This window comes from Metopolophium dirhodum, chromosome 3, assembly GCF_019925205.1.
Source record: "Metopolophium dirhodum isolate CAU chromosome 3, ASM1992520v1, whole genome shotgun sequence".
Classification (NCBI taxonomy): domain Eukaryota; kingdom Metazoa; phylum Arthropoda; class Insecta; order Hemiptera; family Aphididae; genus Metopolophium; species Metopolophium dirhodum.
The window spans coordinates 26,481,562-27,026,552 of NC_083562.1; the positions used below are offsets into that span (position 1 = coordinate 26,481,562).

The 544,991-nt window shown below is 28.6% G+C and overlaps 12 protein-coding genes, 2 long non-coding RNA genes, 1 other non-coding gene and 2 pseudogenes across 24 annotated transcripts; 7 read left to right on the forward strand and 10 right to left on the reverse strand.

Annotated features, from left to right (window-relative positions):
• The first annotated feature begins 1,230 nt into the window (after positions 1-1,230).
• LOC132940413 (uncharacterized) lies at positions 1,231-45,772 on the forward strand. The gene is given in 5 exon segments (XM_061008010.1): positions 1,231-1,840; positions 17,001-17,224; positions 17,226-17,347; positions 20,743-21,559; positions 43,963-45,772. Coding segments are annotated over 5 exon segments (1,476 nt in total). The 5' UTR covers positions 1,231-1,782; the 3' UTR covers positions 44,218-45,772.
• LOC132940414 (uncharacterized) lies at positions 32,958-43,956 on the forward strand. The gene is made up of 3 exons (XR_009664078.1): positions 32,958-34,892; positions 34,972-35,230; positions 38,943-43,956. It is a non-coding gene; the product is annotated as an uncharacterized LOC132940414 (long non-coding RNA).
• A 21,510-nt stretch (positions 45,773-67,282) lies between the features above and the next one.
• LOC132940311 (rap guanine nucleotide exchange factor 4) lies at positions 67,283-278,288 on the reverse strand. The gene is made up of 20 exons (XM_061007832.1): positions 277,801-278,288; positions 235,877-236,019; positions 165,907-166,013; positions 126,293-126,430; positions 96,233-96,284; positions 90,032-90,141; positions 78,694-78,937; positions 77,271-77,454; positions 77,031-77,176; positions 76,092-76,236; positions 75,849-76,007; positions 75,580-75,750; positions 75,349-75,487; positions 75,045-75,285; positions 74,588-74,841; positions 73,618-73,746; positions 73,354-73,532; positions 70,459-70,688; positions 69,933-70,052; positions 67,283-69,355 (listed from the first exon to the last, which is right to left on the reverse strand). The coding sequence occupies exons 1-20, from the start codon at positions 277,836-277,838 to the stop codon at positions 69,231-69,233; spliced, it is 3,054 nt and encodes a 1,017-aa protein (XP_060863815.1). The 5' UTR covers positions 277,839-278,288; the 3' UTR covers positions 67,283-69,230.
• Positions 237,277-237,359, reverse strand: Trnal-cag (transfer RNA leucine (anticodon CAG)). The gene has a single exon. It is a non-coding gene; the product is annotated as a tRNA-Leu (tRNA).
• A 4,549-nt stretch (positions 278,289-282,837) lies between the features above and the next one.
• On the forward strand, positions 282,838-288,242 carry LOC132941004 (integrator complex subunit 13-like). The gene is made up of 2 exons (XM_061008849.1): positions 282,838-283,692; positions 286,431-288,242. Exons 1-2 carry the CDS (start codon positions 283,217-283,219, stop codon positions 287,983-287,985), a joined length of 2,031 nt encoding a protein of 676 aa, XP_060864832.1. The 5' UTR covers positions 282,838-283,216; the 3' UTR covers positions 287,986-288,242.
• Positions 288,243-288,881: 639 nt separating this feature from the next.
• On the reverse strand, positions 288,882-294,119 carry LOC132941005 (glucose dehydrogenase [FAD, quinone]-like). The gene is made up of 4 exons (XM_061008850.1): positions 293,985-294,119; positions 292,883-293,885; positions 292,095-292,410; positions 288,882-290,148 (listed from the first exon to the last, which is right to left on the reverse strand). Exons 2-4 carry the CDS (start codon positions 293,618-293,620, stop codon positions 289,466-289,468), a joined length of 1,737 nt encoding a protein of 578 aa, XP_060864833.1. The 5' UTR covers positions 293,621-293,885; positions 293,985-294,119; the 3' UTR covers positions 288,882-289,465.
• Positions 294,120-298,733: 4,614 nt separating this feature from the next.
• LOC132940921 (glucose dehydrogenase [FAD, quinone]-like) lies at positions 298,734-301,922 on the reverse strand (annotated as a pseudogene).
• A 1,393-nt stretch (positions 301,923-303,315) lies between these two features.
• LOC132941756 (glucose dehydrogenase [FAD, quinone]-like) lies at positions 303,316-308,069 on the reverse strand (annotated as a pseudogene).
• Positions 308,070-362,061: 53,992 nt separating this feature from the next.
• On the reverse strand, positions 362,062-366,918 carry LOC132941431 (uncharacterized). Of its 2 annotated transcripts, none has more exons than XM_061009478.1 (3): positions 363,961-366,918; positions 363,661-363,811; positions 362,062-362,899 (listed from the first exon to the last, which is right to left on the reverse strand). In XM_061009478.1, the coding sequence occupies exons 1-3, from the start codon at positions 364,213-364,215 to the stop codon at positions 362,892-362,894; spliced, it is 414 nt and encodes a 137-aa protein (XP_060865461.1). In that variant the 5' UTR covers positions 364,216-366,918; the 3' UTR covers positions 362,062-362,891. The 2 variants fall into 2 exon arrangements, with proteins under 2 accessions (XP_060865461.1, XP_060865459.1); XM_061009476.1 differs by having other exon boundaries at positions 363,665-363,811; positions 363,961-365,137.
• Positions 366,919-367,145: 227 nt separating this feature from the next.
• On the reverse strand, positions 367,146-370,303 carry LOC132941430 (NADH-ubiquinone oxidoreductase subunit 8). The gene is made up of 5 exons (XM_061009475.1): positions 370,123-370,303; positions 369,509-369,667; positions 367,838-368,010; positions 367,648-367,776; positions 367,146-367,583 (listed from the first exon to the last, which is right to left on the reverse strand). The coding sequence occupies exons 1-5, from the start codon at positions 370,148-370,150 to the stop codon at positions 367,452-367,454; spliced, it is 621 nt and encodes a 206-aa protein (XP_060865458.1). The 5' UTR covers positions 370,151-370,303; the 3' UTR covers positions 367,146-367,451.
• Positions 370,304-371,660: 1,357 nt separating this feature from the next.
• On the reverse strand, positions 371,661-373,850 carry LOC132940250 (geranylgeranyl transferase type-1 subunit beta). Its single transcript, XM_061007733.1, has 2 exons — positions 373,158-373,850; positions 371,661-373,006 (listed from the first exon to the last, which is right to left on the reverse strand). The coding sequence occupies exon 2, from the start codon at positions 372,897-372,899 to the stop codon at positions 371,817-371,819; it is 1,083 nt and encodes a 360-aa protein (XP_060863716.1). The 5' UTR covers positions 372,900-373,006; positions 373,158-373,850; the 3' UTR covers positions 371,661-371,816.
• A 434-nt stretch (positions 373,851-374,284) lies between these two features.
• On the forward strand, positions 374,285-378,693 carry LOC132940249 (uncharacterized). 3 transcript variants are annotated; one of them, XM_061007730.1, is made up of 6 exons: positions 374,285-374,721; positions 374,812-374,991; positions 375,720-377,010; positions 377,072-377,193; positions 377,422-377,615; positions 377,718-378,693. In XM_061007730.1, the coding sequence occupies exons 2-6, from the start codon at positions 374,971-374,973 to the stop codon at positions 377,740-377,742; spliced, it is 1,653 nt and encodes a 550-aa protein (XP_060863713.1). In that variant the 5' UTR covers positions 374,285-374,721; positions 374,812-374,970; the 3' UTR covers positions 377,743-378,693. The 3 variants fall into 3 exon arrangements, with proteins under 3 accessions (XP_060863713.1, XP_060863714.1, XP_060863715.1); XM_061007731.1 differs by having other exon boundaries at positions 374,285-374,991; XM_061007732.1 differs by having other exon boundaries at positions 374,287-374,721; positions 377,422-378,692.
• A 911-nt stretch (positions 378,694-379,604) lies between these two features.
• Positions 379,605-388,112, forward strand: LOC132940251 (lysosomal-associated transmembrane protein 4A). Its single transcript, XM_061007734.1, has 6 exons — positions 379,605-379,934; positions 383,458-383,583; positions 383,644-383,929; positions 384,523-384,661; positions 386,287-386,443; positions 387,434-388,112. The coding sequence occupies exons 2-6, from the start codon at positions 383,458-383,460 to the stop codon at positions 387,683-387,685; spliced, it is 960 nt and encodes a 319-aa protein (XP_060863717.1). The 5' UTR covers positions 379,605-379,934; the 3' UTR covers positions 387,686-388,112.
• Positions 388,113-396,426: 8,314 nt separating this feature from the next.
• LOC132941547 (uncharacterized) lies at positions 396,427-398,015 on the forward strand. Of its 2 annotated transcripts, XR_009664172.1 has the most exons (5): positions 396,427-396,814; positions 396,965-397,022; positions 397,304-397,428; positions 397,531-397,634; positions 397,771-398,015. It is a non-coding gene; the product is annotated as an uncharacterized LOC132941547 (long non-coding RNA). The 2 variants fall into 2 exon arrangements; XR_009664173.1 differs by lacking the exon at positions 397,771-398,015 and having other exon boundaries at positions 397,531-397,742.
• A 25,405-nt stretch (positions 398,016-423,420) lies between these two features.
• On the forward strand, positions 423,421-472,478 carry LOC132940422 (serine-rich adhesin for platelets-like). 4 transcript variants are annotated; one of them, XM_061008024.1, is made up of 21 exons: positions 423,421-423,570; positions 433,679-433,766; positions 433,833-438,437; positions 439,749-439,868; positions 439,947-440,442; positions 455,039-455,203; positions 455,322-455,654; positions 456,368-456,553; positions 456,620-456,724; positions 457,402-457,815; positions 459,437-459,631; positions 459,822-459,994; positions 463,232-463,309; positions 463,383-463,458; positions 464,566-464,628; positions 468,309-468,377; positions 468,443-468,484; positions 468,569-468,635; positions 469,498-469,609; positions 470,335-470,486; positions 471,051-472,478. In XM_061008024.1, exons 2-21 carry the CDS (start codon positions 433,704-433,706, stop codon positions 471,199-471,201), a joined length of 7,665 nt encoding a protein of 2,554 aa, XP_060864007.1. In that variant the 5' UTR covers positions 423,421-423,570; positions 433,679-433,703; the 3' UTR covers positions 471,202-472,478. The 4 variants fall into 4 exon arrangements, with proteins under 4 accessions (XP_060864007.1, XP_060864009.1, XP_060864010.1 ...); XM_061008025.1 differs by lacking the exon at positions 423,421-423,570 and adding an exon at positions 423,669-423,812; XM_061008026.1 differs by lacking the exon at positions 464,566-464,628.
• A 616-nt stretch (positions 472,479-473,094) lies between these two features.
• LOC132940423 (intraflagellar transport protein 70A) lies at positions 473,095-478,933 on the reverse strand. Of its 2 annotated transcripts, XM_061008028.1 has the most exons (13): positions 478,800-478,933; positions 478,638-478,703; positions 478,343-478,552; positions 478,155-478,286; positions 477,959-478,094; positions 477,280-477,444; positions 476,947-477,215; positions 476,686-476,882; positions 476,419-476,626; positions 476,150-476,325; positions 475,997-476,092; positions 475,369-475,481; positions 473,095-474,689 (listed from the first exon to the last, which is right to left on the reverse strand). In XM_061008028.1, exons 1-13 carry the CDS (start codon positions 478,845-478,847, stop codon positions 474,565-474,567), a joined length of 1,941 nt encoding a protein of 646 aa, XP_060864011.1. In that variant the 5' UTR covers positions 478,848-478,933; the 3' UTR covers positions 473,095-474,564. The 2 variants fall into 2 exon arrangements, with proteins under 2 accessions (XP_060864011.1, XP_060864012.1); XM_061008029.1 differs by lacking the exon at positions 475,997-476,092.
• Positions 478,766-482,946, reverse strand: LOC132940424 (protein TAPT1 homolog). Of its 2 annotated transcripts, none has more exons than XM_061008030.1 (11): positions 482,589-482,946; positions 481,482-481,633; positions 481,321-481,415; positions 481,094-481,265; positions 480,884-481,019; positions 480,686-480,783; positions 480,463-480,613; positions 480,044-480,213; positions 479,756-479,980; positions 479,463-479,639; positions 478,766-479,320 (listed from the first exon to the last, which is right to left on the reverse strand). In XM_061008030.1, exons 1-11 carry the CDS (start codon positions 482,629-482,631, stop codon positions 479,186-479,188), a joined length of 1,554 nt encoding a protein of 517 aa, XP_060864013.1. In that variant the 5' UTR covers positions 482,632-482,946; the 3' UTR covers positions 478,766-479,185. The 2 variants fall into 2 exon arrangements, with proteins under 2 accessions (XP_060864013.1, XP_060864014.1); XM_061008031.1 differs by having other exon boundaries at positions 482,657-482,945.
• Between the last annotated feature and the right edge of the window lie 62,045 nt (positions 482,947-544,991).

Consider the following 544,991-nt stretch of genomic DNA (forward strand, 5'->3'; position numbering starts at 1 on the left):
ACATTTTTTTTTAAAATTCCATTGAATTGTACCTATAATTTATAAGCTAAAAAAAATTACAGTTATTTTTGCTTGTATCACGAATTGTGAGACGCAACTAATAATAATATCATAACGACGAAAATGCACGTATACTAGTTATTATAAGTTATAACAGATTATATAGAGGGAAATTATCCATAATATAGAATCAATATTTTCGCGAAATTTTTAATTTAAATCTCATCTACCCAGTACCTGTAAGTATATAAATTTATATATTTATATATTTAACTCATAAATTATATTAGGACTATTATCTTTCATAAATAAATTGTAAAAACTAGTTTTGAAAATAAGATCTTAAGTAGGTAATTAGATATACTTAATAATACCTAAAAACTGAATTAAATAAATTCATTATTAAAAGAAAAAAAATTTGGGGGTGAGCTTGCTTGGTGCGTCATCCTGCGGCCATGTCGGACACTAAGAATAAGAAAGTTTCCTTTTTAACTTTTTTCAAAGGAACGCAAGAAAGAACGCTCAAATTAATTAAAAACAATAATTATTATGTAACATAGCACTGCCCGAATTATTATGCAAATAACATTTGTTATAGGTATCTGATTATCGTCTAAACGGTATAATACTATGTTATTTATAGGTGTAGTACGTGTTTATATATGAGGTACTTTGGCGAGCGATAATTCGAATTATATATTATTTTATCTGGCACTCAAGAGAAAAAAACACATGCTTGTAAGATAACTCGCGCCACAGCATTAGGGCGTGTTTTCCGCTAACCATAATAATATAATATTATAATACTATAATATAGGTAGGTCTATCTATCATTATTATAATATTATATATACCTACCTAAAATATAACGAAATCGTGCATTTTATGAATGACGCGTCGTATAATAATGATTTGCGTACTACACAGCAGGTATAAACATTAGTAATATATTATAGTGCGTACTTTTGTTGTTACCGTCCGCGGTAACCGGTACTTGGTGGACTTCAGCGGTCGAGTTACCGGGTGGCGTGCCACGGCAGGGAGGGAGGGCCGCTCGCGCGGTACGGCAGCGGCGACCGCGACGACGATGATTATTACCACCTGATGACCGCTGCCGCCGCCGATGCGCAAGCGCACTTGTTTGCTCTCGTACAGGTGCCGCCGCCGGCTGTATGTCCTGTGCGTGTGCGTGTGCGTGTACGTGCGTGTGTGTGTGTGTGTGTCGCTACTGCCGCCTCTGCTCTCGTGTCTGCCGGCGCGCGCGTCGTCAACGGTCAAACGTCCTTGCCGCGCTCCAGTTCGTCCGCGACAAGACGCGCGCGCAGTCCGTCGCTTTATACGCATGTCCGTCGCGCTCGTGTTTTTCCGTTGTTTTTTTCCGATTTTTTTTCCTCAATAATAATAACAACATCAGCTCCTTTAACGTTTTTAAAAATTTTTTATCGTTATCGTTGGAAAACGGTGGTTTACATTGACATTACAACGATTCATATATTTTTATAACGGTTAATATTATTATCATCTCTTCACGCGTCGATATCGAAACGGGAAAAGCGTTTTGAGGACGTTTATCATCATCATAATAAGACAATATTATGATCGGCTCGAATTCGGTTTTTGGTGTTTCTCTCTCTATGCAGTGATTACTTAACACGTTCACACGTCTAAAGAAGATAACGCGCGTTTTTGTTTTTAAATTAATATATAAACCGGTTTTTTTTTCTAAAAATAAGTGTTCTTATTTTTATCAAGTGTACCGAAGACTATCATGCCGGTGATAACATGATGCGGGATTTGGACGCATCCAGCCCAGTCGTTTGGCCTCCATGGTGTTATTCAGGTAATAATATAATTCAATCAATTTGTATTACAATAATAATAATATGAACATCACTTCGTTTTTCATAATTGATTGTTCTTATTCGTTGGATCTGGCGTTTCATCTTTTTACACGGCGTGTTTGTCGTATGGTCTAAGCAATTAATCAAAATAATTAAATGTCAATCAAACTCCGAACTCGAGCTTAATATTGTGTAATTTATGTTTTCGCGATATCAGTAGTGTCATAATTATATTGCACCTAATGAAGTACCCAACTGTCAAGACCTGTGACCCAAGTAATAGAAAAATCTACTAGGTATAGTAGTGAATATTTTACAACTACGTGTTTTGAACTAAGCTATTTATTGCTACCGGTATTAATGCTAACCTTATAACCGTTTTAAATTTAATGTAAGCCGTAAAAGGGCGCAAACAAATCGCTTATATACCTATGTATGTTCATCGTACAAATACTTATAATTATTGTAGTCAGCGAAGTACTAATAATTTGAATTGACAATCGTACCTAAATTAAAAGTCTGTAAAGTGATAGACGTTATAAATCTAAATTTTACAACAGTTTTTTTTCATATGGAATAATTAAACTTTGATAAAGCACTCGAGCGTTTCAAAAACCGACATTTGTTATCTAAAGTCCCGGTTGTTCTATTATGAATAGGATAGGGTCATAAGTTCAATGGCCTTTCAATCCCATTAACTAGATATCATGAGTATGTTTTCTATTTGACCAGTGAATTCGGTTATCATTTTACACGAGGAGAGTACACTATAATAGTAGCTAGACATTATATTATTTAATGTGTGTGTCCGTTAAACAATGGTCTGATATCGACAGTCGTTTTTCCAAAAGATGAAAAATTACGATTAACTGCTTACGATATGAACCATGTCATTGGGTGGAGGGAAGAGTCTTAGGCATAATTTATTTGATTAAAAATTACTATTTCGTCAATATTAAACAAGTTCTATAGTTTGATAGATATCAATATAATAATTAATATTTAATACAACATATTATGTTGTAGACACAGATAATATTGACATATTTAAAACATACCTATATTCTGTTATAATACATAATGTACGTGTTATATGTTAATATTCTTTTAATGAGATTATATATCTATTACCTATAAGAATTTCGTATTTGCGTTTCTAAACAAATACTACAATGACTTAATATGTCGGTGTTGGGGTTTGTGAATTCTCAGAGGCAGTAGGTCGTGAACAGATAACTAAATTGTTTTAAATAGTTTCCTCGATAGAGAATTGCATAATTTAATTTTGACCTTTATGGTCTCCGGGAGTGCGTATGAAATAATAGGAAAAAATATTATATCGGATAGGCGAACGCACGAGCACTCTGCAATCCTTGACCCGAAGACTTTTTAGACCATCACCCGTGTGACACATGACCCAATCGACCCGGTTCTTATCGATATATCCCTTACATGTGACGCAAAACTCTGAATTAGAGTAATTATTGTATATTATAAACTACGATAAATGTTGATGAAATTAAATTGGACTTTAAAAAGCTACATACCTACCTAAAAAAATGTGGGGCTTATACACGAGTGAATTGATAAGTAAATGTGCCGTATAAAACTTTAATTTTTTTTTTCAATTTACTATTTTATTACTTTTTATAAATATTTAAAATTACTTGTTAAACATAATAATATATATATATATGTGTGTATTAAGTAATAAATATGTAACTGTGTAATAATCTGAGTACCGTAGTATAATATTAGTTGTATAACCTTTTTTATTACCTATTTGTTTTGATTAAAAGATGGAATAATATAATATAATATCTGATTATTAATAATAATTATAAACAAAAACTTCTTTGTGTATTCTCTCAAAGTACCTACACATATTATAATATTTGCTCAATAGCGTCTTATAGTTACTAAATGTAAGTGTATGTTATGGCATTTTGGTGGTAAATTTATTATGGATCTTCAAATATTATTTAAAAAATTAGAATCTCTGTTAAAACCATAAACATATCAATATCATTTTTTAACGATGTTATTGTCTCCAAACTTTTTCACCACGCTTAGTCCAAATCTTTATTATTAATATGCCGTTGGTTAAAAAATGTTCGTCCGTAATTCGATGTCAATATTTTCTAACAGATAATTTGTTACACAATAAATGTCTTGAATGTGAAGTGTCGTATAGAATAATAATGAATCGTGATCGGTGACAAAATCTAATTCATGTCTGACCATTTCTGGAAACAATGATATACCTACCTATCTGAGAATGGCATTGCTTGTCAATGAGTAACATATGGGCATTTTAACATTGGGATATAGAAGTTTAGATCTAGTGTCACCTATATGTTTAATAATGATATATTATTAAATCCGAGATTAATTGGGTGATTTTTATTTTTCGATAACCTATTAGGTATAGAGATGTGTTGAGGTGTTCAAAATATATTTGAATAATAATAATATATATTATAAGTTCTGGTTTTGCAATATTCCACAGTCACGTGAACCGTATAATAACGCATGTTCATCGCAGTCAAGGTAACCGCGAATCGGTACGTCTCTAATTATGTTCATATACCACTATACCTACACATTTTGTGGACTCGTTTTAGCCGAAGTTCGTTTTTTTTCATCCTATAAACAAATTATAAGTACTTTTTCGTTTATCTGTGTGTGTATACCAGCACAACCTTAATATTACTCATGATAAATGACGATTTATGTACCACTCTGTATTTCTTTGGAATGTCTTTAATTAGTTGTGTTTAGTATGATGATTTGATCTCTACCTAACCCCGAGGGAATCTAATGAGATGTTCACGGTCAAAAATAAATACACACTTATGTGTGTACTAAGAAATGATGTTCGCTAATAAATCAGCAGTTTAAAAAAAACCACCATTGCTCTTTTTATAAACTCTGGATGGGTAAACGAGCGGAACGAGTAAAATAAATTTGAATACGGACGTTAATTTATTTTAGTGAAAGTAGTGTTGCATTTCAGAGAAGAGGGCAACGTTGAGATTTCGTATATTTATTATAAGAAACGCGGTTTTTGGGATATTTTCTATTATAGGACATTTCTTTAAATGGACAAAAAAAAAATTGAGAAATCGATTTAAATTTTATGCTTAGAGGTCAACTACGTTAAAATAAAAAAATTAAATCATATCGTTGGTCATCTGAGATAAGCTATTTATGAAACCCTATCATTATATTATAGTACAACATTACAACTGGTCTACAAGAAAAAACCCGTCAGCAAATCAGAGCGCTGCTACACAGCGGGGATTTGTAATGGAAAAAAGAAGTACCTATACGGCTATACCTACGGTATAAAGTATAATAATGATGAAGGGGAAAAAAAGAAGATGGAAAGAGTAGGGATCGTTTTAAGCACAGGTGAAACTGGATTACACTTAGGTATATTATACATAGACTTACGAATGTACTCACACACAACCTGTCACACTATACTGGCTGAACTGGTCCGCTGATAAACGACAATAAATATTTAATTTGATGTCATTTTTCCTATCGACTATCAAGTTAGCTACTGCCGTTTTTAATTACGTACTGGACGAAATATTATCAATTATCATTAATATAAATGCATATCTATGCCCATATATCGTCACGACCACGGCTCTAGTTAAGAGCGGCTTATCGACAATCGATTATTATATTTTTTATTTTGGTCGGTTCATACTAAAAACTATGAAATATTATGTACTATATTAGTTAAATGATTACTATTTTATGAGATTTTTTAATTTTGAAATGGAAAAATGTGTTGCTAATACACAAACTATCTAACTACACGGTTTACATTTATAATTATTATATTGATCAACAATGGTAAATATTACCATTTACAACGTAAATTCAGGAAAATATCAAAAAAAAAAAAGATTCACATAAAATTCTATGTTTGTATATTTCTCTCCTTTGTTTTGAAAATATGAAGAAACCAAGTACAGTTGTAAATGCTTTACCCATACATTTTAAGTACCTATATTAGTAAAAGCGTAACAAAATTAAAACTACATATTTTGGTTTTAAATAATAACTAGGTATAGTAAGAAAATTAACATTACCTCGTTAACCATAAAGTGTAAATAAGATTCCACTTGGTCAAATAGCGTAAAAGAATTAAAAAAATAATGTAAGTACCTAATAGTTGAATAATATAACTGTTGAATGTTGTTTAATTAGGATCTTTATGCTTTATGAAACAAAGTCACTGGATATTTTTAATACAATTTTTGCAGTTATGTCTTTGCTGTACACGAATTGTTAACCCAGAATAGTCAACTTAGATATTTTCGAAGAACTTTTAAAAATATATAAGATACGTTAGGGTTCCTACTTTGATGTAATTTACAATTTTACTTAAATGTCACCTACAGTATTGGATAATTCGTAATATTATGTTAATTATTATGTGTAAATATTGGTCGTCTGCAGAGTTAAATGTAACAATGAATATAATATGATGTTTTAATTTATTATAATATAAGTTTTTATTTTAAGATTTTTATTTTTACATTTATTAAATTTAATAAAATAATCAAACATTTTTAATGCCATATTTTTATTTATTACGATTTATTTGTCATTACAATAATTTTTTTCTTTTGCCTAATTAAACCTATAGCATCGGTATAACTGTTGAAATAATATAATGAAATATTATACTATATAATTGTTTTAATAAAATAAACTTATGGTTTAATTTGCATGATTGAATTTAGATTAATTTGAAGGATTTGAATCTTGACCTGTTTAAAGGTTTTAAATGACAATATAGATATAAAATATAAATATAAATTAGACCAAAACTAAACTAATTCGTAAATTATTTTGTCTGTAGTCTAAAAACACAATTTGTTGTTTTTCTTGATAGCCTATAAAAAAGTACTACCTAATCTTAAGTTCCTCCAAAACCCAAAAATTAATAAAATGTAACATTGAATTAATAAAGTATTTTTTATATTTCAAGCGTAACAAGAAATACAAATATATAATAAACAGAAATTATCGACAAATAACGTCACCATATTAAGAAAATAATGTTTAATTTATGATAATTTATTATTAACACGCCATTTCTATATCGTGCACTTAGTTATTATTTATTTAAAATATTTAGTATTATTTTAGCAATTAATAAACAAAGGATGTATAGTGTATACACATTTGTATGTATTAATGTTGATAATCATATTATTTTTTATTAAAATTAGTTTGACAAATCTATTTAAGGTTCATTTAGATGATCAATATAATATAAACACATTAAAAAAAATTCAAAATTGTGACGTAGACATCGTGTGGTAATAAAACAAAGTAAAACGCTATATTCTATAAATTAAAAAATAAAAAACAGATGTAAGCGAATGTTTATTTATACTCACTTCACCAACGTAATTGTATGTGTAATTTATTTAACATTTAAATTATGGGTTACAGGGGGTCATAAAATAATAATACAATGTTCGAAGTCCTATAATAATAGTTCTTAAAAAAGTAGAACATTTTAAGAAATTTTAAACAATTACTTAGATTAAATTATTAAAATAAAACCGATATGGCGCAGGCTATCTAATTGAAAATCGTATAACACTAGGTACATAAACTTAAAAATACTGAAAACTACAATTTTACCACTTCCAAATAAATGTATCATATTTTTTAACGACATATTTTTTTAAATCGGTAGTTTTCAAAAAACATGATATATATATATATTATTATTATTTAATCGAAGTATAATGGTAATTTTGTGAAAGTGTATTATTAGCGGATCATTGACAACAGACGTGAAACTATTTGAACACAAGAGCTCGAAATCGGAGCGTTTTTTTTTTCCCATTCTGCGCCTATAACCTCTTCAGTAAATATACGGTGAATGACGAACTATCGCATTCCACTTAACATGGTAGCTATTTAGACGTGAACCACATTTGGTATACGGCCGAAGTACTTGTTTATTGTAGGTAATATGAATATATATGTATTATATATTATTGATTTATTGCCACGCTCTCCGATTACGCGACCATACATATGTAGGTGTGACTAATTCATATTGTGCTTACATGTGTGGAGACCTACATACGCATTTTTTTACTACAATTTTAATTCATTTTTTTTTAGTAGCCTAACCTTTTCTCGCCTCCTCGTTATGACGATATTATATTCCGGACACGGGTGTTTGGGGCCGGGCCAAAACAATGGTATAATATAATATAATATATTATGGTTGGGTGAAGTACGTTCATATTAGTGCACACATTGTTGACCAGGGGTCAACGGATACGAGCTGACCATTGAGGTCGAATAGTCAATTTTAACAAAAATAATAATAAACGAATTTTGTTATGCAACATAACACGATTCTATATTATGTTTCTTAGACTTTAGAGGCTGAACGAAGGTCGTGTGACATTTAACACTTTTCACTGACCCGGAACGTTTGCTATAACTTATAATTATTATATTAGCTATTAGGTAAACTCTGTTATCGTGGAACTCATTTAATTTCAAATCGTGAATAAATAATGTTTAACGGTTATTTCATCTGTCGATTTTTTGTTGTAATTTCAAAGCTTGAGCAACTTGCATGTATATGAATTCTTGCGTAGAATTTACTTCTTAAGTGTATGCAACGAAAAAGTTTACTTTTTATGGTTAATGAATGCTAAAAACCGTAAAAAGAGTTAGGTCGGGGCAAGGTTATGTATGTGAAAATATTGAATAATATTTAGCTAATAAACTATTAATTAATAATATTAAAGTAAAAACTATCAAACATTTTTTTCGGCCATTCAATTACACAAAATAATATAATTAATATCTCACCTACGTCTATACTATAATAATTACACGTTTGCACGAAATTTTGTATTCTAATATTATACTTAAAATCGTAATACTAAATCATTATATATAGAAGGGTTATACATCATGTACGAAAACGGAAAAGCCCAGACAGGTGTACCTATTATGTCCCATATAATACAAATGATTGCTAAGTGAAGTTATTGGTTTTTAATGATTATTTTTTTGATTAGTGTAGGAACCTATGTATTTTCTGTTTAGAGATAACATATTATTTTCTTAAAATAGGTATACTGTAATATAACGTAAAAATGATAAGCTACAAGATTAAAAGTTATAATATTTCTGAATGATTCTCTACACGTACAAGTTATAAGTGATAGAGAATGTGATCGGAAAATAATATTACGCAATTACCTCCCTCCAAATGTTCGGAGGGTTCTCGAGGTCTGCACGTATTCAAGAACTGAACAAACTATTATTTTAAATATGTAAACATTTTATCTAACCCACAGCTGTCTTTGAACTATGTATTGCGTTAGGTGTATATAGGTAACGCAAATCAAATAAAAACTTACTGATTAAAGCTAATTAGAAAATAATCAGAAGGATATTATGGTTGATATTAAAACGGGTGGAGCGCACGCAGTGACGAAATGATGACACTGTCTAGCTGACCAAGACTGCAGGTGGCGTAGTTGAAGGGACTTGCACTTCCAAAAAACAATTCTCTCTTTTTGGCGTCAATTCCCTTCTTCTGCCATCCACCGTCCTATATGAGGCTAGATAGGGAGCAATACATTAACACATTTATCGGTATGTGACTGTACGTACCTAATCATTATAAGTGATTACTCGACAGATTGTCAGAATATCTGTATACAGATAATCGGTGTTTCCGTACCTTTCGTCAAAGTGGGGGATGTTGACAGGTCCGTCGCTAGGGCACAAGCAAGTCATGCGTTGCTTTAGGAGGGCATACAATTTTAAAGAAAAGAGCGGCATTAAAATTTTCACTTAGGGCTGAAAATATCTAATGACGGGTCTGGGTGTTGGGTGTTTATTTGAAGGAACTGATTAAATAACTGTTTTTGATACATTTTTCTTTCTATAGAATAGTTCAGAAAAATCACTAAAATCTGTATAATACATAAATTATATTTAGTTCACATGTATCTTGAATTATGCAAAATAACATTTTGGAAATAATTCATTATATTATTACACAAATATGATTTTTATTAGTCCCTGCTATTTATTTACTAGGTATCAACGAAAAAAAAAATAAATGCAAATGATAGATGTTCCTAAGCTAACTTATATAATATAAAATTGTCACAAGTGAAAATAATTTATACATAGAATATAGAATATAGGAATAGAAATATAGAATATAGAAATGTGTAATGTCAAACTATAGTTAGTATTTTGATTTTGATTTAATTTTGACTTTAGCATGATTTTTTATTATTTAATAATTCTTTTTGAAATTGTAAACAAATTTCACAAGTGCTTAACTATAATAATTTGTTTATTCGTGCACCTAATAATTTATATAACTGTTTTTTTTTGTCTAAACCATTACCGTATTTAATTATATTATTACTAGAATAGTAGCTGTAACTTGTAAGCCTGCTATTATTAGATGACTAATAAACGTTTGATCTATAATTTGTCGTATAAATACTCGTGCACAGAAGCCAGTAATAATAATTAGTAGGTATACATTCTTATTTCTTAGGAGAAAGAACTTTTATGCAATTTTAATTTTAAAAGTTAAATTTCTGGAAATTTAATATTTAGAAAGTTAAAATAGTAATACAATACGTGAACATTCAATACTAACTATTTCATACAAACGTGTTACATGTTATATAGTAATAATATAGTAATAACCCATACAAATTTTTGCAATTGTTTCGTACTAGTAAAACTAAAAACAAACACGCCTAAAGTGATATTCGTGCTGTATAATATAATTATTAGGTGATAAACTGATAAATTTAAAACACGTGCGTAACGTAAATTATCACTATATAATATAATTATGTCTTTTTTTTGAAATTCGAATGTGTTATACTCTAAATATAATATTTCATTTGTTAGTTTGATAATTACTATAGACGCTAATGTATGCTCTATACATACGTGGTAATATTTATGGAAGTTAATCCCATTTTTTAGGAATAAAACAATAATAGAATAATATATAATTAATAATATTATTAATATGTATGTATTTCGCCTATTGTTGACCCGCCGGGCCTAACCTCTCGTCAAGTCTTTACCGTTAGTTATTTATAAAATATACGTTTTATGCACGCGCTCGCCGGTAAGTAAGTACAAGGCGGTATTCTTTTTCTTTCTAGATACCAGAGTCTAGAACGTTCTCCTTGGAACAGTTGGAACACATTATAATATTATGGTGTGTATGCGTTCTTTGAGCTCTCGAGCCGCGACGATATATACACGTTCCCCGCTCCCGACATCGTCGTTGACCGCGGTCCGTACAAATAATTGATTGCGCTTATTAGCGTGTCATAGTTCAAGCGCAGCGTAATCACGTAGGATATTTATGTGGCAGTCAACACGTATTTTTCGTGACGCTAATTTCCCAGGCACAAAATTATACAGAAACCATCCGGCAGCTATTCGTTAAAATTAATGACAATTGCTATAATATAATGTCTTGTGTGCTGCGTAGTGTATCAAAAGCGAAAACTTTTTTTTAAACGCCGCCCGCACCTAGGCACCTTACTTACCTGTTGCGCGTACTGGTCGAATATAAATATTATAATACTAATATAAGATAGGAATATTATTGGGCATTAAACAATTGTTATTATTGCCATCATATAATGATAAGATGTTTGATCGCGTACAACAATATTTAGTCATATTTTGCATAAATGTATAATATGCCGTAAATGTATAACAGTACCATTTTCATCGGGATGAACGCGTCTATCTAAAGATTAACATATCAAAATTCCACTACTCAAAATCAAAATTATGGCACTAGGTTCATAATAAATAATTATAATTGGAGTTTAGTAATTTACGTATTAAACTTCAAGATCAGGATTTTACGATAGAAGAAGTTACAATTGTATAATTAAATATAATTATAGACAATAATATTATAAGTAGGTAGGATTAGAAAATATAATAAACACTTTAACTTTTTTGTTTGACAGTATATTTTATAAAAACTCTATGCCATTTTCTGGAAAATATTCTGCTCTTATAATTTGGTAATATTGTGTGTTAAGTTCTTAGATTAAACCAGACGTTACAATTTCAATTTAGCTTGGTGGAATTTTTCTATATTCCTCTTCATATAGATGGAGATAGTATAGTCACGTCCTCGATATCCTCGTATTACGTTGTTATGTCTGTAATACGGCTGTACGTAATGTACGATATAACGTTTCCGTTTCGAAAAAATTATATATATATATATATATATATATTATACTATTATACATTATAAGATTACGGCAGTGGGTTGCAGCAGACCTGAGTGTGATATTATAATATTGTGAACTTACAGCATATATTATAGGTATAAGACTATTATGCGTTGAATTGATTGTACATAATATACTCATAGATATCGTATAGGTAGTCCGTATTGTAATATTATATTTCAATCTCTATATTGCTGCAGGCATATAATATTGTTATCTACCCACAGTGGTGTAATATGACAATCGGTGAAATCTTGTCAGATCGTTATAATAATAACATCATCATGATACGCGGCTACTGTTTATTTTCCAACTTGGGTGGATAAAATACAAGTGTAAATAAATCGGCACTCGCGTCGATTGTGTTATTTGTGAATATAAAACGCGTGTACTAACCTATACATACATTATACACGAACGAATACCTTTGATCATTGTTAATAATATCATTGAATTGTCATAATTACTACCATATTGTATATACATTTTAAACGATAAAACTGTTGGATACTGAACGCCTGTACTACCAAAGTAGTTTTCAAATAATTATTTGCAGAAATAAACTACACTTAACAAAGACACAAAATTAGAGAAAAAATTAGCTTCGGAACTCTTAAGAGCACGCTACACCCCCCCCCCCCCCCCCACTTTGGCTCCATCTTACTAACGTATGACATACATCTTATCCAAAACTGTTTTGCGCGAGACAACTTAACTCCCTCTGTAAAGCAAATTGTATACATTTGTAAGGCGGAGACATGCGGATGTAGCGTCCTCTCTTAAGTGTATATATTATTATAGCGACCGGTGATCACCAACGTCCGCCGGTTCAAACTGTCCGTTTTTACTCGGTACGATAGCGTCATTAACTGATTAAGATACTCATAATAATGTCTGGAATAATATGATTCTATGTATATATAACTTATTTGTAATTATTGTTTTAAAAATGTGATAACATAATTGATGATCGGCCCACAACGTCACAACACAAACGAACAAACATAATAATATAATAATATTATATAAAATCAACTGGCTCCTTGTATTATAATAATATTACATTTTTTTTTGATATTGTGTACAATGACGCGTACTTTCCGGTTTTTACTTCTCGTGTCGAATTTGTCGGATCCGCACGCTTCTCGTGTCTTAATAATAATATATACCTAGGTACGTATCTAGATTTCTGCGATAATAATACTATTATATATCATTATTTGTGTAGGCCTACAACGACGGGACACTGCAGAGCGGTGAGGGCAAATAATACTAAAATATATAATAATGGCCGGTGTCCAATTGGCCGTGAGCTGCGAAATAAGCGTGGAAAAATACGGCGGCGTGGGCGGTTTATTTTGCGGCGTTATTTTTTTCACGCACGCACGCGCCCGTATTACTTATAATATAGTTAATAGTTATATATATATTACATACGTGCGTATATATACGGTCAACGGGTGCCAAAATAACACAAAAAATATATATACAGACGGTCGTGGTATGCGCCTTTTGCGTGTATAATAATAATATGTGGGATAATAATCACGTGTAACGAATCGTCAAGATTATAATAATAATAACAATGCGATCGAATGAGACCTCCGTGCAGAAAAATGATATTTGATGTGCGTGTCTATATTTATAATACACCTATACAGTTGGTGTTATCGTCTTCGCTACTATATTTTCATTGTTGAAAATATAATATAAATAAATAATATTATATTATTGTATTATGTTTATTAACAAATAACAACGTTCTACGTTATAATCTCATGTACGTAACGTTCGTAGATTTTAATTCAAAAATATTGTACTAAGTACAAACAGGTTGTTAAAAATATCTATTGCGTATTTATCGAGTGTATATTATTATAACTATTATGTGAAGTCTAACAGACTAACCACGAATCCAGATCCAGATTAACGTCAGTACACAAGACGTGAACTCAGCGCTCAAGATTTAATAGACCCCTGCAATGTCTGTATCATTATTATTCCCTTATAAAAAACAAACGTTTGTTATGATATTTTAAAAAGGTCAACAGGTGTTATTACTGTTTGTTATAAATATTCATCAATATATCTTTATTTGTATTTAATATCAAAAATTTGAAGTCTGTGGTCCTGTAGGTTATAGATTAGAGATTCCTATCTAAAATCTCGTGAAAATTGGGTGTAATACACAGTCGTTACACCCGGATTAAACCTCTATACTTCACATAAAAATGAATTATTTATCCTATTTTAAATGATGTCAGCGCACTATTTTATTTATCTTTCTGACCCACGTGCAACATAGCAAATTTGCGTTCAGATTAACCAATCTTCTTTTGTTAGCTAAAGATAGTACTGTACTCATTTGTTTACAAATATATAAATTCATAATGATTCGATTAACAATGAATATTATTGTTTATATTTATATGTTTATTTGGTTTACAAAACAAAAACATTAAGACATTCCATTTAATTTTGATTGAAATGATTCACAATATTGTTTGTGGTGCGCGAAGACGCAAAGTACTGTAGAAAAATTAGTCAACATATAAGATGGAAATAATGATTCAGTAAAATATAACTGTTCTGTAAATAGTCTACAAGAATTAATCTACTTTTTCGTCAAAGGTTAAATTTCAAGAAATTTATAAACGCAATTGTATTATACAGATCATTTTTAACTTATATTCTTGAATTTACATTTTATGTATAACTGTATTAATATATAACTAAGTAAAGACAATGTATTATTATTTACTACGTGTTATATATAATTTTAGTTTGGGACGGAAATAGGATATCCTTTTAAGTTACCCGGGACGGAACTGGTATATACTTTATCACAACATTTTTGTTTGGGACGCAACTGGTATGCTGCAGCCGCTTATACACGAACGCTGACTGTAAAACCCTCATTGTACCGATTTCTGTGTTTTGTACTACCTACATAGTATATTATTTTCAATTTCGTATAAGGCTGATAAATCAAGTTTGACGGTCATCGTGGATTTGTACACACTACGTGAGAGGCTATGATTATCTACAATAGTCAGTAAATTACTGTCGAAAGGCGTTCCAGTACGAGTTGATGGAACCAGTGAATAACATACATTGGTGATTGATGTGCTCGCAATCTTCGGGAAATGGGTGACATGTATCGCCGGACCAGAAGTGACGAAGCTCGAATTTAGACATATTATACAGTACGACTCGTTTTGCAGAGATCTACACTTAAAACTGTTTTCCTCTGACTAACCGACCGAGACGATGGAAAACATCGTGGTTACTTCTGACCGTATATAATATACCATTATTCTTTAAGCCGGATTCACTGCAACCGAGTTTGTCGTGTAGTCTAAATCGCATTGTTATTGGACGTTATTTTTTTGTATCATGTAATGACTATGTTGCAACCGAGTATACCAAGAATTGACTACAGCACAACTTTTAAACCAACACGGTTATCAATTGCAACCATATTTACCAAATCCTCGTACAACACGACACACGCGACGTAGTTGCGAATACGGCTTTAGTCGGTCTTTAAAGGAATCATTGACAATCGATAATAGCGAGAATCAGTCCGATAAAACGGTCAGTGGCCATCGTTTCCACTTTCTTGTAACACTGGTCTACAGAGAATATCGCGGTTATCCGGTAATGAGTTTATTATACACTTGTATATGGATGGGAGTCACCTCAACTGCCGACGGTCTGTCTGCCGTATACATTTGGTGACTGCGGTATACCACTGTATATTATAGTTACTCATGAGTGTGTAACCACGACATTTTCTGTCGTCGGTCAGTCAGCCAGGAGAAAACGGTGTCTTCACGTCATCCGTCATGCCATTCGATTCTCGATCAAACGGTTTTCACGCCTTCGTCATCCACCAGAGGCTATACTATATTATAATACTAAATACTATATTATAATTAATAGTGATGTGGAATGTGAAAGATTCCAGCGAAACGAAATGAGTCTTGGGCGTGTATATTTACGAGCCTAATAACTACTTCGAGTATTTTAGAATCGATTGTTATTAGTTTATTAGGTACATATTGTTTTTATAATGCCTAGGATCGTTTCAACAATGAAAAATTCTTTTTTTCGAGATTTAAATTTTCCGTTTTTACTAATTATAACGTGGGGATCTGCAGCAAGGGTTTCTAACGTAATATGGCATTACGATTTGGTTTTTTTTTTAACAATAATATTATATTTTCAGCAGAGTTTTGGTTAACTGTCGTCTGTCTATTTGTCTGGTCGCGCTATCGAGTCTCACAAGTACTTTTAGCCGTTTGGGGTACCTTAACTCTATCATTATGTAGTGCCTATGGTTAAAATACCTATGTATGTGTAAATATGTATATAACTTACGTACTAATATAATAATTCAAATTATATTTCCATACCTTCATATAATACTTAGATAAAAATATGGATCTTAGTCAGATCCTATACGAGTAGGATGTGTGTGTGTATATAATTTGCATTCGAATAGTTAATATCCAAATGATTGTTTTATTATAATAATTAGTACTGATAAAACATGTCTGTCCTAAACAACCTATAAATATGCACTAGAAACGCGTCAAAATTCCTTTAAAAATAATAAATTATTCATTCTAGAATAATATATGATACAATAAATTCAACGAATGGCATCGAATAGCGATGACAATCTGTATTGTTTTATCATTATGTAACCGATGATAACTTATCCAAGACGTTCCAACAACATATTATGCAAAAATCATTGACATCCAGGAAAATAAGAAAACGTCTTAGCGGTTTCAATAACGTTTACGATTTTGTTTGTTTCCCGCAGTGGACATCAAAAGAGACATCGACTTGTTTGGTTTGCCGAAGAGCCGACGTTCGGGGGTCGGTATGCAGATTGAGCACTCGGTGAATAACAACAACACGACCAGCACCAACAACAATAGAGTGGCGGCCGCGGCCGACGTGAAGACGGAACGCTTGAGCCCGGTGGCTGCGGCGGGCGGCGACTCAGCATCGTCGCGTAGCGGCACGCCGTCCTCTTCGTGCTACCCCCAACACGCCGCCCGGCGTCGCGGCCGCGGCGGACCGCGTGTCCAGTCCTGCGCCCAACCGAAACTGCAGCGACCTCATACGAAGCCTGGCCGCCAAGTACCAGAATGCCAACCCCAGCGAGTGAGTAACATTTTACGACTAATATATTATGTATAATGATATAATATCATAGATTTACTTGGTTTTCTCCGTCGGACCGTCGAGGATTATTATTTCGAAAATACCTATAAATATTTCGAAAAAAAAAAACATTTATATCGATACGTTTTTGCATGGTCCGTAGACGGGTTCTCATCATTCCCTAGGTGTTTATTAGTCGTGTAACATTATTTGACGTTTAGTTCAATATAACGAAGACCGTTTCTCTTTGATAGTAGCCGTTGGTAGCAACACGTCATCAAAATTCAACCGATTTACATATGTTATGTTAATTTATCTTGGAAATTCTTATAAAAGACCTTGCAGTATTAGATATTATTGTTGTTTTCTAATAATTATTCGACTACTGTTGTAAAAGAAAAACAAAACACTTAACCGATATAATACAGTAATTACATAGTAGTACAATAGAATCGACGAAGTCAAACAATCGGACATTAAAAATAATAGACGATATTCACTCCACGGCAGCCGCCCAACTGTATTAACCTGTACGACACGTTGTAATAATAGCAAAGAAACGACACGAGCTGCAGGGTAATTAAATTAATATTTACGATCAAACAACTGCAGTTTGATGAACATATAGGATAAGCATGTTACTATTTTACACAATTTTTCCTTTTAACACGATTTATAAGGTCCGTAATATTTTTTCATACACTGCAACCCACATTTATATTTATTACGATCTCATTGTTCCCTTTTATAAATCGTACGTATTATACATAATATACATAAATGTTATGTGTAGTTGAAATTGCGTAATTCGCGACGGACTAATTAATGCGGAATAGAATCGCAACTCGTTATCATATTACAGAAGATATTATCGTGTGAAGTCTTTACGAGATCGTTTTCATTATTTATCGTTTTTTATGCATAGGTGCCTACTACCTATACCTGTTCAAAGGAATTCAATTAAAATAATAATATGTGTGTTATACATTTGTGCAGAATTACACGATTTCAACCCAAAAGATAACGTAAAAATCGTGTTCGATTACCATAATTGTATGTTTTTTTTATTTAAAATCCTAATTCAATAGTGTGCATTTCTGTAATATTATATACGCACGGATAATAGTTGAGATTCATCTCGGGGGCTGAGATACGGTAAGATACGTATACAGTAGGCTGAAATACATATCTATACGATATTTACGGTTGAAAGTTGAAAACTTTAAGCTTATAGTTGGTGAGTTGTAGTGAGGTGTAACTACGTCATCGCTGACTAAGTTTGTGTCCTTTACTTATATACAAATCCAAATTTTCGTGTGAACCTAATACCCACCCCCATTACCGTTCACAAAACATTTATTGGTAGATTCGTAAAATTGATTAATTAATTAGGCGATTGGTTTGGTCGTCATAGTCCCGGAATCGCCGTCAGTCGCCTTTAGCGGAGGCGCGAAAATAACAATAATAACAACAAGAATATGTCGATACGGCGGGCGTTCATTAAAAAACATAAAGAGAAATAATCAAAATTACTGTCACGATCTGCTCGTACACAAGTACACAACAGCTATTATATAGACGGAATAATTACTATCCGCCGTCTCTCGCACACGCTTTCCTTCCGTAAAAAAACGCGTTCGTTTTAAAAAGCGACCAACAACGACGCGCGGTGGCAATTCTCACGAAATCAGCTGAGCGTTTTTTTTCTTCGTTCAGACGATTAACAGGACTAAATTATTATTATTATTATTATTATTATTGCGTACACGACTCGACTCGCAGCGCCTTGTAATCATTGTGTGTGCGCGCGCCAAATAGCGTATGAGCTCGCTGCACCTATAATACTATATATATAGGTACTTAGCAGTAATCGTTGAGCAGGAAAAACGATAAACGATATAATCGTATTAACAATAATATGGAACATGCGCAGTGCTGGATCTACTGGTGTAGGAAAGTGGGGTTCGTTTTATAAGGGAGTTTTAGAGGTAAAAAAAAAAATAATACTATCTATTCATCATTTAGTTACAGGTCAGTTGTATATCGTGTTGAACTGCACTCGTACATACTAAGTACCTATATTAAGTATCATTACCTTAATTATCATAACAAATTATGTGCACGACAAATCAATAATTATTATGTTGATTATGATGAAACGATTGCTCTGCAAAGAAGGCCAAGAAAATAAGTTTTTAAAATATTTCAATATCCACATTATTATTTTTATTTATTTTATCAATAACATTATCAAGGATTTTCAATAATAATATACCATTTTTGTGTTGTATAGACATAAAGTCAAAATCAAAAATTAACGTAGAAGAGACTGTTTAGTGTTCACAGGTCATACAGTTTTGATGCCGCTTTTTTTCATCAGTCCTGTGCGCCAAATGTCCTAGATCCCTACAATTCAAAGTGCACATGCCTTCATGCCACATCTAGTTATGCAACACGCGTATAATAGAACGAGCTTATTTTAATATAATATTGTATGTATTATGTACCAACGTATTTTATCGTAGTCTTGAGTGTTATACAAAAACGTTGGAACGCAACATTTCACGCCAGTCGTTTGGCTATTTTCTGCCTTGGCGATACGACTTAAATAATATTCTTATTTAGGTCAACGACGCGCATCGATTTTCCTTCATCACTCTTTGCGTGAATCTCCAGATCACAACAACAACACAGTAAAATCGTAGGTAGTAAATAAAACCTTACAACGTCACGCGGAATTATAATAGTTAACTATAATAACGTTTACGTATTTATTTAATTAATTAATCGAGCGTTTCAATAATTTTTCACAGAATCTATAATATTATAATATGATATACCTAAAGGCTATACATCTCCCTTCATGATATCAGACTTGTGATATGTTAGTCGATTAGTCAATCCGCAATAATAAAACAGTCTCGTCACTCCAGGCTGTGGCTCGCGGCTGGGGCATAATTTACTTCCCAGACATGATTTAAACCTAGGGCAACTATACTGTCCTTGTGGAAGTGAATTTTTCATCTACTAATATTATTAATATTATTATACTATCGTTTAATTTTTTCTCTTAACGAATTTAAATTGAAAATTCGTTCACTCCTTTTTATCCTACACTAATTCTTCATCCTCAGATAACCTCATCTAATTAAGATCCTCAAACATTTCATACTGGATACTGGTTTCAAAATTAAAATTCAATGGTTCTTATGCACACAATAAACTCAATTTCGATCTTATTAATCAATTGTGTTAATTTAATGATTGTAAATGTCATTACTCATTAGTAACAATGTCCTTGCTTTATTCGATTAGTTAAGTGGTTAGATTAGGTACCAAATACATATTATTATAATCATGAGGTTTTAAATTTGTTTGTCTCCCGTTCGATTCAGGTACATGCCTTCGCGGAACGGTTTAAGCCTCGGCATACTGTCAGCTGCGACCGCCGCTGCAGCAGCGGCGGCTGCGGCGGCCACGTCGACCAAAGACAACGGCTGCGAAGGGAGTCTGCTGAACCCAGGATTTCCGTTCGCGACGCCCACCATACCTGGGACCAACGTGCCCATGTTCCCGCCCATGATGGACATGTCGTCCACGCAGGCGCTACTGTCCATGGTCCGGTCTTCACAGTTTGACGCCTTCATGAGCGGCAAGACCGGTGGTGGCACCAAGCGGCCTTGCTCTACCTCGTCGTCGTCGTCCAACCCGCTGCACCCGCACAACATCGGCTCGGCGGCCGCGGCCTCGGCGTCCGAACAGAACCCGCTTGACCTGTCGTCGTCGTCGAGTCCGTGCAAAAAACCCCGCAAAGGTCATCCGCCTGCGGCCGGATCCCACTGGGAGACCGCTGCGGCCGCTGCCGGATCGTTCGCCGAAACTTTCCTCAACATACCAGCTTTCGGTCTGGCTCTGCAAAAGTCCCGGGAAAAGGTCGCCCTGACTTGCAATGGCGTAGGCGGCAACAACAAGCGGCTGGGCAGCGTGTCGCCGAAACCGTCAAAGGCGCCGTCGAAACAGTCCCCGTGCCATCAGGCCGCTCCCAGCCGGGTGTTACCTTGCGCTTCGACCTGTTCCGCACCGTCGGCCACCTCCACCGCCGATAAACACACCTGTCCTAATGCGGCCGACAAGTCTACCGTGTCTTCGTGGACGGTGGATGACGTGTGTGATTTCGTTGGAACCATAGACTTGTGCGCCGAGTACTCACAGGTCAGTTGTATTATATATTATGAATTTGTTATAGTTTGTAAGTTTAGTAGAATAGCTTAAGTTTTATTAATATTTAGGGCCCGCGTTCGGTCTATGTGCACTTGAAACGTACAAAATATTCATGAATTTATCATCGTTTAAATATAATGTGCATACAAATCAAATTGTTCAAATTACATTTGTAATGCAGCAGTGTATAATATATTATAAACTAAACCATCACATGGTATCACTTTATTTTAATATGGTAAGTTTGAGGGTATATTTTATCAACTAGTGATTATCCAAGTCGTACCTATGTGTGTAAAATTAATATAAAAATAATAATAAAAGTGTAATAGTAATACATTTGGTCCGTCAACATTATTTAATCGTGCACAGAAAAAGTAATAATAAACCCAAAATTTTGATTATAAAATATATTATTATATTATGAGATTATAAATAACTAATTTAAATTATTTCATAGAATAATATGATTTATTTTCACCAACGCCATTGGTTCGTAAAAAGTAAAAACAATAATATTTATATTTAGCAATCGTTTCTTTAGCGTCTGTAATTATTAAGGAATTAGTGATCATATATCGCACCACATAAACTTCGTGTATTCTTAATATAAGACAATATGCACTATTTTTTTTCTTTATATCTACCGGTATTTAAAATGTCTACAATCGCCATAATATATTTTATAACTAGTGTAGATTTTGTGTGAATGTTCGATCGTATCTATGAAAATAACATTGGTCTAAAAACTCCTGTAAAGTGGTAGAAACCCATACAAAATTCGTAGTAAATATCTATTCAGTTATGGTCAAACTACAGCTGGTACCTATTATATTATTGTCCTGCGCTGTTCGGTTATATTGCAAATTGCAAGTGAACGAAATAATCAACGGTATTGTATTATACTCAAGTCAGGCTATCGTCATGAACTTCAGAACTTATAACACTATTGGACAGTGAATGTAATTTATGTACATGCGACCATGGATCGCAGAGAAGATAACTAATAGTAAGCTCCGGTGTTGTTATTATTATTATTAATATGGGCGCCGTGACTTGTCCGAAGATTCAATGGTTGCGCAACATTAAAATTTCGTAAAGGCGTTACGGAGCACGATGTACCACTAAAGCCATCAACACTGCTGCAACAGTAACATCAGCAGGTGGTCTGAAGACATGACATATCGCAAATGAAGATTTAACTACCGTGATCCACATTATAGGCGTGTACATATTATACCTTTACTTTTTGTTTTCTCCTCTTTATGAAACCGTCACGACCGATTATTTTTATTTTTATATCTTAAGAGGTAAACGTTGCGAAACGACAGCCGGTCGATTTTCGTGCCCCGATAGGCCCGCCGTTTGCTCTAGATACACACACACTCGTCGTACACACGTGTGTGCACACATATACACATCTCGCGGACGACAAGTGAAAGGTCACACGCAAAACTAACGCGAGGTCAACATATATATATATATAAGTCGATGTATGTGTATAATATACTGTACAGCGTACATACAAGCGAGAGAGGAAATTAACTAGTTTTAAAAAAAAAAGTATTTTTATCCTTATTCTCCATCCCTCAGACAAGGACGTGACGACAACGTTTTCATACGTGTATAACGCTCTTGGCAATGCGATTTTTGATTTATTGCGACGTTTTTCCGCGCTTTCTCGCACGCGCCTCGTACCTTATTACTTATACTGCATATACCTATAGATTCCAAATAATGTGCGTTTATACTGAGACCATCCAACGTCGAGGCGTGACGAGGCGAGGAGAGTTTAGGGTATTCAAACGTATAATATAGATATAGGCTGGGCTCAGAACTCGCCGCATAAAATTGGAAAATAATATCATGCACTTAAAAAAGTTGAATTATGCAATTAAATATGCACCATCGATAATACATGCTGTGAAATCAGAAATATACAATAATACAAGTAGTTAAAGAAATGTATAAACCTATTTTTATTAAGCATATTTTTACATAAATAATTGTTAAAATAATGTCCAAGAGAAAGAAGAAAGAATGTTTTTATATCGTGTCAAGAATAACAATGTCAGAGTTTATTCATTTTCTGAAAAAACAATTTATTTTCTTATTATATATTATTTAAAATATAAAGAAAGTCAAAAAATATGTAATAGAAACTAACACATGTTTTTTTATATTATGCATTTATATATAAAAAAAAAAAACAAATAAACAAAAATATGCACATTATAATGAAATGTCTATGAAATCTAGACACCACTTAACAAATTTGTACCGAATCAGAATTTTTCGATTTATTTTCTTTCCTAACAATAATTATTGAAGTGCATACAATTCCGAGCTCTGGACTGATACCTATAGTTCATCGATTCTCTGATTAGCTGATTCGCTGTTGTATAGATCATCTTGAAATTCGTTGTCCGGTCCAAATCGTTGTTAAATTATCTCCTCAATGAACCATGTCAATGATATTATGGTGTAAACACTGTAAACTTCCCGATGCGTTTTTTTTCACATCGATTTGAGTGAGCGAATTTCTATTCAACCATTCTTGATAGTATAACGTTTTGCGGGTATATTTTATGCATTGAATTTAGTACCGCTATTGTCTATGTTATTATAGTGTGGAGCTGCACTAGATCTCGCGCTGAAATATATAGTATAATAGACGTTTTCGTTTTATTATTTTTTTTTTCCATTTAAACTTCATCAATCCCTGAACCCCGTTACGTGACGTTTTTAATACGTAGAAAGCCCAAATCGGTTTACGGCGTACAACAATAATTTATTTATAATTATTTATACATGTCAGTGTATTATATAATATTATAGATATGTGTATAATAATAAAATAGGAATTGAACGTCGGACATGTCTGCACGTTCTTATTTCGATTATGTTCCGATGATTTTTAGACCGAATCTTAATGATCCTACAGCGGAGAACTCGTGCGCGTTTTTTGCGCCTAAGTCGCAGAAAAAAAAATGGCAATAACGAATATTTCCGACTTGCAGATTACCTATGATATATATAGCAACGCTGCAAGACACTGAGCAGTGAGAATTCCATACAACGAATCTTATACCTAATAGAAATGGTGAAAATGTTTACACACGACAGCACACACATCCGCCATAGAGTGTATATTTATATATACACTTTAAAGTATATATTTTGGAAACTGTACAAATTTACGATATTTATTTACGAGTGGCTGGAGAATCGACGGATCCTGGCCTAAACAATATTATTATCCGTTGATCACGAAAATTCTTTTCAATTCACTCAGAAATTGAGAAAACTTTTAACAATATTATGCATTCCCCCACTCTGCACTGCGTGTTAAATATAATATATACTCTCACCGTATTTTCGATATAGACTCGGTGAAATCCTAACGTCGGACAATGAATAATAATGGTATTATGATTATATTTTATGACGTGCGTTCGCTCATTAGGTCCGTCCCGAGTTTTCTTATATCGTTCTGCCTAAAGGTCATAATATACTCATATTATACGTAAATTGCACATATAAGAGATTTTCACCCTGCTGCACGAATAGTGAGTTATTGTTATAAGAACCACCGGTAAAATATAATTACAGTTCTTTTCAATAAACGCATTTTCGTTTTGGAATGAGTTTAAGAAGAACACCACGACCGAATTGTATATCTATTATACGTTATGTCCGTCCACTTCAAAACACTCGAATAGGTACTTTACAATCGAAACTTGTGCAACTATCCGATGAGTGATGACAATATGTAGTACACATAATTATTAGCATTGCATTCATTGAGCATTTTGAAGACACGTCATCAGTTATGGACCACTGGCATGTAACTTTACAAATAAATATAGGTAGGTATTTGGCATTATAATATCATACCTGAAATTGAGGACTAAGTTAGGTACAGAGTATATATTCTTCTAGAGCTTTTTTGTTAGAAAAGTTAGATTTTAAACACTAATAACATATATATATTATAGTAGTGCGTTTTAGATTAAATTATAAACGGGAAAAAGGAATTACTTGTTATTGACAATGAGAATCTTTCTATATGTTTTGATATATTATGTAATATATTAATATATATTTATAATGTAATTGCCTAGGGGTACGAAGAACGAAGCCAAGCGATATAAAAATTCTTATTTTTATTTAAAATGTAAACATTATGTTAAATAGACTTCCGTACTATCTTAAGGCATTTTTCAAAGTAATTTAATTTCAATAACAAGCAATATATTTTTACAAGTTAACAAAGTTTTATTATACCAATGAATTTTAAAATTATTTGAGTATACATTTTGTATTCTTGTTTATATGCATAGGTATCTAATTGAATAATTTCACTATTATATATTATATATTATACCGCATGACTCGAAATCACTATAATTTACGATTTAAAGATTTTACTGGTTTCAGTTTAATATGCTCATATGTGTACCAGAATTATAATAAAAGTGGTTCGGCACCTATACTAAGTATACAGTCATTTTGAAGATATTTATAAAAATGTCTTCTGCACAAAATTTCCATCTCACGTACAATGCGCTAATAGTGTTAAATGTTTATAACTAGCATGGTCTTTTAAAATACATTTTCAGTAGATAATGTTGATAGTGAATAATATGACCTACCCCAGGAAAAAAATATACACGATAGTAAACCAATAAAAAACTTAATGACCCAACGTGGAATGTAATAAAACTCATTATCGTATTGTTTATGGCTGAAGTGTATTATTTAGTACTTACTTTTACCTTACAAAATGAAATATTGATACGTATTTTTTCAAACTATATTTACAATCTATTTATGCCATATTAAATGTACGAACATTTTTATATCAAGATATATTATGATAATAATTGTACTTCTACTCAGCAAATTTAATTGATGTATTGTGAACAATTCACAATGTATGGTATTTACTATTTTTGCATTCATCGGGAACATACATTCAGAACGATCGTCTCTGTGTAATTGAAGAATTTCAATAATTTTTTTCTTTTCGATTTTACTAAAACATGAGACAACGTAAATCTAAAACATGTAATTTTTAATTGAAAGTATGCGTTGACATTGTTAGTTACGCACTTACGCACGTTTTATTCCGTCGGAGATTCAGCAGTCATCCATTTTGGAATAAAAAATGTCTACCTCTATTTTCAGATTCAAATAGAAATAGAAACTTGCAAAGTTGCATTGGACCTATCTAATGTATTGCAATTTTTTTTTACATGCCTAAATATTACTATTGTAAACAAAAATGTATTTTAATTTATCGCTTCCTGCGGTAAATGTTCGTTTTGGCCCGTCGACTCGACGATACGTCGATAGACCGTCGCCGCGGTGGAGCTATTTAGACGAAAGTAAACGTAATGGTATTAATAATAATAATATATTATGTTGAGTCGCGTTATAAATTATGCGTTCTGAAACCATGACGTATAACCAGGTATAGGTACCCGTGTGGATGTATATTAGCCTCCGTCGGCTATTTTCGAGTCTGAGTAGATATATATTATAATGCGCGTGTGCCGCGTTCGCTCATCATCGTGTCCCATTCATATGCGTCTTATACACCGGGGAGACCAGGTTCGTGATCGACGATAATTGCCGGGCGTCATAAATCCAATATCCCATATTACGATTGGTCAGGTGCAAAATTATTAATTGCCAATTACCAATCGCTAACGGTTGTAAACACTTCAAACGGTCGTCATATTATTATATTTTATGTTATTATGGTTCGATCTCGCGGGTATAATATTATTATTATACACTACACGGCTCAATCAGACACAGGTGCGCTTTAAATATTATTATCGGCGGGTCAGCCGGCGGGTGGTCATCGATGACGGCCTACTACCGATTATACTGTTATTACTTATATATATCATTACATCACATATAGCTAGCTATTCCCTTCAATAATAGTGCGGTCGTCCGGTGAACAGTTTAAAATACGATTTTAACATCCCAGCACTACTATACTAACTATACTATGTAGTAGTGTAGTACTACCTATATAGTATCTAAACGATGGTATTATATATAATATATATATATAAAGGTAGATTTGTAGATAGGTACTAGGTACAGACACGGATCCAGAGCAAAGATCTGGGGGGGGGGGGGACAACCATTTTTTTACAACACAAATACAATATTATCATAAAATATTATACTTTACTAAAATTGTTGTCATAATAGAAGGTATAGGTAATCAATGTGATAAATAAAATATTGATTATTTAATACATAAAGCGACAATGTGAAATGAAGTTTAGATTTTGTTTATTAGTTATTTAATATATAATATTTATATTTATAAAAAAATATGTCTGGAGGCTAGGGCCCTGGTCCACCCCCCCCCCCCCCCCCCCCTTGATCCGTCCCTGACTAGGTAATATGCTGAATATTATTTATTTTTGTATTTTTTTATTAGTACGGTATACCAATTATACCTTAAAACGATTAAAAGTTATTATACAATTTGAGTTTGTTATACAAGTAAAAAATTGTATCTGTAAATTAATCCTTCCTTTGAAATGTTGTTTTTAATATTCCCCACATAAACTTTAAAAACCACATTTAAAATGACATTTTCAACATATCTATACATTAATTTTTACATAATAATCACTGTAATTATGTAGAAACCAGTTCGGTTACGATAGGACTGTGTCATGTCACGCGGCGTTTATGCAAACCATTTTTTCATCGAGTAACTAAAAAAACTGTCATTGTGCAGAGAAATTTTCGAAATATGAAACGAGTTGTAAGATGTGTATAATTTTAAATTAATTTCACTAGTTCGAAGATGTTTATGATTTATTTCACTATAAATACATTTTGAAATGTCCTGAAAAAATTAAAATATAATCCATAATATTCTTTTTAACGCAGTTCCGACCACTGTTCGTTGCTAAACTTGTCCAAATGTTTGGCATCTGGCGTCGTGTTTGGATAGAACGCTGTGGTACCTATATAGTATATAATATATTATAATTGTTTTGCGTCTCGCGAGAGGAGTTTCTACAAACAAACGAAAAAAAAAACAGACCGTATACGTTTTCGTGGGCGGTGCTCGTGTATAATTTATACAAAGCAGACTCACACCGCGACCTATAACATATTATTGTATACCATAATATACATTATACACATTATACACACACACACACTGCAGGACACGCACACATATTAAATTATGCGGGTAAAAATATCATATATATATAATAATAGTATAATATAGTTTGTCGGCTACACGACACGATCTCGTCGTCATCTATGTGTATATTATTATAATAGTAATAACAGATTTATTTATTTTTATTCAAAACTATAAGATACCGTTGCACTCACTCCACCAGTCGCCACCATAGGGCGTGTACATATTTTATCTGCAGCAACAGGCGATACGTCGTATACAAGACGATTCCACCTTGCACGCTCACCCCAATTTTTTTTTCTTTTAATATTGAATTTATTCAAATTCCTGAATTTTGGAGTTTTTAAGTAGTTCTCCATATTATTTTTTAGATTTTTTACCATTTACCATTTTTTTTTTTAAAAATAAGAATCATCCTTTTTCTTTTTAATTGACAGGTGAAGACGACCTTTTTGAATATCATGATGTATATAAAATTTAAATGAAATGTCAAACTAGTTATTTAAATTTGTTCTCTGATTATAGGTCCGTATCATAATAGGTTTGAAAGATATGGCGGATATGATGATTTGAAAATTGTAGTTGGTAATCAATATTAATCGATGAGTATTTTATTATTTATAAAAATGTCCGAGTAATATAATTAATTCTAGATTCAATATCAAACTTATTTTATATTCTTGTAAAACCATCTTTAAGGGCTGTTATCCTAATTTTATACATTTTAATACCTCAGAAACTACTTGTTCGAATGTTAAATTCGCTACATTTTCAAAAAAATTAATTTCTTAACTATTTACAGTAAAAATGGTTGGTTTTCATTTAAAAAAGAAATGTTTTTAACACCACAACTAGGACACACCGTAAATTGTATAAAAACCTAAATACTCGAAATTATGGTCTTTACGCTTAAAATGCCAAAAGTCAGAATTTAAATTAATTAATTATTTAAGGGATACATGGGTTTGAGCATTCTTGGTGACTGACCTTGTATATAATATTATTATACTTAAGGCTCAAACTTTGATGTACCTATAACAATGTACTTACGTGTAACATGTATATATACTAGGCTGTGATGCGCTTTATAAACAAAAATGTATTCATTTACTACATTGATCATATCAAATATGCACTTAAAATATGTTAAATCAGGAAATACGAAGATAATAAACTAATATTTTTAGCAATAAATATAATAAGCCGAAAAATACCATGCTATTATTATCGCTAATGCGACAATAGTAAGTTGGACTTTTAATTAAAATTAAAATACTTGTGCCGGGAAAGTGCATATGATGCACATGGCGCGCAGTATTATAATAATATATTATAATGTATGTGTATGCACCGAGTATTACCTATTCCAATATATAAATATAATATAAAGCAACAATGACCGGGTGGTCTCGCGTGCCGTCCACCGCCCTCTATAATAATAATAATATAAACGTTTCAATTAAATCGTTACGCCGACAATTTTCTCGCGCACAGATATTCCGCGTGATTAGAGCACACTAATGGACGGTGGCTGCTGCCGCGGCGGTGGTCTCCCCGTCATCTGTACCCCTTAGGGGGGAGGGGAGGGGATAAGTCCTCGTGGTCGGCGGAACGCGGCGTGACGGGAGCGGCTTAAAGTCGAGCGAAATCTGAACCTATATATAGTGCACAATATTATACAAGAGAGAGAGAGAGAGAGAGATAGAGAGAGATAGAGAGAGAGAGAGAGAGAGAGAGAGAGAGAGAGAGAGATAGAGAGAGATAGAGAGAGAGAGAGAGAGACTTCGTATTGGACACGAATGTCGAATGTGGTCTATATATGTATATTATACTATTATATATATACGCACACACGAACCGAGTACGGTGCGAATTATGTGTGCATATCGTTATATATATACATACCAGGTCACGACCGGTGATCATCATACACCTATATGTATATATTATATTGTCGTAATAGTGTCCGTCCGAGTCGTAGAAAACGATCGACTATCGAGTCCACTGCAGTATACGGTTTATATTATTATGTATATGAATTAATATAGTGCTGCGCATATATTATGTACCACGGTAACCACGCGGTCCGTATTCCGATGGACGGCGCCATCGAGCCGTCCGGTGAAAAGTGATTTTTCAATTTTACATGTGTAAAAAAGCCGATGCGTGAGCCGTGAGTCTCGCTATTGCTGCAAGTCTCACCACAGGTGGTAATTTAATAATATTATCATCCGGACGTCTATATAATAAATACCATTATGATCTCATCCGCGCAATGGTAGTAGGTTAACCGATGAGCTATAATATATTATTGTTATAAGCTATAATACACTAGATAGGTGTACCTACTATTATAGTACTATTATACAATATACGTGATGTATTTCGTATTGAATTTCGTGAAAAGTTTTCATCTTATATCTATTTCAATATTTCATCTATTTTTACCATAACTTTCGTCGATAGTACATATTATATTTTGTTTTATGATAGGGTGCCTCATATACTTGCAGTTTCTTAGTGGTTTAATACTTTAATGGATGAAATACGTATGAAATGTTAAATAAATAAAAAATAATAATATTATATTTAAGTATGAATTTAAAGTACCGTACAGGATACTATTGTTAGTTCCCTCGTTAAACAGTTTCGGCGCGGGAAAGCTACATTGATAGATAAGAAACTATGGGAAAAAGTTGGCTGTATAATATTATAATTGCTTTTATTTTTTCAGTGTATCACTGTTACGAAAAAAGTTATTAGAGTCATTAAAATATGAAAATGGTCCGTATAAAATGTATTAAGATGGCAGTATTTTTTTTTTTACGTAAAAGTGATAAAAAATAAAAACAATTTGGTCCAATCAGCGTTTTCTTTTTATGGCAGTAATTTGATTTCTCAATTAAGATGTCTAACGCCCTATTTATATGAATGATTCCTCTTACCACAATAATGGTATATTTTTGTGACGAGTGGTGGACGGTGATGGTACTGTGGTAGTAAGCTGTCGCTGTGGCAGTTTGTCCGACGCTGATTCACGCGTCACCTGTGCAATTGCACCGCTTCTCGTCAACCGGCATTTGGCAAGAGCCGAAAACATTAATTTTAGTCGTGAACAACGGCGGCTGAAAGCTCAGCCAGACGTTTTGGCACGATCCAATTCTGGGTTAAGGTCGACCATTTTGTACGTTTATGTACGTTTAGCCAAATCTTATATTATTTTATTCGTTGATTGTTAACGGCATGCCTATATGATATCTAATTTCTATATAAGAATCATGGTTTGTCGCATTTTACATAAACATCAGAAGAATATTAATCACAATTTATGATACAGTTAGCAGTTAGCAGTTAGCAGTTAGCAGTTAGCAGTTAACGCACAAATATTATTACACATTTTATTACATTGACTGAAATGTTGACAACTAAGTATAAATAAAATACATATTATCTATATTATACGACAAAGATGTTTCAATTATTTCAATACTATAGAAGGTACATTTTAATGATGGTATATTTTGGAAAATGGTGAATTTATAATATACCTAATATGTTTAGCGCGTATGCACTGTGCACTAAGCCATCGATATTTTTGTATTTGATTTTTTACACACAATGTTAGTCTACGTTTACTTACCTATTTCACATTGCGGCCTGTTATTATGTTTTAATTACATGGAATTGTCTATCTTGAATTTACTCAGCTATGATTGTGTTATACTATGTTTTATGTCCATATACGCTATACCAATTCAAAACTTTAAAAGAAAAATTAAACAGTATTAATTGTATTTGGTATGATATATGTGTACAATTTAATAGGAACGTGTGTTCGGGGCTTTGGTAAAAATGTTGAATAGCGTGTATAATATTATATTTATAGTAAATACGACAAATATTTTCTTCGCACCGCAATGTAATTTCTAAGTTAATTAGGTTAACGACTCGTTAGGAAAGCGCGGAGCGAAGAAGCTGTCGGACATTTTAACGGCTTCTCGAACGGTCTCGTATTTTATTTTTTTTTCGTAATCGGCAGTGGACATTTCAAACCGAACACCATGATGGTCGTGCGTTGAATATTAAAACTGGTATATAAATATATAATATATAAATGTAATACATGTATATCGTATATATATGGTATTGATATTAACCGCTTCGTTACAGCGTACCTATAGGTACAGCTGTCTTCTAGAAGAGCATAATATATTTGATAAACTGTATATTAATATGGTTTCAAGATTTGTTTTAATTAATTTCGATAATTTCGATAAATAACTAGTTGTTAGTTTGTCTATAACATTGTAAGAATCTTAAGTTTTGTTAATTGAATTTGCACAAATTCTTTGTGGGGCTCAACAAAAATCTTCACAAATTCGCCTACAAAATTATTGTTTATAGTGATAACTGATAAGATGATCATCCTGTATATAGGTACCATACGTATTACGCATATGTGATGTATAGTTTATTAACTTATTATATTACGAGTATAAGTCGTCTAAAGAAATATTTTTTTTCTTTTTATTGACATCGACGCACACACACTAGCTGTTTTGAAGGAACCAGTCTTACTCGTTTTTTGTAAAATAAATATTTCTCTTTAAATTGAATTGCTTAAAAATCGCCTCGTCGCTCACTCACCCCACATTTGCACTTAGCCTTCACACGACGCAGACTCGCTATTTTTTTTTCTGCACCGTGTCTGCACCGTATCGCACTCTTTGCCCGGCTGTAACGTGTGGTTTCTCCGAACTGATCGAACAAATTAATAATTAATAACACATATTATACACCGAGAGCCGTCTCATTGCGATACATTAAACGCGTTTTGGGTCGTCCACCGACGACACATAATGATATTTATGTCATAATATTATTATTATTACTATATATATATATAGTGACGACGACGGTAGTCCGAAAGCGGTCTCGAGCGGCGACTTTTCTGCGACGTGGCCAAACCGCGCGCTGCGCCTGCCGCGACGATCGTCCGCAAAACGATATTATTATTAGTCTCAACTCTCTGACCGGCCGTATAAATCCGGATCGAATTCCCTCCGCCAAAGCCCCGGAGACTTCTTCGGTTTTTTTTTTCTGTTCGTCACATCCAGACCACTATAATAATATTCTAGATCAACAGATGCACACACACACACGCACACACCTGTTTTTTTTATATTATAGTTATTTTCATTTATCATTATTTGTATTCGTCGTCCTCGGCCAAGCAGCTAAGAGGGGAGGGCATGCAACACACGCACGGGTCGCCATTAACCGCCTACCATGTCGACGGCGGGCAAGGTCGTTTACGGGTCACAAGTCATCGGTGTTTTACCATAATGAGCGCTGCGCCTTTTTCATTATTATTATTATTATTATTGTTATTTCTTTTCGTGACGTCTGTCGACAGTGGCAGTGGCGACGTCGGCGAACACACCGCTGTGACCGTATATACCGTATATATAACCTATACACGAAACTCATAATATATCCTACCTACACTGCACTGCACACAGCACACACTATAATGTACACGTACCTATTACGTATTATATGGTACTGCACTGTTGTATTTATAACAACACCTCATACGCTGCACGTACACACCTCTATTATTATCGTTGTATGTACACCGCGTCGAGAGTATACTGTGTATTGTTTACTCGGTGACATCATTTTCCGGAAAGTTTAATATTTGATTTCGACTAACTAACTAACTGGCTTATCCGGCGATAAAAAATATAAAGAGATACCTACAACAGACACCTCTCCACATAAATATATATCAAACAATATGTACCCACGGTTTTACGACTCACACTTGTCGCGCATAATATAGGTACGCGCCCACGAGGTGAAACGAGCGTTCACAGGTTGACGTCGTTTATCTAACGTTAATAATTGTATGCGTCGTATCGATGTCGTTTTTGATATTTGTATATAGTAACGTGTTCATCACACATTCATGGCTGTGTTCGTAATAAAGCGTTAATGTCACATTGATAAGAACGCGTTGTGTACACCAAGTCCGCGTGGATGCGATGGTATTTTTCAACAATATTACTGTTCTTCAATACGCATATATAGCATACCTACCATATTATACGACGTACAGCCGTACAGGTACATATTACATTGTATTATTATACCGTTCGACAATGACATTTTTATGCGGCTTATTATAATAATATTATTCGTTCAGATTGTCGATCACGCTGTACGCGCGGTGCAGCTTGTACACGATCGCGTGTACGTAATATAATATAATCGTACATAATATTATTATTGTATACACCGATGTACGTACTATGATTACGAGCTGGTTAAGAGGAGGATAAGTGTACCGCAACAACATCACCGTGGGCCGACCGACGACGGCACAGCGGTCCGGAATGGGTGCCCGGAGGTCGGCAGAACCAGATCTCGGGTCAGCCGGGTCATCGGAAGAAAAAAAAACAACCGTAAAGATAATAATATTATAATATGTATATCGAACGCCCACCGGGATGATGCCCACGCCTTTACATTATTTTTTTCGTTTTCGGATTTGACCTCGGCGCATATAAACGTAACCCCCCCGGGACAAGGATGTAGATTTTTATATCGCATATACTTTGTTTTGGTATTTTTTTTTTTTTTTTATGTGAAATTTGAGATGCAAGACCGTGCAGGGAGATGCAGATACGGGCTATATAATATAATAATTATTGTGCGAATAACGAATAATAATATTCGATCGACATAAAATATTTAATACGTGTGTGGTGCGCTCGCACTCGCTAGCTAGCTGTATGTGTGTGTGTGTGTGTGAATGTAACCGAAACCAACTTTACGTCTGACCAAATGCAGAACAAACCCAATGGGAATTCGTCATGGTTCGCTGCGGTTTTGAAAAAAAAAAAAAAAACATGTGAAAAAACTATCGTCTTCGGAAACGCGGACGAACAATGAGTGTCCAGCAGATGACTGACACACAAAGAGATACAAACAATATTATACTATTCGCGTGAAGGTTACCTACCGTGAAAAACTGTGCATACGAAAACCTTGAACTCTCCACCCTATCGCACAGTCCCGCGTTGTAATCCGTTCACCGTATTATATATTATATTATTATTATTTATACAATAAAATATAATATAGGAGCTTGTGGGCCGGCTTGTCTATTCCTCTGGGGAAACGATCGACCGGCGGCGGTGGCAGTGTAAAATGTTTATCGTGGATATATTTTTGTCATTAACCATGTAAAAGCCGTTTGTTTTAACGCAGCTAGCAGTCTGTTGACGGCAGAACATGCACATTTTGAAATTAGGTCTTTTACGTTTTATTCTCTTCCGAAGCCGGCGAGTTCAAAGTTACGCCTGCAGCGGCGCACGGAATAAAAATAATAAAATAATCCTTGGGTCAAAAATCAAATGACAAAATATACCCATGAATAAGATAAAATGAATAATAAGACAGTAAATGGGAATACTCTATATTGTATCTTATATTTTTGAGATACTTACAATTTTTTTTTTTTAGTTATCAAAAAACGCAATTTTATAATAATATTATAGTTGTTGTTACTATAGGTATAGTTAGATTATTATTGATTAACAGCAATATTATTAGTGCGATAAATTTAATCAAATACATAGTACACACCTTAGTATGATCTAATTAACATAATAGTAAACGTGTACGTTAATTAAATAATGATTAGAAAATAATGACATTTTGATGAAAAGTGTATAGATTCCCGAAAGCTGCAGATATTAATGATATAATCTAATGTAGTTATTGTATCACCATTATAATGTTGACCAATGCTTACTTCATCTGCATATTTGAATAAATTTGTCCTTAATTTATACGGAGAAATTCAAAACAAAAATCGTTATTTCGTAGATTTAATTTATTATGATGTGGACCGCTTCACCACACAAAGTCAGATAACACCATCAGCGTGGGTCAAAATAGGAAGGGTTGACCTGCCTTTAAATGTCATAGGACCATGAAATCAATTCGTGACAAAATTTCAGCAGAGTGCGGATATATGCAGTAAAACTTATTATTGTCAATCAACTTGTGTAATATATATAATATTATATATATTGCACGAATTAGATATAGAAATACGTATTACGTATATAAATTGAAGTCATTGTACCTACGTATACAGCCCAAGGCTAAGGGTTCAGGATAACATTTTGTAAACCGTTCGGCGTTAACCTCTCCTCAGCAAACCGTCCCCGTATACCTACTGCAACTGTTATACTCGAAATAACAGCCTTCGAACTTTATCCAATTTATCCACCCTAACGTGATCGCAATAATGGTCTTTCACCCTTACTCTCAAATGACATCACTGACGTGAACTATACACCTGACCGATCTTATATTATATAACCGACGCGTGATCATACGCAGTAAGGGTTCGGATGAATCGGAGAAGAAATTAACTTTTTAACAAGCAAGTGCACGTGTATACATGTATACGTCACACATTTTCAAAAAATATTAAACTGGCATTCAATGTTTATAAATTTATATGATTTCGTACAACTGTTTACATTTGCGACTACTACATGAGTATGCACTGTTATTTCGGTATTCTCAAAAAAACATGGTCAGGAATTCTGGACTCAACTCGGGAGTGATGTTACTAGCTTGCAGCACCGCCCATCATATTATAGGTGCAAGTAATGTTTTTATAATTTTGACTAAGCCGCATAATTAAGTATGTAATTCATAAATGGTCTTATGAAATCTTACAAATTACATACTAAAAAATGTTTGTTAAAAAATAAATGGGCGTGATCGGCCGAGGTGATGTATGTCTTTTAAACAAACTAACTGGATAATTGTTCATAATTTGATCCTCCTTTGCAGGCTTCGAACACGTATCGTTAGACTGGAGACTGTAATTTTCTGTCGGATATTATGCTGCAGTAGCGTGGTCATAATAATTATATGATTATGTATAAGTCATAAGAAAATATCATATCGAATGAAATCTAACTGATGATCTTATATTATCACATTATATTTTTCGTGAGTGGAGATAGTACGCACGACCGAATTAATTTCTGAAACAAAACCTATTCATATATTTATCCTCGTTTTTCGACCCTTCTGCTGTTCGGATCGAACTCTACTCGAACATTAATTGCTGACGACCATGCTATTTCACAGGATTATTATTAAAAATAATAAATCGAGAAATTTTTCGATGAAACTTTATAAATCGTGGCGGGTGAGCCTTACTCAGACGCGCATAAACTACCAATTATTATTATTCCATAAAGATTTATTACTAGAAAATTCCGGCGCGGCCAACCTATTGCCACCGCCGCCGCCAATGATTTAAAAACCAGATGGCATTTCCAAATAAATTTACGACAGTTATAAAAGTATGCGTAATTTGGCACACGGATGTCGTGGAAAATACCGCAGTCTTATATTTTTTTTTTATTTCGTATTTATCGGGTCATCGAAACCGGTCGGACATATTATTATACAAAGTGCAACGAGTGCACCTAAAATACCTATTCGATACTGGCCGCGGTGGATATCGGGCGATTCGCCCGATTTTTCACCGTTTAAAATAGTTTGCCGGTGGCGCCGAAAACCGATGAACACAATAATAATAATAATAATAATAATTATTATAATAAGTTTACTTTTTTTTACCGCAAAACGCACGCGCAACGAGAACAATACGATAATTTACCATAATAATAATATATATATAATGCATACATGGCGTGGGCCCGGGGCGGGTTTCCCGAAAGACAATGCGAGCGCAGCGTATCCCGTTTTACTCGGCGTGTTGACCGCACGTAAGTCCACCGTTCGCTGCTGCGGGGGAGGCGGCGGCGCCCCGCGATCGCTGCACCGAAAATTACACGGTCCGCGCGTGCCCGACGACCCCCGGAGGCTGGCACGCGATCTCTTCCGAAGTCGATGGATATAATAATATCGTTGTGACCTATCACTGTAGTTGTTGCTGCTGCTGGTGGTGGTGGTGGTGGTGGTGGTGGTGGTGTGGTTCTGTACAGGTCTCTCTCCAACACTCTGCGCAGCACTCACTCCGTATAGGTGTGGCCCCGTCCCGGTGTGGTGCTGGGAGTTGGCGATAATTATTATTACGCCGGTCCGGAGGAGGTTTATTTTATATTTTTATTTTAGACAGATATGCGTCGGGTCGTTCTGGGGTCACGTTATACACGAATACATGATATACACTGCACACGCACACGCATGCTGTACCACTAAGTAGCCAGCAGGTATCTGATATTCTATTATATATATATATATTACTGTAAAAATACGAATACCGGTTAAACCTAGGTTTTACCGGTAAATCCTAGGTTTCACCGACTACTGTGGGTAAACGTTCGATCGATTTCGGTCAAATCTAGGATGCACAAAATAGTCAAACCCCGATTGAATGTTGTATAGTTTGGACTTTTACAAACGAGATTTGGTAAATATTAGAATAAACGATCATTGTTGTTAAAAGTCCGTCATTCATTACCAATTGTGTAATTTTTTTCTGAAGTTTCTTGTTACCTATATACATTTGAAAAATAAAAACCTCTATACTGTCATGCGTAACATTTACACAATGTATTTCCTGCGACTCGTAACAATAATATAATATTGAATGATATTTCGATGAAATGAAAGGAGAAATAAATCAGTTTTGTGAAGTGGGGGGAGGGGGATGGGGTGAGTACAAAGTTACAAACGTTAAAAAAAATGCAGCCCGCTGACCAGTGACCAGTGACCACGACCGACGACGACGACGACGGGCGGTCGTGCGTACACTAATAATAATACACGCCGGACCGTGAAAAACGTTAATTTTTTATATCCATTTAGATTGTTTCGTTTTTTTTTCTTTCATTTCGCGCACAATACAATTGAACGGACAACCGCTGCGTTGAATGATAAAAAGAAACGAAAAAATAAAATAAAAAAACAGTAGTAGAGGCCAGAGGGAATGGTCGAGCAAGGCAATCGAGCGCGGCTTTTGAACTTCGCCGCCGTAGTGTTGACCTCTATATCGACGGTGATTAGTTAAAACATTAGCAAAAGTGCACGGACCAACTTAAATTCAAAATTGTGTTTTTGAATTTCCATATAGTGTAAAAACGGACATTGTAATATTTATAACCGAAAAGTTGATTTTTTTTACGGTTTTATTTGGTTTCTAAACACCGTCGATATAATACAGTATAGTTTTCTTCGGGAACTATTATTACATCTATAATATATTATATTAACAAAACATGCACAGTTAAAATCAGATAGGTAGGTCCTACGTATTTTTCGGCTCTTGACAATCTGCATGCGGCCACCGCGCACGTACCCATTGCCACATCATTAGCACAGTGGCCAGCCATTATAGGTTTTACTGTCGTCGTTAGTATATAATAATATTATTCTATCGGACGGAAATCGTATTTGGAAAAAAAAATCACAGTCATCCCGAGTGCGTTTTATTGCTGATGCTTCCTCCGAATCAGTGACAATAATTTACAATCCCATTGTTTAGTTTTTATTTTTTGCTGCTAACGAACTCCTCCTTTAAAATACCGCAATATCGTCATTATTACATTCGCCGCCACTGTTCGCAGAAGTGACTAACCCACGCGTTATTATATTATTATTATTATTATTATTATTGTCATTGTTGTGGTAGGTATTTTACACGTGCCCCGAAAAATTACTTAGTCATTTTATCCCTTGTTCAGATATTTACGTGATAAATTTTAAATCTCGATTTATAACCTAGTTTGAATAATCAGCGGCGTCATTTGAGGGGTGGAAAGGTGGGCATTTGCACTTGTCTGATTTTAAAAGCAGCCCAATGGGCCGGTTCCCGGTTTATGCACGTATTTATCAATGAAAGGGAATACAATATGTAAATATGGTATTGCGAGTGGTTGTTTTTAAGTTAACCATTTGGGCTGGTAAAAACTTTTGTCCCCCTCTATTGAAAACTGAAATGATGCATATAAATAATTATATATTACAACTTAACTACTTATTCGAAATTTGATTTTTATAAAGCAATATTCTCAAAAAATATAATTATTTAAAAAAAAATATAGTTTTTTAATAACTTATTAATTATGAATTATTAAATATGAAACAAATATATTTTTAAAACCATTAATCAGTTTCAAAATAATGAAAATAATGAATGCTTACTGTTAATAAGCATCCAGTAGTTGGACTATAAGTTTTTTTTTTTGGGGGGGGGTCCGGCCTTTAGACCATCCCGTGAAACAAATTTCCCTCCATCTTATTTGGACTATAAGTACTAACCTTTAAATATAATATAACTATATATACGTAGATAATTTAATGCAAACTCGCGTTCAGTTATTATACATATTTTCGACGTGTCAGCGGTCAAACTCAAACCCAAATCGTATTTATTTTCTTAAATAAATGTAACGACAACAATGTTTGTGACAAAACGTGATAAAATACCAAATAAAAGAAGCAAAAAAAATTAAAAAAATACTATAATATTGTTATTTAGTTTGTTTTCAAACTACCTATACACAACAATGCGAGAAAAACGTGTAAGCATACTTAAAATAACTAAAAGGCGACCGGACCAGTTCTCTTTTTAGAGGCGGTTTGTTTTTTGTTTTGTGTGGTCGAATTCGGATTTTGACAGTAAAAAACATAATGAAAAAAAATAAGTGATTGGGCAACGGTAGGAACCAGCTGACGGCGGTGCGCGGTGGATCTAATCGCCGCCGCTGCCATATAATATACTACGCTATAATAGGTATATGGTAAAGACTAGTTTTGAGTTTCGACGGTATATAATGCATACACACTACGCATATACGAACCGGTTGATCCGATCTGGTTTTGATCGGTCCTAAAGGCGGCGGCAGAGAGACGACAACGGCGCGACGACGACGACGACGACGACGACGACGACGATCGACCGTAGCTCGGGGCCCCGCGAGCGGAACGAAGAATGTGACCTCTACCTTTTGCCTCCGCCGCCGCACGTCGAACTTTTGAGGAGAGAACACACACACACACACGCACACACACACGCACACACACACACACACACACACACGCACACGCACACACACAGACACACGCGCGCGGGCGCGCACGCACACATGTGTACAACGCACACCCGTCCGGCCACGGCAGTCCTTGATCTCGTGAGGTCAGTGTTAAAGGTCAGACGTGATGGTTTCACCGTGAGAGACGTGTGGCCGTCGCACGTACATATCATAGCCAACGAGGAAGCCGCGCGTTCGGTGCAACAGTAGTAGTAGTAGTAGAAGTAGTAGTTGTAGTAGTAGTATAAACGTGGTAGTGTGCGAGTGGTATGAGTAGTAGTAGTGGTATCAACCATGATAGTGGTAGTATATAGACGTATAGTAGTGACTATATTATAGTGTAGCTGCACAGGCATACTAATATGTATTACAGCCAGTAAAGAGTTGTGCATTATATTATAGTCTTATAACATTGTTGTCCGCGTCCGTTTTTCCATATTATACTTCTAGGTATATATTATGTATACGAAGTGAACAAAACACACAAATAATACGGTAAAATTATATTTTTAATATGATACAAAATATATTACTACGGTACGTGCACGCGGCTGTCGTCAGTGGCTGCGAATTTAGAATTTTCGGTTTGTTTATGAACTATGATTATATACCACGCGACAAATCCGTAGAAGTTGTATCATTAAAATATATTATGCTTCTAAATAAATATTATGTTTCCATAAATCAGCTACGTTTTAGTTTCCGAGCTTGACATTTTAATACAAGGTTCCTTGTAAGTTGTATAATAGCAGCTTAAAAATACTAAACATACGTATATGCGTGATTTTTATGATTATTCAAAGTTCAAGTTTTAACAAAAATCGTCAAAATCAAGAATTTTCGTCTCATGCAAATCATGTCCAATATGATTTGTCTTTGGAAGTGTCTTTCCAACTCATTATTTTTCCTTGCTCTCCGTCATTTACTGGTCCGAAAATCTTCCTTAGGAATTACAAAGGTTATTCGAACGGAACTCGGATGCAGCTATACGGATAATATACATAGCTATACTGCGTTTAAAATGAACAAAATGTTCGGCGGCACTCAGTATATCTCTTGAGTCTAAATACATATTATAATTCTATTCGAAATATAAAATTATCATATTATACAATGCCACGTGTGTGTCTATGTACATTGTACGTATGTATAATATAAGTACACCGTTGATAAAATCTGATCGTTCCAATGAGATCGTGCTCTGCGTAATAATAATAAATAATAATAATAATAATTTATATTTTATTAATATCGCGTCTTAACGTCACCTCGTCCTTGCACTGGGCGTAAAAGACCGGCGGTGGCAGACGATGTGCCAATAATCAGAGGCGTTAGGTCATACATAATATATAACAATATTATATATTATATTTGTATTGGTTGTAGAAGTGTAGTTACCATATTATATTATTTACAAATTTACAATATTATACTAACACTCGCAGGTGATTAGATATTAAGAACCGGCATTGCAACGAGACAAGTCATACCTGTAATAATATTACTTAACATAATAATACGTACGTGTCATCTTTATTTCTTGTACGGTATAGCATACGACATATTAACTGGTTTGGTAGAATCTCAATACATCAATGGTGAAAGTTATATATATAGTACCTAATAATTATTGTTTAACTTGATTTTAAAATGGATGACGTAAAAAGTTAATATCACAATATGTTCATACCCTAATATTGCAAGTTTAGATAACAATATTCCTATAAGTCAGTGTAATTAGTGTAGTTCATATAAAAGTTCAATTTTATCGGTCTTTAAAGTATTTAATTTGGTAGTGGGATCTAGGTAGTCGTTATTAAGTAGGAATATAAAAAAGATAAAGACATTTCGTCAGATTTTAAAGTGATTTTATGCAGAGATAATAATACGACGCTTCAAAATAATGAAAAACAATTTTCGAGTGTATAGTCTTTATCATAATAAAAATCTATTAGTGAAAAGTCAAACCTATTTGACGTTATATAGACTCATATAAAACAAAAAATTGTGTTGATACAAAATTCTAATAACCATAATATAATATTATGAAATTGTAAGTCTGCATATATTAACCTACTCGTGTTTTCAACGTTTTCCAGTGCTTCCGGGAGCAGTCGATCGACGGGACAGCGTTACCACTGCTCAGCGAGGATCACCTGACCGGCACCATGAACATGAAGCTGGGACCGGCGCTCAAGTTCCGGGCCGTGCTGGCTCAGAAGTTGGGAAACTGCGCGGTTTGCATGCACTGCGCCCACTGCCACGGAGCCCAGTCGCACGGTGCCGGCCGGCACAGCCCCGGCCCCGGCAACAACAACAACAACAACAATAGTTCGTCGTCCGCTCAGTGCTGAGCAGCACCGTTCGTGCCGACGGCAAAGTCCGTCCACTTTACACGTACAGGGTGTTCAAGATGTTTGTAAATGGATACATACGGACGCCCTGTATAAACGGTAATATTACCGTCAAGCGTTTAAACTACATGTGTAATGTACATTTATATGGTGTCCGCGCATGTTCGCTTTACAAAACACAACATTAAGTTCAATCTATTATAAGATATTATTTTATGATACAAATCGTGTTTGTGTCTATTTGCGTCGAGTCGACTAAATACAAAAAAATACATTATTATTTAATATTAGGTATCCAAATTATGGTAAATTCCAAAAGTCATCGATTTCGCTGTTTCCCTAACTTGTTTTTCTCGCGTTGGATTTATCAGTATTGTTACGTATAGGTACTAATTATTTAATTGTTTGCATGGTTGGAAAGCTGATGGTCATTCTTATTTTTATTATTATTATTTTTTTTTTTTTGAGCTTTTGTTATTATTTGTACTATTGTTTTACCTAAATATTCTATTACGCCACTTTTGTCTATACATTATTAATATAATATTTGTATGTATAGTAATTAGTTTAGTTTAACATATTATATTGTATAATGTATGAAATATTATAGTTCTCTGTTGATTATTATTACTATTTTTTTTTAAATGGTTCTCGAAATTAGTTTATTACGGATCGATCGTAAATGGTTTGAAATTACAACTTATAACGTAAGTAATATTTAATAACTACATATGAAAACAATATACGGGGCAATTCTATTGTCAGGCAATATCTCTGGAAATATATGGCATTTAAAACTTAAAAAAAAAATTAATAACATGCTATTTTACGTATTACTATAATTAACTGTTCTGAAAATAAAAATAATATTGCATTTCCTAAGATATTTCCAGTGATGAGTTAACCTTACATAAATTGGTCTATACTTTAATGCTCAATATTATCCGATTATACTCTAGTATATTACAATTTACAATAATATAATATTATGTTCTCAACAAATTCAAATTTTTTACATAATGTATGATGTACGGCGTACACAGTGCCGAAGTGCCTTCGTTTTGTATTATATATATATTTGTTATGTATAACTGCTGAATTCAATATAAATTGGTTTATGTTTTTATTTTCAAGATTAAAAAAACGTATTAGATATTTTATAATGAATGTCGATTATTCGTAAGACACTTCAAACATTTAAGTTATTTACCAATTTTAACTTAATTGTATTGTAATGAATTTTCCAAAATAATATTAGTATGATAATATTTGTGTACTGTTGACATTTGTTTAGGTTTGTTTAGTTTGTTTTTTTTTTTTATTTTTATTATTATTAATTAAGACAATTGTAATTGAGAAAACCAAATTTTCTCGGATTATCAGGGCTGATCTAGTGCAATTTTCATATGCAAATTATTATGATGATTTCCATAACGTAATCACAAATAGTATTTGCATTCGTGTACTTACGGAATTTTTTTGTTTAATTTTTTTTTAACTATGTAAAGAAAAAATAATAAAAATATAAGCTGTTATAAAGCTATAATATAATTTATGTTTGATGTGTTCTTTTTTACCGTGAAAACTTTCAAGTCTTCGCTTTTTCTCCTAAATGGATGTTTTATTTGAAGTCGTTTGTATTCATTATTTTAACATGCTTTACCAAATAACTTTGAACCTGCAGGTATGGTAGCCAAGCAGTCGACCGCAAGTATAAAGATTAAAGAGAGAAGACATATAAACAAATTGTTACCTAAACAAATTGTAAATAGTTTACGACAAGGTTGATGAGTTAAAATAATAACATTTAGAAAATAAACCATTAATTATATATGAGGTATACATACTGCAGTTGTTTTAAAAATAATGGAAAAACGTGACTCGTTTCACTAGAAAAATAGTTATAAAATTACTTTTTTTTACAATTATTGTATTAATGAAATTAAATTACATTACTTTTATCGATGAAATGCAGTCTGTCATATTCATATAATATTACATGTTATTTAAAACGCGAGTTAGTGTGTTACTAATAAAAATAAACAAAAATGAAATGATCAAATAAACTTTAAACGTGTACATTATATTATTTTATTGATTTTTATTTTACACATGACTTTTATGTTTGACATAGGTACAAATGTTTGTATGTTCAAACGAAATATCAACACAATCTTAACAATTATTAGAAGTCAACTTTTGATGTAGTTCACTATAATATTCTACTACATATATTATAATAAAACACAATTTCATTAAAATCATCGCTATACTTCATTTCATGAAGCGCTGTAATATGTTATTTTTTTTTCGATTAAATAATTAACATCTATATACCTTGGTTAAAATGGGAAAATCTTATGTAAAACCGTTCAATATTCCAAACACGAGTCGTGCTATAGGGTTGTGGTGTATTTTCAGTATTTGTGTTGGTTTAAAATGTAGAATGAAACTCAGTTATTTTAGTTTACGATAAAATATAAAATGTTTTTTTTTTAGTTAGAAAGTTTAAATACTTGTAAGGCGTAGAATTCAAAGTAGCGAAACTTGCGTTATTTACAACGGAAATTTGTATAAAGTCGCTCTTGCCAAACACGAAAAATAATGAGTAGGTATATTACGCGATAGCATTACTCCAAAAGAAGGTGTGCGGTAACTACTGTAGCGTACTACTCAACAGTGCCGCAAATATCACGATACTCTTAACTACTAACACATAATAATATTAATAATAATATGAATTATGTTTTATGCAATATATTAAACGTCTATTAAAAAGCAACTTTATTACAAATTACGTTTGTAAATCGTAAACTAAATTACCATCGCTACGTTATACTTATAAATTGAATTATTAGTGATTGCAAGCATACAGCGTGTACGATATAATAGTATAATATATACTCGAATGAGATCGTAATTCAGGGATCGTGTACGTATTAAAGTATTAAACACAACAATTTGTATTTAAAATTTATTGGGATCAAACGTTTGTGCGTATGCAATGTGTAGCTGTGTAGGACGAACGCGTTTTGTAAAAGAAGTTGTATATAATAAATATAAGTATTAAAATACTAAGATTCGGTGCGCATCGTTTATATTACTTTGATAGACAGAAATACATATAAACATTGAAATGCACTAAACACATACAATATTGGTGAGTTATACCTTTACGTACGAGTTTATATAGTATACCTAATATATTTTAGTATAGTATACGTATAAAGTATAATATTACCCATGTGATACTTTTATGTCTCCGAATTTATAATATTCTTTTTATTTTTGTTATTAATATTAATATGTGGTAGAAAGTATTTTTTTGGTACCTATATAACAGCTAGTATATTTTGAAAAATAAGTTACATTTGATTTTCAAAATAACTAATTCAAACCAGTCCATAATGATTAGTTAGTTCCCCGTCCTTCCTATAACCAGTTAGAATGTTTTTGTAGGTTAGTTGTTTTTTTTTAATTTGCCGATATAAAATATAAATGTATAATATGATGAGTTTTAAAATTATCAGTTTGAATAATATATAATCGAATAGCGGGGTATAAAATACAATAATATTCGTATATTGTTTCCATACAAATATATTTCAATAGGTCCAAGTCATTTACACTAAAATAAAATAATTAATGGGTGAGGCAATCCTTAAGACTCAACTCACAAAATATCATAATATTCGCTATGTAATGTAATCCTTACCGGGACAACGCGCTGAATTCTGATCACCTCATTCCCAATACATTGAAAACCCAAACACAATATAATATATATGGTTATTTGGTCAACCGTCAGATCACGTGATTGGGTTTGTAACGGTTAACACATTATTTGATGTCCCTCGATTCTCGAAGCTGCCCTTGATAATTTGCGGTAGACAAGAGGTTTTTCACATTATTTATAGTTTAATAATAATTGTTTTATTTTGTCCAGTTTGTGATTTAAAATGTTTAAACAAAAAGATAATAAGATATATGAAATGTTTTAACAAAACAAATAAATAATAATAAAAAAAAGCGATTGCTTGAAAAAATAATTTATAAAAGTATAATAATATAATCTATACATATAACATCATTCAATCAATTGGATCGGACCTATCCTCCCATATTTGTTGTTATTTTCGTATATATTAAGAGGGATTTTAAACTTTGCCATTATATAAATTCTAATGGCAACAATTTCGGTTTCGATAAATTCCCATTACCGTAATTTATATATATGTACGTACTTTATCGAACGATTCATTACATTTGCAGTGGTCGAAGTTTATAGGTTTTATTTGAAACATATATAAACCAATAGGGGTTCAAACAGTTTAGTGTCTATAAAATAAATCGTTACAACCCGTGTATAATAATATTATATAGAATAAATGTACAAGTGGTACAACCGTGCATTTAGTGATAAACAGTGTTATTGTACAATATTTATTGCTGTGTAAAAAGCATTTGGTTCCGATGATTTTAAGCGGTTTAAGTGTTTGGCAATACAACACGTATATAATTATAATATTGTGCGTATATTATACTATACATTACTATATTCTACATAGTTGGCATGTCATTACCACATCTGTAGTAGTGTAGTGTATAGTGTAGGAAAATGTGGAGGTCATTTGATGTACGGAGTGATCCATTTAACTGTAGGCTTCGCTCAATATCTGGGTCGATATATTTTTTGTACATTTTTTCGAAAAAAAATGTATCCTGTGCAATGAAAGTTTGTATTTTTTAATATGTTAATTTTTCTTATAGAAACCTTCAAATCTATATTAATATAAAATAAAATAAAAAAAGCGGATAAGTGGATGTCGCTCTGCTGGACAGTAGGTTACAAGCGTATCAATGTACGATGGATTGTATTAAACTTGAACTCAATGATATAATATCATTGTATAAGAAAAACGATTCTGAGCGGAGACGGTTTGTCAGTCTGGATATTTTATATTGTAATTATTTATTATAGCCGTAAGTTGAATTAATATTATAATCTGTAAGTTGAATTGATATTATAATACTATTTTTTTTTGTTTCTATGGTGATAAACAAAGAGTTAGAAATTAAAATCCCATTTTTAGTGGTTTTTCGTAATTTGTCGGTGGTTTTTCCAGTGGCATTAAATAACTATTGAGAAAATTGAAAAATGACCTCTTTAAAGTAACATCTTGATCCAATTTGCTAAAAGATAATAAGGTACTTTATGCTGAAATCGAAGCACTCCTTCTGGTAAAAATGTTGTATACAGGATCAAAAAAATAAAATAAAATAAACACCATTGTAAAACCACTAGCTTCCTAGCTCCACTCAGAATCTAAAATTATAAAAATCAGAAGAAAAATGTCGGTTTATTATACTATAAATATTGAGGGTTCAAATAAACAGTTTATTTTTTAACACTTTTCTTAAGTTTGGTTTCACGTCTGTCTGTGATCAAATCTTGCGCGCTCGATTTGAGGCACTTTTTGAAGATGAAAAATTCTGAAAATTGGTATAGACCTTGGTCTTGGATGACAATACAATAATCCGTTGTCATTTTGGGACATGGACCAAAAAAAAAAAAAAAGGATTGTCCCCACGACGTCGCCGTAATATCTCTCGCAGATATTGAACTTTCTCTCTTCCCCAAAAAAAACCGCAACCTCTTACGAAGCAAGTATAGGCGTGTCCTATCCATTATTATAATATCTATGGTAACAACGGTAATTATTACCAAATAACATTATACCGGTATTCTGATATAGGTACCGAAAACACCGGATACCGATATTCTTTAAACACTACAGTCAGCAGTGAAAATAAGAGCAACAGACTGTTCGTAACTTCATGTTCTATTTTCACAAACATATTTCTTAAACGTTTAATAAAAATATTTACTTTCAACTAAAAAGTAGAAAATAAAAAATAAAAAAAAAAATTTTAAAAACACACTTTTCCATAAAAACATTTAAAAAAAAATTTTAAAAATTGCACTAAAAAGACAAAAATAATTCTCTGTACTTAAAAATAATGAAAAATTTATTGATGAAAAATTTAAAAGTGTGTGGTGCTCATACACTTGACATATATTCCCAGTCACTATCTTATAAACATGATTGAACAAAGAAGTGTATGTGAGACTTAGCTCGGCTTTTAATGTTTTGTATGATGCACCACACACTTTTAAATTTTTCATCAATAAATTTTTCATTATTTTTAAGTACAGAGAATTATTTTTGTCTTTTTAGTGCAATTTTTAAAATTTTTTTTTAAATGTTTTTATGGAAAAGTGTGTTTTTAAAATTTTTTTTTTTATTTTTTTTAAATGTTAAGCTTTTGAAATTGAGATGAACAAGGTAACTAAATACGCCTAAAATGCTGTAATCTACTACTCCACTATTTTAAATTTAAAATACTTCTATAGATTTGTTTTTGTTAAAACGTGGAGTTATACCTACAGTATATAATATCAACAATTCACATCAAACTGCCCAGATTATAGTAAAATATTATATTGTTCAAAAATACAAAAATGTATTAGGAATATTATAGTGTAGCCAGTTAAATGGATGATTTACTATACACCGTGTTGTACCGAGTGCACACATTACACATGGTTATACAATTGTTGATAACAAATATTTTCGTGAATAAATAAACAGATATCCATTGTATTTCCTACCGGTTTGGATTATTAACTAATACATTATCGATTTCGAAAAGATAGCTTTACGCAGAACGTCCACACCCTGCATGCCTGTGGCAATCTCGACCCACATTCGTGTATTCGTACATACTGCATTTAAGTGTGTTTGTGTGTGTGTATGTAGATTATAATATTGTTATATGTTTGTCTTCATGTCATTAATCGGACCGACGATATATTGGCATGCCACTATCAGATTTTCTACACGGTCCGGTGGCGACGACGACGCTCGTTCGGATCTGCAGAGTAAAATCATCATGTTTTCTTTTTACCCTATACCTAATCGGGTCGAACGCGTATTCACACATACTCGTGCAAAACCCCATCCAATTTATATAATATATATCATCATGACTCATGAGACATTTGCATATATATTATATAATATGTACTAAAGGTACTTATTACTTTATAAGGTGGTCCCGCAGAAGAATTCGCAAATCGATGAATTGAAACAACACTCGATAAACTGTAGTTGTATAGACATCGAATACAGCTGGTACCTATAATATTCTACACGGTTGTTGTCACTAGTTACTATTCTGGGCGATCGATTGGTCCGCGATGTCGTATAATAATATTTATAGTAAAAGTATACATTTTATGAACAAATAAGTATAATACACCTACATACAATTATGCTGCTCGAAATCGAATATAATTGATTACCTATCCATATCATTGGGATCTTAGCGTCATATATATTATATATTATATTCTAAATAATTAAAGACATAAGATAGAACATGATAATGAAGAGGGCATTTCCACATAATATCATAATACAATGGAAGATTAAATATGGTAAAAGAGACAGCGGACGACCAAGAACATCTTATATCAAATAAATTATATACGCTCCGCATGACTGACAAATTACAAAGACTTTAAAAGGCTAGCTGGTAATAGGGATGAGTGGAATACTGCACAAAACAAACTTTAGGGTTGAATACTTAAAAAAAATATCTCAAATAACATTACGTATTATGTAGATATATGTTTGTACGTATATAGGAGATATATTCATATCTTATACTTAAAGCATGTATATACATATGACTTCTCTAACAGTATGCATTGTACCATTAGGTATGCAGAAGAAATAAAAAAAGGAAAGAAAAGATAAACTTTTTTTTAAATACATATTTTATTTATTAAATTTATTGATTTGTAAAATTAATCAAAAAAGTTGTAACTCTGATATATATTTTTATCAACATACAATTTAAAGAAATTACGTTTAAATTTATTAGATAATATTATAGTTGTCATATGACCCAATTCAAACGAGCAAACAAATAGGTTTTTGTTTCCTATCAAAAAAGTTATAATAATTATTTAATATTAAATCTTATTATTAATAAACATCGTTATTCATTTTTTTTTTTTTGTTGACTCTTCGACAACTGAGGTCATTAGCCTGTGGAACTGAGGGGGAGGGTACTGTAAGTTTTAAACACGTGTGTGTTTGCTTGGCAGAATTTTGAAGTGGGCACCCGCAGGTATCGGCCATACCCGGGTGGGGGATGGCAGCCTCTCTCTCCGGACACCGTGACTGCCCGAAGAAAATGCCGCCGGTTGCCGAGTTCGAACCGACGCCTCAGTCCACTCAGCCACTCCGCCCCCCTCTGTTATTCATTGTACTATTGTACAACTAATTAAAAAAAACAATCGTAAAAATAACAATTTTATGAAAAACATCAAATAATATTAGATAAATACATATGAATATATACATCGACAATATTTGTATAACTAATAATATTATAATATTTCTATAACTTATACGGGGATGTATTATTTTCGACCAAAAAAAGTGGAGGGATGGAAAATGTAAATTATAAAAAGTGGAGGCATGCCATCCCCTCTCATTTCGGCCACTGATTTATACTCTATTCCAAATAAGTATTAAAATATAATCATGATGAAAACTCGTCGTGGTTCCCGCATGCGCAGTTCTGTCGGCTGCTGTTGGTGCGTTGCCGTCGACCGGCCAATCACAGTGGTCCTACCGTTTCGAGGATGCGTAGATTTTCCAAACTTGGAATTGAGTAAATAATAATTTATAAATAATCCTAATTGAGAAATATTTCCGATTTCAAAACTAAATATTTTAAATCTATGGGAGGTTTATATTGGGAAAATAACGAACTTAACATAAAAAAAAAAATTCATTAGGTAACTCATAAGTTCTAGCACATCATGGACCATGGATCATGTTAGGGACTTCTAAAAAAAGAAACTCATTATGTTACTTAGTCCCCCTCCCCTATTCGTGCTTGTAACATTGCATTATACAAATAGCATATATTATTATATATAAGTAAATCCGTTATTAAGCATAATAATATAATATATTATATGGGAGTTTACCAATATTGCGTTTAAAATGACCTTTTCAATTACAAGTAGCGCTCGGTCATTTTCTGGGTCTATAGACCAATATTGTGCCTATTATATACCAATTATAATTTTTTTTAAAGAAGACATTAAGGTGCGCCCTCGAAAACGATGGTAACGTTTTATTATATTATTATTGTCTCAAATGGTATTCCATGTTATCCTATATTGTTTGTGCTTGACTAATATTGTTTGTGTAATTGTATACCTTTACACTAACACCTCTCAAGGACGGCATTCGTCGAGGCGGTGCCTTATGTCGATTTTCAACCGTGCATAATATAATATATTTGCACAATTCGGTTGTTTCGTTAAAAAAATCGTACTCGAAAAATTCTAATACAACAAAATATTATTATGTTTAATTAACTACGTGGCATATAGGTAAACTTTTAGTTTAATTATATAAACCTTTTCTAGGCGGGATAGGGGCTATATACCTAGGTACTATAAAGCAACTTTCGACGTTTTTTTTTATTCGTGTTCGCTATTATTTAAGAAATATTAAATAATTAAAAAAAAAAAAAATCATAATTTAATACTCTTATTTGTCTATTGTGTTTCATTTGAAATATTATCTATTGTCATTGCAAAAAAAAAATTCTTCTTACTTATTGAAAATAAACATTTAAAAAATTTAGAGCTGAATGATTTGTAAGTTTCTATTTTTTTTTTATTTCATTAAAACGACCATTTCCGCCTTTGAATTCACGTGGATACGATTAACTTAACTGCGTTTTTCAAACATCGTACGTGTTTGTTGTAAGAGGTACCTACAATACAAGGTTATAAATTAATATACTAAAAAATAAAAAAATTAAAAATAATTATAGGCGCACGGGCTAGACGATCACTTCGCACGTAATTATTACAACGATACGTAACCGCGTAAGTGATAAAAATTCAAAAGAAAAATTGTACACGCGCATAATTGTGTTATATCCGCGATCGTGTAATATTAATGTCATGTGTCACCAAACGCAAAAGTATAATACCAGGAGTAGGTATATGTTATTATTTATAAGTGTTATAAAAGCGAATGTCGAGATACTATTACAACAATGTATTATTGTAACCGCGTCGCAGTATACCGCCTATAACATTATATACCGCGATACAGGTAGTATATACTGCATAGTGTAATAATACCATACACCTGTAATATACGACACGCATGTGTACCGTATATAGAAAGGATATTATAATAATATAATGTATAATTAATAAAATATAAATAATTGGATTTGTCAGCACTATGTACATAATATTATTATAATAATATATAAGTGATAGTAATAACAATATTGTGTACCTACGCTCATAGTAATGTATAATATGCGATCATGTATGCCTTAGAATATAATATTATGTATAACGTTTTCTTATTATAATTCCCGTTATTTTCGTTTTGATTGTCTCGTGACGAGATTTCCGAATTGATAAGACCACCGACCGCCGCCGCCGCAGTCTTGTTAACAGCTAGCAGCAGCAGCAGCAGCAGTACGTATATTATTATTATTATTGTTGTTATTATAACCCTCTGCAACAGAAGGTTTTCAACTATAGCAACGGCTCTCCTTTAAAAACCACCGCCCGCGTATGACGTGATACTATGCAATATGTACATGTTTCAATGAATTGGGAGGTTGATGCGATAATAATAATATGACCGATAAAATAATATTGAAAAATCCATATCGACATTAATTTTGCAAGATGCTTTTCATTTCCTATATAATATGTACTTACACACACATGATTCGATATTTCTTACTAAACAAAACAGCATGTTATATAGGTATGCGGTGTTAACATACGATACCTTTTTTCATAGAATAAGGTAAAACATAAATAAGTTTTCCTTATTTTTAAGGTAAAAATGATGCGATTTAAACCAACACCATTATTATAACTATTACACTGCTTACTTAGAGAAAAAATGTATCTGTGTCGAAGCGTTTTAAAGTTATCAAAAATAAAAAAATAAAAAAATATCAACGACATAGATAAAGTCCTTCTCTATATATACTGAAAATGCAAAAAAGCTACTGTGTAGTGTGAATACTGTTTAAGTTAAGAGTAAGTTTGTCCTATGCAAAATCATTTTCATAGATAAGTTATTGGTGACATCTTAATATAATAATATAATAGTTTTAAAACTACAATAAATAAAAGGAAAGTGAAATATTTGTTTTGTTTGGTCCTCGCCCTTGTAAACTTTAATAGAGTCTGTTTTCATATTTACAATTTTATTAATTTGTATTAAATTATTTTTTTTTTAGATTTGTCAAGTACCCTCCTATACCTACTACAGGACCCTCACGTAGGTACTAATGTATATTCTCGCATGATATAATATCATACAATGCATTTTATAAAAAACTTGGTTGGCTGCTTATAAGTTTCATAAAAAAAAATTAATAATACAGTTCGTAGCGGTGGAGTGGGGAACTTTGACCACCTCACAATCGCCACTGTGCGATACCCTGAATGTGCTCCTCCATTCGCCTAATTATGAAATATACAGGCCACGATCAAAGGCGATTTACCTATTATTTGTATATAAATAACGAGCAACCACTTAACCAGCCATATTTTGCAGTGCCCATAATAATGCGTATTTATGTTGTTCCCCAGCCATATAATTAACTGTTCGGGTAAAAAACATGTCATTATTATTAATATGCTATACATAACAATATAATAATATGCGACGCGTGTACGCTCATTGCGGTGGATAGGTGCAGTCGACTTTGGGATCTATTATGTTTTAAATCGTTAGGTATTGTAATATTATGCACATATTATACCTAGCTGGTATATACCATAATATTATTACAACATGTTAAGTCGCGTTATATCTTTATATGTTGTTTTATGTTTGAACATTAATTTTCCACTCCGTTTCTATATAATATACATCACGACGTTATCACGTGCATAATTATATGGGTATACATATATATATATATATATATATATATATATATATATATATATGATATAAACGATATCGGACTCATTAAAATATTATATTAAATTTCAATTAAAAATAAAAATAATTTTAATTTGATTTCATATGCGTATATTATTATATGCTGTTATTAGTATGCGACGTATGTTTAATGACTTATTTAAAATTTTAAACTATTGGATTTCATAGTTTTATTTTTTTTAATTCCGCGTAATAAATTATACGATTTGATGAATAGACAGGCACGCGTAAATATAATATTGAAAACAAAAAGTAGCAGGTAATAACAAATTAAAAGGGTATTGTTCAAATTTGAAAATATAACAAAAAACTGCGTTCTGAGCAAAAATTAAGTTGTTATAAACACCGCATTAATTGTTCTACCATTTCAGAGTTTAAAATGTTTCACCGTCGAAATAGGTATTATAATGCTGCAGAATACTTTTTGAAACAATATTAGGTATCGAACTATTCTGCGAGTGGAATACATTAAGTATTAGGTACTTATATAAGTAAGATCCGTATGATATTAGATTATCCATAACATTATAATAGGTATGTATTATATAGGTACGATTTCAATGAAAATAAAAATTTTAATTACATTTGCAAAAGTTTAATGTTACTGCAGTTTATGTGTGTACCACGTACACGTTTCTAAGCCATTAAAACAGTAGGTACCTACTATATTATACACTATTTATGTTCTTAAGATTTATAGGTTGCGGGAATTCGTTTTACACAACATATATATATATATTATATACGATAATACGGTCGTGTTTAATTAAACATTTTTAGACGTTATACTTCATACAATATATTATATTTTTTGACAAATATTAAAAAAAAAAATACATAAGTCCAACATTGCAGACATATTATCATTTAAATGTCTATTCTTGTACTGACATGTTTAAATTTTCGACGACTCAAGTTCCGTTTCGAATAGTTTAAGGATATATTATAAAGCTATATAGTACTGTTTATTACTCTGTTAATTTGTCATATTTTGTTTATAGTTGTATTAAGAAAGTAGAATATTCTTTCAAAAATTCAAATCTTTCAATCGTTTATAATACATGATTATAATATGTATATAAGTATATTATATGTATACTCTCATTTCTCCGATACGAATATTATATATTGGTAATATATAGCCAGGTGTCTTATCCACTATAATACAAGTACAAATGCCCTATGGCTGTTTATTGTTACTTTTATAAATCGGTGTATTTTTTTTTTTACTTAACTACAAAAACGTTTACGGTATTATAGGTAGGTATACCTAACCTATACGTTTATGCTGCGTTTGGGTAAACAAATTTTATAACGTAGGTGAACGAGTTTTTTCCATTTAAAATATCACGTCGGCGTGTGTTTTAAATGAAAGTACTTTTTCTCGCACGCGTACAATATAATAATAATAAATGTATACCGTGTACGTGTATACTTGCGTTCATATTATGACATTGTGGATATTTGTTAAGCTATATTTTGGGAGATTGACCCGGGCAGACGTAATGAACAGCAACACTAATATAGCAATATGTCGGTCACATATTACGTGTGGTACCTATATTTAATTCGGAATATATAATATTATATGTACCTATGCCAAACACCTAACATTTTAATTCGATGATATCTTAAAGAAAAACGCGTTTGGGTTATATAATACAAACACAATACTATAATAATAATATGCCAAGTGACATAATAATGTTGCGTCCTCTTAAAGAGTGATTTTAAAGTGAATTTAAATCTTAATAACTGAAAAATATATTATTTTAATATTTTAATAGTCGAATTCTACCTTTTTCTATCCTCTGAATCTAACTTCGCATGTAACGTTTATATGGTATACATTTTTAATTTGTGTATTTATAGAGTTAAAGGTGGCCCTTTAATACAAGTTCATAAACGTCACTATTTGTACATAGAATTTTAGTCATTACTTATTATATTTGTATGATGATTGAAAGCAATTTTTTTTCAAAACGTTTTTTGGAAATAAAATAAAATAATCATTTCATAAAATGGTTAAAATGAGAATTGCAGTTTGGATGGAATAATTTTCAATTATTCATAGCTGAAAAGATTTTTATTTTTTTCTAAAAAAAAACTTAGAAAAGACAACAATTATTTTATATATAGGTACACAAAATAGAAGAACATATTTACTGTATCGTAGCGTTTGTAATATTATTTCACAAAAAACGATTTTGAAATTTGAAAAACAACTAAAAATAACAGATCTTAAAACCATAACTTATTTTTCGCTTTTGTGATATTATATAAAAATGTAAAAATGCTACGATATAGTAAATATTACCTTTTATATATTGGGTATAAATTTGGTGTCTTAACTGTACGACTATTATAGCCGGAGTGGTTTTATTTTCTATACCACGTGAAAAAGTTTTATGGTCAAAATATTTTATTGTTTTGTATACAGAACGTACATTTGTTTTCTGCGTGCCGTCCTCTTAAATATTAAATACTCACACATACGCACGTCATATCTTTCATATATTATTTCATTTTTATATGCAATTAGTTTCCAGATATTAGGCGTCAAAATGTTAAAATCAAACAGACCATATTTTATATACAAGTAGTAAAAGTTGAAAACAATAATTTGTTTTGAATTTATACAATATAATAATAGTGTTTGATCGCATTAACTACATCGACCGATGAAATCACGTTCCACGGCACATTAAGTCACCCCAGGACTATTATAGGTACTAAACTACTAAACGTCTGGAGACTTGACGTTAAATTTCTCTGTGTGTGTATGTGTTTACCTACATAGCTATACCTATCCACGACAATAGCCGATGGTCAAATTGTCCATTGGGTATCATATTATAATCATAGATTATCGCGCGCAAACAGAGTATACCATATCATTATTATAATCAATATAGTGCTCGGAGGGAGTATTTGAGAGTCTTTCGCACACGCATACACATAAAAATATATCGATCGGACCGTATACTATCGAGAACAATAATAATAATCATCGGAGGTATTTAACCAGCGCCCGACTTTCGTATTATAATAACATTAATATTATTATCGCGTTGTCGCTTGCAGAGGGTCATGCGCGTATAATCTTCCTGTCAGACGATCGGCGGTGGCGAGTGCGTACGTCGTATATCTATTATGGATATTATAATGTTCGCAATACTAGTTGTTATTAATGAATTTTTTTTTTTCGTATCCGTTCGGTTAACCCGTTTTGTACGAATATAATAATATTGTTGTATAATAATATTTTTATATACCGTATATTGCGGTAAAATTAATAAAATAAATCGTAAACGTTATCACAGCGTGTATAATATTATAGAAGTGTGTTATCGATAAGAGGTAGGTTAGTAGTTACTATATACTACTGAATATATTTCAACATGGATGCTTGGATTTATGTGCGCCGCAATTAAATGATCCGTTTGCTATAGCTGTTCGAGGAAAAAAGGACTGCTTCCGGATGGATTCGCATAATATAAGAAAACGCAGTGTATCACTTTCTACATTTACATTTCAATTAGTATAATAATATATACGAGACACATAGTTTAATGCATATATTTATATTCGCTTGTACACTATATACAGTCATAACTGCAGTAGGTATTAGCTGAAGTGTTCACCACTTATTCGTTTTTTTTTTTTTTTTTAAATAGGTACATCTTGCGCAGCGATTTGACAACATTCCTTCTGATATGAAGTTCATACCTATTGCAACATTATAATCGTACACATATATGTTTCAGTTGAAAACCTATCTACCTATACTCGAACCGAATGCTTTTCCTTCTACAGCATCGCAAAAACCCGTCGTAGCAACTATAGTATTTAATATTTATGCTGGTGGGTAGGAAGTAACGAGTCAACGAGTGTTTATAATATTGTAAAAATGTTAACGCTCTAAACACCTACTTTCCTTGTTTTATATATTTTAAAAATTATATTGTTATTATATTTCCGAATAATTCCGAATTCTAGCAGTGATTATACTACTACACGACAGCCACAATATAGTAATTAGATACAAATCCTGTATATAATATTAGTGTTTGTGTGTTATATAATAATATTATAATTTAATGTCTACTTTAAAATAATATGTATAATCGTCCCAATGTGGATTTATTGAAATTATATACATTAAATTCTAAAGGAAACGACAAATATATTTTATTTGAAACTACATATAATATATTATATATATTTTTAAAGATTTGTTTCTTATCTAATTGTGTGATTTTTTTATTCTGTATTAAAATATCACAAATTAATTTTGTATCCAAAATTATATTCGACGTACATAAGCTCTACGGCAATAGATCACAATAATTAACACGTCTCGACACGCTGCGAATAATAGTTGGTAAACACTCATGCACACACACACACACTCAGACGGATTGTGTGTGTATGTTTCGGACGTATATTATAATGATATTATAAGTGTACCTATGTGCCTACGCCTCTACGGTGAAAATATCAGAAGAGGAAAGTGACGTTTTTCTGAATATGTTATCATACCGCATCGTCGATACAATATGTGGTACGAGCGTAGTATATATTATATATATTATTATAATATCGAGTATAAGTACTTATACGTATACGTGTGGCTATATAATATGGTATTTACGTATATATTTTACGACACACGCAGAACCGTGGAGCGTGTGTGTGTGTGTGTGTGTGTGTGTGTGTGTGTGACACAGGACGTGAAAAAACACGTTCGGAATAATAATTATTATCGTCCGGCTATATTACAATATTATTAACTCAATCTAATGTATATATATGCGTGTGTGTAGGTATTATAATACTCCTCCTGTCCCATCGTCTTTGGTCGTAACTACGGCCGCTGCAAAACGCGCGCGTGCACTGCACCGCACCCGTGAAACCATTGGCGTTTACGACAGATCCGCACCACGCGAAACAGTAAATCAAAAATCGTAAACCGTTTGGCCTGCGTCCGTCGGCAACGATAATGTTTACAAGTTTAAAAAAATGTATATATATTATATATATAATAAAAGCATGGAACACGTGAAAACTGGTAAGTAACGTACGTTATAATAAAGTTTAATAGCTAGGTACAAACAAATAATATTAGAACACATTATATTATAGTGTGTTTCACTTAGATAGTAATACGGTATATTTCAGCCGGATGGTTTAAGATAGAAATGGGAAGTTTCGATGAAGAAGAGGAAACAAAAATATACATTCTGAGCCATTTTTAAAAATGATTTCTCTTTCGGCGTGCACATGCAAAATAAACATTTAAAAAAAAAAGTATTGTCATTTAAAAAAAATATAAGTTTTATTGCGCATGCTCACGCTGAAAGGGTTTACATGTTGTATATTAGCCAAAAATATTACGATTAGGTATGTATTTCAGTTATCTCTATCCTCCTCAAAAACCACATATTCACAGGAGCTGTTCAATCTTCAATGTACTATAAAAATAATAACACAAAACCAAGTGCCTCGACTATTTAAATGTTAATACTTTTCTAAAAATATAATTTGACTGATAAATTATTTTTATTTTTCGTAACATCTCATTCACCCAATTATTTTGAAAGATCCTAATAGCATACATCACCGCCCATCAACACCAAATTAAACTATCTTCTTATAAAACTGAATGCGTTGTACATATATTAATAGCCACACAATGTGAAAAAAAATAACGAACATTTAACAATTTAGGTAATATTCAGGCCAGTACACAGTTGTCCAGAAAAATTTCATAATGGGACAAAAATAAATAATTTGATGTTAAAAATAGATAATCTGTTATTAAAATTTGATATTATAGTGGAGTAATTAGTCACTTATAGACTATCGTAAAATTAAAGAGTAATATACTGTATAACATGATTTAGTATACGTATTATTTACTTTCTATTTTCCGATATCGTTTATTACTCGTATATTACGATTACCCGTTTATTTTTCCATATACATTTAGATATTAAACGTTAAAATTAAATCATTGGATACATCATACATCAATCGGTAAGTAATAGTAATAATATTTTTTTTTCTAAAATTTTTTTTGATATATTCTGTTTTATTATTCATATTAGTTGTTAACGTTATCGTAGTTTTTCTCATGTTATTTATCTATTAAAAATGACCGGTATACGCCCAGGAGTTTTAAATAATTAATTAAATTATAGTGGGTTGTATTTAAAAAAAGACCTTCTGTCTAAAGTTGCGTATTGGGAATTTGTCAATTTTTAAATAATATTAGCATCGTTATTTCTACTTATGTATTAGTCTTATTCTTTGTTTCATATTGAACTAAATGTTGGGATAAAAAGTACTCTATATTATGATCTGAAAAATACTCTGACAGTGAAAGTCCTATAGAAATTGGTTCAGCCATTTCAGAGATTAGCTTGGACAAACAGTCAGACATTTTAATTGTATTTACCCAGACAGCAATTTTATGATTAATAATATTATTATAACATTGTAATAATGAATAATATTAGTATAACGATATTATAATACTATTATAATATTATCATTACAAAATGCTGTCTGGGTATATGTATATAGATTATATTAAAAAAACACAAAGGGAAGTAACAAGTAAGTTATTTTTGATTTTGATTTATAAATACCTACTGTTAAGATTTAGGTATATAAACCCAAAAATCGAGTGGAATGCTCAAAAAAATATTTTTGTCCCATTATGAACTTATAATGGCTACTGTGCGCGGTCGTTGATAAAAAAGTTCTTATACTTAAATTAGATTTCTGTAAAAAAAAAAATAACAAATATATAAAATATAAAAGGGTCGATCGTACTGTCAAGTTTGTTTATAGTTGTAAAAATAAGGCAATTATAAAGTGTGGATTTTGAAGTTTTCAATCTCGTTTGGAAATTTTAAATAATATATTACGACGCATTGGTAATGCGGCATCACTGAAATAATCATAAAAAGTCGACAAAAATCTATACAGTTTGAATTCTCATATCATCATACATAACGTAATATGTATTGTTTAAAATTATATATTCTCAATTGTATCATTTATTCACTACTCCGTTCAAAACTTGAAGTTTATTACAATTCTAAATTTCAATCACATGAATAATACCTGACTTATTCCCATAGTTTCTTACCAGTTGATTTTTATCCCTGGGATATTTTTTCTTCCTTTTTTTTTTGACAACCAGATGGTTTTGTACAGGGAAATAATTATTTATTTGACTCAGATTGAAAAAGAGTTTGACACAAGTAATACATTCGCTTGCTAATATATATATATAAATATATATATATCATTAACCTATATTATAAAAGAATATTTCACGTGACAAATGAAGATGCAGACAAAGATGTCAGTTATGTTAGGGGGGGGGGGGGGGTGGGACATTTTCCGAATGGATTTTGGATGTTTAGTCAGTGATTAGGGGATTATTACAATTATTATTGAGATGGATTTGGAATATTTCTTAGTGATTAACTACTTTGTTTCAACCGAGAAGGTTCATGGAGCATATTATCATTTAAAACGGACAGAGGTGAATGAATAGAATGTAACATAATAATATAATTGAAATGCATCTAAACAAATTAATTAATTGGTCAAATGCGTGACTACGTGAGATACCAGAAAAACTAAAGTACAATAGTGGTGTACCTAAATTGCCTACTCATAACGCCGTTTAATCATAATATTATGTAATACAATATAATAATTACGTAAAAAAAAAAAAACATATAGATACGTATTACGAATATGTAATACTAGATAATAGTAAAATGGATTTAATGACCAATGATGGAATATGCTGGGACGAAGAAATGTAAAATTCTCGTCAATTGTGTGCACTGAGTATACGAAGTCAGTTGCCATAGCTATCCAACGATTTTAAAATGGACGATAATTTTAAAATATATATATTAATAGTTAGTTTACATAAAAAAAATTAAACCCACTACAAAATGTTCATAAAAAAATGAGAATAATATAAGCTTATATATTTTAAATGTATTGGCCGAGAAAATAAGTGCGCGTCTTGCGTTTTTTTAAAATGGCATGTTATATAATACTCCTATACAATTACAGCAGCACTCAGCAGTATATCAATAACTAAATAATAAGACTTATTCCCCGTAAAATAATAAACATCTCGTATAAATGCGTACCACCGATTTTCGTTACTGCGCATTACCAGTAAATAAATACTTTATTTTTATAAAATAATATAATATATTATAGTCGATACTGCGTCGAAGATTTCGTGCGATGGCGGTAATGCTTGGATAGTATATAGTATACATACGCATAAAATTGATATCAGCGGTTAGATCCAGTTTTACTGATGCAAACGTCAAAATGTATAATATAATAATATTATTATTTCAATATTGACATTTCACTTTAGCTTCCGACAGCGACATCGTATAGACTATAGATATACGGATTTGACAGTGCTGCTGTGATAACGACGTTACATAACATTAACCATACAGGGTGGACGTTAGGCGTCCTATCGTCTGACTAGGTATACTATAATGCTAAGCATAACAATATGATATTGTATTCCAGCATTTATTAGTTTTTCACGCCTAGTTTCCTGTTTATATACACATCCTGTTTATATATTATAGTCATTAAAACTAAAAATAAATAAATTATGAACACGACGTTTTGTGTACCTACCGGATTCGTAAAAATAAATTGTTCGTCTTTGAAACTTTGGATTTCTACGTGAATAAATGTAATGTTGTGTTTAATGGATCGAAAATAAAAATGATTATAATTATGTGGTCCATTTATTTACGAAAATATTTTAAAGAACAAAATGTTATTGGTTGGGAAGAAACCGGCAAGGCATCCAGTAAATTATCTTATTAGGTATACTATTATCATATACTGCAGGTACACTAATAATAGAATGAGTCGATACGGAATTATTATTTTTCTAGCTACGAGACATAAACGCGGTGCGATATCCGTTGTGCCAATCTCGTATACAATTTATTTCTATAACAATGTATAGAATGAATACATAATATGTGGAATGATCAATGATCATTGACCTTTTATATTGTATGATGATAAATGATAATACAATAACAACGCGTTATTGACACAGTATACGCTTTCGGAAGTTTTCGAAGAGTCGTGGAATATAATTATCCATTTGACAGATACCTACAATAACTCTTACTGCAACTCTTACTGCATATTGTTATCGCACGCATACACTACAGTAGAATGTTAAAATATTATATTGATCACAATATATTCACGTTTATTATAATATATTTATGATATAATTGAACCAAGTTGGTCATAATTAAAATATAAAACTTGATCTGCACCATAATAGGCAGCGTTCAAAAAGAGTTGGGTAAACTTCAAAAAAAGTTTGTATGCCCAGGTTAATATTACTTTCAACAAAACATTAAGCAAGTACGAAGTACCTACCTACTATATTATGTGTATCTCTGTTTAATCAATGAAAAGTTATTCAGTAACTCATTATTGTCCGAAGTCAATACTACTCTTATCGTTTCTATATCTGACTTTTATTCAACCTTACTTCAAGTTTATTTGATAATGTATATATTATGTTCTAACAATGCATTGTCGTTATTAATTATTAAATAATAATATATATTTATTTATTATTATTTACTTAAATATGAATTTCAACCTCTAGTCTCCCCTTAACAGTGACTTGTTGTAACATATATAATGTATGTATATAAAATTGTCACGGATTTAAATGTTGAATTCATAATACAAGTAGTTCTCGGATAACTAGTCCAAAATCTTAAAATCGTAATATCTGTGGTACTAAAAACTAAACTAAACTAAACAAAAAACATTTTGTGGTTTAATTATGTTTTTGTGACTTGAATGAGTGATTATAAAATATATTTATTTACATAGTATCAGTGTTATTTTTTAAATTTCATAAGTAAACAGCTTAAAATATAATCTAATATATAAAAATCTCGTGTAACGGTGATTGTAGTCACTGGTCGCACTACTCCGAAACGGCTCAACCGATTTTATTGAAAATTTTTTTTGTATATTTGGCAGGTATGAGAATAGGTCATAAAGTATTTTTACCCTCCTACCCAAACTCTAAGAGGTGCTAAGATGGGGATTTTGAGATGTACAGTTGAAATTATTGTTTATAAATGATTTCTATTGGTCATAGGAGAAATAATTAATAGAAATTGGGTAGTATTTATTATTAGGTTGCCATTAGTTAATCGGGCAGATGAGGTGCAATCATGCATCAAATCAAATTTTTGCACATTGCCTAATTGATATGCTGTTGCACATTGTCCGCGATCCGACGTAGGCAAATTGCTTAACAGGGAGGATGAGTTGGCACCTAAAAGGTGTTGAACAAATTTTTTTTTACTGGCAACGAAGTGCTCGGGATCAGCTAGTATACTATATAGATACGTTTAAATACACATAACCTAATATATTATATTAGCGATAATTATAAAATATGATATAATATTTATATTGTATTTTTAATGTATTTTACAATTTTTACCAGGCAGAAATATTTTTGTAATGTTTTCATGAATAATCAATAATGGTATGTGTGTACCATTTATATTTTTAAGTATTATTGTATTTAAAATTAAAAACTAGTAAAACTATAACTTTGTTTTTTAACGAGTTCCTTATGGACAATATTATTTATGTATACTAGTTTTTGCACAAGTAGGTTATAATATTCAATTGAAGGTCATGACTACCATTTATTTTATTATCACAACTTAAGTAAATCGTGAACAATACAAGGTGACATGATTTTGCTAGTAACATAACTTATTCACTTGAGCAGATTTTGCTTTCATTTTGAAAATTATTTTATATATTCTGAGTAATCATTTTATCAACAACATTCTCAACATCAAATCAATATATATTTTAATATTTAATGCATAGAAATTAGACTTTTATTAAATAAAAACAACTACAAAAATGTATTATTTTTTGTATTTGTTTTAGAACACATATATATCGTTTACATTTTAACACAAATTATATAATATAAATTATAAAGAAATATGGAACAAATTTTAAGTTTAAATAACACAATATCTGAAAAAATAGTTAATAATAATAATAATTGTAAAAAATTTCATACTTTAGTAGTATATATTATACGAAGATGTATACAACTATAATATAATGCGAAAAGGCAAAAAGTGATGGTTAGCCTAACAATGTTGTAGCTGTATCAATAATTAATGTTCCTCAAAACAATTTGGATAGAAATAAGAACGTTACAAGAATGCTTATTATAAAGTGTCAAAGAGTAATCAATAATACAAAATCTTAGCAAGTACCAATAGAAAAAAAACAAAACAAAAATAACCTATAAAATAACAAATTCTTGGTTAGTGGACGAAATATTGTTTCCAACTATGAATTATTATACTACTTATGTCTGTATAATACTTATGTAGCTATAATAATAATAGTAATAATAATAAACGATCTTACTTTTAGATTTGTAAACAATACAATGTCTTCGAGTTCGTCTCATATATAATTACATACAATATATAAATCACTATAAACAACTATTAAAATACAAACGCCGTTTGAGAAACACATAAAAATGATCAAACAAACAAACAATGATCGGAAGATATTTGTAAGTTGGAAAAATGGACCCATAATATTATTATCACAAAAAATATCTGTAGTCGAAAAAAGTATACTACATAAAATTTAAAATAGACTAGATCTTATAATGATAAGAATAAGTGTACATAAAGTCGATGCTTACAATATTTATAGATGCCTATATAATATGTATTATTATGGTCAAATTTATATTTATAATATATTTTAGAGTATGAAAATAATCAGTTTAACAGCGGTGCCGATGAAAAAAAAACCTAATGATTCATCAGACATAACATGCTATAATAATAGTATTATATTACCCGTCGTCTAAAATAATATAATATGTAATGTTGGTTTACATTTTTTTCTCATAAAAATCATTATTGTTGTTACTTTTTAGAAAACAATATTATAAAGTCAAGAACTCTCGACACGGCAGTAATTCGTACTGAATTTTGTCACACTCTATTCGTATATATCTAAAATAATATATTTCTATGTTTATCAAGCTCTAAGAAACCTATGGTGTTTCCGTGATACGTAATTTATTAAAGTAATATCATATTAATTTGATAATAATAATTATAATCAAAAAGATTTTCTTATCGCGATTTACAAATAAAACTTAAATCAGTACCTATGTACCTATAATAATAATAATGTCTAATTTTCTAATAAATAATAATAACCGTCTCATATCTATTAAATTTCATCCGTCAATGATTATCATCGTTCTCTGATTGTCTCATATATTATAATATACATTTAAATTAAACGTACCTTCGGGAAAGAACGGAGTAATACATTTTAAGAAAAGCAAAACAATACTGTGACGTATCTCCCTACCCTGTATAAACACGTCTAATATTCGGATAAAAAAAGAAAAGAAAAAAGAGACACTTATATTATAATTAATCATAACAATAATATTATCGTCTGAGAGACGAGATTCGTGCATCGATAATAATAATAATAAATCTTACTAATCCTATATTATATTATTTTTGCTTACACAAAACAAAAATTAAAAAAAAAAAAATTGTTTTAAATTTATACGATTTAGAACAAAATATTATAATATATATTATATATAACTCCCATTGTGATATTTACCTACTGCAGCGTATACACGAATAGAGTACTCAATACTCGTCGATTATATACGAAGCATGTGTGTATTTATCGTAATATAATAATATATATATATATCATATTAGGTGTGCTTGTTATGATGTCGTCGTCGTCGTAGAAGATGAGTGTCTAAGTTCTCCTGGGTTCTAGTTTCTGGGACATGCTCATCAACGTCCGTTCGTTGTTCACACACCTCAAACAGCTCACGTACGATTTGACGTCGGCTTCGTTTTTCGACACCGGCGGGTCCAAGACTGAAAAATGAAATCGGACGAATGACGTGCGGTTTAGCGGTACAATTTTATATAACAGGGCGTTTATCACCTTTGATATTTGATCGAAGGTAATTCAACCACAATAATATTAACAAAGATTAACTCAATAAATTCGCTTTTCTCTAGGCCGTAATTATTAAAATATAAGTAAGTATTATGTTTTTTGAGCTCTGCGGGTAACCGAGAAAAAAAAATCTAATAAAGTACCTAATAATTTCCCAAAACCAAACATATTTTATCCTGAATGCCACCTATTGTGTTTAAAAAAATAATAAATTTAAAAAAATGACTGGAACATCAAGGTGAAACGTCTATTATACATATTATAATATGACACGTTGAAGACTGCAATAGCGTAATTTCACAGTTTTCCGTGTGATGAAAATAAACTTGTAATTTTATTAATATTGCATTTTGACACTAATTAAATATAGTTAATGGATTTTAATTTTTAGTTATGATAAAAATCATGACACATTAGATACAACTGCTGCATCTCACAAAAGACGCCACTTACAGAACATTTAGGCATAAATTAGTGAAAAACCATCCTCACCCAAATGCCTGGCTCGGCAGTACCGAAGTGTCCTCATGGTTTGAGCCAGCATGTGCATTTTTTCAAAGTTGACCAAACCGTCCACGTGCGTTTTGTTGCCGTCGTGGGTGAATTTCATGTCTAGAAAAAAACGTTATATTATATTCGACTGACTATGATAATATGATTGTGTTATTGCACTGTCGTTGTGAAAAGTACAGCTATTTTATGGTCATATTAAATTAGAAGTGTTTGGTATTTTTTTTTTGTATTTCAGCGTAAGTCTGTGGGTAACGATCATGGTAAATGAAACACGTTTTTTAACACATTATGTCGTCAACAGTCAGACTGACCGAATAATAAAAATAATACAATTTAAAAAATAATGTGTTTTGTTTCTCCCATAATTGTATAAGTTAGGATAAACGAGTTAAACAGGCCGAGTGCTCTACTAAAATAATATTATGGTGTTTAGTGTTTATTAGTATAAAGCATTATAGCGCTGAACAAAAGTTTATAGGTTTGTAACAATATAGCAGACTTCTACCTTTGATGAGCAGGGGCATGAACGGTATCATGGGAGAGGGTAATTTGCCCACGGTGATTCTGTACGCCCTGTGGTTCCGACTTGGGTCGATGAGCGTCTCATATTCAGTGAACTGTTTCCGTGACTTGGATGGCAACTTGTCCCAAGTAGTCGACAACCGACTGACAGCCACGTCGCTTAGTCCCATAAGGATGGCGAAAAATGCGTTGAAATTATAATACTCTTTGCAGCTGAAAAACCGTGATGATAATAATTTAATACCGCAACTTTCGGGAAGTGCAAGTAAATATTAAGTATAATAATATATTAACAGCACATGACCTTAATAGGCCCATATTCTATTTAACACTAAAATTACTGTTGTATACACATTATTACACTTTATTATTGAAATCTTGATAAATTATCTAAAATATAAGTTTAATTAAAAATTACATGATCGTATTAAAAAATATATTGTAATTGTCCAGTTGCTCAGCTCTCTAGTTTTTCTAGAAATTCTCTAAAAAACTTTCCTGGACAAGCCAGACGTGACAGTAATATTATAAAAATATAAAATTAATTCATAATATGACTTAATATATATTATATATATGACTTAATATATATTATATATAGGACTTAATATATATTATATATATAAATTAATATATATATATATATTATAACATAATATTAATATTATTATTATAATTGGTGTTGTGGCCTGTAAGAAGTTTTACTTTTATTTTTCTATTCCGACATGACATTGTATTGTTAATACTTGGAGAAGAAAAACATAATCAAATCGTTCAGCTATCACCCCTTGTTACAATTATTTAACAGCAGTCTGAGTGTTCCCCACACCTTCTGCACAAGTTGTGGTCTTGATTGATAAACCTCGTGAGCATGTGACTATAGTGATTAACTAATAAGAATTTGAGGGGGGTTATAATATATAGCTTTACCTTTTAAGTCTATAATATACAGGCGTTCTACGCCCTTTACTCTAAATATTCTGATCAACCCACCACACCACAGATGGTCGCCAATTACGCTGATGACAAGAATATAAATTCCACAAATCCCGAAAACAATATGGCTTTTATCAACTTCAAAATCATCTTTCCCTCATGGAAGAGTGGTACACAATTTGGAGGCTAAAAATAAATCAACCTAAATCCATACATACCTATTACCTACCATAGGTAATTAGTATTTACTCTTATGCACCTTGCCTTTTAGATTTAATCTATGACACTCAAATTCCAATATAAAAAACAGTTAAATATTTAGGGTTAATTCTAAGACCGTAGACCAGTGTTTCCCAAACTTTTTGCAATGGCGACTCATAAATGTAATCTTTATTAGGTATGCGATCCCCTGCTAAAAAAAAAATCAAGTATGCCATAAATAAATAATATTTTTATTATTATTAATTGTATCATTGAATTTTTGTAAAATACTATATACTTGATAATAAATACATAATAAATAAATAAAACGAATTATAAAAAAATACAAAAATACTGAAATAAGCGTAATCGTAACCACGGATTACGACTCATCAAAAATATGTCGCGACCCACTATTGGGTCACAACACTCACAACCCATGATTTGGGAAACGCTGCCGTAGACTATGGGCACAGCTTATTAAATCTAAACGACACAATCTAAATGATCGATTACGCTTAGGTACTCAAAACATATATTAATAATAAACACACCAACATCAGTAACATTGCTACACTAAATCACTCATCTATAAATCCCTAATTAAGCCGTTTTGACGTACGGTAATATGGTATTCAGCTATGGGAAAATGCAAAAATCAAAACTACATAAAATTCAAACATTTCAAAATATACCATTCAGAAAACTATTAAATGCTTCCTTCCCCTTACTAACAACACTATACGAATAATCGACCTAAAATTAAAATTAGGGCATGAAGAAACTAAAATATATTAAAAATGCTTCCAAAACTTCCTTGCCTCAAACAATAACAGTCCCTTTCATTCGTGGAAACCCACCCGATGTCACAATCGATAATAGTGTCTTTGCCTTCTTAACCCTCCCCCCCCCCTCCCCCCCTTACGGCATCCTAATTAAATCAGAATAAATTCTTAAATTCACTAAAAAATACTCTACCTACTGTTAAAATTATTTTCAAAAGTACTATGTATGCTGTATAATATTAATTTAGTTTAATCTTAAATATTTGAAATAATTAAGTTATAATTTATTATATGTAACTTAAAATACGTGTTTGACAGTTTGCCTGTCTACACTCAACCCCTTCGTATGTTTGAAACGTTGCCAAATATTAGTTCTACAATCGTAATCGAGTTTTGTGAACTGCTTACTTAATTCTATACAACTTATGAATTCCCTAAGTACTAACTTGGTTAATTATTTAGAATAAATAAAGCAACACGGAATGAAACTCAGGTTGAGTTATATTTTCAGTACCTACCTTCATTTTCCATACATAGATAAAATTGTCATTACATAATATTGTTAGGCACTATACTTAAATACTTAATAAATACTGTAATATAATAAAATACATTATTTCTTCTTGTCATAACAAATTTACATAACAATAATATAATTCAATTTTTATTATTTTTATGTTTTCGTTAAAAAAAGTTTTTAGATTTAAACAGTAGATTGCGCTGTTATATTGCTCAATGTTAATTATTTTTAAAATATTATCATACCTATATTATTTTATTTTATTTTTCATTAACTATGTTAATATCTGGGATTAATTTAACCATTCGTGATATATAAAGAGATTAATTTTTGAATGTCAATAAAATTGTCAACATAAAAAATATATTTTGATTTGCTATTATATTTGAACATGACGTTTTAAGACAGTTAACGTGTAGTTTGCTAAATCACTTACTATGTTGCCAATTTGATCATTTTCTTTAGTATATTCGTTCTTTTTGATATATTTTGTGACGTACATATCTCGGTAATAACCCAATATTGGATTTCGTTGAAACGTCTGAGAAATATATCCAAATTTGCTGTGATTTGTTGGAATCGATGTCTGCCAAACGTTAAGTATATCAGTTCATACTAAACAAAACAATTAAATTAGTTGATTTTTAATTAATTTATTTTCGATAAACTCAAATATTATGACTATTGTATTGTTTTGCACCTCGTGGACGTTCCAAAACAATTCCCAATCAAAAAGTGTCATGTGATACGCAAGTTCCTTGGTGCTCAGTGAATCAAAATCACCCGATATTTCCGCTCCTTCAGATTTTTCTTGTTCTGGCACACACGTCTAAATTCATATAATATTCATATTAGTGTTATTTATTTCCAACGTAATATGCGAGATTGCGAGCATTGTCTGAAAGACTTACTGTTACAAAGAATTATTAACGATAAGTTAACGAAAGTAGGATCGATTGTCAATAACTATATTAGCACTTCAGGATAATCAAATATTTTAAAGTTGTTGAACTTATTGAACATAAAAAATGCAATATAAATATTTTTTTAGAAACTAAAAAGAGAGAAATTCTTTCAATGAAATGTGTATGGAAAACTTCACTTTGAATTTAAAATTTCTAAAATTAAACAAACATCTATATTTTAAAGCCAACTAAACCAAACCTAGGAAAAAATAGTTTTTAACTTTATCGATTAGATATATTATATGCTATTTTCACTATAGAATATATTATTAATTTATGAAGGGCCTTTTTGTAGATTTATTTTATGATTGATTTAAAATTTAACAATTTATTCTCATTATGTATTTATGTGCTTACATAATACATACTATATTATAATACATATTATATAATATATTTTTTGCAAAGCCGATTATATTTTATTGATTTATTTAAGCCATACGTCCGAACTTATTTAATTTAAATGTTTTATTAAATGTTATGTTAAAATTACAGTAAGTACCTATCATTATTATTATATTATGAAAAAGATATACATTTTTATTCAGTCAATATAAATAATTTGTATATTATACTGCGTATAATGTACGCTATTATATTACACGCGTGAAAAAATAAGATTTTTTTTGATTTTTTCAGTCTGGAGAATGGAATTTAATATGCAAATTTATGTACATGTCAACCAGAAAAATGTATTTAAAATACCAATGCATCCATGTGATCTTTGGGCGTCAGAAATATGCAACTGTTTAGTGCCACGGTGGTGGGTATCGAGTGTTCGCTGTCTCTGAATGGTACCCTTTCCCCGTTTGATTTTACTTCCACTATCCTCAGATCTTGAACGGGATGTCGGAGACTGCATTTCTCGTACGCTCCCACTTTGATGGTTTCTGCTGTGGCGTTGACAGCCAGTCGCAATGTACAAAACGTATGATCGGCACAGTACACTCGGAATATTACTGAAAGATACATAATAAAGAACTTAAGAACGTATACACTACTACTAATCGTATGCAACTTTAGTTTAAATATAATATTACATGAAAACTTCACTGGATCAGTTTGAATTTAATTATTTTAAATTATACATCAGCTTTTTCTTTGAAATTTTCGAATTTTTTTTAAACGTTAATAACTTGAATTTATAATATCATGAGCTTACTGTCATCGTTTGGTCGGATGATCGGCCTATTATTTTTTGACGGATTGCTTATTGCTGAAAACAGGCAAATGGGTTGACCACCTGGCGGTAACTTCCATTTTAGACCCGAAGTCTCTAATCGTTCGTCCTGATACCGTCTCAACCGAGACATGATATGGTGCATTAGGCTAGCTTCCTCTTGCAGAGCTTGACTCTTGCCACCCAACAGTTGACAATCGGCTTCCACGTCACTGGCCAGTTCCTAATAAAAATATAAAAATGTTTTAATGTGCAAACAATATTTACTTCGTGAAATTTAATATACCTCGAGAAATGACATCGAGACGACGTCGTCAAACACCGGATGCCTTATAGTCACCACCCATCTGTATACGAATTGTACTACTTTTCTTTTACAGTTGATGGTGTACTCTCTGTCCTGGGCTGGATTTTCCATATGGTAAGTGAACATACGCGTTAAGGAAGAAGATCGCAAAATGTTTAACATTATATAATAAATAAAATATTTTTTTGGTTTTTTTTTATAAAAGGATATTATTTATTGAGTTCCGATACTAATGTTCTGGTTGGCATAAACACTATGTGCGTTAATAAGAAATCGTCTAGACACGGGTCGTTTCTGGAGCTTGCGACATTCGTACTACTTAGTCTGTGCTCTAGTAGATGTTCTAGAATTTTTTGCGGAGTCCCAGCGATAATCATGTATCTTAATCAGTTAACATAATCATTAGTTAGTAATTCGATCGTATGCAATAAAAACGAATTACGAATGTTATAGTCATAGTTTATATCGAAGCGTCGTACTTGTGTAATCGTGGAGATTTTTCTAATACCAACACGTCACTACCGAGTTCTTTCAGTCTGACGGTATTTGCTTCGATGTCCCTTACGATTTTATTATAACTGTCTTTGTCTACACGCAGCAGATGGGTATTGTCTTCTTTGACGGTTATGGTCGCCGATCTAGATTTCAAACGAATCAATGTTAGCACACAACACTATTATCATTGCGTTTATCGATATAATAATATAAAAATCATGAATTACCTGGGAACGTTGTGGATCAACGCCAAACCACCGAAGTCTTCACCGTCGTACAGCGATTCTACGATGCCTTTGGAGTACGTTTCCACGCTAACCGCGCCTTGCATAATCACGTACCACGCTTTTCCGTCGTCTCCTTGACGGAATACTGTGACAGAATACACAAGACCCCCCGAGAGTTGTTACGATTGTGCCTGACAGGTATTGAACCACTGGAGGTTTGTCAACGATAGTCGCTGTATATTATGTGTTAGCTATATGCTGTGTTCGTCATGTTTACGGTTAACTAGGTTTCCGGGCGCGAGTAACATTATTCGTGAATAATCGAAGGAGAAATCATGACCACGCCGTATTTCCAGTTGAACGGTATTATAATAATAATCGCCCGGAAGCGTTAATAGTATTATTATGTTAGTAAATCATTGTATAGTGAAAATGTGCGTCCCCTCCATAGGTGGATATATTTTGTTGATATTTGGTAAAATTTCCATGGAGAAAAGAGACAGACTAAATATTTTTTTTGTACCTTTACTAAAGTTGTTCAACGACGTATAATGCTGACATATCGAGTTACTTGAGATATTTTAGACTTACAGCATTCCAATATATGTATTTATATAGTATAGGTACGACATCGCTGAATTGAAAATGAAACAATTTTATTTTGCATGTTTCTGAGATTTGTTTGTATTTTAATTAAAATACTCTGAACAATTATGTGCAAAATATCAACAAATGAGAAAGATATATTATATTTGAAGAAGAATAACATTTATTCTTTTCTAATTATTTAATAATCATCGAACATTTTAGGATGTTGACTGTTAACCTCGATAAAATATCCGCCCCATTATCCACCTATGGCCATTGGTCATCTGCCCATCGTATTATAATATAAAATATTATTGTGCTATACGCACTAGGAGAGTGTGATGTACTTACGTGTATGACCGGATTTAGGGTGAGCTTCAAACACCACAACAGACGCCAGTTCCCGTTTCACCGAGTTTGGTAGGTGAGCCAGAGCTTTCTGCTGGCTCAGTTCCTCAAATATCAGCTCCAAGTCCTCGGGCGTCCTCTCCGAGCTCCTACCGAACAAAACACCGTAATTGTGATTCATTCACTATATGTAGATCTATAATAATATCAAATATGATCTATATAACTGTCCCGGTTACTCACGGTGATCGAAGGATCAGACGTAAGTGTGCATCTGGTCCCCTGTGGACAAGTTCCTGCAACGCCTCTTCTAGGTGTTCTTCGGCCTCGGCCACGTCTTGTATTGTAGGCGTGTTTAGAGCACCTTCTCTGTCTTGCCAAAAATTGTAGAATAGACACTTGTCCTTAAACGGATGTTCCCCGGTAGCTGTTTGGATAACATAATATGATGTAGTTTTTAATCGCTCTATTGATCCATATTAATCTAATATGTTGATAATACAATTATATTTAGCTAGATCATATTATGCTAGGATGCTCAGATATCCTAATATATACACGAATATCTGATTTTCTTATACCATGCTAGTTTCCTGACTGACGGTAATTCAAAAAGAGCAAGTTACACGTTTTATTTCCTTTTATATGCGTAACATTAATAATTATTTTATTATATTTATTTATGAATAAATGTAACTTGTATTTTATTGAAAGTAGGTAACTCGTTATTTATTTAGTTAATATCAATAAATATAAATTAAAGTCAAGTTGACAAGAATTAAATGCAAAAAGTTACTAATTGATACAACTTTGAACTTTTAAACTCGTTTATACCTAGCATTAAATATCCTTAGTATTAGTAATAGTCCTTAAAAATAGCTTACAAAAAAATAAAATTGATGTAAAATTGGATCTTGTATTTGTGATATTCAGGACATTTTAACAAATGTTAACAAACTTCCACACCTAATTATCAAGAACGAATATATCAAAACCTATTCGATTAAAATGACATTTAGGTGCCTCAGCATTTTAAAAAAGTCAACTGATTAACAATTTACAAGAAAAACGGTGACAGTCATTTAAAAAATAATAATTTGATATAGCTATAAGGGTCCTATTCTTTAAATAGTATGATAAATATAAGTAGATAATATACAATATATAATGTATACAACACATGTATATAATATATTACAGTTAGAGTTTGAATAAACTCATCATTCAAGGGAAAAATGGGGATGTGAATGTTTGGTTAATCATCATGTTAAAAACTATAAGAAATTTCCTAATATTATATTATATTATATTATAATTTTTGATAACTAAAATAAATGTTGAAAAGTAATTTTGGTTGTTCAAGTATTATATTAAGTTAGATTATTCTAATAATTGTGAACAATTTGTTATTTTACTAGGTACCTTAACAATTGTCCAGTATTTCTATTTAGGAAATCTGAGCTTTATATACTATATACTTATGAGCACGAAACTCGTGGATGGCGTTAAGTTTTTGGATACCATTTTATCTTTGAGTTAATCGATTTAATTTTATGAACATCTCAAAAAAAATAAATAGTAATAATAACAATATAAACGCGCCGGATATCTGATATGAATAATAATAACAACAACAAAGTAAATTATTGATATTATATTGTCTCACCGTGCGATATGACTCCTTCCTCGAGCAGAGCTTGCCACATGCCAATCACGTCGTGTCTGCTGAACGAATCGTGGTCCGTGGATACCAGGTTCATCAGCCAGTCGATGAGCTCGCTGCCGGAAGCACACCTCCGGACAACGGATCGGCCACCACCGGTCTTCCGGTCCCTGAGTACGGTGTTCTGATCGCTGAGCAACAGCGTGCGCAGCACCCAACCGGCTCTGGCCATCGGCATACTGGGGTTCTGCGCAAACGCAACGATTACGGTACATTACAACAAATCAGAGTGTAGGTATGTGTGGGTACCTCAATACAATATTATAAGAATTTAACCCACCGCGCAGACTGTATCGAGCAACCGAATGAGAGTGTTTGACAAAGATATAACCATGTAGTAGGTACCTAGATATATACAGAGTGATTCACCAAGTATGCTCACCCCTGTTTTATCCTGTATATGCTATGATTCAGTCAATTACTGCAGTCAACTCTTGAGTAAGCTTGTTAAAGACCATATTTGTTTTAAATATTTTAGAAGTAGAAAGAGTACTGTGGTGAAATGAAAACCGTATTAGGTATTGTACAATTAAAAAGCCAACGATTATTTTGAAAATATTGATGTATATTACAATCGAATTTCAAGTGAGTAGTTTTTTTAAGTTAAAAAAATATAACGACTAATGAGATGTGTATCAATAATAGTTATTAGTCCGTAATGATAATTCATGTTTAGAAGACTGATAGTATACTTATGATGATTATGGAAAATTATAACCATGACAAATATATTATGTCATACAAAAATCTAAGTATTTTAAAATAAAATTTCCAAGTTCTATGGAAAATTCAAAAAAATCATAATTTTAATAGACTCAAAATCAACCAATAAACCGGGGTTAAGCATACTTAGTGAATCACCCTGTACAGTGTGCAATATGTACATAATACATAATGTCCTATCATTATTTTGAGTTATGACCGATGTATTTGTTTTACGCCGCCGCGTCACGTCACGAACTTGTGAGAAATCTAATCTCGTTGACATTGCGTAATCGGAGGTACATGATAAAAATATAATAATATTATACTAAATAATATTGTGATGGTATTTTTTTATTTTCGATTTTCGTATTTAGGTATCCGTGCAATGGCAATATCGTCGTAATCTCGTGACGCGACGCGCTATTTATTGTGCAATACAGTCGCTTAAAGGTTTTTTTTTCACAGAATTATGCGATTAATCGATTCAGTGAAAAAATAATTGCTGTAGTAACAGTCAATATTTAAACTACTGCCATTGAACAATCGCACGATGCGCAGCGCCTTCCGGCCTTGCGAGAAAAATTACAGGTAATCTTACATTTTATATTTTTATTGGCAGTGCGTGCAGTGCATGAATATATTTTTTAAAATACTTAAGTGCGTCGTGTGCCTAGGACATTTTTGGAATAACAATTTCTTTAAGTTCGAAGTTTTACCCGCGAATGGCGTTTAAATTTAAATAACAAACGATACTTCTATACAAACACTTGATGCACAAATATTCTTTGATACAGTAATAATTTACAGATACAATTACGGTGTTTGAAGAAAATGTTTAACGCTTCCCGAACAGAAGCATATTATCGTATACAACATTTAACCGTTTAAACATTAATGATTAACAGTAAATTATCTGCATTCTGCCGCAGTTTTCGTAGGGTAATCGGTTGCATAAACTAATTACTAAATTACGATGTCTTATATACGAAAAGAAATAAACCCAATACATTTTTATTTTATCAATTTATTATTTTTACCTATTTTTACAAATAATATTGTGTTATAATAGTTGATTTGAAGAGAATATTAAAATGAACCTAATAATTTTTTTTAAACTCATTCGATGCTACTTGCCTGAGTACTGTTAATTGCAATCATAAAAAAAATCTAACATAAAATCTATACAAGCGTAGGTACTTATACACTTCAAATAGATCAAAAATAAAAATTTAAACAATTTATATACTCACAAGTTATAAGTCATAATGTGAATGTGTGAAATAAAATTGTTTAGTAAGTAATAAGTAATACAATTTTTAATCTAATTGATGATTTAGAAAATAATCAAACTTTCAAATAATATTATGAAATGATTTTTTTGTTTACTAAATTATTGCCAATTTAATTGTTAAATTATGAATATTGTTTTATTATAATAAAGAAAAAAATAACTAATCATATTATTCAGTCTAGAAATTTAGATTCTAGAAGTAGTAACGACTAACACCTGAATATTATAATACCTATTTTTCTTTACTGCTCTTCATTTTAAATGATTATTTTCTCTTTATTATTTAACGAATAGTTATTCTATGTTTTATTAATTTAAAGAAAAGTTTTCTTCATACATTCGTGCATATTAAATTAATTTTAGTATTAATTACTATCAAAAGTTTCACTTCTAAACTTAAAATTTAATGAATTTTTTACCACATTGTATACAATATAATATAATATGTTAAAAATAACTACTAGCATTTTACTTTTACTGTATAATTTTATATTCATATTATTTTTACAAGCGCTAAAAACGGTAATTTTAAGTATCCACTGGCACAGTGGCCCCGGATATAAAGCAGTAGTAAGGTAAAGTAAAAAATGTGTTTTATTTTTGAAAATTGTAATTTTACTAATTCAAATTACGTTGTACATTAAAGAGATTTATTCATATAGAACGGTTTCGTTCTCACCCTATTTTTTTACCGCAATAAGCTTTACATTTTTAATATAATGTGTATGTTTTTCGCAACCACATTAAATTGAAATAACTGCTGTAAATGGGTACATATTATAATATGTGTGAGCGTGACCTTCGTATCTACACAGCAAATGACTGAAATAGTTCTATCAACTATCAACGCACATATTATTATACCATCGTATTATTGAATTCAAATACGCCATAACAATAAGTAATAACAGTAGGAAGGCAAATTGTTTGCCGGGTGAAAGGCGTAATAATATTATTATAAATATATTCTAAAATCTGTAATAATAATACCAATCAACTCGTTGTAAACAATTCGTACACGCGTTTCTGTGAAATCACTAATTAAACCTACGCACGCTATTATTATTCATTCGGGCGTGAGTAGTAAGTAGTTATGATATCGATTTTAGATTCTGAGTAAAGAGATGAATAATATAATGAACATATATTGATATTACAATAGTATATGTGTGTGTGTTCATTTTGTGAATGTGAACAAGTTTTATAGAAGTAAAAATACTTCAATCTTCAACTTTGAGTGAAATTTCTGGTAGCAAATTGCATCTAGTTGGTACATTCTTGCGTCCACCTTATTTTTTTGCAAAACCATTTTTAAGAACTATTATTCTTAGTATAATTCAATAACTGAGAAACTACTCGTCCGAATTTTGAATTGGGTATTTACACATATTTTTCAAAACAGTTGTCATTAAACAATATACAGTAAAAAAATATGGTTCTCATTTGAAACACAGAAGCTTGGATCGCTACAGGAGTACACGACATAACCTAACCTATAGTACAAAAATATTCAAGAATTTATTTTAAGAATTTTAAAGTTTTAAAATTTTTGAATTTATTTAAAAATTCCAAATCTAGAATTTGAATGAATTCATTATTAAAGGGAAAAATGGGGGTGATCATGCTTGGTGAATCACCTTGTATACTGGAACAATAGTTCTATTGCAAAGGAAATGCCACCCTGCCAATCTCTAAGAGTTAATAGTTTATAAATTAAATAAATAGAGAATTTCCAATCCATAAAATTAAGAACAATAAGTAAATTTGGCGATTACAATAAGAAACAAACAAACGATGTTGTGGAAGGGGACGAAACTACATCAACGGTGTTATACTTGTTAAGTTATTTTTATTTTCATAATTCATTCTTTGTATCAGAATAAAATATGACGCACACACAAACGCTTATTTTTGAACTAGAATTGTTTAAGTCGATTTATTTTACTGCAGGTATGTACTACAGTTTCCGGTTTCGGTTTATTCATATCGCACAAAAGTATTAATGTGTATTGCATAAGGTATATTATGATTTATGACACGGTCTCTAATAGCATTTAACAAACATGAGTATTGCGTGATAAAAGGAAACTTCCAGAAAATCAAAAAGAACACGTAAAATTCGGCCTTGTTGGCCTTGTTTATAACAGGTTTATGTTTAAAAAAAAAACGAATACATGGAAATATCAACAAATAACACACATGAAGCTACCTAGATTGGTAAGATACATAATATAGCTTATTTAATAGATTGCGGCAGAATTGTTTAGGCACATTTTTCGATCCAACTTGTTGTTTACAAGATTGCTATGCTGCATTGATCGACGCCACGTTTAAAAATATGCCTAAGGTATGTCCAATTAAATCGTGATCGACACGCAGTGTCTAACACAGGGTTACAGATAATAATAGACAGAATAAAAAAAAACAAAAAAATTAATCTTATTAAATCAAACAGAAAAATAAATATCGATCTGAACATAATTTATTACAATATAAGGTTAGTACTTAGTACATAATATTATTATTGTTTCAGTTAATTCTGTTACAGCCTGAATATTACTGCATGTGGCATCTATACGAACAGACATGCTATCCAACGGGTTTTTCGCGGAAATACGGCGCTAAAAATAATGATGAAAAAAAATGCTCTTTCCAATTTTGTAGTATCACATACGTTATACGTGCACTCGTATGTATAGGTTTACGTTTTTACGACGACCAATTAGTTATTGTTGCATAGTCCTGTGCGAATTGTGTACAGGGCGTATTCAATTATGCCCCAGTACAGTTCATCAGTTCGAGACTGATACTTCAGACCTGCACTTGTTTGTATTAATTGACTGTATATACTTCGAACGCGTAAAATAATATTGTATTCAACACACATGTATAGTATTCTATAGAAAAGTTCAGTTCTTCTATTATATCGAATAGACGGGATGACATACCGTGCTGTAATTATACTATCGGTACTAGGGTTGGAAAAAAAACACGTTTTCAACATGTAAAAAAATATATATAAATTAAAATAGTAAATTATAGATAGGTTATAGGTAGCATCCCTCATCGCTTATCAGTCACTATGTAATTTTTTTATTATTATTATTATTTTCATAGATAATAGAAAAATTGATAGGCCATGTTAATGCATACAACGCAAGTGGTCGCGGTTTTTAATGGGGAAGAGAGAAAGGGGGTCTCTATAAAAATGCATAGATTATTTTTATTTAAAATTTACTAAAAATAGTGTTATAAACACACGTTTTTGTATTGATGTTTAAAACATGTGTTTTAAACTATAAAACGAAATCAATATGTTTTTTTTCTGATGTTTAAAACATATCTAAACAAACGTTTTAAAACAAAATGTTTTAAACATAACAACCCTGATCGGTATACCCAGTAAGGGTAACTGCAATTGAGGAAGAATAACGTAATTAACTATAAATATGGGGGACTTTCAATTGAATTTCATATACCTACATTTTTTTTAATAACTGATGTTATCGTTTACAAGGTAATGTATCCTTATAGATCATTGAAACTTGAAAGGGAGAATGCCAATGAAGTACTCGGTGATACTCCACCAACAAAATGTACGTCGTTTTATGAAAATTAGTACCTATGTAAAAACCTAACTTCACTTTTTATTAAGCATCTCCAAAACAGATTATCATTTACCAGAGTCATTCGCGTCGTAAACTCTATAATATATCATTATACATATTATTATCATCGGTTTGAAATGCCTCGAGTTGATCACATCTTAAAAGTAACATGATTGATTAATCATTTAGAATAGCATTATAAAGATCCAGTCTTATTTTTTTATTATTAAAGATAAAATTTATAATCTGTACAATTTATACATATTATAAAATATAAGTAAATATGATACAATTTTAACCTAACCTAACCTGACAACGGGTGCATCAATTGACATAATTATATGATATACGTTCGATTTCAATAGAAAGGTTGCAAAACAAAGAATTGGGTTTGAACTCGTTTAACACGCAGTCAGTTACAAGATAAGTATTAATATAGTTATGGTTATTTATCAATGTTATATTATTTTATGGCTATCTAGTATATTATTGTTATAGACTACTAATAGTATATTATGATTGCCAATAAAAAGACTAAGGAATATAAATCTTACATGAGTAACAGTTTAATCGTTAAACGTTTAGGTATTTGAGGTATTATATTTTTTTTTATTCATACATGATACACCATACACCTCGACAAATATTTAAAATACCTGCTAAACATTATAATGAGCTATTATAATGTACATCCAACATACGTAACAAGCGTGATATATTGTTATGACGACGACGGAGATGATTAATTGAAAATAATGTTCAGATCTCATTAATTATTTTAAATATGCAGCTACCCGTTCGAGTAATAAAAATAATAATTATACTACGTGTTGTAAAATGGTTAGGTACTATTACTATTATAGTACTATAATAACACTATGTGTATCCGGTAACTTTAAAAAAAATATTTATTTTAGACTCGCGGTGAAATTTATATGAAAGCAAAAACAATAAATCACTTAGGTTACGTGGTGACCAACACTTTTTGGTTTGATATCGGTAGTGTACTTGACACTTTTACATGGATCGTGCATAAGCTAGAATAAGACTTTATAAACACGATTCTAATGAAATCGACTCGTAGGTACATCGATTGTATCGTGATTACATTATATTGTATCAATATAGGAAACCTCTTGATGTATTATTGTAGGTACATATATATAAAAATAATTTTTTTTATAATACATTTTTATTTTTTTTCGGGAAATACAACACTGCCGTCTACCTTAGGTACTTGTATCATAAATTGTTATATTTGTAATTATGTTTTTTAATCCCGAAGTAGTAAAAAGTAATTATAAATTTATAACCATTGTTAATGCGATAAACTACTGTATGCTCACAGAAATAATTGGATGTTCTTTGTTATATTATTGTTATTTTATTTTTGAAACAGTAGTAAATGTATTATGTATAATATTATGTTAGGTTAAATAACTAAAAGTATAACAGTATTTTTAAGTAGACATTTTTAATGGATACGATATTTTCGTGAAATTATAAAGAAACATATTTTAACTAAAAATTCTAATTACGTCTATTTTAGCTTAAAGTAATGTAAAAACAAATAAGATATTATCAAAAATATTATATAGATGCAACTCATTAAACAAGTTTACTCATTTAAAAATAATATAAGTACCTCCGAATTCCAATAGGTATATGTTTATCTGTAGGCACATGTTTATAACATCAAATTAAATTTACTAGACATACGTATGTCAAAATATACTCTTATACTATTGCAGGTATATATGTAAATATGTGTAGTGTTTATTATAAAATCAATGATTGATATGAAGTAGATATCAATTTATTTTTCATGGTTGAATTCTTATTTTATTTTATCATACAACATATTCTATACAATTCATTTTTACTATCGAAAATTGATATTTTCAAGGAGGGAGTGGAAAAACAAATATTACTGAAATTCGTAAATTATGAACATGATAATAATACTATCTTATATTATCGCCCACTAGTCCATAAATTAAATTACTATAGTATGTGTTTGATGTATACCGACGTACCATTTACCATCTATATTTATAAATAGAAGATTTTCGTTTAATTTAATAATACAAAATTATAATACAGTACCTATATTATGCAATTGAAGCTGTATTTGTAGGTGTAAGCAAATAATAATAACAATAATGCACTGAATTTACTGGTAAAATTAACATATGCCAAACTATAAGGCTGTTATAATAATATGCATACATACCTATAGTATATTATTTATTATTTATTAGATATTATTGTAGTTATTTACGGTAACGACAGATTTTAATACGGCCACTGCAGGTTTTAAGGTTCCAAATAATAATAGGTACCTACAATTTAAATAGGTATACACTGAGTGATTTATAAGGATTCTAATCTTCTTCTAACGATTTAATTAAACATAATTCAATAAAATCTATTTTATTTGATACACCCACGAACAAATCTACATTGTACTACGCAACTATTTCACTTTAGTTTAACTTGGATATTAGAAATCTATACGGCAGATTACATACGATATAAATATTTTAATGAATATTGAGGAAAACTATCAATAATCAAACAAAAATACTTCATATTTGTATATTATTTTCATCCTGAAAACCGTCGTGTCGTCCGTCATACAGAGCGTTAAGTGACTATTTTACTAAGATTTTACTTTGATTTTACACAATATAAAATATGTATGTTGACGCACTCACATAACATGTAAGTATGATAAATTGTGAAAAACGCCAATAACAGTGCTAAAAGCATATAGATACTAGAACTATCACTCCCTAAAAAGAACTTATGAATAACACTATGTGCATCTGAACAATCGACGTGGAGCCCTCGGTTCGAAGTTAGTTAATATATCTGTGGTCGTGTACACAAATTGAACTCAGCCTAACTCTGGACATTTCTTGGTAAATCATGGTTTGTTAATGATATCATGATTATGCAATAGCCAATCAGAATACGTTACAAGGCTGCACATTGCACGACAGACAACAGGGATCCCTGTTAACCCGGCTTATTCGTGACCGGGAAATCATCACTTAGGTCAGTCATAAATGAAAACTGTGGCCTCCGACCGTTTACTCGGCGTCCATCACGCGCCATCCGTTTCTCAATGATCCCTTTAAGACCGCAATCAACGGAAAATGAAATATTGTTTGCGGTATACTTGTATACTATACCGTGATAGTTTCCGTTGACGCGATCAGTCAGTCTGAAGAAAATGGTCTGCTATTGTACTATTGTGCCATGTGACATCTCGGCGAAACTAGTATCATTGTACACGTATTAACTATATTAATAATTGCAAGCCTCGTCGCTTCCGGTCCGACGATACGCGTCACCCATTTCCGAAGGATTGAAATCATTTTAGTCATCAACATCTCTACAATTTACTGGTTCCTACGTACTAGGATGCTTCCACGACAGTCGTTTACTACAATTGACCGAAGTCACGCATCATAATCTAGAAATTCGCTATAGGATAAACGTACTGGTGCTGATTTTTTGCTTCCAAGCAGTTAATCGATGTGGTCCAAAATGTTGTACACCGGTTTAGTTAGAAATTCGAGGTCAAAACGGTTACTCCCCACTTTATTTTCTTATCAGTAGGTAGTTATTTTGTATTCTTATGATATTAATTATTAAAATGCAACGATGGCATAGTTAGGAAAAATATTAAAAGTGAAGGCGGAGACAAATCGAAATCGGCATAACTCCACCACTTCGTTCAGTCGTTCCCATGGCTGTAAAATAATTAACCGGTGCGCATATCTCATTTTTAAATCGATTTAGTCCAGGAATTAAAAAAAAAACTCATTGGTTTAATTTGAAGGGAAAATCTACGCCGGTTTATACAAGCGAACTTCTAGAATGCGTAGTGCGCACATATAGGCTCGTAAAATCCAAGCTGATCGTCCAGGTTAGGTTGGTTAAGTTGCCGCATGAAATGGAAATATGGAAATATTTGATATTATAGAGTACGAAATATTAAAACTAGTAATTGGTATACCACGAGTGTACGAAGAAACAGTCAGGAGGTATAAGTCGCGTCGTACAAGGCTATTATCGCACACCCTGGCGCCTGTTTTTATAGACAGAGCAGCATATGGCCATATAATCGATTGAATAAAACCATATTGTTCAATACCTATTACCTACCGAAATCAAAAATAATATGCCGTTCATAATATTATTACTGTATATGATATACTTTATCGTTTATATTATACTAACAGCCAACTACCACATCGACGCATTATATGATATTAAAATGTATAGGTATAAATGAGTTAAAACTTTTTTGTATTTCTCTTGATTAATACGTGGGGATTAGGATGCACATCAAATGGCCAAATAAGTAAAGTAGTGGTTAGGACATAATTATTGTTGAGAAGGTTAACTGTCTTAATAATAGTAAACAAATATAAAAGGAATTTACATTTTTGCTATTTTTTATTTGTAATCAATTTCCCATTATGCTAACACGAGTAAAGATCAAACATATCCCTAATCTGGATTTCTGGACACAGTAATACCTATAGAAACGAACGAAAAAGCAGATTCTGACATTATTCCAAGAATGCATCAAAATCCTCAGACACTTCTAAATTAAACATAACAACATATTATGCAGATTTAAAAAACCAAATCAAAGAACGCATACCTACAAATCAAATGGCAAACACACTGGCTCAATCAGAATACTAAACTAAGAAGAATAAAAAACACAATCTTCGGCTGGCCCATTTCCCTCCGAATAAAAGGGATAAGGTAATAATTATTATAAACAAACTCCGCATCGGCCTCATGGAAAAAGGAGAAAAACCGCGGTGCATTTCTTGTGGAACTGAACTCTCAATCAACCATTTAAATTGTAATCACTGAATGCATTCGATACACAGATGAACATAGAAACTTCAACTAACCCAACACCTCACGCAAAACCATCTACTGTACAATGCAATTTAAAAAATTGTATAAAATTGTATTTGTAAATATTGTAAATATAATGGCCATTGTCGCTGATGTTAATTGAGAACAAAAATAAATAAATAAATAAATAAATACGATTACAATACATTGTATGGTCTGAATATAGTAAATCACATTGAATTAATATATTTATTTGCGTGTAAATAAAAATTTATTCGTTATCGCTCTATCATATTATTACACACAACGATGTTAATAAAATCATTAAATATATAAAATGTTTTTTATGCGTATAGTATTGCGACGGGTAACTGCACGTCACTAACATCCAATGTTTGGAGAAGCGTGAACCAAAATAGTTTGAGAACTTCTGCAATGTACACTAATTGGTCGTTATTCGTACGCCCTTATAGAGTTTATTAAGACATATATTTTCTTAAAATATGTAATAAACATAATTTAAGACTGTTATTTACTATCCGTTAAAATAACCATAATGAAAAAATTTACATAATAATATTATACACAAATATAAGCGAGTATACAAAGCTCATTGTGTGCAATAGAAAATTGTTTAATTTAAATGCTATTATTAATCTTATTGCTAACAATTTTAAAGAGTTTAAATTTCTCAGCATCGAAATTGCAGACTAATGGGAAATCGATTATAGTACAATAAATTAGTATATTTTATTAATGGACAAGTTAAACGTGTTTTTATATTTACCTCCGTAATGACTTCAGCTGGATCAGGGTTATCAGGGGTAATCGTTCTGCGCGCTTGAGTCATCACAGGTGGAGGAGATTGGCACTTGGATAGACTTCCACTGGCCATACCTGTAGGGGAAAAAATATTAAATTTTAAATTGGTGTGAAGTCCGCAAATCATAATAAATAAATAATGATGATAAAAATGATTACAAAAATATAAACTACAAAGCATCACGATGGAAAGAGAAATTGAGTTTCAAGTCTTATTAAAAAAGTTTGATATAAGTTTTTGTTGAAGTGCAGGGATGATAAACTTATAATCATAATTTATCATCGCGGGCATTTTTAAATATTGGCACACTGAATAGTTTGAATATATTTCTACAGAGACATAATAATAATATTGCATCATGCTTTATTGAGTGTTTCGTAATTTGAAAGCTACCAAGTTCCGACCGAGGTAAAATATTAACAAATAATAAATATGTAGGTAGTTATGAAACACATTGAATGTATTTATTTTTCGATAATCTCTTGAAATGCGTCTGTGAATAGTATGCACTTAAAATAAATAAAAATATGTTGGTAACTATAATAATATATAATATATAATATTATACCAGTCGATTCAACGTATTCAATATTGTATACCATAATATATAATATTAAGTATAATATAATAAATAATACGGGACAGCTCGTAGATCTCAAATTTTAACACTTGTTTACCACCGGCTTTAATTTTTAATTAAAAACACTATCTTATCTCGCCGGCGTTGTTGTTCTTATATAGCGTTGTAAGGAAAATGGATTTAAAACGATTTTTTTTCTCTTCCGCCGTCGTCGCTACCGCCGAGTGCGGACGGCAATCAAATCCTCCAGTGGCTATATAATTAAAAGCTTTAGCCGGAACACATACAACGTACCAGCTACCTATACCTACCTACGAATTTCGACTCTTTTTTTTTTTTTTTACTAGAGGTAGTTTTTTCCACAGAGAGAAAAAATAAATTACGTGTCACCCCATTCATGCGCACACACGCATATACATGTAAACCGTATAGCTGGGTTGGTATGCACGTTGTTTCCCTTTTTTAAAAGGCCGCGGTAACAACAGGATTAACCAATGTGGCTTGAGAGGTAACGTCATACGATTATATACGAACGGGAAATTCGTCAAGCTCGATCCGACGTGAACGGTAGTGTTGTTGCGGTTTAGACACTGTGAGAACTAGTAATATAAAGGGATCCAATCCTGTGATTGTAAATAATTTATGGTTACTAACGTATATATACATATAGGCACACCACCGTTATATTGGTCTTGCCTCCAAGCTCAACGTTCATAATATATACGTAAACCGTACACACGACACTGACGCTATTACACTGCGCCCACCACCCACATGATTATAATATAATATACAGGGTGATTATTTTATCGCAGTAATTTACTCGTCGGGTACAACAGTATGTGTTTTTGAAAGTAAATTATATTTTGCTTAAACATGACGTTTCTAGTAAAACGACTTCAGATTATATAAAAAAATAAATATTTTCTGCCACATTAAATGGGGATCATTCTCTGTAAAAATGTATAGGGATGAAAGAATAACCTTGTACAACGTGTCACATAATATAGAGTACACTGTATACATAATATAATATATAACATATGAATAATATACGTAAGAATTATGTATGCTTGTGATTTTATTTAGATATTTTCGAATGCTGATATGGGTTTATTATACGTATACTAGGTACGCATAAAATCGAACCAATAGTATATTATGCATATTCGACTACAGCGTTTCGTTGTTTTCACGTTATGATATTCTTTACTGTGAACTTTATTATGTATCCATACACGATGTACACGCCACCGACCAAACCTATAGTGGTAACTGGTAGCTTTAAGCATCTGCGGAAACATACATTTCTGGGGAGAGAAATAATATATTTTTGTTAAATATTATTATTACAATTTATATTAATACGAAATAAAATCGATAAACATAGAAATAATGTTACTGTTCACTATTAAGATCTAGAAGAAGTAATAGTTTTTGTATTGCATTTTGACCGACCGTCTTAACCTTATTCAAAGTACGATATTATAAATTAAAATAACATCTAATAAACCATCGTTTACTCTTACATAAAATATATAAAACCTTTATAATCATTTAGTTTGTTTAATTTAATAAATTAATTTGGATATATTATTCAAATGATAAACAATAATTTTTATGATCAACATAATATTAGAAATTTCAGAATAAATTGTGGACACGGGTTTGTTTTATTCATTTCTGAGTATTTCTCTCAACCTCACCTTAATGATCTACCCCGTAGCATGCCGTGGAAAGTTATTATACAGAACCCTTTCAATCTTAATATGTATTATTATTATATCCCTTAACTAAGGTTTTTTTTTGTCAATGGTTGCAGGTTTCCCCTCGACGCATTGATTATAATTTCCACCCCGCGTTTGGTATTTTTTGTAAAGATTTTTATGATTATACCATTACAAAACATACATTATATTACCAATAGTTAATTTTATTTATAATACAATTTCATTTACATGTTTAGCATTTAACTGTGATCGATTCAAATCAACGTGTATGGTCAACGCGTAGTAGTTATAACGCTGAAATAATTATATATACTGTTAAACGAATTATAAACAGGATGTGCTTCAACTGAAAATTATTTTACTTAATTACTGCATATTTTCCTGCTTATATTAATTAATTAACAAAACAATGATATAACAATAATATAATATATAAATCGTTATCGATTATTATTGATATTTTGCCAATCACACCGCAAACTCGACGACGCGGCTTTTAAAGCCTGGCGATGCGTGTTTGATGATATTATTATAATTTATCACGAAAATAGGCACATATTATAATATTATATGAAAAGTTATACATTTCGTCATATAGATCGCGTCGATTGATAAATATAGCTGGTGCACTGCAACGGATATGTTATCTATATTATATTATGATATTTGTAATCTTATTTTCTATGCGCAATGTGCGAGGATGAAACAAATGCGGTGTGTCGTCGTTTTTGTACTTTTAATTTTTATGCTGCATCGGAAATATTCTATACGAGCCTCTATTAAGTATGTAACTAACGAAATAATATTATGGAGAAACGACACAATACCAGAAAAATACTTCAAATCTATATAGATAGGATCACATTTAATAGGTCATATTATATAATATACGTTGTACCTACTCGCTGAACTATTTAAAATTTCATAGGTATTCGAAACACAATGCGTGCTGTAATTTGTTGTTACAGACACATTACTGACTAAAATGTCATTTTACGTGACAATAACCGGATAACGGGTTTAGGTATACGCAGTGGTGTAGACATGATTTCTGAAGGGGGGGATCAAATAAAGAAAACGACAAAGCTATAAATGGGAGGGAGAAATTGGAAAATCCACTATCCTCTCAAAACTTTTTACTTGGGTAGTAAAATATTTAACAATAAGGAACAATGAATATAATTTGAATTTTGAATTGATTCAAAATTCACATCAAACACAATATGGAATATTATCCACTCCAAAGCCAATGTGAGGGAATCTGACCCCTAGGCCCTAAGTCCCCCCTTGTATATGCCACTGGGTATACGTGAATTTCAGTAGGTACCTATACTATCTCCAAAGGTCGGGAATTCACGGGGGAGAATTTATTTTGATGGAAAAAATTATATAGATAGATAAAAACAAGTTAAAACATTTTACTTTCAATTATATTTTATTATTGTGCAGTAGAAAATGTTATTTAATGTACCTATAGGTAAATACTAAAATATAGCTTTAAGTTTTAAACTTTAAACATTGAATAAATTGAGAGTTGTTTATCTTAGGTACCTATATAAACTTAATAATTGGTGAATGAATATCCAATATTATTGTCTACATTTTCGTATACTTGTAAATTTGACGTTTTTTTTAAAAAAATAGTTATATTATTAAATTTACTGCATGGGCTTCCACAGTAAAAAAAAAATTGTAAATCAAATTGTTGTTTAAAAATATTGTTATACTTTTATCTTCTTCTGTAATGCCGTTAGTTTTTTTTTCGTATATTATTATCGTTTTGATTATACACGGCGTTATGGATAGGCAATTTAGCTATACCTCTGTCGTGGTTCTAGTTATCCGGTATCTCTTGTCTTAGGCTTATTGTTCCATATTAAAATACGACATATACTCGTAAATATAATTATCATAAAAATAAAAAGTAATAAGTATTCAAGACGAATGTACATATTAGATTATATTATTTGTTTTATTGTTATCACTTATCAATATTATGTACATTATTATTTTTATTTTTTATAACAATCAGAAAAAAACGGTATTGGACGTACAAATGTACATGTATAATTGTTATTTAAATATTTTATGTTTCAATGTTTATGATATGAGTTTTATAATATATGTTTATGATATGAGCAAATTAACAATCATTATAGTCAGAAAAAATATGACGGTATTGGACGTAACAATTTACATATATAATTGATATTTAAATATTTTATGTTTCAATGTTTATAATATGAGTTTTATAATATATGTTTATGATATGAGCCAATTAACAATCATTATAATATAAGGTAAATAAGGTTTTCAACAAAACGATTATCAAACAAAATTAATATAAATAAATTATAAACTTTAGGATTGATGACACCAGTCAGCGTCTGTCTCATCTTCTCATTACATTATCATCTCACAGATGCACTTGAGCTCACCTCATGGTGGTATCGGTGTACCTACTACCCAATTTATTTGCAACAGTAGCATAACGTCTTTCCCAACTTGAGGAGCCGCCTCCCCACTGCCGATAAGAAATATACGACGACCTTGCCGGGGTTTTTTTGCTGCTTTTATATTGATTTTATAATGATGTGTGTTTTTTTTTTATTTTTGTGTCTGTCATCATCTTTTAGGACAGTAAAAATGCTTGGATTTTCTTCAACAGTAACCTTTCTGATAGGAAAGTGAATCTAGTTGGTACTTTGGGGGGTCAAAAGTAAACATTTCCCAATAGTTTTTAAAATCGGCGTGAAAAACAAAAGAAAAATTAAGAAAAAGCGGGAATTTTTACGCAAAATCTGTTTTTGAGAAAATCGATTTTGGTTTTTGATGCAACTCTAAAAAAAATGACCGTAGGTACCCAAGGTACATGAAATTTTGACTGAATGTTTATATTAGCATTTTTTATACACGATAAAATGTATAAAATAATTTGACTGTTTTTGAGCAGTTTACGGACATAGTCAGTTTTCAATTTTTTTAGTTTTTTTTTTTATAAATATCAATAAAATTTTATTTGTTGGGTAAAAAAGCGTGAACATTTAATGCAAGGCTCCTGATATAATGATTATATATCAGTTGAAAAATATTAAAAATACATAGGAACAATATTTTCTTACATTTAAATAGTTTGATTATTGACAACATTTTTGAAATTTAAAATTCAAAAATGATTTTGTAGTTAAAAATCTATAAAATGTTCAACTTTTATAGCTACGGATTGAAAACTTACAACACGGTTCCATATAAGTAGGTTATTCTGTAACCAAAAAAAACTCAAAAATATAAAAGTTTTTTTTATAATTTTTTATGTTCAAATTTGGAGGAAATTACATATTATTAAATAACGATTTTAGTTATTTCGTTGTAATTGTATAATATTAATTCAACTTACCGTCTACCGTATTAATAATAGGTAATAACAATATAAATATAATATAAAATATATACACTGACAAACCGTCACCGCTCAGAATCGTTTTTCGTATACAATGTTATTATATATTTGATTTCAAATTTAATACCATCCATTATACAGTGACCCACTTGTAACCTACTGTACAGCAGAGCGACACCCACTTACCCACCTTTTTATATTTGTTATTTTAATGTATCCGATATCCACAATTATTAAACTGTTAAAATAATACATCTTGAATAACCATAAGTCACAACTTGTGGTACAAATGTTATATTTATTCTTTAAGAAATGGCAGGTTATTTTTGGCACCTATTTATTCATTAAAATTACTTTTTATATCTTGCTAAAATAAGTACCTACCTACTTAAAAATCAATGATTGGGTATTTGAGAGTATAAATATTAAAACTATAAAATAAAATAATATCATACCATTTCTTAGTTTATTGCTAGCGATTAAGTCTTTCATCAAATTTGAGTGTTTCTGAAATCAAATAAATTTTACAATCCATTAGAATGCATTTTTTTGCAATACTACAATTTGTTATTTAAAATATACAACTAATACAATAATAAAACAAATAACATAACAATATTTCAAAAGTAAACCACTGATGTGGTATATTTCTGTATCGAAGTTATTGTACACATAAGATAAATAACAACTTTACATTTTACAATATTAACGAGTTAAGACTGTACTGTATTACGCTATACAAAACAAGGTGCTACCCTAAAGAGTATAATTAATCAGGAAAATGCCCGCCCGATGTATTTAAAATGAAGCTTCACCCGAATTAACTGTTTTTGTTTATCCATCGCTTAAAATTATGAAATTCACGGACGTGAGTACATTCAAATAGTTCCCTTAAATGTTGGCTTGAAATATTTAATAATTATAAATATATTATTAATGCCATTTTTTTAATTTTTCAATATTTTCTAAGTATTATACAATAAACAAATGCGCAATGATGATGTCATGAGTCATGATGAATATATATATTATATATAAAAAAGTCAGCACGAAGAATCCTCTCATTGGAGGAACTTTTACATGGGTACCTATAAACTATAAATATATTATTGATGAAATAAATCAACATTTTGACCATTCAGGTAATTTAATTTATTAAAAAACGAGTTCTGTAATATTATAGATACATTTTAAAAGTTCTGAGTTTTTATCAATTTTAATTTAATTTAAATATTTTGACGGTTAGACAACCAAACTTGTATTTTTGTGATTACACATCATTTAACTAAAATTGTTATATTGTATAACAGTAAGTTGTTATATTAGCATATTGGTTAACGTATTTGAATATTTAAAAAAAATTCCATTGATATTTTAAATACGATATGACACAACTAAAAACGCAGCTGAAAAAAAAGCATTATAATATAAGAACACTTGTCCGACCAATGGCAATATATTAATATTAATGATTAAGCTATTTTTTGAAAATCAAAATGATAAATGTACACAATCGATATTATTCTATTATTTGGGTTTAAAAAAATGATTTTATAGCGTAATATTGTTCAAGCATAAGGACTTTAAACACGTATTCAAATACATTATGAACTAGGGACACACAATTTATAATTATTTATTGATATTGATGTAAATATGGTACGTAATTACATATTTAGAATATTTACATTTTTTCACAAACTATAAATTTTTTTTGTAATATTTTATCTCAATATAAAATTAATAGTTTTGAACGATTTATTGGCTTTTTAATAACTAATGAATACATTATAAAAGCAGTTCAGTTAAAAAATAAAACTAGATTCTTAGGTGGGTACACGGTGTTTTTAAGATTAAAGTATATTTTATGTGATTATTAATGAAAATGAGAAAAAAAGATCAAGGCTCATGATTTTTTCTTAATGTAAAAAAAAAAAAATAAAAATTTTAAAACAAGTTAGTTTGATTTCTTTTGTAAATGTAAATTTAATACTCCATGAATGTAAAAAATAAAAAGTTTTTCATCCCCTGTTCACGGTAAAAGCTTATACGCTATTACGATGTACCATGTTATTAATATAAGGTTTGATTATATATAAGTATGAATTAAGCTGCAGATTAAATGCTTCCCATGTGATCGGCATCGGCGAAACACAATGGATGATATAATACACTAGTACGTGTCTGTAAATAGTGATCACCCGTGAGGCCGTGCACGGCACTTTTACGATCTTAAACCTATTCTATAGATTAATGAACTAAATGAAGACATCCGGTGAGTGGAATGTATGCACGTTGCAGCATCGTCATTGCCGCCATCGACATCACCATCGCAGTTTTTTTTACGACGTCTGTGCGGTAAGAGTCGGCGTTTAACGTCTGTAAATGAATTCAGCTCTTGTTCGCCTTTTTTTTTTATGTGATAAAAAGGGATGAAGTATGAATACGACGAACACAGAAAATAAGAAACAGAAACGCGTGCACGGAGGAACGGAGGAACTAAAAGGTTTTGTTATCTCAGGTTAGTACCTACTTTATACTTTCCTCCTTATAGCGCTAATGCCCCGAATCTTTTATTTATTTATTTGTTTTTTTTTAGCATAGCGTTTTTTTCGTCTCTTTGACTTCGTAAAAATAAATAATAGGATATTTTAAAATACAACAGACTAAAGCAACAACAACAGAAAAAAAACAACTACCCTCGCTCTTTAAAAAAAAAAAGTTTTACCTTTTTGTTTTTTGATTCTTAATAGTTTGGTTGTATATTGTTTACATTGATGTTAACGTTTTTCTCTAAAATTAATACAATATAAACCATATAATTGCAGGCATATTGTATAATTGTATAAATTAGACTATATAAATCTTGCAAATACCTAGGTACTAATAATACAAATATACATATATACAATAGTACTACCTATATTTATTTATGTATTTATTTATTAATAATAAATTAACAGACATAGATAATATTTATATTATGTAATTAACACAATGAAAGGGTATTAGGTATCATTGTTTTAACTTTTAAATGTTGCACAATACACATATAATATATTTTTGTATAGGTACTGTTTTAAAAATTTGATTATACTTTGTACGTTTAAATTATCAAAATATACAGTACCTACTTAAAAAAATTATATACATAATAATACAATATCTAACTATAAACTTGATAATTACAACGACAAAAATATCAAAACAAAAATTTATTTAGAGTGATTCTTTTATAGTTATAAATTAATTATAATCTCATATTTTTCTAAAAGTATTATCGTTTTTGATAATATTTTTCTTTTCATAATCTACAGTTATTATATGTGACAGGATATTTTTCTGAGTAGTTTAATATATAAAAATATAATTTAAAAAGTGTAGTTAATTGGTTACCAATATTTAAATATTAGGGTTGTTGGCCAAACTTATGTGGTGCATCTCTACGCCACATAGTCTCGGCTTATCTATACTTTTATTATTATAAGTCTAAGCAAACTAAATAAATACTCTCTTTTGAAATATGAAATAAAATATTTATGCTCTCAATAAAATAAATAGAAATTTAAATATTACAAAAAAAAAAAAAAATAGTAAACTTTACAACACTATAGTTTTATTTTCAAAATTTTATTATGTAATGACTTCCTATAATAGGTAACAACTAACAATAATACTTTTGAAAAATACGAGGGTTTACCATTAATAGATTCACTATATTTAGCGAGTTTGCTAAAGATGGGAACAAACACAAATTTGAAACAAGATATTTGAGATAAAATTATTTTTGAAACTATCAAATACATTCGTACAATTATTATTATGGTTAAGAGAAATCAACTCAACAAAAACAAATACTAGACAAAAAATTCTATCAACTTTTTTATACTTCGTAACAATTTTCCACGAAATAATAATTATTGTAAGCTCCTACTACCGTGATTGAAATTTCAAACCAGACGAATATTATTTTTTAGGTATTTTCAAATGGCATTTAGTAAATACTCTTCTAGTAAATATGTTTTATGTGGAAAATGAAACAAAGCAATAAGTCGTAATGCATTTTAACTGGAACGAATGGCTATATATTATATATATTTTACGATCCACCCAATCTCGTCAAAATATTATTATTAAAAGTAGTGAGGAAACCTCATAAAAGAAAAGACCATCAGATCCCTTAATACCCTATATTATAGTATTTTAAAATATAGTTTTCACGTTTATATGTACCCATTAAAATATTATATTAAATAGTAAGTTTTACTTTCACGTATTATTATTATGGTTTTATTTTTTAACCATAACGCGTGGTACCATCAATCACTCTATAATATACATAATAATTATTTTATTAAACTTAAATTCAGTGTAGTGGTGGTAGCTTTGAGGTAGGCAAAAATCGGTCGAGTCCATGGAGAAACTATATCCCCCCATACAACTGTTAATTATTTAGATTACATTACATTCCTATAATATCATATATTATTAATGTGGCGTTCGTCGTTTTAATTTTCAACACTTTCAAGATACAAATCAGAGCCCCTAAACAATGTGAAGATAAATATTTTAAAAATATGTGTAGCTGAATAGTGAATCAACTATATTTTTATTTTTCATTAGAAGCCAAAACCACACAGATTTTTGGATTTTGGTGTTTACAATGTGTTTATAGTTTATACAGATATGTTGTTTAATATAAAGTTTTAAATTTTATACATAAAGAAGGCAATGTGAACAGTACTATATAGAAAAATTTAAAAACATGTGGGGGTAATTAAAATAAGTTATATAATTTAGTTAATTTTAAGAAACTGAATAATTTTTCAATGGTGTCTGGATCAGGGCCTAGTGCTCCATGGAGACAGTCGGCTAATTTGAAGTTGATTCTGATGTCGTTGGGTTTTTAGTTTATCCTAGTGTTTTAATTGATTTTGAGGTTTGCAATGAAGTATTATACATTTTTACATCTAGTGTCGCGTATTTTATAATTTGAGAAAATATGATGGTCTGTGATTTTGAGGTGGTGAAACGGTATCTAGAAGTTGCAGACTATTCAACAAGTAATGATATTGTGTCTTATAGATATGGGTGTATGTTGGTTGTAGTATTCCCGGAGTACCTATGTTAAAATCATCGGCAAAGAGAGAACATTTTACAGAGAATTTAATTCTTTCCTTAGATCATTGATGACTACTAGGAAAAGAGTGACCGAGATGGTGGAACCTTGGGGTATAAAATTGTCTTGCTTGAATATTGAATAGAGTTGACCCTCGGATAACTTGGAAAGTTCTGTCCTCTAGGAAATGTTTGACGAAGCATAGTAAGTTGCCGTTACAAATAATTTTTTGTTGTTTTTCAATTATACAGGGGTGCCATGTGGTGTCATATACTTTTACTATATCGAGAGCGACAAGTCCTAATACTTGTTTGGTATCCAGGTATATAATTTTGGATGTATATTTTTAGCATAACAACTATTAAAGAAAATTTAAGATTCTAAACTGAGAAATGAATGTACTGGATTTACAATTATGTTTAGGTTATTTAATCATAAGTATATTTCTTACTGTTTCGTCGTTTTTTATTGTCATTGTGTTTCGGAGCAGAAAGAATCGTTTAATCTTAAACATTGAGGGAAGTTTGTGATCGAAAATTGGATATACATAGTTTATGGGAAGGGAGGGGTAGCTCCAAAGTAAAAAATGTGTAGTACTTTATTAAATAATTCAAAAGAACTAATATGTTACAAACAACGGAGGAAAAAGTGAAATATAATTTACGCAACACTAGTTTTTGACAAAATCGATTTTGATTTTTGTTTGATCAAATATTTATATTAGCATTTCCTATACACGTTATATTTTTTAAATATTTTGGTTCTTCTTGCGATATTTACAGCATTTTAAGTTTTCGAACTTTTTACTTTTTTTTCCGATTAATACTACTATTTTTTGTCAAACAGCTTTAAAATGTAATATAGGGTTCCTCGTATGTTATGCTTACAGCAGTTAAAAAGATTTGAAAACACATTGTTATTTGTTACAATAAGACATATTCTTTATAAGTAGACATTTTCTTTATAAGTAGACATTTTGATTAAATTTGTCACGATTTTTTCATTAAAAAGATTGTTGTAACTATAAAGATATTAGGTGACCCCACTCGATGACGAGGACACGATGACGACGAGGTACAACGAAACTTATTTTGCAGAGTTAGTTCCTCGAATTTTTGTATCGCATATTTAACGATGATTAAAGGACAATTTGAGCCTTGTACTTACATATTTAAGTAGTTTTAAAGAATAATTGTAAAATTCCATATCTGGTGTTTAAACATTCTTGTTGAACATATTTTTTAGACGTACCTATTTCAAATTTATAGGTAAAAAATATATAAGTGTAAATATTAATTACATTTAAAAAATATTTGTAGCACTTTTCAATTCTTATTTTTCTATGTAAATATTTTTTAAATTAATCAAAGAATTATTTTTTTGGTACCTATTTATTTTTTAAAATGTTGTGTCTTTAAATACAAATCCATTAAATAAGTATTTCAAACATATTTTTAATATTTTTAACAACTTTATAATATTTATTTATATATTATACTTGAAATACAAATACAATAATTTAATACCTTACAAGTGTTCGTTTTGACGAAATGCCAATGTTTTACAATTTATTAATATAATATTGTATTATACTACAACGGTACCAATGGCGCCAGATTTCTGAATGTCGAGTCGATTTACGCGTTCCACATTATAATATGTAGTAAACGGTTTACTCGCGAATTTCTTAGTATCTACGTGATTTAATTTAGTTCGTTTGTAAAACACGTTGAACGATTTACATCAAAGGAATAAAGCAAGTGAAGAGTTGTACACTTTTTATTTGCACTTTGTAATTTTAACCACGCCATGTGGTTAACATCGGTAAATTAGTGGAGCATTGACACGGAAATTGTGTAATATAATGTATACTACTATTATTATACCGTATACGTTTAAAACATGATAACGGAAGTCCGCAAAGGCCACCTCCGTTTCACTCGAACCGATTCCCAAATCTTCCCATCGCCCGGATAATTTAATGATAACAGACGTGACTTAGCGACACGTTGCGTTATGGTCGAATTTCCGGCGAGAATATGTACGTGTTGCGTAAGTACGAGCCAGCAGGCTATTTTGACGTTTACACTATTATAAACCATTAGGTACGGAAACCTAGTCGATTTGTTATTGCAGCCAGTCATCGTCTTAAATCTTAATACGACAGAAAAATAATCAACTGACAGAAAAGATAAAAACTCAACTCTCAAAAACGTAAGCATAAAACTAAAAAATTCAATCGGGTAATCATTAAATAATATTAATATATTTTTATTAATTTCGATTACGTGGTTGTCATTACATGGATGCATTATAGGATCTCCAGGATAAACACAAAAATTCGGATTTAAATTTGTATACAATATAATGGTCATAAGCAATAATCAATTTTTTTTAAATATTCACATTAATAAGCTGCGCGACATTCACCCACATTTTTGAAATTTAGCTCAAAAACTACACTTGTTATATTGTACTGATTTGTAATCACAATTCCGAAATGTGTACAGCCACCATCACTTGAAAATGTTGCGGGTTATTAATTAATTATTTATTTATTTATTAATTACTAACCAATTAAGTGATTTAGAATTTTTCGTGAATTATTTAGGGGCAAGGGGGTTACACATTTTGTAATTGTGGTTATGCATTTGTACAAAATGCATACAATTTACTGATGTCATTTTTGAAGTTGATTTCAATTACTTATATAATTATCATGAAATGTGAATACAATCATTAAATTCAAATTTTTTTCTATTCCCTGATCAAGTAATCCAAACAATTTATATATTATAATAATAGTGTGGATATCCTTTAAATTGATAACTTCGTAAATCATATTTAAAAAAAAAAAATGCATACAAAAAAGTTGTTGACGGGGAAACGTAAAGGATTATAATATATGGATCGAATATGGGATATTGGGGTTTGAATGAATTGTTTTTTAATGTAAATTTCTATGAAAAAAGGTGTTAGTAAATATGTCTTATTAATGTTCGCCAAAAAGAATTATAAAAATTAAAAATTAAACCAACAATTTTTATAATACATTTTTATTTGTGTTAAACCAATTTTCTATCGGTCATAATATTGATTTCATAACTAACAAAGAGATCAAAGTAATAACCGATTTTGAGTCATCGCTACATTTATTTTAATATACCTATTAAATTACGTTATTCTATTTGGCACAAAATGTACTACTTCACATTCAAAACGAAATTTTAGGTATGTAATAAAATACATAAACGATATTGAAATGATTCCAATTTAACATGTCACCTAAACCTAACAATTTGGTAGGAGATTGAAATGTTGTCAGAGTTCCAAAATGAAACGCAAAAAAATATTGACCAAGTTGTACAAAGGCCAAAGGATCACAACTATAATGGCTCTTCTAAGAGACAGCCACTTAACGATCAACGTATTTTTAACCTTGTTCTCAGGAGAAAAAAAACACTAAGTTTGATGTATTATAGTTTTCTACAAAGTGTTTGCCTGCAACAGTTTAAGATTTAATCACTTTTTACTTTTTAGTATTGTATTATTTAATGGTACCTAGGTTAAATGACACTATACTGGTTCACGGCTATAGACTTCCATCGGTATATTTTGTTATAGAGCAATCGAATGCGTAATTGAATATTGTGATCATAAGGCTGTATATGATATTATATCGAATAAATATACCATTGTCTGCATCAAACTTTGTTAGGTAAAATATTAAATATATAATTAAAGTGGTACAAATAGTAGGTACTGTATATTGTATATAATATTTGTTGAATTAACTCTGGCAGATTAGCATTTTACTATAGTATCGATAAACAGGGAATATTAATTTAGGGTTTAATAGATGTTATTAAAATTAGTGAGTGTTTAATAATGCGATATTAAAATGTAAACGAAATGTAGGTACTAAACATCAGGAGGTTATTTACGCTATGAGATATTGTGTTTCTATACGACCGAAAATAAAAAAAATACGAAAAATTCATTCTACTTTAATTACAATATTATATTTTATATAGGTATACGTTTTAAATGCGCTCTTATGGTACATAAACTGTTAATTAATTAACTTTATTAATTATATAATAACATGTGGGTATATGTACTATGTACCTATATTTAAAGCAATATCTCCTTCATCTATACGGCTACACTAATGCTTTGGAATGTTTCCTGTTTTAATATTATTTATCACCACCGAGAACATTAATAATGTTTTTCTTATACCGATAATATATTGGTAATTAAGATGGTGAATGTTATATTAAGTTTATAAATCGGTAATGAAGTACGCGTGTATAGTTGATTGTTATCGCAAATGCAGGATGAAAATTTGGTTAAAATAATTTAAATGTAACTTTTAGGTTATTGAGTTATTCAGCGTATAAGATTAACAACAACTTATTATAGTAATAATATTGTATACTACAATGAACTTGGAAATATTCTCTTTACTATTCTAAGTTATAACGACGATTAAATTTTATAATACTAGCTGTTAAGCGGATCGTATTTTTTGTTGGTTTTTACCTATAATGTAGGACATTTATTTCAACGCACGTAAAAAAGTATTGATTCCATGATACCTATATTACACAAAAAAAAACAGAATTACTAAAAGTGTTTGTAAAAAAAAAACTGATTATCATTCGATGAAAACATTTTGTGACAATTAGTTCGTCGCGATCCATACATTTTTTAAGCACTTAGACCACCCGATTCGCCCTGTTCAGTAATCCATCGGATTAAAAATAAATCAATGATCGTTCGATGATTGTTTCCAAACCCAAAACAAAGTAACACGCTTAGTTGCTATTAATTATATTATAGTTACGTTAAATTATACGTAATGACGCGTTGTGTTAAAACGGATCAGGAGCGTTTAATTGGTACATACAATAACTATATTATAATAATATAATACCTAACCTATCATGATACTTAGCAACTAGCAAGACTGAAAACTTATTTTTTGTTGTATTTTTTTTTTTTTTTAGAATACAGTAACAGTATAGTAGGTACAGATACAAGTATGTTTTTACCGTTGCAATTTTAACGAAAATAAATTATTAGGTATATTAGTTTAACCATAAACAGAAATGTTGTTTATGCAAATTTGTAATTTTTGCATGTCAACATTTCATTGGATTCATCAATAATATTATATGTAAATACTTCACAATAAGGTAAATTTAGAAAACAAAATATAAAATAAAAAATAAAATAATACGTTTTATTTTATCACGATTTGTTAAACACTTTTAAGTATATGAATTGTAATTCATAATGACTTTTAATAGAAGTGTTGCTCTAAAAAATAATAATATAGAATTTAAATTTTATTTCAACAAAACTATAAGAAATCAAAAAAAAAAATGTAATTCATTTATCACACATTATGACACTTAGCTCATGTTTAGTATTATTAATGGCTTGAAAGTTAAAACTACAAAAGGATTAATTACTATAAATTATTACTTTTTTTATTTATTTAAGTAGAAAAAACTTTTGAATGTATCGTTGATTAAGTCAAAAAGTAATTTTTAAATCTCTAGCGTACATTCCATTATTCCAAAATAATATGGTATAATATTAATATAGAAAATAATAATCATTGAACTAGTAGGTAAGTACTTGGTTTCAAACATGTCAAGCTTTGTAAAACGAATATTAATAAATTGGTTACATTAATTTTTAACAACAATTAATTAATCATTTAAGTTTGTCAGTGAAATATTTTATGATAATATTACTAAGTTTATTTTAAAATGTTACAAAACAAAACATATTAATCAATAGCTATAACAATACTTTATAACTGTACTTAAATGTTATATAGGTACAATAGGTACATGTATATTTAAATCAAAAAGTTGGGATGAATACATTTTTGCTACATTTATATATCTTGTTTCAATGATAAAAATTATAATCATATTGTCTGAACTTTTGTAATTAAAATTTTTAAGTGCCATTTATTGATAAATATTCTTAATTCGAATAGTATATTATTATGTTCACTGTTTTCATAAAAAATATTATAATGTGCTGTTCAAAAAATCAGAAAATAAAACTATTTTAATCTATTATATTACCCATTAAAACAGTAAGCCTGTGTGTGATATGTCTAGTTAAAAATGGTGGGTAAGTACTAAGTATACATGACATTGTTTGCAAGTCTCATTGGCTTACATTTTTAGTGGCAACTATAAATATTACAACACTTTGTTCTAACTACAAAATTGTATTGTGTAGATATACAAAAATATACTTAAGTGTGTTTGAGTCTAGAGCCCATATTACCTTATACAGAGTGATTCTTTTATCATTGAATACTCATTATTTTATGGAATGTAAATGTTTTTGAAAATATCATTTAACATGGTTCAAGTCGTTTAAAAAACAACATTTTTATAAGAAAATTTTATTTATAAATATTTTTTATCCTTATAATTTTTTTAATTTTTACTTTTTTGAATGATTACATGGATTTTTAATTTAATATTTCAAAGCAAAATATTTGTCCAAGTATTTTGAAACATAAAAATTTAATTTAGAGCGAGTAGTTTATGAGTTATAAGTATTTAAAGTTTAGATGAGCGGAGTGAAGTGGTACGGGGCTACCCCGTGAAATGTTTGTTCACTACTCCGCTCATCTAAACTTTAATATGGGTCATAGGTACATTTAACATCAGTGGTGTATGCGGTGTGTATGGATATGGCCCAGATCTTTTTGATCTTACTCATCGTTAACAACTCTTGAATTCCCGATGATTCATTAACATAACATATTCTAGTTATTCACGAATATAGGGTATTTATAGGATAAAATGTAGAAATTTAACGTCCTTTGTTTCCGATTATTCTTCTCCGATGAGTTCACAACAATAGGAGTAACACCATTCTTTGAATTTAATATTTTTTCCCACTCTGCTTCAACTTACGCATGTGTATATCGAGTGTGATGTGCGAAGGTGTATCTTAATTTACGCTTTATTTAACATTTTCACACTTGTTATTTATTTTATATCTATAATCAGGATTCAGGACCTTAGTAAAATGCTAAACTAAATATTGAAACTAGAAAATTCAAAACTTAAAAAATTATAATGATAAGATTAAGGTTTATTCCTAATATTTTAATTTATTTTTTAATTTAATGTGATGCTATAAATTTAAAAAACAATAGCGTTCTAAAAATATTCAAATGATAATATTATATCGTTAAACGATGAGTTCTTTTGATATACCTATTAAATATTGTTGAAAATAATGAGTGCGCGATGTACCATAAAATATATTTTATATTTTATTCTTTGTTATTTTTTTTATTTTTATTAATGGAAAATACTGAACATTGTCAATTTTCGTAAACTCTAAATAAATTTATTGTACATAAACTGATTGATTGCCGATAGGTGGTAGATATTATGCTTTGATCATAATAATAATCATTCAAGTATTTACTTATATAGTTATATTTATCTATTCTGTGATATTATATACTATAAATATATACATAATACGTACTATATCGTATTTACCTATGTATAAAATGAAATATATAATATATAAAATATTTATACAATATAAAATAAAATATTGTCATAGTATAATCGATAGTAGCTCCCTCATTTTGCTTCCCATAATAAGTAATAGTTGACATAAATATTATTGAAAATATAAATGATAATATACTAAGAAAATATGCAATCTTTCGTAATGAGTTCAATTTAGTTTTCATTAATTAAAATGATAAATATTATTATTATTTATTACAATCAAGTTTGTTTTATCTTTTTTACAATTAGGTACTTTTCAGAATTCAATGAGGCACGTGTTTAGTTGGTATTAATTATGATGGCTTGTAAGACCTAGGTTTTGAAAACATGCTCAACAAAAATATACAATAACGTAAGTAGGTTTTTTGTGATTGTGTATTAAGTATTTACACACCACTGACAACACTCTATCTCCCCCATGTTATGTTAAAATAACCTATTATATTTATAGTTAAAATAATAATATTTAAGTAAATTTAGTGAAATATAATATATCATATTACACAAACAATTAAAACTAACATTTTAACAACAGATGAAAGAAGAAAACCCGTTAAGTTTTTTATTAATCCTGCAAGCTGGACGATGTACTGTCGATGCCCCTTCCATAACGCCACCATACTTAGTTTAATTTTTATTATATCATAATATCATCTTTTAATTTTAAATGTGATTATTAAAAAAAATATATATAAAACTGCATAGCACGCATCTATTCATTGTGGTCACAAGTGTCCTACAGTCAAAAATCATACTTATGTTATAGCTATATTTTTCAGATTTAATATATTTAAGTAAGTCTTCATCACTTGACAATGCTCAAGCTTTAAGTTTTCGCTCGAAATTCTGTCGGAAAGCAAATGGTTTTTGTTATTTTTGTGGTAGAAAAAAAGCAAAACTTTTAGCACAAAAAATAACTCTTAAAAAACGGACCCTATCATCTTCGACTACCCACGAACTTAGGGATGACAGACAGACGTCGCGCGTCTAGTTTCGTACACAATGCGTTGTATCCGGACATCCGGTCATTAACACGCGGCGTGCGCGGGGTTGAATCGTTATCGAAACATAATAGGACGACGGGCGTCGCAATCGTAGTGGACGATTTGTCAAGGATCTTTGTGTGGGTTAACTATCATTATTCGAGCGATCAATTGGAAAAGCGCCATCAAAAGATGTAGGTAAAAGAAGAAGAAAAAACGAAGAGAAAAAATATCGTCACGATAAGATACTATTATAGCTGTATAGTTATGGTATCGTTATCGTGTCATCGTATAAACTTTCGACTCCCCTTATAGGTACATAATAGTAGGTATATTTTAAATGTATCTGCTGCCGGGGGCGGTCAAAGTCGTTTTTCACTCGGATATTCGATTTATTTATTTATTTTGTCTACCCCATAACTCGAGAAAAATTTAAGAGCTATCTCCACTCTCTCACATGTTGTATGAATAATTCAATGGCTCTTCTCGTGGATATTGCTTTTTCGAGCATATTATTATTATTATTATTATTTTTATTATCATTTTATAGGTACATAATATAGTAACGTTTTTCGACTTTCAAACGGCGTATAGGAATATTGTTTACATGGATTAAATGTAATCAACTGTTCTTGTTCTAAACATTTAGGGTTATAATATTATTAGAACTATATTAACATGAATTTATTGTGGATTTAGCATGTATGAAAAAAATGGAATGTCAAATTCTAATTTATGACTAAAGGTACGTTTTATTTTCATTACTACACACACAATATTATAATATATTCTATCAATTTTTGCAAATAGCGCACACTGACACGCGTATTTATTACCTTTCATCGTATGTTGTAGAATATATTTTGTTGTGTAAATAATATAGGTAATGCGTAATAATCAAATATTTAATATAACAATAAAAATTCAATGCAAGTCTCCTCGTAAAATGTTTACATTGGTTACAAAAAAACTGAAAGCATAGGTATAGAAACAACTTTCACAAGCTGTGTAAATTAATTTTACTCTATAGTATTATATTTTTATATTTTATACATTTTTAACTACAAAAATTTTTTTAAATTTTAAATTTGATAAATTTTTTAAAAATTCAAATTTCAAAATGCTTAAAAAAATTTTTTTGACTATAATATTTTTTTAATATTTTCAACTACTTTTGTATAAATATATTACCTTACTATATTAGGAGCGTTTTATTAAATGTTGAAGCTTTTTGAGCTAACAAATAACATTTTATTGACATTTATAGAACAAAAAACTAAAAAAATTGGAAACTGAAAATGTCCGTAAACAGTTGAAAACAAGTCAAAATATTTTTAAAATTTTATCATGTATTTTATCAAGAATTTATAATGTCGAATAAATATATTCATCGCTCCGCTCAGAATCTAAAATAATTTCGGTACATAATAATATAGGTACTTGAGTTTTGAAATAACTTTAATTACATTGAGATTGTCAACTACTCAAGTGTGTATTACGATATTGTAGTTATTTTTTTGTATATAATACGGTTTTAATTGGTAAGATAGCGCTGAAATTCGCAATAAATATAGCTGAGAGGGACACTATTGTATCTCTTATTTGGTTTCAAACAAAATCTCAAAGCTTTTCCCATATTTTATTCCCACTTACTTACTTTTTTTCAGAAAATATAATACCATGCTAAAATTACCGTACTATTTAAATAAATCTTAAATTGTTTTCTAAGAAATAAATCATGAAACGTTTCGGAAAATAAGAGAAATATCATAAATATAATGAAATGAGTAATGATGACTATATGGCTGTTTTATATAATATTATTATCATGATATACACGTCTTTCTATATAGAATAACATTATGTGCAAAACTTAGTGATGATATTACGGTAGTATAATCCAATAAAATATGACATTAGTCTTATGAGAAAATATTTGTGACATAATATTTGTAATCATAGCCCGTCCACAATATTATTATTTGTAAGTCATTGTTAGTTTATTGATATGTATGTTGTTTATGTCTTAAATAGCGTATTTCTCATGAAAAACAAGTTTGTTTCTAAAATCATTTGATACGTTTAATTTATAGCATTTCCATATTTAGGTTATGAATAAATTATGGTATATTTTGTATAATATTCAAACATATTACACACATGTAATGATATATTTATACTATTCCAGATTATAACTTACAAGCACCTACTACAACCTACTATAGTATTTATAATCAATTATAATATCAAACATGATATTAATAAGCTGCTATATATACCAGTATATTTAGCTAGAATGAAAATGATAAGGTACCTATTTACATTGTATTTAATGCAAAGAAATATATTACATTAGGTAATAAATATGTTATTATATTTAATGTAATATTTTTAAACTACAATCAAGTTTATAAACAAATATTTATTTATTATTGTTTTTGGTAAGTAATTAAAACGTGGAATTTATTTTTTTGTCTCATAATATAAAATAATTTTGGTTTTAATATAGTTTTTTAGAGATTTTATTATCATTTAAGAAGAAATAAACCCCTATTTAGTAGAATTCTTTAAAATAAAAATGCTCTAGGTCACATTTTTTTTTTTTTTTTTGATAAGGAGTGAAAAATAAGGGCGAAAGTAATAAAAACAATAAGCAATAAGTTACTATACAATGGATTATATTTTGTATCATTTATTATGTCCCTTGCTTTTTTTTTCATATTATAGTTGTGGGTAGGAAATATACAGTTGGCCAAAGGAATGACATGATAAAAAATGACCCTAAAATACAAATAGTAATAATATAATAATATAATACGATTAATACGTATCGGTACATAAAATCGTATAATCATTGTGTGTGAAATGTAAAAGTTAAGTAGTGTATAATGATCAGACGTACGTAGATCATATATTCGTAATGCCTTTATAATTTGAGTTTTCTTTGCCATATTGTCACATTAATTGTATACAGTGTTTTATGTTAAATAAAATATAGGTAGGTACCAAGCTGAGGCCTGAGTTCATAACACTTATTATTAAAATTAAATCAAAATTATATTGGTTTGAATATATTTCACTAATTTATATTTCAATATATTTATCACCGTTATAGCGAGTTTAATATACAATTAATCGAGAAAGCTGAACCGAAAGGTAATTATTTCGCTGCGTTAAAAATAAAGTAAACAAAATTATTAATTATTATTGGATGTGGATAAAATACGATAGAATAACATCCAAACTAACCATGATTATAAATTATATGCGCTTCAAATTTTGAAACATTTTGAACAACATTGTTGCGTTAATATCATATCAAAAACAGTCATAAAATAATTATTTTAAATTATTGCGATTCGACGATAAGAACTACAAATGTAATGTTTTGCAATATGATAGTTAGATATGTGTAGGTAGGTACGTGCTCTATATATAATATACAATATGTATAGTATCCGACACGGCGGTGCGTGCTAATAAATAATTGTGAAAAGTAGAAAAAACATATAATTTAACAACACATACATATACGTATAATAATATTTATAAAATATTACAATATGCAGTGCGGTTTTACAAAATCAAACGTCAACAATAAAGAAGTATAATATATAATATAAGCCTCAAAACGTGTGCGGTCTCTATGTGGCTGTTGCGAAGAAAATAAATTATTAATAAATTATACGCATGGCATCTCTATCCTCTATATAGTATATATGCAGAAAATACTTCAGTGACCTATAATTTGACCTCCACATACATCTTTGAATCCCGCCATTGGAACTCGTTCAGTCTTAAGACCGAGACCAACACGAATAGGGAAAATAAAAATAATAATATCCTTAATCTATACCTCACTTACAGTCACAGTTGTACAAGGACATTATATCTCCTTAACAATGTACAGTTAGATAGAAACAAAGTTTATATCCACAGGACACACTTCAAGATACGTGATTCACGTATTTACATTCTCCGTCAATAAGTTATAGAAATAATTCCACCACTCAAAATCAAAATACTGTCCATCTTTGTTAATATGATAGTTTATTAGGTAACAAATTTTAAGTGGAGAATAATTTTGGTGTAACGATTTTTGATCCTTCAAGAATATTATCGAACAAAGAAAATATTTTATTATAGTTTGAAAATAAAATGATATATATTAATAGTATATGAGAAAAAGTAAAACGCTGTTAGATAATTGTTATAATAATGATGATGATGTTTTAATATCGTGTGTCTTGATTTTATTCTCCTCTTAACATTTAGTAATAGATAGGTATTTCGCCAATGATATTGCAGGACTCTTATTGGGATTTTAGTACCTGTATTTACTGAAAGATATCCGTCTATATAAGTACCATCCTTCTTATCTAATACCTTAGAAAATCTGAGTATTTGAAAATACGATTCTTATATAAGTAATAAGTATACTTAAAAATTCTAAAAATCCGGATTCGAACGAGTGAAAAATTAAAGCATACAATGGAATTGGTATACGGTTGGCGAACCCCGTGTTTTTACATTTAAGGGTATAATATTATGCGTAGATAAACGTATAATAGCTGCAGGGAACACGGAGATAAGTTATCGTCACTAGTCGTCGAGGTTTAGTTTTTTTACTTGCTTTTACGCATATATTTATGGGCATACGGATAAGGTCAATAAATCCAAAATATCACATTATTATTTATTCGAGCCGAGTTATGCGATGACGGGTACTAATTGAAAAATGAAAAAAATGTATACTATACATATTTTTACAAGGGTAAAGTATGATAATAGGGGCACAAAACTTTTTACAGCCTACAGGCACTTTCGATCATAATCCTGGAGATGACGTTTTCATATTATTCGCGTATTAATATGCAAATCGTAAATAATATTGCAGTAATCGTCGCGTGGCAGAATAAAACCACTTCTCCAGTAAACACGCGATGATGACTGTTTGCGAGGGGTTGTCTTGGAAGTGTTGGCATACCCGGGCACGGTAATCAACCACAGACAGACAAACATGTGAGCATTATTATTATTATTATTATATAAGTAACGTGCGTTCGCAGTAATTAGCTGCTATGCGATTGTGTCGCCGGGCCGTTGTATTTTGCACCATTAAATATACATGGTAATTTATTGTTTGCGCGTCCGCCACAGCCACTTCAATAATTTGTTCACGGACACACACACGCAGATACCCTCTCCCGTCCTAGTCGCATTTCCGGTTTTCCTGCCGGAGACGAAGGTATACTAGCCGGTGACGTCCGGGTCTCTCCTCGTAATAAATTGGCATTAAGATCCGGTCGGACGGACCATAATATATTATATGCTTGTGCTTGTGCGTTTGTTTTCACTTTGGTGTTCTACACTGATATAGGACGTGTGTAAAATACCCATGTGGGGGGGTGTAGGTACTTACACTACCTTACACAATATACTACTGACATATGCGCCATTATCCTAGGCCCAGCGACGGCCCAAGGGGACGTTCGTATACGCACGTCGTATGACCTAGAATTACGTGATTGAAGTACTTATTTGTTCTGGGACGGATGTCCGAAAAATTATGGATTACAAAAATCATAAAGAGGTCTTCAAAATGTAACAATATAATGTATCCTAAACAAATTGAGGTAAGGGGAAATTCATTTGGTACCTAAAGGTATAATATCTGAACGAGACGAATATTGGTAAGAATTTTTACGTTATTACATTACTGATTCCTATTTATTCCCTCCAGAAAATGTATTTTATAAAAAGTTATTTTAAAATAAGATTTTTTTAATCTAAAATAATGAAATGTTTGTTTTCGAATCTAAGTACTTGCTCTATAACTAATTGGTGGATTAAAGTTATTCAAAAAGTAAAACATTATTATAGGTACGTAAAATAAATATATATAATAAATAAACTGTGCAGATATAACAATTTATGGGCTAAAATACTACAGAATAACGGGTAACTAAAAAGTAAAGAGTGTAACCATTATACAATATTATTCATTCAATAGTATTTATTTTGATACCAAGTTACATAATATATTAATAATAGGTTCCATAAATTGTTCTGTAATTGGTAAATCTATCTACATTATATTTCTTAATATCTAAATCTTAATTAGGTTAGGTTAATCTTAATCTAGGTGATTTATTCGAATAAAAAACGTCGATGCCAAAAGGTAAAAATTAACATAATCATAACGACAGTATATTGCACTTCTTTAGTATCCTCTCAGGTTTTTAGTCAAGTTGGAGCACGTACAGATGATCTTCGACGAAGGTCCTAATATCATAATAGGTATACGAAACTACCGCAAAATCACTTTCAAAGTTCACCGTTGAAATATCGCTAACAATCTCCAATGTGAACCCTAACTAGAGGCATTGTATACTATACTTCTCACGCTGCTGAAATTCAAAGTTAGTTCTATACATTTGCCTGCGACAGCCATAAACAAGTAATTCACTGTCCACAATGTCCAGTCGTTGATCATCATCGTGTCTTGTCCGATATCAGTCATCAGAGGCTGTATTAATGGTCGGATTGTTTATAGAAATACATCCTTTGCACGCTAAACCCACGACACAGGTTTATCAGGCCAGACGAATTTGATTTTGCATCTATTCACTGAATGGTTTACTGTCGTTTTAATTGTATAACTGATGTGGTATAGTTTGTCAACTTATTTATCTTAATTTATCACAAACGAACCCAAAATATTATAATAATATTATATGGTTTGTTTTATTAAACAAGATGGTTATGTCTATTTGTTAAATATATTTCTACCAAAGAAAAATATACCTACACGTTTTTTTTCGGTAAAAAAAAAAAAAATCCAAAATCAATTATACCATGATATAATCCTATATTATCTTCTTTTGAGTTCTGGTATAATCTAAGGCACACACATTTTATTCAATATCGTACAAAATAAATGATGAACGTATGTGAACTATATGTATGAATTAAAAATGTAAATTGTATATCAAACGATTAGATAAAATTAAGTGTTCTGATCCTAATAAACCATTTACGTTTTATTTAATTAGTTTATTTAAGCAAACAATTTATCAACATTGATATGGGGTAACTGCCTTCATGTGAAAATATGATAATATGATGTGAAAATACTATAAAAAAAGAACTATTAGAAAGATTACTTGCATGCTAGTATTTAAACTTGTGTACAGTTATTATTATTTTAAATAATTAATTTTAATTGTTGTCTTAATGTTTAATAATAATTGTATTAAAGGATAATTAAGTTATAATATTATAATGTTGATACAAGGATCCAGCTAAGAATAAAAAAATATTCTATATTAAAATACAAATTTAATAAAAAACCAAGTAAATTCTTTGTTATACATTTAGTTTTATACTGAACAAATAATAATTATAAAGAAACAACGTTATTTATTTTATTTTATTTTGATTAAATCTCTATGTCTTACTAATTTATAAAACTATGTTTGTGTAAAACAATTAACTTAAATGTTTAATTTTTTTTAATTCATTCTTTTGGAGTTAACCAGTAAAAATTATACCTATATTTCATAATTCGTTAATATAATTTTCAACTACCGAGATTTTCAGTTCTTAATTATTAATAACATTACCAAAATATAAATATAAATATAAAATAAATCATAGTAAAAAAACAATTTTTTTTATAAATAAATATTAGGTATATTCATAAATAGACCATTTTTGTATATCATTACTCATTATTGTATTGAACAAAAATATTGATAATTTTATAATATAAACAATTTTAACATAACTAATTTAATCTTGTATACCTAATTATATTAATGTATGAATTATTATTTAACCATAGACAACAAATAGTAAGTATCCCATAGCCATAAAGGATATTTTTACTTAATTATAATTATACTAATTATTTCTTAATTTATTATTACCTATACATTATACATGTTCACTTTTAATTATTTTTTTTGTATTAGGCAGATATAAGTGCAATACAAAAACAAATTATTTAAATCGATATGTATGAATAAATGATGTAATTGATTATTTTGATTTATTTGGTCATTACAAGCCTAATATTATTAAAAATTACAAACATTTTTATAATATTTTTTATAATATATATTTCTATGTTAGTTATGATATTTTAGGTAATATATGAGTAATACTGACATTTATTGTACAGAAAGTTTTGTTTTCTACTATTTTCAAGATATTTGAGATATACCTTAAAGTTTCATAAATCAAGTCTATCTGATGACAGTTGGGTATACTTTGGTTTGAATTATTCCAAAATTTCTACTGATTCTCAGAAACAATTTTATAGAAATTCGTAAGCCAAAAGACATCTTATATTAATAATTGTCACAATACTTGAATACATCTGTAATTATTCACTGTTAAGCTTTATTAGATAGGTACGATAGGTTGTAAAATTGGTCTGAGAGTACCATCTAGAACATATTTTACAATGTGTAATACCTACCCAAATTAATCATTTCTTAAAGTTATTATTTGATATTTATATGATGGTTATTCATAGATATTATTAACAAAAAATTGAATAAACTTTTTTAATTTTTAAAGTAACTAAACAAGAATGATTTCATTATTGTGGTTAATAATTTGCATCGTTTGATGTTTTGAAGAACGTAATACGAAATTCATTATAAATGTATTTTAATTAACCATACAAACAAAACACAATTGTTTTATAAATTAAATACCTACTTTAAAATTAACGAATACTTCCACCAACTATCTACTAATTAAATATAAATAAGTACCTAACTAAAAAATTTATATAAACTGTATAAAATAAACGGATGAACATTTCATCGTATTTTCATGTAAAATAATGTATCATACAACAAAGTGTTTTATTAAATTACAAATAATTATCATACATTTTATGTTTGATAGGTGTTTAATACATATAAAGTTGTTGGAGAAATGATTTACGATAACAAATTAGATTAACACATACTAAAATAATTTCAAGAAACTTTAATACGAAAACTTATAAATCATTTAATTATTATATTTTAATTTGCACATACAAGTCGATTACAAAGTTAATATTGTTATAACTTAAAATAAACCAACCAAAATATCCGAACATCCACTTAAGGAGCTCGGTGCCAATGTAATTTTGTCCACAAAAATATCCACTCTACGGGAAGAATGATCCTGTCCTGTAGAATCAACCAAATCTGATAATTTTATTTTTAACTAATAAAGGGTAATATTCTACAGCCTAAGTTGAACTCCGTTTTCCAATATTTTAATCTATACTTTATAATATATCTTTAAAAATGAGACAATTTCAAGCTTTTTTTTTACAAATTATTTATACAAATTTTGAAACAAAAAAAACCATTCGAGTTGATTGTGGCTTGTAGGAAGTCTTCTTTTTTCAGGTGGAAAATAGTTATCAAAATCCGATAATTCTACAAGGGCTGACGATTTTTCCCTGTTAAGTTATTTTCTTTGATATATAGTAATTACAATCTGTATCAAACTACCCAAATATAAATCGAGCAGTAGATTAGAGGACAAGTATTATAACTAAGGCGGAAACTAAAATATTATATAGAATTTTCAAATTGTATAGAATTGCGGACAATTTGAACACTGGCACCAGGCCCCTTAAATTATTTATAGGTTCTGTGGTAGCGTTAATGATGCGTGATATAATTTCTTAAAGCTTTACAGAATTCGTGTTATTTAATTTGAAATATTTCTGCTGAAAACATTCTTTACCGACGTACCTATTAGATTTCACGAAGAATGTTTGTTATAAAAATAATAACTGCAAACGGAATAAAATAATAATATTGAAAGTTAAAGACAAAGTTATTATTCAAGCACATGTTAGAAAAATTGCAGTTTATAACTGAATAATTAATTGTATTCTAATAATTAATGTTTTGTATTTATCCGAAATTGCTTAGGTTAGATCAATGCACAAAACAACCAACAACAATATAGTGTATATATGCCACCTGTTGGTTTATATACAATGACTATTTTAAATACATTATATATAGTATATTGTAACAATATTATTTTTAAAAAAAATGTCTACGGTAAGAACAATGAAATAAAATACATTTACGTTATTATTCTAATACAATATAATATTATATTGAATGTTTAGTATGCGTACTAATATGCTTACACTGTAAATATTGATGTACGATTTTTTTTAGGAAAATAAGAAATATAGTAGGATTGAAAATCGAGTCAAATCCACCATTTTTAAATTTATAGTGATATAAAATGAATATATTAAGTTAGATTTCGTACGTGTAAATTGTGGAGAGGGATAGATAATACCTATATTTTCATATTTTCAGCTGTTTTCCATAATCCTTAAAATATATTTTCTTTGGTTTAGGGTATAGTTTAGCATTTGGTTAGATTCCCAGTGATATTAATATATTGTTCTATTATCATATGGTTATCTACTTATCTCGTATTTATTTTTGTTATAGGGACTTATTATCCATTTCCATATTATAGTTGGAACGAGGCTAAGATTGTAATTTCAGGAAAAGCCATTCTCAGAAATAATACAAGACAAATACTTTCTCGTTTATTTTTAAGTCATCTAAATAGGGCAATCTTCAAAAACTTAAATTAAGCGTGGTTATAAAATAAAGAATGGTTTAGTTTCTCAACATATCAATTTAATTTATTTCATTTTCATTTGGACGATCGTTTTTAAAAATATTTTAAAATTATCATGTATAATATGTTAAAGCAGTTTTTATTGAAGTACAACATGTTGGGCACATTATATAAGTAGTATGTTATACATTTTACAGGTGAAAAATACAAAATAAATCTTGAATTTTCAGTCCTTACTCCTCAAAACGAATTGATATTGTTATTCGGACTAAACAAAACTCAAACATGTCTTTTAAAAAAAAAAACCTATGTCTGCAATAAGTCGACTGTCAGTTAAAGATTATGTCGAGTACAATAATAATAATAATAATAATAATATGTGTTATACACTTATACCTATCTGTTTTGAATGCGAGATGCGAAATTGTTAAATATAATATAATGTATACTGTCATTCGTGCATGTATCAGTTAAATCGATTTTCGTTCGGTCTATATTCTTCAATACGGTATAGGTATATGATAATAAATCAACTAAAATATTCACTTTCGCTCTTCACACGGTCGGCTAACATCCGACGTTTTCAAACTCTGTTTTTGTCACAACACAAGATAAACTGTCATTGGACTGAACTATTATTCTTCTGCAGAGGATAATAGCGCGTGTGACGTGTGCATTATCTTTATTATACTATACTGTTTTATCATCGTGGAAATACATAACCATTATCATAATATATTATAAATATTCACCAGCAATACATTTGCATGCAGTCAATTTACCGTTATAAATTGTCACGAGATTGTTGGCCACGGTGTTTGGTAAGCTAATTAGAAAACTAATGCGTTGTTCAGTTTTTCTGATTTCATCTTTATCGAAGTTATCTATTGGAATTTCTTGTTCGTTTTATTGTTATTTACTATAACAGTTAAGATTTAAATTAATATTATATCAAATACAATGGTTAAAAAAATTTAAATTACATTAAAATATTAATAGGTAATGGCAAGATGAAATCAAAATACATGATTTCTACTATAATAGCGTAAACAAATCTAATAAGCATAATGCTAGATTAAAATTATTTCAGTGTTTGTCGTAGATTTAAAATAGTTGAATATAATAAAATATGAGAACTAATGTGCCATGGTTAAGGAATAATCACAAGTTTAAATTATATAAATTATAAAATAACCAGGGAAGTTTTTGAATGTTTCAAGTGTACTTTGTCATTGAGTAGGTCGCTGAAGAAATGGAGTAGGTATGTTAAAATTGAATTCGATAAATACAATAAATACAAATAAACGTAATATAAACCATTGCATACGAAAAATGATTCAATGCGAAGATGGGATGTCAGTCTATATTCCTGAGAACATTTTCTAATTTATTTTATTTATAGGTACTGCTATGAGTAATTTATTGTTACGATATGCCGAACTAATTTTTGACATTATAATAAATTATAATATTACATCGTAATATGTCACAATTGCAATATTGCTATCAACTTATAAATCAATACCAAACTAGGTATTGTATAACTGTGTGAAGAGGTTCGTGATAAAAATACATATAATATGTATACCTACGGAATAATACGATCAGAATCTAAAATTGCAGTCACACATTTTTTATATAACTTTTTTCAATAAATCACGAAAATATAAAACGTACGTCTTATTGCTGAAATTAGTTGTTACGATATTGTTGGTTCCATAAAACTACAAATAGGTTATTTGAAATTTGAATGGAACACATTAATCTATAGAATTTGTGTGTGATACATTTAATTACAATAATAACGCTACTAAGGCTTGAGATAAAAATTCTATATATTACGACTTACTACGATCATAATATTTTATTTAAAAGATTTATTTATGTCAGTAAGAAGTAAAGACAAATATACTTTTGTTCAATCAGACTGTGAGCACTTACAATACCATATTATGATCCTATTAGACTTTAATATCAAGTCTGGTAAATGTTAAAATTCACGTAAAAACAAAACCGTAATTCAACCGATTTTAAATATTTTTCTCTTGAAATTCTATGATTATGGATCAGACGAGGAGGATATTATTAACAATATGTAATAATACAAATATGTACTAATGATATACCTACGTAGTTAAATATATTATGAACATAATAGTATAACTTTAATGCATGCGTCATAATGAACATTGTTAGATTATTGACTTATGAAAAGTTTTATTTCTTACGAAAAATTATAATATTATTGGCAAATGTAATAGATTTTCGTGGATTTTGTAAAGTAATCGGTAACATTCTAATATAATATAGCAGCAATAATACCTTAACAAGCACACATTTTTATTTTTTTTATACTCATAAAAAGGTTTTATAATAACTAAAAAGAAACGGTCGCGTTTACGTAGGTGTTTCAACATGGTTTCTCACTGTGTTTGCATGTGTTTTCACTTGTAAGTACACAGGTACACTACACTACCCCTTTATTGACGAAACTTTAAAACTTATATTTCAATAGGTACTTAACTTCAACTTTAAAAAATATTTATACAAATCAGATATATATTCAACTACGTCACGCCAGATCCCTGAGTTTGAAATATTAGTTCGAAAAGAAAAAAAAAACTTTGATGTAACTATTTTGTAACGAATTGTTAACCACAATATATTTTTTTGTCACTAGTTTTTAAACTAATATTTTATGCTTGGTGCTGAATTGTTGTCGCCCCGGTTTTATGTTGTTGACTGTTATTGATAGACACTAGACAGTCTATCGTGATTATTGTTATTAATAATATCATGTTTAAACTAAATAGTAATAATATGTTTGTATTTGTGTCTAATATCCTTAGATAATATATTATAGTCTTCAGAAAACTAGAGATAAGGAGACCAAGCTCGTACGCAATAAACGTTCCATAAAAAAAAATATATTTCACATTTATATTCTCCCAACAGTCTAAATGGCTATGCATTAAATCGTCTAAAATTATGACGTTTTCTTAATTTGTTTACAATACGTATGACTTATTAAACATTTTGTAGGTTTGAAAATTATGAATTTATATATTATTCGTATTATTATTTTTGCCTTTATAGTTTATACACACTATTAAACCATATTAGATAGATATCCTCGACTTTTCGATCTTGGTGAATTTGGGTATAACGAAAAACGTATAGTTTTTGGCAACGATTTAAAGTTATGTAGATACATATATTTTATACAATTATATGAATATTGTACCTATATTTTTATATTAAATAATATTCAAAGTCTAAATATTATATGCGTATGCCATACCTAAAAATATTATATGATACTTCATCCTAGTATCTGCAGGTATTAAAAATTGAAATTCTGAACTTCCGTGTAAGTAACAAAAAAATAAGTTACCTCGAATACATTTCGTTACAAAATATAAATTCCCAACTTTGGGTGTTGTCATAACGTACCTTCTATATTCGTACCTATAAATCAGATGTCACCAATCTTTTTATCTACGTGGACCATATTTTTTTTATCAGTTTTTCATTGAGCGCTGCATTAAAACTTAAAATATACGTTTAGTATTAAAAATGCAATTTTAACGTTCGAATACTAATACATGTATTGATATCATGAATATTATTATTATGAGTTCCGTTGCTTGGTTGTCCTTATTAACTAATTTTGAATAAATTAATATAATAATAGAGAAAAATTTGAAAATTAAAAATAAAAATACTTGTATAATTATAATTGCTTTTGAACAAACAAAATTAATTCTATAGTGAAAAAAGTATACAAATATTTACTTCTTTTCTACTTTTCTCATATGGTATTTTGAGTATTTTCCGCTAATTTGTTTGTATCTCTTAATATTTTATTGGATGTTGATATTTGTAAAACTTAATTGAATAGTGTTCGTCGCTTAATTGGGAATTATATTTATTTTTTTTGATATTTAATTAGTGTAAATGCCTGCTTACAAATATATGTGGTACCGAAAGTAGTAATAATCATATATTTTTAGCAAAACTTTTACTCCCTTTAAAATCTATTTCGAAAAGACTTGAATAATCTATTTTTAGGTTATTAATTTCTTTAGAAGTAGTTTTAAGAAAATCTTTGTTTTGCAGCTCTATGATTCCAATCAGAAAATTAGATTAACATCGTCAATGTCAATGGGAAAAGTGTTTTGAAAAAATACAAAATATGAAAAAACTAAAAAGAACAACATTTTTGAGAAACTTGTCAGCCAACCTACTAGTGGTGTTTCTTGGGCTAGGCTAATAGGCTGGCTGAATATTTGACTAAATATTGAAAATAATATATTATATATGACCAGGGAATCAACTCGTATATACCTCTTGATGACCCGGGAATCCAACTACTACGTACCTCTTAATGACCCGGGAATCAACTCGTACGCACCCATATTCATTACATATATTCTTGCTCAAACTTTGCAATGTAATGCCACTCGATGTAGAATCAAACGAAATATCATATAGGTCCTTTTTTTCCTTATTCCACCATTTTTGCATTTATTCACCCAATAAACCTTAAGTAATTCCTCTCATATTTCTGTCACCGTGAGTAGTAATACTGGTTAGTTTTTTTATAATTCAAATCAAACTTTTTAAATGTTTTGTCAATGTTAATAAAAAAGTATTTTTCCGTAGTACTACATAATACTACACTTCCTTTCGTACTACATAATATTATTTAGTTCAACGAATTCTTCGAAAACATTAAAATTCAAATAAATTCCTCGAATAAACATTAATAATTGAGCACTATCGGAAATATCAGAAATTTCGTCGATTGCAATACAAACATTTCTTCTTTGAGTTTGAAAATTAAATTTGTTCCGAACGTAACGCCTAAAACAGGTCCTAGCTGAGGGACTGATCTCTTCAAATGGTTTTTTTTCTGGGCATGTCTTATCTACAGCAACGTTTATTATTTTATTCGTATAAACGCCACGAATCGAAAGCATACAACGAATACTTTATATTATTTTATTACAGTTCGATACATCAAATTTGAATTTTAAATACAATGAGGAATATTTGTAGGACTTCAGGAAAAAGTTACGTTTGGCATGGCAAGCGATATAGATCTTGAATATCGCTACGTTCCATACGATTTTAAAGAACATCTATATTAATGCGGTGTAGCAGAGAATCACGAGTGTAGACAAACGAACGAGCTTATAGCAAAATATGATTGACGATGTGCGTTGTTCGTCATAATAGGCGTCCCTGGGTGAGACCACGTACCTAGAATGCGCCGCAAAAACAGTTTTCGTCGTCAAATTGAAAGATGTTACCTATTTATTATTTTTATCACTGTTGTTTACAATAATAATGTAATATGCATGTTCCGTGTCTTAAGACGCAGGGAGATTATATAAATATATACATAAATTTTAAAAAGTGCATTTATATTCATGGAGTGTTGACTTGTAAAATTATAATACCTGGTGAAAAGTAAACGATAGTGTAAAAAAAAAAATATGTATATATATATAATATTTACGGTATTTTCTATAGGTTAGGTTATTATGTTTATATAACCCAAAACAACAGATTTGTTTAATCCCTTTACTATTGTTCCATATATGTTCCGTGTTTTGGTTGGTATACAATAAAACTATTTTGTTTGTGGTTAATTATTACTAAACAGCGTATTCAAATAACCATTCGCACTTTGATTTATTAATAAGTTTACTGTGCATTATAAATTATTATTCTGATTATCTACGTAAAAAACAAACTTTACCAACCCACAGGCATTATTTTTTACTTCACGTATAATTCCAAGGACAAAATAAGTTTAACATTTTTAACGAGTTTAATAAGCTTAATAATAATCTATCTTTACCAATCATGGTACGTGATTCTTAGAAATTAGTACTAAAAGCCCATTTTTAAACAAAATACGCGCTTTGATGCAATTTTTTTTATAAAACATTCAAAGTAGTTTGTATTTTGCTAATTTCAAATTCGAAAAAAAAAAACATCAGTTGAAAAATTATTATGTTAAAACAATAAACTATGGTTAAAACAAAAAAATAATTCCTCAAAATATTTAATATTTTCAAATACACAAAAAATTAAAAACAGCAACGCAGTACCACAATTGCCTATACGATGCGCCGTGTTACGGAAGGAAAAATTTTATGGGCGATTAATTATTTTTTTGAATGTGTCACTTACGTCCCAAATCTTTTTAAAGTCATTCTGGTGTATTCTGAGCAGCTCACATGTAGTCTTCGTGCACACTGTCATGTCTCTGGGCAAGTCATGGACTATTGATTCGCCGAAAGTCGCACCGACGTCCAGACTGACAACGGCCTGGAAGAAACACGGAATGTTATTATTCATTACCTAATGTACCCAGTGAAAGATACCTACATTTTTACTGTACACAATGGATACTACATTATTATGAGTTCATTTATTTAGTATATTATGAACAATGCATGAGCTTTTGCCTTGATTATTATTTTTATTTTAAATTCAGCAATTACAAGCAAATTTCAGCAAATTTTAGTATTTTACTGAATTATTATTTCAATACGTACTACCTATATTACATTATATTTTATAATAATGATTACCTATTGTAACTGTAAAGAAAATCTAAGTAAGACCAAATACAATCAAAATATCAAAATTAATTATAATAAGCAAACTTTATGAATTTGTTTATTAGTTTTGTATTTATTTTTGTAAAAGTTGACAGCACATTATGTATATATTTGATAGTATTGCTTTTGTATGTTTTTAATAAGATTTAAAATCTACGATGTATTTTATATTTAAATTAATATTTTGATAAAATCTTTATTTATATGTATATTTAAAATAAAGATATGAGAATTATGATTTTTATAGATTTACCCATTAAGTGTTATATTATTGCTATTTTTAAATTGTTCATACCATATCACTCAATAATAATATATAATATTGATGGTTAATGTTTATTTATACGAATTAATACTATCTGTATCTGAAAAATTAAACCAATAATTACTTCTATATTATAATTTATGACTAAACCAATATAGAATAAGTTTGGATGAACACTGAAAGCATAAGCAAATTATACAAAAATGTGATTTTTTTAGTATTAAAACCAAAAATGTATATGGAACGCCCAATATAGGTACACCGGAATTGTTACTTGGCTGATAGCTAAACTTTTTTTCTAAATACGTGCTGTAGGTATATTATTTTATATTTGCATAGAATCATAATACAATTCATAAAATGTATAAACATATAACAAACAGATTTTTTAAACATTATTCTGAACATAAATTAACTGTCTAAGCTTGTACAATTTAAAAATGTAATCCAATGTCTTACGATTATTAATTGATCTAATTTACGTGGTATTATTATTATTAATATTTTTTTTTTAATTGAAATTCATTCAAATACCTTTGGAAACGAGATTTGATTAATTTGTCTTTCACTGCTGTACAAAGTATTATAATATATTTATGTTTTAAAGATATTTTTTCATCGTTTCTATATGTCTGATTTTTTTTCCTTCTTTATAAAATGGTAATGGTTATCAAGGAAATTAAGCTTGTAGCTTTAAAATTAAATTGAATTGTTAAAATAAATATACTATTATATATATTTAAATAAAAAGTATTCAATACAATATTATTAACACATGCTGTTATAATCTCAACCTCTCTACCTATCGAGCAAATAATGTTACATGTAATTTTATAATATTTGAACCATTATTAAGGCAACTACGTGTTAAAAAAATGTATAATGAAATAATAAATTATTGCATGGTTTTTAACCCCTTTCAATTCCAATGCGTAGGGGGCGCGTATTATAAATATTTGCCAGACCAAAACTTTTTGAGTTTCGAATAATGCAATTCTAACTATTTTAACTTCGCATAAAACGGATGTGTCATCGATTGCATTGAGATATAATGTCTATATGTATATGAGTATGTTTCGTGTTTTCATCATAATATCGAAAAATGCAATTATTTCAACTGAAACCTTTTAAAATAATAACCGTCTAGCATTTATTTTATAATTTACTTTTTTACTTTATTATTTATTTAATTATTTCATATTTAACTCCAAGCTAAGTGTCACATACTTTTATAACATTACACATATATATAATAACCAAAGTTTATAATTTTAGTTAGTAAAAACTAAATATAACCGTAAAAATACATTATTATAAAACAAATGATGATATTTAAAGATTGCAAGAGATCTAAAACGATAACTCTTTTACATGATTTGAAGAGTCTTACAGTTAAAATAGTGTTCTGTACGAATATAAACTAAAATAATAAGAACTTTAAAATAATGAGCTTTTTTTTTTTTTTTGGTACCTATAGTAAATTCCTATTACAACAATTAATTAATTAATATAATAATTTATTATCTAATAGTTTGAAATTTTTACCTTACGTAATTTTAAATTATATTTACCTTTTTTAAAATTGTATTAATTATTTGTGTTAGATTAAAGAATATATATATTGAAAGCGCCGATATTTTAATTTATAGTAGGTACAGTGAATGATTAAAAATAAATCACAATATCATAAATTATTTTTTTTTTAATTACAGACTACAAATTAAAACTTAATTTAAAACCCAAAAGTGATTTAAGCTATGATTTGTATAAGCTTAAAAGTTTGCGATACTATATATAAGTTACATAATTAATGAAGAGCTATATGAAAATTGGCTTAATCAAAGTGAAAATATTTTAATTTGAGTAGGTATAAATGCTGAATTAAAATTGAATGTGGAATTGTACATTTTTTATAGCCATCAAGGAAGGGGTATGAAAGTAGTCGTACTAAAACTTAAAGCTTATTTGGTTAATTGAGATAATATAGTTAAAATTTCCCAAAAACCCGTCTGTTGCGTATTTTTTCATTGTAAAATTGCATTTCAAGATCCAATTAAGGATTACCGTTCGAATAAGGTATACCATATCAATTCAATTAACAATTGATATAAAGCTATAAAGGTGAATTAAATATTTCATTAACATTTTTAATAAGTTTTTCAAAAAAATAAGCACGCATTCGTATAATTTTAATATTTTGTTAAAAATGATCAGCTTTGAAAATCAATGAAATGTAAATAAGTTAGATACCTATTGGACGATACTTGAGTAGTTTTCTAGATTTTTAATTTTACTAGTATTCAAATATTTCGTATTAGCTATCATAAATATTAATAATTAGCATCTAATGATATTATATGCATTATAAAATAAAACTAACTTTTAGGATGTAATTATATTGCTGCACATAAAAAATTATTTTAATATTCATAATACATATAACTGCAACATAATATAATTGCACATGTTATATTGAATATTAATTAACGTTTACTCTTTGTATTCAATGTATCGATAGTATAATTATTATATTAATTTGCCATTGTCGTTTAATTCAATAATAATTGCGAATTGTGATCAACCTATTGTTGTTAAAAAGTCAGAATATTGTAATTAACAGCATGTGTATATACTATTCACTGTATGATAGCGTATAGCTATTTAGTTGTATGTGTGACCACAAATAGTTAAAATTGTGATTATTCCCAAGCCATCGTCTTTGCTGATATCTCAGCATTTCATGAAGTACAATATGAATGATATATTAATATGTGCGGATTATTGATATTATGAAATTTGACGAATTATATAAAAAAAAAATTTTAATGTTAAATATAATGGATACGATCATGATGAAAAGCGAATTAAACCCAGTGGGGTGTAAGTATGTACAAAAATTGATTGTGTACAAACATCAAGACAACAATGGATAATTACAATTTTAAACTTTCAGCGTTTGTTTGAATAAAATGTTTAACGTATGATAATGATGATATCAATAACGGATAATGTTTACTCATATATCATTTAACACAGAACGATTATAATAATAATAAACTATAATTTAATTTTGCATCAATTTATTTTACACGTTTTGTTGTGGTCTCACTAGCTGTTATGTTCTGATTTTGAACAACAATGCTTTGACTGAAGCATATTATTGTGCATTTTCGTTGAACAATAATAGCAAAAGTAAATCTAAAACCGACCATCCAAACGAAGTTTATAATTACAAAAACGAAAAACTCGCAAAATCGTTATTTACGCGTTAAATTAGTTAAATTACTTTCTAAATGTTATGGTCATGGTTAATATAACTTTTAAAAATAAAAACGAAACCTCTGTAAAGAGATTAATGAGGTAGGTACTCAACAAGTTTAAAATTCTAATACTATGAACAAACTCAAAAGTTGTTGTATATCCCAAAAAATTACCATTATTATAAAATATATTTTATTAGAGAACATTTATAGTATTTTGTAGATTCTGATCAGAGGGAGGTAGATAAGACTTTTGTATTTACATTTTGCACGTTTAAAATATTCCGAAAAATGTGTGGCCAATCTGTGAATTGTCAATCATCAATTCAATGAATGTAAATTTAAGCCATGTCGTAAAATTTTAGGCGGCTTATTTATTTCAATAGGTAGTTTAAAACATGAATTTCAATAAAATGTTCATCAAAATAATTCAGCTAGACCTGTGGTCCTGCGTACAATTGTAAAATAGTAAACAAACGAGACTAAAAGTAAATGAATAATTTGATGAACTTGTGTGAAAGTATTTAATTGTATTATAGTGGTAACTTCAATTTGGATGCTCATCAATAACACAATAATTAATACAATATAAATAAATGTAAATTTTTTCAAACAGCTATTGAAATGAGAGCTGTATTCAAGACATAAATCATCGTCTTTTAAGGACATGATACATATTTTTAGAAATAATAAATCAACAGACATTATATATTATGTGTATATATATAAAACAATAAAATTACTGGGTTGTTGAGATGGTTTACATTGTGGTATAATAGCGAGTGAAACTAATTGGAGTTTTCATTGATTGGGGTGACCAACGCGTGACATGACGTGCTGAACGTGACAATGGAGCTGATGAACTGAAGTTCCAGCCACATAATTAGATTCAAAAGTGACAGAATATTACAAATGAAGAACAATTTTGATTGCACATTTTTTTCCTCCCGAACAATATATTATTTAATTTTAAAATGATCTCTTCATGAAATTATATTTTGTTTAAGTGTATTCATTTTGTGTACTATAATAAGTAATAACACATTATATTTTATCATTTCTGTAACAAATTACTGAAATTCTGTCCAATACCGCAAACTCAAAACCCATTGATTAAATTGCGAGTGAATTTCAAGAATTTGCAGCAATATTACTCAGTCCATTAACATCCGGCCCATATCTATCTTTAAAAAACGTTTTTGACATACGCCCCGAATAGTTGCGAGTAAAATAAACCGAAAAGCGATTAAGCGAATAAAAATAGGTATAGGTTGACACTAGATTAATCGATATAACTTTGAGAAAATAATATGACACATTGATTTGGCGTTGTATATTTCATGACAATAATTATTTTGAAAAACTCTTGAATTCTAATTTAATCCCTCGAATAAAAGTTTTTTCAAATGCATTGCAATAATTTATTAATTTATTCAAAAATGTTCTAATTTTATTTACAAATATTAAGTGTTATTATAGTTGTTCATACTCGTTTTAGTGTTCAACAACCAGAAACATATTATACTGTTTGTTATATTTAATTATATAAATCACGAATCTAATTATTAACTAACTGGAATATCTTTTAAATTATAATATTCACAGTTTACTGCACTACTTGCTGGGTCACACAAATACTAACGAGTTAATGATCGCCAAAATTTTTTTTATTTTTTTAAAATGGTGAACATAAATATAATATTATAGTGTGATAAATCTTTTATTCTAAAAACAATTCTGAACTTTAATTTTTTGAATTTTTTTTCTAAATAATCGAAGGGGCCATGGCTTTATTTATGGCTGTTACTCCGGACTGATGATTTTGAAATAGCACCTATATTAAAAAAAAAATGTTATTGTTTTAATCCTTTTATAACTCCATTGACTGATATACTGAGGTTAATATTATATTTTTATATTTTGTTATTTGTTACTGTAATTTATAAAATGTAATATTATCATTTACCACATTAGCTTAATATAACATTTATCCTGTTAGTCATCTTAAATGTCGAAAGTAATCTATCCTCTACTACACATTTTAATAGTATATATAATTAAAGCATTTTCTGAGTCACAATCAAGGAAGAAAATTAAATATTTTTAAACATATAAGTTAATTTTAATATACGAATAGATATATATATATATTTTTTTAATTGGGTTGTTTAAATTGTTGCTTCTTGTCATAAAATATTAAATACCATGTTTGTCGTTGACAGTAACATTTCTTTTTGTTTAGACAATGTTTCGGAAAATCAAAGAATAAAATGTTCAAAGTACCATGTTGAATGTATTAAAGATTCTCTATATGTTAAAAGTTGCCGCATACAACTTATTGATTACTTCTTTTACCAAAAATGTGTTCACAGTGAAATATCATAAATATAAAAAAGAACATTATTATAAAAGCAGTACATTCCATCCTTTGTTCAGAATATAAAAGTTCAGAGCTTTTCAATATTGGCCAATTTTTATTCTCGTTCTGGTTCAGATTAATGGGGAAAATTATTATTTTGAATTCGAACGTGACACTATAATGTTTGAAAAAATATTTTGTGCGCAGTAGTATAAATGCGTAGATTTATTTAAGTAAAAATATTGTGGAATCCGTGTGCTGTAAATTGTATTCTTTATTTTTTTAATAGTTTTACCTACGAAGGTTTTTAACTTGTAGTAGAAAAATTAATGATAATCTATATTAAGTAGTTAATAAATGTAATGATCATATATAAATCCCATGAGTTATCTTAGTGGCGCGGCCCAGTAATCTTTAAAAATATTTTTAGTAAAAATAAAAAATAAAAATAATAATTGAAAAAATTGTTGTGCTTCTTTATAAGATCTTCATAAAATAAACAAATAATTACTAAACATATTTTTGTTAAATATATTTTGCTAAGCTCAGATTATACAAGTTGTATTCAAGAGGGTCGTACATAATATTGAACCGTTTATTATAATATGGATTTATTTTGATGTTTATTAACGTTTCACAAATACGTTAAAGTTTTTTTTATTTTTTTATAATTTATTATATTTTTAATATATTTTGTACATTTAATTTATTAATTTATTATTTTATGTGTACATATTTAAATATTTAATACGATTATTATTTCTTAGGTATATCAGAGGTATATCAGAGGTATACCTCTTTTTATTTGTTTTTGAAAGTACATTATTTTAAGAAATTATTTACTGTCAAAGTTCCATCATAGTACCAACCCTGTAATCAAATAGCTTAACTTCCAAAAAAAACCAACATAATGTTAGTAACTTCAAAATAATTTGAACAATTTCTTCTAGAGCACTCTAAATTGTTATTGAATTACTATAGTTCCACCATTTTGACACTGTATTAAATACATTTTTATCCTTCAATTCTTACGAAAAACAATAATATTATTGTTTATAACATGAATATCAATATATTTATAAACAATATTATTTTATACCCAGATTTTATGTTCGAACACCTTTATTATTATGTTTGTATATAGATATTATAAATGAAACAAACAAATGTTTTTAACTACACAAAGAAATCAAAAGAAAACAACAATGTATGCAGAGTCAACTGTCTATTATTTTGATTTTCACAGAGTATAAGTAGGCAAATGATTTATTGGCAAATCGTTTCAAAGTTTAATGAGACTGTCCACATTCACTCTGTTTATACAAAATCGTATAGCTCACAAAACTAATTTTTAAATGATTCAATCCATTATCTTTTTGTATTCATACAGTGCTGTATAATTTCAAATAAAAAAAACGAATCATTTTTAAAACATATTCGCAGTAAATGTATACTTCATCGGTAATTTAAATTATGATACTTACACTACCAACGATACATAACTTCGTTGATCGTTCAATCATCCCGAATAAATGTTAAATATATTGAAATCAAATAACGAACAAGTATAGTTGATAATATTATAGTTATAAGTTATAACTATAATATTTATAACTTATAACTATTCAATTTTTAGATGACCGGGGTGACGATATATCGGTATACCTACCGCACAAAAACTTGGTAAACCATATACACTATACAATTTATCTACTCCATTCGTCTGGAAAAATGTAAATTCGTATAGGTAACAACTAATTGTAACGGATCAGCTTTAGTTCTTATTTTTTAACACCAATACACTTAGACATTTATTATGTAACCTATAATATTACACACACTTACAATTATTTCGGTTTAATTTTGATATTTAACAGTTTATTCAATTACTTTATAATATCGTTTAGAAATATTAGGTAGTTTTAATAGTTTACACCAATGCTATAATATTATAATAACATTTAGTAACAGTGTCAATGTGCACTGTATTTTTTGTTTTTATTTATCGATGACGGTCCGTGACCAGGCGCGGGTTTTCACCCATGCCTCTCGAGTTTAGAGGACTTAACCTGGGCTTGTCTGCGTATTATTATAATGTTATAAGCCTGGATATAGCCATATAGGTATCAAAACCGAAAAAAACATAACCGCTATAACACGCCAACACGCGTGTCGGAGTTATAAGAATGACGATCGCGTGTGCGGAGGCGTTGCATCGTAAAAAAATGTTCGGAGAGAAAAAACAAAATGATGAAATGCCTTTTTTAGCGTCTCGCATACACGAGAAGGGATCGAAAGGGTGCCAAACAAACACAGACGTCCGTAAACATGGGTTGTTTATAAATTACCTGCGTAATAGTCGAATAATGCGAATGCGAAGTGAACAACGAGACCTATAATAGGCCATAATATAATATATTATAATAATCGTATGCGTGGGATAAAACGTGTAGGTATATACGTCAACGGATTTTCCGATACGAGTGTAATGATTATTTTCGGTAGGTGTCCTGCGTGACACGATTTATGTAACATAATATACTATATAGGTAGCCTAATATACAATGTATCTTTAAAGTTATATAAAAAAAAAGGTTATTTTTGTTTTGCAAGATTAAGATCGCTGACGAAATAAAATCAATCATTATTATAAATAATATATGGTAATACACGTATAAATCAACGAGTAATAATTTATAGTGCGTGTGTTTTTTTTTACGGTTTCATACAAAAACATAATATAATAGATATAAAAATAAAACGAACCACTGGGGTTGGTTTTTGCCACAATTATTGATTTGGTGAAGCACAGAACCGATCACAATAATAATTCTTGACAAGAAATCGTATCTGATTTTCTATTGAAATCATTTTACATGCTTTGTGTGAAATGAAACTGAACAATAAACTTGTCTACAAACACAATTCCAGTGCGTGTTGATTAATGTAAATACCTAATAATAACGAACAACGGATTTATATTATTCAATTTTGAAATACTATATGTATTTTATTTTCAAATTTATTGGTGCAAAATAATCCTTTATTGTGAATATGGAAACGTAATGAACAAATAAGAATAACATTATACACATTTTAAAATATATTATTTTACCATTCCAAATTTAAAATTACTATAGCGGTAGGTATACATTTATTTTCTAGAAAAGTATTAACGTTTTTGGAAATTATATTTTTTTGCATAATTTTAAGTCATAACAACATTTTAAAAAAAAATATAGATTTAACTTTATTACCTTATTAGTTATTACCATACAATACATGTAGGCACTTCCATATATCATATTATATTACAGGTTATACTATAATAATATATTAATTATTATACTTTGTTTTTATACTTTTTTAAATTATTGATTATATTGGTGAATGTATGCATTAATTATTAAAAGTTATTAAACATGATAATTTAAATTTTATTTTAATAAAATAAAAACTGAAACTAAATTATTATTAGGTAATTAACATAATGGTTTCACACCTACTATATTACCGTACCGGGCGTACGCATCAAAATTGAATTTTTGTTTTTCTTCAGTATTTATATGATACAAGCATTATTCGTAATAAAAACGATTTTATATGAAAAGATTCAAAAAGGATTTAGAATGTGTAGGTAGGTACATAAACAAATAGAAAAACTAAAAATATGGTTATAACTTATGACGGACTCGTTATAGTTTTCATTCACGTGCGGTTCATAGCATTGTTGAAAATAAATTATTGAAGTCCATAAATAAATAAGGTAAAACCACGTTTTTTTTTTTTTATATATATATAGTTAAGTATGCTCGTAAATTGCTTTCGTTCATTATACATTTTGGTCTTTATTATACCAAGAGCAAGGTGTTTTGTATCTAAAGTATTTTAGATACACTTTCAACTAAACGTTGTATCGACCATATTACCTATGACAATTCAAAAGATATATTTATAATGTGCATATGAATCTAGATTTATTTTATATGTATATATAATATTTCATAAAAAGTGTAAGTACTCTGAAAAAATAAATATAATTTTTCAATGTAAGACGCATTTATCTTATCTGTCTATACTTTTATGTTTTAGTGAAAATCGTTTATTTTTTCAAACATATAATTTGAAGTTCTTAAATACCGTATTATAGCAATTAATCGAAATTATTTTCCATTGCATATAATTTTGGGGTTTCACTGTTTTCAAACCGAATAGTTTTCTTAAAATATTTAAGTATGAATATAATATAAGTATATAATTGTATGAACATCCAATTTTTTACAACCTTATAATTTTTTAAAGAACCGATGAACGAATTAAACAATAAACATTTCATGAATATTGAAACACCATTAAATATTTATATTTTAAATATTTTAAAATAATAAACTATTAATATGATATCGATTTCCGTATAGGTATAAAAATATCTAGAAAAATATTCTGCTTAGGTACCTAAATTATTCGTAGTACGTATACCGTTTTAAAATTAGTGACTTAAATATCAATAACCTTTGTGTTTTTAAGCAGATTAATACATTAATACTATACCTAGTACTTATGTCAAATGTTATTGTTTAGTATAAGAAAAGCACGGTAGATTATAATATTAGATAGGTTAATATAATATAATATAATTTAAATTAGGTTATTTATTAGGCTCAGAGTTAAGACTTAACTTAATAATAATATATTCATCTATAACTAATCATAATGAAATATGCCAAGTTGTTAAAATATTCAAAAACTATTGGATCAATAGCATCGAATAAAAATTCTGATCAAAATATATCTTGTTGGAATGAAAATATAAGACACACATAAAAAACTATGACAACAATTTAAAACATTAATCTACATGAAACTGTAATTATTATTGATCCATCGGATACTGAAGATATAACTTGGGAGAATTATTTAATAAATTAATAGTAGGTCAGTACTCAGTTGTCCAAAGTACGTATGACCGTACTGATTAATTATTTTAAGTAATTATAGGCAATAACTACTCGTGAATTATTTCACATTACGTTTTAAAACTAACTGTGCAACCGATAATAATTTAACTAGCCAAAGACAGGAAATATCAAGGGCTTGGATCACCATAATTTATTTATTTATCAAATTATGTATACGATATGGTTAAAACGTATCTTTTATAAGTATTTCCTAACAACATTTTAGCAAAAAACTAAAAATACAAGCAGAATATCACAATATGCTTATTATATAGGTGTCTATTTTATGTAAACATTAAATCGTTGTATTTAGAAATAATCTGTGAAACAGAAAATTATTGTAGATTTCGTTTTGATATTCATAAATATTAAAATATTGATATCGATATTCATCGTAAAATATATTTAATCATCCATTGGTCTGTGTATCTTTTTTTTCTCATTTCAACACAAAATGATATATTATGGATTTGAAATAAGGATGTAGTTGGGACATACTAGCAGATGGGTTAAGAAAATTTGAAAATTCGACTGAAAAACAGTGAATAGTTTCCTGATAATCCACCGTGTGGCTCGTGTCCGTGTCGAAATACGAAAGAAATCACTATCCATACTTTAAACACGGTTAACAAGGAAACAAGATTAAAATATTGTTGTGATTTATTCTTGAGCTATAAGTTTACCATCGCATTATATATAATACGATAAGCAGCGTGACATAATATTTTATATAACCTTGCAAATATATAATTATGATGTTGCGGATAAGGAGACTGCAATGGTAGAAGAGTGACAAATACGTTCAATACAAATCATTCTATCGCAGTTTATACTTTTAAATGATCATTACTACGCTATATAACTGTAAAACGTTCAATTTGTATACTAAAAAAAAAAATTGCCACAGAAGTGCACAATAAATAAAACAAAATGACATAACAAATATGCATTTTATTAATTCATCTCTTCCAAGGTAAGATTGAATATGAATACGTTATAATATTATAGATATACAATAGATAAATATAAAATAAGCGCCAAGTATAATTGACTAGGTATTACGACGTGTTGTATAGATTGTATTAGTTAGTATTTTATTTTAACAACAACCGTTTATGTCTGCAACAATTACAATATTAAATAAATTGCCCAAAGAAAATGTAATTTTCAATCAAATTGGTTCAGTGGTTCTAGTGGTGCATAATTTATACAGTATAATATATGTATATAATATTATTATACACATTGTTATTTCATGGCTGGAATTTAATTTCAGTTAAGAATGGCGTTTATTTGTTTCTCATTTCACCTACTTGCTTTGAACAATAATCTACGTACCCGTAGTGCGCTTTCTAGAATAGTACAATCTCCTTTGAATTACTATAACCTATTGTCTGTTGTGTTGAGTTTAAATAACGAGAAAACTTGGTCAAACTTCTTACACGCCACTCGGTCGAAGTTGCCGCAGTGAACATTAAACAAACAACAAGCGATATGGCATGGTCATAACTACTCTGATGTGTTGCGTGTTCCAGACAATATTCAGTTAATGCACATAATTCGTCATAATAAAATATGAAAACTCAACGTCCGTTCTTGCAAAATATAACTGTGAGTGCAGACGTTCCTTCGTTTACAGTTTATATTGGCAGATTTCGTCTGGAAAATTGCTCGAAATATTCTCGTGTAATAATAATAAACGCGTAATGCAAGTTTCCCGGGACCTTTAAATATAAAATGATGTATAGTGTACACTCGCAATATACTTTAGTCAATAAAAAATACTGTTCCACTACTCTAGTAAAACTGTTGTTCATTTGTGTCGTAAAAAATAACGTTTCACCATCGGTACAGCGTGCAGTCCCCGATCGCATTTATAGTTATAATATTATATTATACGTTTCGAATATAATAATTATAAACAAGACGTATAGAGGTGATTAGGCAAATCATTCGAAAGTGTCGAAATAAAAAAAAACCACACTTGTTTACGTTTTATATTATTATACCTAATTTAATAGTATTATAACATTTACAATAAATTATACTCCATACAAGTTGATTATTTTATATATTTTTACATTATTGAAAAGAAAAAATACATGTTTACTATTTTCTATCGTAATTATTATTTTCAAATATTTATTGAACCACTCGGAATAATATTCTGTTTAGGAATAATAAATTAAAAATGTATATATTCGTTCAAAAACAAAAAAACCTTAAAAGATAAAAATTGAAAAAACATTATATTATATTATATTAAATTGTATTTTGCTATTGTATGTATAATGATTCAATATTGTGTAAGAAATTAATTTTCAAAAATACTTGTAATATTACTGTATACGGTGATAAAATAATCTGCTTGCATTGTACGTGTAAAGTATATAGTGTAAGTGTCCAGTGATTATTGATCAATCTAAAGTGGATGGATACCACTCAAATCACAATATATATGACAATTTTGAACTACACTAACTTTGGAGGAACATCAGCTCATTCGGGTGTAATTAGCAGCTCGAGAGATAAACTTTCATGGTTCTATATCCATTATACGTAATAATGCTGGAAGTATGACAATAATCGTATAGTTTCGGATAAACAATATAACATTATAATATAATAAGTTAATTGGTTAGAAATCAAAGCGTTGTATTTTGATAACATCGGTGATATAATATATAGCCAGATTAAAACGTCATAATATACAAGACCACCTGCAGTGGCTTGCACACATATATTTCCAAAGTGGGGGCAGGTGGTATATATATATGTATTATATGTATTATAATACAAATATTATATATTTATATGTATTATAAAAACTTTTTTTTTTATATGATGAAAAAAAAAGCTGGTTTGAATCTTCCATAATTGTGATTTTTAGTGTACCACAACTATAAATAATAATAGTTCATAATTATTTTCAAATTTTAATTTTTAAGTATTTAACCGCCTACATTTTTACAGAAATGTTATTTACAGTAATAGGGATCACAGTATTTTTAGCCTCTTTTAAAATTAACAAACTAAAATGAAACTGATTTCCAGATGAGTTGGTAAAAAATAAAACACAAAAAGTGTGCGACAGCAATACAATATTGTGTTTACAAAAACAAAACGTATATTAAATATGCAATGATACATTTTCTAAAATAATCAATAAAAATATGATATCTCACGTATACAGGCCATATTATGAACCTATTTAGTTTTTGAACAGAAGTGCGAGTTTTTTTTTAATGGCTGAAAAAAATTGGATACATTAAAAATAATAAGTATATAGTAAGTACCTAATAAAATATTGTTGTATGATCAAACAACACAATACTATATAGGTAAAGGATTTATAGACTTACAGTAAATATTATGTAATAGAATGTACCCTATAATCTGTTTAAAGTCGAAAAATCCAATTTTCTACTTGTCAGTTGTCAAGTGTTCACGTCCAATTGGATATAATAATAATATGTTTGCTATAATGTAATATGAACATCGCTCATTTAACGTATATATTATTAATTATTTTTCAAGTAATTTGAGAATTGTATACCCAGTAAATCCAAATAGATAAAATATCAATGTAAAAAACAAGATAAACGTTTCTATAAGGTGAACCAATATACGTTTAAGAAAAAAAATTGAGAATCTTTATAGAAATGGATTTCAATCATTTTGTATTTTTGTAGTGTCCTAGAGAATTTTAATGACATTTTTATCACTAGCTGCTCATAATTGTCTACCAGTTTTTGAAATTTCAACGATGTACGTATTGTATTTATTACAGAATAATATCTGAAATGTTTACTTTTATTAGATCTGAAAATGCATTTCAAGGTTAACGAACAATTATAATATATTTCGTTATACACACTCGTATACTGTGCACGAGCTGAATAATTATATGTTACTTTCCGAGAACGCTTTTAATCCGATTTATCATTTCTGCTTTAGGCATTAATAATTAATATAATAATTTTATCATCATACAAGGTTTCTCTTCATACCTACTACACTAATAATATTCAACAAACCAATGTAGAAAATATATTTTCATAAACGTTGATCGTTTTTGAAAAAATGAGTGTCTGAGACCTACTATATTATTGAATCTATATAATTAAACAAAATCGCAGTTAAATTAGGACATAACAGTGGTTTATTATAAAAGATCATTGCAAAGTATATTTTATTTTAGTCTGTTGTGTGTTTTTATTCCCCTATGAAACATAGGTAAGAATATAAAATTATATTCAAATTTTTTATACAGTGAAACCTCAAATACCGGAAACTCTCAGTTACTGAACTTTAGTCCACTATTTAGAGGTGCCTGTAAGGGGAATGTTCACTCTGGTTTAAAATTAATATATTTGTTTTCTACATTATAATATATCTACGTTATACCTGCAATCCACCCGTTTTTCATACACTACGGTTTTATTTTTTTTTATTTGAATTGAAAATATATTCCCGACACGAAAACTATTCAAATGTTATTTCTATAGCCAGGTAGTGTTAAAATATAATATCCAACTCTGTCTCACAGTTATTTCAATTTATTTTTAACGATTAATTATTTACTGTAGTCAAAATGTTATAAATAATATATGATAATATTTTTTTTTTTTTTATACATAGGTACTTCAAAAAATTTGTATGACCAATGGCAAAAAAAATGTATACGTAATATTGTTACTAATCATAATAGTAACATAATATGTAACCAATGGCACCCTATAAATATACAAAAAAAAATGTTATTTTGTCTTGCGTGAGTCAAAATAAAATTCATGTATGATTTAACCTTCGTTCTTCACATATCTGTAGGGGTTGAAAAATACGCTATAAAAACACACCTAGTCTCGAGTAATCCTTAGATATAACTTTTATTGAAAACGGTCCAGTAGTTTTTCAGTCGTTAGCTAACAAACATCCATTTAATATATATTTAGATTATAGATCTTATATATTACGCGTATTGTATACTTTCGGAATAATATCATATTTGATATGTATACCCGATATATTTAATTTAACGTTTTATCTCACTGTAGAAACTGTAAATATATACAATTATTTTAAATATTTTTACATCGACACAGTTTTTTTACACAGTCTTATAAAAAAAATTTAATTTGGTATTGCTACAGGACATCCCTAAGTGTAGTACAAACTTCTCGAAAATATTAAAATATAGTGTAATAAAAAATTTAAAAACTAAGATTTTGAAGAACTGCACTATTCGAGATAAAAATGGGTAAGTATGGCTTATCAATCAGTGAATCATCATGTACAAAAATAATATAATAATATTGTGTTTTGAAAAAAAAAATAACAACGGTGAAGTATAAAATACGTTAAAGATGGATCCGATGCAGTTTGTTTGATGTCGAGTACGAAGTATAATATCATTATAATATATACGCCACCGCAACGAGCCACGGGTGCAATTGCGTGACCGTTTTTATACTGTTCTATGAAGAAAACACACATATAGAATATAGGCGTATATATTAAATTGTATTTAAGTATAGCTTGTTCCCTTCGTTTGTGGGCCATTTAATTAAAAATATAAATTTATGCAATGAAATAGAGGGAAAAAGTGTACTCATGGACCAGTCAGTTATTAAAATTATGGCCGATTAGTTTTTAACAAGAAAATGTAATACCTACCCTGATATTATGACAATAACTAATAACAGCAGTATTCTTTTTTTCTCGTGTTCAGTTGGGCGGCGACAAACCGTCAAATGGATCATGTAATATTATAATAAAATATATCCGATTTAAAAATTATTCAGTCGGAATAAATGAATCTAAGCGCATCGGTATGTACTTATGTAAAACAAAGTCAAATTGTATGCAGTGTGTCTGACATGTTTTCCAAGTAAAATATTTCTCTCATGAGTAAATATTGATTTAAACAACGACTCTGGAACGTGTCATTTGACTATGAACAGACTCGACAACATAATATTCTTAATACTTTATTAAAATTACATAACTACTATAATTTTATTATATAGTGTTGTGGTTTATGACAATTAATTAATACTCGCGATAGCTCTGCATCATATCAGCAAAAAATTTACTTTATTTTTCATCCGATAGCAATAGGTTATAGTGGTTATACATATCATTACACATATCGTTACACACATACACACATCAAGACTGATACATTTAAAATAATAATGATACCTATCGATATTGTCTTCGGATGAAAATGAAAAACGTATCAAAATCGAGTTTACAATTTATTTAAACCTTAATCAACTTTATTCCTTTTTCAATTTGACAGTTTTTTGGCGCAAGTAGATATTGTTATGGCTGAAATCTAATAATTCTCATCGTTTCCGTAATACTTACTAATTCAATGAAACTTTTGAAACGAAAAATCATCAAAAGTTACTCGCCGTGGCCTTCTTTATGTGAAACTATAGCCGACCGATCCGGAAAAAAGTTTGTAAATAAATAAATGGTTGCAAATATATGTATAGCTTAAAATATTTATCCTCGAGTACATCGCAGAACAATATATTGTATAAATAAGAATTTGAGATTTTGTTTTTCTATTTCGTTGAAATATAAGGTGTCTCGATGTTACGATACGAGATAAAAATCACCCAGTATATCATCACAAACCGAAAATCGTATATATATTGATGTTCAATAGAACAGTATTTCCATTCAACAAGAGGACCAGAAAGCAAGTGTTTTAAACAGAATATTCACCCAGTTCTAATACTTTTTTATTTATAAACTTACATATATTTTCAATATTTATATCGTTTTAAATAATTACCAAAAAGTATGTTATAAAATGTATTTTAAACATAACTACCCTGTGACAAGAACTGATAAGACTTGTATTCTAGTTTGGCAATAATTCTTCTTTATAAAAAAAATATATATATATGAAAAAAATTCAAAGTTTGTCGCAGTTTGAAGGTTTTTGCACGATTTTTGGTGTCAGTACCTATATTGCTTTATTTTACACTCTAAGAATAGTTGATGGCAATAGTAAAGAGAAATAGGCAGAAAAAAATACCAAGATAATAAAAACACTCGTCTCGATTTACTGACCACTGTGTAATAAGAGCACACTGACATTGGATTTTTATTAAACTTTTGAATGCAGTGATAAATGAACATAGTATTTGAGAAAAAATAATTATTCTGAGTGTAGATGTGGACTTTAGCAGATTAGTAATGTTTTTCTGTGAATGAATTTCAATTTAATTTTCCATTCTTTGTTTATAAAATTTCAAATATTATCAAAAGAAATACAAAAAAAAAGGTTCACATCATAATAATTATTATACTTTCATGAATAGGTAAATATTTCACCAATTCAAACTTTTCATGGCAGTAAAATAAAAACAAAATTGTTGACAAGTTTCAATATTTCCAAATACCTAACTCAGAAATTATATCTAAAAAAAAAATCTATAGATTTTACCACGAATTAATTTAATTATTTTTAAAAAAAATAATAGTTTTTTTTTGGCTAGGCAGAAACATTCTGTGGGTCATATTTTTATGTAGTTGATATAAACACGATGACAACGAAGTCTTTTTTAGATATCCATCGGTCAATTTCACAGTAAATTCCTTTTTTAGTTAGAGAGAGGCAATTTCTGTTCGCTTGATTGATATTGAACACGGAACAATAGTGACCCAAAGTGGTGGAATTGATGTATTTTATAAAGACAAAACAACCGTTCGGCGTAATCGATCACACTTTGATTTTGGACTTTGTTAATATGTTTGGATCACTATAACAAAATATATCATTTATGAACAACAAGTTTACGTTATCAATACCAACGTTCAACAACTATGTCACGTAATTAAAATTGCACGTTTGCCATAGGTAGTTAAATATTGTATTATTAAATTTAATACTCGATGAATATCATAAAACAATATTTATTAAAAGTTGGTTATAACATTATAAATAAAATTTTAAAAAAAAAATGTTTGGGTTGACTATGTTTATTTAGATACATTATAGTAATGTTTCAATATTGTGGTAGACGTTGGATTAATTCGATGCATCTCTCAATAAATTTACGAAATATAAGGATTTGGTCACAGTTGGTTGGAAAATACTTTAAACGGATCAAACCCATATGAACATTTTTTATAGATGGAAAAATGAAACAAAAAAATACTAACTATAAACTGTAATGGCTTTTTGGAAGTTTTCGAGAACGATTTGCGGTCGGAGAGAGTCAACCAATTTCACGGAAAACCAATATCAGTACGTCCCACAAATAATATTAGTAGTAAACATATAATTATATAAAAATTGACGTATAATTTAGAACAGCGAAATACCACGTCGGAAACACAGAACGCCAAAAGGTACGCAGTGTATAGAAATAATAATAATAAAGTATCACATTATAAAAAGTTTCGAATCAAATTATACGGGGAAAAGAGTAGAAAAAACAATAACGTTATAATAAAATTGTTGCATTTTATAATATGTATAAACGTAGAGCAATTATCGTAAGATGGGATGTAATAGTTAAGTTCGCCTGAAGACAATATTTCCATAATGTAAAACATGTGTCTTGCGGAATCGCTGCAGTGGCAAAACATTATTTTCTGCTCGTTATTGAAACGACGCGTACACGTAAGATAATGTTATTCATAGTATGTATAATAATATTATATATATATGGGAGAAATTAATTCAAACGAGTTTTTCATTTTGATATGTTTTTTGCAAAAATATAACATGAAACGATGTAAATGTTATATTGTATCGCTTTTCTGATATTCCATGATAAAACATTTTCGTGTATACTACTTGCAGGTAGTATATTTTATATTTCAATACACAATATATTATTCATCAATTCGTAAAAATATAAATACCTATAATAACGATTGGCTTTACGTAACAAAAAAATATTGAACAATCGAAAATATAAAACCCGTAGGTACCTTGTACTTGGCCAATTATAATATGTGCCCCTAATAAGGTGAATATTGATGAAAAATAATGTTCTATTATGATGATTGTAACTATTATACGAGTGGTCGACAATACACTAAATTACTATTGAATGGAGGACGTTTCTAAAGTACATTTTCATTACAATTTTGCACAGTCTTTTCGCGAAACTTCTAAATGTATATCAAATTAGAAATGTTGTAATAATATCAACGAGAAACATGTAATATCTCGATAGTAATTGCTTTTAGTGGTAGGTACCACGCTCGCTATCGGTTATAATTAAAACGTTACAACAAAGAAAATATGTGTTAAAATGTATATCCATTGATCAATTAGTACACAATTATACATTGTATAATGCACGATAAAGGCAACGTATAATCGGTACAACGTCATGCGCGAGTCATGACAACTGTTATAGTCACTAGTCGATAGCACACTAGAAATGTTGCTAGCTTTGTAGATTACACAAAGCGAGTCACTCGAGTAGTAAAATTGAGAGCAAGGAGTGAAAAAAATTGGCCGGTCATCAATTTTATTCGCGAGCCAGCAACGAGTGTTTAACACGCGGTGAGGCATAGGTACTAGGCGTCTAGGTCCATTACATTTAGAGAGTTAGGTATTGTAACGAGAAAGTGAATTGGCTAGATGATTAACTAGTAGATTCGCCTAGTGTAATTGACCCTTTCGGTAGATCATCAGAATCGTTGAACAAAAAATAAATGTTCTATTTTTAGTGGACACATATTGTCGTATAGATAAAAAAAAAATATGTCAAAATGTTTAAACAACATACAAAAATATGTAAAATGTCAAAATAAATTAAAACCAAACAAATCATTTTACATCACTTGGATTGAAATACAAAACTGATTATTGCCATTTTACCCTTTGATGTGCATATTATATTACCAAAGTGAAGTTTACCGAACCATTCGGCGCTATAATGTTTCTTATTTTTTTATTGAAAATTCATACGTATCGAATATTACTCTGATTGCATATTTAATTCAAAGGAATTTTTTTTCATAATCTTTTACCATCAGAAATATTTTTTTATTCTGTAGGCAATATGTGTGTGTTTGTGTGTGCGTGTAAGCGATCCAAAGCCAAGTCGACCATAGATCTGATATATAGTACATAGGTAAATCGTATAGTCTTTATACTAGTCTATACTCTATACTTGAGGAAGTTCATCACAAAGTTAATTTTTTTATTTTGCATTCAACACAAGGATTTGTTGGGTCACAAAAAAGGTACCTATATTTGTTCGTTTATTTAAGGTTACCATTGGTCACAGAAAATAAATAAGGTTATTATAATAGTTTTATATAACATTTTAGACCTCTATTTAATATTTGGTCAAAACCACCAAAATGACTCTGTGTTAAAAATATGTATAGCTTATATTTATACATTTATCAGAGTTTAAGACAGGATAAATTTACTGGCGTTATTTAATATTTCATGGGCAACGCCCTGCAGAATCAGCTGGTAATTAATAATTAAATAAAAACTTTTTTAAAATGGCGTGACGTATAAATATGCATTTGGACGAATAATTAGATGAAAAATAGTAAACATAGATAAACCGCTCAATCGATTAATTATTTGTATTATAGATAATAGTTATTATTTTATATCCATCAATGAAAATAAGAACACAGTGATGTAAAATCAAATTTATACAGAATTTATGTTTAGTCGTATTTAAAAGTATCAACAACTATATAAAGATAGTTTAATGTAATATATTGTTAAAATAGTTTAAACTATTAATTATAATAATGTGTTTTATATTTTTTACTCTCGATCACACACCTGTTTTATTATCAATTGAATTCTCGAGGTTGGACATTTAGAGGTTCTTCTTTGACCATAAAGTAACCATGTGTTAGCTATGTTTCATCAATTTGTCAAGTTTTGTATTTCTTTTTTTTTTTTGTAGTTTATGAACCATAATCATAATATATACATAAGTCTTTTAATTTAACTTAGTTTTTTCTATATTTTGTCACATTTCGATGGGCCATTCTGGTAAGCAGATATTTTTGATTTTGTTTCTAATGTCAGCTTACATTTTTATTATTCTGGTATTTTTGTGTGTACGATTTCTTTTGAAGCTTTGTCTGATTTTCATTCTTTGTGGCTAGGGATCAATGAAAGAGAGATAGTTAAATTATTCATATATTTATTGAGTTTTTACTTTAATGAATGTGTTTCTCATATTGAAGCGATTTTTTATACTGATTAACGTACTTAGAAGAGTCACTATGGATTAAAATATGTTGCTCCATTAAGTTTAAAATGTATTGAACCATTTTTAAAATAGCATTATCTTATACGTGGTTATTTGGAACACTGGTCATGCATTTATTTTTGTAATTAACGTTGAGTTACCTTTTTCGAATTTGATGTGTGTCTATGTAGTATGTAGATTTCTATGAAATTTAAATATTTTTCTATATTTTCATGCAAATAATTTTTATGAATTTGTTCATTAAACGTACTATTTGTGTATAACATTTAGTTTACATTAAAAAATAATTTTAATTTCTAAAATAAATAAAATCAAATGGAAAAACTAGCGTTATATTATGCATTCCTAAGCCCAAATAAGAGGCTGAATGTTAACGAAACATCTGGTTGAAATCTTCACACGAGTATAATAATCATCCTGAAATAAAGTGAATACATTTCAACTATAGGACCTTTAGACTTGCCGTATTGTGGAAATATATACAGTCAAAATAATATTAAAATCAATATGGGAGAATTTTAATATGTCAAACACAATCAATTTCTTTTTCAGTCGTTGGTACAAGCGTATCTATATACCATATAGCCGCTTTATCAATGGGTTTGTATGAATTCCAATTTAAAGTGCTTTTTATTAATAAATTATTTTGTGCAAAATTTATCAAATCGAGGTAGTAGTAAAAATTCAAATCCCGTTCACAGAAATTATTTTAACCAAATTAAATGTTACATAATATGTTTTAATACATTTATTATACACATCAATTTACATTTTAGAGTTTTACCAAGTACATATTTATAAAAACGGTTCCTTTAATTTAAATTATTACCGGTTTTGACTATGGAAAAAAATCATATAAAAGAATTCATTATTAAGTAACACATAGCAATTTATTATAATTAATTTATAGGTATATATTAATGGTTAAATGATTTAGTTTTTTTGAATACATGAACATAGTTGGTTTATACATACAATTTACATTCTTAAATATTATATACCAACGAATGTCGATATATCATCAACTAATTTATTTGATTAAATATATAATATATTTATCATTATCATTACTTAGCGGACGATAGGACAATATTATAGTCACAATTTTTATTTAATACACTTATAAACATAATTTTAGTACATTTCTATTCTGATGATTTTATTAAAAAATGTTCATGCATACACTTCTTTAAAATCGGTTGTGTAAATATGTTTACAAAATTAATTTTGAATTCAACCCAATACAATTATATTTTATCATTAACTGTATTTATTTCGTTATAATATTATAGTAATTGCCAAGCAATCCTCAAATACCATTTGCAGATGAGGGTCGAACGGTGTAGAATATTATTGTATAGCGGTGTCGAGATATTTTAATCCAGAATATTAACACACCATTCATCGAATTAACAATGTTAACGATTAATATGTCAATTTGTCATTTGGACGAATTGTATACATTCCTACCTATGTGCAAACAAATGACCCAAATACAACCATGATAATATAATATATAATATATTATGTTTATCTAATGTATAAATTATTGATTAAAATGAAGTCAAAGGGAATATCGTTTGTTGTTCATATTGTTCTTTTTTATCGGCCAGTGTTGTACTATAATATTATAATATTATGCGTGTTTTCGATGTATTTTAAATCTGCTATGACGTCTCAGCTAGCGGATGCATTAGTCTAAGCAGACATTGCGTATATAAGATAACCTTGTATGACAGTCTTATAGAAATTGTTCTTAAAAGTATCCAATTCCTCGTGCTTGTTTTTATACAAAAGTAAGTGTTTAAAATAAAAGTATTTTTAAATTTTAAATTTTAAATCTATGCACGGAACTATTATTTTTATAATTTATAGATACATATTCTATGTATCTCGGTCTATGTGCGACTAACTTTGAGAATTATTATATATGGCATAATAATAATTTAGTAGCTAATTTGCCTATCCAAGACGCCGTGTCGTCTTAATTCTGTTATAAAAATACATTACATACTCCATAATACGTACGTACTATTTGACAATTCTACATAACAATGGTGTACAATGGTATTAAAAGTTTACGGATAGATGTGTATACTCGTGTCGTAATAATTCAAATTTATACTTCAGATTGATAAAACTCCGTAATATTTATACTTGAAAATGTATAGCTACCTACCAATAATAGTATTTGGTTACTTTTGAAATAATATCTAAATTTAGATTTATACAATAAAGACAATACTCTAAAAGTAACACTGTATTCATTTATATATTATAGGTAGGCATATTTTAGAGTTTATATTATATTTCAATAAATATAAACGATAAAAGAATTATGGTTGGAATGAGCATTGGTGTAAACTAAAAAAAAGATAATTTGATTATTTAAAAAATAAAAATTTAAAAGATAGCATTTGTGTTTTATAATTTGTATGCAAATATTTTGACTACAAATGGAACTTCTGGCTTAGTGTATGTATTTAGTGGTAATTCTGGACTAAAATTCTGAAAGAAAAATAGTTGTGATAAAAATTCAGAACAAACACTATACTTAATGGTCAATGTATATTTGACCTTTTTAATATTATCATCATTATAACGGCCCATTGATATAATAAATAGATATGAGATAGGCTACGAAAAATATCAAAAAATATACAAATATAATATATAGATTATTCGATTCAATATTAATCAAAAATGACAATTTCGTTCGATTTTTACAATTAGTGACGAGTGCCCAGATTATTTTGTTGCTTATCTTAAATACAATTTAAGATGATTAGTCCTCAGTTATATAATTATATCTTATAATTATTTTCACACATAATACCTATGTTTGCAAATATTCGATGAACGAGATTCCACCGAATAGTTTTTATGATAATTATAATAAAGACTTGGTTTGCAGATTGATTTTTTTTACTAGGTTATGTTTATTTGTACTTCCACATTAAACGTTATTTATTTGCTTGATTAAATAACTTTTTTTAACATAAATTATATTACGAACATTTATTTCAGTCAAGCAGTTTTAAATAAGTATGATTATAGCTTAAGTTATGATTAATAATTTTTTTTTATTTGTATATTTTTGTTGAAAAGTAATAATTAATGATTTTAGTTTTAATTTTGAATTGTGTTCAAATACACAATTTAAAAATTCGAGTAATATATTTTATCAATCTGGAAAATATACCTAATATTTATTTTTTCAATTAATAAAAATCAAAGTTATGAATTGGTTTAAAATACGATTTAAATTATTTGTGTCACCAATTACCATCCAAATTGATTTTGAAGTTACACAAACGTATATAGTTATTATCACGATGAAAATTGTATTGTTTACGATCATGAAAATTGACCAAAATAGATGATTAATAACAATTTAAATTCAATAAAAATACCCAAAAGAGTAAGTAGAAACCTTAGTTTAATATTGAACAGAATATACATATTTATGGCAAAGACCCCCCTAAAAGCTATTGAATTATTATCAGTCATATTTATTTTGCGACTCCCCATGGGAGGTTGTGAAAATAATTAAACACGGTGGTCAAATAAATCACTTTAACATTGAAATAATCTGAACCACAATTTCCTTTAGTGGTTAGTTTTTATTATTTTATTTTTATCGTATAAATAATAATTTATGATCCAAAAAGACAGATGTAAAAGTAAAAAACAAAAATAGATTTTTTTTCACTATAGATTTGGATTTTACTATAGATTTGTGAAAAAATATTATTTCCAACAACAATCGAATCGTAACAACCTAATCTTAGTTTAACATTTGTGGTTTGCAAGAAAATTTGACAACCAAAATACGTTTTTTTTTAAATATTTACCCATTTTGTTTGCATTTAAAACAATTTTATATGCTATTAAATGTAATGCACTAATGGCGTTAGTTGTCGAATCTGAAATTAATAATTTCAAGACCAATGAAAAAAAAAATTTTAATAAAAGTTTTCTTTTACAAACGGTATTATTATCTCAAAATAATGGTTTGCAAATTTAATCATAATAAATATACAGGCAGGAAACTGAACCAAAAGAATGCCGATTTGTCGCATTCCAAATTCAGCTGTGTGCCAGTTTTTTTTTATATATTGGGGCACAACTTGCATACTTATATTTGATGAAAATTCTATTTTATACGAGATTCTAAAATAGGAAATTTTCATAACAGAGAATGCATCATATTTCATAAAGTAATAATATTAGATATTAGGTAATATTAATATTATAAATGGTTATATCATTAAGTCCAAAAATATTTAATCAAAAAGAAAAGTCACATTTTTAGTTCACTGAGATCTATTATAATTTATATTTTATAGAATAATAAATAACGCCATACTATGTTTTTTTTGATATAGTAGGTAAATTAACATATTATAATACCTATGTTAATACAATTTTTTGAATATGCCCAAAAAAATATATTTAGATGAGTATAACTATAGAGTAATATATACAATATATATATAAGCATATTATATAAAATAATAGTTTTGTTTCAGTATACATTTTTTTTAGCTTAATACAATGCGATTTATTTAAATAATTCGCTGAAAAAATACTATACATTTTCTATCAGATATATTATGTATTTTGGTATTCACCTAAATAATTATATTCATATTATTTTGAGATCCTAAAAGTACCCATGTACAGCAAAAAGTTAAAGCCCGAAGGTACATAATATTGCAATTTTAAAGTTTAGATGAGAAAAGTAAAATCGATTTGTTGTAGAATTGACAATTGTCTGAATTGCTGAAATCTCAACTATACCAGTCACGGGACATTGAATATTAAATTTCATTTTTTTGTTTATGATATTAATATTTGTTAGATTATTTTCATACTCTTTCTGACCCAATTTATTAGTACTAACTGTACAGGTTCATCAAGTCAACACCAAAAGTCTAGAACTTAATATTAAATAAATAATAGTTATTACGACAAAGATCTAAATAATATGAAACTTACGTCATATTATTGTTTATAAGTTTAGATATTATATCTAATATACAAGTATTGATTTGAAGTGGCGTTGCGATGACAAAAACAAAGTTCTTAACAAACAGACAAGTTAAATATTTTATATCTGCACCGCCGCACAGGTTGTGATAACCATTAACCAGTACCTACCTATTCTAGCCAATTTCCCGGTCAGTTTTCTGTAAAATATGTGAATGCAGTCTCACCGAAAACATAAACGAAAATATCGTATATTTGCAGTACTTATATCACATATGACGGTTTTGTATTCGAATCTTTATTGGGTTGAATACTTAGAATTCTTCGCAAATGAACACAACACTGATGAGTTAAACCACTCAAACTATCGAAATATTTAGTACCACGTTGGTTGTGATATCGATTGTATATTGATGATATATAAAAAATTAAAAAAGTCATTAATACACAAAACTATTATTATTTATTATATTGGCAAGAACGTGTCACATAAAATGCACTTCTCAAGGCCTAAAAAACAACTTGATGAAAATTCTCAAAATAATATATATAATATTTAAAAAAACAATGAGGGTAATTTATTACCGCCTTTGAGAGTAAAATGTGAACAAAGTTCTCTAACTTTTCATCATGAATAATAAACAATAATTAATTTTTACAGCCTTTGATTTATATTTAATAAAACATTTTTTTTTAATACATCGTACCTATTTGTACTTAAGTAATACTAAGTGTATACCGTAATAATATCTAACAAATACTTCGACACTATATTATAACTTTAAGACAAATAAACTAAAGATAACCTAATTTTTCCTCTATCATTAATAAATAAATGCACTGTTTACATAATATTTAAAACCCTAATCATGTTTTTGGTCTTGGCGCTTGTATATTTTTTTTAAAAAACAGAAATATTTTATTCAAAAAAACATTATTTAACCAACTTCAGAAGCACAGCCGGATGCGATTATGTAAATTAAAACTACAATTCGTTCGTTGTGATATTTTAAATCTTTGATATAGGAGTGTAACCAAATTGTTTGTATAGCATTATGATTGTACTATCCAGTGCAGAAGTACTAATGGAAAATATGTTAATGCAATATTTAAATCACATCGAAAATACTATAACACATACAATATATCTATCGCGACGGAAAATTATCCACAACGAGAAACTATGAAGATACAACTTTTGAGGATTCGTAGATGTTTGTGTTAAAATAGTTACATTAAATGTGTTAATTACCTACAGTTCGTTTTATTACAATGATGATTCAATTATGCATGCACGTCAGTTCCATAGCTACATAATTATGATATTCTATGATGATTTGACTTAAACCAAAATAAAATGTGTTATACTTCATTACACCTGATGTGGAAACGTTGTTCATTTGTTTTATATATTAATTTGAAATAAAAATAAGTTAATATTTGACTGATTTCAAGGTATAATTTTTATATATAGTACGTCCAATATAAGATATGATTAAAAATATGCTACAGACTATCATAAAAATCTCTAGTCTATACATATTTGTACAATATTATATTTATAATTAATACTTATACCAAATACAATAAACTTATTTTACAATCATCTTTTGTTCAGTTTTAATAATTTGTACAGTTTCACACTCGTAAGTCTTAATTCTAAAGTTAGACATGGCGTCAAGCTGCTGTCAGTGGAATATTATACGATTTTTATTACGGCTATTTCCGGTGAGACCGATCCAGTGTATATTGCGTGAACATAATACACACGAAAATACTGTACCCACGCCAGTAAACCCACATATCCACGTTCATATAATAAGTTGTTTGACTGCCTTGTCATAAATTGTTGTAAGTAAACCAATTTTACGTGCCGGAATGACAACATTACAGGCGGAGAACAGGAATAATTCAAAACGTTCAGTTGCTTATGAAGTATTGCGTTTACGCACACAACTGCGACGTGTCGAGTTTTATTTCATTTATTTATTTTTTGTATCAAGGTAAGTTTCAACCATGGACCTATAAAATAAGTTTGTACCATACATTTAAAAGTTTAAATGAAAATTTCTATTTCATCGTGTTTTGATAATGATATTACTCATTGCACAATGTGAAAACGAAATGGGGAAAAAAATTAAGTTGTATACAGTCTCTATCTTTTCAATACAAACAAATCAACCCATATAATACGATAATATGAAAGCAGTAATTAAAAAATGCTTGGCACATGAATATTCATAGTGTCCTATAGATTAATATTATAATTTATATTATACATGCGCATCGCACTACCACATATTATGGCATGTGCAATGACAAAGTTTGCTTTTAAAATTAAATTATTAAATTACGTCAAAATTGCTGACTTGAGTGCACTGAAATTGTGTTTGACAACATAACACACTGCGTGAAGTATTGTTAACCATGATGAAAAGCATTTTTACGTGTTTGGCCAAAGTCTCGACATTATTATTATTTATTCTCGTTAGATATCTTATACGTACGAGCATTGATGAAATAGCGATAAAGACATGTTTTAAATATTATTGACATGTTCAATTTATGTATATTTATGAAAATTGTATTTTAATTAAATTTTTAAATTTTAAATGGTGGATATGAATTCCTTATAGTCTTCAAACATTGCATTGATTAAGCGTAGATTTTTTTCTTAACACAACATATAATATTATGACAATTTCAGTCAAAATGAAAATTTTTATAACATATGGTAACCAGCTTTTTAAATCATTGTATATACATAATAACTCACTTAGTTAGATAGTTAAGCCCTTGTCCATTAATACAATATTAAAATCATTCATATTGAAATATGAAATAATCCCGTGTTTCCAATTTCAATTTAATCAACGGCGTATTTATGATTTTGGCGCCCCAGGGCGGAAGTTATTTTGCCATTCTCAGGGCTTTGGACCGTAGTAATTTTACCACTCTCACCCTATATAAACGCATAACCTCCCTAGAGCCCATAATAATATGTTGACCTATGGTCTATATTAATATTGGTATATCGAATATTAACCAGTGACCAGTGTAATAATAATAAATATGTATACACTCATGTTTCAACCCAAAAAAAGTAACTGAACATATTATTAAAACAGAAGAAAATATGATTGTAAAATAAGTTTATTGTTCTTGGTATAAGTATTAATTATAAGTATAATATTGTACAAATATGTATAGACTGGAGATTGTTATGATAGTCTGTAACATATTTTTAAATATATCTTATATTGATTGGACGTACTATAAATAAAAATTATACCTAGAAATCAGTCAAATATTAACTTATTATATTTCAAATTGATGTATAAAATAAACGAATAACGTTTCCAAAACAAAGAAAAAGTTGTGAATACAATACTATTCAATACATTATAATATACAAATGTATAGTGGGTACGTTGCATTATAAAAAAATATTAAATAAAAAACAAACAAAAATGTTAATAAAATGTATATATATTTTTTTCACTTGCTCATTGCATGCAAATAACCAACTATTTTGGACACATAAAAAAAAAATAATAACCGAACTGATTGCATAATGTCCAATAAATAATGATCATTAAATACATAATATTTTATGGAATCCAACAAATGTACGTCGTGTAAAATATGATTAACGGTAAAATAAAAACTATATTAATAATAATAAACCGTCGTTCATAACTTGTATGGGTAATATTACACAGTTTAATTCGCTGCCGTTAAGCTCAGGTTCACCAGGAAGGGTGTTCATTGGATTTTTGTTGACTTTTAAATACTTATCTCTACTTCCCCGCTAAACAAATTATAATTTCTATTCAAAATATATATACTTTATGGACGTGTTGACATTATCATCCATCATCGGTGTTTATTCTGGAAACGCATATTTTTAATATCGGTGAAGTCGTTATCGAAATTATTTCCGTATATAAATCAAACACAAAAACAATATAAATTAATACGTTATTTTGTCTCCTCCACCCCGTTACAAATAGGATATTACTTTGGTTTGAAAATGGACTGGTATTAACAATCACATTTTGTAACAGTACAAACAAGAATCCAATTTATAGGGATTTGTTTTTTTTTTTGTGAATATTTATTTAATATTTTGAATCATAAAGCTAAAAAGTACCCACTAAATGAATTAAACATTAAAATACACAAGTATTAAATAAAGGCATTTATAAAAATAACGTTAAGTGCCGCAGGAAAATAAAAATACAATTGTTACAAAATGATAAGTGCTCGATATCATAATATTATTGTACCTACCTATTTGTAAAGATGTACGAAAAAATATAATATATGAACTGAGGATTCGCCATAAAAACGATTCACATTATACATTAATTTAATGTATCATTTGAATAACTGCAGTTTATACGTATGCATTAAACAATCATATATTTCGATAACTTTGTCATAATCTATTCAGTCGTAACAATCGACAATCGACAATCGACATTAACATTGTTTCTTTTAGGTTTGTTTTATTTTATTTCGTTTAAAGGATAATTAAAAAACGGAAATATTTTCCAAACCGTGTAATTCGGAAAACTCGAGTAATTTAATTCATTAGCGTAAACCGCAAGGTTTGTTCTACGGTAATTTCATATTAAACATTGTGTTGACCAAAACAATCGTATCCCATACTGACACATTGCACAAACAGGACATAAACGTTGATCAAGTATCAAAATATGTCATGACAATATTTTGACATCGTTTTACAGTTAACCGCTTTGTTGTGAACAATCATTGAACACGGTCCACGACCACAGTTTCACACACTTACACTTTCATGTTTAAATTGTTTACGGTAAATTAAACTATATCAAAGGCTCTATGTCTGATGGACGGCCCACCAAATTCTTTATCAAACTATAAAATGTGTAAGTTTTCCAGCTACACTGGCCACTGCTAATATGATTTGCCGGGGACGCCATTTTTTTATCGATAAAATATTGAAGAACATTTCGTCAAAGGATAAAACATTAAAAACGTAAAAAAGAATATTTATTGTATGGAAATGATTTTCTGAATTACTTAAAAATGTGTTTCGTCTGAAAGTATGAAAGCAAGAAGAATAGCATTTACTACTTATCGGAAAGTATTTCGTTAAATGTCGTTCTGTGACCTTTATCGTATTATGTTAATATTGGTATTGGAAGCGGTTATAATATAGTTCAGAACGAGTTTTTATTTTTTTTGATAATAAAATAGAAATATTTTCACATTTTCAATGAAGGTAGGTATGTTATTTATTGGTTCTTCTTTATTAGATAAAGTGCATTAAAAATCTAATATTAATATTCATAAGGCTGCGTATTTTATTTATTATTAATTCTAATACGGAAAAATTTAATTTAATTTCAAAAAACAGCGTACGTTTGTGAATAATATTGAGCAATAATATAATATCAACATATAATCCGTTATAATCAGTACAAAGTGTTACACTAGTGCACTATAGCTGCATAACCCGACTTCACCTGGGAAAAGATAAACAAATATAAAATACGGCCCTATAATAGGTGTATTTCGGTTTTATCGTGTAACTTAGTTCACGGGAAAATCAGCGTCGGTGTATCTCGATTTGTGAACTAATTCAATCGAGATGGCAATTCATATGTGGTAGGTTGGTATAGCACTTAGTTGATTTTTGAAAGTGGTCAAACTACATTTTCCTTATATCCCTAAAAATAATCTCTGAAATGTTCGTAAACATCAGTGGTACATATTTAAATATAAAAGCTACAAACATATATTCATTTTTATATAAATAGAGTATAATATAAACGTCTCTTTTATTTGTATAACCAAAGTCCACCCTATATATAAACAAAAACGAAATTCTTGTGTGAGCTACCCTATGGCAACATATTATATGGTTTGAAAAACGAAGCTATAAACACTCCCTGAGTCTCAAGGAATATATGCTCAACATTTTGTGCCGATTTATTCAGCAATTATTTATACGCTTAAAGAATAGGAACATTATAATATTAAATTATATTCAATTTATAATCAATTAAGTTTAGAATTTAGACAATCCAAGCGCAGTGATGAAAAAATTACTTTTATTTTATGTACAATTTACTTTAACATATCAATCAAAATGTGATTTGCGTTAATAACACAAAAGAAATTCTTATTCTTCAATGTTGACTATTCACAGACTATAATAATGTGTATTACTAGGTAATTTAAAATTTAAAATTAAAAACCGATTAAATCTTACATATTAATTAGTATTCTTGAACGGTGTCAGATTGAGGTAAACCTGTGGATTAACTCAAAAAAAATAAACATACTATTTTTGAAAATTCAGTTTAGAGTAGAATAGTGTTTTCGCAGTCTGATTATTATCTTACAAATAATAAATATAATACAAGGACTTTCAGCAAGTAAATTAATTCTTACTAAAAACTATAAAGATTACAAAATGGACGCATAATTAATAGATGTTTATTAAATATTTAAAATGTTTATAATGGCAAATTAAGTTTAGTATAGAAATAGTAGGTACGGCAGTAAAAATAATTAACATTTAGTTAAAATAAGGAAAATAATGATAATTTTACATTAAACTCAACTGTTTTACACAAGCTGTTGTATAACATCCATTATTTTTAAATGTAATTTTTGTACCTGATGAATACCTACTAAAAACTAATCTAGAACATTTATTTTCATTGTCTATAATAATAATAATAATTGCGTCAGTAAAAATTAAATTAAATTAGATACTAAAAATACGCGGTAAATTAAAAACGATACTTATGTAGTTATGTATAATAATGCTCTATATAATTATTAATTTATTAAATATATTTTCATTATGTTTTATTGCACGTTTTAACGATTTTAACGAACGCATATTGTAATCAAAACTGATGTAGTCTTAAAATATAAAGCGAATTGCTGGTTACCGTTAGAAATTAGTGTCAAAACTTTTAATGACGCTTATACTCCCACTTGCATTGGACTAACCCTGTAATTAATATTTTTCCGGTGACAATGTAATAACGTGTTATTAACAGTAAACCAAACATTAGAAGCCATTATGATAAACTAATTTAAGTCATGTATTAAGAAATTGTAACATAATATTTATTTTTCGCTTTATATTATTGTTATAAACTATTATAAGTACCAACCTTTGGGCTTTCACTCTATTTTCTATTGATTATTAAAGTATATATAATATATTATATATAGATGATAAATTATAAAAGTAGACAGAGAATATGCCTCTAAGAATTGTATATAACATGGATAGGTACTTGTTAAAAATACTTTTTATAAGTATTTTCAATAGATATTAAAATACTCGATTGAAAAAGTAATTTATAATTATTTTAATATACTTTACAATATGTATTTAATACAAATACAAATGCATTCATAAAGTATTTAAGTAGTTTACATTTACTGACCCATTATGCAAGCTTTTTTATTCTCATGTCTGGTTTTAGGTAAAATAAAAATGATTACAATTTATAAAAATTTTGCACCCATACCTGAATATTAAAACTTTATAGTTATTAGTTATTTAAGATACGCTATTATTATTAAATCGTCATCGTCGTCATTCTCCTTCAAGACTTTACAGGTGTAAACAGGTAAGTTCGAACACCCCTTCACACCACCTCCCTTGTATCCACCACAGTGGGTATTTCAATTGAGTCAACGAAAAACTTTCTGAAGATAACAATTAGTTCATCACAAACATCCGAAGTGACAACAGTTTTAGACCTATGGATAGAGGAAATAAAAGGATATATCTATAGATAATGGCTTTATATGCAAAACATTGGGTATATTATAGGTACATAATAAAAATACAGACCTCAGCAAATGGTAGAAAGAATTTTAAAGAATGCGGAGTTGGTTACTATTAAGATTCCCCGTAACGGCTCTTAACTATTTTTTAAACCTATATTTCATGAAAAAATGAACAATTTTCAAATAAATAATGTTATAATCATGTAACTGTTCAAATGTTATAAAATATATTCTGTAAAGTAAACTTGAATACGTCATACACAAATGCATTTTTCGATATAAACTAAATTTCATTATGACGAATGGTGATGACTATAAGTATACTATTACAATGCAGGATTTGTTTTGCTAGCTCTAAAACGCAGGGTAATATTATGCGTCAAGTATTTTTAAATTTTGCTCCCCTCCCACCACTAATGGTATTTTAAATCATTTACGTATCTAATATATGATATCATATCATATAATTGGATGGACATTTAATATTTCATCTTAAGACCGCTGGAAAAATCGAAAGCGGCCGGGTGCCAATTGATTTCAGTAAAAATGGTCGTCATGACTGTTTTGATGGATATGTCAAACGTGGCGTGTCTCCGAAGACGGGCTGTGTTGACTTTGCGCCATGGCTTTTCAGATTACGGTGGTTATATTTAAATTTATAATATATGTAAGGTGGTTTTATAATGAAGTCGTAGAAAAACAAACAATGATCTCATTTGTGAAAATATAATAAACTAGTGCGGAAAATAATATGAAATATAAAGGCTCAAAATACACATGACATAAATTCAAGGGACTCGACATCCGGATTGATTTGATGACGCTTGTGTTACGATGACAAATGTCGTACATTCTACATTGTTGAGTGTCTAATATTTATAGTTTTCAGATGTCTATCACCGTCTGTGGATCTGTACCTACGTGTAGTCCTACGTTTGAGACATAATTGATTGTCCTGGGTATAACATTTATATATTTTATAAATGGTTTTTGTACCGATATTATAATATAAACCTAATATAATAACGTATCTATACCGTATTTATGACCGCCAAAACATTTTTTTGTATTTAATATACTTGATATATAGTTTTAAAATATCATTAGTTTATTAGGGATCTACGGTTTTAGTACAATTTATAATGTCTTATGATTCGTCTAAACTCACAAGCGTGCAGATATTGGAGATGAAAAATTGATAAAGTTAATTATTTTTATGTTACAAACATTTTAAAAGTTATTACTCATACATTTCCGTTAAGGATTCAAATTGTTTTTCACGTTTTTTTTTTTTTAAATCAGGTCACGAGATGAGGAAATAATTACCTAGCAAGTGGGCCGGCGTGTATGAGAACAAATAAGGTGAGACAGAGTGTATTCTATATACAATATATTGTATGATACATAATTCAATGGCTGCGATTACGAAAGTTGTAAAACAAAATAAAAATGTTTCAGAAAACCATTATTGTAGTTTTCAATTTTTTTAAACGTTATATACATTGTGAAATTGTGTTAAAACTTAAAATGTATATTTTTGAAACATTGTGACTTTCGAATAAAGAATAAATAAATGTATTTAGTTTTTCCAGGTAATCGAAATACTTTTAGTCGTATGTTTTGATATTTTTTCTGACATTTGAAAAGACTTGTGAAAATTTAAAATTATATTTGTTTTCTTATTTAACATATAATGATATTATATCTTGAATGAAGTATTAAGAAAAATGATATTATAATATATTTTACTGGGTTTCATGGTATATGTTTTAAGCAAAAATAATATAGATTTAACACTTTACATTTGTTACAATATTGTAAATACATACATGTGTTTACTTTAGTTAACTAGTCTATACCATTTATGGTCATGAAACTTGCCTGACCGTAAATTACCCACGAAATGGTATAGGTAAAAGACACAAGTAGTGTACATTTCATAGTAAGTGTATAGGTTGTACAAATCAAAATCGATATAATAATTAACGAAATAACAGTAATCATGCTTGCGTGCACGCGCAATGTTATTATCTCGTTTGAGCAGTGGTTTTAAGTGAGAGTGCTATTGCGATAAACTGTCGTCTAATCTCTGATAGTAAATATTAGTCCACCATACCTGACCAGGGCAAGGCGCTCTTGTGTTGATCGTTTAAAGTATATTAATTATATTCAGCAGAGACATAATAATATAAACAGTACATAGGATTTCGTGAGATTGTTAAGTACATAAAACTGATTGAGTTGTAAGTCGTAACTGCTGGCTGAAAATATACTGACAATTATTTATTTAACGGACGGAAGTATTATTATGATGACAATCTAGTACTATACCAATACGGACGAATTCATTTAGTAATTTAGTAGTTAGTAGTATAAATCCATTATAGATGTAATGTTCATAAACATATTCATCGATTTGTGATGGAGTTATTTTATCCAAAACTGACGAGAAACGCACGTTATCATCGATGTCCGTGATAGTTCTATAATAATAAGTTATTATTAACAACAATATATATTGTTGTGGTTTTAAATGGGATTATTATACGTATATGGTATCAATGTCATCCGCTCATGTCGGATTTAAAGTGTATCAAATTGTATCAACAACGAACACGCAGGGAAGAAAAATTCGTTGGATTATAATACAAGAAATAAGCTCGTCTGCATGAATGTATTAATCCCTTAATTTTTCAATATATACACCAATGATCAACCTGAAATATCAGAAACTAAGTGATTTCTCTATACCAATGATCTATTGTATCACTGCTCAAAACAAAATATTTGAAAACACCGAATAATGATAACACTAAATCCCGCATTCATGCCGAGAAGGCGAGTAAGAAATGTCAACCTATTATGAGAATAATACTGACTAAAACCCAACCCAATGGGAACACAGGTATGTACATTTTATCTGCAAAACAAAGAAGCAATGCAATATAAATAAATACATATAAATAAATATATTATATAAATGTAAAATTAAAAGGCACCGAGAAAACTCAGAAAAATCAAAATACCTATAGTTGTCTTACAACACCTCAACTTGTCTTTAAAGACAGACTTATGTAAAAAAAAAATGGAACATAATGTACGTACAAGGAATAGTTAGGGATCTAATAGTAACCTCATAAAAATCACTTTCAAATACAATAAGAACTTCAGAACTAGCACTATGCTATTTTGTATTCAACAACGGAATACGCCACCCCCGCGTTGTCAAGGTCCAGCAATGTCAATTAAGTGAAAATTACTCTGAACTAGATATTATGTAGAATGATAACAGAGTGTTTTACACCCACACATATAGATGAAAATATAAATTTTCTTGGACATAGCCCCACCAGATATACGATGAGATTTTTATCATAGTCTGGACGTCATGTCGTGTGCACAAACAAGTAAACAACCTCTAGCCACATTTTATATGGAAAAGAACTTCCACAATTGCCTCTAAAATTCAAAAAAGCTTTCATTCAAATATCAAACTATTACAAAGACTTCTGTAAAACGAATGGGCAAAAAAATGGAAACAAAAAATACTCAACTCCCATATTGGGATATAAAGAATGGGCTGGCAAACAAACGAGATAAAACTGGAATTAATAAAAAATACTAAATCGACTAAAAACAGGACAGCAAGGCAGCTTTGAAAAAAATAAAATATACTTAGAGAAGAACGTTTTGTTCCAACTGTGAATGCGCGAGCGTGGGATTCTAACAATGAAACATTTTTCCATCTTTAAATTGTCCTAATAATTGAGACAGCTCCCAAACGTACCTTAAAATGGTGAACGACAAGTCGACACTAATTGCGGATCATTGGACCAGGGTTTAACGAACACGAAAGACGAATAAATATGTATTCATATTATTATTGCCATTATATTTATGCACAATACATTATTTTTTACCCCCAAAGTATAATCACATATACATTACATTTACAATATGTATACTGTTAACTTGAATTTAGTCGACGCCTTCCACCACATAAAAAATTTGAAATTTGATCGTTTACAGTTTCGTTAGAGTAAAGAAATCTCTCCAAATCATTCGAATCTTTATTATGCATATACCATATTCTATACATAAATACTATACTGTTAGATCACCCCTCGAAAATTATTCTTACTCTGGAGTAAATATTATGCGAATATAATATTAAATAAGTCACTTATGGCATTCATGAAGTCTTATTTATATAAATATTACTATGTCCTCAATACATTTCTAATTAGTATAATATTAAATTTTTTTTAAACAATTTCAATAATGATTTTTGTTTTGGACTAACCTTGTCGGTGTTAGTTGATGAAGTTTGAGTGGTGTGCGTAAGTCTTGCTTCTAAACTTCCACCTAATACGGCGTACCAACTTGACCCGATTTCCCCTTGTCTGTACACTGCAATAAGAAAAATTAAAATCTTTATAAAATAAAATAACACTTTTAGTTTAGTTAATAATTGGAAGAACAGGAAATAATAAACTTCGTAAAGTAAAGTGTTAAACTACGCACAGATTATTACTTAATACTTAGTTATTAACCAGTTAATAATATTATATTATACAGCATCTATTAATTTAACTCTATTTTTGGGCAACTAATAGGTATTTAGAAAATATAAAATTAAAAATAGATACGTCAGTACTATTATAGTATTATAAAACCAAGCTAATTTATTATAAAAATCGATAACTTAAAATGTTTTCGTTTATCGGGGTGTTGTTTATATAAGGTTATTTTGATGAAATAAGTATAATCATATAATTAACTAATAATTATATATATGCTGAATCAATAGTTTATTATTGTATCTCGTCTACCTATATAGGTTTGAACCGCATAGATGTGAAGAAAGACTTCTCACTTCGAACGTTAGAAAAAAAATTGACTTTGTGATAAAATATGTTTTGCGTTAAAATAACCACCTTATTTATAAATAATAAATAGACAATTATATACATATTATAATGTAAGAAGAGAATATTTTAAATACAAACTTTGAGTACCTACATTCATATTAAGTGAAAACCGAGGAAAGGACGTAGAAATCCTTTGAAATCGCGACTAGCGTATTATTATTATTATTATTATTGCGGTGTATATATGTACACACAAAGTACCTAAGTAATTGCCATACGTATGTAATATATTATATAGCAACACGCCCAGACGCACTTTACTTGTGGAGAGTGCTTTGCACATAGAATAGAGGTCAGCGTGCACGAGTTGTTGACATATCAAATCTAAAAACGATCCTTACGTCGTATTATAATATTATATTTATCAGTGTTTATAATAAGTAATGGCCATCTATTATAAGGACATAAAGTATTATTGTATTCTTCTTTGAATCGTATGTTTACTTAAATGTCGAAACTTTTTTTACCTTGTGGGCATGGCGGGTTTTTCACGTTGGTTACCCGAAAGTGGATTTTTTGCTTGAAATATATTATGTAGAAATGTTGTAATAAATTCATCAAGTGATAGTCGTTGTTGGTATAGATTGATTATTTATTTCTAAAAAGAGGATGTATTAAATATTTCAGGCACACTGGAAATTCCGAAATTTTGACACGCTTTGAGAACACTTTACTGCATCCAATTTCCAATCACTCGCAATATGTGCCATTTGAAATATTTGGAACGCATTTACTACCTCAGAACGTATTTGGCACGAAAAAAAATACCATCGTAAAATCAATAACTCCTCTTTGCTCGAAACCAATATTGTAATAGCTTATACCCACGATTTATCTAACGAAATGGTTTTAGGTTCAATTTCATTTTTACCATAACAATAACACTTTAAAGACACGTTACGCATTTTTATATCGATAGCTTTGTGCACCTACCAGAGAATTTGGAATGTACAACATTTTAATTAAAAAAAAACAACCTACGTGTATTGTAACGTTATATACGGTTAGCTGCATGCCGGTTACACAATTTGTTTTTATTATCTATACAGGATTGAGAAAATATAGGTTTTTTGGATAAAGATTTCGTGAGTACAACTCACGGAAATCAAGGTAATATTGTTAGATGTAACAGCACAAATAAGAAAACGAGCTTTTACTTTATCATAATTTGCTTTATAGACACCATCATAATATACAGATTTTTTCGATGTACTTACACAGAAATATCGAACTATTTGACAAACTATGACAAATCTGTATGCCACTTAATATCTAATGTCATTAAATTATTTGCCACGGAAAATTAAACTAAGTTAATTGAAAATAATTGTGTTATGTAATATAAAATTGTACTAATGACATAAAAAAAAAAAAATTTAAATAAAATCTTATTCAATGTGTTTTAAAATTAACATTTATAATGCGGTTGAGGAAATGCTCAGTCGACTATGATTTCTATAGCTGAAGAAAGTAATTTATATAAAACCATTCTAATGATATAAACATTAAAAACAATGGTTTTTATATACCTATATTATATAAAGAAATCAAATTTACATACAAACAAACAACAAACTTAATTACCCCTAAATTAAATCAAACAAATACACTTTGTGATTCTGAGAAGCGAACAGTTGAATATTGGTCTAACAACGGTCTGTTTTCTTTTGTCTTGCGACATTTATAATAGCAGATCTCCAAACTGATAATATGGTATTATTTATGTACAGTTATTTTTCGATTATTGTAGTGATTTTTGATACTTACCCATAGAATAACGGGAAAAATATGTATACTTATTAATATGTTATAATTATCATATATGCAAGTATTTAATATAGAAAGTCAACTGTCCTTAACATTTTGACAGTTTTTGGGTAAATCACAGAAAACATTATTTTTTTTTAATGCAATGAAATATCATCGATTTGAACTTGATAGGTATATTACATGACTGTAATATTATGATACATAAATCTTTACTTGGAAGTGGAAATCACAAATCGGGTGTCCCGTCATTTCATTGTAAATAATTTACCGCACTACAGTTAATCACAATAAAAATGCATCGTAAATATATTTATCGCAAATTACAGAAAATCTCGAGTTGAGTCCAAAAAAATGTTATCTTTTAAATTAAACATATGTTGGGAACGTGTAGTTATTTTTTACTACTTGAATTGGGCCTCCAGTCATAACACGTTGCAGCCTTTGAATTTATTGAATCGATTACTCTTAGGGTAAATTAGACTGAAATTACTTTCTTAAGTATCTTATTGGTTTACATTTTTTAAGCCAGAATAGCTGTTAGAATTTTTTATTTGTGAAAAAAAAAATAAGGAAAAATAATCCAAATATTAGCTAAAATAATTAAACAACCTACAAATCAATTTAAATATAATGAAAAAAAAATTTAATAATAATTTAAATATTTTATACATCAGATACACGTTTTTGGGAGACTTTCTAATCAACCTCTACATGGTGTCTTCTGAGCCCTGCGTAACAGTAATATGCTTGACTATCCCAACTTGAGTTTTCCAAAATAAAATGAAATAGGCCCAACTCATATCATAAAATGCGTCAGGATCACGCATGCTATTCTTGGATTTTCAGACCAAACTCGAGCTTATCTCAAATTACTACAGTATAGAATTTTAATATTAATTAATTAAAAATAAATAGTAATAATAATAAAAACTAAATTAAATCCTGAATGACATTTAAAATAATAATCAAAAAAATTAAACTTAAATTTCACAATATTATGAAAAAAAATTAAGGCTAACAACTTACAATACGTATATTTCAAACTTAAAACTTAAACTTTCAATTGCATTTTGTATGCCAAGGACAATATCTTATATTTTTGTATTATTATTATCATTCATTATTAATACATAATTTTTAATCTAGTGTCTCAATCTCGATACATTTTCTTCAGTGAAGCTTATTACTCACGACATAATTGTGGATTAGGACGTAGTGGTATTTATAGTTAATACAAAATATCATATTATGTAGTATTCGTAGAATAAAAAATAATATGTTTATATAAAATTGTAATATTCTTGTTCAAATGAAACCTAAAGCTCATTGTGCATGCTAAACTCGTAATTGTTTGCGTTCTAAAATAAATACAGTGTGCTGTTTCAGAAATATAACATACAAACCAGATAACTCTGAAAACAAACCAGAAACCTTTTTATCATTATAGGCATTGTCATTCGAACAAAAATATAAAATAATAATATTATAACATTGTTATGTTAACTATAATTATTGTAATGCTAAAAAGTATCGATTGTTTTAGTCATTTATAATATTGTGAATTCAAATTTCTAAGTAAGAATTTAAAATTATGTAACAAATTTAAAATGAAAAGTTTATATTTTACATTGCATAATTAAGATTATATAATAGATATTATATGATTCATATTATTATATAATGAATTATGAATGGATTTGTATACATTTTTTTTTTTTTGAGGGGGTATTAAATATTTTACTTGAAAAAACTACCAAAATAGTCACCGGTTAAGACAGTGTAAAACGTGAAATCTAAACCGGTCTATAGTTTCTAAGTTTTTCGTATATAAACAGTAATAATTTATTTTTATGTTGGCGACATGTTTTAATAATATTATTACAAAAAAACCTCCACGTGCTTCCGTGTAAAAAATGCTAAGTAAAAAACTCTTTTTAGCACTATAAAATTGTTGTATCATAATATCTTACTTGCACTCAATACTGTAATTATTATTATTAATTTGGCTAGAACGTTTTACAGGGATATAAAATGTAGAGGTTATAATATCTGACATAATATGACGTTTTTTAATATTTTGTGAAAAATGTTTCACCCGAGTAAATAATATTGCAGTAATGAGTATCTAATATTTTTGGTATATTAAATTGAGTACAATCTGACGTCACAACTAATTTATAGTACCAACTGTGAAAGATTATTTTTTTCAATAACTCTATCGTGTGTGTGTGTTGTTTTTTTTGTGATATCCACATTCGACTAGATATTACGTTCGACAAACCACACATATTGTACCGATAAATGTAGCCTAACCTAACCTATATTTTAGTTGTCACGCACATGTGCATAACATCATGACTGCACAAGAGACCAACTCTCGAAGAATAAGAAAGCCGCCGCGCGGGACATATTTTGCACTCGCCTGCCCACGACCCATTTGTTGGAGAATTGCGGAAATACGGAATAGTCGGCAGCCCCGTGTTCATGAAACCCAGCCATCGAGATTGTTTATTAAATTTTCACGCGTAAAAGTTGACACACTTTGCTTCACAACTCCACTTTGGTTTTCAATTTTTACGAAAGTGTAATCTGCACAATATTTCTGACATGGATGTTTGAAATAAATAGAGTCAGTGGTCTGTCATAGTAATCGAATCACGTAAAAAACAAGAAAACATACACGGTTTAAATGGGAAAACTGTATGGGATATATTGCACAATATTTTCCTTTGCCTAACTCGTGCCGCGACCGTGGGGTTGGTTGAAGAATAAATATTATTATTATTTTCAAACAGTTGGCCGGCGTGATGTGTAGGCAATTTCGGTACATTGGAGTGTAGTAGGTCCATCCCGTGTTACCAATAAATTAACTTATTTAACATGGAAATATTTTTTATCCTTAGTATATCGAATTTGTTTTCGTCACCAATGACACTTTTGTTAAATGCAAATTTTTTTATGTCTGTATTATTCGTAGTAATAAATAATATTGATTCTGGCTTATTTTTTTGTAACCACAAGACTCTCCAATCATATCAAATTTGCTATACTATTATTATGTAATGTATTATATTATACTCATAAGAGTCACCATAGCATAGTTCTATTAAAATATAAATCAAAATTATGAATAACTTGTACAACTGCTATTACTGCTATACTGTATATTTGTAAACTCTTGTTAGCCTATTTCAGAGAAAGCGTTTTATTTGTTCGAAACAAATAACAACAACATAATATATTACTATGAAGGTGAATACGTTTTCGTGTTATATTTTAAATATTTACTGAATAATATTTATTCATACTCGATGGTACTATTCGTTACATAATATTATATCATAATATTTGCGGCAGCTAATCAATACGAAATGTTTACTAATAATTTCATAAAAATAAAAGAAGTATTATATTTAAACACGTAATTACGTCACGGAACTTGAACACAATAATAAATTATCCTCGTATAATTATATGATTAAGTCTAAAGTATGTAAACATATATTATATCTTAATATTATAATTAAAGATAATATAGGAAGGTAATAAAATTATATTTAAAAACTCTGAACAGCTCATGATTTAGTGTATTGTAAGATAACATACAATTATCTGGGTCTTTTGTGGTCTTATACTTTTACCTCATTTCAACGAATTGTAACGCAAAGTTTTCCGCATTAGAAGCCCCCAAAGTAGTTCTTTTTTTGGTATGAAGAGGGTAATCAGCATCACCGGCTCAGCTTGACTCAGCTACGAGTGCCAAACACTCGAAATACGAGGAATTATAAAGCCCTAGGACATTAAGATCACCCAGGCTATTGTTTTCAATAATAGACCTCGTATAATACTTCTTCTTATCGGATTTGATGGCACTTTAGTTTTTAAAGCTTCAAAACACTATGAATTGCACCTTACCATCCGGGGCTTAACATTTGGACCAAAGATTTATTTTATTTATTTTTAAATGGAGTATAATTTACACAGATATAAAACAAAACAACGATCTGGGGCCACAAAAGAATAGCAATTTTAGAATATTATTCAACACCACAATAATGTAATCTAATATCTTAAGTATGGTCAACATCTAATTTTAAACAAAATTGTATGACAAATGTTTCATACGATATTTCTATTAAAATAAAAAAAAACAGTGTTTGTTTTATTTTTTATTTTTTTTTTTTTGGGGGGGGGGGGGGAAATATGAATTAAAAATATTCATAGTTACAGCAAAAAAACACACAGGTCATTATAAGTTTTCACAAATTATGTGTGAGAAGTATCTTTTAAATTCATCACTACGTTATACAATTTATATACAATAGTAGAAAATCTAACTAAACGATAAAGGTAATGCGTTTTGGCTTAAGTCAACATTTAATTGGTGTAACGATGGTATTATTGGTTTAACTAGGTAAAGTTACTGAGTTTATCTTACAACGTCCCGTTGATCAATTATACAGTTATATTTTGAACTCAATTAACGCTATCGTTTATCTCTTAAAATTCTATCGACTTACATTAGTACTTAAATCTTATAGAAAAGTTTGAATTATATATTTTACATTTAGGTAATAAAACATGATTACAATAAATAAAACGCAACATGTTCAAAAAATATGTAACACTATAAGGATGTTCAAAATTGTCACTAGTGCCTATACAGTATATTTGTATATTTATAACAGTATACAGTATGACTGTCGAAAAACATAATATATAATCTCAATATTATATTATTCACAATGAAAAATGGCTGATTATTAATTAATATGTGATATAAAAAACAGGGAAGTCACTGCTATATAGTAGGTTTCGAGCATAACTCGTCATTGAGTAGGTCACTGTGTATGAATGATAATTTATAATAGCGCAAAAGTAATAATTCATGTCAACCTATAATATTATTAATGAGTATTAACCGCTAGTAGAACGGGTAGAAGTTGTCAATACTAGAAGTTCATGCATAATATTTTAATCTGGTCAGATATCAATAATATTAACAAAGGCAGACTGTTATCAGTTTATGCTTAATTTTCTAACATCAATACTAATTCTGCAAGCGTCTTATTAGACGTAAATTTATTAGTTTAACGTTTAAAAATATTAACTCGACTTATTAGCTATAGTATATAAATATAAGTGTTTAGTTCAGATAACCAGTGGCTATACTAAAACTATAATGTGTTGCTTAGGATCATTGCTGGCATAGATAGGTTACCGTATAGACAGGATTGACAGTTAGACTGTTCATAGATTTATTTTCTTGTTATACATTCTAAGGACATTTACTTTTTACCTGCAAACATCAATTAGAGTTATGGCAGGATGGGTAAATTCACGATTTATTCAATGATGTTATAATTATAATAAGAACAACTAACAGAACATAATATTATTTGTATAATGTTTATATTATAAATTATTATATTTCTTGTATAGATCAAGAGTAGAACAGTGAGTACACCAATTTATTTAAAAAGTATGTTTTCCCAATAATGGTTTCAGATAAGAATGATCACTGATTATTGTATCGAAAATAAAAATACTACTCCATATAGTAAACATATAGTGGTAAATAACGTGTTTTTGCTTTAGAAAACCGTTTATAAATTAATAACACGTATATGGTGGATCAGCATTAATTTTTTGTTAATTTCAACCTGAGATGACATGAGTCCATTAGTCCAGTACGAGGAAAATGTAAAATACAACGGTCATCATGTAAAAATATTTTTTTATGGAATAATGTATATATTATAAGGTACTTCATTATAATTCATTAAAAACTAATTAATTGTTTTACTTTATAATTTATAGAACTTTGTTAATCGGAAGTTAGAGTGTCTCACTGTACTTGTAATAAATAATTCAAATAATATTTAATTTAAATTACTTTTTTTATGAGTGTTAATTGTTAATAAGTGTCAGCTCGAACGTACAGTTTTATGTAAATAATCATTAACCAAATCAATGACAGTAATTAATGCGTTTCACCTGTTAAATCACTAAACGCAGAACAGAGTGTTGGTACTTTAAACACGAAGTCGAAAAATAACTCGAAGCTTCTTTAAAATGAAATTTTGATTTACCATTCCAAAAACCACATCGTTTGACAGGTCTTATTTGCCAGATTACGATTAATCGAGGGATGCTTTATCTAAAAGAGTACACATTTGCATTAACCGTAAATTAATTTGTTCAAAGACGTAATGATTTTCTATACACTTGGTACAGCAGTCAAAAGGCTTCACTCTTTAACTTTGATAGTGGCAACTGGTGGAAAATTAGATCTAGTTTGTACTTTGAGAATTGAAATCAAAAGTAAAAAAAATCCCAGTACTTTTCAAAATAATCAGGAAAAACTAAAAGAAAAATCACGGGAAAAACGGAAAAATATTTTCGCAGACATTGCATTTTTCGACTTGGCTATGATAAATGTTTTGCTCGTCAGTAAAAAAAACTGAAATAAATATGACAATTTATTTAAAAAATATTTTAAATTATTATTATAATATAAATATTAAATCTGTAATAGTATACATATACGTTTTAAGTGGAGTATATTAAACCTTTGAACATATCAAATTAGAATATTTAGCAATAATACTAGGTATATAATAAATGATTATAATATATTAAGCTAAATTGTATAACTCTTTATAATATATTATTATAGAATTCAGTAGTTTCATAATTGTTTATGATTGTTTGTAAAAATATCTCACTCGGTTTCAAGTCACAAAGTGACAAAAGATTTATATCAAGTCGATAATACCATAATTACATCAATCTGTGGATATATAAATATTAGGTACGTAAATCAAAAACTCCACATGCACCGCGTATTTAGTTACAATAAAAGTATGCTACATAAATGCATGATTACTTAGACGAAAACCCTGATTTAAGGGTTAGGTTTTACAAATTGTCCGCAATTCTATAAAATTTGAAAATTATATTTTATATTTTAGTTTCTGCCTTAATTATAATTTTTTTCCACTAATCTACTGCCCGATACCTATTTTAGGGGAGGGGAGTATTTTATCAACAAAAATGACTTCACAGAAAAAATCTCATGCCTCATTAATATGTAAAATTTTGATATTTTTTTTTTTTTGAAAAGATGAAAACTTTTTTAGGTTTGATCAAAGCCCGAATTTTCATTTTACTTCAAATAGTGCTTGAAAGATACGTTTTAAAAAATAACAAATATTGCAAATTATTCAAATGCATATTTTAGCTTCTATAATTATAATTTTAAAAATTTTGTTTTTATCCGACCCGTAAAATGTTCTCTTGTTTTATATTAAAAAAAAGCGGATAAGTGGATGAAGCTTTGCTGTAGAGTAGGTTACAAGTGGGGTTGCTGTAATAATTAGCCGAGTTAAAATATTTTGAAAATTGTATCAATTGTATAAAATAATAAAATGAACATATTGTGTAAATTTCAAGTCTCTATAGATATTCGTTTTTGAATTACAAAAAAAAAAAGGTGGATAAGTGGATGTCGCTCTGCTGTACAGTAGGTTACAAGTGGGTCACTGTAATGGATGGTGTTAAATTTGAATTCAATGATATAATATCATTGTATAAGAAAAACGATTCTGAGCGAAAACGGTCAGTCAGCCTATGATATTACCAAGTATATTTGATGATATTATTGTGAATAAAGTAATTTATATATAACCTATTTACGTGGAGCCTTGTTTTAAATTTTAAATCCTTAGCCATAAAAGTTAAACATTTTATACATTTTTAACCACAAAATAATTAATAAATTATAAATTTGATAAATGTTGTCAAAATTTGAACTTTAAATGCTAATAAAAAAAAATTGTGCCTATGTATTTTTAATATTTTTCAACTGCTATTAAAACGATATATCAGGAGCCTTATATTAAATTTTCACGCTTTTTTACCCAACAAATAAAAATTTATTGTTATTTATAGAAAAAAAAACTAAAAAAATTGAAAACTGACAATGTCCGTAAACAGCTCAAAAAGAGTCAAAATATTTTCAACATTTTATGGTGTATAGAAAATGCTAATATGAACATTCAGTGAAATTTTCAAGTATCTACAGTCATTTGTTTTTTAATTACAATAAAATAAGAAAATTGTTACATGAGAAATCGAGTAAATATCAAATGTTGTAAAAATATAAATTTCAGACGCTCATAAAAATTTAATTTAAGTTTCTTCTAGACATTTTTTTTTTGATAAAGGTAGACAAACTTATGAGTAATCTTATATTACATTTTCAAATCTTAGATTTAAAAAGAAAAATTTTTATGAATTTCAACTCAAAATAATTTGCTATTTTTCGTGATTTTTCCGTATTTTGTCAAAATTTGAACTTTAAATGCTTATAATTAAAAACTGTGACTAAGGATTTTTAATTTTTTTCATCTGCCTTTGAAACAATAACCTAGGAGCCTTCTATTAAATTTTCAAGCTTTTTTACTCAACAGATAAAATTTTATTGATATTTATAGAAAAAAAGGTGGATAAGTGGATGTCGCTCTGCTGTACAGTAGGTTACAAGTGGGTCACTGTAATGGATGGTGTTAAATTTGAATTCAATGATATAATATCATTGTATAAGAAAAACGATTCTGAGCGAAAACGGTCAGTCAGCCTATGATATTACCAAGTATATTTGATGATATTATTGTGAATAAAGTAATTTATAAATAACCTATTTACGTGGAGCCTTGTTTTCAATTTTCAATCCTTAGCTATAAAAGTTGAACATTTTATAAATTTTTAACTACAAAATAATTATTAAATTATAAATTTGATAAATTCTGTCCAAATTTGATCTTTAAATGCTTATAAAAAAAAACTGTGCCTATGTATTTTCAATATTTTTCAACTGCTATTGTAAAAATATATCAGGAGTCTTGTATTAAATTTTTACACTTTTTGGCCCAACAGATAAAACTTTATTGATATTTATAGAAAAAAAAACTAAAAAAATTGAAAACTGAAAATGCCCGTAAACAGCTCAAAAAGTGTCAAAATATTTTCAAAATTGTATGGTGTATAGGAAATGCTAATATAAACATTCAGTGAAATTTTTATGTATCTACAGTTATTCGTTTTTGAATTACAAGAAAATAAGGAAATCGGTACATGAGAAATCGAGTGAATATCTAATGTTGTAAAAATATGAATTTAAAACGCTCATAAAAATTTAATTTGACTTTCTTGTAGAAATTTTTTTTTCGATAAAGTTAGACAAACTTATGAGGAATCTTGTATTAGATTTTAAAATCTTAGATTTAAAAAGAAAATTTTTTATGAATTTCTAACTCAAAATAATTTGCAAATTTTCGTGATTTTTCCGTATTTTTTCAAGATTTGAACTTTAAACGTGTATAAAAAAAAACTGTGACTAAGGATTTTTAATTTTTTTCATCTGCCTTTGAAACAATAACCTAGGAGCCTTCTATTAAATTTTCAAGCTTTTTTACCCAACAAATAAAATTTTATTGATATTTATAGAAAAAAAATTTAAAAAAACTGAAAACTGACAATGTCCGTAAACAGTTCAAAAAAAGTCAAATTATTTTCAAAATTGTATTGTGTATAGAAAATGCAAATATAAACAACCAGTGAAAATTTCATGCATCTACGGTCATTTGTTTTAGAGTTACACCAATAACCAAAATCGATTTTGCGTAAAAATTCCCGTTTTTCCTTAATTTTTCTTTTGTTTTTCACATCGTTTTTGAAAACTACTGGGAAATTAAAATTTTGACCTCCCCAATGCACCAACGATATTCACTTTCCCATCGAACAAGATACTGAAGTCGAAAATCGAAGCATTATTTCGACTACTTATCGTGTACACAGACACAAAAATAAAAAAAAAAATAAAAAAAAAAACACACATCATTGTAAAATCAATACATTCATCGTTTCACTCAGAATCTAAAAAAAATCGTTCCTTGAAAAATCGAGTGCAATGTTGTAAAAATTTGAGCTGATAACGCTCTTATTAATTAAATTTTTCTTGCCTTAGACTTTTTTTTATTGTTAAATGTAGACAAACTCATATTTATAAATTTCTAACTCAAAATAATTTGCAAATGTTCGTAATTTTTTCGAACTTTGTCAAAATGTAAACTTCAGACCATCATAAAAAATATTGTATATTTACGTTCAACTTTTTTTAAATTTCCACTAGCAACAACTTACAAGAAACCTTGTCTTACATTTTCAAATTTTTAGACCGAGCAAAAAATTTTTTGTCGACATTAATTTAGAAAAACTAATAATAATCCAAAATTTCATACACCTATAAATAGCTCAATATTAGTCAAAATATTTTGAAAATTGTATGGTGTATAGTAAATATTTTGAAAATTCTGTGAATTTTTATCTCCCGAATGCACTAACTAGATGCACTTTCCCACCGGAAATGATACTGAAGTGTTTAGTGTACGTTTTACATAGACAAAAAATAAAAAAATAAAACTTACATCATTGTAAAACCAATACATTCATCGCTCCACTCAAAATTTAAAAACTAATGAAATCCGATTATTCCACAGGACGTTAAAGTTATTCCTGTAAGACATGTTTTTTTACTAGAAACGCACTGGCTCCGACGCCCTTAACAAAAAAAAAAAACATATAATTATTGTAAATATGCTAATTTGAGTATGTTCTGTATAATAATTAAACTAATTATAAAATTGACAAGTAGAAATTTATATATTTTTTTAAATTAAATATATTTAACTTAACTCTTGATTTCACATTAAAATATATTTCATAAACAAAAGTACAAACATATGAATATCTCTGAATAATGTTTTCATTTTCCAAAGACTAATTAATTATAATTTGTTTGAACTTGTTTTTTTTAGTTGTGAGTTCATTTGCACAATACCTACTAATTATGTAAGTACCATAGTGACAATCCTTCTTATTTACATACATTTTTAATATTTATTTTTTTTAGCCTAAGATTTTTAAAAGATTTTCAAGATAAAAATTTAATATATTAATATATTTTCAGTATCTTTAAAAAAAATGAATATGAAGCTGGTTCAATAACAATGTATAAAGAAAATACATTTAGTTATGATTTTTAACTATGTAATATCAACTTACTTTGATATTAAATAAATATAATATGAATCAACAAACAGAAATAAACAGAAAATAAAGCGTGTAAGGACGACAACATTTTTTACAAACAATTATTTAATTGCTATTTTACTAATATCCGTTGAAACATGAGTTATGTTTTAAGACATATTAGTAATGCCATTTTATTTTCATATATACCTACTTAATATAATATGAACTTTAAGTATCCTAATTTCTTTTTTAGGTTATTATGACTTTATAAAATGCAGATCTTTGCAACCAAATAAATTAACTCAAACCCGTACATACCTAAAAAGACTTTAAAAAAATCAAACACTTGAATCCCATATTATAACCTGAATAATTTTTATCCGAAACACCCGAACCAACCGAAACCTGTATAATTTTTTTCTATACAAATTTGAATAATAATTTATTATTAAGATGAATAATTTTATTAAAATATAATAGTATAAATTATTGAATGGAGTACTCAACATATGTGTAAATAAAAGTTGTTTGAACACCTAAATAAATTTATTACTCTGGTGGAAATCCTAGTTTAGTACTGATTATTGGTTTTCATATATATCGTGATTAGTCTACAAACAACAAATCCTTATATAGTTGATAATTCATAACTTATTTATTTTTTTTAATCATGAAATAAGTCATGGGGATCTCTTTATTTCTAAGAATTGCATTGTCTTACGTATTTTGTTATATTTAATAAGTTATAACATTAAAATATATCTATGACACGCAAATACTCTTAAAAAGTATCGAACCCCACATCCGTCAACCAAGTCTAGTTAAATATATTTGTGAAAGAAAAAAACCGTAAGTAAAGGTAAATAATAATCATAGTCCATATTATATTTCATTACAATATTATTAAGATTGTCTTATCTTTTACAATTTTTACGATATCGATTTAATTACTTAATAGTTTTATAGAAAGTAACAATTATAACAGTATTGTATGACAGAAATAATATTTTACTAAATTTTTGTATTGCTTATAAAAAATACTGTTAAAAATATGCACTTTGTTTATTAAAACAATTTTTGTAACTTAAAAACAATCTACGAATTTGTGAATATCATAAATTTTAAACAAAAAAAATAAATAAATGAATAAAACAACATGTTCAATCACACAGAAAGGAATGTTGTCAAGTGAGTTTCAAAGTTTCAAGATAAAAGTTATTTTTTCGCTAAAAATAATTTTAACTGTTTTACGTTCTTTCTTTTACAAATATTAATTCTTATTAAACTTTACTATCTGAATTCCTCCAAAAATTATTCACTACAGATTTAATTAAAAACAAACAGATTAACTCGACAGAGTAAACAAAAAAAAATAATAAATAAATAAACAGCAGTATATCTACATATATACATAAGAAAAAAATACTCGTAACGATCGATACACATCATACATTAAATAAATTGCTCCATAGATTGTTTTAAATCTTTTGCTTAATATATTAGCTGAATATCCCGACTTTGCCCATGGCAGTTTTTTTTTTTTTTTTGGAAAATCCTAAATAGTATTAACGCTATATAGGTGTATCTGGGTTTTAGCGTATCTCAGTTCACGGACATATCAGTGGCAGTGTACCAGGTATATACCTAGCTTTGTGAATTAATTCGAACTAGAGGGGCAACCGCAAGTCACGGATTGGATTTACCTCTTGGTATATTTTTTAACGTGGTTTAAAATTATTATTCTCTCAGCCTTTCTGACATCTCTAACAACAATCTCTGAGATTTTGTCGAATTAAAATGAGTAGTTTTTGAGTAGGTAGTTATAAGTTACACCCATACATTTGGTTTTAAGATATATGCAGGTAGTTGCTTTATTCGAAGCCGTAACCATCACAATTTGATGTACCCGATCTGCCTGGGTAAAAACTACAAAAAAAATAAATAATACTAATTTAATTTCTACTACCATACTATTATAATCTGCAACCAATGGCAACCATTTATAAACACAAACAATTTTTCAGTTACCACCGGGAATCTCATGACCCATGTTGATGACCATCTCTTTGAAATGCGAATATCAGAAAACAACCCTTTCTTATTGCACATCTAGATCATTGGAGGAAACACTATTCGAAATTATCTATTTCATACGTTTAGTAGTTTTTGAGATGAAGCGATGAATGAGTGAGTGAGTGGTATTTGGCTTATATAATATACTTAATGTGGCCAACTAATACCTGTTGCCACGGAAACACAGACAAGCGTCACATTATAATTTATTATTACAATGATGAGTCATGCAGCACCGAGTTGCAATGCACATGACACACATATTATGGACGTTTATTGTGACATTGTATAATATGTCTACAGTTGCTGAAAATCGCAGTATAATCGCATACAGTTGAAACGTATGTTACCTACGTATAACAGTATTTCTAAAACACACAAACTTAAAGAAGTACATTTTTTTTTTTTAAAATAGAGTTTAAATACATTCATAAAAAATGATGATAAAGGTACAGGGGTATGAATGGTAGTTACCCTAAAGATATACCTACATTATATATAGTTAATAATTTAGATTTTATATGATATTATTTTGATAAAAAAAAAACATTGATACATACATTTATAGTTAACAATTAATACTACAAATTGTCAAAAATATTACGGTTTTTAACTTTTAATATGCTTGCAATTTATGGGTCCAAATAATACTTAGTAGTACGCACTAGTAGATACTAAGCATAATATAACCAACAGCCATAATATTATTGTACAGGGTGATTTTACAACGCTTAAATATTTTACCTACGATGAATATGTATAATATATCCAACCTGATGATATTGAGGTCAATCATCTTTAATAGAACTTTGTAAGCTGTAAAATAAATGGTTTTAGTGGAATTTTATGAAAACCAGAATATTGAACTTAAAATTTAACATGGCAAACACCTCTATAACTCATAGGGTTGGTGATTTTTTTTGTTTAATCAGAACTTTTTGTCATAACGTTTTGTCAAACCTTTCTGATTTTTTTAACGCTATATAACGTTTATTTTGTTACTCCTTTACTGAACCATCTATAAAAAAATGCAATGTAAAAATCGATGTCCCAAAACCCATATTGCCATAAATATAATACCTGCGCTCGCATCACGTGACTAAGTACCACTGGTGTATACAAATGATAGATTTTAAGCTACTTCCATAAGACATTTAAAACTATTAAATTCGATATTTCTTGTCTAAAAGTAAAGCATTTAGAAAACAACACGAGCTGATAGTAAACTGTTATTTCTCTTTACGGTGATTTATAAATACAGTAATCACAAACAATACAGTTTCAGAGTACTAGTATTAACTAGGGCAGGGTGTATTAAATAAACTTAAATATATAGTGTAATGTATAATATAATTATTCGGTATAGATATATACAACTAAATACGAGATAGTGGAATAGAAAACGTTATTGAAACCGATCAATGGATGAAACCTAAATACACTACAGTGATAATATTATGTATCGTACCACATCGATTGTAAAATGTTGTTCCGGTATTTTGGTCAGCGGGTGGAGGTATTAAGATATTTATATACAGAATAATATGGTATTTACACATGCTAAAGCGAATGTTATTTTTACGACTATTTTTTTGTATTGTCATTATACTGTATAATATAATATATTTTAGGCTGCATCCGGGATGGGTCCCAAAATTAAAATCTTATACTAATTGGTTCCCGGTTTATTTTAGGTACTATACTAGTTGGGTAGGTATGGGATTATTTTAGGTATACCGCATTAGTTGGATCCTGGATTATTCCAGGTGCTACACTAGTTGGGACCGGGCCTTAGATTATTTTAGGAAAAGTAGGTAATAATACGATACAGTTACATTTTTCTTCCCATTTTAACAAACTTACCACTGTATAATATGAAGTATTTTTGACCACAGGTATGTACATTTAAAATGTTTTTTTGCCAATTATAGTATAAATTATTAGAATTTTAATTTATGATAAGCCGGTTGTATAACTACAAAGTACAAACAAATTTTAAACATTTTGAAAATCAAATATACAAATCTATATATTATATATAAATATACCCTAATTCTTATCCAATAACGTAGGTCGGGATGGCTATAATATAATATAAACGAACGCGTTCTGACTGATCAACATAGAGCCTAAATAATGATAGCTTGAGGCTTGCAGACCGACATCCACTTACCTACTTTTTCATTTTTAATATTTGAATCTTAACATTTTTAATATTTTTCGTTTTTACTGTACCTATATTTGTATAACTTACTTTAAATAAACCGTGACCTAACTGGTAGGGGTACCTATAATAATTCCGGACCCAACTAGTTTAATACCTGTGATCAACCCTTAGTGTTCTGGACCCCACAAGTACGCACCGATATTATAAACAAGGTAACTATGATATCATTTTTGTGAACCAGAACTTAAATTAGAAAATAAAAGGAATCGTTTACTTTTTATTTTCTACTTTTTTTTTGTCTATGATTATTAATTGTAATTATTTATTTATTTTAATTAGTTGTAAAAAAAAAAAAATGTTAATATTCCTCGATTTTCTATGAAGATAATATTGTCTGGTTTGCGATAAGATAACCACCCCGCATATAATATACAACATCCGTTAGCGTGGACGTAAATCACTCGCCGGTGGCGGCGGAAGCGGAAAGAAAGCACGGACAGGAGAATGGCGGTGATGGGATGGGGAAAAAATGCAAAGCCTCCTGATTCTTTAAGCTCGTGGCTGAACAAACACCTCGCAACCGTGGGCTTGAGTCGTGGAGAGCAGGAGAGGCGGAAACATTGAAAGGGGGTCGTAAATTATGGCCTCTCCTCCGGCCTTTGCAAAAGAATCGCCGCCACCGCCACTGGACGAAATGAGGCACGCCGACCGTTCTGCGACGGCTCTTAACCCAACAGCCTGTGCAGCATACGCATGTGCTCGACAGCAGCGTATTTTCGTCTGCCACTGTATCGATATATTACACCGGCAGGTATATATATACGTGCATTAATGTATTGTATTATAGTCTGCGTGCTTATTATGTGTAAGCTGAATGCTGATAAAAGCCATTTCGTGGTCTCTGTTTGACGCACTGAAAATATATTTTTATTCCGCGTCAAAAACAGTTTTTCTGACGCGATGGCGTTTACACTAGGCCACGGATATAAGCTATATAAAATATGTCGCCGTAATATAATAATATTATGACGTAATATACATGTTATAAGCAGTGTGTAATATGCAGTACGTGCGCATAATACTGCTGAGATGAAAAAAATAATAGTTTTCCTCCAATATTATATTATACTTCCATGTCCACACATTGCGTGCAATGATATTAAATTTTTTAACATTGTTTTAAGCTTTATTTCCCAGCCGTACCACATTTATACTATAGCATGATGCCCTTTGCGTGAATCTTATATTATATTTTATATTTATTTCCAGAGCAATGTCAATTTGAAATATACGATGTTTTCGAGAAACCATGGGGAGACGATTTCGAACAATGCGAGATCGATTGCACGTACTTTGCTCACGATCAACATTTTGAATTTGGTTTGGTTTTCGAACACATTTATATACGTTTTAACTCAAACTATATTCAAGTTTTATTTCTTTGTTGTAATCGTGGCGTTTGATATTCAGAAATTATGCAACGTAATCAATTTCTCAAATAAAACCCATCCATTCGTTCAAAAAACACAAAAACGATTCCGCACGTGAATCTGCAATCCATAACATGACGCCGTTTCCTAAAATTTAATTTTTAGAGTACGAAATGTGACATGTTAAACAACAGTATTAGATTGATAAAGGGCATTGTTTGATACAAAATAATACTTAAGGTTCGAAGCATTCGACCAAACTCATTAGGCCGAACAAAACAATGGACGATATAATAATACATTATATTATAGTCCATTTATATACCTCTCGCATAATATTATGGGTTTGCATTAATGCAGTTAAAAGCCAGAATATATAGTACTATGTTCGTGGAATAATAATACATTTCAGGCAGAATAGGTTGCATGTTATAGGTTTGCAATTTAAATCCGACACATGGGTTTCCTAACATTACCGCACCATTATTTCATATTAAAACGCGTCAAACACCATGTCATAGAGCTGAAAATTACCACAATCGAATTAAATTTAACTTGTTGTGTAATTACAGTATAGTATACATTCTGCGGTACTATGCGCGATAGTAGTTAAACGGTAACGCCATTGGTGTAAATAAGTGTCCGATCAATTTCGAAGCACCTCAGTTATGATATGAACAGCTCAGTGCTCATAGCCACGTCACAATATTATTATATTGACCTATTAGCACATCATAATACCTTCGACTTCACTTAAAAAATACATTATCACATTCGTTCAGCTAAGGTACGATAAACGAATCAATAAAGATCAATATAATATGTATATATTGATCTGTATTACAACGCGAATAGGCATATACAAAGTGTGAGGAAAAGTAGATAATCTTTTCATACCATTCTATATTGCAATTTATATACCATTTTAAAAAATCTAAGATTGATTCGTAGAATCAGTTATACAAAATATAACCTCAATCTAAACACTTTTTCAATACTTTCCCAGGGGCGCAGCAAGGGGTGGAGAGCAAAAGGAGCAGTTGCTTCAGGCGGCAAGGGCGACCAAATATTTAAGGGCGGCAAAAAAAGTCGATACTGTCGTTTGTAATATAATAATAATAAAATATTCAGTAGAATAAATATTAATTATTTTAGTTTACGAATTTACAATGTCAACTGTCGGAATATATAAAATCGTAATGGAATCTAATATTAGAACTATTAAGTAGTTATTGGGAGAGAACGCTGTTTATGGACCTTGTTTTCGTAATACCTAGTACCTACGTACTAATCGAACTTTTTTTGAATACTATCAGTTATCACTATTCACTACATAATATATCGACATGTTATAGCCGCCAGGGCACCGATCATACGATATTGCTATGTACCATTATATTGCAGTACTGAATCTCTGTAGCTTGTTATTCAATTATAATATCTATTATATTCATATCTATTTGTATCTATACTAGTTATTTATATATTTATACAAGAAATGCCTAACAAAAGTTTTGGACTTGATTAATTATTAGGAGAATGTTATCGTTATAATATATTTAAAATTTTAAACATAGTATACAGGTTTCCTTAGTCGTTTATCATTACAATAATTCATAGATAGGTATAGAATATACCATAGGCATGAGTTTGAAATTAATAATGATATGTAGACATATAGTGTATGTAATAATTTATTAATTTGTTTAAATTGTATCTGGTCCATGTGTTTAAATATATTGTAAAAGACAATACATAAGTGTAACACGACTGCAATCGTAGATAACTAATGAGTAGGTAAGCATATAGTTTTTTTGTAAGTATATTGTACAATGTTTTTTCGAGCGTAGCGATAAAATTTTTTTTTGGTTATTCACTTGTAAAAAAAGGCGTATGCTGAATTAGGGGCGTCATATTTATGTTTGCTCTCCCATACATTGTCCCTTAATACGGCCCTGTTAACTTACCATTGATGTATATAAAGGAATAAGACATATCCAACCAGTTAGCTGTTAAGAGCAATAATATCTACTATATGTGTATTATGTGTAACAATAACATACTCTTAAGTCTTTATTTGAATTTAATCTTAATCAACTATGTGACTCTTCTCACCATAATTAGCTCACAATGTAAATGTTATACTACAATTTAAACTAGGCACGTTTATTCCTTCCTCGCACATAATTTCTTTATGTCAAAATATAACCCCTTTTCCATTATGCATCCTTTGGTGCTTAATTTATCTTCAACGAACATAATATTTAGTTAATAGTAATATTCAGTTAGAATAACACTCACTGATTCAATAGACTAACCTTTTGAAACAAATTAAATGAAACCCTCGACGTTCACCTAAAGTATCGAATGTGGCGATAGTAAAATTAATTAAATTATTTAATCTACAACAATATTTGTAATGCAAATCACTTTATAATAATATGCCTGTAGTATAATCAATAATTAAACTTATATTTTTATAGCAGTAAAAGTATCATGTTTTATTAAAATATAATGAGTATTAGTATATTACTATATTCATATATTATGTGTAAGTGTAACTCATATTAACATTTGTTTACGCATGGTATTAAACTATTAGCATGGAAAGAAGAAAAAGTAGACAGTCATTTTATAAAAGCTAGATTCAATTTTATTGAACCTAATTTTATTTTAAGTATCTTTATTTTTAAAAAAAAAATATGATCCATACAAGTTATCTACAATGAGTAATTTGTTTTCAATAAACCATATAGTAAGATAACTGAAAACAAAAATAAAACACAGGAAAGCTGTCATACAGTTGTGAAAACCTAACGATTTTAAGATTATTAATTATTCAGGTCACGGCACTAGTTTCGTTTTAAAACATCTGGATGAGTTCCCAGGAAGTGAGTTTGAAGATGGATGCACGATAATCTGGTAAGAATTATATTGGAATTTCTAAACAATATAGTGTAACAGTTTCTAATTTATTCATCAAACTTTGAGGTCAGTTTTCAGAATAATCTTGTTTAAGACAAACTAGGGACTTTAGTAATTAGACAAATACCGATATTTTGGAGGACTCGAATGGTTAGGTTCGCTTTAGAGTTTTTGTCAGAACCACCGCAAGTGACAATGCGTGTGAATATGTCTATAATTGTAGCAAGAGAGTTTTATATAGAATATTAGAATCAGTGTAAGGTATATTGTCAAGTTTGAATGTATAAGTGGCCATAGCAAAATATTAAGTCAACAGTTCAGCTTCTTGCACTTATCCTTGAGATATTCCATACCAAGTTTAAACGGATGTCTAGTATAAGCCTAGACATTGAGCCAAAGATGATATTTTAAATTTAAAATATTGAATTTACGTGAATAATTAACATATTGTAGATACATATAAAAAAAATCGTACGATTTTCTTTGATGAAAATAACGTTGTCAGTAGTGCTAATAAATGCCTCATAGCTGTGGAAAATTATAAACAGAAAATAACAGCAAAACAGTCATTATAAAACTTTGTGATAAAACTGTATTAGTGCGCATACTATGTTAATAGATTTTATATGATATGCATAAGTTTCAATCCTAACGTTCTTAAAACTTAAATGGAAACTCAAAACCCCAAAGTTTAAAATGCATACCTATACCTATATGTTCGTACTAAAATATTATAATAAATAACAAACTTCGACGTTCAGAAGATGCAATACTATACGACCATCGATCAACACATATATTATGCATTATATGATACTTATAATAGTTTAATACAGGTTATATAATATTACATAATCTATACTTGTTGTATGAATGTATGGTTATATATTATATTTCTTTAAAAATGTAAATTCAACAATAAATATAACAAACGTTTATCATCCTCATTTCCCTCAAACGCATAAATTAAAAAAAATAATGAACATTTTTAATAACTGAAGGGTCCGGTGCAAGACCTTTATACTAAGGATTTCCTATTATTATCTATTTATGTCACGTTGTTTATTTTAACATATAAATGGCGTTTCTAATAATCTAACAACTAAGTCTACTCGTCTACAATATAATGGATGATGTATTCGCTTATATAACCTGTCTAATTATTGTAATATTGGTTTACTGATAACAGAAACATATCTACCACGTTCGAGAGTTATCACTGAATATTACATATTCCGGAACTGCATATTATACATCGCGCCAGGAAACGGATTTAATTAATTTTATTTTTTTTATAAAATATTGAAAAATACTTTTGATTTTTAAACGGAAATTCTTTCATCATAGCTAGGTTTCATGTGACAGTTTTAGAGTCAGAAATTGACATGGACATATTATTATGACAATTATTATTTAGCCATTATACAAAAATATTATGACGAAATTATTTTTTTTTTCAATAATGTCCAATATTAAAACTATTTATTTATACTATGAAAGAATTAAACATGGTTATGGACTTAATTTTATTGATAATAATAATTTCTCATATTAATTTACCAACAATAAATAAAAATAATTGCATTCATTGATTATTAAAAACAATATCTTGAAAATGTTTGTAATCTGCAACTTTATTGGAATTATGTGCCAGTATAATATTAAAATATATTATTTATTGTTTTACTATTCAATCGATTTTTCAAATTTATTTCAAAAGGTATATATGTATTATTATGTTTTATTTGGAAGTCCACCGACCATTCCTCTGATATTTCATATGAATTCTGAACTACGTACAGTGAAATCTGTATTATAAAATCAGTTATCTATGAGGGGGCACACCAATACTGTCGTTACTTGGTAACTATATAATAAATCTTATCTTAAAGCCTTCTTTAAAAAAATATGAGTAATTCGACAACATTTTAAAACAGTTTATAAATTATAATCATCAATCGGGGTTTGGAATATTATATTATATTATATTATTATATATTTTATTATATATTATGCGTAAAATCATATACCTACATAAAGGAATTCCCGAAAAAGCTTTTGTTCCGTTTTGACAAAATATATATTTTTTACCGACTTTATATTTAATAACGTTTTTTGTCTGTTATACGTTATGAAATATTATGTCTATTTCTGTTTTGTTTGTGAATTCTTTATGATTTTATTATGTGTCGATCGCTCAACGAACTGTAAATCCGTTGTGCATTCACGTCACAGTTATTTACTTGAAATATAAGAATGTTCAGGGGAAAAAAAAAGTTAAACAATAAGTAAACCGGAGATTTGTGTGTTTTTCCCATTTAATTGGTTTCGGCGGGGCCACTGTGAATCTCCTGTCACCGAATAAAAGTTAAAAGATTTTTTAATTGCTGTAACAACAATACTTATAAGGAATCTTGTTTTAAATTTATCAAGCTTTTTTTACTATGAAACAAACATTTTTCTACACATACATTTTTTATATAAAATAACTAGGTAGGTAAGTATATATTATTACATGAATATAGGTATTATATATTTATGTAATTTATTATAAGTTGCATATTGGTAAATACTAAATTTTATCAAACTAATAATTAATAAATGATATAAGTGTTTTAAGCTAGATAATATTTATTAGATAAACAGAAAAAAGTGCTGTTTTTTTGTAATATTAGTTTTGCGTCCACCTTAATTATATTAAAAATTTAAAAATATAATTAATTTAATTTAAAATTGTTGGCTGTACGATGAATGCATTGACTTAAATTGGCTGTAACTTTTATTAGGTACCTAGCGTATTAGTTGAACAGTGTTATTTTTTTTCTATAGCATGTCTCTCATTATATTTTATAAGAGTCAAAATTATTCAAATTTCTACTTTGAGGAAGTTGACTGACCAAAAAAAAAAGTCTTTGATATTTATAGAAAAAAAATCGAAAATGTTGAATGTCTAAAAGGGTAAAGATATTTTTAAAAATTATATCATGCATAGAAAACTCTAATATAAACATTTAGTTAACATTTCAAGTATCTAAGATTACCTATTTGTTTTTGAGCTACACCAAAAATACAATATCGATTTTTTCAAAAACCACAAAAAAAGGTTTTGTTGTAAAAATTGCTTTTTTCCTTAATTTTATTTTTTTATTCTTCACGTGCGCTTATAAAGAAAAACACTTGTCATTTTTAACTTTTGACACCACAAAGTATCAACTAGAATCAATTTGATTTTAGCCAAAAACCATCCTCAAAGATGCATAACAATGCAGTTTTACTGCTCCAATAATATTGATGACAAACACAAAAACCCACATCATTGTAAAATCAATATATTCAGCTTCCACACAGAATCAAAAAATTCCCAGTACTTTTCAAAATACAAATAAGTTTGTTTTACATCACTATAATAGCCATGATAGGAACTACCTTGTTCACCGAATAATGCGTCCGGGGAATGAGCACCAATGCTTATTTTAAATTATTGTTATTATTATTTCCAACTGAATATTACTGCCATGTGTTACATTACTGATTCATATTTAATTTGTTTTTCTGTAATTTCTTACAATTCTTAACTATATTGTATTATTTAATTATAATTTATTATCAACCTTTAACACAAGGTTATGTGGCAATATTTTTGTTTTAAAGCTAATGAAATCTAAAAATAAAATATAAAAAGTATGAATTAAGTGGAAAACCGGATTATATTAAAAAGGTTCGCCATAAAGGGTATAGAAAAATGTAGAATGCTAAAATAAGACGTGAAATTACGTGCGGAATGTACGTATAGTTGTTGACTACAGCAATGGTCCATTTTTCATAACTTATGAAAACGTGAATTGAGGTAGACGGAAATGTTTATTAAAAATGCACATACAAGAGTTGAAAATTAATTTAAATTTGAGTTCACGTGTGCCAGAAATATTGTATGAAATATGAGTTTTATAAATAAATAAATTTATCTATCAACAATTTTAGTTTTTACAATACATAAAATGCCTAACACGAAGTATGCTCAGTTGTAACTTTTTAGTTATGATATTTTTGAGGCAAATTAAAACTTTATTATAATTTAATAATTAATGATTTTATTATGTATATCGGAAGCACACGAATGCTTACGAACAAACAAATTATCCAATTATAAGCAATATTTACTATTTAGTACTTATCTAAGACGATCGTTTATTATTCAAACATGGTAGAAACACAGAAGGCAAAATATAATTTTCATTCAAATCGATTTTACCACTACACTATCACGATAAATGGTTTTAAAATAACAAGAATTAACAATCTATTTTGTTTATTTGATTTGTTTTTTTCTCACAATTTGCAACTTTTGTTAGTATCATAGACGATTGAAAAATGCATCATTGGATGACTGTTTAGCAAGTGCAAACCATTCTATTTTGCGATGGTATACTCTTTTCAAAAAATTATGAATTTCTTAAAAACTATTTTAAAAGTTTGCGGATTTAATGAGATAAATAGTAGGTATATATAGACATACCAATTATAAGTATTACTCAAATATATTATTTACCCAGGTACTTCAAATTTTAAGTAAGGCATCACCTCACCTGCCTCACCAGTCACCACCACCATAGCCGCCACTGACAAATATATATATATATACACATGAAAATAAGATAAATGTATATGTATCATAAGAAAAAAAAACAACTTCCACAACTCAGTAATATTCTCGAATGACAAATAGTCGTCGGAATACGTTGTAATTTAAAAACTTCACTGGCTCAGCGTCTTATTTATTTTTTGTATTGTGGAAAATTTTCTGTTGGTACATTATATGATATAATAAATATTTGAAACCAGCTCTGTATTATATTTAAATTCTTGCTCAACCATTGAAAATTATAATCGATTTACAAGTGCGGTTGATGCGTGTACATTATAGAATACCGTCCGACGGTCGTACTTACGCACAACGTTATAATAATAATATATAATACGCAAATGGCTTTCATCGGCAGATATCTGTGACCGAGATAGTGGTTGCCACAGGGGGGAGGGAGAGACAGACAGGCAAACAGAGACAGACAGATGGATAGAGAAACGGACAGAGACGGAAAGAACTCACCGCGGTAGAATCCATAAACGCAAACATATAATTTTTTTTTAAATTTAAATTTAACTACAGGATTTATATAGCGATGCTTAATATAAACGTGCGGACGTCCTATAGTCATATGAGTGCGGGGAGAATACGAAGTTTGTATATCTTGGTAGTTAAATCGCGACCGGTAATATGCCGTCGCGTGGAGATGTTTTGTCATCGTCGTGGTAACTTTTCAACCGAAAAAATATAAAATATCATCCACACTCTGAGCACATGCTACTGAAGTTGATATTGTGAAATATTGAAAGATATGTTATATATTATGTACAGGTATATTATATGACGTGTATTATATTTATATATTTTGTTTTTTTTTTCGTAGCAGTATGAAATGAATGTGTATTATCTGCAGTTAAAGGTACAATACATATTAATAATACAAGTAGATAGGTATATTTTGATTGGAGAAGAAATTTTTTTTTTTTTATAAAAATATGTACAAACTATTAAATACTATTCATTTGGAATTATTAAAGCCTATAGGATAGTATAACAGTTGTAGATAAGAAGATTGTATATACAATTTCAATAGTGTAAGTCATATTATACGAGTACCTATATATAACTGTATTAGTAGGTATTTGCATAGTGTTTACGACGTTTATTAGTGAGCTGTACAATGTACATAATTTAAAATTCAATAACACAAATTATTTTTAAAAAAATAAAGACAATAATAATTGTCTTTGTTCAGTTATCAAATTTGATATAAACACGTAAATGAATAATGCAATATAAAGAAGATAAATTCCGTGATATTTAAAAACCCTACACGTTTATATTATAATGTACCGCCATGAAAAATCATAATTACCGCTATGTGAAATATTATTATATAATATTCAGCGATATCTCCATTAACTATTTGAAGGTACCTACACTAAGTCGTCAAATATGTCCGATTGATCATGGTCAGTTTATATTCGTCTCGTGATGAATAGGGAGATTGAAGAGATATCGATGATAACAATTACAATTAAAATACATTTTTTCTTAAAATCATTTCAAATTTATTCATAAAATTAATAAAAACTCGTAATTTGCTAGTTGTAATGAATAACTGCTAAATGAACAATCTATTTCGATAAATTATGTCGCGAAAAATTTTTTCTGAATATAAATTATCTACCTCCTCGCAAAACGTGCATTTACTGAATGAATAGACATTGGGTGGCGTTTGACCATGGAAATATTGCGTATTACGATTTTATTAATATCATTATTCATTAGGATATTGGTATACAAACCTATTTATAGGATAATATATACCTAGTGCAAGATGACATGTAATATTTTAATGTGTACATTTTAACATAATAAATCACATTTTTAATAAGCCAACATAATTAATAGTACTTCTTTTGTATTTTATTATGAAAGTTTAATATAGGTATAAAAAATACGTACTAATTTACTCAACTAACGTAATACATACGGGAAAACCACCAATTTATAGTCGTTTTTGTACATATCGATTATGCGTTCCTTTTTGTGGTTGGTTAACAAAAAACCAAAAAAAAAAAATTACCAAGTAAGTAACCCCTACCGGTAAAAACACTAAAATGATACGGTTATAAATTTATAATGGACAGTGTCTTCTCGCGATTGGTAAAATAGCCTTTGAAAATTAAATATCGTACACTATATTATAACAATAATTCTATTAATATTATTTATGTAGGACTTTCGACACCTATATCCAACTACAATCGAGAATTATATTACGCGGGCCAACGGTAATATATACATTTGTTTTCGGTCATTAACGTAATTAATTTAACCATTGTTTTTCCGGCGATGCGCATAAATTAAAAATTAAAATTAAAATGATTAAAAAACGATTGACGGTTTTTTTCGAAAAAAAAAATTTTAATTAAACTAAAACTACATAAATTATTAATATTTTTACTAGAGCTTGGGTAGTATTGTGTCGAATAGAAAGATGTTTGTATATAAATACTTATTTACGAGTATTTAATATTTATACTCAGAAATACATAATTTAATATTAGTGTTTACAAAGATATTTTTAATTTTACTAAAACGCTGAAGAAGTAAAAACAAATCTTGCTATATATCAAGAATCACTATTTAAAAAAAAAATTTTTTAGTTTTTAGTTTTGATTATTAAGTATTTATTGATTGACGTAAATTTTAAAATGTAATATATTATCATCAATAATAAATTACGTTAATGTTGTCTTAATTTAATACAAATTAACTTAAATATAAGCATCCCATAATTGTATGTCTGCGTTAATCATGATTACAATAAAAATAAAATGGTAATGCTATAATCACGCGTGGGTTTCGTACTTTCGTATTTGGGGAAGCCTGACTCAACAGGCGACTATCTCGATTCAATCCTATTATTTTTCTGATCTCTTCACTCGGGCATAGACATTTCAACATTTGGTTAATAGGTATTTAGTGTTGTGTAATCACGACACAACTTGAGATAAGCTTGCACCTAAATTGTTCTAATGAATCGCGTTCTGTTTAAGAAAACATACTTGTTATACAATATTAATTATGAGGGTTAAAATTTGATAGGTCGAATAATGAGGTATCTACAAGGACAGTAGAATGAGGAAAATATTATATCTCAGGAAGTTAAAAAGCATTGTACTATTCAGTCAATTACATATTTACATTTGTACGTATCTCATATTTTATCCCTGGATCAATTTTTATCAGTTTTTTATAGTTTAATTAATTTTTATGTACCTATATGTTATTCATACAATGTGCACTTATGTATTATATTTTATATTCATTTCAGCACTACATACAACCAAATAATAAAATATAGACACCATATTTTATAAATAAAATTGGGTACAGAAATCATTGTTGAACTTGCTTCGTTGTGCTAAAACATTTTTTTAGTGAGACAATTATTTTGAATTATAGTAAAGAATTGCATATTAGTCAAAATAATATTGCGTTTCAAATTTTCAACTAATATATTGAAAAGACAGTATTAACTATCAGTACGATGAAAACAAATGATCTATTGTGAGTTATGATAACATTTGAGTATTATTCAGTTGGTAACTAACGACAGTGCTAATATTAAATGCTATAAAATAACAGTAATAATTTAATTTTGTATTTAATTATAATTTAAACTACGATTTGTGCAAATAAAAAAAAATTTTAAAAAACTTAAATATTATGTATTTAAGTATTTTATTGATTAGTTGAAAATATATGCTGTTTGGATATAATCTCAAAACTCGAATGATGTGACTCAAGTGTAATTCACTTAATATTAAAATTAATACAGAGACAAGAAACAGTATTAAAAACGGTACTTAAAAAAAATCACACTGCTTATTTGATTTTACCACATATCGTACTGTATAATGTATATCATCCGGTTTATAATTAAGTCTTCTACTGAATAGCAAAATGTAATAGTACTGCGGTCTAAACCCTCGGATCATATTATATCTAAGTCTCGCTGGCACAAATTGATGGAATATAACTCTGACAAATTGTATTTACTCAAGTCAGTACACGATTAAACGAATTTAATTTTATGTCAAGAGCTTAGTTTACTAAAATTAAATTCGACTATCATTCAACCATAATAATTATTAACTATATACTATCGTGGGTTTACAATAATTCGTTTATCGTTGATATTTTATTAGAAAACTAAACTGAATTTTTGATATAAAATACATGAATACAATATTTTATTAATTTACCATGATAATGAGAAAAAAATATTTGTTGAGAAAACAAACTATACTTAATAGAATTAAAAAATACTGTACTTAAATACTAGAAACATCCAAAAAATGAATATATTTTACTAAAGGGTAGCACATTTTTGTATAATTGTATTAATTCACTCAAACTATTGGTAAAATCGTATTGATTATTATTCGATGACTTAGTTACAACCTAGTTTAAAATAACATAAAAATGTATTAATAACTTATGTGATATAAGTATAGGTTAAATTTAAAGCATAGTTTTACGGTTGAAGAATTTAATGAAATAATAATAATTTTAAGGTTTGGGAGCATTTGGATGGAATAGAAGCCATTTTCTTATGTTTATTTTCCTAAGTTTCGTGTATTTTGGACAAAGTTTAATGGTTTTGTGAGGGGTATACCGTATATAAGGCAAGTTGAAAACTATTTAGGAAACTGAGGAGTACCTACATAACCTCTTCACTATACTTCCAGTACCTACACCTTTACAAGCATGAACTGTGCATTCTACTTCACTGGAGTACTTTAAATAAATATATATTTACTTTTAAGTTAATTTATTTTTTAAATTTAAAATTAGAATTAAAATGTTTCACAAAAAATGATCAATTAATTAAAATATTCAACACCCACAGCCATTTCATTATTTATGAAAATCGATTACACTCAAATACACTCAAATTGCTGTATTTGATTAGGTGACGTATCCATACTGAATTCCCCTGTTTATCTATGTATATTATGTTTGATCAAGTCTATTAAAGAAAGTTTTGCAATGTAAAGCAGGGAAATTCTCAGAAATAGGGGAACTTATATTATATCTAATTGGTAATTAATTTATGGTAGAGTATACTCTATTGTTATTTTTTTAAATACTTTTTCCTACAAAATCTTATTTTGGTATTTGAATATGATCACCAAACCATAATAGAATCTACTACGTTGGGCCAGGGGCCTTTATACTACACAGTAGATTACTGCGATTAAATAGTAGCCCATGTTAAGAAGTTAGAACTTAGATAATACATACTGGATAGAGCTAGGTATGATTAAAAATCTTGAAGCCAATTTGGTCGGCCCGTTGGCCCCAAAGCCATCACTGCGTATACGAAAAATCACTGGACATGCTCAAAATATTACCACAATTATGTTACCCCGTCTCGCGCTATGTTTTTAATTTCTGATGCGCAATAAATTCACCGAGGTCGAACGGCCCGACCAAATCGGTTTCAAGCGAAGATTACGCGAAACATACGCATAGCTCTATCCAGTATGTCTAACCTAAAAGTTAGAAGTACAACTAAGTGACACTATGAGGTTAAAATTAGTTGAACGGTTAAATTTACCCCGCTGAAACTGTCCTGTCAAACGTCACCCTTTAGAGATAAGAATAAAAGTAGTAATTTGAAGGATTTTTGGAAAACATGTCAGAAGATAAGATAATTCGATAACGAGATTTTATCTTAAGATTTATCAAAGATGGCTGAAATTAAAAAATCCAACTAAGCTGACTACGGCAAAATTAAAACATATTAGTTTTAATGCAAAGTATATGTGGGTAGAACATTTTAACCACGTGAAGTTGGATAATCAGTCATCTGATATCCATCACTGACAAGTCACTATCAGGTTTTGGATTGCCAAGACAGGGATGGACATTACTAAACCGTCTGAGAACAGGAAATGGAAGGTGTGGGTACCTAATGTTTTAATGGAAAATGTATGACAACCACTCGCGTGAGTGTGGTAACGAACATCAAACAATCAACATATTCTGAATGAGTTTCCAAAGAGGAAATGGAAGTTTCATGGTGAAATAAAAGAAATAATAGCGTTAAAAATGTACGACGTTGGCAGGTTAATGGACTTATATAATCTGTATTGCTGTTGTATTTTGTGATTAATTTACTAGTAGTAAATAAATAAAAACCACAATAGAAACATATTAGCTATATTACAAGTTACTACTCAATACCTATACAAAGGTTTATTTTTGATTCAGAGTTCAGACGATAATAAGCTCAGGCGCTCAGCAATGATAATATGTTAAATTTCAAATATGATGGGATTCTGTAAACGTCTATGTTATTACTTATTAGTATTTGAGGTAAATTTAATAAAACTAAAAATATCGTAATATAATATTCCTATGCAAGTTAATTTATTGCTAATTAGGTACAAGTCCATGGAAAATAAATACTGTTGATATTTATTAATTATTAATTATTATTATTATACATTTGAACGCAAAACTAACAGCAGGTATTCCACTTGATTTATGATTTAACCATTATTTTCTTAAATATATTCTGTAGATTGGATATTTTTTTTATTGTTTGATGTGATTGAATATTACTAAACAATAAATTAGGTATCTACTATTTATAAATTAACTTATTAAATAATAGATATAATATTAATAATAGGTCTTTTTAATATTTAATACCACCTATGGAGGGTTTTATTCGTAAACGACCAAGTTTATAATTTTTATTGTGAGCTGTGGGAAAATTATTCTCCTGGAGTTTGGACCAAAATCGTTCTGATGTCTCATATTTCATTTATATAAATATAAATAATACACTCGAAGGTTGACGATCATCTGTCACAATACTAATGGAAATTAATATACAGTTTTCTCTGTTCTCGTCGCATCCTTCCACGTTACTTATTTTTCTCTTGATTATTATTAATTATAATAATATTTTACAATGTCATGATCATATCTTTTTTTTTTTATTATTATTTTTATTAGCTTTCAGTTTACAATTATTATAGCTCGACACTTACAAATGATCATATCTATATCTCGTATTTTACAATACACGTCTGTTTAATGAGCACTGTTCATCAATAATCAATGACCAAACGCCGTAAACAACAAACGTTTACAGAACTGCATAATAACTGCAGGGTTTAAATAATGAATGTTTTAATTTAAATTGTTTTTTTAAATTTGTTATTGTTGTACCTATTGAATGTTTGTTTAAACGTCAATCAGCCATTGTTCTCATAATATACATAATATAGTTATGCTAAATATATGAACCAATAAGTATACAAATTTTCTCCGCTGAGTATTTGCACTTTACTGGACAACATTTCAATGAATAAATTTGGTATGGATCTCTGTAAAAATTAAAAATACAGAGGGAATTTACTATATTATATTATTTATCGTAATTCACATATCAGTAACACCTATAGAATAATTTGATAAAATTATCTTTATTAATATGTAGTATTATACAATTAAGTTATAATAAAAAGTTATATAACAATTCTTTGTTTGCCGTGCCTGTTTATATTTATAAAATTGTATTTTGATTTTCTTTCTGTACTCTTGATTTTTAATAAAAATTGTAAACATTAATCACAACAGTATTTTAAACTAATGATATTTTGAATATTTAATATATCAAGTATTAACACATTACAATTTATCTTTTAAATTAAATTGGTTATTTAATTTCAATAAGAACAATATCAAATAATTTGGATCCAGTTTTAAATCTATAGTGCCTGTGTTAATGAAGCATTTCATAAATTATCACTGGTAGATCTAACGACACCAAACATAATTAATGTACATTTAATATTTTTACGATTACCTACCTGTTGGGTTGTTTCTTTAAGCGTCAACAGTTGTCTCTATAGAGATGTATTTGTTTCGACGTCTGTAAGCAAACTAAGCATTCTTCAAAGATAAATATTCAAACAGTAGCATTTGATATTAACATCGGGCATATATTATACACTATACAGGATCAATAACTTTATATTATTTAATTCAAATTATGTACAGAACATTTTTATCTCAAAAAATGTGACTAAAATGATGTACATATTATGTACCTACTTAAATTATTCAGTAGGTAGGTACTAGGTATAGGTAGGTTAAGTTTTACTCAAATTTAATAATAAAACTTTAGCGTTCAATTAAATGTATACTTATATAGAACTAACTTATAGAAAATATACGTTATTTTATGACATTTAGTTCAGGAGAATGGTATATATACGGTATTACGGTAGCATATTATATTATATCTTCACGTCAAAAACAAAAGGGAAACTCGACACATGTTATTCGACAATGTTCTAGTTTACACTTTACTTTAATAGTTTATCGTTTGTAACTAAACGGGATGAGCGTATTTCTTACTTTGTACACATTAGTTTATTATATTATATTGAGAAATAAATACCAAATTACCTATATTATACTACTCATAAGTTCCATTTTTTTTTTTTTTAAGAAAATAGAATATTGTTTTTATGTAGGTATAGTATATACTTAAATGTTTTTACTTCGAACGTACGTCATTCAAATGGATGACGTATTGACTAAACACATCTTTAACCTAAACTGTTTACAGTTCAGTTAGGTATACCACGACTATCTTACAATAAAGCATGTGGTGTTCACAATTTAATTTTTACCAACGTTTAACTTGTAAGTACCTAGCTACAGTTTATTGTACGTACATTACCACAGTCGATAACCCGAAGAATGATTAGGACTCAAAATTATTATATAAATATGGCTTAAATGGAAAACACAGATACGTTAAATAGTTTGCTGTAGCTATGTTTCGTTACATTTCAGCACCAAGAATATATACGTATACTTTACATCAAGATATTGAGCAGAGGTATTAAGTCATTACTAGGATTGAACTCTTTTGAAAGAAAAAAATAGGAGCAAAACAACCACTGAAATAAATTATCTATTCAGTTTATCAATGCGTCGAAATTATAACAAGGACATACTTTATAAAAAAGTTTAATAAAAATATATTACGGAACTTCATAGGTAAACTCGATTTATGTAAGTACGCAGTAATGCACACTGAATGTGCATATTTTGATTGGTTGCTATGTGTTGTAGTAAATAAATAATTAAAACATCTAACTAACTTATTATGATACCATATAAAATATATCTATTAATAATAATGATATGAGTAAATTGAAATGTCAATCTCAACATCCTTAAGTCCAACCCATTTTCAGACATAATTAGGCAAACTATGTTACTAATACAATTAATTGTATTAATTATTACTTATTAGTACCTAAGTTCCATCTTCAGTTTTATTTTAAACAATAATATATCTGAATTCACTTAAAGAACAATAAAATTGTTTTTGTACAAAAACAAACTAATTTTAAAATATTTAGATTGGTTTTTTTTATCTATATAATAATATAATAACTATTATTTTATGCTTTTTATCCATACTATTTTACCTTAAAAGTTACAACTGAATAAAATAATAGTCACAAATAAAATAAATATTTCAGAAACTGAAATAAAGTTAAATTTTTTTATATTTTAAACCACAATCTCTTCAGTACTATACAATTGTATATTAGCTACGATATTTTATGCTGCAAAAATAAGTGGGAAAAGGTAATACTGTAATGACAACGGATTTATCAGCGGCGAAGGATTTAAAATATATATTTATTTGATATTCTCCCCGCATTTGACATGTTAAGCCAATCTATATACCAATGTGATTTAACCAGGATCCATTCCTATACATAAATAAATGGGAAATTAAAATAAAAAAGACAAAGAGGAAAGTACAACAAATGTCCTATCGTCTGTAAAGATTAAGAAAAATAAGAAAAGAAATGTAAGTAGGACAAGTAGGTACTCCCAAAAGAACGAACTGGGATAACGATGCATTACCTGTCTAGTATCCAGGCCCTTGTTTATTTATTCAACAAAGACTAACAATTTCGAGAAAAGTTAAAAAGAATAAGTATACCGATCGGTCAATTATGTATATTTTTTACAGACAATGTATAGTATTTTTATATACTAAACAACAGAATTAGTAAATTCAACGACAACAAATTGTGCTGTGCACATACATATTACATAACAAGAAAATATTTATAGTTTTGAAATAAAATTTGTAGAACATCAAATTAAAAAAAAAACCATTTTATCAAGCGAAACATTTCTTTTCAAATTGTATATTCCACAGTGACATAAAATGCATTATATTCTAACGTCATAAAATGCACTGTTAAACCCTTAGGGACTATAACAAAAATTATGATACAGTTTATTAATCCCCGAGGGAAATGTCATCTTATGGTGTACCTACAATATTATTGTTTGAGTTTTGTTTTTATATTAATTACTTAAATATTTTAACTTTATACTAAAAACCAGAAATAAAATTATTCAAAAACTTTGCTTACTAAATAAATATAAAAATTTAGTATGATTTAACCACAAATAAGCCAAACGCAAAAATGTGTGGGAGTAATGCAATTAGCTTAACATCAATACGCGGAGAAGTGGAAAAAGTGTTAGTACGGAACGTACACGAAATATAAATATATTATCGCTCTGGTACACTATAGATAAATTATGTATAAAAATAATGTAATTGTAAGAAATAATAATTTATTTAATAACCTTAAAAACGAAAGAAACATTAAATTACAATTGATATTTGATAATAATAATAATATAGCACTATATTTACTATTCTTTATACACACATATCCACGGGGTTCATAAAATAATACGTACTATTGCATACCTACTATAGATACATGGAATTCCATTATCTTTGTCTCGATTTCTGGTATCAAAAATCCTACATAAACAGCTCAACAACATTTCTCCACCGCTGATTTAAATTTAAAAAAGAGGGAAGTAGCCACTAGCCAGTTGGTAACCGCTATACTATAATAGAGGTCGAGTGTACCTCATAAGTCATAATTGAATAAGTTACTGTAATGTTGTATCTGATAAATTTGAATTCAAAAATGATATTGCATTATATGAAAAACAATTCTTAGCGAAGATGGTCAGCCAGCTTTATATTTAAGTATATTTTATGATATAAATTGTTATAATGCTATTACAGTAGGTAACTTATTTTATTATTATTTATTAGTAATACGGTAGGTTGAATGTTTTCTGAAAGCATTGTAGTAAATACCTACCAAATTACCGTAGAATGGTATGAATAAGTTCGTGGTATAATAATATATAAAGGGGGACGAGGTGGCCGAGTGGTCTAACGCGACGGATTCGGCACAGCCGGTCCGAGTTCGATCCTCGACCACTGGGCGGCATTTTTCTCCGTGCAAGTCACGGTGTCCGGAGAACAAGTGCCGCCATCCCCCCACCCCGGGGCACGGCAGAAACCTACGGGTGCCCCATTAGAAATTCTGCCAAACACAACACACACGTGTACCAACCTACCCTATATAAAACCTACCAAACCTACCCAATATAAAACCTACAGTGCCCTCCCCACACCCAATGGCCTATGTTGCCGCGGGTTACCCAACAAAAAAAAAAAAAAAATAATATATAAATAGGCAATAACATACAGATAAACTTAATGTTTTGAAAACTTCGTTGAGTACATACCTATATAAAATATAATAATATAGGTACGTAAGAGTTGCAAATCCTTCAGTAAATATTTTTAAATAATAACGACATACCTAAAATCATTATTTTTTGTTTAAATATCTAATTTTGTCTAAATTTTAAATTAAAATATCAATACAAATAAACTGTGATTATAGTTTTTTTTAGATTTTTTGGTTTCAGATGAACAACTTGTGAAAAACCATGTAATAAAAGTATGTAAGTGTTCAAGGTTTTTGACTGAACATAAAATGTATATAAAAAAATTTTAAATTTAAAAATATCAAAAATACCTACATACAGCTCAAAAAATTTCAAAAATTTTCATCATATATAGGTTAGGTAATGAAATAACTATTTATATAATAATTAATAATATTGTATATGATCAATGCAGTATGCAACCCAAATCGCCTGAAAGCTGAAGGTACCAACTGAGTATATATCTTACAATATGTTAAAATGGTATATAATTAAAAACCAATTTTGTTCATATGAACAATAATCATAAAATACAAAATGTAATTCTTTCAACTACCCGCAGATTCTATATAAATACACTTAAATTAATTGAAAACTTCAACTGCAGTTAATTCAATTTGGTTGTTTGGTTATTAATGTGATAACACAAAACGATTGTTTTCGTGCATTAAATATATCACAATAATAATTATAAAACAGAATATTCTATTGTACAATCCCTTTTATTACCGATAACGTAATATTATGACTAAACCGTCAACTATATGCACTAATAAATATTTGAACAACGACAGAATATTTTATTTTACAAAACCAATAAGTAATAACAGATATGGAATCAACTGGCTCGAGGAATCGTATTTTATTTTTATTGTAACGGAAAGTATCAAAACAGATAGTGTAGTAAATTTATTCGTGATGTAGATATATATTTTTATTTTTTGCATAAAACGCACATATTTTATTTTTTAAATAAATTATACTATGCACACTGATTTTTGAATTGATATTATAGTCTGATCACTGTGTAAAATATATTTTATTCGATGCCGACCACGGTGTTTATTTAAAAGTCACATTCTACCACGCAAAGTCTAATTTCTTGGTCTTAAGATTTTTTTTTTATCTGCTTTCGTTGTTCAAATATTGGTCTTATAAGCACAAACTAAAAATGGCCGAAAGCAAATAATATTTTAGAGGTGATTAAAAAACTCGAATTCCCATGAAATAATTTAATTTCGAATGTACATTTTAAAACCAATTATTGTGATAAACGATTATTATTATTAAGGAGTTCCACATTGATAGAACATTTAAAATTTAACTTAATAATAAAATATCCTTTCAAAATAATATTCTTTGATATTCAAATATAAGTAACGTAGAGTCATGAATCCCAATTTATTTATATTGTTATTAGTTTATTACCTATTAAATAATTAACGAGATGTATCATAGTTTTAGTAAAAGTAATTTACTTAAAACACTATAATTGAATAACATATGAAAATTAAACAGTGTTTAAGATGTTAAAACCATTGTTGAATTTAAACAATATATAAATAAATGTAATTTATTTATATCGGTTTAAGTACTATAGAATGGAGTTTAAAAAAGTTTTTAAAACTAATGATGTCTTACAATTATATCTTATTAAGATCTAAATTATAAATATAAAACTTTTTGCGTTTATTGTCCATGATACTGATTAAGTTAAAAAATAACCTCTATACATCATTAAAAACTTAAAACTAAAGCACTAGAATTAGATAAGTTTATACCATGTTTTAAGCGATGATAAGGTTATAGTGCTCTTGGAGAATCCATCCTTTGCTTAAATTAATGTATGTAAATTGATTACCGAACTTGGAACTTAAAGGTGAAATAATTTATTTCACATAACCCGTCTGTATAGATAACTCATAAAATAAATGTAATAATCATAGTTGTAAAATATAAATTTCTGAGTAAGTTTAACATTATAATTAAATAATAAAGTTTATTGGTCATTGTTCTAGTGTCTTTATAGCCGAAAGTTATAAATTGCTAAATAAATTTCAAATAAATAATATTCAAGTGATGTAAAACTCGACTTGAACTCTGTTTACCAGAGATTGGTATCAGAATAATTGTTACCTATGCAAACTTCTTGTGTATAATATATGATTTATCATACATTTAAATACCACTATTTTTTAAAACATCTCTAACCAAAATAGTTATGTTCCAAACGTATTGAAGAATTATTTGTCTATCAATTAATATATAATATTTAACTAATATTTAGAAGAAATTAATTGAGTTTTGATAAAAAAAATAACCATTCCATAACATGTATTTTAAAATACTATAAACAGTTTTACAGGTAAATAATAATAATAATAATAATAATAATAATAGGTAAATTTATATACTATTTTAAGAATTCAATATTTCGATAATAATTATATATTTAACAAACAATTTAAAACTAAGATTTTATAAATTTACTAAATAAATATAAAATCTAGTACCTATTGGCTACAGTACATTTACATATACAATATAATGAATTGTAAAAGATCAAAATCAATATTGCAACGAAATGCAATTTTTAAACAATGTTGTCGTGAAAAAATAAAAATGACCAAATAATAAAATTACGATAAATCATCGATACGTAAAATAAAATATTCATACTCCCAGAATATTGTGAATAAAGAAAATATAATATTTTCACTGAATATAATATTATGAGACAAATCTATACTCGCCGGTAGATTTACAAAAGTTCAAATGTGCAAAAGGACAAAAGGTAACTCAGCGTAATGGCGTTCATAAAAAAATCACAACCCGTCAATCGTACGAACAAAATAGAAAATAGTCCATTCCTAAGAATATGAACAAACAATTAGACTCTAACAGTTAGAGAAAACAATTCCCAGTGGTTAGAAGTAGGATGCTATTAGTAATGATGCTACAAAAACGAACTTTTTTTGGAGGGATACTGAGTAGAGTAGGTACTTAATGTTTTTGGGCGTTTAGCAAGAGTTACTCGACGATTGTCTTCTGTGAATAACACTATTTTTATTGCAAACTCCTTACTTTGAACGCCATTTTTTTTAAATGTATTTATATATTTAATGTTTTAAATATTTATATTTTATTTAATGTAATATTAATAAACTAAAATAATAAGATTCATTCTAAATTTAAAAACAAAACTTTACACATCCTAACAAACCTTTAAATTTACATCACTATTACATAAGGTAGAAGAGTGTTCGAAAAACCTAAGTTATGTTTTTAGGAACACTGATGGCAGATTTCAAAGTTCGCTTTAAATATTCTTCTATAGCCAGGCCCGAAAAAAAAATATTGAATTGTGAAGCGCTTACATAGTGCATTATAATAATTATGCATACAATAGAAACGATGATTATTGAGAATTTATTTTTATTGTGAAGAGGTAATTGTAGCACATTGTTGTACAACAAATAAATAATATCCTTCGCTACACCCAGAATCTAAAATAATACTTGTGGCAAAAAAAAATAAAAGATCAAACATTTAAAACATTCTAAATGCCATTTTACACTAGGGTTCAAGCTTCAAATGCGCTATTGCGTGTAAAATATACTGTACATAATAGTATATACAAAACTGTACTTGATGACAGACATGTAAACTATATGCGTACCTACACCGAGACCACAGCGATAATATTGTGATCTGTGAAGAAAACATCATTGAAATTCCTCAAACACACGTAATAGTTATAATGGTCGGATGAACGTTAACAGGTATTAATATATGGCATGTATAATAACCGACCATATGATTATAAAGTTGAAGTTTAACGACCGCGAACGTATACCAAACACAAATTTCGGAGTTGGTATAGCGAATCTGCAGACGTTAGGATTGATGGCAACGATAAGGCGTGCACACTACACAGACTTAATTATGCAAGTGACTCATTAGGCGTGCGAGATTTCCGGTCGTTAGTTTGTATAATGTAGTTGAAACTCTGTGCGATGTGCGCGTCAAACGAAACACTAGAGGACACTAGATATTATAGGTTTCTAAGTTATGGTTTTAATGTTTCATACATATCTTTTATCATTTGGTCGAGTTAATTTGTTCGTGAACCGACCGTTACCAAACGTTATCATATCGACAAGCTGATGAAACAGTGGTGTTTTAGTAGGAAAAAATGCCAAACGCTCCCTTAGACCACTAACTTGCGATTCGTGCTAATGAATCTTGTATACTATAACACCATAATATATTGTAGGTATCTATACAATCTACATAATAATTATTTTAATAATAACAAGTGGTTGTATAATAATAATAATAATAATACTGGTGATGAAGAACGTGGTCGAAAAATAAAAATCCCTCCACTGTATTTCGGGAGTGGCGTCAGTTGAATAACGCTTACACATTTAATCACGGTCCTCCTAACATGGGTTACTGTATACTCGAGTTGCATCAGTGACCTGTCGCCTGTCGGCGTGTGGTCTACTTGAAACACCGGAGTGTCTGGCAAATACTACTAATTTACAGTGATGGCCAGCAATACTAATTTTGGAGCACACCCAATGGTGTATGAGTAGTATTTTGTATTTAAAAAGGAGTGGGCTAGTGTTCAAATAATGAAATTTAATATTATTAACAATATTCACGCCACAAGAACGAATTTTTTCACCACACCAATTAATGATACTGTGTCATTGAAGTATTTTAAATACGGAATAGTAACTCAAAACAAATTAAAAAATAAACGAACGGGCGCTCCTGTATGTGTGCACGCACGTTGTGTATTATATAGGTTTATTTGTATTTACATTTTTTTTATACCCGAGTAAATTAATGAGTAATGTGCATAAAGGACGTCATGTTTATTCCGATGAGTTTTCAGCTCTAATTTGAACTCTGGAATGCGTCCACAAAACACGTCACTATCATTGTCTGAATATAAATTTCAACCATGACCGTATAAAACTAAAATAAAATAATAATAACACATAATAATATCATAAAACTAAAATATAGTTTATAGATTATTATATAATGGATCTATTAAAACTCTTAACTTTGTAACTAACGAAACTTCACATATAATAAATTACATACATTTTATACTTATACTAATGAACTATATGCATAGTTATACGTACATAGCTATACACATAAATAAACTTATAATTAATAATGTTGTTATAATATAATATTATTATAATAATACGATGTGTTCCACTTAATGTAGATATGAGATCACTGAAACGTAAAATCAACCTCTCGGTAGAATCAAAAGAATATCGATTCAAATCGAATGTTCCTAATGTTAAATTGCCCTTTTATTCGAATCACTGTGTACAGAATAATTGAATCACTTTTATCGATTTTATGGCTTTTCAAAACTGATCAAGTTATATCTCTAACAGACGGTATACAATTTAATTATTGAACTTATATCCATGTATCGATCAGCCTATTCAGTATTGTTGTTATAGTTATAGTTCAAAAGTTATTTTGAGTTGGGAATTTAACTTAAATATTTAAAATGTATATAAAGAGCTCAAAAAGAGTAAAATATTTTTAAAGTGATGATATGTATCTAGAAAATACTAATATTCAAATATTTGGTGAAAATCGGTGAATTACAACAAAATATAACAATATCGTTTTTTTTCAAAAATTGATGTGTTTTAATTACACCCTGATAACCATAATTTTTTTTTAAAGTTACCAATGATAAAGAAAAGTACTGGAAATTGTTGACAAAAACTTTTGGTTCACAAAGTACCAACGATATCCCATTTTCTACCAGAACTACTCTCGAAGTTAAAGATCAAACCTTTTTTTTTTTTTATTACAAATAGTATCTTCGACAAAAATCAAAAATTAAAACACACATCAATACTGTTAAACCAATATATTCGTCATTATCCGCTCAGAAACTAAAATATAACATAAAACACTCCTATATAATATGATAATTGAAGAAAAGTCCTGTTACTCTGTGTTCGTTTAAAATACTAATACATCCAAATTCACAAACAAATTAACTTTTGGTTAACAGAAAGGATTACGACAACTAAAATGTTATCATAAGCGATTACCGTTGACTGAGCGTTAACGGCATAATAACATATTAGATGCATATTCCTAAAGTTATTATCCATCAGCAAAACGCGATGACTCATCATTTTCGTCCTGTTTATAGTGAGAATTGCAATAAATTCATATTTTGTAATGAACCCGTTTGAATACATTTAGTTTATTTGGTAACATGTTCATAGTTCCCGCATAATATTAAACTCTCAAGTCTCAATAATATTGCAAATATGTGTTTTTGTTTAACTATAGCTGCTTAAAATACCGACACGTTGTCAAAACCAATATTTTTTTTTTTTTTTTATAATGGTATTTATATAAATTTATAGATCTTGGACAGCGAAATATATATATATCAAATATATACATACATATCTGAATTAATATGATAACCTTACAGGTTATTGAAAATTACCAAAATATTAAGCATATAGTACTGTAAAAATATAATATATTGATAATAATATGACTTGTGCATCTGCTCAAACACATGATTTTTTTAAACATTTTTACTCTACAAAAAGACATTCTAAAATATTGTAGTATCTAAAACCTGATTACTTTTTTTTTTTTTTAATAATTCCACATAATTTGTATATTAGGTGGTATACCTACATATTATTTACGTTAATTTCGAGGAATTTAAGCATCGACACAATACCATAAGTATATTGAATTCACAGCCTGCGATGCGACGGTAAAATGTATAATAATATGTATTATGCTTTTTTTCAATTGCAAACGACACAAGTGTACAATATAGCAATACTTTGCTAGCACATACTTATTATTATTCCGGAAGCAAGAGGAAAGTCAGATCGTACAAGATATGCGTACGTTCACCGTTGCAGTGTTTTCTGTTTATCATCCATGCGTTTACCTACTGAAGCGCCGAACCCTTTATCTCTGAGCTATATACCTACATAATTTAAACGCAAGAGGGGTAGTTGCAGGGATCGAGGGCGCCTTTTGTTTGACAGTGTTTCCATGTGCAAATATTGTGGAGCCCCGCCGACTATGTAAATCATTGTATATTTCTGATTAACGAATGGCCCCGACGTTCAAATAATTGATATATTTACGTAAAATAAATATATTGAATAAAAAATTGTAAATGTTTCACAAAAATATTGCATATTATTAATTGATAAATATAATTTTTTTTTAAATCTAGATAAATATCTCAAACCGTAGTTTGAACATTATTTAAACAATTTTTAATAAACATTAAAATTTACAAGACTCAATATCATAAATAAATAATAACATTTGAATCAATATAAATTAATAAAATATAAATAAATTTCATAAAATATATTAGAAGTTTGCACGTTCTTAAAAAAATAAAATTTGCATTAAAATAAACTAACAGATTAATAGTATCAGTTTACAATATATGATTTAATAAATCATACGATTAACCACTTTTAATACTGCAGGTATTAATACAAATTATGAAATTATGACAATTAAAGATATAAAATGTACTTTATCTACTTTATCGAATGCGCATTAATGATCTTAAAAAATATTTATATGATAAACATTATACATTATTAAACGTGATTTAGCTGATTAAAATAAATTTTAAAATATTTTATAATATTGAAGCTAAAAAAAATTAAACTCATCAAATATTTTTATAAAGTTTGTATTTATATATTTGATTAATAACTACAATTAATTATACCAAACACTTTGTATGCAATATATTTCAGATAATCGTAGACTATTAATTAGGGTGATTATTAATTACATATTATATGGCATATTATAATAACGATAAATTTAATGATTTTTTTTTTATGAATATTTTATTTTTACTTGAAGAATAAACTGTTTTTAATCGGTTTTGTCAATACTTTTTAAATATAAACCCTGACAATCCAATTTGTTTTAAAAATTGAGTTTCTATGATGTTAAAATCTTATTTGCTAAACAGTCTTGTAATATTAAAAAATAATTGGCAAATTAAAATATTTTTTTCATTGAATATGTTTGACAATTTAAAAAGATAAATGTCATTAGTGTAAAATATATTTTATTATATATTACATTTTACATAGTATATTAGAAGTTTTTGAACTTCCAGTAAAATATTAATAACCTAAGTCATTTAACAAGCCATTAAGGTTGTTTGGATAAAATATATTTGACATGACGTTAAAATGCATAAAAAAATAATAATAACGCTGATAAATATATTGTATACTCACAATATTATGTAGAATGAAATGAGATTTTTCCATTTTCCAGTCACATTTTTACCAAAGGACATTTTTTGATGTGATCTTACCAATTAGGTTGAAAATAATAGAAAGTTTATAGAAAACTATATTATTTAAAAATTAATCCATAATGTGTCGTCTAGTAACGCCCCAGTTTTGTTTCAAGCATAAAATATAGTACACCAATATTTATGAAGCGGGTTTTCTGGCACCAGAATATTGTTATTATTAAAATCCTTCATAAGGTGACGGGTTTTCGGTAGGATTAATTATTCCTGTCTATTACAGGTGCAACGTTGTGAAATTGCATTTTATATTTCCAATACCATGGGTCACTGGTTAATTACTGAATGTAGGGGAGTTGTTATTATTAAATTTAAATAGCGTAGAATTATGTATATTTTTTGGTAGCACATATTTTATTCGATGGATTAATTACTAAATCATAAATAATTAATATTTTGACTTAAAATGACTGACTTTAACGCTAACCAACATAGCACACTAAAAAAAAAGGGGTAGGTATTAAATTATATAACGTTTTACTCATAACTGACAAATAATATGAGGGATTCTGCCACCACAATCCACTAATAATAACAGTATATAACCCCTTTTAATTTGATTCAATTTTAAGATAATTGTGTACATATTATTAGCACCAAATGATGTATTAAAAGTAATCAATACAAAAAATGTGTCTTTTTTTTAATTTACTGTTTTTGGTGGATATGCAGGAACAGTGCGCGCTTGCGTGTAAACCATTATCGGTTGTTTGAACAGTCACAACGAGTATTCAAATAATAATAATTCAAAATATTATATTATACAACACCTAAATCAATTATATTTCGACCATATATTTTGTATATGCTGTTAAAATAAACATACATTCGAATATACGTTAATATGACTTCATTGTTTTAATTTCATAAAGTATTGAAAAGTTTGTACCTGTATCAATTTTTATGACATTATACTTAATCATGGAATATTTTACAGACTAACATTAACATTAAAATATTAAACAATTATACTTGAAAGTAATAAAAAAATAAACAATAAATATTCGTATTTTAATAGATTCGTCCCCAGTAGCGACAAAGAGTTTTAATTAATCACAATATTTATATAATGTATACTAGCTATTGTACAACAAAGCGTATTAATCATAATCAATGTGATGGTCAATGTATTTTTTGTACCATCCAATATAATAATACTTAGTGCTTCAAAAAAATTGTGATTTATAGTACCAAAATTTATGTGGTTTGTTATATCGCATTTTTAGCTGTTTCAGCATGATATTATATAAAGACATTTTAATGTATATTCAGCATCAGCGATGTTAACTAAATGCTTACAACTCCGTACATTTTAGAATAAAAATGGTCGGGTTTAACAGAAAAAATTAATGGACAAGTAGGTAAAATTATTATCCGAGTCCATATCACGATATAACAGTAATTTATTTATAAACTGTACATAAAATAATAGTAATTTCAACGGATAAAAATCGCGTTCACAGAATTAATTTTATGTTAATATTGTTTGATATTTGAACGATGTTTTGTTTAACAAGCACGCATGATAATGATACCCAATAATAATAACATATTTTACGTAAAATGTTAAGTACGGGTATTGTTTCCACATTCCTCAGTAAATTTTACCATTTTATACTTTATTTGGGATATTGCCAATAGTCTATTCAGAATGCTTAACTATTGAGTATTACTATTAATATTTTATGTACATACGGTTCTACAAATACAAAAACCTAAGTGTTACTATATATGATAATGACATTCATCAAAAGAATGTTTACATTTACGAATACCAAAATGAATCCATTGAAAGCCTGAAAATATTGTTTAATATATGACCGATTTTGTTCATTATGTTGATAATGATCACAGTTTTGACTTAAAATGACAATACATACATTATTATAACAGTTTGACTATCATCCGATACGATATTGCTATCTAAATTATTGCATCAGCTATTGATTAACGATTTTGTCTTACCGGGCGGTGTTTCATTAAGAAAAGCTGTAACAACAGCTTATAAATTAGTGATTAAGACGACAAAATTAGAATAGTTAAAAATAAACAAACACCACTCGAGGGAAAAGTTTAGCCGCAAAAATAATGGCATTCTATGTAATTTTAGCATAATGCAATAAAATACATAATTTTAAATAACTTTCTCAAACAAAATTTAAAATTTAAATTTATTACAAAAAAAATATTATATTAAATACCTACCCAATAAGTATAGAAAAAATATTATGTATTGTCAAAATCAATAACATAATTTTTGTTCATTATCGTGTATGTCACAATCAAAAAAATGTTATTTTATGTCAAAATTATTAAGAAATCACAAAATATTCTCTCACTTAAAATTTCACTTGGTGAACTGATTTATTGCTTTTGGCCATGATACTAGATAATATATTATTATTTATTATATTATATTAAAGGGAATTTTCGACAACAGGTCATGATTTTGTTTCACAAAATCTGTTGCACGGCGTAATGTGTAGGCAATAGAGGTACACAGATAGGAACAATTTACAGTACATAAAATAATATAAAATATGTTATTTATAGTATTTGGGTACACTTTATATTATTCAGTTATTGCAGTTATAATATAACTGCATTCAATGTCATAATACCACAAGTATTTTTTTGTTTTGTTTTGTCTTTGAACATAACGTTTATACATTTTAGGTTACTGATATAATAATTTAAAAATTAAAGACTTCATCGAAATTATTATCTGGATTAACATGCCCATAAAAATAATCCAAATATCATATATATAATTATATAAATTATCTTGAATATTTTTTAATCAATACTTATATTTAATTATTTATAAATATTAAATTATTTATTCACAGTAAAAATTTAAAAAACATAGTTATTTTTTAATGGTTAAAATTAAATTTACTTACTTAAAATTATTAGAAACAAAAGCGTAATATTAATTTAATATTCATTTCTAAAACAGTAGTAAAACAAACAAATATCCTAAGTTAATAACTACATGGTAAAACTATAATAAATTATTAATACAGTCTTTAAAATTTACCCATTGGATTATGAAGGTAAATATAAGTAATTTTTAATTATATTATAATTGTTTTCTTTTTCTCTGTTTACAAAAAAAACCTTTTTCTGTGATATAATGCGCGCGTTTGTTTATTCCTACTCATGCCATAGGTACCTACAGGCTACAATCAATTGTAAATCTTTAAACTCAAAATGTTGGTTGTATAAAATATTTTCGATCACATACATGGTTTAATATATATAATTCCTTGCGGATATAAACTTTGGTTCATAGTGGATATGATAGTGAAAATCTTAAACGTGTGACGCATTTTCAGACAAATAAAATAAACCTATTGGGAATACGCACAATCTGAACTATGAAAGAGATCATCTGGAAGAAAAAGAAATCGTCGTGTATTAAGCATTGGTTTTCATACGTCTGACCTAATCGCCATTTCCCTTCTTTGCCCTATCTTTTATTGGCAGCCATATTTTTGTGAACTGAAAATACACATTGATCTCCCAAAAGGACTGTAAAACCAATTGAATCTGATGTGATTTACCATGTGGTCACCACCAAATATAGAAAATAATAATATACATTGGGAAAAATATCAAAAGTAAAAAAACTGAAACCATAGTTCAAATTGTCGAGATTTTTGGTTGTAAGAAAATAAGAAAACAAGTATTAATTCCAATCATCTATTTATATCTAAGAACACAGTACTGTGTGAATAAGAAACATAATATTGTGCATAACAGACATTTTTTAAATTTATTCAAAGTTATATAATTACCTATGGTTTTTATTTATCTACTCATATTGTGTCTTCATAATATATTCCACACTTATGGTACCATTTTGCAGTAAATTAATGATACAAATTTTTTATATGCCTAACCTTAGAAGTATTTGTTGAAAGAATGTATAATTTTATCGATAAAAAAATATTATTAATACACAACAACTATTAAAATCACGCAATACATATGAATTATGCTATCATAATATTCAAATTAATAGTTACTTAAAATTTCAAGGAATTTCTACCGAAAACTGTAATTATTAGTTAGTATCCACTAATACTATTATTATTTACTCAATGAAATTAATATATTTAAAAAACAAAGTCTTAAATGTATCTATAAAAAAATAATAGCAATGAATAAAATACAAAAGTAGGGTAATATACGTATTTACAATAATTTTTATTCAATGTATAATTATAATTTTAAAAAGTTATTCTTATAAATTACCAAGAATGGTAAAAATGTATGAACAATTTATTAAACTAGTAACTTTATATTGATATGTAATTTATAATTATTATCAAAGTAAAAATATTAAATTTAAAATAACTAAATTTTAATTATAATCTATTAGTTAGTATTTTACTATTAAGACATTATGCATATTGTTGACATACGTATAATTTACACTAACATAGATACACTTTTAAATAAAACCTCATAATATATAATGTAAAAACAATTTATTCTAGAAATTTAAATAAATTACGGCGACCACATTAAAATTTTAAATGTCTTAATGTAATTCAATACTTAGTGCAAAACTTTTATAATTAAAAAGCCATTAGGGGTACAAGTACAGAGTATAAACATTCGTAGTGAAAGTGTATGAGTAGGTATATAGTAAAATAAGTTTAAAACTAATTAATTGATAGCAATCTTTAATTAATTGTATTTAATTGGATCTCATGAAAATTTATGATTGCATAAATTTGTCAAAATGCCAATGTGATTGCGAATACCAAATATAAATCAACTAATAAGTATTACAAAAAAAATGGCGAAAACGTCTAAATAGTAAACTTACTAATGTAATATTATGTTCAATATACATAATATTTACCTAAAGCTTTAGAGTAAATACAATTTCACACAATAGTTACTTTTTAGTTGAAAATCATCACCAAAAGTGATAGTATGTTCTGAATTGAATATCCTGAGTAGCCTGAAATTTTTTTCAGACTATATAATATTGTATTATGCTGTTTCCAATAAACGTTTCAAAATTAATTGAACTAAACTGTTAATAATTACAAATTATTTAGCTCATAGTTAAGTCTAAAAATGCTAGTCGTGGTTTTACAGGACGAAATTACTTATTGTTAGCATAATACAGTAAATGATCAGACAGTATTATGGCTTAAGATTTATTTTAATGTTATTACGTTACTATAATATTATAATGGACCTATAATCTATACACAATGGGATTATTAAGTAAAACGTTGTGAATTTAATGCGATTTTAATATGAAACTGCAATCGTTACCCTTTTGAAAATGTTAATTACAATACAAATACAATCCAATAAACTATATTATATGACCACCAGTAAATTAATAATGTCATCTGCTGTTGCATAACAACTTTGGTGGAGCGCCTTCAATTATAAACATAATTAAATTATAAATACATTTAATATGTACTGATTAACGCGTACATTGTAGTATAAGATGACAAATGAAACCTAACTACACATAGATGGTATAATATTATAACAGTGCTAGCCAACAATAAATTGTAATATTATATTCTGTATTGTGCGTTGTACAATAACATACGTGTAACGTGCGCATAATATGATAATGAATAATCTATTATTGTAAATATCGACGCGTTACAATACTATTACAATATATAATCTAATGACCAATCTGATTTATTAGGCACCAGAGCATACATCTGCATATCATAGAGAATCACATTTATTAAAATTAAATTTGTAGGTATACTCTTTTAAAAAAAAGTTATTTTATTTCAATTGTTTACCTCAGAATTAAAGATATTATCCATGAGATACTGACAATAATTAGGGGTTAGTATAAGTTATTCTATTTCAAACCCAGTTTTCAGAATCGAGTTTAGACCAGATTTAATTAACAGGAATAGTTAAATTACTATAGATTTAATTACTATACATAAACTATAGAGAAACAATGTAGGATAAGAGGAATATAAATGTAATAATTTCAGTACTTATCAAAATATATATTAAATCAGACGACAGAAATCATATCAAACCGTAGGTTTGGCGTCAGAAAAAAATGTAAATTGATTAGTTCGTTATTACTTCGTTACTGAATGAATCCATGACAAATCTCACACGATGTTATAAATATAGCCTTTTAACTGAAATAATCGACTGATTATTATCGATCGGAAAAAACTGTTTTTACTTTCTTGATTTTTAATTTTTAAATTTTTGTTACATAGGAAAATAATAAAAATGTAACTCAGTAATGATGAGTAGAAGGGTCATTTAGCTAGCTTTAATATAAAATATTAATGAGAGAGATTTGATATCACACCCAGTCGGTAAACCACTTGAATCCATAAAAACGTCGGCATGAACAGTCCCAAAAGTTCAATTTTTTAACTTTTTTCCTAAATTATGATAGCTAGAAAGCTGGTTGATAACTCATTAAAAAAAGATTATCAAGTAGATACTAAATGTGGAATAAAAATTTTTTACAGATAAAAAAAGTTATTTTTCACTAGATTTTTATTTAGCGATGTAGATTTCAAGACTGGAGAATGGATTTTGTTATTTGGGGTCTTGTTAGATTCACATTGGCTAGGAAAAGTGCAGTGAAGATTTTCAGAACTTTATCTCCAATCGTTAATTCACTACAAAGCTGTAAAGCTGAAAAACATCAAAAAACGCGCAATGAAATTTGTTTTTAATGTTCTGTAGTGAATTAACTATTAAATATAAAGTTCTGAAAATCTTCACTGCACTTCTCCTAACCAATGTGAATCTAACAAAAGTACAAGACCCCAAACAACGAAATCCGTTCTCCAGTTTCGGAGATCTATCTCACTAAATGAAAATGATTTTTTGTGGGGCTGTTCACATCGACATTTTTCTGGATTCAAATTGTTATACCGCTTGGGTGTGATATTAGTTAATAAATTTCTAAATATAAAAATCAAGAAAGTTTACATGCCGATCCTTGACTAGGAAAGCGTTTATTTTACATTACATTATTATTAGACCGATTAGGTGAACGAAGATATCGGAGATACGAGTATTGTACATGTAGGTATATAATATAAATTATAAGTAATATAATATTATAATACAAGATGAGTGTCTAAACGTGGTTTTATTCACCCTCATAAACTTCCTGCTAACCATGCTTATTACACAAAATAGTTGGCTTAAAACATATGTACCTAACCTAACTACTTGAATATTTTGTAAAATAGTAATATTTATTGAACCCTGAAAATATTTAATTATAACATGGCTCCATACATTGTTCTCTATCTAAGGTCTCTAAGAAACACACGAAAACAAAAATGTTTAGATAGTGAACCATTGAAAACCACAGTAATAGTTTTAAAAAACATTAATACGTAGACTAGTTATTGACCAGATATGAAATATCCTGTATTATGATATAACTTTACGTGATATAAAAATATTCAATTTTCTATTCATGCATTGTAAATTATAATTATTAAATATAGAACGTACGAAAGGGCACTGCCGAACATTGGAATACGCCGTGTAAAAAGATATTATACACGTATACCACAGCCGGTCCTTTAATCTTCGATTTGCAGTCACATGCATGCCGATCCGATATAAAGGACGACCGCCCTGGTATCCAAAGCCGTTCACTGTTATGTGCTCACTGTGTATATAGGTATATACTATAATATAATATTATTATATATGTACCATACCAAAATCATTAAACTGAAATATCGTATGTTGAGGATTTATGCCTCAATATAATATATAGCTTCGATGGTGAGCTTCACCGGGAGGAAGAAGAAAATTCAAAACTCAAATACTACTAGAACATAAACGCATATTCGTTTATATATTATTTCATACAGGTGCTAAAATATACAACGAATACGCGAACAGAATGGTACAAAACCTATAAAATTGCAACAAATCTGCAGTTTTGTATATATTATAGTCATGTATACATTTTGTATGTAATTCCAGTGTTATATATTTAGAATTAACAGTAAAAAAATTATTTAATATTTTGTTTTAATTATTTGATATATTTTTTTTTTCATTATGGTTATTATTCATTTACTCCATAATGGTTGATTATGACGTATTTATCGGTCTCTGGTATTAAATGCATTTTTATACATGGGTAATTTGTCTGTAATGTTAAATTTACATTTTTAATTTATTTTGTCTATAGATAAATAATTTATTCTATTATATGCATTTTATTTTTCATTCTGACAACTCAATACTTCAACTAATATTTTCTTAATAACAATTAGAGCAAGTTTATGAGCGAAATAATAAATAGGTATTAGCAACACAAAATATTTTAAAAATACATAATTTAAACTAGGCGTTACTTATAATTCAGTAACTAAAAATGTTCCTCTTTTTTTAGTTTTTAGCATAAAAAAATTATATGCATAATGAACTTAAATATATTATTTACTTAATTTTTTTTCATAATACATATATTACGATATTTTGTAACCTCAAATTTACTCCATAAAAGGAAAGACCGGAGCTTATTATCATTCAATTGTATTATAATCTTTTCTTCTTGATTCCCTTATGTTCATAAACTCTTAAGAAAAATGGAATGAAGATAAATTAAGGCACTTCCCAGTACTATATTTCATACTCTTTTCAAAATGTCTACTCATTGCATTGTTTGAATACAATAGCAGATCTTAATATAAATATAATATAAATACAAATATATATATATATAATGTATACATACATAGAGCGTGATTACTTTAACGAGACTACCTTATTTTAAAATAATCGTATTAATATTATAGGAAGACGATTTAAATTTTTTTTAATTTAACTGATTCATTTTGAAATCTGAACTTACAAAAGTACTGTTAAACTGGGAGCCGTGTGGTTATTATAGTCAGTAAATGTATATAAATAGAAAGCTATGATTATTTTTTGTAATTTAAATATCAGTACCTACTGAACTTCTGAAGAGAGCTCGGTCAGTTTATAAAATGTCAGAATTCAAATATAGAATAATCGTGATCACACATTATATTATTTATCAATTTTCATAGTAATTTTGTTGTTTTTTGATTTTTGTCAAAAACCACTAAGAGGATTAATACAATATCTTTATTAATATAATATCTAATACAATATCATCAATACCATATCTTTAGGATTATGTCCATTATAATATGTTCAATTTTCAATCTGAAAGAATACCACACCAACTGATTTTTGCTATTTTTGCTATACGCCTATACCCAACAAAGTAAAAAGAAACAAAAAAAAAATTTCACATCCGAACAAGAAAAAAACGGCACACATGAAAAGGATACAAGATAATTATACGACAACTGTCTTTTTTCACTTCAATTTTTATAGCAAGTCAATGTGATATTCTTTTATTTTTAATTTGTAAGAAATAATAAATCACTTCATTTAAAAAGTAAATTTTTAGCGGAGCTCAGTTCACAAAACACCTATATAACCTACTATATATAGTGAATGTATTTATAGCGAAAAAGAGCAGTTCTCAATTGTAAACGAGAAGTTTGTTTCACCACAGTAGACTTCTTATAAATGGCATACAAAAATATAACTATTTGAAAATATAGGTAGGTACACCAAAAATTCTAAAAATCAAAAATGTGATGCATTATTAAAAAAAGTGATGGTGAACATGCTTGGTGAATCACCTTATGTGTTACCCTACATTGTTACCTACGTCGTGAATTGTGACTGACGATGTGTGTGTGTATATATAACATATTATACGTACGCAAAAACGTTTATATAACAAATAGACGATGTCTGCGAGACGCGCTCGTGGTACCTATCGTTAAACCGCTTCTCGTTTGTAAAAAGTTTAACGCGTAACCAGAACTAACGCGAGGCAACCACGTGATTGATGGCTCTGGACAAGAGAGTCGGACCTAATCCAATATTTTCACACACACACACACACACATATAACGACTATACTATTATAGTTACCACTACCGCGGTCACGGTCGGCGGATCGCCATAACTCATCGGTCTACGTAGATATAATAATAATACATATAACAGTTTGCCTCTCTACCGCGTACTCGAGTGAACACCCCTTTCCACAACACTCACACGCATGCACACTTGCCACCTGGTGGCAGGTGTGGGACGTCCCCACGGGTTCAATTAGGCTATACCGATGCCGTAAGTGGGTGACGTCATCGACATCGTCGTAGCTCTTTGGAGGAAATTGGTGGGCGAACAAGGTAAAATGTTCGTAACGACGTTATATTATGACGTAGTGCGTGAAACCGATATTATAATAATTTAAGTATATAACTCGTATATAGGTATATACAGGGTAGTTCATTGTAAGCATGCCCATCCAAATTTGAACCTTTCATTATAATTTTATTGAAATAATATAAATAAAACAATCTCGTTAATCCGAAACCCAAATATTATTTTATTTTACAAATTTGAATAATAATTGGGAATTTAATAAAATAAGTACCTATTAATCATTAAATTTAATAAAAAATGTGCAAATATGCTCAACTTTTGGAGGGGGCTAGGTTATTTTGATAATATCCGAGAACGCGCAAGAAATGCGTTTTTCTTGTGGTATATATTTACGTCATATACATAGACAAATAAACTATGGTATATGGGTAAGTCTGTTCACTATTTTAATTGTTCTGAGATCTTACCCTTATTAACCCAAATAATAACGGTTATTAAATCCCAAACGTTTGTTTAAATATTTTATTCCAGTGTCTAAACACCCGAAACCCGAATAAATTATTCTGGTGCAGAGCTCTGATTATTATATCCAGTATTAATGTATTATACTATCATACATTCATATATAATTAGTTAGTAAATTTGACCTTTTGAAAAAGTCAATAAGTTAATATACGTAGCTATCTGTTATAAATAAATCAAAATATATAAATTAATCTAATAGTTTAATGTAAGCTGATTCCCTTGTAGTTGATCCTCAAAATGAATTAATACTTTATTTATTTAGTAGAACATTGATTTCCCTTGTGACATTTTGAGTGGCATAATATTTTCCGTTACTTTTTGCTCTATGTTTCTACATCTGAATAAAATTTAACACTTTGATGCATCTGCAAGTCATTTGAAGATATCTAAATGGTTTGGTAGTATATTGGTGTTAAAAGAAATAGATTTATCAGTTTTATAAACGAAATGAAGCTAGTGTCCGGTTCATTCACCAATTATATACCAACTAGTTTGTATAAGAAATTTTTTATTAATATTTTATAACAAATTATTTTGTCTACTTTGTCCAGTGATAAACGGGCATTGTACACTATTTCCGAACAATAATTAAGAAAATATTTTGATTTTGACCAATTTACTGTACAGGGAATTGTAGACATTGCCCGGGCATCTCTTACAATAACATTTGTCTTACATTTTCCTTTTTTGCACGTAACATAATATACATAATATAACATACTATAGATAACGTGAATATATAATATTCTTCAGAGGTATAGGAGATAAAACAAACTTGTTGAACCATATAAACTTTTACTTTTACAGACAAACAAAATTGTTGGACCGTAAAAACTTTTGCGACCGATACCTATCCTCCAACAATGCTTTCCAGATCACACCTGTGTATCCCAACAGTGACGAAAGGTCGTTATAACCCTACAAAGTACGCATAACACTTGAAAACCTCGTTCTAATCACGTTTCTGGCTCTACAAAACAATTCATAATATTGTAATAAAATATATAATTATATTAATAGTATAAAATATTGTGTACTATACTAACCCACGTAAAATTTAAAATTATTAAATATAAAACATTATAATAAGTATTAACGTTTAGTATTTTATTGTATCATCGCGTTATATAGTTTCGACATGACTAAAAAAACAGTACAGTACATACTACACCTATTATAGGTATATGTTTCATCTTAATTCGATGTGTATTTGTATTTACTCTATATGCGTTATAGGTATACGTTATTTGTTTGCATTGTTTATAATTTAATCAAAAACATATATTGGTTTGTACCACGAACCATAAAGCTAAAATAATACATGGTACAATAATTCGGTAGGTACCTATGACTACTGTTGATTATTTGATATAAATGCTAATTTTATAGAAGCATTATTGTAGTAGGTATGTATGAATGAACATTCAAACCAGCCAAATAAATTTAAATAATATTTACATTATCGTACATACAATAGATAATCGATTTCAATTATTTATCCTATATAAGCAAATAGCATTAAAAATGATGTTAAACATTCTTCTTCCTCTCTTCGTGCCGGTGCTGGGTCTATGTTAAATAATAATATATTAAAACTGATCACACAACTCTCTAACTCTCTGTCTAATCATTTATATTTTATAAATAATCCTATTAGAGCAGAAATCTTCCTATATTTAAGCATAGACGTGAATGCCAAATAAAAAAATTATATATATTATAAAATAGCTACTTGAAATGTAAGTGTAATTTATTTATTTTATCTGAACGCGTCGCAATTCGTATATTATTTTTCTATATTTAAAAACATATAAATATATTATTCGTATGATGCGAGGTAATATTTTTACAATTTATTATAATATATTTTAATAATTATTAATATAATCGTAACTCATACGTGATGCACCTAAGGTGGCTATTATATTCGTTGTTATTAAATAATATCAACACGTGTGTAATAAAATGTTTGATAAAAGTATCAAGAAAAAATAATATGAAATAATATATACTTTATACATATTTAACATGAAATCAAAATGTATACAACTACTTCGATTTAAGTTAAGTTTACATATAATACCACATCATAGTTATACTTAATGATATTAAAACAATTAATAATATTTCAAGATTAATACATCTTTATAAAACGTGTAATTATAATACGAAAGATATTATTGAATATTTACCTTATAATAATAGTGTACTATTTTATTTCGTATACATTTTTTACAAACGATTTGTATACCTTAATGATAAAATTATGTATGATAATAATGCATAATAAACATTTTAAAATGCTAATATTAAATAGTTGTTCCTATAAATATATATGATTAAAAATTAAAAATTAAAACGTAAATTTGTTTGTACACCCTCTATAATCTATATACCTACCTACTAAGAACATGGCAAAACTTTAATAATATGATAATAAATAAAATAATTGCACTTTAAATCACAAAAATATTAAAAAACAAAGACGATGAATGATAATTAATAAAAATGTTTGGATAATATGTTTATACTTTTTGTTTGTGTTTGCTTTTTAGAATTAAGTATACACACATGTCAAATAATATTAGGAGAGTCAGTAGGTTATTAAAATAAAAAAATCCCAAGTCGACCATTAGAAATTGTCTCAAGATGTTACGTAAATTTAGTCGTATAATATTATACTAGTAAATATGCAGATATCCTGTATAGTAGTGTAATAAAATACCTATAATTATATTAAAACTGGAAAACACAATGGCCCATTTGTACCTACGCAATTTAGTACCCCAGAAGTCACATTAAATTCGCTGGGAATCTTCCATTACCTTTATTTAACAAAGCACAATGCACTTGTAATTTAAAGGCCATTCACATTTCTTTCTATACAATACACACTAATTTTGGTTAATCTCTTGAACTTTATACTTTTGTAACAAGAATATAGCTTATTATTTTAAGATCACATATTATTATTTTTCAACTAAAAAATGAAAAGCTACATTCATTTGGCATTTATAAGAGTAAAATATGCAAAAATAACAATTTTTTTTACAAAGAAAATGTGTGAAAAAATAAAGGTTAGTATTTAGTTTAATTTACAATAATCATAACATTTTTTCTAAATGTCTTCGACGCTAATCTTATAATACGCATGCAGCAAAGTGAATACATATTTTGTTTTCATCCTAGTAGAAATTTGTATACAGAATACAGTAGTATTCTATACAGTAGTATAATATACAGTATATATCCTACTATAATTTAAAAATAAAAACAATCGTTCTTGTTCATTAAATATAATCCATATAAATATTTTCGTTTTAAATATATTCATACAAGATATTATAAAATAGTTACATTTAATAAGTTTAACAGTTCTTGTTTAGGTAGGGTACTCTTATACAATACATATAAATTGTATTTCTTCCTCTATATCCATATAAGAATATATTATACTCTAAACCAGGGGTGGCCAAACTTTTTTTGATTGATATCTACTAAGAATATATTTTTGCTTTAAACATTGATTTGATGTAAAAAAAAATTTTATTTTGAAAAAGTGAGTCACCTATCTAAAAATTCAAACTTAGTGTTCAAATATTTTTTTTTTTTTAATAGTATATTTACAATCTATACAACAGACAAGGTATAATAAGTAAGTGTGGTGACATAAAATAACATTAGCCATAAAATAACATTAATAATAGGAAGGCCACCTGACCAGAATTTGGTTTTTTTTTTTTTTTAGTTTTTTGTTAGTTAATCTTTTTTTTTAAGAATTGAGCAGGTCTCTTGGCAAATATTTTAAAAATAAATTAACACTATGTTGTTGGTGTAGAAGCGTGTCATTGCATATCGTTGAACAGTTAATTATAATCTGGAGAATACTACTGAATTCGCTAGCTAAAGTCGCTAACTACTAAACTAAGACGCTGCTTTAAATGATCATCAGGCAGTGTAACTCGCAAGTTCGGTATTCAGCTTTTAAAACTTTCATGTAAGAAAATGTAATTTCACACAAACAGGTTAATCCGAAATATGTGAATTTATAAGATGTAATTCAGTAACTGAATCAACTAAATGTATAATATTAAGTTCAGTGGCGCCGAACTAATTTTTTTTGGTTGTGGCAATGAACAATAACGTATACCCACCTATCCCCACAGAATATAAGAACTAAGTCGTGAGGGCAAACACAAATTTTTAATCTAAAAAATATTTTTACAAGTTATAATATTTACTGCATTGTGTTTACATTATAACATTATTTCATATTTTAACACATTACAATTAGGTTCATCTCCAGAACAAGCCTCCTAAAAATGAAAACCAAGTTATTATCATCTTAAAACGATAATCACAGTCACTGATTTAGTTAAATAAGCTTTTAGCTAGGTGCATCGGTCCATTCAGTAAAAATTAGAACCATGACATTTTTTTCTTATACCCATGTAAATATATGTATATTATTTGGTTAATGGTTATACAATATCTTTAATATAATCATAATATCTTTTTTAGTACTATATAGTAACATGTTAAGTAAAAATATTAATAATTGCTATAGTTTCAATACCAATATCATTTTCATATGATACTTACAATATTCTAATTTAGGTAAATAGATAATATTATATTTATATTGCCACTACCTATTTAAGTAATTTATTTTACTGATAGTAAAACAATGTGTTGTATTAAATTTTGCTTAAAACATTGCATTATAGAACTTTTTTGTATGTATAAAATATAATAATATTTGTAAAAGTTATAAGTCGTCACGTATAATGTATTTGAATTATAACGAAATAATAAATATCGTTCATCTTCGTTCAAACATCTAATTTCGTCCAAGTTTCAACTTAAAATTACTATGAAAAAACTGTGCTTATATATTTTTTAGATTTTTTGTTACAGTCCCAGATAGCAAAATCATAATATAATAATGTGATTATGACATTTCACTTCTAATGAGTTATATAATTAGAATTACCCACTTATGAGAAATCTGGTTTTAAATTTCCAATCCTTAACTATAAAAATGTAACATTTTATACACTTTTAACCAAAAAAATATTTGCAAATATTCGATATTGACTAATTTTGTACAAATCTGTACCTACTTAATATGCTTAAATCTTCATTATTTCAAAATTGCTGTTATAACAACTTATGAGGAACCTTGTTCAAGCTTTTAGACCCGGAAAAAAATTGTTTGATCAATAATAAGACATTTTTTTTTCAAAATTTCAAATGTCTATAAATAATTCAAAAAGAGTTAAAATATTTTGAACATTTCATTATGTAGGTACTTACAGAAAATTATAATATTTTATTATAATCATTTGGTTAAAATTTAAAGTATCTATTTATAGTTAATTATTGAATGTGATTTTTTGGTAAACTCTTCTTTTAACTTTTCTTGTTTAGACAGGCGAACATTTTTAAATTTTCACAATTTTAATAAATTTTGTTAAAGTTTTAACTTTAGACGCGTATTAAAAAATATATACTGTGGATCTGTGTTCAACTTGACCGAGAGAGAAAATTATTCATCGACGAAATTTAAAAATAAAAATTTTTAAAGCTCAATAAGAGTAAATATATTTTGAATCTTTTGTAGGTAATATCTTGTAAAGAAAATGCTCATGTATTATATAAAAATTTTGTTAAAATATAAAGTTTGTAGGGTTATTTATTTATGAGTTACAACAGAAAAACATAATAGATTTTTTCAATAACTGGTTTTGTGTAAAAATTACTTTTATTTGTTAATTTTTTTTTGTTTTTCACGAAGCTTTTGAAAACTTCTGGGAATTTTTTACTTCTGAGTTTTGACCCAAAAAGTACCAACTAGATTTACTTTCCCATCAGAAAAGATGTCGAAGTAGAAATTTGAACCATTATTTCTGTCCTAATAGGTGATTGCAGACACAAAATAAAAATGAAATATAAAAGCACGAATCGTTGTTAAATAAATTCAATCATGTGTACCGGGGGCCCATCACCCCGGCTATTTCAGTTAATACTAATTGTTTTATCACTTGTAAAATAAAAAAAGTAAATGTACTCTATTATCAGAGGTTTTTGACTTTTTTACAATACCATTGTTTATAAATACTAGAATTTATTTATTAATGAAAACACTATTAATTAAATTATTAGTTAGTTATTGGCTATTTATAAAGTCACCACACAGTACACACTGCACGCTACAACACACTAGGAAGTCATCTTTTTTATATTTGTATATTTGTACAATATATTATTATACTTAGGATTACGATTACTCACCAATTTTAGGGGGTACACCCACCCTAATACATGGTTTCGGCACCACTGATTAAGTTATAACTATAGGGGTATCCAACTTTGAAAACGTTCGAAATTGACCCGTCGAGCGTAGTGTCGATCGCGATCGACCGTTTGGCCACCCCTGCTTTAAACTATTATATTATTATATACGTGGGGTATTACCAATGTATTAAACGATTCACGTTACGAATTTGTTTTGATATCATAAAAATGTGTTGTAGGTAGTAAGTACACGTGGGTACTCAGATAGTTATATTAAATTCTTTATTAATTGGTAAAAATAAGAAGAACAAGAAAAACAACATATTTTAATGTAAATATTCTACACATATTATAATCTATTTTCTATTATCCGTACTATATGATAAATAATTCTCAACAGTTGAAAATTTGCGGCATACAAGTTTTTAAAATTTTAAAGTGTTACCCAAAATAATAATACTACCTATGTCCTTAATACGATGTTTTTTCCCTTTATTGAGATTTTATCATTAAAATTATTATTTTTCGAAGCTTAACATACAATGTTTTACCTATTTAAAACGATTTAATTTATACATATTTTAGCTTAAATATTAAATAAATATTCAAATTCATTTGAATTTATATTTAAACATTAATTATTGTAAAATGTTCCATGGTGTTTTCTCGACTATAGAAATTCAATTACCCTGCTATTTAAAACAAGTTATGGAATTTGGAGATACCTAGTTCACTATTTTTCTAATCTATTTAAATTCAAATATCACAACAGAAAACCAAAATAAAATTCTAAAGAAGAATTGTTATATTTTAATATTATTTAAGAATTTAAGATATAATATTTTAATAATTAAATTTCTTTAATAATCTTATACCTACGTAATCTCTAAATATATTTCATTCATTGCTAAGTTAAATAAATACGGAGGTAAAAGCTGTAGGTGTAGCCGTTGTGTATATCTGTATGACTGCATTAATATGTTGTATTATAAGGTTACACACTAATATTCAAGATAATTATTCAAACCAACGAATGTATAATGCATATTAATTATATTATTACCTATGTGTTTATTTTTATTAATACAATTTATATACTTGAAATTTGAAAAGTCATTTTATTTGAAGTTATATAATAAAATAATAGTTCATAGTTGTGTGCATATTATTTTTTTGTATATATTATAATGTATAAATAGTTAAGAATAATTAATTCATGGACACGGAAATGAAATTCAAAATTAAAGCGTATTTGCCGCTAGTTATAGAGAATTAATGATTATCATAATTCATAATAATATATTATTGTCCTGTTATTATGTTCATAGTATAAATGTTAAGTAAAGATTTGTCAAATTTAATTAAAAAAACAGGCCCGGATACAAAAACCGTACGTGTTGGGTATTTTAGTTTTTATCGTCGCACAATCCTGATCCAAAAATTAAAAAATAAATAATAAGCCATCGCATTAAACAAAGTTTTGAATGGAACATACGCTAAACCAAGTTAACTCGAATTTCTAGAAGCCTCTTAAAAAACCGTCGAGACTTGTTTTTCAATCGATAAAGGAGCTAAAATGTAACATTTTGAGTATTCCTATCTCTTTTTAAAAGAAAAATCTCACAGAAAATAATGGAATAAAAAACATTTTAAAATCAATACGCTTTTTGTTTCATTCGACATCCAAAATAGTCGTATTAATCGTCTTCTATATTAACTATTTATATTCCTGACTCATAAATACGCAACTATTTCTTTATTTTATTTTTTTGGGAACGTCCAATATATTACACTAATCTTTATATTTTCACTGAAGATGTACTTGAAGTAAATTAGTTGAGTGCATTTTAGTGTTTCCTGGGGTTTCAAACTCTTTAAACAAACTTTACTAATTATATAGTGTGTATTTGTGTGTAATGTATATACACCTAATATAATATATTATCTTACACTACACATTTAAAATCGATACAAGGACAACTATATATATGTACATTGTACCTGTATATTCATACAAATCAAAATTCTTTTTTTACTTAAGTTAATTTTATAATTAAATATATAAATAATTTCTGCAATTATATAAGTTTAAGTACTAATTCAAAATTCTGTAAATACGTGCACAATTATTATTGATTTTCTCAAAACCATTTAAAAAATGTATAAATTAAATAAACAAATGAGTTACCTTTTACCTACCTATATTAGTTAAAACATAGAAGTATTTTTAATTTCTGGAAATATTATATTAGCAAGAGGATTTAAAATGTTCAAAACATTTTATGAATTTATTAATACGCTCAACGGAAGTAGGTAGTTGATAATATTGTGTCTGTTACATACTTGCATTATGTTGTAAACGTCATAATAATGGTTGAGAAAAGTGTACACCTATACCTATAGATATTTCGATTATCCATAGAATTCAACAACAACGGAAGTGTAAATACTGAATGTACCTACATAATACATATTTATTATTTATAATACAAAACAAGACTCAGCGTAATACCACAACGTATTTACGCTAGTATGCTTGTTTATGGTTAATTTAATAAAATTGTTATGATGCAAATACTATTAAATTTATGAGATTAATAATTTGTTACCAATTTTAAGATAAAATACAAATTTTAATGTACTATAAAAAGAAATAGCTCCGCAAGTATTAAAATTATAGTATGCGAAGAGAATAGAATCGAAAATATATAATAATCCACCCCAAAAGTATCGTATATATTCACTTTTCTATCAAAATTATATTGAAATTGAAAATTGAAGCAGTTTTACTACTATTTATCGTATATACCGATTACGGACACAAAAAAATATTGTTCCGTCCTGAATCTGAAATAAAACTTAAATGTATACTTTTTGCTATACCGTTATAAATAGTACCATATTATTAAAGGGTGTTTTCTGTTTAAAACAAACATAAACACTACAGGTAATATAAAAACAAATTGTGTAATATACGTCTTCAGGGTACAAAACAATGATAAAACCTCTTACCTGTTTATAATGGGAATTTATAAACAAACAATTTCAGGGTTTTCTCGGTTATTCAGGTACAGCCTATAGACATACGCCGCCTCCGGGTAGTACGCTGAAATCAACGTTTTCTGAAAATCTATATAAATTTTGTTCGAATAATATAAATACACTTAGTGAAAATATCAAATATTATACTAGCTGCATGCATCGGCATGGTAGTCATAATTCAAACTTCAAAACAACCGACGGCAGTTGTTTTATGATTTAAATGAATCCAAAATACAAGATACACCTAACAATATAGGTACGCTTTTTTTGTTCCATAGTCATGAAAATAGTACACTTTTGATTGGATATTATTATCAACATATCCCATAATATTCTTAAGCTTGTTTTTCAATTTTTCATTTTAATAAAGAAGGGTTCATACTGAGAATTGTTACCTCACGAAAAATGAATATTTTTAGTTTGTACAGGATCATTGGTACGGAAAATAAACTACTTATTATAATTAGATATAATTTTAGACATATTTATACTTGGCATTTTTATCCAATTTTTTAAAGTACCCAAATGACTGTGTTTCAATTATTTGTATAGTTAACTTATAACAGAGTTTCATTTGTTGACCGAGTAAATACACTGTCATCATTTAATTTGTCACTGGCAAACGCCGTGCAATATCAGCCATAATTAATAAATAAATCTAATATGTAAAATCAAAAGCATAAAACCGATAACCCTTATATGGACTTCTACAGTTTTAGACCGATTTTCATAATATTTTTGTTATTTTGTCAATAGATTCACCAAGATATATACCTAGTGATAGTTACTTTTTATAACTTTTCGACATAAAAATGTTGAATTTAGTTGACTCATGATTTTTTTTTATATACTTAAATCGTTGCTATTGGTTACAGATGATAAAATAGTTATTATTATTATTATTGGATATACTTTTAGACCTGTATTTTATATCAGGTAAAAACAACCCAAATAATTGTATTAAAAATCTGTGGAGTATACATTTCATGGATTTCAAGAAAGGGTAAATCCACAGGCATTTAATTTAGGATCATCTATACTGCTACAGAATAGTATAATATCGTATAATATTATAATACACAACTTATTCTTGTCAAAAATAAATTAGCCAAACCTACCATATAATTATCAATATAAATGTATATAATATCCTTTGAACAATATTAAATTTATTCAAGTAGGAATAATGTAAATTGACGGACCTGCATTAAGCCTCCACTCGGTATATCGTTTTTCGTAGTTATGCAATAATTTTACAGTGCCATCCAATGTTTTTTTTTTTTAAGTAATTTATTATACCTTTTAATTTTAATACCTATACAATTTCGATTATTTTTTATCAATACTAATTATTATTACCATCGTTGCTAATTACATTAACGTAGTGACATACAAGACACAAGTCAATATTTGAAGTAAAAATATATTCTTGTTGGATCTCTATCAAAAAGAGTTTAGACACCATTGCAATTATGTATATTATACTAATATAAAATGTACCACAAATACTTAATTACACAAAATATGAATTATTTTCGATAATTACCTATTCAATAAATCGTATTTATATTACAGAAACACCTTGGTCGCATCGTTTGCGGTCGTCCAAAGAATATACCTATCCCGGAAATGGATAACATGGGTTTGTATATAATGGAACGGGTGATTTTGAAAAATGCATACACGGTTCGCACCTGTGCCGCATTCCTTGTGGAGGTGGATTGTTTGAATATTTAAACTTAAATGCGTACATACTACAAAGCTGTTGTGGGACGGTGAAATTATATATATTATGCGGTCCACGTACCCGAGCAAACGGCCATATTGCGTTTCATTGTAACGTGAACATTCAACATATACATTTTTTTTATTATTATAATTATTTATTATATATTTATATTTATGTATTAAAAATGCATTGTGGACTGTGGTCATCCAAATTCCAAGTAAATATTATTGTCAGTGTATACTGAAATACTGAATACAGAATAATATACCTACTAAATATGATGTGTTGCAACATTACAAGATATATAATAATTAGGGCAGATATTTTTATACTTTTGAGTCTTAACTTTTTTTTTTTTTTATTAGTTAACCCACGGCAACTTAGACCATTGGGTGGTTTTTAAACTGTGGGGGAGGGGACAGTAGGTGTAAGCACGTGTGTGTAGTTTTGACAGATTATTAAGTGGGTACCCGTAAGTATCTGCCATGCCCGGGTGGGGGATGGCGGCACTTGTTCTCCGGACACCGTGACTTGTCCGAAGAAAAATGCCACCCGTGAACCGAGGTTTGAACCAGCGCCGGTGTGCCTCACAACCGACGCCTTAATCCGCTCAGCCACTCCGTCTTCCTCTTAACTTTTTATATTGCTAGATAAAAGAAATACCTAAATTATACCAAAATATTGTTTTATGACCAATCGAGCTAGTTATATAAATATTATTGTTACTAACCAATGAAATCATTTGATTTTTTTTTTATTAAGTACCTATGTAGTTATATTTTTTGTTTTATTTTAATGATCGCCATATAATTAGTGAGTTTTTATGTATAAATCTATAAAAATGAAGAATGTTTATTTATTATTAAACTTTGGTTTTAAAATATAATTTTACTTCTAAAAAATTAATTTTTATAGTTTATTTTATGGTCGTATATTTATATGCCCTAATAGTAATATCTAATAATATAACATAACATTATGTTCCATGCGTTTTTAATTTTTAGTTTAAATTATTACAAATTACTTGGTTAAACGTACTGCCGTACTCCGTATAGTTTCAATTATAAAACAACGAAATATAAGTATAATATGTGTGTGTGTGTGTGTGTGTATGTGTGTGTGTGTGGATAAAAAAGTATATTACATTATATTTTATATATATGTTGAATGTATAATATCCAACGGCACGTGACATTTTTTTTTTAAAACCCAACAGCCAGAGGGCAAAAGCACTTGACCCGAAAAAGGACGGTCAGCTTCATCCTCTCGTGGGTTGGTATATAGTATATTATAGTATTATACCAGCTATTATATTATATTATATTATTATATTTATGGTACGACAACAGTATAACGATACGTGCATTGTGTATGGATATGACTTACACATAACGCCGCGTTCCAGGTCCTCGTAGTAGCCTACAAACGCCAACTGTTGCAGTACGCTGTTGGGCAAACGGTTCAGCGTATCAACCCGTCTGAGCCGTGACGTAATGGCCTCCACGTCTTTGGCGCTCCGGTCGGACGGTCTGAAACACGCACGAAATATGAAATGAAAAAAAAAACGCAATATTATTAATAATATCATTATATCGAACATTGAACACACGACATTCACTTCAATTCGCAACTAAATAACCCCCACATCATTATTTATATTGTGTAATAAATAGTATTATGTATAGGTAGGTACGTGCAAGAAACACATTATATTTTTTTTCATAAAACTGTATAAGTGCCTATCAATTTAATGTTTTTTTTTATTGTTTTTATGTTTTTAAATGTACCTATTAAAATACTAAAAAAATACTTGTTATTATTTTCCGTGTGAATCACTAACGTATTTTTTTCTCATTGGTGACACTAAACGGTTTTATGGTAGGTTGTAGATAATATAATATAATACTTATAACTCACTACTCACATGCACAAATTACTGTCTGACATACTAGTTATCAATATCCAAGACATGTAATCCGCATTACAATATAATTATTAATTACTTTGTTGAAATCACATCAGTGACATAATAGTATTATAATGATGTAACCTCAAGTATAATAGGTACATAATAATATTATAATATAACTTTGAAGTAAGTACATAGTTATAAGTAGGTACCATATTATTTTACATAATACATATAGCCAGATAATAGGTATACGGTAGACGAGTTACAATATTAAGTTATAATCGGTGTTGTCTTAAATTAGAGTTTATAATCAACATCGGATGATCCACGATTGAGCCACGGTATTTCTTTATTCCTACTCTAGTGTCAAAATTATCCAAATTTGCATAGTGAAAAGATGCAAAACACAATATTGCGCCGAGCACATACTTGAAGATTTTAAAAAGCAGTTTAATAAAATCATACATTTTTTATTCCATATTCCGAAGCAGAATATTATTCAAAGTATTTCAATGTATAAAATTCAAATTTCGGAGAAATAGTTCATTAGTTATAAGTATTTTAAGTTTATATTAGCTTAATTTAGTTTCTGATTAGGAATATAAATTTAAAAATGTATAGTGTCATTCAAAAAAGTAAAAAACTTTTAAAATGATAATTTATGAAAAAAAAATAAAAAATAGTATAAGTAATATAATATTTTTATAATCATTGAGCTGTAATAGTTTTATACTCGAAGCCAATAAAAAAAATTTTTTATATTTTTATCAGAATGTTGTTCATACAAGGGAAATGTAATAGCTTTTTTCACCATTTCCATAAATAGTTCACGTAATAAAATTGGAATAAAATCGGAAAAAATTAAAAAAAAAATTGTCAAGGGTGGGATTTGAACCCACGCCCACAGAGTGGACTGCGACCTGAACGCAGCGCCTTAGACCGCTCGGCCACCTTGACACAGATTCAATTATCAAAAAATTAATACAATAAATTGAGCACTGTATATAATACCTAATATTATGTTCTACACATTTGTAACAAATTACAATAAATAATAATAGGTACATTAGTTACATATTAATAGTACATTTAAAACAATATAATTAAATTAAAATAGCTTATGGCTAAATGTAATTGACAAAACAGTTTTAATATACCTATTGTCTAACTATATTAATATTTAAGTAGCTACTCTATAGGCTATATTGTATTTTATTGGAACAATTTTGTATACCTACCTACTAAATCGATTGACAATAATAACCCCTCCCCCCCTATATTTACGTTATTGCCAGAGACCAGAGTGTATTATTATTATTATTAACATAAGCGTGCGCAGACATTATTGGCCGGAATAGAGGATACTGTAATAGGGACATAGGGTAGCAATAAATCTACATAATATAATATTTATTTTGTATGAGTTAGAAGTAAACACAAAATTGGCAGATAGCTTGTATAGTTGGTACCTACCTATAAAAAAATAACAACATCGGTAAAAAGCTTAACAACTTTAATTTAGTGATAAATGGACTAAAAAATACTTAAAAATCATCGAAATATATTTTGTCGATATTTTGGAGATTTTATTATTATTTCCAATTTATAGAAGTGCTCACTACTCTGTAAAGCTTTCGGAGTGTCGCGCATTCCTCAAGATGCGGTATTCACGGACAGACAAAGAAAAAAAAAATCACATTATTATAAACCAAAGGCTTTCAAGTTCCCCATAGAATATAATCAACATGAAATGTGCTTATGTTTAAATAAAAAAATAAAAATCCCCTCAACACGGTTTTCAAATGTATTGTAGGTACCCATTGTATTTAAATATTTGGTCTGCTGCGCAGCGTGTGATCTATAATGTATCTACACTTATATAAATACCACTGCTAAATGAATGAAAGATAATATTATAAGATGTCAGTCTAGAATAATATATATAGATTATACGTAATATATATACCAGATACCTATTACCTAAGACCTATATATATGGGACATCGTCATAGACACATAAATAATTTTAATATGTCTATGGACATTGTGGGTAGTGGGTACCACGACACCACACCGATCCATTATTTAAGGCTAACACAATAAGAAATGAAGCGAAAATTGTGGTTTCTGCAGAAACGTTGAGTTGATTAAATGTACCACAAGTGTTGAATCTAACAAAACATTAAGTTGTAAACATTTTGAAAGTCGTTGAAATCTAAATAATCTATAGTGCTATACGACTATCGACTACACATACGCTGCCTAATAATACAAATACAAATAATATAAGAGGTACAAGCCATATGATGACACTCGAATTGCCTCCCAAATTTAGGTAGGTGACCTTTCTTTACTCGAATTGCCTCCCATGATATACCTGGAATATTAATTAATATATCGATAGTTGTACGTGTACTATCGATTATTATATTATTCCGTAATGGTCAAAAATAAAATATTTAAGACAGTATTTCCGAAACAGATGAATTTTTCGAATGAAATAATCCTATCCACGATTAGTGATTATCAGTTAATGATTAGTCTATCATCAACAGTTCAACACAGTCAGTTTCGTTTTTGCAACCACGATAAATAACACGTTATCATATAGTATATATTTACGTACATATATTTTGCAGGCGATTCCAGTACAAGAGTAGGTAATGACCCTCTTAAGAGGCAATTCGAGTGAATAATATTTTTGAAATCAGGAGGCAATTCGGGTTACCATTTGAAAAAAAAATTCACGGGAGGAAATTCGAGGGTCAGATGGGAGGCAAATCGTGAGCGCCCAGCCATATAGCAATATGGGTGCGGGTACCTACTTACTCGTACCAGTCGTACCTGTATATTTATAGAAATATGAATACACATATACGAATAAGTGTTCTTATTATCTACCTACCTATAGTTATTAGTTATAAGTTTATAACTTATGTTATTATATTAACTTTTTTAAAACTATTAAATAATATAATGTATAACAGTTTAATATTTTACTGCGTTCAATATGTATATACAATACCCTCTTTTTCTAAGTTTGATAATAATATTATTTTATCTACATAATATTATAAAACGTACATTTAATTAGTTATCGTTATTTATAGAACCTATCTTTTACTAGTTAAACTTGATAAAATTATGTATTATAATTGTTACCTAATAGAAATATGTTTATGTCAAGACATGCCTTTCTGGTTTAAATATTTTTAAATTACTGAAAAACAACTTATGTAGGATCCTGTTCTAAATATGTATGGTAAAATGTATTATCAACACTTTAAAAAGAATTCAAATACCTATAAATAGCTTAAATATTTTAGTTAAAATTACTAATTTATTGTTTTTACATTTTAATTGAGCCCCTACAGGAAATTAAAATATTTAAGTAACAAGTTATTTTACAAGTATCCACGAATGTTACTTTTTGAATTATAACAAATAAACTAATATTGTTTGATGATAAACCTTTATTATACAGTTGAATATCAAATGTTGTCAACATTCAAGCTTCAGACGCTCATAAAAATGTTTATGGAATTGCGCTTAACTTTTTCTATACTTCTTATAAGAAAAACTTGAATGGGACTATTTATTAAATGATAAAATCTTAGGTAGTAACAGCCCCCAAAATTGAAAATTAATGCATTTTTACTGCTGCAAAAGGTGAAGACAGATAAATTTTTTTTTTAAAACACACATCATTATAAAACCAATATACATTTATGATTTATCGTTCCACTAATGATTTAAAATAGTTAAGTGACGGTAGTGACTTGTGGTGTGCATGCTGCATAAACTGTGCAGTGTGCATAGTATATTATGTTAATTATTAATTACTCGTAATAAGACCCGATTACAATTTCTCAATTGAACACAAACAAATAAATTAGTGTCTTCACGAAAACAATCAATTTCAATTGAGTTATATATAAATATGAAGTATGCGTGGAAATGACTACATATGAGTTCAAATAAACTCGAACCTAACTTGTATATTATAGTGTGACGTATTATTAACTTTTATTTTTTACTTTGTATCTCGTTATATATATTTTATTTTATTGATTTATTAATTATTTTTATTATTTATACTCAGACCAAGATGTTTAAATTTCAATACATTTATACACTACTGTTTAGATTTTAGATTCTAAACTTCATTTTGTGAACATTTAAAGTATCGACTATCATTCATTGTTTAATACTTTTTTTTTTATTTTTTTTTTTTTTACAAGAAATATACAATCTATACAATTAAGCACAATAAGTATGTGTGAGATTAGGGTAACAAACATTATGGTGTTACGTGAATAAGAAGCCACCCATCAGTAGCACTTAACTTGTTTATTATGTGATTTTAACTTATTAGGATTAAGTTAGATGATCCCTAAACCATTTTCTTTTCAGCCTGCGACGGGGATTTCCAGGAAGTGACGGGATATGTAAGCCTTTTATTAGAGGATTTTCATGGTTTTCTAATTTATTATAAAATCGTTTATAGAAAATAGCAGCTTCTTCTTCTACTATTTTTATACCTAGGTCTTTGTGGAGGGTCAAGTTAGAGACGAAGGGTGGGGCATTTGTGATTTTACGAAGGGTGATATTTTGGAAGGTCTGAATTTTATTTAAATTTGATTTTTTTGCCGATTCCCATAGTTGGATTCCATACGTCCATTGGGTTTCAGAAGAGATTTGTATATTTGAAGTTTTGTTTTTAAAGATGAGATTTTATTTTTTGAAAGTAATACTTTTAGATAGCGGGAGCGGGCATTAAGTATTAATCTTTTTTTTCTTATATGATTTTGCCATGTTAGTCTTTTATCGAGGTTTAGTCCTAAGTATTTAACAGGGATAGGTAAATTATTTACAGTTACGTTAGGGCGAAGTCCGTGTCTTAGGGTGAAATTTGTGTGAATTTTAAATACTAAAAACAAAATATTCATTTAATTTTATTTTATTTAAAAGTATGTGTTGCGAAAACATTTTCCTATTTTTCCGTGATTTTTTTTTTTTAAGTTTTTTTCGATTATTTTGAAAAGTACTGAGACATATTTATTATTTTGACACTCAAAAGTACCAATTTGCTACCAAAAACAACCATCAAAATGGAAGATTGAAAAATTGTTTCTACTTTAAAACTCGATGACAGACATCAAACAATAAAATAAAAAGTACAGACATTAAATAATTTGTAGATTCATTGATCCGCTTAGAATCTAAAATAATGTATAAGTAATTCAGCAACCTTTGAAGAAAGTACTTAAACTCTCTCTTATATTTCAGATATTTATTTGTTCCTATATTGATACATGACTCATAGGCAGTAATAATATTTATCTTCACAATGGACAGTGCACGCAGTTTCTCAAGAATTAAGACTGTTATAGTATACATAATATTATACTATATAGGTACCTATAAGTATATAAACTGTACCGTTATCATCGGACTCTTTGATTTATACTGTTTCCTTCTCCTGAATTTTACAAATCTTTTTTTGGATCATGTATCCTCCGTCGGTTATTTCTCGATATCGTCTAACTTCTCACTTTACTTACACAGCCCCTTAAGTTCAGTTAAGTATACAAAAACATTGTTGATTAAAAAATCTTATAATAATGTCATATAAAATGATTTTAAATTACGTTTTATAATCTCGTAGGAAATTATTAAAAAGGTAAAATAAGGGGACAAGAGCCTATCGCATTGCATATTTTTTGTAACTGATATAAAATAAAATAAAATAATAAAAATCATACTTTCTTCCAAATAATAGGAGTATTGAATTCTATAAAAGTATACTTTAGATCGATTTTATAAAATGTCGATTATTATATTTAATGGTGCATACCATTCTTTTAATTGGGTATCTGATTGTAACACATTGGTTTATTACCATACTGCCCCATGCATAAAAGTAAACCGTATAACTGTAGAAATGTATTTTACATATATTTGTTGCAATGGACCCATGATAGCAATATTATTTATGTAGGTATCTCATTAGTCATTTAAGGGAAAACAACTAACTAGTAACTACCACGTAACGTTGTACCAAGCAAAACATACTAAGTATTAAGTACTATTTAAAACTATATATTAAATAATCAGCCACATATTATAATGTGTTTTTATTTCCGAAAATCTGGTAACTGTATAAAGGATAGGTCAAATTTGAAACAAAAAAAAGGTGGGTAAGTGGATGTCGCTCTACTGTACAGTAGGTTACAAGTGGGTCGCTGTATGGATGGTTTTAAATTTGAATTCAATGATATAATATCATTGTATAAGAAAAACGATTCTGACCGAAAACGGTCTGTCAGCCTATGATATTACTAAGTATATTTGATGATATTATTGTGAATAAAGTAGTTTATATATTTACTTATTTACGTCGAACCTTGTTTTAAATTTTCAATCCTTAGCTACAAAAGTTGAACATTTTATAAATTTTTAACTACAAAATAATTATTAAATTTTAAATTTGATATATTTTGTCAAAATTTGAACTTTAAATGCTTATAAAAAAAATTGTGCCTATATATTATTAATATTTTTTAACTGCTATTGTGACAATATATTGGGAGCCTTGCATAAAATTTTCGAGCTTTTCTACCCAACAAATAAAATTTTATTGATATTTAAAGGAAAAAAAACTAAAAAAATTGAGAACTTACAATGTCCGTAAACAGCTCAAAAAGAGTCAAATTATTTTCAAAATTTTATCGCGTATAGAAAGTGCTAATATAACAATCGGTGAAATTTTCAAGTATCTACAGTCATACATTTTTTAATTACAACAAAATAAGAAAATCGTTACTCGAGAAATCGAGTGAATATCAAATGTTGTAAAAATATGAATTTCAAACGCTCATAAAAATTTAATTTGACTTTCTTGTAGACATTTTTTTTTTTATTAAGGTAGATAAACTTATGGATAATCTTGTATTACATTTTCAAATCTTAGATTGAAAAAAAAAAATTTTTATGAATTCTCAACTCAAAATAATTTGCTAATTTTCGTGATTTTTTCGTATTTTTTCAATATTTGAACTTTAAATGCTTATAAATAAAAACTGTGACTAAGGATTTTTAATATTTTTCAATTGTCATTGTAACAATATAGTAGGAGCCTTGTATTAAATTTTCAAGCTTTTTTACCCAACAAATAAAATTTTATTGATATTTGTAGAAAAAAAAAACTAAAAAAAATGAAAACTGAAAATGTCCGGAAACAGCTCAAAATAAGTCAAAATATTTGGAAAATGTTATGGTGTATAGAAAATGCTAATATAAACATTCAGTAAAAATTTCATATACCTACATAGATACCCGTTTTTCCTTAATTTTTCTTTTGTTTTTCTAGTCGCTTTAGAAAACTACTGGGAAATTTTTACTTTTGACCCCCCAAAGTACTAACAAGATTCACTTTCCTATCAGAAAAGTTACTGTTGAAGAAAATCCAAGCATTTTTACTGTCCTAAAAGGTGATGACAGACACAAAAAAAAAAAAAAAACGCATATCATTGTAAAATCAATACATTCATCGCTTCGCTCAGAATCTAAAAATGTATACATCTTTAACTAGGTACAGATAAATTTGCACATTTGTACGATTTTGAAGGGAACTTTGACATTAAAACGCTTATAAAAAACATACTGTATAGGTTGGGATTTTGTATATAGGTACTAATTTACTAAATGTTTAAGTATTTGGATCCATCTTAAAAATTGTAAGATATTGACACTTTCGAAAATGTCTAAGTTTAGTCAAGGTACTTACATTTTTGTGTTGCGGGAAAAGGAATACATATTATTAAAACGATTGACCTCAGGACATAGGTGGAGGTGGAGGGTGAAAGAGATTAAAATGAACTTGGTTTGATTTACCTTGAAACGCCATTTTATATTCCGATCAGCCATTAGGTCAAGAAGGTTTTCTAGGTTTGAGGTGGTAATAAGTAACTACCTATAGGTATTTATGGACTGAGAAAATAAACTTATCATCGGTATAGTTGGCAACGGTTGAGTTTGTAGTGGGTAGTTAATCGGACGCATATATATATATATATATATAGATACCAATAATAGGGAAATGTATTACACCATGTGGAACCTCAGTGGCCCAGAATAAATATTAGCTAAGTATATCAAAAAAAGAGGATCTGTAATGAATTTATAAAGACCGATTGGCTAACAAGCTAAGTATGATTTTATTAGAAGGAAGCATTTAGAGAAAAGAAATAGTATTCTATATTTATATGTTATAACCGTAAGTTGTATATTATATTATTGTATTTGTCTACCATATTATTTCCAGGCAGGGCCTGGTGGGTACAATTGATGGACAATGAGCACACAAATGTCTTAGAAACAATTCCAGAGGTAAATGTCTCGTTCGTTAGTTAATTTATAGAAAATGGTGTATACATATAATATTATAGCCAACAAAATAGTAACTATATTTTATATGGTATGAGTGGTTTATAGCGATTGTTTAAAACTTTGAGTATTCCATTCATATTTATATAGGTAACTATTATAGATATAATATAAGCGTGTAATTTGTATACAGCCTCACACCCAATTTTTTCATTTTTAAATCCATTGCCTCGCCAGAATTACCAGACGTATACGCACATCCATGGGTAGTCCCTATTAAGGACGTGTTGAGTTGACACACGCATCTCGGACCCATATTGCGAGTAGGATTCGTCTATGATTGTTGCACCATGATCACGCACGCAGACCGTAATAACAGCTATATAATACAACGACATACACGGCTGTGTGTACAACGACTGCTCTCACCCGGCACGTATTTACATCAGCAAAGGCTCTCTAGGAACAACAACACAACGGCATAATAACAATCGATGAAAGCCCTAAGCCACTCGCACATAATCCGTCGGACCACGTTGTAATGAAACCGCGTAATACCTATTGCCAGCCGTCACCTCAACATACTATACCTACATTCAGGTGGTTCTTTTACCACTAAACAGTTATAGTTTTGCCAGTAAATAATATATTCGTTTTTTTAATAAATTTTTTTTTATATAATATTTTAATTTGAACATTAAAGTAATTAACACACCTGCAGCTATATATATTTACATTTTAAACATATAGGTACATATGAAATTAAAATCTTAATATTTTGAAAAATTGCATCGTGTATTCTAGAAACTGACAGTAAAAATGATAGTGACAAGCAGTTTCAAGTAGCTATATAAGATAAATTATTTTGAATTTAAATGTTATAATTAACAGCGTTTGAGGAAAAACCTTTATTGGTAAATTATTGTACATTTCAACAATAATAACTATTATAAGCAGTATATATCTTTGTTAGGTAGGTATATTAGTTTATTCATAAATAGATAACAATTAATAATGGCCAATATTTGATCCGTAATAATTATACAGGCGTATAAATTAAGTAAAACTGATCCCAAGACGAAACGATTAGGTATTACCATAATATTGACCGATGCCTAATATTGATTAAAAGTTAAAAATCAGATAATGATTATGAATAGTGTTTATATATTTAAATTAATCGAAGCTACGTAAGCATACGTCATGATAATAAATTATCAACTGTAGGATTAAAGTTATAATAGTATAATTTAATACCTAATTTGTAAAATATACCAAGGATAGACAATTTATAAATAAATAAATATTAGCAAATATTAACATCGGAGAAGTCTGCAAGGGCGACCGCAGAAATGTTAAGGGGTGGAGGTCAGGTAAAAAATCTCTGACAGCACAGCACAGCACACACTATTTTTTTTTTGTTTATACAAGTGATAAAACAATTAATATTAACTAATATAGAGGAGAGATCATGCCCCCCCCCCCCCGGCACTCGACTGGGCGAGTCCATGGAAGTCTGTACGATGAACAGTGGTATATTTAAAAAGATAAAATATAAGTAAATATCTGCAAAAATAAAAATCAACAACTGGGCAAATTGCTTCATTGTATACTGTATAGTATATGTTTCGAGTGTACCTCATTATTGAGTAGGTAGGTCACTGTCATGGATATGTTAAATTGTAATTCATTAAAAAATCCTAAATCATCGCATACGGAAAACTATTATATGAGCAAAGACAGTGTCAGACTCTATTTTATACCAATTTCATAATTTAATTATACTTAAAAGTATTCTTTTTTCTATTTGTAATACGGTAGTATGTAATTTTTAACTGTTATTATAGAACAAATTATGAAGAATGTCGTAATACATTTTAATCCCTATTGAAATTTTAATGCATTTAATTTACTAAATAATTTGCAACATTTCATGATTTTGAAAATATGTATAGTTATATTTTTATGAATGTTTAAAGTTCAAAGGTTGACATTTTTTTTTCATTTTTTAATTTGTTGGTGATTTAAAACGCCTTCAACTGTCAATTTTTATATCTTAGGTTTGAAAATGTAAATACCTTCCTCCTCATATTTTTTATTATACCTAGAAATTTAAAAATATAAAAATCTATTTCAAGCTTTTTAATACAATATAAGTTTATGCCATTATATGTGGAGGTCCGAGGTAAGATGGTATTGAATTATAAGTTAATAAAAATAATAAAATATAGTATGTAATATTATGTAATATTATGTGTACAAATTACTTGTTATATAAATGAACTGTATACCTAGGTATATCCTTAAAAATTGAGTTTACACACTGTTTCTGCTCACAATCGTTTTTCGTACCTAGGTATACAAATACAATGATTAATTATCATTGAGTTTAAATGTAACACACCCATTATAGTGAGTAATGATATACTCAATGACCAAGTTCACTTGAAACCTACTATATTAAACAGCATAGAAAAATTTGAAATGCCATAAGAAAATCTTGATAATTTCTCGGCTGCACGGAAAAATATTGAATCATACATAATATGCTTTTAGTGGTTATTACCTGCTGGTTGTTGTTATTTTGTAATGTGACAAATATAAGAAAATAATCGAAAAGATACGTTAGCTTATTTTAGGTAATAAATTGCTATTTTAAATTTAGTTTGTTTAGTTGTCATGGTAACTATTACTGTAACGATCTAAAAAAAAAAATGTTGTATCCAGCCTAAAAACATGTTAAAATTGTGAAAACATAAGTTTGATATTTTTGAATTGTTGTAAGAACTATTTTATTAATTTGTATTACCACTTTATTAAATTATATTTTAAGATAAAGCAATATTATGACTTATGAGTTATGAGTTATGACATATGAAAGACACTTTGTTTCCCTGTGCTTTAATGAAGTCATCAGGTGTATCTTTCAACACTAATTTTTTATTTCAAAGTGAGATTTGAATAGCAAAACGTGATTTAAAATTAATTTGTTAATTTCGTATTTCATAACTAACTTTGTAACTTTAAGGACGATACTTTAGTTTAGTTTATAATTTACTTGAAATCACTTCATTCAACTTTGTAAATAATTGTACACATATAAATTTCTTAATATTTAATTAAACTCTGAATCATTTTCAGTTTTCTTTTACTTATTTTTATCTTTTATTTTTAGAACATATAGTATGCTTCATAAGCATCCATTAAACATTATATATGGATAAATATTCGATTTATCCAATTTTATACGAGAATGTATTATATTTACTTCCCTATGAAATAAATATTCATTCGATAGCATATTGTTTCTGTGTAGGTACATTTGTGAAAGATACCTGCTATCTGAATCAAGTTTACTTGTGTTATAGTCAGAATCTTAAACGTCTTTAAACGTCTAAAAATGTACTTATAATACAATTTAGAAGAGCTAATCCTTAAATATAATTTACATTTAAAAAAAAACTAAAATATAAATAAAAAAAATAGTAAAATTGTTCTCCCTATTTACAAGTTACCTCTAATACAAATCGAATATTGGTTGTAAACACATTTATTATCATGGCATCATTCTTCTAGTTTTTACTATCTGTATATATACAATGATTATTAAATAATTATGATTGCTTTTTCATTGTGATTTTACTTTAATTACAAGCGTTTACTTAATTGCTCGTACATATTTGCAACATAAATAAGATTAGATAATCTATATATAATAACAGCAGAGCACTTATTATAGTTGCATTGCATATAATGAAGAAAATTATAAACTAATTTAACTTAATTATTAAATTCACCATTCGAACAATCACTATTTAAAAATATCAAATTTACTTATTAAATTAGAGGAATACCGTTTCAGAGGACAATAAATATGACGATAGAACAAAGTACTTTGTAGTGGTTTTTTGTTTTCTTTGAAGAAATTTGAACATACATTTGAAGATCTAGGGTCTCGTAATACGTACCTAGTTGTCAGTGGTATTTTATATTTGAACTTCAGATTTTCTAACAATAAGTATAGTATGTCAAGTGAGATAAGGGAAAGTTGTTGTTATAATGTCCAAAGGACTCATATTTCGTTGAGTAACGTGGCGAGGCTGTATTTATAGTTAGTATTATATAGGTACCTATATATATTTTATATAATTTAATAATATATTTAAAATGTCTCAAATTAAATGTTTGTTTTATTTAATATGTATCATATAATATTTCGATCTCGAGAATTTCATAAAAAGTTTATATTTTATATGAAGAAAAAAGTTAGTAATGGACAATGGTATACAAGTTGTTAAGACTATTAACACAATACCTAATACAAAAAAAAAAAATTAAATATATAATATCTACTTTTTTTTTAATCAGTTACTTATTTTATAATAAGAGTTCAAAATAAATACAATGTAATAAAAGAAATATTAATATTAATATAATATTTAATTATATGTACATATTGTTTTACTGTTAAGATTTTAAATTTGAAAAATTATATATAAAAACCACGAAGGTTCTCAACTGTATAGTAGTGTCATGTTATCTCTTCATTGAGTATTAATTATTTAGAAAATTACTGGTGTTTCGTACCAATTTCTGTAATAATGGCTGAGACTTGGTACACGGAAATTGTGTGCATAAAATATCACTATGTTTATATAGATAAATACTTGTCGTATAGACAGTATATGCCACAAATAATTGAAATCAAAGATAATTATACAAAGATGATTCTAAATAATATTATATTGAAAATCCAATAGATAATAATATAATAGTAGTGATTGTGACTACGCCGAACTTAATAACTATAGTTAGTCATTCTCTACAATCAATTTATAGCTTTATATATTTTTCAAATTTTATTGGCTTATTAAAATATGTACTGACTCACGACTCACTTAAACGATGGGAACCTGGTCATTGAATCATGTATTATACGTTGACAGTGACACACGTGCGCATGACCCGATGTTATCAACAACACGTCACGATATAATTTATTATATTATATACACATATACATATTATACAGACGAACTTGCGACGGAAAATCTTTACTAATGTATTTATAGACGTTACACGTACCACGTAAAGTTTTTACAGGGATAACAGAGCGCCAGTTATTTCACCAATCGCACAGACGTCGTACCTATATGATTAGCGAGAGAACTTTTGTACAGCAACCGATGTAAATACGCACACGTATGTTTTCACATAACAGTTTCAGATAAGCATTGGCTTCGTTTAGAACCCTACGTGGCACGTCGGAAGATAGAATGAAAATTTGCGCACAAATGCAACGTTACGTATTATATAATAATATTAGGTAGGTACGTAACAACTGGAAATTCTTATTTTTGACTACCAAGTACCAACTATAGGTAGGTACATCACATTATTTACCAGGAACCACTCAATGTTAGACACTGAATTAAGTTATCTGCTAAAAACCCTAATTACAAAAAAAAACTTTTATTATTATTACTTTTAAAATAAATACAAATCGTAGCTCTCCGCTGGCGTATTTTGGTTTTTGTCTTGGGGAGGAGGACATTGCCTCCAGTTCTAACAGGACTATTTTATCTAATGCAATAAGTGCACAGGTGAGGACAAATATACCATAGTCCATAGGTACTATACTTTTCAATATTTTTTAAGATATAATATAATTGGTTTGTCAAAATAATTATACCATAGCTTATGTCATCTCAAATTGTAATACATTTTTAAAATATATTTGTTCAAATTATATATGAAGTAACCTATCTTTGTGACTATGATTATCTATAATTATATATAAAAGACAATGCATCAATGTCTGTGTGGTTGTGGGTTATTGACTAAAAAACTACTTGACCACTTTTGACAAAAAATACAGAAATTATTTATAGAAACACCAGACAAGTTTAGAGAGTAGCTTAAACTCCATTCTATAGGTGGTACTGAACAAACTGTTTTTATACACTTTTGATGATTACATGCCATATAAACTACTGCGCCAACAATAATAACAAGTGTCGTATCTTAAAATTTTTCATTTTCACGGGTGAAAGTACACCTAAACCGATTAGCTCATGAAGTTATTATACTTAAGCCGAAATACACCAAGCGTTGTAAGTTTATCGAATCCACTACAAGCGGATTGCTCACCTCGGTCAGATCTGTTCACAATCCGTGGTATACTGACACCGACATTCCCGTGAATTGAAGTAAAACCAAAATACACCTAGTGCCATATATTATAATAATTTCTAATTTTTCACACGTTTGTGTAAATTATTTTGAATTTTTGGTCGTTTCTAAAGACGTGTTTAATGCACTTTTGGCATCTATATGAACGAGACATAAATTATCAAACTTTATTCAAAATCCCAACTCAATTGTAAGCCATTATAACAGATAATAGTTTAAAATGTGTGACTTGACAGTGTAATATGATCTCATGATATTACTTTAGAAATTCTCAACAGCTAAATCATAAACTTTTATCATGACTAAACGGATGAAGTGGATTTGATGTCGATAACATGCCTTCCGGACGTATGGCTCATTAAATCCTACAGACCAAATTGAGTTTGAGTTTAAACGTGTATCAGGATTGAAGGGGAGTAAACACAAAATGAAGTTTCCACGAATCAAGATTAGTATACAGTGTTCACATGTTGCGGCTATTGTGGGTCGTACAACATGTTGGGCTATTTTAATGGGGACCCCGTCGGGTCGTTGTCAATGGTAACGGTGAAAAATGCATGGCTTCAGGGAAAAGCGGGCATCTACATTTAAGATACAGAGCAAAGTTAACTGGTATATTTTTATGTATCACTTTCAGTTTTTGAAACAATGACGACTGGATTCCCCCCCCCCCCCAAAATGTTTAAATATAATAGTATGTATATAAGTTAGGTTAGATTAGGTCATCTACTATTCACTGTATTATTTTATGAAAATTTGGTACAAATATACAATACAACTTTTCTTGCATGTTAGGTATAGTCATACTCAATTATTCATATCATTAATTTAATAATCTAAAAACAGTAGTGTGTGATTTTATTTTGGTTGTTTTTTTATCAAATTGACTGAAAATTAAAAAGTAAAAATCTGCTCAAGTTTGCATTAAATGTCTTACGACTTTTTTAAGCTTATCAAATATGAATATTCAATGACAATCTAATATTTCACATATTTTTAGTATGGTACACATTATCTATCAAATAATAAAATATTAGTATTCTACATGTTAAATTTGTTTTCCTTGTATTCAATATTAATGAAAATTATTATATTTCTACAGTTATAGATTATTAATATGAGAGAATGAGAAATATTTAATAGCGAAGGCGAGTTAATTTTAGTAAGATCTTAAAATATTTAGAGCTTAGTCGATAAAACTGAGGTTAAAACTAAGGGAGTAGGTACACGGATTAAAAATGATCTTAGAAAGAGAACAAAGAAATAACCATTACATTTTAAAAGTGTAATAAACACAACATTTTAAAGAGTTTACTAACAATTTAACAAATTTATTTTTTCTAAAGTTGTTCATTATTTGATTTCAAAAACGACTGAGAATGTTTTAATTCAGACATTTACTATCAGAGTCCAATTTCAAATATAGTATATAACATATATAAGGTCATATAAACCTACAGCTTTTTAAGTACATTACTGCCATAAAATATTATTACAAAGAATAAAACAATCCTTGTACAATCAAAAGTTACTTTAATCTCATTCATCATGCAAAAACAAATGATTAATTATTATTTTTACTTGAAGTAATTATTTATTGTTAAACATATTATATTAAGTATAGATATATAAATTGTAATAAAAATAAAATATAAAACATTGTTTTAAAAAAACTTTTAACCGTCACCGATTACTAAAAACCATTAAAAAGTATTTAGGTACCCACATTAAACAAGATAAAAATAATATATTTGAAAAGATTGATTACCAAAAAAATTCAATCGTCAAATCCACAAATTCTATATAAATACATATATCTAGAAGCTATGACATATAACACATTTTCCAATTTCTCTTCGTCTACAATCAGAAAATTACATTTCTCATTCAGTATACTTTATCATAAGAAAAATATCAAATTTGACTTGCCATCTGGTAATCATGGTTTAGATTCAGTTCTATACAAAATAAATATGAATAAAATATGTAGGTATATCTACATTCAATTCAATTAAAAATACCTAAAAGCTTTTCAACCTTTTACCTTTTTAATGTAAATAATCAAGTATAAAATACGAAATACAAAAACATAAGTAGGTTACCTATACTGTTCAAAAGCATTATTTTCAATATGTACTTAATTTTTAATTGGATAAGATAAATGTTACGTTATTTTTCATTAAACACTTTTATTTAATTTTATACCTAGAATAATATGTGGTTATGTAATAAACTATGATTAGGTAATGCATATTTGATTTTACCATCGCAAGTACAAATACTGCACTGCAGTGTAAAATGTAAAAATGTACAATAAAAAAATAAAAAGCCATCAAGTAAGTAACCGCTCTTTTTATACCAACCGATCGTGAAATTAATAAATAATAATAATTTATCGAACATGTAGTGTCTCTATTCATTATTTTGGTTTAATTTTAACTTATATAATCTACTTAAATCTATTAACTATTTTCTCATACTATCTTCAAATACAAGCATGCATACAGGTAAATTTTGAATAATGTGTAAATTCAATAGAATTCCCAGTGTTGGACCTATTTATTTCTATTGATTATTTTTTCAATCTAAGTCATATCGATTTTTCTGGAGGATGTATCAAAATTAAACTATACATGATTGAAAGTACCTACGTACTATACTAAGTGATTCTTTCATCAGTAAACAATCAATATTTCAAAAAGTATTAATTTTTTTTAAATAAGTACTATTTTTTCACCATTTAATGTAAATTATAAAACAAATATTTTTGAAAAAAAAAATTATTTTTAACATTATGATTGTTCAAAATTATATTTTTATGAAATGACACATATTTTTATTTAATATTCCAAAGTATACTATCTTTCTGAGAAATTAAATATTGAATTTTGAACGATTAATTGATTAGTTATAATTCTAAGTATTTATTGCTAGATGTGTGGATTTAAGTCACACTGCAGGCCACAGGGGTAGGTACGCCTCAAAATGTTGCAAAACTATTCTATTTATCTTAACTTTAAACACTTATTATAACTAATTAATTCCTCATTTGAAATACGATTTTAATGCATATATTTTTTTCTCTTAAATATATTCTGCTTTCGAATTTGAAATTAAAAATGTACCTAGGTATGATGTTATTCAAAAACATTTAAAATTAAAACAATAAAACGTAGTAAAAAATTAAATAAATGTGATTGATGCAATGTTTTTTATAAATGTTGTTTTGTAATGAATATAAAAGTTATCAAAAATATATTTTTAAAAAAACATTAATATTTATCGAGAACATCAGTATTCAGCTTATAAAAATTCAACCAGTGTATTGTTTTTTTAGTAGGCAGGATCGCAATTAACATTTGTTTTGTAGCCTATAAAATGATTATTCAATGCAACAGGGATAATCAGTATTACGTTACGCATATCAAAGTTACGTAATATAGTCCCACGTTAAATTGAAACTTGTAATTATTAAACGCTTACATCATTTTCAACTTTTCACTTTAAAAAGTTACTCGTTATCATTTGTAATTTGTATGGAACAATTTTATAAAAGATACATGGAATTTGAGATACAACTTTAAGATTTTAAAATAGTCTTGTATTATAATTGTTAGCTACCTAATTAAATTATATTTACTCAAAAACATTTAATATAAGTAATATATACGAGAACCGAGTATAGTGATTCTAAATTCCAATATTATTATAGTTAAAAAAAAAAATGTTTACTGAAATATTGTCAGTTTTATTTTGTTGTTTTATTTTTATTCAAGTTGTATTAAGAATTAAAATTGTATATTATTTTAGTTGAGAAATGACATTAAGGATTTATTAATTAATAAATATTATCTTATCAGTAATTACTAATAAATTACATTATTTATAATATAATAAAAAAAATTATCTATTTTTTTATCTAGATAAATGTATGTGTATTTTTATCTTTGTCTAGATAAAAAAAAATTATGTTATATTTTATCTTATCCAGATGATTTTTTGGTTATCTTTTCCCAACACTGGTAATTGTATTGAAATACTTGACATCACTGCTAATTATTATGTACCTATATCAAAAGTTGGAATTAATCCGGTAATTATTTTATAAAAAAGTAATATATTACTCTGATTAACATTTATTTTTATTTGTAACCATTGTCGTTTTCAATTATGCTTTGATATTAAGTAATAATATAATGTAAAATGTTATATTTATATTAAATTTTATTGAATAGACTGATATATTATACATATAAACGTATAATTATTATTCTTGTATAGCTAATAGCATTGATTATGAATATTATAGCTTATAACTTATAATGTAATTACTTAGTTACATAGGTATTTGTAAATTGTAACCAGTTATACTGCAGAATGTAAGTAAATTATTATAATTTTTAACTATGAAATTTAGTACTAAAATTAGATTACTCTCACAACGCGTTAAACATATAAAAGTATGCTACTTAATTGAATACATATATAATTTCCAAATTATAATTATATATAATATATGTCAAATTATATATTATACTATTTACGATTTTAAAAATAGAATTGATAACAATAAGTAGTACAATACGTAACTAATAAATAAAAGGCATTAATTGAATACCGACAATATTTCTAAATGCAAGGACGTTAAAAATATTATTTAAAATAAATAGTTTTCATTTTAAATTTAAAAATAACATATAACTTCTAAACTAATCTATCCGAATCAAATTTTCCTCGCTCATATCTCAACGTTATTAAATATTAAAATCAAACCAAAATAATACCCCTATTTTAAGGGGATTCCATACCGTGATTTTCTGTTTTTGACTTACACACGCGCGACATAGGATTTTAATATGAATTCTGAAAACAAATTTGAATTTTTCTTCAAGTCTACTTAAAATCGACTTCCCCACAATTTTGATTTTGATTTTAGCTTCTCCAAAAATTGAAATACAAAAATATTTAAATACTCTTTTTTAATATAAAGTTTTCTGGAATTTGGGGGATAATATCAAAAATTTGGGAAAATCGATTTCAAGTAGACTTGACGACGAATTCAAATCTATTTTTAGAATTCTTATCGCTTCAATAGATCAATTGGAGTGTTTGGCAAAAAACACGTCTAAAATACAATGTCGCGCGTGTGTTAGACAAAAACAGAAAATCACGGTATCGAATCCTCTTAACAGATAATTGCATGGACACAATTTGTCTGTTTATTATTCCATAGTTAATAGAAATATTATCTGATAAGATGCAGTGTTATCGATTGTTTCTCTGTTACATATCATAAATTCAGATCACATAAAAGTGAGAAATATTATTTTGTATCCCATCACAGGATTGCAGCGGGTTTTCAGCTATAATAAAAGGAATATGCCTCAAAATTGCTTTGTATGTTTTTCATCACGTATATAGGTACATAAGTATTTTTATCGTTATCGCAGTCATCTTAACCATGTGTAGTAGCCTGCAGTAAATATTACTATACTATTAGGTACAGCACGAGAGTTATTCGAAGCACGTAAGACGCGTGCCATACTCTCTATCTATCTATCTCATAGAAAACTAATGCAGCCAGAGAAGCTGCATTCCCATAATGCAATCCACTACAACAATTTAATCTAACGTGGAGAGTCTTGGGAGAAAACCCTATAGGAAAAAAAACTGAATAGGTATAAGTCATGAACAGGGTTTGGAACTTGAAGCAATTACATATCCATATTGAGTGATAAACACAGAGGATTTGGATATAAAATTGTATATTTTGTTAGTTAATTTGTATAAGTGTATTTATAAAATTTTTCGCATTTACCCGTATTATTCATGGATAGATTGTTGAATAGATAATAACTTAAATTGTCGTTGACTTTTAATTAATAGATAGTATACTAGGCCTTAAACATATATTTTTGGTTGGACCGTAGCAATAATAATTTTAATACATATTTTAGATTTTTTTTTTGTGGTAAACAGCTTCTAGGGAATTAAAATCTTTGACTCATATCCAATTAATAACACTTTCTCACGTTTATATACTATAATTATTTATTATAGGCCATAAATTATACATTTTGATGTTTTATCAGACATTTTTTTGTTTGTGTTCCTATAATGAAACGTTACAAAATATAATATTTGTTTTAAAAAAAAAATTACATTTTTTGAGGCATAGATAACTACTGTAAGCCGTATCTTTTAACATTGTTTTACTGTTTAAAACCTAAAACACTTATCTTGTATATACTCGTATTTTAAATTCTATCCGATGATATTGAAATCGTTTGATGGTTTATTTCAATAGTCGTTAGAGTACGGTCTTAATATATAACCACTGCTTTCTGCATCAAAGGTACATTTCATATAAATATATTATTGAAAAATGTAAAACATACGAATTGAATGAACCGTCATTTAAAATTGTTGCACGCAACTTTATTAATAATAGAGTTTATTTTACAGAGACAACCAAACAAAAATACGCTTACGTACAACATGGTTGATATTTTTGATTCTAAAAACTGTATCGGTTAGAGTACTATTCCTATATTTTATTTGAATGTTTTTCCGTTTGTATCAAATATTTTTCCAAGTTACAAAAACACGCATCCCGTTTATTGTTCGATATTTTTATCTGAATAACGCTATAGATAATAGATACGGTAAGTACGAAGAACGAAAATTAAATTGGTTTTGAAAATAGCCAAGTTAACAATATAACAAATGTTCGAATAAACTGTGTAAGCATGATGATTAGCTGTTATATGATGGTGATGTAAATAATAAAACAGTAAAATAAAGTGTGGCATAAAAATATATATACATTATATATTAGTATTATTATCTAATGCATAACCCCATTGATTTGTGATTTTTAAAATAATTAAAAATATATTTACTTAATCTTTTGGTTTTTACTTGGTATTAATAAAAGCGATTTATTATCGAAAACCATGAAATATATTTTATTTATTGTAAACTATGGTTAAACCATTATTTTAGTACCTTTTCAAAAAGCAAAACCTATAAATCCATTTTAATACATTTTAAAGTAACACAATAATTTAATTATGTTACAAGTACTAACCTATTGTATAACTATTTTAAATTTAAGAAAATAATAAAATATCAGAATCTCCAATAAATTAATCTTAAAACTGTGTATTCCTATATTTCCACGATTTTGTTTAGTTTGTGATTAAGCACTTTCTAGGTAATTAAAACCTAATTATAATTTTTAATTATTTTAATTTGGTTTTGCGAGTATTATTTGAGATGCAAGTACACTCTATAATAAAGCTTTTGTTAAAAGTTTATAATTGGTAGTAAATAATATTTATCCATAGCTTCGATAAATGTGGTAACAGAGTACACTTTTAATACATCCACATACCTACATACTAAACTAGAGGCTTCAATCAACATTTTCAGGCATTTTATCAACACACAATAAACTGTAATATATCGTGAACGACTATTATATATTTATATTGCATTTTACATAATCGTGAATAATATTTACATTTAGATATAAAACCTTATTTCAAGAAAAATGGGCAGGTTTCAATCATAATTGAATTTATTTTCCAGAGTTTTCCCTAATCTGATATATTTTATAAAATGATAAACCATAGTAATATATTTTGAAATATTTTTAATGAAAATTCAAAGGAGGCCAAGCAATTTTATTTTTTAACCTTTACAGTTTTTAATAAAGCGTATAAGTGTTTATCATTAAATTAAAAGCAACATTGTAGTACGGCATGGGAATAATTTTCAATAGGACTATAAGTTTTCTATTAAAAAATACCAACTCTTGTCTCTTATGTCAGTATATTACACTGACGTAACTATAGTATTTTTAGATTTTTAGCGATGCTCAAGTGATATTGGTATTACAATAATAAAAATTTATATTTTTATGTGATTAGCATTAAAAAAAACTTGGAAAGTTGCTCTTCTGTATAGTAGGTTTCAAGTACCTATACCTAGTTCTTGAGTAAATCACTGTAATTAATCTGTTTTATCATTTTAATAAGCAAAAATATAAAAAGTGTAAGACTAAAAAAAAATAAATGAATAAAAAATCACACTTCAAAGTAAAACCAAAACATTTATCGATCCGTTCAGAATCTATAATATCGGATAGTAATATATTATACTACGGGTATAATAACTATGTGTACAGTATAATTATTAAATAATAAAAGTGGGCAAGTGGGTATCACTCTGCTATACAGTAGGTGTCTAGAGTAGTAGTGTCGCTGTATTAGATGTGTCAAATAAAATCATGTAAAATCATTATATACAAAAAATGATTCTGAGCGAAAACAATATGCAGCACTCAGCCTATTTGGTACAGAGATATAATACTTATTAGACCTTGGGGAAGAAGATATGCTACATTTTGTCACGATGGTCCGACCCAGGGAGGTTCTCAAACAGGGATTTTAAAATGTATGATGAACATTTTTGTTTATAAATGGTTGCTATTGGTTTAAGTAATAATAATTATTATTACTAATGCGATAAGCCTGTGTATTTTAGTACAGGATGTATCGATTTCGAACCACGATTTTGGTGTACCAATTTTTGAATTTTTTGAATTTGTTCATGCTTTAGAGATAAATTATACACTTACGTATGCTGTATGCACCAGGTAGATTTCCTACCTGATAAAATAAAGCTCGCATAATCGCAAGAGAATCTCACGGACAACGCCGGTCGGGATGGCTATAAATTAAAATATAATATAATTTACACTTAAAAGACATTGCTTCCACAACGTGTTACACCCAAAAAGAGTTGAACAATCACAAAAAACTTGCAATATCAAAGAATTGCCGTGTCAGTAAGTACATTATAAAAATATTATTATAAACAATTTAATAATTTTCCACAAGTATTAGTTACATTGTTAAAAATATAATGATTATCAAAAGTTAGAACAAAAATATTTATCAATGCTCACATACAAACACAACAAATATACTAAATACTGCTTTTGATCATTAGATGCTTTAGATAGGTACTATATAATATAGGATATAGCTATGTATATTATTATTACTGTTATTACTATACTTCTCATTAATCTTTGTTATACCTACCTTATAAATTAATAATTAATTCAATGAAAATGAAGTGTAACAGAAAAAGTATAAATCCATAAATATACAAGGAAATGTAATTACAATTTTATTATCTATTTTATAATGTACCTACTCAATAATTTACCATATTATAAAATTCATGTTAAATATTTTGATCATATTTTTATTAATAATGATATTTATTTATAAATATACATTTTTATTGTGTGGATATTTCAAACATAAAATATCAAGTGATTCAATTGTATTTATTTATTCAATATGTATATTAATATAATAATACTATAAGCGATATAATAATATAATAATATAATAATAAGAATAAGAATAATAATATAAATTATATATATATAATTTTAATTAAATATATATAATAATATAAGTATAATAATAATACTATAATAATAATACTATAAGCGATTATGAGTACCAATTTAAAATATGCATGCAAAGTATCAGTTATAAATCAAATCAAATGAAATCATTAATTGTTACCTATTTAGAATTTCTTACCTTGATGGATATTTACAACGAATATATTACTATTATGTACAACGAAAACTAGCATTATATACCTGTGAATTCCTTTATTCTAATTGAATTATTATCTTTTCAACACTGTTTAATATTAGTTATGTTTCAGCTATGGTTTAGAAATATAAATCACCAGTTGAACACTTTCAGAAAATATCTATACCAAATTGAATTAATTTTCTGTACCTTAAGATATCTTATAGTTAGAATTAAATGCCTGGATTTTATATATGTGCCAGCACAATGAAATTAATTTATCTCATTTATTGTTTGGAGTTGAAGAAAAATTATTTTTAAATGGTTTTCTTGTGTATTAATATTTATTATGCACCACTATAACATAACATAATATAATTAAGCTAAAATTAACTATTGAAATTCTGTTTGTTTTGTAACGTATTGTTTGCGCTATTTTGATACCCACACAAAACACCCCATATAATATATAATATTTATTTATCTAATCATACGGATAGATTAACTCATTTATTATAACAAAATGTATTTTAATGTGTATTTATATGCTTATATAAATTAAAATTTATCTATTGGCACATATAAACCGGTATCTAACGGTTGTTAAAATATAAATGTATAAGTGGGTTTGAATTTAACAGTTTAAATTTATTTTTTGGTAAATTTCACATATTACATATACGACCATGAAGTGCTTATAAAATGCTGTGTAAATATGAATAAATGGTTAAACTTTCTATCTCCAGCTATAAGGTTCTTAATTTGTGTGATAAGTTCCAAAAATACTATACACAATACGATGCAAACTCGTAATTTTCGGGAAAATTTTCGTCAGGATATTTTCAAGGTCCATACTTTTCCAGGAAACATAAGTATGTCAACCCTTAATAAACATAAAGTTAGACTGGGAGAGTCATTGTTAGGTGCTTGAGTGGAGGACGTCTCGATAGGTTGGATATCCCTTTGTATTTTCCCCTAATGAATGTTTGTATATTAATATTATATATATATATATGTAATTTATACCAATTATTAAATAAATATTTTGCAAAATAAATCTGAGTAAGTAGGTACATTTCGAAAGTGAGACGAGCATGTCGTCAAAACAGATGATTCAATATAAAAGCCCCTATTTTTTATCGAGATCTGAAACAAAGTGTGTAGTACAAAATCTAAAGTGTGCTGTATGGATTTTAGAAGTTTGTACTAATCAATATGTATACATAAGTATTACTAGTATTAGGTATGATAAATGTCCACTGTTTCCTTTAGAAGAATAATAATGTGTACTGTGTAGATTGTTTCCTGGAAGCAAGTCCGAGCAAGAAGAATACTGAAGAGCATTTGATCAATTAATTTTAAATCAATAATATCCTACATAAAATCAAGTATAATATAATAATTTGTTTATATCTGATAAGTATATTTTCTACGTATCATAAAATAAAAGTTAAGTAACTACCAAACTTTCAATGTGATAAAATATGAAAGTTTTTATAAATAAAAAAAATTAAAGGCAATTTGTTCTCATTATAAGGATATGGAAGTGGTTCAAATAGGAGGAAAAGCACTCCATGTCACTGCACTATCTCAATCTACAAAATAAATGTGTACTATTTGTTATAAAAAAAATTTAAAAAAGAGCTGCAATAAAATATAATAGTAATAAATAATAATATACATATAGTGGTATAGTATAAAGATAAATAAAGTAAATAAGTAATAATATATTGTAATTTTTTTTTTAACAAGGGAAGATAATCTAGTCACTGTTTATCAATTTTTACATAACAACCAATATAATATTATACTGTTAAAGAATAATAGGTGTATTGAATATAATGATATACGTTAGTATTATGAATGAAATACATACTTGTACAGTTATACAGATACAGGAGAAGGGCACAAGAGCAATACCCTATAAATGTCAAATTTATAAAATATTTTTTAATTAGGTACCATAATAAATAATTTCAAATTTAAGGTTGAAACTGTGTTTCTTTAAATCCCCCGCCCATCAAATAAATACCCTGGATTTACGCCTGAGTTAAATATTTTGATAATGTCTATAATATGTTGTATAGACTACTGTGGGATAACCAAATGCAAATGTTCATTATTTATTTTATATTAAATTACAATTGTTATTGATAGTTGAGCTATTTTCCACAGTTAAAAGGGAATAATAATGAACAATGTAAAAAAAATCACTGTTCAATAACAAAAAGGTGGAAAGTGGGTACCGCTCTACTATACATTAAGTGTCAAGTGAGTCACTGTAATGGCTGTGTTGAATTTGAATTCAATGACATAAAACCATTGTACCTATACGAAAAACAATTCTGGGCGAAGACAGTATCAGTCTTCATTACTAAGTGTATTTTATGATATTATCGCTACTTAAGTAATTTATTTTTTTATTAGTCATTAGTAATACTAATATAGTAGGTTGAATTAATTTTTTCCGAAAACTTTGCATTTGAAAATGTTGTTATGAATATAATATAATATACTAAATATAATATACTTAAACTTTTCCAGAGCCAACGAGGCCACGAATAATATTTTTAAATTAAAACAAAATAACTTAAATCGTTATTCATAATTTAAATATCTGATTTCGTCCTTATGAGAACTTTAAATATCTATAAAAAAAACTGTGTTCATATATTTGTAAGGTGTTTTGATAACAGTAGATAGTAGGTATAGGTTTACTTATGAGTAAACCTTGTTTTAAATTTTCAATCCTAAGTTATAAAAATTAAATATTTTCGTGATTTTGATGAATTTTCTAGAAATTTTAACTTTCAATGCTCATAAAAAAATAGTATGTGTATCTTTAATATTTTTGATGTGTTATTATAACGACTTATGAGGAACCATGTATTGAATTTTAAAGTTTTTTGACCTAGCAAAAAAATGTTTAGTGTTATGGAGTAGTTTACAGCCACAAATATATAAACTAACTAGTTTATATTTTATATATTATCTGTATTAACAGCAGCTACCACCATTTGAAATATGTTAATCACTGATAAGTAGAGGCCAGATTTGTATGCACTAAAAAGTATCACAATATAGCACAAATTATAATATGTCGTAAAAATCGAGAATATATGCAACAAATATATAAAAAAGAATCCTTTTTAATATACATACAACTAAATTGTATATTTTACACTATATAAATTATTTTATTTCCCTGTCTGTAACTAAATAACATTATTTTGTTAGTTATAACCTTAGTAGTTGAAACTGTACCATGCATATATATTTAAAAAAAATATAGACTCAAATATAGTTATTAATTAGAAACTTAATGACACACAAATGATTTTTAGTGAAACTACTTAACAAGATTATGGACAGTCAGATAATTTCTTGTTAAAAACAATATAAATAATAATTTATATTATCTATTTTTCTGAAAAACGATAAGTTTGTAGTCGACAACATTAATTATTATTAGAATTTTCTACTCGACAATAAATTATTATATTGTGCGTAATAATTTTATTAGTAAAAAAACGTACCTTAGTAATAAGAACCGAGGCGATCTGTCATTTAAACAGACAAATTTCGTTTAAATTGAACCTCACTAAACATAACTAGATCCTCAATGAGTGACTACGGTATTAGCAAATAATAGTGATTTATTTTGACTTAAGCTTTTGGAGGATAGATAAAACATACTAAGTAACAAATAGTATTATAAAATTGCGTTCGATCTGAATAACACAACAGTGATATTCTACTCATGCCTATTCAGTTATTATTTTAAAATTACATAGGTACCAACTTTTGAAAAAATAATAAAAGTTGTGTTATAAATTATAATATCGCTTAATTAATCATAAAAATGGATACAACAAATTACATTAGATCTTTCACTATACCTACTATAATTATACATAGATATTATTTTCATATTCTTAAATAAATGAATACACACAAAAACCTTAATACGTATTTCGAACATTAAAATAGACAGATGATAAATTCAATTTTATTTTATTTCCTTTACTTCTCTATTACCATAAAAAAAATGATTTAAAATGCCAGAAAATGTAATTATTTACTAAATGACATTTATTACAGTCTGCTTGTACTTGAACACTTTATGAGATGAATTTAACAATTTAAGATAAAACAATATTTTTATTTACTTACCACAAAACCTGAATACTTATTTACCTATATACTGTGTAGTGTGTATCGATGTATATTAATTACCCATTTTAAAAAAAATATTAATACAATATGTTAATTATATTTTGGTTTAAGCACATTAAAAACTCATCAAATGTAGATTATACTTCAAATTCAAGAATTTGTTTGATTTTACTGCGGTATACCTAACATCACGCATTCATGCATCAGCTGATTGCATCTATATAACCAATAACATTAAAATATTGAAACTTTTATACCATTGTATTATGATACTGTTTCATTAACAAATATAAGTGTACAACTTTGAACTTACTATACATAAATAATAAAATGGTTATAAATATTTTACATAATATCATGATAAAATAATATGTATACATATGGCATACAGTGTGTAAAACAGTAGTAACTGGTGATGGCCGATGAGTGATAGAAGAGTTATGAAATTACTGTACATATTCAGTCAATAGAACTAATATAAATAATTATTCATTCATAATAAGATGGGACATACAAACATATTTTTATGCAGCTATTCAAACGATCATTTAGCTTTTTGAGTCTTGGATTTTTTTGGCCTTGGCCGCTCGTTTAGATATTATAGCCATCGTAACAACTATTATCAGAGAGCCAATTACATCGGCAGGAATTACTGAACCGTAGCTTCCTCGAAGCCGGATCCCAAAATTAAACTCATAACTCGATAATGGTTCTAGTCAACACTTCCACATCGTAGTAAGCAAAATAACATGATGAAGAATGGCTATAAAACTAGGAGGAAAGATATTAAACCCAGTAAAATCAATCAATTATATTATATAAAACAGAGCATATTTTTAACGATAAAACCTAGTATATGGAACCATATTGGAATTTATCGTCTCTACAAATTTTTAACGTAATAATGATATGTTTTGTCAAATATTTCGTTTTGATTATAAATTATTTTCATACAATCATACAAATGTATTGATTTATTATTAGTTTTTCTATATCTGTGTTATTAAATAAGACAAATTGTACTGTTATGAATATAAGTAAAAAAAAAGGTGACAGCATTCCGAACCATGCCATATTTTAAAAATACCTTTAATACTAAAGTATTAATCGATCATATTATACATTTATATATATAATAAGATATAAATAAATAATATAATATTGGAACAGCGTATTTACTTTATGAATATGCAGGATTCAAAATTTAATTCAAACTCAGTCCATCGAATTTTGTTGAAAACTATGCGATAAGGTACTCATATTTATAACGATTAATTATTAGGTACATCGGCTGTCGGGGTAATACAACGTACAGAAGCATATTAACTATAAATTAATTTTTTAAATCGACAGAAATACATAATATAGGTAATTGGAATATTAAAATATATTAAAATTGTATTTATTGATATACCAGATTATTATACTAAACAGTAATACTGTTATTAAATTACATATTATACAGTGTAAGCTATAAGATACCTACTATTCAATCACCAAATTAACTATACCTATTATATTCTAAGATTTTTAACGTCTACATTTATTTATATTTTTTTTTTTTTAATTCAATATTTTGATGTTGTTGTATATTTACGTTACAGAACTTTACATTGTTCTTAACCTAGTCTTGTACTAGAAACCTTTCACATTCCTCATATTCCATGTAGTTTTATTTATATTTTTAATAAATATACCTACATTATTTTTAATGTTGTTCTTAATATTCAAATGTTATCATTTACATTTAACTTCTGAGTTGAGGTCGTATCATCAGTAACATGTTTAAGTACCTAGTACCTACATAACTATTTGTATAATGTTATTATAACATTTGTTATTTATATATTATATAATATAAAAAGTAGATAAATACTTTAAGACAGAGTATGACTAAGTTTGATTTTATAGATTCGTTGAATGGGCCCCTCAAGCCCCCTCCTTTTTAGTTTTATAGGATCGAAGCCCCCGCTCACATTGATGTTAATAATGTTAGTCCCCCTGGTTTTTTAATGGATTTCCGCCTATGATAGAAGCATGTGAAAACATTTTTTTAAACGTGTAGATATTATATATAACAATTTTTAGTTAAAAATAGTATAGGTAAATTATAATGTTTTTTTTTTAATTTTAAACAGTTATTGATTTATAACTGAATTATCATTGTTAGGCTCAAGGTTTTTAAATTATTTACCTAATCTGTAAAAGAAATATATTAAATGAACCATAATAGTACAAAACTTCAAACTATTAGCATAGGAATTACCTGCATGAATAATTATTTCAAATATAATTAAGTGAATATAATATGTTATAACGTGGTTTATTTTTAATGATTGTGTACTATTGGTATTTACCCTTTGTTAATGAATAGGTTTACATTAATAGTATATTAAACATGTTCTACTTCCCCATACAATTTTTTTTTACTATTACTGTACACAGAAGTACTCATATAATAATACAAAAACATGAAACTTTTAAAATACCTATATCTACCTACTTGTTACAAAAAATATATAATAGGTCTAGGTACCTTGTACCTTCATAAATATGACTTACAGTACGTATATCAAATATAAACTCAAAGATATTTTTTCCTGACTTATGGTTCTAACTATTGGATTGTTCATTAAAAAGTTGGACCTTGAAATTAGGAGGAATAGCTCTTGTGATCTGGTATGGACACTTGGTACACGTAAACTTATGCGCTCAAGAAGACGAGTTGCGTCAATATAATAATATTCCCATGAAGTAGATTAAACAAAAATAGTTGTACCTTTCTTTCCCGACTATTATCTAGTGAACAGAGTTTTAATATTCTCATAACTGGCGAGTAATTGTGCTGAGGGTGGTGAATTGGTAGTAAAAATCCAGTGAAGCTAAGAAAGCGAGATTGAACTCGTTCGACAAGTTTAATCTCGAACTGAAGGAATGGATTCCAAACTATTGATCCATAATCCAAGATTGGTCTAACAAGAGAACAATATAGGTAGAGCAACTAAACAAAGTGCTGAGTTGAATTCAGTTGTATGACGTTGAATAAATCATAAAAACCTTAGTGCCTTGCAGTAAATATAATTTATATGGGGTCTATAAAGGATAAAGTTGGTGAGTATATGAATCAATGATCTTTAGTCTCTAAGACCCACTTTAAAGGTGTCTCGTTGAGACGTTGAGAGTATAATTGTAATCACTAATCTGTAAATGTCCTAGACCTGTAGAAGGACATGACTTTAGATTTGTCTTTATTGAGTGTTAGGCCAACTGTTTTGCACCAGATTTTAAAACCATTTAATAACGATTGAAGAACACGGTAATTGCTTGTCGAAGATACACTAGCAAAGAGCTTAGCATCGTCAGCGAAATGTAAAATACAAGAGGGAGAATTTAGAAAAACTGTATTAATAAAAAGGTTAAATGTAGAAAGGGGCATAAGTGTCCGCCTTGGGAATTCCGAATGTTACCATGAACATTTTGATGACACACCAAATAAATTGACAAATTGTCATCTAACGGTTAGATACGAGTGGAACCATAATAAGAGAGGATCTCCAATTTAATAATTTAATAAAATATTCAAGACATTTGTTTTGAAAACGGATTACATACAATATAACAATATAATATAAGTATAAGTGTATGACATCTAGGTATACTAACTAATGTGATATTTTTTTTGTTTATAAACATTATAACCTAAGTTAAAAACAGTGAAGTATCAAGTAGCAAAGGTATCCTGTGAAATTTGTGATGCACTAATTCATTACGACTGTGCTCAATTAAACACTAAGGGTGGACATTATAAAATATGAACCTTTTATAGAAAAATAATCAGCAATTGTCACCAAAAGATATTTTCAAAAATGTGCGATTGTAAATACCACAAGTAGGTATTTAAAATATATTTATTTGAAAATCGTGTGTTCGAGTGTTTACTTAAAAGAATCACCCTGTATTTTATGTAAATCCAATTAATGAAGTTTCCGTAAAAATGAAAATATACATATATAAATATTAGTCAGGCTCGTATTTACCCACAGGTGTGTTGGTCGTTATGAGTAAAACAAGTACAACAATATTGATCTGTTCACGGTTTGCCATGCCAACAATCCCTGGATAATAAAGGACCAAGTCATAAAATTCGATATAGAAGTATGTAGATTTTCTACTGTACAAGTATTTATAAGATAAAAAAATAAACATGACGTGTGCATATTGTTAAGAATTAATATGTTTTCGAAATTTCAACTAAACGTTTAATAATTTACCTACAAACAGCGCATTATTAATTTATTTATTTCGAATTAAGTAAACTAGTATACAATCACCTACATAATATTCGACAAAAGAAAGATTTTAAATATTTAAATAGGTAGGTTTCAGCTATACAAATTCAGGGGTGAACATTGACGGAAAAAGTACCTACATAAAAAGTTACATACGAGTATTAGGTTTATAATTTGAACTTAATTTGTATTCAGTAAACTCATAATATTATACAAATCTGATCTGTTTAAGTACCTATATTTAATTATTTTTACTGCATAGTATGGGGAATTTTAAATTAAATGTCCTTGTTAGATGGTTTAATAATGATTTTGGAACTTAAATTAATAATAAATTGTTGTTGTGTTAATTATAATTTTAATTTACTTATAAAACCGGTTTAAAATGACTATGTGAACGCCGGATGTAATTGTTTTTACTTTCCAAAAAATGCATGGATATTTTAATTTCTAATGTGTTAATTTAAATCTATTTATTACTCTTCATGCATGCAGTGGATAATATTATATCTATGACGGTTACCAATCTATAATTAGTTGAGCACCAAAGTGTACGTACCGTGGCTACCGAGGACCTTTATTTATGTAGAATAAATGTAAACGTTTAATTAGAGATATGTGCAGAAAAAATGTAGAAATAAGTAGGTAGAAGATAAATATAACCAATATAAGTTATTGACAAATTGAGTTATACAATTGCCTTAAGTTCGTTAAAAAGTTTAACATAATTTATAATTCATATATTTTTTATAATTTTAATTAACAATCAAAAAAATTTTTCAATTCTTGCGAATCGATTTCATGTCAAGTGATTTTTTTTAACCGGAAACACATTATAAAGGTAATCGCATAGACAGTTTTTTAGCGGAAATGGATACGCCCAATTATAATAATAGCTTACGTTTCAAGTTGTTCAACGGAATACATTTATTAACTTGGTAGTCACTAGATATAGAACACGGATGTTAACACCTCAACCCTCATTAAATGCTTATAAGTTATAGTTCGATGTATCTATCACTATACATGATCTGAATTAGTTATATGTAAGTACCTATTTAATGTTTCAATTTATTTACCAACAAACAACTTATTTAAAACTAAATTTAATCAACTATTTAAACAAAAATATTTAGGTTGTTATACATGTACTATAATATGTAGTATGTATACCTATAAATATTTCAAATTAAGATATCATCCAAATCGACATATAAACACATAAAAACGCATCCATTATTTTGTTGTTATTGAATGGAAATTTAAAATTAGGTATAATGGCAATTTAAAATTTAGATAAAATATTAATTTTAATGTAATTTTATGACGTAAAATCAAAAAAAAATTAGACTATAAACGTGTTGAAAACTAATTGTATACCTACGTCCTACCTATTGGCTACCTACTTACTCTATGTTTTTAACAGTATTGAATATATTTTCTAAACATTCACACAACTTTTTTAAATGAAGTAAACACGAAGTCTCAAACACCATGTTAAATTGAACTCTACTCAGAATATAGTTTTTCAAATATAATGATTTATAACTTCTTTAATATTTTAAACAATAACTCAACACTTTCTTATAATATATTGGTAATATTATAATATATCTAAAATGAATCCAGCTGACTTATTCCCCAGAAAAAGTTGTTTACTCACGCGAGAATAGAATATCGCATTTCATAGTATAGTATAAGAACGTTTTATAATAATAATTTTTATTACAGATAATTTTTTAATGCTTTGGGCTTTGAGAAGTGTGAATATAATGAATATTAGTCACGCACTCAAACCATTTAAAAAAAAGGTGGATAAGTGGATGTCGCTCTGCTGTACAGTAGGTTACAAGTGGGTCACTGTAATAGATGGTGTTAAATTTGAATTCAATGATATAATATCATTGTATAAGAAAAACGATTCTGAGCGAAAACGGTCAGTCAGCCTATGATATTACCAAGTATATTTGATGATATTATTGTAAATAAAGTAATTTATATATAACCTATTTACGCGTAATATTTTTCAACTGCTATTAGAACGATATATCAGGAGCCTTATATTACATTTTCACGCTTTTTTACCCAACAAATAAAATTTTATTGATATTTATAGGAAAAAAAACTAAAAAAATTGAAACCTGACAATGTCCGTAAACAGCTCAAAAAGAGTCAAAATATATTCAAAATTTTATGGTGTATAGAAAATGCTAATATAAACATTCAGTGAAATTTTCAAGTATCTACAGTCATTCATTTTTTAATTACAATAAAATAAGAAAATTGTTACATGAGAAATCGAGTGAATATCAAATGTTGTCAAAATATAAATTTCAGACGCTCATAAAAATTTAATTTAAATTTCTTGTAGACATTTTTTTTTTTGATAAAGTTAGACAAACTGATGGGTAATCTTAAATTTAAAAAGAAAAATTTTTATGAATTCTCAACTCAAAATAATTTGTTTATTTTCGTGATTTTTCCGTATTTTGTCAAAATTTGAACTTTAAATGCTTATATAATATAATAATACAAATAAAAACTGTGACTAAGGATTTTTAATTTTTTTCATCTGCCTTTAAAACAATAACCTAGGAGCTTTCTATTAAGTTTTCAAGCTTTTTTACTCAACAGGTACAATTTTATTGATATTTATAGGAAAAAAAACTAAAAAAAAAGGAAGTTGACAATGTCCGTAAACAGCTCAAAATAAGTCAAAGTATTTGGAAAATGTTATGGTGTATAAGAAATGCAATTATAAACATTCAGTCAAAATTTCATGTTTCTACGGTCATTTGTTTTAGAGTTACACCAAAAATCAAAATCGATTTTCTCAAAAACAGATTTTGCGTAAAAATTCCCGTTTTTCCTTAAGTTTTCTTTTGTTTTTCACGTCACTTTTGAAAACTACTGGGAATTTTTACTTTTAACCCCCCAAAGTACCAACTAGATTCACTTTTCTATCAGAAAAGTTACTGTTGAAGAAAATCCAAGCACTTTTACTGTCCTAAAAGGTTATGACAGACACAAAAATAAAATAAAAAAATAAAAAAAAAACACACATCATTGTAAAATCAATACAATCATCGCTTCGCTCAGAATCTAAAAATTGTTTCTTTAGTAATAACTAATAAGTAATAACTATTTATTTTTTACAGTTACACTCCATATATTATACCAATTTTTCATTTATCGTTTTTTCAATATAAATCGTTACGTCGCTATTTATATTTGCATTAATTACCAGTTATTGGTTGTTACAAGACATTGGTATAATTCAGAAACAAATATAAAACTTTTTTTTTAAATAATGTAAAAAACAACTACTCCAGTATTCATGAATTATATTTTGTAAATATTGTTATTAAATATCATGTACACAAGAAAACATTAAATATATAATATACTTTAAACTTTAAGAATTAAATAGTAAATTAACTATAGGTAGTTAATACCTAAACATAAAGATTGACTATAAATATTTAACGTTAGCTCTCATTAATATTATATTCATCATTCTTCTTCAATTATCAATAATACCAATAATTCCAATGATATCAAAATATTGAAAACTTATTATTATAGCTTAATACATATTAATTGCCTTTACAATAAAAGCATTAATTTGTTTATTAATAGGTAAATAACTTAATACCTTGGTATTTTTTATAAAATAAATTGAATAAATGAATCGTATTGCATACAATATGGAGAAGATCGGCATATCCGAAAATTGGGTACTTCCGCGATGGGTGAATGAGCCTCTTAATTAATATTTTATGATAACAGTTTTTAGATTCTGAGCGGATCAATAAATGTAATAAGTATTGATTTTACAATGACATGTGTGTGTGTGTGATTAATTTTTTTTTTTTTGTTGATTATGTATACATGATAAATGATAATAATAATGCATCAAATTTGAACTTTGGTGGTGGTTTCTGATAAAAAAAAATCGATAAATTAACATAATAGATAACATTAAATAAAATTTTTCGATAAAAATGTTTTCTATCAAAAATCTTGAGTATATTTTAATACAAGGTTACTCATAAGTTTTCAATATAGCTTTTTAAAATATTAAAAATCCAGGGGCACAAGCATTTTAATTTCAAATTTTTCAAAATTCGTCAAATCCACGAAAATTCACAAAACTTTTACTGTTTAAAATTGATAAAATGTTCAATTTGTATAGTTATGGTTTGAACATTTTATAAACTGTTTCCTAAAAACTAAACATGTATATTATAATACACATATATTATTTTACACATTCATTACATTGACTCACTCGACACCTACAACAGCGAGCGGTACCCACTTGCCAACCTTTATTGTTTTGTAAATACAACTACAATATTTTTTACCTACCTACTATTACAATATTTTATAGGTGCCTTTCAAAACAACCAAGTTAATCAAATACGATAAATGTATACAATATTGATCCATTTAAACAATTTGTAGTGGCAGTATAGAATAACTACTGCGATAGAAAAAGTTGTTTTTACAAAATAATCATATATAATATTTAGATTTAGCATATTTGTTAAAAACTAATTATAAAAGGTAGTCTAAAAATGGATTTTCGGAGAATTCTTTATGTGCGCTTATCTAAAATTTATAAAACTAACAAATATTGTTATGGTTCAATTTAAGCTGGATTACAATTAAGAAGTCTCGACTTGATACATTTAATATAGACAATTATAATGTTGATGTGAATGAAAATTACCAATAAAATATTGTCGACTTTGATAATTTACAAAAATGATTGTGAAAAAAACAAACTGTGTAACTGTCTTTATAGTTAAATAAAATATACATATATAAACTTTATAGTGATGTAAATCAACAATTAACGCTGTGCAGTGCATATACGAGTATCTTCTCACGCTTCCTTCAACTCGGGTAATGTTTAAACTAGTATTTCAATTACTTGACTGTTTTACACTTGATTAAATATTTATGATAAAACTACGTGTCTTGCTAACGTTTATTTGCAATATTAAAAATTATAAAATTCATTTAAAAAATTCGTGAAGATGTTAGATGCTTTTATGTTTAGACTTCCAACAAAAAAAATATCCAATAATATAGATTCTGACGATGTTATCAAACGATTGGACATTAAATTAAATTGCTTCACTAGGAACTTTTTAACTAGTAAGTGTCAGATGTTCTAAGAATAAACTTATTGAAATAATCATATTAAATAGTTAGACGTGTATCTTTTAACTACCAAATTATAACTTTTAAATTAATATTGACTTGTACTTTACCGCTTTATTATTTAAGCCTAAACATGCGATCTAATAATTGTTAATAAGTACAGAATAATTAGGTATAAAAAACCATTTTTTTTACTGACATTATTTAAAAAATTGAGGGATTTGTGCAATATAATTTACTAAGATTGATATTTTCCGGGACAAAAATACCACCAACTTAGCTGTATACATATTATTTGTATAAGAAAATAAATAAATAGAGTTATAAATAATAATAATAAACGTTGGTAATATTTAAAGTGCTTAACATTAATTCATATAAAACAATAAGGTAGAAAATTTTAAAAAATAAAATTTTAAAAATAACAAACTTTTGTATAAATGTTATAGGTATTGAACATTTTAAAGAATTATCTTACCAAACCTATAACTTGAGATTACACGAATCAATTAAAAAAAATTAATTTTATAATATATTTCTTTTTTTAAATACCCAAAATACATTACTAGATAAGTCAAGTTAATTAATTTGATAAAGATACAATTGAAAAATAAATTTCTTAATTTAAAAATATTTGTAAATTTCAATTAGTATAAACATTGTACCATTCAGAATTTTTTAGCCAATATTTTTCTTAAAATATTATCAATATCATATCTTATTTAATATTTTAATCTTAACAAAATAAAAACTTAAAATTTACTGTAAATGAGTAAATGATAACTATTTTTGCAATTTTCAAGTGTTTTTTAAAAATTTTTTTTTTTTTTAAATTACATACAAATCAATAAATGTCTTTCTCCACTAAAAATGTAATATGATTTGAGAACACAATCATAAAAAATACTTGAACAAATCTTAGGCGATGGTACAATATGGAAAATTCCGTGTAATATGAAAAACTCACGTTTTGTTAGAATAAACAAACATTGATGAAAAAATAAAAAGAAAAGAAAAGATTACTGTGATTCTAAGAATATCCTAAGAACTGAAAAGGTGAAAAATGCCTGATATTAACTAGAGAAGAAATCAAATGCAAGTTGCAAACGACTGCAGAGGAGCAGACAACAATTACTAAACGAAATAGTACCTACTTCAGAAAAACGTTTTATTGATGAAAAATGTAAGCAAACTACAACAAAACAAAGAAAAATGACAGAAAATATGAATAGATCAATTGATTAATTTGTCAAAAATATTTAGTAGGTGACTTACTTATTAGGCTTTAGTAGTAACTGTACAATTACAGTATAAATATGATCAACTGACAGTTAATAAAATACATTAGATACTATAAAAAATGTACACAGTATCAGAGGCGTGTTTAACGAGGGGCAAAGAGGGCATTTGCCCCCGGTGGCCAAATTTGAAAATATTTCATAGGCGGCATTCGTATACTAATTGTTCATACATTTTTTGGTTTTTTCATAATAAACTAATTTTTCCATCAGTGATTACTGATTAAATATGTCATAAATTGAATGTTAAAAGATTTAAGTATTAAATTAAATAAATTTTGAATAATAATAAAACTGATTTACTTATACCCATACGGCTATACATTGATCTTGTTCGAATGATTACAATATTAACACGCAGTTTAATGCCTAAACGCAGTCGAGACTCGATGGATGAGGATATTGCTGTACGTACATGAAGTTTTTGTAGTAAATAAAAATAATTTGTATCAACACTCAGGCCCGGCTCAAGGGTAGGTGACATAGGCCCATGCCTAGGGCGGCACATAAGCTGCACATTAGTAAGAGGGCGGCATTTTCAAAATACTGATAATATTCTATTGTTAAGGGCGGCAAAATTTGAATTTGCCTAGTTCACTTTTTTCCCTTGAGCCGGTCCTGTCAACACTATTAACTATAAATAGTTGATAATTCTCCTTAATATCATACATTCATGATTCATATCTATGATAGGTATTGGCGTACCCACATTATTGTGAATTCGTAAAAATACCTAGAAACGACGCAAGCGGGCAACTTTTCAATTTCCAGTCGTGTTTAATTATTAATTTATTTTTAAAAATTGTCTACTTAGGTATAAGTATATAACAGAATTATCACTATATTAATATTGTAGTGCTCATTAGTAAGTGGTTTGTAGACAGTTGGTTGTAATGCTGTCAGTGTATTTTATTTTATATTTAAAAATAATACCTTAAAAAGAGTAAAATTAGGTGGCGCTGAATATAAAAAAGAGCAAAAGTAAAACAGTTAAAATTAGAAGAATTAAAACGAAAAATTACAAACTTTTTTTACGCTATCAGCGTTAGGTAAGTACTTACGTCTTATACAAATAATTATTATTAATTAGTTATACTATTTAGCCACAATACATACCCCAAAATTTAATAATTTGATGTTTTTATGTTCAATTTTTCATAGTTCTGTACTTTTAATATTTAATATATTACTATTAGAAATTTTTGGAAATGATCAATTGTTTTCTACACATAAAAATCCATTTACATTATAATTGACATCATTCAGCATTGTATTTTTTGCAGTTTTTATTAGTTTCAAATACAACAAAACTATACATAACTTGGGGTTATGAGGCTGCAAAATATGTGTGCCTCCGGCGGCATTACACCTTAACACGGCACTGCACATTATATATTATATAATTTATTATCTGTAAATTACACTCCGTTTCAATAATATTTTATTTGAAAAATATGTTGTCTAAACATTGTGACATTGATACCAATTACTATTGTACCAATTAAAATAAAAATTGTTTAAATTATGGATAAAAATATTTGTAAGTGTTTGGGTATATGTATGGTCTTAACTTTTAACAATGCTTATTATAACATTTTTAAACAATTATGTCTTACAAACTTTATTAAAAACTACTAAACAAAAAAAACATTTGAGTTAATCAAGGAAATATTTTGTTTAATTTATTTTAAAATCACATCATTGCTAGGACGTTAAAACACTATAGTATAATATAATAGTATATAATATATTATAAACTCTAATTTTAAATAACGGCAACTAAACTATCCATAACAATTAGATTTTCAGATTAAAGCTCAAGAAAAACGATAATAATAAATAATAATAATAATATTATATGATAATGCAAAACCTATCCGTATAGTTTTCACACGGTTCTATAGAATTCAAATAAATTGTACAATTTTTTAAGACTTACTGTTTAGTAAATTACGAATTACACAGATAGTTTAGTCGATATTGCAATTCTCTTTAACTATTTAATATATACTTTAATTACCTATACATTTATACACTCAAGACTCAAATATAACTACGTTTCTGGTAAAACGTACAAGTAAATAATACATACAGTGTAATAATATTATAAAAGGATGAGATAAGAATTAATGCCCATAACCAAAACCCATGCCCCATAGTAAAATATTATCATAATATGTATATGTTTAATGTTATACACATATTATACATCACAATCATCGGACGCCGTTTATAATAGGTAGGTGGGAAAAAGTACCTTTTGTCGATAGCCGTGATCCATTCGGTAGCTGCCATTGGATTAACAACAACAACAATAACGACGACGACGACGAAGACTACGCAGGTAACAATTTGCAGTTTAAAATGATATGTACGATGCGATTGAAATTCACGCACCACACACGCGATCGAGTGACAAGAATATTATAGTATCAGTTGATAAATGCAACACATTTAATAAAACGTAATATATTATAGTATAATTATTATTATTATCGCCTGAAACATACACCATGCACAGGTAATGTGTATATTCGTGGTGTTAAACGATGATGGGTAACTGCACTTAAACAACAATCACGATATTATTGTATCATCGCCGGTTCCGGTGGTACCGACCGGTGACACGACGAGCACGACAACCGCGGTCTACACATCGCGGCACGCGTAGTACTACGACTGCGGTAGTGCCGTCGACGCTACCGCGGTGTTTTGGCCTCCGAGCCCTCGTCGCGGAGGTATTCCGTGCACCCTGCGCGCCGCAGTGGTCGAGGGATTGCGCGGAAGTTTCTACTTGTTGAACGGCCGGCGGCACGCCACGTAACTGCACGTGCGACCCGACTGCGGAGGACGGTGGTCCCCCTTCTTTCGTCTGTGAAGTGGAGAAAAGCGAAAGCCCAAAAAGTTGCAGCCTTCCAAAAATTTTACTAACCTACTTGTATTTCATTGGCTTTGTTATTCGAAAGGGAATTCAATGGTTACATTTTTGAATTACAATGCTTTTGTAGTCTGTTCCTCGTCCTAAGGCGACTTCCACAGTTCCACGACTTGTAATTAGAAATTACCTATTCCTATTTTTACAAAATTTAGTATGTACCAGAGGTTCTCAAACATTATTTTTCACGGATCATATCATATTGCAGGTTGCCAGGTTATGCATTGTGCGTATTGCACATCAGTCGCGTTCTAAAACCGACTAAAAACTAAACTATTTAAAAGCAGAAATTGTTTCATTATTATGATAATTTTTAACATAATATTTGTATTTTAATCTTCGGTACCTACGTATCAAAACTTGGTTAGTATAACGTACCTCCCCAGTGGTATGTGTTTAACAGTCTTAGCAGTTAGCATGCATGAGCATGGTATAGACTATATTGGCTTGTTAAATTTAAAAAAAATTTAGAAAAAATAGTCACATGATCGCTAAGTCAAAAGTACCTATGTTAATTATGCCTTATATACCTTATTAGAACTTTTATAGAATAATCATACTTAAAATTCCAAAAATCCTAATTATAATACAAATAATGTAATAATAATGCTGTAAAATGCATAGGATAAGCATAAAAATGGACTAAACGTACAATAACGTTATTTACTGCTATTACGTTTAGACAATAAATTCGACAATTTCGGTAATGGTTGATACTTGATAATCTATTTTTTATATATGTTTGAATTAGAAATAGATACTTGGCATAATATCAGATCCAATGCCTTAAAATTGGAAAAGTCTGGAAAAAAAACTAGCGGGAAATTTTGTTTTGCTAATTTCTTAAACTTAAACACGAGACGCGGTTTTTTTAAGAACATAAATTTGATCAAGAGGTGTCACTGCATTGAACCTCGAAGATTACAAGACGATACAACCCATATTGAAGGAACTAATGCTTCAAAATGTACATCTAATTTTGTGTTGTTAACTCAAATATATATATATTAGATTGAATTGACCTATTATTTTATAGGTTTTAATTTTTTATTCTTATATACCTATCGATTTACATAAATAAATAATGAACTCCACGCCTACTAAAATAAATGCGAAAAAAAAGTTCAAAATAATTATTACTTAAAACGTTATACAGACGTATACCATAAGGAAACGTCTGGTTATACGAATATAATTACTTTATGTATTTTTCAACTTTTTGCTACTCCGATTACAGGCGAAATAATGGTCGTACGTATTTCGACCATAGGCCATTTTTGATTTTTCGTACACCAAAAGACCAGAATCTCGAGTTTTGTAGTGATCAAACGAAAATCCAAAATCCAAAATTTACGTAACTACGTAATTTTTTAAGTACAAAAAACTCACGAAAAATCACAACTCCCGAACTAAAAGTCGGATAACCTCGATCTCGGTACCCATTGATACGGCGTAAAGTCCTCTATAACATCCGACTACAAAAACAACTCGCCACGCCCAAAATCTAAGTGTCCGTGCCAAAAACCCGAAAAACGCAAATGTTTAACTTTTGAAGCTCCAAAAAACGGAGAAATACGAATTCTATGGTTTCGACACAAGACGCCAAATTTGATCACCGACCTCCAAACAATTTGAATTTCGAGTTTCAGAAACGTCGTACAGAAACTAAACCTTTTCCAAAATACACCTAGGAGGGGTACGTTTTAGAAGAGCTTAAATCAAAACGTTTTAAAAGTATAATATTATCTTATGTGAATGTCATCTATAACTTATAAATAATTTATTGAACTTTAAAAACTATTACATATTTACATACGTTTGTTCGCATTTAGTAATAACGCTAGCAGCATACAACATTCTATGCCAGTAGTTTTCCTAGAAGTAGTTCATATAATCACATCGATAATAAATCTATTTAAGAGTGTTAAACATGAACAATTGTTTAAATAATCGATGAACTTTAAATTTCAATCATCAAAGTTAATGATGTATACGTCTCGAAAATGATTATAATTAAATGTATTTTGTTATAATACTATAATATGACATGTCTTGAAATTTACTAACGCTGGACAATAGGTATAAGCGTATAGTAAATTAGTAAATGGCAGATGTATATTATAATATTAGGTATGTACTCTATTCAGAACTATTGTGGTCGTCTGTTTGTGGATGAGATTAATACCACATAGGAGAACGAGAAATGGTGAAATCTAAGGTTTATCGATAGAGAATTTTATGGAGATTTCATTTAAATGGTCGGTGTAACGAGTTTCCCAATAGTTAAATAGATAACTTTCAAGAAGGATAAAAAACCGTACAAAATTCGTATTAGTTTAACCGCGGTTCAGGTTTTAGACGGTTACCACTTAAAATGTCAGCAAACAATAATTGAGGTTATGTTCAATTCAAATGTAAATAATAATTATTCGTTAATATTTTGATATTTTTTATGTATTTTTTTTACTTTTTAAGTAGGTTTTGTACAATATGTTTCAATATTGTTCACTATCGTCACGATAGTATCGTGTACAATATACAAAATACAAATTTAAACAGTTTACCTCAAATTTTCGTAAGTCGTACATAGTTTTTGGCTACTAACCTGCTTGTGTATTATGTAAATTTTATGTTACACAACAATGTATTATTTCTAGGTAAAATGTATATACAAAGAATTAAAACCATCGCAAAAACCAAGTTAAACTTAATATGCTATTTACAAGCTACATCAATCACATTCAAACCTTCATAACTGAAATCATGTAAGTTCTGTATAGTATTATTATTCCTATAATGTATTACTTATTGGTTATGATACATCTGAAACAACTTGTTACATTAGAACAATAATTATTTATCTTACAATGTTGCTGTCAGATGTGGATTTAACACCTGAGTTTTTGTAATTGTTTAGGGCAGTATTCATAGGTGGTGCTTAATTTATTGCTTAAGTCATATCTACTTACGACTCGAATGAAATTCATAAACGAGACCTTGATTTGGCCTAAGAAAAGAAATAGTAATACTGAAATAGTCGAAACCTAGTTTAAGCATTGCTTTTAGTTCATATCACAATTTTTTTATTTTTTAAATTACCAAAATTAACCTAAGCAATACTTATAATTTTTAAGCATTGACTATGAATACGGTCCTATAGTAATGGTATATGGTGATAGAGTTACTAATTATTCATAATATTAAAAATTTGTTTATATGCAAAAAAGTTTTAATGCTGTGCCTGATAGTTATTATTATAGTATAGTGTGAACTGAAAGAATTCAGATAATATGTTTGTTTAGTTAATATAGGTAGTATTAAAACAATTTTGTTAATTTAACACAAGAAATTGATAATATTTTTAATATTTTTTAATAAAATTAACTTAAACTATAAATTCACTGTTTATTTTATTATGATTGCTTCTAACAGTAATTCAAAAAGATAATGTGTTTAGTGGTGCAAATCGCAAATGTATGTTTTCTTGACAATTATAAAATATTGAGTGCTGAGGGGGTATAATATTACATATAAATAATAATTTTTATTTTAGTAACAGTAAAAAATCTGTAGAAGGTATACATTTCCAATTTGTTCTACACTTGTGGTCTGTGGCATAACTCAATATTTTTCTGATATTGAAAATATTTTTAAGTACGGTCTGCAAATGAGTGTGGTGGTAGTGTAGCGGTAATAGTAATCTATGTACAATAGCTATTAAGCTTAAGCCGTCTAAAACACAAATATTACAAATTTGATACAATCAGAATTAAATTAAAAGTTTAAAATTAAATGTTATACCCAAAACACTTATTATAAGATGTTACAACCAATAGGTATTAGGTAGGTACATCAGTAGTATACAACTTAAGCAATTATTATATTACTTTATATACTTTCTATAACTTTTTATTTTTAAGTTAGTATTTCTAACCTGTAGTTATAATTTATAGGCGGTAGTTAGGTTTTTAGATATTTTAAATTAAGATTTTTGTATTTGTATGTTGGAAACGATGTTATTTAATTTTTAAATATTCTTTTTGCGGGAAATTTATGTCTGTTATCAAAATCTGTAAATCTGTTTCAGCCACAACCGTGGTATATAGATTAATTAAAATCACGGTCTTCTAACTTACCGTGAATAAAATATAATTATTATTAAATAATATAATAATTATCATTCAGTGGAACAATGAAACCCCACAAACAAAAATATAATTTTATAATAAATTTTTAAAAATTAAATGTTGGCAACATACTATTATATGTTCGTGTTGGCAACACATTTTATGCCGCCGTCTTTCGACCCGGGTCCTTATCATTTTTCGGACAACTGCCCCCAACAAAATAGTCAATAGTAGAATCATGACAAAATAAAGAGGGGTACGCCGTACGCGTTCTTGAGTCTAGACCGATATTAGTTACGTTTATAGCATTTATTTTGTCATGAGTAGAATACAGACGTCGGACAATATATACCACACGCTAGATATACAGTGTACAGTTAGAAACAAATCACAAAAATTTAAAATACTTAATACTTACTACCTGCCTAGTGCAGTAGTGCGTAACTTATAAAATACTTAGTACTAATGTTTTATTGTTTAAGTACAGTGACATCAGTTTTTTTGACTCGAATGGCGATGTAGCCGATGTACATTCATTTGGATTTTGGATCCTAGTTTAGGAAAATAAAATTAACGTTAAATTATCTAAAAAATATATTTAGTGCATAAATATGAGCCTAATGGATCAACTTTTTCCAGCAAATCACAAAACCACATTCGTGGTGGACCACACTCCATACTTCGGATTGGCTAGTAACTCGCATATCAAAATGGACTTCACCAAACGGCCATCTGGTGGGATACCACCCGCACCCATATTCAAATCAATGTGGACGTGTAGCATTGAGGCTGTACTTGAATACTGCCGTATCGTCTGGGATCTGTTTCCAGAAGGGAAACTTATACGTGTTATTAGTAGTGACATGCAATCTCGCACTTTGAATAATTGGTCATCTAGTCAACAAAATGTTAACTACATGCTGCATCATTTATCATCTTTAGGGCCACCCGCAAAACTTGTAGCAAATCCAAATCGAGACTATAGTGTTGTGTACGGATTTCGTACTGCAGCCGAAGCGATGATTGAATGTACTACAGCGCAAATGGATCAAGGGGCTAAGAAAAATAATATCGAAGTTCAAAACAAGTAATTTGTTTTACCTAGTTATTTTAAATTATAATTTTACATGTATATAGGCAACTGTATAAGGTACATGTTATAAGTACAGTAATCAGGCCATTTATTTTATAGGCATAACACATTTGTCTGAGTTATTAGCTTTTTTTAAAAATGAATTAAGTTCTTATGCCCATATCAGAAACTCCTTCAGTGCTGGGAAGAGAGGGGTTATAAATTATAACTATTTTTTTACCAACTATGTACAGTAATAATTATTTTAAATTTAAAGTTTAAAAGTTCTTCAAAAAATTTTCCAAATTCCAAAGGATGATTAGGTGGTTATGTTAGGATTGTTAAGAATCATTGTTTATTATTTTATTTATTACAAATTCACTATTATTTTTGTACCTAAATCTAAATCTTTAAATATGTATTTAAAAGTATTATTATAGCTATATAAAAAAAATACCCCATGTCTAGACAGTTAATACTCACTGGCTCAATTAGAGGGACTTGGCCCCCCAAAAATGCTTTGATTACCTATTTAAGATTTAATAATAATTTAAGCATAAGATAGTGAGATACATCCTATGCAATATGAGCTCGAACATGAGTTATGTAGACAATTATTCAAAAGTCAATTATTGTATAAATATAAAATATTATATTTTATTTTGTAATATGTAATTAATAATAATATTTTTATCAAATAAATATAATGCGGGCATGCGGCAGTGGCATTATGGCGGTCACCACCCAATATTCCAACTCCCAGTATTTCCGACTATAAATAAATAAATGATCGATTGTGCCGGTGTTTCAAGATTCACTGTGGCTAATGAATTGTGTTTGTGTTTAAATTAAAGTATGAAACATTAATGAATAAAGAATAGTAAAATTGTAAATTGGTACATCTTACCTAAAATACTCATAACTTGCTTTAAAATTAAAATATAATAAAAATCATATGACATAGCCTAGATAATAATCTTACCTACATTTAAATTGTATAAGTGGTCAAGTCAATACGGTATTATTATACCTCCATAAACTCTAATTTTTAAACTAACTGAGCTAAATGTGATCTGCTGAGCCTAACATTTGCTATGTTACGCACTTGTAAGGCAGAGACAACACATACGGGTGCCATGTCCTCATAAGTCTTAAGCATAGAAAGAGATTTAACGAATACTATAGACAGTGTTACTGTATTAGAACATTTTTTAGCTAACAATAAAAATGGAAGAAAAGGTCTTAACCTATAAATTATAATCAATGTGATTTTTTATGTACAAGTACATAGTTTTTTAATATATATTATGGTTATAATTCAAAGGCCGATCCAAAATGGCCTTTTGGGGTGATAACTTCCCCCCCCCTTGTTTCCGTCCCAAACTTAATTTTTTGACGTAATTACAACAAGAGTAAATGAGGGGTAAAAATCCAAAACATACTATTGCTAAAATACTGATTTTTCAGGAGAAGCAATTTTCTGTATCTTAACATTTTTAATAAAAACAAACCATTTACATCTATTTAAAAAAAAGGTTTTTTATTAAAATTATTTAATAATATATTATTTATATTTAAAACAATTCAAATGTGTTAAATATTCTAGTTATATTTTTAATTTAATTTAAAACTTAATTAAAATTTTTAAAATTAAATTTTAATATGTTTTAGAATAACATTTTTACTTCCCTATTTATAGGTGTACAACACGGGTAAAAGTACATTTTGGTATAACATAGAAATAAAGTACATTTTGTAAATAATTTGTTTTGATATGGTTAATGATTTGTTCCTATTCTTTTAACATGGGCAATAATACGTTTTGGCGTAGAATTGGAATAAGTACGTTTTGATTTTCTAATCATTTTTATGTATGGAAAAGGTTTGTTTAGGATTAACCAGTCATTTTGAATCGCAGATTTAACCAGGAAATAGTACACTTTGATCTATTCTGATGACGCCAATCGATGTATCGATATTTTTTTCTATAAGAATCGATACCTAACTCGATTTTGTCAATTTTGGCAATAGTATGTTTAGGATTTCCACCCCTCAGATAGGGATTTGTTTAATTCATTTAATTGTTCTGTACGAGACTGAAAAGTAACATAATATGTATGCACCTAAATAAATACTTTTAAAAGGACTAACCTATATCAAAATTAATATTTTAAATTGTATCTATATCATGTGTGCAGTGTACCCTTTAAAATCCCCCTCCCCCCCTGTTATCTTGGTCTGGATCCGTCCCTGGGTTATATTATGTAATACTTGTTTTTATTTGAAGTAATTATTTTTTTGTGGTATGGGGTGAAAAGCCTTCCATGGCTCAAATATTAGCTAAATTTATTTCTGTGGCTTCAGCCCCCTTAATATTTTAGACCTAGTTGAGCAAATTCTAATACAGAGGAATGATTCAGATTGATTAAATATAATGTTTTATTAGCCATTTTTAATTTAATAATAATTAATTATATATAATACCTCAAGATTTACTTAATAAGAAAATCATTTGAACAGAGGTTAAACTCTCGGTTAGACACAGTCGTGTTATGTTTAATATAATATTTGTAATGTAACTCCAGTATTTTATTAATTAAATAATATCTTAGGATTTAATAAATTTCTGACTATGTTCATTCATTTTTTTTTAAATAATCTAAAAGTTTTTAAAAATAATTATTATTGTAATAAGTAATATAAATTGAGTTATACTCATGTTTCTTATTAAATATTATTTTATCAAATTTCAGATGCAGAACAGTTATTATCACATCAGCTAGGGACAACCCATCAATAGATAATCTTATGTCCATGTTTCATAATGAAATGATCAAAAGCAACAAATATGTAACTCAACCCAATTCAATGTCTATTAATCATTGTCACTTGGTAATAATTAACACTTATCCAGATTCTATAACATGTGAAGTCACTGATCGGCCACCTCATTCCATATCACCAATACTAGATTTGGAAGTACATTCAATTCCTGCATCCAAAATTGGTATTAAGATATCAAATCTTTTATTAAAACACTACAATCTAGCTAGTACAACAGTTACCGGTATTCCTATGAAGGAAGAACAAAATGCTAGTTCATCAGCAAATTATGATGTAGAAATATACCATGCAGCTACTGCACATACAACTATTTTAAATGCAAATGTAGCTGATGCCAAAGCAGTGGTTGCAAAAAAAGAAGGAGCGGACTATGAGACAATTAAATTAAAATGGTGTACGCCTAGGGCAAACAACAATTTGCCGGATATTCACAGTTGTACGACGCTACATAGAATCACTCCAGTTGATATAAACAGTAGACCGAGCGCATGTTTGATAACGTTTTTATTGAATGGTCGATCAGTTTTACTCGAGATGATTAAACAAGGTGGTGGTAAAAGCATGTCACATGTTCTAAAATCGTACAATGGTGAAATATATATACATACGGTATCGTCTGGTCGCACAGTACTTGAAGATCCACCAGCCATTAGTGAAGGCCCTGGAGGGAAAGTAACTCAGTACAGAGTAGCTGATTTTGGTGCTTTTATGAAGTTAAATTTACTGCAACCAACAAAAAGAAAACCAACAGAAGATAAAAACTATATTGACGATGCAAAAGAAAAATTGAAAAAACAAACTGCATATTGGCCATTAACTACATCATCAACTATAATTTTTAATTTGAAACAATACACTGAACCAATGTTGTCATTAATGGTTAAAGATAACATTAGTGATCAGGAAGTAATGAATTGTAAACAATGTATTTATTCTTTGATGGCCGCTGAATCAAAGAATGAACATCTCATTACACCCAGTCCATCAAATCCACGAAAAATTATGAAAAAAGATGACCAATACAAATCTATGTGGGCAGAGTTGGAAACATTTTTAAAATCAAACTTATACACTGAAAATCATTGTAAAGTGTTGCAATGTTTATTTGAATGTCGTGGTAAACTTGATGAAGAAAAAATTATTGAGAAAACTTTAATGCGTTTCAAAAAATCTTTAGCCGATAGACCAAGTGTAATACGAGCTACTACAGATTCGCCTATGTCTCCGCCATTAACTCAACAGACAGGAATAAAACATAATATAGCTCATAAAGCTGTTGCTGCGGATCCAAACAGTGTTATGTATTTGCAAATAGTTCAGGATCAGGACAATCGTAGAGTTAACCCTCCTTCACGACCACAGTTTGCTGGTAGATTAAAATCTATTCAAAAGAGAAATGGTAATTTATTTGCAAAACTTTATCAACATATAGACGACGACACAGATACTAAGAGTGCAAAATAAAATTGTCTGTAATTTTCTCTGTATTGAAACACATATTGTCTGACTCAAATAGAATAATATTAAAATTATTATAAAACATTTTGTACTGTAAGATATTTTTATTTTTTACTTATAACTGGTTAATTATTATTGCTATCATAATATTACTATTATTTTATCCCAAAATTGTAGTCAAATTGAATAGTTCTCAAACTGTATTCAAAACAACACCCTAACTTTAATATAAATAAATGGAAACATGCCATTAAAACAATTAAGGCAATCACTTTTCCTACATTGATAAAATGATAACCATAACTGTTCTCCTGTACAACAATATAAAAATTATAAAAAAATATACAAATCCCCACGATGTGGCAAACATCTGGGGATTCAATACCAATAACTAATAAGCTTAAAGAAATAAAAAATGGCATACCAACCCTAATACCTCTCAACGTGCAGACATATTAACCGCCAGAACCAGAATAAGCAGACACACCTACCTCACTCATGGTTATGCTATATAACATGAAGAACGACCCTACTACAGCCAATATGACAAACTTCTCATATACGCAAGAAGCACTTGAGGATCACAACACCCACTCAATATACACATTTTTCAAAACCATCGGTATTGATACCATTTAATATAAGATAAGTTAAGATAACATGTAAACATGTAAGTAACATTGAAAAAAAAAATGTAATCACTTTAATTATTAAGCTAAGCAAATAACCATATTAATTAATGTAATTATAATTGTAGGCTAATGACCTAGATCTTCATACCTAATAAAAAAATTAATAGATTTTTGAAAAAAGTAATAAACAATTAATATAAACCTATGAAAACCATTAAATTTACATTGAATTAAAAATGAATAACATATTAAATAAAATAATGATTCTGGCAACACACTGGATTTACATTGTGTATGTTTAACTTCAAAGATTATTAATTTTGAGGTGTCAATAAAATTAAGAAAAACTATTATCGAGAATACTCAACATTTGAAAAAAAAACACTCAATTCTAAATTATTTAATTTGAGGTAAAAATAATAAATAAATAAAAACTTAAATTGATCCAAAATAATTGACTGCTATTGTATCATTCCAAATTAGCCCTATTTTCTGAAAAAAATAAACATGTAATAGATATAGCTACTATACAACTAAACAAGATTCCAAATTTATTAAACTCGATAGGTAATGAATGTCAGTCCTGTACTCCTATGTTAAATACTTTTAATGTTTAAAACAATAACAGAGAATTACTATTCCGGTTACATGGATGATTTTTAATTATATAATATTATTTATTACATTTGAAAGTAGGTAAAAACGTAAAACACTCAAATGCACATTTTAGAAGAGATAAAACTTTAATAGTTCAAGTTTGATTTTTTTAAGTTTATACATGATGAGAAAAATGTATGTAATTCATTACATTTTATTATAATTTAATAAATATTTTAAACAATATGATTCATAAATCACTTTGACCAATGACTTCGAATCATATCGGCTCCCTTTTCACCAACCATTAAAGTCGGGGCATAAAGATGTGCGTGGGGTATATGTGGAAATATTGATGAGTCCACTACTCTTAGCCCTCGAACTCCAAATACTTGTAATTTATTGTTGACGACGTCTCCCATCCGGCATGTACCGCATTGGTGATGATAAGTGTGCGTCAAATGTTTTGATAAACAAGCCCAATAATCATCGGATCGAAATGATAAACGATCACATTTCGGATATGGTACAGGATCCAGTTTAGCGGCGACATCTTTAAACGCCTGTGTTTCCTCTACTAACTTCACTGCATATTTAAGCGCATAAATATTGTCTTCTAGATCAGTATTGCTGTCATAATAATTATAAGACATAATGGGTGGATTCAGTGGGTTACTGTTTTTCAAAGTTACGCTTCCGCGAGCGTCTGGTTGTAACAACACAGTAGCCATTATAAATACGTTTGGTTTATCTGACAGAGGACCAAAAATTAATTCAAGTCCTCTACCTGATGGTGCCCTTACATAAGCTAAGCCGTCCACTCCCCGTGGTACTGTAAGTGGTCCTTGGCCATACTTAAACCATTCTTCAAATAAACGAGGATCAGATATGGATTGTTGATTGATTACTGGGCTTGTTTGATTTACTATGAATTCTAAAGCTAAAAAATAATACAATCTATATTACAAAATATTAGGATTTGGTACCTACAGGTAACTACAGCGGTGATTGAATACTATTAATTATTATTTTAATATTTTATTATTCATGTAGGTATGAGAAGAATTAAAACACACATTTTACTTAAATACCTAATATTGAAATTCAACAACAACAAAAAAAGATTATATTATTTTACATTAATTTATTTTAAGTGGATTCGATACCGTGATCTTTATCCAACACATGCGTGACATAGTATTTAGACGTGTTCTTTGCAAACATACCTACTAATTGATCTCATGATACGATAAGAATTCTGAAAACAGATTTGAATATGTCGTCAAGTCTACTTTTTATATTATCCCCCCCCCCAAATTCATAGAAAAATTATATTAAAAAGAGTAATTAAAAAATTGTCATATTTAATTTGTTGGAGAGAAGTTAAACTTAAAAAATAAAAAATTTGGAAAAGTCAATTTGAAGTAGACTTGACAAAAAATTCAAATCTGTTTTTAGAATAATTAAATTATTAATAATTGCTTTATTAGATCAATTGGTATGTTTGTCAAATAACACGTCTAAAATGCTATGCCGCGCGTGTGTTAGTCACAGACAGAAAAACATGGTATCAAATCCCCTTAACAATGTAAACTACTACTACTATATAAACATACTTGATTGAATTATAGGTACTCTAAGTGTTTGTTTTTAATTTTAATATTCAGAAGTTCTTCAATTTTGAACCAATAATTAAAAACCAAATTAAAATTACCTACGTTAACTAAATTGAAAAATAGTTATAAGTGAGTAGGTACTTAAGTTCGACAAAATTTCAATAGAATTGAAAAAAATCCAAAAATTGCACACAAAAATTTTAGATTTTAATTCATGCTTATATGAAACGTATTTAAAACTTACTCACCAGTAAATTAGAACAGCATGCATAGATGAAAAATTGCAAATGCGACAAGATCCGTGCCTTAGTAGTTATAATCATCATAAATAGGTACATAACGGATAGTCCTAACCCACATAATATATATTCAAACTTTCTTCCTTAGATCATATAGTCCCGTCAGCTAGAGTGCATACAAACTCCGGCATAGGTACCTTTATTTTTATTGTAAACTCCGCTAGGAAAAACCATGTAAAATTGGGTTCAAGTAAATTCCGCCAGTAAAAAAAAATCAGGTAACATTATAAAATGAATATAATATTATTAAGTCTAATATAAATCCATTATAACTTATTATTACTATTTATAGCATTCTCTAACACTTATTTTTTCGATTTAAATTTGCACTTTGTTTAGCCCACAAATGAAAACCAATAATTTGCCTTTATGCAGGTCAGTAATTGTTTTTTCATTTCGGGCATATTTCATTAGATACTTAGATGATCTGCAAGACGGAGTTTACATTAGAACTTTTAATTACCTTTTTTTCTAACCGGTATTCTAGTGGAGTTTACAATCGCTCTCCCCGTCACTATGCTGCACTCTCTCTGGCAATCCAACTTTTCGGATTAAAAGTAAACGACCCTGCAGGTTCCTTTCTAATGATTAAACCTATCCTTCCTAGCCAAATAAATAAATAAGTTAGTATTTTAAGTAGTTTCAATGGACATTCACTCAAAATATCCTAATATTATATATATTATTTTATATGTATTAGGTACTTGTATTGTTATTGCATATAGATTGTAAATAGGTAAGCAATATTTAACTGCACAATAAAAAAACATTAGTGACTAATCGCTGTGTACAACTTACTAAGAGCTTATATCAAATAGTTTTAACTTTAAATATCGTATTTAATAAATTTAATAGTAAGTACGCAAATTAAAGTTGAATAAAAAAATAATAAGTTTCAAATACATTTTAATAAAAAGGTAGAAAACTAGAATTATTATACTTAGATATTTAATTTTTAAAAGTAAATATACCAACTGTTCCATAGTGATCTTGTAAATGCTGTCCCACCTGTAAATCTTGAATTACAGGTATTCTATGATTTTTTAAGTGGTCTTTTGGTCCAATTCCTGATAACATTAACAATTGAGGTGAATTTATTGGCCCAGCAGCCAAAATAATCTCTTTTTTAGCATATACTGTTCTATTTTTGTCTCTTTTTATGAATTCTACTCCGGTTGCTAATTTGGTTTTTGGATTAATAAGTATTTTTGTTACTTGACTGAATATTGCCACATGAAGATTTTGACGATCTTTGACTGGACGGACAAAGGCTTTAGACGCACTCACCTATCAAACAAAATATTTATTTAGCTGATGTTAGTTAAATATATTGTAATATAAACATACAGCACTATTGGAAATCATTTTTTCTCTCAAAATGTACAGTAAAGACAAAATTCTTTATTCATCAGACAACTTTTTTTAATCGCAAATAAATAACGTTAAATATTAAGATTTCTAAAATATTTAAAATTTCTAATTTCTATGATTTGTAAAAAACCCAAAACAAAAATATTTACCTTTAGGTATTTCCAAACATTGTAAATTATATTTATTTTAATATATTTAAGTAGAAAATGTGTGTATGATATAAGTAAATAAAATATACTAAGAAGGCTAAATATAGACTCGAGAACAAAAGTTGGTTTGGTAAATAAATGAACTGTTCATGTTCAAATGTTTAGGTAAAAATATAATACTAATATTTATGTAATAGGTACATTAGTTAGGTAGGTATTCATATTATAAATATATTTACTCTGCGTCCATTTATTGTTGTGGCTTGTAAACGCGATGCTCCATACTCTGGGTTAACTGTATAATCGATATTTACTTTTAATCCTAATTCGCCACCGGCTTCTATAAATTTATCAACGAGCGGTGAATGATATCTAACGCGTTCGACATGTAGATTTCCTTTTTGTGAATGAAACGGTGAATTTTGATATTCTGGTATAGAATTGTTTTCAGATTTCAAAAAATAAGGCAATACATCACTGTAAGCCCAGCCATCATTTCCCAGCCCTGCAATTATATCATAATCTTCTCTTTTCCCTCTCTGGTAATACATGTCATTTATTATCGATGATCCACCCATGCCTTTTCCTTTTGGCCAAGGACAGCGATTATTTTTAAAACCAAAACATCCATTTTTAACTGGCTCTGCGATGTATCCCCAACTGTACTCCGATGATTCTAAAAACGATGCTACTGCCGGTACATCGGTGTACACGGTTTCGTCTTTTCCTGCTTCTAGTACTAGTACTGACCAATTTGGATTTTCAGATAAACGATTTGCGACAACACAGCCTCCAGTGCCAGCTCCAACGACAATAAAATCATACTCACGCAATATAGGCCGTGTACCTAAAAAATTGTTTTCCCTGAAAGGAATTCCTTGCTGCTGATACGGGCCATAATTTGACTGGTATAACTGTGCAAATATTGATGTTGTAAATAATAGAACAAATACGAATATTTTAAGATTAATTTTCATGACTAAATAAGTGTAAAAGAGTATACTGAATAAGTGCACTTGAATACTTGATCAATGATCATGATACAACATTGGTACCTATTAAATAGGTACACAATGTCAGTGTCGAAACCTTAAGGAAAGCGGTTTTCTGTAGGTCAAACTCTCCTCTTTATGCACCCACTTTTTTTCCATCTTTTCCACTTTTTATCGCCATTGAAGTGGGGACTGGAGTTATTTAATACTTCCTAATGCAGTAATGCCCCGGCTGCATCGTTTACCTATACTGTGTTAAAGTTACAAAATTACTAATCATAGCTAGTATGTACAATATGGTAGGTATCATCAGTTTTTAAATGTATTTAAAATATCGGAGGATATTTACCTATTATACCAGGTGCTATTTGTTTTTTTGTAAAATATATACTATTTTTCCCACTAAATATAACCATGAAATATATTTGTCTAAACTATATGTAAACTGTGAGTAGGTGTTTAATGCCTAGGGATGGGCCGATACCACTTTTTACCGATATCCGATACTCCGATATATGCTGCCGATATAAAACCGATACCCGATAACACAAATATTACCTAGAAAAGTGAAAACATTGATTATTATTTAATATTTATTAATGGTAATAAATTCACAATTATTATTTAATAGTTATCACATGTTTGTTGTTTATTTTTTAGTCTTTAATACTTTAATAATAATATTATGCTGATCTATAGGTTTTTTTTTTTGGTATCGGTCGAAGTATCGGTCTTGAAAAAAAACCGATACCGATAAAACTGATACCACTGATATCGTTCTAGTATCGGCCCATCCCTAGACTTAAAACTTCTCAATATAGGCTACTATTGAGATAATATATTTATTAATTTATTAATTTTCTAATACAAAATCCAGTACTTATACCTATGTGAAATGGCCAAATGGGGTATTAGATTTTTGTTTGTTAATATTACAAAATCAATAAGTTATTGAATTTACACGTTTTTTGTTTTGGATATTACTACCGCCACTATATAATTTTTTGTTTTGTAGATAATATAGGTTGGTATATGATTTTAAAAAGTTTGATAACTTTAAACCTGTCATATAAAATATATTAAATAAAACCCATTAAACAATATACATAAAAAATAAAATAACGAAATTCTAAGTTTCATTCAAAAAAAAAAAAATAGAATAACTATCGACATTACGAAATCAGGACAATAATAAATCATTAATAAATAAATTATAATAATTATATTAATTATCAATCGACAATAACTGTCACATCACTTGTTAATAAAATAACTCTAATAATGCCATTGCTAAAACTTTTTTCGAAACTGTTTTCTGTAGTCCAACAACTCCACTATATATAGCTCTATATTTTTTATAATTCACTGTTACTCCTACCAAATGTTTTCAGACATATTGTAGCTATCTTTAATTAATTGTATGCAGTTTACAGGTTTCTTGTACATATATACAAAGTATATGTAAAGTTACTTGAATAAATTATGATTTTAATTTTTGAAATGTAGGTTATTTTCCTTTAAATGTACAACTTAGGAAGTTAGATACAACAAGAACTATTACAAGATGTCAACCAGATAGGTAATCAATGTTTTAAATAACAATTTTGTTTTAATTCGATATAATGTATCTAAATACGACTCAATACTATTAATGTTTTGTTCAGTAATAGTTTGTGTAATGTTTACATTAATACCAAATAGCAATATTTAAAAATAATTAATCAATTTACGCATACATATTTCGTAAAACTAAGTAGGTATAGATACTTATTATAAATAACTATTAAAGCAAAATCCCTTACCGAGAAAGACTGAACAATTATATTATATACCTTGTCCATATCTACTTATACATCATCAATTATTTTCTACATTGCTCATTAAAATTTGGCAGTATACCAAAATGCCGGGAAATTTGTGTACACTACAACATATTGTTATAGTCTGAAACTTGACATACGATATGAAACATATACAATTGTCCAGTTTAGTATGCTTAGTATGCTTTTCCCAAGGAATATAATGATTTTAAAAAGTAGTTCCCAATTCAAAATATGGATAATTAAATATTGGTCAACGGGTCATAGTAGATTTTAATTATTTTTTGAGGAAGCAATAGGAAACCAGTTCGCACAGTGTCGTCGTTTCAAACAACACGAAAAAAAGATTATAATAAATTCACACCGTTTGACGACCGGTTTTAGTGCTTCATTCCCATTCGGTTAGTTCATCATGCCATAGAAGTCAATCTCTATAATTCATACATTACCACAACTATTTTCACAAGATGTGAAATATTTGATTGACTCAAACAAATTAATAAACAGTAATATTTACGGAGAGTGAAGACACCAAGTGGTGAGATTGATGAGACTTATGGTGGTGGAGGAGAGGTTTTAATTTAAAGTAAAGTTTTATGGCATGTCAGTGGGGGCACATTAAATTTGAATTCATTAATAAATAATTGTACACGATGAAAAACTCCTCTGAGTGGTTCTTTAGAACGTCGAAATCCGTCTGAGAAGTGTTAAGTCGGCCAATCGTCTTCTTCCATAGAGAATACTTTTCCAATAAACTTATCGTTTAATTCCCCGAAGAATAAAGACAAGTTGTCACTGTCTATCACGAATTCTCAGTTAACTGAAACTCTTACTGAAACTTTGCCGGTTACGGTTACCAGCTGTACTTATAAAGTTATAATTTAAAACTTATAAATTATAGTAGTAGATACCTAATTAGTAGTGGTACAGTAAAACCGCAAGCCAATAATATATTTTCAAAATTGATTTCGAATTATATTATTTTGCATTGATTTTTAATTTTCAAGAATAATATATTCATACACCATCGTCCTACGAAAAAAAAAAGGTGTGGGAATAACCCGGACACATGAACCTGATTCCTACAACCTGATTCCCAAATATTATAGGTCAAATACGGGTTGTACGGCCTAACATATAGCCGTATTGACAATAGCTACAGTCATATATTGATAGGTACATTACATAACTGTAAAAAAAATAAAAATATTTTCAATTAAATCTGCAATCTTTGTTATTATAATATTAAGGGCTCACTATACCCGTCTTTTTTTGTCAAAAACTACCATTTCTAATTCCAACGATACGTGTCGACAATTATCACGATTTTCATTCTGAAAAAATATTCGGATTGTCCGTAATATATACAAGGGAACGATCGAGCTACATTTTTGATTTTTGTAATTAATTGAATTGTAAAAAATTCAAAAAAAAATCGCTTTTTTATCCAACAAATAAAATTTTATTGACATTTATAAAAAAAAAAAACTAAAAAAATTGAAAACTGACAATGTTCGTAAACAGCCCAAATCAAGTCAAAATATTTTCAAAATGTTATGTTGTATTATAAACATTCAGTAAAATTGTCATGTTTCTACATTTGTTCGTTTTTGAATAACAATAAAATAAGAAAATCGCTACATGAGAAATCAAGTAAATATCCAATATTGTAAAAATATGAATTTCAAACGCTCATAAAAATTTAATTTGATTTGCTTGGAAACATTTTTTTTTTTTGATAATGGTAGACAAACTTATGAGGAATCTTGTATTACATTTTTAAATCTTAAAAAGAAAAATTTTTATAAATTCTCAACTCAAAAGTAATTTTCTAATTTTCATGATTTTTCCGTATTTTGTCAATATTTGAACTTTAAATGCTTATAAATAAAAACTGTGACTAAGGATTTTAATATTTTTCAAATACCATTGTAACAATATAATAGGAGCCTTGTATTAAATTGTCAAGCTTTTTTAACCAACAAATAAAGTTTTATTGACATTCATAAAAAAAGACTAATAAAATTGGAAACAGAAAATGTTCCTAAAACAGTTCAAAACAAATCAAAATATTTTGAAAATGTTATCGTGTATAGAAAAAGCAAATATAAACGACCAGTGAAAATTTCATGTATATACGTTCATTTGTTTTAAAATTACACCAAAAACCAAAATCGCTTTTGTCAAAAACCGATTTTGCTTAAAAATTTCCGTTTTTCCTTAATTTTTCTTTTGTTTTTCGCGGCACTTTTGAAAACTACTGGGAAATTTTTAGTTTTGACCCCCCCCCCCCCCCCCCCAAGTACCAACTAGATTCATTTTCCTATCAGAAAATACACTGTTGATGAAAATCCAAGCATTTTTACTGTCCTAAAAAGGTGATGACAGACACAAAAAAAAAAAAAATGAAAATGAAAAAAAAACACATATCATTGTAAAATCAATACATTCATCGTTCCAATCAGAATCTAAAATGTGCCTCGATCGATCCATCGTATATTGTGGAAAAAAAGAATATTTTGTCAGAATGCAAATCGAGGTATTCGTTGGGACGTATTGTTGGAATTAGAATCGTATGTTTGAGTGAAAAATAAACTTTTTTCATGATCACAATATTACATACTAACATGTGCGTGCGAGTGCGTGCGAGAGCCCTCCGTACCGCTACAATTGACCCGCATGGACTAACTCACACACTAATAATCATTTACGACTAACACATAGATCTCGGGTGGCGACAACGATATTAGAAATTGCCTAAATGATTCTCCTTAAATCAATGCCACAGCGAGGCCCCTTAATAGTCTGTGAAAATATATATCATTAGGCATAAGCACCGATTACATTACAAGGATTGTATAGAAGTAATACCTATGTGGTATAAGCTTTTCAATAATAAAATGTTGTCACCTGTATCTCTATATGAATTAGTAGGATTAGATAGAATTGAGTAAATTTCTAGTTTGCAATAATTGTAATGATATTTATCAAGGCACCTACCAACATTTAAACATTTTACAAATTTATAACTTTGTAGGTGTTAAATTAATTTTTTTCCTTAGACCACTATTGTCACTTGTCTCAAATATACATTCCAGTTTTTATAATTAAAACAAAATATAATTTAATGCACCTACCAAACTATTATACATAGAACATTGGGTAACCTAACAAGTGTACGGGTACAATTATTACTGGTAGAATACAACCATCATATTGTATTATACAAGGACAAATAAAGGATATAACGAACATAATAAACCATTATTCTTTTATAATATAAATAAATATTTTTATTCCATTCTACGTAATTAAAAACACTGAATCATAATATCTGTCCTTTTTTTTCATCAACCATTAAAATTAAGGAAACAAATCTATCTACGTGCTATGTAAGACGCGTATACAATTTAAAAGCATAACAGATAATTACATTTTAAGTTATAATATGAATAATTTTTTAACTTGTTGCAAGATATTAGGTATTTATTACCTACATTTTAAATTGGGCAAAAACGTGAAACATTTAATTGCACATTTTTAGAAAATATAAAACTTGAATAGGTAAAATTTGTTTTTTTTAAAGTTTATACAATATAATGACTAAAATGTGTGCCATTTATTATATTTTATTATAAATAAATTAATAAATATTATAAATACTATGGTTCATAAATTACTTTGACCAATAACTACGAATCATATCAGCTCCCTTTTCACCGACCATCAATGTCGGGGCATAAAGATGTGCATGGGGTATATGTGGAAATATCGATGAGTCCACTACCCTAAGTCCCCGAATTCCGATTACTTGTAACTTGTTGTTGACAACATCTCCCATCCTGCACGTACTACACTGATGATGATAAGTATTTGTCTGGTGTTTCGATACACAAACCCAATAATCGTCAGATCTAAATAGTAAATGTTTACATTTTGGGTACGGTATTGGGCTTAGTTTAGCTGAGACGTCTTTAAATGCCTGTGTTTCTTCTACTAATTTCACTGCATATTTAAGGGCATATACATTGTCTTCTAAATCAGTATTATTGTTTTCATAATAACCATAGGACATAATAGGCGGATCCAATGGATTATTGCTTTTCAAACTTACTCTTCCACGACCGTCTGGTTGCAATAGCAATGTACCGAGGAAAAACATGTTAGGTTCATCCGATGTGGGGCCAAATATTAATTCAACCCCCTTTACCGGATGGTGATCTTATATATCCTAAGCCATCACTTCCTCCTGGTGCTGTTAATGGTCCTCGGCCGTATTTGAACCATTCTTCAAATAAACGTGGGTCTGATATGGTTTGTTTTGTAATTGCTGGTCCGGTTTGATTTACTTCAAATTTTAAACCTATAGCTATATATAAAATTAAAAAATAAAGGTATATTATAATAAAGAATATAAACAATTTTTAATTAAAAATAAATCAAGTAAGTAATAGGTTCAGTGTCCACATTATTTTTTTAAAAAAAAACATTGTTTCTATCTAGGATAGTCGATTCAATTGATATTAGATGAGTATACTTTAAGTTCCAATATAATTAGTAGAAAAAATGTAAATCTTAAGCTCGAAAGTTATACAAATACTTATTAGTTAAATTAAACATACCCAATGTGCCATAGTGCTCAAGTAGATTTTTTCCAACTGGTAAATCTTGGATTACCGATATTCCATGATGTTTTAAATGATCTTTTGGTCCAACACCTGATAACATTAGTAATTGTGGTGAATTAATTGGTCCGGCAGATAAAATAACTTCTTTTTTTGACATAAACTGTTCTAAGTTTTCCTTTTTTCAAAAATTCAACTCCAGTTGTTTTTTTAGTTTTTGGATCAATACGTATTTTTGTTACTTGGCTGTATATTGCCACATGAAGGTTTTGACGATTTTTGGCCGGACGAATAAAAGCTTTTGATGCACTAACCTATAAAAAAAAATATTTATTTACCAGGTACAAACCATAAAAACAAATACAGGGTTATACACTGACTGAAAAATATTGGTAATTTCTATTATTAACAAAGGTAACTAAATTACAAAAAATAATAAATAGAAAATAGTAATAGCCAATACTGAAAATCAAAAATTAGAATACAATTGTGTTATTAAATATCATTAATTAATAATTATATTTAAGTATAAAATTTTTCTATAAAAGAATTTACCAAACCACCTATGTATAATATTTTATCAAACTTGGAAGAGAGATAGTGATTTTTAACAAATTAATGAGAAATAATACATTAATACCTACGATGATTAGTAGTACTTATATTAAACGGTTCTTTCCCGAATAGTTATTGCCTGTTGGTTTAGAACTTATTAGCATTGTATATAGTTAACTAGCCAACGAGGTTAGGTGGCTAATGTTCATTGTTATTTGTATTCACAATAATCATTATACTTACACAGAGTATACAGAGTACAGAGTACAAAATAATACAATACTAATATGTATTCATTACATTAGTTAGTTAGGTATGCATATAAATATATTTACTCTGCGTCCATTTAGAGTTGTGGCTTGTAAGCGTGATACTCCATATTCCGGATCAATTGTATAGTCAATATTTTTTTTTAATCCTAATTCTCCACCGGCTTCGATAAATTTGTCAGTGAATGGTGAATGATATCTAACTCGTTCGACATTTAAATTTCCTTTGTGTGAATGGAAAGGTGAATTTTGATATTCTGGTATTGAATTGTTCTCAGATTTTAAGAAATAGGGCAATACATCATCATAACTCCAGCCGTCATTTCCTAGTGCTGCAATTGTATCATAATCTTCTTTTTTTCCTCTTGTGTAAATCATGGCATTTATAATCGATGATCCTCCCATGCCTTTTCCTTTCGGCCACGGACAACGGTTATTCTTAAAACCTAAACAACCGTTCTTTACTGGTTCAGCGGTATAACCCCAATTATAGTTTGTTGCTTCTAAAAAAGGCACTGCCGCTGGTATATCTGTGTATATAGATTCATCTTGTCCTGCTTCCAATAAAAGTACTGACCAATTTGGCTGTTCAGATAAAACGGTTCGCCACGACACAGCCTCCTGGACCTGCTCCGATGACAATAAAATCATATTCACCTAATATAGGTCTATCACCTATAAAACTGTTTTCCCTGAATGGAATTTCTTGTTGCTGATACTGTTCATAGGTTGACTGATACGATTGACTTAGAATTAAAGATGAAAAAAAAATTAAAAATATGAAAATTATAAAAAATGTTTTCATGATGTCACGTGCATATAAGTTATGGACCACTTGGCTATGATCAACTGATGTTAGCAGTGCCAGAATCTCAAACAGTCCTGTTTTATTTACTTAGTCTCCCTACTATAATATTATATATTTTGTACCCATTATTTTATTTTACAAGTTATATTATAATAAACAAGTTACCCTCCATGTCTTCTTACAGTGATCCCGAAATCTAGGTTAGTGTTACTCGGTATAATTAAGTAGGATATTGGAATAAATTAAAGTGATTAAACTAATAGTTCATATTATATTATACATATTTAATTATTATAATTTTATTTTATAAAATGTATTATTGTTTTTAACTTTTGAGTCTATATACCTTTTGTGCTAATATTTTGAAAATTGTAGGTACTATATTTATCGAAAATGTTAATATAAACATTTGGTGAAAATTGCAAGTGTCTTTGGTTTTCGAATCTATATAACAACAAAATAAGAAAATCGATTTTGTCCAAAACTGGTTTTGTATAAAAATTTCATTTTTTTTCCAAATAATAATAGTAATAGACAAAACTATAATAGTATTGGGTATTTTAACTTTTGTGAATTACAGTAGATATATACAATTTTCACTGGTTGTTTATACTAGAATTTTCTATACACGATAAAATTTTCAAAATTTTTTTTAATTGTTCTATCAACATTTACCATATTTAAAATTTAAAAATGGTTTTGTAGTTAAAAATTTATTAAATATTCCACTTTTATAGCTAAGGATTGAAAACTTACAACAACGTTAATTAATCACCCCCCCCCCCCCCCCGTTAGAACTAGGATATATCCGTCACTACCATCTCCGTTTAGAATCGTTTTGCCACTACAAAATTATGTATTATTATGTATTATTGAAATCATATTTAACACTTCCATAATCCATCGTTATACAATACAGTGACCTTATCAAAGATGAAGTACACTACTATACAATTGATTATAAATACTTATACTGCTATACTATAGTATTATTAATTATTGGACTAGTACCTATACCTATTTATAATCAATGCTACTACAGTACTACACTCGTTGCCTACTGTGCATCAGAGTGGTTTCCTCCATTTTCTCCATTATTTTATTTTTATTAATTTTAGTTTTGCAGGTGTAAAATAAAGAATTAAATATAAAATTATTTAAATATTATTAAATTCGTTTTTTTCCCTAGAGCACTATATTGTCACTTGTCAAATATACATTTCAGTCTGAAAATTAAAAAAAAATAATTTACATATGTACCTATATAAATTATTTAAAAAAAATTGTATACAACATTTGCATAACCTAACAACTGTACGGATACAATTACACGATAAAACCATCATACCTATATATATATATAAGGATTTTATAAAATTAAATCCATTATTATTATATAGGTAGCTTAAAATATTTTATTCTGTTAAATCAGGTTCCTATAGGTAACCATAAACAATAAATTATATCTGCCCCTTTTTTACCAACCATTAAAGTTGAGTTGATGCCCCATACCTACATGTGCATGCGAAATATGCGGAATTACTACGAATTCTATATGCTGCAGGTACACATTTAACATTTTAAATAATGACTGAGAATTAAATTTCAGGATACATAAATAGTTTTTTATTTATTACATGATATTATATAATACATTTTAAAATTGGTGAAAACGTAAAACACCCAAAAACATAAAGATAAAACTTTTATACAGAAAGTTTGTTTTTTCAATGAGTTTCTGCATATAGTGAAAATAATGTAAACATCGTTGATTACATTTTATTAAAAATAAATAAATATTATAATTTATAAATAATATGATTCATAAATTACTTTGACCAATAACTACGAATCATATCTGCTCCCTTTTCACCGACCATCAAAGTCGGGGCATAAAGATGTGCATCAGGTATATGTGGAAATATGGATGAGTCCACTACTCTTAACCCTTGAATTCCGATTACTTGTAACTTGTTATTGACAACATCTCCCATCCTGCACGTACTGCACTGATGATGAAAGGTATATGTCAGATGCTTCGATACACAAACCCAATAATCGTCAGATCTAAATAGTAAATGTTTACAATTTGGGTGCGGTATCGGGCTTAGTTTAGCTGAGACATCTTTAAATGCCTTTGTTTCTTCTACTAATTTAACTGCATATTTGAGTGCATATACATTGTCTTCCAAATCAGTATTGTTGTCTTCATAATAACCATAGGACATAATGGGTGGATCCAATGGGTCATTACTTTTCAAACTTACGCTACCACGACCGTCTGGTTGCAGTAGCAATGTAGCAACCAAAAACTTGTTAGGTTCATCCGATATGGGACCAAATATTAATTCAATGCCTTTGCCGGATGGTGATCTTATATAGCCCAAGCCATCAGCTCCTGCTGGTACTGTTAATGGTCCTCGGCCATATTTGAACCATTCTTCAAATAAATGCGGGTCTGATAGGGTTTGGTTCGTCAGTGCTGGTCCAGTTTGATTTACTTCAAATTTTATTGCTGCATATAATATTTTAAAAAATAAGCACATATATTAATAGGTATATTATAAAATAATATTAATCATACAATTTTTAATTAAAAATAAAACTAGGTCAGTGCGTCTATATTGTATTCAAAAAAATTTACAATTTTCAAATAGTTACTGGGGCAGAAGCGATTTGTATTTTATTTAGGTCACTTTACTCCTTGTCAAGCGTGTGGATAACTCTTTACTACAATATTCTAAATAACTAAAGAACGTCAACCACTTCACTGGAATACGGTAGTAGTATAATGTACTCGAAATGTTCTTGTGGCTATAAAGAGCTCTAAAAAATCGTAATATTTCGAAAATGTTATAATGCATATATGCATATAGGAATTTTAATGAAAACATTTCAATGAAAATGTCATGTATCTCCGGTTATTTTTTTTTTAAAGTTGAACTAAAAATCAAATTTTTTCAAAAACTAGTTAACTAAAAAATCTCAGTTTTCCTTAATTTTTTTGTTTGTTTTTCCTAACTCTTTTTAAAACTATAGGGAATTTTTACTTTTGACCTCTCAATCTACCAACTTTAATTACTCACTTTCCTAACCAAAAAATGCTGTTGAAGAAAATCAAAAATAATACAAATAATTGTAAAATCAATACACATTCATCGCTCCGCTCAGAATCTAAAATGTGTCTACATTTATAGGACAAAATTTCATATTTCAAATATCTATAAATAAATAGTACAGAAAGAATCAAATTATTTTAAAAAATTTATCAATTACAGAAAATGATAATTTAAATATTTCGTTAAAATTTTAGTATTTATACTGTTATTTGTTTTTGAATTACCTTCAAAAAAACAAAATCAATTTCTGTGAAAGCTAATGTTACTTATAAATTTCGGGTTTTCCTTCATATTTCCAGACATTTTTAAATACTGGGAATTTTTACAAGTAATAACTTGATCGAATTTGTTGTCAGAAACCACCCTCAAAAGTTAAAAACCTAAGAATTTTTTCTCAACGTGTAATAATACTTAACACAAATAAAAAAAAATTCAAAAAACACAAATCATTGTGAATTGCTCCACTCAGAATCTAATTATCCAGAACTTGAAAGAGTTGTCTATTGGTATAAATATAATAATGTACATGACCAAAACCATAGAAATGGTAATATTATACGTATTACGCATAGAATCACTTTTTCTACCCAATCGTTCGTCAGACTAAATTAATGAACCTTAGAATTACTATAGGACATGAAATATTTTCGAAGCATCGACATTATTAAAATATTTTAGGCAACTTTACTCGATAAAGGTCATTTATTGAAGTACAATCTAATGTACTATATGATTGAAGAATTTAAGAAAGAACAACAACGAATTAATTTAAAAATTGAAAATATTAATAATGGAGAACCACAACCAGCAGTTTTATTGTTATGAATCGAGCCAATCGGAGCATTTAAATTTTTTTACGTGGTTTGACACATCATATTATATTCATATTCAATAAAATAATATTGTTTTGTTTTGGTGATATTATTGTGTAACACATTTTAATGTATAATAACAATTGGGGTCGCAGGTACTTAATAAAATATTATGCAAAATAATTATGCATTTTTATGGTATATATTTTTTATAATAAAGCAGTTTAGACCGGACCACCAAAGGAGATTAACATTGCCAGTGTTTTAAAATACGTTAATACATTTAGCATTATGTTATTTTAAAGTAGCTTTAATATAATATACCTACTCATGTTTCATGTTACACTAATCGCTTTAATATATTTGTATTTGTAACACAGAGTCTGCCGAGTAGTTTAGCGGATATTATTTATTTTGTATTTTATGGACTAAAAGTATCAATATATTGCCAAATATACCTTTTGACTAACCAATAGATATCTGTAACACTAATTCTAAAAACATCGTTCTTACATTTTTTCAATTAATTTTTTGAGTTGAATATTATTCACATTTTATTAACAAATGAGGACGGGTTCAAAAGATCAAATTAAAAAAATGGAAGTAATATTCAAGTAAAAACTCCATGACAAATGTAAATATATTTTCATATTCGCTTTATCAGATATCCAATAATCGGTTAAATTGGAATTAGATAGGTATAGGTACTTTAAGTTCCAATATACTTAGTAGAAAAATGTAAATATTAAGCTTGAAAGTTAAACAAATACTTATTAGTTGAATTAAACATACCCAATGTGCCATAGTGCTCAAGTAAATTTTTACCAACTGGTAGATTTTGGATTACCGGTATACCATGATGTTTTAAATGATCTTTTGGTCCAACACCTGATAACATTAGTAATTGTGGTGAATTAATTGGTCCGGCAGATAAAATAACTTCTTTTTTGACATAAACTGTTCTAAGTTTTCCTTTTTTCAAAAATTCAACTCCAGTTGTTTTTTTAGTTTTTTGGATCAATAAGTATTTTTGTTACTTGGCTGAATATTGCCACATGGAGGTTTTGACGATTTTTTGGCTGGACGAATAAAAGCCTTTGATGCACTTACCTATACAATAAGTTATTCATTTAGTAGGTAATAAACAAATAAATATATACAGTGTGATACTTAAAAATATTGGTATTTCTTATTAAGTATTGAAAAATGGTAACTAAATGACGAAAAAATAATAAATAGATAATAGTAAAAGATAATATTTAAAATCAAAAATGAGAATAAATTAAATTTTTATTATTAAATATCGTTAATTATTAATTAAATTTAAATATAAAATTATTTTATAAAAGTAATTTACTGAATTACCAATGTACAATTTTTTATTAAACCAGGAGGAAAGTAAGAAAGTTAATGGTTTTCAACAAATTATGATAAACTATCCTATAATACTTATATTATTACTATACTTATATTAATCGATTCTTTCGTAAATAGTTGTTGACTTAGAATTTATAAGTTTAAATTTTTAAAATACATAGCATATGAATAACTTTCCAATAAGGTTAGCAGGCTAATTTTTATTATTATTTTTATTCACTATTAATCAATATACTTACTCTGTGTCCATTTAGAGTTGTGGCTTGGAAACGTGATACTCCATTATCAGGATTAACTGTATAGTCAATATTTTTATTTAATCCTAATTCTCCGCCGGCTTCTATAAATTTGTCAACGTATGGTGAATGATATCTAACTCGTTCGACATGTAAATTTCCTTTTTGTGAATGGAGAGGTGAATTTTGATATTCTGGTATTGAATTGTTCTCAGATTTTAAGAAATAGGGCAATACATCATCGTAACTCCACCCGTCATTTCCTAGTGCTGCAATTGTATCATAATCTTCTTTTTTTCCTCTTGTGTAAATCATGGCATTTATAATCGATGATCCTCCCATGCCTTTTCCTTTCGGCCACGGACAACGGTTATTTTTATGCCCTAAACAGCCGTTTTTTGATGGTTCAGCGGTATAACCCCAATTATAGCTTGTTCCATCTAGAAATAGTACTGCCCCTGGGTATATCCGTGTATATAGATTCATCTTGTCCTGCTTCCAATAAAAGTACTGACCAATTTGGCTGTTCAGATAAACGGTTTTGCCACGACACAGCCTCCTGGACCTGCTCCGATGACAATAAAATCATATTCACCTAATATAGGTCTATCACCTATAAAACTGTTTTCCCTGAATGGAATTTCTTGTTGCTGATATTGTGCATAGGTTGACTGATGCGGTTGACTAAAAGTTAAAGATGAAAAAAAAATTAAAAATGTGAATATTTTAAAAATATTTATCATGATGTCACGTGCATATAAGTTACGGACCACTTGGCTATGATCAACTGATTTCAGAATCTCAAACAGTACTGTTTTATTCAATTACTCTCCCTACTATAATATATACTTTGTATCTATATATTATTTTGCAAATATATACAATTAACCTCCGTATCTTATCAATGGGGTCAAGAAATCTAGGTTAGTGTTACACGTAATAATTAAGTAGGAAATTGGAATAAATTAAAGTGGTTTAACTAATAATTGTATTTTTTTATTTATATAACGGAAACTTCTTTATAACGGAAAAATTAGTTGGTACCGGGTGATTTTGTTAAAGGTGGTTTTACCATATTTACAAATAACTAGGAATACTAAGTTAACATTTAAGTCCTTATTACCATGTTTTTGATTTTAAATGTTTAGAGAATTGAATCTGTATCTGAACTAGGTGGACGATTTTCGGACTTAATTGTATTTGTTTCCCCTACCAAATAATAAACGTCATGGAATAAAAATAAAGCTACCAGAAAACAAGATGATTGTTATTTTTGTAATTTACCAGGGAATTTAAAAAGCAATGCAGAAAATACATGAAAAATCACAGGAAAACAATTAAAAGTGATGACGGCAATGCATTTATTACTGGAATAATTTATATAAACGATATTGAGGTAGTTATGGCTATTTGACTCAGGAGCGTCCGATCATAATATGTGCAATAAAATTAATTGGTGTTATAATTACGTATTATTTGACAAACCAATTCAAGTAAGTATCCGTATAAGTATTTTGTCAGTAGAAGGAAAGGGTAATATTAGAATATTTTAATTTCCAGACAATAAATGGTATAGTAATTATCTATTTGACGTACGCTATATGTGTCGGAATTAAAGTATAATTTATTTTCATATTGTACCTACAGCGTCCGTGGCGTTTTTAGGTTTTTGTCTTGGGGGGGGGGGGGGTATATGATTTTATCCAGTAGCCCCACCTTTAAAGTTAGAGGCCTTAAGTTCTCCGAAAATGTTTGCATAATATTGATCCCCCTTTCGCAAATATGCCACTACAGCGTTAGATAAATGTTTAACATTACGTATCATCAGATAAAAATAAATGGACGTTTTCAAGAAATGGACAGATAATATATACAGGTGAGATACAAGGAGAGCGATTTAAATTAAAGTTCAAAGTCATCACACTAAATATAGAAGAACACAAGCGAATATTGTTATCAAGAACACGTCATTAAGATTATGGCATGAAAGGCTAAATCATAGGTCCATTTCAATGGCCCCCCCACTTTCGAAATTTGAACTTCTGACCACGCCAAACGTTTGTGCATCGTTTGTGCAGAAATGTGCACCAAGTCCAATCGTTTGTGCACAAAAACTGAAAGCTCTATCCCTAAAACAAAATGGGGGGGGGGGCAATTGAAACGGTATCCCCCCCCCCCACATTGAATATTTGGATTTTTGAATATGCCAAACGTTTGTGCATCGTTTGTGCATCGTTTGTGCATCGTTTGTGCAGAAATGTGCACCCGGTCCCGACGTTTGTGCACAAAAACTCCCAGCGCTATCCAAAAAATAAAGTGGTGGGGCCATTGAAACGATACAACCCCTTTTTGGAAAATTGAAATTTTTAAGGTGCCAAACGTTTGTGCAGAAATGTGCACTAGGTCCCGACGTTTGTGCACAAAAACTCCCAGCGCTATCCAAAAAACAAAATGAGGGGTATTAACACGAGGGTCCCCCTTTTTTGAAATTTTAAATATTTGTCATATTAATAAATGTTGTTTACGTACCTAATAGGTTTAATAGAATTTTACTATTGCCATGTAAACGTATGACAAATAAAATCTTCAAATATTTTTAATTTATCAAGAAAGCATTATCTTGTTCTAATGTTTTTGATTTCAAAATTGTATGAATAAATACAGTTTTTTTTTTTATGCATTTCTTTACTTTATATTTTATATTATATTTTGCTGATGAAAATGTGTTTATGGACAGGTACCTCAACTCGACGTTGCTGTATGTCCGGTCCAATAATGTAAGTTATAAGTCATTGTGTATATTTTAATACAATAAAAGCATAGTAAAAAAATAATTAATAGACTATATTAATATAGTACCTACTTAATTAATTTAATATACCCAACCGTACCTATATACATATAAAAATATAATAATAATATATTATTTATGTTTTGAATTCATTAGAACAATGGCGTATCAGACGTCGCTCCCAAACCGGTCGACATCCATCTGCATAACTGTGAGTTGAAAACGTCTATATTTAAAAATTGTTATAGTATAATATTTATCTAATAAATTAATTTTCTTTAGCATTCCGCAAGAGTGAGCGGTATAGTTTGAAAACTTACCAAAGTTATCTGGTGGATGTCGATACGTTGGTGAGCAGCCGTCGCACATAGGTCTGATGTACCTATGGAAAGTTATTATTTGATCGGTCATAATATTACGTTGAGAAGTTATCTGTCCATAAACTTATTTTCAGATTTGTAGGCCAATTCCGTTGCTATTTTTAATCATTCTTTGTTTTTATTAAGGTTGAGGTGTAACAGCATTTTAGGGGCTATTGTAATTCCCACTTCCAGGACTTTATCATACATACAGCCGACAGCCCGATGACCTACATTTTTGTGTATTCTGGTCTACCCTATGATGGCCGCAAAGTAACGATCACGTCACCGTTTATCTGATTGCCCAGTTTGAAAGAGTCTCCAACAATTTCATCGGATAGGTACGCCATAAACCGTGGCATAGCGCTGGGCCAGCATCATTTTGTCCGGATCAATATCTACAAAAATGACGTCCCAATTATTAGAAGCTAATAATATAGGTACTTAATATTTATTTTAATATAATATAATATTGAACTTATTATACCCAGTTATTACGATTAAGTAGAAATAATATTTTTCAAATAATATTACAGTGTCTTTGTCGAACAGTCCAGCTGTACGAAGTTTCCGCTGTGCCACAAAACGGGTCGACGCCGGTCGCTGAACATGGGAAATCCTCAAGTCCACCCAGCATCGTATTGATGAATCAACAATACATCTTACATCTTACATCTAACATCTTACATCTATCATTGCTATCTTATAATTATTCACCTGAATGCATGTAATCCTGAATGTACAGTTAATTTATTACTACCCATCTACAAAGTCAACACTGTATTAATAAAAGTATTTATTGTTAAAATAAAATTGAGTTCTATATTATTTATAGATACTTAAAAATTATTTGGGTATAAAAGAAACATATTTTAATCATACAAAATTAGATAAACTAAAAGACAAAAATAATAAGTAAATACGTCTTGTTAAAAATAGTTTTTAATTAATATAGGTAGGACAGGTACCTGTCATGTAGGTAGGTATTTATCCAAAACTTCCTTTATCAGGAATTAAATAAAAAGGGAGGTCAATTAAAAAAAGGTGGGTAAGTGGATGTCGCTCTGCTGTACAGTAGGTTACAAGTGGGTCACTGTAATGGATAGTGTTAAATTTGAATTCAATGATATAATATCATTGTATAAGAAAAACGATTTTGAGCGAAAACGGTCCGTCAGCCTATGATATTACCAAGTATATTTGATGATATTATTGTGAATAAAGTAATTTATATATAACCTATTTACGTGGAACCTTTTTTTTAAATTTTTAATCCTTAGCTACAAAAGTTGAACATTTTATAAATTTTTAACTACAAAATAATTATTAAATTATAAATTTGATAAATGTTGTCAAAATTTGAACTTTAAATGCTTATAAATAAAAATTGAGCCTATGTATTTTTAATATTTTTCAACTGCTATTAGAGCGATATATCAGCAGCCTTATATTAAATTTTCACGCTTTTTTACCCAACAAATAAAATTTTATTGATATTTATAGAAAAAAAAACTAAAATAATTGAAAACTGACTAGGTCCGTAACAGCTCAAAAATAATCAAATTATTTTCAAAATTTTATGGTGTATAGAAAATGCTAATATAAACATTCAGTGAAATTTTCAAGTATCTACAGTCATACGTTTTTTAATTACAACAAAATAAGAAAATCGTTACATGAGAAATCGAGTGAATATCAAATGTTGTAAAAATATGAATTTCAAACGTTCATAAAAATTTAATTTGACTTTCTTGTAGACATTTTTTTTTGATATTGGTAGGTAAACTTATGGAAAATCTTGTATTACATTTTCGAATCTTAGATTGAAAAAGAAAAATTTTTATGAATTCTCAACTCAAAATAATTTGATAATTTTCGTGATTTTTCCGTATTTTGTCAATATTTGAACTTTAAATGCTTATAAATAAAAACCGTGACTAAGGATTTTTAATTTTTTTCATCTGCCTTTTGAAACAATAACCTAGGAACCTTCTATTAAATTTTCAAGCTTTTTTAACCAACAAATAACATTTTATTGATATTTATAGAAAAAAAAACTAAAATAAAATGGAAACTGAAAATGTCCGTAAACAGCTTAAAATAAGTCAAAATATTTGGAAAATATTATGGTGTATAGAAAATGCTAATACAAGCATTCAGTCAAAATGTAATGTACCTATACGGTCATTTGTTTTAGAGTTGCACCAAAAACCAAAATCGATTTTCTCAAAAACGGACTTTGCGTAAAAAATTCCCGTTTTTCCTTTGTTTTTCACGTCGCTTTTGAAAACTACTGGGAAAATTACTAAATTACTTTTGACCCCCCATAGTACCAACTAGATTCACTTTCCTATCAGAAAAGGTACTGTTAAAGAAAATTCAAGCACTTTTACTGTCCTAAAAGGTGATGACGGACACAAAAAAAAATAAAAAAAAAACACACATCATTGTAAAATCAATACATTCATCGCTTCCCTCAGAATCTAAAAAAAAGTTGGAAGTGACTCTGCTGAACAGTAGGTTACAAGTAGGTGACTGTTATGGATAGTGTTAAATTTGAATTCAATGATATAATATCATAGTATACGAAAAACGATTTTAAGTGGAGACGATTTATCAGCCTAGGATATTGTATACTATATTTATTTTGATATTATTAAATATTATTAATACCGTAGCCGGTTAAGTTGAATTATTATTATTTGTTTATTATCGTATTTGTATATGATAATATATTTTAGACGTTTCAATTACCCACGAATAATATTTTTAAAATAGGCATATGTATATATTACAAGTAACAACGAATTAAGAACGATATTGCAAAAAATAATTGCCGGAAATCATTAGTTTTTAACTGAAAACGACAGGGAAGTCTGAACTTTGCGGTCAGTCTTATTTTTAAGTTATATGTATTATAACTAATTGACATTTTTGGTATTTTCATATGTACCCGGTGTACCACACTGCGCTTGCTCGAACAATTAAAATCAAAAACATCCCTCGAATTTTTTTGGAAAACCACCATGGGTGGGTGTCAGAATTATTTTTGCATCATCAATTTTAAAACGTTGATTTACCTAGATTAAAAAAAAAATTAATTTGTAATACTTAAGCTCGGTAAACTTTAAGCGTTGTACAGGTGCGTAAAACACCGAAAATCGTGAACTTCGTAAGGCTATACCATAAAAACCAATGATTTGCAGGTAGTCGAGTTTTGGACAAGTACCTACATAGGTAACTTATAATAATTCATATTGTAAATTAATTAGGTACCAAAAAAAAATAACTTCTCAAACACTTTGTCTATTGGCACTGGCGGCAGAATGTATTAGAATGTCTATAAACTTGCGGACCAGTTTGTATACTTAAATTTGGCATGCGAACTATAATTGAAATAGAAAACCTATTCTAGGTGCATTGCAGATCACAAAGATTTCTGTAAAAGAACATACGATTTATAAATATACCGTATAGGTATACTGAGTACTTATATAATAATATATAAGTTCTTTGGATTTATCATAAGTAAATAATATATTTTATGATATCTATGGCAATCGTCAATTGTCGAAATTCGTCGGCGACGGTTAACAATTCTAATAATTTCAGCAATACTATTGTATTATAAATATAATATATTGTATGTTTTGATTTCAGTGAACAAAAAAATAATAGGCCACAAATATAAACGGACAGTTCGTTAAACCGGATAAGTTGTAACACAAACTCGCAAATTTCGTTTGATCAGGTTATTTTCATAAAATATTTCGATACTTTCAAGTTTCAGCTCATCGGAGTGAGATGATTAGATAAAGATGGATGAAGATAGCTGTTTCTTCGGCGAAGGCGGAACTCTAGCTACGTTTCACCGGAAGAGTAGATGTTTACGAGTAAGTTTGTTTTCATATTATTACCTACTATTTTACATTTACTTTTTAGACTTAAATTAAATATTTATTGCCACGGACAATCTGTTAACTAGGTGACGTAGAAGCATTTATAAGTTTAATCCCAATAGCGCAATGTATAAAATATGCGAGACCGTCTTCGTTTCACCACGCCAAGTTTAATACGCACCTTTTTGCATGTTATACTATACGCCGGGTATCACCTTAGGTTTGCGCGAAGTATTTAAAACAATATAATGTTATTAATCTTTATATTTTATATTTTTATATACATAAATACATTATACACCTCATATATTTTATTAGCATACTTACACCTTTTTTAGTGTAGTTTATACCCTAGATGGCTATAGGTATAGGTATTAAATGTCTTGCAATTATATATTTTACTATAATTATTAATTTCATTATAATATAATCAAGACAGACAGTCTTAAAACAAACTCTTTTCTAGACGTTTTCAAAACGTATTATGCTTAAAAAAAATTGCACAGTTGTCGTAGCAGTCAGTTGCTAGTTCAACCCGTGTGACATCAAATAGGAATTATTCTTGTTTTTTTAAATAGTTTTTTCGAAAAATATATGTAACATGTATAGCTCATACAATTATGAATTTATAGTTAATAGAAATGCGGATGTTTATACTTCATAGATATTTTTTTAGTAAATAATCGTGTAAATAATTTGATTAAACAATACGGTACTTACCTACTCATCACTAGTATCAATTTTATTATATTACGTGTAAAATCACCAACACAAGGTGCAGACTGCGTTTAAAAAATTAAAAACATAAAATAAAATATAAAATAATGTTGTAGTAGAAGCTGGAAACTGTAGTTTATTTTAATTTATAATCCAATTAATATAACCGAGAATGTAACTATTAAATTCATCATTGAATGATTATTCAGAGATCACTTTGGGATAAATGTAAATTAAATTAAAAATAATTAAAAAACATTTTGTGAAAGGAACAAGATTACTGCTACTGCTAATATTTAAGTCTTAATTATTAATAAATAAATACAAATAATAGATTTTTTAATAGCTTTTTACTTTTAACATTCAGTGTAAATATAGTTTCTGATCGACTTACCAATATGTAATAAACCTATATGTAATAAAATAATTATTCATATCAAATAATCCTAACAATTTAATGCAAGGATTCTCATAAATTGATCTTACAGTAGCCTTAAAACACCAAAAATACATTTGTACATCATTTACAAAATTTTAGTTCCCTATTATGGTGTAGGTATTAATACAAACAATAAATTGCTATTCGAAAACACAATTTCGTATACCTATTATTATTTACTAAATACCTACAATTAAATTAAACTAAAAATAAACATATGGTTACATACTGAGTGACTATAATATAATATTATATATGAAAATTGAATCTTTATTACGAATACTTATCGTTTACACAGACCACAAGAAAAAATAATTAAAAATATTAAAAAAAAAAAACACACATCATTATAAAAATATAGTTGGTATTATAGTATTTGATGAATTTACTATATACGTTTATGGCTTTATGTTAACTCTAAAATCCAGTAATCACATTTTTATTTAATAATTCATAAAATACAATATGCTCTTATAAAAATATTCTTGTGCTTCTGATATATATTCACCGCCTTAATCAATAATTAAATTGATAAACGAAAATAATAATTTAAATAATACCTATATCATATTATTATAATTCAAATTCAAAATTATAAACTATTTTGGTTTATTGTCATATCAAATTTCAATGAACAAATTGGTCCTTAACACAGAACTCTTTGATATAAAAAGTTGCATTATATTATATCCGTGGATTCATCATATTGACGTACCTAGTATAATATCTATCATTTATTTATTTAATCTATGGAAAATCTCAAACTCGTTGCAGAAGACACAGTCGATTAAAAATTCTAAAATTTCAATAAGCAAAGAAGATATGAGCAAAAAACTTACTGCGTTTCGTATAATTTTATTTTTCATAAATCACAATATTCTAAGTTCTGGCTGTATTCTGGAGCGTTTCCTCATGGGCGTCGCAGTTCACACACGTCACGGATTCCGCCGAAGGAGTCGATAATTAAAGTAAGTTTGTTCTTATATTCTTTTGGGGCTTAAATTTACTTTTAAGACTTAAAACAAATATTTAATGTCACGAAAAATGTGCTATCCAAGTGTTGTAGGCGCATATTTCAGTTCCGGACTAGAAATGTATAAAATACGCGAGATATAAACGCCGTCGTCGTTTTTCCAGTCCCTGTTTGTAGAATAATTATAATTAATAGGTGCAATTTATAGAAATATATGTTATGACTTATAACTGATAATAGTCATAAGATACAATTTTAATTAATAACTGGTAATTTTTTTTCCAAATACAACGTTATAAGTTATAGGTAACTATTAATTTAGTGTCACATACTTAACTTCTAATGTTCACTTAATATCTATATTCTATATCATAGGGATTAGGGATGTATAACCATGTACACATAAAAGTATATTCACGGAATGGTCAACTGCCTATCCTGACGTGTGCGCACTTATAATATACCTACTCATATTATACTCGTATAGGTATATAAATATACCTATATAAATAGTGTAATACTACATACACGAATGTGTTACCTATTATGTCCCTAAAAGTTCAACAGTTATTATTATATTTATTTATTTTTTAAATATAGGTAGGTACATTACAAGATTCTAATTAAAATCACATTTTTTTTTCATTTTTTTTGAACACAATGTTTTAAAAATTATTAATTAATATATAATTTATTGGTATAGTACTAAATAAATTAAGGAAATAAAACAAACACAACTACTATAATTATTAGTAATAATAATATATCCACGTATAAATTATTAAAATACAAAACGAACAAACGAAAAACGATTCTGAGCAAAGAAATCGTTGACTAATAAATAATATTGAGATTAAAGTAATTTATTTTTTCGGTAGAAAATCGGTATAAACATGAATTATAAATATTTTTTTATTTTCATAGGGGGTGGACAACCCCCTCACTCTTCCGCATTAATGCATCAGAAATTATTATTTATAATATTTAAATATAAACTGCATTTTCTGAATTTTCTAAAACATTGCTTTCCAAGCAAAGAATTCGTTTCATATATTATCAACGAATTGAAAAATTAAATTAGAACATTTATATGGGATAAAGTCAATTTTATAAAAACTTATTAGAAAAAAATTAAATACAATTAAATAAAGGTAATTTTTTTTCTTATATTTCTATTTTTTTACGTACCCATTATGTTCGATACTATAACTTCAGTCTTCAGGTATAGAAAACAACACTTGCCAATATGGAATTACTGTCGATTTTTTTTATTTTAATATATTAAATAGCATCTGATCGACTGATGTGCTACAATGAAACTCAAAATATAACGAATACACTACCTATACACTTATCTAAATTCTATTTTATATTCGTTTAAATTGGACTTTTAATTTTTCTGGCCATTTTATTAAGCTTTGTAATATAAGTGCATTAAATCGTATTTTTAAGGCATTTTTCTTATTTTTAATGCATTTAAATCCACGTCCTATTTATAACTTAACGTTATTTTGTATATACCAATCGATTAATGTACATAATAAAAAATATAATATTATTGATGGGTTAATATGTTGATAACTATTATTTAGGTAGGTACAGTTTTGTACGTTCAATGTATCGTTCTTAATTCATAAAGTAGCTAAATGAGTCAAATGATTTTGTCAAGGGGTGGGGGGGGAGGATATTGCTGATTTTTTAACATGCACTATTTTAAGGGCTCTTGACCTAAGGGGAGCACCACTCTAAGGAGGAGTGACATAATTTCGTAAGGGGGAGGGGGGGGACGTGAAAATGTTTAAAAAAAAACACGAATTTATTTAGTTATTTTGTTATTTAGGTAATACATATTAATTAATAGGTATTTCTTAAATTTTTTTTATTATTTTATTTGAAACATTATTTTTAAATATTGGGATCAATAAAACTATTTTTATATAATTACTATTTTATATCAATTAGAATTTGTTTATAAACCAAGTAATAAATAAATAGTTACCAAGTAAAAAAACCGTTATCTATATTATAAATTTAAATTCAATTTACCGCATTTGCGTCTAGTAGAAACAAATAAATGTTTTTTTGAAGATAATGTAAAAATATTCATCACCCATCGGTTAGGACCATATATATATTTTCTATGATTGGGACGGTTAGGTTATAATTATAAATAATCTATGGAAAATGACAATCGTTTGAGACGAACAGCGATTCCAATACGTTCTCACATATTTCGTTAGGTGCTATTAAGCATATTAAGCTAGGTGCCTATTTTTATAAATGTCATTAATCTCAATACTTCCAGACTGAACTTTTGGATTGGATACATGAAGACGCGTGCTGCATTTTCCTTGACGGAGACGCACAGCTCTGACACTAGACAATATTATACACTCAAAGGGACCGCGTTTCGCCGGAAGAATAAATAATTACGTAAGTTTTGTCCTACTACTCTGTTGACGCGGTAGACCTAATGTAAATATTTATTGTCAGACAAACTTATATACCCGCTAGACGTTGAGTAGTTTTTAAAATCCAGTTGTTATAGGTGTACAAAAATTAGGATATTATATGAAAAATACCTTAAATTATAATACTTTGCCTACAACTGTTAATTTATTGTTATAGTAGAATAATTTTTAAAATTTTAAATCAATGATTAGGCAATGCTTTTATAAGTAGGAAGGTAGGTTTTTATACCTACCTAATAAAATAAGAAAATACATAATGATTAATGTTATTTAATATGATTTGTAAGTACATAGCAGATTATACCTATCACTTGGTGACGATTATTTTTGTTTTATACGTTCTTCGTAATTCAGTTACGTCACGATAGTTTTAGTTTTCGTTAAATGTGAAACATACATTTTCTATGCATACGGGATACGGGCATTAAATATTTGGGTTTTAAGAGAACACCTCAAACGTACGTTTTATTTTGGGGGTTTTACGGGGTATACCTATAGGAAATTTTCTTCAAATTTTCACATTTCACTATTTGATATTGTGATATTATTTGTACCTAGGTTAAGTTTCTGTTTTAGAATCTATCGATTTGTTACCTAGGTATATCACATTCTTTAATTTAAATTCTGGTAGTCGAGTATTGGACAAGTACCTACGTAACTTATAATTCGTATCGTAATTTAATTACTAAAGAAATATAATTTCCCCAACAGTGTCTAGGGCCACCGGCAGCAGAATGCATTATAGAATGTCTATAAACTTGTGGTCTAGTATATGGTTAAAATTGGCATGCGACCAACAACTGGGGGCTTGTTCTGGAAAATTTAAATGATCTAATAAGTTCATTTCATTATTTGAATTAAATTAATTTTTAAGCGATTGTTGTGTTAATCAATTTTTTAATTTATTTCATTCAACACACTCGTCTCAGTTTTCTAGTACCTCTAGATTTCTCACAAAATTCATATCGATCATCTCACAGCTTTCATATTCAAAACCAAAAAAATATGTATTTTTATCTTATTTCAATCTTTTTCATCGAACACCAGAATATATTACAGATCATAAAGATACTAGTATTGTATACTAGATAAGTTTCAATAAGCGAGATGTAGAGAGAGATGGAGATGGAGCGAGATGTAGACGGATGAAGATAGCTGTTTCTTCGACGACAGCGTGTGCTGCAGTACAGCAAGGTTTCGCTGGAAGAGTCGATGTTTATGCGTAAGTTTGTTTTTATATTATTTTGGTCTTACATTTTTCTTTTTAGACTTGAATTAAATATTTATTGTCGCGGAAAATCTGTTAACTAAGTAACGTAGAAGTATATACGTTTACTACTGCCTACCAAAGGCGCAATGTATAATAATAATAAATTATACGCCAGTCCGAACAATCCAAACGCTGTCTTACTCGTAGTCGAATTCTAGTTGATAATTGACTTGTGAATAAATGTAATTTTTGTTAGGTATAAAAATAAAACTAATAAATCATTGAATACAACATTTAAAAATACAAACTCTGTGTAATAAAAATTAATATTAGGTATTTATTGGTAGGTTTATATAATATCTGTAGACTGTAACGCATAGGTCATTAGAATATTGTAGAACATTTTACTGCATAAGATGCGTGTTATTTCACAAATGGTATTCGTTAGTGAACATTTGCAAACTGGGAATAATATATCATAAGCAGATTGAAATGTGTGAACGTTTCAGTGTTTCGAAGACTAAGTTTCGTAGCAGATTTTGATTCCGTCACGGGGTATGTATTTTCTTATTTCTCAGTAGGTTTTTTTTTATTATAGTTAATTGATCAGGGGATGTATTGCCCGAAAATTTTAAATATTTGTTTTGTAACTATACTGGTATAACACTATTCGGGCTATCAATAAAGTCGTGTTCAAAATTAGAAAATTGGTGATGTATGATATTTTTTTAAGCAATTCTTTCGAGTAGGGAATTCGCTCAATGATATTTAAATATTTTCACCGATAATCAAGTACGATGACTTGTAGGTAACTAGAGACTGAGTGAATAGGAATTAGGAAGTGTGTGATATGGCGAAGATAAGGAAATGGGTCAACAGGATTTCAGAATGTTTGGTGTATGAAAGGGAAAGATGAAAAAGAAATGTAAGGTTAGGGTAGGTAAGTGGAGTGAGAGTAGCAGATTTGAGAATAATAAGTTAGGTGTTAAGGTACAAAAGAGGATAGAATAAGAAATTAATTAATTAAGGGTAGTGTAGGTTAGTGTACATATTTTAGTGAAAACAAGAGAGAATAGGTTTAGGTGGTTCGGTCACTGTATGATAAGAGATAGTGAGAGTGGCTATAGAAGTTACTTAATTTAGTTGGGAAATGAGGGGCGAGAAGACTGAAGAAGAGATGGATAGACTGAATACCGATCATATGGAGGTGTGGAATGAGAGTGGCTGAACCTGTATATAGCTGTGAGAGACGGGGGAAGAAAAAGTGTAAAGGTAGAATAGTTATGTTAACAATGCCGAATACGTAGGAAAAGATCTTGAATTGCAAAGGCCACTAGCTTCAACTAACCATAGGTTTACCTAACTAACCTTCTTATGACTCATTGGGACACTTTGAATAAAAAGATCCTGAGCTGCAGGTTGCCGAACTTAAGTGTTTGATTATCAAGTTGATCCTCTGATTATTGACACCATGGATAGTCCACGCCTATGTTAAATACATTTGAGGCCGCGTTCCCGGAGGGGAAGGCAATTGAGGCTCCTTTATATTGATAGTCGATACTAGATATGAGTATACTTTATTAAGCCTCAATTGTTCCCCTCGAAGGACGAAGACCGCTGATAAGACCATTATGTCCTATCCATATCTTTATTATCTATGATGGAGCCATACCCAGGTCACTCGTGTAAACGTGTTGCTGGTTGGGATGTCAGTGCACTATTTGTTTTCCATCTTTGACCCACGCGTAGCATACCAAATGTACGATTAAGAAAACACTAAAATGATTGTGCGTGGGTCGGAGAGAGAAATAAATGGTGCGCTAAAAATCTGACATCCTCTTAAGTGTTAAATATTTGCCTGCATGTATGCACTAAAAACAGGCAAATATATGCACTGAAATATTCAAAAATATTAAAAATAATAAAATATTCAAAAAAATACTGAATGAAAACGTTTTTATTAAAATTTTTTTAAATTAATAAATAATAATTCAAATTGGTTTACAAAAAGGTAGGTAGGTAACAGATGAACCGAAAATATAAAAACATTTTAAGAAAATAAGCATAAATACGAAGAAATCATGAAAACATGCAATTATATTAACTAACCAGAAAAAAACGCATATTGGTAACGGTGTTGTAATAATAGGGATCTCCCCAAAAAAATACGTACTAATAGTTCAAACAAATCATAAAAGCCAACTGTAATAAATATTAATTTATGAAAAAGTATATTAAAAAGCATTATGATTATAAATGAAACAAAACTATCAACTACGGACTGTGACATAATATAGGTATTTCTATATTTTTAGCTCCATAATTTCTGTTAAAATATTAGGAAAATGTATTAAGTACTGTAAAAGTGCTAAATTTGAGTTATTACTTAAAATATTATATTCATAACAAATTATAATAGAAGGTTAGGTACTGTTATTCCACATACCTATATTATAGTTTAATTTAACTACAACATTCTAGTAGAGTCTGATAAAATTTGGTTCCACGACTTTGATCATACAAACTTTAAATACTAAACTATGGGTCTGAAATTTAGTTTATATAGATCTAAATAATCCAAAACATATAATATTGCTTCAAAATATAAAAATAAAGTGTCTAGTATTGTAGTAGGTAGGTAACTATCAAAAAAAAAACTAAAAAAAATCATACTTGAAATCTATGTATAATATACGTATATTGTAATAAACGTTCAAATGTTTACTATAGTACATTATAAAAAATTAACTTAAGTTCAATATAATACATTATAACAGGTGTTCAAATAAACATTTCATACCACAAATTTTGTTAATTCACACAGTCTCTCTTCAATTTTAAATTTTTCTTCAAATTATCTACAAAACATAAATGTTTAGTAAATTGGAAGACTTGATTAAGTATTTAATCATTTATCTAAAAGAGATGTGCCGGGTCGCCACATTACTATATCGAGGGACCATGGTGCAAGTGTCGTCCATAAATATCATAACATATATTATATTAGAAATACAAACTTAATATTTCACTAACTGTAAATATTATAAAAAAATATTACGTAATGTACTATACTCATATTATATTATGATTGTATTAGTTACAAACTCTTGAATTAAGAGTTATGTTTGAGGATTTAATTAATGTCCTAAAAGGAAATGCCTCAAGGTTGCCTCAGTAGGTTAGGTTTATTAATTATTACTAATTATACAAAATACTGAAAATTAATGAAATCACAAATATTAGTACAATAGAGAGACTGTGCATTGATTTACAAATTTGTCTTAAATTTACTTTTTGCATAGAGAATATGAAGGTGGGCTGGGCTCTTAATATCAGAGTATGGGGGACAGGTCTGGGATTTCATATTATCATTAATAGAGACTCGTTAATCGCTTTTATGTGCTTCAAATTGTTTACACGAGTGAGCTGGGTATGGCTCCATCATAGATAATATAGATATAACATAATGGATAGGACATAATAGTATATGGTAATAGTCTTACCAGCGGTCTTCGAGGGGAACTAAGGTGTCAACAATCTAAGGATCAACTTGATAATCAATCACTTATAAGTTCGGCAACCTGCAACTCAGGAACTTTTTATTCAAAGTGTCCTAATGTAATTAGTCATAAGAAGGCTAGTTTGGTAAACCTAAGGTTAGTTGAAGCTATGGTAATGATAGACGACTACAATCAATGGTCGTGAGCTTTGCGATGATTTTTTCCTACTAACTATAAAGGTATTCGATATTGTAAAGATAACAATGAAAGAAAATATTTAAATATTATTAATTTGGTTAGGTTAGGTTAGGTTAGGATAGGGCAGGAAATTAGATGTTAACTAATTATCATAGTTTTTAACACGGTCTTAAAGACTGTCAGCAAGAATTGTACCAGTATAGTTATTAAAAACTTAAATACAGCCAACATTAAATAATGATTTTTTTACCACAACAAATTATAAAATGTATTTTAAAATATAACAAAATATAATTTTTTTAGGATTTTATAAGGTTTTCAATACTTATGAGCTTTTGTAAATAGAAAATGTATAAAATCAATAGTTTTAATTTAATATATAGTATTGTGTTTTATTATCCTACTGTCAAAGAATTCTCAGGGTTTTCTTTCCACATTTTTTTACATTGTACTAAATCTAATTTTTTTCCGCACATATTTACAAAGACTAAAACAGATATCTGACTATGTTTTTATTTGCATTTAGACTTTATAGTTTGTTATTTAATATTGACTGTAGACCCAGCCAAACACAATATTATTTTAAATTGAACATTATTTTATGTCCATCATAAATTACAATCACATAATAGAGTCCGTGCAGGACCTTTTTCTGATTTAATTTTTTTGCATCCTTTATAAATTACATTCGTTTTTATACATTTTCTAATACATATATTACGTGATACACCTCTGATCATAATAACTGTTCGCATTATTATAATGTAAACAACACCTAGTTTTTGGATTGTAGTTCATATGTATTGCAGTATTTAGCTTCCAGCGTATTCTTTTGTTTAGTGTTATTTCACCCAGATTTCTCAAACAATTTTTTTTTCACTTCATTGACCTCTAGTAGATTTTTTTATATAAAAATTTTTCAAGATTAACCGGCTAAACCTGGGAGTACGCTGAGTACCTGTGTACATAATATATAATTTGAAAAGAGACTGGCTAAGTTCTCTCACGTTCCACATTCAATTTATTTTTTTATATATAACTTTTTTTGTTTCTTTTATATATAACTTTTTTTAAGACATTAACAACTTGGTGCCAAATGATTTTTTTTAAATTTTTTATCTGCTTCTTAAAATGCGTTTGCATGCGGTAGCCCACGTTCCCCTTTCAATTTTTATTCATAAATTTAATTCAATTGATTTTTAATATGAATATTTTCAAATTTGTGAGTCTTCAGAGAATTTTTTTCTGTTATTTAATTCCTATCTAGATCTTTCTATATAGATTTTTTAAACACTGACAAGCCGGCGCCAACACTCTACTTCAATTTTTTTTTTTAGTAATGTAACTCTAGTTGCATATTTTCTATTGACTTGAAAATTGATAACTTGGTGCCCTATGAATAATCAGTCTTTAATGAACTAAATATTTAGAATAGTTTTTTCTGTTTAAGATTCTGGGCATTTTAGTTTGTACTTTGTAATGTGTATTCCTACAGTTAAATTTTTTCAAAATTTTTTTTTGGTTTCCTAAAATGCATTTGCCTGCGGGCGCAAACGCCCTCCTTCAATTTTTAGATTCTGAGCGAAGCGATGAATGTATTGATTCTACAATGATGTGTGTTTTTTTTTTTATTTTTTTTTTTATTTAATTTTTAATTTTTTTAATTTTTTTTTATTTATTTTTTTATTTTTGTGTCTGTCATCACCTTTTAGGACAGTAAAAGTGCTTGGATTTTCTTCAATAGTAACTTTTCTGATAGGAAAGTGAATCTAGTTGGTACTTTGGGGGGTCAAAAGTAAAAACTTCCCAGTAGTTTTCACAAGCGACGTGAAAAACAAAAGAAAAATTAAGGAAAAACGGGAATTTTTACGCAAAATCTGTTTTCGAGAAAATCGATTTTGGTTTTTGGTGTAACTCTAAAACAAATGACTGTAGGGACATGAAATTTTGACTGAATGTTTATATTAGCATTTTCTATACACCATAAAATTTACAAAATATTTTGACTCTTTTTGAGCTGTTTACGGCCATTGTCACTTTTCAATTTTTTTAGTTTTTTTTTCTATAAATATCAATAAAATTTTATCTGTTGATTAAAAAAGCTTGAAAATTTAATAGAAGGCTCCTAGGTTATTGTTTCAAAGGCAGATGAAAAAAATTAAAAATCCTTAGTCACAGTTTTTAATTATAAGCATTTAAAGTTCAAATTTTGACAAAATACGGAAAAATCACGAAAAATAGCAAATTATTTTGATGAGAATTCATAAAAATTTTTCTTTTTAAATCTAAGATTTGAAAATGTAATATAAGATTACTCATAAGTTTGTCTACCTTTATCAAAATAAAAATGTCTAGAAGAAACTTAAATTAAATTTTTATGAGCGTCTGAAATTTATATTTTTACAACATTTGATATTTACTCGATTTCTCATGTAACAATTTTCTTATTTTATTGTAATTAAAAAACGAATGACTGTAGATACTTGAAAATTTCACTGAATGTTTATATTAGCATTTTCTATACACCATACAATTTTGAAAATATTTTGACTCTTTTTGAGCTGTTTACGGACATTGTCAGTTTTCAATTTTTTTAGTTTTTTTTTCTATAAATATCAATAAATTTTTATTTGTTGGGTAAAAAAGCGTGAAAATTTAATATAAGGCTGCTGATATATCGTTCTAATAGCAGTTGAAAAATATTAAAAATACATAGGCACAATTTTTTTTTATAAGCATTTAAAGTTCAAATTTTGACAACATTTATCAAATTTATAATTTATTAATTATTTTGTGGTTAAAAATGTATATATTTTTAACTTTTATGGCTAAGGATTGAAAATTTAAAACAAGGCTCCACGTAAATAGGTTATATATAAATTACTTTATTCACAATAAAATCATCAAATATACTTGGTAAAATCATAGGCTGACTGACCGTTTTCGCTCAGAATCGTTTTTCTTATACAATGATATTATATCATTGAATTCAAATTTAACACCATCCATTACAGTGACCCACTTGTAACCTACAGTACAGCAGAGCGACTTCCACTTATCCACCTTTTTTTTTATGATTTTACCTCTAGCCAAATTTTTTAATTATTGATAATTGGGTACTCTTGAATAATCCTTATCTTTATAAATGAACTAAATATTTTAAATGGTTTTTTTTTGTTTAAGATTCTGGGCATTTTAGTTTGAACTTTATCATGTGCAGTATTCCTACAGTTAAATTTTTTCAAAATTTTTTTTTGTTTCCTAAAATGCATTTGCCTGCGGGCGCTAACACCCTCCTTTAATTTTTTTTTTATGATTTTACCTCTAGCCAAATATTTTAAACATTGACAATCTAGTACCTCTTGAATAATCCTTGTTTAATGAAATAAATATTTTAAATAGATTTTTCTGTTTAAGATTTTGGGCATTTTAGTTTGTACTTTGTAATGTGTATTTCTACAGTTAATTTTTTTCAAATTTTTTTTTGGTTTCCTAAAATGCATTTGACTGCGGGCGCCAACACCCGCTTCAATTTTTTTTTTATGATTTTACCTCTAGCCAAATTTTTTAAACATTGACAATCGGGTACCTCTTGAATAACCCTTGTTTTATGAAATAAATATTTTAAATAGTTTTTTCTGTTTAAGATTCTGGGCATTTTAGTTTGTACTTTGTAATGTGTATTCCTACAGCCAAATTTTTTCGAAATTTTTTTTTGGTTTCCTAAAATGCATTTGCCTGCAGGCGCCAACACCCTCCTTCAATTTTTTTTATGACTTATACTCTAGCCAAATTTTTAAAAAATTTCACTACTGGTACCTCTTGATTAATCCTTGTTTTATGAAATAAATATTTCAAATAGTTTTTTCTGTTTAATATTCTGGGCATTTTAGTTTGTACTTTTTAGTGTGTATTCCTACAGTTAAATTTATTCAAAATTTTTTTTTGGTTTCCTAAAATGCATTTACCTGCGGGCGCCAACACCCTCCTTCAATTTTTTTTTTATGATTTAACCTCTAGCCAAATTTTTTAAACATTGACAATCGGGTACCCTTGAATAACATTATCTTTAATGAACTAAATATTTTAAATGGTTTTTTTTGTTTTAAGATTCTGGGCATTTTAGTTTAGACTTTGTAATGTGTTTTCCTACAGTTAAATTTTTTCAAAATTTATTTTTGGTTTCCTAAAATGCATTTGCCTGCGGGCGCCAACACCCTCCTTCAATTTTTTTTTTTATGATTTAATCTCTAGCCAAATTTTTTAAACATTGACAATCTGGTACCTCTTGATTAATCCTTGTTTTATGAAATAAATATTTCAAATAGTTTTTTCTGTTTAAGATTCTGGGCATTTTAGTTTAGACTTTGTAATGTGTTTTCCTACAGTTAAATTTATTTAAAATTTTTTTTTGGTTTCCTAAAATATATTTACCTGCAGGCGCCAACACCCTCCTTCAATTTTTTTTTTAGATTCTGAGCGAAGCGATGAATGTATTGATTCTACAATGATGTGTGTTTTTTTTTTAATTTTTAATTTTTAATTTTTTTATTTATTTTTTTATTTTTGTGTCTGTCATAACCTTTTAAAACAGTAAAAGTGCTTGGATTTTCTTTAGATTTTTACAACATTTGATATTTACTCGATGTCTCATGTAACAATTTTCTTATTTTATTGTAATTAAAAAACGAATGACTGTAGATACTTGAAAATTTCACTGAATGTTTATATTAGCATTTTCTATACACCATAAAATGTTGAAAATATTTTGACTCTTTTTGAGCTGTTTACGGACATTGTCAGTTTTCAATTTTTTTAGTTTTTTTTTCTATAAATATCAATAAATTTTTATTTGTTGGGTAAAAAAGCGTGAAAATTTAATATAAGGCTCCTGATATATCGTTCTAATAGCAGTTGAAAAATATTAAAAATGCATAGGCACAATTTTTTTTTATAAGCATTTAAAGTTCAAATTTTGACAACATTTATCAAATTTATAATTTATTAATTATGTTGTGGTTAAAAATGTATATATTTTTAACTTTTATGGCTAAGGATTGAAAATTTAAAACAAGGCTCCACGTAAATAGGTTATATATAAATTACTTACCGTTTTCGCTCAGAATCGTTTTTCTTATACAATGATATTATATCATTGAATTCAAATTTAACACCATCCATTACAGTGACCCACTTGTAACCTACTGTACAGCAGAGCGACATCCACTTATCCACCTTTTTAGTAATGTAACTAGTTGAATATTTTGTATTGACTTGAAAATTGATAACTTTGTGCCCTATGAATAATCATTCTTTAATGAACTAAATATTTAGAATAGTTTTTTTCTGTTTAAGATTCTGGGCATTTTAGTTTGTACTTTGTAATGTGTATTCCTACAGTTAAATTTTTTTTAAATTTTTTTTTGGTTTCCTAAAATGCATTTGCCTGCGGGCGCCAACACCCTCCTTCAATTTTTTTTTTTTATGATTTAACCTGTAGCCAAATTTTTTAAACATTGACAATTGGGTACCCTCGAATAATCCTTTTCTTTAATGAACTAAATATTTTAAATGGTTTTTTTTGTTTTAAGATTCTGGGCATTTTAGTTTAGACTTTGTAATGTGTTTTCCTACTGTTAAATTTTTTCAAAATTTTTTTTTGGTTTCCTAAAATGCATTTGCCTGCGGGCGCCAACACCCTCCTTTAATTTTTTTTTTTAGTTATGTAACTCTAGTTGAATATTTTGTATTGACTTGAAAAATGATAACTAGATGTCCTATGAATAATCCTTATCTTTAATGAACTAAATATTTTAAATGGTTTTTTATTGTTTAAGATTCTGGGCATTTTAGTTTGAACTTTGAAATGTATTTTTCTTCTGTAAAGTTTTTTCCAAATTTTTTTTTGGTTTCCTAAAATGCATTTGCCTGCGGGCGCCAACACCCGCTTCAATTTTTTTTTTATGATTTTACATTTTTACCTCTAGTTAAATTGTTTAAGCATTGACAATCGGGTACCCTTGAATAACCTTATCTTTAATGAACTAAATATTTTAAATGGTTTTTTTTTGTTTTAAGATTCTGGGCATTTTAGTTTAGACTTTGTAATGTGTTTTCCTACAGTTAAATTTTTTCAAAATTTATTTTTGGTTTCCTAAAATGCATTTGCCTGCGGGCGCCAACACCCTCCTTCAATTTTTTTTTTTATGATTTAATCTCTAGCCAAATTTTTTAAACATTGACAATCTGGTACCTCTTGATTAATCCTTGTTTTATGAAATAAATATTTCAAATAGTTTTTTCTGTTTAAGATTCTGGGCATTTTAGTTTAGACTTTGTAATGTGTTTTCCTACAGTTAAATTTATTTAAAATTTTTTTTTGGTTTCCTAAAATATATTTACCTGCAGGCGCCAACACCCTCCTTCAATTTTTTTTTTAGATTCTGAGCGAAGCGATGAATGTATTGATTCTACAATGATGTGTGTTTTTTTTTTAATTTTTAATTTTTAATTTTTTTATTTATTTTTTTATTTTTGTGTCTGTCATAACCTTTTAAAACAGTAAAAGTGCTTGGATTTTCTTTAGATTTTTACAACATTTGATATTTACTCGATGTCTCATGTAACAATTTTCTTATTTTATTGTAATTAAAAAACGAATGACTGTAGATACTTGAAAATTTCACTGAATGTTTATATTAGCATTTTCTATACACCATAAAATGTTGAAAATATTTTGACTCTTTTTGAGCTGTTTACGGACATTGTCAGTTTTCAATTTTTTTAGTTTTTTTTTCTATAAATATCAATAAATTTTTATTTGTTGGGTAAAAAAGCGTGAAAATTTAATATAAGGCTCCTGATATATCGTTCTAATAGCAGTTGAAAAATATTAAAAATGCATAGGCACAATTTTTTTTTATAAGCATTTAAAGTTCAAATTTTGACAACATTTATCAAATTTATAATTTATTAATTATGTTGTGGTTAAAAATGTATATATCTTTAACTTTTATGGCTAAGGATTGAAAATTTAAAACAAGGCTCCACGTAAATAGGTTATATATAAATTACTTACCGTTTTCGCTCAGAATCGTTTTTCTTATACAATGATATTATATCATTGAATTCAAATTTAACACCATCCATTACAGTGACCCACTTGTAACCTACTGTACAGCAGAGCGACATCCACTTATCCACCTTTTTAGTAATGTAACTAGTTGAATATTTTGTATTGACTTGAAAATTGATAACTTTGTGCCCTATGAATAATCATTCTTTAATGAACTAAATATTTAGAATAGTTTTTTTCTGTTTAAGATTCTGGGCATTTTAGTTTGTACTTTGTAATGTGTATTCCTACAGTTAAATTTTTTTTAAATTTTTTTTTGGTTTCCTAAAATGCATTTGCCTGCAGGCGCCAACACCCTCCTTCAATTTTTTTTTTTAGTTATTTATCTCTAGTTGAATATTTTGTATTGACTTGAAAATTGATAACTTGGTGCCCTATGAATAATCATTCTTTAATGAACTAATTATTTTAAATAGTTTTTTTTGTTTAAGAATGTGGGCATTTTAGTTTGTACTTTGTAATGTGTAATCATACAGTTAAATTTATTCAAATTTTTTTTTGTTTTCCTAAAATGCATTTACCTGCGGGCGCCAACACCGTCCTTCAATTTTTTTTTTTTAGTAATGTAACTAGTTGAATATTTTGTATTGACTTGAAAATTGATAACTTGGTGCCCTATGAATAATCATTCTTTAATGAACTAAATATTTTGAATAGTTTTTTTCTGTTTAATATTCTGGGCATTTTAGTTTAGACTTTGTAATGTGTTTTCCTACTGTTAAATTTTTTCAAAATTTTTTTTTGGTTTCCTAAAATGCATTTGCCTGCGGGCGCCAACACCCTCCTTCAATTTTTTTTTTTTATGATTTAACCTGTAGCCAAATTTTTTAAACATTGACAATTGGGTACCCTCGAATAATCCTTTTCTTTAATGAACTAAATATTTTAAATGGTTTTTTTTGTTTTAAGATTCTGGGCATTTTAGTTTAGACTTTGTAATGTGTTTTCCTACTGTTAAATTTTTTCAAAATTTTTTTTTGGTTTCCTAAAATGCATTTGCCTGCGGGCGCCAACACCCTCCTTTAATTTTTTTTTTTAGTTATGTAACTCTAGTTGAATATTTTGTATTGACTTGAAAAATGATAACTAGATGTCCTATGAATAATCCTTATCTTTAATGAACTAAATATTTTAAATGGTTTTTTATTGTTTAAGATTCTGGGCATTTTAGTTTGAACTTTGAAATGTATTTTTCTTCTGTAAAGTTTTTTCCAAATTTTTTTTTGGTTTCCTAAAATGCATTTGCCTGCGGGCGCCAACACCCGCTTCAATTTTTTTTTTATGATTTTACATTTTTACCTCTAGTTAAATTGTTTAAGCATTGACAATCGGGTACCCTTGAATAACCTTATCTTTAATGAACTAAATATTTTAAATGGTTTTTTTTTGTTTTAAGATTCTGGGCATTTTAGTTTAGACTTTGTAATGTGTTTTCCTACAGTTAAATTTTTTCAAAATTTATTTTTGGTTTCCTAAAATGCATTTGCCTGCGGGCGCCAACACCCTCCTTCAATTTTTTTTTTTATGATTTAATCTCTAGCCAAATTTTTTAAACATTGACAATCTGGTACCTCTTGATTAATCCTTGTTTTATGAAATAAATATTTCAAATAGTTTTTTCTGTTTAAGATTCTGGGCATTTTAGTTTAGACTTTGTAATGTGTTTTCCTACAGTTAAATTTATTTAAAATTTTTTTTTGGTTTCCTAAAATATATTTACCTGCAGGCGCCAACACCCTCCTTCAATTTTTTTTTTAGATTCTGAGCGATGCGATGAATGTATTGATTCTACAATGATGTGTGTTTTTTTTTTAATTTTTAATTTTTAATTTTTTTATTTATTTTTTTATTTTTGTGTCTGTCATAACCTTTTAAAACAGTAAAAGTGCTTGGATTTTCTTTAGATTCTGGGCATTTTAGTTTGAACTTTGAAATGTATTTTTCTTCTGTAAAGTTTTTTCCAAATTTTTTTTTGGTTTCCTAAAATGCATTTGCCTGCGGGCGCCAACACCCGCTTCAATTTTTTTTTTATGATTTTACATTTTTACCTCTAGTTAAATTGTTTAAGCATTGACAATCGGGTACCCTTGAATAACCTTATCTTTAATGAACTAAATATTTTAAATGGTTTTTTTTTGTTTTAAGATTCTGGGCATTTTAGTTTAGACTTTGTAATGTGTTTTCCTACAGTTAAATTTTTTCAAAATTTATTTTTGGTTTCCTAAAATGCATTTGCCTGCGGGCGCCAACACCCTCCTTCAATTTTTTTTTTTATGATTTAATCTCTAGCCAAATTTTTTAAACATTGACAATCTGGTACCTCTTGATTAATCCTTGTTTTATGAAATAAATATTTCAAATAGTTTTTTCTGTTTAAGATTCTGGGCATTTTAGTTTAGACTTTGTAATGTGTTTTCCTACAGTTAAATTTATTTAAAATTTTTTTTTGGTTTCCTAAAATATATTTACCTGCAGGCGCCAACACCCTCCTTCAATTTTTTTTTTAGATTCTGAGCGAAGCGATGAATGTATTGATTCTACAATGATGTGTGTTTTTTTTTTAATTTTTAATTTTTAATTTTTTTATTTATTTTTTTATTTTTGTGTCTGTCATAACCTTTTAAAACAGTAAAAGTGCTTGGATTTTCTTTAGATTTTTACAACATTTGATATTTACTCGATGTCTCATGTAACAATTTTCTTATTTTATTGTAATTAAAAAACGAATGACTGTAGATACTTGAAAATTTCACTGAATGTTTATATTAGCATTTTCTATACACCATAAAATGTTGAAAATATTTTGACTCTTTTTGAGCTGTTTACGGACATTGTCAGTTTTCAATTTTTTTAGTTTTTTTTTCTATAAATATCAATAAATTTTTATTTGTTGGGTAAAAAAGCGTGAAAATTTAATATAAGGCTCCTGATATATCGTTCTAATAGCAGTTGAAAAATATTAAAAATGCATAGGCACAATTTTTTTTTATAAGCATTTAAAGTTCAAATTTTGACAACATTTATCAAATTTATAATTTATTAATTATGTTGTGGTTAAAAATGTATATATCTTTAACTTTTATGGCTAAGGATTGAAAATTTAAAACAAGGCTCCACGTAAATAGGTTATATATAAATTACTTACCGTTTTCGCTCAGAATCGTTTTTCTTATACAATGATATTATATCATTGAATTCAAATTTAACACCATCCATTACAGTGACCCACTTGTAACCTACTGTACAGCAGAGCGACATCCACTTATCCACCTTTTTAGTAATGTAACTAGTTGAATATTTTGTATTGACTTGAAAATTGATAACTTTGTGCCCTATGAATAATCATTCTTTAATGAACTAAATATTTAGAATAGTTTTTTTCTGTTTAAGATTCTGGGCATTTTAGTTTGTACTTTGTAATGTGTATTCCTACAGTTAAATTTTTTTTAAATTTTTTTTTGGTTTCCTAAAATGCATTTGCCTGCAGGCGCCAACACCCTCCTTCAATTTTTTTTTTTAGTTATTTATCTCTAGTTGAATATTTTGTATTGACTTGAAAATTGATAACTTGGTGCCCTATGAATAATCATTCTTTAATGAACTAATTATTTTAAATAGTTTTTTTTGTTTAAGAATGTGGGCATTTTAGTTTGTACTTTGTAATGTGTAATCATACAGTTAAATTTATTCAAATTTTTTTTTGTTTTCCTAAAATGCATTTACCTGCGGGCGCCAACACCGTCCTTCAATTTTTTTTTTTTAGTAATGTAACTAGTTGAATATTTTGTATTGACTTGAAAATTGATAACTTGGTGCCCTATGAATAATCATTCTTTAATGAACTAAATATTTTGAATAGTTTTTTTCTGTTTAATATTCTGGGCATTTTAGTTTAGACTTTGTAATGTGTTTTCCTACTGTTAAATTTTTTCAAAATTTTTTTTTGGTTTCCTAAAATGCATTTGCCTGCGGGCGCCAACACCCTCCTTCAATTTTTTTTTTTTATGATTTAACCTGTAGCCAAATTTTTTAAACATTGACAATTGGGTACCCTCGAATAATCCTTTTCTTTAATGAACTAAATATTTTAAATGGTTTTTTTTGTTTTAAGATTCTGGGCATTTTAGTTTAGACTTTGTAATGTGTTTTCCTACTGTTAAATTTTTTCAAAATTTTTTTTTGGTTTCCTAAAATGCATTTGCCTGCGGGCGCCAACACCCTCCTTCAATTTTTTTTTTTATGATTTAACCTGTAGCCAAATTTTTTAAACATTGACAATTGGGTACCCTCGAATAATCCTTTTCTTTAATGAACTAAATATTTTAAATGGTTTTTTTTGTTTTAAGATTCTGGGCATTTTAGTTTAGACTTTGTAATGTGTTTTCCTACTGTTAAATTTTTTCAAAATTTTTTTTTGGTTTCCTAAAATGCATTTGCCTGCGGGCGCCAACACCCTCCTTTAATTTTTTTTTTTAGTTATGTAACTCTAGTTGAATATTTTGTATTGACTTGAAAAATGATAACTAGATGTCCTATGAATAATCCTTATCTTTAATGAACTAAATATTTTAAATGGTTTTTTATTGTTTAAGATTCTGGGCATTTTAGTTTGAACTTTGAAATGTATTTTTCTTCTGTAAAGTTTTTTCCAAATTTTTTTTTGGTTTCCTAAAATGCATTTGCCTGCGGGCGCCAACACCCGCTTCAATTTTTTTTTTATGATTTTACATTTTTACCTCTAGTTAAATTGTTTAAGCATTGACAATCGGGTACCCTTGAATAACCTTATCTTTAATGAACTAAATATTTTAAATGGTTTTTTTTTGTTTTAAGATTCTGGGCATTTTAGTTTAGACTTTGTAATGTGTTTTCCTACAGTTAAATTTTTTCAAAATTTATTTTTGGTTTCCTAAAATGCATTTGCCTGCGGGCGCCAACACCCTCCTTCAATTTTTTTTTTTATGATTTAATCTCTAGCCAAATTTTTTAAACATTGACAATCTGGTACCTCTTGATTAATCCTTGTTTTATGAAATAAATATTTCAAATAGTTTTTTCTGTTTAAGATTCTGGGCATTTTAGTTTAGACTTTGTAATGTGTTTTCCTACAGTTAAATTTATTTAAAATTTTTTTTTGGTTTCCTAAAATATATTTACCTGCAGGCGCCAACACCCTCCTTCAATTTTTTTTTTAGATTCTGAGCGATGCGATGAATGTATTGATTCTACAATGATGTGTGTTTTTTTTTTAATTTTTAATTTTTAATTTTTTTATTTATTTTTTTATTTTTGTGTCTGTCATAACCTTTTAAAACAGTAAAAGTGCTTGGATTTTCTTTAGATTTTTACAACATTTGATATTTACTCGATGTCTCATGTAACAATTTTCTTATTTTATTGTAATTAAAAAACGAATGACTGTAGATACTTGAAAATTTCACTGAATGTTTATATTAGCATTTTCTATACACCATAAAATGTTGAAAATATTTTGACTCTTTTTGAGCTGTTTACGGACATTGTCAGTTTTCAATTTTTTTAGTTTTTTTTTCTATAAATATCAATAAATTTTTATTTGTTGGGTAAAAAAGCGTGAAAATTTAATATAAGGCTCCTGATATATCGTTCTAATAGCAGTTGAAAAATATTAAAAATGCATAGGCACAATTTTTTTTTATAAGCATTTAAAGTTCAAATTTTGACAACATTTATCAAATTTATAATTTATTAATTATGTTGTGGTTAAAAATGTATATATCTTTAACTTTTATGGCTAAGGATTGAAAATTTAAAACAAGGCTCCACGTAAATAGGTTATATATAAATTACTTACCGTTTTCGCTCAGAATCGTTTTTCTTATACAATGATATTATATCATTGAATTCAAATTTAACACCATCCATTACAGTGACCCACTTGTAACCTACTGTACAGCAGAGCGACATCCACTTATCCACCTTTTTAGTAATGTAACTAGTTGAATATTTTGTATTGACTTGAAAATTGATAACTTTGTGCCCTATGAATAATCATTCTTTAATGAACTAAATATTTAGAATAGTTTTTTTCTGTTTAAGATTCTGGGCATTTTAGTTTGTACTTTGTAATGTGTATTCCTACAGTTAAATTTTTTTTAAATTTTTTTTTGGTTTCCTAAAATGCATTTGCCTGCAGGCGCCAACACCCTCCTTCAATTTTTTTTTTAGTTATTTATCTCTAGTTGAATATTTTGTATTGACTTGAAAATTGATAACTTTGTGCCCTATGAATAATCATTCTTTAATGAACTAAATATTTAGAATAGTTTTTTTCTGTTTAAGATTCTGGGCATTTTAGTTTGAACTTTGAAATGTATTTTTCTTCTGTAAAATTTTTTCAAAATTTTTTTTTGTTTTCCTAAAATGCATTTGCCTGCTGGCGCCAACACCCTCCTTCAATTTTTTTTTTTAGTTATGTAACTCTAGTTGAATATTTTGTATTGACTTGAAAAATGATAACTAGATGTCCTATGAATAATCCTTATCTTTAATGAACTAAATATTTTAAATGGTTTTTTATTGTTTAAGATTCTGGGCATTTTAGTTTGAACTTTGAAATGTATTTTTCTTCTGTAAAGTTTTTTCCAAATTTTTTTTTGGTTTCCTAAAATGCATTTGCCTGCGGGCGCCAACACCCGCTTCAATTTTTTTTTTATGATTTTACATTTTTACCTCTAGTTAAATTGTTTAAGCATTGACAATCGGGTACCCTTGAATAACCTTATCTTTAATGAACTAAATATTTTAAATGGTTTTTTTTTGTTTTAAGATTCTGGGCATTTTAGTTTAGACTTTGTAATGTGTTTTCCTACAGTTAAATTTTTTCAAAATTTATTTTTGGTTTCCTAAAATGCATTTGCCTGCGGGCGCCAACACCCTCCTTCAATTTTTTTTTTTATGATTTAATCTCTAGCCAAATTTTTTAAACATTGACAATCTGGTACCTCTTGATTAATCCTTGTTTTATGAAATAAATATTTCAAATAGTTTTTTCTGTTTAAGATTCTGGGCATTTTAGTTTAGACTTTGTAATGTGTTTTCCTACAGTTAAATTTATTTAAAATTTTTTTTTGGTTTCCTAAAATATATTTACCTGCAGGCGCCAACACCCTCCTTCAATTTTTTTTTTAGATTCTGAGCGATGCGATGAATGTATTGATTCTACAATGATGTGTGTTTTTTTTTTAATTTTTAATTTTTAATTTTTTTATTTATTTTTTTATTTTTGTGTCTGTCATAACCTTTTAAAACAGTAAAAGTGCTTGGATTTTCTTTAGATTTTTACAACATTTGATATTTACTCGATGTCTCATGTAACAATTTTCTTATTTTATTGTAATTAAAAAACGAATGACTGTAGATACTTGAAAATTTCACTGAATGTTTATATTAGCATTTTCTATACACCATAAAATGTTGAAAATATTTTGACTCTTTTTGAGCTGTTTACGGACATTGTCAGTTTTCAATTTTTTTAGTTTTTTTTTCTATAAATATCAATAAATTTTTATTTGTTGGGTAAAAAAGCGTGAAAATTTAATATAAGGCTCCTGATATATCGTTCTAATAGCAGTTGAAAAATATTAAAAATGCATAGGCACAATTTTTTTTTATAAGCATTTAAAGTTCAAATTTTGACAACATTTATCAAATTTATAATTTATTAATTATGTTGTGGTTAAAAATGTATATATCTTTAACTTTTATGGCTAAGGATTGAAAATTTAAAACAAGGCTCCACGTAAATAGGTTATATATAAATTACTTACCGTTTTCGCTCAGAATCGTTTTTCTTATACAATGATATTATATCATTGAATTCAAATTTAACACCATCCATTACAGTGACCCACTTGTAACCTACTGTACAGCAGAGCGACATCCACTTATCCACCTTTTTAGTAATGTAACTAGTTGAATATTTTGTATTGACTTGAAAATTGATAACTTTGTGCCCTATGAATAATCATTCTTTAATGAACTAAATATTTAGAATAGTTTTTTTCTGTTTAAGATTCTGGGCATTTTAGTTTGTACTTTGTAATGTGTATTCCTACAGTTAAATTTTTTTTAAATTTTTTTTTGGTTTCCTAAAATGCATTTGCCTGCAGGCGCCAACACCCTCCTTCAATTTTTTTTTTAGTTATTTATCTCTAGTTGAATATTTTGTATTGACTTGAAAATTGATAACTTTGTGCCCTATGAATAATCATTCTTTAATGAACTAAATATTTAGAATAGTTTTTTTCTGTTTAAGATTCTGGGCATTTTAGTTTGAACTTTGAAATGTATTTTTCTTCTGTAAAATTTTTTCAAAATTTTTTTTTGTTTTCCTAAAATGCATTTGCCTGCTGGCGCCAACACCCTCCTTCAATTTTTTTTTTTATGATTTAACCTCTAGCCAAATTTTTTAAACATTGACAATCGGGTACCCTTGAATAACCTTATCTTTAATGAACTAAATATTTTAAATGGTTTTTTTTGTTTTAAGATTCTGGGCATTTTAGTTTAGACTTTGTAATGTGTTTTCCTACAGTTAAATTTTTTCAAAATTTTTTTTTGGTTTCCTAAAATGCATTTGCCTGCAGGCGCCAACACCCTCCTTCAATTTTTTTTTTAGTTATTTATCTCTAGTTGAATATTTTGTATTGACTTGAAAATTGATAACTTGGTGCCCTATGAATAATCATTCTTTAATGAACTAATTATTTTAAATAGTTTTTTTTGTTTAAGAATGTGGGCATTTTAGTTTGTACTTTGTAATGTGTAATCATACAGTTAAATTTATTCAAATTTTTTTTTGTTTTCCTAAAATGCATTTACCTGCGGGCGCCAACACCGTCCTTCAATTTTTTTTTTTTAGTAATGTAACTAGTTGAATATTTTGTATTGACTTGAAAATTGATAACTTGGTGCCCTATGAATAATCATTCTTTAATGAACTAAATATTTTGAATAGTTTTTTTCTGTTTAATATTCTGGGCATTTTAGTTTAGACTTTGTAATGTGTTTTCCTACTGTTAAATTTTTTCAAAATTTTTTTTTGGTTTCCTAAAATGCATTTGCCTGCGGGCGCCAACACCCTCCTTCAATTTTTTTTTTTTATGATTTAACCTGTAGCCAAATTTTTTAAACATTGACAATTGGGTACCCTCGAATAATCCTTTTCTTTAATGAACTAAATATTTTAAATGGTTTTTTTTGTTTTAAGATTCTGGGCATTTTAGTTTAGACTTTGTAATGTGTTTTCCTACTGTTAAATTTTTTCAAAATTTTTTTTTGGTTTCCTAAAATGCATTTGCCTGCGGGCGCCAACACCCTCCTTCAATTTTTTTTTTTATGATTTAACCTCTAGCCAAATTTTTTAAACATTGACAATTGGGTACCCTTGAATAATCCTTTTCTTTAATGAACTAAATATTTTAAATGGTTTTTTTTTGTTTAAGAATCTGGGCATTTTAGTTTGTACTTTGTAATGTGTAATCATACAGTTATATTTATTCAAAATTTTTTTTTGGTCTCTAAAATGAAATTGCCTGCGGGCGCAAACACCTTCCTTTAATTTTTTTTTTTAGTTATGTAACTCTAGTTGAATATTTTGTATTGACTTGAAAAATGATAACTAGATGTCCTATGAATAATCCTTATCTTTAATGAACTAAATATTTTAAATGGTTTTTTATTGTTTAAGATTCTGGGCATTTTAGTTTGAACTTTGAAATGTATTTTTCTTCTGTAAAGTTTTTTCCAAATTTTTTTTTGGTTTCCTAAAATGCATTTGCCTGCGGGCGCCAACACCCGCTTCAATTTTTTTTTTATGATTTTACATTTTTACCTCTAGTTAAATTGTTTAAGCATTGACAATCGGGTACCCTTGAATAACCTTATCTTTAATGAACTAAATATTTTAAATGGTTTTTTTTTGTTTTAAGATTCTGGGCATTTTAGTTTAGACTTTGTAATGTGTTTTCCTACAGTTAAATTTTTTCAAAATTTTTTTTGGTTTCCTAAAATGCATTTACCTGCAGGCGCCAGCACCCTCCTTCAATTTTTTTTTTTAGTAATGTAACTAGTTGAATATTTTGTATTGACTTGAAAATTGATAACTTGGTGCCCTATGAATAATCATTCTTTAATGAACTAAATATTTTGAATAGTTTTTTTCTGTTTAATATTCTGGGCATTTTAGTTTAGACTTTGTAATGTGTTTTCCTACTGTTAAATTTTTTCAAAATTTTTTTTTGGTTTCCTAAAATGCATTTGCCTGCGGGCGCCAACACCCTCCTTCAATTTTTTTTTTTATGATTTAACCTGTAGCCAAATTTTTTAAACATTGACAATTGGGTACCCTCGAATAATCCTTCTTAATGAACTAAATATTTTAAATAGATTTTTCTGTTTAACATCCTGGGCATTTTATTCTGAAATTTGTAATGTGTATTCCTACAGTAATTTTTTTCCAAATTGTTTTGTTTGTTTTCTAAAATGCATTTGCCCGCGGGTGCCAATACCCTCCTTTAATTTTTTTTTTAGTAATGTAACTCTGGTTGAATATTTTGTATTGACTTGAAAATTAATAACTTGGTGCCCTGTGAATAATCATTCTTTAATGAACTAAATATTTTGAATATTTTTTCTGTTTACGATTCTGGGCATTTTAGTTTGTACTGTGTAGTGTGTTATCATAAAGTTAAGTTATTTCAAAATTTTTTTTTGGTTTCCTAAAATGCATTTGCCTGCGGGCGCAAACGCCCTCCTTCAATTTTTAGATTCTGAGCGAAGCGATGAATGTATTGATTCTACAATGATGTGTGTTTTTTTTTTTATTTTTTTTTATTTAATTTTTAATTTTTTTAATTTTTTTTTATTTATTTTTTTATTTTTGTGTCTGTCATCACCTTTTAGGACAGTAAAAGTGCTTGGATTTTCTTCAATAGTAACTTTTCTGATAGGAAAGTGAATCTAGTTGGTACTTTGGGGGGTCAAAAGTAAAAACTTCCCAGTAGTTTTCACAAGCGACGTGAAAAACAAAAGAAAAATTAAGGAAAAACGGGAATTTTTACGCAAAATCTGTTTTCGAGAAAATCGATTTTGGTTTTTGGTGTAACTCTAAAACAAATGACTGTAGGGACATGAAATTTTGACTGAATGTTTATATTAGCATTTTCTATACACCATAAAATTTACAAAATATTTTGACTCTTTTTGAGCTGTTTACGGCCATTGTCACTTTTCAATTTTTTTAGTTTTTTTTTCTATAAATATCAATAAAATTTTATCTGTTGATTAAAAAAGCTTGAAAATTTAATAGAAGGCTCCTAGGTTATTGTTTCAAAGGCAGATGAAAAAAATTAAAAATCCTTAGTCACAGTTTTTAATTATAAGCATTTAAAGTTCAAATTTTGACAAAATACGGAAAAATCACGAAAAATAGCAAATTATTTTGATGAGAATTCATAAAAATTTTTCTTTTTAAATCTAAGATTTGAAAATGTAATATAAGATTACTCATAAGTTTGTCTACCTTTATCAAAATAAAAATGTCTAGAAGAAACTTAAATTAAATTTTTATGAGCGTCTGAAATTTATATTTTTACAACATTTGATATTTACTCGATTTCTCATGTAACAATTTTCTTATTTTATTGTAATTAAAAAACGAATGACTGTAGATACTTGAAAATTTCACTGAATGTTTATATTAGCATTTTCTATACACCATACAATTTTGAAAATATTTTGACTCTTTTTGAGCTGTTTACGGACATTGTCAGTTTTCAATTTTTTTAGTTTTTTTTTCTATAAATATCAATAAATTTTTATTTGTTGGGTAAAAAAGCGTGAAAATTTAATATAAGGCTGCTGATATATCGTTCTAATAGCAGTTGAAAAATATTAAAAATACATAGGCACAATTTTTTTTTATAAGCATTTAAAGTTCAAATTTTGACAACATTTATCAAATTTATAATTTATTAATTATTTTGTGGTTAAAAATGTATATATTTTTAACTTTTATGGCTAAGGATTGAAAATTTAAAACAAGGCTCCACGTAAATAGGTTATATATAAATTACTTTATTCACAATAAAATCATCAAATATACTTGGTAAAATCATAGGCTGACTGACCGTTTTCGCTCAGAATCGTTTTTCTTATACAATGATATTATATCATTGAATTCAAATTTAACACCATCCATTACAGTGACCCACTTGTAACCTACAGTACAGCAGAGCGACTTCCACTTATCCACCTTTTTTTTTATGATTTTACCTCTAGCCAAATTTTTTAATTATTGATAATTGGGTACTCTTGAATAATCCTTATCTTTATAAATGAACTAAATATTTTAAATGGTTTTTTTTTGTTTAAGATTCTGGGCATTTTAGTTTGAACTTTATCATGTGCAGTATTCCTACAGTTAAATTTTTTCAAAATTTTTTTTTGTTTCCTAAAATGCATTTGCCTGCGGGCGCTAACACCCTCCTTTAATTTTTTTTTTATGATTTTACCTCTAGCCAAATATTTTAAACATTGACAATCTAGTACCTCTTGAATAATCCTTGTTTAATGAAATAAATATTTTAAATAGATTTTTCTGTTTAAGATTTTGGGCATTTTAGTTTGTACTTTGTAATGTGTATTTCTACAGTTAATTTTTTTCAAATTTTTTTTTGGTTTCCTAAAATGCATTTGACTGCGGGCGCCAACACCCGCTTCAATTTTTTTTTTATGATTTTACCTCTAGCCAAATTTTTTAAACATTGACAATCGGGTACCTCTTGAATAACCCTTGTTTTATGAAATAAATATTTTAAATAGTTTTTTCTGTTTAAGATTCTGGGCATTTTAGTTTGTACTTTGTAATGTGTATTCCTACAGCCAAATTTTTTCGAAATTTTTTTTTGGTTTCCTAAAATGCATTTGCCTGCAGGCGCCAACACCCTCCTTCAATTTTTTTTATGACTTATACTCTAGCCAAATTTTTAAAAAATTTCACTACTGGTACCTCTTGATTAATCCTTGTTTTATGAAATAAATATTTCAAATAGTTTTTTCTGTTTAATATTCTGGGCATTTTAGTTTGTACTTTTTAGTGTGTATTCCTACAGTTAAATTTATTCAAAATTTTTTTTTGGTTTCCTAAAATGCATTTACCTGCGGGCGCCAACACCCTCCTTCAATTTTTTTTTTATGATTTAACCTCTAGCCAAATTTTTTAAACATTGACAATCGGGTACCCTTGAATAACATTATCTTTAATGAACTAAATATTTTAAATGGTTTTTTTTGTTTTAAGATTCTGGGCATTTTAGTTTAGACTTTGTAATGTGTTTTCCTACAGTTAAATTTTTTCAAAATTTATTTTTGGTTTCCTAAAATGCATTTGCCTGCGGGCGCCAACACCCTCCTTCAATTTTTTTTTTTATGATTTAATCTCTAGCCAAATTTTTTAAACATTGACAATCTGGTACCTCTTGATTAATCCTTGTTTTATGAAATAAATATTTCAAATAGTTTTTTCTGTTTAAGATTCTGGGCATTTTAGTTTAGACTTTGTAATGTGTTTTCCTACAGTTAAATTTATTTAAAATTTTTTTTTGGTTTCCTAAAATATATTTACCTGCAGGCGCCAACACCCTCCTTCAATTTTTTTTTTAGATTCTGAGCGAAGCGATGAATGTATTGATTCTACAATGATGTGTGTTTTTTTTTTAATTTTTAATTTTTAATTTTTTTATTTATTTTTTTATTTTTGTGTCTGTCATAACCTTTTAAAACAGTAAAAGTGCTTGGATTTTCTTTAGATTTTTACAACATTTGATATTTACTCGATGTCTCATGTAACAATTTTCTTATTTTATTGTAATTAAAAAACGAATGACTGTAGATACTTGAAAATTTCACTGAATGTTTATATTAGCATTTTCTATACACCATAAAATGTTGAAAATATTTTGACTCTTTTTGAGCTGTTTACGGACATTGTCAGTTTTCAATTTTTTTAGTTTTTTTTTCTATAAATATCAATAAATTTTTATTTGTTGGGTAAAAAAGCGTGAAAATTTAATATAAGGCTCCTGATATATCGTTCTAATAGCAGTTGAAAAATATTAAAAATGCATAGGCACAATTTTTTTTTATAAGCATTTAAAGTTCAAATTTTGACAACATTTATCAAATTTATAATTTATTAATTATGTTGTGGTTAAAAATGTATATATTTTTAACTTTTATGGCTAAGGATTGAAAATTTAAAACAAGGCTCCACGTAAATAGGTTATATATAAATTACTTACCGTTTTCGCTCAGAATCGTTTTTTTTATACAATGATATTATATCATTGAATTCAAATTTAACACCATCCATTACAGTGACCCACTTGTAACCTACTGTACAGCAGAGCGACATCCACTTATCCACCTTTTTAGTAATGTAACTAGTTGAATATTTTGTATTGACTTGAAAATTGATAACTTTGTGCCCTATGAATAATCATTCTTTAATGAACTAAATATTTAGAATAGTTTTTTTCTGTTTAAGATTCTGGGCATTTTAGTTTGTACTTTGTAATGTGTATTCCTACAGTTAAATTTTTTTTAAATTTTTTTTTGGTTTCCTAAAATGCATTTGCCTGCAGGCGCCAACACCCTCCTTCAATTTTTTTTTTAGTTATTTATCTCTAGTTGAATATTTTGTATTGACTTGAAAATTGATAACTTTGTGCCCTATGAATAATCATTCTTTAATGAACTAAATATTTAGAATAGTTTTTTTCTGTTTAAGATTCTGGGCATTTTAGTTTGAACTTTGAAATGTATTTTTCTTCTGTAAAATTTTTTCAAAATTTTTTTTTGGTTTCCTAAAATGCATTTGCCTGCTGGCGCCAACACCCTCCTTCAATTTTTTTTTTTATGATTTAACCTCTAGCCAAATTTTTTAAACATTGACAATCGGGTACCCTTGAATAACCTTATCTTTAATGAACTAAATATTTTAAATGGTTTTTTTTGTTTTAAGATTCTGGGCATTTTAGTTTAGACTTTGTAATGTGTTTTCCTACAGTTAAATTTTTTCAAAATTTTTTTTTGGTTTCCTAAAATGCATTTGCCTGCGGGCGCCAACACCCTCCTTCAATTTTTTTTTTAGTTATTTATCTCTAGTTGAATAATTTGTATTGACTTGAAAATTGATAACTTGGTGCCCTATGAATAATCATTCTTTAATGAACTAATTATTTTAAATAGTTTTTTTTGTTTAAGAATGTGGGCATTTTAGTTTGTACTTTGTAATGTGTAATCATACAGTTAAATTTATTCAAATTTTTTTTTGTTTTCCTAAAATGCATTTACCTGCGGGCGCCAACACCGTCCTTCAATTTTTTTTTTTTAGTAATGTAACTAGTTGAATATTTTGTATTGACTTGAAAATTGATAACTTGGTGCCCTATGAATAATCATTCTTTAATGAACTAAATATTTTGAATAGTTTTTTTCTGTTTAATATTCTGGGCATTTTAGTTTAGACTTTGTAATGTGTTTTCCTACTGTTAAATTTTTTCAAAATTTTTTTTTGGTTTCCTAAAATGCATTTGCCTGCGGGCGCCAACACCCTCCTTCAATTTTTTTTTTTATGATTTAACCTGTAGCCAAATTTTTTAAACATTGACAATTGGGTACCCTCGAATAATCCTTTTCTTTAATGAACTAAATATTTTAAATGGTTTTTTTTGTTTTAAGATTCTGGGCATTTTAGTTTAGACTTTGTAATGTGTTTTCCTACTGTTAAATTTTTTCAAAATTTTTTTTTGGTTTCCTAAAATGCATTTGCCTGCGGGCGCCAACACCCTCCTTCAATTTTTTTTTTTATGATTTAACCTCTAGCCAAATTTTTTAAACATTGACAATTGGGTACCCTTGAATAATCCTTTTCTTTAATGAACTAAATATTTTAAATGGTTTTTTTTTGTTTAAGAATCTGGGCATTTTAGTTTGTACTTTGTAATGTGTAATCATACAGTTATATTTATTCAAAATTTTTTTTTGGTCTCTAAAATGAAATTGCCTGCGGGCGCAAACACCTTCCTTTAATTTTTTTTTTTAGTTATGTAACTCTAGTTGAATATTTTGTATTGACTTGAAAAATGATAACTAGATGTCCTATGAATAATCCTTATCTTTAATGAACTAAATATTTTAAATGGTTTTTTATTGTTTAAGATTCTGGGCATTTTAGTTTGAACTTTGAAATGTATTTTTCTTCTGTAAAGTTTTTTCCAAATTTTTTTTTGGTTTCCTAAAATGCATTTGCCTGCGGGCGCCAACACCCGCTTCAATTTTTTTTTTATGATTTTACATTTTTACCTTTAGTTAAATTGTTTAAGCATTGACAATCGGGTACCCTTGAATAACCTTATCTTTAATGAACTAAATATTTTAAATGGTTTTTTTTTGTTTTAAGATTCTGGGCATTTTAGTTTAGACTTTGTAATGTGTTTTCCTACAGTTAAATTTTTTCAAAATTTTTTTTGGTTTCCTAAAATGCATTTACCTGCAGGCGCCAGCACCCTCCTTCAATTTTTTTTTTTAGTAATGTAACTAGTTGAATATTTTGTATTGACTTGAAAATTGATAACTTGGTGCCCTATGAATAATCATTCTTTAATGAACTAAATATTTTGAATAGTTTTTTTCTGTTTAATATTCTGGGCATTTTAGTTTAGACTTTGTAATGTGTTTTCCTACTGTTAAATTTTTTCAAAATTTTTTTTTGGTTTCCTAAAATGCATTTGCCTGCGGGCACCAACACCCTCCTTCAATTTTTTTTTTTATGATTTAACCTGTAGCCAAATTTTTTAAACATTGACAATTGGGTACCCTCGAATAATCCTTCTTAATGAACTAAATATTTTAAATAGATTTTTCTGTTTAACATCCTGGGCATTTTATTCTGAAATTTGTAATGTGTATTCCTACAGTAATTTTTTTCCAAATTGTTTTGTTTGTTTTCTAAAATGCATTTGCCCGCGGGTGCCAATACCCTCCTTTAATTTTTTTTTTAGTAATGTAACTCTGGTTGAATATTTTGTATTGACTTGAAAATTAATAACTTGGTGCCCTGTGAATAATCATTCTTTAATGAACTAAATATTTTGAATATTTTTTCTGTTTACGATTCTGGGCATTTTAGTTTGTACTGTGTAGTGTGTTATCATAAAGTTAAGTTATTTCAAAATTTTTTTTTGGTTTCCTAAAATGCATTTGCCTGCGGGCGCAAACGCCCTCCTTCAATTTTTAGATTCTGAGCGAAGCGATGAATGTATTGATTCTACAATGATGTGTGTTTTTTTTTTTATTTTTTTTTTATTTAATTTTTAATTTTTTTAATTTTTTTTTATTAATTTTTTTATTTTTGTGTCTGTCATCACCTTTTAGGACTTGAAAATTTCACTGAATGTTTATATTAGCATTTTCTATACACCATAAAATGTTGAAAATATTTTGACTCTTTTTGAGCTGTTTACGGACATTGTCAGTTTTCAATTTTTTTAGTTTTTTTTTCTATAAATATCAATAAATTTTTATTTGTTGGGTAAAAAAGCGTGAAAATTTAATATAAAGCTCCTGATATATCGTTCTAATAGCAGTTGAAAAATATTAAAAATGCATAGGCACAATTTTTTTTTATAAGCATTTAAAGTTCAAATTTTGACAACATTTATCAAATTTATAATTTATTAATTATGTTGTGGTTAAAAATGTATATATTTTTAACTTTTATGGCTAAGGATTGAAAATTTAAAACAAGGCTCCACGTAAATAGGTTATATATAAATTACTTACCGTTTTCGCTCAGAATCGTTTTTCTTATACAATGATATTATATCATTGAATTCAAATTTAACACCATCCATTACAGTGACCCACTTGTAACCTACTGTACAGCAGAGCGACATCCACTTATCCACCTTTTTAGTAATGTAACTAGTTGAATATTTTGTATTGACTTGAAAATTGATAACTTTGTGCCCTATGAATAATCATTCTTTAATGAACTAAATATTTAGAATAGTTTTTTTCTGTTTAAGATTCTGGGCATTTTAGTTTGAACTTTGAAATGTATTTTTCTTCTGTAAAATTTTTTCAAAATTTTTTTTTGGTTTCCTAAAATGCATTTGCCTGCTGGCGCCAACACCCTCCTTCAATTTTTTTTTTTATGATTTAACCTCTAGCCAAATTTTTTAAACATTGACAATCGGGTACCCTTGAATAACCTTATCTTTAATGAACTAAATATTTTAAATGGTTTTTTTTGTTTTAAGATTCTGGGCATTTTAGTTTAGACTTTGTAATGTGTTTTCCTACAGTTAAATTTTTTCAAAATTTTTTTTTGGTTTCCTAAAATGCATTTGCCTGCAGGCGCCAACACCCTCCTTCAATTTTTTTTTTAGTTATTTATCTCTAGTTGAATATTTTGTATTGACTTGAAAATTGATAACTTGGTGCCCTATGAATAATCATTCTTTAATGAACTAATTATTTTAAATAGTTTTTTTTGTTTAAGAATGTGGGCATTTTAGTTTGTACTTTGTAATGTGTAATCATACAGTTAAATTTATTCAAATTTTTTTTTGTTTTCCTAAAATGCATTTACCTGCGGGCGCCAACACCGTCCTTCAATTTTTTTTTTTTAGTAATGTAACTAGTTGAATATTTTGTATTGACTTGAAAATTGATAACTTGGTGCCCTATGAATAATCATTCTTTAATGAACTAAATATTTTGAATAGTTTTTTTCTGTTTAATATTCTGGGCATTTTAGTTTAGACTTTGTAATGTGTTTTCCTACTGTTAAATTTTTTCAAAATTTTTTTTTGGTTTCCTAAAATGCATTTGCCTGCGGGCGCCAACACCCTCCTTCAATTTTTTTTTTTATGATTTAACCTGTAGCCAAATTTTTTAAACATTGACAATTGGGTACCCTCGAATAATCCTTTTCTTTAATGAACTAAATATTTTAAATGGTTTTTTTTGTTTTAAGATTCTGGGCATTTTAGTTTAGACTTTGTAATGTGTTTTCCTACTGTTAAATTTTTTCAAAATTTTTTTTTGGTTTCCTAAAATGCATTTGCCTGCGGGCGCCAACACCCTCCTTCAATTTTTTTTTTTATGATTTAACCTCTAGCCAAATTTTTTAAACATTGACAATTGGGTACCCTTGAATAATCCTTTTCTTTAATGAACTAAATATTTTAAATGGTTTTTTTTTGTTTAAGAATCTGGGCATTTTAGTTTGTACTTTGTAATGTGTAATCATACAGTTATATTTATTCAAAATTTTTTTTTGGTCTCTAAAATGAAATTGCCTGCGGGCGCAAACACCTTCCTTTAATTTTTTTTTTTAGTTATGTAACTCTAGTTGAATATTTTGTATTGACTTGAAAAATGATAACTAGATGTCCTATGAATAATCCTTATCTTTAATGAACTAAATATTTTAAATGGTTTTTTATTGTTTAAGATTCTGGGCATTTTAGTTTGAACTTTGAAATGTATTTTTCTTCTGTAAAGTTTTTTCCAAATTTTTTTTTGGTTTCCTAAAATGCATTTACCTGCAGGCGCCAGCGCCCTCCTTCAATTTTTTTTTTTAGTAATGTAACTAGTTGAATATTTTGTATTGACTTGGAAATTGATAACTTGATGCCCTATGAATAATCATTCTTTAATGAACTAAATATTTTGAATAGTTTTTTTCTGTTTAAGATTCTGGGCATTTTAGTTTGAACTTTGAAATGTATTTTTCTTCTGTAAAATTTTTTCAAAATTTTTTTTTGGTTTCCTAAAATGCATTTGCCTGCGGGCGCCAACACCCTCCTTCAATTTTTTTTTTTATGATTTAACCTCTAGCCAAATTTTTTAAACATTGACAATCTGGTAGCTCTTGAATAATCCTTGTTTTATGAAATAAATATTTTAAATAGTTTTTTTTGTTTAATATTCTGGGCATTTTAGTTTGTACTTTGTATTGTGTATTTCTACAGTTAATTTTTTTCAAATTTTTTTTTGGGTTCCTAAAAGGCAGTTGCCTTTATAAATATTGAATATTAAATATTGATTTTGAAGTTTTTTTGAATTATTCAATAATATTTGAATATGGAAATAGATATTTTTCATAGAATACTGTGGTATCACCCGTATTAGACAATACGCGGTAAACCAACTATCGCCTTACCCTCGTATTCTCTAGTTAATGACACTCTCTAAAGTTAATTAGAATGGCACTGTTAACTCGTCGAGGTACGATGGTAGGCGCTTGTCAATTCTTAGTTCGTTCCTATCTAGTTGAAATGACTCAAAGATTACATATACCTTGGCACTATTCAGTTTAATAAAACTTCATTGACACATAGTACGTATATCCCGGCTCTGTTCCTATAAAAGGTAAGAACGTAAGAATGACTAAAATAATGTTTAACTCGGGTTTTCAGGTCGGAAACACTTTTATTGTATTAAAACAAACATAAAATAAAACACTTAGCAAATTCAGATCGCCTAGCCCGTACTACGATCGGCGTTTCACACGCACGTCGTAGCTACGTCCTCGCCGAATCACTCAGCGACAACGGGGGCCGTGCCTGCGCGTACGGCGGTGTTATATAGAAAATATTATTGTCGCCTCAGCACATTATTGCTTCACTGGCCTGACCTATATCAATAATTTACAATTTGAAATATTCCCACCTATATTACATATATATAAAATAATATTATTTTGACGACTGTCTGCAATATACGACAGTCCCCGTTGTTTTTTGGAAAAAATGCCCTCATTTTTTAATGCTATTGCTACATAAAAATGTCTTATTACAAAATTAAATACTAAACTTATATAATTACTAGGTTACTGTCTCGGCCTATTCGCGTCGTTGACTATAAAATTATGCTTAAATGTTAATTTAATCTTACTATTTAATAATTAATTATATAATGCGTGCCTAAAAAAAAAAAAATAAATATGAATATAAGGTTATAAAAATGTATTGATTGGTCCTTTTGTGGAAAAATGTTTTCTTAGAGATTGTTCACAGTTTGAAGTATAATATTTTTATTTCGACAAATAGCAATAAATTTTCGTTGTTTTTCTATGGTATTTCATTCTTTGATTCTGTGGTAGTTAATTCTTCTTCTCTTCTTGTATTTCATTAGGTAAGTATTTGAATATTATCTTGCTTATTTTCGTTTTGTCGAATTTGATTTGTAATTTTTATTCTTATATCTATATTTCTGCTTTTCAAATTTCTGTTTGGACTGTGTCTTTTTCGTGTCTTCGTATGGAACAATTTTATTTGCTGTTGTTTCTATAATTTTTGGTTTAATGCTTATTGTCTACTTTGAAAATATTATATTCGCCCTTTGTCTCAGAAGATTTTTGCTACTCGTTGACTCGTGAATTTTTGATTATGCTGAAAATACATTCTATTCTTTTGTTTTTTTTACTTTTGTAACATGTTTTTAATATTTTATTATTTTTCCTTAAATGTAATTTGTTTTATTATAATATTACAATAGTTTAGTTAGTATAAAATCTGCTAATGTCTTGCTATTGATTTTACTAATCTGGTGCTAAATTACATATTTGTTCTTAAAAGGGTATTATATATAAAATTCTGGAGGAATATTAAAGGTAGAAATATTAAATTTTTAAGGTAGTTAAATTAAATTTGTTCGTTGATTTAAAATCATTATATAATGCAAACATATATATATATATATTATATAACCTTAACGTGGGTGACAGCCGGCTCGAGAAGTTGACTTAAAGTGGTAGTGTACACTGTGTACAGTGGATTGGCCTTTCGGCCATCGGTGGCCCATGGCGGTGTCCTCATCATATAGTCGTACACAACAACCGAAATGAAAATCCAGTGTCGTGAAAACGGTTAAAAGATGATACCAAACACGAGGTTAGTGTGGTTGCGTGAAAATTTTTCGTCGTGGACAGTGTTGCAATTTGCATGTCCGGGACGTAATGGAGAATGATGGTTGATGATGAATCCGTAGAAATCGAATGAAAGAACGTTGGCGGCCGGAGCGGTCTGCTGGTCTCCGACGGTGGCTTGTTGAGTGGTAGGTAAAAGGTATTACATGTTATAAAATATTGAGGAAAGTTAAATTTGTACAGTTATATTAAATCTTGTGTTTTTGTTTAAAGTAATATTCAGAAAAATTATTCAAGGGACTTGATAAAATTTATAAGATTTTCGAAACCTTCCCGGATTTCTTTAATTAATTACGGTGGTTGAAATGTCGATTTGTCTGTTTTAAATTTAATTTCACATGGTTCTACTTGTGCGCATCCTAAGTCTAAAGGGTCTGAGGTGAATAAACGCTTGAATTTGTTTATTAGTGTTTGTATCTTTATACGTTGTTCATAGCTAAGTTCGTTAGGTATTTGTATTATTGTACCTTGTTTATCCGTTACTTCTGTTATTTTTGTTACTATTATTTTTTCTTTATTAATAATTTTATTGTCTGAATTAATATTTTTTATTTCGTATTTATCGCGTTTAATCGTATTTAATTCAGTGGCAATTGCTATAACCATGTTTCTTGGTATATTACTATAGGTATTGGAGAAATTGTATAATATGACTTCGTCATCATTATTTAATAATGTAGTTTCTAAAGTTATTTTTTTATTATTTTGTAGGCGCTCAGTTGGTTTTATTATATATTGTATTTGCTTGTCTTGCATTTTTGTGGACACTTTTAATTTTGACCTAGTCTTTGGAGCTATGGTAATATTTTCGTTAGATATAATTTTAATTTTATTTTTATTAATGTTGGTTGCACTTGTGATGCTTTCAGTTGTATAAATGTTTAAGTTGTGATTTACATTATGTTCGTACCATATTTCGTCCATTTTTATAGAATTATTATCGATTTGTATGTTTTTATTTTTAAAATCGACTATTAGGTTGTATCTAATATTAAAATCGTTTCCTAATAGTAATTTACAATTTAGTCCTTCAACGACGTATACTTTGATTTGATATTGGCGTGCGTTGATTGTAATTATTAATTCTGTTGTTCCTATTTGTATCAGTTCGTTGTTGCCAGCGCCTGTTATAGTTATTTGTTCTTTGGGTTTAGTGACTTGTTTATTTTTTATTAGGGAATAATCTATACATGATATATTTGAGCCTGTGTCTATAATTGCATTTTGTTCGTTGCCGTCTAATTTTATTTTTATGGATAACACTCTTTGTTTTCGTTCAGTATCTGAATCTACGCTTATATTTTGATTGTTGATTTTGATTTCATTTTTGTGTTGAATTAGCAGGTTTTTGGTTTCTATGGCTTTCTCGTCTTCTTGTATAGGCCGGTTCCGATATTCCCTTATGTAGTTTCCGCATATTTCGCAAAACATAACGTTTCCCCCCTCGCTCCAATACTGTTCTCTGTCATCTTGGTCGTCTAGTATGTCCTTGGATGTGGACAAATATTCGCAGTCTTGACAAAATTTTGAGTACCATATTGTGGATTTGTCTGTTTTAAAATTATTGTTGGTTTTATTTTTCTCTATAGTGTTTTGTTGGGATAATTTTAAGCGATCGAAACATTCGTGTAAGAAATGGTCTACATTTTCTTCTATAGTATTAAAGTTGGGAAAAACTGTGTTTATTGTTATGTTATTGAATTGACGAGGGTTATATGTTTCTGTTATGATTCCTGGTGTCCAATGGCAATTTTTATTGAATATCCCTATATTTTTCCTATTTAATTTCCAGTAAATTATGGCATTTGTATATTCGGAATTTTCGTGTATTAAATATAAGTTGAAATTGAATTGGTCACAGATAAACGCTAGATCGTCATCTTTAAGATAGTAGCCAGATTTGCAACTAGGAATGCCGAGCATATTTAATAATTCTACTGTCTTTCTATATATACCATGTTGTTTAAGACATATTCGTAGTGCGTGGGCACCACAGTCACCGTCTCCGGGTACATTTTCCGTTTTTATGAATGAACCCGCGATTTGTGAGATTTCATTTTTTAATTTATCGTTGATTGCGTTATTGAAATTTTTCCCTAACGTGATTATATTACTAGTTTGTGAACCATTGTTTTTAAAATATTTATTTTGTTTTTCATCGTCATTGTTTGGTAGTAGGCATATTAAAATTTTTATTTGCGTGTCTTGAAAAATAAACTTAATCATAGTAGAAATAACTTTCCAATCCTTTTTGTCTCGTCCAGTGCAGATTTTGGGTAAAGCTAAAGTAGTAATATTATTCTCAATACAAAATTTCCTAGTGTTAGCTAGTGTTCTAAAAATGTTAGTGTACGCTGGTTTGTCGTAATATTCATTTTTTGTTATTAGATATAGAACCCATTGTCTTCCGTTTTTCAAATAAGCAATTTCGGTTATTTTTTTTCTTTGGTCTATTAAATTTTGAACGTTGTTAAATTTATTTCTAAATTGTAATGCGATCCCCTTCGACATAGTAAGGCATTGACTTGTGCAATGGCCGATTGCGATATCATTTCGTAATGATAAAATATTTACCGTCTGTTCACTGTAATCGCATAGGAAGTCGGTTCTATCATTATTGCTGAGTAGGAATTTTTGAAATTCGTTTAGTGGGTTCAAACTACTTATTGTTACGATGTTTTCTACAGCTTTTTCGTCATCGTCGTTTACTTCATTAGTTATTAGTTTATTTGAATTTTTTGATTTGTACCAATTTTCTACAAAATGAATATAATTATTTTTTTCATTTTTTTTTTCTCTGTTAAATTTAGAGGTGTCGATTTTTAAATTAATATTATTTGTTCCCCGAGGTAGATATTCCGATTTTTCTCTTAACTCGGGTGCTATTCGTTTTTTGAAAAATTGCAATCGTTTGCATAATGTCCTTTTTCATTGCATTTGTAGCATATTATGTTTTCTCTTCCATTAAATTTTTCCGGTGTTGAGTATCTTTCTCTGCTGTTGTCCCTACTGTGCTGTTTTCTATTTGCGTCATCTCCACGATTTCTGTTGTTATATCTATTTCTGCTTGTATCTCTGGACCTGTCGTAGGAGTTTTTCCTATCCCTTGAATAAGACCTATCTCTATTATTGCTAATTTCTCTGCTGTTATCTCTGTATTTATGGTTATTATATCTATCTTTACTATTTTCTCTGAACTTATAGTCGTTGTACCTATCGGGATAAGGACTTTTTTCCCTATAATTGTTCCTGCCTTTGTAATCTGATTTGTGTGGATGTGGACTTTTGTCTCTGTTGCGTGATCTATCTTCAAAATTTACTGTCTTGTCGTATTTTTTTAAATTGTTCATTTCGGTACATAGTTGATCAATTTTGTTTTTGTAATAACTGTCTATTCCTTCTAATTTTGTATTTAAACGTTTAATTTCTTGGTTGCTGTCTTTTGTTTCGGTATTTAATTGCATTACTTGTTTGTTCAAAATTTCTGTGTATTCGCTAAGTCCTGAGCTTCTTGAATTGATTCTAAATTGCATTAGTTCATATTTTTTTAAATTTTCTTTTAACTTTTTTAAGTTACTGTTGTCGTGAAGTGAAATTGCGTGTAATATAGGTTCCCTTATACCTTTTAGTATGTAAACACAAATATCTTCCTCTTTCATATCCTTGTCTACTTGACTACATAAATATTCTATTTCCGTAACAAAACTAGAAATTGACTCTAAGTCGTTTTGTTTCCTATTTTCTAATTTGTCTTTCAGTATTATAGAGTATCCTATTGGTTGAAATTCGTTTATGAACTCACTTTTTAGATTTTCCCATGACCAGTTTCTTCCTTTGTTTTCCAAGTTTTGTAAAAATTTGTTGGCAGTATCTTTCAGAAATATTGATAAGAATTTCATTTTTTCACTGTCGTCCCAATTGTTTATTTGTGCTGCTTTTTCGTACTGTCTAAGAAATGTTTTGATGTCTCCTTGTCCGGAAAAACTATCTGGTTTAATTATCATTTTTTCCATTTTGTGTTTTGGATTTTTATTTTTTAAATTATTTTGTTTTTCAGGTGTGTTTTCTATTACAAATTGTGAGTTGCTAAAGAAGGTGGTATTTAAGTTCGATTCAGTTTTAATTGGACTTTCGATATCTTCGTATATGTGTTCTTTTTTTGATGGTTCGTTAGGATTTAAGTTTATTAAATTATTATAATTATTGTCAGAGGTTTGCTCTAAATTATTTTGATATAAAGTATTACTAGTGTCTAAAATTTTGTCTGCCTGAATTATTAATTTATTTGCGTTAATTTCTAAATCGTTAGTTATATTTTTAATGTCGTTAGTAATTGATTTATTTTTTGTACTATTACTTGTTTCCGGACTTGAATCACTTAAGTTACTTTGTATGAGTAAATCTTTAATGTCGATTTTATCTTTTATTGAATTTTCTTGAACTTCGTGTTTTTGTAATTCGCTTAAGGTTTCTTCAATGTCGTCTAATTCTGTGATCCCTTTATAATATTTTGATAATCTAGCCCTTAGATTATCTACGGTTCCTACGCTTTTTAATTGTTTAGATTTGCATAGTTCAATAAGTTCTGATTTTTTGTGTGAATAAATATCTGTTAATTTAGTAATTTTCGAACCTAAGGCTATAAGCTCTTCGTCATTCATATCATATTAAGATTTAATTGAATTAAAGAAAAATTTTGTAATGAAAGAAGTTGATTTTTATTAATATATTTATACTTAACAATAACTACTTAATTTTTGAATAATTTAAGAATTAAAATTAAAATATATTTTTTTTTGAAATAAACTAAATACAATTTTAAAGGGCGAACGAAAATTAAACTAATAAAAAATTATTTAAATTATTAAAAAAATTAATCTACAATCCTAATATTAATATTTAAGTATATTACAAAACGTTGCTCACCTTGGCGTATATGTGTAGACGCACGGTTAGCAAAATTGTACTCACGCGGCACAAACGTTGTCTTGTCGGTAAGACAAAAATCGAACGCGTATTTGTTTGTTAGTTAATCGGTATACACGCAGACAATTGCGTTCTGGGTTTCTACTGTACCCAAAACTCTTATAACTGTTATTTTAACTTGTAAAGCACTAAAAATTTGCTCCCGGTTACAATACCAGAAATGTACAATTAGTCGCACTTCACTTGTACAAAAAAAAACAAAAAAAAAAATATATTGGTGTACTCACGAGGTACAAGCGTTACTTTTTCCGTAAGAAAAATTTATCGAACGCGTATGTGTTACTCACTCGGTATACACACGCACAAAATTGCGTTCTGGGTTACTACTGCACCCCAAAACACACACAAAAAGTATATTTTACTTTAACAGGTAAAAACACTAAACTTGCTCCGGGTTTTACTACCCAAAACGTACACAATTGTCGTACTTCACTTGTACAAAAAATTGGTGTGCCAAGGGAATTTTTCCCAGACCACACGTAAAAACTGTTGTACTTCTCGTACATAAACACTTCGAAAAATTAAACGTGCCAAGGTTGAGGTACCAGGGCACACGCACAAAAAAAAAATGTCTCCGCCCGTGAATAAGAACCCCGTTGGGCGCCACTCTGTGGTATCACCCGTATTAGACAATACGCGGTAAACCAACTATCGCCTTACCCTCGTATTCTCTAGTTAATGACACTCTCTAAAGTTAATTAGAATGGCACTGTTAACTCGTCGAGGTACGATGGTAGGCGCTTGTCAATTCTTAGTTCGTTCCTATCTAGTTGAAATGACTCAAAGATTACATATACCTTGGCACTATTCAGTTTAATAAAACTTCATTGACACATAGTACGTATATCCCGGCTCTGTTCCTATAAAAGGTAAGAACGTAAGAATGACTAAAATAATGTTTAACTCGGGTTTTCAGGTCGGAAACACTTTTATTGTATTAAAACAAACATAAAATAAAACACTTAGCAAATTCAGATCGCCTAGCCCGTACTACGATCGGCGTTTCACACGCACGTCGTAGCTACGTCCTCGCCGAATCACTCAGCGACAACGGGGGCCGTGCCTGCGCGTACGGCGGTGTTATATAGAAAATATTATTGTCGCCTCAGCACATTATTGCTTCACTGGCCTGACCTATGTCAATAATTTACAATTTGAAATATTCCCACCTATATTACATATATATAAAATAATATTATTTTGACGACTGTCTGCAATATACGACAATACCTACATAAATTAATTTTTATATTGGTATCGCCATTCGTATAATTAGTAGGGAATGTTGGTACAGTTGGTTTGGTTTTTTTAAATCAAATAAAATATGATAAAGTAGACAAAATACTAAAGGAACATATATGAATAGAAAATTATTGATAAAAAGGCTTTGCACAGTACATTCAAAAGTGCCGTCAACATAAATATATTCTAACGAACATAGAAAATTTAAATTAGTAATCGTAAAAAAATAATAATATTTATGGACATGATTAATTTTTTATTAATAATTAACAGATAAAACACCGCATGAATTTATTTTAGAAAACAACCAAAGATTAAACATTTAAGAGATTTCGGACCGAAAGCTTGAACGTCGAAAATGGCCGGCCATTGTGTGCCGCGGGACTATAAGAGTGAAAAAGGTATATTCGTCGGATATGTAGAAAATTTAAAAGGATACGAATGTTCGTTTACAATATGGTATCCAGAAACAAACAAAATAAAAATGAGCAGAGAAGTTATTTTTATGAATAAAATAACTGTTAATGATATTTGAATAAATGAAAACGAGTGTGAAGAAATAAATAATCTAAATTAAATTACAAATGAAACTGACTTATACAAGGATGATGAGTCGGTAAGATCATAATATTATAATCTAAGAAACGGAGCACAAATAAAAAAAATCAATTAGATACGCATATATAACGTTTGCAGCTGAACTAATCAATTTAAATGAGGCAATTAATTGTATGATGCATGCTGATATATGGAAACAGGCCATGAGTGAGGAAATAGACTCGTTGCATAAAAACAACACTTGGACTTTGGTATCAAAGCCGGTGGGAGCAATTAATATTATAAAAAACTCGTGGGCTTATAAAATAAGACATAGGTAACGATCTTTTAGTTATTTTAACTTTTAAGGCCCGATTATTAACGGATCAAGACAAAAATGTGTCCGTGACAATATTCTTTTGGATGATATAATATTTTCAGTTAAGGCAAACATTTATAAAATATAATATCAATGGCAATTATAACTTCTCAAACACTGTGTCTAGGGCAGCGTCGCCCACTGGTGGTCACGGTAAAAATTGTTTGGTCCACAGAAAAAATTTAAAGTAGGTATTCATAAATACATATTTTGTAGGTCAGATAATTTATTTTTTGTACTTGCTATTTCGGGGGGGGGGGGGGGAGAGAGAGGGGGTTAACCCCTCCCCCTGCGTTCGCCACTCGTCTATATCATAATATAATATTATGAATATATGATAATATATGCGCCAAATGTTCGGGAAATCGTTCGTCTTACTCTTACACGTTTAGTAAATAGTTCAAATTACTTAAAATCAATCGTATTAATATTATATTTTATTCTACGTAGGTATAGAAACTTTTTTTTATATATTTTTCATTTGTTTTCTGCAGCAGGTTGCTTTCGTCTTGCAACCTTTTAATAATTTATGCAATACAAAAACTATAGTTTTCTTCAATAATATGTGTGGTCAAAATTATTGGAACCAAATAAAATACTATCCATAAAATCACACATATAGCTTAATCAGAATTTCACTTTATTTTGCTCAATTTCGCTTAATCCGAACAAAACCCTATCTGCCAGATTTGTTCGGATTAATTGCGGCGCCTAATAAACTATGATGTTATTATTATCTATGTATTATAATATTTTTGTACAAGTCGAAGCTATAGTGATTTCAGTCTTCAATACCAAACATATCATAGGTGTGCTCACGAGGGTGGCTAGGTGGGCCATTGCCTACCCTGAGGGCCGTAAGTAGTAATGTTGTACCATATTTGTCATAGATTGAGATTTAGATCATATACATAAGAAGTGGAAGTAATATATTAAATATACTTACATAGGTACATAAAAATATTATATATGGCAGTATAAGAGCTGTAATGTCTCCGTTTACTTTGGCTAGCTACTATACCTATAAATTATAATAATATGTCAAACGCTCGAGTACAAACATGGGCGGCTCCAGTGCCATGATTAGGGGGAGAGGAAGTCATAATTTTCAGAAATTCGAGGATTTTTTTTTTGTAATTTTGTTTTTAACAGTATAAAATTGTTTATAAATACAGCTTAGGGGGGGGGGGGGAAGTATAAATATTAAACATTATACCCAGAGCTTTGAAAAAAGACATGTTTGATAAACTGACAAGAACCAAAGTGATGCACATATTATAATTGTCTTTACATTATACATTATAATATATTATTATTACATCATATACTGTAATATCATAGAGGTAGGTAATATTACCTATATAATATTAATATAACATCCATCGATACCCTCGCGTCACAATATTATTCATATACATATATACATTCCTCACTTATGAACGACAAAAAACAAAACAGTCTAACATCTTACGTCACTTATACTTATACACACTGTTGCAATTTAAAAATACTATTCGTGGATATATGAGTACCTATATTATTATATACTTTATATACCTACACAATGACATTTTCAAATGTAAATTTTGAAAAAACTGAATTTAACCTACTGTAGTAAATACTAATGCCCAATACTAAAATACTAAAATTAATTACTTTACTTACAATAATGTCATCAAATATGCCTACCTATAGTAATATTATAAGTTAACATACGGTCTTCGCTCAGAATCGTTATCATATACAATGATATTATATCATTGAATTCAAATTTAATACCATCTATTACAGTGATCAACTTGTAACCTACTGTACAGCAGAGTGACATCCACTTGCCCACCTTTTTAAAATAAGAGTTAACACACTTACAAAAGTTTACCTAGACCTTTTCCACCATTACATAATATATAACATGGTTTTTTGGAAATTGATTCTTAAATTATTTTTATTGTTTAACCAAACTGACAAAAATATTTTATTAAAAATATCTTTACATATTTGTAATCATAAATATAAGTGTTAGAGACCCTGACAGAACTATGCTATTATAAAGGGTATCAGACTTAGACCATAAAATGGTTGAGAGCCATTGATGTATTACAGTATTTGTGAGATATATTTTTACTATAGCACAATAATACTTAACATTACATAAATAAATTAAGTTTTAACTCTTCAGTTAAAATTATTGAACATAATAGATTTTTGTAGGTTTTAATTCATTTAATTAATAGTAATAATGTAATTTGGTATTGAGTGTATTAAATATAATATAATATTAAATACCAATGTAGGTAACAATTATAGAAAAAATATTTACGAATATAAATAATATTACCAACAACCACTAAAATATAACATTATAAAATATCAAGTTTAAAAAATGTTTTTTTCTATAATACTATTGATTTACAATTTATAAATACGACAATTATATTTGTAATTATGTTTAATATTAATATTAATAAATAATAAGTACTAGAAAATCCCCGATAAAATCTTGAGTTTAAAATTCATAACATATCAACTATCAAAACATTTTATTTAAAATAATATTACAATTTATACAATCCATAAACATTAAACATCTATAAATTAAACATGATTAAATAATCACATAAGTCTAAAATAAAACGATCAATACAACAATATTATGCCTCAGAGTCAACTTTTCTAAGATCCATTTCTAGTTCATCAGCAGTTCTTAAATCAATGGCAAAGCGAGATTTAGATGTTCCAGTACTACGTACTTTCCTGCTATATGCCTATAAATAATTAAAAATTACTATCTATTCATTGTTTAGACTAATTTTTAATTTTGTATAAATTAATCAAATATTTTATAAATAATAGGCAATACATTTATTTTAACAAAGTATAATATAATAAGCATTCTATTAAAAAGCACTAAGGCAAAATAAAAAAAAACATTTCATACATTTTATAGGGAGGGGGGAATCATAATTGAAAGCACATATGCCTTCAATGGCCATATTATTATTGGTACCAATACTGCTAAACATTTTTATTTGATCGATAAGATACTACAAAAATGTATTACTTATTGCTTTTATGGGGACGCTACAGTGGCATTTGTTGTCTCTGTCTTACAAGTGCGTAACATAGCAAATTTTACACTTAGCAGAAAACGTTTATCTCCGTTAGTTTAAAAATTAGAGCGAATTGACCTCTTGTACAATTTAATGGTAAGATTTTTATCTAGACAATGACATAGGCTATTTATTATATTTTAATTTTAAAGCGAGTTATGAGTATTTTAAGATGTACAAACAGTTGACATATTGACATATTACATTTGGTAGTAGGTACGTCTATATTATTAATTATTATTATATAACTATATTATGTATCTTATCTTACCTACCTATTGGTATATTTACCAATAGGTAAATGCATTATTATATTATTTTATTTTAACTATTTACTACCATACAATTTAATACACATATTATGTTATTATATAATATCTACTTTTAATTATTCATTAACATATAAATTAAATTACCTACTTGAAACGCTGTAGCTAATGTATAAGTCAAATTTCTTGCAGCTTGACGACTCTCACAGACGAACGCCACACAATCAAATGGTTTTCTGTCCGCACTCATTTGTTCTTTAACGACTATCATGCAGAAAACTCTTGTGTAAACCAAATCCTATGGAAATGACATTTATTTATTTTCACTTTTATCAAAAACAAAAAATTAATGTTGTGTGTTTATAAAACTATATAAATAACACAAGCACAATAGGTATATTATTAAAGTTTATATTTTTTAATCAGCTTAAGGTAGGCAATACATACTTGAACCCCATAAGAAACTGTGTGAATGGGAAAAACTTTTTTAAACTTGTCTCCGATAATTTCACATCCGTCTTCCGTGATTCGTAGTTCGACTTGTGGCTGTAAGGGTGTTGACGAACTTTTAGCTTTTGCTACCATCAAATCGACTGGTTTCCGCGTGTGTTTGATTCCCCATAAGCCCCTTGCTTCGGAAGACCCGAGTTCCCTAACCGAGAACGATTGGGGAAGGCGTTGGTATCTTATGTCTTCGTCCATCACGGACGGTAAACGAAAAAATAATGTATAATCAACAATACTATACCTACTATATTAATGGGTAAAATTGGTTTTGAAAGTAATAATTATAATTTAAAAGACACTCGAAACGTCGTTGTGCGCACGGTACGAAACATCAAGCATTTGCATCGAAACTAGAAAACACGAGTATATTCGAAAACTAATATTATAGTTTAGTATTACACATCCAAACACTCAAGAGTCAACGCACGAATGAATTCACCTGTCACCTGTAACTGCAGGTAACACAATAGGTAGGTAGTAATTTACTGCCCAACTACCATCTGCTATCGGATTTCCTGTTTCCTGTTTGGTACCCACCAATAGTGTTTAATGTTAATATACATGACATATTTGTATTTAGTATGTACAGAATAATAATTTTTGATACAGCATACAAAATATAATACAATAAAATATTTGTTTTTATGTTAATTGTTTTCAATAATTAGTGACTAAGGTACCCACAGCAGCAAATTCGACAATAATATACTGTAACTATTTTTTTTTTAGAATGGCACCTACACTTATTAATACATTTAATGTACATTTCGTAATTTCTATTTTTAGAAATAATAATTTTTGGAGTTTGAATGTACCTATAGTTAATTAGATAAATGATAAATTGATAACACTAATATTAGTCAATAGTCTGGATTAGTAATTGGGTTAGGTAGTTATTAAATAATAAATATGTATATATTGAGAGGACTACGTGATCCGTGTGTGTCGTCCCGTCTTCCAAGTTCCAAGTGCGTAACATCACAAATATTACGCTCAGCTGCAGAACACGTGTAGGCCGTGTAGCTCCGTTAATTTAAAAATTAGAGAGCATCGACCTTTCATTAAATCTAAAGGTAAGATTATTATTTATGCAACCTCGTGGGCTTTTTATTATATTTTAAGACTAAAGCCCATGAGGTTGCCTAGATAATAATCTTACCTTTAGATTTAATAAGAGGTCGATTCACTCTAATTTTTAAACTAACGGAGCTGTGTTCTGCTGAGCGAAATATTTTCTATTTTACGCACTTGTGAGACGGGACAACACACGCGGGTATCACGCAGTCCTCTTAATATACATAAAGAGAATTTACAAAAAGGAAAACCTGGAATTTTTACGGAAAATCGATTTTGGTTTTTGGTAGAACTCTAAAAAAAATTACTGCATACATAGATTTTTTTTTTAAATTAAATTCAAATTTAACACATCTATTACAGTAACGCACACAGCCACACAACTAGCAAAGCGGTACCCACTTGTCCACATTTAAAAAAAAAATTGTTCAACAATATTATGTTTGTTTTATTGATCTTTATGTTTGGCATTATGAAAAAAAAAACACAAACCAACATATTATGCAATGCCGTAATTAGAGTGTTGCAAGTGTATCATTTGCCAATACTCGGGCAAGTGGGTTGTGAGTACCGAGCTGCTGTGTTATTTCGCTGAATAGAGTATAGAGGAGTCGCTAACGGATGGGTTAAATTTTAATTCAATGATTTATAACACGAAAAACGATTGCCTATAATAATATTACTAAGTATGTTTTATAATATTTTTGTTATTGAAGTATTATTTTTTAGGATTAGATATTAGCAGGGCTCGCCAGCTGGGGACTTATGGCACTTGAACAAGTTCAACAATATTTTATTGACAATTTTTTGTAAAATAAATTACCCCTTTATACAAATATTGTTGTATCAGCGGATTGATATTTGAGCAATTAAATATCCATTCTAACATAAAAAAGTTTGCAATAGGTACCGAAAATGTTAACCAAATTTTGCCTTAATATTCTATTATATTCTATTATCAAAAAATTATTCTTTTGTTTAAAAATGTGTAAGTCTTTTCAGTATAAATTAGAAATACTGACAGGGGTTTCAAGAAAAATGTATTAATTTATTGGTTCAATAAAATTTAATGGACCTATCATGGGCCTATTTAGGGAACTTTTTTCTCACTATTGATCCATGAGACATTTTAGTGTCAAGACAATGCATTTGTCCCCTGAATTTAATTATGTTTGCCCAAACATTTATATTAACATAATAATGTATAATTTGTACATTTTAAACATATTATATTATATTAAAGTTAAGAGCTTTATTTATATAAAAAAATCTTAATTTATTTTTTAAATTGTGATTATCCCACCACCATAAAAATCTGTAGTACCTCATAAGTACACAAACAATATAATCAATTGTTTTATTCAATTTTATTGAATAAATAATGTATCCCAGGGGTGGCCAAACAGTCGATCGCAATCAACTAATCAATCTTGGACAATTTCCAAGTCAATACCTCTTGTAAGAATTTATTAACTATTGTTATACATTTGTCATTTAGTAGATACAGTTATTAAATGCATATTTTGGTTGGTGTGAAATGGAATTTTATCACATGAAAGTTATAAAAGCTGAATATGTATCAAGCTATACTTTCTGATGATCATTTAGAACAGTGCTTCGTTTAACAGATAGCGACTAATGTCGAGATTATAATTAACTGGCTATGATATGCAACGGCATGTTTCTACATCAACAGTATAATGTTGATACATTTTAAAACTATTTAGAAATTTAATATGAAACACTCATTTTAGATAACTTAACACTTGTATTTTATTATTTATATAAGTAAGTAATATAGTATATAAGTATTTTTTTTTACATTAGTCAATCCTAAAAGAAAAAATATACCATCAGTAGATCAAAAAAAGTTTGGCCACACCTGATGTATACACTAGCAACAACTTACAAAAACTTCTAGTAAAGCATTTACTGGTTAATACTATAATTTTTCCTAAGTATAAAAACGCCAAAATATTTGAAAAAATATAACTCTCATTTATGATTTATATTATTAGATTAGATTATTTGAATATTTAAAACAATAGCTATTAAACAAAGCAAACATCTATATTTTACTATTTTAGTTTTAAAATAATTATTTGATATTATTTAATTAATAACAGTGTGAAAGCTATTATTAAAAAAATCTAACAATTAAAAAAAATAAATAAATACAGTAGTCTTGCTAGGCTGTAATATGGTTTCAATAACTAACATTTTTTATCTATTTGATATTTTTGTACATTTTATTTTAAGAATCATATTATGCATGTAGTAAAACAACTAATGTAATACATATTGTTTTATAATGAAGAAAAACTAATCACATATATTTACTATGTTGATTATAAGTATTAACGGTATAGATGATCAGCATGTATATTAGCAGCAATTTCTGATTCCCATTTATCACCATTATTTAATAACTTTTCCTTGTTGTACAAAAGTTCTTCGTGAGTTTCAGTAGAGTATTCAAAATTTGGACCCTGAAAAAATAAATACACATGTTAAGCTATAGTTTGATGAAATTATAACTGTATTAAATTTTACTTCAACAATGGCATCTACGGGACATGCTTCTTGACAAAAACCACAGTATATACATTTAGTCATATCAATATCATAACGTGTTGTACGGCGACTTCCATCAGCTCTTTCTTCCGCTTCAATAGTGATAGCCTATACAAATCAAACACACAATATTATATTATATTTGTATTAAATATAACAGTAATTTTACTTGGGCTGGACATATAGCTTCACACAGTTTGCAGGCAATGCATCTTTCTTCACCAGATGGGTAACGTCTAAGAGCATGTTCTCCTCGGAAACGTGGTGACAAAGGTCCCTTCTCAAATGGATAGTTGATAGTGGCTGGTTCCTTGAAAAAATGAGCCAATGATACAGCAGCACCTAAAAATTAAGTTTATTTTCAGATAATGATCAGTGTTTTTTAGTAAGTGCCAAAAACATACTTGCTTGGATTCAAAACAAAAGTATGTAATTTATTAGAATTTTTATAACTAAAACTCTGTAAGTCGGATAATTTTGTCATGGGGGGAAGGATGTGGCTGATTTATTAACACCCACTTTTCGATCATTTGAAATATAATTTATGGTTATAATATCATAAATATTAAAAAAAAAGGTCATGGGGAGATCTAACCCCCAACTGAATGACTACCACGCACATGCTCTGTTTTTTATGCTTGACACATAATATGCAACAAAATAAAAATTATTTCGCAAATTTACTCTATGTTGCACTTGTCTAAAGTACAGAAAACAAAATGTGTAGGTTGTATCCCATCAAAAGAATATTATTCACCATGATCTTCAATAACCATTTCACCAGTAATTCAAGCATAAAATCCCAATATGCGTCCTCTGTGTTTTATAATATAACCTCAATTATCCAAACTAATTGAAACAGCAATCTAGTTTTTAAACGCAAAAAAATTGTTGTTTTATCAGGCACGTACACAAAAAAAATTCATGGTAGTTCATAGTAGTCTTTATCTTGTAGTTATCGATAATTTATATAAATAAATGCACAACTATTAATTTTTGGTAGGGGGAGGAGAGTTGAGCCCAAACCCTAACCCCTTGTATCCGTGCCTCAGTTTTATTTCATTGACACTTGGCACGCTTTTACGGATAAACTGCAACAAGTTAACTTGTTCTACCTAGCATTTTTCTGATATTATAATTTTTTTTTTTCCTAAATAAAGGTGGGAAATACAATTTAATTTTGCAAGAGTAGTGATAAGTGTAAGCTACTAAAGGGTCTTAAATTTGCATTGAAATGTATTTTTTACAATTTACATTTGATTTCAAAAATAATGAATAACACAAATTCAAATTGTTGGCACATAGTAATCACATCATATCATCATATTATTGATTTCAAATCAATGTACATAATATATTTAATATATTCATACAGAATAATATTAGTATATGATATTTATACCTAATTATTATATATATATATATATATATATATATATATATATATATAGGATATACATAATAATACAGAGAAAACTCAATAACTCAAATCGGTTGGGGGCAAACAAAAATTTGAGTTATATAGAAAAAATTGTGTGTACTTATTGAAATGCAGGGGCGAAGACATTTCTTCGAGTTATTGAAAAGTCGACTTATAGACGTTTGAGTTATCAAGGTTTCATTGTATTAGGATATATCCATTTATTAGAAATACATGATTATGTGTAAGAATGCTACAACATGTATAATTGACATTCAGATACGTAAATTGCCATTCGGATAATAGAGGGTTTGTATAACAGAGGTTCTACTGTACATAAGCCCTAAATAAACTTTTTAAAAATAAAATTTTTACTCTTTTATGTGCTTATAATAACTAACATAATTTAGTTACAATTACCTCTACATAATTCAGTTACAAATGCATAGGAAATAGCTTGATCTGTCATGGCTCCCCAACTTATATTTTCAAATTCATCATCCCTGTTTACGTTTATATATTTGATTTGCGATGCTAATCTACGTGGTACTCGAGTAGATGATCGTAAAACTGTATTACCTGTAACAACAATGAACATAGTAAAATATAATAATATTATTTATTATTAATAATTAAATTAAACATAATATGTAACTACTTAAATATCAAAAATACCTATTTGCTTATAATTAAAATTACAAAAATATAACACTTATTGGAGAGATATAAAATATTAAAATGTATATTATATTAAATTGCATTGATTTTAAAAAATATTAATTGTAGGTAGTGCTACAGTGGTTAAGGTGAAACAGGTCAACTACTAGTACATACACTAAAAACTATTAACTTTATTTTAACTTAAATTAATAATTAGAATATAAAATATTTTTCTATATTTATCGAATAATTTTAATTATATTTATTATAAAAAAATAATTTTTTGTAGATATGTAGTTTTTAGTTTGATTATTGAAATAAGGAGTACCTATACTTAATTCAATTTTTATAAAAAAAAAACTATGAATTCTTACCAGCCCTAGTTAACATTGCTAAATTCATACTGAAAAAGTTAAACAACCAAAGAAAAGAATATGTAATCGTCTAAATACTTTCGAGTTTTAAGTAAAAATAAATAATTAAATAATAACTTTTGAAGGAGTTTTCTAAAGAAAAATAAAAAAATTGTCCTCAAGGCTTAAATCTTCGATTGATATGCTATCAGCAATACTGTTTCTAACTTCATACCACGACTGTTTCAGCCACGAAATAATCATAGATAATAATATGATGATAAATGATAATATTCATAGTGTACTGAACTACTGAAGCACAGATGAAATAAAGGGGGTTCACACTACACAGTGTCCTGTAATAGAGTGAACCCGGTTTTATCCGCACATAAAATTTATATTTAATGTAACCCACGGTCAAAAGTTGAATATATTCCACTAGGGAGCCTTTATAGAGGCTCTCTATATTCAACCATGCGGTATCGTTTGGTAACTGTGATTATTTTACACGACACGGTGTAGTGTGAACCCCGCTTTAGACACGGACTATGATTGGAAACGAACAATTATAGTGCACCGTAATATAATGATAAGACTTTTGATAGTAACAGAATATATGAAATTATGAAATATAATAATATTTCATATATTCTGTGGTAGCGCCATCTCAAAGTGTCCATCTTTTTCACCAGCTTCCTACGCTGTTCTATTACTATAATATACAGTGACAACATTTTAGTTACTCAATTTTGTCGCCCCCATCGCTCGTTAACTTTCAATAACAGATCTTGATCAAATGATTAAGGTTCGTTTCCAGCACGATGTAGAGAAAATATCTTTCCTACATCGTGGTTACCAGTAACGCACGGTCTTGGATAGATTGATTATTGATATTGTATGGAGAACAGTTACTCTATGGATAATATTTTTATTTTATATTTTACGACCATCGGCCATATAAACACAGAACATTGAATGTTTTCAACGTTACCAGTGGTTTTATTTGGATTTTGGAGTCACATTTATAATTTATATCTTTTACTTAAAAAGTAACTGATAAATTAACCAACACTTTATCCTACAGTTATGTTTAACCATTAACTGATAAATTGAAAAGTTTCAGTTAACTCTGTTAAATTTAACTGAGAAACCGGGCCTTAGACCGTAGCCGTGTTAAAACAGATAGTTAGCAACATGGTGTAAATTCTCAATTCAGATTCAAGCAATGCCCATTGTGACCCCCACACTTGCCCCTTGTATTCGGGCCACTAAAATTAAACTGCTCGTTTCCAGTACATTTGACATTATATTCATAGTATTTATTTATTGTAATAACTAATAAGTAATAACCAATAGAATACAATATATACCTACAATTAAAGATTTTCATATTTGAAATTTATATATTTTATAATAATTAAGATCAGTGATCACAAATAGAAATTAATTGGTTGGTACTTTTGTTAAATCTGAAAAGTTCAATAAAAAAACAATTTTCAATTTGATAATATTTTATATTAACAATATTATAATATATGGTATAAAACAATTCAAAAAGATATATAATATTTTAGTTTATTTTAATAGACATTTATTTGGTATATTTTTAATTGTTCAGTTGTAAAAAAAAAATATAAATCAGTCATAGTTGATGTAGACTAATTGCTAGTTTTATTTTATCTTAAAAATTAAAATGTAATGTAGGCACAGTTCATTTAACATTCAGTATCTGTATTGAATATATTTTTGTTTGGTAATGTATAATCTCCTTGAATTTGTTTTAAATAATTTGCCGCCCTCGCGGTAATATTTAATGCAGGGTTAATAGGGTTTAGGTTTTCTTCTCCAATCAAACTTAATCCACACAAGCTTAAGCAGGTGTGCATTGGATCTGGTATAGAGTCCATGTTTTTACTAAACCCACCAGTCAATAAATTTGCATTATTTAGAACAAAATCTCTATTTCTCTCTTTGTTTATTCTATTAAGTGATCCCATAATACTGAGTGTAGCACCCAACCAGAAGGAATAGCAAGTGTCTGGATCTTTATTAGGTCTTCCTTGAAAACCGCCATTGGTTTGTCGATTTACTGCCCAGCGCTCTAATATTCTAGATTTGTTTTCATCTAACACAAGATTTAATTTATTTAATAGAGATAATGACGCAATTGCACAATAAGTAGAACCACCATGCGATTCAGTTCCTGGGTTTTGTCCAAATGCTCCATCATAGTTCAGACAATTTGAAATGAATTTAATGGCATTATTTACATTGATACTCGATGAATCGTTCAATATGTTACATATTGCAAGTGAACAGTACACAAATCTCAAATCACTCTCACCATGTTCGTAGTTGCTTTTGAAACTGCCATCGGATTTCTGCAGAGACGCTACACCTCGAAGTACGGCCGATTTATTTACACGGCTCAGATTGTCACCCAATGTTATCAGAATACACAATGCCATGTACGTCATAGCAACGTTGCTTTCGCAATACTTTTCACAGCCGGGTTGATTCTTCAAATGAATGACGGTGGTGGAACCCATGAAACCACATTTGTGCACGGAACAATATTCATTGGGTACCAACTGCAACCTGTACACCCACTCAACAATGTCCTTCTTACGATCATCAGTGAGTGAATCTAAACCGTCCAATATGTCCAAACCGATGAGAGCAAAATACAGTATGGTTAGACGTGAATAATCAAACACGGCTACCTCACCGGGCAACAGGTCCAATGAGCGGCGAAAATATTTCTTGTGCTGTTCGGGTTTCAACTGCGGTTTGTTCATCTTGAAGGAGCCTTGTCGAACCAGTGGGGGTAGGCCGGTATATCACCTTGCAGCCAACGAATGACAGTTCGAGGAGGACATAATTTTTAGGTGGTATTGCTTCAACACTGAAACACAGAAGCAAATTCGCAGAATCGTACTGATAGTTTTGGATGCGAACAATATCCCCGAGAAACAGAGAAAACTAAATATTGAAAATCTCGTAAACTTGTCACCCTCGCAGGGCACGATATTGTTTATTTCAATTTTTTATATTACCACTATCCACTGAGTCCAGCTCCAGATTTCAGGCTTGAGTCACTTGATACCAGTATTGCACTATGATATACGCCTTATAGTATTCTTGACAATGTTTTTTGACAGTTGACAACTCGTGTAATCGTAGTGATATAGTACTGACTTCTGACACAGAATAATATAATGTTCTATGCTACAACTAAGTACTAACTAACTGTCCGACTAAACTATAGTGATCTCAGTAATCACTAGACACTAATCTGTATAGTGCTGTAGCCTGTAGGTCCTAGATTGAAGATTCTTACCGTTTTGTGCTATAGTGTTGAACACTTGAACTGTTGAACTGTGCAAATTGTCGACATCGCGGTTGTGCGATCTCATACTATCATTGTTTTTGACACAAAACCGGCCAAATAACCAAAACACCGATAGAGCGCGACACCATTACTATCATGGAAAAACATTAATAATATATACTGTGGTAGGGGAAGGAACGGTCTTATAAGGTCTACGAAACTGGAAACATGTGGACACGATCTAGAGTGGATCTTCTCAACATTGTGGTTGTAGAATCCATGACGCTAGTCCGTGAAACTACGAAAGCCGCCTTATTCTGTTTATAGCACGGATTAAAATATTAAATTTTTATTTAATCTGTGATTATAGTGTTGTGTATTATCAGTGTCTTGATCACGAATTAAGATATACTGGATATCGAACCTGGGCAAAGAACCTGTGATAAGTGATGCCCGCACCTTCTTACGTCGCGGCAAGACTACTAGCGCTTTATAGAATTGCTCTGTGTTAACCGGGAGAACGAGGAACTAAATGGCAATAGTTAATTATTCTCCCGGTTAACACAGAACAATCCTATAAAGCGCTAGTAGTCCTGCCGCGGCGTAAGAAGTTATTGCGTCGAAATATGAGTTGATATAAGGCACTGCGTTCCGTATCCAGTATATTATCTTAAATCGTGGTTTTGATGTATTCTTTTATCCCATAGATAATATAAGATTCATATATTATCTATGTTTCCAACTCTTATCGCGGGGCCCAACTGTCCCCATCCCGTTTTATCCACGGTCTTGGAAGATAAGATAAGACCGTGCTTTTATCTATGATAATATCTTGCTGTTATCAAAATCGGGAAATCTGAAATTCTGAACCTAAGATCTAAGATCTGTAAACCCATAAAGAAGATCTATAATCTATATCCTTTATAGATCTTGATCTGTGCCAGCCCCCGCGCAATGTGAAATTGTATTATAAAAATAATATAGTTTAGCGTTTGTTGCAGCAATGCAGTCCGTTATTTTAATGTGTTTTAACCACGGACTAAGGAATATCTTAGTCCGTGGTTATAACTTTGAAGTTTTTACGGTGGGAAAGTGGGAGCTTCTTAGCCATAGATTTTTGGCATGCATATAGCATATTATTATTATGCTATATCAGTATAATGTTGCATTACTATTTACTGCATTACAACTTGACCATGATAAAGTAATAAAGTATATTTTACATTATCATGCGCCTGAAGACTAAGTATAACTAACTTGGCTACCTTCATCCATTGTATCACGATAAAGTAAACTTAGTTTTTTAAACTTAACCATGCGTTATATATTCGAATATGATCTTAGAAGCAGACACTAAACTGTACCTATGTTTTTCGCAGAGTTCTATTAACAATGTTTTCTGGCATCCAGTTATAGTCCAATACGTTTAATCTCGCCTACCTCGTATACGCGTCAGGCATTCTAGTGTTTGACGATTTTTTTAACTCATTTAGTTAAATCATTTTTCAACTCAATACTACACATTGCGAAAAGGAGAAATGGAAACATTGCCGTCAGAGGTACGTGAAATACATTTATAATATAACTCGGTCCTAACTAGAGCTAGGTAATTGAGAAAATGTTATATTGATGTTGTAGCAGTCTTGTAAAGTGTTTGAATAAATGTATTTAATTACTTTTATAGTGTTTGGAATACTTTTTAATGTATTTGCATTTAAAAATCAAATATTTATTAGTAAGTATGTAAGTACTTTCAAAAATTCAGAAGAATTATTTGTCACACTTCAGATATTGTTTTTTGATAATAGTTATTCGTCATACTATTTTATTTTTAATAAACATTTATTTGAATATTCATTTATTTTATATTTCATTAACAACCGTTTATAGTTTAATTAATATAATAATATTAATATTATTTAAGTGAATACCTACTTATTTTAGAAATAAAATATAACCAATTATTCATTTTAATTTGTCATTATGAAGTATAAAATTAAGTAGGTAGTTCAAAGTTCTTCTAATGATCTTAAATGTGACTTACAATTTCAAATAATTAATTACTATTTACTAATATTACAAGATTAATTTTTTTACCTAGGTACTGGCTACTAGTATAATTAAAAAAGTATTTAAATAGGTACATGCCAAGTATTTGTATTTGTTTTTAAATGCGTTTGAATTGGATATATTTGTATCTGTATTTAAATACAGTTTTAAAAATATTTTTTACAAGTGTTGAAAGTATATAAAACTATATAGTTATATTTGTGTTTTTGATTTGCAGATCATCACTCAAATACTGGAATACTTGCCATTTGATGATCGACGAGAACTGGCTAGGGTCAATAAAATGTTTTACCATGCTTCATCTCACCCAGTATTCTTAAGAAAAGAGTTACTTAATTATGAGCCATATGAAGTCAATTTGAATAACTTTAACCATTTCAAAAATATGTTGTTGAAATCAAGAAGAAAATTGTTATGTTTGAAATTTGTTCATTTAACTTTTATAGACGATTTAACCATTTTCACAAACTTAGGGGATCACATTATATCACTAAATTTTATTGATTTGGATTTGCTAAATGATTCATTTCTAGATGCTATTACACAATGCTGTAGTAATCTCGAAAAATTAGAACTTATAAATGTGATAGATTTGATTTTAACGGATAACGACCGTAAACCAATACTCAAATTGTGCAGCATGACTTTAAATAGTATTAAAATATCTGATAGAGAGTTTAATCTAATTTTGAAACTTGCTCCAAATTTAAAGGATTTAAGTATTCTTGATTGTAATTTAGTTGGTAAATATCCAGTCATAAAAAGGTTTTATCCCCACAACAGTAATTATATTGATTGTTCATTTACCAAGTACAATTCAAATGATGTTTTTTCTGAGGATAATATTGTACACCATTTAAATAATTTTGTTTGCTTAAATAGCCTTAGGTTAAATGATAGTATTAGTATATTTTATCGGATTCAACCCATACAACCTGAAATTAAATCATTGTCATTGAATCTTTTTGAAACAATTTACAGTCATCCCATCAACTATGAAAAGTTAAATTTAGTATTAGGTCAATATGTATTTTTAGAACAATTAGAAATATTAGAAATACCTGTTGGTATGTTATCAATTGTATCTAAACTATATAATCTCCGACACTTAACATTAAGTTATACTGCTAATGATTCAAATTACTTCGATTCTGGTAAATACCTTAAATCATTCGTGGAATCATTAAAAAATCTTAAATATATCAGGATATTATCATTTAATAGATCTTCTGATTTGATTAATCATCTTGAACTTCCAATATATCCGTTTCTGGAATGCACGCTGAAGTCTCTTACATCATTAGACTGTTCTCTTGATTCAAATCTAGAAGTACTAAAATTTGGTAAAAATTTAACAAATTTACGAATAAGAAATGGTGGTATTCTTAAAGTTGAAGATTTACAACTTTTATTTAGAAATTTCACTAATTTAAAGCATTTATGGATTGACGATTGTTCTATATTAAATGATGAAATTTTCATTAAATTGCCAATATCTAATCTGAAAGGTATATTCCTATTAAAATATTAACTAAATGTTATTTTTTAACCATATCTTTATATTTTCAGAACTGATTACCTTAAAGATAATACCATCAAATATTTCACACCGATGCTTGCGACACATTACAAATTCAAGATTAAAAGTTTTGACCCTCACTGCTATGTCATTAGAACCGTGTTCAACTCAGGTAATATCGTATTATAATTTGAATATTTGATCAAACAATAAGCGATTCATAATTATAATTATTTACATAACATTTTTCAAAAAATATTTACTTATTAAAAATATTATTTTTAATTAAAATGTACTATGAATGAAATATATAATTTAATTATAAAAATATGAAGGCATAAAGTACTCAATAGTTTATAAAATAATATTTTAATTTACCAAAGCTTTGTATTTGTTGCAGGCAGAATTAAATGAATTCAAACATAGTGTAGAAATTTTGAGTCGTGCTGTTCCTAAGTTAACTCAACTTAATATCCGTGCACATTGCATAAGTTTGAAGACAATTGAATCATTAGATTATTTAACTTATTTTCAGACTACTTTTAAGGTATTACTGACAACATATTTTGAGAGGCTGAAGATTTTGAAACTTTGGTAACTAATTTTATAGTAAATTTAAGGAACATATTCAAAATATTCATCATTAATGTACATATAATTGATTATTAATTTAAGTTTTTAATTATTATATACAAGGTTTACTTGGCGGGTTTTATGGTAGCTGTTTATAGCTATATAAATTAATAATTGCATACTAATTCATCAATAGAATAAACTTATAACTATTGCTGTATCAAAAAATCACAAATATAAAAGACCTTATTTAAAAAAAATTGTTTTATGAAGACTGGTAAGTGCTAGTTCATATCATCTCCAAAAATCTAGCTATTTTATAGTTTTTCATTGATTTTTTAAATTATTAATCAACTGAAATATTTGATTGCGATAAAATTACATACATGTTACATCAAATTAATGTAGTTTAGATAATGAGATATTTGATTAATATTATTTATACTATGTGTTCTTAGCTCTTATACATAAAAAAGTTACTGTAGAAAATATATTTTAAGTATTTTAATGTTATTGGCATTATGTTGGTTTCAAACATAAAGTTTGATTATTTATTGATGATTTTCATGTAGTTTCATTATATTTTGTTATTAGTTATTCTGTATGTAGAGTTATTGTATTGAATAGTTATAAGTAAAACTTGTTTACGTATATAATATTGTAGAATGTTTTTCTTTGTACTATTCTATAATAAGTACCTAGTTAATAGTATTTACTATTTTAGTGTCAAAATAAATACACGTAATATTATTTATTAGTAGGTATGTAATTCTTAAATTCTTCAATCAGATACATATTTAGCTTTTACTTTTTCGTTATATCATTATCTATAGTCAAATATTAAATGGTGATACAGTCAACTCGTAATATTACAAATTGCAAGGAACCGAGAAAAATGTTTGTTATATCCAAATGCCACCCCGTGAATGTGGCACAGAATTACATGCAAGGCCTGATCTCTTGGCTCTTTCGGCCACATTTTATTTATATCATAAATTTGTTATAAATAAAAATAGTGGGGGGGGAGGTTGTGGTGATAAGTACTTTATTATAAAAATGTGTCTTTTCAAATTTAAGTTCAGTCCGCCTGTCTAAAATAATACTATAGAATGTATGGTATGTAATATGTATCAAAGGTGGTCAAGTTAATGAAAATAATTAACTCAAGTTAAGTTGAGAGGACACAAGATCGATAAGTTATAAGTTAATAGGGAAAATAATATTAACTTAACAAGGTTTAAAAAAAGTTAATCTACTTTTTTTAATTAGTATGTGGATCACATAAAGAGTGACTGAGTTATTTTTAATTTCCCAAATTAGAATAATAATGTGCAGTGTTAGTACCTATTTTACTTTACATGATTTTTAAATATTTAAACTAGGTATTCAAAATATCCCAATTAATAATTTGACAAATATTAAGTTTTTTATAACAAATAGCTATTTAAGGTCATATAATATGATGCCTAATCTAAACTACTAAAAGATCTTTTTATAAAATATTTTTAGGAAAGTTAAGTTATTTCATCTGTCAATTTAACTAGTTAAGTTTATAAGTTGATAAGAAAATAAACCATTTAGTTAAGTTAAAAAGTTTAAAACAATATAACTTTTTAACTATTAACTACCTAGTTAATGCCCACCTTTGGTATGTATTATAATTTAAATTATATTATATCAATTATCAGTGCAAGTATGTGACAGTAGTAGTTATTTGTGCTGAAGTTCAACAACTCGAGCAAAGTGGTGCTAACTCGCCACCGCGACTAGGTATAGCACGACTGTCCACTGACATCCACCCACCACTGGTCAGTGGTCACTATTCAGCTACTGTTACTATAGTCGACTATAGTGTGTTACTAGGGGTGTACTCAACTACTCAAGGACGACGCCCGATCGGCGGTACGGCGCGCCGAAGCAACGGTCGATACACCGATCCATAGGAGAAGGAGAGTACACTATAATATAATACCAATACTAATGCTAATACTCGCCGCCGCCACTAGTCATCGCATCGTTCCGTGCCGTCACTCGTGATTCGTCGCGTACTCGCGTTTATCAATCAATACTCTGCGTCGCTGGCCGCTGTTCATTCCACTGTCCGCTCCATAGAAATTAGAAAATATATACCATATTACCATTCGACTGTCCGCATTTCACTGTCTCTCCGTCGACCGTTTTGCACATCGCGCCGATAGTCGTGTGTCGTTGACCGTTGTTCTTACGCCTAGCTTTCCTTACCGTCGTCGATCATTAAAATAAATGTCATTGTCGCCGTCCACTGATTGGAAAGTTACATAATATTATTATCCAGTCGCCCGCTACTACTACTTTGACGCGGTAAGTGTACTTATTTTTCTTTTGACATTGCCGCATACCACCTATCCCGTGCCCGCAGAACAACGGGCGAACCAAACAAGCCAAAGTCTCGTACCCCCCCATCCCCTCCAACCATTGTTCTACGACGTTCACCCATCCAAACTCCATAGTGTATTCAGTATTGGTGTTGGGATTGGGCAATCATTGTTTACACGTTGTATGTACCTACCGCCTACTATGCACATATTTTGCCCGTGCGTCGTAGTTTTCACCTGTTGAGTATAATTATAAAATTACATTATAATATTGTACGTCGATGTACCCACCGGCACCAGTTGTCGATTGTTTTTTATACAATATGGTGACTACATTATAATATATATATATAGGTAGTATAGTGTATATTATGCTGTGCTCGGCGATTCAATGTACAGAAATATATTACAGTAACAGGTGACTGTTTTGGTTCACTTGGGTGGGAATTTTGAATACATCTTCTATTATTGTTTTCAATTCGTTTTACACTTGCACATTTTTTTTGTTTTGTACATCGATATATATTGACGTGAGGATGTTCCCGTCACATTCCTTTGTGCCATTTCCCCATCACTGTAATGTTCAAAATAATTGGCCAGCATTTTTTTTAGTAGGTACCTAATAAAATCCTATTTTTACCAAATTGCGATTTGGTTGGGTATGCTTTTATCTTACAAAACCTTTGAAAATAAACTCGTGAATTACAAAACATTTAACAGATATTTAATTAAAAATGAATTGATCCAAAACTTGACTCATTATCCTCCTACATGCTTGGACTTGCTTCCAGGAAAACGCCTTCATACCAAAAATATCATTTATTTCAAGGCAAACCTTTGAACTGTAACATTAACTGGTTCCTATTTTATACCTACCTAATATGTATATTATGTGCATTTTATAATTATATTACTGCCTTATTTACTAATACACACTTATCAAATTCGCATACTTGACACTGGACTACATACTATGTAAAGATTTTCTAAAAAATAGGAGATCGGTACTCCTTGACTATGTGAATACAATTTATGATGTACTCTCGAATGTACCATTATTGGGTGTGGATAATCGTTTTGCAATATTCTAAAATTATAATTCTTTAGAACACTATTTGGATTTGGAATTATTTATAAAATATAATAACCATTTTTCTTTCAATTATGACTGCAAAAAAAATTGAACGCTACCTATTATAATATGTACAAAATTAAACTACATACCTGCCAACTAAATTTACAATTCTAAAATCATAATTTGTATATGTAATTTTATATTATATATTATAATGTGTTTGGAGTAGGTAATGAAATAGATATTTTATTAATTGTTGTTTTATTTTAATTAGTGTAATCATGGTTAAAATTTATATTTAGGTGACCAATATTAGAAAACGAGTCAAAGTAATTGTACAGTTCAAGGACGATAATATAGTATTTTATTTAATTATGCTTTGTTCAAATGTCTCATAATTAATAATAAAATGATTTTACCTTATCTTAGTTTTAGTATGGCGTAAGTAAATATTAAATGATTATCTTTATACTTTTATTTATATTTATTAAATTGTTTCAACAAATTTCTGTTTTTAAAATGATTTTAAAAATTACAAGTTGGGTAATTAGTTTACTTTTCTTGTTCCTTATTGATACAACTTGAATTAATGTAAAGTATAATGTTAAACATTCTTCTTATCTATTTATGGTTTATAGAAAATATTTACTGAATTTATGCTACAACTACCTATAGTTATTTTTTGATTAAATTCCTAGTATATATAGATTATGTATATCCACAAACTACCTATTTATGATAATTAGAACTAACAGGAATGAACATTTTTTTATCTACTAGTACAATTTATGTTCCTACATTTATAATAGGTTCTTTATACCTACAGAATTGAAATATTTTTTTTATTTGTTTTATTAGATTTTAAGGCTTTGACGATTGAGGTCATTAGTCTGTAAGGTTGGTAGGGTTGGGACTGTTGGTACGGTCGGTTAGGAACACGTGTATGTGTGACAAGGTTTTTGCACACAACGAACCCAGATGGTCACCCATCTGAGAACTAGTGGCAGCGGCTGTTGCTTACTCTTAATCACGTCGCGTGATTGATTTCAGCCACTGCGCCGCGCCGAGTCACAATTGAAATATTATTTTTGTATGATTACCTACATTATTGTTATTACCTACTAGTCTGCGAGAAATTGTACACATCATCCAAAACTTTACTTCGAAAATAGCTCCTAGTCACAACTTAATAAGCAACTTAATTTGCAAAAACCTTCTAACAAATCTTCCATTCTTCTATCACTAATATTTAACTTCCTACTACAGTATACATTTATCTTATTTGTCAAGTTGTTGGAAATACTTAAATATAATCCAAACCACGGAGAAACCTTTTGAACTTTCTCAATCATCCTATAGACCAATTGTCTGCTCTCCACTATTTCTAAAGTATTTAAAAATTATCCTTAAAAGACTATTCCCGTTTTCAGACCGTATCATACATTATCCAGATCATCAATTTAGGTTCCGGTCTAAGCATTTTATCGTTACAGACTTGTAAATTTGGGCTTGAATTATTTCATTTTGATGACTTTATTATGATTATTTATGAATATCTATTAATTAGTTGTTCAAAAATTTGGTGTTTTTTTCATTTGCTAATTGGTGTTATTGAGTTAATGTTTGTGTATTATTATATTATTACCTACCTATTATGTTAACTACATATGTTGTTTAAACATGAGAAAACATATTTTCTTGTTTGTATTATTGATTTCTATTAAAAATATTTAATTCTTATAAAATTATGTACCTACCTATACCTATAACTAATATTTTTTTTTTTTATAAGAAAACATTTTAATTTCAATATGATAAACGATTAAATATTAGGAACCATTAATATAGGTTATAGGTACAACTTCCACTGTATATAATATAAATATAAGGTTATTTTGTTTTATTACTTTGGTTTTCACATGTATTTATATTGATATAAGTTAGCATAGCCCTCAACTGGACCATAGATTAACTGAAAATACCAAATCGTTTCTACTTACCTAATATGAATTATGGATGTCTTGATTGATATTTAAGATGTAATTTAAATTAAAATAAATGTTGAATTCAGCATCTTTAGTCCATGCACTAATTATCCCAAAGTATTAATTCAATAAAAAAATTTAGGGAGCTGTATTTTATTATTTTCAAATATTTATTATTTATATCTATTATAAAATATTATGTTAATTTATAAATTAAGTGAAGATAGTTATATTTTTACAACTAATTACTGAGATTATTATCAAATTATTGAATTTAATACTAACTTGTTTAATACTTTCATTAGCATCATGCTTTTTTGTTAGGTAATCCTAATTAAAATTTCTATAATAATATTATCATCATATAAATGTAAAATATTGTAATAAGTATTACAATTACCAATTTGCAATTATTTATGTTAATCATCTAACTGTTTAAATGTTTTCAGATGCAAACTCAACAACCTCCTCCTAATTCAACATTTAAATTTATTGAGCGTCGTAAAAATGAATGGCGTTGCCTACTCTGTTGTCATGTCAGAACGGGAACCATTTTCCTTGGATTATGGCATTTGGTAATAGACAAAAAAATTAAATAATTAAAAAAAATTAATATTTATTTATTTGTTTTATAGATGTTACAATTGCTGGCAATAAGTACACTTGGAGTCTTTTTGCGACATCCTGAATTTTTAAAACCTGTTCAGATAACAAGAACTTCAATAGATCATAATGAATTACCTACTGCTTTAGCTGAACGTAACATTCCAACTTTTAATGTTAATTATGTTTCTACTGATAGCTCTTCTGGATTATCAAACTATGATCAAGATGATATGATTGAACCTACAGTTGGAAGTACAAAGGGTGACAAATATTCTGCATCATTTGGAATGTTTATGGGTCGTCCATTGCAAATGGGTAAGAGCTGCATTTATCCAATTTTAAATTAGTATAGTTTGAATAAAGTAGGACATGAATGTTGTAGTAAATAACCAATCTAATAAATTGACTGAAGTATATTTAAAAAATAAATTTACTTTAAGGTATCGTTATATTTTTATTTCTGAATTAACAAATAATGATTTAATAGTTTAATGATTTCATGTACTTAAAGGATAAAACATTTGTATAAATGTATATTATATGTATACTAAGGATTTTAGTTTTACTAAAATGTACGTATTCTAAAATTAACCTATAGAGATCCTTTCTTTCTAAGTTTCCAACAAATCAAAAAAAATGTATCTAATATTTTACACAGCTCTACTGAATAATATTTTAATATACATAATTTTTTACAATTTTGAGTATATCTATGTTTATAAATATTTTTTAAATAATTAAATAGTTTTTTTATTTTATACTACTTGTTGTTCCTGTTGGGGACAATTGTTTCTACTGTAGTAGGATTTGTATAAATTGTATACTTTAAATTTACTGTAAATGTTAAAAGCTAAAATAGCTAAGAATTATAAATTAAAATTTGTAATATTTTGTTTTCATTTTTTCAGATAATGTAAATTATGCAGTGTTTGTAATATTCTTTACATTAATTATTACTATTTCCATGATTTATGGTGCCATAAAAGGAAAACCTAAGATGTTAATTCCATTTTTTTGTATGCAATTGTTTGATTTATTTGTGACTATGTAAGTGAAACAAAATAATATGCTTTTATAATTTAATGATATTTTAGATTCTGAGTGAAGCAATGAATGTATTGATTTTACAATGATGTGTGTGTTTTTTTTTTGTTTTTTTTTAAATTTTTTATTTTTGTGTCTGTCATCACCTTTTAGGAAAGTAAAAGTGCTTGGATTTCCTTCAACAGTACCTTTTCTGATAGGAAAGTGAATCTAGTTTGTACTTTGGGGGGGTCAAAAGTAATAAATTCCCAGTAGTTTTCAAAAGCGACATGAAAAACAAAAGAAAAATTAAGGAAAAACGGGAATTTTTACGCAAAATCTGTTTTCGAGAAAATTGATTTTGGTTTTTGGTGTAACTCTATAACAAATGACCGTACGGACATGAAATTTTGACTGAATGTTTATATTAGCATTTTCTATACACTATAAAATTTACAAAATATCTTGACTCTTTTTGAGCTGTTTACATTGTTAGTCTTCAATTTTTTTAGTTTTTTTTTCTATAAATATCAATAAAATTTTATCTGTTGAGTAAAAAAGCTTAAAAATTTAATAGAAGGCTCCTAGGTTATTGTTTCATAGGCAGATGAAAAAAATTAAAAATCCTTAGTCACAGTTTTTATTTATAAGCATTTAAAGTTCAAATTTTGACAAAATACGGAAAAATCACGAAAATCAGCAAATTATTTTGAGTTGAGAATTCATAAAAATTTTTCTTTTTAAATCTAAGATTTGAAAATGTAATATAAGATTACTCATAAGTTTTTCTACCTTTATCAAATAAAAAATGTCTACAAGAAACTTAAATTAAATTTTTATGAGCGTCTGAAATTTATATTTTTACAACATTTGATATTCACTTGATTTCTCATGAACAATTTTCTTATTTTATTGTAATTGAAAAACGGAAGACTGTAGATACTTGAAAATTTCACTGAATGTTTATATTAGCATTTTCTATACACCATAAAATTTTGAAAATATTTTGACTCTTTTTGAGCGGTTTACGGACATTGTCAGTTTTAAATTTTTTTAGTTTTTTTTTCTATAAATATCAATAAAAAATTTTTTGTTCGGTAAAACAGCGTGAAAATTTAATATAAGGCTCCTGATATATCATTCTAATAGCAGTTGAAAAATATTAAAAATACATATGCACAATTTTTTTTTATAAGCATTTAAAGTTCAAATGTTGACAACATTTATCAAATTTATTAATTATTTTGTAGTTAAAAATGTATAAAATGTTTAACTTTTATGGTTAAGGATTGAAAATTTAAAACAAAGCTCCACGTAAATAGGTTATATAAATTACTTTATTCACAATAATATCATCAAATATACTTGGTAATATCATAGGCTGACTGACCGTTTTCGCTCAGAATCGTTTTTCTTATACAATGATATTATATCATTGAATTCAAATTTAACACCATCCATTACAGTGACCCACTTGTAACCTACTGTACAGCAGAGCGACATCCACTTATCCATCTTTTTTATAAATGTATATTGTTATATTTAACTTCTTACCTAAATACATATTGTATATGTATATTAAAATATGTTTGTATGAATTTTATTTGCATATAATTAGCAATCATTTTTATTAAAAATTTTTTTTTTAGATTGTCAGCTTTTGGATATCTATGTTATTTGCCAGACTTCCATCGTCTCATGATCCGTACCGAATCTGAATATATGTCTAGTGGATTTACTTTAATAAATCCACGATTTATATCATTTATAGTCATCTTTTCTTTGTTCATTTCAATAGTATCTAAGGTTTGTATACATAATTCAACTTAAAAATTGATTTCATCTCATAAGTTATAACACTTAGAAATAAAATAGCTTAAGTCAATAGGAGTAATTATATTGAAATTAAACAACATTTGATAACATAAATATTTATATTTAATATGTATTTGTTAGATGTGCAAAAATGTATGATGTAAATTTTATTCAATGTATAAAGCTATTTATTTTGTTATATCTCATAAAATTATAGCTAAAATAATGAACTTATCAAGAAAAGTTAAGGATAAAAGTTTAACGATAAAAATGGCTAATAATTAATACGAATGATAAGTTCATTATTTTAGTCGTAATTCTATAAGATATAAACAAATAAGCCGCTCTGTACATCAAATAAACGATAATCACATTTTTGTGGTGTTTGTGTTACGTGAAAAATTACTAACATTATACAGACAAATTGTTTATGTCAATATGGACCATAAACCTTTCACTTCTTGATTATTTCATATTATTCCCACTGCAATTATACCTGTTTAATTTTTTTTTTTTCAGAAAAATTTATAATGCAAATGTGTTTTACGTGTTAAACATAAGGCTAATACAGCGGGATGAAAGAATTGAGTTAGGAAAGACATATTTGTCTCAACATTTTTCATTTATTTTTTAGAAACAAATTTTTGTCTGTCAACTTAAGAATTCAAGGATGACCCAAATAAGAACCCTAATGCATACAATTATTTTTAAATGGGTAGAATAAAATAAAATATAAAAGAATGCACGAGTAATCTAGCAAAGCTTCAAATTTTTAAAACACATCTTATGAAAATAATGCAATAATACAATAGATAGCTACCAGGTGCTGCAAATATGTTAACAGATTGTATTATTATGCTGCATTTTTGTTTTAAAATTAATTTAAAACTATTTGTAATTTTAGTTTCACAGAAAATATTAACACTATTTTTAAATAAGTTTTTTTATATTTAAATAATTATTTTATTTTATTTATTTTAGGGATATTTTGTTGGTGTAGTTTGGAGTTGTTACAAGTATCTGACATTGAAGCGAGGTTCAGCTCAACCAACTATACATTATATAGAATCAAACTTCGTTGTTCAGAATCTTTTACGCCCGGATTATGATATTAACATGAAAAAGTTTCCTCCTCCACCACCTTCTTACGCTGTTGCTATTGGAGAAGATAATGCTACCCATCCTGATGTACCCCCACCTTCATACAATTCTACAAATGATATTAGAGCATAATTCAAGAAGATAATATTATTTCTAGTTTTAAAACATATTTTTAATATACCTAACATTTGAGTATAATAAAATACATATATATATTTATATATATATTACTTATCAGTATAAAATTATTATAAACTAGTCCCCTTGGAAAGACTGGAAGAATTTTGTTCTGGAAACCAATAGGTAAGAACGCTAAATCAAATGTTTAAGTCATCTTATTCTTATATACAAATACAGTCTATTATTACTTTTATTCCTGTTGTATAAATTTATTTGAAATTTTATGTAATTTTTTTATAATATGGTGCAAGTGTTAGTTAATCTTCTTAAGTGTATTTGTCTTATTATTTTTTTAATGATCACAATTTTAATATAATTGATTTAATAATATATCTTATTCATAAATAGCACAATACAACTGGTATTTGTTAAATTATTATATTATTAACATTGAAATAATTTGATTTAAAGTTCCTTGTTACTTGGCTTTATAAAAAAAAATCTTTTATAACTGTTTGGAAAAACTTTATTTTTAAAGAAGGTATTATAAATGTATAGTGATTATGATTTCATAAAATAAAAACACAGCATTTAAATTAAGTTTTAATTTGGAAATGACTGTCCAATAGTATCCTATGGTATATTTTTTATATATTATTTTGCCAATACAATTTAGTAAGTGTGGTGTGATGAATTATTTTGAAGCAAACAAAAAAAAAAAATTAATAAATATCAACTATTTTATGATTTTTTATTGGTTATACATTTTCATGTAGTAATAGATATTAAATCTCCACTACGCACTAGATATACCATATACCATATTATATTATTATGTTACATGAAATTAAAAGTATAAAACTTATTTCATACTATGAGTAATATAATTTATTAAGTTAGTATCAATGATAATATTTAAATCCAAAACATACATCTAAATTCTACCCAAATTTGAACTAGTTACTAGGTACTTACATAATTTTGACATTCATCTGCTGTCATTAAAAATCGTAATAAAATAATATATGAAATTAATAAAAATAGCAATTGTATAATATTTCCCACTTTCCCAGTCACTGGGATATTCCATGAAATAAAAAGGTGGATCTGTGGGTCAGCTTGCTTCAGAGTAAATTATAAGGCGATGGATATTGAAAAATGTAACTGGGATATTAAATCAAGTAAATACGTACAAAATAATAAACTATGCTGAGTTATATGAATAATCAATTAATTTAATGGTCAAATAAAATTTGATAGACCAATCATGGGCCACTAAATCATGTTTAAGGGACCATTAGCTCACTATTGATTAGATAAAATATGCTTAGTGATTGTTCATGCAATCTGGCATAATAAACTCAATAGTTAGTTACTGATGTTTAATGTTTTCTCAATTATGTTTGAAAAAAAATGCTACACTTTGATGTCATATTATGTTTATTGTTATGTTGTCTTCTTGTCTGCATTTGAGATACCAGATACGTGTAACATGACTAATAAATTATTCTGTAAACAATTTAACACCTTACGTCCTTACCATCATCACAGGGCGATCGGCCGTTGGCACATTGATGGTTTTTATAGTTACAAAAAAACAGAAAAATTACTCTGCTGTATAATAGTAGATTGTAACTTGTAGGTTAGGTTCCTATCTAGTGTAGATTGGTGGCTCGATCCCGTCTTTGATAAATTATTGTTATTTGTTTAGTGAGAATACCTATACAGTGAAAAACAAATCTGAGCGGAAACAATCGATCAACCAATATTTTATTATATTTAGTTAGGTACGTATATTGCAATAACCAATGAGTAATTTATTAGTAATATATATTGAAAAATGGTAGAACTCATTTTTGCCAAAAACAAATATATATTACCTATCCTAGTCATTCAATTTATTGTTACAACTATTATAATATTACAAGCTGTTGTCTGTTACCAATTCATTTATAAATGATAAATCAACACCGACGAATATGTACCTACCGTAGAATAATACGGTTGCCCTCGGGCGAGTATTTCAAATAAATAAATAATGTGAATAATAGGTCCGGGGTATAAATAGCCTAAATTAATCTATATGTTTTGAAAATTGCATTGTGTATAGATAGCCCTATAGGCAGTAAATATAGAAATATATTAACAAAAAGTTTCCATCTCCTAAGAATAATATTATTTGATTTAAAACAAAATGCCTAACAAATTGTTATTTTTCGTTCAGATGCCTATCCGATTTTGCCGAAATTTGAACTTGATGTTGTAGGTATCTATAAAAAAAAATTTTGAATATTTAGTATTTGTAAGATAATAGGTTTCTGTCAGAAGAACTTGTGAAGAACAGACCGTAACCTGCGTGTAAAAACATTTTCCAGCCTTAACTGTTATATTTAAAATTATATTATACATTTTTAACTATATACTAATGATTTGCAAATTAATTAGGTTATCCCCACGACCTTTTTTTTGGATTCTGAGCCGAGTGATAATTGTATTGATTTTACAATGATGTCTGTTTTTTTTTGTCTGTCATCACTTTTTGGGGCAGTAAAAATTATTCAATTTTCTACCTCAGTATATTTTATGGTAGGAAAGTGAATCTAGTTGCTATTTTGGGAAAAAGTTGACCAAAAGTGAAAAATTCTCATTAGTTTTAAAAGAGGTCGGGAGAAAAAAAAGTAATAAGTACCTATAAAATAAACAGCGATTTAGTTATTTGGTGTAGGTAACTAAAAAAAATAATCGTACAGCAGTTAAATTAAATTTTCACCGAATGTTTATATTACCATTTTCTATACACAATGACATTTTCAAAATAGTTTTACTATTTTTAAACTATTAATATGCAGAAAAAATTTCATTTTCACTAATTTTTTTTTAAATTACTGAACATAACTTTTTTTTTGCTTGGTCAAACAACTTAAAAATCTAATACAAGGTTTATCATAAGTTGTAAGTGAAAATTAAAAAAAAAATTGAGCATCTGAAGTTAGAAATTGGATACTTGCCCTTAAATTAATAAAATCTCGTAGGAATTTTCTTATTTTGTTAACTAATAACCGTTCCTATGTAATTAAAATGTTCATCAAAGTTTTTATTTTATAATTTTCTATACATAAAATTTGAAAATGTTGAAAATATTTTAACTCATTTTGATTTATTATCTGATAGAAATTTTCATTTTAGCTGGATTTTGAGCAAATCAATGAATGTACTATTTTACAATGATGTGTGTTTTTAAATTTTTATTTGTGTAATTTTATCTAAGATAGTATGTATTATACACGATAAATATTAAAAATAATGCTTCGAAATATAATTGACAAAATACGTAAAAATTATAAAAATATGTAAATTAGTGAGTTAGAAATTCATAAAAAAATTTTTTTTAAATAGATGATTTGAAAAGATTTACAATATTTATTCAATTTATATATTAACTCGATTTTTCTTGTAGCGATTTTCTTATTTTGCTGTAATTCAAAAAGGAATAACCGTAGACAATTGAATTTTACACAATATGGTTATCATATAATTTTCTATAGGTACCATTTGATAACATTTTCAAAATAATTTTTTTGACTCGTTTTAAGTTGTTTACAGAGATTTTCATATTTCAATTTCTATTTTATAAATGTCAATAAAAGGTTATTTGTTGGGTCAAAAAGCCTGAAAATTTAATTTAAGGTTTCTGATATATTGTTACAAAAATATTAAAAATACATAGGCACGATTTTTTTATAAGCATTTAAAGTTCGAATTTTGAAAAAAATTATAAAAATCCCAATAATTGTCAATCACTGTAATTAAAAAATTATAAAAAGTTCAATTTTGATAACTAAGAAATGAAAATTTAAAATAAAGATTTTCATAAATAGTTCATATTGTAACCAAAAAATCTAAAAAATATATAAACAATTTTCAAAAATAAATCGCACTCATGGGTGTATTAAAATAATTATGCATATATAGGTACCTAATATGTATTTTTGATATTTTAAGGTAACTAGCTGCAAGAAAATGTATGAGGATCCTTGTATCTAAATACTAAGCTTTTTTTCTAAAAAAACAAACATTTTATCACCGATAAATAAAAAAAAAACTTAAGAAGCTTAAAAATTTTAAATGTTTATAGGTACCTACTTAATTAGTACAAAATGAGCCAAATTGATTTGAATATTATCGTTCTTAAAAAATAGTATGATAAATATTTGATGAAGAACTCGATTCATTGCAAAGAAATCACCTTGTAAAGTTGTAAGTTAAAGACTGTAGCACTTTTACTATTTTAAAAAGAGAAAATAAACAAAAAACACATACACCGTACACACGCTATTGTAAATACTAAATGATTCGTTCTTTTCAAACTTAAAAGAGTGCACATTTTTTAAGACACTTTTAAATTCAGTAGTTAGCTACTTAAATCGGATATTTTGAATGAATGAATTTTACCTATACCTACCTCTACAAAATTGAATTTGTTTTAAAATAAAATATATTGATCATTGATAGATATAATATAGTCTGAAGGAATTAGTAACCCTAGCTTCAACATTCAAATATAACCAATATAGGTATATTACCTATACCTATGCAAAATGTGTTTGTATCTATGTTAATAAATAATAGTATAAAGATATGAAAATATCCATTATTTGAATTTATTTTTTAATATCTAGTGATGCCATTTTATTATTGCAGTAGGTATTTATGTAAATATGAAAAAATATTCTTATTGAAATATTATATGACAATTTGCAGTAGAATAAATTTGCCATGAACGAAGTGTTGTGTGGGTGCACATATATAGTACTGAGTGAATAAAATATGTGGGTGGTGCACCAGAAGTTTTCTTGTCTCACTAAAAAAAAAATCGAACTACCGCTGGATTTAACAGTTTTGTAAGAATTACTTTAACAATTTTAAAGTTATAATTTTAGCTCAAAATACCAAGGATTAAAATTATTTGATCATGATATTTTTTCCCTGTAAAATGATGTTGGTATAGCCGTATAGGTATGACTACTATACCTATTATAAGTAGGATACTAAACACAATTTAATCTGATAAAATGAGAAGTTGCAAAAAACTGTAAAAGAATCTTGAAAAAACAAAATAGTGAAATATAAATCGATTTCCTATACGTAAAATTAACATGTGGTTTACCAAATACCATTTGAAAATAAATCATTTTATAACTATTATATAGCTAGTATTTTTTTAAATAAAAAAATTAATTACATATAGGTACAGATAGCTAGGTAACAAGAAGACCTGACAAATGAAATAACTTTTGTTCTAGGTAATCAATATTATTTTTTTTTTCTTTGTAATTTGATTGACTCATGCGATTTTTATTTTTATTTTTTAATACTTTGTTTAATACTAAACACAATTTAAAAGTATGATTAACATTTTTATTCAAAATTTAGAAAAAGCCAATATTTTAATCTGGTTTATAGAAAACTTTTTACTGCCAAAACATTTATCTAAGTCAAGTGGATTATTATTTATGATTTTTTCGAAATAAGAAAATCGTTTGAAAAATTATAACTATTAAAAAAATATTTAGATAAACCTCATGAAAAAACTTAAAAATTTATATTTTTTGAATTTAAAATATTTTATACGTCTGGATAATCTTTATTTAACAAAAATATTGAGATTTCTAAAAATTATAAGACATAAATTTCATGACTTAAGTATAGGTTTTAACAATCAAAACTTTTCTGAAAACCATGCAGATTTACAATTTGTTATTTTGAATTTTTCAAAAAAAATTTTAATTGGATTTAAAATTTGTTATTTTACGTATTAAAAACGTATATATTATGAACAATGTATAAAATAAAAAATTGAACATATTGAATTATTTAATTTTTTAGGTCTTCCTGTTATACATCCCGTATATTTTAATATTGAAGCTATACCTACCTAACTGGATATGTTCATAATGTATTTAATGAAATTATATAAAATCAAAAATATATCCAAATTGTCCTCATTTACGGTCGTGTGTAAAAAATTTGTTTTTTATTAAATCAATTATTAAAACATGAGTATAAAAAATGGAGGAGATATGTACGTCACTAATGTATATTTTATAGGGAGCACACGAATTGTGTACCAAATAAGGTAAATGTACGGTTTTAAACGTGTTACCTACACCTAGAATTAATATTCATTATTCAAAAATGTTTCCTAAAGTAAAATTGACATATAATATTTACATTCGTTCAAAGTTAAAAATTGAATGTACAAAAATTTACTATGAAATACTTATTTTAAAAATAACTCGTACGATAGTAATCCTGCATAGTATTATATTAATCATATATATGACTATAGCAATCAAAAGTAACGTCTGTTTTATTCTGTTGCTAAACTTTTGGCGATTTCAATTGTTTTGCTCGTGTTTTTCGTTATTGTAAATTTGTAAGTATTATAATGTTGTATCACTAAGACGTATTTTCATAAAATTTAAAATATATTTATGAAATAAGAAATCAATTTAGAAAATATATTCAAAAATTCAACTATTGGGACGCAATTCGTGGCTAACGTTTTTATAAGCTTCAACATTGCCTTATATTTTAACGCACTAGTCTTAAAGTCAATTGTTGAGAAAGTGATACTAAATACATTTTATTCAGAATAAATAATAATCCATTTCATCAAATTACGGTTGCCAAAACCACTGAAATAAATACATGGAATGCGAATTATGTATAATTCTCGTATATGTAAAATGACTAAAATGTCTATACGGGAGCCGCCGATCATTATGCATTCCGATTTTAACATTAATATTTTGATGATGATAACAACTTCCATAGATAACATAACATTTCACCATGTTTTCCCTTGACTCGAAATGCATATGGCGACTTCCTATGAGGTTCATATTTTGAATAATGCACGCGTTCCATGTACTTAGTTCAGTGGCCAAAACACAATAATATACAGATATTATGTATTTATGTCTATGGTCTATCTGAATGGACAAATCATTGTCCTGGACAATGTATACCCAACGGTAGCTGAAAATTAGTTTGTCAACACGTTTTTTTTTAGCAACTTCCTAGCCGTGGTCATTGATTATTTTGATTTATTTTGATTAATGGAAAGAACTGATTTGAAATTTATTGAATTGCGTGACCATACAATGAACGGACTACGTTTATGTGTCGTTTAATACACGTTCACCAGTTTGACAGCAATGCCATATTTGATCTACCCACATAATAGTGACGTCATTTCTTTTACACTTATAGGATAATAATATTAAATATATTTAGTAAGCCAAGTGCTGTAGAAAAAAATTGTCGAGCTTCATGCCTTCATTATAATAACCAATCAAAATTGCATTATAATAATATTAGTTACCTACTTTTACACGTCAACGTAGAGACTATACCGTTGATATTGTCTGCTTATAGACGCTCACCCACATTCGTATAAGGCGATCTCGTGAAACCTTATCTTAAAATGATTATTAAGTATTAACATAATATTATACATTAAGAATAAAATATACATTCATTGTTGTTTGTACTCATTTTATCGCAGACGTACAATATTATGTATTAAAAGATTCTATATTATGCCTATTATAATTTATTATAATTTAGCTATCGTCTTATTCAGCTAAATCGTAATATAGTTTTAGGCTTTTAGCTGTTATATAAAGGTATTCAACTTAAATAGTTCGTCATCGCTCGTGTCTCGTAGTGTTTAAAAATGAAAGTTATTTTTTTTTTACAATTGATCCTTAATATTTTTTTAACAGTGTTTTCTAATAATTATTTAAAGTTATCCTTGTTTTATATTTTTTTAAATGTTTGAAACGATTTAAAATTTAATTGAAAATATAAAATATAATTATAAATAATTTACTATTTATTTTTCTATTTCGAAAGATAAGTATGATATGAAAACAATATAATACCTATTATAATTCAATTATATTATTTTTATATCATGGCGTAGTTTTGAACACTATTACATTATAAATTATAATATATATGTAGATAGGTACGCAATTTTATATTCATCTATAATTTAAAAAAGTATACAATACCATATATGTATATTATTATTATACTGCATACTGAATACTGATTATATGATATACAAATTAATTAAGAATAATTTAGAAAAATAGATATTTTTAGAATATCACTCTCTACTATAATATAGATAGATAAGTAATAAGTATACATAACCATGAATCTTTAAAAAATTATGAAGCATAAAGTAAAACTAGCAGGGGCTGTTGTCTTATCCCTTTGTATCGCTTTATTATAAATTATAATCGCCTCTTTTGTTTACCTGTACAACAAATATATCCTTATATACATATTATTATTACTAAATGTAATTTTGTGTATGCAATATTGCAGTATAACTACTATTAATTTATCGTTTAAGATTTAATAAATAACAAACACGAATATAAGGAACAATTTATTATACCGAATTGCTAACCCAGTGTTTTTCAACATTTTTTTTACGACGACATAAAAATGGTTTGGTAGGCACACAATTAAAGCAATTAATGAAATGGACTATTTCCACAGTCGTTTTTCTTATCTGTGGTTTTTTACCATTACGTCATAACGCCATAATAATGTCATATATATTTTGTACTTTTAACATGACGTACAATATAAAATATAAACAATTTTTTTTTGGCGACACACATCACGGTAATTAATACGCGTCACACTAGTGAGTCGCTATACACCGGATGAGAACCACTGTGCTAACCAGTAAATATAATATACTATTATAGTTAATAGGCTGTATTGCTACAATGTAACATGTACCTTAGGGCCACGTATAACTCATAAATATTCTAATCTTATGTTATTGATGTAATGTAAAATTAAATTTTGAACAGAGTTCCTTTAATATATTTTTGATGTTAAAAAGTTTCATTAGGTACCTACCGATTAGTGCTTAGCCTTTGAATAATGAGTTACCAAATTTGTATTCATTATTTTGCACATAGTAGGTGCATACACAATGTGATTGAGTGACAATTTGAATTTCAAAATGTTCACTTTCATTTTCTAGTGTATCTACAATATGGCTAAACAATATAAATAATATTTATCACTGATAAAACAGCGAGACCAGTGAGTATATTATTATTTTTACTATAAAAAATTAATATATGCAATAAGAATTTTATAATAAGGTTACTTAACTTATAAGAGTTTATTACCATAAAAAATATATTTGTAAAATAAACTATATTTTTTGTATTTTGACTGTGATCAATATAGATAACAGGATAACAGAGTAAATTCGTCACAAAAAAGCAGGAATAAAATCAGTATATCAGTATGTACCTATATACTTGTGAATGATAATAATTTAATGTACTCGAGGGATTCAATTATACAAATATTCTAAATACGCTGATTATTTAGATCTAGTCGATAATTAAATATTTTTGACAATAAGTAGATAGATTTAGCATTTAAGAAAACACAAAAAAGATTTATAAACATTAATCATTATCATGTATATTTTATATTCTTTAAAATTTAAAAAAAAGCGTCTTAACATTATTTTTAATGCTGTATGTATACTTGCCTACTTTTACTTTATTTATGTTATAGACTAGTATTGTAGTTACGAAAATTAACATCGATCTACTTACTCAAATTATTAATTTTGATGGAGATGAAGTCGATAATGAAACTGATTTTTCACCGGAAGCGAATATGACCTTAGTTCAATTTCAGTAAGATAAAATATCAAAATAATAATATTATCTATTTTAATAGTAATACAAATAGAACATACCTACTTAAATATATATAAACTAATGTTAACATGTTTTTAGAGGTACCTAACTAGGTATTTGTTGTGTTCGCGCAATTCGCTTCCATAACTAAGATGGCATGGGACGTTGTACAAAAACAAAATGTTAAAAGCAACACTATGTTTGTATGTTAATACTACTTAAGCTTATACCTTAGAGATTCAAACTTGACCTAGTACAAACTAAAAAAAAAAAAATCAAACGGACTACTATAAGTAATACTCGATACTTCAAGGCCCAATTTTGTTTTTTTTTTTTTAGACGGTGTCTGACAGTTGAAGTAAATATAGAATTTTTTAATTAGTAAGCAAGTACGATTTCTTCCATGGCTCCTGAATTTTTATTAAAAAAAAAGTGCGTGTTGCACGAAAACAAATAAGATTATACTAAATTTGCACCAATAGTTTTATTTACAAATATATTTATTTTATTATAATCTATCCGTATGAAGTATGAATGTATAATCAAACCCCGTGAAATGTTTACCAAATTGTCCAAATTATGTGCGTGTAACCCAACATAATATAACGAATATCCATTGAAAAAAACCGTTTTCAGTCAGTATACCTATATATAGTATAAGACGTTATACTCTGTCTTACACGGACATTGCGATTTGTGACGATTTTTCAGGTACTCGCAGGCGGCAAATATTGTCCAACACGCGTCATAATAATATTGCACATGGCCCATGTAGTTGTACACAACTATACAAGACTTAATGTTATTATAACGGAGCTTGTCGTAAGCGCGTATGCCAGCAGATGACTATAACGCGAATAGTAGATAACCTTCGGTTGTCTCCATATTTAGTATCAAAACCCCTTGTACGCATTAGCAACAGTAACATATAGGTACTTATATTATATTCGTTTTTACTTTCAAAACTACCTCCATATCGAGACAACTTGCGTGACCACAGGGCTCTACAGATGACAAACGTGCAGCGCGTTGTTATACTGTGTTTTTTTCTCTCTAAATAGAAGTAAAAATAATCATACATTATGCATAGTGTTGTGCGTGATAATATTTTGAACGATTGGTCAATGCAAAGTAAAAAAAAAAAAAACCCCCAATTGAAAATATCATGCTTGTTCATTCGATTTTGGGCGTGAACTGATAATAATTAATAATTTTCAATGAAGAAAATTCTAAACTTGGTAATATACTATATAGTGATCACTATATTACCTACGAATATAGGTAATATCCACCTTCTGGTTAATGTTAATACTATAATACTACCTTAAATACGTAAGTATAAATAGTAAAATTGTTAGATAATATTATATGGGTATTGTGTAGGTACCCACGAATTAGTTAAGGGGAGGGATGTCTGTACTCAATAATTACTTTAATTATTTGATCTACACATGACAACATGTATACAAGTATTTTAGTTTTAAGAATTTAAATTATATTATTTTTTTAAAAAGACGTTATTTATTATCTCCGTATTTCACTGATAAATTTAATTCAACACATTTTACGTTTAGAATAAACCATTTTACATGTTGTTATATTTATATTGAAATGAATAATTTATTGACCTATTATGAAAATGAATGGTAAATATTATTTAGAGCCCTGTGTAGTTTTTTACATTTTAACTTTGTAGCAAGTATAATATGAGCTTTTGAAAATGGTTAATTTTTATTGCTATATTATTTACTACATTTTAATGGCATGAAAATATTTTTTAATGTTGTAATTTCAAATTCGGGGCGGGGGCTGAAAACCTGCTTACGCCCTTGCAAGTATATATCTACTACGTGGGTGAATATGATACTGACGATTGATCCTCCTCCTTGAGTCTAGTTCATACATAAATTATTACATCCTAATAATTATAATAATGCGACAATTAGTTTTATATTTATTACCGTTAAAATAGTTGAATAGTAAATCCATCCTTGCCTTCTCCAGTCTTAAATACGCTATTGGCCATTGGGTCATTAAATATTTTATAAGACGTATTATATTATGAACGATTAAGATGATTTGTAGTTTGTAATTTGTGTCTGGATTAACTCAGAAAGTTGTGCCTTGTGTGTGTATGATTAGACTATAGAAAATAATTATAACATACATCATACTATTAGGTATCATATTATACTTCTGGGTGAGATAATTTTTTTTTCATTTCTAATTTATTCACGTTTTCTTTGTCGTAGAAATTAGCTATGGATCAATATAAAAATCACAAAGTTTATTTTATCTTGACCATTTTTGTAGGATGCAATAATGTCCTCTGAATCGTATTTCGAAAATCGTTCTATAATTGAGTGATTTATTGTATAGGTAGAATATCGTTTTGTAGCAGTAGAATAAATACTATGAATAAAAATAAAACTATCTGGTGACTGAACGAGACTTGTTAGTGGTTTTCGGTAACTCTAGAACTATTATAAACTGTCATGGTTTTCGTAGTAAAACGGGCATCAATAATAAATAATAATAGCTTAATTTTTTCGTTATATCGACTTGTAAAAGTGCGATGACGGATCATATAAATTCGCGAAAAATTAGGAATTTATAATAACGTGTCTAAAACTAATTCCTAATATAGTTAGTTATTTTTCGTGACGCATGCGCATACGCAAGTTTCCCGTTCTGTTTGTAACAACAATGAAATGGTTATATTTACGTACCTAGGTAGGTAACATAATGTAGTGTACCTTCTACCTAGTACCTACTGGCTACTACCTATGGTATTTATATTTTATAATATGTTTTTATTGAAATGTATAAGCTTATTCAACCTATCACAATATAGTAGCTATGTAATTTGAAAGTTGAATTTTATACACAGCAATTTTGTTCAATCTGTAGCTGTAGAAGACCCTTAGGAAATCCAAAATACTGTGTATATATAATATATAAATATAATGCATAATATTATACTATAGAGTATAGGTACTTATATTTGTATACTGAGACGTTGATTTATACTGTAGGAAAATATAGGAAGTTTATTATACCTATTACTTTCTCTGACTTGACGTATCGAATAAAATTATAATAACGTCCTGCAACAATTAACATTAAATAAAATACCTGCTACCTAGGTCGATTCAATTGCAAAATTGTATGTCAATGCATGTATTTTATAGTTAGTGTAATTAAAATCTATAATATTATAACTATAGTAACAGTTATGTGTTTTTTTTAATAAAGAGTGGATCGTATATCTGCTTGACAAAAAAAAAAATCACAATCAAACTAAGACACCTTGAACGTTTAAAAGTTGAATAATAATTCTTGGAATCTGTCTGTATCATTCGAGGACATGAAATGCTGAGACAATTTTGTTGAATTATTATTGTGTTACATTGACATAGGTCAACATAGACGCCAAACAGGATAGTAGATATACCTTCTTAAGACACACAAAATTATACGGCTGTCGTAAAAAAATATTGATAAAAGTGCTGTAAATTCTTTATAAAATATAAATAATACATGTCACGACGTGTCGATTTTTTTTTTTTAATATAATATATAATATATTATATTATATTATCTACATTAACCTGATCTAAGAAGGAAAAAAATAATATTACTTATAATAATGCTTCGCTCAATCTCACAAATCAGGTAGGTACCCATTTAGCGAAATTAATTTTAATATTACCTAATATCAAATATTTTGATAGTTGTCACTGGTAAGCTATAATAATGATCAGTGAATAGTATGAAGAAGATTTAAATATAAGTCATAACTTATTATTACTATGTATTCATCACATGTGCATTATATTGCAGGCATTAATATTGTTCATTATTACAATTTACAGTATAATATCATTAACAGTTATATTACTTTCATCAGTTATAATATGTACCAATAGTTTTCGTTTTATTTGTAAAAATAATATTTATGATATTACAATAATTTAGTTATTTTTTATTTGACTACGAAAATATTCATTAGAAATAATTTACATGGCAAAACAACGTTTGCCGGGTCAGCTAGTTGTAACTATATAATATTTTTATACTTGATTTTCTTATTTTTTCATAATATATTATGTTGGTAGGTAGAAACTATTTAGATGAAGCTTATGTTGTTCATACAGTCATTGGTACTGAGTTAAAAGCACCAAATTTTACTGTGGAAAAAATCAGTGGAAAACTATAGCAATAATTATAGCACTAAATAGGATGGTTTGAGTGAAAAATATGACCAGATTTAAGAAAATATTGAGAATTATTCTTAATACCACCAAGATCAAATATGCGACCATCATCGAGCAAATAATTTTCACCATAACTTAGTGGTATAATATTATTGGTACAGTTTTCCACTGATTTGTGATTATGTTAAACAAAAGAGGAAAATGGTGTTTGGCTCTTTTTTTCGATACATTTGTTCGACTCTTTCAGCCAGTTCATCTCGATCATAGTCCTGCTCCCGTTGCAATTCGCGATTGAATGCATCATGCGTGGGCTTCCAACATGAGTAGCTGAGAGAATGGTCAAACGACCAATGTTGACCGCGTCTCCTTCAGTAGCGATGGTGTCACACAAATTGATGTACTCGTCTGATCGTAACTACGAATGAGATTGAGACGCTCCCTTAATATTCAAATTAAAAAAAATAATAATAAATAAATAATATTCTCAACTCCTATGACCCATATCAACCATTAATAAACATACATTTCTATCGTAAATCTTAAAATTCTCGTTTGATCACCTATCGGGGTGATTCCCTTTTTAAATTAGCTTACGACACTCACAAATAATGAGGCTTTCTATAGGTGAAAGAATTTTCGAAATCGGTTCAGTTATCCCAGAGATTACCCTCAACAACGTCAACTAACAACTCCTCTTTATAATATAATAGTGTAGATTATAACTTGATCATTGTGTATTTAATATATATTGTGTTTGCACTCGTCGTAATCTTATAGTTTGTTGTTTGTATCATTAACACCAACTTAATATTTGTCTATAGACTCTAGATTTTTAAGTTATCAGTTCATTTTTATTGACTTTTTACCATTTTAATTACCTATATATCAAAAAATTTGATAGTACACTACATACATTGATACATATTAATAATGATATTGAATATTTAGGAAATAATTTGAAAATAGTGTATTATTCTTTTTGATTTTACTTTTAGCAGGTATTTCTACTTGTTTGAACTTGGGAGTAATATATTTTTCGGTGGGGTTGAGTTATTTTTGAATAGTCAAGGATCTGTGATACAAATTAATTAAAATACAATATTGTTTTGTACTTCTAGTTTTAGAAGTTGTCTTTGTGCTGTATTCTTTATACCTACTTGATATCGTAGATATATTTGTTTATATCTATAGGTAACGTAATAACTAACCTGACCTGGGGCTCAATATTTTCCATTGTATATATATTTTGCAGTTCTGCGTCTATAATATACAATATATGTTATTTAAAGAATATGTAAGTATTAACCAATGACGTCCCTGGACAATTTATCAGGGGGGAAGGGGGGTGAACTTAATATAATACGCCTATATATTTTCATTAGGTATGGAAACTTATCGAAGGAATAATATGAATATTATTGACTATTGGGTAATGTTAAGTCCTTATAAATCTGAAAACGAACTTTAAATTATTTTTAAACGTAGGTATACGGACATTATATATACAAAGAAGACAACCCAATGCGAAGCCTGTAGAGTGCAAATGTGCAATAACGATTAACCAACAAGCATCTTCACCTCCACGTTGAATGCCGACAAATAGAAATTGCTATGAATGGAAAATATGCTCATGAGTTCAACCATCAGTCACTATAGGACTTGAAGAGACGACAAACAAGCATCTCCTAAATTTCACAAAATTAATTAATAGTACTGTCTTATTGTAACACATACCTACCTAGTACCATTGATTAAATATACATATATTTAATCAATGCTAGTACCTACCTAATAGCAACCAACAACTAAATCATTACTTAATTTTTTGCATTAATATTATTACCTATTGTATAAAAGAAAAAAAAGATTAACATATAACGTATAGTAAGTACACGATAGGCGTTAACAATTGCATTACAATAATAAATATCAATAAATACACTTTAATTTTTATTTTATTTAAATCCCCATAATATAATACGTAGTTTTAAGATAACAACAAACAAATTTGATTAATTTTTGCTTAAAATTAACAACAGTTTTAAAATTATTAATTATGATGGAATTATTGTAATAATGTAAAACAAATGTAAGAAATTTGAAAAACAATATCTTTAAAATCATACATCTTTTAAGCATAGGTACTCAAGTAAAACATTGGGAAATGTACCATTCAATTAATTCGTCTCAAAATATACGAATATGTAAATTGTAATTAATTTTATATTTTCATATTGGAATAACTTGAATAAAAAAATGTTGTAAAACAACATTGACACATTGTACATAATAATTAATAACCATAATAGGATGTATTAGCTTTATTCTTTAGTATACGCGATTCACAGGATTATATTACATACATTTAAAAAAAATTCTGTTTTCGTTAAATTAATCTTAGTATTTTTATTGTAATACAAATATTTCCAATAATATCATCTTTTTTGTTTTACTATATACATAATATGTTCTAAGTAAGCGATGTTTATTATAAAATAAAATATAGTGGTATACTCGTAACTCGTAAGTAGGTAATTTTATAGGTACAATAGGTACATATTACATATCGACATTATTTTGTAAGATAAAACATGTTTATGTAATAGTTTATAAGACTAGAAAATTATGTCAAATGATAATGTTAATTCACTTACTTTAAATAATAAATACATAATTACTTAAAAATGTTTAATTAATATTTTTATTATGTCTGAAAATTGAAAATTGTATACCCTTGTAACTTGTAGGCGATCGGATGTTGAAAAATATAGATATCTGCTACCTATATATGGTTTGAATAATATTTACTACATGGCGTATTAACGTAATGTGCACAATAAATATGTCCTACTATAGTTACTACGCATAGGAAATATTACAAATTATATTAAACATGTCAATATTGAACAATATAAATTTTAAACCTAAGATATTTTGGTAAAAGACAATTTATACACATTATAATCATACGAATATTTAAATCGCATTTAATATTGATTTCGTTTAATTTATATCCTATTTATTTATAAATTGTATAATAGGTATAATAGTACCCATAAATAGGTCAACTCTCGAGACATATTATTATTTTTTACAAATGATGTGTACAAATTCATCATTAATTTGAAAGTCATCTGCAGACACATAATATATGAACATGTAACTAATCGTATATATCCATTTTTGGAACAACTTAAATAAACTTGATTTTTTTGAAAACCCAATTGATATACATATTGTATATTATGGATTGAGTTTGAATAATATCCAAGGGCACATAACTATGAAATAAAATTCATGAGTTAAATCAAGATACCTTGTTAAACTTTTTGAATCTGTGATTCGGAGATAAATATCAATTATAATCAATACAGGGTAGGTATCTAAATTTAAAAACAATTATAAATTAATTAATTAATACATCAAGAGAAAATAACTTATTGTTTTATACTTAAAAAAGTCAACATTCTGTTTATATATGGTTAATTGCTAACATTTCTTTACGGGAGTTTTTATACGTGTTTCGCAATTTCCTTAAAACTTTTACGGGAAATTAAAAAATAGAGTATTATGATTGTTTTAAGCTAACTTTCTAATTTATACATTAGATAGTAGATAGTATAGATGCAGATGCTGCATGAAACTTAAGAGTATTTGTATCTGCTCAAAAAGTGTTAAAACAAAATATAAAATACATAGGTAATAAAAACCCAATGATAAGTATTTTGTTTCGTACAAAATTTAAAATAGGTTGATACTTTTGTTAAGTTTTGTATACTTATGTATACGAGACAGTATAAATACTATAAATACATCATACAATATAAATAAACAAAACATTAACGTTGAAATAATTCTTAAAAATTAAATGTCATTCAGTTTAATAAGTTAAAAAAAAATATTTGTTGTATATACAAATTTGTAAGTATAAAATAGTTATAATATAAATTATTAAAATTATTATTTGTACAGGTAACATAATAAGTATGTATTAAAATTTTCATAAAATTTAATTATAATAATTTATTGATATTAAATCATTTAGTCTCTGAAAATAATAGTAGATGCTCGTACATTTTTAAACACTATTTCATCTGAATGCGTGTAGGTACCTATGATAATATACAAAGTTTAAGATTCTTCGGATAAATAAATATCTCTTGGTTCATTAATGAAAAACTATTTTCACTGTTGACATTTATGGTGACTTTAAATAATGAAAAATACGATTAGTATAGTGAACTATTATCCCAAGGCTGCATTGTTATTATTGTTTACCTGTATAAATAGAGACAAATATTATAATGACGATGTCTGTATAATAAATTGTCGCTGGTTTACTAGCCAGTGCACCGCGGTTGAAGTGTTTTATGGAAGGGAGGCGGGCTACGGCTGCAACATACATCGTAGGTAATAAACATCAGGTACCTACTTGCGCACTTAAACCTAAATATAATAACAAACAGCCTAAACAGGATTTTTTAACTAATGGCTAGTGCATCGTCATTGGTTTTAGGTTTGGATAGGTATACTATAAAATACTATGTCAAGTTTCGATTTGCACACAACATTTTGTTGATAATAAAATGGAGCCGATCAACAGATAATAATACTATATACATTAGGTATATAGTAGTTTAGTATAATATTATATAAATAGTAAATACTAAATAGCCACGATAAGACTGCGGCACCCACGACGCTCGTGATGGTGCTTACTATATGTAAGTCAAAAATTTGTTTTCCCTCAAATTTGCAGCTGTCTCACCGCTACAATAATCTGATAACTGTATGATTTTCGACAAGTAGTATAGTTTTCCGCCTAACTTTTAAAGAGACCCGACGGAATCAACTTGAGTGGGCGACGCCACCAAGACAATGTCGGACGGACAACCGGACCCGAAAAGTCTTATGTATATAGTATAATATACACTCGTGCAACAACATACATTAATGAGGCAACACATAACTCGTCCTCCTACTCCGATTGTTCTCGTCCAACCTCCGAATGTGTGAATCGATCCTACACGTATTCCGATTAATCACATGTGGTGCCGTAGTGCGTGGAGGAACCACGCTGATTTTATTTTATCCGTATCCCCCGTAAATGTCCCGGAAACCGAGTAGTAATATTATACGAAAACCAATAATACATATTTTAACCCAACACCGGCTTATTGACTAAATATGCTTATCGGCTTATCGTCTGTGGATATCAATTGTATAAATTTGTAATATATTTCTAGAGTCATTGATCGATTGGGTTTATATAAATACTGAACAATAATATAGACGACACAGGTTAAAAAAAAATGGCAGATATTATATTTTGATTTCTGACCGTTCGAAAACAAAAACAAGTAGGTAACGCTCTGCTGTACATTATAACGGTATCAATGTAATGTATGTGTTAAATTTCAATTCAATGATATAAAATTATTGTATATACAAAAAACGCAGACGGCCTAGCTGTCAGCCTATAAAATCACTAAGTACCTATGTTTTATGATATTATTGTAATTAAAGTAATGAATCAAATTCGTCGATAAAATTCCCATTTTTCATTATATTTTTTTTGATTTTTCGCAGCACTTATGAAAATTATTCGGAATTTGGCTCTTGAATAATGCACCAAATAAATTCACTCTTCTACCAGAAAAGATACCAAAATTGAAAATTGAAGCATAAATTTCGTAGAACACTTTTAAAATATAGGTTATAACATTAAGAAAACGGAAGTATCTAATAAGTAGCCAATAGGTAAAAATTAAATAGGTACATTACGTATGTACTTACTATACTTACGTATCCCCAGCCAAATTTTTTTTGGAAAATATTTATAGCATGTATTTGCATGCTAACTTTTGTAATTTAGATGGGTTTATTTAGGCAAGGTATTAAAAACCAGGCGGGGAGCTGTATAGAAGTGTCTGCAACCCCCTTCCACACCTATCAAAAATAGTTTATTGAAATTAATTCTTAGGCCAATATTTAGCATATAATTAGCATGTATTTGCATGGCCAGCCCCGCAATCTATCCATTAGCGCCCAAAATTTGTAATTTTAAAATTAATTAAAAATGAGTTTTTAGTACCTACCTAGGTAGTAGCTTCTATCTACTTCCCTAATAATAATTTTAGTTTCTATAGTAATATTATACCGTATTATAAGACGGACAATTTATGCGGGCTACCTAATGTCAATGTATTAAATGTAATCCATAGTTGAAATATTCAAGGTTATTGCATTTATACCCATTCTCAATCAAATATTTGATAGTAAAAATAAAAATGGCAGCGTAAAGGGAGCCAATAACAACTAAGTAAACGGGAATTTTTAATTTGTTAGCTTTTATCAGCGTGTTTTTTTTATGAAAAAATTGATATTTGTGATTTCCCTTTACGCAGCCATTTTGCTTCTGATGATAACCATCCGAGTCAATATGCAATAACCTGTATATTTCAACTATGATGTAATCATAATGTTGACTAAATTTAGTTAATAATATTAACTATTAAGTTTAGTGACTAAACTGTTTAAATGTTTAAACGCCTCTCAATCATGTATAAATAAATTATTTTTCCGAAATCTTTGTACCCAATAGCCACAACTAATAGTTTTTTTCAATAATAATAAAAAAAATACATATACCTACAGAACTTATTGCTACATACACATTAAACCTTACTATATATACAAATGCCAATCTGTTATTTAATTTTGTTTTACATATACAATACCACCAAAGCAACTGTCAACTGCATGTGTTACGTACTTGTATGCAAGTTAAAGGTAGGTTGGGTTTCCTCTTGGACTATAATTTATCTATCATTCATCATTGTCATATCTCACAAATTACTGACGGGAAACTCTTTAAATAAAGCTATTTGTAAAATTTGTCAAAGTACATTATATTGAGTGGAAATGACAATATGACCCACTCAAACCATAACTGGTAAATTCGTAGCCATGAATTTTAATGACTTCGCTACTGTTCCCACTCAATGAACGTGTAGAAATATTCTTAGGAAAGATCAGATAAAGTGTATGCGAAATACGCAGTATAATATAAAATACATACCCAATCATTAATCAAAAATTAACTTCATGAGTTTCATTGATTTCCATACGTCCGCGACTCAGTGGAGTATACCCAGTATCCAATCAAGTCAGATATATTTTTATTTTATTAGTAGAAAACAATGCAATTTTTACACATACTACATACCTATGTTCAACTTTTAGATTCTGAGCGGAGAGATGAATGTATTTTTTGTTCGAACTGTCGTGGACTTAAAATATAAATGATGCCTAATTTAAAATATTAACGATGAAAAATGTTTATGAGCAAAAATGTCATATATTATATTATGATCGTTCGATAATAAAAAAGGAATTGTTTTTTTTTTTTAATTATAAGTAATAAAACATATTTTTCAAATGAATCATTAATTTAGCAATTAATAATATTACTATCCCAGATCTGCAAAATAATTTGATTTTTATACTATTTTTTTTAAAACATTCCCATTGTATAATGATATGAAGTATGCACTATTAGACTGTGATGCGTGGTAGATAACACCAGTGATTTGAACGCATTGATATTTGCATAAATGCATAATAATCATGACTGTCAAGACTCTACTAGTAAAAACTCTTTTCTTCCACACCTCAACTAACAAGAATAATGTAAATTTATATAATACCTACCCATAATTTAGTATCACCTATTAATTATTGTACCTTTAGGTTTTATTATATATACGTGTTGAAGTTTTTTATTTTGTAACCCGATATAAATTATTGTGTATAAAAAAGTTTATTGAAGCTTCGATAATTATATATCAAAAAATTGGTTTCAAAATATTCCGATATTTTATTTACACATGTTTTGTAATGAATGTGTAAGATTAAATAAAAATATCATATCTCATAAGATTTTTGTGCAAGTGAATTTGTGAATTTAATATCGAACTATTGTACATGGAATGTATATAGTGATCCCTGTAGCTGTCAAATCGTTAAATAAATAAATAAAACAAGAATTCGTGAAACTCTAGCTGCAATATTTAACACACAAGTTATATAAAGTTGGTTTGCGAACGTAGATCAGGAATAACGGGTGTCGCCCACTTGTATGTCGCAGCAGTATTATAATATGTACCGCGATGATACGCAGAATGTAATTTTTACTGTTCGTGTTGCCGATAATATAATAATTATGCTCCTCTTAAAAAGGAAATGGCGCAATCTTCACGGAGAATCGACGTTGTCAAAAAAAAAAGTCGAGTAGTGTAAAAATATATTGTGATTATAAAACGCGTATATATTATTCCCGTGTCCACGCATATTGTAATAATTATTGCACTTCCGACGTATATTTTCTACTACACAGTAAATAATATATTTAACCGAATTAAATGTGATCTTATTACTACGATACAAAGAAAAGAACATTACGATAAATATATACGTATTGCGTGGTTCTTGACAGTTGTCTTGAATTTCATTCCTTCCACTCCTCGTCGTCAAGAAAACAAAAAAAACATCGTGTTCATCATTTTTATATTATTATTATTATTATTAGATATTACACACAATTTAAATTTGAAAAAGACTATACACTATAAAGTAAATTACAATTAATATTGTCGGTAAGTATAATAGTTGCATTATGTTATTCGTTTTTCGTCGTATTTACATCCCTTGACCTTCGTAGTATTAATGTATGATGTACATAAAAGATACTTACCGGCTTTCTATACAAATCTATATATGTATTATAACAGTAAAATTGACAATAGCGCTGTATAATAATCACCAAATTTCCATTTTGTTAAATAATTACAAATTGCACTCCCCCGACCACCCTATTTTTTGAATTGGGTCCTCTTTCGATATATAAATAAATATATATATATAAATAATTTAATGTATTTTTAACCGTTTACATTTTGATTTTAAATTCAAATACATTTTTGAACGATACTAATCCCTGGATTCTGAGCCTACATCATTGTACGCAAGACACCATTGTATCTGTGCCCAATCCACACAGCACATGACGTACCTATACATTAAAATAAATATAGTATACTCTATGTATACACTATGCAGGGTGATTCTACACTATATCAAGATTCAATAGGTGTATATTATTCAAAATGATAGGAACATAATATATATAAAATATGACGATGTATATAATATACGAGTGTTTAGACTCGTTTTCCCAGTAGTTTATGAGTTTCGTTTGCGATGAAATGAGAAGTAATCGTTGCCGTCGGCGATTCTGCTACGGACATCGGTATGCGGATAAAAAATATATTCTCGCAGGTAGGTACTATATTGTTTTGTAGCAGTCAAAAGCGGCGCCGCAACTGCCAATATAGAAGAATTTAGAAGGAAGACCTGTTAGTATCTATAGTATTCTATTAGGTACTCGGCCATACAGACGAGCAGACGGAACTTTTTTTTTCCGAGATCCAGACGACACAATACAAATACGGTACCTAATAAATTGTTAGTAATAGATAAGTAATTTTTATTTTAACTGCCTTTGGCATCTTTATTTAAACGACCTGCAAAAGTCTTTATAAATACAATACGTCGTGGGTGAATACAAAACGATAATTTATAAGTAATATATTATAATAATAATAATTAAAACTTAAATATTTATTATACATGAACATGTTTGGTTTTGTGCCTCCGATGAGATAGCCCCTTTCCTTAGTCTGATTCACTTAAACTAAGTCGTATAGCTTCAGGCGTTTGAGGCGAGTCTTGCGAGTTGTAAAGGAGTTGTTTAACAGCTGCATTGGGGTGCAGTTAAAGTTTTTTCACATGTTTGTTGGGTTATTGGCAAACTTTTTGATTTGAAATTTTTTGATCCGTCCTGGATGGATGATATATTCAAAGCTCGATGGATGATTTAATTCCAGTTGAACCGGTATGCTTCGACAGGGGTACGAACGGCAATATTCTGTCCTAATAAGTATTAATAATATTTTTATGCGTTATTTGTTTGCGATTCTTATTAACAATGTTATTGTTAGTGTTTTGCCAAAAATGATATATTGCCCTTGTTCGGATTACGACTACGCCAGTCAAGATTTCTCAGGGTCAGGGGTGTACCTATACGAGAAGTAATATTATGACGGGTTTTATAAATATTTATAGTACATTGTGTACCAGCTTTACTTATAAGAAATAATTTGTATTTACAATAAAATATGTCATCATATTATGTCTTGGTGAATATGGTGGGTATTAGAGTTACTACGTATTTACACATTTACACAGGCCAACAAAGGGGGATACCCACTCATCCCCCTTCCCGTAAGACCACAACTTACTGTGATAGAGTTATTAATTCTGTATCAAACTATTGTAACCCGCGACAGGCTATGTATAAATTAATAAACCTAATAAACAGTAACTATAGAATCCAATTCAGTCTGTTATCAACCAAAATTGTGTAATGAATAATGATGTTCGAAAATCGATTCTGTCGAGCTCTCGGACTATCAAAATGGTCAATATTTTGTTAAAATCAACATTTTTTCCTCAAACTTTATTCACTGTTAGGAAAATTGGAAATGCTACAGAGATACTACAAAGAACCAAAAGACTTCCGATTAAAAGTATCATTATTACGTGTCTAATTGTTACTTGTGCATCTATATAGAGTTGTGAAACATATTAGATATACGTGAAAATCTCAAACACTCGTTTTTCCAAAAAGAGATCACACATGTATTACAACCAGGGGCGTATTTAGATATTTTTTTTTGGGGGGGGGGGGGGGGCTGTGGTATTTTCTCCAACTAAAATTCCCTAATTCAGCCTATTAAAAATAAGAGTTAGAAAATTAGTACACAATTTTAATTTTTGTCATGATTTTTAATGTTTTCAAAAAATTAATAATGAAATAATATTATATAATAATAATAATAATAATACGATATTAATTTAACAAATCAAATCAAATTTAAATTTCTTTCTTTGCCACTGTTAGCAAATTTATCTAATAAAATGTCATCTGGTATGTCAATGTCTCTATGAATATCTAAAAGGGCAAGTCCCACTAGTCTAGATTCTGAAGTTGTATTTCTTAAATACGTTTTGAGTCTTCTCAACGTCGAAAAGCTACGCTCAGTTGTAGCGGTGGACACTGGTATTATAGCTAGTATTTTTAGTAATTCATACATGTTTGGATACATTAAATTATCACAGATACTAATGCTCGTATAATTATTGTACGGTGATTGAAACGCGACAACGCGTGTATAATATCAGTAAATCAAATAAAATTACGATAATGCAGCAGTACCGCACGTCAAAATTAAGCATTATGTACCGAACTCAAAGATATAATCGTTACGATCAAAATCGTCATTGACACATTATAATATGAATAACTTGTTCGTTGTTAATAATAATTCTTTATAAAATTATATTGAACTTTTACGATTTTACATCTAGTAGAACATAATAAGTAGACTTAATAAACAATTCCTAGATTTCAGGGGGGGGGGGCTGAAGCCCCCTCAGCCACCCCATAAATACGCCCCTGAATTTACAACATTGTAAATTCGTAATAATGCCAATAGTATAGCTATTATTGCTATTCCCTCAGAGATTAATAATTGATGTGGCGTATTTACGTCTTATTAAATCAAACTGCTTGTTTTAAAATTACATACATCTGATTAGATGATTGAATGGGGTTTTTTTGGGGAGGGGGTCACCGTTAATTCCACATTTCGAACTCGTCAAATGTACCTTTAAAGCGACGGCGTGATTTAAATTTTAAACGACGGATTATAAAATGCAAAACTGTGAGATTTTTATCAGCTGACGATTGTTATATAACAACAATAATAATAATTAATAATGATAACTTGTTGCTTTTATTGTTATGCGAACATCACGAATATAATTTCACTATAGTGCCTATGTAGCGTGTCGATGTTTCGAATTGCAAGCGTCATAACATTGAACGCAAACGTATGACATTATAATAATAATAATATAAGGCATGCAATATTTTATATTTTGCAGTAAGGAAAAAAAATAAAACAACTAAACGTTTAAGCGTATTTTTTAAATGTATTTTCACTTTCAATCACGTCGATCGCAAAATGCCGATGGTCAAAAAATAATAATAATATAATTCATGTCGAGATTTCTCCAGAAATCTTCACCTACCCATAATATGGTTTTCACAGTTTTGTCTTCGTTATAATATATACGCCATAGCCTAAAGTCGTGTGACAAGTTAATAAATTCGAATTTAGGTAATACGTGATGACACTATATACAATAACAATATTATTATACTCGTATATTTGGTACCTACTGCAGTTGAGTCGATGTGAAACTATACCAAAGTTATCCGGAAGACCGGTCACGTCTATCGGATGTAATACTATGATGTTGTATTATATTTATTTTATGTTTAAATTTTAAAAAATGATGACTTTATATTACACATGTACGTCTCTCTAACCGTAAAAATCTATAACTGTATAAGACAACAGAACTAACAGTGGCAAATAAAATAATCTTATTTTATATTTTAATGTAATAGTTATTACACATATCACATATTATATAGTATTACAATTTACGAGTCGATTAAGTTATTTTAAATACATATATTTAAATAATTAGTAACAATATGACGATTTTATCAAACGCAAGACATTTATTTTGCACAGTTTGTCATATTATTTTATGACTGTTATTTTATCTGTTTATATACTGTTTTTGTAATGGATAGGTAACTTTTTCTATTCAATAGATTTAGCTTAAAATGTAATATTTTTTAATGTTTATTACTACGCCTGTGCTTGTTTACACTTGAATATATTTTATACGCACACGATTCTTACATTTCTTACAATTCTAATATTTATGCGGTTCAGAAATCAAGAAAATCAAAACATTTATAATTTTATTCAGAGTATAATAATAAGTGTTGTTTGAAATCTATGAAGGACATTTTGATGTATAGACAATATAAATAACAGCTGAATAAAACAATGTATTTATTTGACTTTCCTACAATTTAAATAAATTAACCACTTTTAAATTATACAATTATATGAATACGTAATTACATATAACTATATAAGGAATATATTATTATTAAAATAATGAATATTATTTATTTGTACCTATATAAATTATTATAGTTAAGTTCTTGGGTATTATTTTTATTTTTTGTGGATTTATTTTAAAACTTAAATTTGATTTTGTTTATTTATAGATGGTAAACATTGTATATATAAAAATATATTATGTCATTTTAATTATAAAGCGAAATCTATTTCAAATGTAAAGAATGTACCTACATAATTGAAATAATATTGTTTTGTTTTTTTTCACGTCGGGTTTAAAAACACTGCTGACTTATACGTTGTTACGTGTCTTATTATAGTTCTTTGTACCTACCTCCCAACTACTACCATTCAGTAATGTGTATTGAAAAATCAACGAAAAAAATTAATACTTTTTTAAACAAACCATAAATACGTTATAATACGTGTCGTACCTATAAGTAGCAAACATTTATTTTTTTAAAATTGTCTACGTACGGACTACATATTGTGTATAATAGTGTAAAAATTGTCTTAAAAACTAAATAAATAAAATATATTATAGGTATATTAGTGTGTGTGGTATTAAATATTAATTATAAACAAATCAAAAAAAGGGAGAAGTAGATTATCGTTCTGCTGCATACAATTTTCATTTTATACCTAAGATTTAACATTTTAAACAAAGTTCAACGTTAGTAGTTCATTCTGTAACCAAAAAATCTAAAATAATATATAAACACAGGTCCTTATAGTTATTTCAAGCTCAAATTTGGACGAAATTATATATTAAAACCAATAATAATATTATTCGTGAATACTTGAAACTTTTAGAGTAGGTATATATTATTATATTTTATACACACAATGACATTTTTAAATGCAATTTTTTCGACAAAAATAAATTTAACGCACTGTAGTAGATACTCATTCCTAATAGTAAAATAAATTACTTTAATCACAAAAAAATCTAGTCTTCGCTCAGAATCGTTTTTCGTATAGGTACAATGATTTTATATCAACGAATTGAAATTAAACACATCCATTACTGCAGTGACTCTCTAGACTCTCTAGACACCTAATGTACTGCAGAGCGTTACTCACTTACCTGGTTTTATAGTTATTCTTGTAAAAAATACTCAGAACCAAAAACAGTCAAAATAATTCGAAAACTATTTAATGTCTAGTAAAAGCTTATATAATATGTAGGTACATTTAAAGTATCTGGTAGTCTGCTGTTATTAAGTTTTGAATTGCACCATGTCATTTAACATGTCAAAAACTGGTTTTGTGTAAAAGTTTGGTTATTTTGAAAAGTATTGTCCACATTTTACTTTTGCCCCCCCCCCTCTCCCAAAAGTATCAATAAGATCAAATTTGAATCCAGAAACCACCTTCAAAGTTAAAAATTGGAACATTTTAATTTTTCACTAATCTAAAAAGCAATAACAGACAGACAAAAATTTAAAAAAATTAAAAAAAAGGAAGATACATCGTTGTAAATTCAATACATTCATTGCTCCACTCAGAATCTAAAGAGTTAAGATTAAAATGTATTTAGTATTTCTAATGTAGGTTTATAATTTATGACTACAGCGAAAGTTATACATTACCTATAAAATATGTTTTAATTTCTACGTAAGACGTCAGTGCCTAAGTTTAAAGTCGTTTTTCTTGTTTGTAAATAATATTATTATACTAATACAAGAAAAATATGATGAACAAATGCCAAATTTTAATATAAAAGAAAACCAAATATTTTTATGTTATATTTTCTCTGTATAAAATATTTTTGTTTCATTTATTATAAAGATCTTAAAGAAAAGAATTGTATTAATACCAACTGGTTTTACATTCACAATAAATCAACAAATTACATATTTCTAATATGTATATATTTTTATATGAATTATATTTTTTATCTAAGGCGTTGTTAAAGATACTAATATATAGTAATAGAACAATATTGTTTTTAAGTTTTGTTACAAAAAACGTGTACATTAAAAAAATGAATATTTTACGTTCAATCTTCACGTAATAAATAAAAAGTATATATTTTGTTAGTATTTTAGAATTTTTTTATAGGTTTTGTGATACCAAAGGTCAACAATATTCTATATTTATAATACTTCCATGTTGTTTTCGATCATATTTATTTTTATTTTACCCATTGGTTCTTGTCGAATGTCATTATAAAAAGATAAGTGTATGTATGCTATACGCATGTATTTGTCCGTGATAACTACCTGAAACACAAAATAACTATATACTATTATATCCATCTGGTACTTGGATGGATATTAAACCTATATTTTTCGTCTACCTTTTAGTATGTATCCGAACGATTACACTTAATGTATTTTTTATTAAACAATTAAGTCATTGTTAATACAGATATATACTTATAGTCTATATTAGTATTATATTAATATAAACATATTGTGTTGAGTCCATTTAATGATTACCTATATCAGCCGTTCCCAACCTTTTTAGTTATGCGGACCACCAATTATGTAAAAAAAACTTTAAGACCCACTTATCTAATAGTTAATACACAGCGATAAAAGTATAATATAAAAAAACAAACACAAATATTAGATGATTGAAGATATATAGACGTTTATAAAATCATATAAAAATCTCGGTGTTGATGACGATTAAAATTGTCTGACCCTTTGCTTAGACTCTCGACTAATGTCCGCGGTCCAGTACTACATTGCACGTGGACGGTGGACCACAAGCGAGCCCCAGCCCATGGGTTGGAAACCACTGATATATATAATATAATATTTTTTATTGAAATCCGTTATTTTTACCAATCGTGGGAAAATAAACAAAGTTGAACAAGTTATTTTTTAAAATGTATAGATATTTTATCAAAATGTCTGAATTATATTTATCCATTTATTGAATATAATATTACCTATGTTGTTTTAATTTAATTCAGAAGTATGTAATATGATAATTTTAATCAAAAATAAATAACATACAAGGAAAATAATTTTGTCGTCCATCAAACGTCATGACAATTTCTGTTTTATTAATATTCTTATAAATAATATCGTAATTATAATACTAATTATTATAGACCTAGAAGTTATCAAAACAAAAAAGATATCAACAGTTACGAATTTGAACGTATATCGAATTACTAAATTATCGGAATAAATAATTTTGGTAAAAGCTATAGTTATATATATATAGTTGTATATTTCACTCTATACTTTTTATAATTTATAACGATAAACATTTTTGTTAATTGGTACTTTCGTAGAATTTTTTTTTTTTAGTGGAACTCTGAGTTTTTACGACATGTCAAAAATATAATTAGATTACATCATATATGACTCAGAACTCAGAAGTCAGATTTCACTCAAAAATATTATTATTATAGTTCAATAACAAAATATAATAATATTCAAAGTTTTTTCTGAAATTATATTTGAAAATAAAATAATAGGTACCTACTATAGATAGGTTCTTAGATAAAACATGACAATGCTATTGAAAAACAGCCATTTTTTATTTTTTGCCATCAATAAATGTATTGCTGTTAATATAAAATATAATATAGGTTCATCTTGGATAATAATATAAAACTGAAAACAATAGCATATTTTTTAAATCTTGCTATTGAAAATATTTCCAAACTTGTCTATACATTTAATACATTCATACGATATTAATATTATAGATTCACTGAAAATCGATAGTTTTGTTTTAATTCAGAGATAAATAGTTTGAAAGACTATTGTTATTGCCTTCCTATACATGGCATATGTACCACCCTACGTGAAAAACGCTCATGACCTTCCAATAAGATTAGCAGCCGTAGAAGTTAAGATTTATACTTAAACGAAGACTATTAGGTACGTCGTGTTGGCTTGTCACAATAAATTATTCATATTCAAAATGTTATCCACTAATTACTATGTATTTAAGTACAGCATATACTATTTTTCTTTATTCCACAGTTTATTTCGTTTGAAACTAAGTCTGATAACAATTTCTAATAGGAAAACACATTTATAACCTTACTGTTGCTTCTCAAAAAACTCACATTTGCATTATGCATCTAAGATAGTAAGATAATTCAATATTATGAAGATTTATACTTAAAACATGGGTAATTTCGAAATTTATTGTTCCCAATGATTTATATTCAAATAGTTGCTCCAATAGTATACATTTTATGTTTTTACATTTCTAATACATTGATATTTGTAGCTGTTAAAAATCTACATATCAATTGGTAATTGAACTCGACATCTATCTTTTAATTTTATATAAATAGATAGATTATGCTTATTTATAATAAATACCTATTATCATTATTGAATAAAATAATACATGGATATTTTATTCAAATTCAATTGTTTTGTTTTATTTTATTTAGTAATATAATAGTGAATAAATTATTTTTTATGCTTGATGAATAATAAGTAATAATGGGAATACAATTTAGTATAATTTGGAAATCAAAAGACAAGTAAAGTAGCACATGAGTCATTTAAAATGGATATAGCCTTAACAGGCAATACTAATATAAAATGAAAAATAGTATCGAAGAGGAGTCCTTGGCCTTCGAATTATTCTAAACAACATTAATCTCAATTGTCCTCGATGTTGAACATTGCTTTTTCGTTTTTTTCTTTTAAACTTTCACGCAGGTCGATGAAATTTCAAAATGTGTATAGTTTATGGAATGTTTTGACCTATACATGCCAAGTGTTCATGATGTGTTGGTCCAGAATTTTTTTAAATACTATCTTTATACTATCTAAAAACTAATTTCGTACCTATATTTAAACCTAGTTTTGAATTATAGACAATCTTGGGTTTTCATCAATTTATACCTCAATTTATATTTTTAAAAAAAGTTTAGTAGATACCTACCTAGTTACTGTTAGTTAAACTTTTATTATAATTTATCATCTATTTAGTTAAAATTTAAGTAATTTAAACATTAATCATTAAATCAACACAAATTGTTTTTAAAATTGTCGTAATAAAATATTTTAAGTAAATAGAGGAGTTTTCTATACTTATATATTTTTAAACGTATTTAATACGAATCCACAGTATTATCTGCAGTACCTAATTAAATGGTACCTATCGAAAATTATGTTTTTTTATTTATACTGCATTAGTGAGTACCTTTATAGTTTATGGACAGTGTATACAAATGTCAAATACAATATTGTAATAATTACTATTTAATTTAACAAATTATTTGTTAAATTAACTCAAGAAAAAATACGAATCAAAATTTAAATTCATACTAATGAAATAGCTTACTCAGTGATTTTAATATTTAACTCAAATAAGTGTTTTAAAATATAATTGCTATTGCCTATCATGATAAAAAGGTGTATCGAATATAATAATGTGTATTATTATACACCACCACGGTTTTCACACTTCCCACTCATATATGTCTATTAATATCCAATAATATAATAATTACATATTGTACAGCTTATATCTATCATATTGTATCGATCATCATGACAAGTGTAATAAAAATCATAAATGAAACACACCTATTTTCAATATATTAAATAGGTACGTACACGTGAACATAAAATATTTTTTAAAATTATTTGTGTCACTGCTTTAATATAATATTAAGTTCAATACTAATAAATTTATAAAAAAAAATGTAAAACAAACGTATTTGCATAAACCATTGACACAATTTGATAATAATCAGTTTAATGTTCATAGATATAAAAATAAAATAGTAGGTATACGAAATAGTCACTGTTCGTAGTTTTGTACTAGGTACCTATATAGCTGCTAGTTACTCGCTTTAAATTTTAATCATATTACTTTCATACATAAATGGCACACAAATGATAAATACATTTAACACTAAACCCTAATGAGTAACTAAGTAATCATTAATAAGTTTCGAGAATTAGGGTAAAACCTACATTAAAAAAGGATTTTATTTGTTTATACAATGATAATTGTATTTTTATGGAATAATGGAATAAATTAATAATTATGATCAAACTATATATAGTGCCTCTTCTGCAAACGTCAAACCATTTATGTCTTAGTAACATAATATTCGCCCTTCACTCATTTACGTGTACACACTACACACCATTGCACTTCGATGGTAACATGTAACTGGGATAGATCGTAGGTACAAACCGTTTCATGGTAGTATGGTACACATACGATTATTATAGAGTTATACAATACGTACCTACTGTATGAATATGGCATTACCATTTATCAATAAAATGATATCTGCCCATTTATGGAAACACGTTTTTTTCTAGTCCCAGGTAAATAATTATTAATCTATACATAATTTGTAAAGATAATTATCTAGTTCATTGTTAATTTCCCAATCTTGAGATGTTTATTAGTTATTATAGTAATTGCACATACGCTGATTAAAGACGAAATCAGCCTCCCAGATTTTATATAAAATATTGAGTATTTTAGTAGGTATTTATATTAAAAAATTTTAATAACCTTTGTTGTACCTAATTATTACAACAGTTATTTTTTAAATAAATAATTCAATATTAATCAATTATCAATATTCATTATGGCCTAATATAAGTAATAACCTTTTAAAATTGTCAATTTTTATTTTTTACATTTAAGACCAAGGAATTTTATGCAGGTAAAGCAACTATAATTTAAAACTCAGAAGTTTTTTAAAAATTGTAAATTTACGAAAACGGGCTTAAGTCATGTTCAAAATCGATCAATTTTTAAAAACAATGACTTTTTTGGATTGGAATTGATGAAAGTTATTTTTTTTTAATAACGAATACCTGAAAGTTGAATACAAGAGGAACAAGTATTAGGTTAGCTATTATATTATTATCGCAACATTAAAATATTTAAAAATTTCAAATATTATTATGTTCATGTACCTATGGAGTTTAAATTTGAATTCCTGTCATTTAAAAAAAAAATGCATTTTTACGTAATATTATTTTATTTTAATATACCTAATTTATAGTTTTGAATTTTGAGTGTTACTTTGACCAAATATAATTCATAAAATTATTAAAATCTTTGACCATTATTACTTTTGTGGGTTTTTAGAGTTAAAAAAAACCCATATGAATGATATACCTAACTATATAAGTGCATTTAGGTCTGTACAGAACCGTTTATTTGAATCAGATGATTTATCATTGCTTTTAAATGTAATAGTACAATATAGTACTTCACACTATCACATATCACACAACTACTGTTAATATACGCTGAGGTGAGCGATTATATCAGACACGATATGCAAGACACATGCAACATCTGTAGAAGATTGAGAAGGTGACGAGTGGCCCATGACTATAAAGGGCATTTGCACCTATATTCTCCTAACAAGTAATATTACTGGTTTAGTTCAACGAGAAGTTTATCTTAGAGTTTCAAACAAAAGATTTTTACGAAGTAAACAAAATAGGTACTGACATTTTCTGAATGACTGGAAAAAAATGTTTGAAACATTAATCTTAATTTACTCTCAAATGTAGTTTATTATTGTACGGCACTAATATGTCTAATCAAATATTCTCATTGCCCTTCCACCGATAAAGGTTTGCGGATGCCCTTGAACGCACGCCCGATCTCTGCAGTATTATATGTCCGGCTTTTTGCACGTAGATTTACACCACGCGTATAGACTGTAGAGAGAAGAAAATAGTTTTAATTTTATAACAAACAATTTGTTTTCTGGTAACCTATATCTATATTTTATATATATTATAGTACATACAATATAATATTATCTATCTTACATCACGAAAAACGTTCACAAGTTTTTTAAATTTATTTTTTTTTTATGGGTGGAGGCTGTATTGAAAAAGTATCTATGTAATAATATACTATAACATATTATATGTGTTCTGTAAAAAAATATTTATACACAGTGAAAAATAAAGTAAGGATATTGTGGTGTCATAAAAACCACTCCAGTGTGTATGATAATGCTGAGGAGGCTTAAAAAAAGTAAAGGATCTTTACTGATTTTCTGTAGGTTTTTTACATTTCAACATCATGTATACACGCAAAATACGGATATAAAAAACAATATGGCTTGTAAACACTATATATTTATCACTAATAATGTATATATAGCTACTTGATAAAATTATATTATATAAATAATAAATACATATCAATACTTTATAAATTATAAAGGACCTTATACAATATTCGGTTTGTTTAGTGCGGCGACCGGTCTACACCGGGAGTGGGTTTTGTAATCGCGTATTGGTGCACCGCTGCGATGTATAGATTATAGAGGGTGACTTTTTGGTGAGACCACTGCGACAGCAATATTGTCCCGTGTCGGCCACTTGGAATGCAGTGGGATTCGTCGCCTGATAAGAGAACATTGTACATACATATAGTATATATTATAATAGCAATATACCATTAAATATAATATAAGTGTGTGTGTGTGTGTGTGTGTGTGTGTGTGTGTGTGTGTGTGTGTATAGAAATTGTAGGTATATAAAAAATAATATATAATATTACATATTATATAGGCTCGCGTATAACCACCTCCGGACTGACGCAGAGAGCCCCGTAGGAGTAGGCTTGCGAAGGACGACGATCGAGTAATCCGCTCCGCCGACGTTTCCAGACACACCGGTTAGTATCCATAGTGCTTCAACAGACGGCGGTCATACACCGCGTGAATATTTACTAATATTTTATCATAATTCATCATTCAAACGCTATTAAAACTTCTTCTTTTTTTTTAATTTTTATTTATACATTTATTTTGATATTTACTGAACGAAACCGAATATCCGATCCCTGCGAGACAGGTAGTTAGAATTATTGCACGATATATTATGCCGCTTTAACTTAACCATATATTATATAATATTAGTTTGTGTTTTTTTTTTTTTTTGAATTAACATGTTATAACATAATGATTAAACTGTGATTTATAACCATTGGGTTTTCAATTAACGATATGAACTTATATTTAATTGTTGTTAAACGTGCTTCTTCATACAAATTAATAGATAAAACCTATTAACATATTGGAGCTTATATTAAAAAGGTATTATTATATTATTATTATTATTATTATTATTATTATTATTGCATAGTTGGTCCATGCGTTAAGTTATATATTGTTATAGTTAATAATTATAATATGAATAGATAATATAATTCTTTATTCTCAGTTAATCCGAATCATAATATAAAAATTCAAACAAGAAATAATAACATTTACATTGTACAAAACTATGCGATCTTGTTAAAATCTTTAAGTGCGAACAACGGACAACTATAGATGAGTCATTTCTTTTGTACATAATCTTTAACATCGTCGTGCAACTAGTGGTAGTTTTTGCTAAACTGTCATGGATATTTCTGATTTTTTTTCAGAGGGTTTTCATGCTTTTATGATCAATGACCATATAGACTCGATAATCCCATAAGGATAATCTATAATAACATTTAGGTTTGTCCCGTCCTTTTTATATCATTACTATAAATCACATCATGCTATCCTAAAAAAAAATCTTTGCGTTTTAAAGCATTAACAAAAACACAATAAAGTATAATCGCAGCTATAATCACTACCAAAAAGGCATTGCATATTGTACGATGTGTTGTGTTATAAATTATACTAATATTACCGTGTCATTAATTTCCAATAATTATTATTTTGTGAAGAAGTAATTTTAATTTATACTTATTATATATTATGTTTAAACATATTGTTTGACTATCACGGCATACCTAATCGTAACGACAATTACACATTTTTAATATTGGCTATTAACTTTTAAAATCTTATCATGTCAAAAGTTTAAATACGTGCAGATAAGTAGGTACACAAATAATAACGATATTGCTAGAGGTTAAAAATGATTTAATAATATATCGTTGTGGTAAAAATATTTTATTAGTTGAATAATATTATACGGGTGCAATAACTTTTACAGTATAATACAAGTCAACATAATGAGTCATTCATAGATATTATAGAGATCTGTGTTTTTTAGTCCATTTGATGATGCATGCATATTATAGGTACTGTATAGGTATATTTTCGGAGTAATAGTCTGTGAGCGTGGATGGCAGTGTTCATAAATTTGAATAAAAAATGAGATATCGTTTCATGGAATGCAACGAGTGAATAATGCAACCAGTTTTGGTTTTTCGTCGCACTAAGGTCTCCGTATAATATAATAAGCCGATCTGGCTACGAACGATATATACACCTATACACGGATCCAAACATAGCGTTGTTACTTGCTTTTTGAATAAATATAATTTTTTTACTGCAATACGAGATTATAAATTGTATTTATTTTAATTCGTCACATTCAAACACAAAATAATAAAATGTTATGTTATTGCTTCCCCGACTCCGTCGTTTAATTTAATAAGGTTTTAACTAAACAATATGAAGTAAAACTTTCTGTGAATTCGGATGTATTTTATCGTAGTATGTGACTTTTAAGAGAACGTGTTATTTGTCAAGTTATGTTAGTCTATTAAGGTGAACAATAATTTACAAACATTTTGACATCATTATGGCACCCATTGGTCTGTTAAAGAAGCATTATATAATTACTTCTATTACCATTAATACATTAAATATTTTTATGGTTGAGGATTTAATTTCTCCCAAAAGTTGTATTAATAAAATGTATTATTTATTTTGTATGTAAAATCAATAAATTTTGTTTTCTTAAAATTTTATCACTTTTGTCGTAAAATTACAATATTATATTATATTATACAAATAAATTTAACTCATTAATTAACAATTTTGAGATTTCACTAATCTCATTATTTAAATTATATTTGTTAGGGAAACAGTATAATGTTTTTTGATTTTACGAGTTCATTGATATTATTATTATCATTACATAGTCCTTGAGAAAACTAAAATATTATGGTAAATAAATGCGTAAGTAAACAAATTTATAAACAAACACACTAATAACAAATTTATTTTATTTTATTTAAACATTTTTATTTTAATATAATTTATTTTATCTATGCTAGTTAAGCAAACATTTTTTTATCACTTTAAAGATCCATAATTTCCAACAAATCTTTATAAAGTAAGTGCTAGAATATATAATAATTATTAAATGTAGGTATAGGAAAACAAATGTAATTTTTTTTTGGTTTTTGAAAGACTATGATTTACTGACACCTATCTTAATACATTTAAATTATATGTTCTTAAATGATTTCCAAAAATCACGATTTATTCAATTTAAAAAAAACTACCAAAACGATGTACATAGAAATATATCTAAACAATCATTGACATGAATTGATAATGTATTAATCATTTTCAGTACCAAGAACCACTTTCTCTCCATATCCAGACTTAGGTATTAGTTATTACCTAGGTACTTATTATAATAACGTGTTAGGTATCACATATTATCAGTAAATTAAAATTCTTTTACATTATTATGAAATATTATAATCTATGTATAACATATTTGAATTAGACCTTTTTTCTTTTTAATTTTATTGTAATGGTATGTAGTACCTATACAATTAATTAGGTACATTTTAGATTTTGTATTTATATGGAACTATGGCATCGTGGGGTAATATAGTTACAATAGTTACAGTTCCAATTATTACACATACCTATAATTTATAAGTTTTTTATTTTTTCTAATTTATTTATTTTTCATTTTTATTTGTGTGAACATTTTCTTGGCTTTTATAGATATCTGACCCGTTTGATACGTTAAAAATAATTAACTAAAATTAATTCATACAAAAATGACAAAACTTGCATTAGAAAGAATTTGTATGGTATTATTGTCTTGATAAAATACGTGTAAAAACTGTTACTAAATGTTTTTTTTTATTAATTTTCAACACATTTAAAAATAAATATCATAAAATAGTTTTTTCTCTTCCCACGTCCCAAAGGCAATCTGTTGTAAACTGTTTACCTTGTAGCCAGGCTAGTACCTATACTGATCAATATTGAGTAGGCACAAATGCACAATGTTGTTAGTTGCATCATTATGAAATTACAGTATATTATTATGCTATGCGAAAATCCTATAACACTACGTCCTGTTTAACGAACAACGTTTTAATTGCCGGTCGGTGTTTTGTGTTTATACTTTTTATAAACAATTATGATATTACATTTAATAAAATTAGGTAGGTACCTAGGTAACTAAAATGTATAATGAGAATTAGGTATTCAAATAGTAGCTATAGTGCTGCACCAATGAAATACATTATACCTACATATTTGAATGGGAAAAAAATTATTTATACGTAATTAACTGTACAGTCATGGTTTTTTATCAGTCCAGAATTAATTATTGGTAATAAAATAATAGAAATTGATATTAGCCACCGGCATTTAGCCTTAAGTATAAATAATAATAACAATAATGAATAAATATATACGAATATAGTATAATATAATATATGTAATATGTTGGCGCCGATAATAGATAGCATAAATCAATTGTGTATTGTTCATTGAAATATAATAAATAAATATAAAAAACAACTTAATCATTTAAAATACAACAAATTCTCATACTTTGATATAGTTAACAATGAATGACACAACGAATACTTATTCTGTTTGATCCAAGTATCTACATTATCAGAAAGTTATTCAGGATTTTGCGTAAAGAAAATAATATTGTTAATGTATTGATTAAGTAGCCATAATAATAATGTAATAGTTCAATTGTTGTCTCTGTTCATTTTATGAGGGATTTAAAGACTAGTTAGTGTTTGTAGTTAAAAAAAAATGAAAATTTTGAGTTAGTACAGATAAAGTGGGCTACCTATGTTTTAATTTTTTTGCTTAAAGCTAGCACAATAAAAAAGGAAATCACGATGGTCCAACTCTTATATGATTTATAAAGGGGTAATAGATACATTACTTGAATCGAAGGGAGATACGAAGTCTCTCTTCTTCTAATTATTATTTGTTTTTTTTATTATAGGTATATACTAAAATTATTATGGTTTATAATTTTATATTATTTTTTCTTAATTATAAAATATAAATAGTTAAATTTTAGACACGTTTTTCAATATAATTTATTTGGCACTCAATATTTTTGAAATCAATAATATTATGCATTGTGTTCTGTACTTGATAAACGGAGATAATACATTATAGCTTCTTAAAGAATAACAGACATAATATTTGACATGTTTATCGATTTATTTATATAATCTAGCATCAAAGGATACGGAATGAAAACAAACATTATTAATGAATGCATAATGATTGTTACTATTTCTTAATGTTTAGTTGTGGCGTTGTCCGTTATGGTAAATAATTTCAAAATGTAAGCCGTTAGGCATAAAACAAATCTCTAAATTTAATATTACAAATTTAAAAGTAGAACTTTTCCTTAAGTAAGTTTAATGTGTCAACGTATATAACAACATAGCGTGTTGATTTACTAAACATAATGTATCATAATATAGAAGATATTTTTATACTCATAATTAAAATTTTTTTGAAATCAAAAAAAAATTATGTTATTCAACATACATTTTTAAATTAGAAGAATTTTATTGTTTGATACTCATGGCGTTTCATACCATATTAGGAAAGTACAAGGTACTTGGTACCATACTTCTCGCTCATTAAAAGTCATTAAATTATAATAACTATCGCGTATTATATTCGTCAATATTCAAATGATTTTTTTCAAACATTTCAATCAGACATTGAGTTTATACCACTCTGGTGATATATTTTGTAATAAATCAATCTAAATCGGATATTTTCTAAATTATTTTTACATAACAAATATTTATTTTAGACGGTAAATGTTGTTTTTCTAAATACGTTTAGGTACAATGTCAATAATGTCATTATATTATATTATATTATCTTGCATTGAAATTAAGATAAAAACCGACCTTAACTATAGTTAATACTATATACCATACTATACGTATACGTTTTCGTTAAAATAAAAGATTTTTTTATTATTTCCACTCTAAATAACTCCTAATCTAGAATCCACCGTAGTTGGAATTTGTAAATTCGTTATGATACGCGTAATGGGTTAAGATAGAGACAATGACGACTCAACTGTACACATTTACAATATGTATAATATATTATATAGTAAAAACAATGTTTTATGTTATATATCATACTACATTAATGACAAGTACGCATAATCGTCTCTAAAGTTGAAAACAAAACATGTACCTGGGCCCTAGAGGCCTGAGAAATATATAGATAGGTCTAGAAAACTTGTACTGGCTAAAAGAGGCGTTATTATATCGCACTGACGAAACGTGATAATGAATAATATTGTTAGCTGACGTTGGCGGCAGTATCAAAATTATATTATTATTATTATTATTATTTTACATTGTACTTCGCCCGTGAGATTGATTGTACGGGACTTAACGGTTGTGTACCTGATAATAATATTTCGTTCGTATACTTATTACCTACGTTATTTTGCATTGCGCGTTATGAAGAACTAAGAATTCTATGAGCCCAACCCGATCTCTGACGCACTGTTGTTACTGTTGACGAAAGCTGATATTCATTATACTTATAGAGACATGGTTCTATTAAGTACCTATAAACGAGTCCATATGGCTGACGGGCTGAGCGTGCTACCATTGATTATACAATATACTATGTATAATCAATGGTACTACACTACTACCTATGATAATATTTAGGTTCGGGAACTTGTTGCACTAAACATTTTGGTATAGCATACAATTCAAATCACCAAAAAATACTCTAAAATATAGGTACAGCTAAAATCATTGGGAAAAAAACGAGAGAAACTGTGTGTATATGAAAATTTACTCTAATGTGATATCATTAGTAGTTTCATGTTAATTAATATTTGTAAATTACAAAAAAGAAATGCAAGAAGTCCCAAACAATAAAAATTTATGTTCATATTATATAGAGTAATTTTTTTGTAACGTTAAATCATAGGTAGATACACATATTTTCATTGGATTTTTGCGAAGTGTTGTGATTATTTATTTAAATGTATGTTAAAAGTAGAAAATATTATAGGTATGTGGTTAGGTTAGGTTAGGAGTTGTGGTTAGGAGTTGTGGTTAGGAGTTGGGGTCGTCCATCATGGAGAATGGGAAATAGAGTATCTAGTCAAAGTTGCAAATGTACATAAAACCAGTGTTTAACAATAAGTTATAAAACTATTAAGTATTTACATAAATAAAGAATAATCGCAAATATGGTATAATCAAAATAAATACAAAGTCTATAACTTTTTTTTTAAATCAGTCGTTTTAAAATTAAATTAAATTACGACATGTTTTAACCATGCAGTTTGACCTTGATGAAATTAGGTACCTACTTGCAGATTAGTGCGCTCGATAAAATTTATTTTTGCAATAAATTAAAATTTCTCAGAATTTTTGATATTGATTTTTTAGGGTTCAAAATGTTGAATTATTATGTTTATCGACAGGGAGTCCATTTGTAATAAATTAGTAAGATGTTTTTTTCGTCACATTTGTTATCAGTTGTTATAATAAATGACCTAGTAAATATATACAACACTAAAAAATATTCTACTTTGAATTCCTTGCTGACACGATACATAGGTTTCCCATCGAGGAATAGGTCTTACAAGTTATAATGTAAAATAATTTTTCCTTAACATAATACACGGTACACTTAAGACTAACGAGTGGAACTATAAGTATTGATGCTTCACCATAGTCACTACTCCGGTCATCTGAATTTCAAATGTCTTCAAATAATAAGCTATTGATCCATTATTATTTAGATGACCATCGTATTTTCGTTTAAAAAATAACAAAATAAATATCTTATTTTATTGATTTTTTATAATTTTTTATTCAATCATGATTTTGTTGAGTCATAAGCGTACTATAAAAATCAGCTTGTAGGTAAATTATATTATTAATATTCGCGTTATGTACAAATAGAAATTTGCTTACAGAGCTGTTATTGAAATGTATACGAATATGAGCACCGCGTACTGTGTTGTACACACGTGAGACGCTTTTATTTATCATCCCAATACCATTATATTTTCCGTAAAGGTACTCTCCCCGAAAATAAACAATCGTTAAATTCCGTTTAGCTATATGTATAGTATTTACTCACGTGTGTGTACAAAATACTGACCATATACAATCGTGGTGGTCCCGCACGCCGTGAAGGTCGTTTTTTTTTTTTTTTTTTACTATAATTGTTATTATTGTTACCACCAAATCTCCAACCACACATGATTTAGTTGAGTCTCTTCTTTTTACCATCATAATATTACAGTGACTAAAGATTTTTTTTTATAAATTTCACATAATTGGTATACTCGTTGCACGTGATAAAACGTGAATAAATTATTCTATTACTTACTGCCTAGTTACCATGATAAATTACTGCGACTACAAAAATATTGGTATTCCGGTGTTCGTATGATTCAATTTAACAAAATGCATTAAAATCGGTATTTTTAAAATATGCATAAAATACCAAAAGGGATTTAAAAAATATTAAACGTTTCGATCACTGCAAAGTTCAGAAATGCTTTTTAATGTTGCTCTTTTAATAAAGCTTAATTACGCAAACCACCTATTCTATTAAGTCGGCAGTTGAAAATATGTTAACTAACCTAACCTACATATTGGTAAAACGGAATTTGTCATGTTGTAAAATACTTAATAATAAATTATACATATTCGTAATCACTGGACTCGGTTTACAAAAACAAAATGTATTGCTTCATCGTTTCATGCGTATAATATATAAATATATAATTATTTTATTAACGAACGTAGGTTCACATCTCACGTGCAGCGATCGCATTAACTCAACATCCTTTTGCACTGCCCCCACACATCCTCTTGTTTCGTTTCCATACAAAACAAATAAACATTTCTAATTTTAATGCTCGTATTATAAAAAGATTATACTCCATATTATTTATGAACAACACGGATGACGGATCATAATTTGCTATATTGACGCACATTATTTTTATCACATTATTTCTGATTATTACATCAAAACTAACTAGAATCGTCCACTGGGAATTAATTAGACTTACCTAATTAATACGTAAAAATATTTGTTTGTGTCCAATATAAAAATAATAAAAGATAATATTATAATATGACGTAGCTACGTTGTACCTACCTATACATATTAATTTTTCATTTAAAAATCAACTGAATTTTTCATAATAACCTACTATTTTATTTATTGAAAATATAATAATATACAGTTTATTTTATATAGGTACACTCTATTTTCTAACATCATATTTGATAAATGACAAGATGTATAACGTTAAATAAATATTCATAAGCTTAATTTAAATAAGTTAGTCAATAAACCAAAATTAATTATTGAATAACTGGAACATCTATAATTATAAATATTAAAACACATAATAATACATTGTACTTCCCACCAAAATAATAATATTTTTCACATATTACAATAAACAAATTATATATTTTTTATTATTTTGAAAATTAATGTTTTAAATTGTTTTTTTGGTCATAGCTCTCAAATTAAATCTAAAAGTTACAGTATATTGTATATGTATACATTTTCAGAAGAATGAATAACTGTCTGAATATAACTCTATCGATGTATGTATAGATATCGTGGATTTAATTTTTGTAGTTTTGGTAAACAGATCAACTCTGCAAAGCAGATTTTTTATAACCTGTAAATAAAAAAATAATGCACTAGGAATGATGAGTTTGACAATAATTAGTTCGACAAAAATACCTAATATTTCTTAAGAAATTGAATATACTAATATCAATAATGCAGAGCGTATTGACATGAATGGATATTATATCCCTTTGAATTTATTAGGAATCATCGGCAATCTATAATGTTGTAATGTAAATTAATTGAGGTCTAGGCCACTGCAGCACTTATGTTCTTATAGTTAAAAACTACTTCCTTGTAAGGAAATCATCGGGGTCTCAACATATATCGATATTGTTTGGTGCTATAACAGTCCTTTCGTTACTTTATTAACACTGTTTAAAACCATCAAGGACAGACTATTTTCTATACGACCAAAGTGCACTGAAATGACCTAGATGGCTTACCATATAGGATGACAATCGCCAAATCTTCGTATGACGTAGGTAATGCCTATACGGCAATACAGTTATAGGTATTATAGGTACATAAGGCGATCATTAGATTATTTATTATAAAATATTTATAACAGTATACAAACCGATAGGAAATGTGGTACTTGAATTTAATTATTATTTTTATACCAACAACCCACTCGACTTTATGGTGTCAAAAAAAAAAATGTTTATGGCCATGAATCTCTCTTTTTGCAAACAACCAATCTCCCACATTTATCCGTGCATACTATACGTGTAGGTTGAACATTTCCCAAAATCTTTATAGCAGCATACATAATACAGGTACATTGGGTATCGCATTGTAATTTAGAAAGATAAATCTTTTAACAGCAGTTTAAGAGACATCAATCGATAAGAATTTTATAAAACAAGTATTCACGTTCGCATAATAAATAAAATATTATAAATATTGAGTTAATTTTTGAAACTGAGTTGTCTGAATACGAGGCCAAATTACGCTTATTTTAATTCTTGTTGTCCGTTTGTCACTATACTGTCTAAAATACTAAATCAACTATATCGTTTATGGGTAATGGCGCTAATGATAATTTACAATACACAAACTCGTTTATATATGGAATTGCATGCATGCAGTTTGTAGGTCTGTTTTGCCACCGAACATTATAGTAACCATAAATGGAGTTACGTATCTTGTTATACTTAATTTATTGTTACATATTTTATTTCTACGTAACGTATAACACACGCATGCATTTAATATTTTTATTTAAACTTTTTATCATAAATTTTTTTTATAATATTATGTATTTTCGAATATAGGCTTCAGAATTAAATAATAAACATCATGGCGACCGAAGTAGGATCGGACATCGCACTTATACAAGATGAGGATATGTTACGGAAAATGGTAATATATTATGCAAAAATAAAATAAGACTTTTCAAAATCTAAGATATTTTATTTATATTTTTAGTGGCAACAAACCGAGGATTTCGGTAAGAAGAAAGAGATTCGTATGAGGATGTATAAACTTCGAGAACAACGTCTTAAAGAGTTTTATACGACAGGAGAAATGATCCAAACAGAAACAACCTCTAAACGCTCATCAACTAGAACGCATACTGAATCTATTACGGATCAAGGATTCATGACTATGAAAACTAAAGAGATCCGGGATTCAGAATCTCCGACGGAAGATTATCAACGACAATCAAATGCTAACAAAAATTATTATGTGTCATCGAAAATTGATGAATCGGATGGCAATAGAGGAATTGTTGAAATAGAACAGGCCAGCTCTTTAAAGCCAAATGAAGAGTATACTCAAAATTCATTGCAAACGTCCATGTCTAGCTCTACATCAACTAAATGGAAATCGTCACAGACCACTATTTCTGTATCAGAAGAAGTTCAAAAGGCTGAGGTAAATTTGAATTCCAAATTTATTGTCAATGAACAGAATAACGAAGATAGTCAGTTGACATATGATACGTCATATAATAATTCAGACAGCTCAAATATTGATAGTAAGGTAACTGAATCAATATCTACTACAAACGTAGACAATATTAAACGAGATGATAATAATAAATATTCAAATGGTCATCAAAAAGTTATAGAAACTTATACATCCAACGGTGAACAATTTGAGCCTGTATCAGAAAATATATCAAATACAGACAGTAATTTTATAGAAAATACATACATCTCAAATATTTCATCAAACAAGTCCGACAATTTTGAGATAGCAACGGATAGTAAAATTATAAATGAACTTCATAAACTGGACTCTTATCTATCTACTCAGCAGTCAACCACAGATTCTTCTACCAAGTCAAATTCGATAGTTTCTAATGATGATAAGATAATAAAAAAAGTTGAGGATAAACTTATTGATACATCAAAAGAACATATTGAAGGTCAATATATCACCACACATCAACATTCATACCAGCCACCTAGGATTAGTGTTGATTTGAGTCCATCGCATGATGCTTTTGCTAAGAGCTTACGATCGACTCCAGAAAGGTCTAGTCCATCACCTTCTAGAGAACGTACAAGTCCAGAGCGTAGATTTAAATCTGCCAGTCCCGAAAAGTATAGAGCATCGCCAGAGAAATCAGGAAGTCCTTCTAAATCACTCAATTACTCTACAAGAAGAAGATTGTCATCTACGCAAACAAAAGGTTTATCAAAAAAACGATCTAATACACCCACTCGAGGTGAAAAATATGACTCTTCGGACGATTCTGATTGTTCTGGCGCAACTCATGGCACTTATGATAAGTATAAAGGTTGTGACGCTAAAAAAACCTTGTTTAAGGAAGAAAAAAAAATTACTTCAACAACGAAGTATGGCCAAAAATCCTCATCTACTAGTCCAGTACGAAGAGAAAAATCTCCTGGATATAGCAGTGAAGGGTCAGTTGGAAAAGAAGTGAGAAAGTCCTCGTCTAAAGTGAAAAATAGCTCACATGAAAGTAGCCCTGAAAGAAGTGCGTTTAAACCAGTAAATAATTATAAAACACTTATTACTCAACAAGTTACTCAGGATAATAAAATAAATCGTGTAACACAAGAAGATAATGTATACACAAACAATTATAATTCTAAAAATAAAATTAGTGATGACAAACATTTAATTAAAGTTATAAAACCAGAAATCGATAATGATTTAAATGAAAAAGAAAATGAAAATACAGAATGCTCCACAAAAAATACTGAAAATAATATCATAAACTCAAAAAATAATTCGATTCAAGAAAAATTCATCACACAAGAACAAGTGTGCACATCTATTGAGCAAGTGGATACTGAAAAAATAACAAAACAACCCACGTCTAGCATTGAAATAAACAAATCTTCTAGGGATAAATCACCCCCAAAGAGTGTTAAGAAGGAAAATAAAACAAAACAAGATGAATTTATTGAAAACGAAAAATCAAATGTAGCTAAACAAAGCACTATTACTAATGATGTAATAACAATAAAACCGAAAGAAAAATCTCCAGTAAAAGAAGTTAAACCAGTTACAAAAGATACTAAAAAATATCCAAATGTTAAGTCTTCGGAAAATATATCATATAATTCTGACATTAAATCTGTTACACCTTCTAAGAAAACAATTTCAACAGTACCTTCGTCGATACCTTCGCCAATTAAGAAAGTTGTACCTTCAACTTTAGAGAAAACCCCATCCAAAAAAAACCTTATACACAAGGATTCAAAAGAAACTTTATTAAATAAAACTGTTAAAAAAGACCTTTCAAGAGACAAAATGGATATTAAAATTACGAGAAGTGATAGTAAGACTTTGATACATAAAAATTCAAAAGAACGTATTACACCAAAAATGGTCATCAAAAAGCCCAGTCATGAATTATTAGTAGACAAAAAAACTACGATATCATCTAGGCAAAAAGTTACTAGTCCAGAAACTAAAACCAAGACTCTGGAAACAATTAAAGTTCTCGAGAAGAAAGACTCAAAAAATAAACTTAAACCTTCAATTAGTCCACAATCTTCACAAAAAAAGTTAGGTCTTGTAAAATCAATTACTGACACAAAAACAGTAGATTCTAAAAAGTCAACAGTAAACATCTACTCAAAGAGGATTCCTTCTTCGAATGTAACCAAACCTAGAACATATACTTCGCCAAAGTCTGATATAAATGAAACACCATCTAAAGTTACAAAACCGTATACCAAAACTATCTCAACCTCATCCATAGCTAAGCCTCAAATCAAAAAAACAACTTATTACAATTCAAATAAAACTTCAAAAGTAGAAATTACTAAAAATGTAGGACAACAATCAAATGATTTAGAGAATGAATTGCCTCCAGATAATTTTGAAAGTGATACTGACTTAGACGATTCCACCAACAAACCAAAATATATTAAAAATATATCATCCAATTCATCAACATCTTCTTCGTCTTCGGAAGAAGACGACGAGGATAGAGAAGATACAAGAAAAATTCAAGACATTGATAATATAAGAATTGAAGCTGAAGAAGAATACGGTAAAAAAATGACAAACAAAGATGCATTATTAAATGTTATTGTTCAATTACCTCCATCGTCTAGAGAATCATCACCTGAGTATACTGCGAGATTTGGTCAGCCATATTGTTCAGTATCAGACGATGCAAGTTTGCCAAGATATGCTGATGTTGTAAGTGAACCAGAAGATGCCAATGATTACAGCTTACACAGTAACAGATATGATGTTGTAACAGATTTAGATGAAGAAAGTAACGTCACAGTTGCTGACAGAGTTTCAAAGTTTTTAAATAATGTCAACAAGCAAGAAGAAATACAAAAAACTACGGAAATACCTCAGAGTCCTCAAGCAGTAAGAAAAACCAAACAAATATTTGAATCTATTGCAAAAGGAAAAACTGAAGAGACCGATATAAATGACGTAATTAAATCGGAAACAATGAATATTGAAACTGAAGAAGTTCATGATTTATCAAAAATTAATAACACACCATCTTCTCTTTTGACAAGAAAAATTTCTGGAGCATCTGATTATAAAACTAGGAAAGACTTCTTTGAGAATAAAAAATCTAATGACGTATCTGAAAAAGTAACACATTTAACCCCCACTAAAATAACAAGATCATCGTCGATAAAAGACAGGCGCGCATCGTTCGAAACAAAGATTGATAAAAAAATACCGTTGAAAGACAAAACCAATGTACCGAGAACAAAATCACCAGAGTCTAAAAATAGCTCTCCTGACCGAACAACCAAAACTCCGGTAAAAATAAGCAAGACAGACACATTTGACGTTAAAGTTGAAGAAATAAATAGATCTAGAAGACTATCGGGATCAAAAAGTGTGAAAGACAGAACAGCTACTTTTGAAAAGAATGAACCTACTCAAAAATTGTACAAGGAAAATAAAACTACTTTTAGACACCAAGTGCCAAACACACCTTTAAATACAAGTAAGATTTCAGAAACACGTATTAAGTCAGCCACAGTGACTGACACAAAAACTGCAGATCGTGTCTTAAGTAAAAGAGTCAGAAGTCCAGAAAAACCTTCAGCTACCGATTCGATAATTAAAACCAACGAGAGTACAAACAAAAAAGTACCATCAAAAAGTCCCGATAGAAAAATCACGGAAACTCCAAAAAGAAATAGCACGGCTAAAAGCCCTGATAGACAAATCACAGAAACACCAAAAAGAAATAGCACGGCTAAAAGCCCTGATAGACAAATCACAGAAACACCAAAAAGAAATAGCACGGCTAAAAGCCCTGATAGACAAATCACGGAAACTACAAAAAGAAATAGCACGGCTAAAAGCCCAGAGAGAAGTGCGTTAATCAAAACAAAAGAAGATACTAGTGAAAATCGAAGTACACGAGATACAATTTCATCATCATCCAGACAGCGAGCCGCCATTACCACTACTAAAACTGAATTTGGAGTAACAATGAAAAGTGCATCAACGCCAAAAAATACATTAACAACAACAACAACTCAATTGATTTCTGTCCATAACGCTGATGACGAAGTGGAGATCGAAGAAATATTTGATTTACACATTTTAGAGACTATGGTAAATATATTATTTATATTCATAAATTTTCCGATGTCACTCTTAAGTTACCAAAACACAATGTAAAAATGGTAAAATGTAACTATTACAAATACCTACATAATTTGTTATTATCGTTAATCTTTAGAAACAATATTAACAAAAATAACTATTTCCTAAAGGTTAGAAGGTAACAATTTTTATCAGTCTCTTATAGAAAATGAAAATAAATAGTAAACACAAGTACACAAAGCGTATTGTTTAACGATAATGATTTAAAATAATACTTAATTAATGGCAGTTCCGTGAAACCTGATGATCATATTTTAGTGAATTAAAATGTACTCTTCCGTAGTCTTATTGCCTATGCTCAACGCCGTTAAACGATTTCTAATTTAAAAATAGGGTTAGTTGTGGATAGTTAAATTATTTCAAGCATTGAAATATATAATATATTTTTATTTAATATATTTTATTCGTTTTTAAACTTATTTCAATTTAATAAATATGAATATATTTACGCATATTTGAATAATACGCATTTAGTGGATAATTGCATGCTTATTTCGTTCTTTTTTATTATATATAATTATCATACAATTGGGCTATACTTCAATCATGAAGATTTAAATAAATGAGTTAGTTTAAATATATTAGTATAAATATACTAAACTAGCTGATCCCGCGTATTTAAAATTATTCATTTAAAGGAGTTGTGTATAGGCAATGTGTGTTTTACTTTGTGACCGAAGTATAAATGTATTATTCTATAGGTAACTTGAGAAAAAATATTCATTAATGTCTAACCCAACCCCATAATAACTACCTAAATTCTTACATCCTCCGAAGAAGAAACTGTAATTATAGGTCGAATAGTACCAATATATTATTAAAGTGCACTAAGTCATTAAAAAAGTTTTGTAAGTAACTTGAAGTGATAAAAATGTGCATACTTCTAGTTATTTGATTTTAGATATAATGAAAAATGTTAGGATTTGTGGACTAGGTGTAGATGATAATATACAAGTATATCATTTTATATTCGCCATATTCTATATATTATTTGGAAATGTAGAATTTATCAATATTTCAAAAAATTTTAAAATCAATTTGTTGTCATACTTTATTGTTAGATCATTTAAATAAAAAAAAAATTGGTATGTTTCTAAATCCATAAATACCCGAGTTATGCAAGTCTTCTTTGCTCATAATTTAAAATTAATAAATTTAAACTTTTAACTCACGTATTTATAACAGATAGTATACATTAATAAGGTTTATTAATTTATAATTTCAATTTTTTTTTAATATATCATACTTAAATTTGTTTAGCTTGAAAAAGCAGTAGGTTACGACCGCAGGAGACGAATAAGAGCACAAATTCGAGTAGTGAAACGTCAATTAGAGACAAACAGTGGAAAGGCAACCAACACTACGACACGTGTTACAAAGGTAATTTATTTTATTTCATAACTTGTATCAATTTATTATTATTTTTAAAAATCATTGTTTGTTGAAATTTGATTATAGAACTTTCAAGATGTGTTGCCAGCCAAGACACAAAAACAAAGTAATGTTACTGTTGAAAAAACCGAGTATGTTAAGAAACTTGAAGTTAAAAAGGAAAGAAGTGTTTCTCCACAAAAATCGTATGCAAATCCAATTGGCAATTCGCGATCTCCTTCACCTAAGAAGACTCTTAGGTCAGTTGTGGAAACTCGAACACCATTGCCTACACAAAAAGCTGTTCGATCAATTGAAAATGAACGATCTAATTCGCCTCAAAAAACTGTGATATCAGTTGAGAAAGTTCAACCTCTTTCATCTCAAAAAATAACTCCAATTGAAAAAGTCCGATCTCCTTCGCCTCAAAAGAGTACTCCAACTGAAAAAGTCCGATCTCCTTCACCAAAAAAAATGTCTGTAGTCCAGAAACAACAAGATTCACGATTCACCAAAAATGAAAAGTCTTCTCGAAATTCTACTATCACCTCTACCTCGACAACAGTCACCAAAACTACCAAAGGTAAATATTTTATAATAATGAATTATACTTCATACATATTTTAGCACTTAACGCTAAGGGGAATATTTTAATAGGCTAATACTTTTTATAGACAATATGCAAATGTATATATTCTTAAGTAGCTGGCTTTGAAGTAAATAAGGTTTGCACTTTCCACTAAATACCGACATGATATGTACTTTTAATGACAGATGATCAATAGTTAGGTTACTATAATTATTAATTATTGCTAGCATTTAAAATGTTGTTAAAAAAAATTTTCTATAGGTAGTAACTCTATACTTAACTTATCTAATTCAGAAAGATTATCGTATACACTTAACTATATTGTATACGTTTTATGTAAAGAAAATAAAAAAAAAATTTTTGTGAAAGTAAAGAAAAATTAACATTTTGTGGATAACGCTGTGGTTTTAATTTTACTTTCTTTATAATATACCGTTATTAAGAACTAAAAAGAAAAGACATTTTAACATTTATATTGTTGAATGCTATCGGAAATTCAATCATGTGTAAAATTGAGTTTTAATATTTTATTTTATATTCTAAGTAATAATCAATTCACTAAGGAATAGAATAATTCAAATTAATCCAAATAATATAATATGAATAATTAAAATCGATTAGTAAACACTAACATTTTATTTTAAGTACAATAATAGTTTTGAGTGTAACTTAAAATAATATTATGAAGTCTTTTTAGTTTCTCCAAATGTATTTATAAAAATATCATAATAAAATACTCTAAAAATTGGTCATCATATTCAATCTCAATTAAATATTTAATATTAATCAATATCTAAAACCAAGGTGCTTAAGTACTTGCTGTAAAATTAAGTTAAAATTACGTTTAGTTTTAGTAACTTATTATTTGTATATGTATAAATATATAATAGGTAGGTAGTTTAATAAATTAATATTGTAAATCGAGCCCGGTACCTACACAACTATGCAAGTTGTAAATATTGTATGTGTATCCTAGGTCACGATTACTTAAATTATATTTACAAATGTAAACCATAGGTCCAAATCAGTTTTATTTTTATCTTCATTTATCAAGAAGAGTTCTCCAGAAGAGTCAATTTTCGTCATCTTCTAATAATTTATAAAAATTTAAAATCGACTGGTTATGAAATTGTATTTCTTATTGAAAATTATTGTAGTTATATTAGTTTATTTCCTACTTATGCTAATATACATATTCATTAATTGGCATTTTGCTTGTTGGGTACACAATTTCTATACTTTTTAAACGAGAGAATGATACATTATTTGACATCTGTTACATTTTACCATTGATTATAAATACTAGCACTACTATTTATAATCAATGATCTTACATACAGTCATGCAGATGTAATCAGATCTTGTGTACTATATTATGTATATACTGCAACTGCACATCAATTTGTCAGCAAAAATGATAGAAGCAAAACTTACAATCGACTTTTATTTACCTAGGTACTATTGTGCCAAGTCGAGTTTATTTTACATTTTTACCCATAGTTCTAAAGATTTCGAAAAAATACAAATAGTTATTTTATCATCATCATAATTTAACACAACATATTTTGTTAACTCTCAAGTCTCAATTCACTATATTTTGAATAAACTGAAAATTAATACACTCATCCAACGTAAAAGTACATTTAGTAAGTACTAAGTAGGCACTAGGCACCTACCTATATAGTAAGGTATTTATAATGCCTATATATTACAATAATTAAATCTATACATAGTTTTTGTACTCAGATATAATTATAGGCACTAAATAAGAAAATTTATTACAAGGGCAAGTAATAAATGTTAAAATGTTTAAAAAAAATTGAGCAAACATGACGTGATTAAATGTATATTTAAAATAATAACGACCATGCCAAAAAATAATTCACCGGCAGATAACAATATTTTATGTAGGTATCTGTATCACCACCAAGTCCAGTTTATTTTATTGGAATACCTACCAATTAAAAAATTTAAGTCATTTATAGTATATTATAGTATTTAAAAAACACACAATAAAATTCCATTTTGAGCTTGTGACGTTTTTTTTTCTATAGTATTGGTGGACAGGCGGGGATACTTGGTGTTAAGAGTACAGTAGCACCGCATATTCAAAAATATAAAAATACTTTAGTTAGTGTGTCGAGGCCCGAAGGTATACATCTATATTTTAAACAGTTGATATTTGAATATTACAAAGATAACATTTTGGTTCACTTTATTTCATATCTATTAATTACATTGGTTTCCGGTTTATTTTTGAAATTTAATTATTGTACATTTGTGCGTATAGGTATTAGGCATACCAAACCATTAATTTACGGCAAAGCAAATGAGAAATTGTTACGGGCAGCCGGCTGCCGGAAGCTTAGAAATCTTCTTATATCTTGTTATAATTTAAGCAACGTACTTACAGTAAATTGAATACAGTTCAAGATATTGAAATCATTTATTTATTCTATTGAAAACGGCTTGCTGGAGTGCCGGAGCGGAGTAGGAGACACTCCGCACAGCGACACACTGACATATTTTACTGTCTCCATTTTCCACCAAATACAAAAACGAGTAATACAGGAAAAACATAGCTATACATTTCTAAAGTTGTGTAGGTTCATAGACTTATTAGGGTAAACAATTAATGTATAATTATTATTGAATTAATACATTGGTTACAGTCATTGTCCACTGATAATTCCTAATTTTAGGATAGTTTTTTTCGATATTTTAATTATAAAATGTGGTTAATAATAATACTTATTTAATATTTTATAGTTCACACACTGTACGTCGATACACCTAATTTTTTTCTGTGGCTGCGTACTAATTTGTATTTGTATAAAACTACAATATAATTACATATTATAAATATAATATATATATTTATTATCATTTTATAGATTACATTTATATTACCAACCAAATTATAATTTTTAGAATAAGCTAAATATTAGATTTCTAAATATCAGCAAAATTAAAATTAGGATATCTTAATAGTTCTTATTGCCAGCACTTAATGCCGCGAATTGTCGTCTGTCACATATTATATACCTATTATCGTGTACAATTTATACAACTAGGTACAAAAACGATAAATAATTATTTGATAATTAATAATAATTGTCGATCGGTGGCCGCCAATGTTGTTTGAATACTTAAACACATCATAGTCATCAATAGGTACCATCGCACGTTCAACAATTTGGTCATCCTCGCTTGCTGGTAAACTTCCGTCGGTAATGATAATAACATAGGTACGCACATCGTATTGAATATTGCGCAGCAGCTCCTAATGTGCCACCAACCACGGCGGCGTGCGCCAAACGATTTTCGAATTTTTGACTATACGTGTGCCCATAAAATATACTATAATAGTATAATAGGTACCTACCATTCGATCACCGGTCATTACATCGTTTCGCACCATCACTCGTCCCGGGCCGCACAGTAATATAATCAACGGCTACAACAAACATACACACGTAAAATAATTGCCACCCGACTGCATTTTTTTTCACATAAATCAAAACTGTAAATACAGCCCATAAAAATCTGTACACATGTCTGAACCGCAGTATAAACTATATACAGAAATGGTTTATGCTCGTCGGGCCATCGTGCAGCTCCGGTTTGGCGAAAACTTGAACAGACCGTTTATGGACGTGTGCTATGTGTGCATTTCAAATGTTATATATTCCATGGTAGTATTGTATCGGCGTATATAGTGTATTATAATATTTTAGGGCTTATTTATACATTGAAATCTGTCCGTTTGCCAATAACTGAGAAAAATATGATGACACGTGAGTTGTAGATTTAGTTCGACGACGATAGCGTGATTACTTTATTCGGTGTATATAATTATGATACTTATAAGTCTGCGCCCTTTAGACGGCCTGTCTCGCTCGGTTCGGGCGTTCGATTGTTAAAATGTACATAATATCATATTATATTGGACACAGACATATACGAGTCGATGTATTACCTTACGGCTTACACCCAGGTTATATACCTATTTCAAATATACTGAAATAATATTATATTGTTAAATATTTGTTTTTAATTTTTCAACAATTATACGTTTATAAAAACAAAAAATAATAGGTACCTTTCAAATATATATTATTTTTAGGACCCCCCCCCCCCCCACTCACACAGAGAAATGTTGAAAATCCGCCACTGGGCGTGAGTATATTGTAAACATTGTAATCGACGTATTTACTGTAATCGACCTGTATGCTTATAATGTATAATATAGGAACAAATGAAAAATGTGCCGACGGTCGTCAGTATTATTACACACATACATATTAAAATATTATATAGTCTAGCGTGCGAACAACCTGTTTGAGTAAAACCGTACACACGCGCGTGCAATAGGTATAGAGACCACCGTTGTGGCGAGTATTTATATAGTACATCATATACCTATAATAGTTATTACTTATTAGTTATTAGGTACACACACGTCTTGTCCGTCCCGAAGTATGAGGTTTTCGTGTTATCGGGTTATCGGCCGGCGACGACGACGACGACAACGACGTTGAAGAGGACGTGTACAGCGTACAATAATAATAGTAGTAAAAATAATAATATTATTTTATCGGCATCATTATTATCATCATTATTATAATATTATTATTATACACGATGAGAAACGATAATATACCTAAACGTCGGCGGCCGTCCGTATAAGCCAATCCCCCCGCGCACCGCGCCGCTTGGCCATAGGTTTGTACGATGCCGGAGGGGGTAGGAGGGACGAGCGCGCGTGATGCGGTTATGAGGTCTTCTCGGTTAGGACGTCCGACATGCCACATGCGGCAGGCAATCCGTCACACGGCACCGGACCGCACGTACGCACACGTCGCCGCCGTCGCGTCCGTCTGTTTTTCGGCTAGAAAATAATTTTATACCGGTTCGTAGACGACACCTCCTCACTCGTTTTTTCCGTTTTCAATCTCTTTAACCCCTTATCGTTGGTGACCACGGGTTAGTACCGTGTGGATTTGCGCACGTCCGACGAGTGAATCGGAGTGTTGTTCGGACATTGCAGTCGAACAGAAGTCTACACACGGCGCGGGAATAGGGTCGCCAAAAATTGCGTCCAACAGGATTAGGTACGTACAGACTACAGAAGTACAGAATGTTATTATATTGACGTGTACTGTGCATATTATAAATTGTGTTGGTTGGCTACAATTATTAAATATTGTCGCAATGTAGTGCAGGTATTATTACTATTGTTAAATGCGCTATACCGCCGCGTGGTATCATGTACGCACACAGATCTCGGGTCTTGGTATCTGGAAAACCGTGCGAAAAACAATAATATTATATCGTCATCCGCCGGGCAAGCGCCGTATCGATTTCCTGATCGATCGTTACGACCTTTATATCCGTTCATCTGGACGGACAACAGCAGTCACCACTAGGCCGGACTGTGAGGCGGGTAGTTATAGAGTCGGTATCGGTGGTGCTATTTATCGCGCGGTTCTATTTATAAAATATAATCGGATGCTCTATAATGCCGGTCATCATTTCGATCGGCCGCCGTTGGGGCATTGGGCTAGGAGTATTTTTAACGGCCGAAAACACTCTTAATGTCAACCTACCGGCTACCGGTCTTTTACATTTTACATCATGACGTGGTGACGCGTGTATAAAATCATGTATAGGTAGATTGTAGATATAATATAATAGGTATGGAAAGATTGTTTAGGTATATAATACAATAGGTATGGAAAGATTGTAGATAATATGTCGTATATGCGTTTAGCGTAGGTATCCTTATGCGTACTTATGATTTCTAAAAGTGCCCGTGTTCTAATATTATTGATTTCGAAACGAAAAGGTTTACGTTATAATGTCATCATTATATATTTGTAGGTATAGTAGGTAGATATTAGTTACCTATATTATTATTATTGTATAATGCATAGGTAGCCAAGTATACTTATAGGTACTCAAAATTTCGCACGTACCAAATGTCAGCTGGCCGTTACACAGAGACCATTAATTTATCGTGCTTAATGTGTAATATATTATATTATTATTATAGCTGTTAAACGACGTTATGCATGATTTTGGTGTCGAACAATTTTCATTTTTTAATAGTTTTTACGTATTCAAATACAAATTTAAATTACGTTGTTTTAAAAACCATTGCTCGAATTGGGGGGACGGAGCAAGGCTTTCATATATTATTATTATTTCCATATTTTGTTTATTTGTTTATATCAACTGTTCAACTATATTATTAAATTCTTATATCATAATTTATAACGCACAGTATTGGCCTGGGTCATGAGCATTAAATGTTCTATGCCCCGCCACCCTGGTAACTTATTTTGTTGTGTGTTAGAAAGATAACAAATTTATAGAATAATCAATCCATAAAATGTTGTAAGAAAAGGAATTGATTATGGAGAATAATGGATATTATTTAATATTATATACATTTTTATAAAATCTATCAATCTCAATATTTATATTGTCAGACAACAAGTTACAACTAACTAAAAATATATTTTTATAATATTCGTATATTACAATTTTAATTTTATTCTGTAGTAGTTTAATAATCTATACACTTAATACGTTGTTCTAAATATTAACTATTACCTAAATCTAAAAATAAAATAAAAAAATTTAGTATTATAGTGTAACAATCATTTATTATTTTCTTAATACAAATATTTGATTAATAAATGAAAAGTCCAATGAATATATTTAAAATGTTTTTAAGTTGTTCATAGTTCATACAATTATACATTGCGTACCAACATTATAATAAATTACAAGAGATAATTTGTATTTTTAATGCTCAAATGAATAATATTTAAGTGCAGATTTTAAACAATTTTAGTGTCTATAATTATGATGTTGTTTGCGTGTGCTCTAAATCTAAATGCAAATGTGTAATAAGTAAAAAGTATCTTTAATAATCTAAGCGTTGTATATAATATAAGTACTTACACATTTTATTTAAAAAAAACCCATTTAGTTGTACCTGGAAAGTGGTAGGTCCCTATAACTTGAATGTAGAATGTATGATTAAATACGTAGAGTTTATATAGAACATATTGATGAATTTAAGTTGTATATTTTATTATTTCGCGCTAATAATTTTATCTAAACAGATTGTTAACGTAATTACAAGATTTTGAAAGTATCTTATTAGAAAGTTAGTTAAATTAATTATGTCATTGTTATAATTGAAATATTATAAATGTTACCAGCTAAATTGTTACAAACTTTTGCTCAGGTCTTAACCAGTAATTTATATAGCCACTAGTTTTAACTTGAAGTGTAGGTATTATTTTTTTACTAAATGAAAACATATTTCATACAAATTAACGCGTCATATTGTTCCGGAACGGTAAACTTATAATAGTTAATTCGTTCCGGCGAGATTTTACTTTCTATGATTTTTTAAAACTCAATTGTGTATTTGAAATTTAATGTGCCCTTCGAATTGATTGTTTTTTGTACAGCTTTTTATCCGCATAATTGTTGTACTAAAACTTCCATTGATATAAATTGTTACCCTTTACGTCTTAAATTTGATTCTATAACTTAACACTCATAATTTAAACCCAAAACCCACAATCAATAATACTTTTCATACGATTATAACTTTGATTAAGTTATTTTCAAGGTTATATTACACTGGCACATCAGTCACTATGTTGTTAAATAACTATAGTTAATTATTAATTAAATTATATTGTCATTCACGATAGGTGCACACAAATAATTGCATTATCCGGTTGAAAATGACATATTTAAACTTGCCTAATTAATATTCAAACAACGAGATCAAACACTATTACCTATCTATACTTATCATAAAATATACCCGGAAGGTAGATGCGGCTAAGTGATAAACAACGAGTGTCAACGACTATTATATGTCTTAAGTTGTTGTACTTGGCACCTGAAGTAGAAAGACATAAACCGTTTTACAATCATTAAAATTAATGTTAAGGGCTTGTACAATTAATAAATATAAGTAGGTACCTATAACCTATGTAGTAATTACTGATTAAATATTATTTGACAAAAAAATATAAATGGTACCTATAAAGTGTAGTTAGATTTATTATAATACGTAGGTATTAAAAAAAATCAAATTTACACCAATAATTTGTATTTATTTAGTTGAATATATTAGGTACCTGTATAATCTACTCATTGTTCAATGATAATATGCGTATTTGTTAGTTATTAGTACTTATTTACTTATTATATTATGCTAATATACAAATTAACAAATAATTAATAAGCAATGATAACGCATGCAATTCTTTTATTTCATAATACTTTTTATATTATTTTATTAGCAATCTCCTAGCTAATTAGCTACCCCTATATTATGGGCTTATCGCATATACGGCTATACCAAACATCTAGTTTTATCACTTTTATGACGACGGGGAGCAAATATATTTTAAGAAATGTACCTACTTAAAAACTATAAAATATAATTATTATAATTTTCTATAAAGCAAATCTTTTAGAAATTGAGTTAAGTTTTTTTTTAAATAACTTAATATTTATGCGATATGTTTACATGTAGGACTTTACGACTTCTTTATTAAAGATTCAAATTTTAAACTTAAAAATAACTACATTTAAGACATGATTACAATTTTCATAATTTAGTGATTAACTTTTTTGTAATCGTTTTTCAAAAATTAAATTAATATGTTTCGGCACGTCCTATTTATTATATTTAGATTTGTTAATTATTATATTTGAAATAATGTATCAAGTACCTAAGCGAAAACAAATTGTATTATACTTATATAACGTATGTGTTTTGGTGAGTTTATTATATTGACAAGTTTCAAGATATGATAACTACACAACTATTATACATGTTTATAAGTTTATTATTAGTTTATAGGTACAAATAATAGTGTACGTAGTAGGTACTTATTGTATGATAGGCAGTATAATAATTTAAACATATTTGTTTGTACCAAAAAAATGTTCTAAATAGTTCTACCCCACACTTCAACAACCTGCAATATTATAAAATGTATAAGTTATAACTAATAAGTTATACTTATAACACATCCTAGTTTACTGATTAAGTGAATATGCGTAATACGTACGTTTTAATTTTAACTAAAAATCGTGTCAGTGGTGATAATTCGTGACGGGCCCATTGCCAGACGCTTTTTCGTATCGGTAATAATAAATGACATCACGTTTTTCCACCATAAACAAACTGTATATTGTTGTATGCGTATGAACTTATTTTACTAAATAATAATGATATAAGTGTGTGTTTTAAGTAATGTGTATTTTAATATATTGGAACTTCGATGTGGGTGCGAGCTACAAATTTATACTCGTGTCCATAAATCTAGGAACTGTGATTAAAATAACCCTTGAAGGCTATTAGGCTCGGACTCGAAGTATTGCCGAAAGTCGTGCCAATTTTTTTCTTGGTAGTCTTTAAAAAATTTTCTAATTAAAATTAACTAACTAAATAATTTTTTTAACTTGAGTACATTATAATATAATATAACCTATATTCTATAGGTACCTACTTGTAATTTAGTGATTTTATATGCGCAAAGGTGTAGCATAATAATATAACTATATTAAAAATATTGAAATTTAAATATGTTTAGATGATAATATTAATAGGTATATTTAACATTTATGTATCGGTATCAATTAGTCTAATCACTTTGACTATCACGCTTCAGTACCATAACCAATCTGTATAGTGATGTGTTCAATTTTCTCATTTTAATTCACTTTTTTTCTCTTTTTTTATAAAATAATACAATATATACATGCAAATTTAAACGACGTATACGATAATACCTAATTCGTATTAATTGTATTTATTTGAGTTATTGACTTAACTATATATGTACCTATCTAATTAGTATACACCGTTATATATACGTACTATATACATAGGTAGATGTTAAATATAATATAAGTTATTACTAGTGTTGGGATTTTGATGCAATGTAATTTTTTTTCCTGATGTTCTAACACGTACGTCCATAAGCAGAAAACTTGTTATAGTTGATACAGATTATATTTTTATTATAGTTTTTATTTTGCATTTTGTTGACAAATTTAACTTAAAATGCAGTTTTATGGAATTTTTTGACGTTTTAAGCCTTTAGGGCATATTTAAAGTTTATAGAGCATTTTTCATAATTTATCTGTAAGCTAATTAGGCTATTTGATCACGCATTTCGGTGTCTGATCGCTCAAATTTAAATTATACGAACGTGCGTTTTATCGTGTAAATACTGGTATATATTTTGTTTATATTTTTTTTTGTAATAAGTACGTGCATAATATCAACCATGTGTCTATTTTATTTTTAAATTCAGAAAAAATTTTTAATGCATTATTGCATTTTTTAGAGCATTTTTGTGGTTTTTTTTTACTGTTAAAATCCTAAGCCTAGTTATTATACTTCCCTAAACATTTTGGTCAGAAGTTATTATTTTGTCTCCTAAATTAATGAAACCTTACACGGCCTTGCACCATATTATTTTATATTTGCATGTGTTATTTTAGATTTTGATGCATCTATATAATATAATGTTATAGGTATTCAATTAGACACTCCACTCAGTCCACTCCCGTTACAAACAACAATAGGTTGTTAGTAGCAAATTATCTTTCAACCACTCTCGTACCTTGAATACTGTAATATGTTATAGTATTAAATTGAATAACGCAATCTGGGAGAATATTTTGAAAATAAATTATGGATACACGTAACTTATAGGTACCTATAGGTACATTATATGGGTGACACACCTAAATCACACGCGCACCAGTCAATTATTTTGTAGTCCGTAACCGTATTTCCGTTGGTCATTTCCTGCGAATAATAAAAAATTCACTATCACAATAAAAAACTAACACAATATATCATCTCGCACACACGCATAATATAGCACTAACCTAAAAGTGACGATACCGATGTAGGCCATAACTATAACACCATTCGTTTTAAACATTTGTCAGTCACCTTGGCATTTATACAGCCATACAGGTTACCCACGTGTGTTTAAAATAATTTTTCCTAAATTAAAGTGTGTATATTGTTATTATTGCCCTGAACTTGTTTAGATTATTTGCAACTGCAAAAAACAATAGGTCATAGAACTGTAGAAGCATATTATATGTAAAATGTTCCTAGTTCTTAGATTTAGACAATTTATAAAGTTTGTAATAATAAGTACCTAACGTATTTATAAACAATTACACACAAAATCAATCCATAAATATAATATACATTTATTGTGTTTATCTATAATCAATAATCATCAATATGATGTATTGATGTGTATTAGACAAAACAAAGAATTTATAACTTGTTTTGAATAGAAATATTTTATAATAATTTATAACTTATAACTTATAAGTATATATTTTAGAATTAAAACATTTTATGTTTTACAAATCAAAATGTTATATACATAATTTTAATCCTATATTTGTCAGTTAGGCCATTTTTTGTATATTTAAAATACTTTTTGTTTCGGTATACTCACTTGTTGGCTAATGCACGGTGATTTAAATCAGACAAATGGGATTATGAATTGTTGACGTAATTGTTTCTAGGATAGTCTATGTAAATACTAAATGAAACTTGAAATGGCTAGCTCAAAATTGATTCGTTTTCCAACCAAAAAAAAACCTTTCTTAACCTTAACCTAAATATATATTAGCATTAGTATCCGTCTATCTCAATATTATTCTTCCATAAATTTGCCAAAGTAAAATATACCCATTTAACGTTTAAACTAATTCTTTTCTTTAATTATAATCTATAATTTAATATGACAAATATAAGTAAACATTACATTTCATCGAAAGTAGGTAGCTATGATATTCATGTGTACAAAAACCTTAAGCCGGGCTGAGTCTTCACCGTGTTATCGTGTAGAGTTGAATATATTCAAAATATCAATATTCAATATATTCAATATATTGAGTTATACATATTCAACTTGAAAGTAACGTGTTACCAACATTTTGTTACCAATGTATTAAACAAATAAATAAACGGCACATGACACGAGTCGGTGTAGTGTAAACTCGGCTTTACAGGAGTTTCCTAGCTTTTCCTAACCTTTATTTATTTTTTATACATAAAATTAATTTTAATATTTTAATATTGGCCAATAAAAATGATAATCTTGTATAAGAGTTTTTTTTTTTTTACTGTAGTTGAATTACTTTTTTACGCTCCCAAATGTTTGTTACCAAGATCGGAGGAAATTGCAGTTGCGTAACATAATTGATATGGAAATTAGGAAAAAAACCGTCACGTAACAGTTCTTTGACACTACCTATACAGATTTGATGCTTTCCCATAGTAATGTATAATAAGTAACATAAAAGTATAAAACGATAACGCATTCGATACGCACATCACTAACCGTGCGGTGGCTATCATTGACATAATCCTACATGAATTTAGAAATTTGTTCTCATCAAGTATTGTTGGTTGTTACCGATATTTTTGGTCCTCGAAAATTATTTTAAATTTAATTTAATGGTATTAGGAAAATAATATATTTCCCAAACAGTAGTGGCACCAACCAGATATAAGTCACCATACGTAAAAAAAAAAAAATATAGCGACGTAATTAAAATTCGCATTTATAATAATTAGAAGGTAGGTATCTTGGAAAAATTAATTCGATTGAAATAATATAAAATGTAATAAGTTAACAACACTTTCGAAAATCTTATTCCGTCTTTATGTAAACGTATGGTCGTTAGTCGTAGGTTTATTAAGTTTGCATATTTCAGGCGTAATGTCAATTTGCTCGGTAGTCGGAATCTATATTAGACATATTTTATCGTAACGTGCTATTATTATCATTTATCTATATAATTAAGTAACGAGTTATCATAATACTATGCAGGTTCGAATGTACGTCTTCTTGATCTAGTCTACATCTATTTTATTGTATCTACTATCTAGGTAAAATAGTTGACATGTTTTTTAAGTCGTTTACACTGAATTGTATCTACTATGTACTAGTTAAATTTAATACTATAACTAGTTACATTTGATATTATAACTAGTATGTACCTATAGACGCAAACACTATGGCGCAAAAATTGTTATTGTATAAAATGTATGCCTATAGGTACAATGCATTAATACTTATACATTATCAATTATAAACAACAATTACAATCAAAATAAAAAAATTAACATTTTAAATTGTCATGTTATTAGATTGAACAAGTAATAATTTTATTAATGGTTTTAACTCATAATAATTGGGCGCCTAGATACCTTCCGAAGTAAAAAAAGTCGATAATTTTTGTACGAATTGCCTCCCGACTATATACCTACGAGTTGCCTCCCGATGTACCCTAAAGTTTATCGTAATAAAAAAGAATATAGTTACCTCCCAAATGGACTGGTAAATGAGGCAATAAATGTATAAATGGTTCCTAAACTATTCAAACGTTCTATAAATACATTTATAATTATAGTAACAAATGTTTTTTATTGACTAATAATTTATTATATTACTGTTTTTAATAACTCTGCAATGTTTGTATACACGTATGTGATAATATTATGTACCCAAGACTGATGTTTTTTAATCGTACTATATGATTTTAAATGTCTAAAAAATAAATGTTTTTAATAATTTTAGTATGAAGTTCTTTATAGACTTAAAATAAAACCACCTAACCTATAAGTTTAATGTCTATCATTATTATGTCATATTAGGTATACCTATTAATTTATATTATATTAAATATGCGTAGCTATACATTTATATTTTATAATTCTAATTTATTATACACAATAAATTATGCATACGTACATAAATTCATTTATTTACATGGTACTATATTTTAGCGAAGTTTATGAACCACTATTTAATTCTATAATATAGGAGACAAATAGTGTGAACATTTTTGATATACAAATCGTATTCGTATATAATTATGAAATGCCTGATCACTGGATACAATTAGTGTATATTAACCTTTTTACTTACGATGAGGATGGGAGGCAACTAGAATGCACCGTAATAATTATAATATAAATTAACGTGTCGTTATGTTATTGATAATTATATTCTTGTAGTAAGTAGTAACAATAAAAATAAAAATAAAAATCTTCTTTATGGCGTGAAACTAAAAACCAAAATGTATTTCCTTCCTCGAAAAATAAAAATATTACTTATTACAATAAATCTTTAACATGAAATTTAACATGATATAATATTTATTAATTTAGATGTAATAAGAGCGCCCCGTATTTTCTTGTAGTCTGCAAACTTGACAACACGAATGCTGTTTATTATGCCTGTGTGACGTATTATTTTGAACTGCTTGCAGTTGTTATAACATAATAATATAATAGCATCATTATTCAAATTGCTTATATTATGTATTTTAACTTTTTCAAATAATTCAAAAAATTTTATTTTACGACTCAGGTTTATCCTACATTTATAAAAAGAGTCGGGCGTATTTTATTTTTTACTCGGGTATTTTATACCATAATTTATTATTTTAATTAATGTATTTATTTTTGTTATTATTATTTGTTTTGCAGTAAAAAGTGAACAAGTCAGCAGCAGCACAAACCTTTATCAAGAACAAAACGTTACTGATTTGATTACATCCAGCTACGGCGTAGGTCCCACTGACGACAATGGTAGACCGTTGTTCGGATTGAGAGCTCTCAGGAAAACCAACGCCAATCAATCCGGCGTGAGCGGTGAGTACAATACTGTGCAAACCTCGCTGTATACTTACGCGTTTCACAGATCAATGGTCTATCTATATTTCTACGTTGCGCGTTGTTGTCATTGAGACTTGTATTGTTTCTTCTCCAGAGAACGATTCATCGTCGTCTGTCCGTTGCGAAGACGAATCACGCGACACTCAGGCATCTGATCAAAAACACAAGTCGTTCGGTCTGAGAGCACTACAATCCGAGAACACGTATACGGTACAAGAGTCGTCGAGCACTGTGTACCAAACAGCGTCCGATCAAAAAGGCGGCGTCGATCAGTTGATCACCGACCATAAGGGCAAACCGCTGTTCGGTCTGAAAGCGTTGCAGAGCATCGGCAAAAACGAAGAAGAACCTATTTACGACGACATGCCGGAACCGCCGGTATCCCCACAGCTAAAGGATCTGGTGCTCAAGCACGAAAAACACGCAAGTAAGTCATTTATATATAGTGGTTAAATCCGCATGGGCGCAACTAGGGTCAAAATTCTGGGGGAGACTAACAAAACTATTTATTCAAAATAACCCTTTAGGGGGCTTATATCTAAATCACTAAGAGATATTTTTTGGGGGGACTAAATCTTAGTCAGAGGGGCTAAGCCCCCCCCCCTTAGTTGTGCCAATAGTTAATGGTTATCCTCATGTTTTACTACGGAGTACGGGTATAATATTATAATTTATAAAACGTCATAAATTGACGTATTAGCAGCCATTATAAATTAAAATTATTACATCGAATTGTTCAAACAAACGATGTTGAATGATAAATTTCGAAAAGCATGTTGTTGTAAAAATGATGTCTGCATAATATTAGGTTACATTTTATACAACGAGCTTATCATTTTCCAAGTCTATATATTAGCGTATAAAAAAGTATATATTATATTAATCAAGATTAATTAATAATAATTAATTAATATTATATTTTGTTCGTTTGAACTACATTGTCTACATCGCACAGACCTGTCAACAAAACACTTTTTCATAATGGAATTCGTAAAAATAAATTATAATTAATATGTATCGGTATAATACACTATGTACTGATACATATTAATTATGTACTATGTAGGTTAAAAAAAACTCTTATGTTTTTATTGTACCTATCCAAATCGAATAATGAAAAATATATTATGTTTATTTTAGAAGAAAGTTCCAAGTTAGAGTCACAACCTAGACAAAAACCAAAAGCAAAATTCAGAGATAGTTTTATACTTGATACTAAAGATGAGGGTTTGTATTCAACTTTTGAAGAAAATGGATTTACAGACCCCAACGAAATTACTTCGTTGCGTTCGATTATAAAGAAATCGGAAGATGATCAAAACAATGGTATTTTAAGAAATTAGTGTGGATAATTGATTTTCAAATAATTCATAAATATTTAAAATGTTTTAGAAACTATAGTTAAAAGTAAAAGTCAATCAACAGTATTTCAATCAAAGAGTGTTATGCGGTCCGATGGATCTGGAAACGTTTCAGTCACACAAGATTTCTTGAAAGGTTAGTACCTTCACATGGCCATATTATATATTTTCAACTTATTTATTTAATTGCGGAGTCTTAATAAATTAAATTTTGCAATAAAACTATTGTGAAAAATGTCGAGTTTATATTATATATTATGTTATGTAACAATGACACGTGATTGAGCGTTAGGCTAGGTGAAAATAAAACAAAATAATTCAAATTGGACTTCGTCCAAAACGTAATTAAAACACAAAAAAACTCGAAGCACTTCAAAAGCCGTTATTTGTGTATGGCAACGGCAAGTGCTAAGACTAGTGCGACTACTATATTACGTTCAACTTAGTGCATCATATATTTTTAAATGAAACCTTCTTGGGACTGTGTCTTGAATATTGGCCTAGTTTTTAGTTTTATAATATTTTCGTACACATGGCCCATAGTGTTTTTTCTTTTTATCATAGCTCTTGTAATTTTTCAAATTTCACAAATACAATGGGAACATAATTTGATTTTATCAGGTACCTAATTTTTTGTCAGACTTAACTATAATTAAATTTTTGGATGTTAGGTACCTAATATCTACATGATTTAAACCGTTATTAGAAATATATTTAACATATTTAGAATATAATTCTATTATTCTGGTTTATGATGTAAAATTACAATAGATATTCACTAGAATACATGACATGATATTTGATTTGTTATAGGTGAATTGTCTTCTGTGAATGAACAAGAACCATCAGGAAAACTTACTCGGGGACATTATACCTATCAGAGTCCAGATAATTTAGATGCCAAAAAAGGCATTGCTAAAGTCACTACAGTGACAACAGCTATCGGCAAAGATACTGGTCCCCAAATTACTGAAATAACCGAAGAGCTCAGTGAGAATGATCGTGTTGACGGAAATAAAGTAGTTAAAAGAAGCCGAACCAATGACAAATTTGAAAATATCCAGAAAAGGTTTAGCCAAGAAAGTTTTAGTCAAGGCAGTAGGCGTTCGTCCAAAGAATTAAATGGACATGAAAAATCTGAAGAATCGCCACAATCCACTCCAAGATCAAGCTTGGTGCGCGGAGATTCAATCAAGGCACTTCAACATAAATTTCAACAAGCCACTGGTAATTTATTATCAATTGGGTAGTGATATTAATTCAACTTAGGTTACAACTTACAAGTTACTGTAACAAATTTACTTTTTAAGTACAGTCGAACTTGGTTAACTTGAACTTTTTTAACTCCAAATCATCGATCTTTTTGCCGGTCCCTAGAATTTTCTATTATTGTATTATCCGTGGACAATTTGAACTTTTTGGACGGCCCCTTCAAACTCGAGTTAACCATGTCCAACTGTAATTTGATTGTAAATTAATTACATTTTATTATAAATAATTTATACGTAATTTAAGTTACTTTTTTGTAGTAAAAATAAAAATTTTATCTAATTTTATATTTTCGATTGTCAATACTCGTATTAACAATTTAATTATTAACAAGGCGTTACACAGTCATTTTGTTGTCTTCGTCTTAGAAATGCGTAACATACGAAATTTACTCACAGCAGATCACGTTTAGCTTTGTTAGTTTAAAAATTAGAGTGAATCGGCCTATTATAGAATTGGATGGTAAGTATATTATTTGTGTTTATAGGTGGGTTTTTTACGATAATTCAGTTTTTAAGTGAGTTAGGTATAAGCATTTTGAAATTACGTTGTATTATATAGATACGCAAAACTTGCTAAAACTATACTTTAACTTTCGTAAAAAAACTCACATGCAAACACAGATGATCTTCTTACCATCAAGTTTCATATTAGGTCAATTCACTCTAATTTTTAAATTAACGAAGATAAAGTGATCTGCTGAGTTTAAATTTGGTATCTTACGCACTTGTAACATGGAGACAACACATTACTGTATAGCGTCCTCTTAAGCTCTGGTAACATTTTTGAAAAAAAAAAATAAAAATAAAAAGTAATTTTAATTGTAATGAAGTTGTATTTTAAACTCAAAAATATTATAACTTCACCAACGAAAAAGAAAGTTACTTGAGAATGATTTAATTACAATTTTGAAAAATTAATTCATAATGTAATTTAATTACCGAAAAAAAGTAACTTCCCAATTCTCCTATTAAGTATAATGTACATAGGACATAGGAACCAAGTTACTATAAGGTGTTTATGTTTTCTTAAATTAATTAATAATTCTTTATGGTACTTTGTTAATTTTTAACCATAATCCTTAGAATATTTTATATAGTTTTAATATTTTTATCACTCTAATCCCTCTTTATTATTCTGTGTTTATTCAATTGATAGATACTGAATAATGTCATCTTTTCATAATAAATTGGTACAGTTATATGTCTATTTTGGTTTTTGATCTTTTATTAGTATCTTTTATTAGACATTCAAATATTGATACATTGTAAATTATAATAATAAGAAAAATAATTCTTTTATAAATTAAAAGTTATAATATGTTAGACTATATTTGGCGTTTGGCCATCAGAATTTATTACTAATACAATTATAGTAAGGAATAAACTTTCTAAAAAATATTAGAACATAGGTAAACATTTATGATTTTAATAAAACTAAAAAAAAACTTATTATATTAAAAATTGTTGAAGTAATTTTTGTCTAGTGGTAAAAAAAATACTATTATGATTTAATGCTTTAATGCTTTATAGTAAATGATAAATGTAAACCTAACATAAAGAACTCTTTTATATTTCAGTTTCATCTAGTTTGAAACAGAACAAAACGGCTAAATCTGATGTGTCTAGTAGCTCACGACAAGTCGAAGAAAAAACAGTAACTACCAAAGTGAATACAACAAAAAACAGTGGAACTGCTACATCCTTCCTTGACAACAATTCAAGAGTGACTGGTGTACAAGACGTTTTAACTAGAATGCGAAATGCCGATCTAGGTAAACAATGATTAATATAAAATATAAAATATATTATATAACAACATAAAATAATAATATCATATGAAAAAATATTATAAAAATATATTAATATTAATTTATCAATATTAATATATTAATATTGTATTGATTAGTGATTACTTAGAAAATGTCTGTGCTAATCTGAAATTATTTTTGCCAAATATTATAGTTGTAGAAAGTGGTGATACCAATGAAGACATTGAAGCCCGTGCGTTACTTAACAAATTTTTAGGTGCATCAGTCATCCTTCATGGAATGGAGCAAGGAAACAAATCTCCTACTTCAACTAACACTACAAGTAGCGCTGCGCTTGTTAACCAAGTTGAAAAACAAAGAGCACAGGTACAACTATAATATTATACACACTATAATACATAAATTATAATGTAAAATTTAAAAAAAAAACCGTAATAACATCAAAATTGGGGCATTGTTTGGTACTATCTGCTTGTTGTTGAATATTCATATATTTCTGTATGAGTTCTAAATACCTAATAATATTTTTCTATTATATAATAATTGAATTTCTAACTTATTCAATAGGTACTAATGTACAATATATTGATATTTTTTAGCACATTATAAAACATATAGGTACTTACACATTATTATTTATTACCTATTATTCATACAACTACACATTAGTACAAACAGTGACAAATTGGCTAAAAATGTTGGTCTAAAAATTAAACATATTAGGTATCTGATATTACCTGTATGACTATACAGACTAATACCAAACTTGGTAATAGATATCAGGCCAAAACTAGAACACAATAGTTGGTGAGTCGACAGCATAGTCAGCTGCAAGTTATAAATATTTTATATAATTATCATAAGAAATGCATGTGTAACTACTGAAGTAAGAACGCAAATACATTGTGGGAAGTGGACAATAAACATTTAGATCGTTTCAAAAGAAAAATAAATATATTTTCTGAAAAGTTTTGGGTACAACTATTACTATTATTTTTGTTATCTTGACAGTTTTTACTTTTTAATACATTTTCAATTTCAGTTTTAGTAAGTATTAATATCAAATTAATAATTGTAAATAAATTTCATACATTTAATATGATTTATTTTGTGTTTTTGCATCCAATAAGTATAAAAAATCTGGCTGAATAGTTTGCAGTTTTTTATGTATGTAATACTATAAAAAAAAATCTTATTTTATGGTATTTATATGTCAGAAAAACATTTAACGGTTGTGTTGATAGTCATTACACAATCTTAGTATTTTACAAATGTTAAAAATAGCTTCATCTTCCATAATTCGTCTTAATGTTATTGTTATTTGTAACTTTAAAATAATTATTTTATTATTATAAAAATTGACTATCTTAAAATTGAATTAGTTTACAAAAATATTCATAATATTTATCCAATAGGTATATTATACACTTTAAAAAATTTACCCTTTTTAATTTAAGATAATTACATACAGTTTATATACATAGTAAATAAATTACTAGGTATTAAAATTATCAGTTTAATTAGTAATTAAAATTTTCTTTTACATGGTTCTCTGTGCCTACTTGGTGAGTATTTGTTGTGTTTATTTATTCTGTCATAACTTTAAAATTGGATCTAGATAGGTACCTATTTGAAACCTTCATGGGACAATGTTAGTTGATAATATTATATTAGGTGCTTACTTTGAATATTTTACCATAATAGGTACCCATATCCTTCTGATAAAATATATTTTACAACCAAGACACAACATGTTTATTTATATTGATATAAAAATGTAAAACAATGCATATGTTTTTGTTTTGGTTAGTTTCTTAGTTTGCTTGGTTATAATATACTTAGAATATAATCATAGTGTTTTAAATATAAAAATGATGATTAGGATAAACGTACAAAGTAGAACAAAACATTAAGGCACCTACTAGGTGCGTATATGGCTATATATAGGCAAACAATGAAGTATGAATTATATATATATATATTTTTTTAATTTTTATTAGAGAAATTCAATAATCTATACGGTTATTTTTGTGCAAGTGTTGTTGAAGTGACAGAAAAAGCATAAAAAAAGTAAAAAATAATAATAAAAATAAAAAATAGCATGTAGGCTTGTGGTGAAGGGACAGCACTTTAGTAGAATTATATATAATCTATTATTTGAGAACCGTTTGCTACCAAATGATGTCACATACGAGTATACAATATATATATATATCAACAATGTATGTGTTATAAATTTATAAATACGGAGAATATTCGAATTGCTTTGTGTTTGTTTACGGCGTTCACGCGCCCTGGCGCTTATTAATTGTTTCCCCTGCCTGGTCGCGACGACGTTTTCGGGCATTTGCGTATATTTCGTTTTAAACAATAAACGATCTTATAAGGAAAGGATGTGTCCACCTGTCCGTTGTTTGGACGTCGTTCGCGAATCGCGATAAATAAATAAGTTAAGACGAAATAATATGCTGAAAAAAAAAAATCGACGTCTTTGTTCAGACGCACGTTTACCGAACATAATACAACGGTCAATAATAGTATTACTACTCTACTAACAGTGAATTTCCCTACCCGTTGGACAACGCATTTTGGCTTTGCGCGTTTCACGACGAAAATAATATTTGAAGGCAAATCCTATTTTGGTCAGCGCGGTGGTTCACTCGACGTCGAATGCTCCGTTGGCCACGCAGTTCAGTTTATACTTGGCTACACGCGCAACTATTTCTGTGTATATTGAGTGTGTCCGTGTCGCTGACAAAAATCGTTTTTTTCTTAATTTTTTCTCAGTAAGACAATAAGCGAGAAACTCTTAATTTATCATAATATTTTTCACATTAGATTTTTAAGTATTTTTGAGTTCGGCAAGTACCCACGTACAAGTGAGTGCAGTCCGACTTATTGGTTCGCCTTCAATCAATCGATTCTTATATTGTTTTACGTTTTATAGTTATCACTTACCGGCGTAAGTTATAAATTACCATAATATTGGTACACAATAATAGGGTACCTACGACGTTTGGCAGATTGGTCTGATCGAGTATTTTATAATATAATAGGTAATGAATAATAGTTATAGTAAAACTTAAAATTAATACAGATATCTGATAATAATAAAATATACGATTTTAAGTTGAAAGATAGACAGGTAGGTCATAAAAAGATATACTACTCCAAAACCTTGCCAGGAATACGAATCGGGCGAATGCGTTTTGTTTTGCAGTTTGGTCTGTTCTCGAAATGTTAATATTTCCACCTTAAATCTAAATTAAACACATTTAAGGGTTTTCGTTTTTGTTATTTGTGCATATTTCCAATGGGCAGTTGTGGATTTAACACATGGAAAACCCTAAAATCTTTGGTTCCATGAATATTATTAAGGCAATGTCTGGCCGTGTCCCAACAAATAAAACATGTTGCCAACTATTTTTACAAGTGAATTCATAAATTTGTATTTATGCGTATTGTACACGAGGGTCCTTATTTAGATTGACACCTGTTAACACAATATTGACCGGTTAAATAGAACGAAGCCTATTGTGTGTACATTATAATAGCATAGTATGAACATAACATTATTTGCCATTCGTTTTTTTTTTTTTGTAGAAATCTCCTGTGATTAGGAAGAACCTAAACGAACAAGAACTCGATAATATTTGGGACGAAAAACAATTACAAATTTTGGTTAGTATCATTATTCAATCATTGTAAAGATAATTTACTTGTACGTTTGTTTAACAAATGTTTAATTATTTAGTTGGAATCTTGCCCAGATTACGATCAAAGGAAGAAAATCAGAGCCAGGTTAAGGCAAATCATGGCAGAACAGAAAGGTAACATAACTGCATTACAATTAATTTAATTACCAAATTGCGTCATGTTAAATTAGTCATAATTTAAATCATATCTTCGCAATTATATAATTATTTTATTTACCCAATAAAATATTATATAATATGTAATAATATATTAATATGTAATATGTAATATGTATATTGTATTTACAAAAAAAAGGACATTTTTATAAAAATATTTATTTAAAATCAAAATGAATAATTTCATCTTGGCCATATTATAATCATTTTTTTTATCACTACAGTACAATGTAATTTAACTTTAAGATAGGTAGGTATCCAAAAATTAGTTGAATAATTTTAAGAACATAATAATGGTGTTAGATACTTTCCTACTTAATTTTTGTTGTTGTTATTATTAGAATTAGATTTGTTTTTCATACCTGCCAAAAATATAATTGCTCAAAATACCTTTATTATTTTATTATATACCATGCACCCAGGTATAAACGTATAATAGATGAATTACAAGATCAACGTAAAAATAATTATTAAAGTATAGTATTAAGTAAAATCGTTAGAATACCAAATATTCGTAAGGATAATAACATGTTACTGTGAATAAACGTCTTACAAATGTGTAATATTATTAGGTAGGTATTATATTTATTTATACGAACAAAATCTTACGTAAACAAGTATGTCATCTCATTTATAAACATTGTAGAACGATGTCGTCGTATAAGCTACATTAATATGTATAAATGTATACTGTACATAATACATATATTTGTATACTATATTCTATTATATATTCTTAATTGCCTGCACTATTTTTTTAAAACAAATTCAACTGGAATTCTGAGATTAGATTCTGGCATCATTTCATTTTGTAACTTAAATTCGGCATAGAGTTGATATTTTTATGTTGGCATTAGCTGTTAGGTATATACAACCAGGACATTTGAAATATTATATTTACGTTAATATATTGTATTATTAACTATTTCGACGGTTGTTGGTTTTTTGATTGTACAGTATACTTTATAGTAGGTACCTACTATACTGTAATAATACACCTTGGTTTTTTTGTTTTAATAATGGCGGATGATGTAGGTATATTATTCATAATTAATGTAATTTCAGCGTGCACGGACGTCGTCGCCCAGGCTGGCCTAACAGACAACACCACGAGCAACGGAAAAAACGGTGAGTTATTGAAGCCTATGTGTAATTTAAATGTAAAACCTATCGCGACCGCAGTCGATGACTCGGGTACTGAGTCGGGCGAGGAAGTGAACCAAAAGATATTGGTGCAAGTGCAAGGGGCCTTGGCCAATCTAGAGAGCGCGTTGCCGGCCCTGGACCCGCTCAGGCGTTCGTCCGTTGTCGAACTGCTGACGAAACTGCAGACCAGCCTGAAGTTGTCGTCCGTCGACCAGACGGGAAAACCGACGCCGCCGCCCCGGAAGTGTTGGAACCGGAAGACCGCGGGGCGGCAGGACCGGCACACAGTAGGCGTATCGTCGGAGGAGCTGCAGGACGCCAGACGATGGCTGGAGGAGAACGGATACGTGGGAACCGGGACGCCCGCATCCTCGACACCCGCGGTGGCGTCCGCACGCAACACCCCGCGGAGCTATGAAGTGGCCGCTCCAAAGTCGTTCAGGCCAGTTAAATTCGTGCCGCCGCCGCCTAAGCGCACCAATCACTTGGCCGAGGACTGCGTCATACCGGAACCGTCGAGACATGCGCTGCAGAACTGCAACTCGTTCGCGTGTCCGCCGGCACAGCACGTAATAGTCGAAGACTTGGACTGCAAGAGACGTAAAACTTCCACCACGACGACTATATCGGTTCGCGATTCGTCCGACTCGTCTGCGGGTGGGTCATCGTCGTCGTCTTCTTCCGGTGACGACGACGACGACGACGAAGAAGGCAGATCCGTTTCATCGGCACAGCGGTTGCTACAGTTCGCGTCCAACGACCATTGCCGCAAGTTACGGCTGCAGGGAAAGCGCGTGAAACTGAAACGCGGTGCGGCCGGTGAGCGAGAACGTTCGTCCGGAGACGACGATGAATACCGGCCGCGGCGCGTCCCGCACGTCAAGGAACCGCCGGCGGCGACTACTTCTAGCGGCGGTGTGCCCTTGTTCGAACCTAAAACGGCCAACGATAAGAAATACTTAGCCCTGTTGCGGCACCAGGCCGAGACGGACGAGAAAGCAGCCACAGCGTCGGCTTACAACCCGTTGCAGGGCAAACTACAGGGCAACTGGGGCAACCGTTTTGGTCGGATAAAGACGACGTTCGAAAGGAGGGTTGGCGGCGGTGCGACGACCACCGCGTCGGCCGCTGTGTCGCCAAACAGGAACGTAGCGAAAACTTTCTGGCACGACATTTGCAAATGTCCATCGGATGACAGCATCAATTATTACCGATCGAAGAAGATTGCTTCGTTTAAGCCCAACGCCGCCACCGACCAGTGGGTGGGACAGAACCGTGGGTTTTCGCACGGCGCCCGGTCCGCGTTCAAGCCGGTTCAGCAGCAGCAGCAACAGCAACAGCAACAACAACAACAACAACAACAACTTAAGCAGCAACAACAGCAGTTCGCGCCACTGAAGCCGGTCCCGAAAATAGAGACGTCGTTACTAGAGCCGCCCCGAACAGTCATCGCTTACCCGAAACGTCTGCCATTGTACAACAGTTCGGTAACCACGGCCCACAGGCCGTTCGTGTACTCAGACGCGTCCGACGAGCCGGTGAGTCCTCCCTCCCCGTATTACGAATGCGTGCCGCAAGCGGCCACTGTGGTCAGTCGGGTCATGGGCAGCCCACAGACGGCCACTCTAGTCAAGAGCAAGCAAAGATCCGACCGGGTTGGTGGCGGCCCCACTCAGTTATATACGTCGCCGTCGTTAAAAACGATATCGGCGCCGGTCCGCCAACCTGTGCCAGCGGCATCGTCGGTAAAAGCGATTTCGGCACATCACAAAAGTCAGCCTTCTACTGCGCCCAAACCGCCGACTAGGAGCCCGCGGGTGGTGACACAACAGCGGTCGCCTACCACCTCACCGGTGCGCATGCCGTCCGTCCTGCAAAAGTCCGAGTCCTGGCACCAGATGATCGTAGGCCAGAGCAGAGCGGCTGCCCGGTCACCACTCCCCCACATACCCGCGGCCACGCCGGTCAGACACGCGTCCGCCCCGTACGAGGGTTACATGCAGTGCAAACGGGAGATCGCACAGAAGCAAAGCATTGTCCGGCAACACTTGCTTTCCGCCACCGAGTCCTCGTCCGCCTGCAGGCGCACGTCTCCGAAAGTGGTGAAGCTCAACGACGACATCGACAAAGTGGATGACACGTTCGAAAGCCTTTTCAAAGAGGCCACCAGACCGTCCAAATAGCGCCGGCCAGTCGTTTCTAATATGCGATCGTCTTTCACAACACCAGTCTGCCCCCTCCCCCCCTAATATATTATTATAATGTCTATAAATTTTTTTTTTTTTCGTGATATATTTTGCATTTCGTTTTTATTCTTATTCTATATGTTATATATATATATTATACGATAATTATTATTTTATACAGCATGATGCGTGCACTGTAGGTGTATAATATTATGTTTGCGCATTTTTTTCTAGTCACAACAATAATACTATGTCATTACGTTATATGTATTTAATATTCTAAACTATGTTTCCTAATCGCGTATATCGTTTAACATGTATTTCTTTAATATATTATATACTTACATATATATATATATACATATTACACACATTACATCACTGCATTTTTGAGGATATCCGAGGAGCGAGTGGATAACATTAAATCGAAGAGTGTCTATTCATCTGTAACAATTCTTCGTGTCTCTATGTGCGCACTGCGTTGAACACCAATAAGTACGTTCTTGTGGTCGTGTCGTTTTGCGTGTGTGTTTTTCAAACAAAAAAGTATTCGCATGAAACCATAACAATATACAATATAGTATCCGAAGTTTTCTACTTTACGGGACACCTTTTTAGGTCTTTTTTTGTGGGGGGGGGGGGGCAGTGATGCCCGCGTTGCCACTCGCTGCGCTGCGCTCGGTAAAAAAAATCGAAATTATCTCTCGACTTGCTGTGCATCACCACCTCAAGTTGGACACGGGGTAACCGCCGCGGTATATCCGCACTCTTATAATTTTCCCTACTGTTTATATATTAACTTTGAAGTGTCGTATAACTTTGAAACTATGCCCGAACGCCAAATTCTGACTTCACCATCGTTTCCAGTGTACTTAACTAGGTAAATCAGTTTCAAAAAGAAAAATTGCAAAAAAAAAAGGTGTCCCGTAAAGTAGAAATATACCCAGGGCATTATATAGTGATTGCTCTTGTGTGCTATAAATAATAATAATATTATATTATGCTCTCGTAAAAGTCGTGTGATCATAATTATTTACAATCATAACATTATCCCATACTATGTGTGTGTTGTTGAATCCGCTCGCTCGATTGTCCCCTAGTGTGTATATTATGGCCGATTGCAGCAGAATGACGACTGCAGCTTTTCACCATCACAAATATTGCCGCATGTTTTCTCCTTGTTTTTATAATATTTTTTTTATTAAAACGATATTGAAGCATTTCGCTATACTAATAATAATATTTTTAATTCACCCTATAATATGGTCTGACCGAACGTTTGATGATTTTTTTTTTTTTTATTGTGTTATTTTTATAAATTTGAATTATATTTTAGATATATAATAAATATATTAATATGTACACGTGTATACGTGTGCACAATTTTCAGCATTGTACAATATTGTTTAGCATTTGTGTGCGATGTTAAATTGTACTCAATTGCTTTTTACAACTTTTTGTTTACTTTTGTTTTAGAAGTTACCGAGTCGAATTCGACGAGCGTGTCCAGCAAAACCGGAACTGGATCGTATGTAAAAACTGAAGGTAGGATAACAATCAATTTAATTGTTTTATTGAACTTAAGTATTTAAAATCCTTTTGATTTTTAGTGCATACTAGGACAACAACTTCTAGTAACCGTCTGACTAAAGGTAAATGGTGGTTTTCGTTTTTATTGATTTATACGTTTTGCATCGAAACATGTAAATACTAATTGAAAATTACTATGTTTACAGCAAATAGCGTTAGTTCTTCACCGTTTGCCAAGTTCCAGCAACTCGAACGCCAGAACTCGGCTCCAAAGTAAGTAATTTAAATTATATCGCAGTTAAATATTAAGATTAATTTGTATAAAAAACTCTTCGAAACCCACCTATCGGATTATTATTATTATTTCAAATACTAACATTAAACTAAACGTAACTTGATTTATTGAATTATATACATAGAAAGACTGATATAAATATTGATATACTTTCCAGCTTCATAATAATAATATTACATGTTCTTGATTACTTTATTTAACTCTAATTTGGTTCTGGTTGTTGGATAAAAATTTTAATTTCATGTGGGAAATTGGTATACTTAATCTTAAAATCAACGTCTTATAATATTATTTTTAAAAATAAAAATAAAGTTATAAAATTATTACTATGATTTATGAATAAATGCTAATTAAAAGTCATACTTAAACGATGTTGTGCAATATTTTAGTATTCAATAATTGGTTGTACCTATTGGTCCACATTCCATATAATTTTACGTAAGTTTCATGTTTAATAATTGTACGTCGTATTCATTTTTGTTATATTACGGGAAACAATACATAGGTGGGCAATAATTTTTTCCACAAATTATAAGTTCAAAAAATAAAAGCGGTCACTTTAAAATATATTTTGTTATGGTTGATGGTAGTCATAAAAATAATATCGTGTAACCTTTCGACTGTTTCATATACCTAGTAGGTAGGTACCTCTATCAATATCAAAATCATAATGCAGGCTAGGCTATAATATTACTTATAGGTATGCCTGGCTAATTTTTTTTTTTATACAATACTATATAAACTTTTCTATGTTGACTTCGGCATGTCATGCTTGAATGAATTTTCTACAATAACATATAATAATATAATGGTAACGTATTCGGGGCGTTTTGCTTATAGCTCACAAACGCGTCCTTGCTATAAATTCACCGACCCCGCCTTGGCGCGGAGCGCTTCGTCAATCAAAGATCGCCTACTCAACTGGGTTAAAGCTCAGACGAAGGAATATAAGGTATACATTTTTGTTGTTTTCGTTTAATCAGTTTAGGCCGCGCGTGCCTAATATCGTAATAATATTATGTACTACCGTGTATAATACACATATTATATAATATTATCATGTAGTATACAACGTATGACGTCACGACGGTGTATATTTGTATATTGTTAATTATGTACTTGCGCAGTATGCACTGTTATAATATGTGAATAATAATATATTATAATAGGTATCTAAGACATAACGGAAAATAATAAACAGCGCAGTATTAGTGATAATTATTATAGTAGTATACCTTTTACAATACAGTATTAATAATATTTTAATAAGCCTAACAATATAGTGACAATACGCGTCAACGCATAATAATGGCTTTATTATCAATTAATATTGGATAAATTACAAATTTTAGGTATACATTTTTATTGTTTTTAACGGTGCATGTACAAATTAATCGGTTTTTTTCATTTTATTAATTTAATCGTTTACCTTTTTGTTTGTTTTGCCTATATATTTTATTAACCACGCTGTTGGGACCTCATACGACTTAACAAAATACGCAGTGCCTACCTATATATTATAACCATAATAATTTTATTTAAGCTTTACAATTGATATAGGTATTTTGTACGATTAAGTTCGCGTTTTCCAACCAATATTCTGATTAGACGCGTTGTGTTTAACGTGATTGTGTACTAATATATTTTTCTGTGTTGCATGTTTTCCACGACGTTTAGAACCTCCAAGTAACAAATTTCTCGACGTGTTGGAGTGATGGTCTTGCGTTCTGCGCCCTCATCCACCATTTTTACCCGGAAGCATTCGACTACGATAAACTAACACCCGAAAAGCGAAGAGAAAACTTCGAAATTGCATTCAAAGTAGCCGAGTGAGTAGCATTATTTTTGTACAACTTTAACAACTTTAACAACGTATTAATGTTATTATATTATACCTACCGACATTTGCACGGTAGGTATAAAATACGTGTTTTTCTGTAACGTATACCTATTTTTACTTTTACAATTATCGGTACATTTTATTTTCCGTCAACGTTAATGGCGAAGATAAAAGATCCCAAAAATTTCGATTTGCCCTATAGATATATTATATTATTATATAATGCCTACATTATATAATTTCTATTGGCCACCTGGAATGATAAAGTTTCATTATTATATAGTTCACTACGACCGATAAGTTTTGAGTAACATAAGACGTGGAATACAAATATTTAATCATGTAAGCGGTCTATAGACAACATGTAGGTATGTAGTGTATACCCATCAGACGCCTCTGATAGGTACCCATATGGGTCATACACTATATACGTCCTACATTATACCGTACATAATATTATCATGTCACCTGGTCGCTTACTCTTCATTACACAATATGCTTCCTTATCCATTTACTGGACGGTATTATAACTTAGACTTTGTTTGCTCCTCAGGGACGAAGCAGGTATCGCACCGCTTCTGGACGTCGAAGACATGGTCGTCATGCGGAAACCCGACTGGAAGTGCGTGTTCACGTATGTGCAGACGTTCTACCGGCGGTTCCACAACGACCCACGATCCGTCAAACCTTCGTACTTCGAATGATGACAACGCGTCCTGTTTAATCATGCAGCTACGTTTTTGAATGCAGTTCGCTAAAAATTATTACTATTTTATTGTTTTTACTTGAATTTTGTTAAAAAAAAAAAAAATCATAAATCGTCTCGTACCCCTTTATACTTGGTTAATTCGTCCACTCGATTGACCAACAAGTGTAGGAACGATTCGTACCTATATAATATTTATATGTGTTACATGTTACATTTTTATTTTATTTTTTTTGCTGTACATTATTGTATACCTACCAATCAAAAAGTGGGTTTGATATCCGGCTCTACCTACATATTTTAACTATTTGGTAGATTACTAACTACTTAGTAATTTAGTATATGTATTGTTTTTTTACTCATACCCTCCCCACTAATTTTACAATAATAAATTACTCCTGCTAGTAATATTTCCACGATTGCTCCGGTTAAACGCTAAAAATGATGAATGAGGCCTGTAGGTGATATTTTACTTTATCATAGTTTAAATAATTAAGTTATTACTATAATAGACAATAATATATAATATATTTATATGTAGTGTATACTCGAGCGTCGTTACAACAATAATATAATCTAATATTATTATTTTTAAATTTTAATATCGTCCCTCTCCCTATCATACTTTATGCGAACCACAAGGCGACTTGGTCAAGGTCTTAAAAAACTAAATCAGTTGATTAATTAGGTAATATACCTAAACATATTATTTTCACTCAACAATGCCGTAAGCAAAATATGATAATAATATTTAGTATTGTCTTAGTTAAAATGGCCATCGTGTACCTACATATTTGTATACATATAATGATATACCTATATGAAATAAATATTATTATATATCATTTATATATTATATTAAGTGAATCGATTAACAAGACTAATCTCGATGATAATATTATATACGCAGAACAACACATATTATTATACTACCTAATTTCCTATATTAAACATTTTTAACTATATCTTATTATTATATTTTATTTTTTGTATATACAATAATAAACGTATGCATATTTTATGTATTATTTTCAAAAGAGTTATATAATTATTAATCTAATATTATAATATATAAAATATAATAATATTACCTATTTAACAATTTTACGTTTACCTTTAAGTAAATATTTTTTTTTTCTTTATACTTTCTATATTTTATGATATTGTGCATCGTGTATGTATGATATAGATACATAAAAACTACATGATGCGGTATAACTGTATAAGGTATATAATATGATGCCTAATTATATTTAATACACAACTATATTATTATTATTATTTTTTTTTTTTGCTACCTATACTCATGGTTGAAATAATGGTAAATAATAAATATGGTTGTATATTTCAACCATGCCTATAATACAATATTTTTCTATAAAAAAGTATTATTACCTATAGGTACTATTAAGTCCATTATATTTATTATTTTTCACAAAAATATGATTATCAATAAAATTTATATTGCTTTCATTGAAACAATATTGGCAAGATAATCATAATTTAATATTCTTTATCCATTGGTGGTTTAGGTATTTCTAAGAATATTTTATTGTGTAATTGTTGTTTCTTGATAGTTGCTCATATTTTAAAATAACTCCTCATTAATAGCTAGCACAACTCTTTATTTATTGTTTTGTTATTGAATTATTTCAATGTCAGTTGAAAAATATTTGAATGAAACATGAAAACATGTGTTTAACTATAAATCCCCACACGTGTTATAGTATTTGTAAAATTGTTAACAATGGTAGGTATTAGGTAAATAGTAACAAAAGAGGTATACCCATGTACCTATGTACTTAATATCTATTATATAGAATACAATTTAAAAAAATTACTTTACTTGTATTCTTTGTGAGTAAAAATTACATTTCTATAATAGTATTTTAAAAGTATTTTTAATAAGTTATGAGATTACTGGTGTTAATATCTCAATACTTTTTTTAAAGTATTTTTTAGAAGACTGAATTCTTTAATAGCCTATTAAAAATCATACTTTTTGAAAGTTCACAGGTTTATAATAATTTCTGTCATGCCATCAATTTGTATTCACCCTTTTTATAAAATTGTCTCTCTGATAAAACACACAATATTGTTAGTAAATAAACATGTACTTTATTAATACAACTACTATGTATATAAAATATAAATATATAATTGAGTTATCACTTATTTCATATTTGTAATATTGCATTTTAAAATAATTTCAGTACCTATACGGCCACATGATAATCACCACGAAATTTAAAAGTATTGTACTTTGCATAACATTAATAAATTTAAATACAATTTGTCATTTATTACAAAAACTTTTAAAGAAACTAACATCCATATTATTATGTCACTGATTATAGATAGGAGACAAAGTTTAATATAATACCAAATATATTATATTATATATGCATAATATATTAATATGACTAATGAATTTAGGATTAGGATTTATAATTTATATACAATAAAAAATGCGAAAAAATATATGACACTTTAGTACAACTATAAAATAGTGTTTTTCAATTGGTCTTAAAAACTATATCAAACAATTCTTCGACATAATGTCTTTTTGCACTGATAGTTAGTATTTTTGCCTTTAGGCATTTTGAGTGACAAAATACAAAATAAATTTGAATCACAAACAACACTTGATGCACTTACAATACGTGACAACGACTAGGTGTCAAAACATTCACTAATTTTACTGTAAGTAGCTAAGTTGTAGAATAATATTAAATATTAAACTTTATCTACTGTTGCAGTATTTGAAAATTAATATGAGATATTAATTTAATTACTATTCTTATTCCCTAACCAGTAAACTAAATACTTGGGTATTTGTTGAATGAATAATATTCTATTTTCTTCTCTCTCTAACGACTTCTGCTAAAATATACCATTAACATAAGTTTTTACGGTTTTTTTATACTACATCCCACAGAGAAGCAACTCGTTTCGGGATGTAACTGATGGTATTGAACGTCCTTGGCACTATTATCCTCAATCAAACATAGTTTTTAGTTAAAGTTCTATACAACGCTGCCGTCCAAAATGTTTGAGTGAGGGAAATAGCACCCCAGGTCATTCAACACCATCAGTTACGAGTTTCTTCTCTCATGGGACAGAGTACAGTTGAAATATTATGCACTATGCAGTAATATGTATTTTATTCAAAATATGCAAAGTAAAATAATTACCATTTGCTTCAATGTGAAACGATTTATAGACATTATAAACAAAGGCAGTGATTAGAAGTTACATAATAAAACACGATGATGCATTAAATCCTAACCCTAATAATGATTGTGTAAATGATTTTGTACCTATAGATCTCAAATATACCATACTATTATGCAGTAACATCTTAATACTCTAATTGGCGTAGTATAAGTGATTTCAAAAGCCTAGCTTCACAGGTCACATTGTTCAACTCTTTTTTGCCAGTCGATTCCTCTTCATCGGGCATTGTTGCCACCTCCTTGCCGTGAACTAAAAATTAAAATACAAAATCATAGACAAATCAATATATATTTGTTTGATAATGTTAATTGTTAATTAATAATTTCACATATTACAAAGTGTAACAGAATGATCTTACATAATTATATATGAAATAACTTTTGTTCTAATCAATATTTTAAATTTTTTTCTGCTATATAATTTATAGACGCATGTGCTACAAGTATAGTATTCAATTTTTTAATTTTTAAAACTGAAATTAAAATTTTAAAATTGTATTAAATATTTTTAGAAGAATTGAAAATAGTAAATTTGTAAATATAATTTTTAGATAAATATTTATTTAAGTCAAGACATTTATTTTTAATAATTTATAATTTATAAATTATACAATCCACATAATATGAAATTAGAAATAGTATAATAAGCATAAGTGATGTTTTTTCTATATAATGTGGTGACTTGAATGGTTTGATGGAAGAATCTAACAGTGAAAGCACTTCGGCGTGATATTTTAAGTAAATTAATTCAAAAAATATCAAGTTTTTTAAAAATATTTTGAAAAAATCTTAAATTATTAACAATCCATATTATTTTCATAATTTTTTAACTATTATTTTAACTATTATCAATTTTTCATTTTTTCATTCTTTAGGTTTTTCTGTTACACACTGTGTATAGTGTGTTACATATATTGTGTTCAACTTACATTCACATTGGTTAAGAAATACTAAACATTCATTGTAAAATGAATCTCTCATGACGATTATGTGTTTTGTCATGTTTTCAATCAATGACAACATACATCGTTTAGCATAAAACCTGAAACAATATTGTTAGAAACTTTAAAGGTTCTTAAGAGGATAATTCCCATGCGTATGTTGTCTTCATCTTACAAATGGACATCAGAAAATTTTCGTTCACTAGTTCCACTTGTCTATTGTTAGTTTAGATATTAGAGTAAATTGACCTATTATCAAACTTTTAGGTAAGAAAATTATTTGAGTTTAAACGTTGGTGATTTTCTTGATATTTTAATTTTAAGAATGGGTGTATGAAATATCACAAATTCAAAATCCTCATATCTCCCTTAAAAATTAAAATTTCAAATAAAATGCAGACACTTAAACACAGATAATGTTCTTACAATCTTACCTAAAAGTTTGATAGTAGGTTAATTTACACTTATATCAAAACCAACTATATGCAATAAAAATTTGCCATTTCGCACTTTTATAAGACGGATACAACAAATGCATGGGTAGTATCCTCTCCAATTAAAATGTTTAAATATTGCTACCAAATGGTATAAGCAAAATACTTATGTTTTAATCTACCATGTGTCCATTCCCAGCTTTTTATTATAAGGTTCTAAACTTTTAATAACTCTTGAAATCCCAAATTCATAATTTCCTTTTGAGCAGTATAAGGTTCTAAAAATCAGAAATCTTTCACATCACTTTAATTATTAAAAGTTATATTTATTTTACCCAATAACTAGATTGACTATACAAAGGTGAAAAACTTTTTTTTCGGGCTCTTGATAATATAGTCGCTCTTCTTCCTTTTCAATTTTTCTCATTAACTCTTCAGCTTCTTCGTTCTGTGCAGTCATTATATGAGACACACATAGGTTGGCTAGTACAATGGCACTCACTGACAGAATCTGAAAATAGATATTGATCATACATCTACATTTAGTTTAATTTTTTTTTAATGATTAGAATTTATTTCTTTATTAATATGTAATTATATTTACATTATTGTAATTTTTTTTTACAATTGGTTCATAAAATGCAATTGCTTCTTTGAATTTTTCTTGCATAAATAAAACATGAGCTACATGTAATCTCCATGTATCATTTTCATTACAGAATTCAACGGACTTATAAAATATAGTTTCTGCTTGAGCGTAGTTTTCTAGATCCCAGTAGATTTTTGCTTGGGCCATCGTGACTGGTATAAATCTACGTAGTATTTAAAAGTAAATTCTAAACAAAGGAGTATCTTATAAATGTATGCATACTTTTCAAGAGTGTTTTCATAATCAAGTAAAGCACTCTTAGCTCTTTTATCATCTCTGGCTTCTCTTGACTCTTGTACTGATCGTGTGGCTTTACGCAAAGAATCAACTAATTTATTAGCCATATTGTCTAGTTTGCGATATGCTTCATCGGGTGAAGATTGTTGTGCGATAACAGCATCCACAAATTCCCGTATGTACTAAAAATAATATCAATAAATAATAATGTAAATACATCGTGTCAGACTAAGTATTTGTTTTTACATTTGATAGATATTTGTCCTTGACTGGTGAATATGTTGAAATGACGTCAGAAGCCAAATCATGGTATCCATGTTTACAGTATAAAATCAATAGATTTTGTAATGTTTCTTGCGGATAAGTTGACTGCTGCATGAGGAACTGTAGTTTATGAAACCCTTGTGTAGGTGACATGTCCATCGAACACAATGCCTGGTTATGCAATGTGACAGAGTCCAATTCCTCTTCCCATCTTGGTGGCATGTCCGTCATTGCTTCCCTTGCACTATCAACTGAAAAAGAAAATGTCAGGATCATTTACTGAATATCATTCAAATATATTATTTTTTGTTTTACTGTCGTTCTTTTCAAACTGGATTGCAGCTTTCAAATTGAATGCTTCAACCAATGCTGATTCATGAAGTGTCAGAGTGTTACCGACACTACGAACTTCAATTCCTTCAGTAGTCATGCCAATCCCCAGTTCAGGGTGTTCTCTTATGCCTCTATCGATAATATCACCTACAAGTAATGAATAATTCTGAATTATTTTACTAATAACAGTTTGTAATATAATCATAAACCTTATACTAATAGACGGGCAATAGTAGCAGTTCAAACGATATGATGGAAGGGCGCTGCTGGCAGTACACCGTGTACTGGGCACATGCACGTTTAATGAGTACAGTATTTTTAAAACCGTACCAGATGTAGAGTATGATTCTAAGTATAGTATTTGGTACGATAAAATACTATGTATTCTAAGTATAGTATTTGGTATGATAAAATAATATTAATAATAATTAATAATACATATTTCTTTAACTTAAAGTCTATTGTCTATGCTTAAACTACATAAGTCACAAAATAAGTACCTATACAATATTATTTTATACAATAGAGATTGTACAGAGTGGTAAATCTGACATCAAATTTTTCTGCATCACTGTCTCACCGCGGCTCATAGTGCATATGATATACGGAAGGCTCATCTATTAGTATAAGGTCTGTCAATATAATATTATTAAAAATCAACCTATGTGTTTCAGTGACGAGGTGAAATCCTTTAGCTTGTAATAGCACAGCGCAACACTGTATGACAATTGGGGCCTGTAGCCAAGCATTGTTTGTGCATTTAAAAATTTCTGTAATGCTTCTTCATACCGGCTCTCCTAAAATGATTATTTTGTATAGGTCAGTCCTTTAACAATTTATCAAAATTATTAGCACACCTTGTAAAGAAGGCATCCATAGTTGATGTCTGTGTCCGGATCATCATTAAGACCAGAATTGGTTTCCAACAAAGAACGGGCACCTGCTATGTCTTCCATGCCATATCTAATTGCAGCAGTTAGTTTTCGAACCTAACACCATAACACAGAATAAATACAAGTACCATAATTACTCACATTGACCATACTTTATTTTCATAACCATTTGTAGTAATTCCATTCGCTGCTCTCAGAGCATCTTCATACCGTCCAGCAGAGTAAAGTGATTGAGCATGTTGTAGCTTATAATCAGTCTCCTGTGGCCATAGTGCGGCTAGCTGTTCATATATAGTTGATGCATTTTGGAAGTCATCTGTATAATAGTAGCAGTAGGCTAATAAAGATAAGCCAGGCCTCGTCTGAATTCATTTAAAATTAATAAGTTTAATTTTCTAAAAATATGTATGAACATGTTATTTTTATACTTCACAGTAAGAAATTTACATTTCTATTGTTATCAGACATGTTGCTAATGATTTCAATAACATCATTATACTGTTTTTCTTTAATCTATATCATAAAAAAAAATTACAAATTGTGTTTAAATAATGTAATAATAATAATACAAATAATCAACTTTTTTTATAGTTTTATTTTTTGATTTACCAATGTGTAAATAACTGTAGTGTAATTTCCATCAGCAATTTTTGACATTTTAATTCAATTTTTACAGAAAAAATTAACAATAATACAATAGTAAAACAATAAAAAACAAAACATAATATTCAAAGGTTATGAACCTTATAGAATATAAAATAACATTATAGAAACATGGCCATCACAAATGTGCATGGTAACAATATAGTAAGTTGTTATGGATACCGTGTCATAACAATATTATAATAAATACAATTGAATTTGTAGAATTTGTTGTGTTATCACTTTTTAACAATTAATGGTTTAAAAATAATAATATTCCCTTTTGCAGTCTTATTATCCACATATACAATGGTATGAAAAAAAAATTGTTATTTATATATTATAATGATTGTTCAAGCTGATTTTGTGCTCAGTGTATCAGCATCTCGAATCATAGATAAGTTTAAATCAGAGTCACTATGCGTCAAATCGGATTCCATAATGTCTTCTAATATTTGTGTATTAAGGCATGCCTCCTTTATATCAACCTATAGATATTTAAATAAAATAAATAATTGAGATTTATTTTTAAAACTTGATAGGTAGTAATAATGATAGGTAAACTTAATAGGTAATGAAACCTAAATATATATAATAATAAGCTTTTTAAAAACAGATGTTTATACTAACATTGCTATTAGCAAACATTGGTGTAGGTCCCAATGGCGGCACTTCAATCAGTGGTGAAGGTTTATTTTCTTTGTTGTCACTCCAAGACTGCTTTTTACGGATTGGTGGTCTCATTGGACTAGTCGCCATGTCTTGACAGCTTATACCATTTATAATGTGATGATTTTTTATTAAAGACTAAAAATAAAATAATATTTATTCATTTATTTAAAGTTTCAATACCTCAAGGGGTAAAGATTAATTATAATGTGTGTATTAATAATTTTATGATGTCAATTAATATTTTCACAAACCGTTTTGTGGAGGTCTATCAACTTGCAAGCTCTTCCTAGTATATAGACTAGATTAACAATTTTCAATGTGACTAGACATGTAAATGTAAAAATGAGTAGAATTATGGAAGCTAGTCTTCCATCAATAGACACACATCTAGTTAGAACCTTAATCATAACTACACCCAGTGGAATTGGGATGAAGCCCATTCGCCTTGCAACCAAATCCGAGTGATCAGTAAACGCCTGTAAGACAAAATGGTTTAATTAAAAATAAATTCAAAAATTCGGCAAACTATGAATAATCACCTTTTTATGACGTGACTGTGCAGTGTCATAAGCAAAGCTCAATACATAGTCACTGTACACTGACAAGTTTATTTCATTGAATCTAGTAATGAATGCATGTTTTGTCCAATCAATTAACATTTCCGATATCATGACATACATGCAGTCAAGCATTAACTCCCAAAATGATTCTAAAACAATACAGTAAAATAAAATATTTGAAAAAATTACCAGAAAATAAATCTTAATCAAAGAAACAAAAATCAAAACCTTAAATTATTTTACAGACAAACATCACAGATAAAATAAAAACAATACATATAGTAATATTATTTAATTTGTTTGAAAAGATAATTTTAGACATTGACACTTTTCTTTTAATTTTTATTCATAAACTAAACTTTAATCTGTTCATAGTGAAATAATTATTAAATACAAACCACTAGTCCATTGATATTCTTTCATTGTTTGCACTACAACTATTAGTAATAATATGAACAGATGAAACCGTTCACGGACATCACTGCACGATAATTGGAACAAGTTTGTTTTGTCAAATTTTTTGAATACACTTCCTTTCAACTCTACAAACTAGTAAAAATCAAAAAAATGTATTCAGTTATACTATTCCACTCACAATAAAAACATTATTTTTCACATTACATTATTGGACATCATGATTGCTAGTAATGCCTTGTGACTAGAATTAATGGCGACATTCAATGTGGTAGCTTGGCATAATACAAGTATACTGTGTAAAACTGATATTGTATGTCAAGGAGAATTTAAAATTTGTTTTAGAACGTTTACTATGTTGGTATATAATATTAAAATACCTGAGGTATATTTTTAAAAGGATACAGACATAAAACACAGCAATGATAAAATGTGGTAAAACTCCAAAGTGTTCACGCCGGCTAGTCTTTGGTTCAGTAGCGGTCCAAAATAATGCATCTAAAATGTCTTGACCAAATGATGAAAATAACCTGTCTCCGACCTTAAGTTGTAAAATATTATAAACATTATGTTCATAAATAAAATGTAGTAAACTAAAAGATATTTGATAATTACCTCTAACATATTAAAAAATATATACAACTTAATAACCGATTGGCTTTTAATTACATGATACATCATTGACGTATCCCATGGTAATAACATCATCGAACATGTTATTAGTACGGCCATCTTTAATAAGTCACATGTCTCTGCTGCAGATAATCGTTTTTTTTTACGTTTGTCCCTAAAAAAAATTAACAATGCATTTCAAATAGTTATAACAGTTTGATGATACTTACTTAAATTTTGATAAGGAGCTACAAATTAATGATTTTAATGCTACTAACGCCCGTAATGGTAGGAATGTATAAACAAATAGGAATGAATCTGCACACTGAAATGTATAATATGTTATATACTACATTTAATTATTATAAAACACTAATTGAGGCTTGCATACCTGACAAAAGCCATAGAACATGAATCGTTCTACTTCTAAGGGTATTTTCATAAAAGTATACACTTTTTCTCTCCTATCTGAAAATTCTTTTTCGTCATTTTCTAGAGAATAGCCACGCTTAAATTCTACACTGATAAAATCCCACAAGGAACCTAAAAATAAAAAAATAAAATAAATATATAATCATTTACATGAATAATTAAATAATATTTTGTGTTGTTTAAAAGTAATAAGTCAGCCTAAAGGTAATAGTGAAAAATGTTTAAGAATAACATTAAAATATTATGTTTAATTCAAATTGGAGGGACTTATTCAAAAATTATATTCATAATGTCTCAAATAGTAAAAACTTAGCATTACTCTTCAAGATTAATACATAGACTTACATTGATATCTATAATAAATATTGTTTGATTATAGAAAATATTTAATTACCTATAGAGTACAGACAGTAACCGATTGATAATAATATATTATAATATATAAAGGTAATATCGAGAGTAATATAATATTTTGGTATGTTTCTACTAGATATACTTTAAAATAGCTATAGTTATAATATTTTTGATCACTGAGTATGTTATCACTTATCTGTAATTTGTACATTTTAATGGGTCTTCGATCTATATTTATTTTTAACACCACTTTATTACTATCTTAATTATTAAGTTTCACTATTATTATTTCGAAATGTATATTTAATTTTTTTATGCATATCTTGTATAATTGTTGAGCTATCATAGTTTGTTTTCAAAAACAATTTAAAGAACATTTAAATTTACTATTTTTTTTATTTTGCAAGTGGAATACATAGTACCTATATGATTACACCGAGTGGAGACAAAAACATGTCAGATACAAAGATTTCTTAAACTAAATAGAAAAATTGAATGATAAATAATATAGAATTAAGGATTATGACAGTATGAGTAGGTACTTTCGATTTTTTAGTATTTCAGTAGTCTCGCATTAATCGCATTTAAAAATTTCACAGGGGACCGTAATTTATAGCGACTGGTAGAACACAAAAGTAAATAGTAAATTGCCAAATACGAATGAGAATCACAAATCAGGGCGGTTTGAGTCGAGGGGTATGGGCGAACGTACCAGAATTGCTTGATTTCTTGGTGGAGCCCTCGACTTTGCCCATTTCACGAATTATGATTAAAACTCGCCTTCACTCTGGTACAGGCTCAACTCGACTAGGCAGTAGGCAGTAGGCGAAGACGACAAACAAACGATGAAGATGGACGCCGTATTTAGTCATGAGTGCAACGGCGACCGGGCCACTGCAGCAGTGAGTAGATTAGCAGAAGCAGTCACTCGACCCGCGCGATACTATCATTATCACTGTCGTGGTTGGAAGCACAATTATATCTTAAATCGTGGTTGGAAGTTAGAAGTTGGAAATCGGAAATGTCACGATAGGTTTCTCTAGATGATATGAGTGATAGCACTTATCCGAAAAATGATAAGGACTCGAAAAATTAATAATGATAAGATATCGAGATATTGAGATGTATTCTGGTATTTTAAATTTTGTACTTTAAACAAAGTGAAAATTTAGTACATTAAAACGAATAAAACGTGATATCTATCACGAAAACCGAAGCAGTGATAACGCAGTTCTTCATATACCTATAATGCAAATCAGTAATATTGTACGAGCCGCCGTTCAGGAAAACTGCTGAACTGCTCTGAAACCCCCCATACTTGACCAAACATTATGAAACTTTGTACCCTCCACGAGTTGTACCGTATTTAAATATCATGACAATTTAAAGTGTCTACCTTGAAAACCCAAGTAATTCAGTAATTTTTTCACACATGCAAATCAGTAATATTGTACACGCCGCCGTTCAGGAAAACTGCTGAACCGCTCTGAAACCACTCATACTTTACCGAAAATATATGGAACTTTGCACACTTCTCTAGTATTTAAATATCGTACAAATTTTGAGTGTACTCAAAACGCAGTTCAGTAATTTCTTCACACGTCATACAAATCAGTGCCTATGTGCGACATGATAAGAACTCTGTATGTTTTGTTGCATTAAAAACATTTCTAGGGAATTTACTAAAATAAAGCAACGTATTACACTAGACAGTGACTTAGATCTATCTACATCCCTGAATTTATGATTAAAATTAAAGGTTTGTCATAGCTTAAGGTTAGCCGTTATTTAAATGTTGAATTTAGCATTGTACAACTCAATAATTTTATAATTTATAATATATTATAAGTGCATTCTTATGACAACTGTTCATATATAATATATTGTAATTTGTAAATATGTTTTTAGGGCATTGAATTATCTGCCTACATAGTAATGTGTCTTAACATAATATAATAATATGTCTTAAGGTCGAGTAACGTGTTTTATAAGATATCAATAAATGCATACCAATGCATATCAGTTGTACCTTTTTGTACATGTAGTGTATTTACATTGTTATAAGTAGGACTCGGAAGTTGTTGCATTGAAAATCATGAAAATATGCATGCAAAAATCCATTAAAATATTATCAAAAATGCACGAAAATATGGACAAAAAAGTTATATTCACTGAAATATGTAATTAAATTATTATTTAAATTTAAATGTAATTTAATAAATAATAATTAATAATGTAACTAATACAAAAGTGAATAACAATTGTGGAATGATTACATATTGTCAGCTCCTCAGAATGTAAAAGAAAAATCTTACTATGCTCGGTTTCATTTAAAATGCCGGAAACAACATTTGCCACATATCTGTGGCCTGTGGGCTGTGACATCGGTTGTCTCATCTATTGACACCCAAATACATTTATTTTGAACATAGTTCCTAATTTTTTGAAATGTATTTTCAAAATATTTTCATTAACATAACCTTTTCGTAACGTTGTTTCAGTAAGAATATCTTTAAAATATGGATTGGACAATTTATTCAAAAGTATATTGGCTATCAACAAAGCCTTACATAGGTATATCGTGAAGCGTCCATTATAAATTATTGTGTAAATATTTCACTTGTACAATTTTCAACGCGCTTAAGATTTCTTAAGATGTTGGTAACAATAAACCTTTTATCCACGCTCACTTTCGTTTCACAAAAATTACAAAACAATACATTTTGGTCTGCTGAAAAAAACATCCGACCCAAATTCTGCAATTTATTTTTTAACTAAAACACTCGTTATTTTCTTAGGCATTTTTGATCCGAAATGAATATAAATTCAAAATGTAATGAAATTTACAACAAAAATAAAAATAAAATATTATGATCGTGCGACGCGCACACGAGACCGCAAGACACGAGACTGATGGACCAATAGATAATGTACCTAGCAGAGTAATGACGGCTCGTAAAGGAAACTATTTTTTTTAAAAACCAGAAAGTTTTCTTCAAATATCTTATCTTTATTTGACGTTTAACGATAATTATTGGTTTAGATATTGCACAGAAAACTTTTACTAGGTATTAGTTTACTAAATCTACTATTAGGTATAAGAAATATTCTACGTTGTACTTAAAATATACCATTTTATATGTATAAAAAAATGTTAATTATTGTGAAAAAATTGCTGTTTTCATTAAAACCTCAATATATTATGCAATTTTTCTTTGATGCTTTTAAATGCGTTACAACTTGAAACAAATTTCTGTTTTACTAAATAATTTATTGGACTATTCAATAAAAATATGCAAATTCAATAAGTCCCGAGCCGTAGTTATAAGTAAAGACAGGATTTATATTCTCTTAAGACACCTAAAATATAATGCTAATATTCTCTAAGAAACCTTCAAATATTCTCATTATATTCTCGTAAAAATTTAAAAATATGCAAAAATAATCAATAAACATCAATATATTATGCTTTAATATGCATTAAGTTAACAATTAAAATATGAAAAAATGTATAAAGATTTATTAATAATAACATACTTATTTAATCTAAGATGTTTCTTAAAATTATTATTTAGATAATTTAAATTTGTAGGTCCTAAATAATCAACAAATTTCTGATCTAGGTATACCTTTTTTTGTATAATTTACATTTAAATCATATCTTAAAGACTCACGTTTACTTATATTTGGATCCAATTGAGAATGATTTTTTAGTTTGGAGGATATAGAATATTGTTTATACAGCAAATTAAAAGGAAGTACACTCAGTTCTTTATAATTATCATTAGTAGACCCGACCCGATCTGTTTTATTAAGGCAGATACGAACAGAACTATTTTGTAATGAAATTAGTGGTTTTAGAGTTTTTTCAGAGGCACCACACCATATAAGTTATGCCATATAGGTAGTAGAATAGACTGATAAAGTGACGTGTAAACAATTTTCATTATATCTGCAGAGGAGAGGATTTTGTTGAGACAAAATAGTTTATATACCTACAATAGTTCGTAGGCGCATATTGATATTTAGTAATATTAAAGTTTCATTTCATATTACAATTTAATATCAAACCTAAATATCTAGTTTATCTTAATTTAACTAAGTAAATTTAATAATTTGAAAAGTAAAGTAAAGTTAAGTAGGTATGCAAATAACCATAATAATTTTTAATCAGTCGATTTAATAAAATAGGTACCTATAACCTTTCTCGAGAAAAAATTAAATCTATAACTTCTATGTACCTAATAATTTATAATGACACGAACGACGTCAACCTGATCAATTTAAATTTTAAAATTACTAAATTAACTGATATTTATTTACGCAAAAAATCAAACGTTCGACAATTGACAGTTGAAAAATATAAGATCGAGATTATCTAGATATAAATAAAAGGATTGTAGAAATAGATGATATTTTTTTCTATTTATTTTTAAACAATACGTGCTGAGCCTAGTTACAGGGAAATATAACATAATAACAATAACATGATAACAATAACATGATGTAACTTATAAAATGTAATAACAACAAATGAATATATACATTAAAATACTAAAAATATGATGGATCATTATTCATTATTAATATATTATTTCCCATACGCATTATTCTAAAGATTGGCTGGTTCTCGAAATAATTGATGTTGCACTTAGGTATGCAAATGGATATATGTAATGAACAGAAGTTACTTCAGTTACAGAACGGGACTTCAAAGTTAATAAAAGAGAGTAGAACAGAAGAGTTAATATAGCCATCAATTAGTTAGTTGATTACGATTAAGAACTTGGCTCCTATCAGCTAAGGAACATAAATCAAGCTTGTGCATAACTGGATAATAATCATAAGGAGGATGCTCAATATTTAAAATAAAAGCTGCATACCTACTCAAGGAATTTGCGTTGAACCCATTCAATTTCTCACTTCCACAAGTAATATAAAGATCCCAAACAATTGCTTCGTATTCCAAAATGGACCTTACATAGGCACAATAGGTATAAATACTTTAAGGAAGTTAGTAATTTAAACTCACAACAAATTATTTTAATAAAACCAATAATTTTTAGGGCTTTGCAACATAAAGTGTCTAAATGAGTATGAAACTTTTATTCACGGTCAAACGTGACCCCTAAGCCAGATACCTAGTACCTATCCCCTTTATTAATTTATTATCAACTCGTCAAAGGATTACTATTGATAGAGTATATGAATAGTCAAATCTTTACCGGGATCTATAAAAAGACATTGAGTGACATTTAAAGAAATTAAGTTCCAATCCATGAACATTTTCCCAAGACACTAAAGAATTAATATAAATTTGCAATAAACGTCACTAAGTGAATTAATTTTTAAAAATAATTGAAGATCATTAGCAAAAACAATTATGTTACTGTTGATAATAACTTTTCGTTATTGAGAACAATCTAACTGAGAAACAAAAAAGTAACATTCAATCTGAAGCATTTAGTAATCAAATTTATGTTAAAGAAATACTCAAAGAGTAGGAACGGACTCACGGTTTCAGTGATTCAAGCCCTAACCTAGCAATAAACGGGGAGAAAGTTAAAAAAAAAACTAAAAGTAACAAACTCAATGATTCAAATAACAATTTAAACATACTAACGCAGGCTTCGCTCAGAAACTAAAAAATAAAATATAATAATATTCGGAACAATTATTACAAAATATGTAATTTTTAATTGGTTTTATTGATTTTAGTAAGTTTTGCAAGACATTCATTGGTACTTCTATGTACTAAATACATACTTATTACTGAAGTATAACCAAACAAAAACTGACGTAAAGTCTTAAACGTTCTTCGAACTATTATTATTAGTCATACCAATTATTAACTAAAATTATTTTATATAATCTTAATTGCACTCACACCCTATTACCCTAACCATTGCGATTCCTCTGAGAGTATGGAGATGATATTCTATGACTGATATCTACCTACCATTTAGTTTGAAGAGGGCTCCAGTCGATGAAAAAAAAGTGACTTTTAGACCAATAAACTAGACAAAATTGGAGGAATTTGGTTTGACGGATTTTATTTTTGAAAACAGATTATGATTGATTAACAAGTTTACTAGGTTTTGCCAGAGGCGATTTTGAATATTTATTTTTTCAGCTGTGATATCCAAGAATAAAAATATGATATTTTTGTATTTATATTATTCATTGTGACACTAACAATAATTGGAACATTAAAAATCGCCTCTATTTATTATCTATATCTGTGGATATTTTATACACATATTAAGTAGGCATATATATACTCAACTACAAACTACTACTCAACACAGTATTCGCTATTTATGATATTACAATATAAATTATAGGTGTATACTGCATTGTAATGTTGTAATTTGTAAACAATGTATTATAAAGGTTAACTTTATTTTGTTATATGAATGTCATAATGATAATATAATATTATTGTTGCAGTGTTACGTATAATGTTGTAATATATTTTTTAATTAATTTTTTTTTCATGTACTTATTTTCTTACATGAAACTTATAGTGCCCAAATTAAATCTAAATGTCCTCGCTGCAATAATATATACTTTGCATGATCATATTGTATAATATAATATAATATATATTATATATCTACTCGCACACGCATATATTTAAAATATTATGCGTATAATAATTACAAGTATAATTTATATGCATCTATATAACATCTATATTATACTGTTATGCAAACAAAATGTTAATAATTATAAAACCACTTTGAAGTTAGAAAACTTTAGGTTTACCTCGGAAAAGTGCAATATTACTAATTTTTTTTTTTTGTAAAACAGTTTGGAGAGTTTGAAACCAAAACATTTTTTGTATTTATATCCATGCATTTTTATATAGTCATAAATAATGTATTATTGTTTAACTAAAATAAAACATAGTTTGCACTTTGTTTATCGTTGGTTAACCGTCGTTATTCGCGTTTAACGTTGTTTTAATAATTAGGTGGTTGCAGCTCTTTGGTGCAACTCTATATGATATATTACTGGTATGTGGATTTGTATAGAATAATAGTATAATAATAAAATTAAAATTGAAATAATATTTTCTTTGTTTCTTATTAAGGTTAAATATATATTATCTACATATTATATTATATTATTTCAATTTTGATACGTGTTTTTAATCCCAGTGAAAACCTTGTTTTATCAATTGATGATAAAGATCTAATTATTTGTTCTAATGAGAATGTGTGGAGATATATTGGTGAAACTAATTGGATATTAAATTTGAGTAGATCTGTCAGCTTTTTATTATAATGAATTTCGTTTTTCGACACGTGCAGGCATATAATAATATAATATACAATATAATTATGCATAAATATAAGTGATATAGGACATATTAGGTATCATTTTACTTAAATACCTATATAACATCTATCTTTTGCCTATAATTTTGATAGATTATGTAACCTACGTTTATCCCAATATATTTTTTTTATAAGTAATAAAATATTCGTATACTTATACTGCAGTACGTACGATTTTCAATCATTAAAATAATTCTTATTGTGTATCTACCAGGATTTTATTAATCAATAATCATATATAATATGATATAAAAATATTAATTTTAAAAGATGTAATGCAAAAATATTATATATATATAAATTATATATACAGGATGTAACGGGATCTAACCTAACCTGACAAATAAAATCACTTTTATTTTAGTTATTTTCAAATTATTTTATACTTATATAATTTATTGATTCTCGCGTTACACGTATAATATAATATTTTTTATTTTTATTTTTTAACACCGAAAATCCAAATTAAAAATATAATTCGGGAAAGCAATTTCAGTCTTGCGCTCAATGCGGTACTCGCCTGCAGCGGTTCGTACCGCACACGTCGCCCGTGACTGAAATAGCTCACTTCCCGCCCTTGCCACACAATATATTACGTATATAACAATCAAAAGTTTACTAAAATCCAGATAAACAAATTTACTATTTTGATTTTTAAAAAAAAATATTAATCAGATTTAAATTTTTTATTTTCAGTATTAGAAAATAAGGATACAACGTTATAGGTATTATACATGAAGAACAAGAGTCCATAAATTAAATATTAAAATATTGATTATAGAATAAAAATAATTTTATTTGTCTGCCGGTTTTCCTGTTAGGTACACCCAGCTTATACAGAGTGATTCACCAAACATGCTCATTGCTCAACCCTCCTTTTCTTATCTAATAATGTAGTTATAAACAAAAATTGATTTTTGAAATTTTTAAATATACTTTAAGACCACATTTTCTCATCCTTTTGATTTTGGTACAACTTAAGGAGATACAAACTTTTGTTTGTGGCTCGGCGCGGCTCAATGGTTGAAATCAATCATGAAACGTGATTGAGGGTAAGCAACGGCCGCTGCTACTATAGTTCCTGGATTGGTGACCTCCCGGGTCCATATATAGTGGCAACATTTTGCAAGGTTTAAACCTTGCCAACCAACCGTAACCCCTACAATAGGTAGTGGCCATAGTTGCCGGGCTCTAGACCAATAAAAAAAACAACTTGTTTTTTTAAATATGAACTCCCCTTATCTACTGTAAATTATTTAGTTGATGAATTTTCTGAAAATGTTGACGTAGGTATCAGAATCAAAATTCGTACGAGTAGTTTTTGAGTTATTTAATTTTTTGCACTAAGCAGGGTATAGGTCCATGATAAAGGGCTTGGAAGATTTGGGGGCTATGATGATTTGAACTTTTTAATCTGTCAAAATGTATGATTTGTAAAAATGGTCCAATAGTATAATAAATACCGTATCCCAAATTATATATATTTTTTATATTTTTGTAAAAACAATTTTAAGGACTACCTATTATCCTATGTAGAAACATTTAAATAACTATAACAAACTATATATGTTCAAATTTTAAATGTAGGTACATCGTACATCAATGTTTTTCATAAAGTTATCCACTAAATAATTTTCTGTAAAAATAGGGGGTCTCATTTATGAAATAGAAGTTTGTATCATCACAGGACACTTCTAGGAGTAAAAAAAAAATCGAGAATTTGAATAAATGATCTTTGAGTAAGTATATCTGATTTTTGGAATTTTTAAATATATTTGAAAATTCCAAAAATCAGAATTCGAATAAATTTAAGGGCACCTATGCTTGGTGAATCATCCTGTATATAGAGCTAATAATATTATTTTGATATTAATTGGAATTCGAAAGTACAGTTTGTAATTCGCTATCTGATAAGTAATAATTAATTCCCCGTGAATATTGCATATTAGATAGGTAGATACGTTAAATCAACAATTTCGAGTTATTAACACTGTGCCACTGTGGTTTGATCAAAGGCTCCTATAAGGGGTGGGTAAAGATCCCATGGTAATTCCAATAACACTAAATATATGTATACCATGACTGAGGCACGACTAGACATATATGATATATATACCATATACATAGATATAGGTAATGATAGTATAGTTTTGTCGGGTAACTGCATATTTGATTATAATAGCGTTATAATTATAATCAACAGTGATATTGTAATTAGTACCTATCTACAATAATTTATATATATCATCAACTATGGCCTGAGACAGCTAGACAGGTACCAGTCTATTCAGAACAGTAATGACCTCGGTCTACACTTCTGGGGTCATACGGTCATCGGTTTAACGAAAAAAAAAAATGTTGATACCATTCTGAACCTTTATATTTTTTTTATTAAAAATATGTAAATAAATAATAATAAATTAATTTTATCAACTTGGATAAACAATGAAAAATATAATTCAATCGTTTCTAAACTTTAGATGGTGACTATAGTTCAAAATTCGAATGTTAAGAGGACGCCACACGGGCATCTGTACATGGCAAACTGTACGTTCACAATAATACATTTTACTCTGTAATATCTACAATTATAGTGAAGTTACCTCTTATAAAATTTAAAGGTAAGATTATTATCTAGAGAATCTCTGAGAATTTTATTGATATTATTAAGTTATGATTATTTTAAAATGTACAAAAAATGTACAGTTTAAAAATGGTCATAACTTGCTTCTTAATAAAAATATCAATACAAGCTTCCGAGATACCCTAGATAGGTATAAAATATATAAATACTATAAATATAAATTACTTTTTGAAAACAATGTCCTGTGATAGTGTAGTCATAAACAAAGTCAAAACTAAACCAAAGTAATAATAATAACAAACATCTTTTATCTACTTCCTACGACCTACCTGCAGATGTACATTCGCAGAGAATAATTTTCAAATTGACACAACTATTATAGTTATACCAGTTAGCTATACATAAGTCTTGATTGACGTATGTGTTAGTGGTAACTATGTATTATTGTATACGACTGTTAGAGCGGTACAACAATAAATTATTAAATAATTCAATCTACATGCCAATGCACACGATACAACGATAGTGCATAATTTGGTGTAAATATGTGTAGTGTGTACGTGTGTCCTTGTTGTAGTTGTAACTTGTAAGTAATAATATATTATAATATTATTATAAAATACGTGTGCATTGCTTTATTGGCCTGCACGCAATTAATGATGAATGATGATGTAGGTATTTTTTATTATTTTAATAAATATTATTGTTATACAGTATGTGTCCCAGAAGTCCCGTATCACCCTTAGTATCTCCGTGGAAAATCAATATATTTAAATGCAGTTTTTCTACAGTAAAAAGTATGAAAATTCTGATTAAACACCATAAGTTTCGATTTTTTTTTTCAAAAATTCAAAAATTACCAAACATTTTTTTTAGGCAATTAAGTTTTTTTAATTTCCGAGATAGCTGTTTTGTTTGTCATATTTTAAAACAGTTCAAAAAAAAAAAAATTTTAATTGAATGAAAATTGACCAAGTTAGGGCTAATTATTATTTTGAATTTCAGCCGAAAAATCAACGTTCCATTTCTGATTAAAGCATGTGAATCGTATTTTGTTAATGCCGTATGCATAACTATTATTCTTATAGAAATTCAAAATAATAATTAGCTCTAACTTGGGAAATTTTCATTACGTTTTAATATTTTTTTTTTGAACTGTTTTAAAAAAATACCATCAACAAAATGGCTATCTTAGAAATTTAAAAAACTTATTTCTCTAAAAAAAAGTTTTGGTAATTTTTGAATTTTTGAAAAAAAATCAAATATTATGTCATTCAATCAGAATTTCCATACTTATTACTGCAAAAAACAACTAAATTTAAATATATTGATTTTCACGGAGATACTAAAAGGGTGATACGGGACTTTTGGGACATACTGTATGATACCTAAATTAATGTTCAATATAGGTACCTAGTAAATTAAAATATTATACACTATAGTGACTAGTACAAAGAATAATGCTCGCAATTATTATAATTACTGTTGTATAATTTATATAATATTATATAGATATGGAAATGTATTTTAATCGCAGTTTACCGTCGCATGCCGCCGTCTGCGTATAGAAAAAAAAAATTTGGTTTGCAAAATCCATATTATTATGTGTATCAAGTTATTTATATAAAAATTAATTTCTCCGATTAAAGTCGACCGACGGCCGATATGTCTTCCACGAAATAGGTATATATATATATAGGTGGGTACGCATAATATATGGGTAATATTATACTGCTGTTCAGTGCACACACACCTGCAACGGAAATAAGTAATAATAACTACTATTGCACTATACACACACAATAACGAAATAATAAAACCATAAATTTTCGACTCAGCATAATATTTTGTACCCTGTGCTGTGACCTGTTATTAATTAATGCATTGTGATATATTAATCATTTATTTATTATTACATCTGTGTACTTACAGTCGTATAGATATAAATATTAAAATATTTATGTATAATATAATATACAGCGAGTGTACATAAATAAAATTATATTTAAATCAATTAATTATGTACTATATGATTATATTATATTATTATGAAGGAATGCATATTGGGGACGTTTGACACATTATGGAAGGTATCAATAATTACAAATTACAATATGATATTTTTAATTTTAGTTTAATTTCTTTGCAGTAAGCTGGTCTTACCTTTTACATCGGATAGGTACCTAATTGAAGTTTTTAGGTGTATACGGATGAGGGTACCCTATACTTGTATTATTAATTTTATAATTCTTATCATTATTATTGTAAGACCGGTTCTTATAGAAACGGCATATTGCATATAGCAATTTAATAGATGGTATAGGTAGGTATATCGCTTTTATCTTTTTTAGATTCATAATCGCAACTACCGTTTATCGTACTATAGTCTATATTATCAAAAATTGTAAGTTACATGGCACAACATCAACACGCATCGGAAACGTGAAAATATAATAATATTATACAATACCGGACAGGTTTGCTGAACACACCATATCGTATCATATTATTATGATAATTACTATAAATTAAACGGGCGCCACAATCAACAGTCCGAATGCGAAACACATTTCTTTAAACAGATTTGTTACGTTAGTTATAATATTATATTGGTATCGACAATATCATAAACTGTATAGAGCGCTAGTAATATTGGTGAACGTACTACGACATTTTGTATTATATTTTGTAGGTAAATCCGTTTCATGAAAAACTAAAAACCATATTGTGTTACTCAGGAAAGGTTAGTTAGGTCTTATGCTTTTGTTTCGTTTTTATGAACAACTAAAAGATTTTATCGGTGGATAATGACGTATTACTTAGTTTATCTGATAAATGTATCGAAACTTAATTTTAACTATCGTCCATTTCTGTAGTATTATTTTGACTGGATTCGGAACGTTCTTCTACGTTCTTTTGTTTCAGCATAATTACCTAATTTTGATTGTGATCTTATAAGTTATTATAGAAAAACAAACGTTCATTTCAATGAACCATCATACTTTATCTACATTTGACATTGTGATACCAATTACCAATTCTTCTACTTAAAAAAAATAGAATTTTTACTATCAATATTTTAGTATTTTTTTTCCGTATCTACAAGTTCACAAAACACGAGAATACCTGGATATAAATATAATAAACTCCCTAGAGGTGGTTGGAAACCCTCACACCCCCTATAAGTGCGCCACTGAATAATTGGTACAAAACCCGCCGTTGATCAATACTGTCTTATGTTTCCTAGAAAATATGATTCTCGCAATGATATATTATATTATTTATAGTAGTTTATATTTCAATTTTTAAAATTTCAATTATAAATTTACATAGGCATTATGCAATATTATTTATTCGAAATCAGAGAGTTACTATGATAATATTATAATAATATTAAGTATATACTTATTCTATTTTAGCTTTCCTATAATACAATAAGTTAATATGATACAATTAATACAATATTGTAACCATAAAATATGTAATTTTAAATATATATTTTACCTAAATGCACTTTGGACAACATTTTTATTGGACCGTATGAAGTTTAGATAAAAGTTTATGGACAAAATTGTGTATGGACTTATAACTTAGGATCTATTAGTTACAACATCCTAAAACCATATTTTTACCTGCCATTATTTTATAGATCAGCTTTTTAAATAATTTATTGATTATGATAATGATATATATTATTATAATGTTACACATGAATACATGATCAACGAAAAAAAAAAAAATAAAGATGATAGAGTTTTTGCTCTGTATAAGTCTTAAGATTTCGAAAAATTCGAACTAAAGGTGGCCCAAGACCTTGGGAATTTTTATTTATTAGTTCTCCAGAAGAAGATAAAACAAAGAATAATGGAGATGGAATCTTATCGTATTTGGTCAGTGACAAATGTAATATATTATATACATATATTTATTTGTATTTCACGTTTGTAAGTTGTTGGTGATATTATTTTTTTCGATGCATTTCACATTAAACCCAACATTTTCATTCCAACAACCTTTGCCCATGTACAACATATTACTTAAAATTACTGTGACTTGCTCAATGATGAGGTACACTTGACCACTGTACAGTAGAGCGGATACCCACTATTGCCACATTTTTTTTGTCAAATATATTGCTGTATCTATATGGTGGCCAGATGTATTAACTTTTATTTTTACACTGTAGTAAGAAAACGAAATATTAGTTCTTTATTATTACACCAACATAATATCATTGGTAATATGAACAACATTATAGACCTATCGGCTATTGTTAAATTTTAAATTGAATTGAATTTTTTAAAATTTTAAATGGGCTTGTATACTATAACAATATTATAAATTGCCACCTCATGCCACCACCCCCTCCCCCATTTTCCGTCCATGCTCTATACTATACTATATTATAGTATATATTTATTTGTACCGATTGGGCCACAAAAGTTAAAGATTTTTTTGGCACAGGATGCGTTTAAATATTAAACATTATAATTCATAATAACTCTCGTGCGGTCTTTGCAGTAGATATATAACATATAAACCATAAGTAAGAATAAGGTATAAACATGTTATCAGTATACCAATACAAACGGAAAGCATAGAAGTCAAACGTCTAAAGTTAATGGAAAAAAACAACAATTGAAACAATTTACAACTATTAATCGTACAACGTATTATACACGAATCAGCCAGTAAAAGCCGAGTAATTTTAACGTAAGAACGGGTTTCAACCGTTAAAACATATCGTTTTGTCAGCCTTTGAGTCACACAAACACAAACATACACACACACACACACACTTATATATTATTATATACATATTGAACATAAAAATACCATTTTCAATATATATGACTACATATATGTATAGTCGTATAGACGTGTAGTTATATTATATTTGTGTGCAGTATAGCGATGCGCAGCGTGTGCGAAAATACCTATTAAGGGCGGCCGCGACGTATACGTAATAAGTTTTGCGTTTTCGTAATTTCCGGTCCGCCGCCGAGGCGATAAGTCGAATAACAACAACAACAACAACAATAATAATAACAATAAACGTAAACGACACATTTTGCTTTTATATACATACATGATAATATGCCTTTATATTATATTTTTCAGTCTTATACAAAGCTCGGTGGCATTTAATTAATATAATATATACAATAACAACGATGATAATAATAATAATAATGATAATAACAATAATAATAATAAGTAATAGTATAATTATTATACGTAGACATAGGTTCACAATAATATATAATATTATATGGAATATGGATACCTGGGGACGTTAAAACTTAAGAATATATATATAAAAAAAAAACAATAAATAAAACGTAGAAAACTGTTCGCAAGTTCCTTTGGCGTTTCAACATTATTAGATACTTACTATTACAATATTATATACGAACATATACCTGCATACACGGAACGTTGTCAACTAGTACTCATACTCACACCCGTACTCGTATACATACAGTTATACTCGTACTTGTATACTTTGAATTTCGATCGATTCGACTCACGTTTATATACGTTAGTGTAAAAAATCCTAACGTTGTGCGTGTAAGTGTTCGAGTATATTACTTAAGTGGTACCGGTATGGGATAAATGTTTGCTCTCAGTGGCCTTTTAACGGACCTTTTAATGTCCGGAAAACCATACACACATGCGAACGGCGTATAATACATGTAATATATAAAATAAATATGTCCTCACTTGGAGGGGAGTGGACGTTAAAATAGATTGAACGAATAGTTTTTCTCATGCACATGCGGTGGAAAATAAATAATTTAAATATAATGACGAGAAATCGCGTTAGTACAGTTTATTTAAAAACCTTTGACGCGATCAATAAACGAAATTGAAACGTAATTAAAGGTACAGTTTACTTGCAGCGGCTGAACAAGGCGTCTATATATAGGCGCCAACAAATGGTCGATGACACCTAGACGCCGTGTTATTTCACTGTCCGACGCTGCAGGAAAATTGTACCTTTACGCATGAGTTGCGTTGCGACGTCGCAGCAATCCGCCGGCACCAATTGTACGTCCCGACGTCCGGCTTGACGGTCAGTCAACGAGCAGCTGGTGGAACAGCCACTTGATGGGCGCGAATAGGTATGTCAGACCGATGCACAGTCCCAGCATGGTAACGGACACGGCGACCAGCACGGGATAGTCGTCCCGGTCTCTCTGTCCGCGGAACGAAGTCTTCGACCCACCGTCGTCGTCTTTGTCCCACGACCAGTCGTCGGCCCAACACAGTTGGCCGTCTTCGTCGTCAGCGTCAGCGGCGCAGTCGTCACGGTCGTCGGTGCAGTCGTCACGCTCAAACACTCGTACCTGTACGGCGTCCAGAAATCGGACGCGCCTCCGGCAAGACGATGGCATGTCGTACCGGCGCCAGACCAGCGAACCGCTGTCGCGCCTGTCCAGTACCCATTCCGGTGGAAGTTGCGTGTCGTTGACTGCCGTCGGACCGTCGGTGACGACCGTCGTTGGTGCCGAAAGGTCGCTACGGCCGATCGGCTTGAACAGCACGTTGTACAAAACGCCCATGTCGGTGATGTCGCTGGTGATGAACGGTCGTTGGTCGGGATCGGTGGTGATGCGGTGGTCACACTCGACTCGGACGTTCGTTCGCGAATGATGGACACCAAACGTTCGCTGCACGAGACCGGACCGGTCGATAAGCCGGCGCGCGCTATTTTCGTTATCTGATGAACTTTGGGCGAACCGGCGGGCGCGAGCGCGTGATGATAACCCGACTAGTAGGCCGTCTCAGATGACCTTGAGGATTATTGTATTATTTTTCAACGGGTTTTCAAATCGTGTCCCGTTTGGTTATTGTTATGTTTTGTTTTTTAATTATAACATTGTTATACTATGATACGTCTTATAGCGTACTGTACTTGCGCTTCTCTTTACCACCTGTGTCATCGTTTACGTGCGATTGTTATAGGTGTACCGTCAACAGTAACAATCACGCGTACACGCACTGCAAACTCGTATACGTATGACGATTGTTACTATATAGATGTAATAATTTTGGAAAAACGGTCGACAAAGTTTTTACTATTTACCATTACCACTGCACTATCCGACGATTGCAGAACGCATTCTTAACCGCATACCGCACCGTATTTTACTCGCGGAGTGTCAAACGACTGTACATACTTAACGCATTAATAATATCTGTGTCGTTAGTCGTACCGCATAAATAAGCGTAAACATGCGTAAACACGCAGCCCCGGTAACGATAACATAATTCGTTTTATGTTAAATATTGTCAGTAATATTAATAAGTACCTATTAATTTATCATGGCTTTTTCTATAATATATAAAACTATGGTTATTTTTGTTGGCACTAAAACCAAAACAGATTTTCCTGACAAATTTTAATACATTGCGTAGTAATAATATTTTATTTTTAATGATAATGCAGCAGAGTAAAACGTTAGATAGGTACCTCTATACGTATTAGTTTTTGGAGATAGAAACAAGAGCGATAAGAAAACTACCGTCAAATCCCCTCGTCAAGTCACGGAAAAAGAAGATAAATTTAAAATTTATTAAATATTATAGCTGACAGTGTTAATAATGGGTAAACACAGCTACTTGTCGATAATTACCGATACTTATACTGGTAATGTGTGCCGGTCAGTGAATTATGTTACATTATTACCCATACTTTTATACTTAGACGGCTACATAATATATCGCACCAATTATCATTATTATTCTATGTTTGTGCGATTGTTATTCGTTGCTATGTTTAGTTTTACTCGGAGTTGTTATTACGGATTATCAAAGCCACGGTCACCATTAAAACGCGATAGTTGCTTGACAGTTGCTTTCGCGATAGCGTACTGTCACCGTACGAACTCCGCATAGTTACTATCACCCTATGTCCCTATCTACTATTAACTATCATACATGCATGATGCATGATAGCTCTATCAGGATAGCAACTATCGCGTTTTTCTATCATCATTCGACCGCGGCTTAAAGAACTTGCATCTTGATGTATTATTATGTTAATCATTGATTTATCACGATAATTATTAATGACAATTTATTATCTGTGGGATATTGGGAAACCGATACGCGTTATAAAAATTAAATCAAGATGACCAACTAATTAATTGTAAGTTGCAAGATTAATTGTAAGTTTCACTCAATGCATTTCCAGACAATATAAATTAGGTATAGAGAAATATTAATAAATTGTAAATAATCAATACATTTATAGTACAAAATTGTTACCTAGGTATAGTATAATGTAGTACATATATAATATTATGAGGGCATTGTGTGAAGTGTACCTACACAAAAAATACTAGGTATATCGGATATAATATAATATTATATATTATAGATAATATATTATTATATCTACCATTATATTTCACTATGGTACCAAAGGTACGTTTCGGTAATATAATAATTATTATTATGATATAAATTATAATTAATGTAAGGATTATATCAAAAATAATGTTTGTAAATGATTTTAACTAGTACGTTAGTAGGTAATAAAAATACAATTTATAATTTACCATAGCTTTTCGATTTTATGTACAATATAAATAGGTTTATAGGTATATAGCCGGTACAGGACCCTAAATCCCAATATAGTTGTAATATCTAAGCATAACATTATAACTATAAAATCTAGATAGTCGTGTCAAGTCACTTGATATATAATGCCAGGGTATTAATTTTTAAGTGTATTTAAGTTGTCTATTACGTCCAATTTTTATATATGAATAATTAAAACAGCTTAAATACACATAAATAATTTAAAACTAGCAGTAAGTTTTAATTTATTTAGAGCAATCTTTTATGTAGTACGATAATAATACGCTGGGTGAAAATTACTGGGATGATTTTGATGGAGTTTTTGTATTAAGTCAACGTATAGCAACTTGTATAATATTATAGTCATTATACTTTAAAGTTAAAAATATCACAAAAAAAAATCTATAAAACCATTTATCGATGTGGGTCCGTGTGATTACCCAAATAATATTTATGTATATAAGGAATTTAATAATATTGGCCATAAAATATTTTCGATCGATAGTTGTTGTCATTTAATCTTGCTTACAGGCGACTATTATAGTATTAGCGTATCACCACTGTTCAACTTTTTAATATTAAAGAAGATTTTTCATTTGAAAATATGTTACTATAAAGAAAGGTTACAAAAGGCTCATCCTAATACGGAATAACTTTCAGAATTAATAACGAAGATTCAATAAGAAGCATGCTATTTTTAATGTAATTTTCACTGGCGTAGAATTAACATGGCATACGTTAAGACTTTGTCAGCGGCCAGCGAATTTTCTCCCTCTGAACCATGAAAAAATAGCAATTCATTGTACGTTCAGCAGATGCAATTTTGTGTTGTTAGCTTTAATATTACAGTGAATTGACCTATACTATCGATCTTAAACGTTAGAATATTATCAATGTTTGTACGTTGGTTTTTACAATGTTTTAATTTTTAAGAGAGTTATGAGCATTTTAAAATTAAAACACCTTACATAATCATTTAACTTGCTTGGAAATTAAAATTTTGTAAAAAGCTAACGTATAGCACAAAGTGTAAAGTCAACAAAGAATATTTATAGGTATAAATAATATAACTGTTTATTTACAATAGTCGATAGCCTTTTATTATTGGTATTATATTAATGTTATATTGTTATTTTTTTTTGACGTCGAGTATATAAATAAAATATTTAACTGTAAATTGGAATTTGATGCATATGAGATAATTCATATTATGGATATAATATATTATGGCTTATAACATTATTTTAAGACATAATTTATCATATGGCGTTTGCTTGTTAAGATCTTTTAAGTGATAACTCATAACTAAGGCTCAAAAGTTTGTGACTTTTTATTATTTTTTGGAACGTCTTAAAAATAGGAATTTAGCACGCTAAATTACATACCTATGAATGCATCTTTTTATAAAAACAGAATTATACTTTAAAATGTTGTATTTTTTATTCAGTCATTCAATGATATTCATTTTTAACTATTTATACAACGAACCTATTCACATTGGTCTACTTTACATCGGTATTGACTTATTCATTTTATAATACTCAATAATAGAACAAATGTGATGTTTTTTTTTCAAAATTAATTCAGCCTATCGTGCTAGGTAATAGAAAAATAAATTTATTATGTGTAGATAGATAGACTGTTCGGAGTAATTGTTTGTATGCAATGATTTATCATTGAATTCAAATTTAACCCATCCATTACATTTATCTAATCAATAACGAAGTTTCCTGAGAAACCTTGTGTATAATTTTTAAACTTATTAGGTATTAAAGTTAAAACTCTTATGAATTTCTAACTGCAAAATCATTTTGAACATTTTGCAAATGAAACAAATTTCATAAGTAACAAAATATGAAATAAAAAAATATTGAACATTTTAGTATGTCTAGAATATAACAATAAAAATACACATTTGGTAAAAATATAATTTTTAATCACTACAATATTATTAATTTTTGAGTACCAAAAAAAAAATAAAATCGATTATGATAAAATCTGGCTTTGGGCAAATAGTTCCGACTCTCATTTTTTTTTTCATTTTCTCGATTACTTTTACTTTTGACCTCTCAAAGTACTAAATATATCCGATTGGACATAGCCCATTTGGCTTCCGTTTTAAAAAAAAGGTAAATTCCCAAACGGCTCCGGTTTTTTTACGACATAAATTCCTTCCCAATTTATACAGACTTAGGACTGTCTCAAAGGAGGTGTAGTTAAAATATGTTGGTGTTTTTTAAAATTGTTTATTCTATGTAAATTATAAAAATCATATACTTGATATTGTGAATTAAAAATAAAAAAATATTTGATGTTATAAAATGTGTTAGTGTTTTTTTGGTTAATTTTAGTGTTAAAAAAAGACAATAGTTGAAATAGAATCGAGTTCGTTGGGTAATTTAAGTATCTAATACTTATTTACGAGTCGTATGGGAGGTATTATATAGGTAAATATACGAGTCATGTAGGAACGACTAATATATACAAGTATCGGTGATTACTGATCATGATGTTCACCGAGTACAAACACGAGTCGTGTGGGACTGGCTTTAGATTTAGAATTTTTATTGTCGATTATCTGAGCCATTTAGAAATTTACGTATTCATGAAATATTTTTTTTGACTGGAGCAGCCGTTTGGGAATAAACCATGGATGGGAGCCGTTTGGGATGCACCGATCCGGTTACCTACTGTAGAAACCACCTTCAAAGTTGAAGATTTGTTCATTTTTACTGCTCTAAAAGGCGATGACAGGCACAAAAAAATCACATCATTGCCATTCGCTCTACTCAGTAATTTAATATAGATGTGAAAATATGTAACTCGAACAGCGAGATATTTCAACAGTAGATATTATTATAATATCTACTTATATAATTTTATATCATTATGTCACAAATATTTCATCAATTTTATTTATCATTTATTCTTTCGGGAATTATTAACGGGCACTTGTGCCTATTAATTTTTATAAGCATGCATTATTATTATTATTAAATGTCCGCCAAATATAATAGTTATAACTTAAAAGTTATTTTTATTGGATAATTTTGGCTACAAGATGTATGAAAAAATTGACTTTACTTACAAATTAAATTGATTTGGATTGAATTGAAAGTAATTAGTTATTTATTAAGTTAGTATCAACAAAAATTAATTAATTTAAAAGTTAAGCCAATACAAGTTAAATGCGAACAGTTATGATAGTTGGTCGAAATTAACTTAACTTTAAATGTTTAACACGTTCGTGCAATGAAATCGGGAAAATTCAAATATAACTTCCGGTTATCTTGTATGAAATCTAAATAAAACTATATGTTCAATGAAAAATAGCTTTGTGAAAGTTTTATATTTGAATACAATTTTTTGTTTATTATAAATGCTAGTTTAAAATGAAAATAGTAAAAAAGTCAAGTCTGTTGACTATGTTACATAATATTATAATATATAAATATATTAATATATTATATAGTTGTACCTACACTTTTACTATATTATTGTTCATTATCATCATCAGCATTATATTTTATGCTCGTTGATCTTACAGCAGTTGATATATAATATTTAGTATAATATAAATTAATATAATTTACTATTAAATAATATTATATAATAGTTAACGTTTCCTCGAAAATATCCACCTCATTATTACCGTTTGAAGATGATTTTGTACTGTTCAGAGTCTCAGAAAAAAACAAAAATATCCCATTTTATGTACACGTGTGCGATATATATATATATTTATTTTTATGGTATATAATGGTATCGCAATTCACCACATAATTATAATATATTATGACTTATGATTTATATGTGTATATATAAACATTACGTATCTCTATGTTTTCCACGGAGGAGGAGTGGAGGTACTCATAATACCACAGGTAATACGATTTGTTAAAATTATAATTGTGCATGCGCTGTTGACCTTTGCCTATGAAAGACTTGTAAAGTATACACTGTACCTACTCAACGCTTCAAATTTTACATAAATATGGTTTACGAAAATCAAAAAATGGTTTTAAACACAACGCGTGGTGCCGGTGCGTCATGTGATGTGAATGTATTGTTGTATATTATTATTATTATTATTATTATTATGGTTACTATTAAAATACGAATACAAAACAAATTATACATATTAACTAACTGTCCCACCCGGCGTAACCCATGCCAAAAAATTGTTTTTTTTTTATATAAATATATTTGTAAAAAAGTGGGTAAGTGGATGTCACTCCGCTGTACAGTAGGTTACAAGTCGGTCAATGTGTAATAGATTGTGTTTAACTTGAATTCAATGATATAATATCATTGTATAAGAAAAACGATCCTGAGCGAAGACGGTTTGTCAGTCTGGATATTTTATATTGTTATTATTTATTATAGCCTGTAAGTTGAATTAATATCCCTATTTTAGCGGTTGTTCGTAGTAGGTCGGTGATTTTTCCCGTGGCATTAAATAACTTTCGAGAAAATCGAAAAATGACCTCCTTAAAGTACCATCTTGATCCAATTTTGCTAAAAGGTGCTGCTATATGTTGAAATCGAAGCACTCCATCTTGTAGAAATGTTGTATACAGGAAAAAAAAAATAACACCATTGTAAGACTACTCGCTCAGAATTTAAAAGTGTATATGCAACTTTCTACTATAATTATAATTACAATAGTAATATAATATGTAACCAATGGTAGACAATTGAATAAAAAAAAAATATATTATTTTTTCGATAGATGAAAAACTAACTGTAGTTTTTGAGTCTATTAACTTCGGATAAGCTTACATCACATCTTTAGCTGAAAAACCCGTCTTCAATAGTGAAACAATGAAAATAATATTAAATATAGCGTTATATAGGTGTATCTTGGTTTAGTGTACTCTGGAGTTCAGTTCACGGACAATAATCGACGTCGGTGTACTTCGGTTTGTGAACTAATTCGACCGAGATGGATAATTCGCCTGTAGCAGATTGGATATAGGCATATAGCATTTGGTATAAATCGAAAGTGGTTCAAACCACTATCTAAATTTCCTTGATAATATTTTGAAGAACAATTTGAAATGTTCACAAAATCGGTCAAGTAGTTTTTGAGTATATAAGCTACAAACAGACGTTCAACTCTCATATATATTTTAAGATATAATTTCTTTACTCAAGGCCATAGAGGGATTATTTGATGCATGCTTTTATCTCATCTGCCATAGTAACTAAATTAAATGGCAACAATATTTGCACTCAAAAAAGTTGTCGATTTTCGTTGTAAATCTCAAAATCTTTACGAGAACTTCTTCTATGCAACTTTTCCAATTTTTGTTTCGTAAAAACCTTATACGGGCAATGACTAACATTTAAAAAAAATGAGCCAATTTGATGCAGCCGTTTATATTAACAAACAGTATTTAATTTTAATTTTAATTCATAAATATTTTATTATATCTACCAATTTATGAACAAAGCAACCAAAAAAAAAAAATAAATGTATATTATGCAATATATATATAACCAATGGGAATCCTATAAATAAACAAATCAAAATATTCGATTTATGTGAACCTAAATTAAATTTCCTGTTACAGCTACTCTTAAACTATACCTATACATGGATCGGAAAAAAAACGCTTTCATAAAATACACTCCATCTCCATGACTCAAGGAATCTATTGGTATTACTTTTACCTTAATCGGTCAAGTCGTTTAAAATGTACACGATCAATAACATAATACACCGAAGAAGTATATATATATATATATATGTATATAAAGAAAATAATGTACCTATTATTGTACATAATATATGCGTGGTATATCTATTGAAATCGCCCCTTACAAATACAATATCATTGATTTTAGATTAAGTTTAGGGGTATTGGTACATTGTACATTAATACATTATTAACAGTATTTACACTAAGCTTAAATTATATTATGATGTATTTACATTATATTATATTACCGTTAAATATTTAAGACTTGTGTGTACGAATATCACATTATTGCGGCTTAAGACATGTTTGGCAGCTGTATAATATTCTTGACCAATACTCGATATCAGATTATCAGAATGTCTTATACTCATATTTGATATAATTACAACTATAATGTATAATGTATGTGCTGTTGTATCTGTTCTTTCGCATAGACGACCAATATAATATTACTGCTCTACCGGGTTCAAGCTTAAACTGTGATTATTGTGTTAATCACATTATAAAAATCAAATTTCGAGCGAATAGTTAATTAGTTATACTTATCAAGTTATAACTTATTATTATATACAATAATATCATTAATTAACAGTGTTGGGAATTATCTAGATAAAATTATTTCTTTAATTATCTTATCTAGATAAAAATAATTATCTCATCTTGATAAATGTAACGGTTATCTGTGGTAATTTATCTAGATAAATAATATAATAATAAGAATATTTTTAAATACTGAAATAGCCAATAATTTACGAGAACTGAGTAGTGATTCCAAATTCCAATATTAGAGTTAAAAAAAGAAATGTTTACTGAAATATTGTCAGTTTTATTTTGTTATTTTATTTTTATTTAAGTTGTATCAAAAATTAAAATTGTATATTATTTTAGTTGAGAAATGACATTAAGGATTTATTAATTAATAAATATTATCTAATTAGTAATTACTAATAAATTACATTATTTATAATATAATTTTAAAAAAAATTATCTATTTTTTTATCTAGATAACAAAAAGTGATATTATATTTTATCTTATCTAGATACATTTTGAATGAATTATCTGTTATTTTATCCAGATGATTTTTTGGTTATCTTTTTCCCAACACTGTTAATTAACTACTCGTACAAATATATTATATATTTAGCATAGGTATAGACGATATCCCTATATCATATTGTTGTGAATGGATTTAATATTTTCTATAAAACACTGTCGATACCTAAGTAAATCATTACGGGTCGACATTTTTGCGATATATTATAATTAAACTCAAATTGTTCACTCGCCACATGCGAGGAATTCGTCATCGTATTATTGTTATAATAATATGTTATGTGATAAATGATAATATACAAAAATACAAAATGCAATTTAAATATTATATAATGGCACTAATCCTCTCAGACGTGTTTGGTTCAAAAATCCCTTACATGTAACAGGGCTACCAACCATACACAATACACATGACCATAATATATTTACTATTTAGCTTTCAAAACTACGAAGAGAAAACAAATCGACCGAGAGGAATTCAATAATAATGATATGGAAATAAAACAAAGAAATAGGTATATTGTGTTTTAATAATATTATGATGTTTTGGGATTTTAATATGGATTAAAACAATAAGTGCAAAATAATATCTTACGACGTACCTACCTAGTACTTACGTAATATTGTAATACGAGTTAGATAATATGCACAATTATGGCATATGCAATTCAAAATTCTAACACACTACACAATACCTGCCGCAGTGCTGTATAATGACGAGAATGATAGTATTATAATGATTTAATTGTAACAATAACGCATTTAAATTTCAATATTATTAGAGTATGTGTATGATGCGGTAATGAAAATAATTTTAATATATTATAATCACGATTAATAATGCCACGAATATTCGATAAGTTTGAAATAAATTCATAAATAAGATAATTTTTAATAAAAATATTAGTAGAAAACGTATTATACCTATATTATAACGATCCCTATAACTTGGCAAAAGCTATATTTTTATTTTTGTTTACGCTTTTTTGTAAATTATTTTGTTATTGAAAATTATTCATTTAATAAAGGCTGAATTGTATTGAAAAAAAAATAAAGAATAACGTTAGCTATATATTTATACAAACAGTCGTTTTGTAATTTGTAAGTCATTGTTTTATATTCGTCGTAAAAAAAAAAATAAGAAAAATCATCACAATACTATATTATTATTTCAGTCGGAATGATTTTAATTAAAATACGCTTTATCTCAATTATTGTAATAATAATTATTGTATTCGGTGAATTTAATAATCGAATATTTGTTTAAGCGCACCAGTTAATTTAAAAAAACATTCATAATATATAAGCACATTGGTTTTGTATATAGAATTATTATCTTTATTATTATTATTATTATATTATTATTATTATTATTATCATTATTATTATTAATATTATTATTACATCAAAATTAAAACGTATTTAAAAATTATATTTTATTATTATATAAAAGTATAGAAAAGGGCCAGGATATTATGGCTATTGACTATAATAATGCGTAGATAATTCTTTTATCTAAATTCTAAAGGTTCCAAACAACAGTTCTAACATTGATTTCTTTGTAAAAGTATCTACATTTATGAATACAAATTATAAGAATAATTCTAAAATCTAAGGTCTAGTGTATTTTAACAAAGTTATAAAAATACGATGAAATGGCTTATATAGGAGGACTCAGTAGAGTCACGTGGTTAAGTTATATACATATATTTATGTTTGAGACTTTCATGTTTAATAGGCCTCTGCAATAGTCGGATTGGTCCGTGTTGTATTAGTTAATTTGAATTATAATAAAGGAGTATAAGTGCCAGTTGCTAAAATATGTAGATGTTCGTAATGCACACTTTATATTATATGACGTACGAAGCCAAAAATCCCACCTCCCCAAATTGTGGTTTAAAACAAGCTGACCTCAAATCCATATGTCTTATAGATTCTGAGTGGAGCAAAAAATGTATTAAATAATAATTAATTAATACATTTATGTAGGTAATTAAATAATTAAATACAATGATGTGTTTTTTTCGTTGAAACTTGTGTCCGTCATTACTTTTATAGGAGCAGTAAATTTTTTTGGATTTTCATCAGAAAAATGTTTTCTGGTAGAAAAGTAAATGTAGTTGGTACTTTTGGGGTCAAAAGTAAACATTTCCTAGTATTTTTCTAAACAATTGAGTAAAACAAAAAATAACACAGTTTTTGATTTTATTATTTTGTTGTAACTCAAAAATGAATAACTGTAAATACTTGAAACATTTACCAAATGTTCATATTAGGATTTCCTATTCATGGTATCATTTTCAAAATAATTTGCCTCTTTTTGAGCTATTTAAAGAAATTTTTTTCTTTAGTTTTTTTCTTTAACAAATGTAAATAAAAATTTTTTTGAGTGATCAAAAAGTTTGACAGATGATTAAAAAGTTAGCAAAAATCCACAATTATTTATAGACATTTTAAATTCAAATTTTTATGAAATTGAATATTTAAACAAGCATCAATCATTTTTGTTATTTTTATTCAAAAATGTTTATCAGAAATGTTTACGTATACTATCTATTAATTATTATATTTTACTATACGCAATGCAATTTTCAAGATATTTAGATTCATTTGAAGCTTAATTACCTATTTATAGTTTATATAGTATTATTAATAGGTAGTCAAATAAATAACTAAAATAATTAGTAGCAATATAAATATATGTTAATATATATACTTATATTATAGGCTGACCAACAGCTTCCACTTAGAATCGTTTTTCGTATGCAAAGATTTATCATTGAATTCAAATTTCACTTATACAGTGACACACCCAATGTACAGCAGAGTGGTACACACTTGTCAACCTTTTTTACTATTTCTTTATAATACGCTTTTATGTGCCATATTATAATATAATATATTCAATGGGTTCATACAAATCTCAAAAGCTACAAATCATAATATTGAGTAATAGTAATGTATATAATTATTTACATTGCAAAATTTTACATTTATACCATCATTTAAAGTACCACCAAATAATATGATGGTATAAAATAAATTAGTTGATTATTCCATATAAGTAATTGGTTCGAAACATCGAGATGGATAAACATTAAATTTATCACTATACGTACCGCGTAACAAATTATTAAATATAAAACATTTCATATTTTAGATATTACTACTTGGTACACAATTTTTAATTTCATACTGCACTGTGTATAGTAGTACTCAACATTTCGTATTTCAGTCGAAAATAATTGCAGTCATCTATATAAAAATTCTACATGCTCATGTTCATGAATGTTACGTTACATATGATACACGAATGTATCAAATAGGGACCAATAAGAAATAGTATGCACCTTATACCTATATTTAATTGAACATGCAATTTCCTGGAATTATCGGAACAATGGGTTGCAGGGTGCAGCACTCTCGAAGACGGTCTACGACGTATTGGATTTCATAAGTTTCACGAAGAATCTCTTTAGCTTTCACGGTTTACCCATCGATTAAATGGGAAATACGAAAACCCTATAGATTTGGTTATATTGTGGAATTTACAATTTTTAATATTTTCTATAATATGTTTTATATAGAGGTTGTTGTTTCAAGGCTCTGGAATTCTACAGTTTTCAGAAAAAAAAGGTTTCACAGAATGTCTCTTGCTTGGATTATTTAATTTTTTTTTCGTATTACATATTATATAATACTACATAGTACATATTTTAAAAAGACTTGAAATTGAATTTATGATTTTTGTTTGCAAGAAATTGTAGCAATAAATGGTTTTATACAATGTTGCAGATTAAAATATTAAAATTTATTGCAACCTATTTTATTAATATTAGAAAAATAAATTACGAATAGTAATATAAATATATTATAATAAATTAGGTATTTATAGAAATATAGATTGGGACCTGTCAGCGCTCAGAATCGTTTTTAATGGATACAATGATTTATCAATAAACTAAAATTTATAACACGTCCATTACTGTGACCTATTAAATTACAAGGTACTCAACACGTACTATATAGCAGAGCGACTTCCCCGGTTTTTAAAATATCCTAACTTTTATTTTTATTTTCAAATTTTGAAACATAATATTTTTTTTAAAATATTGATATGCCCACATAATATATTATGTAAAGAATATTAAACTATAATATTAAATTAAATTTTTAAAGCTTGGTTAAGTGAAGTCAAGCACAATAATAAATTCCCATGGATATATTATATTAATGCAACTCAATTTTTTAAGTGAATATTTACTAATGAACGCTTATAAATTATCAACTAATGGGATCAACATCCAAGTAGGTAATATAATTTTTTTTTAATAATATAATATCGTTTATTTTGTTTGGTAGGTAGGTTTAGTGAATAGTGTTACAATAATATTACAGTCGAACATTTAAAAATCTCAATACAGTCAGTTGAGCATCTTGCGTTCAAAAAAATATTTTTGAATATGACACATTATGACATGTATATTTTATTTTAAGACTTACTTAATACTGAAGTAGTGCAGTACCTACAAAGTTCATATAATAGTAGTGCAAAAACCTAACGTGGACGACAATATATTGGAATTGATTATTTAACGTCGCGTAATTTAGTATAGCACATATAGGCTATAAATGTACGATTGTATAAATGCACGTGATAATATAATCATATATATATATATACGTACAATGTACATACAGTCCGCTGTGTCCCAAGTGGATTGAATTTGAATTTAAAATGTAATCGAAATAAAATGTTCAACTATATTATATAATAATTATGGTCATTGGAAAACTGCAGCGTTCGGACGAATTTCTATCGAAATGAAATACGATTTTATATTTTAAGGCCGGAAAAGTAACTCGGTGAAGTGAATAAAAAAAAAGAACAAAGCAAATTCAAAGTTAATAAAAAATTATTACATTTTTAAATAACAATAACTCGGTTAAATCGCCAGTAAGTTGATTAAAAAAAAAATGTTGCTGTATAGTAATACAAAATATTAGTATTCAGAGTATACTTCGCCATAGCTATAGGTCGCTGAAACGGATGTGTACAATTTAAGTATAATGATAAATCAGTGCATACGAACAACGTTTTTAACCGTACATAGCGGGTGACTCTATGTCCAAGTAGGTTTATTTGATGATTTATCCAAAATGTGATGACAGCCACAAAAAAAAAAAACACACACATTGTATAAATAATGCATTCATCGCTCCGCTCAGTGATGAGTTAAGTTAAACAATTTTTCTCATTATTTTGATTATCGGACAACTGTGGTGTACCTTCCGGAAACATATTATTTATCAGCAAGTCTGTCACGAGTTAAACATGCTTCTACAAATTCAACGGGGATTCAACAAAAAATGAATTCGTTGTTTATCAAGTTAATTTATTATGTATAAAATAAGTAAAGTTAAAAAAAAAAATAATAATAAAAGTTGCTCGTTAAGTTAAAAAATGAACTTATATTAATGCTCAACCTTGGATATTACTCGTCTTAATGTGTATAATTAAACAACATTAACGATAAATTAAAACCACGAAGTGATTAAAATAATTACTTGCAATGTACTATGCACATCACTCATTTCAACATTTCCCGTGTATTAATAGTATTTATATTATGCTGCCTGTTGGGCGTGCAGACGTGCACGTATAAATAATAATTGGGCCGCGGAATAAAATTTTCATTCGATATTTTTTGTTGATAGTATAACATTTTATCATTAATTATTTATTGATAATAATTATAATACGCTTATATATATATATATAAATATATACGTAATATATGTATAACCTATGTGTTGGATATTATAGGCATGCTGTTTTAATTTGTTTTTTTTTTCATGTTTAATTAGTACCTTATTGAATTACTATAAACATTTCTCTGAAACTTTTTAAAGCTCAATTTATTTATGCAACGTAAGAACGAAACCAAGTGATATTCATACTACGTAGTTGCATATATATTATAGGTGTTTCGTTAACAATTCGTCAGCTTAAAATGTTACAAAACCTCAAATTGAAATATAGAAAAAAAAATCAATGAACCTTATATCATAAAAGTGAGAAGTGAAATTTTGTTTCAAACACCTGATTACATTGTTATTATGTTTAAAAAAGTGGATAAGTGGATGTCGCTCTGCTGTACAGTAGGTTAAAAGTGGGTCACTGTAATGGATGGTGTTAAATTTGATAAATGTTGTCAACATTTGAACCTTAAATGCTTATAAAAAAAAATTGTGCCTATGTATTTTTAATATTTTTCAACTGCTATTAGAACGATATATCAGCAGCCTTATATTAAATTTTCACGCTTTTTTACCCAACAAAAAAATTTTTATTGATATTTTTAGAAAAAAAAAAACTAAAAAAAATTGAAAACTGACAATGTCCGTAAACCGCTCAAAAAGAGTTAAAATATTTTCAAAATGTTATGGTGTATAGAAAATGCTAATATAAACATTCAGTGAAATTTTCAAGTATCTACAGTCATTCGTTTTTCAATTACAATAAAATAAGAAAATTGTTACATGAGAAATCAAGTGAATATCAAATGTTGTAAAAATATAAATTTCAGACGCTCATAAAAATTTAATTTAAGTTTCTTGTAGACATTTTTTTTTTAATAAAGGTAGACAAACTTATGAGTAATCTTATATTACATTTTCAAATCTTAGATTTCAAAAGAAAAATTTTTAAGAATTCTCAACTCAAAATAATTTGCTAATTTTCGTGATTTTTCCGTATTTTGTCAAAATTTGAACTTTAAATGCTTATAAATAAAAACTGTGACTAAGGATTTTTAATTTTTTTCATCTGCCTTTGAAACAATGACCTAGGAGCCTTCTATTAAATTTTCAAGCTTTTTTACTCAACAGATAAAATTTTATTGATATTTATAGAAAAAAAAACTAAAAAAATTAAAGAGTCAAAATATTTTCAAAATGTTATGGTGTATAGAAAATGCTAATATAAACATTCAGTCAAAATTTCATGTCCGTACTGTCATTTGTTTTAGAGTTACACCAAAAACCAACATCGATTTTCTCAAAAACAGATTTTGCGTAAAAATTCCCGTTTTTTCTTAATTTTTCTTTTGTTTTTCACGTCGCTTTAGAAAACTACTGGGAAATTTTTACTTTTGACCCCCCAAAGTACCAACTTGATTCACTTTCCTATCAGAAAATATACTGTTGAAGAAAATCCAAGCACTTTTACTGTCCTAAAAGGTAATGATAGACACAAAAATTAAAAAATTAAAAAAAAATTAAAAATTAAAAAAATAAATAAATAAAAAATCACACGTCATTGTAAAATCAATACATTCATCGCTTCGCTCAGAATCTAAAATAATACGCGTAGCAAATATTATAGTATAATATTCGTTACCTACTATCTTTAACGGTATAGATAAAAAATATGAAATAAATCAAATAGTACCGTACAGTACATTTAAATTTTTTACATTTTAGATTCTGAGCGGAGCGATGAATGTATTGATTTTACAATGGTGTGTGTTTTTTTTTGTGTCTGTCATCACGGTTTGGGGCATTAAAACTGCTTCGAATTTCCATAACAGTATCTTGTTCGATGGGAAAGTGAATCTAGTTGGTGAATTCAGGAGATCAAATTTTAAAATGCTCAATAGTTTTCAAAAGCGCCGGGAAAAACAACATGAAAATTAAGGAAAAATGGGAATTTTTGACAAAATCGATTTTGATTTTTTGTGTAACTTTGAAACAAATGAACATACATGTATATACATGCAATTTTACTGAATGTTTATATTTTAATTTTCTATACACCATAACATGTTGACTCTTTTTGAGCTGTTTACGGACATTGTTGGTTTTCAATTTTTTAGTTTTTTTTTTCAATATATCAATAAAATTGTATTTACTAGGTAAAATAGCCTGAAAATTTAATGCAAGGCTTCTGATATATTGTTACAATATAAGTTGAAAAATATTAAAAATACATAGGCACAATTTTTTTTATAAGCATTTAAAGTTAAAATTTTGATAAAATTTATCACATTTGAAATTTAATAATTACTTTGTAGTAAATTTATAAAATGTTCAACTTTTATAGCTAAGGATTGAAAATTTAAAACAAGATTCTAAATTAGGTTATAATATAGTATAAATTACTTTATTCACCTTAATATCATCAAATGTACTTAGTAATATCATAGGCTGGCTGACCGTTTTCGATCAGAATCGTTTTTCTTATACAATGTCACAATGATGTTATATCATTGAATTAAAATTTATGTATAAAGTTTGATGTTTTATTTCCTTTTACCAAATTATCAAATGCTTTTAAATGTTTAATGAGAATCGATAATATAAAATCGATATTTAAATCTTATTTATGAAACAAAAGTTACGTATTATTGTTCAATAGTATTTCATATGATTTTGTAACATACGCACTTTGATCATCAAAAACATAATTATATCAAGATATAGTTTCAATTTAATATTTATTAATTTAAAATGTTGATAATCTAAAAAAACGTACTTACTACTAGTAACTTACTGCTTAATATTAACGACAATTGAAATATTAAATTGCTTAGTAAATATGAATAAAAGACATAAGGGGATATACCCTCCGCCCACAACACACAAGGTTGTGAACGACCCTGGAAGGAATAATTATCGTGGCATGCAGTCATCAAAGCGTGGCTCGTCTTGTCTTGGCGACGGCGGCACAGCATCGTTTGAAATCGATGGTCAGCAGGTGCCGAATCACGCGTATTGCACGTCAGACCCGCATTTTTATCACATATTATGTTATAATAATATTATGCTAACGGTCACGCTCGCGGCACCGTCGTTTGAAACTGTTGGTGCTCTATTTTAGTAACTCGGAGTGCCAACAAGACGTGAGCCACATCACGAACGGTACGCATCACTGAACGTACGATGGTCCGGCCATGTAAGCAGTATACGCATTCTGCGGCACGTTATGGTTTTTTTTTTGTCGATCCGCCCGCCCGGAAAAACAATCTAAAAAGATATCAATGATAAAAATATTTGATTATATTTTAATAATTATTATTGATGTCGTCGATGCTCATCATCTTCCAGAGGAAAAAGCGTTATAGATATTCTAAAAACAAACAGTAACGTGGTCAGAGGGCGACCTGATGAGTATATAAGATATCTAGGGAGAGAACCCTACGAAATCTTTATTATAAGATGCATGTTAAGGAAATTAAAAAAAAATCCTAAAAAGATACTGAATAACAATATCGTTCTCAAATAAATCACGACTCGTGTTAAAAAAAAATGTAAATTACGTTTAGTAAAACCCTAACCGTTTGACCGATTAGGAAGATTCCTTTCTGACCAGTGTCTATTATAATGGTCCTATTAAGATATTATTCTAACTAAGAATAAAGTAGCATACTATATAGTGTCATACCTTGCATGCAATTAGTGAAGATTGCATGGTGTGAATTTTTATTCGTTATTATGTAGCGCTAATCGCTATAGTAGACTATACACCAAAAATAGTAACTGATACTACAGTCAGCGATCGCTCACGGCCATCATTTGACATATTATTCAGTTTCTACTTTTTATAGAATCTTGTCGTGATGCTGCATCACAAATGAAATAAAACATAATCCTGTAAAACATTTTTTTGTACCTATTCAAGACATGTAGTGGCTAGTATTATATTTTTTTCAAAAATGTGTAGACGCGGCACTAGTTGGGGCTAAACTCGTATACCTATTATAATATACATCCATAACATTATATACCATGTACAACATAAATATTGCATATTTACATTACAACTAATGTTTTTGCATAAAGGCCGTAAGTCGTATAAGATATGTTTCCTTGCATGACTAGTGCGTGATACCGTTAAATGATAACAAATATTCCATTAATTATATAATACCACATAAATATATAATGTATGTACCTATGTGGCTATGTGTATAATTTATATGTGCACGATGGTGTTTTGTGATCACACATTTTATCCACCTCGTCACGTGAGTATTCTATTCTATTATTATTATATTATTATTATGCATATGCTGTATGGTGGTGCCTAATGCGTGTATTGATTTTCTGTGACCGGGCGAGGATGGAAACACTAAACCATGTATATCAATATCATACCATATATATATCTGCCTAATTAGATGATGAAATAATTTGAATAGTTTTCTTTTTATGTGTTATTAATTTTCTATTTGTTTTCTAGGTACATATTTTAGATAAGATGGTTAATTAAAATATTTTTTCAGTACGTTTTCATTTATGTTTTTATTATAAACCTTTTATTGTTAATTGTTATTATAATATTAAATGTACATTAATATTGATTAATTTGGCATTTAGGCTGGGTGCAAAGTCAGAAGAGTGAAAATTAATATACCTATATATTACCAATGCATAATAATATACTGGATGATTCGTTTAACGTAGGACAATATACAAAAAGAATTAATGTTTTTGAAAATATTTTTTTTTACATCATACATTTTAAATTTCATCTTAGGAAGCAGAATATTTTTCTGAGTATTTTGATACATAGAAATCGTACTTAGGATGAGTAGTTTATGAGTTTAGTATAAGTAGATATTTAAAGTTTATTGAAAAGCGGAGTAGTGAACAAACATTTTGCGGGATAACCACTAACCACTAACCACACCACTCTGCTCATCATTAGTTTAAATACTTTTAACTCGTAAACAACTCGTCCTAAATTCGATTTTTATGTATCGATATACTTAAAAAAAATAAATGTTTTTTATAACGACTAAAAATCATGTAACATTTTTTTTTTCAAAAACATTTATGTTTTTTGAAATAATGAGTGTTCAATGATAAAAAGATCACCCGGTATTAAATATTTTCGATCAGACTTTGTACCAACGTGGAGAGAACTTCGATTGTGGGCGGATGGTCACGGCTGAATTTATTATAATTCAGCGTATAATACACACTCACTCATAAGTCATAGGTAAACCGATGCTACATAACGTAAAATACGTTACAGGTGTTATAATTAAATTTACGGATGACCGTATAGGTACATAGTTCACTGAAATAATTATTGTTACATCGTAGTAAGAGCAATTGTATTGTTGTAAAATATAAAAAATATAATCAACCGAATGAAATTGTGTAGTAGGTGTGTTGTATTTCCCGTAAAATTTAACTAAAACAAGTGAATTAATCAAATATTAGCTATGACATCAATTTATGCGTGTTATAATTTTTTACAATATACATTTTGATATATATTATTATATTATGTATTCATAAGAAAAATTACATTTTTATATTGATGAAGCGCATAGTGCAAATAACCCATTTTTTGTGGGACTTGTTATGTTCAACGTCTATTATAATGTGATTAAAAGTAACGCGGGACGTAGCTCCCCCCTCTCTCCGACCATTGTTATCGACATAAAAATACAAATTATTATTTACATCATTTACATTCAGTATCAATTTATTTAAGCAAACGGAGTAAAACACACAGCTGACTTAAACACAAACTATACTATGTGGTAAAATTATTTTTTTAACTCATTTTTTACGGAAAATATAACAATATTCTCATCTCCGTATTTATATCGTGTGCTTATCAGAAATATTGTACCACAAAAACAACAATTAAATTGATTATTTTTTCAATAATATTTATTGGGTTCAATTTCAACATTTTAGAAAAAAAAATGATATCTATTTAGTACTTACTGGTTGATGACTTGATTTAAAAGGGCTTGGAAGTTTTGGACGGTCTAACTCACTAACTCCTTTCTCCTATACTTGTGCCAATGACGAATTAGTGACATTATATAATATATATTATTTATATTGACTATCTTTTAAATGCAATAAAAATTAATTAGTACAATTCGTTCTTTGATTTCGTAATAATAATATAGTTGCACGTTCAAACAAATGTATAAAAATATGATTCTGAATTCTTAATAACTTTTGTAACCATTCTGTAGAAATTTTATTACTTCATCTTTCCACTATAAAAAAGTAATTACACAGCATAACACCCTGCGGTATATAAAAAATAATGATTCACATTTTATATCAAAAAGTCAGAAAGCTCATATTTAACAACTTTTTCTTATGGTTTACAAGATTTATATTGTAGCTAGAAAATATATTCAGATAACCTCTGTGTTAGATATTTAATTTCTTTTAATTTAGACGCACGGTTAAAAGTGGTTTGAAGTTAGAAGAAGCTATTAAAACAGTAATAAATTGACGATCTAATTCAATATGGTTAGTGGTTAGAAACTCCATACATTTTCATAAAACTGATTAATAAATAGTTATTTACTTATAAATTTTAGATGAATTACAGTTATATCACTGCTTGAGTATACAAATCATACATTGCTGTTGTAAAACTATTTAATTTTCAATTACATACCTACTTAAGGCTGGATTCAACAATTTCAACTATAATTATAGTCTTATATATGCTTAAATAGTTTATTATACAAATGTGAAATGACATGTGTTTTATACTTGGTCAATTATTTAGTTTTGTTACACTTGTATAATTCTTTACATTGAAATGCCATAGAGGCGTAGACAATTATAGTTAAGATACTGGTAAAATGGATAGTTGCATTACAGTTTATCATTAAGTAGATTATTAAAAGTTTGATTAAATTAAAATAATTAATTAATGACAAATTATATAATGAATCATTATTAATGAATATTAGTGTAAAAATTACTTTATATTATACATATTTATGTATTTAGAACATAGTTACAGTAAGTCATTATTATCGAGGCCCATACATTTATGAAATTTAAGTTTTATGTATTATAATATAATATACATATAAATAAATACATAATATATAATTTATTCCTGTGGGGACGAGGGGCTAAAGTTCCTTAGCCCCCCTCCTGTATCTGTTTTTGATTGTGGGTTTATCTCAGTACTAGGGCTCAAAACCATATTCACAAAAATAATGATTTACGATATTGTGTATTGTTAAAGTGTATAATATTATATCTACAACCTACTTATCTACATAATATAATTACCTACATAATAGTCTGTTTATATTTGCTATATTTTATATTTTTACACGACTATACATCATGCAGTGTCTCTAACACGAATATAATAATATACAGAACGTGTTTACGACATCGGAACGAAAAATATTACTATTTACATACGATATATTAAACTGTTCAAGTATATTATAGGCGCAAGGCGCCGGTATTGTAGATTGCATGTGCAACCTACACTATGGGCAAACCGATCAAGGGTTCCGAGTTAGTCAATCGCGTAATTTAATTCTCAACAGAAACAATCGTATAGACATTGAGATATCGAATCGGACGACTGCCGACTGAACACATACGTTTTACGAATCGTAAAAACCTGATAGAAAAGGACCGATCACAATTCACAATAGTGCTTCCTATTTGGTCGACCGATTAGTATTTAAACCATCTCAATGCAATTCCGAAATCCAAATCGTCAAACTGCGGTTGTCTGCATTTTTAGTGGTTGTGTGTTAGTTTTCTACAGTAAGGATTACATCTAATATATATTATAGTTGATACGCTATTATGTATGGTAGTATTTTCTGTAGTATTAGAATAATTTAAATTTTAATAGCCAGATATACATTACACTCCTATTGTCTACTCCAGAGCGAAATCAAATATATTTTTTTTTTTGCATAAATGATTTTTAAATAAATAATGAGTATATGTTTTAATATTTAAATTTTAAATGCTATATAATTCCAGCTTTTGAATATAAAAACTTGATAAAAAACTGTTGATTTGGATTAGGCAAGAGATGACAGTATTAATTAGACTGAACGGAATAAAAAAATGTATTTGTTGCACAGTGAAGCTTTTTTTAAACCCAATTTTCGTTTTCATATGCAACGTACGTTGCACGTTGCACGTTAATTTTTAATCTTTTCAAATCAATAGAAGTTGGCGACTATAGTGGGATATGGAACATTTTATACTATGCATATTATAGAGATCATTTTCCGGAAAATCATGAAAAACCCAGTGTGATCCATATACGATTTGTGTTCCTCCTAACCACATAGAGAATCCCTTTGCACTCCATACTTTATTGACTTACGGGTCAACAAGGGAAGGTATGGTTTTTGGTCTCACACTCCCACGAGACATGGTATCTATAAGAGTGGAAAACGGCTGCAACGGACAAGGGATTCGACACTGTATACGCACGCTAACTGTAGAGCTATACCCCACCCGCTGGTGTCGCACTATTTATGAGCAGCCACGGTGAGTGAAATCCGGTAAGTTTGATTTCGATACGGTGTGCATGTTCAAAGGCCATTTGACGGTAAATCGATATGCTTCAATTGAAACACTACCGTATAATATGATAATAAACCTAAGCGCACGCACACACACACACACACACACACACACACACACACACACACACACACACACACACACACACACACACACACACACACACACGCACACGCACACGCACGCATGTCCTTGTTTAATTTTTACACCCCCAGTGACTATTTCCAACATTTTTTTAAAACTATTATTATCATTATTATGTTCATACAAAGTCACAGTAATTATGAAGAGTGCCTTTACAGTTGGTAGTATAAATTTACAGTTAATAGCAAAGATATGACGTAGCATACATTAGTAATATTGTTACTGAGAAAAAAGTTTGTAATATCAAGAAACCGTTATAGAGAATAGTTTTTTATTGAACTTTATGGTTATATATATTATTATCTATACTTGGCAGGGACTAAAATTGTGCGTAGTACGAAATGTTAAGTGTGGGATACGAAATTAAAAAGTGCGTAATGGCCAGTGATAACTAGTAAATTTTTTACAGTTTTTTTCTTCATTATTTGAAAAATTATTTGATGTTACATTGGGGAATAGATAGATAAGAATTTTAAATATTAATAATATTATTATTAGAACTTATAGAAGTCGTTTTTACAAGTTTTACTTATAGATACAATATTTAAAATATTACAAAATACGAAATAAAAATATTTCGAATGATCGATACCTACGATAAATAATATACATAATTATCAAACAATAGTTAATAAAACAAAACAATATTACTGTTAATGTTTGAACATTATTTATTATATATTAATTTTTTTAATGATAATTATTAATAAAGCTTGTGTATATTTGTAACTAAATATCAAAAATGTGGTAATTACACTAATTAGCTAAATTAGATACATTTGATCAATCAATTTCATATGTGATGGTGAGTAATATTGTAGTCTGGGGATCATTTCTCCTAGGGTCGGGGATTTTTATTTTGCAATTCAGTGTCTGTATATTATAGTTATTTTAGTATATTATAGTTTAATGCATTACTGTAAAATGATTTATAATAATTAATAATCTTACCAATATACCGACATAAATCGTTTTATTGTGATATAGTCTGCAGTACTCTGTAGATAAAGAAAAATAGAAATTGACTTCTTTATGTTTATGTGTATGGATTAAACACACATTTGGGGAGGGGTGTGGGGGGGGGGGGGGCAAAGCCTCACACGGTAACTCCAAATTTAATATAAAGTGCGTGTAGTACGAAATAAATTATATTTTAGTCTCTGATACTTGGGAATATATTATTATGTCTTTATATATTATAATTGTAATAATAATGATAATAATACATATGAACATGTAACCATGGTTCTATTGGTTATTTATTACACTGCAGATTATGAGTAAAAAAAAAAAAATAATCTCAAAATGGAATTAATTAACTGTACAAATTAACAATATTAATTCACCATCATGGTTTTTGGGCTTATGAGGTTTTTTCATTACTATTGGTTATAATAGTAGCCAATCTGAGCAGTGCATTTTTTACTTTGTGCCTTTTTTAGTATCACGCGCGTTAGACCAACCGTGCTTTTAGATGTATGCCTACTTAAGTTGTGGAAAATAACTCAACGAATTCTGCTTGAAAAATAATACTCCTAAAACAATTATTTTACTATCGCATTAGAATTGCCCACGATAAATTATTTAAAACATTTTTACTTTTATTTCTTTATTCGTGCATTTTTCTGAGAACAATTTTTAATGGATATAATATTGTATTTAGGGACAAATTATTAAAACGTTCGTAATAAAACGTAAAATAATATTCCTTATAGTTCCATGCCGGTTGTCGAACTGTACACACACGAATGTGCCCTTGTACTGTTCATTTTTATTTTAAATGTGTGCTAATCCTTATTCAAATTTAATAAGAAATAAATTATATAGGTACCAGTTTATTGTAAATCCAACTTCAAATCACATACCGTACAGGTAGGTATCGATACGTGAATCTTTCTTATCTCAAGGTCACACTTGGCCGTATGTAATTGTGATTCCATACAAGCTCATTATAATTTATTTTATTAAAAATAATTAGGCTCCTAATAAAACCGTTCCAGATATTACACTCATCAATAACAATAAAAACATAAATAGTTCATCGAAAATTATTAATGACCGAAATTGGAATGTTAAAAACAATAATAGTAATCTTTCTTTTGAATTCAAGTTCAAACATTACAACGCACTTAAAAAAAAACATTTTTTTCTGAACTAGATACCATTTTGAAGCGCTATCTCAGAATTATGATTATCTCTTTTATTTTCCGGTTCTGTCTCCAACCAATAGATAACCAAAAACAAATTTTACATTAAACATTAAAGTATTAATTTAAATTTTAAATAATTATAATATTAATTTGAAAGCAAGTCACCCATTATTAAACCATTTTAACCCTCATCCCTCTAACCAGTAACCATCAGCTATAATAATATGTCCAAGTCACATCTAATTAGATCAATCATGCCATTCACCCTCCTCCACGACAGATATAAATTATAAATTAATTAATATCAACATATTTTGAAGAATTTTAGTTACTAATTAACCTCGTAATCTTTATTTTACCTAATTTATCTCAAGTCTCTTAAATAATAATGATAAAAATTAAAAAGTACGTAAATTAAAAAACAGATTTAAATCACTAGCCAAGTGTCACTAATGGCTTCTTATTCATAACTGTAATCCCACACTTATCACATAAACTTATTGTACAAATTGTACAAACTGTAGGTACCTACGGACAATATTGAAAATGTCATCCAATGGAAAAAAAAAGAATTTAATTTCTCATAATATGAGTTTCGTATAGAAATAAATTGATTTTACTATTCAAAATTACTATGGTTGAAATAGAAATTAAGACTTAATTTTTATCTCAATATCTGTGTTGTGATTAAATTTGTAAGTGATAATTTAATATTATTATTTTGAAGAAGTATTGTGATTTCTTAGTTGTTATTAAAATAAAGGTATGAGAAAAATTGTCTTAATTCAGTTAGCAGTTATCAAGTTATAGTAGGTGGTTATCGTCTCTGATTCAGACTTTAGACGGGTTATCATTTACCTAACCCAAACCGGTAGTGATTATATTTATAACAATAGTTCTAAAATATTATCACAAAAATACTGAAAAACGTCGAAAATTTAAGACTTGAAAAATAGTCACTGTCTCTGGGGTCAGTCATAAGAAGAAGCGAACTATTGGGGCTCTTTGGTTTTGGGATAAAATCCTAGGTCGGAATTGTAACCGATCCTAATGCGATTTAAAATATACAATTTTTGATTATCAAAAAGGAAGATGCATTTTTTGAAATACCTTATATAATAAGTTTCAGAAGAAAAATAAATTTGGAAAAATAGGTAGAGATACCTGGTAGTTGGTACAGCCTATGTATATTGTATATGCATGTTGTTGTAGTTTTTAGATAATAGTTAGATACCTACTTGATAAGTACACAATGTAATTTAGATGTTGTGCTAAAAATTTGGCTTCGTTTACATTCGAGATGTATTTGCATCGATATACCTATATGCAGTGATTTCATATGTGACCTCACATATGACTTCCACTAATTTGTTTTCTTCATATGCATGTGTACTAGAATAGAATTATAGTTATGAAAGAAAAGTCGAAATTTGGGTTTTCCAGTGAAAAGGAAGTTAAGGCCGCTCCATTCTCGATATTATTTCTAGTGTTTTTAGCAATACACTTCTTTATATAACATAAAATATAACAAATAAATGTAACTTATATAGATGGACGTTTGTGTGTGTGTGTGTGGCATAAAAAATAAATTTGTGAGTCTAGACAAAAAAGTTCATGCCAGCACTGTATATATAACTGACTCGAATATTGTACATTGTACATGTTGGACACATTGACGGTTATTACGATAGTAATCACATTGTAATTTTTATTTACACATTATTTACCGGACCCGTACAGAGTTTGTTTGTTTGGCGTTTTGTTCATCCGGTTATTTTGTACGTTACCTGTATATAGGTACACTATATTATTCATAGACGGAATGTGACATGTTAATAATAATAACTCGTCGACTATACGGCGTTTGATAAACGAAAGATTATATTTGACAGCAAAAATTCGATTTTAAATTATAACGTACGCTATTATAATAATATAATACGTTTTACATACAAAATATTATTGATTGTAATAGGTATATTTAAAGGGGTTTTGTGTAGGCAATCGCGGGAATAGAGAAAAAAAAAACGGAAAAGTTCGGATCTGATTAAATCGATGTTATATGATCGGTACAATGATTTCGATAAACCAATCATCACCGTTACAATCGCCCCCCACAGATCTGTAAATCTCGAACGAAATGGTGCAAGACGAATATTTCAGTAAACAATTTTATAATGTCACATTGCCACGCGTTGAAATAATAATATTTCAGTATAGAATATAAATGGCAGTACCTACCTACCTACCTATCTATCTACCTACACCTAATGGGTTTTGAAAATCCAGCACCTTTTAGTCGAATACTCAAGTGTTCTGCATAAATACATTTATTGATAATTTTACAATAATAATGTATCGATTGTTATGTTTGTGTTTTCTTTCGAAGCTACATGAGTTTGCATGTGTTTGTGTATGTATGTGCATATGAGGCGTTATGTTTAAAGGTTACCATCTGTCTGCGGCGTTCAATAACTCATTTTAAAGTGCATAATAAAGTGCATAATATATTATTATATTGTATATTACGCGAAAGAGGAAACATTGCTTTTCATACGATAAGTTTAACACGACGACCTACTGCTATTAATATACCCGTAGGTAATTACCAGCTCTGCAGAGGTCATATTTTTAAACCCTATTTTGTACAGATGCAATTAATTTTGTTTTTCGTTTTATCACTACGTCGCTCGTTAACTGCAGTACACGACTAACTTATTTCGTACAGTATAATAACGGTGGTAGTGTACGCGTGTTTGCTTCGAAATTTTCGTTGGCTTTCGCTAAATAATTAGTTCGTTCTAAACAAAGTGAACAAAACTGCAATGTATGAAAGTACCTATATATTATATACGTAGTTGTACTTATATCCTAGTATATTGTATATTATGGCTGTATACACCATGTCTCATAATAATAAATACCGTTTCACCACAAATTACTCAGTGGCAAATAAAATACCATAATAATTACCATATATATTTTATAAACTATTAAGTACACGATAATTATATAATATACACAATAGGTACCTTTTGAAACTATTTTAAATGCAGTTTTTCGCATTAAAATAATAATTGTAATTTAATTTTACAACTTTGAGTCATCCATATTCAAAATCAATGTGAACGTCATAGAATGTACTGAGAATAATAACTAAAGCTCATCTAACCACATTCATGATCATAAAATTACTATGGAAATACTATGGGTTTAACGATAATAATAGTCAAACACACAGCTGGATGTAATGCATATTAATATGAAACTTTGTATAAAAATCCAATCAATAGTCTCCACAAATTTTTATTTTTATTCCAGTGACCTAAAAGCCCTGATAAAAATGTACATACTTTAAAGACTATAATGTAATTTTTAAAAACATTTTTAAATTTATTAACAAATCTTCGTGGATCACACATTATAATGATTTCTTTGTCAAATTTTCTCCCGAAAAAAATTAAAGTTGCTGTTTGTTGATATTGTAATAAAGAAATTGATCAGTACAACATTGATAAATGTTTTCTGGCTGGTGCAAGTTAAACCTGTTGACTTTTAAATGATAAATCGCTTATGAATTTTCACTTTTGCGGTACTCGATTACTCGATTTGAACGGGGTTATACGAAACATTTAAATATGAATTACACATTTTTTGGTTTTTATTTATAATATATATTATTATATAAGATCTATTCGTATACGTAGAAGTGACGAGTGAAGATAAATAAAAGTTTAAATTGTAACGTCACCATACTTTATTTGTTAGACCATAATATATATTCCGACTCTCGCTCTCAAATTATTTTTCATCCATAAGTAAATTACGAAAATCATCTCGCATGCGCATATCGTTGCAAAATCAACATCGGTGCAGACAGTGCGTATACGAACAATTTTTTTTTTTAATAACATAATGTACGACTTTATAAATTCCTCGGGTGTGCAGATATTGTGGCGCGTTGGTGCATAATATTCGCATTATACTATTTATGCGAATCGTAATGATGATAATGATGACATAAAAGGCAGGCGACACAATGCGCGCGGCCGAGTCTAAAGCGCGTTTCAATAAAATCCATTTGGAAATGACAACGGAGGAAATGGTTTTCACGCTCGCGCGGAAAGTACGATTTATACATCATTATATTATGTGCCGTCGTCGGAAACAATCATACAAATATGACGACGTGCCGAGAGTGCAACAATCTCGGCGATGGCGACGACGTAGGCGCGCACTCTGCTGATTAATATAACGAATAATATAAAATAGAATAATATTATGAATGACGTGTAGAATATTATTGACAATGGCCCGGCGGCACAGCTATGATAATAGGCACATGCACATGCACATGCACAACGCAGTACATAATATATATTATTATTATTATATGATTTACGTCGATGCGGTCAACAGACCCCGCGCGCCTTTGGATCGATCGAAGGTATAGTATTTTCATTAAATCAAAATCATTAAGGTTGTTTTAAAGAACATCAAACACAAGTTTACACAATGGTTTCGAATTATATGGAATATAAACTATGTGTTCACAGTAATTACAGCCGTAAGAGTAAATATGTAAAAAGACGGCGATGATTGTAGGTCAAACTAAGTTTAATTTTGTAGTGCCCTCGGTCATTAATATTGATTGTAATAAGATTTATACAAAGATGACTATAAAACACACTTTTATCGTAACATTTGCAAATAGTGTGATTTGTTCAAATAACTAAGATTCATGTTATAATTAATATAATCGATGAGTGTTATTGTTGGAAAATCGAAAATCTATTTTAATATTTTACTAATTTGAACTATGAGGCACTAAATTTTTGGAAACTATTAAGTCTTATTTATACAGATTTAAATTATACAAACAAATCGAATAAAAGTTATTATATAAAGATTTAAATACTTTTACCATAGAATAATTATCATACAAATACATATTTTATCCATTAACCGTTATAATAATAATCTAATATAGACTTGTATGGTACCTACATACTAATTTCACTATACTTATAATCACCGACTTACGCGTCGAGTTTTTGTGTATTTACTATTTTGTAATAATTCGTCTATTATTAAAATGTATTGAAAAATATAATTTACACGGCATAACAATTATAATATGACTATTTGTCTAAATGAGTTACTGCAAAAATTTTAATGTATAAAAGATAAACACAACTTCACACCAAAATACTTTAATGATAATTTGTTCAAAACTGGAAAGAAAATACGATCATGAACTAATTTGATCTAAATGATATCCGGAACAGACTGGGGTGCTGATTATTGCATGCTGAATTAGCATTTAAATGTAGACTATAATGTAACCAAATATGGGGCCCTGGTGTAGTGTAATAACGCACATGTAAATTAAGTGGACACGCACTTAATTAATAGTGTTATGAGCGGGATAGTAAAATCCACATCATTGCAATGGATACCCGGGCCGTATTGATTTATATTATATCACTAAATATATGAGAAGGAAAGAGAAACTTATTAAAATGATAAAAAAAGGCGTAAGGATTTGAAACACTCAGTATTATGGAAAATGTTAAAAAATTCGCCTACTTTCCCCAATTTCAAAATCAAGGAACCCGCGTGTCGCTATGCTTTTTTCTGCCGAATCTGCCAAAATGCTGACAAAAATAGGATTTGACTCAGCTAGGAATAATGAATGGTCTAACTCTAATATTATACCATATAGTATTATTTGGTGTTAGATCCTAAATTCCTAAGTCCTAACCAAGGAGTTAAACGAATGAAACCGCCGAGGCATGGGATCTGTGGATACACAATGCACAAATGGGGATTCAATATAGCCGAGCATGCAAATGTGGTGACAAAGGACATACCATACAAGGTATTATAATGGAATGCCAGAAGAGGAAATTTAGTGTAATATTATATAAATTAATTGTTACCACTATTTGATACTACCTAATGATACTTATATTGTGATAGAATTTTCTATTTATTATTTCTAGTGTAATTATTATTATTACTTCATGTCGTTATATTTCGATATCGTTGGTTCATTTAAAGCCACATGAGTAAACAAATAAACTACAAAAATAAGCCCTAGCTTGAAACCGGTGTACCCAAATTGTCTATCCAGTACGCCGTGTTACCATTGATAGTCGTATTATTGAAACATATTATGCTAGTATATTAATAAAAAAAATAAGAACAAATTCTATAAAAATGCTACGTCTTAATGGTTAGAATATTGTCAGTAAACAGTTTGATTTTAGCGTTAATGCACATTAACGACTTCTCAAAAATGGTATCATAAGACATTTCTTAAGATGGAAAGGGTAATTTGAAACGTTTGACATACCCAAGTATCTGTGTGATATTTTCTTTACTTCAAGGTTTATTGAATGATGAATGGTCATGTTTTGTCAACATGTTTAGAGTTTTTACTCTATTTCGGCGTTGATAAAGTGTGGGGTAAGGTGTATTATAAAAATGTTGACCTATGATTACATTATTTAGGTGAAATACACGCTCTTTTAAAATGTTTGGATTGAGATGAAGTTACTGTATTAAACTCACCAAAAATAATACAGTAAATAATTCAATTTTCTGAAGAATAAACAAAGAAATGTAATAATATCTCAAATAGTCAGGTGTTGTTGTTTTAATATAGTAATGGGATTAGGAACTATTATTTTATGCAAAACGACATGCCTTTATTATCATTATTATTGTTACTCTATTCCAACGTAAATGGCCTCATGCCGTTTTCATCATTCAAATCATCCAATGCATAAAATATAAACTGCGAAAGATTTCTTTTCAATGCGTCCAAATAACAATAAATATAATTGTGTATAGGTTTTTCGCATATTATATAAATGCTTTATTAGTGAATTACACATGTACAAGTGAGCGGTACGTTAATTTGGCCAAAATTATATTTATTGAGAAGGGCGATTGTGGTGTGTTCTAATGAAAATTAATTTACAAAAACTATGCGAACTTCAAAAGTGTTTGTATAAATACTACAGTCTGGTATAATCAAATTAAATAAACAAAAACTAATTCATAAAATGTGCTATATATTTATCATTTTAGATCATGTGCCCTGAATTGAACCAACTCGTTGACTACGGTAAATTATAAAAAATATTTCGTTTTATTTTATAAGATATTATTAGAGTTTGAATTACATTGACATTTTTAATGAATATTTTTTGTTTCCATACCAAGATAAAGCTCGTAATTTTAGTGTTTTAGACTTTAATATACTTTTATCAAATAGTTTAAAGGTAGGATGCCATATAAAATATTGCATTTTATAACTGAAGTCGAAGCAGTTCATAATTTGTTAAATGAGTACCTAAAATATTTAAATACTATACTGTACACCAAGCCATGCAGAAAATTGTTTTCAGATCACAAATTGCAACACGATTTATCGCCATTTCCAAGTTGAAAGTAATATGTAACGAAACTGACTTGTGACGTGGCAAGCGAAGCGAGACGAGTGTCCTAATGCAACCCTGCACATTGAGTGCTGTAGCAGTATCACGTCCGCGATTTTGTTTTTTTCATTATTTTACGCCACATCGTGGACGGTCGTCTCTAAAACGACACGATGTTTTCGTTTAAAATGATAATATCTAAAATTGAAAAAATTAACATAAATTTACCGTCGTATTATTAATATCAGCTATATATACACGCGGGGAGGAAAAAACTGGCACCGTTGCCTACCTGTTATTGAGTTTGTCGTTATGGCAACTCGTATTTATTTTATCGTACTGCTTTTTTCATTTTTAAATTTTAATTGCACTCGAGTTATTATTTTTCTATCTGAGTGCTGAAGTCAGAGAAAAAAAGACGCGTAGTCCGCAGTGTTGATTCCGATTTTATTTAATCATACCAGAAAACCGTGTTCACGGAATCCTCAACGTATATCTTACTCAGATCGTAGCCTTCATCGAAATGATTATGTCGCAGGGTTGTGTGCAGCGAAATCTAATAATCACTTTGAGACTCCAAAGAGACCCTCTATATTGAAATGCGTGTGTATGATTTTTTAACGGCAATAATTTTCCATCTCTCTCTCTCTCTCTCTCTCTCTTTTAAGACGATGACATTTTGATAATCATAACAAATAATAATACTATATTATATACTGTAATATACTTTATTAGATTTTTAGCAGAACGATTAATGTATTGATTTTACAACGATGTGTGTGTGTGTGTGTGTGTGTGTGTTTTTTTTAGTAAGTAGATATACACGATAAGTAGTTGAAATAATACTTTGATTTTCATCTTGGAGGCAGGTTTCAGATAGAAAATTGACCTAGTTGGTACTTTTGAGAAGTTAAAATTGGCGATTATTATTAAAATAAATAGGTCATTGCATATTATTTGTTTTTGGCAGTAACCACTTACTAAAATATTATTTTTATACTATAGTTATTGTCTTCTGTAAAAATTGTATAAAACACATATAAACTTGTAAATTGAGGCCGGAAAACTAATTTTTTCTAAACCTTATTAGTAAAATTCCACGATTACCAACATATCTGTCTATGAATATTATAGAGGTACACAGTTTATTAGAATTATTATTATTATTTATTTATTACGCTTTTTATCGTCAAAATTAATCACGTTAGCGTTGCTGGGCTAGTGCCTATGCACCGGAGCCTCAAGGTCCCGTCGTGTCGCAAACATGTATCAATATCATAATAATATTCTACATAATAATATAATATATTATCGTATAGTCATCGCCGCGCACCCCGTAGCTACTTATGTATGTATATAAATGTACTGGAAATTGAAATTGTATATTCTCTGGGTGTATGTCATGTATATGTTGATAATATATCGTATAAAATATACGCGCGCAAATGACCGAGACGTTAGACGTAAAGAGGTTTTTTTTTGTCGATTTATACGGACCCGTAGTCATTCGTCGAATAAAGTGATATTGAATTTGCAAATAGAACGATATTCGCATATACAAACGATGACGACGACGCAAAGGTGTTGTAGAGGGCGTATATTATATTATATTTTGTACGAAGTATAGTGCGGGACGAAGGCAATTTCTGTATTCTATAATATACATATGATAAACGTGCGATAACACAAATACGCGCGGATTGGGGAAAAAAACCCGAATCAGATTTCGAAAAAGACTGCAATTTTCAAATCCCCGCATTGGTTTTTCGGATATTATTTGCGTTGTTTGCATAATAATATGCCTTTTACACCGAATGTCGGCGCGTAGCTTTATGCAATATACGATCGTTACATAGCTTATGAATACATAAAATAGACGTAATTGACGAAAAGAGGGCTCTTATTTGATTGATCGCGATTTAAATGTGCACGGCGTGATGCACGACTGCAGCTGTACAACTGCAGTGACGTAATTTCATAATTTTTCCGATCGAAGTGGCGAAAACCGTTTAGTCCCAAATGAGTGCAATATGATAATGCGTGTGTCTAACCTACTTATTGCAACGGTGCATAAAAAAAATATGAAACCGTCGATAGATAATTTTGTATATAGAGTTACGGGGTTAGGACGGAACATATTATAATAACTATTTAGATTTATACAGTTATACTTAAATAATTTTAGATTCCCTATGAAGATGAATTCTGGGAGCAAATCCGTTCTAATTAGTACGTTTAGGGGGGTTTTGGAAGTCAAATGGTTAAAAGCAAAAATTTTGCTGTACAATAACTTAAAAAATATCAAATTAATTTTTTTTTAAAACAGATATAGGAACTTGTTAAAATAATTATTACGAAAATGAATAAATAATTTTGTACTTGAAAATTAATAAATTTTTGAGTTTTAATACTTGAGAGTGCAAAAGATTCCTCATAAACTGTTTTTACTGGGACTAAAAATATTAAAACGCATTGGTAGGCAAATCAGTCTTTTAACGATTTAAGTTTTTATTTTCACACAATTTATCCCTAAATGGTTTGTTGGGTATTTAAAAAATAATAACATTGAAAAGTACATTAAGCTATAACTTAAATTATCATTTTATATTCTCAACGATATTTAGATTTGTTTTATGTTATTTAAAGATGTTAAGACGTTTTGAATTTTTACTTTTTTTTTTCATAAATTTATAAAAAAAAGTATTAATGCTTGAAAACAATATAATAAAATATTCCACATAAGTGGTTTTGATAACAATTTAAAAATATTTAAAACACGAATTAGGTACGCAATATTTTTTTTATAAATGTTTGAAATTAAAATGGTGACAATACGTTCTTAAAATAACGAACCTTATGACATTTGAAGTTTAGAATTAGATAAAATTAGAAATGAAAACGAAAAGTATTGATCTTTAACGATTAAATTTTTTTTTTATAATTCAAAAATTACTAATCAGGAGAACAAGTTTTTTTTTTCTTGTAATAAATTATTCTTTTCATTCTTATATAAAGTTATATAGGCAATATATTATACTGCTATAAGTTAATACCCATTACTCTCACCCAATAATAGGACTTGCCAAGCTACACACTGTACACTGTACATTTCGATATTATGTCTAAATGTATTCATGTCACAAATTAATTTATTTAAGTTAAATCAGGACATAAATCATTGTTCGTTGAGACTGCCCGGCGTTCTTGGACTTACAATTCTGGCACTTTGTGTACGAAACCGTACGTTGATTTTAATACAAAGTTTAAATGAAAATAAATCATGGCATGTACATAAGTTCTACAACTACTGTTCACCGTCGTTAGAGCTGCAGATGCGATTCGCGCGTTTGTTCATTTGTTATTATTATTTGAATCACACGCGTAACGGGCTTCGAAAAGGATTCGATTCGAATTAGGTTTGTAAAAATAAAATGGAGATACTGCTGTAGAAGGATCCTCTTAGTAACAGTGTGTTTATTTATAAATTTAACTTCAATGACAAGTCGTCGCATTTGTAAAACGATTCTGAGCGTAACACCCTTGGTTCATCCAAAATGAATCAAGATTACGTTGAATATGCAGTTGAATTTCTTCGCAAGCTTTTTTTTCTTATACTTATCATTTTTTTGAAAGATTTATTTGGAATTTGAAATATTATCTATTCTCGGTATAATCCACGTTAAAATTTAAATAAGCTCTGAAAGATTGTTTTGAGATTTATTATTGAACCAAGTGTTTCCCGAAAAAAATGCACATGCCATATTGTCGCTTAACTCAGAAAATAAATAAAAAGTACGAAGCAACTACTCCCCACGCCATACTATATCGATTTATAACTTAGTGACAACTGACAAGTCGTATTTTAATCGTGCTCTAAAAATGCAAATAGTTGCCATATTTTTATTTGTGGCAGTTCATATTTTTTTTTATTTACTTTCATTGTCATTCATCGAAATATATAAACCTTTCTCATAGTTAATATTATATTATGTATAGCTTGTTGTAATAGGAATTTGAATCATTGTTCCATAAAAACTGTCTCTGTTGAGTTCTCATGGCTATGTTTGTTTTAAAAATATAATATTATTATTATGTAACATACAATTAAATCCTAACCATAAAAAATTCAAATACTAATATAGTTTGAATAAAATAATTATTTTTGGTCGATAAGATAACTTGAATAATTAGTTTCAGAATCAATTTTGAAAATATAAAACGATGGATCTCTTAAAACTACGAATTTTAAGAAATGAACCACTACGCCATAATATTTGCTTCGATTCGAATCAAAAACAAAATGCAAATAATTCTGTATTGTAGAAAAAGGTCCATCGTAAAGTGGATTTTCTTATCAGTTTTCAATCGATTTATATTCTTATCCGGGCGAACTCTGCGTCTTGACAAGAAATAAGAATGTTATAGAACAGTTGTTGTTACTGGACTATTTACTTTGCCCTCGTTGAGCATATATAGGACACTAAAGATGGTTCGCTGGAAGTACCATTAGCATCTTATAACGTACGAAAACGACGAATCTTGTAAAATCTTCAAAAGAGGTATTTTGATACACGTAGTTTTATAGGCAAAATAATTATATTATATCAACTATCAAAGTGTATAATAATAAATATAAGGGCATATTTTTCTGTTTGACAAACTTATTACAAGGAAATATATTACAGATATTATAATATAATGTATAGGTAATTGTTTACCAAATTATAAACAATAGATATCGGTTGAAAAAAATATGATTTATATTTGTTAAAAATAAGCTCTATTCAAAGCGTTTTTTTTTATGAACAATCGTCATTAGAAACCATTGCTTTTTGGTTAAGGTATTTACCCGGGAAAGACGTACAGTATTATGCTTTTCTTTACACGGTAAATATTTATCATATTATACTGAATCTGTTGAATTCGATCGGTTGTCATCGGTGTGCGTTGGCGTTTGGCATGGCTAAAAAGTGATAAACCTAACGTGTTTTAAAAAATCGATCTTAAATGTAGGAAGCGATTTACAGGAGAAATTACAATCTATGTTAAAAAAAAAATACTGCTTGTATGATTTGACATAATTTATTACATAAGTAATAATATAATATTACAAGTCCATGGTGACCGTTTTAACATATATGTCAATGATGCTTTGGTTGTAAGTTTTTTTTCTTCTGGTCTGGAACCCATAAGTCGTAAACATGTATAATCCGTGCAATAATTGCACTAGGTCTATTATCTGTGAAAATACGTTTATAGGTACTACCGCCTCTCGTCTATTAGGCATGCCCAAAAGTCCTCAACCAACGGATATTCGTTGTTTCTCGTTTTCCGGCCACCATTCCAGATAACCAGCACCATAGGTACCCGCAAGTAACTATCAAATTATCGCTTGAGTATAACATAAAATTACAAATACATACAAATGCTCAACTGTGGTAGTATCTCATCCTCCCGAAATACATCGTGTGTTTCAAAATTTAACATTTTGCTTTGTTTCCAACTCGTGCCGGTAAATCGGAAAACGTGGTTTTCTGTGCATTTGTCATGGTAGTGCATCACACGAAAATCGATTATACAACATAATATATGTATAATATATTATACTCAATACAAACCCACATTTATAGATAGAATAATAGTCGTAAGTAGTTGGATCTAGTTCGTATATAACATACAGTGTTCACTTTGTGTACATTAAACATTTAAACCACTTAGTTGCATCAATATTCGATGTACATCACCTACTGCCGCTACAACAGGTATAGTGCAAATTGCTTGTATCTAAATTGCATAAAATAGTTTTTTTAAAAGAGCGAAAAAATTCAAATTAAAATAACGGTCAATGAATGTCTAGTTATGTCGATGTATACTTGTACATAGATATATTGGTAGCAATATAAAGTCATACTACATATTTATACATTAAACAATATTAGGGTCAGCCGCTAAAATTGATATTATGTTTCTTACATCATAATCAATTGGAATTAATTTAATGGATCCAAATTTAAAGACTTTAAGTGGTAAAATACGTTGTAAAAATGAACGGTAAATGTATTACAAAGTAACATGTACAGCACTTACGTCCCTTATATTTTTATAACGTTTAACTATGGACCAATATATGAATCTATTGGCATTTACAGCTATGCGTATATTATTTGTAAACCACATAAAAGGAATGGACGGAAAACGGTGTACCTACACATAATCCTGTTGAAATATTATTACATAAAAATGTAGTTATAACGTCATAATAATATTATCACACTTATTGATCGACCAGCGCCCCTCTTCGTTTTACCATGCCATTCTGTCGGAATTCTGCAAATCCAGTGGACGTGGTGTATTTATTAGATTTAGAGCGATCAGATTGGATTCTACTAGTTTTACAGTAGTGCATTTTATTTTGTAGAAAATTGCCACAGTATTTTTTAAAAAGGTCATTTTTTTGGAATCCATTTTTATAGTTATTATGAAAAACGATGAAATGTATGACCACCTACAATTTTTAACTAAATTAGTTTTACTGAAAATCGGAATTTAATGCATGAGTACATGAGTACAGGGACAGGATTGATTGTTTATTTGAAGTATAGAAATTACTTACTTTGTAAAACAGTTAGAGCATTACAACTATAAACTATACCTAAACTCGTATAGTCATAAGGTTATGGAAAAATCTACAAATCATAATAAGCTGTTGGCTTTTTTTTGGTTTTCAATCGATCAAATTTGCAGTTTACGTTTTCGAGACTTGATGACAATATTACATTACAAGGTTAATCTATAAACACGGTTATAAGAGGAAATTAGTTTGAACTTCTCCAAATAAGTTAATTTTTTTAGTTATAATTATAAAATAAATTATAATTATATGTGAGAATACATAAAATATAATGTACATTTTTCAAAAACATTCCACCCAAAAGGCTTTTTTTAGATTTTGAGTGGAGCAATAATAGGTATGTATTGATTTTACAATGATGTGTTTTTTTTGTATCCATCACCACCTTTAAGAACTATTATTGAAATGCTTCGATGCTTCACTTTGGTTGAGGTTTATGGTAGAAAATAAGTCTTTAAATGGAAATGTTGACAAAATTCATCAAAATCGAAAAAATGTGTAAATTATTTTGTAGCTGAAAATTCATAAAAATGTTCTTATTATATTCAAGTTTTAAAAATTTAACACAAAATTCTTCATACTTTTTCTCCTTACATAAAAAAAAAGTTTACCGGAAAGTCACATTATTTTTTTTAGTGTGTTTTAAGTTTTTCAACATTGGATGCCCGTAAATTTAATCTCATCGATCTATTTTTGATATTTTGCTGTGATTCATAAGAGAAGAAAACCCTAGGAGTGGCAATGTCAAATTTAAGAGATTGAACAGCAGCGTGTGATTTTTAATAAATGGTAAAGGTATCTTATGATATACGAGGGTTGATAATAAATATTTTACACACTACATATCATACAAACACGCAATGTCAATTAAAAATTATCAAATGTTCATTTTTCTATACTCATTATATTATACACTAATGCAATGCAAAATATGGCTTGGTTTATTTTACTATTTACCTAAGTATTTTTTATGCAAAAAATTAATTTCCCAATCATTTATACTTTTTTGGATGATTCAAATTGTATATTTAAGTTATTTGTCGTAACTTGGTATGACATTTCTTTTCTTAACTGTGTTCACTCTTTTATATTTATTTCAATATCGCGTTTGATGCAGATTTCATTTTTTTTTTTAAATATAAAAGTATGAATATAATAATATATTAAGTAAATAAGTTATAACTTATAACATTAACATATATACTTCTATAGTTTAAATAAGTGAAAACGTGCAATATCAATACTATGGATGGTGTGTATCGGTATCAATGACATAGCACTTTTTTTCAATAAGCCTTAAGCGATTATAAACAATCAATAAACCATCGACTAAATATATATTTTATACAACCACGTTTTAATAAAACTATTCTATTCCGATATTTGAATTTAAAAAAAAATGTATTGAATAGTAAAAACATAAAATAATAATAAGAAAAAATATTTCGTCGTTATATTATGATGTTGATACCTATCAGGGTAGGCACGCTTCAAAAATTAACTTACAATATTTGTCTTATCTTTATCTTATCTTCTTAAGTAAAAAAAAATGACTACAATACTATTTATAAATATATGCATAACATTTATATTTAGGTAGCCCTCAAACAACAAAATATTTCTATGATTAAAGGTTAGGTATTCTGTATGGAATATGCGTAAAATTATAATATAACGAGTATATATAATAATACAATAATAATGACATATTGACATTATTAATTATTATACTTCCATGAGTTTGAATAATATATCTTGAACATAGATATAATATAGAAATAATGAACAACGCAATCTTTTTAAAATTACGTAAAAAGTCGAAAATAATAAAAAAACATTTCTAAATATTTTCTTTATTATAATATATATAATATATATTATTTTTTTTCAATAAAACATTAATATTAACATTTATTTTCCATTTATGATTTTCAAACAATGTTTATAAGAAATAATGATAATATATTATATAAAATATATACAACGGATACTAAATAGAAATATATATTTAAATACAAATTTACAATTAAACGGCTACGTCATATTATCATATAATAATTACCACATATAGATTTTATTAATATTATTATTATTTAATATTTATAGGTACTGTTTGTGCATGTCTAATAAGCTCACATAAGGATTTTTTTAACGCTGTTCGTATTACGTTGTTATAATTTTATTACCATTTCATACATAGTTCGTACGTTGATTGGTTTGTTAAATTATTTTTGAGAGCTTAAGAGATGTTTTCGTTCATTCGACAACAAGCTTAAACGTGTACGAACAAGACGTAATAATAATCATACTAATAATAATAATTATAATAAGAAGAATATAAAAGATCTTGCACGATGACGACTGACAATCGTCATAGTAGTATATAGGCGGCATTTGGCAGAAATTTAAGGGGAGGGTACATTTATCAAAGCTAAACTTTCTAAACTAAATTTCCCACCCACAAACAAATCTTTTCTGCTGCTATTTCATTTTTATTTTACCCTTCATACAATTAGTACCTAATAATATCGAGTGTTAAAATATACCATTTGGTTGGTATAAAATTGTAATATCTAATATTGTTGGCACTCGAAAATAATAGAATATACATGGTTTATTAGATATTTTATCATATCTGTTTATGTTATGTGATGTAATTAATGGTGTAACTTGGAGTATTTATTAATTTTTTTTAAGGGGGAGGGGAAAAATATCATTATCATATTTCAACATCTTTTGTGTCTAAAGATATAGTGTTGGGAAAGTTTTTCTACCACTCAAATATTTTACCAATAATAAATCCATATATGACGTAAACAATATATAAGCAGTCCTAAAAATGTTGTAGAATTGTAAAATTATTGAAAAGTTAATACTATTCATATTACCTATAATGTATGTAACTTTAACTACCAATTTCAATACAATATAAATATTTTAATGATTAATTAGTAGCTAAATAACCACAAACAGAAAAAAAATATTCAAGCATACCTAAAGCATTTAAAAAATAAAAAATGTGCCATAATATACAATAAATTAGAGCTCGATATAGGAGGGTAATTCTCCACTATACAATGTCGAAAAAGCAAAAGAGCGCGATCGCCCCCTCCAAAAAAAAAAAAATCGCATACACAGATTTAGTAATATCTGATACGTCGTGATCATCGTTAGAGAATTGGAACAATATTTCCCATGTTAATCAATATAATAATAATTGTTACAAAATGTAATATAAAATTCAATAAATAACAACATTATACTTTTGATGTCTGGAACTTGTAAAAAAAAAAACAAAATCTCGTTATTGAGATGAATACAGACAATACACGTGTAATGTGTATTAAAGTTTATTGTTATTATTTTAAAATGTCAACCTTCACTGGTAACATATTATTTTTAATTCGGCCGATTAACACGAAATGGCGTGAACAAAGTATGTTTTACATTGTTTACTGCGTTCAACACAGTGCAGGTCGAACCATTTAAAACCGGTAAACGTTACACAAACGTCGGCGCATGGTTTGTAATATTTGATATAATATAATATTATCTAATATATACGTATTATACTTCAACGGGCAGGGGAAGGAAGTAATAAAGGATCTAAAACTGATAACATTTTCCAAACAAATGAAATAATATACCTATAATATACAATAGGTTCTTTACATTTAAAATGCAAAACAGTTTTCTGTATTAAATTGTAATTTGGAGTAAAACAAAAACATTTGTGTAATTTAATACTAAAGGAGAAAATAATAGTTCGACGTTTTTGTATATTATATTAGTTTTTAATATCGACATCAAAACTTTCACAGATGTATAAAATACTTAAACACTGTTTGTCTCTATATAAGGGATGTATATAAAAAAAAAAATAAACCCACCTATTTATTCACATATTAATTACAACAATATAATTGAAATATCTCAAAAACGTGTAAACTGTATTCAATTTTACGGGAAATTCGTTGAAATATGTAAAACTGTTAACAGTAATAGATTTTAAATATCTAATCATGTGTTTTTTTGGCCGAATAATTGTTATTGTCTGTGTAAGTAGGTACGGGAACTTAAGGAAATAATATACCGAGAAATATCTGAGTCCTTATCCTATGTATAATTACTATTATTGAAGCAGTTTTAACTGTTTTTATTTTGCCGTCTTGACTTCCCGAGTGTGGACTTATGGCCGTGGAGGAACGAAGTGGTATACGAAAGTCACTAATCAATGTATATAAATATTATGTGGAGGGTCACGTGTGTTGTGAATAAACAAAAACGAAATTGGGAAACATCTCAAAATCGATTTAGCGGTCAGCGTCTTGACGTTTTTATTCACACACAGACACATAAGTGAAATACAATACCTCTCATAATTTACGGCGGCACATTGGCAGAATTAAATTATCTACACTATTTCGTGTGAGATCTGACACTACTTCTGATGTCCCATTGGTGGCACCGCCGTCGTCTATTTCACCCCTGGCACGATGAAGTAAAAAAAATAAAAATATTCCAACTATTTTCGTTACTCATTAATGTCAACATCGATCATGTGGAAAATTAGATTACACGTTAAAAAATAATATATTTTTATCATATGAAAGACGTTTGGTCGAAGACATTTTTAGTATTATTCGCATGTCTATAAACTAGCTGGTGAAAATAATATAAGACACTGTCGGTTTCGCAGTCAACTTTTGTAAGAATCAATAACTTGCAGTGCAGGTACTATTTTGAACTACTTATAAAATAATTAAAAGGAAAATAAATTGGATTATTTTTGCAAAAATGTATCAACTAAAATACAATATAGTGTTATATAAGTATTTGAAATCATACCTAATATATTATAATGCATTTTTTTTTACTTAAGAATAATCTCTTTCTTGTACCTACTCGTATTACACGTATACACGTAGATAGGTTACCAATCGTGTTTGTTGTTGTCTTTAAAAGAAAATTGTAGAACTTCAATAAAGTAAAAAGTGAGTCCTCAGCAGACTGCGGGATTACCGAAATTAATCTATTTATTTTTTTTATCGATTCTGGTAAGACACAAACCATGTTTTACAACAAGTTATCGATTTTACTTTGTTCAGTTTTTAGAGAGGTGTCTTATTAACGTAATATCGACATCCTTTGTTTACGAACGGCGCTCAGTATTACTATCAAATATGACCACCAATAGCCCAATTTTGTGGTCTCATCCCATTTCTCATTATAGGTTCGTATTTGGTCTCGAATGGTTATGTGTTTCTAAATACATTATTGGAAATCCGTTTCTCTCCACAATAGTATGGCAATTTCGTCGGTAATACAATAATGTTCGATATCATTCGAATAGAAAATAGTTGAATGTCAACTCGGAACACGCGTACCTATATTTAGATAATTTTTTATAATAAAGATGTTCCATCGTCTTATTTATTATCTTGCATATATACAGGGTAATTCATAAAGTATACTATCTCCCCTTTTATTTTTAATAATGAATTTGTTTTTAAATCCTGATTTTTAGAAATTCTGTAAGATCATAATAATATTTTTCAATTTTTTCAATTTAAAGCCATCCTTTCCCATCCAAATCTGTTAAGCAGATAATTTAATTGAACATTTTGATACATCTAAACTGAATTTCAAAAAAGCAGTTCCTGAGTTTCTATTTTCTAATCTTTATGTTTAAAGAATAATAATATAGTCCTTAGGTAATAATAGTTTTACATACAATTTAAAATGTATGTAATATTTACTATTTAGTGTCGATCATAGTTATTATAATATACGATTTCAATAGATTATTATTAATAAATATAATTTAAATTTTCAAAATCATCATAGCACCCCTTATGTCTTTATCTTCTAAACCTATTACCTAGGACTACCTATCCTTCGTAGTACTTCAAGTTTAATAACTCATGAACTACCTATTTATTTGAATTCATATTTATTTAGATTAATCAACATTTTTAAAAAAATCATCAGCTTAACAGTTTTTTAAGGAAAAGGGAAAAGGGTGGTCTCACGTGACAAGTAAATAAGTTTGTACCCTTAGAGGGTATTTTTAAAGTTTTAAACAAAATGTAAGTATGTAGGTATTTATATAAAAATATTCTTGAAACGACCAAAAATAGGAATTAAAATAAAAATTAATTCATCGTTAAAAGAAAAATAAACGGGGGTGGCATAATTGGTGAATGACTCTGTACAATTTTTTCCCTCGTTTTTACAATTTGAGCGCTTCACTGCACTAGTGTTTTTTATTTGAGTAGTAATGTGTAGGCAATAGACATTATCTTAGACATTGACAACAACGGAGAGAAGACACAAAAATATAAAGAATAAAATCACAAATTAAAAACGTTCAGACCCTGTATTTTATTTTGGTTTTGTTTTAAATCTTTCACTCGCACGAGTGTATTTCTCTTACTTCTCTCCTCAACTTGCGTTACACCACACTTCACTGATCCCATTGTGTGTATAATATACTATATTGTAGTTACAACAATAATAATCTATGCTCGAGACATTGTGCATATTACGTGAATTTGAAGTTTGATCCGATACACGTACATTACCTATTAGTATAGGTATTTCATGATCAGTTTATTTTGATGACAAATATTTCAAACGCATATTATTGTACTTTAAGTACTTCTTAACATAGTGCATATATTTGTATGTACAAATGTAATATTAAGATAATATTTTACATATTTTTATTTGTAGTAGTAGTAGTAGTAGTTGAACCTAGTTGTAGACATAATTATTATAAATGTTGAAATTTCTAAGCACAATTTAGAAGCCACACAATCGAGACATTTTTATTTAAAAACATTTAATTTTAGTTTTTTTGGTTAAAATATTATAAAGTTGAAAGTTATTTTGCTTGTTCAGTGAAAAAGTAATATAAATCATCCATTTTCACAATGTATTTACGTAATTGTTATGGTTTTTTATAATTGTGCATAAAAAATCTGAAAACCGATAATAATATATTTCATGAGCGGTACCTGGGAGGGATAAGGAATACGATTCTAACCTATATAATATGTAATATGTGCATATTGTTATATTTATATTATTTTATGTTTATTGTGTTACCTATA

Coding starts and splice junctions, on each gene's coding strand:
- LOC132940422 (XM_061008024.1), top strand. CDS start 433,704: ATGGCGACCGAAGTAGGATCGGACATCGCACTTATACAAGATGAGGAT. Junction 438,438..439,748: donor TACACATTTTAGAGACTATG/GTAAATATATTA, acceptor AAATTTGTTTAG/CTTGAAAAAGCAGTAGGTTA. Junction 456,725..457,401: donor CACACAAGATTTCTTGAAAG/GTTAGTACCTTC, acceptor GATTTGTTATAG/GTGAATTGTCTTCTGTGAAT.
- LOC132940251 (XM_061007734.1), top strand. CDS start 383,458: ATGCAAACTCAACAACCTCCTCCTAATTCAACATTTAAATTTATTGAG. Junction 383,584..383,643: donor TCCTTGGATTATGGCATTTG/GTAATAGACAAA, acceptor TTTGTTTTATAG/ATGTTACAATTGCTGGCAAT. Junction 384,662..386,286: donor TTTGATTTATTTGTGACTAT/GTAAGTGAAACA, acceptor TTTTTTTTTTAG/ATTGTCAGCTTTTGGATATC.
- LOC132940424 (XM_061008030.1), bottom strand. CDS start 482,631: ATGGGCAAAGTCGAGGGCTCCACCAAGAAATCAAGCAATTCTG. Junction 481,266..481,320: donor AGCTCCTTATCAAAATTTAA/GTAAGTATCATC, acceptor AATTTTTTTTAG/GGACAAACGTAAAAAAAAAC. Junction 479,640..479,755: donor TGATAGACCTCCACAAAACG/GTTTGTGAAAAT, acceptor TTTTATTTTTAG/TCTTTAATAAAAAATCATCA.
- LOC132940249 (XM_061007731.1), top strand. CDS start 374,971: ATGGAAACATTGCCGTCAGAG. Junction 377,011..377,071: donor GCCAATATCTAATCTGAAAG/GTATATTCCTAT, acceptor TTATATTTTCAG/AACTGATTACCTTAAAGATA. Junction 377,194..377,421: donor TAGAACCGTGTTCAACTCAG/GTAATATCGTAT, acceptor TATTTGTTGCAG/GCAGAATTAAATGAATTCAA.
- LOC132940311 (XM_061007832.1), bottom strand. CDS start 277,838: ATGGCAGCTACCGAATGGATCACGGCTATCGACAAAAG. Junction 126,431..165,906: donor CATCAACTAACACCGACAAG/GTTAGTCCAAAA, acceptor TGTTTCTTCCAG/GCCGTTGTCAGTCTGGACGT. Junction 74,842..75,044: donor CATCCGACCAAACGATGACA/GTAAGCTCATGA, acceptor TGTATCTTTCAG/TAATATTCCGAGTGTACTGT.
- LOC132941430 (XM_061009475.1), bottom strand. CDS start 370,150: ATGAATTTAGCAATGTTAACTAGGGCTG. Junction 368,011..369,508: donor TGTAACTGAATTATGTAGAG/GTAATTGTAACT, acceptor CTTAATTTTTAG/GTGCTGCTGTATCATTGGCT. Junction 367,777..367,837: donor AAGCTATATGTCCAGCCCAA/GTAAAATTACTG, acceptor TGATTTGTATAG/GCTATCACTATTGAAGCGGA.
- LOC132940250 (XM_061007733.1), bottom strand. CDS start 372,899: ATGAACAAACCGCAGTTGAAACCCGAACAGCACAAGAAATATTTTCGC.
- LOC132941004 (XM_061008849.1), top strand. CDS start 283,217: ATGAGCCTAATGGATCAACTTTTTCCAGCAAATCACAAAACCACATTC. Junction 283,693..286,430: donor AATATCGAAGTTCAAAACAA/GTAATTTGTTTT, acceptor ATCAAATTTCAG/ATGCAGAACAGTTATTATCA.
- LOC132941005 (XM_061008850.1), bottom strand. CDS start 293,620: ATGAAAATTAATCTTAAAATATTCGTATTTGTTCTATTATTTACAACA. Junction 292,411..292,882: donor CAACAATAAATGGACGCAGA/GTAAATATATTT, acceptor TTTGTTTGATAG/GTGAGTGCGTCTAAAGCCTT. Junction 290,149..292,094: donor AGATCACTATGGAACAGTTG/GTATATTTACTT, acceptor ATTATTTTTTAG/CTTTAGAATTCATAGTAAAT.
- LOC132941431 (XM_061009476.1), bottom strand. CDS start 364,215: ATGGACGAAGACATAAGATACCAACGCCTTCCCCAATCGTTCTCGGTT. Junction 363,812..363,960: donor CAGTTTCTTATGGGGTTCAA/GTATGTATTGCC, acceptor TCATTTCCATAG/GATTTGGTTTACACAAGAGT. Junction 362,900..363,664: donor CATTAGCTACAGCGTTTCAA/GTAGGTAATTTA, acceptor AATTATTTATAG/GCATATAGCAGGAAAGTACG.
- LOC132940423 (XM_061008028.1), bottom strand. CDS start 478,847: ATGTCAAAAATTGCTGATGGAAATTACACTACAGTTATTTACACATTG. Junction 477,445..477,958: donor CTCGTCACTGAAACACATAG/GTTGATTTTTAA, acceptor CATTACTTGTAG/GTGATATTATCGATAGAGGC. Junction 476,326..476,418: donor TAAAAAAAAATTACAATAAT/GTAAATATAATT, acceptor ATCTATTTTCAG/ATTCTGTCAGTGAGTGCCAT.